At 44.5% G+C, this 514,678-nt stretch overlaps 1 protein-coding gene across 2 annotated transcripts; it reads right to left on the bottom strand.

Moving 5' to 3' along the window:
- Positions 1 to 73,777: 73,777 nt before the first annotated feature.
- On the bottom strand, positions 73,778 to 437,542 carry SLC12A4 (solute carrier family 12 member 4). Of its 2 annotated transcripts, XM_082270401.1 has the most exons (25): positions 437,294 to 437,542; positions 416,032 to 416,126; positions 396,613 to 396,741; positions 391,984 to 392,130; positions 365,006 to 365,060; positions 316,139 to 316,269; positions 306,936 to 307,041; positions 306,800 to 306,860; positions 293,678 to 293,892; positions 282,489 to 282,653; positions 266,767 to 266,865; positions 249,870 to 249,927; positions 245,083 to 245,257; positions 221,382 to 221,500; positions 221,044 to 221,142; positions 195,816 to 195,935; positions 162,237 to 162,341; positions 122,250 to 122,418; positions 118,637 to 118,832; positions 114,936 to 115,105; positions 110,038 to 110,169; positions 108,011 to 108,118; positions 100,616 to 100,791; positions 86,456 to 86,589; positions 73,778 to 74,038 (listed from the first exon to the last, which is right to left on the bottom strand). In XM_082270401.1, exons 1-25 carry the CDS (start codon positions 437,427 to 437,429, stop codon positions 73,947 to 73,949), a joined length of 3,192 nt encoding a protein of 1,063 aa, XP_082126527.1. In that variant the 5' UTR covers positions 437,430 to 437,542; the 3' UTR covers positions 73,778 to 73,946. The 2 variants fall into 2 exon arrangements, with proteins under 2 accessions (XP_082126527.1, XP_082126526.1); XM_082270400.1 differs by having other exon boundaries at positions 306,800 to 307,041.
- Positions 437,543 to 514,678: the final 77,136 nt, after the last annotated feature.

The following is a 514,678-nucleotide window of genomic DNA, read 5'->3' as shown; positions in this document are numbered from 1 at the left end:
TTTCCAGCATGTCGGAGGTTACTCTAAATGACTGAGGCATGGTGGAAGAGGAGGAGTTTTTATCTTGAAGTGTTTCCTGTAAAGTGGGTGGAGCTGCGCTCTCTCCAGGTGCTGTCCTGAAAGGCTCTTAGAAATACCGTCACCGGTAAGTAACTAAGGTTTTTAGTCGACTCTTCGGAAGAAGATGGATCATGCGGTGCTGGGATTCGGACTGACCGCCCTGGTTCTCCAGGGCAGAGGGTCAGATGGACCCCCAGCCCGCCATCGAGCGTTCAGCCGTGGTTCATCCTGGCACTATGAACAACCCATCCCTGTTCGCAGCAGGGATGCAGCCGTGAGGTGGCTACCTCACAGGACACATCTGCGATGCTGCAGTGTCATGTCTCTGTCCAACGGCACTCCCTGTCAGATGAGGACAGCGGCTTTCCGTTCATAGAGGCACCCCACGCCATCTGGTACAGGTAAGTACTTCTGTGTGGGGCCTCTGTCTGGGGTGGCAGTCCTGTGTTGCTGTGTGTCCCCCATGTCTGTGCCTGTGTGACTCCCTGATGCGGTCCCTGCGGGGATCGCTTGTGCATGCACTGCGGTGCTGTATGTTTTTGGGGGTCCCCTTCCCTGTGTCACTTCCGTGCTTGTTGGGGGTGCAGACTGTGTGTGTGGCAGCCGCATTTTAGGTATGGGCAGGCATGTTTGGCTTCTCTATGGGCAATACTACATGCTGTTTTGGCGCCATCCGCCGCCATTTTGTGGTAGCAGAACGATCGTTCCGGCGGCCATTTTGGCGGAGCCTTCCATGCAATCCTATGGGTCAGCCATTTTCCCTGAGTCATGCAGCCTATAAGTTCAGCCTACTCTAGCAGCACTTCCTTTTCCTCTGAAGCAGGACATCGGTGGCAACACTCTGCAGGGCTCTGCAGGTTATCGCTCTCAATATCTTTATGTATTGTCGCTTCTGGCTCAGTTTTTTCCTCTCCTGTTTGGGGGTCTTTGTCACTGTAGCTGTAGCGGTGGGCTGCACACTCCGCAGAGATCTTAAAGGGGCAGTACAAACTTTCTTGCACTGTTGTTTTGTCACCTTGGGCAATAGATTCTCAGGACAGCAAATTCCCCCCAGCTCTGGTGGGGGTCCCCAGTTCTCCTGTGGCCCCTCTGAGACCTGATTTGGCCGCTGTAGTGGCGACTTTGGTGTCAAATATGGAAATGCTGATGGCTGAACGTGCTGCTAAAAAGAGGCCCAGATTGTCTCTCTCTCCTCTGATTCAGATGCTGATATGGCTGCTGCAGCGAGCGTGCCCTTTTCAGGGTCTCGCTCATCCTTAGACCCGCTGGGGTCTGAGGGGGAGGCAGAGGTGGAGGGCTTTGATACCTCCTCCCCGGGGTCGCCTGAAGAGCGGGCGACCATGGATGAATTAATTGTTTCTGTTAAGGAAACACTACATTTGGAGGATGAGCCCAGTCCTCCGGGCGTTGTGTCCTCTTTGGGACACATAGGACCCGCAAGTCGGCGCAGGTTTTTCCTTGCCCAGCTGAGTTTCATTACACTGTTAATGAAATGTGGCGCACGTTTAAAATGTCCATTCCTGGTGCCTAGTCGGTTCAAATTGCTTTATCCCTTTGCACCGGCTACAGAATCACGATGGTGTGTGCCTCCACAGGTGGATCACACTCTGGCCATGTTAAACAAGGCTACCTTGGTTCCTTCTGAGGATACCCCGGTTTTCCGGGATCCCACGGACCGGCGGTTGGAGTCTCTAGCCCGCCATTCCTTTACGGTGGCGGGCTCGTTGCTCAGACCCATTTTCGCGTCCGTTTTGGTGGCTCAGGCGGTGGCTGATTGGACTAAGGTGCTTAGGAGCAACCTCGTGTCTGATGATTAGAGAAAAGGGAAGTTGTGAGGAATCGTGGGTTGGAAACCAAGGCCACAAATGATTCTTTCACAAAAACATACGGCTGGACTTTCTAAGGCACATCATAGAATGACTCATGACGAATCATATAATTAAAAAGAAACTTTATTTTGGATTATAATCAGCAGAAAAAATGAGGGCCGATACACATGTTTCCCTCATAAAGACAGATGAATATGACTAACAACTAGACAGGGTTAAAATTGAATAGCCCAAGACATTTTTTACCCATATGTGGTTGCAAAACCATGGGAAAGATGTGTGGGTTATTAAAGGTTTTCACAAAATTGAATGCAATATATTCGTAGAATATTTAATTGTCTGATCTTTAGGGTCAACGCGTTTCGCAGCGTGCTTCTTCAGGACCACACTATATTACATCAGAGATTTCTTAAAGCAAACAGAATAACAGTATCATCATAATTAAATTTTGTACATTTGCATTGTTGCTAGAGTGTAATGTCGGAGAACACACCTGTAAATGGGTATAGCCAATATCTCCCGGGCGGGCGTAGAGGGCGCGAGAGACAGTATGAGGCAGAGCGGGCAAGATCTAGTCAGGTCTACAAAAGTATATATAGTTAATATTATTTTAATAAATATTCTATTTATTATGGATTACATATGTAGTTCAATTGTATAATTTATATAGTTTATACCTTTCCACTTTGATATAAATTTCACGTGGAAAGACACATAGAATCTAGACACTTAAATCAAATCCGGATTAGTAAACCCTGGATTAGAGTATGTAGTCCTATGAATAGAAAAAGAAAATATAAATGATATTCTTTTCTGAATTAGACATTATACCACATATTGTGCTATTTGTTTATTACCTTAGGAGATCTGTGTGGTAGATCTAATGATATAAGAGTCAGCCCATATATTGTTTGTTGGTTATCCAATCTGTTGGGTATATACAGTAGATATTTAGGCCACCATCCTAGGCCAAGGGCATAGTTAGATCTTCTATTTTAATCCCCCTTGTAGCTGTCGAACCTATATGGGGTCACATCAGCTTGTTATTTAATTGCCCATTACGGTACAGGGAAAGAGGGGCTACAAACATGCTAGTCCCAAGCAGAGAGTTGTAAAAAGTACCTCTCAGAGTGGATACATCCGGTAAGATTCATATATATAACATATCCCTGGTCAATACTCCCGACTGTCCTAGATGCAGGGCTTGATATCCTATAGAGGTAGTATGTAAAAATTAGCCGAGCGAAGGTTGTAAGTTCGCAGTAAGGAAAAAAATTTAGCTGATTTTGTACCTGGGGATATCGTCCGCCTCGTGTCCCGCCGCCATATCAAACAGCTGCGGGACCTGCCTCTTTAAGCTCACACGCCCTCCACACCGCCGAATCACAAACCGAGCGCAAGGGGGCGGATCCGCCCCTACGGCGTCATAGAATGACGCCGCTACGCTGACGGCTGCTCTCGGCGGTGCGTGCGCCTCAAACACACGCACCTCAAAGCCAGAAGTGACGTGCAAGGAGGTGATCAGCCGTCAACCAGCGTGAACACCGGATGCGGTCGATCCCTCCAGATAAACAAGGGGACTGTCCTCAAGGGATCCATCCCCCTGTAGAAGCGCATATGCCCGCCCGAAAAGGAGAAACAGCGCCACCCAGTGGGTTCCAATCCAAATACACTCAGTGACTCAGAGTCTGTGATTCGGCGGTGTGGAGGGCGCGTGAGCTTAAAGAGGCAGGTCCCGCAGCGGTTTGATATGGCGGCGGGACACGAGGCGGACGATATCCCCAGGTACAAAATCAGCTAAATCTTTCTCCTTACTGCGAACTTACAACCTTCGCTCGGCTAATTTTTACATACTACCTCTATAGGATATCAAGCCCTGCATCTAGGACAGTCGGGAGTATTGACCAGGGATATGGTATATATATGAATCTTACCGGATGTATCCACTCTGAGAGGTACTTTTTACAACTCTCTGCTTGGGACTAGCATGTTTGTAGCCCCTCTTTCCCTGTACCGTAATGGGCAATTAAATAACAAGCTGATGTGACCCCATATAGATTCGACAGCTACAAGGGGGATTAAAATAGAAGATCTAACTATGCCCTTGGCCTAGGATGGTGGCCTAAATATCTACTGTATATACCCAACAGATTGGATAACCCTGAAGAGGTAATTTACATATATATCCTCTCCACTTCCCGTATCTTTCCATATGTATCTATATTTTGATCTAATTCTTTGTATTGCCCATGACCTATGAGAATCACTTTGCTTCCCATATAGATTGGCAATACTACCCCTTGTTCTGGACGGCAAACAATATATGGGCTGACTCTTATATCATTATATCTACCACACAGATCTCCTAAGGTAATAAACAAATAGCACAGTATGTGGTATAATGTCTAATTCAGAAAAGAATATCATTTATATTTTCTTTTTCTATTCATAGGACTACATACTCTAATCCAGGGTTTACCAATCCGGATTTGACTTAAGTGTCTAGATTCTATGTGTCTTTCCACGTGAAATTTATATCAAAGTGGAAAGGTATAAACTATATAAATTATACAATTGAACTACATATGTAATCCATAATAAATTAAATATTTATTAAAATAATATTCACTATATATACTTTTGTAGACCTGACTAGATCTTGCCCGCTCTGCCTCATACTGTCTCTCGCGCCCTCTATGCCCGCCCGGGAGATATTGGCTAATACCCATTTACAGGTGTGTTCTCCGACATTACACTCTAGCAACAATGCAAATGTACAAAATTTAATTATGATGATACTAACTGTTATTCTGTTTGCTTTAAGAAATCTCTGATGTAATATTGTGGTCCTGAAGAAGCACGCTGCGAAACGCGTTGACCCTAAAGATCAGACAATTAAATATTCTACGAATATATTGTATTCAATTTTGTGAAAACCTTTAATAACCCACACATCTTTCCCATGGTTTTGCAACCACATATGGGTAAAAAATGTCTGGGGCTATTCGATTTTAACCCTGTCTAGTTGTTAGTCATATTCATCTGTCTTTATGAGGGAAACATGTGTATCGGCATTCATGTTTTATGCTGATTGTTATCCAAAATAAAGTTTCTTTTTAATTATATGATTCGTCATGAGTCATTCTATGATGTGCCTTAGAAAGTCCAGCCGTATGTTTTTGTGAAAGAATCATTTGTGGCCTTTGTTTCCAACCCACAATTCCTCACAACTTCCCTTTTCTCTAATTAACCTTGAATGATGGCACAAAATGGGTAGTTCAATTTCTTTAATCGTGTCTGATGATGTTCCACCTGCCCGGCTGGAAATGGTGGATCAAATCCACCAGGGAATCATGTATCTGTGTGATGCGGCCTTAAATGATGCCCCCTTAGTAGCATGCCTCTCTAGTAGCACGCCTCTCTAGTCTAGTTCTTAACCGGCGACTGATCTGGCTAAAGAGCTGGTCAGCTGACCAGTCCTCGCGGAAAACAGTTGCTGATTTTCCCTATGCTGGCTCTCGCCTTTTTTGGCGAGGCGTTGGATACCCTGGTGAAAGGCATCACGGGGGGCAAGAGCACTTTGCTGCCCCAGAACCCGAAGAACAAGCCCTTTCGAGGCAAGCGGGGGTTCTGCGCCTAGATCCACTCAGGGGTCCTTTCGTGCCTTTCGGAACCAATCCAAGGGCAAGCCCTTCAAGGCCCAGGGCAGCCAGAAAAAGCCCTGGGCGGGTAAGCAGAGTCCACCTCTGCCTGAAGGGGCGCCCTCACCCATTTCAGGGGTGGGGGAACGTTTGCGCGGTTTCCTCCAACCTTGGCTGCGCCGGATATCGGACAGGTGGGTTCAGGAAATCATTCGATCGGGGTACAAGATCGAATTCCTTTCCCGGCCGGCGGACAGATTCTTTCCCTCAAATCTTCATTTGCCTCCGGGGCATCTGCAGGACCTTCTTGCTCAGGGGGTGATTGTCCCAGTGCCTCATCGGGACAGGTTTTGGGGGTTTTATTCAAATCTGTTCACTGTGCCCAGAAAGGAGGGCAAAGTGCGTCCTATTCTGGACCTGAAAGCGCTGAACCGCTTCGTGCGCGTTCGGAAGTTCCATATGGAGTCTCTCTGCTCGGTGGTGGCCTCCCTGAGCCCAGGAGAATTCCTGGCCTCGATAGATCTAAAAGATGCGTACCTGCACATCCCCATTTTCGAGGGTCATCAGCGGTACCTTCGGTTTGCTATTGCAGAGGACCACTACCAGTTTGTGGCGTTGCCTTTCGGTCTCGCTTCGGCACCAAGGGTTTTTACCAAAGTGTTGGCGCAGGTTCTGGGCCTGCTGAGGGCACAGGGCATTGCGGTCTTGGGTTACCTAGATGATCTCCTTCTGAGATCACGTGCCAGCCAGGACCTATTACGCGATCTGTCCACCACGGTGCAGACGCTCCAGGAGTTCCGATGGGCCATCAGCATTCGGAAATCGACGTTGTCTCCATCGGTTCGTCTTCCCTATCTGGGGATGATTCTGGACTCTGCTCAGGCAAAGGTGTTTTTGCCGGAGGACAAGCTCCAGAATTTGCGGGATGAGATCAGGTCCCTCAGGGACAATCCATCCTCGTCACTCAGGGCCTGTATGCGGGGCCTGGGGTTGATGGTTTCGGCCTTCGAGGCGATACCCTTTGCTCAGTTCCACATGCGGGCTCTCCAGGCGGAGATCCTGGCCAGGTGGGACAGACAGCCTCAGTCCCTGGATCTGAGTGTCTCCTTGAGTCGTCAGACCAGGTTGGCTCTTCTGTGGTGGCTCCAGTCCCCGACAGTGTCGGAAGGCAAGTCCTTCCGTCCGTTGGTGTGGACGGTGATTACCACGGATGCCAGCCTGTCGGGCTGGGGAGGAATGCTGGGCAACCTGTCTGCCCAGGGCACTTGGTCGGGGGAGGAATCCTCCCTCCCGATAAATGTGCTGGAATTGCGGGCGATAAAACTCTGTCTCTTCCAGTGGTCCGACCGTCTTCGGGGCCATCCTGTCTGGGTACAGACAGACAATGCTACCGCGGTGGCTTACATCAACCACCAAGGGGGCACCAGGAGTGCTCGGGCGGCCCGGGAGGTGACAGACATTCTGTCTTGGGCCGAGACTCATGTCCCGGCGATCTCAGCAGTTCACATTCCGTGTGTGGAAAATTGGAAGGCCGACTATCTGAGCCGCCAGACCCTGGACCAGGTGAAATGATCCCTACACCCGGAGGTCTTCCAAATGCTGTGTGCGAGGTGGGGATCCCCGGACGTGGATCTGTTCGCATCTCGGTTAAACCAAAAGGTGGAAAGGTTCGTGGCAAGAACGTTCGATCCGCTGGCGGACGCCTCGGATGCGTTAGTGGCCCCTTGGCATCCGTATCGGCTGATGTATGCTTTTCTTCCGATTCAGTTGCTATCCAGGTTCCTCCGCAGGTTAGCCTCGGAACCGCACCTGGTGATTCTGGTGGCTCCGGACTGGCCGCGCCGGTCCTGGTACGCCAACGTTGTTCACCTGGCAGTGGCGCCTCCGTGGCAGCTGCCCATGCGGGAAGATCTCCTGTCTCAGGGTCCGATCTTCCATCCTGCTTTACAGTCCTTGGCTTTAACGGCCTGGCTGTTGAGACCCAGGTCCTGAGGGACAGGGGTCTCTCCTCTGAGGTCATCCCTACCCTTGTCAAGGCTAGAAAAACCTCCTCTGGTAAAATCTATTACCGTACCTGGAAGGCTTATTTCGCCTGGTGTGAGTCCAGGGGGTTCTCCCCTCGCTCGTACTCAGTGTCGAGAGTTCTGGCTTTTCTCCAGGCTGGTGTGGACCAGCGCCTGGCGCTGGCCACGATCAAGGGCCAGGTGTCCGCACAGGCTATTCTTTTTCCAACGCCCTGTGGCATCTCATTCTCTGGTTCGCACCTTCATTCAAGGTGTGCGACATTTGGCTCCTCCCAGGAAGGAGCCCTTACCTCCGTGGGACTTGAACTTGGTTCTGTCCGTGTTACAGCGTGATCCCTTTGAAAACATTCGGGATATATCGTTGCCTCTGCTGTCTAAGAAGGTTGCCTTTTTGGTGGCGATCACTTCGGCTCGCAGGGTGTCGGAAATGGCAGCGTTCTCTTGCTGTTCTCCGTACTTGGTGATTCACCGGGATAAGGTGGTCTTGTGTCCGCATCCCTCCTTTCTTCCTAAGGTGGTCTCTGAGTTCCACATTAATGAGGACATTGTCCTGCCTTCGCTTTGTACGAAGCCTAAGCATCCTAAGGAGGTTGCTCTGCATTCCTTGGATGTTGTCAGGGCGATCAGGGTTTACCTGTCGTCTACGGAATCCTTTCGGAAGACGGATTCACTTTTTGTCCTTCCTGAGGGACCTCGGAAGGGCATGGCTGCATCTGCAGCGACTATTGCCAAATGGATCAGACAGAGCATTGAACAGGCTTACGCCTTGAAGGAACGGGTTCCACCCTTCCCTGTTAAGGCGCACTCTACCAGATCTGTGAGTGCGTCCTGGGCCTATTGGCATCGGGCCTCGGTGGCCCAGGTGTGCAAGGCTGCGACTTGGTCGTCGGTGCACACTTTTTCCAAATTCTACAAAGTAGATGTTCTGGCATCAGCTGATGCTTCCTTTGGCCGCAAGGTTCTCAGTGCGGCAGTGCCATGAAGGACCCTTGTTTTTTTCTGGGTCCCTGGCTGTTGGTATTTGCTTTCCTGGGCTGTTGCTCCTGTTGAGCATTGTTTTTCTGTTGCCCAGAAGGTTCTCTTACGGTGCATGTAAGATTCCTTTCTCTGATGTGGGTACTGCGTTGCCTTTTCTACGGTTGCATCTCCCACCCCTCATGTCATTACTGCTTTGGGACATCCCAACAGTGATGACTTAGAGGCGGCGACGACTGTCGGAGGACATAAGAGAAAACTGAATTTTTGTAAAATCTTACCTGTAAAATTCCTTTCTCTGAGTCCTCCGACAGTCACCGCCCCCGCCCCTCTTTTGGGGTTGTGTCTTATTACCTACTGCTATGCTACCAAACTGAGTTGGGAGTGGTCACTGCAGGGGGGTATTGACCAGATGGGACAGCCCCCATGGGTGTGTATATGCAAATGCCTTTGTTCTTTTGACTAAGTCTTTATGCCTAGCTACTCCTGTGGAGCGGAAGTCAATACCCAACAGTGATGACTTGGAGGCGTCGGCCTTTACAGGTAAGATTTTACAAAAATTCCGTTTTTTTGTACATGCGGTCTTTAAAGCACTGTACTTCTCTGGGGAGGTGACCTGGATTCCTCTTTTTTTTTTTTTTTTCTTTTGCTTATTAGAGTGATGATAACTGCATAAGCAATCCTTTTACACTGTGAAAGTCATCCATTTATCTGTCCTTGTGTACTATTGTGATAGCTGTTATTGGCCACAGCTATCAAACGGCACAGGTCCACTATGATTGGGCCTGGTGCCATGTTATTACTATGACCAATAACAGAGATCACAATGGCTGAACAATGACTTAAAGCCATTGTTTACTACAGCGAGCACATAGTACCAGAGTACATCATAAGGAATCCACCCAGGATAAAAGAGCTGCCACATTATTACAATAGGCCAGTGGGAAGAGGTTAAATAATTAAAGTATTTATTAACCACTTTCAGACCGGAGGATTTGGCTGCTCAAAGACCAGACCCCTTTTTTCAACTTGGCACTGCGTGACTTTAACTGACAATTGCGCGGTCATGCAATGCTGTACCCAAACGAAATTTACGTCCTTTTTTTCCCACAAACGGAGCTTTTTTTTGGTGGTATTTGATCACCTTTGTGCTTTTTATTTTTTGCGATATTAATAAAAAAGTGCGAATATTTTGAGAAAAAATGACATTTTCAACTTTTGTCTTTTAAAAAATATCCAATATACTCAATTTAGGTCATATATTTTGGCCAAAATGTATTTAGCTACATGTCTTGACAAAAAAAAATCCCAATGAGCGTATTTTTATTGGTTTGCACAAAAGTTATAGCGTCTACAAACTATGGTGTAAATACTGGAATTTATGCAGCTTTTACTTTCTCACTGCCTATCTCATTTCATGAAGTGCTAAAATGGCAGATGCAGTACAAACCTCCCCCCCCCCCCAAATTACCACTTTTTGGAAGTAGACATCCTAAGGAATGTCCTGAGAGGCATGTTGAGCTCATTGAATATTACATTTTTTTGTCACAGGTGTTTGAAAAATGACTAAAAAAAAAACAACTTTTTTTTACACAAAGTTGTCATTGAAATTATATATTGCTCACGCATGCCATGGGTATATGTGTAAAATTACACCCCAAAATATATTCTGCTGCTTCTCCTGTGTATAGGGATACCACATGTGTCAGACTTTTTGGGAGCCTAGCTGTGTACAGGACCCCGAAAACCAATCACCACCTTCAGAATTTCAAAGAGCGTACATTTTTCATTGCATTTTCTCACTACCTATCAAGGTTTAGGAGGCCCTGAAATGTCAAGATACCACAAACCCCCCCAGCCCCCCAAATGACCCCATTTTGGAAAGTAGACACCCCAAGCTGTTTGCTGAGAGGCATGGTGAGTCCATGGAATATTTTATATTTTGCCACAAGTTTTGGGAGAATTACTTTTTTTTTTTTAAAACAAAGTTGTCACTAAAAGATACATTTCTCACACATGACATGGGTATATGTGGAATGACACCCCAAAATACATTCTGCTGCTTCTCCTGAGTACAGGGATACCACATGTGTGAGACTTTTTCGGAGCCTAGCTGTGTACGGGAACCCAATAAACAATCACCACCTTGAGGTTTTCTAATGGCGTAAATTGTGCATGTTACTTGTGCACTACCTGTCACAGTTTCGGAGTCCCTGAAATTTCAAGATAGCACAACCCCCCCCCAAATGACCCCATTTTGTAAAGTCTCCAAGCTATTTGCTGAGAGGCATGGTGAGTCCATGGAATATTTTATATTTTGCCACAAGTTCCGGGAAAATTATTACTTTTTGTTTTTTTACACAAGGTTGTCACTAAATGATATAGTGCTCACGCATGCCATGGGTATATGTGAAATGACACCCCCAAAATACATTCTGTTACTTCTCCTGAGTATGGGGATACCCCATGTGTGAGACTTTTTTTGCAGTCTAGCCGTGTACAGGACCACTAAAACCAATCACTACCTTCAGGCTTTCCAATGGCGTAAATTGTTGATTTCACTCCTCACTACCTATCACAGTTTCGGAGGCCATGAAATGCCAAGACAGCACAAACCCCCCCCCCCCCCCCCCAAAATGACCCCTTTTAGGAAAGTAGACACCCAAAGCTATTTGCAGAGAGGCATGTTGAGTGTTTTGCAGATCTCACAAAGTTTTGGAAATTGAAAAAAAGAGGAAAAAAATGCATTTTCCTTTTTTTTTTTTTTTCTTCATTTTTCAAAATAAATGAGAGCTGCAAAATACTCACCATGCCTCTCAGCAAATAGCTTGGAGTATCTACTTTGCAAAATGGGGTCATTTGGGGGGGTTTTGTGCTATCTTGAAATTTCAGGGCCTGTGACAGGTAGTGCGGAGGTAAAATGTGCAATTTACGCCATTAGAAAACCTGAAGGTGGTTATTGGCTTTCAGGGACCCATACACAGCTAGGCTACCAAAAAGTCTCACACATGTGGTATCCCTGTACTCAGGAGAAGCAGCAGAATGTATTTTGGAGTGTCATTTCACATATACCCATGGCATGCATGAGCACTATATCATTTAGTGACAACTTTTGTGTTAAAAAAACAAATTGTCAACTTCCCGAAACTTAGGGCAACATATAAAATACTCCATGGACTCATTATGACTCTCCGCAAATACCTTTGGGTGTCTACTTTTCAAAAAGGGGTCATTTGGGGGGTGTTCGAATTGTCCTGGCATTTTATGCTCAATCTTAGCCACCTATCACCCACTCTTCTAACCAATTGAAAACCAAGCCTTTTCTGTGACTTTTTGTTTACCTGAAAAAAATTTTTTTTTACTAGAAAATTACTTTGAACCCCCAAATATTATATATATTCTTTAAAGCAGAGGCCCTACAGAACAAAATGGTGGATGTTGCAAATTTTTTTGTCACACAGTATTTGCGCATAGATTTTCCAAACGCAATTTTTGCGAAAAAATAATTTTTTTTTAAATTTAATGCACAAATACACTATATAATTCCAAGTTGTTTGGTAAAATTAAAAGATGATCTTAGGCCGAGTACATAGATACAAAACATGACATGCTTTAAAAATTGTGCACGCCTGTGCAGCGGCAACAAACTACGTACATTTTAAAAGTCTTTACAGGTTACCACTTTGGACTTACAAAGGAGGTCTACTGCAAGAATTACTGCCCTCGACCTGGTGTGCGCTCCCATACCTCACATGCATGCTGCAATTGCGGTTTACATAAAACACTAGACCAACGCTTGCGTGCGCCTTTGCGCGTAAGCACGGGGTCTTGATTTTTTTTTTATTTATTTTGCTTTATTATGTTATTTTGACACCTTTTCTTTAATTTTTTTTTTAAATCATTTTTATTGTTATCACAGTGAATTTAAATATCCCCTATGATAGCAATCTGTAGTGACAGGTACTCCTTTTTTTTTTTTTTTTATAAATTGGGGTCTTTTTGACTCTAGATCTCTCCTCTGACCTTAACGCATCTGACCACACCAAGATTGGTATGATAAGATGCTTTCCCAATTTCCCAATGGTGCTGTTTATTTCTACCTTCCGGTATCTTAGGCCATAGAGATGATTGGAGCCATTCTCGTCTCTAACCAGCTCTATGGTTAGATAATTGAACCACCGGCTGCACTCTTGGGTTAACCGGTGAGACAGGAGAGCCCGAGAAAAGCATCATCCTGGTATAACCACTCAAAGTCCAGCAACGTACCAGTACATTGCTGGTCCTTGTTTGGCATATAGTGTAGGTTTTTTTTTTTCATGCAGCCTGTGGGCTGAATGAAAAAAAGAGAACCTAACTGAAATCTCTGCAAGAAAATTGTGTAGTATACACACCATCAACCGCCCAAACATCCAAACCCACTTCTTAATGATGGGCATACATGACAACATTCCATGTTTATCTAATGGTATTTTAACTGCAGTGGTGAAATTACCTACCACAACGCTGCCATCAGAGGTATTCATATATGCTGAGCGCAAACGCTGTTTGTGTCAGAATATATAAAATCAGTGTGGCAGCCGATAAGTGTACCTGCAAGGCAAACTAGTTAACAATAGAATGAAAAACAAAGTACAGTAAAAGTACAGTAGAAATAGTAGAAGAACAGAAGTATTTTTGGCTTTTTTATTTTATATTTTTTTTGTAACTTTTTTTACATTTTTTTGTATTTTTTTTTACACTTTTTTTTTTCCAGGTTAGGGTCTCTCAAAATGTCGATAGCCATCGAACATCTTTCGAGATCCTGTGTTAGTGTGCCCTACACTAAAACTCCACTAGTGTGTGGTAGTGTTGGGAACATTCCCCGATGCAGAGACCAGGTTGGTCAGGACAGAAGGGACAATAAAAACGGGTGTCACGCCTATATCTGTGCCTGCTACAGACACGACATCTTCTTTGTGGGTGTCTTTGGGTAGGGGTCGTGGGAGGACATGTGGAAAATGGCTCTCATGCAGCTGGCTCACTGCATCTGGTAGGGGAAGTTGGGCAGGAGCATCTCCTGGATACAGGTAGGCCCTAATGATCTCTTCCTGGAATTCTAGGAAGGATCCAGTTCGTCCTGACGCTTTGTATAGCACAAAGGCATTCAGCATAGCCCATTGGAATAAATAAACAGACACTTTTTTGTACCAACGTCTGGCTTTACGGGCAACTATGTACGGTGCCAAAAGCTGGTCGTTGAGGTCCACCCCTCCCATATTAAGGTTATATTCGTGGACACAGAGGGGTTTCTCCAAAACGCCATTTGCCGTAGTAATTTGGACTGTCGTGTCTGCGTGAAGGAAGGACAGAACGAAAACATTCCGTTTATCCCTCCACTTCACTGTAAGCAATTTGTCTGTTTTCAAGCAGGCTCTCTCCCTCCGACTAAGACGGGAATTTACAAGCCGTTGGAGGAAGCCCCGGTGATTAGGTCGCACGGTGCCACATGCGCCAATTTGAAATTCAAGCAGGTGACTAAATAGTGTCACACTTGTATAAAAATTGTCCACGTACAAATGGTACCCCTTTCTGAATAAAGGTGACACCAAGTCCCAAACTATCTTGCCGCTGCTCCCTATGTAGTTTGGGCAGTTGGGGGGCTCCACAATGCTATCTTTTCCCTTGTAAACCCGGAAACTAACTGTATAGCCTGTGGCCCTGCCACACAGCTTATACAGCTTGACCCCGTATCTGGCACGCTTGCTGGGGAGATACTGTTTCATAGCAAGGCGGCCAGTAAACTTAATCAGGGACTCATCAATGCAGACAACTTGTTGGGGGGTAAAAAAGGCTGCAAACCACTGATTGAAGTGGTTAACGAGGGGCCGAATTTTGTGGAGTCGGTCATATTCAGGGTCTCCCCGAGGACGACAGATTTCATTGTCGTTGAAATGCATAAACCGCAGAATTTGCTCGTATCTCGCCCTGGACATGGAAGCGGAGTACACGCGCATGTGGAGAATTGGGTTAGTGGACCAATATAACTGCAACTCACTCCTTTTGGTTATGCCCATGTTGAGGGAAAGGCCCAGAAAAGATTTAAACTCAGATACCATTATAGGTTTCCAGCCGAGTTGTCTGGCAAGGGACAAATTTGGGTTGGCAGCGATGTGTTGACCAGTGTATAAATTGCTTTGGTCCACAATAGATCTGAAAAGAACTTCTGTGAAAAACAGCTCATAAAAAAATCAGGGGAGTAAAATTGGCTTTTTCCACATGGATTCCAGGTTGGGCAGTGAATGGGGGGAAGTACGGGCGCTGTAGTATCAGTGGGCTGTCAATTAAGATATGCCAGCACATCAGGGAGGGCACTATGGGCTCTATGGGCCTGTCTTCGAATACGTGGTGGCTGCGGGCCACTACTTGTGCTAGCCACCGCACCAGCTTCAACTGCACTTAGGGGACTCGTCAAGTCACCAAGTGATACTGCAGTGCTGGTTGTTCTAGGTCCAGAGTGTACTAGGCCGCTGGTGCTTGCCAGTTCACCAGAAGGGTGAGCGGCACTAGTACTGGCTCTCTGCTCCATATGAGCACCCTGCGATTCCTGCAACTCCAGAATGGGGTCGGGTACGCCTGATCTTAACAGGGACCCATCCGTCGTCAGAGCTGTCTGTCAGGGAACCACTGCTCTCTTCAGGTTCGTATACTGCCCCTGATTCTGCCAGTGAGGCTTCCCCATCGCTCTCATCTGACATGGTCAGTATACTGTAGGCGTCTGCACTACTGTACCACCGTTTGGTCATTTTAGCAACTAAATTTACAGGTACAGTAGTGTGACCCACAGGTAAAAAAGCACCTGGTTGTTAAGAAACAATTTAAACCACTACCAAAAAACTGCTAATGCTAACAGGGATCAGGCCTGACTCTGCTAACACAGAGGTTTTGTGTGTGTTGTAAGTGACAGTAATCTATTAACTACTGCACTTGCCTGGGTAGGGTTGGGTGGGCTGGGCGGAGGGGCTAAACGCAGGTGCTAGCAGGAATCAGTGCTGATCGTGCAAACACCACCTTTTGGGAACCCAAAACTATTGGGGATGCTAATATAGTTCTGATCAGATCCAATATTGTTCAAACACTATACTAGTAATGGAAGTGTATGTGGTAATCAAGAGGTTAACTAATATTTCTAACTATGTGCCGAGGATCTGCGCTGTCCTAGACTGACGCTAACGCTAACTAATGTCACCTGTGACACTAATAATAGTGATCAGAAAAAAAAACTGTACGCTATAAAAGTGACACTGTGACAGGGCAATGAAGGGGTTAACAGGGGGGAATCAGGGGGCTAAATCTTTATTAGGGGGGTGGCGGGGACCTTAAACCTACTTGGGACAGAAACGAACTCACTAGCACTAACTGAAGTCACAATCACACTATCAGAGATATACAGTAATCCAGTAATCCACTATATTACCTGTGTATAGTGTGCAATGTGACAGGGGCGAAGGGGTTAACTGGGGAGTATCAGGGGGTTAAATCTTTATTAGGGGGGTGGCAGGTATCCTAACCATAAAAGGAATGGCCGCAAGCGCTAAAACAGGTCACACTAATACAGGTATATAGGAAACAACTATATACTGTATACAGTGTGTGTTGTGACAGGGGGTGTAGGTGTTAACTGGGGGTGATCAGGAGGTTAAATCTTTATTGGGGAGGGGTGGCGGGGAACCTAAACCCCCTTGGGACAGAAACTAACTCGCTAGCGCTAACTGAAGTCACAATCACACTAATACAAATATACAGTAAACCACTATATTACCTGTATATAGTATGCAATGTGACAGGGGGGAAGGGGTTAACTGGGGGTGATCAGGGGGTTAGATCTTTATTGGGTGGTGGCGGGTATCCTAAGCCTAAAAGGAATGGCCGCAAGCGCTAAACCAGTTCACAATTCACTAATACAGGTATATAGGAAAATGCCACTTGAAGGGGCCCCCTTGGACAACCCTGACAACAAATGTCAACTGTTCCTACCAGACAAACACAGGGAAAAGTGGCAAAGCTGGGATCAGTCATCATATTAAGGGACTTCAATTATCCCGACATTGACTGGGAAGAGGGAACTACACACTCACAGAAGGCCCGTCTCTTCATGGAAACCTTACAGGACAACTACATGTCTCAGTTGGTGGATTCTCCTACTAGAGAAAATACAGTGCTGGATCTATTAATCACTAATGAACCAGACCTAATCTCGGAGGTAGGAGTCCAGGACAACCTGGGCTCTAGCAATCACAGGATGATCACATTTAGCGTAAAAACAATATAACAAGGCAAGAGGGGAACATAAGAACCCTAAACTTCAGAAGGGCAAACTTTCCCAAACTGTGCTCAATGATGGAAAAGGTAAACTGGGACCAAACCCTAGGAACACTGACCACGGAGGAAAAATGGGAATGTTTTAGGAACATATTAAACAAATGCATATCGCAGTGCATTCCTATGGGAAATAAATTTAGAAGAGACAAAGCCAAACCTGGCTCGCTAAACCGTAATTTTAAAAAAATGTATTAGGGTAAAAAAATGGCCTTCAAGAAATATAAATCAGAGGGCACAGTATCAACTTTCCAGCAATACAAGGAAGCAAATAAGAAATGTAAATACGAAATCAAAATGGCTAAAATCAACTTCGAGAGACAAATAGCGGAGGATAGTAAAAAGAACCCTAAGAAATTTTTTAAATATATCAACAGCAAAAAAACGAGGGCAGAGCATGTTGCACATATAATTAACGATGAGGGGAGGATGGTTACAGAGGACAGTGAAAAGGCAACCGTGCTTAATGCTTTTTTCTTCTCAGTTTTTACACAGGAAAAGGAGGGGTACACTGACCATGACTGTATGGTTAGCAGTACTTCACAGGACTTGCCGCTATGGCTAACAGAGGGTGAAATCAGGGAAATGGTGGATAACATTAACACAAATAAATCACCAGGCCCGGATGGCGTACATCTGAGAGTACTCAAAGAACTTCATAAAACTATATCTAGATCACTGTTCCTGATGTTTGCTGACAGTATTATGACAGGAAATGTACCAGGGGATTGGAGGAAAGCTAAAGTGATACTGATTTTCAAAAATGGGCAGAGGCATGTCCCAGGAAATTATAGGCCGGTAAGCCTGACATCGACAGTATGTAAACTTCTGGAGGGGGTGATAAGGGACTATATCGTAGAGTTTGCTAAAGACAACAACATCGTCAGCAGTAATCAGCATGGGTTTACAAATGGGGTACTTGTCAAACCAATCTGTTAACATTCTACGAGGATGTGAGCTGTGAGCTAGATAGGGGGAGACCAGTGGATGTGGTGTACCTGGATTTTGCTAAGGCGTTTGATACAGTTCCTCACAAGCACTTAATTTATAAAATAAGGTCTACAGGCATCGACCACAAGGTGTGCTCTTGGATACGGAACTGGTTAAAAGGGCGCGTCCAAAGGGTGGTAATAAATAGCGCATACTCAGACTGGTCTGGGGTGGTAAGTGGGGTCCCCCAAGGCTCAGTCCTGGTACCCACCTTGTTCAATTTATTCATAAACAGCATTGAGGACGGGATCATTAGCTCGATATCAGTTTTTGCAGATGACACAAAATTGGGCAGGGCAATAACTGCACAACATGAGGCAGATATCTTACAGAATGACCTGAACAAAATAACAGAGTGGGCAACTACATGGTAAATGAGGTTTAATGTGGAGAAGTGTAAGGTTTTGCACTTGGGAACAAAAAACATAAAAGCACACTACACTTTGGGGAGGAATCAAAAATGGAGAAAGATCTGGGAGTCTTAGTAGAGGATAGACTAGGCAATAGCATGCAATGTCAAGCTGCAGCTGCCAAAGTCGGCAGAATATTAGCATGCATAAAGAAGGGGATGTATTCCAGAGATACAACTATAATCCTACCACTTTATAAAACTCTGGTCCGACCGCATCTGGAGTATTCTGTCCAGTTCTGGTCGCCAGTCCTCAGGAGGGATGTGTTGGAGCTGGAGAGAGTCCAGAGAAGGGCAACTAAACTAATTAGGGGATTGGAGGACCTTAATTATGAAGAGCGTTTACAATCGCTTGATTTATTCTCCCTGAACAAGAGACGCCTGAGAGTGGACATGATAGCAATTTACAAATACCTCAATGGTGATCTCAGCATAGAAAAAAAACTATTCAGTCTCAAGGATTGCATGAGGACGCAAGGACATAAAATGTGATTAGAGGAGAAGCATTTTAACCTCAGGCAACGCAGGGGGTTCTTTACTGTTAGGGCTACAAGATTGTGGAATTCTCTACCACAAGAGGTAGTTTCTGCGGGAAGTATACTTTCAAAAGACTCTTGGACATACATCGCAAGGATCAGAACATTAAGGGGTATGAGAAATGATTACGGCCACACACACCTATACAGGTTGAACTTGATGGACTATCCTAAAAAACCTTTTTTAGATGCAGTATCCACTTGTGGACATGGTTCTTTGGTGCAGCAGATTTTTACATCTGAATTCCCCTTATCTGGAGATTTGTGTTGTTCTCATTGGAGGCTAATTGATCCAGATCACAAGCTGCTCTCATTACCTTGCTCTGAAGTGCTGTTTTTGCTAAAATCCCTCTATACCTAGCTATCTCTCCTTATTTTGGTGCTACCGCCCAGTTTAATCAGCATTTACAATGAATCTCCTGCAACCCCCCTCTGCGGGTGACCTTTAGGCGCTAAATGGCGTATTCTGGCTATGTGGTCTCTGGCTCCCTGACATCAGGCTTACACAACCATCCCCTCAGGTTCAGGCTTCATGCCACAGCATTCATAGTCTGACGCTGCTCCGAAGAAGCCATTTCCGGCGAAACTGGTCAGCATCAAAGCTAAATCAGCGCAGACAGTGCATTTTCCCAAAAACCCATAGTTAAATTGGCATAACTTGGAGCAAAATGGGCACCCATAGCTGTACCCTTATGTTGTAAAAAGAATTGTCCATCAAATTGAAAATAATTATGTTCAAGACAGAAGCGCGTGGCTTACAGGATGAACCCAGCTTGTCTGTCATTGAGATGTGAAGTAGATAGAAAATGATTGGCAGCACGTATACCTACAGTGGGTACGGAAAGTATTCAGACCCCCTTAAATTTTTCACTCTTTGTTATATTGCAGCCATTTGCTAAAATCATTTAGGTTCATTCTTCTTCCTCATGAATGTACACATAGCACCCCATACTGACAGAAAAACACAGAATTGTTGACATTGTTGCAGATTTATTAAAAAAGAAAAACTGAAATATCACATGGTCCTAAGTATTCAGACCCTTTGCTCAGTATTTAGTAGAAGCCCCCTTTTGATCTAATACAGCCAGGAGTCTTTTTGGGAAAGATGCAAGTCTTTCACACCTGGATTTGGGGATCCTCTGCCATTCCTCCTTGCAGATCCTCTCCAGTTCTGTCAGGTTGGATGGTAAACGTTGGTGGACAGCCATTTTTAGGTCTCTCCAGAGATGCTCAATTGGGTTTAAGTCAGGGCTCTGGCTGGGCCATTCAAGAACAGTCACGGAGTTGTTGTGAAGCCACTCCTTCGTTATTTTAGCTGTGTGCTTAGGGTCATTGTCTTGTTGGAAGGTAAACCTTCGGCCCAGTCTGAGGTCCAGAGCACTCTGGAGAAGGTTTTTGTCCAGGATATCCCTGTACTTGGCTGCATTCATCTTTCCCTCGATTGCAACCAGTCGTCCTGTCCCTGCAGCTGAAAAACACCCCCACAGCATGATGCTGCCACCACCATGCTTCACTGTTGGGACTGTATTGGACAGGTGATGAGCAGTGCCTGGTTTTCTCCACACATACCGCTTAGAATTAAGGCCAAAAAGTTCTATTTTGGTCTCATCAGACCAGAGAATCTTATTTCTCACCATCTTGGAGTCCTTCAGGTGTTTTTTAGCAAACTCCATGCGGGCTTTCATATGTCTTACACTGAGGAGAGGCTTCCGTCGGGCCATAAAGCCCCGACTGGTGGAGGGCTGCAGTGATGGTTGACTTTCTACAACTTTCTCCCATCTCCTGACTGCATCTCTGGAGCTCAGCCACAGTGATCTTTGGGTTCTTCTTTACCTCTCTCACCAAGGCTCTTCTCCCCCGATAGCTCAGTTTGGCCAGACGGCCAGCTGTAGGAAGGGTTCTGGTCGTCCCAAACGTCTTCCATTTGAGGATTATGGAGGCCACTGTGCTCTTAGGAACCTTAAGTGCAGCAGAAATCTTTTTGTAACCTTGGCCAGATCTGTGCCTTGCCACAATTCTGTCTCTGAGCTCTTCAGGCAGTTCCTTTGACCTCATGATTCTCATTTGCTCTGACATGCATTGTGATCTGGAAGGTCTTATATAGACAGGTGTGTGGCTTTCCTAATCAAGTCCAATCAGTATAATCAAACACAGCTGGACTCAAATGAAGGTGTAGAACCATCTCAAGGATGATCAGAAGAAATGGAAAGCACCTGAGTTAAATATATGAGTGTCACAGCAAAGGGTCTGAATACTTAGGACCATGTGATATTTCAGTTTTTCTTTTTTAATAAATCTGCAACAATGTCAACAATTCTGTGTTTTTCTGTCAGTATGGGGTGCTATGTGTACATTCATGAGGAAGAAGAATGAACCTAAATGATTTTAGCAAATGGCTGCAATATAACAAAGAGTGAAAAATTTAAGGGGGTCTGAATACTTTCCGTACCCACTGTACATCATGAGGGATAGAAGTGTACAGTGAATTGACATTCAAGAAAAGCCATTTATAAGTGGACTCCCAAGTGTAAAGGCGAAGTTGATCTAAACGATCCATGCTGTCACAGGTACGAAGGGCTTGATGTGACTATGGGTTGTAAAAACAAATCAATATACAAAGACAAACCATTAGTAACACTCTCCATAGAAGCTATTATAGGTCTGCCTGGAGGATTATTGAGATCTTTATGTACTTTTGGTAGATGGTAAAAATAGGGAACATTATGAAAAGGTTTATCAAGAAAGGAAGCTTCTAATTTAGTGAGAATGCCTTCGGATCTGGCCTGACTAACCACATTTTTTAAATCCAGGGAGAGTTGGAGACATGAGCTGTTGCTAAATGAGACAGGAACTGTATGGTCACAATAGTCTCTGGTTTAACAGTAGGTTTGGTGGTCAGGTTTGGGATCTCGATCTAGGGCAGTATTTTTTAACCTTTTTTCACCCAAGGCACACTTTAAAATCTGGAAGAATCTCAGGGCACACCAACCAAAAATGCAGCCTGGACTGGACGGAACAACATGACGTCGCTCTGGCCCTCCAAGGCCATAGAGGCTATTAAAGAGGATATACTCTTTCATCGCCCCCTTGGACTAGCCATCTGCACTATTGGATTGCTTCTCGGGTGAGCCGGTGGGAGGGGGGTACATCCCCTCCCGCTGCTTCTGAAAGCCTTCCAGTGGCTCATGTGCTGCTTGGAACCCTTTCATTAGAAAGCCAGCCACGGGCTGTAAAAAACAATACTGAGGTTATGGCTGATATCTTCAGCCATAACCCCCGATAAATCATTTCAGAGCCGGAACGTATATTTGACTATGACTCGCTACAGTGCAGGTGTAGCGCAGGGTACCTGCACTTTTCATGTGCGTTTCCTGCCGTTTCTCATCAACTTCTATTATGTCCTACATTTTCTAAAAGCACACCAAAAATGAAGGCCATAATAGAAGTCTATAGGAAACTGCAGGTAATGCACATGAAAACCGCGGGTACCCTGCGCTACACTTGCACTGCGGCAAAACTGCAGCAGAGCAATGTGCAAGCGGAAGACAAAATAAAAATAAGTACAGTTACCATTAACCACTTGCCGACCGCTCACCTGGAGCGTACTGCGGCAAAGTGGCTCGTTCCCATCCAGCGACGTAGACCTACGTCGCTGGACTCCTCCCCCTGCAGGCGCGCTCCCGCTGTTTTCATTCACAGCGGGAGTCGGGCCAGGGGAGGAGCAGCGGCGATCGCCGCTGCTCTGCCCCGATCGTCGGGGAATCTAGTGAGGAGATCCGCCCGCTTGTGTAAACAGAGCGGGCGGATCTCCATAGTGACAGGGACTGACAGATCGGAGTGTTCAGCATAGCTGGACATCCGATCTGTCCTTCTGTCACTCAGTCACCTCCCCTCCCACACGTCAGTAAGCACCAGGCATACATTAACCCCTCCCTCTCCAATAAAATTAACCCCTTCCCTGCCAGTGTCATTTTTACAGTAACAGTGCATATGTATAGCACTGATTACTGCAGTAATGTCACTGGTAACCCCAAAAGTGTCAAAAATGTCAGTCAAGGGTCGGATCTGTCCACCGCAATGTCGCAGTCCCGCAAAAAAAAATCGCAGATCACCGCCATTACGCGTTAAAAAAAAAAAAAAAAAATTACAGAAATCTTTCCCTTTGTTAGTAAACGCAATAACTTTTGCGCAAACCAATCAAAATAGGCTTATTGCGATTTTTTTTACCAAACATAGGTAGCAGAAAACAAATTGGCCAAAAATTAAAAAAAAATTGATTTTTAAATTTTTTTGGGGGGGAATTTCATATAAAAAAATGTTAAAAATATTGTTATTTTTTCAAAATAAACGCTCTTTTTTTGTTAAAAACGCAAAAAGTAAAAATCGCACAGGTGATCAAATGCCACCAAAAAAAAGCTCTATTTGTGGGAAAAAAAGGACGTAAATTTTGTTTGGGTACGGCGTCGCGCGACCGCGCAATTGTCAGTTAAAGTCGCACAGCGCCGAATCGCAAAAAGTGGCCTGGACGGAAGACAGCAAAATCCTCCGGTGGTCAAGTGGTTAAAGAAATATAGTTACTATTACAAATAATAATAATAATAACCAACATATCTTATGTATATTTATATTGCATTAAAAAAAAAAACAATCACCATGCCTGCAATTATACCTAAAACAGGTAAATTACAGGTACAATTGCTGTACCTCATGGAGCTCAGATGAGCTCATATGCAGCCACTGAAAAGCCTCCTCCCTGTTCTTCCTCCTCTCCTCATGCTCTGCTTCACCTCCCCTCGGGGAAAAGCGAGCCAGCCAGCGTCTCCTCGGACCTGCGTCTCGCACATCCCAGAAAGCTGTGCGTACGCTTGACCCGCCCCTAGCAACCGATGACCTCATCGGTTGGCAAGATGCGATCGGACGGCCCGCACAGCTTCCCAAATGCCTGTGGCAGCGGGAAGTGAGCTTTAGACAGCAGACCAGAACTGCTGTAACAACAAGCCTTAACTGAGTGGCCAACACAGTTTGTAGATCAGATGGGGTAATTTTGCCACGGCACACCTGGGGACTCTTCCCGGCACACCAGTGTGCTGCGGCACACAGGTTTAAAAACGCTGCTCTAAACCCTCAGTTTGGTAGTTTCCCTCTGGCCATCTACCAATCTGAAATGGAATTGCTCCTCAATTGCTCCAACACTCTCTTAAAAAGCCATGATCAATGATCTATAAGGCCCTACAACCGACTGTGCACCAGGGCCTGGAGGGTCCTCGTGCATTCTGGCTGGCAGGGCTGCTAGAGCTGGATAATGAGGACTGGGAAGATATCTGGGATTATCCCTTCTCCCACTTAGTTTCTACCAGGGATCGGTTCATCCAGTTCAAAATATTGCATTGTTTCTCCTTACGTCATATAGGCTACGCAAGATTTACCCAGATTGCCCATCATGGTGCTGGTGTTGTCAAGCTAATTCTGTCAATTACTTGCATATGATTTGGACATGCTCCCCTTTGCAAGCCTACTGGTCGAGTGTCCTAAATTTTATTACCAGTTTAACTACTCTCCCTGTACTACAAAAGGCAGACGTCTACATCCTAGGGTTACTGGAGGCCTTGGCTCCCTCTAGAGCAGGCCGCACTTTACTGGGTTTGTCCCAATTTTATGCTTGGAAATTAATCACTTTAGCCCTGTTGGATGTGGCTGCTCAATGACCAGGCCCCTTTTTTCAACTTGGCACTGTGTGACTTTAACTGACAATTGCGCGGTCATGTAATACTGTATCTAAACAGAATTTATGTCCTTTTTTCCCCCACAAACAGAGCTTTCTTTTGGTGGTATTTGATCACCTCTGTGCTTTTTATTTTTTGCAATATTAATAAAAAAAAGCGAAAATGGTTTGCACAAAAGTTATAGCGTCTACAAACTATGGTGTAAATACTGGAATTTATGCAGCTTTTACTTTCTGACTGCCTATCTCATTTCATGAAGTACTAAAATTGCAGGGCAGTACAACCCCCCCCCCCCCCCCAAATTACCCCTTTTTGGAAAGTAGACATCCTAAGGAATTTCCTGAGAGGCATGTTGAGCTCATTGAATATTTCATTTTTTTGTCACAGGTGTTTGAAAAATGACTAAAAAAATATATAATTTTATTTTACACAAAGTTGTCATTGAAATGATATATTGCTCATGCATGCAATGGGTATATGTGTAATTACACCCCAAAATACATTCTGCTGCTTCTCCTGAGTACAGGGATACCACAGGTGTAATACTTTTTGGGAGCCTAGCTGTGTACGGGACCCCGAAAAACCAATCACCACCTTCAGAATTTCAAAGGGCATACATTTTTCAACGCATTTTCTCACTACCTATCACGGTTTAGGAGGCCCTGAAATGTCAAGAAACCACAACCCCCCCCCCAAAATGACCCTATTTTGGAAAGTAGATACCCCAAGCTATTTGCTGAGAGGCATGGTGAGTCCATGGAATATTTTATATTTTGCCACAAGTTCCAGAAAAATTATAATTTTTTGTTTTTTTACACAAAGTTGTCACTAAATGATATATTGCTCACACATGCCATGGGTATATGTGAAATGACACCCCAAAATACATTCTGCTGCTTCTCCTGAGTATGGGGATACCCCATGTGCGAGACTTTTTTTGCAGTTTAGTTGCGTACAGGACCCCAAAAAACAATCACCACCTTCAGGCTTTCCAAGGGCGTAAATTGTTGATTTCACTCCTCACTACCTATCACAGTTTCGGAGGCCATGAAATGCCAAGACAGCACAAACCCCCCCCCCCCCCAATGACCCCTTTTCGGAAAGTAGACACCCTAAGCTATTTGCAGAGAGGCATATTGAGTGTTTTGCAGATCTCACTTTTTGTCACAGAGTTTTGGAAATTGAAAAAAGAGGGGAAAAATGCATTTTCCTTTTATTTTCTTCCTTTTCCAAAATAAATGAGAGCTGCAGAATACTCACCATGCCTCCCAACAAATATCTTGGAGTGTTTACTTTGCAAAATGGGGTAATTTGGGGGGGGGGGGGTTGTGCTATCTTGGCATTTCATGACCTTCAAAACTGTGATAGGTAGTAAGGAGTGAAATCAACAATTTACGCCCTTAGAAAGCCTGAAGGCGGTGATTGGTTTTTCGGGGTTCTGTACGCGGCTAGACTGCAAAAAAATCTCACACATGGGGTATCCCTGTACTCAGAAGAAGCAGCAGAATGCATTTTGGGGTGTCATTTCACATATACCCATGGCATGTGTGAGCAATATATCATTTAGTGACAACTTTGTGTAAAAAAAACAAAAAAAATATTATTTTCCCGAAACTTGTGGCAAAATATAGAATATTCCATGGACTCACCATGCCTCTCAACAAATAGCTTGGAATGTCTACTTTGCAAAATGGGGTAATTTGGGGGAGTTTTGTGCTATCTTGAAATTTCAGGGCCTTTGAAACTGTGACAGGTAGTGAGGAGGTAAAATGTGCAATTTATGCCATTAGAAAACCTGAAGGGGGTGATTGGCTTTGGGGTCCCGTACACAGCTAGGCTCCCAAAAAGTCTCACACATGTGGTATCCCTGTACTCAAAAGAAGCAGCAGAATGTATTTTGCAGTGTCATTTCACATATACCCATGGCATGCGTGAGCAATATATCATGTGTAAAAAAAAAAAAAAACAAATTGTCACCTTCCCGAAACTTAGGGAAAAATATAAAATACTCCATGGACTCAATATGCCTCTCAGCAAATATCTTTGGGTGTCTACTTTTCAAAATGGGGTCATTTGGGGGGTGTTTGAACTGTCCTGGCATTTTATGCTCAATCTTAGCCACACATAACCCACTCTTCTAACCACTTGAAAACCAAGCCTTTTCTGTGACTTTTTGTTTACATGAAAAAAATATTTTTTTTTTACTAGAAAATTACTTTGAAACCCCCAAATATTATATATATTTTTTTAAAGCAGAGGCCCTACAGAACAAAATGGTGGATGTTGTAAATTTTTTTGTCACACGGTATTTGCGCACAGATTTTCCAAACGCAATTTCTGCAAAAAAATACACTTTTTTTTTAATTGAATGCACAAATACACTATATAATTCCAAATTGTTTGGTAAAATGTAAAAGATGATCTTATGCCAAGTACATAGATACCAAACATGACATGCTTTAAAAATTGCGCACGCCAGTGCAGCGGCAATAAACTACGTACATTTTTAAAAGCCTTTAAAAGTCTTTACAGGTTACCACTTTAGACTTACAGAGGAGGTCTACTGCAAGAATTACTGCCATCGACCTGGCGTTCGCGGCGATACGTCACATGCATGCTGCAATTGCGGGATTCAAATCTGAATTTGATTTGATTGGAAGAGCTTTCCAGTCTAGCCTCATTGATAGAGATACGTACAACTTTCTGAATAATGGCCACCCCAGAAAAGCCACGTTCTATGCCCTCCCCAAAACGCATAAAAGCCTGATCACCCCCCCCTGGGAGACCTATCGTTTCGGGTATAGGAAACCTTACGGAAAAAGCGAGCCACCTTATTGATTTCTTTCTCTCACCACATGTTACTGGGCTTCCTTCCTATGTAAAGGACATCCTAGACCTTCTCAGGATTATTGATGATTTGGTGATCCCTCCCGACGCCCTGCACGTGACCCTGGATGTCGAGGCCCTGTACTCGAGCATCCCTCACGAGCAAGGTGTCGGGATGGTAAAAACCTTTTTGTATGAACAAGACCACCTCACTTGGCCCTTCAATGATTTTCTTCTTGAATTACTTACTTTCATTTTGAACCACAACTGGTTCGTCTTCAATGGTTCCCTCTACCTCCAGGTACAGGGAGTGGCCATGGGCACTTGTTGTGCCCCGGCCTACGCGAACCTGTACCTGGGGGGGTGGGAACGTTACATTAATTTGGATGATGCACTATCACCATACTTCGCCCACGTGGCGGTATGGTTGCGCTACATTGATGATATCCTGTTGGTATGGACAGGTTCTATAGCATTACTCGATTAATTTGTTACATTGCTTAACATAAATACCTTCAACCTCAAATTTACAAGTACATCTGACCACTCCAGGGTTAGCTTTTTGGATCTCACCATCCACAAGGATAACCTTGGTCATTTGACCACCAACCTATATCGCAAAGAGACGGCTGGCAATACAATTTTACATGCCTCTAGTGCCCATCCCCCCTCACTCGTTCAAAGCATACCCTATGCCCAATACATTAGGCTGCGATGAAATTGTGCCTCTGATCAAGACTTCAGGACCCAAGCCCAGGCGCTGCGCAATCGTTTATTGGCTAGGGGTTACAGCAAAAGCATACTCCGTAACGCCTTTAACCGTGCTGCGGGGCAAACGAGACACGACTTGTTATTCAAAACTAAAATCTTCTCATTCCACTGTCAAATTTGTGACTAAATACTCAAGTCATCAACATATCTTGAGGAAAATCTTGGGACGTCATTGGCATCTTCTTCAAGAAGATCCTATCATTAAAAAATACATACGTGATACACCCAAGATCGTATTTAAGCGTACCACCTCACTGCGTGACCAACTAACCTCCAGTCACTATCAACGAGTTAAACCCGTCCACCCTGTGCCAAGGGGGACCTAAAAATATTGCAACTGTGCATTTTGTCCCTGGGTAGCCGAAGGTACTTCTTTCGTCCTACCCAATGGGGAAAAATTTACACCCAAATTTACACCCAAAGGAGTGATTTACTTGATGTACTGTGCTTGTGGCACTTTTTATGTCGGTAAAACCAAGCGACACTTCCGACAGCGCATTAACGATCGCATTTATTTCTCAGCTCGGGGGAAAAATGATCACCCCTGTGAGCAGACATCTTGATCTATATCATACATTTAACACTAAGAAGGCTCAATTTTTCGTATTGGAGGTCATCCCACAGGATTCTCGAGGAGGGGACTGGGACCGACGGATCCTCCAGAGGGAAACCTTGTGGATCGAACGCTTGAACGCTACTTGTAGACCCGGTCTCAATGAAACTCAGACCTACAAGTACTTTTTATAGCACACATTCATGTGTGACCCTATGCTGTATACTCTTTTAAAGAGACCCTGAGGGTTTCCCTTCTTGGGTTTCATAAGCATATATATATATATATATATATATATATATATATTTATACAACATATTTGCATATATGATATCTAATCTTCGATCCATGTCGGCCCCAGTCCCGCCCCGAAAACCCTTACACACTAGTGGACATAGTGTAGTTGCTCAATCTGTTAATTTTTAGATCTATACATGTAGGTCCCACCTGCGTGATAGAATTGTGGCTCTCTGCAAGTTTCAGCTAAATAACAGAAGTGTTTGTCCATTTGTGGGTAAATTTCACTGTTAAACAAAACATCTGTTATATATGTATTTTCTCTTTTGATTTCAAACCTTCTATTACAATTGTATGTACATTGTCTGTAATTGTAATATAACATCGATGTTTTTATTTACATGTTAATATAATCTTGTTTTATGTTTGTGGTTTGTCCATATTGCCATGTTCCCTGGTCCCTCTGGGGACGCTGTTTGTCTGTGCAGCTTTATGCCTACTCACGGATCTATGTGCGGCCAGGCAAGCCATTTGAGGTAATTTCCTCCCTCCGGGGGTTGGCTTCCTGTGGCACCCAGCTGGATTTGGACAAGACCGTCCGCCTTAGTCCATCCCAGCTGCTTCCGGGTCTTTCACACTACCGCACACGCGCGGATGTCTGCGGTGATCTGCGCACGCGCCCGGGGCGATGAAGTCACCGCGTTATGCACCGCTTGGGAGCCACGCTATAAGAGAGCTGTTGTATTCAGCTCTCAGTATGGTGGTGGTTCCCCATCCGGGGAAGGTGTATGATCTTTGCAGCAATTATCTATCTGGTAAGTCCCTATTTTCCCATAAACCCATCACTCTATTCCGCTGAGACATTACTTGTTTTGACATACATTCTTCCTAATGTAATCTTATACCCTTTTACTCTAGTGTAGTCTTCAGAATATGTTTATGAGCTTTGGACTGCCGTGGCTCTGTATACTACTGCATCTTACTTACCCTTCCTACACTAAGCTATACATGAATGTATATGGTCCTAAGGTACAATTTATACTAAATACAGGTGTACTTGGTTTATTTCTTGTTCTTAATCTATTCTTTATATATTGGTGCATATGCATCACTCTCTTTTGCATGATTTGTCTCATAGCTATGAGCCCCTTTCCATATCTGCATACCTGCATGCTACTTTGAAGTTGCCTATATATATATTTTTTTTTTCTACTACCACTTAGTTACTTAGGTAACCATTTCTATTTTATTGGTGAGTTCTTCACTACATTCACTATATCTTTCCTGCCATACACTTCTGTCATTACCCTAACTTATTATGTTCCTTAAATACAGATCATGGGAATTGTATTCAATCTGTTCCCAACAACATCCTCTACCAGTTAAACATCCACACACCTGTTACTCTGATCCTGCTTACAGACCTTACACCTTCCTCGTTAGTTCTATGCTTGTGGCATTCAGCTACTCTACTGAATTGCAACGCTATACAGGTATGAGATGAGCTCATTCATATATCTTTTAGCCACCTTATTGGGTTGTTTTATGAAGATTCATACATTTTGATACTGTGTGGTCTCCCCACATATGACTCCGTTCCTGGGTATTCTTGCTGCCCAGCAACCAGTTCCCAGACGGTCCAGGCCCCTTTGGCAATGTGTGCCGCAGGTGTATTTAATGTTTTTTGGTACTATTGTTTAGTTGATGTGTTATATATATATATATATATATATATATATATATACATACATATGCGCTTTTTATCCCTTTATCTTATTTTATTTTTTTTTTGTTTTCTTTCCATTTTTTCCATTTGTTTGCAATATACCTTTGAATGTGGACATGTACCTTCTTGTATTGATTTGCTTTCTTTTTGCTACACAGACCTACAATATAAGCTCCCGATGAAGCTATTAAAATAGCGAAACATGTCGAGCATGTAAATCTTATCCTCCATCTTTTGAATACAACATTATGGGATCCTGATGGATGGCAGATCCTTCCGTCACCCTTCACGAAACCCATCACTTGTGATGTAGTATGTTAACAAGTCTTTACCAACTATAGGAATGTTCAACCTATGTACTGTATATTGTAATTTTTGTTGGATGCTTTTTTGGCCTCCTCCCCCTCCCCCCCCCGGTTTTCTCCCCCTGGGGGTTTATGTACCACTATTGATGGTGTTTTAAGATGTTGACTAATAAATTGTTTATATTATAAAAATTATTGTGGTGCCGTGAAAATCCTTGCCTGAACTATTCAAACATTTTCCTAATATATTGGGATGAGGCACTTGAGTACCTAGCTTTAGCTACATTGACGCTGTTTGTGTCAGAATATATAAAATCAGTGTGGCAGCCGATGAGTGTACCTGCAAGGCAAACTGGTTAACAATAGAATGAAAAACAATAACAAAGTACAGTAAAAGTACAGTAGGAAGAGTAGAAGAACAGAAAAATAACTCAAACAACAAGTATTTTTGGCTTTTTTATTTTATATTTTTTTTGTAATTTTTTTATCATTTTTTTTACAGTATTTGTACATTGATATCATATCCCCCCCTCAATCGTCTCTTCTACAGAGAGAATAAGTTCAGTGATTGTAGTCTTTCCTCATAGCCGATGCCCTCCATTCCCCTAATTATTTTTTTTGCCCTTCTCTGGACTTTCTCCAGTTCCAGCACATCCTTCCTGAGGACCTGTGCCCAGAACTGGACAGCATACTCCAGATGTGGCCTGAACCAGAGTCTTGTAGAGTGGTAGAATAATCTCTTTATTTCTGTAGTGAATTCCCTTTTTTATACATGCCAGTATTCTGTTGGCTTTGCTTGCAGCGGCTTGGCATTGCATGCCACTGCCAAGCCTGTTGTCCACCAATACCCCCAGGTCCTTTTCCATCCTAGACTCACCCAGAGGTTCCCCCCCAGTGAGTAGCTTGATTTCGTGTTTCTGATGCCCAAGTGCATTACTTTACATTTTTCAACATTAAACCTCATCTGCCATGTAGTTGCCCACCCCATTATTTTGTTCAGGTCCGCTTGTAAGGTTTCCACATCCTGCATAGAAGATATTGGCATGCTTAGTTTAGTATCATCCGCAAATACTGATATTGTAATAGATATCCCCTCCTTTAGATCATTTATGAACAAATTAAACAGGATTGGTCCCAGGACAGAACCTTGGGGGACCCCACTTTCCACACCTGCCCAATCCGAGTACTCCCCATTTATCACCAACCTCTGGACTCTCCCCTGGAGCCAGTTCTCTATCCAGGTACTCACCCTATGGTCCATACCTACATTCCTTAGTTTGTACAGTAAGCGTTTGTGGGGAACAGTGTCAAATGCCTTTGCAAAGTCCAGATACACCACATCCACAGGCTTACCTTTATCTAGGTGGCAGCTCACTTCATCGTAGAAGGTTAATAGATTGGTTTGGCAAGAACGATTTTTCATGAATCCATGCTGATTACTACTATTAATACAGTTTTCATTACTAAAGTCTTGTATGCGGTCCCTTAACATCCCCTCCAAAATCTTGCAGACTACTGATGTTAGGCTGACCGGCCTATAGTTACCCGGGATATATCTCAGCCCTTTTTTAAATATTGGTACCACGTTGGCTTTTTTCGAATCAGCTGGCACCATACCAGTCTGTAGACTGTCCTTAAAGATTAAGAATAATGGTCTGGCAATCACCTGGCTGAGCTCTTTAAGAACCCTCGCGTGCAAGCCATCCGGTCCCGGTGATTTATTTATGTTAAGTTTCTCTAGTTTAGTTCCAATTCTATCCTCTGTTAGCCGTGGGGGTACTTCCTGAGGTGTATTATTTAGTTTAGCATTACAAGCTGGGTTAGTTTAACCCCCCCGATTCATTTGTGAAGACTGAAGAGAAGAAATTATTTAACACTTCCGCCTTTTCTCTGTCCTCTGTGGTCAAATTTCCTTTGTTGTCTTTTATGGGGCCAATGTGTTCTGGCCTCGCTTTCTTACTGTTTATATACTTAAAGAATTTCTTGGGGTTCTTTTTACTCTCTTCCGCTATATGTCTCTCGTGTTCTATTTTAGCCGCCTTGATTTCGTCTTTACATTTCTTATTACACTCTTTGTAATACTTGAATGCTGCCAATGACCCCTCAACCTTGTATTTTTTGAAGGCCTTTTCTTTAGTATTAATATGCATTTTTATGTTGGAGTTTAGCCACCCAGGGTTTAGTTTTGCTCTTTTAAATTTATTTCCCTTTGGAATGCACTGGCCAATCCCTTTAAGTATGCTCTTGAAGCACTCCCATTTTTCCTCTGTGTTCTTTGTTCCCAGGGTTCTATCCCATTTGATATTTTCTAGCAGAGAGCGCAGTTTTTGGAAATTGGCTCTTTTGAAATTCAGTGTCCTTATAGTACCCTTGTGTTTCCTATTACTGTAATTAATACTGAAACTTATTGACCTATGGTCACTGTTTCCTAAGTTGCCCCATATTTCTATATCCGTGAGCAGGTCTGTATTGTTGGTAATCAGTAGGTCAAGTACCGCATTGTTTCTTGTCGGTGCGTTCACCATCTGACCCATGAAAGTGTCCTGAAAAACATTTAGGAACTGCCGAGCCTTGACTGAATGCGCGGTTCCTTCTGCCCAGTCTATATCTGGATAATTAAAGTCCCCCATTATAATGACATTTCCCATCCTTGCTGCCAATCCTATCTGTAAAAGGAGGTCCGCCTCCCCCTACTCCCTCTGGTTTGGGGGCCTATAGCATACGCCCAATATTACCTTATCCAATAGTGCTTTCCCTTTTAAGTTCTACCCATAGGGATTCTGCCTCGTCCATAGCTCCATTATTAATATCATCCCTCATATTTACCTGTACACTTTTTTTAATATACAGACATACCCCTCCCCCTTTCTTACCTTCTCTATCCCTGCGATAAAGGGAATACCCCTGAATGGTCGCCATCCAATCATGAGAGCTGTCAAACCAAGTCTCTGTTATCCCCACAAAATCTAAGTCCTCCTCATACATCAGCAGTTCCAGCTCTCCCATCTTGTTTGCCAGGCTTCTGGCATTGGTATACAAACCTGTTAATTTTGACCGGTTGCATACTATATCCTCGTTTGATGTTGTTTTTAGGCTGCTCTTGTGATTTTTTCCCCATACCCACCTTGGAATTAGGTACTCTAAACACCCTATGTCAGGATTACCTGGTCCGAGGCCGAGGTGCTGAGAGGGCTCACCTTGCGGCTCAGTGCGGCACACCCCTGGAGATGGTACAGAGGGTGTAGCACCCCAAGTGGCACGGGTTACCTTGTGCCAAGGAATAGTCTCTGGTAGCGGGAACCGTGGTACAAGCCGAGGTCATGCACAGGAGACAATCAGAATAGCCAAGGTCTTGAAGCAAGCTGGGGGTCATACACGGTAGGTAACAGAAGCACGGTCAGAGGAAGAAGCCAAGGGTCCAACCAGGAGCAGGAGATCAAACGGAATCAGGAACAAGCCGAGGTCACAACAGGAAGTCCAAACAGGAAACAGGAAGCACAGGAACACAGGAAGCTGAGAGATAATCCAGCAATGAGTCTGATCCTATGGCCACCTTTTATATGCCAGCAGACGGGCCAGCAGAGGGCTGTGTCGATTGAGCCAGGAGCGTCCATTGCTATTACTGGAAATGTTGCCAGTTCTTCAACGGCCATTTCCCTGACAGTGCCCCCCCCCAAGGGGCAGCCTCCGGATGCCCGGATGGGCCAGTCTCTCTGAGTGTCTGTTGTGGAACTCCCGGATCAGTCTAGGAGCATGTACATTTTCTGCAGGCTCCCAGGAATTTTCGTCTGCAGAATACCCCCTTCCACTTGATGAGGTACTGGGTTTGTCTACCCCTCTTTCTGCAGTCCATTATGGCCTCCACTTTGTACTCCACTTCACCTTCCAGCAGGACTGGAGGAGGAGGCAATTCATCCCTACCAGAAAAAGGGCTGGGTACAACTGGTTTTAGCAGAGATACGTGAAATACTGGGTGAATCTTATAGGAGTTGGGTAAAACCAGTTCAAAAGCCACAGGATTGACTTCCCTTTTGACCTCAAAGGGTCCAACGAACCTTGGACCCAGTTTCCGGGATGGGCAGCAAAGTTTAAGATTGGCTGAGGAGAGCCACACTTTGTCCCCTTTTTTAAAGGTAGGTTCGTTTCTTTTCTTTTTATCATAGAACCTTTTGTAATCTGTTTGTGCTTTCTGGATGGCCTCCTGAAGGAATAAGTAGTTTGTCCGGATAGAATCAATCCGGTCTGGGACTGCAGGGACAGATGCTTCAGGAAGGGTATTGGGCAAAAAAGAGGGATGGAACCCATAATTCGCCCAAAATGGGGACTGGTTAGTGGCGGCATGTACCGATATGTTGTATGCACATGGGAGAAGGGATATCCAGTCGTTTTGGGCAAAAGTACAGAAACAACGAAGATAATGTTCTAGAGTCTGGTTTGTTCTTTCTGTCTGGCCATTGCTTTGGGGATGGTAAGCAGAAGAAAGACATATTTTAATGGACAAAGTCTTACAAAGATCCTTCCAGAATCTGGAGGTGAACTGTACTCCTCTATCGGAAACAATATTATCTGGAAGCCCATGTAGTCTGATTACTTCCCTTGATGAAAATGTTTGCTGTTTCTGGGGCTGATGGGGTGCCAGTCATGGGCAGGAAGTGGGCCATTTTGGTCAGACGATCCACTACCACCAAGATGGTAGTAAAACCCCCAGAGGAAGGTAAGTCAACAAAGTCCAATGAGATCAGCTTCCAGGGTTGCTCAGGGATGGGTAGAGGCCTTAACAGACCCCAGCACTTGGTGTTGGACCCCTTGTTGCACTGACAGACAACGCAGGAGCTAACATAAGACCGGCAATCCTTCCTTAAACTGGGCCACCAGAAAGAGCGCTGGATAAGCTCAAGGGTCTTTCGTACACCAAAATGTCCGGCCAGCTGATGGTCATGGAAAGTCTTTAGAACTTGGAGTCTGATTGGTTGGGGAATGAAGACTTTGTCCTGGTGCCAAAGAAACCCACCTCGACTCTCCAAGGGGGGTATTCCTGTGTCCGAATACTGGGTGGATGCCTGTTGAATTGAAGATTTTAATTCTGGCTGAATCAGGAAAAAATTTTGTGCTGACAGAATGGTACTTGGTTCCACAGACTCGGGGGTATCAGGGAACATTCGGGAGAGGGCGTCTGCTTTCCCATTTTTGGAGCCTGGTCGGTAAGTTATGTGGAAATTAAATCTCGAGAAAAATAAAGCCCACCGGGCCTGTCGTGGTCTTAGACGTTTAGCGGCCTTCAGGTATTCTAAATTTTTATGATCCGTGAAGATCATAATTGGGTGGGCAGCACCTTCCAATAAATATCTCCACTCCTCCAAGGCGGTTTTAATGGCCAACAGTTCTCGGTCACCCACGTCGTATTTTCTCTCTGAGGGGCTCATCTTTTGAGAGAAAAAGGCAATAGGGTGGAGTAGGGCCTTAGGTCCTTGGCGCTGAGACAAAATGGCTCCTGTGGCTATTTCTGAGGCGTCTACCTCTAATACGAGGGGTAAAGCCGGATCTGTGTGCTGTAAGACTGGTGCAGAGGTGAACAGTCCTTTGAGCTTGTCAAATGCTGCCTGAGCTTCCGGGGGCCATTTGACTCTGGTCTGCTGACGAGTCAGCTGAGTAATCGGTGAAATGATAGCTGAAAAGTCTTTTACAAATCTTCGGTAAAAATTAGCAAACCCTATGAATCGTTGAACACCCTTCTTGTCTGAAGGGGCTGGCCATTCAAGGATAGCTTTCACCTTTTGTGGATCCATTGCGATTCCTTCGGTAGAGATGATAAGACCCAGGAATTGGATGGAAGTATTTTCGAATTCGCACTTTTCTGCTTTTATGTATAAACCGTGCTTCCTTAGAGTCGCAAGGACTTTTTTCACGTGGGCTCTGTGGAGATCCAGGGTAGCAGAGAAGATGAGGATGTCATCCAGGTAAACGATTATGAAATAGTCCAGAAATTCCCGAAAAATATTGTTTACGAAGTGCTGGAACGTGGCTGGGGCGTTACATAATCCGAATGCCATAACTAAATATTCAAAATGTCCGAACCGGGTCCTGATAGCTGTTTTCCATTCGTCCCCCTCCCGGATACGAACAAGATTGTAAGCGCCACGTAGGTCAAGTTTAGTAAAGAGTTGGGCGGTTCAGAACCTTTGGAAAAGTTCAGGGATGAGGGGAAGTGGGTATCGTTTTTTAATAGTGATTTTGTTAAGTTGCCTGTAATCAACACACGGCCTTAGTGAACCATCCTTCTTCCTGACAAAAAAAATTCCAGCTCCAGCGGGGGAGGAAGAAGGGTGGATGAATCCCTTTTCAAGGTTCCCATTAATATACGCCTGAAGGGTATCTCGGCACCGGGAAGCAGTTCAATGGGGCAGTCGTACGGCCTATGAGGTGAAAGAACATTAGCCTTCTTCTCATCAAAAACATCCAAAAACTCATGATAGACTGTAGGTATAGTCTGACCAACATCTGGAATTGATTGGATGGTTGAACAACTGGCGGGACTGCTAACCCCGGGAACGAAGCAGTGTTGCAGGCAGTAGGAAGAGGGAAAGAAAATCTCCTTCTTGGCCCAGTTGATCTGTGGATTATGGGCCTGCAACCAGGGAATTCCCAGGATGACGGGGAACATGGGAGAGCAAAGGATGTCAAAACAAATGAATTCCTGGTGGCCAGAGTCTGTTATCGTAAGGATGGGCTTAGTTTCCTGGGTGACAAGTCCAAAGCTGGGTAGGGAACCATCGGCCAGATGTACCTCAAGTCGCTGACGTTTATTGCAGAGGGGCACACGCAGTCTTCTTGCCAAAGTCAAGTCCATAAAACAGCTGCAAGCCCCCGAATCAACTATGGCTAGGAGCTGAACCTCCTCTTCCGCCACCTGTAGTGACACAGGAAGAACCAGATGAGACGGAGAAGATCCTGAAACTTGGAAGTAAGAAGAACTTTGTGGGAGGAACTTATGGGGTTTCACAGGGCAGTTTCGTAGGAAGTGTCCGGACCCTCCACAGTAGAGACAAAGATTGGCTTGTCGGCGGCGTTGTCTTTCATCTGCACTGAGTGAAGAATGCACCAGGCCAATCTGCATTGGTTCATGTGCTGCATGTGTAGCTTGAGAAGATGTTGGTGCTGGAGTAAAGGGATAAGGGCCCCTAGGCAACATCCAGGTTGGGCGAGAAGTCTGTGAGCGCTCAGACTGACGCTCCCGGAGGCGCCTATCAAGCTGGATAGTAAGTTGAATCAGTCCTTCCAGAGTTGTGGGGGTCTCTACCCTGGCCAGCTCATCCTTAAGAGATTCGGATAGTCCCAGACGGTATTGGTACCTGAGGGCCGCCTCATTCCAGCATGTATCAGCGGACCACTTGCGGAACTCTACTGTGTAATCTTCAGCGGGACGTTTTCCCTGCTGGAGGGAATGCAAGGTAGCCTCAGCCGTAGCCACACGCTGGGGATCATCATAAAGTTGGGTCATTAAATCAAAAAAGGTGTCCACAGAATTGAGAGCAGGGTCCTTTTGCTCCAGCAAGCCATGGGCCCAGGCCTGGGGCTCCTCCAACAGTAACGAAATCACAAACCCAACCTTTACAGTCTCTGAAGTTAAAGTCCTAGGCTGGAGGGCCAGGTATAATTGGCAGGCGTTTCTGAAAGCCCTGAATTTCTTCCGATCACCGGAGAAGCGTTCAGGTATTGGCACCCGTGGCTCAGGAGGAGGAACCACCATAGTGTGGGAGGAAACTGGCTGTCCCATTAGGGATGGAGCAGAAACTGTGCTGGTGGATGGAGGACTGGGATCCGCAGGAGAAGGAGAAGTCGTCAGATGTTGCAGTCGACCTTCCAGTTGGAAGTACCCCTCCTGCAGACGCTGTACTGCCTGAGCAGTGACCTGCTGGCACAGAGCCTCGAGTGGGGAAGCACCTCTGTCGGCCTCTGACATGGCTGGATTATACTGTCAGGATTACCTGATCTGAGGCCAAGGTGCTGAGAGGGCTCCCCTTGCGGCTCAGTGCGGCACACCCCTGGAGATGGTACAGAGGGTGTAGCGCCCCAAGTGGCACGGGTTACCTTGTGCCAAGGAATAGTCTCTGGTAGCGGGAACCATGGTACAAGCCGAGGTCATGCACAGGAGACAACCACAACCAGAATAGCCGAGGTCTTGAAGCAAGTCGGGGTCATACACGGTAGGTAACAGAAGCACGGTCAGAGAAAGAAGCCAAGGGTCAAACCAGGAGCAGGAGATCAAACAGAATCAGGAACAAGCCGAGGTCACAACAGGAAGTCCAAACAGGAAGCACAGGAACACAGGAAGCTGAGAGATAATCCAGCAATGAGTCTGATCCTATGGCCACCTTTTATAGGCCAGCAGAGGGCAGTGTCAATTGAGGCAGGAATGACCATTGCTATCACTGGCAATGTTGCCAGTTCTCCTACAGCCATTTCCCTGACAGGCCAGCAGAGGGCTGTGTCGATTGAGCCAGGAGCGTCCATTGCTATTACTGGAAATGTTGCCAGTTCTCCTATGGCCATTTCCCTGACACCCTACCACTAATGTCCCCATTTGTGCCCTCTGAATCTTGCTCCCCGCTGGCTAATTCTACATCTATACCCTCCCCCCATCACCTAGTTTAAAAGCCCCTCTAACTTTCCAGGTCAGGGTCTCTCAAAATGTCGATAGCCATTGAACATCTTTCGAGACCCTGTGTTATTGTGTCCTAAACTGTGTCGTGCTGTACCCTACGCTATTACTCCACTAGTATGTGGTAGCGTTGGAGACATTCCCCGATGCAGGGCAGACCAGGTTGGTCAGGACAGAAGGGACAATAATAGCGGGTGTCACACCTAAATCCACGCCTGCTACAGATACGACATCTTCTTTGGTAGGGGTACTCGGGAGGACATGTGGAAAATGCCTCTCATGTAGCTGGCTCACTGCATCTGGTAGGGGAAGTTGGGCAGGAGCACCTCCTGGATACAGGTAGGCTCTGATGATCTCTTCCTGGAATTCTAGGAAGGATTTAGCACGTCCTGACGCTTTGTATAGCACAAAGGCGTTCAGCATAGCCAATTGGAATAAATAGACACTTATTTGTACCAGCGTCTGGCTTTACAGGCAACTAAGTACGGCGCCAAAAGCTGGTCGTTAAGGTCCACCCCTCCCATATTAAGGTTATATTCGTGGACACAGAGGGGTTTCTCCAAAACACCAGTTGCCGTGGTAATTTGGACTGTCGTGTCTGCGTGAAGGGAGGACAGAACGAAAACATTACATGTATCCATCCACTTCACTGCAAGCAATTTGTCCGTTTTCAAGCAGGCTCTCTCCCCCCGACTAAGACGTGAATTTACAAGCCGTTGGGGGAAGCCCCGTCGATTAGGTCGCACGGTGCCACATGCGCCAATTTGTAATTCAAGCAAGTGACTAAAAAGTGGTATGCTTGTATAAAAATTGTCCACGTACAAATAGTACCCCTTTCCGAATAAGGGTGACACCAAGTCCCAAACTATCTTACCGCTTCTCCCTATGTAGTCTGGGCAGTTGGGGGGCTCCAGAGTGCTATCTTTTCCCTCGTAAACCCGCAAACTAACTGTATAGCCTGTGGGCCTGTCACACAGCTTATACGGCTTGACCCCGTATCTGGCACGTTTGCTGGGGAGATACTGTTTAATAGCAAGGCAGCCAGTAAACTTAATCAGGGACTCATCAACCCAGACAACTTGTTGGGGGGTAAACAAGGCTGCAAGCTATGGGGAGGGGGGTGGCGGGGACCATAAACCTACTTGGGACAGAAACTAACTCGCTAGCGCTAACTGAAGTCACAATCACACTATCACAGAAATACAGTAAACCATTATATTACCTGTATATAGTGTGCACTGTGACGGGGGAAGGGGTTAACTGGGAGGGATCAGGGGGTTAAATCTTTATTGGGGGGGTGGCGGGTATCCTAAGCCTAAAAGGAACGTCCGCAATCGCTAAACCAGGTCACAAGTCACACTATTACAGAAATATAGGAAACAGCTATATACTGTATACAGTGTGTGTTGTGACAGGGGGTGTAGGGGTTAACTGGGGGGTGATTGGGGGTTAAATGTGCCTATCTACGTGTGTGTGGGTGCTTGGTGCAGTACTCACAGTTTTGATCCTCTCTCTCCTCTCGATTAATCCAAAAAGGATCTTGGGAGGAGAGAGCGGGTCATTTCTGTGCCTGTGTTTACATTACACAGGCAGAGGTCAGTCTCTGTTTGGGCAGGACCAATCAACATGTCCAGGCCAAAAATCACCTGATTACTGATCGGTTCTGAACCCAATCAGACCATCAGCGGGGCCGGGGGCGTGCGGTAGTGCCCCGGAGCTGCGGGAGCGAGCGACGTAGGGCTATGTTGCTTTGTCCAGAAACGGCTGAGTGACGCAGTAAATGTACAGTGGGCGGGCCGAACTGGTTAAAATATACTCAAATGGAAAGCCTCCTCTACTCCCACTCTGAACATGTGGAAGTCGTTAGTTAACTCAGTAATTCCTTTATAGAATTTAGATGCATCTGAACAGTGGATGCCTTCAAAAGTTAAAGTATGGGATATTTGGCTGGAGACTGATACTACAGCTGCAGAACAGGATAGTCCTATGGGTGGCTCATCTTAGTGTGAGCTGCTTTTCTGTCGTTTACATTTCTGGTTTTGTCATGCCCAACTAGAGGTCTCGGGTCCTCAAGCTCCCAGGTTTTGTACAGAGGAGATGATTGACAACCAACAGTACAGTAGAGCTATATGTTACCCATACTGATTGTGTATTCCGAGTGCAGGACTTATTATGACAGACGCGGATATCAGATCCCTGTCCTCTCTCACTGACTCGTGACAAAGGACAGACCAATCTCACACCACGCTGTCACTTACGTAACAATACCACTCTTAGCTGCACCCTGCACAAAGATTTTCCAGCTAGCGGGACCACTATCTAGGGTCCAGCAGGCTGAGAGCGATTGTCACTGGGCTAATTAAGCAATCAACCCTTTAAATGCCACCACACCCGGTTGGTCTGAGGAGGAAGTTTGTAATTCTAGCAATACCAATTATGATTTTAGAATAATCGTCTGTAACACACACTGTCACCACAGACAGGAAAGTTCAAAGGGATTTATCGTATACAGTAGCACTCTTCAAGAGACAGGTTCTTTGTTAGTTTGCATTAGGAGCTTAGGGACAAGGTTAACACTTTTCAAAAAAAGGTTTTAATAACATAAATGTCAAAGTTGGTGCAAATAAAATATTTTCAGAAAAAAGGTGTTTCAAAGAAATAATTCAGCAATAGAGATTCTTGCAATCAATGTCCTGGATGTTATCAGAGTTCAGTCGATGAGCCAGGTGTTATCGGTTCTTAAGCTTGACAGATGTTCCTGATTTGATAGTAAAGGAGAACTCTCTCAGCTGGTTAGGCATCTCCCTTTTTTTCTGGGATCAAAGTGGTGTTGACAGATGTCCCTGACCAATAAAATGGAGTGTCCATGGGCTGTCCTGGGTTTATGACAATATCAGGTCCCTCCTCTACAGACAGTTTTATACCACTATTCCTATCTTCCATTATGTACTGGTTGCATTCTTGAAACTGATAGATTATTGTTCAGCATTGAATTTTGCATCCAGGGATACTAAACACGGTAGCACAGATAAACTTGTCACCCAGGGAATATCTGACAACTATCTTCCCTTACATATTTGCTAGTGTGGTCATGTATGACCTTATTTCGTTCAGTACAAAATTTCTCATTTATACTTATTATTAATGTGTCATGTTCCTGTCTGAGTTTATGAATCGTATGTGGATTTGTTAAGTTTTGAATTGGGCAGAGCTCTCTGATTGCCTTTTACGATCCCAGTTCGTTTTGGGTATTCCTAATGGATTTGGTTATAGTTTTTGATAGGACTGGACAGCAGAAACAGACATCCTGCCAGGACTCATTTAGCGGTTTACAGCTCTTCACAGGCCTAAGCGCTGGTTTCTGATGTCTCTGAGTTGAGATAATGGCTCTTTTTAAGTGTGAAACCTATGCATTCCATGAATTAAAGGAGGAGGGACAGGGTAATCACTGCGGCAATGTGTAACTATTCTGCTAGACTGTCATGGCTGATCTATGATAACTGAACAACATGGTCGCTTGCTACAGCTTTTCGTGTGTCCAGTACGTGATATCATTACATCATCATTAGTTTGAGGTTCTTTACTCATTTATTTTCTTTTTGTGTTTTCCTGAGCCAGGGTATGCCCAGAGGATCTGTTTTGCACCTCTCTCAAACAAAAATAATAAAAAGAATTTGCAAAAAAAAAAGAACTGAACCCTGCATACTGTGCCGAACACACCCCAAACCCTGCACTCTGTATGTAGCGCAGTCCTCAACCCTGCACGTTGTACACAGCACATGTAGCGCACCCCTGAATTCTGTACTTAGTACACCCCTGAACTCTGCACTCCTTACAGAACACACTCCTGGTATTTATTGCACCTTTAAGGTGCTCCCACTGCAATTTGGCCACATCCACCGCTCAATGCAGTTCAGCAGGGGGTGTGGTTGAGTTCCTCTACCTATTCTCTGAGAAAAAAAAGTCCTGGATAAATTTATATAGTCTTACTGATGCAGCCCACACTAAAATTGAGTTTGACACTCCCTGTCAGGGGACAAGCCAGAGGAGATTTGCCTAGACACCTAGCATAATGACCAATATCCAACATGGTAGCGCCATGTGCACCGTCACCTGCGGTAGATTCTGGCACCCTCTGGCCTTTAAAAAAAAAATGACTGATGCACACAGATGCCACTGAGTGATCTTCAGCTTCCTGATTTCTGTGACCTTGTGCTTCTGAACTACCCGTTACTGACCTGGCTTGATTTTGGATTCCTCTCGTCTCTCTCCCAGCTCTGACCTCAGCTTGTCCACAGATCTGCTCCTGTCTCCTGTCCTGAGTATAACCTTGGCTTGCCTGACCACATCTCTGATCATCTGTCTGCTGACCACCAGTTTTCTGACCTTAGCTACGACTTCTGACTACACCTCCTGTCCTGCCGTGCCTGCTGTGATCAGCCTAAGGTTCCGACCAGCCTGCAGCAACTACCTGCTGTGACCAGGCTACCTTACGTACCTGCTGTAATCAGCCTACCTTACGTACCTGCTGTGAGAAGCCTGCTGCTACATTCTTGCTGTGCGCAGCCCATACAACCTGCATCCTTACTAGAACCAGCTCCTCTCATTCAAAGTCCACTGGCAGGGAGGCTGCCACACCAGCATCTGAAACCTGCGGCACAGTCGACAATCCCAGCTTCTTTTTGCTTAGTGATCCCTGTTGCTATCACCCGCAAGTTGAGCCCTCTCAGCATTTTGGCTTCAGGACTAGGTACCCTGCTCTACAGTAATATCTGCACACATCTGCAAATCTCCTGTAAGAAAGTTACATGCAATCTGACATAACAAAGATGACTGCTGGATGAAGGGTTCATGTAAGATTTTAATGATCCAAACAAATAATCAGCCAAGCGCTCACTCCGAAGGGGAAGACTGGCGTGCTGCTCTCCTCAGGCAGGGAACTCCAAACGGATGCATAAAAGAAAGGAAAAGGAGGCGCAAACACCTAGCGCATTACCCGTGGTACTGTTTAAAATGATTTAATAAAATGCTGAATGCATACTCACAAACATGAAGAATTAAAATCGTACTGCAAATTCCTGTCACCCATGTGTTGGACCATGTCCTGGAAATTGCGACCGCTAACGCGTTTCGGGAGTCAAGCTCCCTTCCTCAGAGCTGGTCATGCCATAGCAGATTGAAGTATTGAAGATTTCTTGAATCTCAGAGAATGAAAGAAAACGTGTTGCTTTTGGCTGAAGGACTAGTAGTCCTAGCACACAATAATCAATAGTGTGAACATACAGTATGGGGTGTGCAAAAGGAACTGAGCCATAGTGAAAAGATGTTTTTGTGGCTAGGATATACATGTGCAGACAGTGAGTGATGCAGTCCTGTGGTAGTATATTGGTAGATAACCTCAGGAGAAAAGACCAGAATTCTGGAACAGGAGGAATACAGAGGGGGGGGGGGTCACTCGGTAAAACAGGCATTAGAAGAACAAATGAGACTCCAGGGCTAAAGAGATGCTAGAAAAACAGGAATAAGAGACTGCAACATTACGATTCTGGATTAACAGGACAATACAATAAACAGGGGCACACAGGTGCAGGATTGCTGGAGGCAGGCTGAAGTGAACAGGAGAGACACATGCTGAAACACTGGGAGACACAGAGGTCAGAAACAGAGGAGTCAGTCACATAGGACACTGAAGCAACAGTCTCTAGGAATACTAAGGTGCTAGGGTCTCTGAAAGCTCAGGAAGCAAGGAATGAGGAATTTGGAACACAAGAGCTCAGGAACAGATGATTCTCTTGAGATCACAGGAAGTTTCCCAGGGATAAGTAATACTCGCAGGGGACACAGTAAATCCCTTAGGACCAGGTAATACTTTTGGGAACGCAGGAAGCAGGACAGGGAATGGTATCCTGTAGCTAGTTGCAGAGTGCATGTTGGTACCAAGTTGCTGCCCCAGGATAGCCCCACCAAGGAGTGAGCAGGGACAAAGAAGGCTATATTCTGGAGACTTATGGGCCATACACACTATAAGATTTTCCGAAGACTTTTTCCTTTAGACTTACCAAAACCATATAATATGAGGTCAAACCTAAACACTGGAAACTAAAGTAGGGCAGATTCCCAAATTTGCCGCTGAAGTGGGGTTCCTGATAATTAGCAGGAGAGAAAACCTCAACCCCTCCAGTACCCGCCAAGTAGGTGGCCGTTGAAAAAAACAATAGTAAATACTACAAAATAAGGAGACAAAAGGTCCCCCCTGGAGAGATCAACTATGGACACCGAGGTGGGTGAAAAACAAAAATTATCTTTATTATTGCACATTCGCTGAAATTCATCAAAACTGGTGTGAACAGGTGTAACAGCAGACACTATAAAACATGATTGTGACGGAAGTGTAGGTAAGACAGAACGCACATGGAGAGCAGGAGTGCCAACAAAGCCTTTTATTGAACGGTAGCGGGTATGTTCACAAAGAAAGGGCCAAACAAAGGTGCCCAGGGTCAGACCCAACGTGGGTAGGACAGAGTTGCAGATAAACGGGTTAGTCCATAACAGGGGGCTCCCAATAGAATGGGCAAAGTCCTGGCCAGCGAGGGATTGGGCCACACACAGATCAGGGCAAACAATGAGGTGACAAAGTTCAGGCAGAGTTCTGGTAGGCCCAGTGTTAATCCACTCACCAGCAGGCAGATACAGGATGAATCCAAAATCCAGGTTGTAGGAAGGGACAGGGTAAATCCAAAATCCAGGTTGTAGGAAGGTTTGAAGAGGCCCGCAGGAACCAATAGGGGATTCTGTGTTCTCTGGCCGCAGCTCAGAGCCACACAGTCTTCCAAACAGCAGAGATGAACTACACACAGGAGAGACTCTCACTCAGCTAAATATATTAGGACTTGTGTCCCAGCAGGTGGGCCAGGCCACTCCCAGCCTGGCGTCCAGTTGCCCCAGCAACCAGCCCCGCCCCCCTCTATTTGAGCCCACACAAGGAATGTGTTCATTGTCCACAGTGAGCATGAAGGCGGAGAAGCAGACATTCAGGCACCTTGCTGGGGAGGGGAGAGGGACAGCACAGTGGGGGGGGCAGGCAAAGGAGTGAGCAGCCAGGGGGGAGAAAAGAATCCCATGCTGGGGAAGATAGTAAAGTACTGGGGGTGCAGAAGAGAGGAAAAGAAGGGGGGGGAAGTAGGATCCGTGACAACCCCTCCCCCTTTTATTTTACAAGTGCCGACAGGGGGACCTCGGCAGGTCTCCTTGGAGGCACTTGTGGTAATAGGCTCACCTACTGAAGGTCCTGCTGCCGGGTATGGTGGGACAAGGGGATAAACACTGTAGACTCCCTGAGGAGGATTGGGCGCCATGGTGGTCAGCCAGTCACTGGGAGGTTGGGGTAGAGGTCCTTCCGCTGGGGCCAACTCTGGGTAGTTGACTGGGCGACTGTGGCTGGCGGATGTGGTGCGACGGTTCTGAGGGCAGCTGGCCTGAAGATGCCCAGGTTGGTTACACCTATAGCACCGGAATTTGCTCAATGTGGGGTCAGAGTCTAGTTCCTGTTTAAATTTCTCACGGTCCCAGGTCAGGGTGGTATTCTGGTCAGGGTTGGTAACACTCACCGGATCCAGGGCAGAAGGGGAGTCCCGTTGGGTTTTCTCGGCAGGCAGGCCGTGGCTGGCTTGGCTCCTGGTCACAGCTCCGACGTATTGGCACTGTAGCTCTCCTAAATCATTTCCAAGCAGAATGTCCGCAGGTAGTCCAGCCATGATTCCAATTTGGCAGCGCTTTTCCCCAAACCCATAGTCAAGGCGAACCGACGCCTTGGGGATGTGTTTCGTAGTACCACCTGCCATTTCAATAAAGAACCCGGGGCCTGGCTTGATGGCTTCTGGTTTTACCACGCGGGGATCAGCAATGGTGAGGAAGGCCCCAGTGTCCCGAAATCCCGTAGTTCTCTCTCCATCAATCAGGACCTCCTGCAGGTGGCGCTGCCTCTGCTCTGGGTAGGATGGGACAAGGGGATGAACACCGTAGACTCCCCGAGGAGGATTGGCAACAGTGGGGGTCAGCCAGTCACTGGGAGGTGGGGGTAGTGGTTCTTCCTCTGGGGTCAACTTTAGGTAGTTGACTGGGCGACTGTGGCTGGCAGACATGGTGCGACGGTACTGAGGGCAGCTGGCCTGAAGATGCCCGGGCTGGTTGCACCCATAGCACCGGCGGTCCAGAAATGGCCCAGAAGTACGAGGTCGGTAGGAAGGGGCTGTGGATGGTGTTGGGGCGACAGGGCGCTGGAGGAGTGGCAGGGGGTTGCTGGGAAGTGGTCTGCCTGTGTTCTGGGCTTTGGGCGGCTCGACTACCAGTCTCTTCCAATGGGGTTTAATGGCAAGGGCCTCGTCTGCCAGTGCAGCAGCCCGCTCAAGGGTGCCAGGGTCCCTCTCCTTCACCCACTCCCGCACCTCTGCTGGGCATTTGGCAAAGAATTGTTCCTTTAGAAAGGCCTGGACAACTTGTTCAATAGTAAAGGCCTGCTCCCCCTCCAGCCAGCGTCTGCAGGCCTGCGAGATTTTGTGCGCATACATCTTGAAGGAAGGCTCAGAATGACAGGAGAGGTCCCGGAATTTGATCCGGTGGGTTTCTGAAGTTACCGCGTAGTGTTCTAGTATAGTCTGTTTGATCCTACTGTAATCTCGATTCCACTGTGCGTTCATTGTCCGGTAGGCAGCAGCCGCACCCCCTTCCAGCAGGCCCACTAGGTGGCGTACCCAGTCTCCACGGGGCACCTCCAGCAGCTGACATAAGTGTTCGAAGTCCTGGAAGAACCCTTCCACATCCCCTGTAGCTTCACAAAATGGCTTGAAGTCTTTACGAGTCACCCTTGGCCGATCAGGCCCACCGACTCGTGGGCTGGGGAGAGGGTCATATCCCCTGAGGCCTCTCATGGTTTCTCGCTCATGAGCCCTTCGGATAGCCTCCCGCTTGTCATCCAAGTTGGCCCCGGGCCCCAGGATAGCCATCTCCTCTTCGTACCATGTGATCCAAGGGCTCCTGGGACTTGAGACGGTGGATGCACTCTGTTCATTCTCTGACGGCGGAGCATTCAAGCTTTCAGTTCTCTGAAGGCCGGCTTCCTCAATGGCGGTGACCAGCTCTTCTTTGGACAGGCCCCTGTAGGTAAGGCTTAACTCCTGAGCCTTTTCTTGCAAACTTGCCACAGTCCAATTTCTGTACTCCCCACCCCGCGTTGGGTCCAGTGTGAGGGGGCTGCTCTCCATCCTCTTCAGCGTTCTGATCCCGCCGCTGCCAACCAGTGTGACGGAAGTGTAGGTAAGACAGAACGCACATGGAGAGCAGGAGTGCCAACAAAGCCTTTTATTGAACGGTAGCGGGTATGTTCACAAAGAAAGGGCCAAACAAAGGTGCCCAGGGTCAGACCCAACGTGGGTAGGACAGAGTTGCAGATAAACGGGTTAGTCCATAACAGGGGGCTCCCAATAGAATGGGCAAAGTCCTGGCCAGCGAGGGATTGGGCCACACACAGATCAGGGCAAACAATGAGGTGACAAAGTTCAGGCAGAGTTCTGGTAGGCCCAGTGTTAATCCACTCACCAGCAGGCAGATACAGGATGAATCCAAAATCCAGGTTGTAGGAAGGGACAGGGTAAATCCAAAATCCAGGTTGTAGGAAGGTTTGAAGAGGCCCGCAGGAACCAATAGGGGATTCTGTGTTCTCTGGCCGCAGCTCAGAGCCACACAGTCTTCCAAACAGCAGAGATGAACTACACACAGGAGAGACTCTCACTCAGCTAAATATATTAGGACTTGTGTCCCAGCAGGTGGGCCAGGCCACTCCCAGCCTGGCGTCCAGTTGCCCCAGCAACCAGCCCCGCCCCCCTCTATTTGAGCCCACACAAGGAATGTGTTCATTGTCCACAGTGAGCATGAAGGCGGAGAAGCAGACATTCAGGCACCTTGCTGGGGAGGGGAGAGGGACAGCACAGTGGGGGGGGCAGGCAAAGGAGTGAGCAGCCAGGGGGGAGAAAAGAATCCCATGCTGGGGAAGATAGTAAAGTACTGGGGGTGCAGAAGAGAGGAAAAGAAGGGGGGGGAAGTAGGATCCGTGACAATGATAAAAAACAAGGCAACACACAATAGGACAAGGACATCAACCCGGGTTGGATGCTGACAAGGCTGGTTGGATGGGAGATGCAGTGGGGATAATGTTGGTGGGCCAGTGAGATTGGCTATTAACAGTATTGCACAGTCCCAATAGCAGCAGTCAGACACCATGTAGTGTATGTAAGGGAAAGAGTCCTGGTGGGGACAGTCCCATATACTTTGTTGAGGAGTAGACACCACTGGAAAGGATGGATCGGAAGCTGGAGGATACAGGGAGACCCAGGTTGGGGGCTAAGCCTGACGGTGCCAGTATAGTGACAAGCTGAAGACAAGCAGGTTAGAGCTTGCTAGTAAGTAGGCTCCATGTGTATGGATACGGTAAGCAATATCCTCAGCCTCAGGTGGCATACCAAATACCTCTGAGTACCGTCCAAATGTGTTGATCCCGACCAGTAGGTAGATGTCCTGGAGGAGATGGACAATGTAGACTCAGCAGCGGTGCAGCCCGGCGTTCCCGGCAGATAGCCTTCCCTCCGCGGGATTCCCTGATAGATGGGCGGGCACTTGGATAGCAGCCTGACGTCACGCCGGACGTGGGAGGCGGGGAACGTTTACTGCGGCCGTAGGGCACCCGGTGGTCAATGTAGTCACAGTCCCATTGATGGCTGTTGAATGACGCTGGTGCTGACGCGTTTCACCGGCGTATCACCGGTTTCCTCAGAGCTTCCTCAAAACACCAGTTTTGATGAATGTCAGCGAATGTGCAATAATAAAGATAATTTTTGTTTTTCACCCACCTCGGTGTCCATAGTTGATCTCTCCAGGGGGGACCTTTAGTGTCCTTATTTTTTAGTATTTACAAAACTAAACACTTTCAATTTGTATGCAATCTGGCAGGCCCTTGCACTACATAGAAAAGGTAAATCTGAAGAAAAAAATCTTCAGAAAATCTTATAGTGTGTATGGCCCTTTAGACTACACTAGGGGATTGGCAAGAGAATAGTCAGGTCCAGGCAGGTAAAAATCAAGAGAGAGGATTCAGGTTTAGACACAGGTCGAGGTAGACAAAAAAAACAAGAGTAGCAAGGTAAATCCAAGTCAGCAACATTCAGGCAATCACACAGGTAAGTATTATAGCGCTTTCAAACAAGGGTTAGCTGGTGAGATGACACAGCACTCTATTATCAAGGTTGCCATTATCAAGGTTGATGCTTAAATACCCCTCGGGGTCACAAGTCATGTCTAGAGTTGTTTAGGTAGTAGTACTGGCAGAGACCCTACAATTGCCATTGGAAATACTGGCAGAGTTTCAGAGTGCATTGTGAGCACCATTGAAAGCAACTGCTGGAATTTTGGAAATCACAGTAGTCCTTATAGACCTGGAGGTCCCAGGAATTTTGCAACTGCAGAGATAGGAGGTGCAAGAGCATGTCCTGGAAAAGCAGAGACAGTTAGGGAATCAGATGCATAATTTAGGCCTCTTGAACTTGTGAAGGTGCTCTTTGGATTTTGTGCCCCTCTTTGCCGCTAGTCAGAGAAACAGCCTCACACATGTATCCCCTTTGTCGAACAGGGGATATATGTTTAAACTGTTGGCCCTCAAAAACAGACTCATGGTTGATGTTCTTCATTGATGGTAAAGGAGAGCTCAAGATTGCTGATGCAGTGTCTCTTTTCTGGTCCCTGAGGAGGTTGTGGAAAGAAGTGATTTGACCAATCAAGAGGTCTGAGGATTGGCTGCTGGGTTGTCACAGTATTTATGATCATGCAGCTGACACTTCCTCAGATACAGTTTCTACATGCATTAATATTTTGAGTATACCACGTTATGATCTGGTAGCCCACATAATATTGTACATCACACAATTGCTATTCCAGGGAGACTAAAATGTGTATACCTCAGATGGACAGGTCCCACAGAAGGTGGAAGATGTCTATTCTACCTCTTTATATGATAGCCGAGTCATGCGTGTCCTCCATCCATGATATGATCAGTAGTAATGTAGCTTTATCATATCTGATTTCATGAATTGTGTGCTGGCTTTATAGCCGGTGCTACCTGTATATACCTAAACAGGAGAGCACCATGGGATGCTGGAGCTGTCTGTTTTTACTGTATATCTCCTATGCGAATGGGTCTGTGGATCTGCTCCCATAGGCACCGTTGTGCCAAGTCAAGCCTTTTTCAATCTTTCACAGCTGATCCCCTAACAGCCCAGCCTTCACATTACTCTGTGCCTGTTTGCCATGTTTGTCCCGTGTGTTCCCTTCCCCCCGTAGGACCACTAGCCGTTTGGTAGGGATTGGTGATTTGTTTTGAAGAAATTCCTATGCCCTTCCCAGGAACTCCCTCATCCCGCCCTATCAGTTTCAGGCCTCGGGCAGCCCTGGGTCCAGTGAGAGTTATCTCTCTCTCTCTAACACTTTTGCTTCCCCCCTTCACTTTATATTCTTCCTCCCAACCATTCTCCTGGCCCTCTCTTCTCCCACCCCTGCTTAACACTGTTTTCTAGTTGACCTAAACCTCCCCCTTTTTTTCCTCACCTTTTTCTGTCCTCATCACTGCCCAGAAATTATCCCAAGGTTTCACCACCTATCCTAAAACTCTGCTCCTATAATGTTAACGGTCTCATTAAACAGTCCAAATGGGGACAAATCCTGTACTTCTTACACAAATCTAACATTGACATTGCACTATTCCTAGTTCCCTCCCCGTATCCAAGACCAGTGGTGTCCCTATTGCACTATATAAACGTCTCCCAGCCCACTCTCTGGAGCACATAGCTGATCCCAACTGCTGCTGCTACTTCTTGAAGTTTAAACTTTGAAACAAGCTCTACACTGTAGCTGATCTCTACATCCCATATCGCGACCAATTTACCTCCGTGACCTGCTACTTGTGCTGTTGGATTTTGAGGAGGGGATAGTTTTTGTGAATGATGATATTAATTTTGTTCTTGAACCCCTCCTTGACTCTTAGTAAACTGTTCAATAGCAGCCTCAAGAAACATCTCTGACCATTGCTTGTTCGACCTTTAGCGAACACTTTACCCCAAGGATCGTAACTATACATTGTTTTCTTCGACCCATCAGTCCTACAGTAGGCTTGTTTACCTTTATACAACATGGAAAGATCTTCCTAAAGGAGTCTCCATAGCATAGATGGTAAAGAGAAAGAAGATCTAATGCTCTGTAAATACTTGAATATGCTTTATTTTTAGGTAATACACTCTGCATTAAAGCGGAGTTCCCGGGCACAGATGTCATTTTTTAATAAACATACCCCCGGGACAGTCAGGGCTAGCACATTCCACAATGGCTAGCCTCTCATCTGTCCCGGTTCGCACTTACCTTTTAGAAGAAATACTTACTTAGAAAATTTCTTCCACAGCGTTTCCATCTCTCTTGTGGGCAGCTGAAGCCGGCGCGGTCCTCTTCTGTGTCTTCTTCCGCGTCTTCTTGTCCCAGAATGCGCCGCACCGGCCCCTCTCGTCACTTCCGGCGCGACGCCGCATTCCTAAACAGCTTCTGGGCATGCCCAGAAGCTGTTTAGCAGGGGAATGCGGCGTCGCCCGGAAATGACGAGCGGGGCCGGTGCCGTCGCATTGATTCCTGGGAGCTGTGACGTTCAGCTCCCAGGAATCATAGCGAGGCAGGAAGTGATGGGGTGAGCCGCGGCTCCGAGGGAGGAAGTACTCTGAGGTGAGTATCTTCGATCTTCAATTGCAAGGTAAGTAAACAAAAAAAAAAAATTAACTATCCAATTCCTTTTCAGGTGAGGCATTCCTAGCGGAGGGGCACAAAAAAAAAATTTAATGCTATGTTTTAACATCACAAACGTGAGTGTATTACTTATATTAATAAAGCATATTCAAGTATATACAGAGAGCATTAGATCTTCTTTCTCTTTACCCTGTATGCTATGGAGATGCCTTTAGGAAGATCTTTCCATGTTTATTGAGGACTCCAGCTATTATTGGTGATTTGAGGTCTGCAATCTATATTCTTTGAGTGCTGTGTATTAAGGAGAGAAGCAGTGGAGGTGGAATTTATTTGCTCCTTTGGATACTACATGCTGGTTTGACCCTGTAGGGTCACAAAGATAAGGTGAGAGGCAGAGAATGACAGGTGGCGGGATCTTTTGAGCACCTTTTTGTCACATCAAAGGATTGAATGATTTGCTCTGGGAGTATTACCATCGACCACTTGGACAGTTGTCTTTATCTATCTGCACCTGCACCTGAGCTTTTTGGGACTTATCTTGAGCATACTTCTATCAGATATTATTAGGATTGCGCTGCACTATTATTATTTATTGTTTCAGGAGGTGTTTGTTTGGATTGCCCTTGAGTGTTCAGCTGCTGATCCACTTTATATTGCCTTTAGGTCCAGCGCTGAATAAATGGATTTTTGTAAAATCTTACCGTAAAATCCTTTTCTCTTAAGCTCATTGACAGACGTAGTCCTCGTTGATTAATAACAACTCGGGTTATACTGCCCTCTACAGGAGTAGGACTAGACAGGAAAGAAAACATTCTGGCCACAACTTAGGGGCAGTCCCAGAGGGTATATCCTCTCTCTGCTACAGCAAATCAGTTATGTCACAAAGCAGTGTTTAGAGAATTTAACCCAACCCAACTCAAAAACAGAGGGGCGGGTACTACGTCTGTCAATGAGCTTAAGAGAAAAGGATTTTACGGTAAGATTTTACAAAAATCCATTTTTCTCTGTCGCTCATTGACAGACTTAGTCCTCGTTGATTAATAACAACTCGGGACGTCCCAAAGCAGTACCACAAATGAGGGGTGGGAAAATGGAAATCAAAATCCAATCTAGAAGGCCCAACCGGTGCCAACTAGAAGTTTTAAAGGCTCATCCATCACACGAGGAGACTCAACTGAAATTCCAACGGAAAAAAACCCTCAAGGTAGACCACCGGTCTCCTCAAATTGCGGCCTGCAAAACCTTGCGGCCAAATGAGGCATCCGCCGATGCCATCACATCAACTTTATAAAATTTCGTAAAGGTATGTACCGACGACCAGGTGGCCGCCTTGCACACCTGGACCACTGACGCCTGATGGCGGTAGGCCCAGGAAGTACTGAGCGCTCGAGTGGAGTGCGCCTTAACAGGGAACGGAGGATTCCGACCCTTAATAGAATAAGCCTGTACCACCGTCTGTCTAATCCATTTGGAGATAGTCGCGGCAGATGCAGGCAACCCCTTTCTGGGGCCATCCGTGATCACAAAAAGTGAATCCGTCTTACGGAACGTTTCCTTAGCCTTCAGGTATACCCTGATTGCCCGAACCACATCCAAGGAATGCAACGCATATTCCCGAGGATGATTGGGCTGAGGACACAAGGAAGGTAGCACAATATCTTCATTCAGATGAAAGTCTGAAACCACCTTAGGAAGAAAGGATGGCTTCGGATGAAGAACTACCTTATCCCTATGAATCACTAGATATGGGGAATGGCATGATAATGCAGCCAGTTCTGACACCCTGCGTGCAGAAGTGATAGCCACCAAGAAGGCCACCTTCTGAGATAATGTAAGCAAGGGAATCTCCCTGATATTTTCAAAGGGTGGTTTCTGCAGAACCGACAAAACCAAATTAAGATCCCAAGGTGGTAAGGGCACGCGGACTGGCGGAGCCAAGTGCCGCACCCCCTGGATGAAAATCCGCACCAGGGAATGAGTAGCCAAAGGCTTCTGAAAGAAGATTGCTAATGCTGAAACCTGACCCTTGATGGTGCTCAAGGATAGTTTCTGCTCAACCCCCTTTTGCAGAAAAGCCAAGATTCGGGTCACCGAATAGGTACGTGGGGGAAATCCCAAAGATTCACACCACGCAATATAAGTCTTCCATGTGCGATAATAGACTTTGCTGGAAGTCGCTTTCCTTGCTTTAATTAGAGTAGGAATAACTGAAGCTGACAACCCTCTGCCCTTCAGTACCTGGGTCTCAATGGCCAGGCCATTAAACCCAGCGACTGTAAAGCACGATGGAAGATCGGTCCTAGAGACCTCCCTGAGAGGAGGTCTCCAAGGAGCGTTCGCGACTAGCATGTCCAAGTCGGCCTGACCGGCCTGACGAGGCTAGCCTCGAATTTCCAGGATAACTGGAGTTCCCTCCATCTCTATCCTGCGGAGAAATCTCAGCAGCAACTTGAGAGGGGGGAAGACGTATAGTAGCTGATCCTGCCTTTGTAGGCCGTTCAGCGCGTCTGCTGCGTCCGCTAGAGGAACGCGGCCGCGCGTTACCAACCTCCGCGCCTTCCTGTTGAGCCGATATGCCAACAGATCCACCTCCGGGATGCTCTGATGAAGACACAGATGGTGAAATCCTTGGTGATCGACCTAAGTCATCACCCTGATATTGTCTGACTGGATCCGAACCAGGCTGCCCTAGAGCTGCTTGGTCCAGGCAATGCGACAAAGTCTGATCGCTCTCTGTTCCCACACATTTATCAGAAACCTGATTCTTATCAGGAGTGATGATTTCTCCTGGTTGAGCATTAGAGACCGAAGTCACCAGACTAGAGGCTCCTTGGTCTGTTTGCTCAACCGGATCCGATTCCTTTAGGGAACTGAGACTAATCTTTGGAAAAGGTAAAGAGAATGATTTGTTCAGGGAACGGTAACTACCGCTCCCTGTAGCACCTAAATGTTGGAAGGGAAGAATCGCACCGGTAACAGTGATCGATACTCGATCTTGTGTCCTGATCGTTTGATCTCCTGAACCCCTTAGTCCGAGATTCAGGAAGGCTCTAGCTCTGAATGCCGGTGAAGACGTCCCCCCACCCTCAAGCCGGGTGGGGGCGCACCTTCAGGCTGTATTAGCCTTAACTTCAGGTTTGGCTGAGTCGGCCTTTTGTTTGCCCGACCAGCGCCTCTTGAACCCTCCTAGAGGGGCTTTGCCTTTCCCGCTCGCCCCAGCGGAGCGAATGAACCCTTTATGAGCGGCAAAGAAAGGTCCACGCTTGTTACGAGGTCCTCTAGCTTTAGCAGCCTGCGGCAAAAAAGTGCTCTTGCCCCCAGTGACATCCTTAATGATCTCATCTAGGGTGGCCCCAAATAGGCGATTCCCCTGAAAGGGGAGATTCGCCAAGGCTTTTTTGGAACCTAGATCCGCTGACCAGCATTTTAACCACAGCACACGTCTGAGGATTACCGCTGACATAGATGCATGCCCTAACAAGGGGGTGGCATCCAGGGCTGCGTCACAGACGAACTGCAGTCCTTGTATAATTTGTTCCATCAAATCAGATGCTGCCTGGGGAATATCTTTCCCCTTTAGGTCATGGCGTACCAATCTTGCCCATTCCTTTAATGTCTGTGAAACTAAACCAATGACAATCACTGGTCTAAAAGCTGACCCTATCAGGGAAAAAATAGTGCGGGACTCCGCTTCCATCTTCCGATCCACCGGATCCTTAAAGGATGGAGCGTCCTATAACGGGATAACAGTGGCTTTATTCAGTCTGGAAATAGGTGGATCCACCACTGGTGGTACCGTCCATTTCTTAATGAGGGATTCCTCAAACAGATAGCGTCTAGCAACGCGCTTGGAAACAGCAAAGGTACGTTTTGAATGATCCCATTCCTCTTTAATCTTATTACCAAAACATTTGGGTAAGGGAAAAACCTTCGCCGTCTTGGTAGGTTTACTAGTACCAAAGGGAATTTCCATCTCAGTTGCCTCTGCCGGTAAAACCTCAAGTCTTAAGGTTTCTCGGACAGACACAACTAGTGCGTCCACCAATGCTTCTTCTTGTGCTATGGCGGAGGCAGGAACGTCCTCCTCAGTGTCTGAGGGAACTTTACCTGAGACAACAGCCCCTGTAGAGGGACCTGCAGCTGCAATGACCATCTCAGAATCTGAAGTATCAGATGACATAGGGGTGGGCGGGGGTCGCTTTCTTGACCCCCGTCCCTGACAGGCCGTCTCCACCCGAGACACCAAAGACTCCAAAACTGCTGTGAATGCATCCATACTCTGTGAACTGGAGGGTCCTGCGGCCACCTCGAGGGAAACAGGTGGGGGTACCTGTGTGGCAGGGTCCATGATTATTCCAGACACTTGCCGGAAAAAATTAATCTGCCAAAAAAAAATAAAACTTTTTTTTTTTTTTAGACCCCCAGCGCCACAGCGCCCCTCAGTGTTACCTGCTTAGGGACCCCTACAGAGCGAGAGAGAGAGAGAGACCCCAAGGCTCACCACTTGATGCTCAGATTTTTCAATACAACCTGTTCCAGCACTGTCTATTACAGACAGGAAGTCTTTGGCTGGCTTTCCCGGGTAAAAGGGAGGCGGCTCCGCCCCTTTGCACGCCTTCCGGCGCCTCCCCTTAGCTCCTCGAGGTGTTTGGTCACCTCAAACATGGCCACCCCCATGCTGGAGACACTAGGCTACGCCGGGTAAAAGGAGGTGGCTCCGCCCCTTTACACGCCTTCCGGCGCCTCCCCATAGCTCCTCGAGGTGTTTGATCACCTCAAACATGGCCGCCCCCATGCTGGAGACACGAGGCTACGCCAATATGGCGGCCTCGTGCGATCTGCAAGACAATGGCGGCGGCCTGTATAGGATAGCGGCGGCTAGCAGCGGCCTGCGGGATGTCTATGTTCGGCCTGGCAGCCTGCGGGAGTATCTCGGTCCCACAACATTCACCCTGGCTGGTGATAAGCCTGGCCGGCGGTACAGGACCCTGGCGGGCCTCATGCGGTCCGTGGGCCGTCGGGAGGCAGCCCTCTGTCCTCCTAAGTGATCCTTTGCTGGAGGAATGGCGATCTGGACTGCAGTGACTCAGGCATAGGCATCGGCCTGTGTACACCTCTGACAGGTAGGATACCTTTTACTTAAATAGTAATGCCCCTTATAGTACTGCCACTGACTTCAGTCACCCTTACAGTTTTGCAATGACCTTAGATAGTCAGCTCCCAAACCAAGCCTCCTGGTTTTTGTTCACAAAAAATCACACTCAAATTGGGGGATCTGTGACCTGTTATAGGATAGAGGGGAGACCCATCCTACCATTCCAGAGAGGGGCCCGTGTCCACCACAAACCCGACAGGGGGGGGAGGGGGAACATACTACTCACCATACCGGAACCAGGCGGGCGCCACTCCTGACAGAACCCCTCTCCACCGGGGTGAGGGGGCTGTCAACCAATACGGACGCCGTGACTCTGTTGGTCATTGGCGTCCAGGCGAGACGTTTAACTCGCAGGGTCAGTCCCCGTCCAGTGGGACTATGTCGCGGCCGACCCAGCGCGGAGCTATGGCCTGCACGCGCTCGTAGGCTGAACCGGGGTGACCACTGGATCTCAACATCCAGCCCGTCGCCCGGCTCTAGCATACTTGCTTGAAGATCTCACAGGAACACTGGAGAAAAAAGCTGTCTAAAAAAAAATCTAAGAAAAATTCCTGCCAGGACCGAAGATCCTAGCAAGGTCCTTACTCCTAACTAGACAGAAAAAAACTGATTTGCTGTAGCAGAGAGAGAGAGGATATACCCTCTGGGACTGCCCCTAAGGTGTGGCCAGAATGTTTTCTTTCCCGTCTAGTCCTACTCCTGTAGAGGGCAGTATAACCCAAGTTGCTATTAATCAACGAGGACTACGTCTGTCAATGAGCGACAGAGAAATTCTTCTACTTTTAGCAGGTGGATTAAGCCTGCCTTTTAGTTACAGAAAGCCCCAGCTTTTTATTGTGCACAATTTCAACCTTCCAGCAACCAGTGTCCTAACAACCAGTGATGTCATCAGTGTTAAGCTGAAGTGTGATTGCCAGCACAGTATCCTTGTTTGATCCTCCCCTACCCCTCTCTATCAACACTGGGGTCACATTAGCTGAATGATGGAGAGAAACTGAGGGAGACCAGAAACACTGGAATACTAGTCGGTACCAGTGCGCAAAAGTGTATTTGCTTTGGAAGAATAAATCATCTCTAATGTTGGATGTCCTGCATGTGTTGATGCTGCTGCATTATGTAAAACTATTAGAATAGGTTTTTACATTTCAAAATGGGGTGCCTTCTAGAATTGTGGACAACATCAAGGCACCCTTTAAAATTATAAAGGGTGCCTTGACTGAAAAAAGGTTGAGAAACACTGCTCCAAAAGACAAATCGCTAGTTTTATGTCTCTGGAACTTTATCTGGACACTGCCTTGCCAAGTATTGATGCAGACACCAGGGAATCCTTTGACAGTCCCTTCTCCATTGAAGAACTGCTGGGTGCTATCATGGCTAGCCCCTCGGGTAAAAGACTGGGCCCAGGCGGCTTCTCTCCTAAGTTTAACAAGATATTTAAAGAGTCTCTTGCCCCCTTCCTACAACAAGTTTTCAACTTGATCTTTGCCAAACCCTCCTTTCCAGCTCAAACTATGAAAATCCAAATTTCTCTTCTCCCTAAACCTGACATGGACTTAAATCTTTATTCAAACTATCAGCCAATATCATTAAGAGGCGTAGACGTAAAAACTGAAATCTTTTAGGGGGGAGGAGTAAAAATTAAAAAATAAAATAAAGTGCTTGCATAAGTTTGCACGCCCTCTTATAACTGGGGATGTAGCTGTGCTCAGAATTAAGCAATCAACATTTAAATTCATGTTAAATAGGAGTCAGTACACAGCTGCCATCATTTAAATTGCCTCTGATTAACCCCGAATAAAGTTTGTCCGTTCTAGCAGGTCTTTCCTGACATTTTCTTAGTCACATCCTACAGCTAAAGCCATGGTCCACAGACAGCTTCCAAAGCATCAGAGGGATCTCATTGTTAAAAGGTATCAGACAGGAGAAGGGTACAAAATACTTTCCAAGGCATTAGATATACCATGGAACACAGAGAAAACAGCCATCATCAAGTGGAGAAAATGTGTTAAAATCCTTATAATGTACAGTGGAAAACAAAAGTCTACATACCCCTGTCCCAATGTCAGGTTTATGCGATTTAAAAAATGACAGATAAATAATTTCAGAACTTTTTACATCTTTAATGTGAGCTATAAACTGTACAACTCAGTTGAACAACAAATTGAAATATTTTAGGTGGAGGGAAGTAAAAATAAAAAAACTAAAATAATATGGTTTTAGAAGCGTGCACACCCTTAAAATAATGCTTTGTTGAAGTATTTTTTGGATAGGAGTCCATCAGCATAGCACATCTTGACCTGGCAATATTTGCCCACTCTACGTGGCAAAAACACTCAAAATCTGTCAGATTGCGATGGTATACCCTGTGCACAGCCCTCTTCAGACCACCCTACAGATTTTCAAAAAATTCAGGTTTGGGCTCTGGCTTGGCCATTCCAAAACTTTTTTTTTTTAGGCTCCGTTCACATGTCAGCGTATGGATCGCAGGCAGAACCGCCCGCGATCCGGAGATTATTGCAAATCGCGGGACGCCTGTGCGTTGCCCGTTGATTTGCAATAGCCCCCCAAACGCTGAGCGATGTTGCCGCGATTTCCGCCTGCCGAATCGCGGTAACATCGCGCAAAAAAAATCGCGGGACGCAATACGCTCCAAAGAAGCTCTTGTACTTTTTTGGGCGTAATGCGTCCTGCGATTTTTTTTTGCGCGTTGTTACCGCGATTCGGCAGGTCAGAAATCGCGGCAACATCGCTCAGCGTTTGGGGGGCTATTGCAAATCAACGGGCAACGCACAGGCGTCCCGCGATTTGCAATAATCTCCGGATCGCGGGCAGAACCGCGGCGGTTCTGCCCACGATCCATACGCTGACATGTGAACGGAGCCTTAAAGGCGATTTTATTGAAACAAACAAAACATAACAAAACAAGAAAATACAATACAGTATAAAAGAAGAGGAGCCCAAAAACAAACAAGGCTTCATCTCCCATCAAATGCCATGACATGTACATTGTACAGAACTTCCAGAACGTTCGTTAGTAAAAGTAGCAATAACAAGTCCCCAGGGGAGGAGGGAGGAAGGGAACATCAACAGATATAGCATATTACCATACACAGAACAACACAATCTGCACTGATCATTGCTTAGGTAGAGTCAGGAACCGAAGATGCAGTTAGGACACCCAAAAAGACCAAATTTTACGGAACTTTTTAGGATAGCCACTGGCCTCATACGTCATTTTATACAGAGGCAAAGCTTGGTTAACAAGAGAAATCCAGAATTGAACGTCAGGAGGAGCAGAAGACTTCCAACGGGTAGCTATGGCCTTCCTAGCGTAGAAGAAAGTCAAGCGTAAAAACAATTTAGTACGAGCAGGAGCATCCTCATCATCTACATATCCCAATAGACAACGGAGGGGGCTGTAAACATTGGACAACTGAGAGAGATTAATAATAAAGGCCGTGACTTCCGGCCAGAAGGTACGAATGGGGGGACATTCCCAAAACATATGGAAAAAGGAGCCGTCTGCTACATTGCACTTGGAACATAGCGGAGAAGGCAATTTACCTATTTTATGCAAAAATTTAGGAGTAAAGTATGCTCTATAAAGGAACTTTAGTTGTATAACCCTATCCCTGGAAGAAATAACGACAGGTATTTGTTCAGGAAGGATGTCGTGCCACACCTCCGACAAGTCCGGAACATTCTCTCTCCACTGAGACTCAACCACAGCCAAACGCTTAGATTTAGAATGTAGAAGCCTAGAATAGTATGTAGAGACCAGCTTCTCGTGCGAGGAGTCAGAAAGGAGATTCTCCAAAGGGGACGGCTCCAGCGTGACATCTATAGGCCAAATTGCGCAGCCGCGGTATGTCTCAACTGCAAGTAACGATAGTAAGCAGTAGAGGGCAAGTTAAAGGAAGCTTGCATGCCCGCAAAGGACCGAAAGGCTCCCTGGACATACAAATGGAAAATAGATTTCACACCGAGTCGGGCCCAAAAAAGACCATCATCCTGCCGAAAAAACTCTCGCAGTTTCGGATTGTGCCAAAGGGGGGCATTAGGGGAATACACCCCTGGAGAGTCGGAACCATCCAGGGGTGCAGCCGCAAAAATGTGCAAGGTGACAGAAACAATAGTAGTATTCAGCCTGCCCATGGTAGATCTACGGTGTATGAAATTTTGCAGAGATTCAAAGGAGGTAAGAATGGCCGCCTCCAAAGCTGCCGCAGCATTATTATCCTCCGGATGGAACCACCAGTGTGCATGGGCCAATTGAGAGGCAAAATAATAAAGGCGAAGATTGGGCGCCGCAAGCCCCCTCGCGGCAACCGGTAATTGTAAGGCATCCCTGGCTACACGTGCCGCCCGGCCCCCTCAGATAAAGGAGGTCAGGAGCGAGTCAATGTCCTGAAAGCGACGCTTGGGGACATGGATCGGAGAGTGACTCAGTACGTACAAAAAGCGTGGGAGGAAGATCATTTTAAAATTTTAATCCTACCCAATACCGTAAGTGGAAGCGAAGACCATAGCCTTAGCGAGGTCTTAAGGCGGGCAATCAGGGGATCCAGATTGTTTGGAAAGAAACGAGACAAGGGGAGTTGAATGTTAATCCCCAAATATCGAAACCTATCCACCACCTGAAGAGGACACGAGGCAAGAGAAGGGGGCAGGGCCTGGGGATCCAGGGGGAACAGAGTAGACTTACTCCAGTTCACCCAGAAACCTGAGAAATGCCCAAAGCGTTCAATAACTGCTAATAAAATGGGGAGGGATTGATAGGGATCCGCTAGATATATTAACATATCGTCCGCATATAAAGAGACCTTTTCCTCCAAGCCATTGATCACAAAGCACGCAATGCCCGCACAAAGGCGGATCTGTGCAGCCAGAGGCTCAATGGCAAGGGCGAACAATAATGGGGATAGGGGGCATCCCTGTCTGGTACCATGAAAAATGGGGAAAGATTCCGATACAAAATTATTCACTCCAATACGAGCGTGGTGTAAGTAGTATAAAAGTCGCACCCAGTTTATGAACCCAGGCCCAAAACCGAATTTCGCCAACACTTCTAATAAGTAAGGCCATTCGACTGAATCAAAAGCCCTGTGAGTGTCCAGGGGCACAACAACCCTGGAACCCACAGATGCGTGAGTCGTCTGAAGGTTAGTAAAAAGTTTACATAGGTTAATCGAGGAGAACGGCCGGGAATAAAGCCCGACTGATCCACCCCCACCAAGTCCATGAAAACCGTATTCAGACATCTCGCAAGACTTTGGCTAAGATCTTCACATCGGTATTAATAAGGGATATTGGACGGTACGACTCACACAGAAGGGGGTCTCTGCAGGGCTTGGGAATGAGCACAATTAAAGCCTCCGTCATAGAGGGTGGCAGACGTCCTTCCTTCGGGGCACAAAGAAATAGTTTCAATAAATGAGGGACCAGCAACTCCCTGTAATGTGAGTACCATTCAATGGGAAAGCCATCCGGGCCAGGCGTCTTATTGTGCGCGAACGTGGCCAAAGCCTCTTCAATCTCATCCTCGGTCAAAGGTGAATCTAAATAGTGTGATTTATCAACAGACAATGTAGGTAAATTGATGTCATACAAAAATCATCAAGTTCAACAATGGTATAATGAGCCTTGGATTGATATAAGAATGAGTAAAAAGCAACAAAGCTGTCCACAATATCAGGAGTTTGCTCCACAATGACACTGGCGTGGTTGGCAATCCGAGGAATGACACAAGATTGAAAATCCAATCTAGCTAGATAAGCCGAAAGGCGACTGATTTTATCCCCCAGCTCAAAAATCCTTTGATTCTGAAACAAGAGCTTCTTTTGTGTACGCTCAACAATAACCAGGTCCAAGTCACGGGCCCTGGAGCGCCAGGAGGCGTGATTTTGCGGGGTGGGGTCATCAGTGTATTGACGTTCAGCTGTATGCAAAGCCTGTTCGGCGTCAACCAATTTAGTCTGTCGAGCCTTCCTGGCATTGCCTATGGCAGACGAAAAAGTACCCCTCATAGTTGCATTAAAGGCATCCCAAATCATTAAGTCAGAACCCTCTTGTCCGTTAAGTGTCCAGTAGGAATTCATCTCCGCTAGTCCCTGATCGGTGACCGCGGGGTCCGCCAGCCACAAAGGGCTTAGCCTCCAAAGTCTATAATTAGGGGGGACCCCAAAGCGAGGTCCACCAACAAAGGGGAGTGATCAGACACTGCACAAGGATCTGATCCCAGAGAGGAGACCCAGCGGTTCCCGAGGAAGCAAGCAGAGGTCAATCCGGGACAAGGTGATGTGCGAGCTAGAATAACAAGAGTATTCAGTAATCCCTCCATGTTTCCACCTCCAGGCGTCCAGGAGATCCAGTTTGTCCAAATAGGAGCGTAAGGGAATATGGGGAGAAGTAATATTGCCAGACCTATCAAGGGCATTGTCAAGGACCGTATTAAAGTCACCCACTATAATAAGAGGGCCCTCAGCCATTTCCCAAATCAAACCCAAGACACGGTCAAAAAACTATCTAGTAAATGGCAGAGGGACATACACATTGACCAGAGTATAAGGCTTGCCCAGGAATTCAAAAATAAGGATAATGAAGCACCCAGAAGGGTCAGTTTTTAGACTTTTGATAGTGACAGGGGCTGATTTGGCTATCAGAATCAAGGTGTCTCAGACATAGGAGGAGTACGTGGAGTGTAACGAGTACGCCACATGCACCCTTTTAAGGGCCATCACCCTGGACCCCTGGAGGTGCGTTTCCTGCAGCAGGACAATATGTGGGTTATGTCGCTTCAAATATTCAAATACCAAAGAGCGTTTCATCTTAGAGTTGAGCGCCCTGACGTTCCAAGAGATTATACGAAGAGTAGACATAATAATGCGGAAAACAACAGTGTTGGCATCCGGGAAATCCCCAGAAATGGAGGCAACTCCATGAGCGCCAAGTCAACACATCTAGTCAAGCAATGCCAGCAAGAGGTATTGGGAATAACAAAGACATCAGGGCAAAAATAGAAAGCATTGCACCAAGGAGCAGAAAAGTCACAATATGGGAGTCTCGGGAAGAACCAAAAAAACAGGAAAAAACCCCAAATCCCCAAAGGATGAGGAAAACAGAAGCAGTAAAAGTCCCGGCCCACCCTAACCCACCCGGTTCAGGGAAACATGGATCTGCTCGTCCTGTAGCAGACAAAATGTAATAGCAACAAAGGAGAGGAGAGGGGGAGCACCAAACCTCAAAAATGCCCTTCTAGAAAATGATATGTACGGAAAAATACTCCCAGTCAGAAGGATACCCGACCACCATAAAAAATGGGGGCAAAAAGAACCCCAAAAAACACCTTGAGGTAGAAACAGAACCTAGCAGCGTAGTCATTAAACAAAGCGTCAATCATCTAGGAGGAGAACGGCGATCCTGGCGAGTGGGTGATCTGCGACCCAATGAGTCCACTCACTGTGCAGCATCTTGAGGATCCTGAAAAAAGTGCGCTTTACCTTGATAGATGATCCGCAGGCGAGCAGGATAAAGCATACTATATGGTAATTTTAAGTCCCGCAGCCGTCTCTAACTGCCATTAAGGAGGCCCTTTGCTTCTGGGTAGCCGCAGAAAAGTCCAGGAAGATGGAGATGACATCATTATTATAGAGGACACGACCTTTGTCCCTGGAAGCCTGAAGCACAGCCTCCCTATCACGAAAGTGCAGAAGCTTGATGAGAAGAGGACGGGGCGGCGCCCCTGGTGGTAGGGGGCGCAATGGCACTCTGTGCGCCCGTTCAATGGCAAAGGAGAGAAAACTGCATTTCACAAGGTGACAGTAAGCCACTTTTCCATAAACAATTCAGGAGCCTTGCCCTCCGATCCCTCAGGGAACCCCAGGAAATGCAAATTATTGCGCCAGAGGCGATCCTCCATATCTGTAAGCTTGTCAGTAGTAGCAGTATGACCCCTCTGTAAATCAGACACAGTGGCCTGTAAAGGGTGGTGTGCATCCTCCATATCACTAATATGCTGTTCAGCATTGCCCACCCTATGGCGGAGGTTATGGACATCCTGCTTTAAGAAAGACAAGTCCATCCGCACAGAATCTATCTGTGTAGTGAGGGAGGCCTGACAATGCTGGATGGCGTCCATAATGGCAGACAGGGTAGGCTCAGGCCTACCAGCGGAGGGATCCGGCTCTGAAGGAGTGGGGGAGCCCAGGGATGGAGAGAGGAGATCACTCACTGCTGCTGGCATCAGAGAGGATCCAGGGGAAACAGAATCCCCAGCAACACAGTCCGGAGCGGTGTACCCATGCCGTTCCGAGGAGCACCCAGCCGGAGGCGGAGGCCCCACGCTCCGTGGCAAGCCGGCGGCATCTTGGAACAGCGCGAGCGGGAAGGCCGGTGGATGGAATCCAGGCGCCGCTGGACCGGGATGGTCGATTTTGACCATTGCCGCGAATGCACCGAGGGACCAAGATGGAAAGGGTGTCCGTAGCAGGTGAGTACGGGGTCGGGTTCCACAAGGATCGCTGGAGAATCAGGGCATACAGGACAGAGCTCTGGAGCCGCGCTGCTTTCACATTCGGTAGCCGGCCACGCCCCCGCCATTCCAAAACTTTAATCTTCTTCTGGTGAAGCCATTCCTTTGTTGATTTGGATAAATGCTTTGGGTTATTGGCATGCTAAAAGATGAAGTTCCTCTTCATGTTCAGTTTTCTAGCAGAAGCTTGAAGGTTTTGTGCCAATATTGACTGGTATTTGGAACCATTCATAATACCCTCTACCTTAACTAAGGCCCCTGTTCCAGCTGAGGAAAAACAGCCCCAAAGCATGAGGCGGCCACAACCATGCTTCACTGTGGGTATGGGGTTCTTTTGATGATGATGTTTTTGCGTCAAACAAATCTTTTGGAATTATGGGCAAAAAGTTCAACCCTAGTTTCATCACACCAGAACACATTTTCCCACATGCTTTTGAGAGACTTCAGATGCGTTTTTGCAAAATTTAGCTGGGCTTATATGTTTTTCTTCGTAAGAAAAGGCTTCCATCTTGCCACTCTACCCCATAGCCCAAACATATGAAGAATATGGGAGATTGTTGTCATGTGTACCATACAGCCAATACTTTAGATATTCGTGCAGCTCCTTTAATGTTGCTGTAGATACTTGGCAGCTCCCCTGACCAGTTTTCGTCTCGTCTTTTCATCAATTTTGGAGGGAGGTCCAGTTCTTGGTAATGTCACTGGTGTTAAAAGAAATGTAAAAACTGTGCTATTACATACAACACGAAAAATTCCCAGCAGCAACTCTTCTGTGAGACACACACACAGTACCAAAAAACTGGATTTTTCTAAGAATTTACCATAAAATCTTTTTCTCTGAAGTTCGACAGACGCAGCTCTGCTTAATCATAGACTATAGGGTTATGCTCCTCCCACTAGGGATAGACACTAGGCGGAAAAAAAGTCTTGTCCACGCCTATAGGGGCTGTCCCAGCAAGAATAACCCCTCAGGTTCTGCTATACTCAAACAGTTGTGTTGCAAGCAGTGACAGAAAAACACCCCCTAACTCAAAAGTAGAGGGGAAGGTGCTGCGTCAGTCGAACTTTGGAGAAAAGGATTTTTTTTGTAAATTCTTACAAAAATCCAGTTTTCGCGATCATTCATCGACAGATGCAGCTCTTCTTAATCATAGACTATAGGGATGTCCCAAAGCAGTAAAATTATGAGGGGTGGGAACAAGACAGGAACAAAAAAACCTGAATGCCCCAATGGCCAAACGTAGCCAACTAGGTAAAACAGAGCTCCACCAGAAACAACAGGAGCTCACCTGGAACAACGAACCCTCAAAGAGAAACCAAAAAAAGGGTGTTCTCTTTTAAACTGCAGCTTGCAAAACCTTGCGGCCAAAAGAAGCATCTGCTGATGCCAGCACATCTACCTTGTAGAATTTTGTAAAGGTATGCACAGACGAACAAGTTGCCGCCTTGCAAACTTGTAGCACAGACGCCTGGTGGTGAAAAGCGCAGGAGGCACTCAGCACTCTAGTAGAATGCGTCTTCACTGGAAAAGGAGGAATCTGACCCTTGAGCGAATGAGCCTGTACCAACGTCTATCTGATCCCTCTGGAAATGGTTGCAGCAGACGCAGCCAGTCCCTTACGAGGTCCATCCGTAAGGACAAATAGAGCGTCTGATTTTCTGAAGGAAGCAGTGGTCTCTAAGTAAACCCTGATAGCCCGGACCACATTCGAAGAATGTAAAGCATACTCCTTAGGATGCGGACGTTTAGTACAAAAGGGAAGGCAGTACAATGTCTTCATTTAAATAAAAATCAGAAACCACCTTAGGAAGGAAGGACTGCTTAGGTCAAAGTACCACCTTATCTCTGTGAACCACCAGATAAGGTGAGCGGCAAGACAACGCCACCAATTCAGATACTCTGCAGGCAGAAGTGATCGCCACCAAGAAGGCAACCCTCTGAGACAAAGGAAGCAGCAAAATTTCTCCTGAATTTTCTCAAAAGGGCTTTTGAAGAACAGACCGCACCAAATTGAGATCCCATGGATGTAACGGGGATCACCGCGGAGGCGCCAAGTGTCGCACACCTTGAATCAACGTCCAGATAAGGGCGTGCGTGGCGAATGAGCGTTTAAAATAGATAGCCAAACCTGAAACTTGGCCTTTGATAGTACCCAAGGCCAACTGCTGTTGAACCCCTTTCTGTAGAAAAGCCAAAACCCTGGCAATAGAAAACCAGCGAGGGTCCACTTTCCCGGAGTCGCACGATGAAATGTACAATTTCCACATGCGATGATAGATCTTTCAAGAAGTTGACTTCCTAGCCTTCAAGAAAGTGGGGATTACAGACTCAGAGAGACCCCTATCCCTCAACACCTGACTTTCAACGGCCATGTCGTTAAAGCCAGCGACTTTAAAGCAGGATGGAAGATCGGACCTTGAAACAACAGATCTTCCCTGAGAGGAAGTCTCCAAGGGGTACCGATGGCCAATCTTATGAGGTCTGCATACCAAGACCGACGAGGCCAGTCTGGAGCCACCAGAATGACCGGGATGTAGAACATAAAAGTACCGTGATTTGTTGGCCAACACCCCTATTGAGTAAGAATACACCAAGAGAGAAAAAGATGGGGTTTTTTAGGCCAGTATGCAAGGGAGGATCACAATTATGACACAATGTGTTTTATTATAAAGGAAACATATCTAATAATCAAAAATAGATAAAATTAAGGCACACACATATAATAAAAAACAAATGTAGATATATACTCCCACTGGGAGTGTCGATACATTGGTACCAGTTGGTAGCAATGCTCTTTGTAACAGCGCGGTCTAGAGGTCCTCAGCAAGCCGACGCGTTTCACAGCAAGGCTTCCTCAGGGCCAGAGAGACCAGATAGACGGATATTCTACAGAAACATGTGTGAAAATATATTACAACCAAGACACAATGCCAATCAATAAGGTCAGCATATCACATAACACAATAGATAAACATTACTAACCCCAGTGGATTAGAGGTAAGGCAAACATATGTCTGTAGGGCAGGCGTCGGGAACCAGTCCGGCAAGGCAGTTCAAACAGAGTAAATCTGGCGATGATACCCCCCACCATATCATTTCAATTACATTTAAAGAATTAGCTTGTTAATGGATCAATCCTTAGAATAGTAGGTGCATCTTCCAAAAGGGATCATTAACATGTAGTTGTATGTATCAACCTAATATACGTAAATGAATAAGGGGCAAGTTGAAAAATGAAGGTATTGTCAAAATTCATGTAGTAAAAAGGATATCCTCCAATCCTCCCCAGAGCATAATAACTACCTCATAATAGCTGAGGGGCCTCCCAGGGCAGGCAGCAAGGGTTGTCCCAAGTATAAGTATGTCCCAGTATAGATCACATAGGCATAAATCTACCCTGAGGAGTAATAGGGTAAAGTCAAAATATAGGTAAAATGGTAGTCCTATAAGAAAATTCTCTTGCCCCATAAGCAGAAGTCTTCATTACCTTAAAGTAGCGTGTTCCAAGAAAGCCTGCCTGTTTAGACCCTGTCCTAGGGCAGTTTAAGTACTGGTCCCCCTCCGCCGTTGGCGCCAAATCGCCCGTGTCCCGCGGCTTTCGGAACCCGGAAGTCGCTGGGTCGGACATGGCGCCCTGACGGCATATCCGGCCGAATTTCAGAAATGTTTTTAGGGGGCAGGCGCTTGATGAATTAGCTCTGTGGGATCATCTGATTCCAATTAGCATGGATATGCCTGTGGAGCGGTGACTTGTCCCCTCTCAGGCTTTACTACTACACCAGCGTAATTTCCGCCCTAAAGCGGATATTATATTCTTTATAAAAAAATATCTGAAAAGTGTGGCGTGCATTTGTATTTAGCGCCCTAGTCAATACTTTGTAGAACCACCTTTTTCTGCAATTACAGTTGCAAGTTTTTTTGGGTATGTCTCTACCAACTTTGCACATCTAAAGAGTGAACTTTTTGCCCATTCTTCTTTGCAAAATGGCTCAAGTTCTGTCAGATGGGATGGAGACCATCTGTGAACAATAATTTGCGGGTCTTGCTACAGATTCTCAATTGGATTTGGGTCTGGACTTTGACTGGGCTATTCAAACACATGAATTTTCTTTGATCTAAAGTACCATTCCATTGTAGCTCTAGCTGTATGTTTTGGGCCGATGTCATGCTAGAAGGTGAACCCTCGCCCCAGTCTCAAGTCTTTTGCAGAATAAAAGGTTTTCTTCTAAGATTGCCATGTATTTGGCTCCATCCATCTTCCCATCAACTCAAAGCATCCCCACAACATGATGCCACCACCATGTTTCACAGTGGGGATGGTGTGTTCAGGGTAATGTTCAGTTAGTTTTCCGCCACACATAGTGTTTTGCTTTAAGGTCAAAAAGTTCAATTTTGGTGTCATTTGAACAGAGCACCTTGTTCTACATTTGCTTTGTCCCCCCCCCCCATGGCTTCTCGCAAACTGCAAACAGGACTTCTTACGGCTTTCTTTTAACAATGGCTTTCTCCTTGCCACTCTCCCACAAAGGCAAGATTTGTGGAGTGCATGACTAATAGTTATGCTGTGGACAGATTCTCCCACCTGAGCTGTGGATCTGTGCAGCTCCTCCAGAATTATCATGAGCCTCTTGGCTGCTTCTCTGATTAATGCCCAGTTGGTCAGTTTAATCGGACGGCCATGTCTAGGTAGGTATGCAGTTGTGCCATACTCTTTCCATTTTTGGATGATGGATTGAATAGTGCTCCATGAGATGTTCAAAGCTGGATGTTTTTTATTACCTAACCCTGCTAAAAAAAATTTCGCCACAACTTTATTCCTGACCTGTCTGATGTGTTCCTTGGCCTTCATGATGCTGTTTGTTCACCAAGATTTTCTAACAAACCAAAGGGGGAACTCCAGAATGATAGGACTGGCAGAGAAGACTAGGTTCTCTGTTTTTGCTCTTCTAGGCTGTGAGCAACCTCTCTCTGTATGGGTCAATGCACTGTGGTGGTTGTCAATGCATAGATGTCAGAGAAAATGCCTGCAATCTGCAAAGGTTTTTCCACAGCAAGGAAACTTACACCCACCTCTATACTTAAAAGGCTAAGTTCACCTTTCAGAACAGGTTACATGTTCCATCAGTATTTAGGGTAGAACAAGAGACATGTTCCAGCTCCTGACGCCAGTTCCCCCCCCCCCCATGTGGCCAGGGAATCTTCTCTTACCCACTGTCACTTTATGAAAAGAGCAAGGCCACATGGAACTGTTATTGAATGAACTACAAGTACCATCAGCCACCATGGCTGACGGTTTGTAGTTCTAAATGAACTGCAAGGGCACGATAAGCGCTCTCATAGCGCATTCACAGGTCCTTCAGATTTCAACAGACAGCCCCTATGGCAGAAAACTGCAGAGGTTGTCTGCAGAAGCCTGACATTGCGCCGCTGAGCCACTGATCACGAGCGCAATGCTTTCTAGGGTTATGTGGGAAAAAATTATAATTGCACTTTTTTTTTTGCAAAAATTCATGCATTATTATTTTTCAGAAAAAGTGAACTTATCTTTTAAAGAGTCAGCAAGCACAGTGCCGTCTTTGACTTTTTCATCCTTTGAGGTTTTCTTCAGCACATTGTCATTGTTTTTGGGATGTCTCCATACATAGCAAGGCACTGGGCTTTTCTTGCATTTTACATTGCAATCATCTTTCATTTAATACATGCATTTCTTCTTTTATATACTGGAATTTTCTTAGGCATCATTCCATTAATTTTCATATAAAAAAGTAGAAAAGTCTGTTCTCTGTCAACATGCTTCAAAGAAGGACACTTGCTTTCTGTGTGGAAGCATTTATTTTAAGCTGTTCATAATTCTAAATACTACAAACAATAAATAAATCAGGAGAACAAACTCTCTATTTTCCACGTTCAGCCTTTTAGTATTTATTTTTTATTTATAAACATATCTATTACAAAGAAATGCAACAAAACTATAAAATATTTAGTAGAAAACATTATCTGTAATGTCAAATTTATTAGAAAGATAAATAAAAAAAAAAAAAAAATATTGGTACTAGAACATTTTATTGTTTTTGAGTATGACACATTTTCAGCTTCCATACATGTTTTTGGCTAGCTTTTTCAAACAAGCAATAATTAATGAATCAGAAAAAGATTAGTGCTATTCAGCACCCTACTCCTGCGCTCGGAACCTGGTCCTAAGGCTGCCTCAATCCTGGAACTTATACTCAAACTTGGCATCCACTATGGCTGGGCTTTGCTGCCCCCTACGACCGGGGTGGTCGACCAAAACACTGAAATACAAAACAAAGAAAGGGCGCACCAGCCTAGAGCATTATCCTCAGCGAGTTTATTGAAAATAAAAAGATATAAATCAGCTACTCACAAACAAACGTGAAAGTCAAACATATCAGTTCCATAAGGTAGCATCATTGCAGAAGTCCAATATCTCATGAAAGCAGAGGGCTGACGCGTTTCGAGGCCGTGCCTCTTCCTCAGAGCCTGATGGAACTGATATGTTTGACTTTCACGTTTGTTTGTGAGTAGCTGATTTATATCTTTTTATTTTCAATAAACTCGCTGAGGATAATGCGCTAGGCTGGTGCGCCCTTTCTTTGTTTTGTATTTCAATAATTAATGAATCCAGCTTAAGATGGTGTGTGAAAACACTGCTTCAGGAGTAAACAAGGTACTGAGGATGTTCTAAATGTTACAATGCTCTTGTCTTCTTTCAGCACAAAACAAGCTTTCAAGTAAATCTTTGCTCTGAAACATTGGATAAAACAAATTGAAGATTATATTACAAAGTGCCATATTAAGAGTAGATGGTAATAACCTCTCTTCCTCCACCTCTGACCAGCAAAACTCTGTCCAAGCCTTCAGTCAACACCTCAAGAAATTCCATATCTTTAAATTGAAATAAGGTTAAAGAATATAAAGTTGAATTTTCTCCAGTTTATTTGACTTTACTGAATATTTTGTTAACCACTTCTGGACTGGAAGATTTCCCCCCTTAATGACCAGGCCATTTTTTGCAATTCGGCACTGCGGTACTTTAACGGACAATTGTGCAGTCGTGTGACACTGTACCCTTATAAAATTAATGTCCTTTTTAACACAAATAGAGCTTTCTTTTGGTGGTATTTGATCACCTGTGCGATTATTTTATGCGCTATAAACAAAAAAAGATCCACAATTCTGAAAAAAAAAAAACAAAAAAGAAAAAACAATATTTTTCACTTTCTGCTATAGAACATTCCCAATTAAAACATTTTTTCATCATTTTAGTCCCGGTTCACACTAGGGCGACCTGTGAGGCGACCTGGTCGCCTCACAGGTCGCCGCAGGTCGCCTCCCATAGGGAAGCTACGGACCCGTTCTAATAGGAGCGACACAAGTCCCTCCGACCTAGAAAAAGGGTCCGGAGCTTCTTTGGGGCGACCAGGAGGCGACCGCCATAGACTTCAATGTTATGAAGTCCGTGGCGGCCGCTCCGAGGTCGCGGCGCGCTGCTCGCACCGCGACCTCGGAGGTCGCCACCTAAAGTAGCGTCGCGGTAGTGTGAACCGGCGCTTACGCTAACTTGTATTCTGCTACATATTTTTTGTAAAAAAAATCCCAATAAGCGTATTTTGATTGGTTTGCGCAAAAGTTATCGTGTCTACAAACTACAGGTATGGCGATTCGCGGGAACCTGCCGTCGTATATCGACAGCAGCTGGCCAGCAAAGGGTTAAAGAGGAAGAAAATCTTCCATCTTTATGTTTTACCTATAGGTAAGCCTATATTAAGGCTTACCTATAGGTAGTGTAAGTATTTCCTAAACATGCACCGTTTAGGAGATATTTACTGAACTAGCAGCCAGTTATGTCACTGGCGTATGCGCTCTGAAGGAATGGCCACTTGTGTTTTATGCATATATTTGATGTTTGTGTGAAAATATTCATTTGAATTATATTATTTGTTCTGATCACTGGCACTGCACTATATTGGAGTTTTATTATGATGCATGTTTTTTTTTTCTGTGAGGGGATAAACAGAGTGTGTTGGCAGCTGGGCTTATACTGATATTATTTATACAAAGTTTTTTTTGTTGTGCAGATACTGTTTGTATTTAAGATTGTATTTAAGATTTAACTTACTGTGACTGCATAAGATTTAGTACAATTTATATTGACTACATCCCTGTGTTCTTTACTGTACTCCAAGATAGAGAAATTGCACGTTAGGCTGCCCATAGATGAAAAAAAAAACTTGGCTAGTTCAGCAGGGACTGGCCAGATTTCAGCCTCTCTATGCCCAGTCCACTCAAAAGAAGTCGATCTAACGATCCATTTCTGTTGAACAGGATTTTTGGAAAACTTTTGTTGATCGACAACTTGCAAGCAATTGGCTGCAGCCACTGATCAGTGCATTCTGAAGCTGGAGACGTCCTGCTATCAGAATACAATAGCACAGCAGGGAGGATTCCTCAATCTACCTTGCATGGGGGAATCCGTTCATTTTTTTCTTTTCGGTCAGCCCAAGTAAAAATTCCCTTTTTTGCTTTCACAGAAGACAGGTTTACAAACAGGACTGTGCCCGCATGCCTACATACCTTTTGATGTGTTCCATGCAAACCCCAGTTTTATACTAGGGACAGGTGCACAGATGTCCTCATTATTGGTTGCTTGTCTAGTGTTTAGTAGGGGCTGTGGACTCCCAAATCCTGCCACCATTTTATCCATTATCAACATATGCTAATACTTTCCCACAGGGCAGCTGATAGAAATTGTGGGGCCCCGTACAGACTACCTAACAAGCCAATCCCCCCACCAAGAAAAAAAATCAAAGCTATATTTCACTAAAAATACAATAAAATATTTTTAGAAGACACAAATACAACATTAGTAACAAAATTTCTGCTAAATATGAAAGATAAAACGGAGGTAATAAATTTGTGGATAAGGTCTTGAGGCTCATTCACATGGGTACTGTGGTCTGTACATTGTGAATCAGTGGTTCAATTATGTGGCTTGAGCTACCTGGAGCTTTATGAACACAGCTGCAGGCCCTAACTTGACAGACGTGGGGATGCAGGTGTACAGCCCGAACATAGACAGTGTGCATTTGGGGCCACTCACCTGCACACCTGTCAAATTAGGGCCTGTGGCTGCGTTTGTACAGGCACTGCATTCCCATAGAATAACAACAGGTGGCTCCAGCCCAAACCTCTCCTTCACACAGCCAAAGTGCCTGTGTGAATAAACCCTTAATTATTATTTTTTAACATTTTGTTTTTAACAACCCTGTTGGGGGGGGGGGCTTTGGTGAAATACTACTGAGAGGGATTCCATCTTTGTCTGATCTTTCTTCTGGGAAGGATCACGGTCAGCTCTCTCAGTGGATGGTATGCCGTCCATTGAGAGCGCAGCGCACATGCACCAGTGCTATCACCAGCTGCTACACATGGAGATGTTTCCTGAATATGCACGTTTAGGAGATATTGACTGTCTCAATAGGTAAGCCTTAATATAGGCTCACCTGTAGATACAAGATAAAAAAAATGGAGTTTACTACTGCCAGATCAGTTAGAAAATGGTTAAACAGAAGGAGTTGATACATGGATTTTGCAGAGGGAACTGGTAGTGTAGGGAAGAAGCAGCAAAGTGGCATAGGTCAGGAAGCAGTCTGGGGGAGAAGTTTGGGAAGCCAAGCTACATAGAGCACGCTACATAGAGCACACTACACTGCACTGGGACAAGATAAAAAGCAGCTATGGAACCAGTGTAGCAGTAAATTCTGTGGCAGGGAGACAGAGCAATAGGGGAGAGAGCCTAAAAAAATTATACAGGCTGGGCAGTTGAAGCTCTGAGATACAGGAAGAATGATATGGGACAAGAAGTAAGGAAGAACCGCAGGGAGACTGAACAAAATCAATGGGACTGAGAAGGGGAAAGATTGGAGCGTGATTGCAGAAATAGGGGAAAGGATAGGATCCGGGGAGAGGGGGTGGGGCCAGGGGTGAGAAACAAAGTTACAGAGGTAACAAATTCACCGAGCAGAGCTAACAGAGCCAGCACTGTGAGGGGGGCTCCGCATATGGAGGGGGATTAGTGAGGGACGACAATTACTGAACTGTCTCTTCTCTCCTACAGCAAGATAAAAGTTGGTGGCAGGGTGAAGGGGAGAGGCCAGCTTTCAGCTGATAGAGGGAGAGACACAGTTCTGTAATTGTCATCTCTCACTAGTCCCGCCTCCCTGTGCCTCCTGAGGAGAGAGGGAAGGAAATGAACTCAATTGAGTTATATTAGGAGGGACCAGTTGAGATATATATATATATATATATATATATATATATATATATATATATATATATATATATATATACACACACACACACACACAGTATCTCACAAAAGTGAGTACACCCCTCACATTGTTGTAAATATTTTATTATATCTTTTCATGTGACAACACTGAAGAAATGACACTTTGCTAAAATGTAAAGTAGTGAGTGTACAGCTTGTATAACAGTGTATATTTGCTGTCCTCTCAAAATAACAACACACAGCCATTAACCACTTTACCGCTGCTCGCTAGAGCTCTACTGCGGCAAAGTGGCTCGATAACGTCTGGCGACGTAGACCTACGTCGCCAGACATTCCCCTCTCCCTCGCACGCGCGTGCCGCGGGAGGCTCGCTCCCGCTGTTTTAAGTCACAGCGGGAGTCGGGCCAGGGGAGGAGTGGCGGCGATCACCGCTGCTCTTCCCCGATCGTCAGGGAATCGAGTGTGGAGATCCGCCCGCTTGTGTAAACAAAGCAGGCCGATCTCCTAAGTGACAGGCAGGGTCAGATTGCAGGGTGAACCTGCGATCTGTCCTTGTGTCACATAGTCCCCACACGTCAGTAAGCACCAGGCATACATTAACTCCTTGATCACCAATAAAAATTAACCCCTTCCCTGCCAGTGTCATTTTTACAGTAACAGTGCATATTTATAGCACTGATTACTGTAGTAATGTCACTGGTACCCCCAAAAGTGTCAAAAATGTCAGTCAAGGGTCCGATCTGTCCGCCGCAATGTCGCAGTCCCGCAAAAAAATCGCTGATCGCCGCCATTACTCGTTAAAAAAAAAAAAACGTCAAAAACGACAGAAATCTTCACTTGATTATAAATAACTCTGGAATATAATATACCGTAGAATCCCTAAGGCATTGTTTTGAAACATTCAGCCAGGAGCGAATATATATGATACTACAATTGGAGGAGGCATTTGTACACTATTATTGATTTTGCTGACAAATATCATGCCCCCCATTGCGGCATATACATTCTATATATATATGTGCTAATTAATCTGTATATATTTTTGTATTTCTTCCCTTTATTTCTTTTGGGAGAGGAGGAGGTTGTTTAAACAACTTCCCTCAGGGCTTATTTTTATAAAACACAGATACAGGGGCACACAGGATTATTAAACAGACTGTAGACATAATATGAAACTTTAAATGAAACTACAGCAGCAGGAGGGGAGGGGGTGGGCACTGACACAGGAGCAGACAGGAAGGAAGGGGAGGGGGGAGAGAGGAAAGAGGAGGACAGGAGGGTTGGGGATGACGGAGGCACGTAAACTGACCACAGTTTCAGGGCTTAGCAGCCATGATATACCGTGGTCAGTTTACAGAGGGGAGGACATAGCCAGGCAGGATCAGCCAGGTATTTTAGGTGATAGAAGGGGCCAAATTACACAGCACAAGCACTGTGCTGTATAACATGCTTTAAGCGAACAGAATCATTTTTTTTTTTAGGTTAACAAATGCTTTAAAAATAAATGCTGCCATTTGCCCTTTAAAAATAAATACTAGAAATAAGTATAATGACTAAGCCCATCCCCTTCATAACATTTTTGAAAAGGGCGTAGCACGGATGACCTTAAAATGATGCCCCCCCTTGAAAAAAGTTCTGCGAACGCCCATGCTTCCCTGCAGCTGCCATGGTTGTGTGTATTTTTAATAACTGGTCAATTATGGTTTTATGGGATAGATAATGGGTTTTGTATTGTCTAGATAGTTGTGTTCAATAAAGTTGATTTCTACATTTCTATACATGTGTCAGATCACTGGGTCCTGTTATACCTATCTATGGATACAGCATATAGAGTGTATAATTGAGGTTGAGCTCAGTCAGGCTTTTAGGTTTCCTTTTTCTCATATAGTATGGACTTAACTAATTTACATGTAACTGGCCCAAATCACTCAACTTTAAACTCCAGTATTTAGGGCAGGAATGAATATAGAGAGAGGAAAGCTTCCATAGTACAATATAATTTATTAACATTAAAACCCCCAAAAACAAACAATGCACTCACGTTAAATTGTAATAAAATTGCAAGTAACCAGAAAGCGTAGCTTCACGTATGCTCCAAAAACCAGAAATGTCACCAGAAGCCTCATTCAATGTTTCATTATAATCAATGAATGTCTTAACTAGAAGCAGTTCAGCGATGTGCCAAAAAAATGTATAATGAGGATGGAGGACCTCGTGAGGATTGATTACAAAGATTACAGTTTATCATTTTGGAGAAGAGACACTTGAGGGGATATGATTGCTTTATACAATTATGTCAAAAGTGATTTCAGTAACTATAATAAACTGTCTACACTAAGGTCCCCGAAGGGGATATGTGGCCACAATTTGAGGTAAGCAGAAAGGAGGTTTAACCTTAAGGTGTGAAAAGGTTTCTTTGCTGTTAGAGCTGTAAAAATATGGAACTCCCTTTCCCAGAAAGTGTAGACAACTTCAAAAAACATTTAGATATCTTCCTCAAGAAGCTGAATATATAGGGCTATGGGAATTGTTAGAGAGCAAACATCATACACATACAGTTAGAACTGAATGGTCTTTTTTTCAACCTTACAAATGGTCATTGTCACAGTCTATAGTCTAAAGCAGTGGTCCTCAACCCTGGCCTACAGGGCCCACTACCAGGCTAGATTTTAGGTATTACCTTGGGGAGATGCAGACTAGAGTACTGCAATCACTGAGCAGCAAATTATATCACCTGGGATGTATTTCAGTTATCTTGAAAATCTGGCCTGTTAGTGGGCCCTGTAGGCCAGGGTTGAGGACCACTGCTCTAAAGGATACGTTCACTTTTTAAAAGAAATAATAATAAATGCACATTTTTTTTGCAGGTAAAAAAAATGTGTATTGATTATTTTTTTGTCGCAGAAGCCTGGAAAGCATTGCACCAGCGATGAGCAGATCGCTGATGTCATGAAGGTCTCCTCTACAGGTTCAGTGTATGGGCTTACCCGCACGGGTAGCCGATACTCCCTGTCAGGAGAGCGCCGCCGTACACGGATATCCCTGCTGCAGTTTGTTTTGGAGTCCTAAAGATAAATATATATATATATATACAGATACTCAGTTTTGTTGAGTATAGATAGACTTTGCATATCTGCCCAAACCGTTTGATCAATAAGTTCGGATATTTTGTGTCTGCGTTTCTGCAGAAATGCTTTCCTGAGAGCTGCTTGAGCCTTAATTAGTTGACCTTTTAACCCTGTGTGCGCCCTTTGATCTATGCTATAACCAACTTAATGTTTGATAATATATTGAAAGCGAATCCTCTTTTTGATTTCAACATTGAAGTAGCTCAGAAAGAATCCCCTGAAGAAACCGTTCCGTGAAACATGTCGGGATTGCTACTCCGTGATATCAGTATATTTTCTACCTCTGAACTGAGTGTATATGCAGCAAACAAATTGATTTTAACAATATATGTGCAATATATGTCTTTTTTTATTTTTGTGTTATTTTAAATGTAATAATAAAATATGTATTTTTATATATAAAAAAGTTCTTTTTGATTTTTTGGCACCTGAAAAATCCCCAACCCAAGGGACACACAAAAAGTGCTTAAGGGCTGCATATAGCCCCTGGACCACAGGTTGGACACCAGAGGTTTAGAGTAAAGTAAAGTTTTTATAGTTTGTTATAAAATTTTGCAAACAGGTAATTTTTCTCCTTCATAGATGTGTGCTGATGAGGCGGCACTGATGGGCACTGATAGACGGCACTGGCGGGCACTGATAAGTGGCATTGATGGGTGGCACTGATGGGCACTAATACAGTGCCTTGCGAAAGTATTCGGCCCCCTTGAACTTTGCGACCTTTTGCCACATTTCAGGCTTCAAACATAAAGATATAAAACTGTAATTTTTTGTGAAGAATCAACAACAAGTGGGACACAATCATGAAGTGGAACGAAATTTATTGGATATTTCAAACTTTGTTAAATAAAAAACTGAAAAATTGGGCGTGCAAAATTATTTAGCACCTTTACTTTCAGTGCAGCAAACTCTCTCCAGAAGTTCAGTGAGGATCTCTGAATGATCCAATGTTGACCTAAATGACTAATAATGATAAATAGAATCCACCTGTGTGTAATCAAGTCTCCGTATAAATGCATCTGCACTGTGATAGTTTCAGAGGTCCGTTTAAAGCGCAGAGAGCATCATGAAGAAAAAGGAAGACACCAGGGAGGTCCGAGATACTGTTGTGGAGAAGTTTAAAGCCGGATTTGGATACAAAAAGATTTGCCAAGCTTTAAACATCCCAAGGAGCACTGTGCAAGCGATAATATTGAAATGGAAGGAGTATCAGACCACTGCAAATCTACGAAGACCTGGCCGTCCCTCTAAACTTTCAGCTCATACAAGGAGAAGACTGATCAGAGATGCAGCCAAGAGGCCCATGATCACTCTGGATGAACTGCAGAGATCTACAGCTGAGGTGGGAGACTCTGTCCATAGGACAACAATTAGTCGTATACTGCACAAATCTGGCCTTTATGGAAGAGTGGCAAGAAGAAAGCCATTTCTTAAAGATATCCATAAAAAGTGTTGTTTAAAGTTTGCCACAAGCCACCTGGGAGACACACAAAACATGTGGAAGAAGGTGCTCTGGTCAAATGAAACCAAAATCAAACTTTTTGGCAACAATGCAAAACGTTATGTTTGGCGTAAAAGCAACACAGCTCATCACCCTGAACACACCATCCCCACTGTCAAACATGGTGGTGGCAGCATCATGGTTTGGGCCTGCTTTTCTTCAGCAGGGACAGGGAAGATGGTTAAAATTGATGGGAAGATGGATGGAGCCAAACACAGGACCATTCTGGAAGAAAACTTGATGGAGTCTGCAAAAGACCTGAGACTGGGACGGAGATTTGTCTTCCAACAAGACAATGATCCAAAACATAAAGCAAAATCTACAATGGAATGGTTCACAAAAAAACATATCCAGGTGTTAGAATGGCCAAGTCAAAGTCCAGACCTGAATCCAATTGAGAATCTGTGAAAAGAACTGAAAACTGCTGTTCACAAACGCTCTCCATCCAACCTCACTGAGCTCGAGCTGTTTTGCAAGGAGGAATGGGCAAAAATTTCAGTCTCTCGATGTGCAAAACTGATTGAGACATACCCCAAGCGACTTACAGCTGTAATCGCAGCAAAAGGTGGCGCTACAAAGTATTAACTTAAGGGGGCTGAATAATTACGCACGCCCAATTTTTCAGTTTTTTATTTGTTAAAGTTTGAAATATCCAATAAATTTCGTTCCACTTCATGATTGTGTCCCACTTGTTGTTGATTCTTCACAAAAAATTACAGTTTAATATCTTTATGTTTGAAGCCTGAAATGTGGCAAAAGGTCGCAAAGTTCAAGGGGGCCGAATACTTTCGCAAGGCACTGTAGGTGGCACTGATGGGCAATGATAGGAAATGGTAGGTGACAGTGATGGGCAGCACTGATTGGTACTAATAGGTGGCATTGGTGGGCACCGATAGGTGGCACTGGTGGGCATTTGTAGCTGGCACTCGTGGGCTGGGCACAGATGCTTCTTTCCTCTTCAGGACCGGTGTCCCTTTGACAGCAGCGGTGATCTGCTTTTTTTTCTCCTTACAGTAACAGCGTGAGGAGAAAAAAAAAGCTGATCGCCGGCTGTGGTTTACATCACATGATCAGCTGTCCTTGGCTGACAGCTGATCACGTGGTAAGAGGCCAGGACCTCATGAACTCGCTGATCACAGAGTGAGCCACGCTCGCTCCTCAGGGAGCGCGCCAGCAGCTCATGCACGGGAGGACGTACATGGATGCCCTCCCGGCTATTAAGGTCCGCGCTGTAGCCGTCGGCTATAGCGCAGACGGAAAGACGTTAAAATGTAAAAATATTTTTTTTTAACTCAATGCAGTTTTAGCTTTTCAATTTAAAAGGAATTTGGGAAAGTTGTCAAAACTGGAACAGACAGCATCTGGAGCAGTTGTGCATGGCATCCACATTGCTTCTGTCATTTATTTTCAAAGCTTCACTGAACATGCTTAAGTTAGAAGCTGATTGGTTGCCATGGAGAGCTGTTCTTGACTCTCTCTGTCCCAGTTTTGATACATCATTCTCTCTGTATGATAGACTGTGCATAGCATGCTTCTAACCTCTGCATTCAATATTACATACTGCTGACCCCTGCACTCTGTAAAAAACATACTCCTGGATCTCTGCACTCCATTATGAACATAGGTTTAGGATTTAGGACTCTTCCACTGTCAGTGCAATTTTGCTATGCTTACAGTGAGCAGTGGCAAGCTGCAGGCACCACCTCATTCTTTTCCTTTGCATCCCCAATAGGGGGGGGGGGGGTTCTGTCAGGTAGGTTGTACATATTTTCTAATGGCGGCCCTGCTAGGAACAATAACGCTGGTATAAAGAAGTAGAGAGGCCAGGGTGGAGTGTGCAACCATGGTGATGTCAAATCGGAATTTATGCACATTACCCTGGCCCTATCTATTGCACAGCATCATTTGTTTTCTTGATGCAGGAGTACGGTCAAGGACGCAAGGTTTCCTTCATTGCTTTAGTGCTGTCAGCCTACCTGCCTGAGCCATGTTAACAGATTTCATTAATCTAAGGTGAGAAGTTCGAAAAGAATAAAACCCTGCTTTCATCCAGACCTGTTCTCCCTACTAGGGCTGACACTAATGTGAACGGAAGACTCACCCATGTGGTTTCAAGGAGAGGGTGACATTATCATCTAGTGGAAATGTGAGTGTGCTTCATCTCAATGAATACAGAATTATGACTCGGTGCCTGGTAATTGTGTGCACTTTCAAAGTGATTACAGTATAAATGTACATATTTGTTCTTTTTTAATATGTACACTTGCTATGAGGGCACTCATGCAGGCTCCCACCTGAGTCTCTCTTTCTGCAACTGAACAATGTTGACACAGGCAGGAGGACTGAGCCCCACTCCTCAAAAATAGCCAGTGACGAGGGAGCAACAGCAGTAGTAGACCAATAGTTTCCCACTGCTGTGTCTCAGCCAATGAGGAGGGAGAGAGCAGAGAGGCTCTTGTTGCGGTGTCTGAGCCAATGAGGAGGGAGAGAGCAAAGAGGCCACTTTCTCATTTTCGCTGGATCAAGGTAGGGCTCTAGTAAGAATAAGGGGGGGGGGGGGCTGGGACTGCATGCAGAAAGTGTTTTACTTTAATGCATAGAGTTCATTATGGTAAAAAAAACCATCTGCCTTCAAAACCCCTTCAACGGGCTTGAAACAAGGTTGAGAAACATCATCCTAATACATGCACTTTTGTGCAGCCACTTAAAGATGAAGGGCATTTTTGTTTCCTGTTCACTCCTTCGCCATCTCTGCATTATTCTGAAGTAATGCCAGGCTTTACTTCTGGGAACCGACTAGTGGTACAGAAGAGCCCCAACTGAACAGGGGAAACGGGTTCCCAATATCTCGAACACACTGTATGACCGGCTGTCAGTGACTCAACACACAACCAGCGGTAGCAGAGAGAGCTGTAGAGACAGAACAACAGGTAGAGAGGATAAAATGTGTTGACAGCATGCCTCTTAATTTTTTTTTATGCCCCCCCCCCCTTCTTTAGTTCAAATGGGCTAGATGTGGCCCTACAATGAATGAAGGTAATTTTTATAACATCAATGAATAGTGGTTGTTACCCACCTGCATCCATTGCTTTTTTTCCCTGACACCACTGTAAATGAATGTTAGTGGATATAAATTACTTTTACTACATATTACACTTTGTCTAGGTGATATAATATGCTATTGCAGTGTGATAGATTCCTACTGGGCGACGTACTGTGTTACTACAGTGTGATATGTTCATACTGGGTAATAGAATGAATTGCTCTTCTATGATATAATCTGCTGTTGCTGGTTGATGTAATTTGCTGTTACAGTGTAATATGATATAGCAGCCATTTATATAACTTGGAGTAATGGCTAGATACAGTAAATGTTCTTGATAAGCTTCAAGTGGGCTGTGCTACTGTCAGGCATTAGAGTCAGGGGCAATGAGGAGGTCTGCTTGGTTAGTATACATTGGGAGAGTAAGAGGTGGGATGCAGGTTTGGTAGATAATGAATATGAATGAGTAACTTGAAATTTTACATAAAGACACTATAGCAAATGATGTCCAATAACAGGGGAGTGAAATGAACTTAAAGGAAGGAGAACCTATGTGTTGGGATGAACCCCCCCCCCCCCCGTAAACCGTGTGTAATCTTTAAAATTTTGCAGTGTACATACATTTCTTGCATGTGTCTTTTAAAAGCCCACATGAAGAGCAGGCTATCTTCTTCAGCTGCCCATTATGTAACCTGGAAGAGGACTGATGCAGGAGATGCAGAGGGAAGCACTACAGTATAAAAAGGGTGAGTATTTGCATTAATTTTGTTTTTAACACAGGAGGAAGGTTAGCATATAAAGAGACAATCAGGAGCAGAGTGTTTTGTACCTACTGAAATAGGTCATGTTGGAGGGTCTGCACTGAAAGCCTAAATTTGACATTGTTTAAGTATAATTACTTTTCTCTTTTGCATTTAGTGCTGTTCTGAAGCTTGCAAAGGTAACCTGGGTGTAATCTGAGACTTATGTTGCTTATTTGTCAAATAATGCTTATTAGGGAGTAGCATCCAGCACCACCTTCTGCATACTGAACATACCTACTTTGATGAATCATCGACTATGTTGGGTAGGTCAAGTGAAACTGTATTTTTTTCTAGCTAAATAAATGCACACCATCTATTGTTCCAAGGACATTAATAATAATTTGTTATGAAAGGCAAAAAATGTGCAAAACTGATGCCAAAACAGGCACAGCGTTACTGTGCTCCACCATATACCAATAAAATAAAGGCATTAAAGACCTTTTATCTTGTGGTAGAAAGATATAAGGTTGGTCAAGGATTGATTTATCAATACAGAGTTTTCACATACACAGTATTTTATGTGGTTTTTGAAAGGATACAATTTTCATCCCCATCTTTATTTTTAGGAGGTCCTGGCATGTTAAGCAGTACTAATTTGGCATTGTGTGATCTGGTTACTATCACCTCATTCAGCTTAACGGCTGTATGCATCCTCCAGACATTAGACTGGTTACTACAGAGACAATAAAGACAAAAAACCAATTAGTTGGTTTACAAAAAGTTCATACAGAATATGGAAAGTAAAACATGTATCAAACAAAAAAAAAACTGTTTCACATTCATTATTTATGGTTGTCAAATAGCAAAGAAAATAACATTTCTTATATTAGCCCATTTCCAAAACCAGATTTTTCACTATGCAAAGTATATCTGTGATTACAGTTGGAAGAAAGCTAAAAAGGCTGCTTTTCTATGTACTTTTATCGGCAACACATTATTTCTCATTTTTAGTAGTTCTCATAAAAGCCGATAAACGCGTTGTTAAAATATCCTACACCAGACTGGGACCAGTAAAACATGAACAGGTTTTGTGTAGAGCAATATGATCAATATTTTTATTTGGAAAACCAGAAATCCCCCAGAACTACCTCCTGACCTTCTGAGAAATTCTAAATCTACCCATCCTTAAACTACAAGGTTTTGAACCCCTGCCAGTGCCTCTGTGTGGTAGAAGGCTCCCTCTGCAAAACATCCTTGATCATAAGGATCTCAACCCAGTGATCCCATATGAATAATGAATATGCCAAAACACATTCAACTTTTAGCGTGGGTTATAAATTTTGTAATTCACACAGTGATCCCATATAATGACCCTCATAGATTTCCCCTTTATAATCGTTCTACAAAGTCATCTCTTGTGAGTCTTCTGCTTTCCAGATACAAACAATGCTATAAATATGAAGTTACACATGGTACTTTCTTTCTGACCCCCAGTAATTGAAAACACCCCTGGCCCTGGGGGACTCCCTTTGACACAATGCCCTAAGTTCTATGTCTACTGGTCATTACCACATATGATAATAAACTCCTGTATTATAAAATTGCTATAAACATTGATACGTTGAAAAATACATAAACACATATTAGGTAAAGTCCCAACAGTCAACACAAAGTGCTATAGTGCATCTTCGTATTTCAATATGTGCTCCACCATATACCAAGAGTGCTCCATTACCAGGTGAAATACTCGCTCACCTCAAGACAAGACCCTCAAAAGGGCAAACACAGCATAATGGTAATCAATCCTGTAAACCAGGATCATTACATAATCTGGTTGCTGTGAGACCCGGTTACTGTTCTACCATATTGCTTGTTTTTAACTGAATACATGTGAGTGCATTTCCTTAAGCTTGGCTCGTATATTCTTTTGCATTTTAACCACGATACTGCACCATTGGAGATTGTTTACTTTATTCTGAGAGTTCTGTGGAGTTATCCCATCTGGGGACGTTCCATCACCAGAGGAGGAAAAGAACAGAGGACCCACTATCTGGTGTACAGGATTTATTAACATTATGCTGTGTTGGCCCTTTTCAGGGTCTTGTCCTGAGGTGAGCGAGTATATCACCTGGTGACGGAGCATTCTTAGTATATGGTGGAGCACATATTGAAATATAACATTGCACTAGAGCACTTAATGTGTGGACTGTTACCTAATATATGTTTATGTATTTTTCAATGTATCAATGTTTATAGCAATTTTATAGCACAGGAGTTTAGGAATGATTGATTGCTCACTATTTGACACAGCACTATAAAAACTTTTTTCTTTACCGACTGCACTGTATGTAGGAACACATTTAGTGATAGTAGCACCTTCACGTTATATATAGGAAAAAGTGGCAGCACACAACATCTTTATTATTTATTACCACATATGCCATCTCTTTTTGTCATAGAGAGATAATCAGTGGCTACTGCCCCTATGGACAATTCACAACATTATCTATTGTGGGTCTTCTGCTTCCCAGGTAGTAACAACGCAATATATGATATCTATTATTTATCGAGAACCTGTAATAATATTCAACCCCTTTTTTCCCTGTGCTCACATGGGAATACGCTTCTGGGGATGTTAATTCATTATGCACTTCATATTACATACTAATTACACCAACATTATTCTTGATCGGTGCCTTTGGTCCTGAAATGACACTCCTAAAGCTCTGACTACAGAGAAAGAATTTCTTTCTCCTTTTTGATGTGTATGTTCTTCTGCCTTTTCTCCGGCTGGAGTTTGGGTGTTTGAGGTTCCTCTGTGTGCCATCATACGGCTCTGGGTGCTTCATGTTTTTCCCTTTTTCTTCCCCTTGGAATTTGGGTAGGTACCTCGAGTACACTTCAATATGTTTATGTTCTCATGTCTACATATATATATTTTTTGAGCTTGAGTCACTGACCCTTTCAATTTTTGTAATTTAAAATATAAAAATGTGATGCAATATATGGCAATGAATGCCTATACTAATACATTGTATCTCTCAGACATATTAGGATCTCCTATTGAAGCTGTGAGCGAAACGCATAGCGATCCTCTGACCACTACAATTTGAGATATCCGTGAGATATGCGTTTTCTAAACAAATAAGGTATTCCTATAGGTCTCCAGGCTATATATATGTACCCTGAATGGGGATATTTTGGTATACAATGAGGAAATACTGTTTTGTACTTTTCACATATGTCTATATATGACCTGGTTTTATATACATATTTTTAATGTTGTCTAAATAAACTTATATATGTTTTAAACTGAGTACTTGAGTTTCTGTATGGGATTATTAGTGGCTACCTATAAAGTCCCACTTCTCCTTTTCCTTTTTGTTATATTACCCATATTACGATCTTCTCCACCGCACTCATTCTTAAATGGACTACTTTTTTGTAAATGTTCCCACTTTATGTGCAAGTTAAAATTTTAAGAAGATTAACTGAACACCAACACACTCAAATCCTGCCACTGGTAGCATAATGAGCTTTCAATTTTGCATGAACCATACTTAAATTAATTGACAAAGAGACAGGATCTATCAATGTAAAGATCAATATTAGGTGCGTCCAGGGCTTGCACCGAATTGTTAATATTGTATAATAATATTCAAAAAATATGAACATTGCTTTACTGAACACATTACTCAAATTCTAATTACCATTATAGCAAAAAAAAAACAAACAAAAAACATATAAACAGACTACCCTCCACCACCATTAACAAGATAACATTTCTTAGCAAATTTCTAAATGTCTAGATGTCATTCGCACATCCATCAACCACATTAAAGATTATTTAAATTTCAGTAGAAAGTATTAATACATTTTTCCCATCTAAAATCCCATCAGGTATGTCACATGAGGTAATTACTATTATCCATTTATTTTTTTAAGGATATTTTTATTGAGTTTTCAAACAAACATACAAATATAACGAACCGACAAATAAAAAACCTTCTTAGCAAAGAAGGGAAACAAAGACAATTCAACTCTAACAAGCAGTACCTAGATTACTGGTGCTCCCCGGTCACACCCCTCCCCCCCCCCCCCGAATTAACAATATAGGATAAGCTGTAAATTAAGAAGACAATAAGTACAAGTCAATACTAATAAAAGGTATGTTTCATTCAACACTCGGAACGTCAGTTATAATCCCGTAATAATCGTATTATAAATAATACGGGGTAGCAGAAAGGGAACCTGGCTCTACGGAGCTCGGAGGAGGTAGAGTAAGAGGACTGGATATCCAGTCATGCCACCACAATGGATTTGAAATGAAACAAACAACATGTACTTTAACTGCAGTCTTTCAGCTTTAATTGAGGGTATTTACATACAAATCAGGTGAACGGTGTAGGAATTACAACAGTTTGTATATGTGACTCCCACTTTTTAAGGAACCATAAGTAATGGGACAGATTAACAATCATAAATCAAACTTTCACTTTTTAATACTTGGTTGCAAATCCTTTGCAGTCAATTACAGCCTGAAGTCCGGAACGCATAGACATCACCAGATACTGGGTTTCATTCCTGGTGATGCTCTGCCAGGCCTCTACTGTAACTGTCTTCAGTTCCTGCTTGTTCTTGGGGCATTTTCCCTTAAGTTTTGTCTTCAGCAAGTGAAATGCATGTTCAATCAGATTCAGGTCAGGTGATTGACTTGGCCATTGCATAACATTCCACTTCTTTCCTTTAAAAAACTCTTTGGTTGCTTTCGCAATATGCTTCGGGTCATTGTCCATCTGCACTGTGAAGCGCCGTCCAATGAGTTCTGAAGCATTTGGCTGAATATGAGCAGATAATATTGCCCGAAACACTTCAGAATTCATCCTGCTGCTTTTGTCAGCAGTCACATCATCAATAAATACAAGAGAACTAGTTCCATTGGCAGCCATACATGCCCACGCCATGACACTACCACTACCATGCTTCACTGATGAGGTGGTACACTTTGGATCATGAGCAGTTCCTTTCCACCTCCATACTCTTCTCTTCCCATCACTCTGGTACAAGTTGATCTTGGTCTCATCTGTCCATAGGATGTTGTTCCAGAACTGTGAAGGCTTTTTTAGATGTTGTTTGGCAAACTCTAATCTGGCCTTCTTGTTTTTGAGGCTCACCAATGGTTTACATCTTGAACCCTCTGTATTAACTCTGGTGAAGTCTTCTCTTGATTGTTGACTTTGACACACATACACCTACCTCCTGGAGAGTGTTCTTGATCTGGCCAACTGTTATGAAGGGTGTTTTCTTCACCAGGAAAATAATTCTTCGGTCATCCACCACAGTTTTCCGTGGTCTTCCGGGTCTTTTGGTGTTGCTGAGCTCAAAGGTGCGTTCTTTCTTTTTAAGGATGTTCCAAACAGTTGATTTGGCCACACCTAATGTTTTTGCTATCTCTCTGATGGGTTTGTTTTGTTTTTTCAGCCTAATGATGGCTTGCTTCACCGATAGTGACAGCTCTTTGGATCTCATATTGAGAGTTGACAGCAACAGATTACAAATGCAAATAACACACTTGAAATGAGCTCTGGACCTTTTATCTGCTCCTTGTAAATGGGATAATGAGGGAATAACACACACCTGCCCATGGAACAGCTGAGCAGACAATTGTCCCATTACTTTTTTGGTCCCTTAAAAAGTGGGAGGCACATATACAAACTGTTGTAATTCCTACACCTTTCACCTGATTTGGATGTAAATACCCTCAAATTAAAACTAAAAGTCTGCAGTTAAAGCACATCTTGTTTGTTTCATTTCAAATCCACCGTGGAGTAGTATAGAGCCAAAAAGATTAGAATTGTGTCAATGTCCCAATATTTATGGACCTGACTGTATGTCTTTCATGTACTATGGTAGATCTTCCTAGAAGTAGATTTCCTAGCTTTCAACAGCGTAGGAATCACCGGCACCTGGTGTTCAACAGCCAAGTCATCAAAGCCAGCGACTGTAAAGCAAAATGTTAGATCAGTCCTAGGGACAGCAGATCCTCCCTGTGAGGAAGTCCCCAAGGAGCATCGGTGACCAGCCATATCCGATTGGCGTACCATGACCGGTGAGGTCAGTCTGGACGGAATCCCTTTTGCTTTTATCCTGCACAAGAGTGGTGGCAGAAATTTGAGAGGGCTGGAAGGAATCGGTCAGCCCACCTTAGAATGCCAGCTACTTACTGAGCAGCCAGGACACTACTTGGTGATTGACATAGATCATGGCCGTGGCATTGTCCAAATGATTTTGTCCCGGAAACCCCTGAAGACGAATTGTCCAATGAGCTAGACAAAAGCTGATCGCTCCGATTTCCAGAACATTAATCAGCAGTCTGGACTCTGCCAGAGTCCAGACCCCCTGAGCACATCTGTGCTGAGGATGCCTTCCCACCCGGACAGGCTGGCATCCATGGTGACAACCGTCCAGTACAGGAGGACAAAGGATTTTCCCTGTCGAAGTGCCAGAGAACGAAGCCACCTCTAGAGACCATGGATCCTTGTCCCATTTCACCAGAATCTCTTTAGCAGAGGTCTTGTGTGAAACTGTGCAAACAGACCGCATCGAGCGTAGACACCATTAGGACCAGCACCCACATGCAAGCCCGGAGGGATGACCGTCTGCTGAACAACAGAAGCTGAATTGCCTCCTGCAATGTCTGGAGTTTTTCCAGAGGAAGAAACATGCTGGCTGAGGCCGAGTCAAGAGTCAGACCCAGATAGTCCAGTTTTGATGGACAGAACCAAAGCAGACTCCTGAAGGTTCAGAAGCCAACCAAACTTCCTCAGTGTTTGCAGAGCAATCTCCAGTGGTCTATCAGAGCTGTCGGAGACTCCGCTTGCAGAGGATGATCATTCAGGTACCTCAGTACCGAGATCCCCTGCTGACTCAAACAATGCCAGCACCAGGGCCAACACTTTTGTGAAGACCCGAGGAGCAGAGGCAAGACCAAAGGGCAACGCCACAAAGCGATACCTACAGCAAAATGTAGGAAGCGTTGGTAACTGGCACATATTAGAATGTGCAGGTATACCGTGTGAATGGCCTCCACGCGCAAATTCTTCTTCACAGTTTAGCGCATTAAGGTCCAGAATTGGACGTACCTTGCCTTCCTCCCTGGAAACTGTAAATAGGTTTGGGTAAAAACCCCTGAAAATGTTCCGAAATTGGAACCAGAACAATCACCTCTTGAAGGAACAACTCTTGCACTACCCCACAGAGACCCATAAGTGATCTTGGGATAAGTGCAGGTTGAAAGGGAAGAACTTTTCCAGAGGATAAGACCGAACTTGATCTCGTAGCCTGACTGAATAACTTTGTGGACCCCTGTGTCCTATAACCAGGGAGGTTGGTGGATCCAGAAACCAGCGAAGGCGTCCCCCCACCCCAGATACAGGTGAGGGCGCCCTTTCATGTAGAGGCAGCCTTGCTAGACCAGGTCCTCTGGTGGAGGCCCTGACTTTTGATCCCTTGTCTTGAGACCCTGAGGTACGAAAAAACCTCTTATGAGCCGAGGAGAATGGCCCACATGTACGACGGGGCTCCTTGCCCTTGGTAGCCTGCGGAAGAAGAGTACTCTTCCCCCATGTGAGACCCTTAACGGTGTCATCCAAGGAAGCTCCATACAGGCAATCCCCTACAAGGAAAAGATCAGATAAGGCCTTCTTAGAAGTCTGGTCCGCAGACCAGTATTTCAGCCATATAATACGCCGAAGGACCACTGCTGATACAGACGGCCTAAAAATCAAAAGGAGCAGCCTCCAGAGAGGCCTCACAGATAAACTGTAGCCCCTGGACCAACTGATCTGCCAGCTCCGCAAGAGAGGGTGAAGCAGTTTACCTTCCAGGTCCCAGTGTAAAAGTTTAGCCCAATCGGTCAGAGCTTGCGACACCAGGGCAATAGTAAATACTGGCCTTAGTCCTGAACCAGCCACAGCGAACATATAGTGGGCCAGAGCCTGCGCCCTCCTATCAGCTGGAAATTTAAAGGCTGGAGATTCCTCAACAGGAATGAAGGTAGCTTTATTTACCTAGAAAACTGAGGAGTTCACTAAAGGTGGGTCCGTCAACCTTTAACGCAGTTAATCCTCATAAGGACACCGCAAGCAAAAAGCGCATAGGAAACACTGCGTTTTGGACTACTCCACTGTTTTGTGACGACGTTTGTCAAATTAAGCGGAAAAGGGAAAACCCTCGGTGCTTTGGAGGGCCTGTGGGTGCCAAAAAGGACCGGCGCCTGACGCAGCATCAGCCGAAACCTCCATTTCTAAAGTGTCACGCACTTACACATACAGTGCATCCACCAGCGCCTTTTCATGCGTGGCTAGAGGAGCAGATGAATCATCCTCACTATCTGATCACTCAGGGTGCATGGCCGCAGACACAATGGGGTGACTAAATACTAAGCTCACTCGGAAAAAATAATCAGGGGAGGCTGCCAACTGCAATCCTGCAAAGGGGACGCCGAACAAGGGACCGTGAATGGACCACCTTGCAAAAAAAAACAAGCGGGTCGCCCTCTGTGAGCCCTCCACAGAGGGCATAATAGTAAATAGCCCCCTTAAAAGGGGGCTGTCTGCCGTGACACGCAGGCAGGGTACCCTGATGGTCCCACAGCATTAAAAGGGGCAGGTACCCCACACAATAATGGTGGCAAGGCTGTAATTAAAAAAATGAATGGAACCAAGCTGACCAGGCCCCACGCTGTGGCCTAAATTTTTGTGGAGGCCCAGCTGCAAGTGCATAGATCCCAGCCCGGCAGATGCCCAAAGGAAGAGTGGGGATTTCAGCTAAACACACTAGGGCCGCCCCCCCTCCCCCGAGGGCCCCTGACTCGGCCGCATGGCCCAGTAGGCTACAAGCTGCGGCCTAAATATTTGCAGGAGCCCAGCCGCTTGGACACGAGCCCCAGCAGAGCCAGCCAGCCACCCAGGGACAGCAGAGGGGAAAGGGGATGCCAAAATGGGAGGCAGTGGCTTCAGCCACCCTCACAGGGGTCGCCACACGTAGTTGCAGACTAGGAGGCTGCAAAGCTGAAGCCTAAATGTTTGGCCGGAACTGGCTGCCTGAGGCTCGTACCCGCAGATGCTAAACTATCCGCTCCCCCCATCCCAACAACAATCGCAGGGAGCCCAGAGGACATCCCTGCCCCAGTTACCAACCCCCAGGGTGGCAGGGAACCCTGCTCAACCCCCCATTGCGCTCCAGGAAAAACCCAGTCAACAGCAACTCCAACCAGCCTCCTTTAAGAGTATGTGGCTTGGGGAGGTGGTTGGGGATAAATATGCCAAATTGTGTATTACATATGCATTATTTTATGCTAGGAGAGAAATCCTTCTGCGGTGGAAGCTACCGAGCCTCCAACCCAGACTACCTGGATAGCCGCTGTCGCTAGGACTCTTCCACTCTATCGCCTTACTTACGAGAGCAGGAACTGTCCTAGGAAATTTGACAAAATGTGGTCCGCTTGGATTGATGCTGTGGGTGTGCCAATAACTCCTGTTGCTGATGTTGTGAGTTAGAATTGTTATCTAGCCTGGCTGGATTGCACTGTTTCCTATTATGCTCCTTTTTTCCCTTCCCTCCTTTCTTTGGCTCTCTCTCCTCCCCCCCCCCTCCTTCTTCCTGCCTTGCTCCCAGGAGTTTGCTGCTATCTCACTGCAATACTTAAGTCTGGTTAACCTTACGTCCTGATTGGTTATGTTTTCTGTGATAACCTGATTACGACTGCTCATGCTCTCTGTGGTATTTCCCCTTTTTGTGCTACTAGTACCCTCTGCGTAGGGTGTTTGTGCTTTATCTGTTATTGTTTTGTTTTTTTTGTTTTTTGTTTAATAAAAATTACCTGTTAAAGAGTATGTGGCACCGTCCCAGGGAGGGGCCCACGTCCACCCCAAAACCCTCCAGGAGTAGAGGGGGGACAGCTACTTACCATACCAGAAACAGGGAGAGCACCGCTCTGGACAGACCACCACTCCATCATAAAGTGGGTGCTGTCGGCCAGGAGAAACACTGCGACTCAGGCTGAGACCAGGTCGTATGCGTCCTCGCGAGATGTTTAACTCACAGGCCAGACCCCGTCCAGTGGGCTATGTCGTGGCCAACCTAGCGCAGAGCTGCGGCCTGCATGTACTTGCTGGCCAGACTGGGGGGACTCACTGGATCTAGATTATCCAGTCCGTCGCCCAGTTCCGCAATTGATTGTAGATTCTCCCAGGATCAAAATAACGAAGAAAAGAAAAAATTCCATTTAAAAAGAAAAAAATTTCCAGGACCAGAGATCCCAGCTAGGAACTAGGTCCTGGCTAGGCAGAAAAAACTGGGTGCCTACAGCAGAAAGTGGATTTACCCCCTGGGATTGCCCATAGGCATAGTCAAGCTTTTTTCCTGCCTAGTGTCCTACTCCTGAAGGGGTCAGTATAACCCAATGGTTAAGAAGAATCAGGAGCTTTGTCCTTCAATGAACGATAGAGAAATAGGATTTTAATATTTTTTCGATAAAGCAGTTTTGTATTTTTTGAATAAAACATTATTTGAAGTTTGGTACAAGCCCTGGAGGCTTATAATAAATTGTCCTTACAATTATAGATCCTCTCTCTGTCAATTCATTTGTTAAATATGCTTTTTAAAACATTGAGCCACACTATCTATATTTAGTGAAAGGGCAACTGAAAAGGGATTAGATTATTTCTTATTCCTTGTTCCCTTATTTTTTTTTTTTTATAATTACCATAATATTTGGAGTACGCGTGAACCATGTAGAAATTATTTAAAATCAGCTTTGCAACACAATTTTTCAGAAAAACACCCCCTAACATAACCTATAATACTCTGTGAAGCCCAAAAGTCAGCAATTTAGAGGCCAATGCCTTGTCTTCAGCACTTAAAAAATTAAGGTTCTTGCTGAACAGAAACTAGGGGACCTTGAGTCTCAATTCCACCTCTCTAAAACCCTTTAAAGCTATAGTTAACACGCAGGCAAGCCACATTGAAGGAACTCACCTTAGGGAAGCAACGTGACCTTAGAATGAAGCCCCGAGACTGAATGGTGTTCCTTATGAATACTATAAAGCATTCCTTCTGATGCTTCTCCCACATATGGTGAAACATTTTATTGGCTTCCTTCACAAAAATCCAGTACCGTGGGACATGCAAGTCTATTATGTCACACTTATCCCAAAGCCTGATAAGGATCACACTTATTGCTCAAATTGTAGACCCATTGTCCTATTAAACTTTGACTTGGAAATCTTCACAAAATGATTGTCTCCTAGAGTGAACACGATCCTCGCCTCTTTAATACATAAGGATCAGGTAGGCTTTCAGTCATTCTGACATACAGGGGACAATACTAGAAATATAACAGACCTAATAGGTATAGCTAACAGGAAGAGAAGAGAAGTGCTTCTTCTCAGTTTAGGTGCCGAAAAGGCTATCGACAGATTAAGTTGGCCCTTTCTATTCATCAGATTGGAAAAAAATTGGCATTCATTGATCCAGTCTGCCATCTGATCAGTAGCACACCTTTATCTGAACTATATATTAAGAGTAATTTTAAATGAAAATGTGAACTCTTAACTTATTGGGAGAAGTCTCCATGTCACCTGGTTATATACTTGACAAACAATATTGGGCTAGAATAATATATATAGATAGATGATTTGGTAAATATTTTATGGGGATACATTTTAACATCTTATTATATTTTTACAGCCCTTAGTAATAATACTATTGTGCTATTACCCTCATGTATATCCACTTTTTCCTTTTCGGCCTCCATGCCTAGACGGAGTCTATACCAGGTGGGCCCTAATTAAGGTATTTTGGCCAGCTTTCAATCACTAGTAAAATAAATAGATATTTTTTATAAGGGTGACATATAGCCATTCAGAAGACAGAAGGCGGAAATGTCGCACACCGTAGCCCAGCCACTATACAAAAAGACCTTTCTATATAATGGCTGGGCTCCGATGTGCGGCATTTCCACATTCTGTCTTCGGATTTGCTTCTGCTAGCCAGGATGAGCTTGTTTGAACGCTGACACCTGTTTTGTACTTTGGACCGCAGGGGGAAGATTTTTAGTGCTTAGAGCCGCGCTCCAAGTTCTTTGCATATGGGTCAGAATGGGTGACATTTATTATTAAAATACTTCTTACAGTGACCAATGGGCACCCTTTAGACATTCCTTTGCATGCTTCCCTATTTCCTTTAGGTGGGGGCAACAGACAATAGGGGAGAGACAGACAATATATGGTCTGCATTTAATATACATGTCTAACTATGCCTAAAACCCTGTATTCGTTGTGTGTTATTGTATTATGTATATCATGTGTATGGTGTGATAAATTTGTAGTGAATGGTTCATAATATTACAAGTTTATATATATTGCAGATATCTGCTCTATTCCCTGAGGAAGAGTTTACTGAAATGTGTTGGGCCATTCACACTACTGTTGCTATGTACTATACAAGATTTGTACTTTTTATGAGGATCAAGCACGTTTTGTCAGCCTTCAAATGGAATAAAACATTTCCACCCATCCACCATTGTGGCTTTTGCGAAAAAGGGGGAGGCTGGATGATCCCTATATAAAGCAGCGAGACTGGACAAGCGGCAGGGAAGGATGGATGATTAAGGTAATTTAAACATTAATACTAACTTTGACAAGCTTATGTGTTCATCCACTTCATTTATGGGATTTTGGGAAGTATTTATTGAGGTATATCCTCATTGTTTGGCCATCTCAATCCACCCATCCACCATTGTGGCTATTAGTAAAAAGGGGGAGGCTGGATGATCCCTATATTTACATCCCTTTTAAACGAGTTATTCGGGTCAATATTCTTGAGCCCCCTACTGCCAATTTCAAGATCATTCAGTATGTGGGGATCACCTTTATCTGTATATGTACATGGGTGGCCAAGTGGAACTGATATACATATATATTCTTATTTACCCAGATACTATATCATCTCTCAGGATCTGCTATCCGTGGGATTCATAGTGTCTGGTGTCTGCTTGTCCTTCCATCCTGCACAGGCATGGTCTAGTTCACATCAGAATATCCCCTTGGTGGGTGTACCTTACGCCTTCTGCGGGGATGATTTGGAGACTATGGTCTGCCCATAAGTTGGTGGAATACAGTCGCTTGGATAGCCGCACTCATATATGCTTTTAAAAATTAATCATGGCGAGCATTTGCATGTTATTGGATCTTATGTTCAGCAAAATAACACTGTTATAAAAATATGCATGAAATGTGCTCTATGTAGATTATTTATTCATTTTTTTCTTTCCCTTAACCACTTAAGCCCCGGAAGATTTTACCCCCTTCCTGACCAGGGTTTTTTTTGCGATTTTTTACTGCGTGACTTTAACGGACAATTGCGCGGTCGTGCGACGCTGTACCTAAACAAATTTGACGTCCTTTTTTTCCCACAAACAGAGCTTTCTTTTGGTGGTATTCGATCACCTGTGCGGTTTTTTGATCATGCGCTATAAACAAAAAAAGAGCGTAAATTTTGCAAAAATAACAATATTTTTCACATTTTTTTATATGAAATTCCCCCAAAAAAATTTAAAAATCAAAATTTTTTAACATTTTTGGCCAATTTGTATTATGCTACATATGTTTGGTAAAAAAAATTGCAAAAAGCGTATTTTGATTGGTTTGCGCAAAAGTTATCGCGTTTACTAACAAAGGGAAAGATTTTTGTCATTTTTGGTGTTTTTTTTTTTAACGAGTAATGGTGGCGATCTGCGTTTTTTTTTGCGGGACTGCGACATTGCGGCGGACAGATCGAACCCTTGACTGACATTTTTGGGGTTACCAGTGACATTACTGCAGTAATCAGTGCAACATATGCACTGTTACTGTAAAAATGACACTGGCAGGGAAGGGGTTAACTGTATTGGAGAGGGAGGGGTTAAGTGTGTCCTAGGGGCGTGATTCTAACTGTGATGGGACATGTCTACTATTGTAAAAACAGAGATCAACGGTTCTACGTAGTAGAACCGTCTGATCTCCATTTTTACACAGGGGAGAATGACAGGCGGCTTGTTTACATAAGCCGTCTGACTTTCTCCCTCTCTACCGACGATCGCAGTGTGACCGGCGGACATCGGATCCGCCGGTCACACGCACGGACTTTTCAGTGAACGAGCTGGGGCGGGCACGCGCCTCAGCAGGCACGCGCAAGCCCGCTATTGGCTCACAAACCGGTGACAGGCTAGTGACGTACAGGTACAACACTTTGCCTGGCCGGGGCTGACCGCCGCAGTATATCTACTTGCGGTGGTCGGCAAGTGGTTAAGTCTGTAGAGAGGATATAGCCATATTTATGGTTCCTGACGAAGCAGCTATTGAACCGGCACAATGATGTCTCTATCTACAGTTCATATACATACGATTTGTTGTTCAATCCTTATTGATGTTAAATGCTTTTAATAATATTTTTGTATTTCTAATAAAATTATGTATTTTATTCATAGATGCTCACCTGTTTTTTGACAACTTCATACCCTTTAAAGTCCTAGCCAATTAGGCAACATCACAACCAGGTCTTAGGACCATGTCAATGGTGTGTTTTTGCCTTTCTTTTTTTTCTTTCTTGTAATTGGATGTGGGTATGTAAGCTGTCTCCAGAGCTGACGTAATAATATTTGCTCCACTATACTGAACATAATAAAAAATATGGGTGTTTTCAAAAAACAAACTTACGGTTTAATATTCACAAGGTTGCTGAAGTGCTCTGATACATGAATCTTGCTCCACTTCCCAATGCTGTACATATTGTTGGTCTTTTGAATTTTCCCAGGCTCCATTTCATTTTCCTCTTCATCTGAATAAGAGCTCTCAAGATTAATAAAAGAATGTCTGTCCTTTATTAACTGGACCTGATTGATATAAAAATGTATAGACTGAGGTATATTAGCTAGACGTAACAAGTTTGTGCTACTTCAAGCTCACACATATAACACAGTTCTTTTGAATAAAAACAAATTAATTTAAAATTTGATAAAATCCATGCAAACAAAAATAAAGTGAAATCTGCATACTGTGAAAAAAGGTATTTTTTTTGTGCTGGTAAATTTTTTTTCTGCAGTAACCCACTGGGGAACATAATACTCTGTCTATTTAATGTATGAGGATAGTTGCCACTTCTAGGAGGTAGGGCACTAGGCAATTATAAATGCCACAAAATCATCTAGTAGCTTTATCCCTGCATATACGATACAAGCTCACGTCTAGCAAGCTGTGAACAAACTACAGAAACTGAATCAATCTTTCAGGGGGACATCTTAACGAGGGCCTGAATTAAAAAAAAGTGAAGATTTATTAATAAAGCCAGCATTTATACATGATAACTGTGGCAAAGTAGTACCCCAAAATATGTCCCCCTTTGATCTGAATTCCTCCAAAAATAGAAGTGAACTTCCTGTGCCTATGCACTGCTGCGCCTTGAGTCTCAATGTTTTATATCTGCAGTATGATCATCTAAAGTATTGCTGATTTGGACTACTGGTCTCAGAAAATTTGGAGTGAGATTTGGTAATGTCACTACAGCAAATGTGATCTTTATAGAACAAACAGAATATTCGATAGTGATACTGTGATTAATAGAAGCTCAGTTGGACCTTATATTTTCAGAAAGAGTAATCTGTGACCCACGTAAGGAGAAAATGAATGGATTTTTTTAATACACTTACCTGTAAAATCTATTTCTTGAAGTACATCACGGGATACAGAGCCATACATCATAACATATCGGTTATATAGCCACCTACAGGTGAAGGACACTGGCAACCAATCAGAAAGGATGCCCCTATATAACCCCTCCCACACAGGAAGTGCCTCCATTTTGTAGCAAGAAATAAAGGCCCCATAGAAGAGGGGAGGGACCTCTGTGTCCTGTGATGTACTTCAAGAAATGGATTTAATAGGTAAGTCTTTAATAAAAAATCCATTATTCTCTTCATACATCACAGGACACAGAGCCATAAATCATAACATATGAGGTGTCCCAAAGCAATGCACCTGAGGGGAGTAGGGACACCAAAAAATACTGCCATCCGACCACAAAAAAGGATTACACCACTGCCTGCAAAACACTGCGGCCAAATACAGATTCCTCCTGGGTCCCAACATCCACTGGATAGAAACGAGTGAACGTATGTACCGACGACCAGGTTGTGGCTTTGCAAATCTGAGCCATAGATGCTTGATGGCGATGTGCTCAAGAGGCACCTACTCCTCTGGTAGAATGTGCCTTTTACAGGAAAAGGTGGAACCTTCCCTTCTAAATAATACGCCTGGGTAATAACCTGGCAAATCCAATGAAAAATCGTAGACTTAGATGCTGTCAACCCTTTCCTGGGCCCTTCTGGCAGCACAAACAAGCTCTCTTATGAATCCAAGCTGATTTAGGCTCTGGAAAACAGGAAGGCAAAAAAAACTGGCTGTGGACGTAGAATCCCCCTATCTTGATGAAAAATCAAGAATGGCTCTTTACAAGAAAAAACTGCTAGTTCCGATACCCTTCTAGCTGATGTTATTACAATCAAAAAGACCAGTTTTCTGGTCAAAAGAACCAGGGGAACCTGCCCCAGAGGTAGTTTGTAGAACTGCCAACCCAATTTTAAGTCTCCAGGACACAATGGTGGCTTCCAAGGTGGAAGCAAACATAACATTCCCCGGATGAAGGTCTGAACCAATGAATGGGAAACGATTGGTTCTTGGAAGAAAAACGATGAGGCTGAAATTTGCCATTTAATAGTGCTCAATTAAAAATGTCATATCTATCCCTGCTTGAAGAAAGCTAGACTGTACAGCAGGGTGGAATATTGGACCTTGAGAGAGTAGGTCCGGACGCAGTGGAAGAGTCCAAGGCCTCGTCACTGCCAACCTTTGGATTTGTGCATGCCAAACCCTCCTCAGCCATGCCAAAGCTACTAGAATTACTGGTTTCCCCTCTAGCTGGATCCTGCGCAACAGACGAGGTATCAACTGCACAGGAGGAAAGGCATAAATCAGGAAATACTCCTCCCAAGGAGTCACCAAAGCATCCACTCCAACTGCGAGTGGATCCCTGGTCCTGGATATCAATCTCTTCAACTTGTTGTTGAACCTGGATGCCAAAAGATCTACGTCTGGGATCCCCCAGCGTAGGCAGATTGATTGAAAAAATTTCAGGATGTAAGGACCATTCCCCCCGGAAACATCTGTTGATAGCTCAAAAAAATCTGCCTGCCAGTTCTCTATTCTTGGAATAAAAACTGCTGTCAGGCAAGGCACAAACTTCTCAGTCCAGATGAGGATGATATCCCCCTTTTTCTGAGCTGACTGACTCATTGTGCCTCCCTGATGGTTAATATAAGCCATAGCCGTGGCATTGTCAAATTGCACCCTGACAAGGTGACCCCAAAGTCTGGGCTTCCAGTATTACAAAGCCCGACTGACTGCTCGGATTTCAAGAATGTTGGGAAAGGTCTCTCTACCCAAGACCATTTTCCCTTGACAGTGGCTTCCTCCAAAACAACTCCCCAGCTGGAGAGACTGGCATCTGTATTCACCACTTTCCAGGTCAATGGAAGAAAGGATTTCCCCTTCTCCAGATAACTGGTCAACAACCACCAATTCAGACTCTGACGTACTCTTGGTACCAGAGACACAAACCAATCCAAAGACTGAACCCCTCCGGTTCATGCAGACAGAATGTTGTTCTGTAAGGGTCTGGCATGGAATTGAGCATAGGGAATTGCCTCGAATGCGGACACCATCTTCCCTAGTAACATCATGCAAAAACTTATAGAAGGATATCTCAGCCTTACTACTGACCGAACAAGACCCAGATATTCCAGACGCTGGACCAGCTGTAATGCTGACTTTGCTAAGTTCAGTATCCAACCCAGATGTTCTAGGAAATGTACTGTCTGGAGGACATTTCGGGGTAGAGCCGAACCAGATCGATCAATTAGTAATAGATCATCCAGATATCCTAGTACAGATATCCCTCGAGACCTTAGAGCAGCCAATACTGGAGCTAGGATCAATGTAAACACTCTTGGAGCTGTGGCTAACCCAAAGGGCAGGGCCACAAACTGAAAATGAAGGTTTTCTATTGCACAGCGTAGAAACCTTTGATGAGCCTGGAATATAGGCACGTGAAGATATGCATCCTTGATGTCTATGGATGCTAGAAATTCCTCTCCCTGCAGGGAGGCTATGACTGAACGAATTGACTCCATACAGAAAGTATGAATGTTCAGAAACTGGTTTAGAGTTTTGAGATCGGGAAGGGTCTCACATCCCTGCTTAGTTTGGGGATCTGTCAGTATACTTGACCTATAAACCGAGGATACGGGAACACCCAAAATTCCAGTTTGCACCCCTGCGAAATGGTGGAGATAACCAAATTGTCTTGGATCGATTCCACCCAAACCTTTGAGAACTGCAGCAGCCTTTCCCCCACCCAAGTGAGTGGGGGTGCCCCTTCACAGAGTAGGCTTAGAGAAGGACTTGGCTCATCTCTGGGCCCAGGGCTTTTTCTAACCCTGCCCTGAAGGCTTGGTTCCGGGGCCCAGATGCTTGAGGTCGTCGCCCCCGTCTGGAATTAGAAGCACTGGTAGTATGAGTGCAGGGGATCTTAAAAGAAGGATGCTTGCTCTTCCTTTTCACAGGCAGCAACGTACTCTTCCCGCCCAAGATCTTTTGGATATACTTATCCAGATCATCACCAAAAATGCGTTCTCCCTGAAAAGGGAAGCCAGTCAATAACTTTTTACATGGTAATCCCGCAGACCAGCTCTTTAACCAAAGGATTCTGTGCATATGCACTGTCATCTGAGCCAATCGTGACATTTGCCTTATAGAGTCCGTAAGAGCACTCACTGCGAAACAAAGTGCGAGGTAGCTCTGGCAGATCTTCCACAGACTCTCCTAGAGAAGGAACTGTCTTGGACACCCGCTTCATAAGGTCTTTTAAAGACTGACAAACTCCTATGGCCACTACTGCTGGTTGTATCGCAGCTTCTGCAACGGCAAAGAAGGCTTTCAAAAAAGATTCCAACTTCTTATCTGCTGGATCCTTGAAAACCAGGGCATTATCCACAGGGCAGGTTAAACTCTTGTTAACCAAAGAAATGGCAGCAACCACAGTGGATATACAGTATACCATTTCTTAGTAAGCTTTTTCCTCCATAGGATACAATAGTGAAAACCTTTTAGGAGGTTCCAATCATTATACATTTCTTTTTCCACGAGCGGATGTATGGGAAAAATCAGAGTACTATGAGGAGGGCGCAATGAGCCTAGAGAGGAAAGGAGACTTCAGCCGTCTCTAAGGGAGGAAATTTGTGTCCAGTCCGGACCCATTTCAGTAAGAGACTGAACCAAAAATCTCTGGGTTTGAGAGGCTGACAGAGACTCCTCTGATCCTGACTCCCCAGAAGTGGAAACCTCAGCTTGACCTTCTATAGGGTCATCATCAGCTACTTCTTCCACATCCTCTGCCCAATCCTGAACTGAATTCAGGGGGTGGCTCAGGTGAGGGGGATCCATCACGTTTCTTCCCTCTTTGTGATGCTGCAATCATGTCAGAAATCTTACCCTCAAGGCTGGCTATGGCCGATGCCAAATTGTCCTTAGTGACGTAGGTTGCAGCAGAAGCACCTGGGATAACTAATATGCCTGACAGCCGTAATGGTCCAGACTGGCTAGTCACCTCTGGCTGCTCAGGGGGAGTAGACACAGAGGAAGCATGGCTAGGACCTTTAAGGTCTGACTGTGGCATCACAGTGCCCCTTCAAACTGTGCCCCCCCCAGCCCACTTTGGGGCAGACATTGCTTTATAGCAAGACAAACTTGAGGTACTAACTTCAGTGTACCCAAGGCTTGTGCCAAGCTTATACAGTTTATCGCACACAGCACTGATTATCAGAAGAAACAGGACCTGTTTGTGCCAGTAACATACACCCACAGTGACTCACAAAATCCAGCTGCTGCTGATCTTGGTCCCCTTTAGCCTCAGCAAGGCTAGCGCATTGGAAACAGTTCCTTCAAAATAGCGCCCATTTTCGGATCATCAAGTGGAGCGCATCCTCTTCTTCACCTACAAAACCTCCACGTGCTCTAAATACCAGGAGATGGGCTATAAGCTCTTGACCAGGTGGTACTACACCCCGGTCAAACTTTGCAGGATGTTCCCCTCCTGTTCGGATCTTTGTTGGCGATGTGGTGAGGAGGTGGGATCCCTTCTCCACATTTTTTGGTCTTGCAAAAAATTACAATCTTTCTGGTTGGAGGTCCTCCGCATTATCCAAAAATTCACAGATCTTACCCTTGCTCTGCAACCAGCTCTCTTCCTCCTGCATCATCACAGCTTCCCGAGGGCGTCCTATCGGAAGTCGATCCTGCCGCTACTGCTTACGGCGGCCAAGAGCTGTATTCCTCTTCTCTGGAAGCAATCCCATCCTCCTACTGTGGCTACGCAAAATAGCGTTTATTAATGAAATGGAGGACTTGATGGCGGCCGAGCGGGGCACTAGAGATGAGTTCCTCAAGCGATGGTTCTACTGGCATGAGTTCAGTTTTACCGCAGAATACAAAGACCTTGTCGCATAGCTGACTCGCTCACACTGGATGGCCTTCTCCCCTCACCCCCTCCCACCCCCCTTGTCCCTTCTCCCCCCCCCTTTTTCTTTCTTTTTTTTTTGAGTCCTGTCTTTCCTCCCCCCCATCCCCGCCTCCCTCTCTTCCCTTCTTTCTTCGTGGCGCTTCTTGATCTTTGATCTGTCCTTCCTATACCTGTTCTCTCTGAACAATTCCTTTCGTTCCCGTTAGGCATACACGACACTAATGCTTTTTTGTGGTTTGTCGGGATGGCCGACCCCGTGGGATGCCCTCCTCACTCCTGTTTGCCGGCCATGTGATGAATGCTGGTAGGGGTGTGGTTGTCCCCGGGGACCTGCCATCCTGCAGATATACTCTGATGAACTGTGTGCTATCAATTATCGCATACGGCTATGTTTACATGATTTACGCCTCCTGTTACGTTGTTTCCTTGATGTTCGGCTGTATTTCAATTCACTGCCTTTGTTGATTTATATGCCTCTTTCTCCTCAATAAACATTGAATTTATAAAAAATAGCACCCGTTTATGCTGTACTGTGCATGCGTGGCATATTATGTGGTGTCCACTTGTGCGCCAATTGCGTTCAAACACGCCCTCCATGCGGCGTATGCCTGTACTTGAAGGCAAAGATTCTCGCTCACGCGCGAATAGGCCTTCGCCACAGACATGCTATCAAGGGAGGAGACAAACATGCGGGCGAAAACAGCAACCACATGGGGTGAGAGCAGCTTAGGTTGAATTTTGTTTGTCACAGCTAATACCTTTCAGGTCATCAGCCCAGGGCAAGAAACAGTATGACAACAATAGGCAAAGAAATAATGTTTAAACAAACTTTGCATCATCCCACAAATGCACAAGCTCATATAATCACAATTGATATAAATGGCACATTTAATCCCTAAGGAGAAGCCAGAGCTTTCAACAAGATGTATTTTGCATAGCTTAACATCCATAGTCATGCACACTTTGGTTTGTCACAGCTGATACCTTTCAGGTAATCAGCACAGAGTAAACACAGTGTGCCAGAAAAACAAGCACATAAATAATACTTAACAGGATGTATTTTGCCTAGGCTTAACATCCATAGTCTCATGCAGAGACTCACACGGCACTTGTCTCTGTTATCTTTTTAAAGGGAACAGTGCATAAAATATTTACAATCTGCAATTATGCCAGCAATTTTTATCTTCAAGGTTTGCTGTATGTGTAAATATTTTCAATTGGACTCACCAGTGGGTGGTGCTGGAGACCTGCAGTGCATAAACATATAATACTTGACTACTGTAGGTTTTATTCATATACATGACAGGTTAGTTGCAAAAAATGACCAAGCAGCAATCCAATATTTTGACTGCCATGTTGTGCCTATAGCTAGAATCCCTGCCCTGTCAAAATCTTAAGAGAGAAAGTGAATTTAATAATGCAAATAAAAAATGAAAATGAGCCAGTTCATATTTTTGTGCGTCGTTAATAAAATGACCTACCTCGTGATCTCTTTGAGTCTTGGTGAGTCGTATTTGCTTTAGCATCTGAGAGCGCTGTTCCATCATTAGAGTCCTCTCATAAGTGTAGGCAGAGATGTCACTGTTATGCTACAAAGATATAACAGTGACTTTATAGCAGCTTAGAAAAATGTATGGCATGCATTTTCTTAAAGGCCAAGTTTACCTTTGGAACATGTTCCATCCATAGTTCGGTTGTAACATTTTCCATTACGCACAATGCTACCCCCCCATCCCTGACCTGCACGTGCTGTCACTTTTCAAAATCAGAGTGGCTGTGGGGACTTCGCCTGCACAAACGCATCATTCATTCACAGGAATCTGTGAATGAGAAACCAAGTCCCATTTGCCGCCTTGTCGAATGAGCACCATTGTAGTCCATTCACTTTTCCTGCAGCTCTGAAACTGAGGTACATCTGAGCTGTAGGCAGAGTATGCAAGGAACTGGACATTGCACCCGCGATCCACTAATCATGGGTGCAATTCTCTGCAGGTGCCTGTGAAAAAAGAAATGCACATTTTTTCCCTGCAAATATATGTACATTTATTTATTTTTTTACAAACATCAAGATATGTAAGAAAGAACGTATTCTTTAAAAAAGAAACTTTTTTTGTATTGTGTCACTTTTTGTTGATTTAGGTCCCTTTCACACATACGGACCGTTTGTCCATTTTTCATTCATCTGTTGACAGATAAAAAACGGACATCAATGCATTCCTATGGAAAAACGGATGACAATAGATGATTATTCTGTCAATATCCATTTCTTTGACCGGATGAATGCCCTATTTTTCTTCCATTAAAAAAACGGACCAGACGAAAAACTGATGTAAACTGACAAACGGTCCATTTTTCATCCGTTTTTGCATTGGTAGTGGATGTAAAAAAAAAATGGATGAAAAACAGATGAATACTTCATCCATTTTGACGTGACTGAACAGATGAAATGAACGGTCCGTATGTGTGAAAGCGGCCCTAGTTTGTTTTAATCAGTTTTATGGTTTTTTAAAAATGATTTATATAGAATATTTATTTTACAAACAAACATTTGATACTGGGTGATTCCTTGACACCGGTTTTGTAGAGCAAATAAAGTCCAGCTGCAACTGCCTCTTTGGGGTTTATTTACTAAAGTTAGAGAAGGCAAAACTAGTCACAATTCTGCAGAAAAACTAATTAGCTTCCAAGTTTTATTGCTAAAGCCTAATTAAACAAGCTGAGGTTGGAGATTGATTAGTTTCGCTGCAGAATTGTGACAAATTTTGCCCTATCTAGGTTTTGCAAATAAACCCCTATGTGTCTCTGAATTAAAGAGGAAGTAAACCCTCCTCAGGAAGTTGTACCTATAGGTAAGCCTATGATAAGGCTTACCTATAGGTACTGTAAATATCTCCTAAACATGTACCGTTTAGGAGATATTTACCTTTAATGCAGCCAGTGACGTCACTGGCGCATGCGCTCTGAAGGAACGGCTGATCGTGCCGTTCCTTCAGAGCCCCGTGCTGTGACCGTCGGCTCCTGCGCGCGTGCGCAGGAGTGACGTCACCGCGGCTCCGGCCAATCAGATGGCCGGATGCCGCGATCCCGGAAGACGGGCGACTGAACATGTCGCTCGTCATACAGGTAAGAGAGCGGCACGGCGGGGGCTCGTTCTAAGGTAAGTATTTCATAATGAGCTAGTATGCGATGCATACTAGCTCATTATGTCTTTCTCTTGCAGGTTGTAAAAAAAAAAAAAAAATTTTTTGAACGAGTTTACAACCTCTTTAATTAAATTGCATTTGGTTGCATATCAAAATGATAGGAGATAGAAAGTAAGAGTCACCCATCTGTTGAATAAGTTCGGTAACAAGGTTAAGTAACCACTGTTAACACTGATACATATTTATATCTACCCGCATAATGAATTTCATATTGTATATATGCAGTAACAATACACACTTTTTTTTTAAATCAAACATTAAAGCTGCATTATAACATAAATACATATGCAAGTGTCTTCTCTCACCATTTCAACTACTTCCACCTCAGCTTCAATCCTCAAATGATAAAGGAAAGTTGCAAGGTCTTTCTTCATTTGGATGCTGTTGTCTTCCATTTGCGCTACAGTAAAAATTCTCATTTTGCATTTTTTCCAAACCTTTATATAAGGAGGAAATAAAAGAATAAATAAGATGTAATTCTGTACCTGATTGCCATCTGCTTCCTTATCTTTTACCAGTGAAAACATTATGCGGCAAAAAAATTTGTATTTTATTATTATTTTTTTTCCTTTTAGATATACTATTATTTTCACACAGGATTTATACAGCGCCAATAGTTTGTGCAGCACATTTTTAGAGGCCCTGGAGCGCCAGGATTGTAGAAACACCCACAGAATGACCGCATTTTGGAGAGTAAACACCCCACGGCATTTTTTTAACCTCCTTAGCGGTATTCCCGAGTGTGGCTTGGGGTGGAATTTCAGTGCCATTAGCGGTAGCCCCAAGCCACACTCGGGGTACAGCCAGGGAGCATCGCTGGATCCTGGTAGAGGGTACTTACCTTGTCCCCGGGATCCCGCGATGTGTCCCTGCTGTATACGGCGGCCAGATCTTCCGCCGATGCTGTGAGCCTCGGCTTCTGTCTCCTGCGACGTGACGGCAAATTTGAAAAGTAAAACACACAAACACACTGATATATTGTAATCCTATTGGATTACATTACAAAATAAAATACATTGACATTAGTTTGCCCCCCAGTGCCCTTTCCTGCAGTTTTACAGTACTTTATATATATATATACGTATATCTATATAGATATCTATCTATCTATATATATATATATATATATATATATATACATATACACACACACACATATATATATATATATATATATACACACACACACACATATATATATATATATATATATATATATATATATATATATATATATATATATTATATACACACTTTTACTTATTTAAAGTTATTTATTATATTATAATTTATGATTTTGTGTTTCAAACTTTATCATACCCAAGATGTTATAAAGAAGAACGCACAGTAAAAAAAAAAATCATATGTAAATAGTTGGTTTGGGCTGCTCGTCCTTAACCTCCTGCCATTCGCGCTACAGCCTATATACGGCTGCAGCGCGGACTCGAATTTTCGGGAGGCTGTTTTTAAACGGTCTCCCAGTGACACGCCCCCCGCGCGCATCGGGGAGAATCTGTGTCGGCCGTGTCCCTTGGACACAGCCGATCACAGATCATGGTGAATGGCCAATCACAGCGGCCATTCACCACGTGATCAAGCCGTCCAATGAGAGATGATCTCATATGTAAACATATGAGATCATCTCTCATCGCCGGCGCTCCTTTTTCACACAGAGCCTGCGTGTGAGGAAGGAGGGAGAGCTGCACAGCGCCGGGGACACAGAAAAAAGTAATCAGGGCACCGATCACCAGTGCCCTGATTACTAGAGGTACACCAAACACACCTTCAATGCCCACAGTGCCCACCATCAGTGCCCCCCATCAGTGCACACAATCAGTGCCCATAGTGCTGCCAGTCAGTGCCCATCAGTGCCTGCTCATCTAGGCACTGATGAGCACTGACTGGCAGCACTATGGGCACTGAGTGTGGGCACTGATGGTGCTGCCCATCAGTGCTCATCAGTGCCACCCGCCAGTGCCCATCAGTGCCACCCGCCAGTGCCCATCAGTGCTGCCCATCAGTGCCACCTCTCAGTGCCCAGCAGTGCCGCCTATCAGTGCTCATCAGTGCGGCATATTAGTACCTCCTCATCAGTGCCACCTCATCAGTGCCCATAAGTGCCACCTCAGCAGTGCCCATAAGTGCCACCTCATCAGTGCCCATCACAGCAGCCTATCAGTGCCCATCAGTGCCGCCTCATCAGCGCACATCAGCGAAGGAGAAAAATTTATTTATTTTCAAAATTTACTCGCAAAAAATAAGAAAAACTTTTTTTTTTTCAAAATTTTCTGTCTTTTTTCTTTTTTTTTGTAAAAAATAAAAAACCCAGAGATGATTAAATGCCACCAAAAGAAAGCTCTATTTGTGTGAAAAAAATGATAAAAATTTTATATGGGTACAGTGTAGCATGACCGCGCAATTGTCATTCAAAGTGTGCGAGCGCTGAAAGCTAAAAATTGGTCTGGATGGGAAGGGTGTTTAAGTGCACAGAAGGCAAGTAGTTAAGAATTACTAGCAAAATAATGGTACAGTGGGGATCGAAGGTTTGGGCACCCCAGGTGAAAATTTGTATTAATGTGCATAAAGAAGCCAAGGAAAGATGGAAAAATCTCCAAAACGCATTAAATTACAGATTAGACATTCTTATAATATGTCAACAAAAGTTAGATTTTATTTCCATCATTGACACTTTCAAAATTACAGAAAACAAAAAAATGGCGTCTGCAAAAGTTTGGGCACCCTGCAGAATTTATAGCATGCACTGCCCCCATTGCAAGGCTGAGACCTGTCAGTGTCATGGATTTTCTCAATCATCATCTGGGAAGACCAGGTGATGTAAATCTCAAAGGTTTTAAATGCCCAGACTCATCTGACCTTGCCCCAACAATCAGCACCATGGGATCTTCTAAGCAGTTGTCTAGAAAACTGAAACTGAAAATAGTTGACGCTCACAAAGCTGGAGAAGGCTATAAGAAGATAGCAAAGCATTTTCAGATGTCAATATCCTCTGTTCGGAATGTAATTAAGAAATGGCAGTCACCAGGAACAGTGGAAGTTAAAGCAAGATCTGGAAGACCAAGAAAAATATCAGACAGAACAGCTCGCAGGATTGTGAGAAAAACAAATCAAAACCCACGTTTGACTGCACGATCCCTCCAGAAAGATCTGGCAGACACTGGAGTTGTGGTACACTATTCCACTATAAAGAGATACTTGTACAAATATGGTCTTCATGGAAGAGTCATCAGAAGAAAACATCTTCTACGTCCTCACCACAAAAATCAGCGTTTGAACTTTGCAAATGAACATATAGACAAGCCTGATGCATTTTGGAAACAAGTTCTGTGGACCGATGAGGTTAAAATTGAACTTTTTTGCCAGAATGAGCAAAGGTACGTTTGGAGAAGAAGGGGCACAGAATGTAATGAAAAGAACCTCCGTCCAACTGTTAAGCATGGGGGTAGATCAATCATGCTTTGGGTTTGTATTGCAGCCAGTGGTACAGGGAACATCTCACGAGTAGAAGGAAAAATGGATTCAAAAAAATTTCAGCAAATTTTGGATGGTAACTTGATGCCATCTGTGAAAAAGCTGAAGTTAAAGAGAGGATGGCTTCTACAAATGGATAATGATCCTAAGCACACCTCGAAATCCACGGGGGATTACATCAAGAGGCGTAAACTGAAGGTTTTGCTATGGCCTTCACCACCACCAGATCACTCTTCCTGCTCATAGCAAGCCGACTACAGGCTCCGCTGAGGGAACACATGGCTTTACTATCCTCTGGAAGGAGGACTCTTATATTAAGCTTGAGGCCTCTTGATCAGCCAGCTTAATATCCCAGCTAAGGATTTCGCAGGAGAAAAGGAAATCACCACCCGATCACTCTTCCTGCTCACAACAAGTTTTGGTTAAGGTCCCGCTGAGAGAACATATGGGAACTTACCAAGGATTAGGCTTAATGCTTGGAAACAGTCGCAAACAGTCAAGGAAACACGGCACTTACCTGGTTCCGACTGGGCTTACCTGTAGCCACCTAAACTGACCTTCCCTCCTCCTTTCATGAGGTGGGTTGCGGTAGGCCTCCTTGCTTTGCAGCTGTCCGGATGCATCCTTTTTTTATTATACATGGACCATAGAAAGGACACGAAGTAAGTCTGACTAAGGTCAGGGAAACGGATTCAGCACCAGCAGTCTTTAAATAACATGCAAGGATATGTTCCAGCACTTTACCCGGTTCGACCTGGGTTTTTTGGCTGCCGACTGGACCGGCCTTCCATCCTCCTTCTCTGGAAGGTAAGTTGTGGAGGGCTTCATTTCCCCTGCAGCTGTCCCAGCTCCTGTAGCCTGGGAGTCTGCTTTCCCGCTAGTAAGCGGTTCCGGCGTCTCCTCCACACTTTCCTCTTCCGCATCGCTGTGCGGCTGCATCCTGACTCACGCCGGAAGTTCTGGTTTCGAAGATGAGGCTTGAGGCGCCCGTCCGGCGGGCTTTTCAAAAACCTTCTGTGGAGGAGAACTGCTGGCGCCGGAGACAAGCCTAGAGGGGCACACCAGGTGACCGACGGCTTGCAAGCATGGGGGCGACCTGTGACAAGCCTGAGGAGGCGGCAGGTAGAGCTCAGCTCTTACGGCAATTTGCTGAACCTGGCTCACAGGGGGACCATCTGACTTCCAAAGTCTTCAGGTCAGTGAAAACAACAAACGTTTCGCTGTAGGAAGAAACACAATCTAAACTGAGGGGCAGAGGGAAGGGTGGGGCCTTTTAACAACTGATAATTGATTGTGTTTCCTGTGGGGAGGAGCCTATCATCTCTCATGTTGGGCCGTTCTGAAAGGCGAGGAGAGAAATTAGTCTTGCCATTTGAGTGTGGAGTGGAGTGGAGCAAAAACCTGTCTATATACCTGTGTTCAATTTTGTGGCTTGTACATGACTAATTCAGCTGGTATATCTCCTTTAACTAAAACTACTAAAAAACAGTGAACAGAAAAGTGGAGCGTAGGGCCTGCCAGAAAATAGGTTAGAGAATGCAAGATAATATAAGTGCATTGTTTTTAGGTCTTTTTTTGAAATATACAAAAAGTTAACAGTGCCTTCAGAATTCTTGTGTTTCTACTAGTTCTAAAATGCCCAAAAAAAAAAAAAATGTAATAATTCCCTTCATATCAGTACCTCAAATCATAAATCGATCAGTCTGCAACATACCTTATGTTGCTTTAACAGAAATGGCAGCAGCATAAGCATTCCACCATCATGCACAATCCACCAGATATCAATATTTCCTTCTAGATAATGCTCATGGTTGCTTGGATAGAAGGGCACATTTTTTGGGACCATGAGTGCCAAATGAGCAGCAGTTGTGCACCGTACAGTTTCTGGAAATACAAATAGCATAGTTAAAACAGACTGTCTTTGCATTCCTTCACAAATGTAAGTCTAAAGACACACCATTCATTTTGTGCATTTGATATAACATTTTTAGTATGAATGTAAAAAAAAAAAAAAACGTAGTGGTATTTTTTTTTGTATCTGCATAAAGTTCAAGACACTAGCATATACACATATGAACCATAAAATGATGATGACCCACCTAATATAGAGTAGGTCCCCCTTTTTGCAACCAAGAGCCAGCCCTGACCTGTCGCAGCATGGATGCCACTAGATCTCTGAAAGTACGCTGTGGTATCTGGCACAAAGCCGTCAGTAGTAGATCCTTTACCCCTTGCAGCCTGCACCTCCTGGCCCTTTAAGGGGTTTAGGATGCTGGGAAAGGGGGGGGGGGGTTATGATCACGTGACCACCGTGATTGGCTGTCAGGGTGGTCACATGATCAGAAAGCTGTGCTGAGAGCACTCGCCCTGCGCGTTTCCAACACAGTTACCAGCGCTGCTTGCGATCGGAAGCTTTCCGTTAGCCGCCAGTAACTGTGTCCGGAATGCGCAGGGCGCGTACTCTCGGCACAGCTGTTTTTACACACAAATATGTGGACGATTGGCACCAAGGCCCATGCTCCAAGAGGCCACATATTTGCGTGCGGCCAGCGCTAGTGGTTAAGGCATGTAAGTTGTGAGGTGGGGCCTCGCAACTCTCAATTTCTGCTTTCAACATATCAACTTCATTGACAATATGTTTACTTGCTGCCTAAAATATACCACTGACTTTTAACGCCATTGGTACAAGATGATCAATGTTATTCACTTTACCTGTCAGTGATATTAATGTTTTGGCTGATCCAGTATTAGACCAAAAACCAGCTATCAAATGTATCTGAACCTTCATAATGAACTTCTTTTATTTGCTTCTTTTTCATTTTATCTGTTCAAAAAAAGGACCTGTTAATCATGTCAGAAATTCAGAGCTGTCCTGTGTGCAGCTCAAACTTTCTCTGTTATCTTAAAGGGAGCTATTGCCCAGTTTTCTTTTTCAAACTACTCAGACCAACCTACTCATCTCCACAACACCCCTCTTCTGGATATAAAACTGCCCCCAATACCAAAAATAATTGTGGGAAAGGCAGAAATCTAGAACCATTCCCAAAAACTTTTTCGGTATATGGGGAAAATCTGATCTCTGACAAAGGGCCCAATTCAGTGACAGGAGTGCATCGTCTTGCTGGGTAATAGTGTACAGGTATGCAACGTCCGCTGTCACTAGATAGATCTCGGGAACATCGGGCAATGTCAAACTTCCCAAACTACACAGGAAATCTTTAGTGCCTTTCAATTATGCCCTTATCTGTACCTCACTCTCCTGCAGAAAGCGGTCCAAATACTCCCCCACTCTTGCTGTTACTGACCCAATACTATTTACAATAGGTCTAGCTGGGGGGTTAAACTGATCCTTATGGACTTTGGGCAGCGTGTAGATATTTGGAATTCGGCTGAAACTGGGAACTAAGTACTTCTTTTCTTTTTTGGTTAGAATCCTTTTATTGAATCCAAAGTCAATAAGGCTAAAGTCTTTTCTGTATATAGAAGTTGGATCTCTTTCTAAAACACCATAGGTGTCAGGATCATTGAGCATCCCCATAAGTTGGTTATGGTAATACATTTTGTCTAATATGACCACGCCTCCCCCAGGAGGCCTGTTTGACAACAAGAGAAAAGGTATCAAATGAGGAGCATCAGTGGGGCTTCATTACGGATTACAACGTCCAATATACAGGCCTCAAATTTTGGGGAATAGAAAAAATGCCTCCATCTTGGTGAGGATCAAACAGGGTGAGACAACTATCTAAAAAAGAACTCCAATGGATATATTTGGCCAATTCCCTGGCACCGAATAGGTTAAATATAGACCTTTTGATTTAAATTGCTTTTTAAGTAAATATTAACGGTACCCTTGAATACCTTTGGATATGTCAGTTTGTGTTGAAGAAGAGGATACATGAATCCAAAAGGTTATTAAGAGATATTGCCTGCTGGTCTCTTCTGTACTTACCTTATTATTTTTCGTTCGATATTCTGTCCTTTTACCTTTTCCATCAATATTAATTTTCCTACAAAAAAATAACCTAGTAATGTAGTCTTGATTGTTTTTTAGGACAATGTACCCTGTATAGGTACTTTTATATATGAAGACATTTTATTATGATTTTTATATTGTTTTTATATTGATTTGAAGTAATATGGTTTAGGGATTAACATCAGTCTATGGCAACATAGTTTTGTGTTATTTAATCTCTTATGACTATAACTATTTTATGAATATAATTTGATATATTGTATATTATCTATATAAGCATGTATTGATGGACTTAACCTGTAGGGGGTTGTCACGTGCGCAATGGCGCCAATGTATAAATGAGTTAAGATCTACTATTCGCCGATCTTAGAGATATGGGTGACCATATACCTTTTGATTGGTGTTCTATTACTTGCTAGTACGGCACTGAGGTAAAATAGTTAAATAGTTAATAGTGCGGAGGGGGTTGACCCTAATGTTGCTTATATTGGAGTACAGCGCAGCGTGCTTGCGTCCTCAGTTGAAGTTCCAGTGACGAAACGCATCAGAACGTAAGTACGCTGTCTCCAAGGATACTCTAGACGCCACAGCTACAGTTCCGGAACTCGCCGTTGTATGCCGAGTGGATACTAGCAACAAGCGGTGAGGTAGCGTTACTTCCAGTACCCAGGAATATATATGCCTATGAATATTTGTTTGATGTAAGCAGATTTGATACGGGGGGATTTGGATGTGTGCAATATACGTTAATAAAGTTTTAAAAACGGTATCACACTATCGTTGTCCTATATTGTGCTTCTTCCCTACTGGTGGTTTTGATCACATGTGATCTGGATATCAGAGTGGAAATAAGAAGGTACAGGTTGGATTAAGGGTGATAATATAACCAGAGGGACCGAGAAGGCTTATGGAGCAAATACCTAAATGCAGAAGATTTACTATTATCTAGTGAGTGCCCATTGCTGCGGGGTGCACTGGAGGTGTGGTGAAGGATTTGTTTCATTCATCTAATCACTGGGAGTACCACCACTGGTTGTATCATTTTGTGTGGAGTTTATGGGACTTATGTTGTGATAGACTTACTCACCGGCAGAGTGATATAAGGACATCATCTACCCTGAATGCTTGCATACGGACATTAAATTATGATTATATGATATGTGTAAACATATATAGCGCTGCTGAGTGTGATTGATGCTGTGCATTGGGAACGTTTCAGTTTTGTGTTTATTTGCCAAAATTACCAGTGGCTGACTCCCAGTGCTGAGAATAAATGTATCAATGTTTCACTGCTTTATACTATACATTTGAATTATTGGCATTTGTGAGTACTTCCAGCTCACAAAATTTTAATTTGCAAATGTTATTGCCACTAACATCTTTTGCCGTATACAGTATGTATGTGTAGTATAGATCCTGATTTAATTTCAGAAAATGCTTACCAATGAAAGTTTTCCATGACTGAGGATCTTCACTTTGTCTCCAGCCATATGGCCATCCCAACATAACAGTATTATGCTTCATCCCTCCAAGTCCACATGATTGGATCAGATGTGAAATACCTTCTTTCACTTTGTTGGAAACTACAACCTGACAAAAGCCTTTCACTCTTTCTATTTCCATCATATTTTTAATAGTCTGAAAGAATCAGAATAAATAAAAACTTAGCACTACACTACAAGTATAACATACTATATGTACAGACTAATGCAATCTTCATAGAAAGTCTATAGAAAATATACTGTACTTACTGTATATTTGTTGAATGCTGAAACAAAAGACAAATAGAGTCTCACATATTCAATTTCTTATACACATAATTTTGGAATAAAATTTTCATGTCAGGTTGATTACATTCATACAAATGGCTCGGTTCACAACTAGACATCCCGGATCGCGGGCAGAATCTTCGCAAATTGCGGAATACACTTGCTATCCCCGTTACTTCCGATGGCACCCCGATCGCAATTATGCAGCGATTGTCGTCTGACGAATCAAGGTAAAATTGCGCAAACAGAATCACAGGACACCTGTCGACCCCGCAATTCTGTTTTGCGTGACTTTACTTCGATTCGTCGCGTGACAATCGCGGCAAAAACGTGCCGCAATCAGGGTGCCATTAAAATAAACTGGGATCGCAAGCGTGATTTGCAGTGGTTTGGGATCTCGGGCAGAATCGCAGCGATTCCGCCCGAGATCCAGATTGCCGTGGTGAGAATTATTGTTATGGCAAAACTCCTATTTACAAGTCATTGTCCTAATATGTAATGCCTTTTTTCATTTCATTCAAATAAAATATAAATACAAATACAAATTGGAATTAAAAGCCAGAATTCTGCTCTCAGTGGAGAAGTAATCAATCACCTAGTGATACTAGTAAAACTGAGGCATGCTGGGAGTGGGGGAGGTTTTATAGGCTCCACTAACAACTTTGATTACCAGTGTCCTTATCTGAAAGTGACAGTATATAGACCTAAGGTCAAAGTCTTTGTCCTGTATTGTACACTTAGCAAATGTAAATGTTTCTTGTGTTCTAATTCAAGTATAAAACCTTTACCTGTACACACAGATTGAATAAGGTTCTAATGTTTGCCTGTTCAAATATGTCTAAAAAGTTTTTTCATGTGACTGTATCTATATTTGACTGCTTTGGCAGTAAATGTGACTGGTTACTCTGGGTAGCAGTACTTTTCTCATCATTATTGGTCTAAATATTTGTTAAATATGAATGAAAAGCAGATCAATAAAACATTACTTTGCAAAACCATAGGAAATTACTTTTCTTAAATGATTTTCTTGCAGAACTAACAAAGTGTACCTAAACACAAGACCAAAAATGTTACTATCCTGTAAATGTGGTGGCTACAATTTTTTTTGGGTGACAATGCTCACTCATTGCATAGTATCTATGGAGGAGCAGTGTTATCTCCCTTAGGGTCCATGCACACTGGCTTTAAAAAATGCTGCTTCCAGAGGAGTTTAGCGTTTTGCCTGTAGAAGCAACTAATTTAAGCCTATGTGTCCATGCACATTAGGACATTTAGAGGCATATTTTAAGCTTAGCATTTAGAGGCAGGAAAAAAAACCCTCTGTCTTGCTTTTTTTAGAGGAGTTGCCTGGCAGAAAAAAAAACGCTAAATGCTCCTAAACACCTGTACAAAAATCCTCTATATAACAATTTTCCGCCCAAAGAACTGGCTTTTTTTTTTTTTTTTTAAGTCCAGTGTGCATGGACCCTTGGATGGAAAGGGTTTTGGAATTGCAGAAAACTTCACCCTTTCCTCTCAAGTACAGCCATCCCTTAAAAGTGAATGGGCTTGTAGGATGCATGTGCAGTATGAAGATGAACATCTACATCTGTGTTATAGTACAGTGGATCAATATTTGAATTAAGCCACACTGGCAAGAAATTATTTATATATTTCCAACTGCAGTGTCCCCAATCAAAAAAAAGTGTAACCCCATTGGAAGGTTACAGGAAGACTTCATACTAGATGGGTCCTGTGGGATTACTAAATCCCGATGAAAGGTGTAGCATGGTACATCAAATTACCACATAAGGAGATGCTAAGCCCCATCCACTGTAAAACATGGCTCAATATTAACCATGACCAGTATCAGGAAAAAAGGAGAGGGCACAATCCCATAGTAATCATCTATATTGTAAGCCCTAATAGTGCTTTCTGTACTATGCATTTTGACAATATTGCAGAGGTTTTAAAAGCTCACTATGCTTGAGACAAGACTAGGAATTCTGTTATCACAACATGAAAATACAGGGACTACATACAGGTGTCTAACTAAACATTGCATTTGCTCTTTTCATTTTTCATTTCAATAATTTTATTGAACATTTTCACAAAGAGTAAAGAAATAATAAAGATTTAAAAACAATACACAATTTTCATAACATGAAATGCATATAGAACAAGAGCAGAACATTTTGCATTATAATCATTTAATGGAAAAACAGAATGCATTTAAAACCAGACTCCATACCCGCTAAGGGTTTCTCCCTCTAGAATGCCTATCTTCATCACTCCTGAAACACATAACTGTGAGCTTACACCATTTTTAGTCAAGCAATTGTACCATAGGGAGAGGACGTTCTATATTCCATAACTGTAAAGTTGCATATAACCCTGAAATTTCAACCACACAAATAAAGGAAAGAAAAAGAAATACAAGAAAGAGAAAAGGGGGAGGGGGGGCCCTCGCTCTGGCACTCGCTACCAGAAGGCATACTATATAGATATATTCCAGGTAACATTCGTTAGGTATCTGATCCAAGGACCCCAGAACCTTTATTTTGTCATTTAGGATTGCCGATAACCATTAATTTATCATAAGCCAGAAAAGCTTGTGTTTGAGCTGGTCAAATGTTATGGTAGCCAACTTACAGTTTCTGGCTATAGTGATTTTAGCAGATGCAAATATAAAAGTAAGGAGTCGTCTTAGATTTTTTGAGGCTTCTTCCACCTTGCATCCCAGCAGTGTGTTAGGGAGACTTGACCAGAATGATTTGAGTGAGAGTAATAACGAAATTGTGATCCAAAATCGACCTCTCCTTGGGACATTGCCACCAGATGTGGTATGCTGTCCCTTCCTGACCACAGCCTAGTCTAGTGCTATTCCTCAAGTTCAAGACTTTCCTGGATGTCCTGCTCCCATTTGACCATGTAGCTCTGTTTGGCTGAGTTATAGGTTAAAAAAGTATATATTACAGATATATGACCTCGAACCTGATCATACTTGTGACAAATATTCCTTAGGCGACATAATTACAATATCACATTTGCAAGATAAGGTATACAAGTACTGCTTCATTTGAGTGTAACAAAAGTGTTCCGATTCCAGCAATTGGTGCCTCTCCATTAGGGTTTCCTTGGTGCGGTTTCCATTTTGATAAACCACCCTCAAGTTGGTTAAAATTCTAAATCATCATGCATTGTTATGGCAAAAAACAAAACCGAACGTGTCATTGAAAAAAATGTCTTGTTACATAAGCTACACGTGTGTTGAAAACTGATTCCATAAGGAAAATACGGTTGTTACCTGTTCAGCAGCTTGCAGCTCACCATAGCTGTCCAAAAAGTTCCCCTGCATTACAGTACCAACAATAGTCAACCCCTTTCCAGCTTTCAATTGAGAGGCAAAAGTAAGCAAACGTGGATATTTGACATGTAGGTCCTCATCTAGTTTTAGGAGAACGAGCAATTGTGGCCTAGTGAGAAAAAAAATTATTTTAAACATCAACACACATTAAAGCACATTGAAATATTTTAAAGCAAAACTTGAAGACTGCATACAGTTCAATACAAAAGTTTAGAAGAAAGTAAAATAAACCAAGAGATACTGTATATACACAACAAAAAGACAGAGAGCTGTAGACCAAACCACAATATCCCCAAAGCTTAACCAGTCCTTTTAATTACTGAATGACCCAACATTGCACACTTTTTAATCAGGCAGAAGAGAATGACCAAACAACATATTCTAAATTTGCGCTCAGTCAATACATTTTGTAAACTGAAAAGTCACCAGCAATATAACAGGATATGTGATGTGAATATGCAATATACAGTGCCTTGCTATAGTATTCGGCCCCCTTGAACTTTGCGACCTTTTGCCACATTTCAGGCTTCAAACAAAGATATAAAACTATAATTTTTTGTGAAGAATCAACAAGTGAGGCACCTTAATGAAGTGGAACGAAATGTATTGGATATTTCAAACTTTGTTAACAAATAAAAAACTGAAAAGTTGGGCGTGCAAAATTATTCAGCTCCTTTACTTTCAGTGCAGCAAACTCTCTCCAGAAGTTCAGTGAGGATCTCTGAATGATCCAATGTTGACCTAAATGACTAATGATGATAAATAGAATCCACCTGTGTGTAATCAAGTCTCCGTATAAATGCACCTGCACTGTGATAGTCTCAGAGGTCCGTTTAAAGCGCAGAGAGCATCATGAAGAACAAGGAACACACCAGGCAGGTCCGAGATACTGTTGTGGAGAAGTTTAAAGCCGCATTTGGATACAAAAAGATTTCCCAAGCTTTAAACATCCCAAGGAGCACTGTGCAAGCGATAATATTGAAATGGAAGGAGTACAGACCACTGCAAATCTATGAAGACCTGGCCGTCCCTCTAAACTTTCAGCTCATACAAGGAGAAGAATGATCAGAGATGCAGCCAAGAGGCCCATGATCACTCTGGATGAACTGCAGAGATCTACAGCTAAGGTGGGATCACAGTGCCCCTTCCAGCTGTGCCACCCCCAGCCCTTTTTCGTGCTGACATTGCTCTTAGGCAAGACAAACTTGAGGTACTAACTTTGGTGTACTCAAGGCTTATGCCAAGCTATACAGCTTATCACACACAGCACTGATTTACCAAAAGATACAGAACCTGTCTTGTGCCAGTAAACATTCACCACAGTGACTCACGCAACCCAGCTGCCGTGCTCTGCGATCCCTCCAGTCTCCGACAGAGGCTTGCGTTTGGAAACTCCTGTTTAAGTATCGTGCCGTTTGTGGTTGTACTGTAAGAAAGAGGAGGAAAGGGATATGGCGCTGCCTAAGAAAAAAATGCGATGTCCAGTCGGGTGCACAGAATTTGTGAATCCTATGGTCGAACTAGACTACACACGCCAGGGGTCCTCAGACCGTGGTGGGCTCGTGAAGTAGACACAAAAAGGAAGGGACCATATAGTGTGAATCCATATATTAAGTTTATTAAAAATAGTAAGCTGTACTTAGATAAAAGCTAGTATCAACAGGCACAATAGCGAGGTTGCTGGAACGCAATGCGTTCCAAAGACCGTAATGGCGCTCATCACTTTCGGTTTCCGGTCTTTGGAACACATTGCTTTCCAGCAACCTCGCTATTGTGCCTGTTGATACTAGCTTTTATGTTTGTGTCTACTTCACGAGCCCACCACGGTCTGAGGACCCCTGGCGTGTGTAGTCTAGTTCGACCATAGGACATCCTGGTTTAGAATTCAAGTGCCCCAATCCTGGGAAGACCTGAGAGGGATTGATAATAAGGTGTGATACCCCTGTAGGTGTTACTCCTTCTGGTGAGTGCATACTATAGCAACAAGGAGCACGGGCACTTTTTCAACTTACCACTCCACTCAATACTGCTTGGGACCAACACTTGGGAGGACTCTTCACTTGATTGCATGGCCATTTTCAAGCACTGCCAATTTCAAACACTGACTTTTTTGCATTGGACTTTTTACTTGAATTTTCATATTTATTTTTATTTATTTATTGTCACTATTTAATACCTCCATATAGGTATACCACTGTTTATTTATTCATTTAATTTATTCATTTTTGTTGATTCTACTACCTCAGTGCACATTATCACTTTATACTGCAAGCATTTTTTAGCACTTGCCACTTTAATAGGGATTTCACGCATATACTACTAGGTGTGGTATATGTTGTCCACCTTATTCCATATATATTTTTGGGCACTTCACCTTGCACAAAGTCACTTTACTAGTGTTTTGTGCATGTTCTATGCATTTATATATATCTAAGGTGTAATTTATTTATTTATACACTATTTCTCCATGTGCCTAGTCACAGTTACTCCTTTTCCACTTTGAGGTAGTTACATTTACCATCATTCTCCTTTGTATGGTTCACACACCTATATTGATTCACATATTCTGTGCACCCGACTGGACATCACATTCTTTTCTAAGGCAGCGCCATATCCCTCCCCTCCTCTTTCTTATACTTATAAAACCTTTGGGTTATATTTGAGGGAGGCTGCAGCCTTTATTTATCCTTAGCGCGGAACTCTTCTCTTTATTATATGTGGTTGTACTGTGCATGTGCGGCATGCTACGTGGCGTCTACGTGCACACCAATCGCATCCAGACACAGCCCTCTTGCTCCAGGCATACACTTGTGTATAAATTGGCAAAGATTTGCGTGCGCACGCGCGATCGACCCCTCGCTACAAACACGCCAATGAAGTCGTTGCTTGACCAGAGCTTTCCGAGGAGACGAATGCGCAGGCGCTTACGCGCCAAGGCGATTCAACATGCCAACAATATGGGGTGAGAGCAGTTTAGGCAGGCAGGTGCTTTGTCACATTTGATACCTCAGGTGATCTGCATAGAGTGAAAACAGAGTGTTTAAACAAACAAGGTATGCTTTAAAATAGCTGATACGCCTGCTGTTTTGCAAAGGCAAAGAGAAATGTTTAAACCAAAAGGCACTTTAAACATAGCTGATGCATCTACTGTTGTGCACATGGAGAGCAAACATATGTTTAAAAAAGGAGGTGTAGTATGACACTGCTGATACACCCAATGCTTTGTACAAAAAAAGCAAAATATGTTTAAACAAAGGTGTGCTTTAACATATCGAATACACTCATTGTCTCTCGCAGAGACTACATGGCACCCGGTATCTGTTATCTTTTAAGGGAACAGGGCATAAAAATATTTTTTAAAGTGGAATTGCCAGTCCAGTCGCAGGATTCTGTCTTGCAACAAGAATCCAACCTTTACCCTTCACGGTGAACTTTGTCATTTGCCGACCTTCAAGAACTGGGTCCCCTTATTTTTGAGAGGCCACTCCCTTGGACCTGTAGAGCACCCTGCCGGAGAGCCTTTGGGATTGGTTTTACCAAGGCTCAGGATCCCAGTGCCTAAGAAAGACAACGTTACAGGCAAAACCTTGCATCTTTCCTGAGGCTCAGGTACCATCCTTTAAGTCTTTGACTTTTTTTGGATGGATCTGATTGCTAACCCCTTAGATTCAGAGATATTTGATAGGGGTATGTAGAATAATATTCTTTCTTCTTCTTTGAGAAAACAAAGTGCGGAGAGTCTCTGCACCGTGACCATCACCATTTAGACACTGGCGAAAAATGTAGGTACTTCCTGTGTAGGAGGGGTTATATAGGGGGACTTCCTGTCTGATTGATTTCCAGTGTCCATTCACCTGAAGGTGGCGTATAACCCATATGTTAATGAATATGGCTCTGTGTCCCCTGATGTACGAAAAAGATAGTGTTATTCTTTTTTCAGAAAAGTCAGGAAATTATAATGGGATTTTTGACTTACTGTAAAATCCATTTCTCTGATGTTCATTGACCGACACAGCTCCTGATCTTCCTATCCATTGGGTTAAACTGCCCCCTACAGGGGTAGGACACTAGGCAGAAAAAAAGTCTGTCAACGCCTATGGGCAGTCCCAGGGGGGTATACTCCCTCTCTCTGCTATAGGTACTCAGTTTATATACAAGCAGTGTCAGAAGAATCACAACTCAACAGAGGAGTGGGTGCTGTGTATGTCAATGAACATCAGAGAAATGGATTTTACGGTAAGTCAAAAATCCCACTTTCTATTTCGTTCATTGAAGGACACAGCTCCTAGTCTTACTAACCGTTGGGATGTCCCAAAGCAGTGTAAAACATGAGGGGTGGGAACAGCGAAAAATACATTTCCAACTAGATAAACAGGAGCTCAACCAAAACAACTGGAGCTCACCTGAAAAAAACAATACATCCTCAAAGGAGAACCAGATTCTGTAAACAGCAGCCTGCAAAAACCTTGCGGCCAAAGGAAGCATCCGCAAATGTCAACACATCCACTTTATAGAACTTTGTGAAAGTGTGCACCAATGACCAGGAGGCCCCCTTGCAAAACGGCGTCACTGACGCCTGATGACAGAAAGCTCAAGAGGCACTGAGCGCCCGAGTAGAATGCACCTTGATATGGAAAGGAGGAACCTGACCCTAGATGGAATAGACCTGAACCACCGTCTGTCTATTACATCTGGAAATGGTCGCAAAGGAAAAGGACAACCCTTTCCGAGGCCCATCAGTGAGCACAGCGAGTCTGATTTCCTAAAAAAAACTCCGTAGCTGCCAGGTACAACCTAATTCCGCATGCAAAGCAATTTCCTTCAGATGTGTTGGCATGGGACACAGGGAAGGCAACAAAATATCTTCAGTCTAATGAAAATTAGAAACAACCTGAAGAAGGAACAATGGCCTAAGAATCACCTAATCACTGTGAACCACCAGTAAGGTCAACGACAGATAACGCTGCCAAATCCGACACCCTGCGCGCAGAGGTTAGAGCCACCAAAAAGGCCATCTTCTAGGAGAGCGTAAGCAGGGGAATCTCCTGATGATTCTCAAAAAATGGCTTCTGGAGGACCGAGAGAACCAAATCTAGGTTCCAAGGTGGAAACAGAGACCGCACTGAAGGTGTCCAGTGCCTAACTCCCTGAAGAAAAGTACGTACCAGGAAGTATGTGGCCAAGGGCTGTTGAAATAAAAGTGCGAAGGCCGACACCTAACTCTTCATAGTACTCAAGGCTAGTTTCTGCTCAACCCCCAGTTTAAGGAAGGTCAAGACCCAAGCCACCGAACAAGAGCGAGGATGAACCCGAAGAGACTCGCACCACACAATGTACGTCTTCCATATACGATGGTTGATCTTTTTAGAAGTACGTTTCCTAGCTTTTAACAGCGTTGGAAACACCGACTCACGACTGTAAAGCAGGATGGAAGATTGGTCCTTGGGACAGCAGATCCTCCCTGAGAGGAAGCTTCCTAGGAATGTCGGCGACCAGCCGCACCATGTCGACATGCCAAGCCTGGGGCCACTAAGATGACCGGAATCCCTTCTGCCTCAATCCCGTGTAGAATTTTGGCAGAAGCTTTAGAGGAGGAAAGGCGTAAATCAGACGATACTGACCCCGTGGGGCCACCAGTGCATCTGTGGTGTCCGCCAGAGGATCTTGTGACCAAGCCACAAACCTCTGCACCTTTCTTTTGAGACGGGAAGCCAACAGATCCACCTCAGGGAGACACAACTGATGAAACACCTCCAGATGAAAGAACCACTTCCCTTGGTCCAACGCCTGCCGACTGAGGTAATCTGCCTACCAGTTTTCCACCCTGGGAATGTGTATGGCAGAGAGAGCTGGAACAAACTGTTCGGCCCACCTTAGAATGCCTGCTACTTCCAGAGCCGCCAGGACACTTTTTGTGCCCCCCTGGTGACTGACATAAACCACGGCCTTGGCATTGTCACACTGGACATTCCTGAAGACAATCTGTCCAATGTTCCAGGCACAGTCTGATCGCTCGGAGTTCCAAGACATTGATCACTCTTACAGTGTCCAGATCCCCAAAGCAGAATATTTGCAGAGTACGCCTCCCCAAACGGACAGGCTGGCATCTGTGGTGACCACTGTCCAATACAAGGGGAGGAACGATTTGCCCAGCCGACGTATGAAACCACCATATCAGGGACTCTTTTGTTCCCCAGCTCAACCCAGGTCTGATTGTCCAGAGACTGGGGAGTCTTGTCCCATTTGGCCAGAATTTCCCTTGCAAGGACCTCGTATGGAACTGTGCAAATGGGATCTCGAAGGTAGACATCATCAGGCTCAGCATCCGCTTGCAAGTCCGGAGGGATAACCATATGCTGGACAGCAGGAGATGAATTGTAGCCTGCAGTTTCTGGAGTTTGTCCAGAGGAAGCAGCATTCCGGCTAAGGTGAGTCAGACCCAGATAATCCAGCATGTGGACGGAACCAGAACAGACTTCTGAAAATTCAGAATTCAGCCAAACTCTCTCAAGCTTGTATGGTGATTTCCAGGTTTTTCACCGCCCCAGTACAGCGATCCCTCATTGGCATAACACAATGCTGGCATGGGGCCAACACATTTGTGAAGACCTGAGGAGCAGAGGCGAGACCAAAAAGGTAACGCCACAAACTGTTTCTCTCCCATGGCAAACCGCAGGAAACGATGGAGACCGACACATATTGGAATGTGAAGGTAAGCGTCCTTGGTGTCGAACTATTCTGTACTTCCCGCACAAAACAGTTCAGCGCCCTGAGGTCCAGAATTGGATGCATCTTGCCTTCCTTCCTGGTGACTGTAAACAGGTTTGAGTAAAACCCCTAAAAATGGTCCGAAGTCGGAATCGGGACCATCACCCGTAAAGTAAAAAGGTCTTGCACCGCCACAAAAAAGGGTAAGAACGAAACTCAATCTTGTAGCCGGACGGAATGACCTTATGAACCCACTTGTTCTTGTACCAGGGGAGTACACGGGTCCAGGAACCAGCAAAGATGTCCCCTCACCCCAGATACGGGTGAGGGCGCACCTTCCTGCTGAAGGGTCCTTTTTTAGCAGGCCTGGAAAAGCCCGCACTTGACTTGCCAGACCAAGTTCACTTGGATCCTTCAGAGGATCTGATCTCTTGCCAGTCAACCCTGAGGGATGAAACAACTTCTTTTGGGCTGAGGAGGGCCCACATCTACGACGAGGGTCCTAGACCTTAGTAGCTTGCGGAAGAAAGGTAATCTTTCCCCCTGTGAGACCTTTAATGATGCCATCCAGGGTAGTACCACACAGGTGATCTCCTTGAAAGCAAAGATCAGTCAAGGCCTTTTTAGAAGTCTGGTCTGCAGACCAGCGTTTGAGCCATAAGACATGCCGAAGGACCACTGCCGAAACAGAGAGCCGAACCACTAGGGAAGCCGCAACCAAAAGATTCATCACAGATTAACTGCAGCCCCTGGACCAGCTGGTTCGCCAGCTCAGCAAAGGCAGGGGGAGCTACTCCCCCCCCCCCCCTCCAGGTCATGGCCTAAAAGCTTAGCTCACTTGGTCAGAGTCTGCGACACCAGGCCAATAGTGAAAATCAGACTCCGTGACAAACCGTGACAAACCAACCAGGGTGTACAAATTGCGGGCCACAGTCTCCACCTTCCTGGTAAGAACGAAACTCAATCTTGTAGCCGGACGGAATGACCTTATGAACCCACTTGTTCTTGTACCAGGGGAGTACACGGGTCCAGGAACCAGCAAAGATGTCCCCTCACCCCAGATACGGGTGAGGGCGCACCTTCCTGCTGAAGGGTCCTTTTTTAGCAGGCCTGGAAAAGCCCGCACTTGACTTGCCAGACCAAGTTCACTTGGATCCTTCAGAGGATCTGATCTCTTGCCAGTCAACCCTGAGGGATGAAACAACTTCTTTTGGGCTGAGGAGGGCCCACATCTACGACGAGGGTCCTAGACCTTAGTAGCTTGCGGAAGAAAGGTAATCTTTCCCCCTGTGAGACCTTTAATGATGCCATCCAGGGTAGTACCACACAGGTGATCTCCTTGAAAGCAAAGATCAGTCAAGGCCTTTTTAGAAGTCTGGTCTGCAGACCAGCGTTTGAGCCATAAGACATGCCGAAGGACCACTGCCGAAACAGAGAGCCGAACCACTAGGGAAGCCGCAACCAAAAGATTCATCACAGATTAACTGCAGCCCCTGGACCAGCTGGTTCGCCAGCTCAGCAAAGGCAGGGGGAGCTACTCCCCCCCCCCCCCTCCAGGTCATGGCCTAAAAGCTTAGCTCACTTGGTCAGAGTCTGCGACACCAGGCCAATAGTGAAAATCAGACTCCGTGACAAACCAACCAGGGTGTACAAATTGCGGGCCACAGTCTCCACCTTCCTGTCAGTCAGGTCCTTAAAGGCTGGGGACTCTTCAACCAGAATCATGCTTGTTTAATCTGGAAACTGGAGGGGGTCCACCACCGGTGGAACAGTCCACTTCTTAAGAAGGGACTCCTCATAGGGCTATTGCCTAGCAACTCGCTTGGGGACCCCAAGGGGACGCTTTGGTCGTCCCCACCCTTTAGTGACAATTCTGTCAAAATAGGAAGGGAAAGGGAACTCCTTTGCCGCTCTGGATGGCTTGTAAATGCCAAAGAGAACCTGCGCCTCTGTTGCAGCCGTGTCCTCTAACTTTAAGTCCCAAGCAGAGAAAACAATCAGTGCGTCCACCAGCGCCTTTTCGAGCGCAGTTGCAGAAGCGGAGGAAGTATCCTCACTATCTGAGGATTCAGGCGCATGGTCGCAGACCCAGCAGGGTGACCCACGTCTGCCAAGACCGAATCAGATTCAGGATGTGAGAAGACAGATGAGGCAGGGGAAGGCGAGGGCTCTTTATGCCAGCCCATCGTCCCAAAAAAACCCTCCACCTGGGACACAAGGGACTTCAGGACCGCCATCAGTGCATCGATGGATGGATGGGACCCAGAGGGCCCCGCGGCCCCAGAGAAGAGATCAGATGGGGAGATGTGCTCCAAAGACTCCATGAGTCACCAGAGGGACCACAAAAAAAAGTGTAACACACTGCTAAGGGACAAACCCCACCACTCTGGCAGCACCACCCGGATGACACAGATCACGAATTGATCGTCAGCAGAGAGGGAGAGGACCCCACCAGACTCGCCACCCAACAGGAACCAGGCACCACAGCCACCAGAAGAATCGGCACTGCACAAGCCGTAATCAGGAAATGAAAGGATCCAGGAATCAGCACCAGGTGTTGTGGAGGAGCTCCTACTGCCGAAATCGGCGCCCAGAGGGTTCCATTGCATGGCCTCTGCTATTTTTAATAGCAAACCACTTCAAAATGTCTGCCAGACTACACAAACATGGCCGCTGTGCATTGAGCACACAGGCTACAAGAAAATGGCGGCACCAGGAGGGATCCCTAGACCTCAAGGACAGGCCCAGTCAGGACAGGGGGCCCTGGCAGGAGCCCACTCCAGGTACAAACCCCCCCCACAAACAGCCGATCATCCAGTCACTGACGGCGCATCCCCCCGCCCCCATCGCCAGCATAGCACCCTGCCCCCACCCCAGGAGGTGGACCAGACCACCAAAAAAGCTCCAGCATTAAGTGGAGGGGGTAGGATGGGGGGACAGATGAAGGGGATGCCTGATGGGAAGGAGGGGCCCATGTCCACCCCAAAACCCTCCAGGGGGAGAGGGGGGACAGCTACTTACCATACCAGGTACCAGACGGGCACCTCTCCAGACAGAACCCCTCGCCTTCAAAAGGAGGCTGACGGCGCTGCGACTCAGGCTGAGACCCGGTTGTATGCGGCCTTGCGAGGAGTTTAACTTGCAGACCAGCTCCCGTCCGGTGGGGCTATGAAGTCTGCGCGCGCTCGCTGGCCAGACTGGGGTGACGACTGGATCTAGATTATCCAGCCCGTCGCCCAGTCCGGCAGTTGATTGTAGATCTCACAGGAAAAATACAGGTGAAAAAATGCGTTTTAAAAGAAAAGATTGCCAGGACCGGAAATCCCAGCAAGGAACTAGGTCCTTAGTCCTGACTAGGCAGAAAAAAAAACTGAGTACATATAGTAGAGAACTCCCTCTCTCTACTATAGGTCCCCCCTGGGACTGCCCATATGTGTAGCCAGACTTTTTTCTGCCTAGAGTCTTACTCCTGTAGGGAGCAGTATAACCCAATGGTTAAGAAGATTAGGAGCTGTGTCCATCAATGAACGAAAGAGAAATGTGTAATTTATGCTTTTAGAACATCTGATGGTGCCCCCTGCATGATTGGCCTCTTTATGTGGCCAGGCTGTGAAAAAGTCTCACATGTGGTATTCCCATAGTCAGGAAAAGTAGCAGAATGTATTTTTGTGTGTGAGAAATAACTTGGTAATATGACAATTTTGGGGGAAAAAAATAATAATTTCCTCAATTTTCTAAGAATTGTGGGAAAAAGTTAAAACTTCAAAAAACTGGGGGCGTGGTCTGGACGCGCTAGAAGATGGCAGCCTGAGAACGGAGCTCCCGCCGCCTCGAGTCCTCACAAGCCTCGCCCAGGGAACACACTGCAGCTAGATCGCTGGTGAAGATGGCAACGACTGCCCGATCCTCCTCGGCCACCCGCTCCCGATCCCCGCGGGATCCGGCAAGTAAGCTGAGCCCCAGCATCCCGGAGCTCTTTCGCACTCAGGCTGCAACCCTGTCTCAGCCCGGGCTTTCCTCCACCTCTACCTCTCTCCTCTCCTCTCCTGCCCGCTCCTATGCGGCGGCCGCATCGGGGGGGGGGGGGCAGAGTCGGCTTCCGCTCCTCCACCTGCACCGAGGCAGCTCTGCATGGAGGATCTCCACCTCATCGCTGCAGATATAAAAAACACCTTGGGAGCGGCCATCTTGGAGCTGAGGGAAGACATCCGCTCCCTTACAGGCCGGATGCAGGAGGTTGAACATGCCACTGCACAGCAGGACATAGCCATTAGAGACTTGTACCTTAAATCAGACTCTCACCTGTTGCAGATGCGGGATATGCAGCGCCACATGGAGGACCTAGATAACCGGGGTCGGCGCCATAACCTGCGGATCCGGGACTTACCGGAGGCGGTGGAGGGAGAACACCTTACCCCCACAGTGACTGCACTTTTTAACTCCTTGCTGGACAGGCCTCCACTGTCCCCCATCGATATGGAGCGTGTTCATAGAGCTTTGCGGCCCCGGGGACGGGAGGGTGAACCTCCACGCGACGTGGTGTGTTGCTTGGTGGACTATCGTCTCAAGGAAGACATCTTGCGAAAGGCCAGGGGAAGGCAACATATAGAATGTGAGGGGACACCTGTACAACTTTACCAAGACCTGTCTGGAATAACTTTGCAACGCAGGCGTGAACTTAGGCCCCTGCTGGATGTCTTGAGAGCGCGTAATATAACATACAAGTGGAAGTTCCCCTTCTGCCTGGCTGCTTCCCTGCAGAATCGCACGGCTCTCCTTAGGGTGCCTGAAGACCTCCCTCATTTTTGCTCCACTCTGGGGATCCCTTTCATGGCACTTCCGAATTGGTACGCCGAATTCAGGAATGCGGCTGACCTTGATCCGCCTCAGGGGGGTGAACCAATGGAGGCTCAGGAAATTCGCTTTCGCAGGCCCCGCTCGCCCTCTGGGAGCAGACCGGCAAAAGATGGAGCTGGACCCGCTATTGTTTACAGCCCTACCAAACCTCCCCAGCGGAGTAAGGCTCGGAGGAACAACTGATCTGCTGTGACTGATTTGGGGTGTTAACCCCTGTTGAGGCACTTGGATTTCCATTGTTCTTTGTTAACCTATTCCTCCCCTCTCCTCTTCGTTATAATGGAGTGCTAGTTTCACGATACCCTATGCTGATACCTCTTCCATTTCACTCAGGAGCACTGACGGAACCTGACGGAGCCCTGGAATGACTCTATACCCTCTCCGCAACGAACGGCATGATTGGCCCTGGTTTGTCACCGTTTCCCTGGATTGCTGTTGGAACTGGTAACGTTTCCTCTCTGCCTCTTCCTACGGTGTTTGCTGTACTTTGAACCCCCTTTGGTGCTCACAGACTGTGACTAGGTAACTTCCCACCCTCGCCCTCTTGGTCACCTTAGGCTAACTGCCTTTGTTCTGGGACTCTGGCACCAGCCCTAGGGTGCTACCTCAATGACTAGAAATCTTTTGCTAGCCTTTAATAGCCACTGGTCCTTTGCCTGCTTGCAATGATCCCGTTGTGCTACGATGGAACGATTAGATGGACACGATAGGGTCTTTGAGGGGTGGGTTAGTAGACAAGTGACGCTCTGGCATATCCACTGTAAATCCTTCTTTTCCTGCCTATGTTGGGGTTCATAATTAACAGATGCTCTGTTGTTTTACTGTGTTTATGAAAATGTCCGCTGCCACACGTTTGTTTGGACTGCACGATTCCGCTCCCAGGGTATATTGGTGTGGTTGTGGTGGCGTGCAGGTCAGATGTTCGTGTCGCTTCTGTAGACAAATTGGAATGGGGGTGATGTGGACGTGTGCCCCTATAGGGGTCGCCCTCCGCATCGCCTCTGTGTCTCTGCGCCCTCTGTTGGCGCTTATAGCTGCCATATGCTCGCGCCCCGGGAAGAGCTACCAGCGGGGTTTTTTGCCTGCTCCCGCATGTTTCTGCAGGCTGGTGGCTCTCTTGGGGCGGGATGCCCGGGTAGGTGCCCCGGGGGCTGCAGTTGTTTTCAATGCCTGTTGGGTATGGGTTTTGCCTCGTGGTTCATATGAGCGAGCTCTGGCCGCCTAGGGTTTTGTTGTTTTATTACTTAACTGTCTAGTAGACCATATTTACGGTCCCGACTGAGTTTCTAATTTTTAAGATTCCCTCGGGCTCCCTTCCCTCCCCATCCCTCCCATTTTGGGCCCCCCTTCGGGATTCCTGGAGGGGCGCTCTAGATCTCTTCCTCCCCGCCCCCTTCCTTCCCTAGCTGACGGATTGGGGATGCTGGCCTATGGTGGGATGGGGGGCGGGAGGGGGGTCTTCCGGGGGCGGCGGCTGTCGATCTCTCCTTCTCGCTGTTCACCTGTCCTAGCCGGGTTAGTTCACGGGAGCCCATATGGTGACCGTGTTCCTTAGATTGGGTACATTCCCCCGTCACTCTTACGACATGTTGGAATAAGTTCCCCCTCAGGGAGGCGGCTTAGACCGCAAGTTTATCACTGTTGTTGCTTATGTTGTGGTTATTATTGCTACCTTCGTTATTATAGTTGCTATGGATTCCTTTCTTCCCTTACTGGTTTTAGCATACCGAACGCTCTCTGAACATGGGCTCCTGACATTCTGGACTCGAGGACGGGCTCTTTTCGGTGAGTACTTGGTTTTCACCCCATCTTCTGGTTTGTCCTACTCCAACCCCGCTTAGCGGTTGTTGTCCTGTATCAATTTGTTTAACAGTAACGCTACTATCCCCTACCGCTGAATTTCTTTTTGTTTCTGTTTCCCCACCTGACCACCTTCCCCGGATTCTGACAGTTGAGTCTGGTGGTGGTCCCTTCCCAGTCCTCCACCTTTTTACCCACCCCTCCCTTTCCCCGGTGTGTACTTTCCTTCCCCCTTTACCTCCCAGTCGTGTTTGTTTGTCCGCCCCATACGTTTTCGCCTGTGCTACTCCTCGTCCTTCCTTTTCACACTCTTGTTTATCTGTCATGGATACTTCCCTGAAGGTATACTCCCTCAATGTGAGAGGACTGAACATCCCTGAAAAGCGTTCCAGGCTTCTCCTCACCCTTCGACGGACGAGGGCTGATGTGATTTTTATACAAGAGACTCATTTTCGCTCAGATGGTATCCAAAAACTTTATGCTAAACAGTATCCTACGGTTTATCATGCGACCTCTGGGGATTCTAAATCCAAGGGGGTCTCCATACTCTTGTCCAGGAGTTGCCCCTTCGCGGTATCTGAGTCCTTGGCGGATGAGAATGGGCGCTTTCTCTTCCTTAAGGGCTCCATCCATGGCAGGGCTATGACGCTGGCTAATGTGTATGCACCTAACAAACACGTAGTCCCATTTTTTCGCTCTACTCTTCAGCGGTTGTCAGACTTTTGCTCCGGCCAGATCATATTGGGCGGGGATTTTAATGTAGCCATGTCCCCTCTCTTGGATACTTCTTTGGGTTCCTCCTCCATCCCGTACGCGGCCCTGCGCTCTATCAAGCAGTCACTCACTACTCTACTTCTCCACGATTCGTGGCGTACCCTCCACCCAAGTGTTAAGGATTTTACTTTTTTCTCTTCCCCACACAACCGGTACTCACGTATCGATTATATTTTTGTCTCCCAGGATTTATTGCCGGCCCTTTCCTCTACGACTATCGAGCCAATGCTCTTGTCTGACCATCACCCCATCAGCGCTACCCTCTCCTTCGCGGCTCTACCGCACCGCTCCGGAGCGTGGCGCCTGGATGGCTCCCTCTTAACTGATCCCACTTTTGTTAAGGCTCTCTCTGACCGCCTAACGCTGTATTTCTCGGAGAACGCGTCCCCAGAAGTCAGTCCTGTCACTTTGTGGGCAGCACACAAGTGTGTGATCCGTGGCGAACTCATGGCTCTAGCCTCTAAACGGAAGAAGGAACGGGTGGCTCACACAGAGGCGCTCCTGTCCAAGATAAGTTCGTTGGAACGCTCTCATAAATTATCTTTGGCATCTGATACCCTAGAGGATACCCTCTCTCATGGCTTCTTCTACGAGCATTCCAACAAGTCGGGCAGGCTCCTTGCCAGAGCTCTCCAAAAGCGTAGGGCGGCCAACACCATCCATTCCATTTCCGACTCTTCGGGCAAGACGCACGCTTCTACCCCCGATATAGCGGCCCAATTTGTCCGTTATTACACGGACCTATACAATTTGCCACGGGTGAACACGCCTGAACCTTTGCAATCTAGGGCACGTGAGATTCGCCAATTCTTGTCCCAACACTCTCCTCCGCCACTCTCGGAGGAGGTGTTGGTCTCTCTCAATGCTCCTATATCAACCACGGAAGTTTTGACGGCCCTCAAGCAGTCCAAGCCCGGGAAATCCCCTGGTCCGGACGGATTGACGGTTGATTACTACAAGACGTTTGCAGATCAACTGATTTCACACATGGTGGGGGCCTTCAATGCCTTCTCCGAGGTACCTACCTTGGGACCGGACTTTTTGAAGGCCCATGTCGCTGTCCTCCCCAAGCCTGGGAGGGACGCGACGTTGGTGCCAAATTACCGTCCCATATCTTTACTCAATGTGGACATCAAATTGTTTGCGAAAGTGCTAGCTAACCGCCTTCTTCCCTCCATTCCCGAGGTGGTGTCCCTTGATCAGGTTGGTTTTGTTCCCGGACGTGAGGTGCGGGACAACACTACCAAGGCGATTCATTTACACCACTGGTTGTCCACGTCGCATACGCCTGGCTTCTTTTTGTCCCTCGATGCGGAGAAGGCGTTCGACAGGGTGGCCTGGGACTACATGTCCGCTGCGCTTGAGGCCCTTGGCCTAAGAGACAGGTTCTTGCGCTTTGTCTCTATCCTTTACTCCAACCCCTCTGCTAGGGTCAAGGTGAATGGATCCCTGTCGGACGCCTTCTCCGTGTCGAACGGTACTAGACAGGGTTGCCCGCTATCTCCCCTGATTTACATCCTCACTTTGGAACCCCTTTTGCGCCAGATTCAGGCTAGTTCGGACATCAAAGGGGTTTCATTGAAGGGAAAGACATACAAACTAGCGGCATACGCTGACGATGTCTTGCTCTTCCTCACTGATCCTCTGCTTTCGGTCCCCAACCTCTTATCCGTTCTTGCGCGTTTCCAAGATCTTTCCAATTTGAAAATCAATTACTCCAAATCTCGGGCCCTCAACATTTCCCTTCCTCCCTCTCTCTTACAACTTTGCCAATCCAATTTTCCATTTGAATGGGACCCCCACTCCATCACATATCTCGGCGTCCAATTGCCTAGCTCCCTCTCCGACCTTTATTCCAAGAACCACCTGGCGATCTTAAACACAGTGGAAAGAGACTTACACTCCTGGACGCAGGGTCGTTTTTCCTGGTTTGGCAGGGTCGCCATTGTCAAGATGAACATCCTCCCCCGCTTGCTCTACATCCTCCAAGCCTTACCCATACGTATACCGCCTGCCTTCTTTAAATCTTTTAGGCTCCTGTGCGCTAAATTTCTGTGGTCCTCTAAGAAATCCAAGCTTAGTTGGGATCTGCTTACCCGCCCTAAACAGGAGGGCGGATTGGGATTCCCTCATTTACTCAAATATTATCAGGCTTGCCATCTATCCAGGGTGGTGGATTGGCATGCCCATGCGAGGTCTAAGGACTGGGTGTCTCTCGAGGGGGCCTTGGCGTCCTTCCCCGCCCACCACTTACCTTGGTCGGCCCCGTCTAAGATTCCACGCTCCATCTTAGCTAATCCCCTGACTGGAGCTACTATACGGGTATTTCATGCCCTTCGTGAGCAGCCGGATCTCTCGCCGCGGCGCAGCCCTTTAACTCCCTTACATGCCACCCCTGATTTCACCCCTGGTCTTCCGTTTGTGCCTGCCGAGGGCCCCTCCTCGGATGTACCCTATCAGGCTTGCCACTTCCTTGACGGCTCTGGACTACTTTCATATCGGGATCTTTGTCAGCGTTTTCCGAAGGCCTCTATTCCTTTCTATTGCTACCTCCAAATTCGTCACTTCCTGACTCACACGCAGAAACTATCGGAATGGGGCCGTTCCCTGACATCTTTGGAGCGTCTCTGTGATGCCCCTGGTCCGCACCGGCATATGGTTTAGATCTTATATTCTATGCTGTTCCCTTCCTCTCACGCACCTACGGAGGCTCTTCGGGCGCGATGGACTCGGGAGTTGGGAGTGGACCTCTCGGAAGAAGACTGGTCTCGGGTGCTTTTTCACATGCATAAGGGTTCCCTGAACGTATTGACCCAAGAAACTGGTTATAAACTTTACTCCAGGTGGTATAGGACTCCAGATCTTCTGCACAAATTTTCTACCTCCAACTCTCGGCAGTGCTGGAGGTGTCTGCAACATAAAGGCACCCTACTACATGTATGGTGGGACTGTCCCGTCCTGCAACCGTTCTGGAAGGAGGTTCAAGCCTTAATCTGCCGTATTACCACGTACACGCCGGACTACTCGCCGGCGCAATATCTTCTGCACCACACCTCACTTTCCTACGCCAGCTACAAAAAGTCCCTGACCTTACATCTGATCAATGCAGCCCGGATGTGCGTGCCGTGCCATTGGTTGTCCACCACACCTCCGTCGGTTGCTGAATGGCTTCGCAGGGTTCGGCGGGTAGCGGAGATGGAGGACATCGTAGCCCAAGCCAAGGACTCGCACCATCAGTACCGCACAACTTGGGCACCCTGGACGCACTTTCAATCGTTGCCAGAATTCCAAAACTTGAGCACTTGAAATCGCTGGCTACTTTGTAACCCTTTTGTTTTGTACTGGGGATGCACCCCTTATTCTGGGGTGCTTTCATGGATGTTCAGTTCGTTATACCTCTTTTGATGCTTGTCTCCTGCCGGAGTGTACTGCCCCTTTTTACATGCTACCCTTCCAATCCTCCCTTTTGTGTTTTTCCTCATTTGCCCTACCTGGCTCCTTTCCTATATTCCTCCCCAACCCCCCTCACTCATCCCCTCCCTCCCTCTTAGGCCTCTCACTAAATTACTCAGGGTTCTCCATTTAGCACTCTGAGGTGGCTCTGGCTCCACCGATGACAGTTGTGGCGCCCATGTTCAGAGATGTTCATACCGGATTCCCCACTCTTCTGCGGTGGGTCCCCCACTCTCTGACACAGGTAGCTCCCTTTAAGGGGTGTCGGGTTTGGGGGAACCACTAGGCTTTCTCATAGGTAACCCTCATACTCCGGTTCCCACCAGGTGGGAGGGTGCTCTACCCAACGAACCCTTTCAATAGACCCATATTCACCTGGAACTCCCACGGGCTCTCTATTTGCGCGCCTTGGTGCTACATGTCACTTTATGGGTTTGCCTATGATCTCTTATCCCTTACATGCATTGTACTACTTACCTGTATATCACTCTTGTACTTGCTCATTTTTGTGGGCTTTGTTAAATGCCCATTACTGCTTTGTTCTTTTTTTTTTGTACTATGTATGCTTTTTACCTTAATAAACTGTTTGGAGAAAAAAAAAAAAAAAAAAACTTCAAAAAACTCACCATGCCTCTTACTAAATACCTTGAACAGTCTACGTTACAAAAATGGGTCATTTGGGTGGTGTTTGTAAGTGCTCTTTCACACGGGCGGGCCGAACAGATCCGCCTGTCAGTTTTTTAGGCGGATCTGATCGGATCCTCCATGCAGCTCTATGGGGCAGCGGGTGTCAGCGGAGGTGACCTCCGCTGACACCCGCTGCCATCCGCATCCGATCCTGTGCTGAAATCTGGACGGATGGAAACCCTATTTTTCCATCCGTTCAGTAATCGGAGCGGAGCGGATCTGATGAGAGCGGACAAGCGGTCCGCTCTCCTCCGATCCCCCATAGAGGGCAGGGGGTGCTGAGACACCTCCCTCTCCGCTCTGCAAGCGGAGACGGAGCTGTCATCCCCCCGGCTCAGCGGGGATCGCGGATCGATCCCCGCTGAGCAACGCGGACCGTGTGAAAGAAGCCTAACTGTCCTGACATTTCAGGGCCTCAAGAAACAAGATAGGCTGTCAGTACATCAGGTGTGATAAATTTTCAGTGATTGGTACCATAGCTTGTAGACTCTAGAACTTTCATACAGACAAAATAATATACACTATAACATAAAGGTCAAACCTAAACACTTTCAATTTGTATGCAATCGGGCAGGCCCTTGCACTACGTAATTGAAGGTAAATCTATAGGAAAGTAAATACGAAAATTGTATAATATATGGCAAGCTTAATTTGGGTTATTTTTTACCAAAGATATGTAGCAGTATAAATGTTGGCTCAAATTTATGAACAAAATTACTTATGTGCAAAATTTTATAATAGAAACTAAAAAAAAAAAAGTTTTTTTTTCAAACTTTTTACTCAATTTTTCACTTATATTTCAATAAAATAAAAAACCCAGTGGTGACAAAAGAAAGTTCTATTAGTGTGAAAAAATGGGTACAGTGTAGCATTACTGCATAATAGTCATTCAAAGTGTTAGAGCACTGAAAGCTGAAAATTGGTCTGGGCAGGAAGAGGGTGTAAGTGCCCTGTATTAGAGTGGCTACTACATCAAGATACTGTATAAAACTGTATTAATATTAAAGTGTAGTCCAGGCAAAAACAAACTCTAACCCTGCTCTCTGTCACATTCTAAACCTAATCTATCTAACCCTGTAAAGCAAAAATCGCTGGACTTGCCTATTCTGCAGTCGATCTGGTCCGGTTTCCAGCGGCGGAAACTGTGTGCAGGAGAGGACCGACAATGGCTGTGAAGTGACATCACCCATAGACCTACTATGGGGATTCTGTTGTCGTCAGCCTCTCCTGCACCGGCCTCCACACTAAAGTCGCCACTGGCAGTTGATGCTGGTACTGGAGAAGATCGGCTGCAGAATAGGCAAGTATAGCGATTTTTGCTTTACAGGGCTAGATAGATTAGGTTTAGAATGTGGCAGAGAGCAGGTTTAGCGTTAGTTAGGTTTGCCTGAACTTAAACAAATATTTGTATAGTTGACGTGCCTTAAATGTGGTAGCACAGTTGTAGGCTTCTTTTTCATGGTGCCAACAAACATGCATACGTGCTAAGAGTAAGCTCAATTGTATGTCAGCCAGTCCCAGCAATCATGATTGAGAAGCACAGTAAAAACCTGTGTTAAAACCCCCTTAAAAGGACATTAGCAACCAGCAGAAAATGGTTAAGCTAAAACCCCTGTGACCGGTGTTGATCTGCAGCAAAGTGAGTTGCAATTTCATTTTGAATGGCACCCCTACACACTAAAGCAATGCACACCTGTATTGTAGCACGCTTCATTGTCGGGCTGCCTTAACACAACACCTGTTAATGCAATGCAATAATATACAGTAAATGGGCCCTATCTGTTTTTGCATTGGAGTATGTTGACAGCCCATTTCAACATGGCACAAAAACGGTGTGTGTATGGGAGATTTGTGTTATGTGCATTTTGTGTTTTTCATCTTTTAGATTTTTATTTTTTTTTTCCCATTTTCTCTATCGTTCATTGATGGACACAGATCCTGATCTTCTTAACCATTGGGACACCCCAAAGCATTGTTAAACATGAGGGGTGGGAACAGCAGAAAAAAAATTCCCCAAGGCTAAACCATAGCCAACCAGGTAACAGAGCTCAATCAAGAACAACTGGAGCTCACCTTAAAAAAAAAAAAAAACAATACATCCTCAAAGAAGAGAAGGTTCTCTAAATAGCAGCCTACAAAACCTTGTGGCCAAAGGAAACATCTGCAGATGCTAACACATCAGCTTTATAAAATTTTGTAAAGGTGTGCACAGACGACCAGGTAGCTGCCTTGCAAACCTGCATCACTGACGCCTGATGACGGAAGGCCCAGGAGGCACTAAGCACCCTAGTAGAGTGCGTCGTAACAGGGAAAGGAGTAACCTGACCCTTAATTGAATAGGCTTGAAACACCATCTGTCTGATCCATCTGGAAATGGTCGCAGCAGAAACAGACAACTCCTCCGAGGTCCGTCCGTGAGTACAAATAGTGAGTCTGACTTCCTAAAAGACTTTGTAGCTGCCAGGTACCCCCTAATTGCCCAAACCGCATGTAAGGAATGCATGGAATTTCCTTTGTATGTTTTGGCCCGGGACACAGTGTCAGGATCATCGTGACAGAGCCTGACGTGCAGAAGGATTTCTCACCTGATAGAGAGCCCAGAATGCTATGCGAGATCCCAGGACGGGGATACCAACAGGACATCTTAGCGGGATACAGGTTCACCAGATGTGTGGAGTCTAAGTGCTAGACGGTATTCACCCGGACCCCTGATGGTGGGGATGGATTTGGCTGCGTGCTAGCACCAGGTCGCGGTCCTCAGGATTCCCCAGCCAGGAAAAGAGCAGGTCCAGGTACAATAGCAAATAAACAGATCAGGGTAAGGCGTATTCAAGAACAGCTGGGGTCAGGGCGGGCAGCAGGCAATCAAGCTCAAAGGCAAGCCGGGTCAGATGATCAGGAAACAGCAGGTAGATATGGGCACAGGAGACAAGAGAGCTGAAAATAACACAGCAAAGACTCAGTGTAGCTGCTGCACTTAAATAGGCCGTTTGGCGCCAATGGTAATTGTGTGCGCGTTCGCGATCGGAGAGTGCGCGTTCGCCAATTTGCGGCAGAAGAGTTACCATTGCGCCTGCGCACAATAGTAAACCCCTGACACACAGGGAAGGCAACACAATGTCTTCATGCAAATGAAAATCAGAGACAACCTTTGGAAGGAACAACAGACAGGGGTGAAAAACTTCCTCATCTCTGGGAACCACCAAGTAAGGTGAACGACAAGACAATGCCACCAGCTCCGACACCCTGCACGCAGAAGAGATTTCCAGCAAAAAGCCCACCTTCTGGGATAACGCAAGCACGGGAAGCTCCCTAAGATTTTCAAAAGGAGGTTTCTGGATGACCGAAAGCACCAAATTGAAGTCAAAAGGCGGCAATGGAGACCGCACTGGAGGAGCCAAGTGTCGAACTCCCTGGATAAAAGTAGGCACCAAGGAAAGTGTGGCCAATGATCATTGAAAGAAGACTGCATAAGCAGAGACCTGGCCCTTGATAGTACTGAAGGCGAAGTCCTGCTCAACCCCACCGAAAAAGAGCGAGGATGAAACCCAAGAGATTCACACCACGCAATGTATGACTCCCATGTATGATGGTAGATTTTCCTAGAGGTAGATTTTCTAACTTTTAACAGCGTAGGAATCAGTGAATCAGACAAACCTCTATCCTTCAGCACCTGGCTTTCAACAACCAAGCCGTTAAAGCCAGCGACTGTAAAGTAGGATGGAAGACTGGCCCTTGGGACAGCAGATCTTTCCTGAGAGGAAGTCTCCAAGGAACATCAGCGATCAGCCATACCAGATCGGCGTACCAAGACCGGAAAAGCCAGTCTGGAGCCACTAAGATGATCCTGTGCAGAAGTCTTGGCAGAAGCTTGAGAGGGCGAAAGGCGTAAATCAGACGATGCTGACCCCTCTGGGCTACCAGCCCATTTGTGGCATCCGCCAGAGGGTCCCAGGACTGTGTCATAAACCTCTGCACCTTCCTCTTGAGACGAGAGGCCAACAGGTCCACCAGAGGCACAACTGATGAAACACCTCCAGATGAAGTGACCATTCCCCTTGCTCCAACGCCTATTGACTGAGGTAATTCACCTGCCAATTTTCCACCCCCAGAATGTGTACAGCAGAGATGGCTGGAACAAAATGTTCTGCCCACCTTAGAATGCCGGTTACTTCCTGAGCTGCCAGGACACTTCTTGTGCCCCCTTGGTGATTGACATGGGCCACAGCTGTGGCACTGTCCGATTTAATTCACACCGGACAACCCTGAAGACTATCCGTCCAATGATCCAGACAAAGTCTGATCACTCAGAGCTCCAGTACAATGATCGGCAGTCTGGACTTTTCCAGTGTCCAGACCACCCGAGAATCTTTTCCGAGGACGCCTCCCAACCCGGACAGGCTGGCATCCGTGGTGACCACTGTCCAGTACAGGGGGAGAACGATTTGCCCTGGCGAAGTGCCGGAGAATGAAGCCACCAGATCAGGGACCCTCTCGTACCCTGGCTCAGCCAGATCAGATTGTCTATAGACTGGATTCTTGTCCCGTTTGACCAGAATCTTTGCAGAGATCTTATGTGAAACTTTGTAAACCAAACCGCCTTGAAGACAGACCCCCATCAGGCCCAGCACCCGCATGCAAGTCCAAAGGGATGACCATCTACTGGACAACAGAAATTAAATTGCTTCCTGCAGTTTCAGAAGTTTTTCAAGAAGAACAACACTCTGGCTTAGGCCGAGTCTAGAGTCAGACCCAGATAGTCCAGATTTATGGACAGAACCAGAGCGGACTTCTGAAGGTACAGAATCCAACCAAACTCCCTCAGCATAGGGAGCATAATCTCCAAGTTGTCCACCAGAGCAGCTGGAGAATCCGCTTGCAGAAGAAGATCGTCCAGGTACCTCAGTACCCAGATTCCCTGCTGACGCAATAATGCCAGCACCGGGGCCAACACTTTTGTGAAGACCCGAGGAGCGGAGGGGAGACCAAAGGGTAACACCACAAACTGATAATGCTCCTCTTCCAGGGCAAAGCGGAGGAAGCGCTGGTGACCAACACATATTGGAATGTGAAGGTAAGCATCCTTGATGTCGATAGAAGAAAGAAGATCCCCTGATGCAGGGATGCCACTACTGTACGAAAGGACTCCATTCTGAACTTCTGCGGCCACACAAAGCAGTTTAGCACCTTGAGGTCCAGAATTGGACGCACCTTTCCCTCCTTCCAGGGGGCTGTAAACTGGTTTGATAAAAAAACCCTGAAAATGTTCCGAAGTCGGAACCGGGACAATCACCCCTTGACTCAACAAGTCTTGCACTGCCCCAAAGAGACCATGTAAGCAGTCTGGGGAAAGACGCTGGTTGGAGGGAAAAAAGCTTTCCGGGGGTAAGAACAAAACTCGATCTTGTAGATGGACCATATGACTTTGTGGAATCACTTGTCCTGTACCAGGGAGGTCCACGGATCCAGAAACCTGGCGCCTTGTCCGCAAGTCTGGAGAAGCCCACTTGCCAGACCTGAAGGGTTTTCATCCCTTGTCTTGAGACCCTGAGAGACGAAAAAACTGTTTATGAGCTGAGAAGGATGGACCACGTCTACAACGGGGCTCCTTGCCCTTACTAGCCTGCAGAAGAAAGGTACTATCCCCCCTGTGAGACCCTTAATGATATTATCCAGGGATACTCCAAACAGGCAATCTCCTAGGAAGGGGAGATCAGATAAGGCCTTCTTAGAAGTCTGGTCCGCAGACCAGCATTTAAGCCGAATAACACGCACAGATACAATCAGTCCAGCATCCACCAGCGCCTTTTCATGCATGGCTACAGGAGCAAAGGAATCAGTTTTGAGAAATCAGGGTGTGTGGACACAGACCCAACAGGGTGACTCGCATCCGCAGCAGCTGAATCAGATTCAGGATCTGATGAGACAGATGAGGCAGGTGAAGGTGGGGGACGCTTTGTGCTTGTCCGTTTCCCTAGGACCAAATCCCCATTGGACACCAAAGATTTCAGGACTGCCGTCAGTGCAGTAAGGGATTGTTGGGACCCGGAGAGCCCGGTAGCCTCTGAGAAAGGATCAGGCGGGGAAATGTGCTCCAGGAACTCCATGAGTGAAAAAGGGGGACCCACAAAAAAAGGTGTAAAAACACTGCAAGGGACACCCCCACCATGCGCTAGCTGCACCACAGGTAGCCAGGCAGAAAGCACCAACCGATCCTATAGCAGAATGGGAGAGGACCCCACCAGACTCACCACCCACTGATCAGGCACCGCTGCACCAGGCTATCTACATAAACATGTCCAGGAGTCAGCACCACAGGATAAGGAGGGGTTCCCACAGCCGAAATCACCGCCCATATATGCTTCACAGTCATGGCAGCCACTATTAGCAATGAAAAACAACTAGAAAATGGCCGCAGAGGCTACACAAATATGGCCGTTGAATCTACAGCACACAAGCTACAAGAAAAGGGCGGCTCCCAGGAGGGGTCCCAAGAGCCCCGAAAATTACACCAGCAGGAAGGGGGGCCCTGACAGGAGCCCCTAACAGGTACAGCCCTCACCAGGTAAAGCCCCCTCCTAAAAAACGATTGTGCGGTCGCCGGGGGCGTGCCCCCCCCCCAGTTCAGCACCCCAGACCATGGGGAAGAGGTGGGGTAGGCAGATAAGGGGCGAAGTGTCCGTAGGGACCACCGAGTGAGGGGGAATGCTGCATGGGAATGAGATCACAGGCGGCCGACCATCCCCGGGAGGGGCCCACGTTCACCCCAAAACCCTCTAGGGGGAGAGGGGGGGGGGACAGCTACTTACCATACCAGGAACAGGGTGGGCACTGCTCCAGACAGAACCTCCTCTCCATAGAAATGGGGGGGGGGCTGACGGCCAGGAGGAACGCTGCGATCTAGGCCGAGGCCGGGTTATATGCAACCTCGCAAGACATTTAACTCACAGGCCAGCCCCTATCCAGAATCCTATATGTAATCCATTATGGCGCTTGTGATGGCTTCAAAAAGTAATGCAATCCTTGAGAAAAATAGTCTGATACACATAAATGTATTGCAGTCCACAGTGGTCCTTGATTAACCCCAAAGGAGCTCTACAAATGAAGGGCAAAATCCTAGTAACTTGCCACACTTGTAGTCTGGATGGTGTCCTGCAGCAGACAGATCATACAGTACCAGATGAAGTGGTTATAAACCTCAGACATGAAATATGTGTCTGCTACCTCATTCCTCTGCTATCCGTAGGAGTCATTTCTGATGAGTTTTACGGTCACCAAGAGGGAAAAAAAAGATGATAGGGAGGGTACAGCCTGTGACTGACAGCTTCAGCTCTGTTCCTGTGTGCGGTTTGAAGGGTGGTGTGTCCCCTCTCAGCTCTCTCCTCACTATATAACCCAAGTTACCCACCCCTCTGCTTTTTAGAGTCGAGATATCCTCTGTAAATTCTGGACTTTGAATGGATACAGAGGACAGACAGTTGCAGATAAACAGGTAAAACTTGCAGTTTGATTTGTTTAATCTCTGTGTATCACCTGGGGCCAGACACTTCACTGGGTATATGTAAGGGTTTACAACCACTTTAAGTCATAGAGCAGAGCTAACATGCAGATATCAGGCATCTTAGACTTTTCCCCACCGGTGGGTATAATCTATGATGAGTCCTCAGAGACAGGATTTCACTAGACAGTTTTATCACAGCAATTGACCTGTGGTAAACTGACTCAGTGCACTCATTGTATGAAAAGTGTCCAAGCACAGCCAATTACGTGAATGTCACAATACTAGCCGACACTGGAATTTTTTTCACAGCAGAGTGCTGTTTGAACTTGAAAACTGAAAAAAGGATCACTCACGGCTTTCCAGTATCAAAGAAATGTGCTAAAAATGAGAAAATTGTCTAATGAAAATGATTTGCCTTCTCTGACAAGACATCCATTTATCTAAAACAAAGAACTGAAGCATGATGAGAGTGGGAGATTTTATACTGGCTAACTGATGCTTTTTGTGTGCCAGTGTCCAGTCCTCCTGTAGATGGCAGTATAACCCATTATTTTTCAGAATTCCTTCTGCCCTGTGTGCCTTGATTAATGATTAAGAAATGCAAACTTTACCTCCTTACTTGTCAACAATTACCTTCTGTTATTTCAGATAACTGTTCAGATACCTCACCTGTTGCTTTTAGATTTCACTATGCCATAAAAGCAATATTTCTAGGGAACGGGGTTTTGGACTGCAATTGGCTAGGGCCCGAGGTAGACCTATTCTGCCAATGGTTATAATCTTTATGGCAGTAGGACAATGGTGCCTGTTCACATCAATGCAGCACAGCTGCAATGCAACTTTGGGGAAGGGTTCTGTGCTACTTTGGTGTGATGCATTGTGATTTTGTGGTCTATAGACTTCAATACAAGTGCATCACAATCGCATGTACATGCGATTTTTGATGCATTTTTGTGAATGATTTAGGCTGGTTGTTAAGTGCAGGCACCACGGGTGTCCTGACAACAGGTGCTCATTTCTGCATTGTGCAGCAGGAATGCTTATCAATGGTGCCGCAGGCAGAATAACAGAACAAACATCTTATATTACTATTTATAAATAAATAAGACAAAATTAACACTTGGACTTGCAATGGTATAATGGGCCTTAGCCATTTATTAAATATTTTAAATGACAACCAAAATATTTTAGCTCAGCCCCAAGGCTCGAACTAACCATGTACATTCACATAAAATGTAGTCCAGTCACAAAACTCGAACTACCCAGTTGTAAACTATTAAAAACACAAACCCATACCTTGAGCAGAGCAAGAAAACAAATATAAGGGAGGGAGGGAGGGACGAATTCTCTTGCTCCGCTCCCGGCAACTGATTTTTGACAGTTGCTGCAGCAGTTTATATAGGCAATATTTTTTTTTTTAAAGGTTTGAAAACTGTCCAATCCTTGAACTGTGTGTCTTAGCCAATTAGCTTATCACCTAATTGACCAATCTTGACCCTTATATAAAACACCAATCCTATAGTTTGAATACCAATTTTTTTTTTTTTTTGTTTATCATGCCACGGCCCCATACATGCATGGCAGGTACCTTGACCCGCCATGCATCTCATGGTGCCACAGGCAGAATAACAGAACAAACATCTTATATTACTATTTATAAATAAATAAGACAAAATTAACACTTGGACTTGCAATGGTATAATGGGCCTTAGCCATTTATTAAATATTTTAAATGACAACCAAAATATTTTAGCTCAGCCCCAAGGCTCGAACTAACCATGTACATTCACATAAAATGTAGTCCAGTCACAAAACTCGAACTACCCAGTTGTAAACTATTAAAAACACAAACCCACAAGCCATGCACACTTTAAGAGCATGGCACCACCACACGGCCCAAAGCCACCTCTATACACGACTGCAAGTCCAAATTAAAAATATCATTAGCAATATCTGATAAATGAACTTTATCCCAAATATAGAATCCCTCCAAACCACCCTCCAGATCTACATGTCTAAAAGAAAAACCCCCATAGAAGGCATAAATTTAGACAATGCCCTATTAACTTTAATCCGTGACTTCTCAAGAAACAATCGCTCCTCTGAATACCAACACAACCTCGGTATAATTTCAGAGAAGACAAAAGTACAGGAAGAAAACACAGACTTAAAGTTCACAAAACCAGCTTTAATACTCAATAAAAGATCTACACTCTTCCTGAAACCCAAATCATTACCGCCGAGATGAATAATAACAACATCTGGGGTAGGCCATAACAAACACAATTCAGAAAAAACAGAAAACACGTCCTGCCATAGCATCCCTCGCCTACCATACCAAAACAACGAGGTTGAAGATGAAGAAAAACCCAAGTTAGTAGAATAAATCCTACCTTCGGCCCGCTTGTGGGACCAAAAAACAAACGAATGACCAATTATCCATATAACCTTACGAGGACCTGCAATCAAACACAAGAATTAGGCCTAATATATGATCTAAAAGCGGTCGAACGCCACCTACCTACATTCTTAATAGCATCATCAGACATACCACAATTCGCAGCAGCGGTAGCAGCGCCAATGCGGAACGAGTGTGCTGAAATCGGCAGATGACCCAAATTCAAATGGACTAAACACTTCTTCAAAATCGCATTGAACTGAAAAATGGTAAGCGGGGTGCCATCCAAATGAATAAAAAATTGCAGAAAAGGAAGAGGCCTAATGGCCAAGTATTTTTCGGCTAGATTGACTGCGCAAACATCAATATTCACATAGCGTCTTAAAGAAATCCACCTACCCTTACCCAGTTGATCAGTTTTGCTGCGCCTAAGAAAAATCCGAAGACACATCTGAAAATTGTAAGCCATCAAACGCAGTTTTCTTCGATGAAAGCAATTCCGAAATGCGAAATGCACCGAAAAAGCACATACAAAACGCGCCTTTCAACAAAATTGCTTCATACTTAGAAAAACAAACAGAAGAACAAGCGATACATAAATCACTTAACAAGGAAAGAGAAACCGCAAATCTCCTGTCAGGTGTAACATGAGATTTCCGATAACCTTTCAATGCTAATTTAACCGAGAAAAATTCCATACAGGAATCCCCACCTTGTAACTTTGCAAAAAAAGAAATCCCTGCCAAAGTCTTAACAACATGAGAATAAGAAAATTTCTTAACAAATAAATAATTCAAAAAGCATAAAACATTCCCTTCTGAAAAAGAAAAACCATGTACACCTCGTTCAGCAAAGAAAGAAGACCATAAACGCCATGCGGCATGGTATGAATTCCAAGTTGAAGGAGCCAAAGATGAACGAATCGCCGAAGAAACATCAGTCAGACCAGTTCCCATAGATGAGAAGGGCAAGAAAGGCCCACTAGATCCGCACCAGGAGCCTCCAACCGAAAACGGTCCATCTTGTGGCGAGAGAGGGAGTCAGCAATAATGTTGCTATGGCCAGGTATATACTTAGCTTTCAACCAAATATTAAACTTTAAACACAAAAGCACTAAATACCTCAAAAGAGAAACAACTGGCGGAGACTTGGAGGATAGGCAGTTAATGGCGAAAACAACTCCTTTATTATCTGAATGTAACAGTATATGCCTATTAGAAAACTCAACGCCCCAAATCTCTAATGCAACCAATACCGGAAACAATTCCAGCAGAACAATGCAATTCGTCAAACCTTTAAAGACCCACACAGGATGCCAAGTGGCCGCAGACCAATGGCCATTCCAATAAACGTCATAACCGTGTGCGCCAGACGCATCAGCAAACAAATCCAATGCGACAGAGGTGCAGAAACATTCCTGCCAAACAGTAAATCCATTAAATGAATCCAAAAACCGTAACCAAATTAACAAATCTGCCTTAATCTCAGGTGACACAACGATAAAGTGGCCAGGAGAAGATACACCCGAGATAGCTCTATACAATCTCTTAGTAAATGCCCTGCCCATAGGCATGCCCCTCGAAGCAAAGTTGAGCAATCCCAAAAGAGATTGAACTAATTTCAATTTGACTTTGTCTCTACTCAAAACAAAATTCAACAGCCATCGAAGTTTAGAAATTTTAGCATCGGGCAAACGAAAAACCATTTCCACAGAATCAATTTGAATGCCCAAAAATTCCAGGCAAGAAGTAGGATACACAGTTTTTTCCGCTGCTAGCGGAATGCCAAAATCACTGCAAATAGATTCAAAAATACTAAGAGTAGATATACAATCAAAAGAACCTGCCTTACCAATAAATAAGAAATCGTCCAAATAATGTAATATGTTGTCATAACTGGACTTGCAAACAACCACCCATTCCAGAAAAGTTGAAAACAATTTGAAGTAAAAACAAGAGATGGAACATCCCATCGGTAAACACTTATCAAAATAAAATTCATTATCAAAACAAAAACCTAGGGAAGTGAATGCCTGAGGATGAATGGGCAATAATCTAAATGCCGATTTGACGTCAGCCTTAGCGAGCAAAGCAGAGCAACCTGCTTTCCTAATCTTAGACAAAGCGTCATCGAATGTAGCGTAAGAAACAGAACACAGATTAGCGTCAATTTCGTCATTCAAAGATTCCCCAACAGGAAACGATAGATGGTGTATCAGACGAAATTCACCTGGTTCCTTCTTTGCTATGACCCCCAAAGGCGAAATTCTAAAATTAGGGAAAGGAGGAGCAGAAAAAGGACCAGCCACCCTACCCCCAGCAACCTCCTTAGCAATTTTCAACCTAACCACCTCAGGATGCATAGCCACAGAAGGCAGATTATCACGCAACACACAACCAGAGCCAGAAAAAGCAGGCAGCGGAAATCCAAAACCAAAACCATCAATCAAAATGTTAGCGGATCTACGGTTTGGGTAAGCTAGTAGCCACGGGAGCATTCTTTCCAAGCTCACCGTAGTTTCCGCCTTTAAGAAAAATCTGCTCCCTGTTTGAATGGCCACTAAGCGAAGATTGCTTTTTCAAGCACTTAGAAACCGGGTGGGCCCCAGCACAGTGTGAGCACTCGTGCTTAAATCTACAAGAATGAGGCCATTTACATAGGCCGTCATTAAATCCAAAACAAACTCCCTTCCGGTGTTGAACAGAAGTAGATGGTTTTGAAACAAAAGAATTCTTCTGAGGCAACAGCAAATTCAGCCACAAACCCACATCTTTAACACCCCATTGTAAAGACTTATGGACTGAAAGCTTTTGCCGAAATGACTCGTCATAATTCAGCCAACCAAAACCAGGGAAACTTCTATAAGTTTCCAACACTATGTCTAAATGTTGAAACAGACCAGTACATAGTTCAGGCTTTCTTTCACCTAATACACAGGAATATATACAGAATCCCTGTAACCAATTTGAAAAAGACCTAGGAGCAGCCCTAGATCTATCCTCATTAGACTTTTCGCTATCAAATTTAGATGGCTTATTGCCAGGAAGCAAAGACAATATGTCCACGTACTCACCCCTAAAAATTTTTTCCTTAACCGAGTCCTTAAGGTGAAAACCTAAGGGAGAAAGGGGGCACGGCAAAGCTTCTTTCAAAGAAATTTCAGGAACATTTTGCATTTGAGTAGGCAAAATAGATTCCCTAGCAGCATGTACATTATCAGCAACACTTAGAGGAGAAGTAGCTTCATCACAAAGCACACTATCACTCCAGACATTTCTCACAGATGTAAGAACATTCGGTTCCACAACACATTCACTTACCGTATAGTTTCCAATAACTGTAGGTACTGAAACACTATCATTAAGCTTTGCACACAATGAGGACATCACTGTAAAAATTTCAGCCAACATAACATTAGCAGGGCGCTCACCTGCAACAACTGCGTCACCAATGACCGCAGTACTGACAGTTGACGGCAGTTGATTAAGTTGTCCTGAAGAAACCGCAGCTGAACACATAGAGGCCGAGGACACCGCCGCCGCCAATGAACCGGGCATATCCACACCGGACGACTGGTCCACAACAGTAGAACGGACATCCTGCAAAGAAAAGACATTTTTACCCCGAGGGGCAAACAACAGATGGGTACCACAAGTACCTTTATTAACATTCGTTTTCTTCTTAGCAGACACCGCGGACACCGAAGCCGGACCAAATCTTCCGGGCCTCTTCACATTCCGCAGCGATCTTCTATCCGGATACCCGGCGGAAGCTGTCGCCCGATGATGACGATTACCGGATACGTCACACAGGTCACCGGAGGCGGACGATGCCATTCGCGAGGCCGGACGAGCGGAAGCGGCGTCACTCCCGGGGTCAACAGGAACAGGAAACACGCCACAATCCCGAGACAACGATGGCGGAGGATCAACATGAACCGAGGCGTCCACCGGAATCGATAGGCATTTCCTCGCCGATTCTTCACCGTCGGCACCTCTAGCTCTTTCAAGTAAGTCACGCAGAAGGGACTCCATCACTCCAACTAATTCTCTTGCTCCGCTCCCGGCAACTGATTTTTGACAGTTGCTGCAGCAGTTTATATAGGCAATATTTTTTTTTTTAAAGGTTTGAAAACTGTCCAATCCTTGAACTGTGTGTCTTAGCCAATTAGCTTATCACCTAATTGACCAATCTTGACCCTTATATAAAACACCAATCCTATAGTTTGAATACCAATTTTTTTTTTTTTTTGTTTATCATGCCACGGCCCCATACATGCATGGCAGGTACCTTGACCCGCCATGCATCTCAGGAGCCAGCACTGCCCACGTCCTAGCAAGAGTGATCCCTGTTGTCAGCAGAATGTAATGGCATTCATGTCTTAAGATTTTAAGGGGACCCCCATGCCATTTTTTCAATTGACTGAAGGGCCTGGTATGGATTTTGGGGGGATCCCCTTCCTTTTTTTTTTTTTGGTAAGAGCCCCCCAGAATTCATGAATAAAATAAAAATTAAAAAATGTCCCCTGATGAAAATTCACCAAATGCCGCCCCCTGATGTAATTCCATCAAACACTGGCCCCGGCCCACATTAAGAAAAAAAAACCCACCACCCGGTAAACACGACTGCTCCCATCCCTTGATACTAACTGAATGACAGTGCCACTCCCCCAGCCACAAAGTAAACAAAGGGGTCCCCAGCCAGGGTTTTCCGGGGAAGGCATGTGCCATCATGGGGGCAGGGTAACCCATTGACATAACCTAGTGATCCCCGCCCCAATGATATCATAGGGCAGAATCTCTCAGGGATGTCATGGAGACAGGGTCACCAGGTGGCCATACCCCTTGGTTTACTGGGGGGGGGGGGGTGCTGTCATTTGTCAAACAATGAGAGTGGTCATGTTCAGCGAGCAGCAGTTTTTTTTTTTCTTACAGGTCAGTGCCAAGATTGACGATGGATTTACATCAGTAGACATTTTTGTTTTTTAATAAACGACTTGTCAAAAACTATCTTCCGTTTTTAATTTACGTTTAACTATGTACCCCATATCTATTCACATGGGGGGGGGGGGGATAAAGATGTTAAAGAGGTCTTGCAGATTCCAATACACTACCTCCTTACACCCCCACAACCACTGGCTCAGGGTTGTGGGTAAGAGGTATTTGCCTTCATCAACATGTGGACAAGGTGCTTTGCAAGGTCCCCCCATGTCGATGGCGTGTGACCTGGTATGGTTCAGGAGGGGGGATGAAAGCTCGCTCGTCTCCTTCTCTCCTGGCCTGCTGTGCTACATGCTCTGGGGAAACCACACCATTTTTTATTTATTTTTTGACCTGGGGTTTCCATAAAATAAATTCCAGACCTTACAGCCTCGTATGGATTTTGGGGGAATCCCACTCCATTTTCTTTTTTTTTTTTTTTTTTGTGGAGTATCCTTCAAAATCCATCTCTTTTGTTTACATCCTGATCACAGGGTTGAGTCACTGGTTGTTAGGACGCAGCAGGTGTCCGCTCCTTAACAACCAATGACTCCAGGAGAGATGAGTCACGGTAACAAACCTGCAATAAAAAAATATTAAAAAAATGCACCAGGTCGCACTGCAGCTGCACTAGAAAATCAGATCAAAATTTCAGTGGACTGATGTGAATCTAGCCTTAGTCATGTGAAAACCAAACACAGACAGTCGAGTAGCATTTCAAGAGCAGTTGCCAGCAATGCCAGCCTAGAGATTTCCCTTACAAGTTTTCTTTGATGCTATTCTTTTACTATTAGGTTTTCAACCAGTTGTACATGCACCATGGGACTACTATGGACAGTTTCAGAGGGTCCATATACTCAGTAAAGTAAATTTATCTAAGAAACGTACAACTTAGGCCTTGTTCACACCTCAGTGACACTGCTGCAGCATGTTTTCATGCTTTTTTTGCGTGCTTTTGTAGCGCGTTATTGGAGTGTCCCCATTCATTTTAAAAAGGGCTCCCTCTGTTCCAAAAAAACTCATGTACTAAATTTTGGCACAGAACCAAGCGCATTTGGTGGTTTGCTGCAATTTTCACGCTTTTGTCACACGTCAATCGCAGCAAATTGCACTGTGTTTGGGGTACCATTTGAAAATAATGACACTGCAACTGTGTTGCATGTTTTGCTGCAATTATGATATCGCAAGAAGAATTGCACAATTCTAATACGCTCAAGTTTAAACAGGGTCTTAGTGAAAAGTGAAAATCATTGCTGCTAAAATAAAAGACATTGTTTGGAAAAACCTTTATATAAAAAGACATCCATTCCAAGGTGTGAGATAATTTGACTCAGATCATGCAGTACTTTTACTGGCTTTGTGAGGCATAAAATGGAAGACAGAATAGGACAACACAGAGGACATTGTATATGGCAAAGCAGTGAAGAGTACATGAGCTACAGTGCACATAGTATAGCACATAAAGCATGGAGTATAGAGTAAATGAAGTACATGACAGGGTACAAACTAAGTGACAGACAGGGTGACATACAGATTAAGTGAGGGACATGGTATATAAAGTAAGGAGGGAAATGATGGACAACACGTACAGGGTAAGTAAAGGGCATTGGACATCTGTGATTTGTTTTGTTGCGAATTGAAATTCAGACAATATTTTCATTATTCTTATCTTTTGATTGAAGGAAAAAAAAATATATGTTTACATGGCCGGAGGACCAGAAGTGGAGGCATGACTTTGCTCCAGTCCTACAAGGGCATAGAGATGAGCAGTGGCTATTTTGCCATTGCTTATCTTTATAGGAAGACACTGCCAGTAACGTAAAGCACCAGGAAAGGTGTGGGGGGGGGGGGGTGGGTCACCAGTCCTGCCGCTTCTAAAAGTGATCCAGCTGCAAATTTGCCACAGGGATCATTTTTATCTGAAAGACCGGCACCTAAGGGAAAAGAAAATAACAAGATTATGGCATCTAGAAGGAATTGCATTATGAATGTGATAATTGAATGTTCGGACTGGTCTTTGCTACGGACGGAAAGAAGCTGGAAGGAAGGAAGAAGTTCAGTTTTCCCTTACCTAAAAATTGGTGCAGCTTTTCATGGTAGTCAATCAGCTTCTAACTTCAGCTTTTTTTTTTTTATTAAGCTTGGACAATAAAACCTGGAAGCGGATTGGTTTCTATGCAGGTCTAAAAAAAATGGTTTAAAACATTTTTTTTTTTGGCCTACACTTACAACACCAAGATAATCCACCCTTTGAATCTCTATTTAACCACTGAGGACTAACCTCCCATTTTTTTTTTTTTTTTTGAAGTAGAGGAATACATGTTTGTCTGAACTAGAGACATACAGTGGGGAAAATTATTTTCCCTTGCAGATTTTGTAAATTGCCCACTTATGAAGGGTCGATAGTTTTTATCATAGGTGTATTTTAAATGATAAAGACAGAATATCAACCAAAAATCCAGAAAACACACAATACAAATGTTAGAAACGGAGTTGCAGTTCAGTGAGTAAAGTATTTGATCCTGAAGCAAAACATGACTTAGCACTTGGTGGAGAAACCCTTGTTGGCAAGCACAGAGGTAAGAGGTTTCTTGTAGTTGGTACCAGGTCTGCACACATCTCAGGAGGGGTTTGGGTCCACTCTTCTTTACAGTTCTTCTCTAAATCCTTAAAGGTTTCTTTGCGGTCACTTGGCAACTCAAGGTTTTAGCTCCCTCAATACATTTTCTATAGGATTAAGGTCTGGAGACTGGCTAGGCCACTCGATGAGCTTAATGTGCTTCTTCTTGAGCTACTCTTTTGTTGCCTTGGCGGTATGTTTGGGTTCATTGTCATGCTGGAAGACAAATCCACAACCCATCTTCAGTGTTCTGGCTGAGAGAAGAAGGTTCTCATCCAAGATTTTACAATATATGGCCCTCCAATTTCTGCCTCCGTGCTTGACTGTAGGGATGGTGTTGTTAGTGTCACAGTAAGCATTTTTCTTCCTCCAAACACAGTGAGGCAAAGTTAATGCCAAAACGCTCAATTTTGGTCTCATCTGACCAGAGCACTTTCTAGCAATCCTTCTCTGAATCATTTAGATGTTCATTGGCAAACTTTAGACGGGCCTGTACATGTGCCTTCTTAAGGAGAGGGACCTTGCGGGCTCTGCAGGATTTCAGTCCATGGTGATGTTTTGTGTTATCAATCGTTTGTTTGGGGACTGTGGTCCCAACTGCCTTGAGATCATTCACAAGCTCCTCCCATGTAGTTCTGGGCTGATCCCTCCCTTTTCTCATGATCATCCTTACCCCATGAGGTGAAATCATGCATGGAGCTCCAAACCGAGTATGATTGATGGTTATTTTGCATTTCTTCCATTTGCTAATAATTGCTCCAACAGTTGTCTCCTTCTCACCAAGCTTCCTGTGGATGGTCTTGTAGCCTATTCCAGCCTTGTGCAGGTTTTCTATATTGTCCCTGACATCCTTTGAGAGCTCTTTGGTCTTGCCCATGATGGTGGGTTTAAATGGAAAAAGGAGATTTTGTGTACAGGTGTCTTTTATACACATAACAGTTTGTCGTTAGGAGCACCTTCTTAAATTGACAGGACTAATCTGTGTACCACATCAGCACATACCGTAGCCAGTCTGTGGGAGCCAGAATTATTGTTGGTTGGTAAGGGATCAAATATTTATTTTACTCACTGAACTTCAGCTTAATTGATAACATTTGTATCGTGTTTTTTCTGGATTTTTGGTTGATATTCTGTCTCTATTATTTAAAATACATCTACGATAAAAATTATAGACCCTTCATTTCATTGTTAAGTGGGCAAACTTACAAAATCTGCAGGGGATCAAATAAATAATTTCCCCCTCTGTACACCTATAAGAACTATGTTCAGTGCAAAGACGAATAAGGAGCCCTGGAAGTGATGGTTTGGCTCCCACAAAGCCCTGATCTCAACATCATTGAGTCTGTCCAGGTTTACATGAGGAGACAGAAGGATTTGGTACAGCCTACATCCACAGAAGATCTATGGTTAGTTCCCCAAGATGTTTGGAACAGACTACCTGCCGAGTTGCTTCCAAAACTGTGTGCAAGTGTACCTAGAAGAACTGATGATGTTTTGAAGGCAAAGGGTGGTCACACCAATAGTTTTGATTTTTTTTGGTTCATCTACAATTTTTAAATTTTGGCAATTGATAAAAATAAATTATTAACACTTCTATTTCTAAAAGCTTTCCTAATTTACATTTAACCACTTCCATACAGAGCAGTTACACCCCCTTCCTGCCCAGACCAATTTTCAGCTTTCTGCGCTCTCACACTTTGAATGATAATTACTCAGTCATGCAACGCTGTACCTAATCAAATTTTTTATCATTTTTTTTCACACAAATAGAGCTTTCTTTTGGTAGTATTTAATCACCACTGGGTTTTTTATTTTTTGTGATACAAGTGAAAAAACAGTGAACATTTTGGAAAAAAAACACATTTTGTTTTAGTTTCTATTATAACATTTTGCAAATAAGTAATTTTTTTTTCATAAATTTGGGCCAAAATTTATACTTCTACATATCTTTGATAAAAATAACCCAAATTAGTGGTTATTATTTAGTCTGTGTGAAAGCTATAGAGTCTACAAGCTATGGTGCCAATCATTGAAAATTGATCACACCTGATGTACCGACGGCCTATCTCATTTTTTGAGGCCCTGAAATGTCAGGACAGTACATATACCCCCCAAATGACCCCTTTTTGGAAAGTAGACATTCCAGGGTATTTAGTAAGAGGCATGTGAGTTTTTTGAAGTTGTAATTTTTTCCCACAATTCTTTGGTATATGAAGAAATTATTATTATTATTATTTTTTTTTACACAAATTTGTCATAATTACAAGTTATTTCTCACACACAGTATATGCATACTTGCAATTACACCCCAAAATACATTCTGCTACTCCTCCTGAGTATGGCGATACCACATGTGTGAGACTTTTACACAGCCTGGCCATATACAGAGGCCCAATATTCAAGGAGCACCGTCAGGTGTTCTAGGAGCATAAATTACACACATAATTTCATTACAACCTCTTACAATTTTGAAGGCCCTGGAACCCCAGGACAATGGATTTACCCACAAAATGACCCCATTTTGGAAAGCAAACACCCCAATGTATATTCTATGAGGCATAATGAGTCTTTTGAACATGTCAACAAGTTTTTGGAAAATGTGGAAAGAAAATTAAAACGCATTTTTATTTTTTACACAAAGTTGTCAATTTATAGGATATTTCTAACACATAGCATGTACATAGCAAAAATGACACCCCAAAATACATTCTACTACTCCTCCTGAGTATAGCGATACCACATATGTGGGACTTTGTCACAGCATAGCCACATACAGAGGCCCAATATGCAAGGAGCAACGTCAGGTGTTCTAGGAGCATAAATTACACACATAATTTCATTACAACCTCTTACACTTTTGAAGGCCCTGGAACCCCAGGACAATGGAAACCCCCACAAAATTACCCCATTTTGCAAAGCAAACACCCCAACACATAATCTAGGAGGCATGGGCTGCAGATAGGTACTCAGGTACTCTGATCGGCTTCAGAAAGGTACTCGGGTACTCTGATGAGCTTCAGAAAGGTACTCTGGTATTCTGATGGACTAGAGACAGGTACTCGGGTAATCTGACGGGGTGCAGATAGGTACTCTGATGACAGGTACTCGGGTACTCCGATGACAGGTACTCAAAGTACCCGAGTACCTGTCATCAGGGTACCTGATGGGCTGATGACAGGTACTCGGGTACTCTGATGACAGGTACTCGGGTACTCTGATGACAGGTACTCGGGTACTCTGATGACAGGTACTCGGGTACTCCGATGACAGGTACTCGGGTACTCCGATGACAGGTACTCGGGTACTCCGATGACAGGTACTCGGGTACTCCGATGACAGGTACTCAAAGTACCCGAATACCTGTCATCAAAGTACCCAAATACCTGTCATCAAAGTACCCAAATACCTGTCATCAGAGTACCGGTCATCAGACTACCCAAGTACCTGTCTCCAGCCCATCAGAGTACCTGTCACCAGCCCATTAGAGTACCCGAGTACCTGTCATCAGAGTAACCAAGTACCTGTCATCAGAGTACCCGAGTACCTGTCACCAGCCCATCAGGTACTCTGATGACAGGTACTCGGGTACTCTGATGGGCTAGTGACAGGTATTTTGATGGGTCCTCTTTATTGGGGGGCAATCAGTGTGTTTTGGGGTGCACTGTAATCGGTAACTAGCTGTTACCACAATCTCCTCCTCACACAGGATCAGTGTGTGAGGAGGAGAACATGGTGACAGCTAGTTACTGTGTTCTCTGTTGACACTCTGTGACCGGCTGTGATTGACAGCCGGTCACGTGGTAAAAAGCCAATTTCATTGGCTCTTTACTTAGATCGGGATGGGCTTGCATTGAGGAGAGAACGAGCCGCTCATGTGATCGGCTGTTTCATTGGCTGTTTACCTTGATCGGGGATGGGCTATGTCGGGGGGACGAGCCTCATCCCTGATCGCCGGGATGCGCAGTAGCGGGGAGAGCCGTCATATGACGGTGGCCCGGATTGGTAAAGCCTTCCTGCCGCTGTCATTTTTCAATGAGGCGGTATGGAAGTGGTTAAAACTTGCCCAGTACTCACAGAGAAGCTTTTTTTACCTTAAAAATAAACAAAAATAATTTTTAATAAGCAAAACTAAAAGGATACCAACTCTTACCTCCAGTTTTTGATATGAGGAGGTCCTTCTTCCAGTCTTAACAAAGCATATCTAGCTGCGCTGAGGGAAAGACCTCTTATTCCATCTCCCCATTCTTTCTCTGCTCTATGAAATCAAAGATAAATGATTTTAAAAAAAGGCAAACATACTGCTTTCTTGTTAAAATTTTTGTATTTAGATGTATATTTTTAGACTATGCTGTGAGAAAAAGTGAATTTAGAAACAGGCAAACATTGCTTTCTTGCTAAAATGTTTTTATTTTCCAATATTTTTTATTAAAGTTTTGCAAAAAGTGCTAAAATGTTTTTAGATGTATGGTTCTAGACTATGCTTTAGCAAAACTGGATTTATGTCTTACTGTAAAATCCTGTTCTCTGATGTTCTTGGCGGACACAGCTCTATATCTTCTTGACCCTTGGGTTTATGCTGCCCTCTACAGGAGTAGGACACTACACCTATAGGGCAGTCCCAGGCGGTATACTCCCACTTCCTGCTATAGGTCCTTAGTTTTTTAACAAGCAGTGTCAGAAGAACATATAACCCAACTCGATAGAGGGACGGGTGCTGTGTCCATTAATGAACATCAGAGAATTTTATGGTAAGACAAAAATCCAGCAGCAGCCTGCAAACCCTTGCGGCCAAAGGAAGCATCTGCAGATGCCAACACATCCACCTTATAAAATTTAGCGAAAGTGTGTACGGACAACTGGATGGCCACCTTGGACACCTGCACCACTGACGCCTGATGATAGAAGGCCCAGGAGGCACTAAGCGCCAGAGTAGAGAGCGCCCTGAAAGGGAAAGGAGGATCCTTAAGGATTAATGGATTAGGCCTGCACCACCGGCTGCCTAATCCATCTGGAAATGGTCGCAGCAGAGGTGGCCAACCCCTTATATCTTTAGGGTGCTTAGGCTTAGGACACAAGGAAGGTAACACAATGCCTTTATTTAAATGGAAACCAGAGACGACCTTAGGAAGGAACGACTGGCAGGTAAGAAGCACCAATTTATCTCCTCCAAACTGGGCCCTTGATGGTACCCGAGGCCAGACGCTGCTCCACACCTTGTTGGAGGAAAGCCAAACTTCGAGTCACCGAAAAGGAGCGGGGGTGAACCCCCAAAGTCTCGGCTCTCATGTCAAAAGAATCTTTTAAAACCGGAGACTCTTCCACCGGAATTAGGGTGGATTTATTCAGCGTGGAGACCTGAGAGCCAACCACAGCTGGGACTGCCCACGTACTCAACATAGACTTTGCAAGGGGTACCATCTATCGAAACGCTTAGGCACCGCCATGTTGCATTTAGAACAACTCCACTGACTCCAGACAATTTTGTTACAGAAGGTGGAAAAAATGGAATACCTCTGCTGCTTTAGAGGATCTGCGGGCCCCAAGGGGAACGGCGCCTCTGACGCAGCAGCAGCTGCATCCCCGTGTTTCCCGCACCGACACAATGAGTGTATCCACCAGCGCCTTTTCATGCGCATATAAAGTAATAGAGGAATCATCCTCACTGTCAGAGCACTCAAAGTGCGTGGACGCAGACTCAGTAGGGTCGCTTTATACTAAGCTCACCCTGAAAATATAATAAGCAGAGAAGGCCGCCGACCTCAGTCCCGCAAGGAGACGCCAGCCAAAGGTCCACAAAAGGACTACCTATTAGACCCCACAAAAAAGCAAAAGGGCCGCCCTCCATATAGGACATAATAGGACATAGCCCCCTTTGTTTTGGAGTGACGTCATCCCATGCAGAGTGTGTGTGTCCGCTCGCAGCCTGTTGTATGCAGCTGGAGCCGACATTACCAGTGGTTCATATGTGATGCAATCCAGGGCAGACACATCCAAATCTGGATGTATTGTGGTTTTAATATCTTTTATTAAAAGGGTTTCACACAATGTAACACATTTTAATCCCCTATTTATGGTCTCGAGCAAGTATATTGGTGACCTAGGAGAGGAGAGCAGATTACTTTAACCCTATAGTGGCTGGAAAAGATTGGTTTAGATATGTGGAATATGGAGAAAGCTTGATATTAATTGACTTTGGTGAGTAGTTTGTGTGGAAGGTGGGGGAAATACACAGTGTGGACAATGGAATTGGAGAAAAGAATACTACCTGAAGTAATAGAATCTTCTTTGAATAAACTTTGTTTTGCACATGAACTTTGCACCGTAAATTTCTTATGCATGGGACACTTTATTAAGTATTTGAATTTGAGTGCATAGAACACAAGTGATCAAAAAAATTTTTTTTAAAGGGACAGAGTAAAAATAAAAAATAAAAAGGTAAAATAAATAAGAAAAAAAAAAATTTAAAGTGCCCAGTGCCTCCGAGCTTGTGCGCAGAAGAGAACGCATATGCAAGTCGTGCCCACATATGTACACGATGTACAAACCACACATGTGAGGTATCCCCGCGATCATTAGAGCGAGAGCAATAATCCTAGCCCTGGACCTCCTCGGTACCTATGGAGAAGTACCGTTTGTTGCCATTCTACGAGCGTTTGCAAATTTGAAGCATGACATGTTAGGTATCAATTTACTCTGCGTACCATTCTCTCTTTCACAGTATTGAAAAATATTGGGCTAACTTTACTGTTTTCCTATTTTTTAATTCAAGAAAGTTTTTTTTTTCCCCCAGAAAATTTAGTTTGTAAGACCGCTGCGCAAATATGGTGTGACAAAGTATTGCAACGGTCTCCATTTTATTCTCTAGGGTCTCTGCTAAAAAAAAAAATATATAATGTTGGGGGTTCCAAGTAATTTTCTACCAAAAAATACTGATTTTAATTTGTAAACAACGAGTGTCAGAAATAGGCCTGATCCTTAAGTGGTTAAAGACAGCAGCAACAAGAGGAATCCCTTGAGGGTGCTACTGCCAAATTCCAATGCAGACCAATTGCCAAGGAAAAAAATGGCTATTTCCCTCAGAGTATTTCTATGGAAGATGACACCACCATGCAAGAAAGGACAGGGACCATGCAGCAAGATGAAAAAAGGTGGCCCTAGGACTGCAGACCCCCCCATCATGAGTCCATCAGTATCACCATGATATCATGGTGATATCTGACAGATTCTGGAATGGATGATTGGTTCCAATGTTTGCAGGATAATTTCATGGGTCAGATGGTGAAGGCACCGACAAGAAAAAATGGGGTACTAGACCTACTGATTACCAACAATACAGACCTGATCATGGATATAGAAATATGGGGCAACTTGGGAAACAGTGACCATAGGTCAATTAGTTTCAGTATTAATCATAGGAACGGGAAACACAAAGGTAATATAAGGACACTGAATTTCAAAAGAGCCAACTTCCCAAAACTGCGCTCTTTGCTAGAAAATATCAAATGGGATAGAACCCTGGGAACAAAGAACACAGAGGAAAAATGGGAGTGCTTCAAGAACATACTAAACAAAGGGATTGGCCAGTGCATTCAAAAGGGGAATACATTTAAAAGAGCAAAAACAAACCCAGGGTGGCTAAACTCCAACATAAAAAGGCATATTATACCAAAGAAAAGGCATTAAAAAAATACAAGGCTGAGGGGTCATTGGCTGCATTCCAACAGTATAAAGAGTGCAATAAGAAATGTAAAGGCGAAATCAAGGCGGCTAAAATAGAACACGGGAGACATATAGCGGAAGAGAGTAAAAAAAAAAACCCCAAGAAATTGTTTAGGTATATAAATTGTAAGAAAGCAAGACCAGAACACATTGGCCCCATAAAATATGATGAAGGGAATCTGGCCACAGAGGAGAGTAAGAAGGTGAAAGCGCCAAATAATTTCTTCTCTTCAGTCTTCACAAAAGAATTGGGGGGCTACACTAAGCCAGCTTGTAATGCTAAATTAAATAATACACCTCAGGAAGTACCCCCATGGTTAACAGAAGATAGACTTAGAACTAAACTAGAGAAAGTTAACATAAATAAATCACCGGGACCGGATGGCTTGCACCCAAGGGTTCTTAAAGAACTCAGCCAGGTGATAGCCAGACTGTTATTCTTGATCTTTATAGACAGTATACAGATGGGAATGGTGCCAGCTTATTGGAAAAAAGCCAACGTGGTACCAATATTTCAAAAAAAGCTGAGCTATATCCCGGGTAACTATAGACCTGTCAGCCTAACATCAGTAGTCTGCAAGATTTTGGAGGGGATGTAAAGGGACTATATACAAAACTTAAGTAATGAAAACGGTATTAGTAGTAATCAGCATGGATTCATTAAAAATCGTTCTTGCCAGACCAATCTATTAACCTTCTATGATGAAGTGAGTTGCCATCTGGATAAAGGAAGGCCTGTGGATGTGGTGTATCTGGACTTTGCAAAGGCATTTGACACAGTTCCCCACAAACGCTTACTGTACAAACTAAGGTACGTAGGTATGGACCACAGGGTGAGTACCTGGATAGAGAACTGCCACCATGGGAGAGTCCAGAGGGTGGTGATAAATGGGGAGTACTCAGATTGGGCGAGTGTGGAAAGTAGGGTCCCCCAAGGATCTGTCCTGGGATCAATCTTATTTAATTTATTCATAAATTATCTTGTGGAGGGGATATCTAGCACAATCTTGGTATTTGCGGATGATACTAAACTAAGTAGGGCAATAACTTCTATGCAGGATGTGGAAACCTTACAAGCAGACCTGAACAAAATAATGGGGTGGGCAACTACATGGCAGATGAGTTTTAATGTTGAAAAATGTAAGGTAATGCACTTGGGCGTCAGAAACACAAACACAAGCTACTCACTAGGGGGGAACCTCTGGGTGAATCTAAGAGGGAAAAGGATCTAGAGGTCCTAGTGGACTTGGCAGTGGCATACAATGCCAAGCAGCTGCAAGCAAAGCCAACAGAATACTGGCATATATAAAAAAGGGGATTCACTCCAGAGATAAAGAGATTATTCTCCCACTTTACAAGACACTGGTCCGGCCACATCTGGAGTATGCCGTCCAGTTCTGGGCACCGGTCCTCAGAAAGGATGTGCGGGTACTGGAGAGAGTCCAGAGAAGGGAAACAAAAATAAATTAGGGGAATGGAGGATCTAAGCTATGAGGAAAGACTACAAGCATTGAACTTATTCTCTCAGGAGAAGAGGCACTTGAGAGGGGAAATTATATCTATGTACAAATACTGTACTGGTGACTCTAGCAATAAGGAACAAACTTTTCAGGGAAAGGAAATACAATAAGACATGTGGGCACTCATTAAAACTAGAGCAAAAATGGTTTAACCTTAAAATACGTACGGGGGTTATTTACTGTCAGAGCCCTGGGGATGTGGAATTCTCTTCCACAAGCAGTGGTATCAGCGGGGAGCATCGATAGTTTCAAAAACGATTAGACGGGCACCTTAAAGACCACAACATACAGGGGGGTATACAATGTACGGTTAACATCAAACACACACACACACATCATAGGTTGAACTGGATGGACTGATGTCTTTTGTCAACCTCACTATGTAACTATGATCTTCAGCCCACAAGTCCAGTGTGGTAAGAGTACACAAAAGTTTGAAGCTCCAGGAAAATTATTGTGAGAAGGTAGTCCTCCAGCAACTAAATTCCCATGTACCAAAAGGCATCCAGGGCCCAAACCTGAAAACTTATGGGACGGTCCTCAAAAAAATGGGGAGAATATCCCCCCCCCCCCCAGCATGACAGATCTAAGCTGTACCATCATGACATGTCAAATGGCAGAAGCTGGAATGAACTGAGCCCACACAACTGCCACAAAAACAGATACTCTCCAAACTTGAACATGTATCTAGAGTATCTGGGCATTGTATGTATCTTAGCAATTACGGTTTCTGGATCACATTATCCTGGCCTGAGAAAAGAAGAAGAGATTCTTCCTGGGAGATAACCATTCGGACTGAACTGTGTTCAGAACGTTCCCTAGATACCCCAAGTAATTAACCGAATTCCAAGCCAAGGACAGAAAAGATCCTACCAATCTACAGAAAGATCAGTACATCAACAGTATACAGTAGGTAGAACGTGCAGCGGCTGCATCTTCCCATGAAGTCATTGAGAAAGCCTGGAACTGGAAGCTTTGGGAACGTAGTATAGCAAGGGCCTGTGCCTAGGAGATCACACTGAACATGCCATGGCATGTACCAGAAGTACTGGTGGCCTGCAGCGATTTGAGTAGGCAAAATTGACTGGACAAGATGGTGACATGCAATTGTGCATCACAGATGTTCCCGAAGGCCAGATGATCTGCCCAAAGAGGAGAGATTTTAGCAGACCTAGGAATGCTGGAATAATAAGTGGCTCTTAACAAGCAAATTGCTTTTTTCCCCACTTATGAAGTGGTTCATATAGGTATATTTATATTCTGTTTGCTTTTGTTTTTACACCTTTTTTATATGCCCGCATGTTTTATACTGCATCATTGATTCCTCCCTCCTTGAGTAATGTGATTCTTTCTGAGTTTATGGACTGGAGTTTGCACTCTCCAGTTTTAGTAAATCAACCCTTATATCTTTTTTTTATTACAAGAATGCATTTTGCTTGCTTTAGAAACTATAGCTTTGCACTGCATGTTATTAGGCTATAGTATGATCCACCATAACAATCAGATCCTTCCTGACCATGGACTACCCCAGCTGTACTCCTCCTGGAATGGAATGTATGCATGTTTTTAGCCCACAAGTGCACAACTTAACATTATCATTAACCCCTTCCTGCCTAAGCCTTTTTCTGACACTTGATGCTTACAAGTTAAAATCAGTATATTTCGCTATTACTTGGAAACCTCAAACATTTTATATATATTTTTATTTAGCAGAGAATAAAATGGCGATTGTTGCATTATTTTGTGTCACATTGTATTTGCGCACCGGCCTTTCAAAAGCATTTTTATTTTTTGGAAGAAATACACTTTTGTTGAATTAAAAAAAAACAAAACAGTAAAGTTAGCCCAATTGCTTTTGTATGATGTGAAAGATGATGTTACGCCGAGTAAATAGATCAACAACATGTCATCTATTAAAATTTCGCACACTCGTGGAATGGTGACAAACTATGGTACTTAAATATCTCCATCGGCGACGCTTTAAAACATTTTTAACACTTACCTGTTTACAGTTACCCAGGAGGTCTAGTGCTAGAATTATTCCTCTCGCTCTAACACACTTGTGTGGTTTGAACACTGTTTACATTTGCGGGGGCAACTTACGTATGCGCTAGCTTCTGCCCACGAGCAGGGAGGAACGGGACGCTTTAAATTATTTATTTTTATACTGTACCTTTAAATTTTTTATTTTTTTTATCACTTTTATTGCTGTCAAAAGGAATGTAAACATCCCTTGTGAAAGTAATAGGCAGTGACAGGTACTTTTTATGGCAAGATCTGGGGTCTATAAGACCCCAAATCCCTCCATTGCACTTAAAGCATTCAAAAAGTCAAGTTCGGCTGTTTTGAATACTGTCATTTTTTTTTTTTTTTTTTTAATCTGGCGCCTTTAGTCCTCCAGTAACCGGAAGTGATGTCAGGACACTAGATCCGAGACCTGATCAAAGCCGAATCCAGTGTTCTAGCAGATTACGGCTACCCATCAGATCGTATAACAGAAGTGACGGTCCAACAAAAAATACCTACTGCGCATGTGCTATGCGTTCCAACATGTATTCCATGGCGCTATGCGTTCCATAGCAATACAGTGAGCGTATATAAAAAAAAAAATAATGGGATTTTTGAATTTACCGTAAAATCTATTTCTCTTTCATTCATCGACGGACACAGCACTCCATAGATCATAACTACTGGGATCTAAAAGCAGTGCCAAAAGGAAAATGATAGGTGGGGAAAATAAACCAAGGCTAAACACAAGAGCCCTAACCAGGACACGGGAGCCTTAACCGGGTCACAGGAGCCCCATCTGAAAAATAAAATATTAAATAAAAAACAACCCTCAAGAGGGAACAACCCCTCTTAAACAGCAGCCTGTGAAACTTTGCGGCCAAAAGAAGCATCCACAGATACCAAAGTATCTATGTAGAATTTGGTAAAAGTATGCACCGACGACCAAGTGGCCGCTTTGCAAACTTGCGATACTGATGCTTGACGATGAAAGGTCCAAAAAAGTACTCAACGCCAGAGTACAATGTGCCGTGACAGGGAAGGGAGAAACCTGACCTTTAATAAAATAGGCCTGAGTTACCATCTGTCTGATCCATCTGGAGATGGTAGCCGAAGAAGCAGCCAATGCTTTCCTCGGTCCATCCATAACCACAAAAAGCCAGTCTGACCTCCAAAAGGACTCTGTAACTGCCAGATACACTGGAATCTCCTTGGGATGACCCAGCTTGGGACACAAGGAAGGCAACACAATGTCCTAATTTAAAGGGAAGTCGGACAACTTTGGAAAGGAATGATGGACAGGGACGCTTTATGGACCGCTAAATAGGGACTGTGACAGGATAATGCCGCGAATTCCGATACCCTGCGGACTGAGGTAATAGCCACCAAGAATACCACCTTCTGGGACAACAAGGGAAGGGAATCTCCCAAATATTCTCAAATGGAAATTTCTGGAGAACCAAAAGCACTAAATAACTAAATACATGTGGAGCCACATGTAGAACTCCCTGAATGAAGGTACCAACTAAAGAGTGAGTGTCTAGGGGTTGCTGAAAGAAGATTGCCAAGGCAGACACCTGGCCCATGATGGTACTCATGGCCAACTTCTGCTCAATGCCCCGTTGGAGAAAGGCTAAGATCCAAGCCACAGAAACGGATCGAGGAGGAGTGCCAATCGATTCACACCAAGAAATGTACGCTTTTCACATATGATGATAAAGAAAACACCCTACACAACAGTTAGTCAGATCAAGAACACTCTCCAGGAGGTAGGTGTATGTGTGTCAAAGTCAACAATCAAGAGAAGACTTCACCAGAGTGATGGGAAGAGAAGAGTATGAAGAAGGAAAGGAACTGCTCATGATCCAAAGCATACCACCTCATCAGTAAAGCATAGTGGTGGTAGTGTCATGGCATGGGCATGTATGGCTGTCAATGGAACTGGTTCTCTTGTATTTATTGATGATGTGACTGCTGGCAAATGTAGCAGGATGAATTCTGAAGTGTTTCGGGCAATATTATCTGCTCATATTCAGCCAAATGCTTCAGAACTGGAATGTTATGCAATGGCCAAGTCAGTCACCTTACCTGAATCCGATTGAGCATGCATTTCACTTGCTGAAGACAAAACTGAAGGGAAAATGCCCCAAGAACAAGCAGGAACCGAAGACAGTTGCAGTAGAGGCCTGGCAGAGCATCACCAGGGATGAAACCCAGCATCTGGTGATGTCTATGCATTCCAGACTTCAGGCTGTAATTGACTGCAAAGGATTTGCATCCAAGTATTAAAAAGTGAAAGTTTGATTTATGATTGTTAACCTTGGACCTGACTGTAACCCAGTAGTTATGATCCATTAAGCGCTGTGGCCATCGATGAACAAAAGAGAAATAATATGTTGATATCTGTGATGCTGTTTGGATGTATAATTTTGAAAGCTTAAAGGTTTATCACTGAGTATTGCAGGGTGTACCAACATGGCCTTCGTCACCTTTCCGACTGCTGGCGTCCAGCTTCTTTCGAAATGCATCAATGCCCACTGTCCTCTATGGGCTGTCAGTTGGAAACTGACCACCTGTCCATTTCCATTCAACTATCATCCGATTCAATCCACCAGATGGATAGGGAAACGGATCCCCATCTGTCTGTTAGCAGACAGGTTTGGATCGGATATCGGAGGGTGTCAACTGACAAGTCGGTTGACATCCACCACTCCACAGAGAGCAATGGATGGTCCGATCGGGTTCGTCTGAAAACGGACAGGTGGACCTGATTGGTCCGTCTGTGTGAAAGGGGCCTTAAGGATTATCCATCTTCCATGCATTCTGTCATTGGTAGCAGCATGAAATAAGACAGCTGGGTCATGGTCAACCTTTCCCAGTAATTGGTCTACTCTGTCTACCACATGCTGAACTTTGGCACCAGGGAAACAAAAAAAACATTCAGTTAAGGTGATCTTGGCAAAAAAACATATTCTATCAGTCCTCAGGATTATATTACCAATTATCACCAACTGTCTAGGCCTTCCTGCATTACAATTATTATTCCCACTAGAGGTTCTGCTCCACTGGCTGTTAGAGGTAGTATTGAAATCAGAGGCGGGAGAGGACTTGCATGCAGACACCTGAGGATGCTGGGAAATGTAGTCTTAAAGTGACACTGTACAACATAATTGAATATGACTGGAGAACTACAGCACCCACAATTCCCAGGACATAAAACAGGACTGCTTTTGCTGGGCAAAAGGAGATATCGAGAGGTGTTTGAGGAGAGGTGAGCAAGAGGTGCAGAAAAACTGTCGGGGTCTGTGCCCTAAACCAGAGATTTGCTGCACCCTGCGGCTAACAAAGCCAAGAGAATAAGCAACTGCAAGTCTCTGGTGTGTGGGGAATTGGAGCAGTGAAGACCCAATGCTAGGGTGTTTGCACACACATCAGAAGCCAAAAGACTAAGACACTGAGACTTCTCCTGCTGTTGTACAGGACCCCTTGTCGTGAGAGCCTACAGTCATGAAGAGCCAGAGGGGGACCATTTGTGATGATTGGGACCTCTGACAGCCAGGTGCATGGGACCGAGCCTATCACCTGCCAGGAGTGGCGAGCTGAACTATGCATTCCAAATTCTTGCCACACTCATCTTACCATCAGCTCTTCCATCACTCACATTTTAAAAGGGACAGTGCATCACCAACCGAAGGGTCCCCCCGACAGCCTACTGCTATTGACTAATCAGGCACCTTGTACTTTAGTCAACTTCCAGGGTACCCTTTATTAGACATGTGTAAACACACGCATTAAGAGCTGTAAACTCAAGGTGCACCCAAGTTACTGTTTACATCAGTTAAAACTTGATTTAACAGTGCCACAGTTCAGTTGATTTAGGCCAATTTTCACTTTTTTATTGAGTTTTTAAACAGACATACAACAAGTGCCCACAAGAAGGCCCATTGTATGAAACCACAAAAAAAAAAAACAAAAGAAAAAAGAAAACATAACCTTAAATAACAAAATAAATCAAAAACCCCAACAAAGGAAAATGGGGCCAGTTCAGGTATATCAAGGCTCAAACAGCGTAGATTAGCATCAAAGATAACATTATATTGCTGCTCTCATACAAACTACCGTGTCGGGACTAACACTCAAATTTGGATCATCAGACACTGTTCCGACTGTAGAAGTGTCTTCCAGCCGACAGGACCAGATCTGTTTAAATTTACGGGGGCACCCTCTGTTAGCATTCGTAGCTTTGTTTAGTGGTAGATTTTAATTTTTTTAATTAGTGGCATCCAAAAGGCCACAGTGGGAGGGGATGTTTGCTTCCAACACAGAATAATTGCTTTGCGAGCATAGAACAACAAGAGGCTGACAAGGGATTTCTCGCCCAATTTTCACTTTAACTAGTTTTTGAAGCTTGTTCAGTTGTTGTTTGCCAACTTAACTTCCATTTAATTGCCTTGATATATCTGATGATAGAGTGTGGGTATACTAATGCTTAGGTCACACAGGTGTGACCTGCCTTTAGCCTAATACTAGGTGATTCAGTCGGACCGAGTAGCTTAGTGAGTCATGCAGAACAGAGGACTGTCATCACTAGCAGCTCCTGCTGAGGTAGGCACTACAAACACAAGCTGCTGCTTCAGTTTCTCCTCACAAATCCCCATCTGAGGCTATTAAACCTTCTGGGGAAGCTGAGGAAGAGGAAGCTGCCTCGATTCACAACAGGCTTACTGGGATATCAGTGGTCCTGATGCTGTTTCTGCATTCTCATTCATACCCTTGGTCAGGGTGCTTGGAGGACTTTTCAGCATCCCTATTAATATCTTCCTAATAATTTCTCATGTTCTTCCAAGTACCAGTGATAATGTTTTTTTAACCGTGGGAGTAATACATTTCTAATAAAACATACTAACAACATTAATGAGACTACACTATGGATTTTACTTTGTATCCCCCCTTTCCCCCCTTGCTTTGTTCACACAGATGGCATCCCCTTCTAAAGCATGCAGCCGCATACCAAGTTTATTGACAGGTCTATATCTCCATCATCATTAATTCACATATACTGGAATACATAATTTATAATATAATAGTAAAGATCAAAAATAACTATACTAAATGTGCCAAGATGTCTACTGATATGTCCCAACATGTTTTCAATAATGGATTAAAACTGAGGCTACCATTCAGACTTAGGGGGCTTTTAGCCCAAAATTGTTACTTTTTGAAGCACCAATTGGTCCAAATTCCAACCGCTTCAAATAGGTGCAACCACTTCCAAAACCTAGAACTTCAAATATTGTATATCTCTGTGGGCTAAACAAACATATCTCACTACAGAGGACTTGAGATGGTATGTTGAAATCTCATAGGTGGTCCTGTAATCTCCTGCGAACCGTTCTGAAAGTAATAAATCAGTCTCCAAGATAGAAATTTGCATAAGCCAGGGCACATTTCGACCACTAAACTCAAACTTATTATGTATAAAAAAAAAAAAACGAAAACACAAAAGCTCCATAATTTGCTATGGCAACGTTTACTAATGGCCCTAGTCAGAAGGACATTCTCCACAACCTGCAGTCTCTTTGTATGTGGTATAGAAGAATATAAAGATCCAATGTGAGCAATAGTGTTTTTTTTTTCAGGAACCACTATGTAATGGAGAAGTATTAGCAGGTGCAATGTACATCTCACATATGAGGGCTGCTTAGTCATTAAAGGCTAAAGAATCCAGTCAATATATTAAATTGACCATTCCATGAGCAAGATATTGGGAGTGCAGTACCCTTGAGTGGGTGACTAGGGGTTATATCACACTATTGTCCTATGGACTTTGACTATACCAGAAACACATGTACCGTGGGTAACATGCATATCCAATTCAGAAAACCTTGTAACCACTTGAAGAGCTGCTCAAGGTGCTCTGCTGGTAAGAATATGGTGTTTCAAAGCAGTGTAAGGGTGCAGGCTGTCATGTGCTTGATCAAGAAAGCATGAAGGGATGATCGAGACCACACACACCACTTGCTAAACAGGTGGAGAAAAATGTGAATGACCTCAGACCGAAACTCCTCCTAAGCCATGCCCAAGAGCTTTCTATCATTATCAGAGTCTTCCAGCATAATGCCTTTTATAGACTTTTCTTTTGAATCTGTTACAAAAGGTGATGACTAGTTATTTTATGAAGTCTGTGTTTAACGTGAAATCTTCTACTGACGTATATGCTGTACTGATAGGACTGCTGTAATTCTCTGAATCCCTTTTTGCTTTTTGTGTTTTTTTTGAACATAAGACTGCACCACCTGTCCATTGTGACAAACATGGAGGGCTGCAATTGAAGGAGATTGTGTGTATTCTAAATGGAGCAACTGAAAAAAAAATTGATTTTTGTAAAATCTTTTTTGTAAAATCTTACCGTAAAATCCTTTTCTCTTAAGCTCATTGACAGACGCAGTACCCGCCCCTCTGTTTTTTGAGTTGGGTTGGGTTAAATTCTCTAACACTGCTTTGTGACATAACTGACTTCCTGTAGCAGAGAGAGAGAGAGAGAGAGAGAGAGGATATACCCTCTGGGACTGCCCCTAAAGGTGTGGCCAGAACGTTTTCCTTCTGCCTAGTGTCCTACTCCTGTAGAGGGCAGTATAACCCAATGTGATATTAATCAAGAGGACTGTCGCAGTCCTCTTGATTAATATCACATTGGGACGTCCCAAAGCAGTGCCACAAATGAGGGGTGGGATAACAGAAATCAAAATTTAAATCCAGAAGGCCCAACCGGTGCCGACTAGAAGTCTTAAAGGCGCAAAGGATGAGACTCAACTGAAAATCCAACAGAAAAAAACCCTTGAGGTAGACCACCGGTCTCCTCAAATTGCGGCCTGCAGAACCTTGCGGCCAAAAGAGGCATCCGACGATGCCATCACATCAACTTTATAAAATTTTGTAAAGGTATGAACAGACGACCAGGTAGCCGCCTTGCAAACCTGGACCACTGAAGCCTGATGGCGGAAGGCCCAGGAAGCACTAAGCGCCCGAGTGGAGTGCGCCTTAACAGGGAACGGAGGATCCCGACCCTTAATAGAATAAGCCTGTACCACCGTCTGTCTGATCCATTTGGAGATAGTCGCGGCAGATGCAGGCAACCCCTTTTTGGGGCCATCCGTGATCACAAAAAGTGAATCCGTTTTACGAAACGAGTCCGTAGTTTTCAGGTATACCCTGATTGCCCGAACCACATCCAAGGAATGTAACGCAAACTCCCGAGGATTACTGGGCTTAGGACATAGGGAAGGCAATACAATGTCCTCATTCAGATGAAATTCTGAAACCACTTTAGGAAGGAAGGATGGATTCGGACGAAGAACCACCTTATCCCTATGAACCACCAGATATGGGGAACGACAAGATAATGCGGCCAGTTCTGACACCCTGCGTGCAGAAGTAATGGCCACCAAGAAGGCCACCTTCTGGGATAAAGTCAGCAAGGGAATCTCCCTAATATCTTCAAAGGGAGGTTTCTGAAGAACCGACAACACCAAATTAAGATCCTAGGGCGGTAAGGGCGCGCGCACTGGCGGAGCCAGGTGCCGCACTCCCTGGATGAAATTCCGTACCAAGGAATGAGTAGCCAAAGGTTTCTGAAAGAAGATTGCTAACGCTGAAACCTGACCCTTGATAGTGCTCAAGGACAGTTTCAGCTCAACCCCCTGTTGCAGAAAGGCCAAGATTCGGGTCACCGAATAGGTACGTGGGGGAAATCCAAGAGATTCACACCACGCAATATAAACCTTCCATGTGCGATAATAGACTTTGCTGGAAGTCGCTTTCCTTGCTTTAGAGTAGGAATAACTGAAGCTGACAATCCCTTGTCCTTCAGTACCTGGGTCTCAATGGCCAGGCCGTTAAAGCCAGCAATTGTAAAGCAAGATGGAAGATCGGTCCCTGAGACCGCAGATCCTCCCTAAGAGGAAGTCTCCAAGGAGCGTCCGCGACCAGTCTGCCCAAGTCGGCGTACCCGGCTTGACGAGGCCAGTCCGGAATTACCAGGATAACTGGAATTCCCTCCACCTCTATCCTGCGGAGAAGTTTCAGCAGCAACTTGAGAGGAAGGAAGACATACAGTAGCTGATACTGCCCCTACGGGGCGATCAGCGCGTCTGCTGCATCCGCTAGAGGATCGCGGGCGCGAGCTACAAACCTCCGCGCCTTCCTGTTGAGCCGAAATGCCGACAGATCCACCTCCGGGGTGCCCCAATGAAGGCACCGCTGGTGAAATCCTTGGTGATCGACCTAAGCCACAGCCATGGCATTGTCTGACTGGATCCGAACCGGGCTGCCCTAGAGCTGCTTGGTCCAGGAAATCAGACAAAGTCTGATCGCTCTCAGTTCCCACACATTTATCAGAAACTTGAGTTCTATCGGAAGTAGTGACTTCCCCTGGCTGAGCATTGGAGACCGAAGCCACCAGACCAGAGACTCCCTGGTCCGCTCGCTCAACCAGATCCGATTCCTGGATGGAACTGGGAATGATCTTTGGAAAAAGTAAAGAAAACGTTCTGCTCAAGGAACGGGAACTACCGCTCCCTGTAGCATCTGAATGTTGGAAGGGAAGAATCGCACCGGTAGAAGTGATCAACACTCGATCTTGTATCCCGATCGTATGATCTCCTGAACCCCTTTGTCCGGGATTCAGGAAAGTCATGGATCTGAAAACCGGCGAAGACGTCCCCCCACCCCAGAGATGGGTGGGGGCGCACCTTCAGGCTGTATTGGTCTTATCTTCAGGTTTGGCTGAGTCGGCCTTTTGTTTACCCGACCAGTGCCCTTTGAAACCCCCTGAAGGGGCTTTGCCCTTCTCGCTCGCCCCAGAGGAGTGAACAAACCTTTTATGAGCGGAAAAGGCCTGTTACGAGGTCCTTTACCTTTAGTAGTCTGCGGCAAAAAAGTGCTCTTGCCCCCAGTGACATCCTTTATAATCTCATCTAAGGTGGCCCCAAACAGGCGATCCCCCTGAAAAGGGAGATTAGCCAAAGCTTTCTTGGAACCTTGATCCGCCGACCAGCACTTTAACCACAGTACACGTCTGAGGACTACTGCTGACATCGATGCATGCCCTAACAAGGGAGTGGCATCCAGGGCTGCGTCACAGACGAACTGTTGTCCTTGTATAATTTGCTCCATCAAATCAGATGCTGCCGGGGGGATACTTCTCCCCTTTAAGTCACGGCGTAACAATTTTGCCCATTCTGTCAATGTTTGTGAAACTAAACCAATGGCAACCACTGGCCTAAAGGTTGACCCTATCAGGGAAAAAATGGTGCGGGATTCTGCTTCCACTTTTCGATCCACCGGATCCTTAAAGGACGGAGTGTCCTCCAACGGGATAACAGTGGCTTTATTTAGTCTGGAAATCGGTGGATCCACCACTGGTGGTACCCTCCATTTTTTAATGAGGAATTCCTCAAACGGATAGCGTCTAGCAATGCGTTTGGAAATAGCAAGGGTTCGTTTCGGATGATCCCATTCCTCTTTAATCTTATTACCAAAACATTTGGGTAAAGGAAAAACCTTCGCCATCTTAGTAGGCTTACTAGTACCAAAAGGAATTTCCATCTCGGTTACCTCTGCCGGTATAACCTCAAGTCTTAAGGTTTCCCGGACAGACACAACTAGTGCGTCCACCAACGCTTGTACTTGTGCTATGGCGGAGGCCGAAACGTCCTCCTCACTATCTGAGGAGACATTACCTGAGACAACAGCCCCAGAAGAGGGACCTGCAGCTGCAATGACCATCTCAGAATCCGTATCTGAAGTATCAGATGAAATAGGGGTAGGCGGGGGTCGCTTCCTTGACCCCCGTCCCTGACAGGCTACCTCCACCCGGGATACCAAAGACTCCAAAACTGCTGATAATGCATCAATCACAAGTGGGGTACTGGAGGGTCCTGCGGCCACCTCGAGGGGATCAGGTGGGGATACATGTGTGGCAGGGTCCATGATTATACAAGACACTTGCCAGCAAACAAAAAAATAATTTCAAAGAAAAAAACCAAGGCTCACCACCTGATGCACAGAAGTTTCTATCAACCTGCTCCCAGCACTGTTTGTTACAGACAGGAAGTCTTTGGCTTGCTTTCCCGGGTAAAGGAGGCGGCTCCGCCCCTTTACACGCCTTCCGGCGCCTCCCAATTACTCCTCGAGGTGTTTGGTCATCTCAAACATGGCCGCCCCCATGCTGGAGACACAAGGCTACGCCAAGATGGCGGCCTGCGGAAAATGACGGCGGCCTGTGGAGGATGGCAGTGGCCTACTGTGGCCTGCAGAAGTTAGTTATCGGCCTGTGCGAGGTGAACGGCCTATGGGAGGATGGCGACCTGCGGGAGGATGGCGGCCTGCGAATGGCGGTAATCCAGGCACAGGCATCGGCCTGTATTGCAACCTTATGTCAGGTAGGATACTATCACCCTCATACATGCCATCTTAACAGTAACGCCAGCCACTGACTTCAGTCATTCCCTTTACAGTCTCATACAGTGACTATAGATAGTCAGCTCCCAAACCAAGCCCTCAAAGAGGGGGATCAATGGCACCTGTTAGGATCACGTCCAACCATCCCAGAGAGGGCCCACGTCCACCAACAAACCCGACAGGGGGAGAGGGGGAACATTTTACTCACCATATCGGAACCAGGCGGGCGCCAACTCCTGACAGAACCCCTCTCCACCGAGGTGGGGGGCTGTCGACCAATACGGACGCCGTGACTCAGTTTGCAACTGGTCGTTGGCGTCCAGGCGAGACGTTTAACTCGCAGGGTCAGTCCCCGTCCAGTGGGAGTATTTCGCGGCCGACTCAGCGCGGAGCTAGGGCCTGCACGCGCTCGCAGGCTGACTGGGGTGACCACTGGATCTCAACATCCAGCCCGTCGCCCAGTTTCAGCGTACTTGCTTGAAGATCTCACAGGAACAACTGGAGAAAAAAGCTGCCTAAAAAAAAAGTTTTTCTAAAAAATCTTGCCAGGACCAAAGATCCCAGCAAGGAACTTAGGTCCTTACTCCTAACTAGACAGAAAAAACTGACTTCCTGTAGCAGAGAGAGAGAGAGAGAGAGGATATACCCTCTGGGACTGCCCCTAAAGGTGTGGCCAGAACGTTTTCCTTCTGCCTAGTGTCCTACTCCTGTAGAGGGCAGTATAACCCAATGTGATATTAATCAAGAGGACTGCGTCTGTCAATGAGCGACAGAGAAATGTGATTTTTGTACTTACCGTAAAATCCATTTCTCTTGATTCATCAACAGACACAGCGCTCCATAAATCATAACTAGTGGAACATCCGAAGCAGTGGCAAAAGGAAACTAACGGGTGGGGAAAATAACCTAAGGCTAAACATAAGAGCCCTTAACAAGGACACAGGAGCCCCATCTGAAAAATAAAGGTTTAAAGAAAAAACACCCCTCAAGAGGGAACGACCCCTCTTAAACAGCAGCCTGCAAAACTTTGCAGTCAAAAGAAGCATCCGCAGATGCAAAAGTATCTACCTCATAGAATTTTGTAAACATATGCATGGACTACCAAGTGGCCACCTTCCAAACTTGCCATATTGAAGCCTAAACACGGAAGGCCCAAGAAGCACTCAGCACCCGAGTAGAATGCGCAGTGACAGGGAAAGGTGGAACCTGACTTTTAATGAAATCGGCCTAAGTCACCGTCTGTCTGATCCATACGGAGATGGTAGCCGAAGAAGCGGCCAGCCCTTTCCTTGGTCCGTCCGTAACCACAAACAGTGATTATACCTCTGAAAAGACTCAGTAGCTGCCAGATACACCCAAATCGCCCAAACCACATCCAAGGTATGCAAAAAAAATTCTTTGGGAGGAGCCGGCATGGGACACAAGGAAGACAACAAAATGTCCTCATTCAAATGGAAGTCAGAGACAACTTTAGGCAGGAATGATGGACAGGGACGAAGAACCACTTTATCCCTATGGACCACTAAATAGGGAATGCGACTGGATAATGCCGCCAATTCCGATACCCTGCGGGCTGAGGTAATAGCCACGAAGAATGTCATTTTCTGGGATAACGTAGACAAGGGAATCTACAGAATATTCTCAAATGGAGGTTTCTGGAGAACCAAAAGCACTAGATTTAAATCCCACGGTGGCAAGAGAGACAGTACAGGTGGGGCCATAAGTCAAACCCCCTGAAAGATGGTAGGAACTAGAGTATGTTTTGCTAAGGGTTGCTGAAAGAAGATTGCCAAGGCAGACACCTGGCCATTGATGGTATTTAAGGCCAACTTCTGATCAACGCCTGTTGAAGAAAGGTTAAGATCCGAGCCACAGAAAAGGATCAAGGATGAGCGCCAATTGACTCCCACCCCGAAACGTAAGCTTTCCAAGTATGATGGTATTTCTTGCTGGAAGACGACTTCCTTGCCTTCACCATAGTAGGGATCACTGATCCAGACAGGCCTCTATCCTTCAGTACCTGGCATTCAATAGCTAAGCCAGTAAAGCCAGCGACTATAAAGCAGAATGGTAGATCAGCCCTTGGGACAACTGGTCTTCTCTGAGAGGCCACCAGGATGATTGGAAGATCCTAGCTTTTGATTCCTCGCAGGAACTGCGGAAGAAGCCTCAGCCGAGGATGATACTGGCCTTACCGTGGCCCTTGAACATCTGCGGCGTCTATCAGAGGACCCCATGACCTTGTCACAAACTTCAGTATACTTCTCTGGAACCGAACCTGCTAAAGGAGCTGCATGTAAGACTGCACAAACAGAACTGTTTTGAAGGTGGATACCACCAGACTCAGAACCTGTATGCAAAATGGGAGAGAGAACTATCTGTGTGACAGCAGCCGATGAATCACAGCCTGTTATCCCTGAAGTTTGTGCAGTGGAAGGACCATCCTGGTCAGAAATATAATCAGACCTAGGTAAATAAATTCCATGAACAGGTGGTTTAGACATCACCTGAACCATTGCAGGAATTATAGCCACAGAAGGAGACTCAGGACCTAAAAAACCTGAAAAGGACAAGCTTTGTCCCCCTTTCTGGGTACCCCCAAAAGAAACATATCGCGGATCTCCTTGACGCTCACCAAAGAAGTCCATGGGGCCAGAAACCAGTGAAGATGTCCCTCCACACCAATAATGGGTGAGGGCAGACCTTCATGCTGAAGGAGTCTTGTCTGCTGGCCCAGAGAAGCTAGCTCTAGGCTTACCTGACCAAGGTTGCTTGGAACTTCCCGGTGAAGATTTAAAACATCTATTTCCCTTATTCTTTGTCCCAGAAGCACAAAATAATTTTCTATGGGCTGAGAAGGAGAGCCGCCGTCTGCGGCAAGGCTTCTTCTTTTGTTGACTGTGGCAGGAAGGTACTCTTCCCCCCATGATAACCTTAATGAGGTCACCCAGGGTAGCCCCAAACAAGATATCGCTTGGAAAGGGCAGATCAATGACCGCTTTCTTAGAGGCTTGGTCTGCGGACCAAGTCTTAAGCCACAGCACGCGCCTAATCACCACCGCTGAAACAAAGTTTGGACAGCACAGGAGCTGTATCCAAAGCTGCATCACAAACAAACTGCAGCCCATGGACCAACTGGTCTGCTAAATCAACATAAGCAGTGTTAATGGTTGCTTTATTTAACCTGAAAACAGGAGGGTCCACCACTGGAGGACTAGCCCACTTTTTTAAAAGTGACTTCTCAAAAGGGTAACGTACAGCAAAAAGTTTGGGGACCACAAAGGAAAATTTGTTCCTATTTCTTACAGGAAAACCTGCCAAAACAAGGCACATACTGTAAGGAAACCTCTTTGGAGTACGATGGAGTGATAAGTGCATCTACCAGCGCTTTTTCATTAGCTGCTGTGACCATGGAGGAATCATCCTCACTATCAGATGGATCAGGGGGTGTGATATTAAATCCCACGGGACAGGCCGCGTCCATGGCGGCATAAGGCTCAGAATCAGATGAGACAGCCTGAGCAGGGGAAGGCGGGGATGCTCCCTACTGGGCCTTTGCCCACAGGCCACTTCCACCGGTGGCCACTTCCACCACTTCCACTAAGGGCTGTAGGACTGCTGTCATTGCAACCATGGGCACCTGGGGTTCCGAGGGACCTGCCACCTCCATGAGGCTCCATAAGGAAAGGAAAACCTTGCAGTACAAAAACGATCTTTTGGTACCACTAAAGGATTCCCTTAGGGCTCAGGGTACCTATCAGCAGAGAGAGAGAGATAACAGAGACCCCCAAAGACTCACCCTACCAACCAGAGGAGCTCCGAGAATTTAAACCCAGCATCATCATGGACACTATCCCTGTTCATATGTCCCGGGCACAGGAAAAGGAAACTAAGGAGGAAGAGGAGGAGCTTCGGCATCCCCACGAGGCTTCAGTTGTCTCCAGCATCTTTCAGAGTAAGGGAAAATGGCCCCCGTGACATCATCCGGCTACACAAACATGTCCGCCAAACGGAGACCAAGGGAAAAACCATCAGCTACAAACAGTGAATCCAGGATCTCTCCTGCACCCTCTGCAATGCTGCACCCTCTGCAAGGGGACCCCCCTGAAGGTAGGACACACGTTTAGGGGAGACTCTGCTGTGCACTCTGCACCGGTATCTGCATTCGGACCCCCCTGCACTATACCCACACTGCAAACAGCAGGGCATGCACCTAGGGGTCTCCTACACTGGGACCTTTCCAGACTACCAGGGCATGACACACACTATTCAAGGACCCTTACAGAGTCGGGATAGTGCAGGAGACACCGGGGGACTCTGCTGTATTCTCTGCCCTGGAACCCCCTACCAGACAGGGGGGAATGGGAGTGGGGGAAGCCTAGCTCAGTGAGGGATTTAAGGATGGGAGGAGAAAACCTGCAGGCAGGTCTAACTGTCCCTGGCGGTTACCCACATCCACCCCAAATAAAACCACTAAAAGGGGAGAGGGCGGACTGTACTTACCCTTCCATGGTGTGGGCAGTGGCGGCTGGTGCATAACATTTTTGGGGGGGCGCAAAAAGAGAAATGTAATAGGTATTGCTTCGTGGCAAAAACCGCGGTAAAAAATTGCGTGACTTTGAGGTCATGGTACAGGCATGGCACAGATGGTATAGGCATGGCACAGGCATGGCGCAGATGATGGAATAGGCATGGCACAGGTGATGGTACAGGCATGGCACAGGTGATGGTACAGGCATGGCACAGGTGATGGTACAGGCATGGCACAGGTGATGGTATAGGCATGGCACAGGTGATGGAATAGGCATGGCACAGATGATGCTATAGGCATGGCACAGGTGATGGAATAGGCATGGCACAGATGGTACAGGCATGGCACAGGTGATGGAATAGGCATGGCACAGATGGCACAGGTGATGGAATAGGCATGGCACAGGTGATGGAATAGGCATGGCACAGATGGTACAGGTGACGGAATAGGCATGGCACAGATGGAACAGGCATGGCACAGGTGATGGAATAGGCATGGCATAGGCAATGGAATAGGCATGGCACAGATGGTACAGGCATGGCACAGGTGATGGAATAGGCATGGCACAGGTGATGGAATAGGCATGGCACAGGTGATGGTAAGGTCATGGCACAGGTGATGGAATAGGCATGGCACAGGTGATGGTAAGGTCATGGCACAGGTGATGGAATAGGCATGGCACAGATGGTGCAGGCATGGCACAGGTGATGGAATATGCATGGCACAGGTGATGGAATAGGCATGGCACAGATGGTACAGGCATGGCACATGTGATGGAATAGGCATGGCACAGATGATGCTATAGGCATGGCACAGGTGATGGAATATGCATGGCACAGATGGTACAGGCATGGCACAGGTGATGGAATAGGCATGGCACAGATCGTACTGGCATGGAACAGGTGATGGAATAGGCATGGCACAGGTGATGGTAAGGTCATGGCACAGGTGATGGTAAGGTCATGGCACAGGTGATGGAATAGGCATGGCACAGATAGTACAGGCATGGCGCAGGTGATGGAATAGGCATGGCACAGATGATGGTATAGGCATGGCACAGGTGATGGAATAGGCATGGCACAGATGGTACAGGCATGGCACAGGTGATGGAAAAGGCATGGCACAGGTGATGGAAAAGGCATGGCACAGGTGATGGAATAGGCATGGCACAGATGGTACAGGCATGGCACAGATGATGGAATAGGCATGGCACAGATGGTACAGGCATGGCACAGGTGATGGAATAGGCATGGCACAGATGGTACAGGCATGGCACAGGTGATGGAATAGGCATGGCACAGGTGATGGTAAGGTCATGGCACAGGTGATGGAATAGGCATGGCGCAGGTGGTACAGGCATGGCACAGGTGATGGAATAGGCATGGTACAGGTGATGGAATAGGCATGGCACAGATGGTACAGGCATGGCACAGATGATGGAATATGCATGGCACAGATGGTATAGTACACAGGTACAGGCATGTAACACGGCCGCCCCCCCCCAATCAATGCAGAGACAGACCAGCGTGCGTGCGTGCCCCCTTCAAAGCACCAGACTGTGACAGTGTGCAGGCCGAGATGTTTAACTCGCGGGCTAGCCTCTGCCCATGAGGCTATGTCATGGCCGACCTAGCGCGTAGCTGCGGTCTGCATGCGCTCGCTGGCTGGGCTAGGGGGACCACTGGATCTAGATTATCCAAGCCTGTCACCCAGCCTGGCAGTTGATTGTAGATCTCATGAGAGAAAACCAAAAAAGATGTATGGATGGAGAAAATTGCTAGGACCAGAGATCCCAGCTGGGAACCTTGGTCCTTACTCCTGACTAGACAGATTAAAACTGATTACCTAGAGCAGAGAGGGGGGTTATATACCAGCTGAGGATGGCCAATGGGCAAAGGCAGGTGTTTTTTTTTTTCTGCCTAGCCCTACTCCTGGAGGAGACAATATAACCCACTAGTTACGATTTATGGAGCGCTGTGTCCGTCAATGAACGAAATAGAAATAGAGGGTTTGGGACATTGCTGTTAAGTCTTCCAGGATTATCGAGATTAAATATTTTTTTTTTGTCCTATATCAATTTTTTTATTCTTTTTATGGTATACATGGGTGGTAAAGAGGGGCCTAGATCCACCTATTTTTTGTTTTTAATAATTTACCAATTAATGTTTTAAATTCTATAGGTGCATGCCTTGTGTGATAATTGTTTTGGTATTGTATTGCTAGGTCACAGAATAATAAAGATTATTCAATAACAATTTGTTAATATGTGCTCAGCTGTCTATTGGAAGTCCCATTTGCACAATTATTTCATAGTGTACAACAGAGGAGTAGAGCCTCAATCAAACTTATTTTTTTCTGCTTTCTTTAATAGATCTACACCGGTGACACCTCCTCTTTAATGTTATTTAGTGGTGATATAGGTAGATCAGGGGACTTTGAGGTGCACTTTTATTAGTTATACTGGTTGCATTTTAGTGAAACTGTGTTTTTGTTTAGTATTGCACAATGCATGTCATTTTTTGGTCATTGTACATTTGTGAGACTTCAATATCACTTAGTTAAGCACTGTGTGCTGAGCGCCTCTAGCATCCAGCACTTACTTGTGTTTGTCAGTGCTGCAGGGGAATAAGGGCAGCAGCTAGGAGCCCAGGGAGTGCAAAAAAAACCTAACCTAGGCCACAGAAGAAAATGTGGTCCTGGTGAGGAAGACTGTGATCCACTGGGATCAATGACGTGGCTCCAAGGCTCATCAAACCATTGCCACCCAAAGATGCTCCATCTGGCGCCAAATAGCAGTGTTATCAGATGGAAAAAAAAATGTAAAAATTCTATCACTAACTTAAAAAACTTAACAGTTAAAAGCACAGGGCAAAACACGTATTTTCAAAGCTTACTTACAGCATTTTTCCTTTTCGTAAATTATTATTATTTTTTTTTTAACTTGCAATGTGCCTCTGAACTTCCTAGCAAATTTGACTAATCTATTCCCGAGCACACTCTCCTTCCTCCTGCCATGCCATAGCTCTCTTCTTTTTACATTCTGTACTGGCCCAATTCCTCTGCCACGCCCGTCACTTCCCTGCATAGATTTTTATGTGCCAGCTAGGGTAGAAGTGAAGGGAATTCTTCAGATTGTCCCTTAAAGGAGAAGTCCAGCCTAACCCTAAAATTATTACATCTATAGACATCCATGAACCAACACTAACCTATCTAACTCTATAAAGAAGAAATCAGTATACATACCTTTTTTGAAGTCGCTCCGGTCTGGTCTCCAGCGGCAGAAGCTCTGCAGGGGACACAGCTGACAACAGCTGTGAAATGAATGGGAAGTGACGTCACCCATAGAGTTACTATGAGGCTTCCGTTGTCGGCTGCCTCCTCTGCACCTGCCTCCACAGCGAAGCCCCGGCCAGGTCAGATCGGCTTCAGAAAAGGAATGTATACAGATTTCTTCTTCACAGGGTTAAATAGGTTAATGTTAAATTGTGGATGTCTATAGATGTAGCAATTTTAGTGTTAAGCCTCGTACACACGCAACTAATTTCCGCCGACCGGTCATCCGTCTTTTGTCCAGAGTGGCGTCTGTTGGTTGGAATGTGCTCTAGACTGCACACGAATTTTCCCCCACAACAGAATTCTACTTCAGAAGTGATGTCATGTGTTGGATTGCTTTCTTTGAGTTTTTTCATCTCTGAGCATGCCTAGTCTTGCTCATAAGATTTTTCCCCATCGAAATCTGTACTAATGAGATGAAAATCGGACGTGTTTTGACGGTCGACAAAAATTATATAGCCTGCACACCAGGATTTTTTCGGCCGAAAAGTCGGAGTCGGTTGTCGGAAGCACCATACTAACAAGCTGGAAATCGGCAGATTGGTCGTCGGACGAAATTTCCTGGCCGAATTTCTACTCGTGTGTACGGGGCTTTAGGCTGGACCTCTCCTTTAAGCTCTCAGCTGGGGTGCTGACATCAGATTCAAGAAAGCAGCAACACCTTTGGATGTCTACAAAAGAAGGCTTTTAGAAGTAAAATCACATGTCTAAAATACATTAAAAAGCACATATTTTATGAGAATATTGTTGTTGAAATAGTCTGGTAACAAAGTCTCTAACTTTATTAGGCAGTATGTGCTTATTCGTGTTTTTTTTTTATAATTTTTTGACATGTCTTGCTATATATGGTCTATAGCATTTCTACACACTATGTTTGGATTTTGTAAATGTTAAATATTAGGAAGGTCACAAATGACAATACTGGTTTACCTTTTACTATTGTGATGTTTAGTTTGGCAGAGCAGAACAGTATTTTGAAAACCCTGTTCCATGAACCATATTTGAATGTACTGTGTTTTCTTCTACCTAGTGCAAACGTATAGGTAAAAGCGTCTTTAACATGCATTCCCTCTTCACCTGTGCCCTTCTTCATTGTACACCTACACCTATCAACTTTTAGACTAATAACTCACTATTATTATGTGGAGTATGTCCTTAACATATGCAATTATTATTACATGCATTCCTTTGTTTTGGTCACAGGCTGTCAGGACCCGGACTTGAACCTGGGACCTCCATGGTGTCTGGCAATGACTCTACTCGCTGAGCTATCCTGGAATGCTGGACAGCTCCCTGGACAAATCCTTGAATGATCCTGCTGTGAATCTTTATTGCCTTGAACCTTGAACCCTTTGCTCCTCCCATGAACTTCCTGTTATAAGCCATGTCTTTGCACTTCCTGGTCGCCAGAATATTGTGCCTTCAACAGCCGATATCTCGCTTGTCTCTCCTGCTGCCGTCTGTATCCTTGCTACTATCCGTTATCGACACTTGGCTTGTTCCTCGACTACTCTTCTGTTTGATCCCAACCTGCAACTACTGGTTACCGACTTTTGGCTACTCCTTGACTACGCTTCAGCTTAATCCCTATCTGCTACTGGACTCTGACTTGCTCACCTCCTGGTGGGGCGATCTTGAGGACCGCGACCTGGTGCTAACACGCAGCAAAATCCATCTCCACCTTCAGGAGCACTGGTGAAGACCGGTTAGTACTTAGACTCCGCACCTCAGGTGAGCCTGCGTCATCTGCCTGGGTGACCTGTCAGTGTTCCTATCCTGCTGGTTCCTGTGTGCCCTGCGACTGCTATAGCTACTGATCTTCGAGCCTGACCCCGGATCGTGACAGAATATTCTGGCCCAAAACATGGAGGCCGCTATAGCAAGCATCGTGACTCCTCTTAGGCAACAAATTGCTGAGCTGCAAGAATTTGGTGTTACCTGCCAAGAAAAAGTTAATAAACTAGAAAGTCTATTGGAAAGACAACAGAAGGAGATTCATGCTCTGCAGAGACTACTACTGGACCGAGGTGATACTATCACACATATGCCTCAGCCTTTACCATCCAAGTTTAATGGAGACCGCCATCATTACAGAGGTTTCCTAAATCAGTGTCGTTTATATTTCCAAACACACCCTGCTGCATTTCCTTCTGAGAAGAGAAAGGTAACCTTGATTCTCGAACTTCTGACTGGAGAAGCTCTAGCTTGGGCCTCCCCATATATTGAGCAGAACAGTGCCATTTTAAATAATCTGCAGACCTTTTTGACCGCAATGGATCAGGTTTTTGATGATCCCAACCGCTGTGCTACTGCTGAAGCAAAGCTGCATAGTCTGAGGCAGGGAAGGCGCTCTGTCGCTGAGTACACAGCAGAATTCAGATGTTGGGTTGCAGATACTACTTGGAACCCTGCTGCGCAAAAGAGTCAGTTCCGCCGAGGGCTTTCTGAACAGGTAAAGGATGAGCTCGCTAGAGTTGATACTCCTGATGATCTTGATGCCTTCATCCAATTATGTATCAGAATTGATCAGAGACTTACAGAAAGGAGGAAGGAGAGGCTGGGAATGTTTGCAAGTAAGAGTGGCATGCGTTTCTCTGCTACTCCATTTGTTCAGCAGGATTTCAAAGTTGCTCCTAATTCTAACACTCCTGAGCCAATGCAGGTAGATGCAATTAAGAGATCCATTTCCATTCAGGAGAAAGAAAGAAGACGTTCTGAGAACCTATGTCTTTACTGTGGAGATTCTGGTCATTATGCAATTAACTGCCCTAACAAGGTTAGAAGAACAATTGCATCGATTGATGTGATCACGCCTGAACAAATAAACTCCATTAGCCAGTCCATCTCCCCGTTGGTCCAGGAAGAAAATAAAGTAAATTCTTCACTACCTCATTTTGTCCTCCCTATTAAACTTATCTCTGATGGCATTGAGATTCCTTGCTCTGCTATGCTGGACTCTGGTGCAGGGGGGAACTTCATGGACATAGACTTTGCCAAAAACAATATGATTCAGACAAGAAATAAATTAGCCCCAGTCGATATGGAGACAGTGGATGGTTCACCCTTAACTTCTGGACCTGTTACCCATGAAACAGTCCCTTTGGTTCTCCAATTTGAGGCTAACCATCGTGAGACCATCAGTTTTCAGCTGATTACGTCACCTAAATTTCCTGTGATCTTGGGCATCCCTTGGTTTTCCACCCATAATCCCTCAATCAATTGGGAAGCACGCGTTATAAATTTTACATCCCCCCATTGTGAGGAATACTGTAGAGAGCCTTGTCCAATTAGTTCTCCACAGATTAAGGAAACACAGTTGGATGTGGTTACAGCACAGTCATATCCTAAACTGCCTCCACAATACCATGTGTTTCAGGATGTCTGTGATAAGAAGAACGCCGACCAGTTACCTCCTCATCGTCCATATGATTGCCCCATTGAGCTACTCCCAGGTGCAGAAATACCTTTCGGCCGCCTATTCAATTTATCAGAACCTGAATTAAAGGTGCTCAGGGAGTGGCTTGATGAGAATTTAGAGAAGGGGTTTATTAGACACTCAACATCCCCTGCTGGAGCAGCCTTGTTCTTTGTTGAAAAGAAAGACTCTACCTTACGTCCATGCATTGATTACAGGCACATGAATAAAGTTACTATTAAAAACCGTTATCCTCTCCCGTTGATCTCTGAAATGTTGGTAAGACTTCGTTCTGCCAAGATTTTTACAAAGCTTGACTTGCGGGGGGCTTATAACCTTGTTCGTATCCGCCAAGGAGATGAATGGAAAACCGCCTTTAGAACCAGATACGGACACTTCGAGTCCTTGGTTATGCCTTTTGGTCTTTGTAATGCCCCTGCAACCTTTCAACACTTCATCAACGATGTTTTTCGAGATCTGTTGGACCAATTTCTAGTTGCTTATTTGGATGACATCCTCATTTTTTCCAATAACCTAGAGGAGCATCGCAAGCATGTTTGCACTGTCCTTGAAAGATTGAGGCAGAATCGACTTTATATCAAATTGGAAAAATGTGAGTTTGAACAAACCCAGATCCAGTTTCTGGGGTATATTATTTCACCAGATGGAGTAAGCATGGATCCTGAGAAGATTAGAGCAGTAGTAGATTGGCCTGTCCCTGGAAACGTTAAGGAAATTCAAAGATTCATCGGGTTTGCCAATTTCTACAGGAAATTCATAAGAAATTTCTCTAAGGTGATAGCTCCGATTACACAGCTGACAAAGAAAGGGGTGCCCTATGTGTGGTCATCTAATGCTCAGGCTGCTTTTGATAAGTTAAAGACTCTGTTCACTTCTGCACCAGTATTGGTACATCCCAATCCTGAGCTACCTTTTGTAGTGGAAGTGGATGCTTCTGACTCTGCTGTAGGAGCTATCCTTTCTCAACGAAGCGGTGAAAAGATGCAGCTTCATCCTTGTGCTTACTTTTCTCGTTTAATGTCTTCAGCTGAGAGGAATTATGACATAGGGAATAAGGAGTTACTGGCAATTAAGGAAGCCTTTTCCGAATGGAGGCATTTGCTGGAAGGTACTAAGCATCCTGTGACCGTTCTCACTGATCACAGAAATTTAGAATTCATTTGTTCGGCCAAAAGATTGTCTTCTAGACAAGCACGTTGGTCGCTGTTCTTTTCTAGATTTAATTTTATTATCTCATATAGACCTGGGTCAAGAAATGGTAAGGCTGATGCCTTATCACGGATGTTATCGGGGCCTTCCCTGAAGAACCATGCTGAATGCACTATCCTGCCTCAAAAGAACTTCCTAGGTGTCACAAGTTCAAAGGCATTCTTGAGTCTCCTCAAAGAAGGTTACGAGAATGACTCACTCCTCAATAATCCTCCTATGGACATCAGTCTTGAGTTCAAGAATGGCTTTTGGATTAAAACGCATCGCCTCTATGTACCTGAGTCTGCTCGGGTTGAAGTCCTCCGGTTGAGTCATGACTCAAAACTTGCTGGACATTTTGGAGTTTCTAAAACAGAGGAACTTTTATCACGCTCCTTTTGGTGGCCTGGGTACAAGAAAGATGTTAAAAGGTATGTAGCCTAATGCCTGACCTGTGCACGCAATAAGACACCCCGAGCTTCTCCTTTGGGGTTGCTCCAACCACTCCCTATCCCATCAAGACCATGGGGGTCAATTTCTATGGACTTTGTGGTTGATTTACCCCCCTCAAAAGGAATGACCACTATCTTGGTGGTCGTTGACCGCCTCACCAAGATGGCTCACTTTATACCAGTTAAGGGGGTACCCTCTTCGGAACAAACTGCAGAGTTGATGGTTCGAGAAGTCTTCAGACTACATGGAATTCCTGAAGACGTTATGTCAGATCGAGGAGTACAGTTTACTTCAAAGTTTTGGAAAAGCTTTTGCTCAGCTTTAGGAGTAGCAATCAACCTGTCTTCTGCTTTTCATCCTCAGTCTAATGGTCAGACTGAGAGGACCAATCAAACTTTAGAACAGTACCTTCGATGTTTTGTTAGTTATCTTCAGGACGACTGGGTGGACTATCTTCCCACGGCAGAGTTTTCTTACAACAATTCTAGACATAGCTCAACCTCTCAAAGCCCGTTTTTCTTAAACAATGGTTATCATCCAGTTTTTATTCCTGATCTCCCTATCTCAACTCCAATTCCTGCTGTAGCCAACAGATTAACTATGTTGCAAGAGATTCAGGAGAAATTAATTGAGACTTTGAAGGAGGCTCAGGAATCTTACAAGAAGGCTGCTGATAGACATCGCCGATCACTTCCTACCTTTCAAGTGGGTGACAAGGTTTGGTTATCAACCAAAAATTTGAAGGTCCATGTTCCATCTGCAAAGTTGGGACAAAAGTTTGTGGGACCTTTCCAAATTTCTGCTCAGGTCAACCCAGTCACTTTCCGTTTAAAACTTCCCGACAATATGAGAATTCACCCGGTTTTTCACATATCACTGCTCAAGCCATTTAAGGAAAATCCCTTTCCTGGAAGAATTCTTCCGCCTCCTCCACCTGTTGAAGTACAGGGTGAAGAAGAATTTGTAGTGGAGAGAATTCTTGATTCCAGGATCTTTAGGAATAAATTACAATATCTGGTTCAATGGGAAGGATATGGACCAGAAGAAAATTCCTGGGAGCCAGAAGAAAATGTTCATGCCCCTAGATTAACAAGGGAGTTCCACCAGAGGTTTCCTCTTAAACCTGGTCCTAAGACGTCCAGCGGACGTCCTGGGAGGAGGGGAGTACTGTCAGGACCCGGACTTGAACCTGGGACCTCCATGGTGTCTGGCAATGACTCTACTCGCTGAGCTATCCTGGAATGCTGGACAGCTCCCTGGACAAATCCTTGAATGATCCTGCTGTGAATCTTTATTGCCTTGAACCTTGAACCCTTTGCTCCTCCCATGAACTTCCTGTTATAAGCCATGTCTTTGCACTTCCTGGTCGCCAGAATATTGTGCCTTCAACAGCCGATATCTCGCTTGTCTCTCCTGCTGCCGTCTGTATCCTTGCTACTATCCGTTATCGACACTTGGCTTGTTCCTCGACTACTCTTCTGTTTGATCCCAACCTGCAACTACTGGTTACCGACTTTTGGCTACTCCTTGACTACGCTTCAGCTTAATCCCTATCTGCTACTGGACTCTGACTTGCTCACCTCCTGGTGGGGCGATCTTGAGGACCGCGACCTGGTGCTAACACGCAGCAAAATCCATCTCCACCTTCAGGAGCACTGGTGAAGACCGGTTAGTACTTAGACTCCGCACCTCAGGTGAGCCTGTGTCATCTGCCTGGGTGACCTGTCAGTGTTCCTATCCTGCTGGTTCCTGTGTGCCTTGCGACTGCTATAGCTACTGGTCTTCGAGCCTGACCCCGGATCGTGACACAGGCCTTCTGTCTCCCCATCTGCATGCAAACCAAAATGTACAGTAACATGGCTGACAGCTATAGGGGTGGTGTGAATTCCTTTTATTGATAGGGGTAGTCAAGTGTTTTCTTTTGTTCTGAAAAGCCCCAGAAAATATTCAAGTGCTTGTGTTATCTAGCTTTGGCCCTTAACTTGTGTGGAAGTAGGTGTAGGGTTAAAATTATTTTTTATAATGACAATATTACACTTAAAAATATTAAAAGAGGAGCAGTGCTTTGTGCTCTATACCATCAAAAAAAAAAAAAGAAAAAAGGAAAAAAGGAAATTGTGTCATCCTAAAATGCACCATAAAATGCATTATAATGCATTTCATCCTGTGCTAATGAAAAAAAAGTGAAAAAAATATAGATCTTTAAAACCTGCTCATAATAATGCCAGCAATATGTGTTATGACTAAACATTCACGTGTAAGCCTTCTACTGCAATATAATATTAAACTCAATATTTGGCTTTCTCCAGTTATTTTTTATGGTGGCATGGAGAAAATTGAAGGCTGGCTCTAATAGAGGAAACTGGTTGAGGAGGAGAGAGCAAGAGGTGTGAAAGAGTAGCAGTACAGTCAGAAAAAGCGTGTTGAGACCTTGTGTTATAGAGGGTCATAAGAGATCTGGTGATTGAGTTTTTCATAGATTGTGTGGAGCACTAATAATCAGGGTCACTGGATTCTTTTTTTTTTTAACATGTATCACTTGAAATTGGCACAGAAGGTTTGAATGTTTACAAATGATATGAACACAGTAAATGGACACTTTATTGGGATCACTTTATGAAATTAAATATTATATTAATTGTGGTATACTACTATTTTCCATCCTTGGATTATAGATAGTTATTCTGCAGTGGTTTGTGATTGAGAGTAATTGTTCTGTTTATCCTTTTTTTTTGCATTAGAGTTGATTACACTAGGTTAGTCCCCTCTAGTTTTGTACCATGTACGAAGACTGGGCATGAATATTATTTAAGCAATCTGGCAATGAAGGAAGTATTCCTGTGCAATGGAAAACTAACAGGAAGCAGACGTGTCTTGGAGGGGAGTTTGTAATAGAAATATGTAATAGAAGGCTATACTAGAAGGTGTGTGTCATTTTAAAGAGAGAAAACACATGTAGAAAAGACAAACCCGCATCCACAATTTTTAAATCAACAGCATTTTACTAGCAGAAGTAAGCAGGACCTTATATTTTAGGTTTGAGGAAAATACATAATAATTAATAAAAACCAAAAAACTTACCCTTGGTATTCTATGTACTTGTAAATCAGTCCAGCAATAAGCATAGCTACAAGTGCATAATACCAGGAGGAGACAAACATCAGAGCCAAACAGATGCTCATGCCCAGAAAGGAAAGTGCCCTGTTAGTGGAAACAAATGTAAAATACTATTTAACATAAGCTTATGGTAAATAATTACAGATATATAAATGTATTAGTGGTTTAGACATTAATGGCTGCGTGTTGAGTTATTTTGAAGGGAAAGGAAATTTACACTGTTATACAAGCTATACAACCACTACTTTACATTGCAGTAAAAGTGTCATGTCTTTAGAGCCGGTTAACACTATTACGACTTGCCAGGTGACTTGGTCAGCCTGGCAAGTCGCGCACCGTCGGGTCCATTGAGTAGTACAGGACCCGTTCTAATAGGAGCGACACAAGTCGCTCCGACTTAGAAAAAGGGTCCTGTACTATTTTGGGGCGACCTGGAGGGGACTTGCATTGACTTCAATTATATGAAGTCCGTGCAAGTCGCACCGAAGTCGCGGTGCATGCGACTTCACAGGTCGCCCCCGAAGTCGGAGCGACCTAATGTGAACGGGGTCTAAGTGTTGTCACATGGAAAGATATAATAAAATATTTACTAAAATGTGAGAGGTTTACTCACTTTTTATAGATACTGTATGTGTTGCTGATAGGACCTTACTTGGTGTGGGTTCATTAGGAGGTACAAGGCTGCAGTGATAGGTGGTGGGCACTGCGGTGGAACATTGTCGCTTTTATGGTAAATGGATTACTTATGGATCATTTATGGTAAATGGATCACTTATGGATCATATATAGGACAATGACCGAATGAACACTATGAAGCATTTTTTTAATTAAGTTATTTATGGACTTTATATATTGATGGACTTTTCACTGATGTTTTGAGATTTTTTTTTTTTTTTTTTTGCATTTTTACAATATAGTCATATACACTGTTGCGCTGCACTTTTATACAGTGCTAAGATCGTGGTACAGGAAGAACTACAGGCAGGGCCTATAGAATAGCCCACAAGGAGCAGAACCCTTACTTACAATGCTGATCACATGGGCACTTCCTTTAAAAAATGTGATCTAAGAAAGTGTTTTTTGATCACCATATTCATTCACAAACAAAAGCAACTGGGAGAAAAAAAGATGCTCTGCCCTTATCCAGTGGCATTTGCGGTGCTTTGTACGTAGCATAAAAGGTATAGCAGCACTCAAGAATGTTTATCAAAAAATGTCCATCAGTGTGTGAAAGCAGGACAAAGAGCAATTTTGACTTACTTATAAATAGATCCAAATCTTGGGGTACAGAACAGGACAAAGTCTTTAAGTATGCACATAACCTTGGTTATAAGTTGGGACTTTAGGTGACTGGACACTGGCAAGCTTCTGAAGACATACCCCCTGGGTGTCCCCACTATAACCCCACCCCAATCCATGAGTCATTGGTATTGTAGCAAGCAATACAGACTAACCAAAAAATAGAATGGAGGGTGGCTTCAGAAGCCAACAGCTCCCGCTGCTCTCAACCAAGCCTGTGACATAAGGAAGAGGGTAGTGAAGACCTTCAGCCAGGCATAGCACTGACTCTATACAGAACTCAGATAACTATTTAGGTATTGGGGGGGGAAGAAAAAGTGGCTAAAATGTTGGAATGGAATGCATTAAGGCCATAAACTGCATCCACAGAAAACTGTATGTCCACCTGGTAAAACTTTCAAAAGGTATGAACAGAGGACCAGGTGGCTTACAAAGTTGGTCAACAGAGACATGGTGCCAAAATGTCCAGGAAACACCCTGACCTGATGGAATGAGCTCTGGAAGAGCGGTCCTCTCTATCTAGCAAAGGTGGACTGTAAAGCAGTCTGTTTTACTAATAGGAACTGTTGTTTTGATGTAGACTTTGACGGCTCTGACTATCTCCAGGAGTGAAGAGCAATTTTCTTTGGGTGCTTTGGAGAGCACAAAGAAGGCAAGACTGCCTTTATTGAGTTGGACGATCGATACAACCTGTAAAAGAAATTGTAAATTCTGTATATAACTATAATCTATTTTGTATACTTTGCTTATGTATTGCACACTGCAATAAGGTTTTGATTACATATTCCCATTTTTTTAGAGTCCTGATAAGAAATTAGAAATTAGCCTGCCTAGGTTACTCCACTTGTTACCATAAAAGCACAATTGTAATATATGAATCCGATACCTACATAAGCATGTGTATATAAAAATATAAATTGCGCTGAAAATCAGAACAGTGATTTAAAAAGATGCTGAGTGTGTCTGTTCCCTACTACAGTAGTTAATAATTTTGTTGGGACCATTAATCAATAGTAGTTGCCTATCCATAAATTTTCACTAACACTGCCTTAGGAAGAAAAGATTGTCTTTGGCACAAGACTACTTTAATTTTATGAAGAACAAGAAATTACTTTTTAGAAGAGAGTCGTTAACACAGATATGCCTCTGACAGATGTGAAAGCAACTAAGGAGGCCACATTGCAACAGAGATCAACTAAGGGGATTTCCCTGAAGGATTCAAAGGGTGGTTTCTACAGGGTAGAGAAAACCAGACAGGTTCCAAGAAAGCAGAAGCTCCTGTAAGGGGGGCCTGATTCGAGATACACTTTCAATAAAGGTTTTGATAAGGGAGAGCGAGGCCAGAGACCTTTTACCTTTTACTTAAGGTTTTACCCCCTAATGACCAGGCCATTTTTTTGCGATACGGCACTGCGTTACTTTAACAGACAATTGTGCGGTCGTGCGACGCTGTACCCAAATAAAATTGATGTCCCTTTTTCCCCACAAACAGAGCTTTCTTTTGGTGGTATTTGATCTGTGGTTATTGTTTTTTGTGCTATAAATAAAAAGAGCTCAAGACAGGAGAAATGTTGGGTGCTTGTGCCGAAGAGAAAGGACCACAGTGCAGCAAACAACAGATGGTTGAAACAGTCAGGGACTTCTGGAGCATATGCTCTGCAGATGCTGATGGAAACTCAGGGCAGCTCTGGCAGGCAAAAGAGGAAAATCCCGCTGGCAACAAATGGATAGACAGGCGCCGCTGAGTGTAGCATAAAATTTATTGACAAGACTATATATATATATATATATATATATATATATATATATATATATATATATATATATATATACACTCACATGGGAAATGCCTTAGACAATAGTTCCTAGATCGCCTCCTGTGTCTTGTAGGTCTGCCTTCCGACTGGCCCGCAGCAGGATGATGACGGTTACAGGATAGGCTGTGGAGGAGCTGGATCAGGCAGAGGCAGCGGTGAACCGCAAGCCTTCTCAGAAATGACGTAACACGTTTCGGAGCATGCGCACTACGCTCCTTCCTCAGACGAATAAAGACACTCTGCATCTTTGGACATAAAAAGACCAGCGCTGGAAATGACTGCAGAGGATGTTAGGGGGCAGTACAAGTGGCAGCAGGAAGTGATCCACTGCCATAGGAAATACAAGCATGATATTTAAAAAAATACATGCATATTCATTATATATTGCATAATGTAGTCATAAAAGAGCATAAAAATTCATACTAATCTGTATAAAAAAAGAGACTAAAACTAAAAAAGGACACACATATATGCTGAACATATGTGATGTCCCTTATATACATTTTTGCACAATATAAATTAATAATGAAAAGGGAGAGAACAAAAGGAAAATAAATAAACCATAAAAATAAAAATAAATTAAAAATAGAAATAAAGATGAAAGTAAAAATTATAAAGATAAACATGAAAATAAAAACAAATTGCATATTTTACGCATGCAACTATAAACATACGTATGCAGCTCGTATATACATATATGTAAGGAAAAATGTGTATTCAACATCCATGTGGCACACATAATTCAATGGTACACTATTAAATATAAGTAAAGTAAAAAATTAATTTATATAAAGCTAGTTTACAGGATGGTATTATTGACTCACAGAATGGTATTAATGTCTAATTCTTCTTTAAGTCCCCCGGGTGAGAGAACATTCAGGGCATATATCCAATATGTTTCCCTTTGACAGACCCATGGTGCAAGATCTACCTTCTTACATTCGGGATGGTATCCACCTACTGGAGCTGCTTGCCCGGTATTCCTGGGAGCCAACATACCTTTGGGTGTCTCTGGATGTGCAATCATTGTATACCTCCATACAGCATCCAGTGGGTATGAGGGCATTGGAATTTTTTCTTAGTAAAGATTTTACTATTAACCCCCGACAGGCAGAGTTCATTATGGAAGCTACATTGTTCTGCCTAACACATAATTATTTTATGTTTAATGAAGACTACTATCTACAAATCAATGGTACAGCCATGGGGGCTAACTTTGCCCCATCGTATGCAAATCTTACGATGGGGCATTGGGAAACTCGTTACATTCTAAGCAATAACCCTTACACTTCACACATAGTGTGAAGGCCTCTGCAGTTGATGGTTTTGTTACTCATTGTAATAACAATGACATGGGCCTTGGCTTCACTTCTGTAGTGGATACAGACCACTTAGCCTTTTTAGATTTGGATCTGTACCACGAGAACCAGAAAGTGTTAGCAAAAAACTATACCAAGCCGACAGCTGGGAATTCCCTGTTACATTACCAAAGTTGCCACCACCGGTGTTGGCTTAACAATATCCCTAAAAGTTAATTTTGCAGATTGAGACACAATTGTATAAAGACCTCTGACTACGAGGAACAGGGAGATCCTCATTTAAAATCACAACTACCAAACAAACCTACGTTTTCATACAGGAAGGCTTCCAGCATTAAAACAAAAATTGCTCCCAGTAAGCTTAAATCAAAAAAGTATCAATCACCTTCCTTATCATTCTTCAAAATGACCGGCATGTACCAATGCCGGAAACCGCTATGTTTGACATGTTCATTTGTGACACATGGCTAGAAAGACTTTACTGTTAAAGGGAGCAGGTATGGGATAAATGAGTTCCATACCTGCTCTTCCGATTTTGTAGTGTACTGTTTGGTGTGCCCGTGTGGTCTCCATTATGTTGGCAGAACCATACGGGCATTGCGGGCACATTTTGGCCAACACAGACGCTATATACAAGAGGGAAAGGATATACATAGTGTCCCGAGACATTTTCTCCACCACCATGCCAAGTCAACCAATGGCTTACACGTCTGGGTGATTGAGTCTATCCAAAAGGGTATCCCTGAGGCAGAGAGGTTCAAGCGACTCTGTCAAAGGGAAACATATGGAATATATGCACTGAATGTTCTCTCACCCGGGGGACTTAATGAAGAATTAGACATTAATACCATTCTGTGAGTCAATAATACCATCCTGTAAACTAGCTTTATATAAATTAATTTTTTACTTTACTTATATTTAATAGTGTACCATTGAATTATGTGTGCCACATGGATGTTGAATACACATTTTTTCTTACATATATGTATATACGAGCTGCATACGTATGTTTATAGTTGCATGCGTATATGTAGATCTCATTGTATGTATATATATATATATATATATATATATATATATATATATATGCAATTTATTTTTATGTTTATCTTTATAATTTTATTTTTACTTTCATCTTTATTTTTATTTTTATGGTTTTATTTATTTATTTTCTTTTGTTCTCCCCTTTTCATTATTAATTTATATTGTGCAAAAATATAAAATAAGGGACATCACATATGTTTAGTATATATGTGTGTCCTTTTTTAGTTTTAGTTTTTTTTTTATACAGATTAGTATGAATTTTTATGCTCTTTTATGACTACATTATGCAATATATAATGAATAGGGATGCACCGAAATGAAAATTCTGGGCTGAAACCGAAACCGAAAATGCAGGATGCCCTTGGCCGAAAACCGAAACCGAAACCGAAAATGACTTTTTCCCCCAAATAATTTTAAATTAGATAGAACAGGGCATACATAAAAAACAGGCAGCGACGTACACCTGTCGCTGCCACCCTGTCACAGTATATGTACTGTGATGGGTTGGCAAGAGGTTAATTTAATTACCAAAGGTATTTGTATTATGCAGCATGAGGGGGTTAATGTATTGCCACTTATGGTCACTGATGCATTAGTGACCAACCAGTGGCAGTTAATTAACCCCTTTGTGCTGTATTAGTGCAACCAGTATCAGTGTTAATTAACACTGGCTGCACTGATACTGGTTGCACTAATGCAGTACAAAAGGGGTTAATTTTTTTTTTTTTTTATGCAAGATTTATTTTTATGTTCCTATAGAACACAGAATTGCATAAACTTAAATGAAACATTGTGTATACATACAAAGTAAAAAAGTAAATTTGCTGCTTCAGGGTAACCTTCAAATAAAGTACATGTCTTAAAAACTGACATTATTTCAAACATTAGAATAAACTTAATTACAAACAGCAAAGTAATTGAACTGTGTTTGGAATAATTTGGTGTTTGTTACTGCCATTTCTGCACTGCTTCTTTTCAGTTCAAAGACAGGGAGCTTTTGGCAGATACTGGTCAAGATAGCCCAAGAGTTTTAACAACTTAGGCTGGCCATACACTATACAATTTTCTTGTTCAACTTTCCTTTAGATTTACCAAAACCATGCAATATAGGGTCAAACCTAAACACTTTCAATTTGTATGCAGTCAGGCAGGCCCTTGCATTACATAGTTTAAGGTAAATCTAAAGGAAATTGAATAAGAAAATTGTATAGTGTATGGCCAGCCTTAGTTTCACTGGTTGTCATGTGGACGCTTTGCTAGAGAAAAAAAAAAAAGGATGGCTCAGATTTCATTCATGAGGCTTGGAATGTGTACGTAGCTGCTTGCTGTTCTGCATATTTCCCGCCCACATCTCCCTCTCTGTCCTGCACATACGCCGAGATAGGAGAGTGGGCGGCCCCGGGCAGACAGAAAAACTGGGGTGGGAGGGGGAGGAGGATGAGCTGTGTGTGTCTTTCTCCTCTCCTGTCCGTGTCTGGGAGGGGTGAGTACTGCTCGCTGCTGTGTGATAGACGAGGTGTCACAGACGCTCTGCTCTGCTGCAGCCACGGCACCTAATTGAACAGACTGATTCTCCTATCCTACGGACGGGAGAATCAGGGACTTTTCAAACCTGCGCTGCGGCCATTAATTTCGGCATTTTAACCCATTTTCGGCCGAAATGGAATAGGCCCATTTTCGGCCGAAAATTTCGGTGGCCGAAATTTCGGTGCATCCCTAATAATGAATATGCATGTATGTTTTTAAATATCATACTTGTATTTCCTATGGCACTGGATCACTTCCTGCTGCCACTTGTACTGCCCCCTAACATCCTCTGCAGTCATTTCTGGCGCTGGTCTTTTTATGTCCAACGATGCAGAGTGTCTTTATTCATAGTGCGCGTGCTCCGAAACGCGTTACGTCATTTCCGGGAAGGCTTGCGGTTCACCACTGCCTCTGCCTGATCCAGCTCCTCCACGGCCTTTCCTATAACCGTCATCACCCGGCTGCGGGCCAGTCGGAAGGCAGACATACAGAACACAGGAAGCAATCTAGGAACTATGGACCAAGGCATTTCCCATGTGAGTTTATATATATATATATCATGTCAAAAAATTTTATGCTACACTTTAGGCACCTGTCTTTCCTTTTTTTTTTTTATATATAAATAAAAAGAGCGACAATTCTGAAAAAAATAATATTTTTTACTTTCTGCTATAACACGTATCCAATAAATAAAAAATTTTAAAAAATCAAATTTTTTCATCAATTTAGGCCAATATGTATTCTGCCACATATTTTTGATAAAAAAAATCCCAATAAGTGTATATTGATTGGTTTGCGCAAAAGTTATCGCGTCTACAAACTAGGGGATAGATTTATGTAATGTATACTTATTTTGATTTTTTTTTACAAGTAATGGCAGCGATTATCGATTTTTAGCGGGACTGCGACATTGCGGCGGAAAGATCGGACACCTGACACTTTTGAGGGTACCAGTGACATTACTACAGTAATCAGTGCTAAAAATATGCAATGTTACTGTGCTAATGACACTGGCAGGGAAGGGGCGAAATACAGGGGCGATCAAAGGGTTAAAATAGTAAAATAAAATAGTAAAAATTTACTTTTTTTCATAAATTTAGGCCAATATGTATTCTGCTACATATTTTTGGTAAAAAAATACCAATAAGTATATATTGATTGGTTTGCACAAAAGTTATAGCGTCTACAAACTTTTATTTTATTTACTAGTAACGGCAGTGATCAGCAACTTATAACAGGACTGCAATATTGCGATGGGCATTCTGACACTGACACTTTTAGGAGAACCAAGGACATTAATACAGTGATCAGTGCTAAAAATAAGCACCGTCACTCTACTAATGACACTGGTTGGGAAATGGATAACATCAGGGGCGCTCAAAGAGTTAACTGTGTGCCTAAAATAGAAGAGAAGCAGCGCCATTCTAAGTGTAGCAATAGCGGTTGTATTGGAGTGTTAAAAAGTATGGATGCGCTCACAAGAGTAGGTAAAAACAGGCATGGTATAGGTTGAGGATCATCTGCTCTATCCCTGGGGGATGCTGTGACCTCCAGATGGTGAAAGCTGCCATGGGTCCGCAGAGCTGGTGGCTGCCAGCGTGATGTCCAGGCTCGGTGGTGCTTGCCGATGCTCGAGAGGACTCGAGGGCGCGGGTGACGTCCCTTTACGGGTACAGGTAAGCAGGAGAAGCGTGCGTTCAGAGCATGCATGCTCCTTCACCAGACTCTGTCCGGAGCCATCTTGGGTAAGGGATATAAGGCTGGCAGGGGTGGGCAGTGGGCGTCAATTACATATAAATCATCAAGGTGCCGATATCGGATATATACATGTATGGCCAGAAAAGACATATATAACCAACAACAAGAATGATAAACCTGTATAAGACAATGAGAATATCTATAGAGAATTATAATGATTAACAATAGTAGTATTGATGAGAGATAGAACTACAGTACGACAGCATAATTACAAAAAAAGAACGCAGTAAAAAAGATATGCCTACCTTGATACCAGTAAAAGTTATTGACTTATAGGTTGTAGTGGCGGATAAAAGGAAAAACAGGATCACTAAGAGTGATGGTGGTGTATAGTAAGACCCATACATACGGGTAACTGTAAATGTGCCTATACATATGAACACAACCATATGCTCACATGCATGACAGCACACATGTAGAGCCGTACACGCATATGCACCTGTATATATGAACAGTATCTCACAAAAATTAGTATACCCCTCACATTTTTTTTTTTTTTACAAACCAGTGAGTTTATTGGACAAAAAAAACAAATAGATGATGAACATCGTTTACAGAAATGAACACAGAAAATCAACAAGTGTCAACTAGGACCATGCATATAAACACAATCAAAACAATGCGCATCATTAGGGCATAACATTTCACATAACGAGCACATAACACACAAAGGAGGAACATCCACCTGCAGGGATCACAACCATTAACAGGGGGTGTCTCAGCTCCCAGTATCCGGACTCTGGACCCACCTATCCCATATCTTGGTGAATTTAGCTGGATTTCCCCTGTTTTTGTACAGAAGTTTATGGTACGGTAGGACATTATTGATCTCAGCCTTCCATGCACCAAATGTGGGCGGGGAATCACGCATCCACCGTCGGGCAATTAACTTCCGGGCTATAAACAGTGTGGTCTGCAGGAGAATAAGTAGGCTTTTGTCAATGTCCTCATCTGGGTATATACCTAGTAGGCATTGTTTGGGGACCAGCTGTACCGGGGAGCCCATTTTGTCATGAAGGAATGTAACAATTTGTTTCCAGTACCCCTGGAGCTGGGGACAACTCCAAAGGAAGTGGAAAAAGGTGCCCACAGCCGTCCGGCACATTGGGCAATTAGGTGACAGCTCAGGGCGGTATCTCTGTAGGCCGATAGGGGTCAGATATGCTCGGTGTAGGATGAACAATTGGGTGAGCCTGTCAGAAAGTCTAGGGGACACAGCTTTGCACGACCCCAGGGCGTCATCCCATTCATCGTCATCTATAATACCTACATCCGCCTCCCAGGGGGTCTTAGCAGCATAGGCAATCACTGTGGAGCAGGGAGTGTGAAGTTCCGCATAGAGGATGGAGATCATGTGTTGGGGGTCGGTACTCTTGAGGAATTCAATCATGGAGGGGGTCTCCAGAGGAGGGAGAGGGGCCGGGAACTGGGCTCTAAATGCATGTCTGATCTGGCAGTAACGGAAGAGCATAGAGGCCGGAAAATCATTGGTGGAACTCAGGTCTATGAACGTGCGCAGAGTCGTCCCTTGCAGTAAGTGTGAAAGAAAGTGAATCCCTTTACTACACCAGAGCTCCGGGTCCGGCACGGACTCGAACTCTGCCAGGGCCGCGTTATGCCACAGGGGAGTATGAGTGTGGAGGGCAGGGTACTGCATCTTAGTCATGACAACCTCCCAGATCCTACTATAATGGTACAGCATAGAGTCGGTCTCGCCCACAATCTCAGAGCCTCGCACCCCCCGAAAGACAACAGTCAGTGGGTCTTCAGTCAATTGGGACCATCTGGGGCACAAGAGCTGTAGAAAGCGGGTCCTATCGGTTTTATCTATATGAAACAGGTGGGATAATTGGGCGGCCAGGTAGTAAAGGTTAAAATCAGGTAGGGCCACCCCGCCCAAGTTGGAGGGGTTTTTAAGTTTACGCCAGGAAAGCTTATGCCTACTCTGGCCCCACACAAAGGCTTTAAGGAGGGATTCCATCTGTTTGAAGAATTTTAAAGGCAGGTATATCGGGGAGTGCCACAAAACAAAGTATTTTTGGGAGCAGAACCATTTTTATGAGATTCACTCTTCCCATGACGTCCAAGGGGAGCTTCGCCCAAATTTGGGTTTTGGCCTTGATCAGGTCATAAAAAGGTTGGACATTGTCCTGGATATAGTCTCGGGGGCGCGACGTGACCAAGACTCCCAAATATTTGATCCTCGATACCCGCTGTAGGGACAAGTGTGAGGGAGGCCGAGGCGGGGAGGGATAATCAAGAGGTAGGATCTGGGACTTGTCCCAGTTCATCTGCAGACCGGAGTACCTGCCAAAGCGTTCTATCAGCGATAAGGTCGTGGTAAGAGAAGTGTCCGAGTCCGCCAGATACAGTAACGTGTCGTCAGCGTACATGCTAAGTTTTTCGGTCAGAGGTCCCATACGCAGTCCATCAATACCAGGGTGATTACGAATAGCGATGGCCAGTGGTTCGGCCGCCAAGGCGTATAGTAAGGGAGATAGCGGGCAGCCTTGTCTCGTCCCCCTGGTAAGCGGGAACGATTCAGAGGTCCTGCTATTCGCCAGGATTTTGGCAACCGGAGCACTGTACATCAAGCGGATCCACTTAATGAACCGTGGGCCAAACCCAAACCTCTCCAGACACGCCCAGAGAAAGCCCCACTCCACAGAGTCAAAAGCTTTGGCCGTGTCCAGTGTCACCACTATCCTACTTCCCGAGTTCTTATGCCGAGCCTGTAAGTTCATATACAGTCTGCGAAGATTAAAAGATGTGTTCTTGCCGGGCATAAAACCTGTCTGGTCCTCATGAATCAGGGACAAGATGACCCGGTTCAAGCGGATTGAGAGCATTTTTGCGAGTATTTTAACGTCTACTTGTAGGAGCGAGATCGGGCGGTATGATTCCGGAAATCGGGGGTCTTTGCCCGGCTTAGGGATTAGCACAATCAGCGCCTCTTTCATGGACGTGGGTAGCCTATCTTCCTCAAAGATGGCATTGAACAACTTCAGTAGCTGCGGCAGGAGAAGCTCAGAAAAATGGGCGTAGAACTCGATGGGAAACCCATCCGTGCCCGGGGACTTGGACCTGGGGAACCTGGACACGGCCTCCGCAATCTCATCCTCCATTATCGGAGCCTCCAACTCAGTCACCTGGTCAGCCATAAGTCTAGGGAACACCACCCCATCTAGTAGCAGGTGCATGTCAGTAAAGTCACTGGGGGCTCGAGATGTATAGAGATCTGCAAAAAAGGAGCGGAACCTGTCAGCCACCACCTTAGGGATAGTCACCAAGTCACCTGTGTCAGTCTGTAGTGAAATAACAACTGGGGGTCTGTCCTCACAGTGTACCAGATATGCTAGTAGTTTCCTGGCCCTCTCTCCATGTTCAAAAATCTTCTGGCGTTGGAAAAACAACTTGTTATTGGCCTGCTCAAACTCAATTTGGGTAACCACCCCCGTCAGTGACCTAAGATGGGAAGCCCTAGCACTGGAAGGGTCTGCTAGAAAAGCAGCCTCCGCCTCCTGAAGATCGGCAACCGCACGGTCGTATGCCGCCGCCGATCTAGATACCCCTCACATTTTTGTAAATATTTTATTACGTCTTTTCATGTGACAACACTGAAGAAATGACACTTTGCTACAATGTAAAGAAGCGAGTGTACAGCTTGTATAACAGGGTAAATTTGCTGTCCCCTCAAAATAACTCAACACAGCCATTAATGTCTAAACCGCTGACAATAAAAGTGAGTACACCCCAAAGCAAAAATGTACAAATTGGGCCCAAACTGTCAATGTTTTGTGTGGCCACCATTATTTTCAAGCACTGCCTTAACCCTCTTGGGCATAGAGTTCACCAGGGCTTCACAGGTTGCCACTGGAGTCCTCTTCCACTCCTCCATGACAACATCACGGAGGTTGGATGTTGGGCATGGTGGATGTTAGAGACCTTGTGCTCCTCCACCTTCCATTTGAGGATGCCCCACAAATGCTAAATTGGGTTTAGGTCTGGAGACATGCTTGGCCAGTCTATCACCTGTACCCTCAGCTTCTTTAGCAAAGCAGTAGTCGTCTTGAAAGTGTGTTTGGGGTCATTATGTTGGAATACTGCCCTGCAGCCCAGTCTCCGAAGGGAGGGGATCATTCTCTGCTTCAGTATGTCACAGAATATGTCGGCATTCATGGTTCCCTCAATGAACTGTAGCTCCCCAGTGCCGACAGCACTCATGCAGCCAAAGACCATGACACTCCCACCACCATGGTTGACTGTAGGCAAAGACAAATTTGTCTTTGTACTCCTCATCTGGTTGCCGTCACACACGCTTGACACCATCTGAACCAAATAAGTTTATCTTGGTCTCATCAGACCACAGGACATAGTTCCAGTAATCCAGCTCCTTAGTCTGCTTGTTTTTAGCAAACTGTTTGCGGGCTTTCTTGTGCATCATCTTTAGAAGAGGCTTCCTTCTAGTATGACAGCCATGCAGACCAATTTGATGCAGTGTGCAGCGTATGGTCTGAGCACTGACAGTCTGACTGCCCACCCCTTCAACCTCTGCAGCAATGCTGGCAGAAATAATACGTCTATTTCCCAAAGACAACCTCTGGACATGACGCTGAGCACTCCACTTCTTTGGTCGACCGTGGAAAGACCTGTTCTGAGTGGAACCTGTTCTGTTAAACCACTGTATGGTCTTGGCCACCGTGCTGCAGCTCAGTTTCAGGGTCTTGGAAATCTTCTTATAGCCCAGGCCAGTGAAGGCGAACCTTGGCGCAGCAGATGTTTTGGAAATACATTTCCCATGATGCTAAACTACACTGCAGGGTGCATTAGCATCTTGGGAAATGTAGTTCCAAAACATCTGGGGTGCCAAGGTTTGCCACCACTGGCCTAGGACATCTTCATGTAGAGCAACAATTCTTTTTTTCGGATCCTCAGAGAGTTTTTTTGCCATGACGTGCCATGTTGAACTTCCAGTGACCAGTATGAGAGAGTGAGAGCGGTAACACCAAATGTAACACACCTGCTCCCCATTCACACCTAAGAACTTCCAGCACTAACGAGTTACATAGTTACATAGTAGGTGAGGTTGAATAAAGACAATAGTCCATCCAGTTCAACCTGTGTAGGTGTGTGTGACTGTAATCATCTAACATAGCCCTTAATCTCCTGATCCTTGAGACACCGGGGAGGGAAAATGGCTAGTTGGGCCCAATTTGGACATATTCACTTAGAGGTGTACTCACTTTTGTTGCCAGCGGTTTAGACCTTATTGGCTGTATGTGGAGTTATTTTGACAGCAAATTTACACTGTTATACAAGCTGTACACTCACTACTTTACATTGTAGCAGAGTGTCATTTATTCAGTGCTGTCAAGTGAAAATATATAAAAAAATAATTTACAAAAATGTGAGCGGTGTACTCCCTTTTGTTAGATACTGTATAAACACACAAAAATGTGCACGTGAACATATACACACATAGCAAGGGGAAGCCATGGAGGCAAAATCCTCCAAATACATGGTTTACGTCCTACCATAGGTTTTTTGTTTTTTATTGGCTGAGCCAGATGGACTTGTGTCTTTTCTCAACCTAAATATGTACGCTGAGGAAATGGTTTGGCGAACATTGGGGGCTTGTGGAGAAGGGCTCAGATAAACAAAGTGTCCCCAGACACTTTACTGAACACCATCAAAAGTCCTCACAGGGCCTACGAGTGTGGGTCTTAGAAGCCATCCCCAAGAATCTCCCTACAGCAGAATGCTACAAGCAACTTTGTGCTAGAGAGAATTACCGGATTTTCACTCTAGACACTATCGCTGGGTGGCCTCTACGAGGACCTTGAAATTAACTTTTTCTATAACCTGGTTCTCCAGGTACACATGGGTTTCATTGTGGAACCATGTTTTTCCCGCCATGGCTTCCCCTTGCTATGTGTGTATATGTTCATGTGCATTTTTTTCGTGTATATAACACACATAAACATGTGCATATGCGTGTACAGCTCTACACATGTGTGCTGTCATGCATGTGAGCATATGGTTGTGTTCATATATATAGGCACATTTACAGTTACCCGTATGTATGGGTCTTACTATACACCACCATCACTTTTACTGATCCTGTTTTTCTTTTTATCCGCCACTACAACCTATAAGTCAATGCCTTTTACTGGTATCAAGGTAGGCATATCTTGTTTACTGAGTTCTTTTTTTGTAATTATGTTATCCTACTGTAGTTCTATCTCATCAGTACTACTATCGTTAATCATTATCATTATAATTCTCTACAGATAATATCACATTGTCTTATATATATATCTGATCTAGATCTTTCACAAAAAAAAAAAAAGATGTTATCTTAATTTTTGATTTATTTTATTTTATACACGATTTTTGGCAAATATTGTGTTTATTACAAATTGTTTGGTATACAGGTATATCATTCTTGTTGTTGGTTATATATGTCCCCTCTGGCCAATCATGTATATATCCAGTATCTGCACCTTGATGATTTATATGTAATTGATGCCCACTGCCACCCCCGCCAGCCTTAAAGCGGAGTTCCACCCAAAAATTAAACTTACCTCCATCTTCATGCCCGGGTCACCTGAAAAACAAATGGATAATCGCATTTTTTTTTTTTTTTTACTTACCTGGTTTAGAAGAAAATATACTTACCTTACTTCCTCTTCCTCCCCTCGGCGGCCACGGCGATTCGTCACTTCCTGGCTTGCAATGATTCCTGGGAGCTGAACGTCATCGCTCCCAGGAATCAATGCGCCTGCACCGGCCCCGACATCAGTTCCAGTGCAGGCACCATCATACCTTGCTAAACAGCTTCTGGGCATGCCCAGAAGCTGTGCAGGGATGACGCTGCGGCACCGGAAGTGACGGCAGGGCCGGTGCAGTACATCGTGGGACCGAAGAAGACGGAAGAGGACACAGAAGAGGATCGCGCTGGCTTCAAGCTGCCCACACCTGAGATGGCAGCGCTGGACAATACTTTTTCAAGGTAAGTATTTCTTCTAAAAGTTAAGTGCAACCCGGGACAGATCAGAGGCTAGCCATTGTGGAATGTACTAACCCTGACTGTCCTGGGGGTATTTTTATTAAAAAAAAAGCTTTCCCAGGGTGGAACTCCGCTTTAAAACCCTTACCCAAGATGGCCCCAAGTAAAGCCTGATGAGGGAGCACGCATGCATACCCGTACCCGGAAGTGATGTCCCCCGCGCCCTCGAGTCCTCTTGAGCAGTGGTCCTCAACCCTGGCCTACTAACAGACCAGGTTTTAAGTATTACCTTGGGGAGATGCAGACTAGAATACTGCAATCACTGAGCATCAAATGATATCGCCTGGGATGTATTTCAGTTATCTTGCAAACCTGGCCTGTTAGTGGGCCCTGTAGGCCAGGGTTGAGGACCACTGCTCCTGAGCACCGGCAAGCCTGGACCATCACGCTGGAAGCCACCAGATTTACGGACCCACGGCAGCAATCACTATCTGGAGGTCACAGCATCCCCCTGGGGATAGAGCAGATGATACTCAACCTATACCATGCCTACTCCTGTGAGTGCATACATACTTTTTAACCCTCCAGTAAACCCGCTATTGCTACACTTAGACGGCACTGCTTCTCTTTTATTTTTATGTTTTAGAGCCTCTCCTTGCTCCAGCTGGCAGCCACCAAGGAAAGCTACCTATCCTTTCTTATTGACTAGTACTCAAACTCATGACTCATTGATTGTACTGTATTGGTCTGTATGGGTCCTCAGCTTGGTCCTGTCTATATACCATTGTTTGTTGTTGTTAACTGTGTGCCTAGCCAGACTTTTTTTATATACTGTGTGAGGTGGTTTTACTAGGGGAAGAGATGGAATTTTTTTCTCTGCTTTGCAGGGACCCAAACTCTATCAGTTCCCCCCTCTTAGAATGGTTATCTGCCTTGTTTACATAGGCAGATCCCAGTTCTGTCTCTCTGCCAGATGATCAGCAGGTGCCGACAGACATTGAGTACCTGGAACCCGCCGATGGGCTTCCACTGTGTGTAACGACAGTGGAAGCGAGCCGCAGGCAGCATGCATGTGTGCCCCCTACCCAGAAGTGTCGGATCACGTGCCAGCACACAGCTGCCACCCTGTAGCAGTAAAACTGCTATAGGGCAGACAGGAAATGGTTAAGGCACAACACCAGTGACTGCCATAGGACATTCCAAAGCCCAACCAGGGCTAATAGATCATCAAATGTACATCACTTACAAAAGATGCCATTTTATGGAGAATATCCGGAACATTAACTGCAAAGGGGCAACTGTTCTGTACACAGATACAGGCTTTACTTGTCAGAGAACAGGAGCAGGAGCTCCCCCCTTCCGAGTCATCCCTGGTCTCTGCCCCCTACCAACCTCTGAGCACCATCTCTTGGTTCCACCCCCTATCCACCTCCCAGTACCACCCCTTTTAGAGAATAAAGAACCAAAGGTCATTGTGTGCTACTACGTAATTTGTATGGAATGTGTTAATAACAAGAAAGACAGTAAAACAATGAGCAACAACAGACCCCACCCCAGCAGAAATAGACCCACCTCCAGTAGCAATAGATCCCTCACACAAAAGACTTCCCCCACAGCAACAATGCCCTTCCTCCTCCCGCAACAAAATAACACCCCAGCAAAAATAGGCTCCCAGCAGCAATAACAGATCCATCAGCATCAAGAATTGACACCTCAGACGATGGCTGATTGGCCGAAACGCGTCAGTTCAGCACGTTGACACGCACATGCTGAATGACCCAGGACCTTTGAATTGTTTTACTGCCTGTATTTTACCTGCTTCCTGTAAGTATGTTTGCAATAAATTCTTGATGCTGATGGAACATACTGCACTATGAGATCTCCTTTGTTCCTCTCGTTGTGAGCTGGTGGATATGTTTGGAGTACTTTATCCCTGGTGATCGTTCCAAGGTGTATTTGGGACTGATTTGCTATTTGGAAGATCCCCTGCCTTCACTTGCTACATGCTTATTTTCTTCTTTCTGGTAAGAAGATTGGGAGATCACATTGAAGTGGTTCCATAGTTTTGGTAAATCAAATAGAAATTGTACAGAGGATGTACAATCAGAGTGCAAAGTGTATGGCCAGCTTTATACCAGTACATAGGAGGAAGTGAATGGTGAAACTCAGCCCTCCGTTCACATTGCGGCACACTTTTTTGGAGTGTTTCTGCTCATCATGCATAGGGCATCCCATTCACTTGAATGGTCTCCCCTACATAGTTACATAGTTAGTGAGGTTGAAAAAAGACACAAGTCCATCCAGTTCAACCCATGATGCGTGTGTGTTTGCTTTTAACCGTACATTGTGTACCCCTGTATGTTGTGGTCTTTAAGGTGTACATCTAATAGTTTTTTGAAACTATCTATGCTCCCCGCTGATACGACTGCTTGTGGAAGAGAATTCCACATCCTTACCGCTCTTACAGTGAAGAACCCCTTACGCACTTTAAGGTTAAACCGCCTTTCCTCAAGTTTTAGTGAGTGGCCACGTGTCTTATTGTATTCCCTTTCTCTGAATAGTTTGTTCCTTATGCTAGGGTCGCCAGTACAGTATTTGTACATTGATATCATATCCCCCCTCAATCGTCTCTTCTCCAGAGAGAATAGGTTCAGTGCTTGTAGTCTTTCCTCGTAGCCGATGTCCTCCATTCCCCTAATTATTTTTGTTGCCCTCCTCTGGACTTTCTCCAGTTCCAGCACATCCTTCCTGCGGACCGGTGCCCAGAACTGGACAGCATACTCCAGATGTGGCCGGACCAGAGTCTTGTAGAGCGGGAGAATAATCTCTTTATTTCTGGAGTGAATCCCCCTTTTTATACATCCCAGTATTCTGTTGGCTTTGCTTGCGGCGGCTTGGCATTGCATGCCACTGCATGTGACAAACGCTCGAAAAGGCTCCAGAACTTGGTTTTAGAGTGAAGCGTGGTGTGTTTTTTTACTGCACTTATTGGTGCATTTGCAACATATTTGTCTCATGGAATACGCACCCCTACTACCTGCAATTGGGGTACCATTATTATTAAATGGCAACGTAAGCGTGATGCATGTTTGTAGGCGCATTTTATAAACACTGCAAAGCGCACATTTTCTGTGCAGTTTGCCATGTGTTCAGAAACACACAGATATGAATGAAGCCTCATTGTTCTTGTGCAAACACAATTATTTCACTTTCAGGCCCAGTTCACACCCAACGTAGTGGGAGCGCACGTTATTATGCTCGTTTTTCCTGCGACATGCATAGGGCAGCTCATTGATTTCAATGGACTGCACTACACTTGGCAAAGGAGCACATGAGACATTTTGGCTTGCCGCAGTTTAAAGTTTTTTAATGCGTTTGATGCTAATTTTTTCACACAGCAACATGTGTTTGCTTCTGCGTTTGGGGTGCCGTTAACAATTAATGCCACCAAAACACAACTAGTTAATTTTCAGGGTCTAAGGGGGCCACACATAACACGATTTGCTTGAACAATTTCTGTACAATCTCCTTTAGATTTAACAAAACTATATAAGATGACACACCTATCTATTCAATTACTCTGTATCCAATCAGGCAGGCCCTTGCACTACATATATGATGGTAGATCTAAATAAGGTTGTGCAATCTGATTGTATAGTGTATGATGAGCTTTACAGACATCCAGGGACACACTTCTGTTTTTCATACTACAGCTCTGCTACACATAGCCTGTTATGTGATTGCTCAGCTCCTGCACACTCCACCAATTGAGTGACTGATGCAGATAGGTAAGGTACAAAATGAGAAAGACCCTGGCTATGTACTCAGTGAGAACTGTGTTCGTTGACATTGATTGTATGTGAGTAAAGAGGTGGGTGGGAGCAATTCCTGGAGGGGGAGGGCAGGTGCAGGGTATGTGATAATGAGGTCAGCTTCTGAACTCCTTCCTGTGTCTTAACAGTTTTCTCAAAATAAGGGAAGGGTAGCAGGAAGTAATGGAAGAGTTTTCTATACAACAAACTTGAGGCTGAGGTAATGCCTGTCCTGGAAGACAGAGAAAGTTTTTTATTTTCTGCAACAGAGGTAAATTCATGGTACAGTATATTGGTACAAAGGGAAGCTGAAATAAAAAAAAATTAAAATAAAAAAAAGGTGAACATCGCCTTTAAAACTGATGATAGTCCGAGGAATTGCGACATTCGAATTAGTTGCAGAAAAGTCTGCCACAGTCATGTAAGGCCTCTTGCTCCATGCTTGAGAATAAGCTAGAATTGCATACAGAGACCAATGGTAAATACTGGTACAGCAGCAGTAAATCTGTTGTACAGGCCTTCTGCGAACAAATTGCCTTCAGCGTTTGCTGTGGCTTCCTTTCGCCTGGTTGCTGCCATAGCTACTGGTCAGGGTATTTCTCTGTAGGGTACTCATGGAGTAGGGTGCAGAGTTTACAGAGTAGGCTTGTCTGAGAAGGAGTAAGCAACAATCTGGGTGCAGACTGTCATGTACAGAGGTCTTCCTTGTAAAAGGGTGGGAGAAAGTGCGACCTGTATCGTGATGTAACATCTGATCCACCTGAGATTAAGCTTAGATTTGAGCACTAAGTTTGTTAAATGAATATATTCCAAACACAGTCCCGGTTTTTACAGTAAAGATCAGAGATACAGGAAGACAGTATCATACTGGTCCACCTCACAGGTTCCTATATAAGGTCCAGACTTTGCATGTCACATTGGGCATACCCCCAGAAGGGTCTTCAGGGTCTGAGTTCCATAGGGATGGACCACAGCCCTGGATCTGTATACCACTCTGCTACTAAGTACATGCGTTGCACAAAGTTCCAAGGTGAGCGTGCATGCAGGATCCAGTGCCCTAAACAGTACAGGTTGTCTCCCCAGCATGGGATCTGGGTACAGTTCCCAAGGTTTTACAGAGGTGAAAATGATCCAAATGTACTGATTTTCTTGTTGTATTAGAAAACAGTGCAGTTGATTAAAGAATCCAAAAGGTACCGTAATAAAGTAGTTAAGCCAAAAGTGATTTCTTGGTAAGGGAACAGAGGTCCATCATCGTCGGACACTAGCATAAAACAGATGATTCAAGAAGTGAGGTGGGTTTATAGGGGGGACGCCCAGGGGGCTAGTCCCCAAAAGTTTGCCGGCGTTCAATCACCTAAAGGTACAAGCCTATATCCCAGGTCGATTAATATTTAGCCTGTGTCCTATACTGTACAATTAAGACAAGTAAGTAAATCCAAACGGTTGGTCATTAACCACTAGATCATTAATTATATTATTGGCCATTTAAACCTTAAAACAGGCATTGGCTCTCATATTGCATACACAAGGCTTTCTATTTTTTTTTTTTTTTCACCTGCATCCAACCCAAGCTGCATGCTGGCAGTCTTTGGAAGTGGGTGCAGGAGAATTGGCTTCACGGACACAGCCACATGTCAAAATTTGACGGTCTTGAACGCAGTCAGTGTGAGTTCAGGGCCACACACTTGCTCCTGTACATTTTGTGTTTGTACATTGTTCTAATGCATGTTATATTCCCTGATTTCCTGCAAACCTTATGAGAGATGCACTTATCCATGTAGATAAACATTTTACTTTTTTTAATCTTGGCTCATACAGGTCCCTCTCAAAAAATTAGCATATTGTGATAAAGTTCATTATTTTCTGTAATGTACTGATAAACATTAGACTTTCATATATTTTAGATTCATTACACACAACTGAAGTAGTGCAAGCCTTTTATTGTTTTAATATTGATGATTTTGGCATACAGCTCATGAAAACCCAAAATTCCTATCTCAAAAAATTAGCATATTTCATCCGACCAATAAAAGAAAAGTGTTTTTAATACAAAAAAAGTCAACCTTCAAATAATTATGTTCAGTTATGCACTCAATACTTGGTCGGGAATCCTTTTGCAGAAATGACTGCTTCAATGCGGCGTGGCATGGAGGCAATCAGCCTGTGGCACTGCTGAGCTGTTATGGAGGCCCAGGATGCATCGATAGCGGCCTTGAGCTCATCCAGAGTGTTGGGTCTTGCGTCTCTCAACTTTCTCTTCACAACATCCCACAGATTCTCTATGGGGTTCAGGTCAGGAGAGTTAGAAGGCCAATTGAGCACAGAAATACCATGGTCAGTAAACCATTTACCAGTGGTTTTGGCACTGTGAGCAGGTGCCAGGTCGTGCTGAAAAGTGAAATCTTCATCTCCATAAAGCGTTTCAGCAGATGGAAGCATGAAGTGCTCCAAAATCTCCTGATAGCTAGCTGCATTGACCCTGCCCTTGATAAAACACAGTGGACCAACACCAGCAGCGGACATGGCACCCCAGACCATCACTGACTGTGGGTACTTGACACTGGACTTCAGGCATTTTGGCATTTCCCTCTCCCCAGTCTTCCTCCAGACTCTGGCACCTTGATTTCCGAATGACATGCAAAATTTGCTTTCATCCGAAAAAAGTGCTTTGGACCACTGAGCAACAGTCCAGTGCTGCTTCTCTGTAGCCCAGGTCAGGCGCTTCTGCCGCTCTTTCTGGTTCAAAAGTGGCTTGACCTGGGGAATGCGACACCTGTAGCCCATTTCCTGCACATGCCTGTACACGGTGGCTCTAGATGTTTCTACTCCAGACTCAGTTCACTGCTTCCGCAGGTCCCCCAAGGTCTGGAATCAGTCCTTCTCCACAATCTTCCTCAGGGTCCGGTCACCTCTTCCTCAGGGTCCGGTCACCTCACCTCTCGTTGTGCAGCGTTTTCTGCCACACTTTTTCCTTCCCAAAGACTTCCCACTGAGGTGCCTTGATACAGCACTCTGGGAACAGCCTATTCATTCAGAAATTTCTTTCTGTGTCTTACCCTCTTGCTTGAGGGTGTCAATGATGGCCTTCTGGACAGCAATCAAGTCGGCAGTCTTACCCATGATTGCGGTTTTGAGTAATGAACCAAGCTGGGAGTTTTTAAAAGCCTCAGGAATCTTTTGCAGGTGTTTATAGTTAATTAGTTGATTCAGATGATTAGGTTAATAGCTCGTTTAGAGAACCTTTTCATGATATGCTAATTTTTTGAGATAGGAATTTTGGGTTTTCATGAGCTGTATGCCAAAATCATCAATATTAAAACAATAAAAGGCTTGCACTACTTCAGTTGTGTGTAATGAATCTAAAATATATGTATAAGTCTAATGTTTATCAGTACATTACAGAAAATAATGAACTGTCAGGGTTATTTGGGGACGTTAAATTTAACAAATAGAAATGAAATGTCATATTTTGATCTACATAGAAATGAAGCAGTAGCATCCATTTTTGTCAGGTTTCTAAAAGGTTAAAATATCCTTTAACAAAAAGTGCCTATGTAGGAAAAGTGGCTATTCAACAGGTTTATCCCAGACAGGCTGTATAAATAAATAGTCTGTTGACTTTCTTTAAGATAAGGTCTAAGACACTATTCCAAGGTAATCTTATCTCTGTTTGGAATCATAAAGCAAGTCAGTATTTTTCTATGCTTAGACCTATGTAAAACTAAAAATTTACAAATATGTTATAATCTTATATGTAACATAATATTAACACTGAAATATGAAATGTATATATTACATAAATATGTAGGAAAGCGTTATATATTATAATTGTTTCATATTTTGCTAAAAAGCTAACGTTCCTGAGTTTGATGAATCATCTCTGTATGTCAAAACAGGCTTCAGTAAACATTTGTAAATTGTAAGTCGTAGAAAGCATCATAAACTTTTCTGGCCTTGCCAGGTGTTTAATTTCGAAGGTCTGGTTGTAAGCTATGGGTCAATATAAAGGTTCGAAGTTTATTTGAAGATAAATAATGCTGTCATACTGAACCTAAGTGCAATGCAATACTGCCATTTTGCTGACTACGGTAATTGAAGTCTTGGGTTAAAAAGTAAAATACAATATATCTAAATAAGATATATTAAATATTAGAATAGTGTTACCAAGATTAATTCTTTATTCAGATACCTGGTGGATTAAATGGACATTTAGTAGATGAAAGCATGGTTACATTTTTGTTGTGTTATAATAGTCTTAAATGGAGAAATCTTTATTTAATTTTAATATACTGGTTGACCAAGAGGTGTCACCCTAGGACATCACCAGTTAATGAATAAGATGTTCCAGCCAATTGGGATCATGTTACTCCCTCTGGGTTTAACTTATGGTAATTTTAATAGTTCTTTGTTCTATACCATATAAAAGCCCAGATGAGAGAGACACATGACACATCACATTTTGCCCAATATACATCACACTTACATACACACTACTAACAGCTATGCACAGACTCATCTACACAGACTTCCTTTCAATACACCATGTATCTGAACCTTTGAGGGACGCCAAACGAAACTCCTCCCTAATTGGCCACCATCTTGGAAAAGCAGCCATCTTAAGGAACCTGGTAACTACTATTCTAAGCTAGCGGCCATAAAATGGTAATTATGCCTTGCTGTTTATTTGATTATTATTCAATATTGTTTATGTACTTCCTTAAATGTTTTACATTTCATATTCAAGGGTAACGAGAGTACAATCCCAGCCGTATAAACCATATGTAGATTTTTCTCTAAAGAGATGATTTTTGTTTTTATAACATTTTTATTAAATATCAGATTAAGCGCATATTGGCGTATTAGTTTCACGTTTTGCATGGCCTATTCTCACTTCATCTGCAGTGAGGTGATTATCAAGTTGTGCATGGCGCAGACAATTGTGGTCTGATTGTATAGTATACATTAAATATGGTTTCTACTACATCTGGGGAAATGGTAATCTTGCCTTCGTTTCACTTTAACTTTGTTTCAGTTTCACTTTCATTATTGAGCTACAAATTACATTGCATTAATTGTTTGAAGTTCGTATTTTTGTGAAGTTATATCTTTTTTGTGTCATCTCAAGTTTGATCGTTTATAGTGATTACATGTCTTGTGAATAAAACTTTTATATATTCCATACTGTAGACTGTTTTCACTAAGATTGGTATATGCTTTTAAAAAGAAATTAATCAATAAAAAGAATTCGCTACATACAGATTTATGGAATAAGTTGAGATTCTCCTTTCACACAGATCTTTGCTTATTATTAACCATAAATAGATACTGTTATAGTCAGAGCAGTATCAACATGCTGACATAATGGAGGCACAGCGAGATATTATTAATTATTATTAATTATTAATTCTGACAGAACTTTATCACAATATGCTAATTTGTTGAGAGGGACCTGTATGTGCTTATAAAAAGGTTTTTGTTAAAAATATATAAAATATAAACCATTGTTGGTATTTCTTATTATGCCTGCTTTGCAGATTTCCCCTAAGGTGGTTACGACAGAACTGATAAAATAGATAAAACTGTATCTCAGGATTAGTTTCTTACCAGTGATAATATTTAAATCTTGGCCTCCAGTGTGGTGTTTTCAAGAGAGTTTGCACAGCACATGCCAAGTTAACGAACAAATAGCACATCAAGAAAAACCTGTTAACAAAACACATATTACTTACTTAAATATCAATACGCATCAATCTAAGTTAACTGCATACATGTAAAATATCAAATAAAATAATAAAATGATCAGTCAATTAAAAGCTGTACAGTGTTATAGCAGTACTTAATATTTCATTTTGAAAGCACTGTTTTAAACTACACATGCTCGCTAATGACATTTGTTTATTAAAAGCTAGAACTGAGTTCAATATAAACATATATAGTCTTACATTGACAAGATAGGTGCTACCATATCCATCGAAGCAATGAGAATCCCCAGCTCTGCAATCAAAGCTGTCACGAGAAGTGCCCAGGTTGGCTCACCATTTGCTTTACCATGGCCAAAGACCTGTAGAATAAAGATTCCCAAACAATAATCAATCTCCTTGGTTTTTGGAACGAGCTGACCAAATCTACATTGATAGAATAAATACTGAAAATTTTTTTATAGCAAGACATAAACAAACCAAAACCATTTGTTTTTTTACTGGTTGAGCCAGATGGACTTGTGGCAAGCCCCCCCCCCCCCCCCATCAGGTGTACATGGATCTGATCGACCAAGGTACTTTAGGCCCTGGATCAACTGGTCAATCAGATCCATGTACACCTGATCAACTTCTCAGGTAGACAAACTTTGGTGCAGAACCTGAGCCCATTTAGTAACATTTGAGAAACCAGGACCACCGGCCGCAACGCCAACCCCACAATGGTAAACAAAGAATGGGTAACCGATTCTTACCAGCAGTCTGCAAGTTCCTTAAAAGGAGGAAGACTCCTCCATCTGTATTATCAAGACTGCTTTTTTCAGCCTCAAAATAGGGGGATCCACCACAGGAGGCAAGGTCTGATTCTTTAGAAGAGCCTCCTCAAAGGGGTAACGTACCGCAAAACACCTTGGAACCACAAAATGTTCCCAATCTTTGTAAATCAGCTTATCAAAGTATGCAGGGTAAGAAAAAGCCTTAACGCACCTAGCCGCCTCGTGTGTACCAAAGGGGATAGGCTCTCCATCGGCCACTACTGTAAAATTCTCAATTTTAAGTGTCTCTCACACGCAAGTAATCAGTGCAGTCACTAGCACTTTCTACTATGCATTACAGAGCCAGAGGACTCAAACTCACTGTCCAAGAAACAGGGGAGGCATCTTCAGGGCCTACAGTGGAAACAGAGCGTGAAGAAGCGGAGCCCAACTCGGGCTAAGGAACGTACAAAGGCGTAGGTGATGGTGGGGGTGCTTCCTGCTCGCCTTCTCACAATGGTGCCTCCACCTGGGAGATGAACGACTCCAGGACTTCCGACAGCACAGAGGACACTAAGGAACCTGACACTTCCATAAGGGGATGCATGCGACCAAGACTTCATAGAGCCCACCCACTCAGGCAAAGCACTGCCAAAAATAACACCACCAAGGAAGAAAGAAGGGGGAAATAAACCCTCCCAGGCCAACTGCAGGAGAGAGGGAGGTACCCCAGGGAGGACTCACTACCACCCACCCATCAGGGGAGCGCTGTGGCTTCCAACATGGATGCCACCAGTGGATGTGGTCAGTGAGCCAGCTGTGGATGCCGCTGTGCTGACCGAGCCTCATAAAGCGTGCCCTCCTGTCCCAGGGACCGCCTCTGTTTCTAGCCTGAAAAGGGGATCACTGGCAAAAGGTCGCTGTGTGGCTAAAAGAAAATGGTTGCCATGCAGCTCCTATACAGGTCAATGGAAAAGTCCACTCCAATATGTCTGCTGGATCACTGAGAAGCACAAGGTGGCCGCAAAGCAGCCTCCTGGACCCCAGGGAAATCCCAACCATGCAGAACCCACAGAGACAATGGAGAAGGCTCCCATCGCATCCAGGGATGCCAGGAAAAGCCGGTCCAAGCACCAGGGACTGGAGGAGAAGGGGATTGAGCGCAGCCAGAGGGGATAGGAGGATATATCAGAGGCCGGGGGGGGGGGGGGGAGACCCCATTGCACTGCACACACCCTAGGGACTACCATCACACCACATCTGGGGAGGGAAGGCAGGGGGCATCTACTTACAGATCCAGTAGAGCCTGCAGGTAAGGTTCCCACAAAAGATTATTTTCTCTGCCAAAGTGGGGGGGCTGTCAGCCAGGGTAACACAAACTCCAGCGCCCGGGTATATGTGTCCCTGTGGATCACTGAACTCGCTGGCCATCCTGGTCCAGCGCATAGCTAAAGGTCTGTGTGTGCTCATTGGTCAGACTGGGGGGACTAGATTATTGGGCCTGTTGCCCAGTCCAGTTGTTCATTGAAGTTTTTTTCCAGGAAAAAATTCCAGGAAAAAAGAAAAAAAGGTTATGAAAGGCCAATAGCAGAGAGGTGTTTTTTGTCAGCTAGGACTGCCTAGGCAGTGCAGTGTTCTTTTTCTGCCTGGTGTCCTACTCTTATGGGTAGCACTATAAAACCTATGGTCAAGAATCAGAAGAGCTGTGATTATAAGAGATAACACTTATTACCATTGTTCAAACGCTCATCTCCTGATCCCTAAAACACAAACTATTTTAACCTCCACAGGGCTGTTGGCAATATACAGTATTACATATCAACAAGATAACATCTTCCACATAAACAGTTAAAACCTGACAGTCTAACGTAATTACTCTTACCCTCCAGCATTTTTATATTACAAAAAACTGTCAGTTGTCTTGCATGCTTATTAAATGGTGGGGTTCAGGCAAATAAACAATATATTCTGTGGGGCAAAAATAAAAAAAAACATTTCAAGTTTTGTGATGATGGGTAATTGTTGCCAACTGGCTGAGTGATTGTTCAAATAGTGGGGGACCTCTACCTCCACCTGGAAAGAGACCCCACCAGATCCAAGACTTGGGGGGGGGGGGGGGACAAACACGTCACCATTTTTCTAGGTAAATATATTTTTAAAGGTGCTATAGACATGAAATTTTCACCACATGTCAGTAACAACCCAAGCAGTCCATGCATACAAAGAAACTCAAACAAATATGTTCCAAAAATAAGTTATGTGTAATAAATTGGAATGACACAGGGAAAAAGTATTGAACACATGAAGAAAGGGTGGTGCAAAAAGGCATGCAAAGCCAAGACACCAGCTGAAATCTATCAGTAATTAGAAAGCAATCTTGCCCCCAGTGCAAATTAACATCAGCTGGTTCAATCTCAACTGATGGTCTATAAAAAGATGTCTCATTACCAAGGTGTCACACAAGAAACATCTCATGATGGGTAAAAGCAAAGAGTTCTCTCAAGACCATCACAACCTTATTGTTGCAAAACGTACTGATGGCATTGGTTACAGAAGGATTTCTAATCTTTGGAATGATTCCCATATGGCAATCACTCACACGCTGCCCGTTCAAATGGCATTAGCCTTTAATGGATCAGGGAAGGAGGAGGAAACACACTTTACTTTCTCACCAACAATAGACTGGAGTTCTGAACTCTGGGTCAGAACTACCTCATGTTAAGGAGGTGTGGCCTATTATGGAAAAAATATAAGGATATCCATGAAAAAATGCCTTCACTGTGTCTAACAGGTTGTGTGGACTGTACAGCTTACAGTCTGATTATGGAAAAAATATTGTGTCTATTTTTGGAAATGTTCTTCCCTAAAAGGCCATATCTATTATCTGGCAGCATTTCACTTTTTTTTAAAAAAAAATCTGATCCTGAGAAACAGCACAGTTCAGTATTGTCAAATAATTCTTTATACTTTAACATGTACATTTTCATGACAGGATTTCGAGGGGGGCTGAGTCACAGAAGTATTATATTTGAATTAAACAGCTGAGGTCGACAATTGATTTGTTATCTTCTGTGTCAAACAGAATTATCATTTGTATTTTATAAGTCTTTCTTTACAGAGTATTTTACAATAAACGTTGCAGCCACAACAGTACAGCCACATCAATCCATTAAAGAGTGTAACACTCACAAAGCATACCTTCAATAATAATGGATCATAGCTGCACCTTCAGCAATGTGGTGTAACCAAGGATGTTACAAAACAAACTACAAAAAAGAAAAAACCTACATAAAGTGTCTTGAAGAAAAATTAATTCCCCTTGAAACTTTTCATCATCATGTTACAACCAAAAATGTAAAGGTATTTTATTAGGATTTTATGTGATAGACCAAACACAACGTGCCACATAATTGTGAACCGAAAGGAAAATTATAAATTTTTTTCAAAATGTTTAACAAATAAACATCTGAAAAATGTGGCGTGTATTTGTATTCAGCCCCCTTTGCTCTGATACCCCTAACTAAAATCTAGTGGAACCAATTGCCTTCAGAAGTCACCTAATTAGTAAACAGAGTCTACCCGTGTGTGTGTCTTTAACTATGCACCTGTTCTGTGAAGCCCTCAGACGTTTGTTAGAGAACTTTATTGAACAAACAGCATTCATGAAGGCCAAGGAACACACCAGACAGGTCAGGAGTAAAGTTGTGGAGAAGTTCAAAGCAGGGTTAGGTTGTAAAAATAATATCCCAAACTTTGAATATCTCACGGAGCGCTGTTCAATCCTTAATCTGAAAATGAAAAGAGTAAGGCACAACTGCAAAACTACCAAGGCATGGGGCCCATGGTAACTCTGGAGGAGCTGCAGAGATCCACAGCTCAAGAATCTGTCCACAGGACAACTATTAGTCGTGCACTCCACAAATCTGGCCTTTATGGAAGAGTGGCAAGAAGAAAGCCATTGTTGAAAGAAAGCCATAAGAAGTCCCGTTTGCAATTTGCGAGAAGCCATGTGTGGGACACAGCAAATGTGGAAGAAAGTGCTCTGGTCAGATGAGACCAAAATTTATCTTTTTGGCATAAAAGCAAAATGCTATGTGTGGCAGAAAACTAACACTGCACCTCACCCTGAACACACCACCCCAACCGTGAAACATGGTGGTGGCAGCATCATGTTATGGTGATGCTGTTCTTCAGAAGGGACAGGGAAGCTGGTCAGAGTTGATGGCAAGATGGATGGAGTGAAATATAGGGCAATCTTAGAAGAAAACCTGTTATTGTCTGCAAAAGACTTGAGACTGAGATGGAGGTTCACCTTTCAGCAGGACAACGGCCCTAAACATACAGGTCCTTCTCAAAAAATTAGCATATTGTGATAAAGTTCATTATTTTCTGTAATGTACTGATAAACATTAGACTTTCATATATTTTAGATTCATTACACACAACTGAAGTAGTGCAAGCCTTTTATTGTTTTAATATTGATGATTTTGGCATACAGCTCATGAAAACCCAAAATTCCTATCTCAAAAAATTAGCATATTTCATCCGACCAATAAAAGAAAAGTGCTTTTAATACAAAAAAAGTCAACCTTCAAAAAATTATGCTCAGTTATGCACTCAATACTTGGTAGGGAATCCTTTTGCAGAAATGACTGCTTCAATGCGGCGTGGCATGGAGGCAATCAGCCTGTGGCACTGCTGAGGTGTTATGGAGGCCCAGGATGCTTCGATAGCGGCCTTGAGCTCATCCAGAGTGTTGGGTCTTGCGTCTCTCAACTTTCTCTTCACAACATCCCATAGATTCTCTATGGGGTTCAGGTCAGGAGAGTTGGCAGGCCAACTGAGCACAGTAATACCATGGTCAGTAAACCATTTACCAGTGGTTTTGGCACTGTGAGCAGGTGCCAGGTCGTGCTGAAAAATTAAATCTTTATTTTCATAAAGCTTTTCAGCAGATGGAAGCATGAAGTGCTCCAAAATCTCCTGATAGCTAGCTGCATTGACCCTGCCCTTGATAAAACACAGTGGACCAACACCAGTAGCTGACTGAAGCTGACTGTGGGTACTTGACACTGGACTTCAGGCATTTTGGCATTTCCCTCTCCCCAGTCTTCCTCCAGGCTCTGGCACCTTGATTTCCGAATGACATGCAAAATTTGCTTTCATCCGAAAAAAGTACTTTGGACCACTGAGCAACAGTCCAGTGCTGCTTCTCTGTAGCCCAGGTCAGGCGCTTCTGCCGCTCTTTCTGGTTCAAAAGTGGCTTGACCTGGGAAATGCGGCACCTGTAGCCCATTTCCTGCACACGCCTGTACACGGTGGCTCTAGATGTTTCTACTCCAGACTCAGTCCACTGCTTCCGAAAGGTCCCCCAAGGTCTGGAATCGGTCCTTCTCCACAATCTTCCTCAGGGTCCGGTCACCTCTTCTCGTTGTGCAGCGTTTTTTGCCACACTTTTTCCTTCCCACAGACTTCCCACTGAGGTGCCTTGATACAGCACTCTGGGAACAGCCCATTCGTTCAGAAATGTCTTTCTGTGTCTTACCCTCTTGCTTCAGGGTGTCAATGATGGCCTTCTGGACAGCAGTCAGGTCGGCAGTCTTACCCATGATTGCAGTTTTGAGTAATGAACCAGGCTGGGAGTTTTTAAAAGCCTCAGGAATCTTTTGCAGGTGTTTAGAGTTAATTAGTTGATTCAGATGATTAGGTTAATGGCTCGTTTAGAGAACCTTTTCATGATATGCTAATTTTTTGAGATAGGAATTTTGGGTTTTCATGAGCTGTATGCCAAAATCATCAATATTAAAACAATAAAAGGCTTGCACTACTTCAGTTGTGTGTAATGAATCTAAAATATATGAAAGTCTAATGTTTATCAGTACATTACAGAAAATAATGAACTTTATCACAATAAGCTAATTTTTTGAGAGGGACCTGTACAGCCGGAGCTACAATGGAATGGTTTATATTAAAGCATATACATGTGTTAGAATAGCCCAGTCAAAGTCCAGACCTAAATCCAATTGAGAATCTGTGACAAGACTTGAAATTTGCTGTTCACAGATACTCTCCATCCAATCCGACAAAGCTTGAGTATGTGGTAAGATACTGCATAGTGTTTTTCAAAAAGTTTTTTAGCATTTACTAAATATGCAACTAAAACAGAGCATGAGTTATTTTATTTAGTCATGTGTTATTTTAGCAGTGAAAGCCTGCAGTAAGTTTCCACCGGAATTGGCTGGCGTCCTTGCCACAGGCTGTCACTAGCTGGCTGTTAAGGATGCCAGCGGTTGCCCGCTCCTTAACAACCATAACAGTTACTGGTTAAGGATGCTGGCGGCCGCCTGCTCCTTAACAACCAGTAACTGTCATGTTTGTTAAAGAGCGGGCAGCCGTTGGCATCCTTAACAACCAGCTGACAGCCTGTGCCTGTGAGTGATCCGCTGCTGGCAATAAAAAGAAAAAATTGGAGTGGGGTTCCCCTAGTCCATACCAGACCCAGGGTCTAAAAGAAATTTTGAGGGAACCCCCCACGCCAAATTTTGAGGGAAACCCCCATGCCAAAAAATGCAATGGGGTCCTCCCAAAATCCATACCAGATCTTTATCTGAGCATGCAGCCTGGCAGGTCAGGAAAGGGATGGGACGAGGGCACATCCCCCCTCCTGAACCATACCAGGCCACGTCCTCAACATGGGGGGGGGGGTGCTTGGGGCAGCGGGGCTTCTTCCCCACAAGCCTGGCTGGTGGCTGTGGAGATATGTGGGTGGGGGGGCTTATCGGAATCTAGGAGTCCCCCATTAACAAGGGGCCACCCTAGATCCCGCCCCCACCTACCCATTTACCAAAAATGTGTAGTGTAAAAAAAAAAAAAAAAAACATGTCCCCTGTGTTTCTATGGATATTTAGGTGATTTTATAGCAAATGTATTTTGTTAAATATATTGCATGGTTAGACTTTTAAGCCCATGTGCTGTTTTAAGAATCTAAAACTCCCCCTAGTGATATGTAAATGAGGCACTCAAACTAGTTTAAGTCAGGTTACAGGATATGAGGTAGAGGAGCTTAGGGGAGGAGATTAAGTTTTGAAACAAGCATGTGGTAACAAAGGAGAGTTGAGTTTTTTGAAGACAGAGACAAGACGTGTTATAAGCTTGAGGACTTTGGAGAAGTTTTGCGTTAATAAGTCTACTTAGTGTATACATATTGTACATGCTTATTTTGCTAGAAAGTAATTGGCTTGTGCATGTTGTAGGCATATTGTGTTTTGTGCAGTTGTCTGTGCAGCTTTTCTGTTTAGTGAAGAGTTGATACATTAGAGGTCTAAACTTTCTTGGCTTGTACCACAAGAACCTTACTTAAATAGACACAAAGAAAAATATCCCCTTGAGAGGTCATCAGCACAGCATGCCCCTGGTTGATAATGTTACAACGGGGTGGGGACTTTTTATTTTTTTTTTTAATATAAACATTTTTTTACACTGCACATTTTGTTTGTGTGAATAAGTAGGGGTACTCATTCCCATAGGAGGGGGGCAGGATCTGGGGGCCCTGTTAAAGGGGGATTCCAGATTAAAATAAGCCTCCTTGCCACAGACCCCCACAACCACCGGCCAGGGTTGTGGGGAAGAGACCCTTGTCCCCATCAGCATGTTGAGGACATGTGGCCTTGTATGGTTCAGGAGAGGGAGGGGGGCGCTCGTTCGTCCCCTCCCTTTCCTGACCTGCCAAGCTGCATGTTTGGATAAGGATCTGGTATGGATTTTGGAGGGGACCCAAGGCCATTTTTTTAAATACTGCTTTATGCAGTAATTACCAAACGGTAAATACCGCATACAGCAGCAGTGAATTGACATTTTCAAGATTGCTTGAGAACACCTAAATAATGCATCTAATCTGTTTTTACTTTTGTTTTTTGTTTCCTTTTCTCTCCCCCACCCTACTATTTGCTGGGTGTGTTTATTGTCCACTGTTCCCTAGCACACAGACACTTTGTGTGTTGAACCTGGAATGATCTATGATTTTATCTCAGAATTTCATCTTGATGTCGGGCAAGTGTCAATTTTTGCTGGTTTCGTGGTCTTTAATGCAGCTGGTTTATGTGTCTCCCTAACTGAAACTCATTCTTTTTACAGTTCATATGTCAGGTATTTTTGGTATTTTCAGTTTATGTTTTTCTTTTGTGTCTACAATTTATTTAGATACTTTTTACCTCTGTTTCATCCTCCCTCCCCTCCTTTTTTTTTTTTGTGGTTTTCCTATTTTTGATAGACAATACCTGTTGTGATATGCTATGTGTGTATCTATCTATGTATATGTTTTTTTGTGTATATACATACTTTTTTTTCTATTTTTAGTTAACAGGTATTTGTGAAATTATTGTGGACAAACAAATAGTTCAGAAGAAGTGGGTCAGATGTGCTGCGAAACATGTCGACAACAGTTTTCCGGATTTCCATTAATAACACAATATTATGTGTGTTCAATCTTCCTATTAGGGCGTTTTTTGGCCCTTTGGTGTAATGTATATTGTATCGATCTTTGTAATAATAAAAATTACTATGTATATATTTTTTTAATATACTTTGTAGTTTGCACTTATTTGGGAGTCATCATTTAAAGGCCCATTTCTTGACCAAACCTCTTTCTGGTCCCTCTCTCCTGGTGAGATTTTGGTTAATATTGGGGTTTTTATATTTTTCTACTGCATACAGTCTGGTTCTGTGAATGGAGCCCACTGTCCCTGATCATTACCACACCAGTCATATTCTTGAAAGACAAAACAGTGAAGCACAAAAGAATAATAAAATATTAAATTAATAAAAGAACATAAAGTCCATATAAAGATGATCATCCATCCACATGAATATGCCGCTGTGACATTAAGTGCTCATGAGACATGCAAGAGCCACGGTGCAGCCAACCGCTTCACCTCCAACACCACTAAATGCTCACCTCCTTTATAAGACCAATAAGGTCTATCCACACAGTCCCACAAATCTGGGAGATAAGCCATCCAATGACCGATCAGTGGCCCAGATGGGGATTCCTCCATATATATAAATAAATAAAAGAAGAACATCTAGTGGTCCCTGTCTAATCACGACATTTATTTAAAAGTAGATAAAAAAAAAAACGTACAAATACAGCACTTGTAACAAGTGCATCAAGCAAGTGCCTTAAAAAAGCAATCCAACCTGACAGATGGTGGCGGGTGACGTCATAGGCAACCTCTTCCCCCATAAGTGTTACATCATTGGGAAGGGACTTAGCTTGAACCTTCCTGCTGATGAAGTTCCGCCCAATGACCTAACACGTCCACTTGTTACAAGTGAAGTATTTTTGGTCACAATCCGACAGGCTGATTGTACCAGAGTTGATTGATCAATCAACTTGGGTACATTCAGCCTGCCCATACATGGCTCGAACAGTCTATGGCCTGCTTAAGAGGAATCTCTCTAGCATAGCCCCAGACAGTAGTAAAACCAGACAGGCATTCTGATTCTTTAATACTCTAATCAAAATTAAAAGGAGGAAAAAGTTTAGGCTACAGGTACACCTTGAGCTAACACGGAGCTCAAGAACATGCTACTTTTTCCTCCACCTTCTTCTGCTAAATATTACAGTGGCTAGTTTTCCATCACAGATCGTCAGGTAATCTAGCACCCACTTATTCATTGGGCTGTACCCCAAATGCTTATCTGGCCAGGGTTCTTGCTTTAAATCCAGTGAAATCCTTTCTTCCATCAATGTACAGTATGCAATGTTCCACCTTCAAGGACATAACCAGCTGCTGCTACTTTTCTAGGAAAGCCATCCATGTGAAGCATGACAACATTAAAAACTAATGCACATAAATCCCTGGATTTCTTTCTATGGAGCTATGCCCAAGTCACTGACAGCTGTAAGAGAAGATTCATATGCCCAGAGCAACTGCACATGTTCCTATACATGGCTCACCATCAAGGGACTTGGCTGGGCACTTTACATTAGAGGTAATGAATTTGCATTGTACAGCACATACGGGTGCTCGAGTGAACGTTCAATCTCTGTACTGGTAACAAGCAGGCAATTTAAGACACAGCAATACTTAGCTACCTTGCATAGTGGTCCTCAGCTGTTCATTTACCCGATCTAACCTGTGGATGAATTGCATTTTATCCAGGTTACGTTCTTTACCTGCTCTGATTACTTCTCTGATTGTTACCAGAACCTTTGATTTCTACTTACTCACTTTCTCCTGGTAAATTACTTGCTTTTGTCTGCTGTTCTGTACTACGCTGTTCACAAGTTACTGACCTCAGCTAGGCACCAGTTCTCGACTCTGCCTACTGCTCCAGTATTTTCTTGACCACTCACTGTTGACCCGGATTTCAATCTTCTATCCCTGTGCAACCAACAGTGACCTCTCTAACATCTGTCTGGCCAGTGGACATTTCTGTATGTCCATACCAATCATGTGGCTAAAACTGCACTACAGCTGCCAGCATATATGCCCCTCCATTGCCATCTTCTGTGTCAACCATTACCACTGCCAGACTCATTTTTTTTTATTTTTGCCTCCATTGTTTGCTGTAATCTGGGGACTCCCTGGCTTAAAGTGGATTTAAAAGTAGGAGTTTCTATGCATGAATGTAAAAACCTTGTGTGTAGAGCCCCCCCCCCCCTTGTACTTACCTAAGCCCATTCTCGATCCAGTGCTGTGCATGAGAGCAGTGGCTCTCTCCACTCTCTCCCTCTTCACAGGAGAGAGAGGCAACAGCAGGAGCCGTTGGCTCCTGCTGCTAACAATCAAATCCTGTAACAGTCAAGCAGGGCCGAGTCTTGTACTCTGTGTCTATAGACATAGACAGCATGGCTTGGGATCAGCTTGGGAAGCAGCTTCCCATGGTTTCACATTGAGAAGGGAAGTAGCCAGCAGCGTTGGCGGGGAATCAGATAAGAGGAGGACTGAGGCAGCTCTGTGTAAAACCATTGCACAGAGCAGGTAAGTATACCATGTTTGTTATAGGTTTACAATCACTTTAAAGCTCATGATCTTCATATACATAGGTCATCCAGGGAAGTTACTTGCCATACTGTCTACAACACTGTTTCTGCTCAGATCCTCTTTTGATCCCTTCTGTGTACCTAGTTTGAATCTGATATTGTAAGAATTGTCCACCCAGTATACTATGAATATCTGGATGTCCGTAATAGAATGAATGCAAATACTCTTTCACAGGACTTACGATTTTCCAGGGGGAAATTCCTTTGGACTAATCTAGCTTATGCAAACTATGTTTCATTGTTACATAGTTAGTCAGGTTGAAAAAAATACACAAGTCCATCTGGTTCAACCAACAAAAAAAAAAACAAACAGTAATGAAAACCCAACCATACAATCCCATATACACAATCCTATACCCGCAGTTGATCCAGAGGAAGGCAAAAAAAGCCCAGCAAAGCATCATCCAATTTGCTACAGCAGGGGAAAAATAAATTCCTTCCTGATTCCCCGAGAGGCAATCGGATATTCCCTGGATCAACTTTACCTAAAAAAATTTTAGTACCCACTTATATTAAGTACACCCAGGAAAGAATTCAGGCCATTTTTAAAGCAATCTAGTGAGCTAGCCAGAACCACCTCTGGAGGAAGTCACATTTTCACAGCTCTTATGGTGAAGAAACCTTTCCGTATTTGGAGACAAAATCTGTTTTCCTCTAGACATAAAGAGTGCCCCCTTGTCCTCTGTGTTGACCATAGAGTGAATAACTCAACACCAAGTTCCCTATATGGACCCCTTATATATTTATACATGTTGATTATATCCCCCCTTAATCTCCTCTTCTCAAGAGAGAATAAATTCAGTTACTCTAATCTTTTCTCATAGAGTGCCTCCATGCCTATCAGTTTGGTTGCCCTTCTCTGCACTTTCTCCAGTGGATCACTTGGGGCTGTGTCAATACCATCATCATTATGGCCATGAGCTCCCCCATGCTCCTTTGAATATACAGAGCTGAAGAAAGTATTTAATAAATTTGCCTTCTCTTTGTCCCCAGTCACCTACTCCTGATACTCCTGATTATTTTGTAAAGGGCCTATATGCTCAGACCTAACCTTTTTACTGTTAATATATTTGATATGTTGCACTCATATTTAGCATGTACCATGTAACAGGGTGTAACAGGGATGCCCCCTTCCCTTTTTAATTCCTAATGAGAGCTTGATAGAAACTTGCCAGTGGCAGAAAACTTTTGCATCAGCAAGAAAATGGAAAACTTGATCTTGCCTAATTTTGTGTGGCATGAGGTAAGCAACTTCCTAGCTCTGGCCTAGTGTAGCTGCTTTCCCCAAGGTATACAAGATGCAGTGTTGCATGAGAGCATTTTTCTTGTGATGCTGCCTAAGCTCTTGGGCACTTGTGGGGACCAAACGGTCCTGATGCTGAGGAGGATGTGGGCAAACATGAGGAGTGTGTAGATCTCACACAGTTCCTAGTGGTTTGCCTTGTGCTGCATATATCCCACATAGTTAACCTAGAGTGCAGAGAATATACATTAGTATTACTTACTGAACTAAGTATCTGTGGTCATGAGTACCCTGCTGCCAACAGAAGTGTCCAGTGACACTGTTTTCTCCTCAAGAAGAAAGAGAACAAGGATAGCATTCTCAGAAAAGTAATGTTTGCTGGGCACCTGCCTCTCTGGGGCAACACAGGTCATATATTGGGAGCTGTATCCAGCAGTTTGTATGTGAACAGGTGTAGTGCCAACAATTTTAGTAAGCTAGCTTTTTTTTTGTAACAGCAACTAGTGAAGAAACACCTTTCTTTGATCAGGTACACCACCTGACTGATTTCTGTGTTGCCAAGTCATGTGCTTGTACGCAACGGTAGTATCAAAGCATGTGCTTCCAGCAGATGTTGCAGATCCCAATGCTAATTTTGACAGCAGACTCAGTAAAAAGTGTCACACTGCAAATATGACTGGGTTGAACCTGGGGTAAACAGTAATCCTTGGCTTTGGGGCAGGGCCACCAGAAGGATTTGGAGGGGTGCTGTCTGCCAGCTGTCTTCTGCAAGATGTACCTGCTCCTTGAAAACGTTCTCTCTCTCTGTGCACTTCAGTCTCTCACTATGAGCTTTCCTTCTCTCCGCTCTGTTGAATCCTCATGCAATCTGCCCCATCAGCTTCAACTAAAATTGCCACCTGTCGCTGCTGTCTGCCTGACTACTCTTTGTGACGGAAGCCGGACACCCCGACTGGATATCTCCGTCAAGAAGCTGCTTCCTAAGCTCTGAAACACGAGATCCGTGAATCTGGCTATAGTTACCCCAAGAACTGAATTAGATTATAACGGGGCAGACAGGTCAGACAGGGGTCAGCCCCTATTGGTGGGTGGAATGGGGAAAGATAGGGGGAGAGTTATGGCAGAGGATAAGAAGGTTCCCATGTTACAGACAACCATTGGAAATGGTACTATTTGTACCAAAATTAAAAACATGCAAAATAAGTGTGCAAAATGGGACAATGATTTAAAGTGTTTTTTTTTCACCAATGCCAGAAGTCTGCCAAGCAAAATAGGTGAGTTGGAAGCTCTGGTGCACGAGAAGAACTATGACTTAATTGGTATTGCTGAATCCTGGCTTCATTCTTCACATGACTGGGCTATTAATATTCCTGGCTATGCTCTCTTTTGGAAAGACCGGGTAAAACGGAGGGGTGGTGGTGTTTGTCTCTATGTGAGAAGTGATCTCAAAGTGAGTGTGAAAGATGACCTAGTTGATGGAGTGTGTGCTGAATCTGAAGCAGTATGGGTTGAAATGTACATGGGTGTGCGTAATACAAGGATTATCATTGGAGTTTGTTATAGATCTCCCAGTATTATTGAGGAGGTGGAGGCTCAGCTCCTGTCACAGATGGAAAGGGCTGCAAGGGCTGGGAGTGGGACAGTGTTAATAATGGGGGATTTTAACTACCCAGACATTGACTGGAGTAATGGCACTGCTAGAACAGTTAAAGGGCAAAAATGTATAAGCCTATTACAAGACAATTTATGGTGCAGTTTATTGAGGCCCCCACTAGAAATGATGCTCTGTTGGACCTGGTAATCTCAAACCATGCAGAGCTTATTAACGATGTTCATATAAAAGAACATCTGGGTAGCAGTGACCATAACATTCATTTAATGTTAGCTGTAAGCAAAAAACGCATACAGGAAATACAAAAACACTTAACTTTAAGAGAGCAAATTTTCCAAGAATGAGGGCTGCTCTCCAGGATTTAGACTGGGAGGGAATATTGGCATCGATGAGCAAAGAACAGAAATGGGAATTTTTCAAAAAGACTTTATGCAAACTCACTGCAAAGTACATACCCATGGGTAATAAGTTTAAAAGGCTAAAAATAAAACCTATGTGGCTCACGGCAAAAGTTAAAAAAAACTATAGATAAAAAGAAAAGAGCTTTTAAAAAATATAAAAACGAGGGAACACTATCATTGTTTAATTGTTACAAAGAATATAACAGAATATGCAAAAAGGAAATCAAGGACGCAAAAATTCAAATCGAACGACAGATTGCAAAAGATAGTAGGACAAACACCAAAAAATTCTTCAAATATATTAACAGTAAAAAAAAATCAGGAGTGGGTGACTGGGGACAAAGAGAAGGCAAATTTATTAAATACTTTCTTCAGCTATGTATATAGAAAGGAGCATGGGGGAGCTCATTACCATAATGAGGACGGTATTGACACAGCTCCAAATGATCCACAATGGCTCATAAGTGATATGGACCAGAAATATTTAGACAGAATAAGGGTGGATATGGCATCCACCCATGCATCCTAAAAGAATGTCATTTCTAAGCCTTTGTTTCTAATTTTTAGGGACTTGTTAAGGACTGGAATAGTACCACTTGATTGGTGTATGGCCAATGTGGTGCCTATATTTAAAAAGGGATAAAAGTCTTTGCCAAGTAACTATAGACCTGTTAGTTTAACTTCTATAGTTGGGAAGATATTGGAGAGTTTAATCAAAGACCACATAGATGAGTTCTTGCTGGAAAACAATATTTTAAACAACAGACAGTATGGATTCGGGGATTCATGAAAGACAGAAGTTGTCAAACAAACCGGATTTCTTTTTATGAGGTGGTAAGTAAAGCCTTGGACAGAGGGGTGGCTGTGGAGGTAGTAAACTTGGATTTTGCAAAAGCGTTTGACACAGTTCCCCACACATGGCTAATGTGTAAGGTAAAGTCTACTGGCTTAGAAAGATCGGTTTGTAATTGGATAGAAAATTGGCTAAAAGATAGAATTCAGAGATTAGTGGTTAATGATTCTTACTCTGAATGGTCTAAAAGTTATCATTGGTGTACCCCAAGGTTCATTGTTGGGACCCTTACTTTTTAATATCTTTATAAAGGATATAGCGTCTGGGATTAAAAGTAACATTTCAGTCTTTGCAGATGACACCAAGCTTTGCAGTGGAATAACTTCTTTACAGGATGTCTCCAACTTACAAGCTGAACTCAATGCACTGTTTCATTGGGCAACTATGTGGCAAATGAGGTTTAATGTTGATAAATGTAAAGTTATGCACTTGGGGGCTAAGAATATGCATGCATCGTACATACTAGGTGGAGTAAAACTGGGAGAATACATAACGGAGAAGGATCTGGGTTTTCTGGTAGATCATAAGCTTAATAATAAATAGCATGCAATGCCAAGCTGCAGTTTCCAAAGCAAGCAAAGTCCTTTCTTGTATTAACAGAGGCATGGACTCCAGAGAGAGAGATATAATTTTGCCCCTGTACAAATCATTAGTAAGATCTCATCTGGAATATGGAGTTCAGTTTGGGGCACCAGTTCTTGAAAAGGATATCGGGGAACTGGAGAAAGTGCAGAGAAGGGCAACCAAACTGATAAGAGGCATGGAGGAGCTCAGCTATGAGAAAAGATTAGAGGAACTGAATTTATTCTCTCTTGAGAAGAGATTAGGGGGGGGGGGGAGGATATGATCAACATGTATAAATGCATAAGGGGTCCATATAGTGAACTTGGTGTTGAGTTGTTCACTTTAAGGTCAACAAAGAGGACAAGGGGGCACTCTTTACGTCTAGAGGAAAACCGATTTCGTCTCCAAATACGGAAAGGTTTCTTCACCGTAAGAGCTGTGAAAATGTGGAATAGACTCCCTCCAGAGGTGGTTCTGGCTAGCTCACTAGATTGCTTTAAAAAAAGCCTGGATTCTTTCCTGGGTGCACATAATATAAATGGGTACTAAAAATTATTTTTAGGTAAAGTTGATCAAGGGAATATCCGATTGCCTCTCGGGGGATCAGGAAGCAATTTTTTTCCCCTTTTGTAGCAAATTGGTTCATGCTTTGCTGGGGTTTATTTTCGCCTTCCTCTGGATCAACAGCGGGTATAGGATTGTGTATATGGGATTGTATGGTTAGGTTTTCAATACAGTTTTTTTTTTTTTGGTTGAATCGGATGGAGTGAACCAGAATCAAAACTGTTTTTTCACACACAGGCACAAAGAGATATACACTCTGGGACAACCCCCCCTCCCCCTTAGCAGCCAATCCACATACACATATACATCCCATAATAGGTTGATCTTAAGGGCAGACAGAGACAATGGAATAAAGGTTAGAGATCGACCGATTATTGTCAATGCCGATATATCGGGGCCCATATGCACTTTCCCCGATATATCGGAATCGAAATTTGGATTTACCGATATTCGTGACGTCATCGCGTATGTTGCGCCACACGCCTCGGCGCACTGGGCAGCTCGTAGGCCGCCTCCCTCTGCCTCCTTACAGTGCCTTTTACCCACTGCTGCCACAATGGAGTCTGCATGCGGCACAGGCGGTCGGTCGGGAGAGTCGGGACAGAGTTCTTCTACATCTAGTGAGTGCAGTGACCAACAGTCTTTCACACGTTCTGTATTCTGTTCTGTGATAATTGATAACAGTGACCAACAAAAAACACTCTCTCTGACACACGTTCTGTATCTGTTCTGTAACACAGCCGCCGCGGCCACCCACCACCCACAGCTGCCCGGTGCCAGCCAGCAACCCAGTCCCACACAGTTCAAAGTGTAGTGTACCAGCCAGCCACAGGCCCTGCCTGAGTCCTCCTCCTGACTGTTCCAGCTCTCCAGCCACAGGCCCTGGGCCTGTACGTGCCAGGCCATCCACCACACAGGGTGCCAGCCAGCCACAAAAGGGTGCCTGCCAGCCAGCCAGCCACAAAAGGGTGCAAGCCAGCCACCAAAGCTTGATGACAGCCAGCCACCCACCAGGTGCCAGCCAGCCACGAAAGGGTGCCAGCCAGCCACCCAACCACCCACTATAGGGTGCAAGCCAGCCAGCCACCCACCCACCACAGGGTGCCAGCCAGCCAGCCACCCACCCACCACAGGGTGCCAGCCAGACAGCCACCCACCACAGGGTGCAAGCCAGCCACCCAACCACCACACACCCACCACACAGGGTGCCAGCCAGCCACCCACCCCAGGGTGCCAGCCAGACAGCCACCCACAACAGGGTGCCAGCCAGCCACCCACCACACCGTGCCTGCCAGCCAGCCACCACACTGTGCCTGCCAGCCAGCCACCCACAACAGGGTGCCAGGCAGCCAGCCACCCACAACAGGGTGCCAGGCAGCCAGCCACCACACCGTGCCTGCCAGCCAGCCACCACACTGTGCCTGCCAGCCAGCCACCCACAACAGGATGCCAGCCAGCCACCACAGGGTGCCAGCCAGCCATTTTGTGTAAGCCTAAATTAGTGTCTGACTCTTTCTTGTTTCAATGGAGATGGATGGAGATAGAAAAATTAAATGTGTGGTCTGGGAGTATTTCTCTTCTCCATCGCCAGGGAAATCAGTAGCACTGTGCAACACATGCAAAAACAATGTGAGCATGGGATCAATAACTGCAAAAACAAAAAATAAGTCTAATCTTTGGGCCCATCTAAGAGTTCATCATCTTGAATTGTATAATGCAGCACAGAAAAAACAAAATGAATCACAAGGTGAATCATCCCTATCCTAGGCAATAATAACAGATATGTTTCAGAAAAAAAAACAGGTGGCTAAAATCTGATGGAAGATCACAACTGCTGGACAGAGTAATCACTGAGATGATGGTCACTGATAACCAGCCATTTACAATAGTGTGTGACTCTGGATTTAGGCGGTTGATGTCCATAGTTGAGCCAAGGTACACACTGAAGAGTGACACGTTTTATCGAACTGAAATGCTGCAAAAGATTCACCAAAAGGTCGTTGACAAAGTAAACACTATGCTGCAACCAGAGAATGCTGGCAACTCACTCTCATTCATGATGGACTGCTGGTCAGGAAAAACAGAATCACTAATGAGTCTTACATGCCACTACATTGACAGCGGATGGACAAGAAGGCATTTGGTGTTGAATACAAAAGTGATGCAAGGATCCCACACTGGGGAGTACATTAATGAAAAGTTTCTAGGCATGCTAGAAGAATGGGGAATCAGCAAAGACGGAGTGATGCCTGTGCTGCGAGACAGTGGAGCGAACATGGTTAAAGGTATGAGACATGCTGAAGTGTCAGACCTCAGTTGCATGGCACACACCCTCAAACTGGTGGTAAATTATGGTCTGTCACACCAGAAAGCTTTGCTGGACATTATTACCATGCTGAAGAAGTGCGCAGGCCATTTCCACCATTGTGTTCTTGGCAAGCAGCGACTGAGGTGCATTCAGGAAGACCTTGGCCTACCCAAAAACAACCTGATACAGTCTGTATCCAACACAATGGAACTTTAACAGAATGAAGGACCCAACACACGTGGCATCAAAGCATGTAGGCAGGCCATGAGGGACAGCCTCGCCAAAAGGTTTGAGAAGCATGAGGAGAATAAAACTGTTGTGCTTGCATGTCTTTTGGATCCTAGATACAAGAACCATCCTTTCTCTTCTGATGATGTATTGGCCAAGGCAAAGCAATGGCTGACAGATGAACCGGGTTAACGCGAAAGGCTGCGTCCAGTGTGGTTGTACAGCGAGTCTGACTAGTGCAGATCCAACTGGGGTTCTTGGTCACCCTGTGCCCCTAATGCCTTGTTTCCACTGAGTGGTACGGTACAGTTCGGTTCAGTACGGTACGGTTCGGAACGGTACACATTGCGTTTCCACTGCCAATAGTTCCCTTTCATGATAGGCGTGGTGTAGCAGGAAAGCTGTGAGACGATTCTCTGTCAACCAATCAAAGTTCTGCAGAGTGTAGCTCCACCCTGTTGGTACGGAACTAATGTGCTTGGTACCCCAACGAAAGGGTACCAAAAAGTGGTACGGTACGGTTCGGAATTAGGGTACCATTCATAATAGAAACGGCATAAATAGCGTACCGTACCGAACCGAACCGTACCAGAAAGCTCAGTGGAAACGAGCCATAATAGACACAGGGTGACATACACATAAGAGGGGCTGGGGAAGCTCGACAATGAGTCTCCCAACCTCCCTGAAGCAATCTGGGTTCCACAAGCCCCCCAACCAAAGTGACTCACGTCACACTCTTCTTCTATGGTCATATCACCATTTCCCTGTTTGTGAATTAGTGCTGCTGGGACCTTGAAGGGAACAAACCTCGAAAGCTTGCCCTGAAAAATTGTAGGTTAGTGCAAATAAAAAAAGTATCATGCACAGTACTCAATTGCCTCTAAAGAGAGAGAGTATGGCTTGCACATCACTCAAATCTTGCTGCAAGTTTGCCACAATATGGTCACACGACCCTGCAGACTCTTGTTTATCGGGTTCTAGCAAGAGAGGAGAGGGAAGGGGTTAAATTAGTAAGGCTAGCAGGCAACTGGGTGCTCGGTCTCTGGGAGAATGTAGGTGTGTGGAAGGAGTTGTCAGACAGTCAAATATCTGCTGGGTATACAGTATACTGGTCAGCCACTTTGGGGGAAAATAGCACATGTACTCTACCATCTGTGTGGCCCTACAACTGATATGTCTTGCAGGACCCACTAGCCATCTACTACATCCACACACAGTATTACTGTCTCTCTTTTCTAGCTCTGCATCTCAAGATATATCTTTTTTGGGGGGGGGGGGGGGGGGAGTCATTTGAATGCCTAGTTTTTACTAAAAAGTATGGTTGGTGACAGGGCTGGCCCAAGACATTGTGCTGCCTGGGTCCAAGAATAAAATGCTTCCCCCCAAAATTGAAAAAAATAAATAACGCCAACCAAATGGCCCCCACAGCCACTATCTTCTTTCATGATAATTAAAACTATAAGTCAGATTTACTGGTGATGGCATTGATAGGGCACTGTGATTGCACTGATGGGGCACTGATGGCACTGTGATTGTACTGATGGGGCACTGTAGTATCACTGTGATTGCACTGATGGGGCACTGTATTGACACTGATGGGGCACTGTGATGGCACTGATGACACAGATTGCACTGATGGGGCACTGTGATGACTCACTGCGATCGCACTGATGGGACACTGATGGCACAGTGATTGCACTGATGGGGCACTGATGGCACAATGATTACACTGATGGGGCACTGATGGCAATGTGATTGCACTGATGGGGCAAGGATGGCACTGTGATTGCACTGATGGGGCACTGTGATTGCATTGATGGGGCACTGTGATTGCATTGATGGGGCACTGTGATTGCATTGATGGGGCACTGTGATGACTCACTGTGATCGCACTGAAGGGACACTGATGGCACTGTGATTGCACTGATGGGGCACGGATGGCACTGTGATTGCACTGATGGGGCACTGTGATTGTGCTGATGGGGCATTGATGGCACTGTGATTGCACTGATCTTGCCCTGAGCTGAGTGAACAACATACATAAGAGAAACCAATTAAGCCAGGCCAGCCACTCACATTTACTATGAAAGTAGAACGCAACTCTGCAGCTGGCAAAGTTGTGCCTGAGCCTCTTTCGTCTTGCAGCACTGTCTCTGATGAGTGGGTACTGCTATGCTGTGTGTCTGACACTGACTGTGATGAGAATGTTGCGCACCTTCCCGTCGGGAAACGTTCTCTGCTCCCTAACCCATGCTCCCTTCTGGCTCCGTCCCCAAGCCATGCCCATCCAATGTATCTCAAAAACCATTGCCGCTGGTCCTGCTTGGCCGCTCCCTGGCAGCAATGTACACAGGAGGAGGAACTGAGGGGGTGAGGTGACGCCGTCCGTCCGTGACAGACATATGCTGGAGGCTGGATTCACACTGCATTTCCTTCAGACATAGAGATGGTGGCCAGGGCCACCCCTGCTTAAACTGCCGCCTGGGTCCAATGGACCCACTGGGACCCATGGTAGGGCTGGCACCTGGTTGGTGATTTGGTGATGAATGTGTGCTACTTTTGGTGCACACTAATTACCAAACAGCAAGGCAGTGGGATGTTGTGTACAAAAGAGCAACACCAACAACTATTTAGCAACAAGTATATAGGCTGCACACCCCAAACTTGAAAAAACTTCACCAAGACAAAATCAACTAGAATATCCCTTACCTATAAATATGTATACCCTAAAAGACAAACACCAACCCCCCCTCCGCCCCAAACAAAAGCACATTGGCATAGAGGCTAGCAAGCATTCTTGTTGCTGATACAGAAAAAGTCCTATGATGGATAGCCAACACAAGGGTTACATGAGTATATAGTCCACCACACAAGAATCCACAGCACTGTATAGCAGAATATCTCTCCCTACACAGATTTGTCAGATTTCTTTACCACATGACCTCCGGAAGATTTACCCCCCTTCATGACCAGGCCATTTTTTGCATACTGCACTGAGTTACTTTAACTGACCATTGCCTGGTCACACTGTACCCAAATAAAATATAAGGAATTTTTTTCCCCACAAATAGAGCTTCCTTTTGGCGGTATTTGATCACCACTGTGTATTTTTTTTTTTGCGCTATAAACAAAAAATAGACTGACAATTAAAAAAACAATAAAAAAACAAAACAATATATTTTACTTTATGCAATAAAACACATCCAATAAAAAAAAAAGGAAATGTAAAAAAAAGTCACATTTCTTCAATAAAATAGGCCAATATGTATTCTGCTACATGTTTTTAGTAAAAAAAATCCCAATAAGAGTATATTGCTAACGTAAACAAACTATGGGATATATTTGTTGAATTTTTTTTATGAAATTTATGAAAATTTTTTAAGAAATGTATTTCATACTAGTAATGGCGGTGATAGATGACTTATAGGGGGACTGTGATACTGTGGTGGACTATCAGACACTAACTGACCCTTTTCGGGAACCAGTGACACTAATACAGTGATCAGTGCTAAAAATATGCACTGTCACTGTACTAATGACACTAGCTGGGAGGGGGTTAACCCTCTAGGGTAAATAAAGGGTTAACTGTGTGCCTAGCCAGTGGTTTTGTGTACACAGTGTGCTGCTTTCACTAAAGGAAGAGACTGATTCTAGTCCCTGCCTTGCAGAGACACAGGATCGGTCCCTTTCCCCATCAGAACTGAGATATGCCTTGTTTACAAAGGCATATCTCAGTTCTCTGTGTTATACTATGATCGGTGGGTGCCAGAGGACAGAGTCCCCGAGATCTGCAGATTGACTGCTGTGAAGACAGAAGTTCAGGATCACTTATATATACGTGATCCTGTGCACAGCTGCCACCATGTAGCAGTAAAAGTGCTGTAGGGCAGTAAGCAAGTGGTTAACCAGCTCCAACTCACACTGACAACATGGCTAGTGGGAGTCAACCATTTAATAGTAAGGGGGCCATCTTGTCCATTCCTTCAGATTAGAGCCCACATTATCAAGGGCAAAAGTTGTTTAGTGCATTGGGTTTAGGTGCAAATTTTCTATTATAAAATTTAACATTTTTCTGAACCACCTCATATCCAAGGTGGCTTTGAACCCAAATCTCATTCCTAATTATCACCATTTATTTTCCCTAATTTTGACAGATTTGAAAAGGAAGCTTGCCAATTTGTTATGAAATCACAGAACAATAAAAAAGGTAAAAACATTTGCTACGGTTTATAATTAAAAATGTAAATTAAATGGTTAGCACCTATTGTATATTTATAATTTCTCAATTCATTTTCAAAAATTAATTATCCCCATTTTGTCAACCACAATGCACGACTTAAATAAAAATATACATGAAATAAAGCTTACTCACTCTCAAAAATGGAATTATGTTGTCCTTGGCAATGGCCTGAAGTAAACGTGGAGCTCCAGTGAGACTCTGTAATCCAGCTCCACATGTAGAAAAGAAAGAACCAATAACTATGACCCATGGAGAAGGCCATGAAAGGGTTCCAACCACCAGATTTTTGTTCACTGCACTACCATACCTGTGCAAAAAAAATATATACATATATTACAATGCTTAATATAACATTTCGATGGAGAACCTGTCCATTTTCAATAATGTCAGAATTAGACATATGATATAATAATAAGACAACGATTTTGAAAGTCAAAGCGTTAAGAATTTTATTAAGGAACTCTAAACAGCTTAGTTTGATATTCAAACTTAAACTACTTCAGTGATTAAAAAAAAAAAAAAATGTTAAAATCTTGCAAAGACTGCTGTACATCAATATAAGTGAGCTATGTGTACTATACGCCAAGACATGGGGGAGATTTACTAAAACTGGAGCATGCAAAATCTGGCGCAGCTCTGGACAGAAACCAATCAGCTTCTAGGTTTTATTGTCAAAGTTTAATTGAAGAAGCTGAAGTCAGAAGCTGATTGGCTACCATACACAGCTGCACCAGATTGAGTGCTCCAGTTTTAGAAGGAGTAGGACTAGGCAGAACAATAAACACCTGGCTACGCTCATGGGCCGTCCTCTGCTTGGTACATAACCCCTCTCTCTGCTCTAGGCAATCAGTTTAGTAGCAAGCAGTATTAGAAGTATCAGAACCCCATAGAGGGGGTGGGTGCTGTGTCCATTGAACTTAGAGAAATGGATTTTATAAGTACAAAAATCTCATTTTCGCTTTCGTTCATCGACAGACACAGCGCTCCATCATAAATCATATCTACTCGGACATCCAAAAGCAGTGGCAAAAGCAAAATGAGAGGTGGGAAAAATAACTAAACAAATCTCTTATGTTTAACTAAGGCTAAACATAAGAGCCCTTAACCAGGACACAGGAGCCTTAACTGGGTCACAAGAGCCCCATCTGAAAAAGAGTTTAAAGAAAAACACCCCTCAGAGGGGAACAGCCCCTCTTAAACAGCAGCCTGCAAACCTTTGAGGCCAAAAGAAGCATCCACAGATTCCAAAGTATCTACCTTATAGAATTTTGTGAAGGTATGCACCGACGACCAAGTGGCTGCCTTGCAAACTTGCAACATTGATGCTTGATGACAGAAGGCCCAAGTGGAACCTGACATTTAATAGAATAGACCTGAGTTACCATATGTCTGATTCATCTGGAGATGGTAGCTCAAGAAGCAGCCAGCCTTGCCCTTGATCCGTCCGTAACCACAAAAAGCGAGTCTGACCTCCAAAGGGACTCAGTAGCTGCCAGATACACCCGAATCGCACGAACCACATCCAAGGAATACAAAGGAAATACCTCGGAAAGAGCCGGCTTGGGACACAAGGAAGGCAACACAATGTCCTCATTCAATTGGAAGTCAGAGACAACTTTGGGCAGGAATGATGGACAAGGAAGAAGAACCACTTTATCCCTATGGACCACTAAATAGGGACTGCGACAGGATAATGCCTCCAATTCCGATACTCTGCAGGCTGAGGTAAAAACCACCAAGAATGTTACCTTCTGAGATAACGTAGGCAAGGCAATCTCCCGAATATTCTCAAATGAAGGTTTCTGGAGAACCGAAAGCACTAAATTTAAATCCCATGGAGGCAAAAGAGACCGCATAGGTGGAGCCACATGTCGAACCCCCTGAATGAAGTGAATGAAGGTACGAACTAAAGAGTGCATGGCTAGGGGTTGCTGAAAGAAGATTGCCGGGGCAGACACCTGGCCCTTGATGGTACTCAAGGCCAACTTCTGATCAACGCCCCGTTGAAGAAAGGTTAAGATCCGAGCCACAGAAAAGGATTGAGGAGTCAAGGTACGATGGTATATCTGGCTGGAAAATGACTCCCCCGCCTTCACCATAATAGGGATCACTCTATCCCCCAGTACCTGGCTTTCAGTAGCTAAGCCATTAAAACTAGCGACTGTAAAGCAGAATGGTAGATCAACCCTTGGAACAACTGTCTTCTATGAGAGGAAGCCCCCAAAAGGACGTTTACGGCCACCAGAATGATTGGAAGATCCTTGCTCTCGATTCCTCACAGGAACTGCGGAAGAAGCCTGAGCCAAGGAGGATACTGGCCTTACCGTGTCCCTTGGACGCCTGCGACGTCTGCCAGAGGAACCAGTGATCTCGCCACAAACTTCAGCATCCTTCTGTGGAGCTAAACTTGCTAAAGGAGCTGAATGTAGGACTGTGGAAACAGAACGGTCTTGAAGGTGGATACCACCATACTCAGACCCTGTAAGAAGAGAGAACTGTCTGTGTGACAGCAGCCGGTGAATCATGGTCTGTGGTTCCTTAAGTTTGCCCAGAAGGAGGACCATCCTGGTCAGAATTAAAATCAGACCTAGGTAAATCAATTTCCTGGACAGGGATAGGGGGGACCTTAGGTAGATCGGACATCACCTGAACCTTTGCAGGAATTAAATCCGCACAAGGAGACTCCAGACCTGAAAAGGACAAACTTTGTCCCCCTTTCTGGATCCCCTTGACGCTCATGAAGGAGGTCCACAAGGCCAGAAATAAGAGAAGATGTCCCCCCACCCCAATAATGGGTGAGGGCAGACCTTCATGCTGAAGGGATCTTGTCTGTGGGTCCGGAGACGCTAGCTCTAGGCTTACCAGACCAAGGTTGCTTGGAACCCCCCGGGGAAGATTTGAAAGATCTGTTTCCCATATTCTCCATCCCAGAATCACAAAATAATTTTCATTGGGCTGAGAAGGAGGGCCCCCGTCTGCAACGAGGCTCCTTCCCTTTCCTGGATTATGGCAGGAATGTACTTCCACCCCCCCGTGATACCCTTAATGATGTCATCCAAGGTAGCCCCAAACAGGCGATCGCGATCAATGAGCGCTTTCTTAGAGGCTTGGTCTGTGGAGCAATTCCTAAGCCACAGCACGCGCCTAATCACCACCGCTGAAACAAAGTTCTGACAGCACAGAAGCTGTATCCAAAGCTGCATCACAAATAAACTGCAGCCCATGGACCAACTGGTCCGCTAAATCAACATAAGCAGCGGGGACCTGCTCACTCCCCAGTTCCTGGCGCAAAAGCTTGGCCCAATCAGTTAGGGTTTGAGACACCAGGGCTGAGGCAGAGACTAGCTGCATTACCAAACCAGCCATAATTAACATGCTGCGTGCCGCAGCCTCAACTTTCCTGTCAGCCGGGTCTTTAAAAGACAGAGATTCCTCTACTGGGATCATGGTTGCTTTATTCAATCTGGAAACAGGAGGGTCCACCACTGGCGGACTAGTCCACTTTTTTAAAAGTGACTCCTCAAAAGGGTAATGTACAGCGAAACGTTTGGGGACCACAAACGGTAATTTTGATTGTTCCCATTCCTTACAGGAAAACCTGACAAAATAAAGCACATAAGGGAACACCTTTGGAGTGCGAGGTGACTTATGCGTACCAAACAACATCAGCAGCATCCTCTATTTTTAAAATCTCACATACTGTAGTGATAAGTGTCTCTACCTTTCTCATTCGCTGCTGTGACCATGATGGAATCATACTCACTATCAGATGGATCTGGGGGTATAATATTAAGCCCAACTAGACGGGCCGCGTCCACAGCGACATCAGGCTCAGAATCAGATGAGACAGACTGATTGGTTAAAGGCAGGTAATGCATTCTCCTGGGCCTTTGCCCACACACCACTTCCACCCAGGACACTAAGGACTGCAAAATCGCTGTCAGCGCAACCATGGGAAGCTGGGGTTTCAAGGGACCTGCTACCTCCATTAGGGGGTCAGTGGGGGAGAAGTGACCCTGAATCTCCATAAGGAAAGGAAGACCTTGCAATACAAAAACGATCTTTTGGAAGCACTAAAGGATCCCCCCAAGGCTCAGGGTACCCATCAGCTGAGAGAGATAACCGGGTCCCCCTAGGACCCTACCGACCGCAATTTCCTTCTCATTGGAATGCTCAGAATTCGGGCCCAGCAAAACCATGGACGCTATCCGTTTTGATATGTCCAGGGCACAGAAAGAGGAAACTGAGGAGGAAGAGAAGGAGCTTCGGCATCCCCACGAGGCTTTGGTCGTCTCCAGCATCTCCCGGACGGAAAATGGCTGCTGTGACATCATAGGGCTACACAAACATGGCTGCCAGCCAGAGACCACCCAGACCAAGGGAAAATGGCCACCATGACATCTCTAACATGGCCACCTCCCTTTTTCACTTTGTTTTAATGTGATCTAGAATGCATGCAGTGGGAGCAAGAGCCTTTGGTTAAACAGTGATTATTTGTTTTATTTTTGTTTCTTTGTGTTTGTGATTCACACTACCCAGAACCGTGTATACTGCATCCTCACATGAATATATGAATTATCTTGTCATTGGTGACAGGTTTACTCGCTACTTCAGATAAAAGCCTCATCATTTTAGTCTATGTAAGACTTTTTAAATAATATATTTTCTGCTTTATCTGAGGTGGTAATGCTGTTAATAGTAAGAAATTATTGCAAACTTCTATTTGCTATATACAAAACTTCATTTTGATTTCTGTGTATTTTTCTAACAAAATCAAAATAAAGAATTTGAAAAAAAAAAATGCATTTTTAGGTGGAAATTTTGAATGGAAAAAAATGTAGGCCTAACAAGTTAAAATAACAATGTGCACAAAGAACAACTTAATAAAAGCAGAAAAAAATAAAATAAACATGACTTACTTGTCACGTAAAACTACGCCTTCGATGCAAGCTCCAAAAAGAATCACAGTGCTTAAATCTGAATTGTTAAGTTAAGATAATAAATCAGTTGCAGTACAAAACAACTACTCGGTGAGCATATTTGACAATTATTATTACAGAGAACCATGGTAATAGGAAATAAATGATTTTAGTTCAATATTATTTTTTAAAATGAATACATTTCTAAACTGATGTCGTTTTACAAATAATTACTACAGAACGTTTCCAAAGAAAGCATAGCAGAAGTTATTATGTGAATAAAACTTGACAGTAGGGATGATATTTGAATTTGCACAAACATAAATCTGCAGCAGCAATTTCCCAGCGTTCGCATTTCCCTTTAAAACTTCTGAAATTACAGTGCTCACTTATAATTACCTGTGCTGCCTTTCATCCTTGTCTGCAACAATGAATGGTAGGGGGGCTTGACAACCCATTCCTTCAATAAAAAAAATGGGTGGGCTGAGGGCAGCCATAGTATCATTGTGTGGGAGCTGCTGTAGTGGTAGAGCTGAAAACCATATAGGGGGGACTTTAAATAAATAAATTTACAAAACTATGCTGGAATTCTGTAAAGTGCAGTGGTTGGTTGCATTGTCTTGTGTGCTGTTCACGGATCTTCACTTAAATCAAAAATTCCTTTTCAGAACGGATACATCTTTATCAGGAGAAAGTTGGAATGATAATGGTTCGCAATCGCCCTTTTTAGCTGAGCTATTTTTTTTTTTTTTTTTTGTTGGTTATATACACACACACATGCACATATATACACTGTATATATGTATATATATCTTCTTCCAGATTTGGGGTCGTCAGACAACTTTCTTGTCCAGTAAAGAATAAGGTATTTCCTGCACATGTGCATGGGAGGTAACAATCTCAGCCAGCACCAGATAGATGTTGTGACAGTAAAAGAAGCTGTGTATGCAAGAAGAAAGGCAAGACACTTGATTGCAGAAGAGACATGGGGTTGATTTACTAAAATTGCAGAGTGCAAAATATGATGTAATTGTGCATGGTAGCCAATCAGCTTCTAGCTTCTGCTTGTTTAACCACTCGCATACCTGGCCAATTCTGGCACTCTGCTTCTACATGTAAAAATCATCATTTTTTAGCTAGAAAATTACTCAGAACCCCCAAGCATTGTATATGTTTTTTTTAGCAGAGGCCCAAGGGAACAAACTGGCGGTCGTTGCAACTTTTTTGTCACAGGGTATTTGCGCAGCAATTTTTCAAACTTAGTTTTTTTTTTTTTTTTGAAAAGTTAGCCCAATTTTTTTTAATAATGTGAAAGCTGATCTTACGCCGAGTAAATAGATACCCAACATGTCATGCTTTAAAATTGCACACTTTTGTAGAATTGAGCCAAACTTCAGTACTTCGAAATCTTCACAGGCAACACTTTAAATTTTCAGGTTACCTGTTTAGAGTTATAGAGAAGGTCTTGTGTTAGAATTATTGCTCTTGCTCTAATGTTCGCAGCGATACCTTACATGTGTGGATTCAATGCCGTTTACATATGTGGGCGCAACGTACCTATGCCTTCACTTCTGCGTGGGAGCATGTGGGGACAGGGGGCACTTTCAATTTTTATTTTTTAATTGATTTTATTTTTACACTTTCCCCTTAAAAAAAATTTTGATAACTTTTGTTACTATTACAAGGAATGTAATCATCCCTTGTATTAGGAATAGTGCATGACAGTTCCTCTTTATGGAGAGTTCTGGGGTCAATAAGACCTCAGATCTCTGCTCCAGGCTGGAAAGCCTGAGATTTAAAAAAAAAAAAAAAAAAACACGATCTCGGCTTTCCAACCAAGATCACGGCACTATTTACAAATGCCAGGACAGATGTTGGCCTTAGCAAGAGTTATAGAGACCATTTAGATATCTGCACTTAAAGCCCAGGAAATCACATGATGTACTCCCCCCCCCCCAGCAGCTTCTTTGCCTCTCTCTCATTGCTTCCTTTCCTCCACTTCCCCTGCTGCCCATAACTAAAATCCCAGGCAGCCTTACTACCTCACCGATCTTAGGCAGCCCTCCTCAGTGCAGCTTTGCTGGCTGGCATTCCCTCCCTCTGCACCCACCGGCTGCAGCTGCTGCTCAAGAGCTCATTAACCTTCAGGATTGAGAGCGGGGAGGAGCTGGTAGACATGTGTTTTTCTTCTTTCCAGAAGATCGGGTGGACAGATTATTGGGTGGGGCTGGGAAGACCCAGCTGTCATGGTACACGTGGGTACCAATGACATAGGCAGAGGAAGATGGAGAGTCCTAAACGATTTCAGGGACTTAGGCGCTAAGTTGAGGAGAAGGACCTCCAAGGTAGTATTTTCCGAAATACTACCTGTACCTCGAGCTACACCAGAGAGGCAGCGGGAGATTACGGAAGTTAACGAGTGGCTGAGGAGCTGGTGTAGTAAGGAGGGTTTCGGGTTCCTGGAGAACTGGGCTGACTTCTCAGTCGGCCATCGGCTCTTTGGTAGGGACGGATTGCACCTAAATGGGGAGGGTGCAGCCATACTGGGTGAGAGGATGGCCACAAAGTTAGAGGGGCTTTTAAACTAGGGAATGGGGGGGAGGGTACAGATGTAGAATTAGCCAGTGGAAAGCAAGTTTCAGAGGGCAGAATTGGGGGCGATAGCGGTAGGGTGCTCGGAGCTCCTATACCCAGGGTGGGTATGGGGCAAAATCAAGAGAGTAGCCTAAAAACATCAAACGAGGATATATGTAACCGATCAAAATTAAGAGGTTTGTATACCAAATGCCAGAAGCCTGGCCAACAAGATGGGAGAGCTGGAGCTGCTGATGTTTGAGGAGATTTTGTGGGGATAACTGAGACTTGGTTTGACAGCTCTCATGATTGGATGGCGACCATTCAGGGGTATTCCCTTTATCGCAGAGATAGAGAGGGTAAAAAGGGGGGGGGGTATGTCTGTATATTAAAAACAGTATACAGGTAAATATGAGGGATGATATTAATAATGGAGATATGGATGAGGCAGAATCCCTATGGGTAGAACTTCAAAGGGAAGGCACGGTGGGGAAGGTAATATTGGGCGTATGCTATAGGCCCCCCAACCTGAGGGAGGAGGGGGAGGCGGACCTAATTTTACAGATAGGATTGGCAGCAAGGATGGGAAATGTCATTATAATGGGGGACTTTAATTATCCAGATATAGACTGGGCAGAAGGAACAGCACACTCAGCCAAGGCTAGGCAGTTCCTAAATGTTTCGCAAGACAATTTCATGGGTCAGATGGTGAATGCACCGACTAGGAAAAATGCGGTACTTGACCTACTGATTACCAACAATACAGACCTGCTCACGGATTTAGAAATACGGGACAACTTAGGAAACAGTGACCATAGGTCAATAAGTTTCAGTATTAATTACAGTTATAGGAAGCAGAGGGGTAATATAAGGATACTGAATTTCAAAAGAGCCAATTTCCCAAAACTGCGCTCGCTGCTAGAAAATATCAATTGGGATAGAACCCTGGGAACAAAGAACACGGAGGAAAAATGGGAGTGCTTCAAGAGCATACTTAACAAGGGGATTGACCAGTGCATTCCAAAGGGAAATAAATTTAAAAGAGCAAAACTAAACCCTGGATGACTAAACTCCAACATAAAAATGTATATTAGTGCTAAAGAAAAGGCCTTCAAAAAATACAAGACTGAGGGGTCATTGGCAGCATTTAAGCATTACAAAAGTGTAATAAGAAATGTAAAGACGAAATCAGGGCGGCTAAAATAGAACACGAGAGACATATAGCGGAAGAGAGTAAAAAGAACCCCAAGAAGTTCTTTAAGTATATAAACAGTAAGAAAGCGAGGCCAGAACACATTGGCCCCATAAAAGATGACAAAGGAAATATGGCCACTGAGGACAGAGAAAAAGCGGAAGTGTTAAATCATTTCTTCTCTTCAGTCTTCACAAAAGAATCGGAGGGCTACACGAACCTAGCTTGTAAGGCCGGACTAAATAATACACCTCAGGAAATGTCGCCATGGCTAACAGAAGATAGACTTAGAACTAAACTAGAGAAACTTAACATAAATAAATCACCGGGACCGGATGGCTTGCACCCGAGGGTTCTTAAAGAGCTCAGCCAGGTGATTGCCAGACCATTGTTCTTGATCTTTAAGGATAGTTTACAGACGGGTATGGTGCCAGCTGATTGGAAAAAAGCCAACGTGGTACCAATATTTAAAAAGGGGCCGAGGTGTATCCCGGGGAACTACAGGCTAGTCAGCCTAACATCTGTAGTCTGCAAGATTTTGGAGGGGATGTTAAGGGACCACATACAAGACTTTAGTAATGAAAACTGTATTATTAGTAGCAATCAGCATGGATTTATGAAAAATCGTTCTTGCCAAACCAATCTATTAACCTTCTACGATGAAGTGAGCTGCCACCTAGATAAAGGTAAGCCTGTGGATGTGGTGTATCTGGACTTTGCAAAGGCCTTTGACACCGTTCCCCACAAACGCTTACTGTACAAACTAAGGAAGGTAGGTATGGACCATAAGGTGAGTACCTGGATAGAGAACTGGCTCCAGGGGAGAGTCCAGAGGGTGGTGATTAATGGGGAGTACTCGGATTGGGCGGGTGTGGAAAGTGGGGTCCCCCAGGGTTCTGTCCTGGGAGCAATCCTGTTTAATTTATTCATAAATGATCTAGAGGAGGGGATATCTAGTACAATCTCAGTATTTGCTGATGATACTAAACTAATCATGCCAATATCTTCTATGCAGGATGTGGAAACCTTACAAGCGGACCTGAACAAAATAACGGGGTGGGCAACTACATGGCAGATGAGGTTTAATGTTGAAAAATGTAAAGTAATGCACTTGGGGGCCAAAAACCAGAAAGCAAGCTACTCACTAGGGGGGGAGCCTCTGGGTGATTCTAGGATGGAAAAAGACTTGGGGGTACTGGTAGACAACAGGCTTGGCAGTGGCATGCAATGCCAAGCCGCTGCAAGTAAAGCCAACAGAATACTGGGATGTATAAAAAAGGGGATTCACTCCAGAAATAAAGAGATTATTCTCCCACTCTACAAGACTCTGGTCCGGCCACATCTGGAGTATGCTGTCCAGTTCTGGGCACCGGTCCTCAGGAAGGACGTGCTGGAACTGGAAAAAGAGTCCAGAGAAGGGCAACAAAAATAATTAGGGGAATGGAGGACATCAGCTATGAGGAAAGACTACAAGCACTGAACTTATTCTCTCTGGAGAAGAGACGACTGAGGGGGGATATGATATCAATGTTCAAATACTGTACTGGCGACCCTAGCATAAGGAACAAACTATTCAGAGAAAGGAGATGCAATAAGACACGTGGCCACTCACTAAAACTAGAGGAAAGGCGGTTTAACCTTAAAATGCGTAAGGGGTTCTTCACTGTAAGAGCGGTAAGGATGTGGAATTCTCTTCCACAAGCAGTCGTATCAGCAGGGAGCATTGATAGTTTCAAAAAACTGTTAGATATGCACCTTAGGGACCACAACATACAGGGGTATACAATGTACGGTTAAAAGCAAACACACACACACATCATAGGTTGAACTGGATGGACTGGTGTCTTTTTTCAACCTCACTAACTATGTAACTATGTAACAAACTGATCAATCGTGTTTACTCTGTCAGTTTGAGAATGAATAGGAGTCTCTATACAGACTCCCATGTCATTCATTACAGTGCAGTTCAGGATGTAGAAAAGGGGACTGTGTCTTCATAGACCCCCAATGTCTCTCCAAAGCCCCCCCCCCCCAAAAAAAAAAAAATTGTACCAGTGAAAAAAACAAATAAAAATAAAAAACAGAGTAAGGGTAGATTTAAACATGCGTGTTTGGATTGCGCTACAGAAGCTACTGACAGGCACTGAAGAAGTGATGCAAAGCCTCCTCACCACCTGTTCCAAACGCCAATTGCATGCAGTTGTGGGGTGTTTGCAGCACTTCCCTATTGACCTGAATGTGAAGCGTTCAAAGGGAGGCATCACGACAAGTAATGCCCCATACACACGTGCAGATTATCTGCAGACTTTTGTCTGCAGACTTACCAAAACCATATAATATGAGGTCAAACCTAAACACTTTCAATTTGTATGCAATCCGGCAGGCCCTTGCACTACATAGAAAAGGTAAGTCTGCAGACAAAAGTCTGCAGATAATCTGCACGTGTGTATGGGGCTTAAGGTAAACTTTTTTAGTGGTAATGAACAAGGTCGGTGCGCCCTTTTCTTGTTGTTGTCTTTTGGTGGGGAAAAATGAAAACCCTCAAATTTTTAGAAAAATTAGGTTATTAGATCTTTTGCATATGTTCGATTTTCACCTTTTCGCAAAAAGGTCCAATTTAAAATTTACAAATGTTTGTTATTTGTGAACTCAATACAACTTTATTTGTATCTGCTAAAAATGATATCTTTAGCAAAAATATTGTTTTGATAAACGTTTGCGCAAATATGATAAGGCCTTAAAAATAAGTAGCACCTTCATTTTATTCTACTGATCATGTGCTTTCAGAAAATAATGGAATTTTTGACTTTTTATAAAACCCATTTCTCTGATGTTCATTGACGGACACAGCTACTGATCTTTTTAACCATTGGGTTATACCGCCCCCTACAGGAGTAGGACACTAGGCAGAAAAATAAGTCAGGCGATGCCTATGGCCAGTCCCAGGGGGAATACTGCCTCTCTCTGCTATAGGTACTCAGTTTTGTTACAAGCAGTGTCAGAAGAAATACAACTCTACAGAGCAGTGGGTGCTGTGTTCGCCAATGAACACCAGAGAAATGGATTTTATGGTAAGTCGAAAATCCCATTTTCTCTTTGGTTCATTGACAGACACAGCTCCTGATCTTTTAAACCATTGGGGTGTACCAAAGTTGTGTTAAACACGAGGGGTGGCAACAGCAAAAAATAAATTCCCAAGGCTATCTATAGCCAACCAGGTAAACAGGAGCTCAACCAAAACAACTGGAGCTCACTTGAAAAAAAAAAAAAAACACACCCTCAAAGAGGAACAGGTCCTCTAAACAGCAGCCTGCAAAACCTTGCGGCCAAAGGAATCATCTGCAGATGCCAACACATCCACTTTATAGAACTTTGTAAAAGTGTCCACTGATGACCAGGTGGTCGCCTTGCAAACCTGCCTCACTGACAGAAGGCCCAGGAGGCACTGGGCACCCAAGTAGAGTGCGCCTTGACAGAGAAAGGAGGAACCTGATCCCTGATGGAATAGGCCTGAATGACCATTTAAATTATAATAAAATCTGTTAGGCCAAGGAATGAAGGTTCGTTCCCTGGTAACGAAGCGGTTATTGAGGCAGTAACAAGACTTGCTGGTAATTAATCATATGTGTTTATTGTGTGATCAAACACATGCCACCAATGTATCATCTGGACCACTATAGGGCTAAGGAAGCTGTGTGGCTGCACAATGGTATAAATTCAAGCAAAATTGCTAAGAAAGGCTAAACACAGCTGTAATAGTCCCAAATAACTGAATGGATATAAGGACAACCTGATCCATGACGTGGCTGTGACGTCTCTACATTTCGCTACGTCAGGTGTAGCTTTGTTTTTTGATAACATTTTTTTCATAGTTTGATCACACAATAAACCTATATGATCAATTACCAGCAAGTCTCGTTACTGCCTCAATAACCACTTGGTTGTCAGGGAATAGGGTTGAGCGAAAACCTAGATGTCCGTGTTCGACGGGTTCGGCCGAACTTTAAAAAAAAGTCCGGGTCCGTGTCCCGGACTTTTACCGAACTTTTCCCGGACACCGAACCCCATTGAAGTCAATGGGGACCCGAACTTTAAGGCACTAAAATGGCTCTAAAACACCAAAGGAAAGGGCTAGAGTGCTGCAAATGGCAGCAAAACGTAATTAAGAGCATGGCAAGTGCTCTGCAAACAAATGTGGATAGGGAAATAACTTAAAACAACAAAAAAAAACAGAAAAATAAAACAATGTTCTTCTTCATCTCTGAAGGACGAGGCCCATATGGAGTAGGAGGGAGGTTGAGGTGGTGGTGGATGTGGCGGTGACATAGGCATGCGCACAGGGTGTGCCGGGGGTGCCTGGGCACACCCTAATCACCTAGGGCACATAGCATTGCCAGTGAGGAGATGGGAAAGATCTCCCTCGGACCTGCTCTGCTCTATTTCTCTTTGCCTTCAGGTACATGGCCCCGATACATTACTCTCCCTGCTGGCAAACACATGCATGTGTATTTCAACTTTGGGGTGCACACCTTAATGCAATAGGCTGCGCACACCTATGGGCGGTGTAGGTGGAAGCGGCGGTGGAGGAGGACCAGGGCCGGATTAAGAGCATCATGGGCTTGGTGCTGAGGATTTTGAAGGGCCTTAAGGGCCGTGCCTTGCCATGCACCCAGAGGAGGAAGGGTGCAGCCATGCATGCCTAATTCAACATGGGATGCTGTCTCTGAAGCCCATAAACACATCCATGCATCGGCAACTGTCCCTCCTTGTCCGGCCTTCGCGCTGTGTGGGGAGGTTCTGAGGGTGCTGCCTGGGGAAGCGAGCATAGAAGCCAGACTTCTGTGTTTACAAGTGACAGAAGAGCGGTAACAGTGAATATGGCCAACCCGGGGCCTATATAAAAGGTAGGGGCCTGGAGCTGCAGCTCCAATATCCCCTACATTAATCTGGCCCTGAGGAGGAGGACGAGGTAGCCAACACTGCTTCTTTTCACAAATTTTAAATGAGGGTACACCCCAAAAGAGTGAGAAAGAGCAAAAATGGAACAATGGGTGGGTAAGGTCGGTATCCATTGCTATTCTGCATAAGGTACGGAAAAGTCCCGTGGGATCCATGCCTGGTTCATTTTAATGAACGTGAGCTTGTCCACATTGTCTCTGGACAGGCGGCTGCGCTTGTCTGTTATAACGCCCCCAGCCGTGCTAAATACCCGTTCATATAATACACTGGCTGCAGGGCACGCCAGCACCTCCAAGGCGTAAAGGGCAAGCTCAGGCCATGTGCCCAATTTGGAGACCCAGAAGTTGAAGGGGGCAGACCCGTCATTCACTACATGTAGGCGTGTGCACACATACTGCTCCACCATGTTGGTAAAATGCTGCCTCCTGCTAAGACGTTCCATCTGAGCTGCTGGTGTTGCTGTTTGTTGTGGCGTGCTGACAAAGCTTTTCCACATTTCGGCCATGCTAACCCTGCCTTCTGAGGTGCTGGCGGTGCCCTGGTTGCGTTGGCGACCTCCTCCTCCTCCTCCTCTGCCTTGTGCTTCCACTGCGGCCCCGCTGTCAGATGGGAATGCCAGCAGCATGGCGTCTACCAGCGTGCGCTTGTACTCGCGCATCTTGCGATCGCGCTCCAGTGAGTGAATAAAGGACGGTACGTTGTCCTTGTAACGGGGATCCAGCAGCGTGGCCACCCAGTAATCAGCACAAGTTAGAATGTGGGCAACTCGGCGGTCGTTGTGGAGACACTGCAGCATGTAATCGCTCATGTGTGCCAGGCTGCCCAGAGGCAACGAAAGGCTGTCCTCTGTGGGAGGTGTATCGTCCGTGTCCTCTGTATCCCCCCAGCCACGCACCAGTGATGGCCATGAGCTGGCCTGGGTGCCATCCTGCTGTGAACATGGTTCCATCTCCTCCTCCAGCTCCTCCTCATCCTCCAGAACTGTGCCCCTGCTGGACAATTGTGTCCCTGGCGTTTGTGTGTGCAGGAACCCACCCTCGGAGCCCCTTGCGAATGACTGCCCTGAAAGCCTTGGAAATGTTACCTCTTCATCCTCCTCCTCCTCCTCATCCTGTGCCACATCCTCTTCCATCATCGCCCGAATTGTTTTTTCAAGGAGGCATAGAAGTGGGATAGTTAAGCTGAGAACGGCGTCATTGCCACTGGCCATGTTGGTGGAGTACTCAAAACAGCGCAACAAGGCACACAGGTCTCGCATGGAGGCCCAGTTTTTGGTGGTGAAGTGGTGCTGTTCCGCAGAGCGACTCACGCGTGCGTGCTGCAGCTGAAACTCCACTATGGCCTGCTGCTGCTCGCACAGTCTTTCCAGCATGTGCAAGGTGGAGTTCCATCTTGTGGGCACGTCACATATGAGGCGGTGAGCGGGAAGGCCGAAGTTACGCTGCAGCGCTGCCAGGCGAGCAGCAGCAGGGTGAGAACGCCGAAAGTGCGCACAAACGGCCTGCACTTTCTGCAGCAGCTCTGACATATCGGGGTAGTTTTTAAGGAACCTCTGCACCACCAAATTCAGCACATGCGCCAGGCAAGGGATGTGCGTCAAACCGGCTAGGCCCAGAGCTGCTATGAGATTTCGCCTGTTATCGCACACCACCAGGCCGGGCTTGAGGCTCGCTGGCAGCAACCACTCATTTGTCTGCTGTTCCATGCTCCTCCACAACTCCTGCGCGGTGTGTGGTTTGTCCCCCAAACAGGCAAGTTGTAAAACTGCCTGCTGTCGTTTACCCCTGGCCGTGCTGAAGTTGGTGGTGAAGGTGTTACGCTGTCCGGATGAGGAGGCGGTAGAGGATGAGGAAGCGGAGTAGGAGGAGTTAGGAACAGGAGGCAAACTGAAGCGCCCTGCAATCCTCGGTGGTGGAAGGACATGCGCCAAATTGCTATCCGCCTCAGGCCCATCCGCCACTGCATTTACCCAGTGTGCCGTTAGGGAGATATAACGCCCCTGACCGTGCTTACTGGTCCACGTATCGGTAGTTAGGTGGACCTTGGCACAGATGGCGTTGCGCAGTGCACACCTGAGTTTTTCCCCCACTTGGTTGTGCAGGGAAGGGATGGCTTGCCTGGAAAAGTAGTGGCGGCTGGGCACGATGTACTGTGGGACAGCCACCGACATAAGGTTTTTAAAACTGTGCGTCTCCACCAGACGGAATGACAGCATTTCAAAGGCCAATAATTTTGAAATGCTGGCATTCAGGGCCAGGGATCGCGGGTGGGTAGGAGGGTACTTCCTCTTCCTCTCAAGTGTTTGGGAGATGGAAAGCTGAACGCTTCCACGGGACATTGTGGAGATGGTTGTTGGTGACCCAGGTGGTGGTGTTGCTGACAGATCGTCTGTTTGCGGGGTGGCAGGTGCCGGTATCACTACAGATGTGGCTGGAGCGGCCGAGACTGCAGCAGAAGAGGAAGCAGGATGAGCCAGAGACGTTTCTTGGTTTTGAAGGTGTGTACTCCACTGCAGCTCGTGCTTTGCACTTAGATGCCTGATCATGCAGGTTGTGCTCAGGTTGAGAAGGTTTATGCCTCGCTTCAAGCTCTGATTGCACAGGGTGCAAACCACTCGTGTCCTGTCATCAGCACATTTTCTAAAGAACTTCCATGCTAGAGAACTCCTTTGAGCTGACTTTGGTGCGCTCGTTCCCTTGCTGCGTTGGGCAGTAGCGGGCGTAGTGTCTAGGGCACGGCCGCTCCGCTTCTGCACCCTGCTCCCTCTTCTGCTGTGCTGGTGGCTCTGTGCGACCACCGCCTCTTCCTCCAAACTACTCAGGTCACCTGCATGACGTTCATTCCATGTGGGGTCGAGGACCTCATCGTCCTCCACATCATCTTCCACCCAGTCTTCACCCCTGCCCTCCTTGTCGGTCTCCACAATGCTGAACGCCGCAGCAGTTGGCACCTGCGTTTCGTCATCATCGGAGACGTGCTGCGATGATCCTTGCATGTACTCATCTTGAGAAATAAGTGGTTGGGCATCGCTGCACTCAATCTCTTCCACTTCTGGGGCAGGGCTAGGTGGATGGCCCTGGGAAACCCTGCTGACAGAGTCATCAAAAAGAAGAAGAGACTGCTGTATGGCTTGGGGCTCAGACTGCTTGCCTGATTTGCAAGGGGGTGAGGTGAAAGACGGTTGGACATCGGCTGCAGGTGCCAACTGTGACCTTTCTGCAGTAGACTGGGTGGGAGACAATGTGAAGAAACTGGAGGCACTGTCAGCAGCAAACCAATCTACTATCGCCTCCACTTGTTCTGGCCTCATCACTACTAGGGGCGTATGATGCCCTACCAAATACTGATGCAGGTTCTGTCGCCTACTCACACTTGAGGAAGTTTTTTCACTTGTGCGTGTAGCTGGCACAGATCGACCACGTCCTCTCCTTGCAACAGGAGCTCTACCAGCAGCACCACGACCCAGGCCACGGCCCTTATTTGACGGTCTCCTCATATTTCTGTAATTTAAGATCTTGCCCTAGAAAGGTTTTTATTGAATAGCGGAATAGGAAATATGATCCAAAAAAGTGTATGTATCTCGCACGTACAAAACCACACTAGGCCCCAATTACTATTGTTTCTACCCCTAAAAGGATGGATGAGGAGTAGGAGGAGTATGGAACAGGCAGCACCCTCAAATCTTCAGAAGTATGAGATGAACCCCAAAAACTTGGAAAGGTGGATCTCACACGTACCGACACAGACTATCACGCAATTTAATTGATCCCCAAAGGTTTTAATAGAATAGCGGAATAGAAAATATGATCAAAAAGAAAGTGTATGTATCTCACACGTACACCACCACACTAGGCCCCAATTACTATTGTTTGTACCCCTAAAAGGATGGTTGAGCAGTAGGAGGAGGATTATGGAACAGGCAGCACCCTCAAATCTTCAGAAGTATGACATGAACCCCAAAAACTTGGAAAGGTGGATCTCACACGTACCGACACAGACTATCACGCAATTTAATTGATCCCCAAAGGATTTAATTGAATAGCGGAATAGAAAATATGATCAAAAAGAAAGTGTATGTATCTCACACGTACACCACCACACTAGGCCCCAATTACTATTGTTTGTACCCCTAAAAGGATGGTTGAGCAGTAGGAGCAGGAGTATGGAACAGGCAGCACCCTCAAATCTTCAGAAGTATGAGATGAACCCCAAAAACTTGGAAAGGTGGATCTCACACGTACCGACACAGACTATCACGCAATTTAATTGATCCCCAAAGGTTTTAATTGAATAGCGGAATAGAAAATATGATCAAAAAGAAAGTGTATGTATCTCACACGTACACCACCACACTAGGCCCCAATTACTATTGTTTGTACCCCTAAAAGGATGGTTGAGCAGTAGGAGGAGGAGTATGGAACAGGCAGCACCCTCAAATCTTCAGAAGTATGAGATGAACCCCAAAAACTTGGAAAGGTGGATCTCACACGTACCGACACAGACTATCACGCAATTTAATTGATCCCCAAAGGATTTAATTGAATAGCGGAATAGAAAATATGATCAAAAAGAAAGTATGTATCTCACACGTACACCACCACACTAGGCCCCAATTACTATTGTTTGTACCCCTAAAAGGATGGTTGAGCAGTAGGAGGAGGAGTATGGAACAGGCAGCACCCTCAAATGTTCAGAAGTATGAGATTGTGTTCACTGTACCCCACAAAGATTGTGTTCACTGCACCCCACAAAGATTGTGTTCACTGCACCTCAAAAAGGATTTTGTTCACTGCACCCCACAAAGATTGTGTTCACTGCACCCTAAAAGGATTTTGTTCACTGCACCCCAAAAAGATTGTGTTCACTGTACCCCCCAAAGATTGTGTTCACTGCACCCCACAAAGATTCTGTTCCCTGTACCCCACAAAGATTGTGTTCACTGCACCCCACAAAGGATTTTGTTCACTGCACCCCAAAAAGGATTTTGTTCACTGCACCCCAAAAAGATTGTGTTCACTGCACCCCACAAAGATTGTGTTCACTGCACCCCAAAAAGATTGTGTTCACTGCACCCCAAAAAGATTGTGTTCACTGCACCCCAAAAAGATTTTGTTCACTGCACCCCAAAAAGATTTTGTTCACTGCACCCCAAAAAGGACGTTGTTCACTGCACCCCAAAAAGGACGTTGTTCACTGCACCCCAAAAAGATTGTGTTCACTGCAGCCCAAAAAGATTGTGTTCACTGCAGCTCACACACAGAAAAATGGATGTGGATCACTGACACCTGCCTATCTCCTATCCCACACCACACAGCAATATCGATTGTAGTTTGTAGAACACAGTTTCCCTAAAATTCAGCAGCAGCAGCCTCTCCCTAACAGGATTGAGAAGAGATCGTAGATCAGGATTGAGTGCAGAGTCACCCCACCCCCCACACAGCAATATCGATTGTACTTTGTAGAAGACACTGACCCTATAATTCAGCAGACTCTATCCCTAAAATGCCTACAACTCGCCCTGCCTAAACACTCCGACCTGTCCCTCAATTCTATCCGGACACAAATGGTTTTTTCCTGCCTGTCTTTCCCTAATCAGCAGCCAGCACGTTGATGTGTGCTCTGTCCCTGATCTAAGCAGCAGAATGAAGACGCTGCGGCTGCCTGGAACTTATAAAGACTTGGTCACATGCTTCAGATGGCCAATCACAGCTACTGAGACATTTGCAGGCATGGCTGGGATGGCTTAAGGCACACCAGTTAAACGATTGTTGATTGGCTGTTGAAAGCCCGCTATGAAAAGAGCGCCAAAGCATGCAAAACCCGGAAATAAAACGACCGAACACGGATTTTTACCCGAACATACAGTAAAGTGTCCGTGTCCGTGTTCGGGTACAAAAAATCCAATTATTCGGTACGAACACGAATAATACAGTCCGTGTTCGCTCAACACTATCAGGGAACAAATCTTCATTCCTTGGCCTATCCGATTTATTGTATAATTTATGCTTTTTTGGTTTTCAGCTGGACACCACAAAAGTGGTATGGACACTGGTAAATTTATTTTCAATAATACTTTATCATCATTTTTGTTTCTTAGTTTACTGAATCCCCGTCTGTCTGATCCATCTGGAAATGGTCGCAGAGGAAGTGGACAACCCTTTCCAAGGCTCTTCCGTGAGCACAAATAGTGAGTCTGACTTCCTAAAAGACTCCATAGCTGCCAGGTACACCCTAATTGCCCAGACCCACACCAAGGCATGCAAAGCAATTTCCTTTAGATGTTTTGGCCTGGGACAAAGAGAAGGCAACACAATGTCTTCATTCAAATGAAAATCAGAGACCTTTGGAAGAAACGATGGACAGGGGCGAAGAACCACCTTATCTCTGTGAACCACCAAGTAAGGTGAACAATAGGATAATTCATCCAAACACCCCACACGAGGTGATAGCCACTAAAAAAAACACCTTCTGGGACAGCGTAAGCAGGGGAACCTCCCAAAGATTCTCAAAAGGAGGCTTCTGGAGGACTGAGAGCACCAAATTAAAAGGTCCCAAGGCGGCAACGGAGACCGCACTGGAGGAGCCAAGTGCCTAACTCCCTGAAGAAAAGTACGCACCAGGGATTGTGTGGCCAAGGGCGGTTGAAAGACGACCGCTAAGGCCGACACCTGGCCCTTGTTAGTACTCAAGGCCAGTTTCTGCTCAACCCCCTGTTGAAGGAAGGTCAAGATCCGAGCCACCAAAAAAGAGAGAGGATCAACCCCAAGAGACTCACTACACGCAATGTACATCTTCCACATAAGATGGTAGATCCTTCTAGAAGTAAATTGGAAGATTGGTCCTTGGGACAGCAGATCCTCCCTGAGAGGAAGCTTCCAAGGAATGTCGGCGACCAGCCGTACCAGATCGGCGTACAAAGCCCAGCGAGGCCAGTCCGGGCCACTAAGATGACTGGAATCCCTTCTGCCTGGATCCTGTGTAGGAGTCTGGGCAGAAGCTTGAAAGGAGGGAAGGCGTAAATCAGTTGATACTGACCACACGGGGCCACCAGTTCGCCTGTGCGTTCCGTCAGAGGATCCCGTGACCGAAACACAAACCTCTGCACCTGTTCAGCCGAGATGCCAACAGATCCACCTCAGGGATACCCCACCGGGGAGACAACTGATGAAACACCTCCTGATGGGGACCACTCTCCTTGGTCCAATACCTGCTGACTGAGGTTGTCCGCCTGTTTTTTACCCTGGGAAAGTGTACGGCAGAGAGGAGTGAAATGAACTGTTCTGCATTGGTGAATGTCTCTAAGGCTGTGCATCCCACGCCATTTGTTTGACAATACTTTCCCTTCTTTTTAGGTGTTAAAAAGGAAGTTTTAGGTTTTTTTATGCTATAATGTGCCTAGTATGCACTGCACTTTGACACCCTTACCTGTCAAACAAAGCCTCCTCGCTGGTCCTGGGTGCTTCCACTGTCCTGGCTTTCCTGGGTTCCCTCTATTCAGTTGCTTGAATGGCTGGTTTGCAATGACATTGTTCATGCGCACACAGAGGTGCTGTTAATAAAATCATGAGCAACTCAATATAAATTACAGCTGACAGGCAGGGAAAAGCATTTATGACAGAGGAGACCAATAGGGTCGCTTCAGTCATAAAAACCCATGAGCGTTTTTTTTTTTTTAATTTGGATTTAATTCAGCTTTAAATATGCAAAATCAACCCCCCACCTTACTGACTTTGCTGCAGTTGATCACAAGGCTCATATTCTTTGGATTTTTATAATATTAGATAGAGTGGAAAAGTGAGGATTAGTCACTGCTGGGCTACTAGTTATGCCTTTAAACTAGCACTTGAGCTATTGAATCTCATAAATCAAATATTTTTTTTTCAGGCACTGGAGCTTCAGCGAACCTAGAAAACACATAGAAATAAGCTCTATCTGTTGCCTGCATATATTAAAAATATTTCCAATCCAAGTGTTAATCTATATTGTATTATAAAAAAAATAATAAATACTTTTTCAAAAATAATGTTTAGCTGCATTTATAATAAAGACAATATATATATAAATATAAAAATAGTAAATATTCAATTTAATACTCTTAACAATTATATTTTTTTCCCCCCACAGATATAACTACACACAATATCTGAGCCCCAGGTCAAATTTTTAGGATACAAACTATGGAAGTTGTGACTATGGCTAAAATGGTGCCGACTGGAATTGATTTTTGTGCATCTTTTAGGTCCCCAGATCGATTACTTCCTGCCATTATACCTGGAACAGACAAAGTATTTATGTCACAATTCATGTTAAAGCGATGAGATCATAAAGGCTTTTATTTTACCCAAATTATAAACTGAATAATTTCTAAATCAGCTTAACAAGTACTGTATATATATATATATTTATATATAATAGGAGGTGCACCGAAATTTTGGCCACCGATAATTTCGGCCGAAAATGTGAGTATCCAATTTCGGCCGATAAGGGGTTAAGGATGCCCAAAATGTATGGCCGCTGATATTGGCTGGCCAGGTCCACTATCACTGCTATCCCCAGATTCATAGTTACATAGTTACATAGTAGATGATGTTGAATAACGACAATAGTACATCCAGTTCAACCTGTGTAGCTGTGTGTGGCTGTAATCATCTCACATACCCCTGAATGTTCTGATCCTTGAGATGCACGTCCAATAGTCTTTTGAAAGCCACCATACTACCTGCAGAAACCACCTCTTGTGGTAGAGAATTCCACAATCTTGTAGCCCTAACAGTAAAGAACCCCCCACGTTGCCTGAGGTTAAAACGCTTCTCCTCTAATCGCATTGTATGCCCCCGAGTCCTCATGCAATCCCTTCGACTGAACAGCTTTTTTTCTAAGCTGAGATCCCCATTGAGATATTTAAAAATTGCTATCATGTCCCCCCTCAGGCGTCTCTTCTCCAGGGAGAATAAATCAAGCGATTGCAGACGCTCTTCATAATCAAGGTCCTCCAATCCCCTAATTAGTTTAGTTGCCCTTCTCTGAACTTTCTCCAGCTCCAACACATCCCTTCTGAAGACTGGCGACCAGAACTGGACAGAATACTCCAGATGCGGTCGGAATAGAGTTTTATAAAGTGGAAGGATTATAGTCTTATCTCTGGAATACATACCTTTCTTTATGCATGCTAATATTCTGCTAGCTTTGGCAGCTGCCGCTTGACATTGCATGCTGTTGCCTAGTCTATCATCAACCAAGACTCCCAGATCCTTCTCCATTTTTGATTCCCCCAAGGGTTCCCCTCCTAACGTGTATTGTGCTTTTATGTTTCTAGTTCCCAAGTGCAAAACCTTACACTTCTCTACGTTAAACCTCATTTGCCAAGTCGTTGTCCACTCCGTTATTTTGTCCAGGTCATCCTGTAGGATATCTGCTTCATGCTGTGCAGTTATTGCCCTGCCCAATTTTGTGTCATCTGCAAAAACTGCTATTGAACTACTGACCCCGACCTCAATGCTGTTTATGAATAAATTGAACAAGGTTGGTCCCAGGACTGAGCCTTGGGGGACCCCGCTTACTACCTCAGACCAGTCTGAGTATGCGCTGTTTATTACCACCCTTTGGACACGCCCTTTTAGCCAGTTCCGTATCCAAAAGCAAACCCTGCTGTCGATACCTGCAGACCTTATTTTATAAATTAAGCGCTTATGGGGAACTGTATCAAACGCCTTAGCGAAATCTAGGTACACCACATCCACTGGTCTGCCCCTATCTAGCTCACAGCTCACCTCCTCATAGAATGCTAATAGATTGGTTTGACAAGAACGCCCATTTGTAAACCCGTGCTGGTTATTACTGATGATGCTGTTGTCTTTAGCAAACTCTACGATATAGTCCCCTTATCATCCCCTCCAGAAGTTTACATACTATCGATGTCAAACTGACAGGCCTATAATTTCCCGGGACATGCCTCTGACCCTTTTTGAATATCGGAATCACGTTAGCTTTCCTCCAATCTCCTGGTACATCTCCTGTCCTAATACTGTCCGCAAAGATCAGGAACAGTGGTCTGGATATAACCTTACTGAGTTCCTTGAGTACTCTCGGATGTACGCCATCCGGGCCTGGTGATTTGTTTGTGTTAAGTTTATCCAGCCTTTCCCTGATTTCACCCTCTGTTAGCCATAGTGGCAAGTCCTGTGTATTACTACTAACCAAACAGTCATGGTCAGTGTACCCCTCCGTTTCCTGTGTAAATACTGACGAGAAAAAAGCATTCAGCACGGTTGCTTTTTCAGTGTCCTCTGTAACCATCCCCCCATCATCGCTAATTATGTGTGCAATATGCTCTGCCCTAGTTTTTTTGCTGTTGATATACTTAAATAATTTCTTTGGGTTTTTTTTTACTATCCTTCGCTATTTGTCTCTCAAAGTCTATTTTAGCCATCTTGATTTTGTGTTTACACTTCTTATTTGCCTCCTTGTATTGGTCGAAAGCCAATACTGTGCCTTCTGATTTATATTTCCTGAAGGCCAATTTTTTTCCCCCAATAAGGTTTTTAACGCTACGGTTTAGCCAACCAGGTTTGGCCTTGTCTCTTCTAAATTTATTTCCCATAGGAATGCACTGCAAGATGCCTTTGCTTAATATGTTTCTAAAGCATTCCTATTTTTCCTCTGTGGTCAGGGATCCTAGGGTTCGGTCCCAGTTTACCCTTTCCATCAATGAGTACAATTTTGGAAAGTCTGCCCTTCTGAAGTTAAGGGTTCTTATGTTCCCCACTTGCCTTGTTCTATTGTTATTTACACTAAATGTGATCATCCTGTGATCGCTAGAGCCCAGGTTGTCCTGGACTCCTACCTCCGAGATTATGTCTGGGTCATTAGTGATCAATAGATCCAGGATTGCGTTTTCTCTAGTAGGAGAATCCACCAGCTGTGACATGTAATTATCCTGTAAGGTTTCCGTGAATAGACGGGCCTTATGTGAGTGTGTAATCCCCTCTCCCCAGTCAATGTCGGGATAATTGAAGTCCCCCAATATGATGACTGATCCTAGCTTTGCCACTTTACCCAAAAGTGCTAAAAATTCCAGCTCTACCTCCTCAGGTGGCCTATAGCAAACCCCCACAATTACTTTTCCCTTTACTCCTTCCCTAAGGAGTTCTACCCACACGGATTCTAACTCCATACTCATCCCTTCCGTAATGTCACTCCTCTCTATCACCCTTACATTGTTCTTGACGTAGAGACATATCCCTCCCCCTCTTTTTCCTACCCTGTCCTTCCGGTACACCAAATACCCTTGGATATTTGCCAGCCAGTCATGTGAGGGGTCGAACCAAGTCTCCGCTATTCCCACAAGGTTTATGTCCTCCTCATGAACTAACATTTCCAACTCATCCATTTTTTTAGCTAGGCTCCTGGCATTAGCATATACCCCTCTTAGTTTTACGGAAGTTAAACGTGATTGGTTAGGTTTATTCCTGTTTGGTCTGAGGTTCTCCCGCACAGACCTACCGATTGACGTTGTGGACCTACTGTCGCTGCTGACCCTACAACTGCCTACAGTCCTTTGCTCCCTCCTAACTGACTCTACTTCTGAGCCCTCCCCCCGTCTCCTAGTTTAAAAGCCCCTCCAACTTGGTGGCCATCTTTCTCCCCAAAAGAGCTGTACCGTCCCTATTAAGGTGCAGCCCATCCTTACTAAAGAGCCAGTAGCCGACTGAGAAGTCAGCCCAGTTCTCCAGGAACCCAAAGCCCTCCTTCCTACACCAATTCCTCAGCCACTTGTTAAGTTCCCTAATCTCCTTCTGCCTCTCCTGTGTGGCTCGAGGTACAGGCAGTATTTCAGAGAAAACCACCTTGGAGGTCCTTTTCCTCAATCTATTACCTAAGTCCCTGAAATCGTTCTTTAGGATCCTCCACCTACCTTTAACTTTGTCATTAGTGCCCACATGCACCATGACCGCTGGGTCATCCCCAGCCCGCACAATAATCTGTCTGCCAGATGTGCGATGTGCCGAACGCGGGCGCCCGGTAAACAACATGTTCGGTTCCTTCTGGAGCCGTCCCTCCCCTGGCAGCTGGGGGAGGGCGCATGCTCCAGCTCTGCCACCCCTGAGTTGATATCCCCCTCAACCTGCAACTCGTCAAATATGTTAGGGTGTACCAACTCAGGACTGGCCTCCCTGACACTCCTCCCACTAACATTCCTAACAGTCACCCAGCTGCGTACCTCTGCTGCTTGCGTCTCCTCTAATCCTCCCTCCTCTATGCTGTCCCCTGCCAGCGCCTGATGGGTAATGTCCAAGTTCCTTTCCAGGTTGTAGATGCCACGCAGTCTTGTCACTGTGTTCTCTAGATCCACGATGTGGGCTTCCAGAGCAACAAGTCGCTCACATCTTGCACAGCAGTATTCGTCCTCGATTGGTTCATCAAGGAACTCATACATGCCGCAAGAAGTGCACTGAGTGGCATCCCCAATCCTGTCGGACATTATTACCCACTACTCTATGGGGATAATGTTAACGACCTGCTCTTCCTTACCTACACTACCTCTAACTCCCCTGGTACTAAACCTGGGGTACTCACCAGTCGCTAATATACTAACCAGTCACTAAGATACTTACCAGTCGCAAAGATACCAACAGACGCAAAGATACTCACCAGTCGCAAGATTCTCACCAGTCGCAAGATATTCACCAGTCACAAGATATTCACCAGTCACAAGATACTCACCAGTCGCAAGATACTCACCAGTCACAAAGATACTCACCAGTCACAAAGATACTCACCAGTCACAAAGATACTCACCAGTCACAAAGATACTCACCAGTCGCAAAGATACTCACCAGTCGCAAAGATACTCACCAGTCGCAAGATACTTACCAGTCGCAAAGAATCTCACCAGTCGCAAGATACTTACCAGTCGCAAAGAATCTCACCAGTCGCAAGATACTCACCAGTCGCAGAGAATCTCACCAGTCACAAGATACTCACCAGTTGCAAGATACTCACCAGTCGCAGATATTTAGGGGTGGTGTGTTGACAGTGTATCACTACATTCTGCAGTGTGACTCATTCCAGCACAGTGTGAGTCAGTGAGAGAGCAGAGCTGTCAGATCGGAGCTCTGATGTCGGGGATGGGCAGGCTGAAATGTGGAGCTCCTCCATCCACAGCCAGTCAGCATGCAGTAAAACACTCCTCCCCCGCCCCTCTCCAGCCCGCCACATTTGACTGAGAGCACCAGCAGATAGCTGCACGTCAAGAAGAAGGTAAGACTAGAATTAGAGCAATGTCACATTGGAATGCTGGTGGACTGCAGTGTGTTCCAGACAGCTATGTATTCAGGCATTGTGCAGGTTACCGATCAGCCTCCTCTCCCCTCACTGCTTATGGTTTTATCTCCCTGAGCTGTACATTGCCTGATAACACTGATAAGAAAGATGCTGTAGGAACACATGGCTGTTAACCATTTCAGCTTCCATTCAGCTAGTTTGAGCTCTGTATGCTGCATGGGTTTTTATTTTATTTTTGGAGGATTTACTGTTGGTTCAGGTTAGAGGTTTCACAAACCCATTACCTGTTTACTGAACTCCACTAATCTTGAGCAGTTAACTGTAAGACCATTTTTATTTTGGAAATTGGATGTGCTGCTGTCTTCTGTCACTTTTACTGACTTGATCTTGCACAGCTGGTTTAAATAGCGTGGAGCAGCCCGGAGATACTATACTGATGATACTCGAACAATGGTATCTAGTATTATGCAGCATGAGGGGGTTAATGTATTGCCACTGCTGGTCACTGATGCATTAGTGACTGACCAGTGGCAGTTAATTAACCCCTTTGTGCTGCATTAGTGCAACCAGTATCAGTGCAACCAGTGTTAATTAACACTGATACTGGTTGCACTAATGCAGCACAAAGGGGTTAATTAACTGCCACTGGTTGGTCACTAATGCATCAGTGACCAGCAGTGGCAATACATTAACCCCCTCATGCTGCATAATACAAATGCCATTGGTAATTAAATTAACCCCTTGCCAACCCGTCACAGTACATATACTACATACTAGCTACAGGTGTATGTCGCTGCCTGTTTTTGGTGTATGCCCCCTGTTCTATCCATTTTAAAATCATTTGGGGGAAAAAAGTCATTTTCGGTTTTCGGCCAAGGGCATCCTGCATTTTCGGTTTCGGCCAAGAATTTCCATTTCGGTGCATCCCTAATATATATATATATATATATATATACACATATACACATACACGCACACTTTACATACAGTGGCTTGAAAGCATTCCTACCCCTTGAAATTTTCCACATTTTGTCAAAATAGCTCAACCTCTGTCAGATTGGATGGAGAGTATCTGTAAACAGCAATTTTAAAGTCTTGCTGCAGATTCTTAATTGGATTTAGGCTTTGACTGTGCCATTCTAACACATGAATATGCTTTGATCTAAATCATTCCATTGTAAGCTCTGGCTGTATATTTAGGGTCATTGTCCTGCTGGAAATTGAACCTCCACCCCAGTCTCAAGTCTTTTGCAGACGAACAGGTTTTCTTCTAAAATTGCCCTGTATTTGGCTCCATCCATCTTCCAATCAACTCTGACCAGCTTTCCTGTCCCTGATGAATAAAGCATCCCCACAAAATGATGGTGCCACCACTATGTTTCATGGTGGGGTTGGTGGGTTCAGTGTGATGTGCAGTGTTAACTTTCTGTCACACATAGCGTTTTGCTTTAAGGCCAAAAAGTTCAATTTTGGTCTCATCTGACCAGAGCACCTTCTTTCACATGTTTGATGTGTCACCCACATGGCTTCTCCCAAACTGCAAGCAGGACTTTTTACAACTTTCTTTCGGCTTTCTTTCAACAATGGCTTTCTTCTTGCCATTCATCTATGAAGACCAGATTTGTGGAGGGCACGACTAATAGTTATCCTGTAGACAGATTCTCCCACCTAAGCTGTGGATCTCTGCAGCTACTCCAGTTACCATGTGCCTCTTGGCTGCTTCTCTGATTAATGCTTTCCTTTGTCAGCCTGTCAGTTTAGATGGACAGTCATGTCTTGGTGGGTTTGCAGTTGAACCATACTCTTTCCATTTTTGGATGATGGATTGAACAGTGCTCTGTGAAATGTCGAAAGCTTGGGATATTTTTTATAGCCTATCACTTACCTGGTAGCAGAGCCTGAAATGATGAGGAAGGCCTCGCTTACACCTCTGACTCTGGGCCCTGGTAGTGTGAACAGAAGGTGCAGGAGTGCAGAGAGCCACGAGTGGTTGAAGGTCTTGCTAGAAGCAGAGCGGGTATCCGTATCAGACAGGAGAGGTCGTCAATAGACTTTAGCGCAGCAGACAGGCTGGTGGGCAGCTGAAGGATGGCAGACTGAAGCAGGCTGGTACTGGCAACAGCGGGCAGGTGAAGCATGAACTGGTGGCAGACTGTAGAACAGCAGGCACAGCAGGATGTGTCAGGAAGCAGGGTCAGGCAAGCCGAGTCGTATACTGGCAGGACAAATCAGGTACAGAGGAGCAGGCAATGGCTTGATCTGGATACAAGCCGGGTCAGGAGCCAGTCAGTGCAATGGAGCAGACAGAAGCGGAGGTCAAGGATAAGCCAGGGTCGGTGCAGACGGAGTTCAGAGAGTGGTCAGACAAGCCGGGTCAGCAACTGGAATCAGGATACAGGATAACAGGAACACAGGATGCAGGGAAGGCTGAAAGACAAAGCAGCACTGATCCTAAGCACTGGCTGGGTTTAAATAGCCTGTTTAGCTCCAACATCTGTCACAGGTGTACGTGAATGCGCGATGGATCGATGTTTTAATCAGTGCACAATTCTTGGGAGCATAAAAAGGAACGTGTATTAGCCAGTGCCCAATTCTTGCGAGCATTAACAGGAACAGGTTTTAGCCTGTGCACATCCTTCCTTACACTAACCCTCCTTTAAACTTCTCCACAACTGTGTCCCTGACCTGCCTGATGTGTTTGTTGGCCTTCATGATGTTGTTTGTTCACTAAGGTTCTTTAAAAAACCTCTGAGGGCTTCACAGAACAGCAGTATTTAAACCGACATTAAAATTACACACAGGTGGACTCTATTTACTAATTAGGTGACTTCTGAAGGCAACTGGTTCCGTTATATTTTAGTTAGGGGTATCATACTAAAGGGGACTGAATACAAATGCATGCCACCCTTTTCACATATTTGTAAAAAATTTTGAAAAGCACTTCACAAGTACGTGCCACTTTGTGTTGGTCTATCAGATAAAATTCCAATAAAATACATTTACGTTTTTGGTTGTAACATGACAAAATGTGGAAAGTTTCAAGGGATATGAATACTTTTTCAAGGCACTGTATATACATACACACATATACATACACACCATAGTTTGTAGACTCTAAAACGTTCACAAAGACTGAATAATTTAGACTGATTTGCGTTGTCTTAATTTTTGAAGATAGATTACTTTTATGCAAAATTGTATAATAAAGAAAAACTGTATTTTTTTTTTTTTAAATGTTAGGTATTATAAGCCAGGGGGGTTGCCATAGCCATCCACAAACAATGTCCCTTTGTACTCATGGACTCCCTAACGGATCCTGAGGGGCGCTTCCTATTTCTGAAGGGTACGATCCATGGTCACACGTACACTCTTGCTAATGTGTATGCACCTAACTCTAGAACAGTCTCCTTTTTGTCCTCAACCCTTACCAAGCTCAAGGGGTTTCGGGAGGGTATTGTTCTCTTAGGGGGGGATTTTAATGTGGTACTTGATCCCTCCCTGGACTCCTCATCGGGATGCTCTCCTCTTTCTTTTCGAGCTCAGAAGCACCTTCGGAGGCAGTTCAGGGCCCTGCATTTGGTAGACTGCTGGCGGATCCTCAATCCCGGGGTTAGGGACTACAGTTACTACTCCAAAGTTCATGACATGTACTCCAGACTGGATTTGTTCATGGTGGATCAGTACCACCTGGACTCTGTCCTTGCCGCTTCGATTGGGTCCATTACCCTCTCTGATCACTCCCCGGTCTCCCTGACGATCACGCCCCCCGGTGCTCACCGTGTGACCCGGACGTGGCGCCTCAACGAAAACCTCCTGGATGACCCCTCCATTTTGGATCAGATTACTGGAGAGGTTCGCTCCTATTTTGAGCTTAACTCTTCGCCTGATGTCTCCCCGTCCGCTGTCTGGGAGGGCCATAAGGCTGTGATCAGGGGGGTCCTTATTTCGCACGGTGCACGATTGTAGCGGCAACGACAGCAGGAGATTTCTGACTTGCTGGATCGTATCCACGATTTGGAAATCAAACATAAGCGTGCCAGGGCTCCTGAGGATGCTCGTTCCCTAGAGGAACTCAGGAACACCTTGTCTTCCTGCCTGGACAGACGGGCCCGGGATAAGCTGCGCTTCTGGGCACACCGTTTTTATGAGCATGGGAACAAGTGCGGTCGCTTGCTGGCCCGAATGCTACATAAAAGGTCGGAAGCCCGTCATGTCCACGCCTTGGAGACTCCTGAGGGCAAAGTTGTCAGTTCCCCTCGCATAGCCACTTGCTTCCAACGCTTTTACGAGTCCCTGTACCATCTCCCTCGGGCTGGGGGGGGTCAGCCGTCCGACATTCAAGACTACTTGGCAGACTCCGGACTCCCCAGGCTCCCGGATGGGGTCCTGGAGGAGTTGGAGGCTCCCATTACCGAGACGGAGGTGAGCAGGGTGGTATCTGGCTTGCCTGCAGGCAAGAGCCCGGGCCCGGACGGCTTCACGAACCACTATTATAAGTCCCTGTTCCCCGTTCTTGGCACCCATATGTGTACCTACTTTAACGCGGTGTCGGGTGAACGGCCCCTCCCACCTGAGGCGCTGTTGGCCCACATTGTAGTACTTCCGAAACCGGGTAAGGACCCCCACCACTGTGCCAGCTATAGGCCCATCTCTCTCCTCAACGCTGATACCAAGATTTTGGCCAAAATTATGGCGCTTCGCCTTCAAGACCATATCGCATCCTTGATCCACCCTGACCAGGCGGGATTCATGCCCCTCCGAGAAGCCCGGGACAATACTGTCCGGGCTCTCCATGTGCTCCACTGGGCTCAGCATGGACCGGACAGACTTCCCTGTCTGGCTCTATCCCTGGATGCGGAGAAGGCCTTCGACAGGGTGGCCTGGCCATACCTGTCGGGGGTTCTTCGGTCTCTGGGGCTCGGGTCCCGTATGTTGGGGTGGATCTTGGCCCTATATCACGGCCCAAGTGCCAGGGTCAGGGTGAACGGGTTGTTGTCGGATCCCTTTCCCATTTATAATGGCACCCGACAGGGTTGTCCCCTGTCACCCCTTCTTTTCGCCCTGGCCCTGGAACCCTTTTTGAGGAGAGTGAGGGCACTGTCTGACATTGCTGGTGTTACGGTGGGTGGTACGGAACATAAGGTGTCGGCTTATGCCGATGACCTGCTGTTCTATCTTACCCGACCACAGCTCTCCCTCCCTGTACTGGTACGAGAGCTGGATTTGTTCGGGCGACTTTCCAATTTCAAGGTCAATTATGATAAATCTGAATTGCTACCTATTCATGTACCCCCCGACCTGGCTTCGACTCTACGGCGATCCTTTGGCTTTAGATGGCGGGAGGACTACCTCCCATACCTCGGCGTGAACATCTCCCCTGACTTGAAAACTCTATATGACAAGAACTTCGGCGACCTGCTGGCGCGTATCCATCTTGACCTGGAATCGTGGGCATCCCACTCGGTAACTTGGTTTGGCCGCATCAACGTGCTTAAAATGACCATACTTCCCCGGCTGATTTATTTGTTCAACACGGTCCCCATGCATTTACCGGTATCCTTTTTTAAACGTCTGCGGCGGGCTTTTCTAAAATTCGTCTGGAGGGAGGGGAGCCCCCGCCTGGCCTATACTGTCCTCAGGCGGACGAAAGCCGACGGTGGCGTCGGGCTTCCGGATGTTACTTTGTACTATAAAGCTATGGCATTAGTTTGTATGCTGAATTGGGCGCACGACGGTCAGTCTAAACCTTGGGTCCCCTTGGAGAAACCGCTGGCGGGCCGGAATCTTGCGGGTGCCCCGTGGATTCCTTCGGGCGATCGTGGACTGTCGGCCTGGACGTCACCCCTGACTGTGGCCACACTCCGCATCTGGGATGGCCTTAATGCGTCTGGCGCCATGTCTTCCGGCGTGTCCCCTTTGGCTCCCCTGGGGGGATTTCCCTGGTTCCCCCCGGGGGAGGATGTACGCTTTTTTCGCTCCTGGAACGCTGATGGCAAACTGTACTGCGGGAAATTTGCCCCGGCAGGCACTTTGCTGCCCCTTGCGACTTTGCGCGATCGCTTCGGCGATTTTCCGATGTCTGACTGGCGCTATAGGCAACTGACTGACTTTTTCGTCACACTCCCAACTGCTCCACGCCCGATAACTGGCCTCTCGGACTTCGAAAAGTGGTTTGTCGACCCTCCGGAATCCCGCCACCTACTGTCGCACATGTACAAATTGTTATTGAGCGGGGTCTCCTCCTCGCCTCCCTATTTCATGAAGGAATGGGAGAGAGAGCTGGGGGTGGAATTCTCCCCTCCGCAACTCTCTCGCATTCTGCGTTTGACCCATGTCTCCTCTATTAGCACCAGGATACAGGAGTCGGCCTTAGGCTTGTGACGGTATCAGATTTTCATGCTGCGATTAATTGATTAAGGTTTTGCCACGGTATACGGTATTATCACGGTATTCTATTATTAAATTTAAATTATTAAATTTCCACCTCACTTCAATTTCATTGCTGAATTTAGGGGCTTTGGTTCACATTATTATATAGTCAGTCAGTACAGACTCTGTGAACCAGGCCTAAAATAAGCCATCAAGCAGTGTCTGGCCTAACTGGTGATAACTGGTCCTGGCGCTCGGCTCCGATCCGATGGCCTGGTCATTAAGAGGGCCAATCCTTGTGGTCAAGAAGTGGTTAAACCTGAAGGAGGTGTTGTTTATAAATTACTTTACTATTGCTTTAGGCCTGGTTCACATGTATGCGGGTTGGTGGTTCACATGTATGCGGGTTGGCAGTTCACATGTATGCGGGTTGGCGGCCCACATTTGCACAGGCATAGCAGCCCATTGATTTGAACGGGCTGCTATGCCCTCATTTTCCGCAGAAAAAAGGTGCATGCAGCATTTTTTTTAAATTCAGTGGCCTTGAAATCCATCCTGCTTTTGCACCATGCGACCTACCTGCAGTTCCTGCTCTGGCAAGCTTTCTGCGTTTTTTGTATACGTGGGCACGGCATTTAAAAACAGTTTGCGTGTGCAGCAACGGCAGGTAAGTCGCATGGTGCAAAAGAAGGATGGATTTCATGGCCACTGCATTTTTTTAAATTCTGCATGCACCTTTTTTCAGCTGAAAACGCAGGCATAGCAGCTCAAGCCCATTCACATCAATGGGCTGCTATGCCTGTGCAAATGTGGGCCGCCAACCCGCATACATGTGAACCGCCAACCCGCATACATGTGAACCACCAACCCGCATACATGTGAACCAGGCCTAAAGCATAAGTCATTAATAGATAAAAACACCGGTCCTCCTGCAGGTTTAACCACTTCTGGATCGCAAGGATTTGCCCCTTTAAAGACCAGGCCATCGGATCAGAGCGCCAGGACCAGTCATCACCAGGTAGGCCAGACACTGCTTGATGGCTATATAATAATGTAATGTGGGCTGCTATGCGTGTGTGTGTGTATATATATAATATATATATTAGAGCTGCACGATTCTGGCCAAAATGAGAATCACGATTTTTTAGCTTGGAATAAAGATCACGATTCTCTGTGTAACAAAAAAAAAAATTGGGATAACTTTACTGTTACGTTTTTTTTTTTTTTTTTTTATTCATTAAAGTCTATTAATTGCGTTTGAAAGACTGCTGCGCAAATACAGTGTGACATTAAATATTACAACAATCGCCATTTTTCTTCTGTAGGGTCTCTGCTAAAAAAAATATATAAAATGTTTGGGGGTTCTAAGTACTTTTCTAGCAAAAAAAAAAACTGATTTTAACTGATTTTAACTAACAACAAGTGTCAGAAAAAGGTCCAGTCTTTAAGAGGTTAAACTTCCTTTCTCCCTGGCAGAGGGAAGGAAAAGATACAATGTAAATATTTTTGTTTATAGTTACTGGGAGAGCTGTGTGAGATGAGTCATCCAGCTCACTGAAATGTATCAATTCACAAGTCAGACTGAGGAGCAGATAAACTCGGTATTTTAAAAATGCCACAATAACAATACCGTGGCTATGCAATACCGCGATATATCGAATTACCGAAAACCGGCATATGTCTAGTCGGCCTATAAATTTGTGGCCCGCTGGTACAGGACCCCTGCCAAGTTGGCTCGGATATTTCCGGGCTCGGACCCCCATTGTTGGAGGGGCTGCGGTCAGGTGGGCACTTTCCTCCACATTTGGTGGGAGTGTCCCCTACTGCAGCCCTTCTGGGACGCTGTACATCTTTGGGTATCCAAGCTGTCGCTCACCCCTCCTTCCCGTGCTCCCCTTCAATACCTGTTCCATGATACACACTCCTCGATTAAACGCTACAAACGTAGTATAGTTCCTTTCCTGCTGAACGCCGCCAAGTGCCTCATACCGAGGCATTGGCGGAGTTCCGCCTGCCCCACGCTCTCTGAGTGGAAAAAGGAGGTCAACCTAGTGATGGAAGCCGAAAGACGTGTTCTCACGTCACAGGGTAGGGAGGAACGCTTTAAGGACACTTGGACGGGGTGGATGTATTACTCTGATGAGATCTCGGATGAACACACTCCTAATATTAGCGGCTGAACTCTAGGACTCCTACCTGGTCTTCTCCGGCCTGGGGCCCGCGCCCCCTCCCCGGACCTCCCTTTCCCTACCTGTTTTATCCTTCATGTTTGTCTTTTCCCCTATACTATCTCTCCCCCCCCCCTTTTTTTTTCCCCCTTTTTTTTTTTTCTTTTCTTGTCTCTCTGAGGCCAGTAGTCGATTCTGCGGCTGTATAAACTGTAACACGGACGTTAATGTGTACAGATGCTGGAATTGTGTGTGGTGTCTGTCGGGCCCTCCGGCCTCCTCTGCGGGGATCCCCCTTTTTTTTTGGGTGGCACTGACAGACACAGCGCATCCTGGGGGTCCATAATTGTATTTGCTGTTTGACCGATATTGGCACACGCTTTCACAATGACTGATTGATTGACCCCTATGGACTTTTTCTTTTTGTTTCACTAATGATGTCCGGACTGAACATAATGCCGATTGTGCCTTTTCTGTGTTCTTTTTCTCCTACATGCACTTATGCACTTCTTTGCTATTTTATATTTCTGTATGTTGTTTTGAATTTGTTAAATAAAGATTATTTAAAAAAAAAAAAAATGTTAGGTATTATTTTTATTTCTATAGCAAAAAAAAAAAAAAAAAAAGCAGTGAATAAATACCACATAAAGAAAGCTCTGTCTCAAAAAATCATAAAATTTAATTTGAGTAAATAGTTGCATCACTAAGTAACTGTCATTCAAACAGTTTTCTCATTGAAAACTGAAAATTGGCTTGGGCAGAAAGGGGGAGAAAGTGTCAGGTACTGAGGTGGTTAAATGCTCAATTAAAAAAGTAGATGAGAAATAGAGCTTAAACAAAACAATGAATATTAAAGAAAGAAAATTTCAGTGTGACATTATGGATTTTCAAAGGGAGGGCATTTTTAAATTTCAATGAGCCACATATCAGAGAAGAATGGAAACCGTTCAGTTGGAGTGGTACCTCCTATGACTTGAGTGAGGACCCCTCAACAACTTACACAGAGGGTTCATGTGAAATTCATCCAGAAATGTTGAAATTACAAACCGTGAAGGTTTATTTTCTAGATAGAAGCAAGGAAGCTAACCAACCAGAAGAGGGGAAGGAGCAAATATTAATGCAGGAAAGGAACATAGAGCAGAAAGCACAGGAAACATAGGAAAGTAAAACAGAAGAAAGAAACGAAAAAGGCTTCAAAATTATTCATTTATTGAATATCTGTTAAATGATGATTAAATAAATGATCTACGCAAGGAATTAACCTTCTGCCTAGTGGCAGAAGTTGGAAGTATCTAAAGATTTAAACCTTTACCCTAATCATATTCTGTTTCAAAAGTGGCCTAATATATCCAAGCCAAAAGTGTGGAAAGAGTGAACCATTGTGGAGGAAGATAGTGACATAATCAATGGTGATTTTTCTTTGGATGAATATGGAATGTGAGGGGGATATTAACATAAACACATTGTACATGAAGATTTTCTGTTTCAGGATACTGATGCAGCACTGCATATATAGAAGATTTACAGAAGAGAACAGTTTGCAAAACATTCAAAACTCCACGATTGTGGTCATCATGTGATAGATCAAGAGTTCAAGTATTTGATGAGGAACTGGATAAGATTGTGAGAAGATCATTTATACAATATAATCCTTTTATACTGGATAATTAGCGATTTTCATGTATAGTTGTGTAACACATTATGACATCTGGAGAGCTGTTTAAGGAAACTGATTAGGTCCTTGCAAGATCTATACAGGTCTTCTGATATTCATGTCACTGTGTATGAGGTATGCAGACCATAGATGTGAGTCTCCAGTAAGAATTATTACAATTGCCTATTTTTATGAAATGAGGAGGGAAGATACATTTTATTAATAATCTCCTAATGAAAAAAATGTATTAGATAAATTAGGGTGCTTATCAATCCCTCGCATTCCTCTTTTTTAATTGTTTTGCGACTATTATATACGTTTGGAGAAAGGCACCATATAAAAAGTAGTAGCAGGTTTGGGGAAGTGGCAAATGCAGTTTTTGTTTTATATTTTTTTGCTTCTGGTCTCAAAATGCTTACCTGTCACAGATGGAAAAAAGATACCAACAAGTACAGTAAAGGCGGTTGTGATGTCAGCCAAGACGTACAGATGAAGATTACTTTTTGATCCCAGAACATCTATGGAACGCTTGTTGGATTTCTCAATAATAGCACCTTTATCTAAGTAATTGCTCCACAGGTTGTCTACCAAAAAAGAAGGAAGTTTGGATAATTATTTATAGGGAAGGGATAGGGGGCCATATGTGAAAATAATATATGTAAAGTAGTAAATGGTAAAACAATGGCACCACAAACTGCACGTATAGAGCATTTCCAGGTTGCGTAAAATTAATTATTGGTAATACTATACACATATCAATGAGAAATTAAACTTAGCAGACATACACCCAGATACAGCCAGGTCATTACACTGCAGCCTGTTACCCTATTAAACAGATTTCCTTTCAGGAAGTGATTGGAAATCTCTCCACTGAATAACTACAACAAAACACATTTGGTAAGTAAAAATTGTGTTTACCTGTAAATTCCATATTTTGGAGTACAGTACAGGACACAATAGACCCTGGGTTATAGGCTGGTACCTTCTTGTAAATGGATACTGGCAAACTTTTGGAGGACATGCCTCCTAGGCATCCGCTTATAACCTAACCCCAATCCATGAGTTACCAGTATTGTAGCAAGCAATAAAGAGTAAATTCCAGAATAGAAAAGAGGGTAGCCTGTGTCCTGTAATGTACTCCAAGATGTGGAATTTACAGGCAAGTCAAAATTCCTTTTATCCTAATCATACAGTACAGAACACGGGTAGAGTATTCATAGACTCTAGGAAGTCGCCTATTAATCAATGAGAAGGTTGGGCAAAAACTAGGCAAACGGAACTGTGGCAACATGCCCAACAACAACAAAGTTCAAGCGACTTTAGTGCAGCTGGAAGAACCTTGGGGCTGAAAGCTGCATCTGCAGAAGATTTGACATCCACCTAGTATAAATTTGAATAGGTGGTGGCCTAACAAAGCTGGGCAACAGAGGTTTGTGCCAGAATACCCAGGAAACACCCACTGGTGGAGTGAGCAAATTAAGATGCAGTCATTTTGACTTACCTGTAAATGCCATATTTTGGAGTATAGTGGAAAGCGTAGACCCTGAATTATAGGCTGGTACCTTCAAGTGATTAGACACTGGCAAGGTACCCCCACTCTGCACTACATAGGTCATCAAACAAGGCAGACCAACCCAAGAATAGTAGTGAGGTGGCGTCAGTTCTGTACTGTACTCCAAGATGTAAAATTTAAAGTTAAGTCAAAACTACTCTTACTTAAATCAGACAGTACAGGAAACAGGCTGGGTATTCATAGACCCTGGGGAAATAATTAAGCAATGAGAAGGGAGGGCAACAACAAAGTAAACCCCAAATTCCAGTCCCCATACAGGTCCAGCTCCACCAGAGAGTGAACCAGGAAAGTCTCATCTGTTTAGGGCGCGCAGAGCACATTATCCTGCCGAGGTCATATGATGTCCGGTCAGGATAATGCAACCACATTCCCGCCGTCAATCGCCTATAGGGTGGGCGGGAAGTGGTTAAACCTAATTTGCCACATAGTTGCCCAATGAAGCAGTGCATTGAGGTTGGCTTGTAAGTTGGAGACATCCTGTAAGAAAGTTATTCCACTGCAATGCTTGGTGACATCTGCAAAAACTGAAATGGTACTTTTAATCCCAGACCCTATATCATTTATAAAGATATTAAAAAGTAAGGGTCCCAACACTGAACCTTGGGGTACACCACTGATAACCTTAGACAATTCAGAATAACCATCATTACCACCACTCTCTGAATTCATTCTTTTAGCCAATTTTCTATTAATTTATAAACTGATCTTTCCAAGCCTGTAGACTTTACCTTACACATTAGCCGTGTGTGGGGAACAGTTTTAAACGCTTTTGCAAAATCCAAGTATACTACTAGGGATGATCGAACTTTTGAAAAGTTCGGTTCGACCAGAACACCCGAACTTCACGAAAGTTCGGTTCGGATTTCAGAACCCCATTGAAATCAATGGGACCCGAACTTCGGTAATCAAAAAACACCATTTTGAAGCCCCAAAACCCAATAAATGCCCCTAAAAAGTGCCTAGGGTTCTGGGTCATGCCCCATTAACTATTAATCACACAAAAAAAGTTCTTAAAAATTGTCATTTTTGATAAAAAAGCCAATTATTGAAAAATTAAAAAAAAAAAAAAAAAAAAGATTTTTTGATTTTTACTTTGGATTTCAGATCTGGGGGGTCTAAAAAGTGTACATGTGAAGTTTCAGCTCTGTAGCATGTCCAGAACCATAAAAAAAAAGATCGTTTGTATTAGAAAACTTTAAGCACAGGAATATGGCTTCTCTGCTGTAACACCTTGCCGGTTTAATAGAAGGCATTTTTTTGGGTTCTTTGCAGTCAGGAAAAACATCTGAACTTGTGTATAGTGGTACTGTGCACAAGTTCTGATGTTTTGCCTGCCTCCAAAACCCCCCAAAAAATGCCAGCAAAAACACACCTGGGCATTTTTTTTTTGACGCTAGCGTTTTTTTTGGCATTTTTTGGGGTTCTTTTGAGACAGGCAAAACATCTGAACATGTGTATAGGGGGTATATATAGACATATATGTCTGAATATATACCCCTAGACATATATAGGTGTGATAGTAGCAGAAATAAATGCTTGCGCTAATGAAATCATTTACAGTAATATATTTCTGCTACTATCACACCTATATATGTCTAGGGGTATATATTCAGACATATATGCCTATATATACCCCCTATACACATGTTCAGATGTTTTGCCTGCCTCAAAAGAACCCCAAAAAATGCCAAAAAAAACGCTAGCGTCAAAAAAAAAATGCCCAGGTGTGTTTTTGCTGGCATTTTTTGGGGGGATTTGGAGGCAGGCAAAACATCAGAACTTGTGCACAGTACCACTATACACAAGTTCAGATGTTTTTCCTGACTGCAAAGAACCCAAAAAAATGCCTTCTATTAAACCGGCAAGGTGTTACAGCAGAGAAGCCATATTCCTGTGCTTAAAGTTTTCTAATACAAACGATCTTTTTTTTTTTATGGTTCTGGACATGCTACAGACCTGAAACTTCACATGTACACTTTTTAGACCCCCCAGATCTGAAATCCAAAGTAAAAATAAAAAAATCTCTTTTTTTTTTTATAATTTTTCAATCATTGGCTTTTTTATCAAAAATGACAATTTTTAAGAACTTTTTTTTGTGTGATTTTGTGTCTGGGGGGTCTAAAAGGTGTACCTGTGAAGTTTCAGCTCTGTAGCATGTCCAGAACCCCAAAAAAAGATCATATAAGTGTAAAAGAGGGGTCCCACCATCCCTGCTCTACTGAAAAATGATCTTTTTTCTGGTTCTGGACATGCTACAGAGCTGAAACTTCACAGGTACACTTTTTAGACCCCCCAGACACTAAATCCAAAAAAAGTCATGCCTGCCTCCAAAAATGCCCGATAAATGCAAGAAAAAGCGCCGTAGAGAAGCCGTATACCTGTTCTAATAAAAATTATAAGAAAATGCTAATTTTTGGGGGGTTCTGGACATGCTACAGAGCTGAAACTTCACATGTACACTTTTTAGACCCCCCAGATACTAAATCCAAAGTAAAAATCAAAAAAAATCTCTTTTTATTTTTTTTATTTTTTTTTTTATAATTTTTCAATCATTGGCTTTTTTATCAAAAATGACAATTTTTAAGAACTTTTTTTTGTGTGATTTTGTGTCTGGGGGGTCTAAAAGGTGTACCTGTGAAGTTTCAGCTCTGTAGCATGTCCAGAACCATAAAAAAAAAGATCGTTTGTATTAGAAAACTTTAAGCACAGGAATATGGCTTCTCTGCTGTAACACCTTGCCGGTTTAATAGCAGGCATTTTTTTGGGTTCTTTGCAGTCAGGAAAAACATCTGAACTTGTGTATAGTGGTACTGTGCACAAGTTCTGATGTTTTGCCTGCCTCCAAAACCCCCCAAAAAATGCCAGCAAAAACACACCTGGGCATTTTTTTTTTGACGCTAGCGTTTTTTTTGGCATTTTTTGGGGTTCTTTTGAGGCAGGCAAAACATCTGAACATGTGTATAGGGGGTATATATAGACATATATGTCTGAATATATACCCCTAGACATATATAGGTGTGATAGTAGCAGAAATATATTACTGTAAATGATTTCATTAGCGCAAGCATTTATTTCTGCTACTATCACACCTATATATGTCTAGGGGTATATATTCAGACATATATGTCTATATATACCCCCTATACACATGTTCAGATGTCATGTCTGACATCAAACATGTCCTCAAAAAAACACTGGCAGTGGCAGCCCCTGCAGCATAAAAAATGCTTGCTGGTGAGAAGCCACATACCTGTCCCGAAGCAATTCAGAGAAATGATCATTTCTCTATAGCGGTCACCCTGCTATGGAAGGGTTTTGTCACCCTGCCATAGCAGTCACTGTCAGTTAACCCTACACTACACTACGGTCCCCTGACACTTAACACTTTCCCTACAGAAACTAAATTTTTGAAGCTAACTTAAGTATAAAGGAGCACTCTAACTACACTAGATATCCCTTTCCTCACACTAAAAATAGCTAAATGACACTTTTAAAGTAAAATTAACAGAACTGCTTCCACACTCTTCCATGTCCAGTATAACAATGCTGGGAATATGGCGGGGGCGATCTTATATACTGGGGGGCGTATTCACTAATGATTGGTCTAGGGACCCCCTAGTCACTCCAATCACATTCCTAGCATTCTCCTGCCCCCTCAATTGGCTTTTGCTAATGGTTCTGGTCCAATCACGGGCTTTTAAAGCCCATTTCCTGAAGCATTGCATTTTGGGCGGTTCTGGTTGCCGAATTCCGAACTTTTTGGGCAAAAAGTTCTAAATTCGGCCGAACCTCGAACACCCAATGTTCGGGCCGAACCGATGGTGGACCCGAACCGTTCGATCATCCCTATATACTACATCCATTCTTCCAGAAGCGCATTTGTGAGGTCAGGCACTAATGTTGAAGAGAAGGCCTGTGCCGCAGTCTCCACTCTAATTCATCCCAAAGGTGTTTTATCAGGTTGAGGTCAGGACTCTTTGCAGGCCAGTCAATTTCTTCTACCCCAAACTCGCTCATTCATGTCTTTATGGACCTTGCTTTGTACACTGGTCTAAATCATTTGGTGGAGGGGGGATTACGGTGTGGGGTTGTTTTTCAGGGGTTGGACCTGGCTACTTAGTTCCAGTGAAGGGAACTCTTTAAGGCGTCAGCATACTAAGGCATTTTGGACAATTTCATCCTCCTAACTTTGTGGGAACAGTTTGGGGATGGCCCCTCCTTGTTCCAACATGAGTGCGCACCAGTGCACAAAGCAAGGTCCGTAAAGACATGGATGAGTGAGTTTGGGGCGGAGGAACTTGACTGGCCTGCACAGAGTCCTGGCCTTTAACCCAATAGGACACCTTTGGGATGAATTTGAGCGGAGACTGCGAGCCAAGCCTTCTCATCCACATCAGTTCCTGACCCCACAAATGCACTTCAGGAAAAATGCTCAAATGTTCCCATAGACACACTATATCATTTATTTTGACAGCCTTTTTCAGAAGGGTTGAAGCTGTTATAGCTGCAAAGGGTGGGCCAACTCAATATTGAACCCTATGGACTAACAATGGGATACCTGAAAAGTTCATTTGCGTGTAAAAGGCAAGTGCACCAATACTTTTGACAATATAGTGTATGTGTACTGTATCAATAAAGACTAAAATGGTATCCTTAAAGTACCTATGTGCTCTGTGCAATGGTTTTGCACAGTGTAGCCCTGATCCTCCTCTTCTCGTGTCCCCCGCCGGCGCTCCTAGCTCCCAACTTCCCCCACCGAGTGCCCACCATAAGCAAGGCCCTTGCCATGGGGGCACTAGTGCGGGCTCGCTAATGAGCCAGGCTGTTGTTTGCATCTGTTCAGACACACAGCCCTCCTCAGCTCGCAGGTTTTGACTGACAGCAGCAGGAGCCAATGGCTCAGCCAAGCCTGTGAGACAGGGAGAAGAGCTGCTGCAGATGTGCACAGCACTGGACTGAGATTGGGCTCAGGTTAGTATTAGGAGGAGCTGCGGGGGGGAGCACGTTAAAGGTTTTTTTTTTACCTTAAAGCAGTCTCTGCTTAAGCAGCCACCAGAATCAACAAAAATACATAACATTTCAAATTTTGTTACATACAGTGCATTTGGAAAGTATTCACAGCGCTTCAATTTTTCCACATTTGGTTATGTTATAGCCTTATTCCAAAATGGATTATTTTCCTTAAAATTCAACAATGACCCATAATGACATCCCTAAGCACACAGCTAAGATAACAAAGAAGTGGATATGGGACAACTTTGTGAATGTCCTTGAGTGGCCTAGCCAGAGCTCAGACTTTAACCTGATTGGACATCTCTGGAGAGATCTGGAAATGGCTGTGCACCAGCGTGCCCCGTCCAACCTGATGGGGCTTAAGAGGCCCTGCAAAGAAGAATGAGAGAAACTGCTCAAAAATAGGTGTGCCAAGTTGTAGCATTATACTGAAAAATACTTGAGGGTGTAATTGGTACCAAAGGTGCTTCAACATTCAGTAAAGGCTGTAAATAATTATGTAGAGTACATTTTGTAAAATTTTATTTTCAATAAACTTGCAAAGATTTCAAACAAACTCTATTCACCTTGTCATTATGGGGTATTGTTTGTTGGATTTTGAGGAATACAATGAATTTAATCCATTTTAGATAAAAGGCTGTAACATACCAAAATGTGGAAAAAGTGAAGCGCTGTGAATACTTTCTGGATGCACTGTATGTAAAAAAAGACCTAAAATAATTGGCTGATTACATGGCAACACTACCTATATATCTCACAACATACCCACCAAATTATATGCAAGATACATCTGTAACAGTATCCATGCAAGTGTATACAGGAAGAATACATCCAAAGCATTTCAAGCAAATCTTCATCACGGGTAAAAAAAAAAAAAAAAGGACCTTCAAATGTATGAAACATATACAATAAAGGTCATAAGTATATGTAAAACATGATGCGTCCAAAATTTACATGAGAATTGCATACTTATCAGCCAGTTAAACTTAAAAACATTCTAGCTTGTGGACCGGGAAGGTACTCAGACAAGGCATATATGGATGGAAGCACATGCAGGGATCCAGGGACAGACACAGGCGCATAGAGCGCTGAAACCTACCAAGTATAACAGCATAAGATATAGTAAGCATAGCATCAACAAGCGTCAAACTAATATGCTGCTGCATGTCCTCATCCTACCTTTGGGACACTAGAGTGGGTCATTAACACCCATTCCACCAAAAAAATAAAAAAACATAGATACAGTATCTCACAAAAGTGAGTACACCCCTCACATTTTTTGTAAATATTTTATTAGATCTCTTTATGTGACAACACTGAAGAAATGACACTTTGCTACAATGTAAAGTAGTGAGTATACAGCTTGTATAACAGTGTAAATTTGCTGTCCCCTCAAAATAACGCAACACACAGCCATTCCTTTCTAAACCGCTGGAAACAAAAGTGAGTACACCCCTAAGTGAAAAAGTCCAAATTTGGATCAATTAGCCATTCTCCCTCCCCAGGTGTCATGTGACTTGTTTTACAAGGTTTCAGGTGTGAATGGGGAGAAGGTGTCTTAAATTTGGTGTTATCACTCTCACTCTCTCATACTGGTCACTCAAAGTTCAACATGGAACTTCTTGTCAAAGAACTCTCTGAGGATCTGGAAAAAAAAGAATTGTTGTTCTACATAAAGATGGCCTAGGCTATAAGAAGATTGCCAAGAGCCTGAAACTAAGCTGCAGCACGGTGACCAAGACTATACAGTGGTCTAACAGGACTGGTTCCACTTAGAACAGGCCTAGCCATGGTCGACCAAAGAAGTTGAGTGCACATGCTCAGCGTGATATCCAGAAGTTGTCTTTAGGAAATAGACGTATGAGTGCTGTCAGCATTGCTGCAGAGGTTTAGGGGGTCAGATTGTCAGTGCTCAGACCATACGCCAGACACTGCATCAAATTGGTCTGCATGGCTGTCATCACAGAAGGAAGCCTCTTCTAAAGATGATGCACAAGAAAGCCTGCAAACAGTGTGCTGAAGACAAGCAGACTAAGGACATGGATACTGGTCTGTCCTGTGGTCTGATGAGACCAAGATAAACTTTTTTGGTTCAGATAGTGTCAAGCCTGTGTGGCGGCAACCAGTTGAGGAGTACAAAGACAAGGGTGTCTTGCCTACAGTCAACCATGGTGGTTGAAGTGTCATGGTCTGGGGCTGCATGAGTGCTGCCGGCACTGGGGAGCTGCAGTTCATTGAGGGAACCATGAATGCCAACATGTACTGTGACATACTGAAGCAGAACATGATCCCCTCTCTTTGGAGACCGGGCCGCCAGGCAGTATTCCAACATGATAACGACCCCAAACACACCTCTAAGTTGACCACTGCCTTGCTAAAGAAGCTGAGGGTAAAGGTGATGGACTGGCCAAGCATGTCTCCAGACCTAAACTCTGAGCATCTGTGGGGCATCCTCAAATGGAAGGTGGAGGAGCGCAAGGCCTCTAACATTCACCAGCTCCGTGATGTTATCATGGAGGAGATGAAGAGGACTCCAGTGACAACATTTGAAGCTCTGGTGAACTCCATGCCCAAGAGGGTTAAGGCAGTGCTGGAAAATAATGGTGGACACACAAAATATTGACACTTTGGACCCAGTTTGGACATGTCCACTTAGGGGTGTACTCACTTTTTTTGCCAGCGGTTTAGACAATAATGGCTGTGTGTTTAATTATTTTGAGGGGCAGCAAATTTACACTGTTATACAAGCTGTACACTCACTACTTTATATTGTAGCAAGGTGTAATTTCTTCAGTGTTGTCACATGAAAAGACATAATAAAATATTTACAAAAATGTGAGAGGTGTACTCACTTTTGTGAGATACTCTATGTATTGAAAGGAGCTTCTTCTTCAAAAATATTGTTTGTGCATGTCCCATTAACGAGAATACATTTTTGGATGATCTATTTGTGCATTTGGATGATCTATTTTAGGAGATGAGGCTCCTTTCAATACATATCTATGGTTTTATTTTTTTGGTGGGGGTGGGTATTGATGTCCCACTCTAGTTTTACAAAGGTAGGAGGAGGACGACTGGTACATTCAGCAGATTAGTTTGACTCTTGTTGATAATATACTTACTATAGATTATGCTGTTGTACTTGGTATGTTTCAGAACTTTACAAGCATGTGTCTGTCCCTGATCCCTGCACGTGCTTCCATCTATAAATGCCTTATCCGAGTGCCGGGTCCACAGGCTGGAATGCTTTTAGGTTTGATTAGTTAATAAACATACAACTCTCAGGCTATGTAAGTTTTGGATGTACCTGGGTTATATTTACGTTTCATTTTTCTATATACTTATGATCTTTGTTGTGTATGTTACATAGATTTGAAGATTTTTTTTTTGCCCATGGCCAAAATCTACTCGAAATGCATTGGATGGGTTGGACCATCTTCTTGTATACAAAATTGCATGGATACCGTTAAATACAATATGTATCTTGTATATTATATGGTGGATATGTCGTGAGTGTTATTATTGTGTAATATTTTATGTAACAAAAAAAATATGAAATATTTTTGTTGACTCTGGTACATGAAAAGGTCCCATAAACCCAGTAGTTATCCTGTGTACAGTATATTGCATGACTAGAGATGTCCGCACATTTCCAGGGTTAAGCCATATCTCATTCTCCAGACGTCTACTAGCCAAATGTAAGGAAACGGCTGCAACTGTAGGCAAGTCAGGGACAGACAATGAAAAGATGCACGCTTGGGTCATGTGTTTCAAGTCACCATCATGGCAGTAATTTTAGCCATGATCCTGACATCACTGCAGAACACTCCTTTCTGGATAAACTGGTAAGAGTAACATTTGGGGGACTTAGGAAAGACTAATGAGCACAAGAACACTAGCGGGGGATAATTATCCTGGCTGTCAGTAAAGTCCTGTACAAACTGGCAGAAATTTCTGCTAAACCCGTGTTCTGCCGAAAACTCCAACTCCCCAAAATCTCCAACTACGTCACTTCCAGTGACTCTACAGCAGCAACAAATGGGAGATTTGGATGAGTTGCTGTTTTCACAGGCCACTGGCAGCCTATACACTAGAGTAAACAATCAGTTGCCTGTTTTCACAGAACACTGGGTAAGGAGAAAAAAATGTTTTTGCTGCCTTGGAGGTGGCCATTTTGTTGGTTAGTAGTGGGTGGACTAACAATGTCCACTCATAGTGTGTATCCTAGTGTATAGGCAGCCGGTGGTCTGTGAAAACAGAAATTCGGCGAAATCTCCAATTATTGCTGCTGTAGAGTCACCGGAAGTGACATGGTTGGAGATATTGGCCAACTTTCAGGCCTTGTGTGTACTACAGCTGTCTGTTTAACAGAAGCCGGTTCCAGTTTTGCTGGAAAACCAGCATTTAATCAGTTTATTGTGATACTAAGACACAGCATGAGAGATCTCTGCATTAACATGGCTTGTTTTGATGCGGGTAACTGTCTTTTTTTTCCATTCAGCTCTTGTGGACAGAGCTCTGAGCATTAATTCCTGCAAGGGCACAGCTGGAGACGGTAGAAAAAACACACAACGCAAACTAGGTTCAAAAAGAGCAAAGCCCCCAAACGCAGTCAAACTGGAGAGGAACATGCTCCATCTAGACAGTTTTAACCTATTCTGTGGCAAAAGTCTTCAAGTTAGTGGGTGTACTGTGTCCCTGGACCCATAAAGCGTTCTCTAACTGACTCACACAGTGCACTGGGCATCTGGAGAGCGCCCCAAGCATAGCCCAATGCCTTGGAGTTATATTACAAGCTGGCCCCACGTCTTCAGTATGGGAAAGATCAATGTCCAGTAGGCATAACCAACTTGTCTCAGAAATACTCCTGTTCCTCCCCCCCACCACACACATTTTGAATAATAAAAATATCAATTTAAAAATTAAATGGTAATTAACTCAGGCTTATACAATGAAAGTGTGCTATAGGTGATCCACTGATGTAAAGTGTCTGCATCAGTATGCATTAGTATTAGGACTTACCTTTCAAAACACCACTGGCTGCTCCTGGTATGCCAGAGATTTCACTGACCTCATTTTGAAGAAAGTATTCATCGCATGTGTTACTGGAAAAATTTGAAGGTCCACAAAACAGTTCTGACAACTTTGTAGCCACAGTAACATTGTCAATTATTGTTGTTTTGGCACATATATCAAACCGGTCTCTAGAAAGGGTTCTGTTGCCAAGCACACATATTCTAAGAAAAAAATGTAAGATTTTAAAACAGGGCAGGCTGTGCAGGTATTGAAAAACAAATTGATCTCCCCCATCCTTTTCTTTTCCTCCTATTTTTTTAGTTATATATATATATTATTTATCCTCTCTATTCCCAAAACATGAGCCAAACCCCCTACCCGAGTATTCTTTCTGTCGTCTTTTCATGACAACTCTCCACTTGTGCAATGTTTCATTATGCAGTTTTTCCACGTAACAAGTATTTTTATTTATTTATTTATTTATACAGTTATACAGGTGCTTTATATAGTGCAGTCAATTTACGCAGTGCGTTACATATGCAGTATATTATACATTCACATCAGTCCCTTGCCTTAAGGAAGCTACAATTTAGGGTCCCTAAATCACATTCATACATACAAATACTAGGGCCAATCTAGACAGGAGGTATTGTAGTACTCACTATGTGAGTGGTTATATTTTGTATGTTGGTTTCCAGCTATATGTAATATTGTGGGAGAATATACAGCGGGAGCTTTTCCTTCAATGTCTATGCTGATTGCCCTATTATCATAAAGCACTTTATGACTACTCATATACAGGGTCATTCAAATCTCGTAAGTGGTGTGGTTTGCCATCTTCAATACTATCTAAACAGCTGTATATTCTGCATGGATCTATGCCATGGACATTATTCACTTGTAACCTTTTTTTTTTTCTAAAATATTTTATTGGGGTTTAACAAATACAGCAACAAAGTATAACATACAGTATAACGGAGGTATAAGAGCAACCAATCTGGGCCAGAGAGCGAGATAGCAATATTACATATTCAAATACCAGCAGGGGGGTGGGCTAACCCACCAGAGAACTTAAGAGTAGGGAAAGGGAGAGTATAGAGAGAGGGAGGGGGGTGAGAAAGGAAAGGGGGGGCAGGGGGTAGAGGAGAGGGGGGTGGGGGGGGTGGGGAAAGAGGGGAGTGGTGAGGAGGGGGGAGAAAAGAGGGGCAGTGTCACAACAACAAAATTTGAGTTATTCGTAAGAACCGTTGACCCCCCTCCCATCTAGGGGGGTCGAAGTAGGCACTGATAGGCTATATTGCGATGGGAGAGGAGAGTGGAGCCGAACATAGTTCAGTAAGACAATATAGGCGTCAGAGTAAAGTAGCGACAATAGAGAAAAGTTCAATCTGGTGGGGAGTCAGTGAAAGAGATGGTCCCAGGCAGATGTGGAGGTAGTAGCTGAGGGGGTATAGGGGTCACCCCCAAGTGGGATTGTATGCTTTGATGTAAAGGTCCCATTTCACTTGAAATCTTTGGGGGTGGGAGTTAAAGACAATCACATCCAGATTTTCCCGTTTGAAAAGTACATCAAGTTCCGATCTGACATCTTTAATAATGGGGGAGATGCATGAATCCAAGACCTAAGGAAGGCTCTCCTAGCGATTAGGCAGGTAGAAACGTATGTGTGATAAATGGGGTTTGAGTCACTTGTAACTTTATAAAACAATTCTTGATTATGTTTCTGCTATTTTGATAACTTTTTTCAGTGTTTTAGGTTTAACAAGCATTGTCATTTTTTAGCGCTGCATTTTTAAGTAATTCTAAGAATGCTTATGCTGTGTGTTAGAAATAGGGATCGGCCAATATCGGTTTTTCGTTGCCGATACCGATATTTTGGCCATTGCATATCGGTATTAGCCGATACGGGCCGATATTTTAAACATTTAAAGTTTTGCAAAATAAACACAAATTTTCGACACACATCTGAAAAGAGATCATAAAATATTTACAAAAATGTGAGGGGTGTACTCACTTTTGTCAGATACTGTATATTATATATATATATATATATATATATATACACACACACACACAAAAACATTTTGCCTTTCATTTCGGTTTTAAACTTTACTATCACTTTAACCACTTGCTGCCCAGGGCAATTTTGAAATTTTCACATATATGTAAAAAACTGAATTTTTGTCTTACCCTAAAATCCTTTTCTCTGATGTTTATTGATAGACACAGCTCTGTATCTTCTTGACCCTTGGGTTTATGCTGCCTCCTACAGGAGTAGAGCACTATGCGGAAAAAAGCTCTACTTCGCCTATAGGGCAGTCCCAGGGTGTATACTCCCACTTCCTGCTATAGGTCTTTAATTTTGTAACAAGCAGTGTCAGAAGAACATATAACCGAACTCAATAGAGGGGCGGGAGCTGTGTCCGTCAATGAACATCAGAGAAAAGGATTTTACGGTAACACAAAAATCCAGTTTTCTCTTTCGTTCTTTGACGGACGCAGCTCCATATCTTCTTGACCCTTCGGATGTCCAAAAGCAGGGTCAACATGAGGAGTGGGAAGAACACAGTAACAAACACACTTCCCAAAGGCTAGAACATAGCCAACCAGGTATAACAGGAGCTCAACCAGGAAAAACTGGAGCTCATCTGACAAAAAAAAAAATACACCGTGAAAAAGGACTAATGTTCTCCAAAAGCGGCCTGCAAAACCTTGTGTCCGAAGGCAGCATCCGCAAATGCCAACACATTCATCTTATAAAATTTTGTGAAAGTGTACACGGACGACCAGGTGGACACTTGCAAACCTGTGCCACTGATGCCCGATGACGGAAGGCCCAAGAGGCACTAAGCGCCCTCGTACTATGCACCTCAACAGGGAAAGGAGGATCCTGACCCTTAATGTAGTAGACCTGCACCACTGTCTGCCTGATCCATCAGGAAATGATCGCAGCAGACGTGGCCATCCCCTGATGGGGTCCACCTGTAGGGACAAATAGAGAATCTTTGCCTCTGTGAACCACCAGGTAAGGTGAACGACAACACAACGCAGCCAACTCCGACACCCTGCGTGCAGAAGTAATAGCCACCAAGAAAGCTACCTTCTGAGACAAAGTAAGCATAGGAAGCCCACAAATATTTTCAAAAGGCAGTTTTTGAAGAACCGATAGCACCAAATTGAGGTCCCACGGAGGAGACCTCACTGGGGGAGTCAGGTGGCGGACCCCTGAAAAAAGTGTGAACCAAGGAATTCATGGCCAGCGGGCACTAAAAGAAAATAGCCAGGGCCAAAATCTGGCCTTTGATGGTAACCAAGGCAAAAGCTGAACTACACCTCCTTGAGAAAATCCACAAGACACGAGACACCAAAAAGGAACGAGGGGAAACCCCCTGAGATGCACACCAAGCAATAAACGCCCTCTATCCTTCAGCACCTGGCTTTCAATAGCCAAGCTGGTAAAGCCAGTGACTGTAAAGCAGGCTGGAAGATCGGCCCATGAGCTAAAAGACCTTCTCTGAGAGGGAGTCTCTAAGGGACATCGGTGACCAGCCGTACAAGGTCTTCGTACCAAGACCTGCGAGGCCAGTCCAGGGGGCCACTAGGATGAACAGAAACCCTTCTGCCTCCATTCTTCGCAGGAGTCTCGGCAGAAGAGTTATTGGAGGAAATGCATATATCAGATGAAACTGGCCCCAAGGGGCCACCAGAGCATCGGCCAGAGGATCCAGAGACCTTGCTACGAACCTCTTCACCTTCCTGTTTAGATGAGAGGCCAACAGGTCCACATCGGGAGTCCTCCACCGGAGACACAGTTGATGAAACACCTCTGGGTGGAAAGACCACTCTCCCTGATGCCGACTGAGGTAGTCCGCCTGCCAATTTTCCACTCCTGGAATATGCACAGCATGGCTGGAACAAAACGTTCTGCCTACCTTAGAATGCTGGCTACTTCCCGGGCTGCTAGTACACTTTTTGTGCAGCCTTGATGATTGACATATGCCATGGCTGTGGCATTGTCTGATTTAATCCTTACCAGGCGCCTCTGCAGACGATCCGTTTATTGGGTCAGGCAAAGCCTGATTGCCCATATTTCCAGGATATTGATCTGCAGGCTGGACTCCTTCAGTCCAAACCCCATAAACACAATCGATGCCCAAGACACCTCCCCACCTGGACAGGCTGGCATCCAGTGACCACTGTCCAGTACAGGGGGAGAAAGGATTTTAGCTGTCGAAGTACTGGAGAGCGGAGCCACCAGATCAGGGACCCTCTCGTACCCTGGCTCAACAGAATCAGATTGTCTAGAGACTGTGAATTCTTGTTCCATTTAGCAAAACTCTCCTTTTGCAGAGATCTGGTATGGAACTGAGCAAACGGAACCGCCTCGAAGGTGGAGACCATCAGGCCCAGAACTTGCATGCAAGCCCTGAGAGATGACCGCAGGTTGGACAACAGGAGCCAAATCGCATCCTGCAACTTCTGGGGTTTTACCTCCAGAAGTAACACCCGGGCAGAAGCTAAGTCCAGGGTCAAGCTCAGGTAGTCCAGTTTGATGGACAGGACCAGAGCAGAATTTTGGAAATTCAGTTTCTATTCAAGCTCTTGCATAGTTCGCATCGAAATGTCCAGATTATCTTTTAGGCATTTGGAGACTGCTCACAGAAGGAGATCATCCAGGTACCCCAGTACTGCAATCCCCTTCTGTCGTAGCAGTGCTAACACCGGGGTCAAAACTTTTGTGAACACCCGTGGAGCTGAGGCGAGGCCAAAGGGTAACGCCATGAATTGGTAGTGTTCCTCGCCCACGGCAAAGCAAAAGGGAATGCTGATGCCCGACATATATTGGGATATAAAGGCAAGCTTCCTTGATGGGACACATCCAGAGAGGCATCACAGATATACTGCAACCCCTGGGCCAAGAGGTCCGCCAGGTCAGGAAGAGGCTGTCCCCCTTCCAAATCCTGGTGCAGGAACTTAGCCCATTCTGTTAAGGTCTGGGAAACCAAGGTTATGGTATAAACCGGCCATAGAATGGAACCGGCCATGGTGAAAAGGTATTAGATCAGAGATTCAGGCTCTCTTGTCAGAAGGGTCCTGAAAGTGGAGTTCCACCCATTTTTGGAACTTTAGATCTATGTAATCCCCTTTAAAATGGCTTTTACCAATGGAAACTTTTTTTTTGCTAGTAAATACCTTAATTTCTTCTTTATTCCTCTCCTCACTTCCGGGTCCGATCGGTGATGACGTCATTCGGCGATTCGCAGTGTGTGCTGGGATGTATTCCATTCCAGAAATCTCGCAGGAGCTGAGCTGTACTGAGCCGTGCCTGCCCTGCCTCCGCCCCGCCTCCTCTCATTGAGTTGTATTGTATGCAATGTATTCAGGCCGTTCTCTGCCCCGCCTCCACCCGCCTCCTCTCATTGAGTTGTATTGTATGCAATGTATTCAGGCCGTTCTCTGCCCCGCCTCCTCTCATTGAGTTGTATGCAATGTATTCAGGCCGTTCTCTGCCCCGCCTCCGCCCCGCCTCCTCTCATTGAGTTGTATTGTATGCAATGTATTCAGGCCATTCTCTGCCCCGCCTCCGCCCGCCTCCTCTCAGTGAGCGAGGACTGAAATCATTATATCATTACTGAGCTCACTGAGAGGGGGCGGGGCAGAGAACGGTCTGAATACAATGCATACAATACAACTCAATGAGAGGAGGCGGGGCGGTGGCGGGGCAGAGAACGGCCTGAATACATTGCATACAACTCAATGAGAGGAGGCGGGGCAGAGGCGGGGCAGAGAACGGCCTAAATACATTGCATACAACTCAATGAGAGGAGGCGGGGCGGAGGCGGAGCAGAGAACGGCCTGAATACATTGCATACAATACAACTCCATGAGAGGAGGTGGGGCGGAGGCGGGGCAGAGAACGGCCTGAATACATTGCATACAATACAACTCAATGAGAGGAGGCGGGGTGGAGGCGGGGCAGGCACGGCTCAGTACAGCTCAGCTCCTGCGAGATTTCTGGAATGGAATACATCCCAGCACACACTGCGAATCGCCGAATGACGTCATCGCGGATAGGACCCGGAAGTGAGGAGAGGAGGAATAAAGCAGAAATTAAGGTATTGACTAGCAAAAAAAAAAGTTTCCATTGGTAAAAGCCGTTTTAAAGGGGATTGCATAGATCTATGTATTCCAATCTATTAAAAATGGGTGGAACTCCGCTTTAAAGGACATAGAGACCTCCACAGGGAGAAGGGTGGCTTTATTCAACCTGGAAACCTGAGAATCGGCCACAGGTGGTACTGTCAGTTTCTTTAACAGGGACTCTTCAAAAAGGATACTGTGACAGGAGTCACTTTGGGTGGGGGGCTCGTGGAACCCAGATTACTTTAGAGAGGTCAGGAAACTCCTTGTCCAGCTTCTCCAGACCCTCTTATGTGTAAGTCACCCTGTGTCTATTAGGGGCACAGGGTGACCAAGAACCCTAGTCGGGTCTGTACTTATCAGACTCGCTGTACAACCACACCGCATTTCGTGTTACCCCGGTTATCCTGGGTTCTATATGTGTGGTTTGTGTTGAAAGAATGAAGGGCCTCTTTCACTTGGGACAAAAATATTTCTCAACAATATCCCTTAAGAAATATATAAAGATAAACATTTTGACTTTTCAGATTGCTTGAATATTGTAGGAGTGTCTCCTGGACCCTTGCTAGATAGTGTGGTGGGGTTTGTTATTGGTAAGTGCCTTTATCCTATTGTTCTATTGTTTCTGTCTGACTTAAGATCATCCTATTATGGGGATGTATATGTTTATGTGGATTGGCTGCTAAAGGGGAGGGGGGAGGTGGGGGTTGTCCCACAGTGTATATCTCTTTGTGCCTGTATTTGAATAAACAGTTCTTATTCTGGAAGGTTCCAAAACTTATACAAGCTAAGTTGTCGGCTAGCTTTGTATGGGGGCAGCTGGGAAAATCTGATATTTATGTTCACAACTGGGGAAGAAGCCATATACTGACGGAAGTCCACAAGTGCGTGTGGGTGGCTAGATACCTTCTAGCGAAAAGCTTAGGTACCCCCACAATTTTAAAGTTTCCCGCACTGATAGAATCAGTGTATCCATTAGCGCCTTTTAATGCACGGCTGTAGCGGAAGAGGAATCCTCACTATCAGAGCACTCAAGGTGCGTAGCCGCAGACCCAGTAGGGTGACGGTGGCCAGATCAACCTCAGAATCTGAGGAGACAGAGGATGCAGATAAAGGAGGAGGACGCTTTTTGCTCACCCTATTTTCGAGGGCCAGATCTTCCTTGAACACTAGCGACTGCAAGACTGCCGTCATAACAGACAAAACAGACTTGGTCCCAGAAGGCCCTGCAGCCTCTGGGAGGGGTTCAGGTGGTAACACATGCTCCATGGACTCCATGACTTAACCTGGGGACCGCCAACAAAACAACGTTTAAAATTTCTGTAATGTACCCCCCACCACTGCAATAGCAGCACCACAAGTCACAGCGCACCAGTTACCACTATAGCAGAAAGAGGGAGCCGTTTAGCACCCTCAGAGACTCCCCACCCTCTACTCGGGTACCAAGACCGAGTACCAGAGATAAAAAAAAAAGTTCAGGAACTAACACTAGAAACCCGCCGATTCACCGCTCCATAGGTTTCAAAAACATGGTCGCCGTGTAATAGCAATGGAAAACTACAAGAAAATGGCTGCTGGACTACATAAACATGGCCGCCAAGATATACAGCAGCGATCTAGGCAAAATGGCACCAACACACGGCTCCTGGGACCCCCAGGTACATTTGGACACCAGGACCATTCCCCCAGGAAAAAGTGTTCTGAGCAGCCGGCGGCAGAGCCCCCCCCCCCACCCCCCAGCACCTGCTCAACGCCCCCAAAACTTAAAAAAACAGGCATAGCCATCCACTGGGTGGGGAGGAGCTAGGCGTAGGGGGATGGGGGAGGTCCACAGCGGAACCCCGATAGTGAGAGGGAGCGTTATGTCGGGGTCCAACCAACCCAGGGAGGGGCCCACGTCCACCCCAAAAACCCACCAGAAGAGAGGGGGGGACACTACTTACCACACCTTCAGACCGGGCAGGCACCGCTCCAGGCAGACCACCACACCACCTTGGAATGGGGGTGCTGCGGGCCAGAGGTACGCTGCGACTCAGGTCCTGACCAGGGCTTTGCGACCTTGCGAGGCATTTAACTGCCGCAGCCAACCTAGCGTGGAGCTAAGGTAAGATCGCGCTTGCTGGCCAGACTGGGAAGACCATCAGGATCTAGAATATCCAGTCCGTCGCCCAGTCTGGCAGTTGATTGTAGTTCTAACAGGAACAGAATTGATTGTAGATCTCACAGAAACAGAAAATAATAAAAGAAGAAAAAAATTTAGCTTAAAAAGGAAAAAATGCTAGGACCAAGATCCCAGCAAGGAACTAGGTCGTTACTCCTGACTAGGCAGAAAAAAATCAACACCTATAGCAGGAAGTGGGAGTATAACCCCTGGTACTGCCCTATAGGCGTAGTCAACCTTTTTTGCCTCGTGTCCTACTCCTGTAGTGGGCAGCATAAACCCAAGGGTCAAGAAGATCTAGAACTGTGTCCGTCAATCAACAAAAGAGAAATCTGCATTTTTTTTGCTAGAAAATCAATCAGAATCCCCAAACATGACATATTTTCTAAGAGAAATAAAATAGTGGCTTTTACATTTTTTTATGTTGCACAGTATTTTCACAGCAATCTATCAAGCACAAATATAAAGAAAAAAATACACTTTAATGCATTTTAGTGCACACAAACAATTTATTACCCAATTTTTTGGAAACAAATGATTATGTTTTTAAAATTTTGCACACCCAGGAAAGGGTGATAAAAAATGATGCCTAAAAATCTCCATAGACTAAGTTTTATAAGCCCTTAGATATTTACAGTTCAAACCTAAATGTGAACTCTGGCATTAGAATTATTGCTCTTGGGGTGTGGCTTGATGATGGAGCAAGCAAACGTGAAGGCCAGAGGCTCCGGCTCTATCCATTCTAACCTGCAGACATCCTATGTCCTATCTTCGCCCTACAGGCACTGTGCCCTTCCTCACAACACCGGGCAGCGATATTTACTGATATGATGGTAAAATTCGGGCCTCCCACGTCCATAATAACGGCAGAGCAGCTCACTCGATTCCGCAGGCAGGATGGTGCTGATCCCTCCAGCAGGCCTGATGACGAGTTCCAGCCCCCCTCCTCTGCGTCTGCATTACCATCTAACTCCAGGGTGAGTGCAAATACTATGGCTATCTCCCCATCTCCTGATGATCCTCTCTCACCCCAGGCCTCCCCCTTGAATACCATGAATGGCTATGTGTCTGACTCTCCTCATCCTGAACCACACTGGCACATATTATGATTGGCTATACAGGATTGCAAAGTTTCTCTCACTGCTCAGATAGAAAGTCTGCATATGGATTTTTCCCTTTTAAAGCAAGATGTCCAAAATATGCGGGAGAGAACAGGGGAGGCTGAGGGGGCGTATTAGTACATTGGAAGACACGGTGCATCTCCTGACTGTTACCATGCGTACCACAACAAACAAATTGAATACCCTCAGAGATAAACTAGATGATCTGGAAAATCACTCTCGCAGAAATAATCTCCGTTTTGTGGGGTTCCCTGAGCCTTTGGAAGGCTCCCACCCCGAAAGATTTCTCTGCTCCTGGCTGTGAGAGGTGTTTGGAAATGCTATAACCTCAGCTGAGCTGGCGATTGAACGTGCACACTGTACCCCTCCTCGCCCTCCCCCTTCAGGGGGTCCCCCTCGCTCCCTAATTGCAAGAATCCTGAACCTTCCAGACAAAATCACTATCCTGCGTCTTGCCAGGGAAAAGGGACCGCTTACATTCAATGGCAATTCAATAAAATTAGATTGATGTCACACTTCCCCTGGTGTCTTGAACTCCCCAGTGGCTAGAGAATGAGGTGGTGTAGGGAGGGTATAGCGAATTTCTGGAACATGAATATGTATGGGTACTGCTGACCCCTCTATTGAGTGGGAGGGGTTTAAGGCTACGCTGTGGGACACCTTTGTGGCAATCATGGGAGTGCTACAAAAGAATGCTCAGCGGCATACTGAGGAGTTGGAGGGTGCTATGCTTGAAGCAGAATCTGCTTATATTACTACACCTGGCCCTGACACACAGGTCACCTGGCTTTATAAACGTAGAGAGTATGAGCTCCGCCAGCTGGACCTCACTAAAAAACGAATGTAACACAAAAAATATTTGAGCATGGTAACAAAGCAGGTCGCCTACTGGCATACTTGACCTGACCAGATCGCAACCCTATGTCTATCCCTAGAATACAAACTTACCAGGGCCAGATTAGTAATGTTCTACAGGACATAACAGAAGCCTTTCTGACATTCTATAAAGATCTATATACTACTAGAGTCCAATACAATGAGGAGCAGCTGAGCAGTTACTTGTCACAAGTGTCTCTCCCCCATCCTATCAGATTATGCAAGGAAGGAGCTTGATGCACCCCTCTCTGCGGAGGAAATTGCATTGGCCATTACACAGTTACCGACCCACAAGACGCCTGGACTGGATGGATATCCAGCTGAATGGTATGCCCAATTTAACCCCTTGTCGACTGCTCACAGTAATCCTACTGCAGCAGTGCGGCTCCCCTGTGTCCAGCGACGTAGACCTTCGTCGCTGGACTCCTAGTGATTTTGGTGGGAGCCGGGTCGGAGGATTGCCGCCTCCCTTCCCAGATCGTCGGGGAAACAATGAGAAGACCAGCCTGCTTATGTAAACAAAGCAGACGGGTCTTCTCAGTGACAGACAGGAGGATATCACAGGATTCAGCATAGCTGAACCTGCGATCTCTGTCACAGAACCCCCCCACACACACGTCAGTGAGCATGAGGCATACATTTAACCCATTGATCACCCAAAGGGCTAACCCCTTCCCTGCCAGTGTAATTACAGTAACAGTGCATATTTTTAGCACTGATTACTGTAGTAATGTCACTGTTCCCCCCCCCCCAAAAGTCCCGCAAAAAAATCGCAGATTGCCACCATTACTAGTAAAAAAAAAAAAAAATGACAAATATCTTTCCCGTAGTTAGTAAAACGCAATTACTTTTGCGCAAACCAATCAAAATGCGCTTATTGCGATTTTTTTGTACCAAAAATATGTAGCAGAAAACAAATTTGCCTAAAATGTTAAAACATGTTGATTTTCTGCAAGTTCGCAGAACCGGCTGAATCCCTCTGCGCGTCTAAGGACGCACAGTACAATTGAATGTCCCGCACTCGGGCAGACTTGGCGGCCGGGGGGCGGAGCAGTGCGCCCCGCCCATTCTGTGACCATAGCGAATGAGAATTCGCCATTGTCACACGGATCCTCCTCCTGGACAATCAGGGAGCGGGTCCTCCCGCTTCCTGATTGACCGAAAGGCAAACACCGTGCCATTGGACGAGGAGGCGGCGCGGCGGGAGGACTGAGCACTTGGAGACGCGGGGAGCCGTGGGAACTGAAGAGAAGCTGCGACTGCGAGACCGTCCGTGAGGTAAGTGCATGGGTCTCGCGGGGGGGGGGATCGCTGGCACTCTGCAATTGGGGGCAATGCTGTGGCTGGCACTCTGCAATTGGGGACAATGCTGTGGCTGGCACTCTGCAATCATTGGGGGCAATGCTGTGGCTGGCACTCTGCAATCATTGGGGGCAATGCTGTGGCTGGCACTCTGCAATCATTGGGGGCAATGCTGTGGCTGGCACTCTGCAATCATTGGGGGCAATGCTGTGGCTGGCACTCTGCAATTATTAGGGGAAATGCTGTGGCTGGCACTCTGCAATCATTGGGGGCAATGCTGTGGCTGGCACTCTGCAATCATTGGGGGCAATGCTGTGGCTGGCACTCTGCAATCATTGGGGGCAATGCTGTGGCACTCTGCAATGATTGGGGGCAATGCTGTGGTCACTGTGCATTGAAAGGGGGCACGCTGGTCTCTCTGCATTGAAAGGGGGGCACGCTGGTCACTGTGCATTGAAAGGGGGGCACGCAGCGCTGGTCACTGTGCATTGAAAGGGGGCATGCTGGTCACTGTGCATTGAAAGGGTGCACGCTGGTCTCTCTGCATTGAAAGGGGGGCACGCTGGTCACTGTGCATTGAAAGGGGGCACGCTGGTCACTGTGCATTGAAAAGGGGGCACGCTGGTCACTGGGCATTGAAAGGGGGGCACACTGGTCACTGTGCATTGAAAGGGGGGCACGCTGGTCACTGTGCATTATAAGGGGGCACGCTGGTAACTGTGCATTATAAGGGGGCACGCTGGTCACTGTTCATTGAAAGGGGGCACGCTGGTCACTGTGCATTGACAGGGGGCACGCTGGTCACTGTGCATTGAAAGGGGGCACGCTGGTCATTCTGCTGGGAAAGTCGGAACTGGTTATTAAAATTTTTTAATCCCACCACTGAGTTCAGGGGTTTCCTAAACAGCGAATTCTCCTCTTCTTCTATTTAGTTATTGTCCCAATAGTGTGTAGCTTTTAGAAGAGACAACAGAAAAGCTCTTTTGGATTCCTCACAAAGATACTTGCTTTAAATATTATTCCCTTCTAATACACTGATGCATACATCTTACAATTTAGATGCTACAGATTCTGTCCTTCAGCTGTCTATCGTTGAAATTTAGAAATTTACATCACCTTTTGTATCTCCATCTTCAGCTTCTAGGTTGTTTCTTATGGCATAATTGGCCAATAAAGTTTTGTTTATAGTTACATTTCTCCTGGTTTTAGGCTTATTTGGATTCTGACTGAATTTTGAACTACCCAAAGCTCTAGCTCTTGTAGGTTTTTGCCATTTTGAGTCAGGTTTTTTTCAATTTTTTTTACCCCCGACTTCTCTGGGTATGGCTCAGAAGACACAGATTTTGGAAATACAAGCACAGGCCAACTAGCTTTACAGCTCTAATTCGTTTAAATTAGTAAACCTTTAATATTTTTACCACTGTCAGCTTCTAGAAAACACATTAAAAACAAAACACAGGCCCCCCTACAACTCCGAATAATTAAATTTACAGATACAACAATATTTGCCAAGTATTCTTTACTTACGGAAACAAAGGTGGGTCAAAGATTGATTTTATGCTGCCCACATAGATGGAAAGAATGGAAATGATGACACATGCCAGGAACATAGATGCAAATTTGTTCACATATTTGACTCCCACAAATACGACAAGCGCCATCAGGATGAGAAAAATTGTGCCATAAAGACGCATATTGTTCATTTTATCACTTGATTCCCCATGTTCATTAGGAGAATGAAAAATGGCAGCTGAAGGAGCAATATATACCTAGGGAAAATAGAGAATGTTCACATAATTGTTTTACGTTAATGAGCTTTAAATTTAAAATGGGCAAGCCGTACTAGCAATATGTGCAAAAAAAACAAATATACTTTTCAATATAGTGCTAAAATTTCCTTCTATACCTTTATAAAGGTTAACAGCATGCACTAACCTGCATTTTACACCAATAATAAAATATTAGAAATAAACAAATGTGCATATAAAAAGGATATCAAACACTTTAGGGGCCTAGTTATACATTTGTCCAATGAATCTGTGACAATGAAATGAAAATTGTCCAATGAAAATGTGACAATTTTAGAGACCAGTATCATTTAATCCACTTTCTGTAAACCCAAAGGGTCAAGGCTCTGCCCCTCACCCTGAAATCACAGCAGGAAAGCTTCAGGAGAGGAGCAGCACAATATTCTGTGATAAAATATTACATACAAATACCACTGTGCTACTATTGTGATAATGAAAAAATATAAACTGTATATAAATAAAACTATTGCCAAAACAGAAATAATTGGACTTAATGCTTACAACTGAAATGTGTTCCCACACCCAATAGAACAGAATAGTTAAAAAGATTAGCGCTGGCCCCTTAAAAAACGAACCCAAGAAAAGTGGTGGAAACCTCCTATGTGAATGTAAAAGAAACAGAATGCGGTTTCCAACATAAAATGCTAAAACCCTAATAACTGGTATAGAATGCAAACCAAAAACTAAGTGTACTGCAAAAGTGATATATACCACATAAACAAATATATACTGTATATTGTGCATAAAAGAACACTTTAAAACTGGAAAGTAGCAAAAACACGATAGAAAATATATCTTCGCACATGTAAAACCAAACAGTACTTCAAAACAATTAATATATACAGCTGCAAGAAAAAGTATGTGAACCCTTTGGAATGATTTCTGCACAAATTGGTCATAAAATGTGATCCGATCATCATCTAAGTCACAACAATAATGACAATCACAGTCTGCTTAAACTAATAACACACAAAGAATGAAATGTTGCCATGTTTTTATTGAACACACCATGTAAACATTCACAGTGCAGGTGGAAAAAGTATGTGAGCCCCTAGACTAATGACATCTCCAAGAGCTAATAGGAGTGAGATGTCAGCCAACTAGAGTGCAATCAATAAGAGAAGATTGGAGGTGTTGGTTACAGCTGCCCTGCCCTATAAAAAACACACACCAGTTCTGGGTTTGCTTTTCACAAGAAGCATTGGCTGATGTGAATGATGCCTCGCACAAAAGAGCTCTCAGAAGACCTACGATTAAGAATTGTTGACTTGCATAAAGCTGGAAAGGGTTATAAAGGTATCTCCAAAAGCCTTGCTGTTCATCATTCCACGGAAAGACAAATTGTCTATAAATGGAGAAAGTTCAGCACTGCTGCTACTCTCCCTAGGATTGGCCGTCCTGTAAAGATGACTGCAAGAGCACAGCGCAGACTGCTCAATGAGGTAAAGAAGAATCCTAGAGTGTCAGCAAAAGACTTACAAAAGTCACTGGCAAATGCTAACATCCCTGTTAGCGAATCTACAATACGTAAAACACTAAACAAGAATGGATTTCATGGGAGGATACCACAGAGGAAGTCACTGCTGTCCAAACAAAACATTGCTGCACATTTACAGTTTGCACAAGAGCACCTGGATGTTCCACCGCAGTATTGGCAAAATATTCTGTGGACAGATGAAACCAAAGTTGAGTTGTTTGGAAGAAACACACAACACTATGTGTGGCGAAAAAGAGGCGCAGCACACCAACATCAAAACCTCATCCCAACTGTGAAGTATGGTGTTGGGGGCATCATGGTTTGGGGCTGCTTTGCTGCGTCAGAGCCTGGACAGATTGCTATCATCGAAGGAAGAAATTAATTCCTAAGTTTATCAAGACATTTTGCAGGAGAACTTAAGGCCATCTGTCTACCAGCTGAAGCTCAACAGAAGATGGGTGTTGCAGCAGGACAATGACCCAAATCATAGAAGTAAATCAACAACAGAATGGCTTAAACAGAAGAAAATCCGCCTTCTGAAGTGGCCCAGTCAGAGTCCTGACCTCAACCTGATTGAGATGCTGTGGCATGACCTCAAGAAAGCGATTCACACCAGACATCCCAAGAATATTGCTGAACTGAAACAGTTCTGTAAAGAGGAATGGTCAAGAATTACTCCTGACCGTTGTGCACGTCTGATCTGCAAATACAGGAAACGTTTGTTTTAAGTTATTGCTCCCAAAGGAGGTTCAACCAGTTATTATATCCAAGGGTTCATATACTTTTTCCACCTGCACTGTGAATGTTTACATGGTGTGTTCAATAAAAACATGGCAACATTTCATTCTTTGTGTGTTATTAGTTTAAGCAGACTGTGATTGTCTATTGTTGTGACTTAGATGATGATCAAATCACATTTTATGACCAATTTGTGCAGAAATCCATATAATTCCAAAGGGTTCACATACTTTTTCTTACAGCTGTGTATATATATATATATATATATATATATATATATATATATATATATATATACACACTCACACACACACACATACAGTATATACATATATACACACAACACACACAGACAATAGCTCACAAAAGTGAGTACACCCCTTGCATTGTATTATCTTTTTATCTTTTCATGTAACACAGAAGAAATGACACTTTGCTACAATGTAAAGTAGTGAGAGTACAGCTTGTAAAAGGCCTCATGTAACACTGCTACTTGTAAACAGACGTTTAGGAGCAGTTGGGCGTTTTTTTCAGAAGCCCCTGAACCCTCCTCTAGGTTATCTTATCTGTCCATGTACACTGGGTCGTTTACAGTCATTTAGAGGCAGTTGAGTTCAGTGTCGTCTTTTGCAAAGCAATTATTTGCGTTCAGGATGTTCAGAACGTGTGTTTACCGGCATTTCAAACGCAAAACGCGACCGAACGCGATCACCCGCGTTTAGCGCTTGCGTTTTTCCATTTTAAAGGGGAATGATTTTTTAACCTCTAAAAATGGATCTAAGCGCAAACGCCCGCTAAACGCAGCTGCAAACGCGACACAATGGACGTTTTAAACGTCCTTTACATAGCTGTAAAATTCCAGCGTTCAAAGGACTTTTTAAAATGTCCTGTGTACATGTAGCCTAACAGTGTAAATTTGTTATCCCCGCAAAATAACTCCACACAGCCAATAATGTCTAAACCGTTGGTAACAAAAGTGAGTACACCCCTAAGTGACAATGTCCAAATAGAGCCCAAAATGTCAATTTATAAAACGTTCATTCTAAAAAAGATGTGGAACATGTAACCTGTTCCAAAAGGGGAATGTATCCTTTAACTCCGACACCTGCGTGCCACTAGGCCCACACTTCTTTCAGCTTCCAGTGTTCTGGCACCTGTGTGCCCCTGTGCATTTCAGCCTGATTCCAGCATTCGCACCCCTCTGCGTTTACTAGACACTTTAGTGTCCTGTGTATCCAGACCTCATTGCTGCAAGAGTCCTTCACTTCTGTTTTTTTTTCTGTACTGGTGTCTCATCTATTCTGGTGACTTCTGTGTCACCCAGTGACCTCTCATGTACTCCTAGGTTCCAGAATTTCATTCTCTGTTCCCGACGTCAAATCCTAGTATAGAACCTCACTCTAATTCTTTCCCCCGTTAGCTTTTGTCTGCACATAAGAATCCTGCTCAGGCGCATCAACATCTTTTCACCCCTCAGTTCCCTGCACACATTTCTGCAATTCTATATGCTGGGAGTAGTAGTCTTTAAGCTAGCCCTAAAAATTCTGTTTTGTGGGAACCCAGCCAAAAGCAACACATTTTCCTACCTCCACTTGGATTTTTACATTTGAATCCCCAGAAATTCCTTTGGTTCCTACAAGCTAATATTAAACAACTGCTTGCAGCCCCGCAGTAGTCATCTACAGCAACCCGATCACATTAGATCGTATGTAACTTTACTGGAGTTTCAAATGAGTGGGCAGATATTCTAGAGAACTGCAACTATCTGTGTGAGTATCCTGTTAAATGTATAGTTTCTAGCATTTTTTTAAGGGCTGCTTGCATATTCTCCCACAATATCTTGCAGATTTTTCCACCGCCTATTTAGCCCTGAAACAGATTTCTTCTTATTCTAAGGCTTCCAACTCAGCCCACTTAACTTTCTTCTACATCAAAGGCTACTGTGACAATACATTCCCATTCTCCCTGCTCCGCTCTCCATGCTCCGCTCATGTGTACAGCAGCCATCTTGAAGGGGTATGACTGAAAAAGGTAAGCCAATCAGCATCTGATCAGCACTCTCAGCCAATGGCTGAGAGCAGTCACCGGTGGGTTCTGGCAGGGGCCTTCCCCCTGTCAGAACACAATAGCTCTGCGGAGGAGATTGCTATACTAATAAATCGGATTGTTGGTACAGCGGCTCCTTCCAAGCTCTAGTTTTTTTTTCCTTCAGGCGGGTTAAACTAAAAACATGATAGTGTGTACTAGGCTTAAGTAGAGCAAATGGGCTCGGAAGCTGAGGCCAAAAAGGACAGCAGTCGGTATTGCAGTGAGGGGTAGACTTGTTTCCACAAACCATCCTCTTTTGTCAATGAAATATTTGTTTTGGCGCTATGGATCTAGTTGATATTTGGCAGCTGAGAGTAAAAAGGGGCTTGAGGGGATCAAAGGGATCACCTCAGAAGGGCTGCAGATAAGAGAGGCTCAACACTGGTTAAATATAAAATTTTATTGGTAGCTAAAATCAAAACAAAAAATAGGAATCGCACACTAAAGTAGGATGTGATTCAGACCTTGAAGGCCCGCAAAGGCAGCCAAATAGCACAAACGCTCAAAACTACCCACACGTCATATGTCTGCAGTGGTTGAGCTATAGTAGTATTTATTAGCATTTTTTTCTTTCCTCCTTATCTAGGTGGTTACACCAGTGGCTTTCAGATATCCACAGCTATTAGGCATGCCTGCACTTATCCTATGTGTTGGTTGAAGTGACTAATAGTCGGTTTTCGACTGGTCGCTCCCGCACATTGGATGTTGTGCCCCCTGGTTTTGGTTTGTGGGTGGGACAGTGATGTGTGGGTAGTTTTGAGCGTTTCTGCTATTTGGCTGCCTTTGCGGGCCTTCAAGGTCTGAACTTTAGTTTGCGATTCCTATTTTTTGTTTTGATTTTAGCAACCCCCTTTTTACTCTCATTCTGTTGCATAGTAACAGGTTGCGGAGGCTCCCCGGCAAAAACATGGTCGTTTGGTAAGTATGGATGATACATCCCTCAGTTCAATTATCTGAGGGAAGTTTATTCTCAATACGGTTTACTCATATTTTCGATATTTGGCAGCTGCCCCCATTGTAACTAACCACCAAAGGTGGCGTGTAAGAAGGAGTGTGCAAAAAAGTGGGTAATTGCACTGCTCTGTAATGTCCCCAAATTTTTACAAACAAGAGTGGTATTAATTGGTAAGTATATACGACATTTTATAAAAAAAAAAAAAAAATACCCCATATGTTTTATGTTTAAAATCGCAAATCAATTAGAACCTGTGCAAAACACTGATGGTGCAAATTATGCCAAAAAAGTGCAAGTGCTAAATTCCAAACTCACTTAGTGAATACATAATGTATAAAAATCACACATTATTAGTGGAAAAATACATAGTTCATAAAAATTTGAGGTCCTGTGAATAAAAGGGTGTGCACAGTGTCCTTTTAAAATCCACTAGTGGTCTTGCTGCTCCTTCTAGTGCTACCAGTAGAATGCCTTGGGTGGTGTTGTTAACATGCACTGAACCCCAGTGTCTTTACTCGTGTCCCCCGCCCCGCATCACTCTCACGTCACTCTGGCGGCAGCTCTCGATGACGTCAGAGTGATGAAACGCGTAGGGCGGGGGCCATGCGTCACTGCGTAAGTTCCGGTTTTGTGGTGTGTGTCCATGGAGCACAAAGCGTCCCGGACTTCCTGGATTTTATTGCGAGTGACTGATTATTTTATGTAAGTGCACTACTTTTATTAATAAATCCTGGCTTTATGATTTTACACTATGGGGCTTTTTCATTTTTATCCTATTGACCCATACAAGAGGATGCCACTATATCACTGTATACGATGGGGAGCATTAGGAGACCATGGAGCAGCCACACTAACCAGGCATATTTACATACAGTGAGCCACCCCTGTTGAAAGGGGTAGGATATCTGGTGAGTGGGATACCGGGCGGGGGACACAATTTAAGACACTGGGTTTCACTGCATGTTGTGATTTAACCTGAGTGTAACACCACCACCCAAGGCATTCCACCGGTAGCACTAGAAGGAGCAGTAAGACCCCAAGTGGATTTTAAAAGGACACTGTGCACACCCTTTAATTCACAGGACCTCACATTTTTTATGAACTATATATTTTTTTCACTAATAATGTATGATTTTAAAATATACTGCATGTATTCACCGAGTTTGGAATTTAGCACTTGCACTTTGCAATTTTGCACACATAACATATGGGGTTTTTTTGATTTTTGCTTTAAAATGTCATATATAGTTACCGAAATTCACCACTCGTTTTAAAATATTTGGGGACATTATAGAGCAGCGCCATCACCCACTTTTGCACACTCTACTCTTCTTTTGTGAGTTCTGTTTCAGAAGAAGCACTTTTTACTTTGGTCTCTACTCCTACCACTCTTCTAGTGACTCAAACGACTGTGAGCCCCAAACAGGGAGCAGGTGCTCCACTTTAAAAACACTGCTAGTGGCTCAGAACGCTGTGATCCCCAAACAGGCGGCTGGGCTGGTGCTTACACTCTGTGCTGTGGGTGTAGCAGTTCTTGAAAATGTTGCCAACAGACTTAAAACATGGTATATTCTGTTACATCAATTTGGAATTCTTGCTGCTTCACAGCTTCCAGCACAGCATAGTTGTTTGTTAGGATATAATTTTATCTATTCTCAAATTCTTGCCACCTGTCAACCATTTTGTAACCCCTTTAATTGAGTTCGTACTTCCGCAATTTTCGGGGTAATTAAATGTGAGTTCCTGCTTTATCTTTTCAATCAATAAAAGCATTGCATTAAACAATGCTCTATTCCAAATAGGTCCCCAGGTATTGAAAAAAGTTCACGTCCTGGAAACCTTAGCGGACTGACGTGATTGAATTTATTAATATTTAGCTAGAGTTCAAGTATTTAGATTTAATGTGATTTTTTTTTTTCCAGTTTAATGAGTCTCCTTTCCAACATCTGGATATCCTGCAAAACTCTTTACTACCAGATACCAGACTCATAATGCCATAAACATCTGCTTGAGAAAATGTAGAAGACATAATGGAGGGTGCAGCTCCTGATGTGATCTCCAATATATCTTGTAATGAAGAAAAGTCCAATCCACAAAACACAGTGGAAGGAGCCCATAGAAAATCATAGACAGACTAGATGGTAACCTAGAAACTCTCAGTACAATCTAATAATAAACTATATTAAGAGACCAGCTCTCCATCATAAGAGCGAAAATGTCAACATTAACCTAATAGGCACTCAAGCATCCAGGCTGCACATCATTGCTCTGGACTGGCTTCATGCTAGTAACATCGGTAGACGCCTGTGCAAGGAGTTTCAGCATAGCTACACGTGGTCCAAAGACACACATCAGTTTTTTTTTTTCGTTGGAAAAGCACTGGCTGCGAGCAATGACCAGGAGCGGGTCAGCTGCTGGTTTTCCAGCATGCTCGTCTGACAGAAGCTAGCCGAACCGCCAGCTTCTGTCAGACCAGCTGCCATAAACACGGGGCAAATGTCGGTCAGTTTTTATTGAACCGGCTGAGGTCACCCAGCATTCGGCCCATTAGGCCTAAATCAGGGGAGTGTATGACAGGGTGGCGATGTAGCAGCACAAGTGGGAGAGGTTCACCTGTAATAAGAAGTGCCTGAACACCTTTTACCAGGTACTATTGTAATGAAAACAGTAGATTTAACATTACTTTACTGCTAGATTTAGACTTCCTATTATACAAAGGTTTAAAAGGGTCAATTCACCTTTACCAAAAATACTGCTTATACAGATAAGGTACATCTGTCAAAATAAACAAATTGTGCAGCTCTGACTAGAGCTAATAATGCCCTTGCTATAGGTATAGGTCATTCATGTATCTCCTGACAAGTCCTGACGTTGCTAGGACATTGCTAGGAGAGGCCTAGTCATTACTGCTCACCATCACTATTACAGGAGTGATCTCATAAAATGCTGTGCTCAGAGCTACTGCCTCAGGGGAGACAGATCACGTAAGAGAGGGTTTGAATCAGAGAAAGAATTCACTCCTGTGATAAGGGTGAGCAGTAAGAGCTAAGCATCTCTTAGCTATGTACACCTATAGCAAGAGTATTATTCAGCTTTAGTCAGAGCTGCACAGTTTGTTTTTATCTACTGTGACAGTGTGGTGCCCTGTCATGGTGTTAAAAGACAGTCTGGGTCAGGTTTTGAGACAATAGGCACAATGATGGTGCATGTGTGTTTTGGGTTCTTAGGGTAATCATAAATCGGTTTCCGGGCTCCACCCTCCCAAAGAGTCTGTGAGTGGTTGCAAAAGAGCAGCCAGAGAGGTGTGCGTGTCTGTCTGGGACAGGACAGACAGAGGCCCAAGCCTAAGAGATGGAACAGCAGGGAGCTGCAGGAAAAAGGCAGAGATTGAAATGAGGTAACGGTAGTTGTAAGAGAGCACAGAGGTGTTGTATCAGATGGTCAGGAAGACCAAGACACCATGCCTGAGCCACAGAGCTGCCAAGGAGAGCCAGGAGGCTACATTTTGGTAATTTCGTATAGATGGCAGAAACCCCCTATGAGTAAAGCCAGTTGCTGTGTACATATTCTGTTGTGTTTAGAAAAAGTGGGCCTACGAGCCCTCAAAAGGTATATCTGTTGTGGACTGAACTCACTGGTGAATGCTACATGTGAACTAAACAACCCCCCAAGTTGTCCCACTATGGATGCCCCTGACTATAGGCAGTTTTCTGGTAAAGGTGAACCAACTAACCCTTTAATAAATTATTTATAAAATACAAAGGATGCATAGAAACCAAGCAATAGCATTATTGTCTTACCAACAAGATTTCAACTGCGCCTAAAATGTACATGGCACCAGCAAATGTAGTCCCCAAGTAAAAGCAAAGGCCAACAGCTCCACCAAACTCAGGACCAAGGGAACGTGATATCATGAAATATGAACCACCAGCTGCAAAACAAAAGTAAAATAAAACATTCAGACTATTAAAAAAAAAAAAAACAAAGGTTTTTGCATGTATAACATTAGGCTAAGGTAATAGTAATGGTAAAATAAACAGTTTTACTACAACAGATATGTTTTTACAGGTAGAGGCTACAGGTTTTAGTCTTCCCAACTTTCTACCTTATCTCATGCACTCTGTATCTGTCACTTAAATTCTACACCAAAAGTATCAATCTCAGTGGTTTCTCAATATATTTTACACAAAAGCAATAGGTAGCAGAAAAAAAAAAATATATATTTCTGGACAACATAAAATCCTTTTTTTGGAGAACATTATAAAGATATGATGAGTATTGAGGAACATTGGGTTTTTAAACAAGCTATTAAGGACAGCAAAGTAGAACCTATCCCATTTCCTGGCTGTCTCAATTTTGAACCAACCAACAGTAGGAGAGGATCAGAAGAAAACAAAGGAAGAGAGCTGTGACCTGTAATCCACTACGGCATGCCAAAAGTCCCTTTTTCTTAACAGGGTTACTAGGCCAATTTAGTATTTGGCTGGGCTGTAGTTCGCTCAGTTCGATTGAATAGTTTTTCACCTGGTCTTTTCCTAAGCTTAAGTTGGCTTGTGAGTTCTCACCATCGCAAGTAGAAGTTACTGGCTATAGTATGAGATTTGACAAACAAAACTAAGTTATGAATATTTATATTTCCTTTAGCCAACCCAGTTGGAGGTTTAGGCCACTGGTGTATGCTGGGGGAGCATATAAATATTTACCACAGGCCATGTGACCCCTCTTTCCTGGGCTGAAGCCCAGGGAAGTGCTACTAGATGGAGCTCTGCTGCTAGGCCTTCTAGCCTGGTTTGGGGTCTAAGGTGTGCTCAAGTGGTCCTGAAACTGCCCTGTCTGGTCTGGAGGAATCTGTGCCAAGGAGGAAAGAGCCAAAGAGAAGGCTGGTCTCCCAGAAGGGCCTGGTCACTCGGACGATGCACTGAAATTTGGGAACAAATTGTTGCCAGGTTTCGGACAATGTGAAGCTGGACATTGATCTAGAGAATCTATATGTGATCTGCTATGGTATCTGGAAAGACTTAACCCTCATCTAAACGTTAAAAAGACAAAAAGTTACTGACACCCAAAATCCTCTCTCAGTCCCCAAATTTTACCAATGGACTATGAGGTAAAATGCTATCCTCCCCCTGGCCTTTGCAGGTGCTATCCTACCTTTGGGGTGTCTGAGGGGTGCTACAATTGTACATTTTGGGACACAGGATGATTATTAAGCTACATAGTGTTACATATGGATGCCCACAAGCAGACTAGGTGAAGGGTGGGCTACACAGTAAACACATGGTTAACAGACCTGTTAAAAAAGGTAGCTCAACAAAGCATACAGAGCCATTTGACGAACCTTTCGACTGAAGCCGACATCAACAGAGTCACAAACGTACACCTGGTAAAACTCAAGGTATGTGTAAACAGAAGGCCAGGCCTATTGCTGAAAAGCCCAAGAGGCACTATTTAAATTAGTGGAGTGTATTCTGACAGGGAAACCAGGAAAATTGCCTACTAGTGCCCCCCTTGGAAGATTTCTCCTCTATGACTGTTCTTGGGACAACCCAAAATTCAGGATTCTTTCACTTTTAATAGCAACAAGCAGGACAAATAGGGTGTATCTCCCTAAACGGGGGCAGAGGTAACAAAAAATAATCTAATCTTTCTCTACTCTATTCACAAATGTTTTTGTTACAGTAAAATCCCTTTCTCTTCCTTCTAGAACGTAGGGTTCATAGTGAACTGAGACAGCCAGGAGTAGGACACTAGACGGAAAATAAAAAAACAGCACGCCTGAGGGCAGTCCTAGCCATTATAAACCCTTCCCCCTGCTATGAGCAAGCTAGTTTCGCTTAAGTTTGATGGACACAGCTTCTCGTCATTCTTGACCATAGGGAGGCAAAACTAGAGCCAACAGGCAAAACAGGCAACCACCCCAAAAAGAGGTCCTCCCAATGGGGGAAACAAGGAATCTTAAACAGCCGTCTTTAAAATCTTTACAGCCAAAACAAGCATCCAACAATGTACAAAACGCTATCTTTGTAAAACAAACTGCAAATTGGAGAGACAGAAGCTTGACGTCTAAACGCCCAAAAAGCACTAAATAACCCTGGTAGAGCGAGTCTGTCAGGATCAGTGTCATTACGTGGGTCACCTGCTGGTGGCACTGCTGTTCCTGGAGCTGAAGGGCGCAGTTCAAGGGACCACCAGCAGGTGTCTCCCAGCAGCTGGACTGTACTTTTAAATTAAGCTGCTCCGGAGGAGGACTGCTCAGGGAATATAGCCCGCCCTTCGCTGAGGTTCAGTGCTTCAGTATTTTCTCTGCTAGCCATGTCCCTGTCTGAACCTGATCCCGAGTCCCTGTTCCCTGTACCCTGCTTCCTGTACCTGGCTCCCTGCTTTCCTTGTCTCCTGTCCCTGTCCTGTCTTGCTATTGTTTGCTCCATCTTTTTGTATATAATTAGGTTACTATTGGGGTTTTGCACTGTTACATTTATATTTTGTTCACTCGTTTTTTTTTTTTTGTTTTTTTTTAAAGGTTGTTTACTCATTTATGGTCTACTGGTGTTGTTATTGGAGTGTGTAATTTAGCTTAATAAATGATTTACACCTTATCCGTCTGGGTCCTGATTCCTTAGTGCAGCCAAGTATTCTGATCATCTATGCTCGATGCCTGCATGTGGTATCCCTGACAGAATACTGAAGCCACTAACAATCAGATAGGTTGCACCTGGGAATAAGGAATTTTCTGGTTGTTGCAAGATGCAGTCAGAGGAGGTCTTTTATTTTTTCCCTGCTTGAAACAGAAGACAGGGATTATTGCCGCCAAATTTTGAGAGCATACACTAGCGAGCAATTATTGGAATGCATCCGTCTGGCTCACTCGCTTGTTGACCAAGGCAGAGTTTTGTTCTGAGAGATTCATCAGGGAGTCCAATGCACAGGGACAGCAGCTCTGATTGCTGCCAGGCACCCGCGATCGCTCCCTGCTGAGAGAAAAGGACGGACAGCTGTTGTAAACAGAGCTGACCCTTCTTCTCTCTGGAATGATCATAGATTACCTGTGATCCTTCTATAGAGCGCCTGTGATCATTTCAAAAGCCCAACCACCGTACAGTTAAACACTCCCCTAGGCTTACATTTAACCCCTTGATCACCCCTGGGTTAACCCCTTCCCTGCCACTGTCATTATTACAGTAACTGCATATTTTTAGCACTGATTACTGTAGTAATGTCACTGGTCCCCCCAAAAGTGTCAAAAATGTCAGTTAGGGGTTCGGTCTGTCCGCCGCAATGTCGCAGTCCCGCTAAAAATCGCAGATCGCCGCCATTACTAGTAAAAAGAAAAAAAAAAACAATAAAAATGACATATCTTTCCCGTAGACTCGATAACTTTTGCGCAAACCAATCAAAATACGCTTATTGCAATATTTTTACCAAAAATCTGTAGCAGAAAACAAATTGGCCTAAAATGTTAAAACATTTTGATTTTTAATTTTTTTTTTGGGGAATGTTATATAGCAGAATGTGAAAAATATTGTTTTGTTTTTTTCAGAATGGTCTCTTTTTTTGTTTATAGCGCAAAAAATAAAAATCGCAGCGGTGATCAAATACCACCACAAGAAGCTCTATTTGTGGGGAAAAATTAAATCAATTTTCTTTAGGTACAGTGTTGCACGACCACGCAATTGTCCATTAAATTAACGCAGTGCCGAATCGAAAAAATGGCCTGATCATTAAGGGGGCAAATCCTTCCAGTCCAGAAGTGGTTAAAAACAAAATTTAATAACATGGAGTCATTAACCACTTGCCGACCAGTCACGTTGACTGTACTGAGGCAAAGTGGCTCGTTATCATCTGGCGACGTAGACCAGTTTCAGCGGGAGTCGGGACAGGGGAGGAGCGGCAGTGATCACCGCTGCTCTTCCCCGATCTAGTGTGGCAAAGCGGGCGGATATCCTAAGTGACAGGCAGGGTCAGATTGCAGGTTCAGCACAGCTGAACCTGCAATCTGTCCCTGTGTCACTCAGTCACCTCCCCCCACACACGTCAGTAAGCACCAGGCATACATTAACCCCTCCCTCTCCAATAAAAATTAACCCCTTCCCTGCCAGTGTCATTTTTTACAGTAACCGTGCATATGTATAGCACTGATTACTGTAGTAATGTCACTGGTACCCCCAAAAGTGTCAAAAATGTCAGTCAAGGGTCTGATCTGTCCGCCGCAATGTCGCAGTCCCTCAAAAAAAAACGCAGATCGCCGCCATTACTCGTTAAAAAAAAAAACACCATAAATGATAGAAATCTTTCCCTTAGTTAGTAAACGCAATAACTTTTGCGCAAACCAATCAAAATACGCTTATTCCGATTTTTTTTTACCAAAAATATGTAGCAGAAAACAAATTGGCCTAAAATGATAAAAAATTTAGATTTTTACATTTTTTGGGGGGAATTTCATATAAAAAAAATTTGAAAAATATTGTTGTTTTTTTCAAAATTGTCGCTCTTTTTTGGTTTATAGCGCAAAAAGTAAAAATCGCACAGGTGATCAAATACCACCAAAAGAAAGCTCTATTTGTGGGGGAAAAAAGGACATACATTTAATTTGGGTACAGCATTGCACAAACAGCGCAATTGTCCGTTAAAATAACGCAGTGCCGAATCGCAAAATATGGCCTGGTCAGGAATGGGGTAAAACCTTCCGGTCATAAAGCGGTTAAAAATACGCTCATTGAGAATTTTTTTGTCAAAGATATGTAGCTAAATACATTTTGGCCTAAATATATGACAAAAATTGAATATATTGGATATTTTTTAACTGTCAAAGTAGAAAAATATTGTTATTTTTTCAAAATTGTCGCATTTTTTAATTAATATCGCAAAAAAAATGGATTTTTGTAAGAACTTACCGTAAAATCCTTTTCTCTTAAGCTCATTGACAGACGTAGTCTTCTTGATTCTCAAGAGCTGGGTTATGTTGTCTCCGCAGGAGTAGGACTAGGCAGAATGACAAAACGTTCTGGCTCCACCCTAGGGGGCAGTCCCTGAGGGTATATCCTCCCTCTCTCTGCTACAGGGAATCAGTTCTGTTTAAAGCAGTACAGAGAAATTAACCCAACCCAACTCAATGATAGAGGGGCGGGTACTACGTCTGTCAATGAGCTTAAGAGAAAAGGATTTTACGGTAAGTTCTTACAAAAATCCATTTTTCTCTATCGCTCATTGACAGACGTAGTCTTCTTGATTCTCAAGAGCTGGGACATCCAGAAGCAGTGCCACAAATGAGGGGTGGGATTGACAAAATCAAATCCAATCTAGTAGGCCCAACCGGTGCCAAACTAGAAGTTTTAAAGGCTTATTATAAACAAAGAATGAGACTAAAGAAAAAATTTTCCAACGGAAAAAACCCTCGAGGTAGACCACTGGTCTCCTCAAATTGCGGCCTGCAAAACCTTGCGGCCAAATGAGGCATCAGACGATGCCATTACATCAACTTTATAATGTTTAGAGAAGGTATGCACCGACGACCAGGTAGCCGCCTTGCACACCTGGACCACTGACGCCTGATGGCGAAAGGCCCATGACGCACTAAGTGCCCGAGTGGAGTGCGCCTTAACAGGGAACGGGGGCTCCCGACCCTTAATAGAATAAGCCTGCACTACCGTCTGTCTGATCCATCTGGAAATGGTCGCGGCAGATGCAGGCAACCCCTTTTTGGGTCCATCTGGGATCACAAAAAGTGAATCCGTCTTGCGAAATGAGTCTGTCGTTTTCAAGTATACCCTGATCGCCCGGACCACATCCAAGGAGTGCAAAGCAAATTCCCGAGGATGACTGGGCTTAGGACACAGGGAAGGTAATACAATTTCTTCATTCAGATGAAATTCTGAAACTACTTTTGGTAGGAAGGATGGATTCGGACGAAGAACCACCTTATCTCTATGAACCACCAGATATGGTGAACGACAAGATAATGCGGCCAGTTCTGACACCCTGCGTGCAGAAGTAATAGCCACCAAGAAGGCCACCTTCTGGGACAACGTGGGTAGAGGAATCTCCCTAATATCTTCAAAGGGAGGTTTCTGAAGAACCGACAACACTAAATTAAGATCCCAGGGGGGTAACGGCGCGTGCACTGGCGGAGCCAGATGTCGCACCCCCTGGATGAAATTCCGCACCAAGGAATGAGTAGCCAAAGGCTTCTGAAAGAAGATGGCTAATGCTGAGACCTGACCCTTGATAGTACTCAAGGCCAGTTTCTGCTCAACCCCTTGTTGCAGAAAAGCCAATATTCGACTAATCGAATAAGACCGAGGACGGAACCCCAAAGGTTCACACCATGCAATGTAGGACTTCCATGTGCGATGATAAATCTTTCTGGAAGTCGCTTTCCTTGCTTCAACTAGAGTAGGAATAACTGAAGCTGACAAACCTTTGTCCTTCAGCACCTGGGTCTCAATAGCCAGGCCGTTAAAGCCAGCGATCGTAAAGCAGGATGGAAGATCGGTCCCTGAGACAGTAGATCCTCCCTGAGAGGAAGTCTCCATGGGACGTCCGCCACCAGTCTGACCATGTCGGCGTACCAAGCTCGACGAGGCCAGTCCGGAGCTACCAGGATTACTGGGATTCCTTCCTCCTCTACCCTGCGAAGAAGTCTTGGCAGTAAAGCGAGAGGAGGGAAGGCATATATTAGCTGGTATTGCCCCCACGGGGCGATCAGTGCGTCTGCGGTTTCTGCTAGAGGATCGAGGGAGCGAGCCACGAATCTCTGAACTTTCCTGTTGAATCGTGATGCCAACAGATCCACATCCGGTGTGCCCCACCGTAGGCACAACTGGTGGAAAACGTCTGGATGGAGGGACCATTCCCCCTGATCCAGGGTCTGACGGCTGAGATAATCTGCCTGCCAATTCACCACCCCCGGAATGAACACCGCAGAGATTGCTGGAGCAAATCGTTCCGCCCAGCGAAGAATGCAAGCCACTTCTTTGGCCGCTCGGACACTCTTGGTGCCCCCCTGATGATTGACATAAGCCACGGCCGTGGCATTGTCCGACTGGATCCGAACCGGGCTGCCCTGGAGCTGCTCGGTCCAGTGAATCAGACAAAGTCTGATCGCTCTCAGTTCCAATACATTTATCGGTAATCTGGATTCTTCCGGGGACCAAAGTCCCTGGACAGATAACTGACCAAGAATTCCTCCCCATCCGGATAGACTGGCATCCGTGGTCACTATCGTCCAATATATTGGCAGAAATGACTTTCCCTGGCTGAGCATTGGAGACCGAAGCCACCAAACCAGAGACTCTCTGGTCTGTTTGCTCAATCGTATCTGATTGTCCAGGGATTCCGGATTCCGATTCCATCTGAGAAGAATCTCTTGCTGAAGAATTCGGGTATGGGACTGGGCAAATGGGACTGCTTCGAATGAAGCCACCATCAACCCCAGAACCCTCATGCACGTCCGAAGGGAAGACCAGCTGTTGGACAGTAACAACTGGACTGCTGATTGAATCTTTCGAAGTTTCCCTACCGGAAGGAAAACTCTCGTCCTGACTGTGTCTAGAATTAGACCCAGATATTCGAGCCTCTGGGTGGGAACCAGAAATGACTTTTGCTGGTTCACCAGCCACCCGAATTCCTGTAAAGAAATCATAGTAATTTCTATGTTTTGTAGCAAGGTCTGAGGAGATTCTGCATGAAGCAGAAGATCGTCTAGGTAACCTAGAATCGATATACCTCTTTGGCGCAGAAGTGCCAACATAGGGGCCAACACCTTTGTGAAGACCCGCGGAGCCGTGGCGAGACCGAAGGGTAACGCCACAAACTGATAGTGGTTCTCCTCTACGGAAAAGCGTAGAAAACGCTGATGTCCTGCGAAAATGGGAATGTGAAGATAGGCGTCCTTGATGTCTATGGACGCTAGGACATCCCCTGGATGCAGGAAGGCTGCTACCGTGCGAATGGACTCCATTCTGAATCTTCTTATGTTGACGAAAGAATTGAGCGCTCTTAAGTCCAGAATTGGACGCACTTTGCCCTCTTTCCTGGGTATTGTAAACAGGTTTGAATAAAACCCTTGAAACCGTTCTGTGCAAGGAACGTGGACTACCACTCCTTGTTGTAGTAGATCTGTGACTGCTCTCCGCAGATCTTCTAGACGATCCGGAGATAGTCGGATATTGGAAGGGAAGAATCGCGCCGGTGGGAGAGATCGAAACTCGATCTTGTACCCTGACTTTATGACTTCTCAAACCCATTTGTCCGGGATTCTGGAAAGCCATGGATCCGGGAACCGGCGAAGACGTCCCCCCACCCCAGTTATGGGTGGGGGCGCACCTTCAGGCTTTGGATGGTTTATCTTCGGGTCTGGAGGGGGCGGGCTTTTGCTTGCCCGACCACCGACCCCTGACGCCTCCTGCAGGAGCTTTGGAGGACTTAGTTTTTTCACCCGCTGGACGAAAAAACCTCTTGTGAGCAGAAAAAGAAGGCCCTCGTCTTTGACGAGTTCCTTTACCTTTAAAATTTTGCGGTAAAAAGGTGCTTTTTCCACCGGTGAGATCCTTAATGATCTCATCTAAGTTGGCTCCAAATAGACGCTCTCCTGAAAAGGGGATATTAGCCAATGCTTTTTTGGAATCTTGGTCGGCTATCCAACCTTTTAGCCACAGTGTACGCCTGAGAACCACTGCTGAGACTGATGCTCGCGCCATTAATGGAGTGGCGTCTAACGCCGCATCACATACAAACTGTAACCCCTGTATCATTTGTTCCAACAAATCTGATACCGCCTGAGGGACTTCTTCTAAGTCCCGGCGTAACCACTTGGTCCATTCAGTTACAGCCTGCGAAACCAGACCAATAGCAATTATTGGCCTGAAAGCTGATCCAATCAAGGAAAACATGGTGCGAGACATTTATCTTGCGATCCACTGGATCTTTAAAAGACGGAGCGTCTTCTAAAGGAATAACCGTGGCTTTATTCAATCTAGCAATAGGTGAATCCACCACAGGTGGTTCTGTCCATTTCTTAATAAGGGTTTCCTCAAACGGATAACGCCTGTCAATGCGTTTGGAAATATTAAAAGTGCGTTTTGGCAGACGCCATTCTTCATCGATTGGATTGCCAAAACATTTGGGCAATGGAAAAACCTTTGCCACTTTGATGCGCTTTTTAGTCCCAAAAGGGATCTCAGTTTCAGCTATTTCTGATGGAATACCCTGTAACCTTAAAGTCTCTTGAACAGATACAATGAGTGCGTTTACCAACGCTTCCTCTCGGGCTATGGCAGATGCCGAAACATCCTCCTCACTGTCTGAAGAGACAGGACCCGAGACACCAATACCAGATGAAGTACCTGCAACTGCAGAAATAGGCTCAGAGTCTGAATCCGAGGTTTCAGATAATAAGGGGTTAGGCGGGGGTCGCTTTCTTGCGCCCTGTCCCTGACAAGCCACTTCCACCCGGGACACAAAAGTTTCCATAATAGCTGACAAAGATTCAATTGTCAATGGGGTGCTGGAGGATCCCGCAGACCCCTCGAGGGGATCCGGAGGAGATACATGAGTGGCAGGGTCCATGTTAATACAGGACACTTTTGCCAGCAATAAACAAAAAAACTTTTTTTTTTTTTTTTTGTGTGTCTCCCCCTAGCGCAATAGCGCCCCTCAGAGTACCTGCTTCTCGATCCCAGAGAGAGAGAGAGGGACCCCCAAGGCTCACCAACCGATGCAGTGCAGTTTCCAACAAACTGCAGCCAGCGTCTGTCTTACACAGACTGGAAGGAGCTGTTTGCTTTTTCCCGGGCAGAAGGCGTGGCTCCGCCCCCTGTGTACGCCTTCCGGCGTTCCCAGCCCTCCACGAGGAAGCTGGGCTCACAAAACATGGCCGCCCCCATAGAAGAGACATAAGACTCCAAAAAACATGGCGGCCGGCGTGACCTGAGGACATACATGCATTCGGTCTACGGCAAAATGGCAGCGGACCGCCGATATCGTCTTCCCAGCACATCCACCTGCACTCTGCTGAGAGGTGACATATGGATCTACAGAGATACACTGCACATAAGGTAGGATTATACCTCCTATGTTTGCTGTAATGTTACAGTCTGCTGGGTAGAGTGTTAGCTCTTGAACCAAGTCCACTTCCCACAAACACATGCTGTATTACAAGGGGGACTTGTAAGTGTCAGATATATACTGACCATATATGGAGGGGCCCATAATATATACTGCCTCATAAATGAGGAAAAAAGGGAACGTTTTACTCACCATACCGAACCGACAGGCACCCTCTCTTCATAATACCCTCTCCACCGAGGTGGGGGTTTGTGGACGCCTCGACTCTCTGGTCCTGGCGTCCAAGCGAGCTTTTAACTCGCAAAGTCAGTCCCTTTACTGGGACTCCGTCGCGGCCGACTCAGCGCACTGGTCTGCACGCGCTTTTAGGCAGAAACCGGGGTGACCACTGGATCTCACATCCAGCCCGTCGCCCGGCCCCGCATACTTACTTGAATATGTCGCGGCCGACCAAGCGCAATGCCTGGTCTGCACGCGCTCGTAGGCCGGCTGGGGTGACCACAAGTGTCGCCCAGTCCGGCATTTTTGCTTGAAGATCTCACAGGAAAAAAACACTGGAGAAAACTACCTAAAAAATGTCTTTTTCTTAAAGAAAAAAAGTCTTGCCAGGACCAAAAGATCCCAGCAAGGAACTTAGGTCCTTACTCCTGACTAGACAGAAAAAAACTGATTCCCTGTAGCAGAGAGAGGGAGGATATACCCTCAGGGACTGCCCCCTAGGGTGGAGCCAGAACGTTTTGTCATTCTGCCTAGTCCTACTCCTGCGGAGACAACATAACCCAGCTCTTGAGAATCAAGAAGACTACGTCTGTCAATGAGCGATAGAGAAATGAAAATCGCACAGGTGATCAAATACCACCAAAAGAAAGCTCTGTTTGTGGGAAAAAAAGGACGTAAATTTCATTTGGGTACAGCGTTGCATGACCGCGCGATTGTCAGTTAAAGTCTCACAGTGCCGAATCGCAAAAAGTGGCCTGGACATAAGACAGCAAAATCCTCCAGTGGTAAAGTGGTTAATTGCAGGGCTCTCCTCAGAAAAGTGGAAAGGCCAAGGGCCATGCCCGAAACGCGTGGTCAGGACAACAGCATCTATCTTGGTATACTCTCCTCCGAGTTTGCATTTGACCGGTATTCCCCGCGCACCAGACTTCGTTCCGGACCCGCAATCTCCCGAATGGATATCACGCTTGGGAGACTTTCCCGCTGTTGAGGAAGCTGCTGGTTGGCTCTATTACCTTTTGCAGAGTGGCTGCCATTTTTTTTTACCCTGTGTCCTCCAGCCTTCTTTCCGGGCTCTCTTCCACCAGACACGGGGTCTCGCTGCCTGATCCACATCCCTCTCCATCGGGCCACAGCTACTTGCAGACGAGCAGCAGCATAATAACCCCTGCTGCATGTCCAGTATGGCCAAGCCATAGCCAAGAGCATGCAGAAGGTATTTTACACAGTGATGTTTGACGCTGAAATGCCTTTCCACCTGTCTGAGGAGAAACCCTGCAATTAATGACTCATTGTTATATTTTGTTTTTAACTAAACATATTCTTGTTTTTAACATCCTGGGCACCATCAGAACTGCTTTCAGTGTTTATAGAGGTTACCCGCATTTTCTGCAAGAGATTCCATTTAGCGCTATTATGTGGGGGGTTTGTTTTGGTTTACTTCCCAGTACCACTCCTGGTGCAGAACTCCCACATCTGCAGCTGCTTCATGGTTTCCAGCAAGATACTATACACCACCATGGAGGGATTCCCTACCCTGGGCCTTTTGCGCCAGACTTGTTGTGTTCATAATGTTATATTGTTTGAATACCATGTCATAACAGGTCATTACATATTTATCATTGTAAAAGGACATATTCCACACACCTTTTTCAATTTTTATGGGAAAAGAAAAACCGCTTTGGAAAAAAAAAACCAGAACACACACACTTTTCCCTGGCCTTTCCATCTCTAAATCTGAGCAGGTGCCACCGAAGTAACTCAATCCAATAAGGTTAGACAAGTCTGATTGCCCAAAGCTCCAGGGCATGGATAGGCAGCCAAGATTCCACTGGTGTCTAATGGCCCAGGGTGAGCTCAGACCCAGAACTCCGCCCAAACTTGACAGGCTGGCATCCATCAAGACCACAGACCATAGATAGGGAGAATGACTGCCCTGCCTAAAGAGCCAGAAACTGAGGCCACCAGAGCAGGGCGGCCATGGCCAAACGTCCCATGCAAATCTGATTGTTTAAGGACACAGGAGACTCATCCTTATGGGATAAGATTTCCACGACAGGACCACTGAAGGAAACTCCATATACATAACCACCTAGAAGGTGGACAGCCTAAAACTCAGAACCTGCATGCAAAAATACAGAGGAGACCACCTGAGAGGTGATCTCAAGGAGATTGTGAAAAGGGAGCTTGTTGATGGAGAGTATGATTCTGTCAAGGCATTATGGTTGGAGCTGCATAAAGGCTTGTGTAAATCTTGGAGGTTCAGCACCTAGATAGAAAGGGCTGCAGGGGCTGAGACCATTCTAAAAATGGGACATGTCAACAAATTTAAACTGAACACCTTCTACCTGAAATTGACTGGAGTAATGGCACTGCTGGACGAGTAAAAGGGTAGAAACATATAAACCTATTACAATACAATTTTTAATTGTACACTCTATAAAAGCACCAAGAAATTATGGTCAGCAGGACCTGGTAATCTCGAGTCATGCGGAGCTTGTCACTAATGTTCATATAAAAGAACATTTGGGTAGCAATGACCATAGCAGGATTTTATTTCAAGGCTAAGTTAAAATTTTTGGGCAGAATTTCCCTTTTGATAAGAGTCCTTTTGTAATATAATATCCGGCCCAGCCATCTCACTTACCTTATAATGGCTCTGGCTGAGTTTTAAAACATTCTTTCTGGCTGCATCACTTCCTGTAGGTCAGCTCCCATCATTCTCTGTGTTTCTGCATCACAGAAAAGGGTGTGATAGGGCATGTAATACCAGTCTGGACCACAACTCCCAGCATCACATACTTCTTTCCCTTAACCACTTGCCGACCGCCCGCCGTAGTATTACTGCGGCAGGGTGGCTCAGCTGCGCTCAGTCACATAGTACTAAGTGACTTTGTGCACATGGTTTCAGCGCTGCGCTCCTGCTGTATTTAGACTGCCCTCCCGCGATCCTCAGAGAAACCGAGAGAAGACCCGCCTGCTTATGTAAACAAAGCAGGCGGATCTTTTGTCAGACAAGCAGGGAGAGATGGCTGAAACTGCGATCTCTCTGTGCCTGTCACAGGACCACCCACCCACCAGACATGGGAGTAAGTCACACATGTGCAAGTCACAAGCAAGTCTCAAGTCTTAACCTTCAAGTCTCAAGCAAGTCCCAAGTTACTGTGGCGAAAAGCAAGCAAGTCAAGTCGAGTCCCTGCTAGAAGTCAAGCAAGTCAAGTCAAGTCATTTATTTTGGTCAAGTCACAAATCAAGTCAAAATACTGATCTACCACAATTTTCACTTTTAAATCAGTTAAAAGTCAGTGGTCAGGAAAGGTTTTGTTTTATTTTCAACATTAACAAAACTGCTTAGTGCTTTTTTCTTGGCATATTAAAGAAACACTTTGAATTCCCAAACAGCTCAAAATCCTTCGTCCGGTCATGTTTCAACACCGCAGTCACTAAAAACATGTTAAGTATTTCTATTGTTAAACAGCCAGTGTCCTAAAAATCAGAACACACTGAGGTGTTTTAAGTGACTGTGGTGTCAAGTCATGAATACCAAGTCAAAGTCAAGTCGAGTCTTTTATTAATTTTAGTCAAGCAAGTCTCAAGTCCTCAAACTGGTGACTTAAGTCTGACTTAAGTCAAGTCATGTGACTCAAGTCCCCCACCTCTGCCACCCACATAGTTAGTAGGCATACATTTAACCCCTTTGATCACCCCCAGTATTAACCCCTTCCCTGCCAGTGTCATTTATACAGTAACAGTGCATATTATTTAGCACTGATTACTGTATTAGTGTCACTGGTCCCCCCAAAAGTGTCAAAAATGTCAGTTAGGGGTCCGATCTGTCCACCGCAATGTCGCAGTCCCGCTAAAATCGCTGATCGCCGCCATTACTAATAAAAAATAAAAATAAATAAATAAATAAAAAGTCCAAAAATCTATCCCATAGTTTGTAAACGCTATAACTTTTGCGCAAACCAATTAAAATACGCTTTTTGGGATTTCTTTTTTCCAAAAATATGCAGCAGAATACAAACTGGCCTAAACTGATAAAAAAATAAAATTTTTAAAAAAATTTTATTGGGAATGTTTTATTGCAGAAAGTAAAAACTATGGCGTTTTTTTCCAAAATTGTCAAGGTTTGTTGTTTATAGCGCAAAATCTAAAAACCACACAGGTGATCAAATGCTACCCAAAGAAAACTCTATTTGAGGGAAAAAAAGGACAGAAATTGTATTTGGGTGTCGCACGACTGTGCAATTGTTAGTTAAAACAATGCAGTGCTGAATCGCAAAATATGGCCTGGTCATTAAGGGGGGGGGGGGGGGAATCCAGAATCTGTGTTTGGGGGGGTGGGTGTAACCAAACTGATAAGAGACATGGAGGATCTCAGCTATGAGGATAGGGAAGCTGAACTGAATTTATTCACTCTTAAGAGGAGGCGATAAATTTCTTTCTTACATTAAAGGGGGAACATGATCAACATGTATAAATACACAGGTGGTCCATAGGGCGGACTTGCTGTAGTGATCTTTTACTTTCAGGTCATTAGAGAGGACAATGTGTACTCTTAATATCTGGAGAAAAAGAAATGTAACCACATACAGAAAGCCTTCTTCACAGTAGAGCTGTCAGTGTGCCCTAAGGTTCTGGCCTGTTATGAATGCTGTTTAACTTGTTAATAAATGAAAAAGAAGATGGCATAAATTGTTCAGGCTCAGTGTTTGCTGATAAAACAAAGCTAAGCAGGGCAATAACTTAAAAATTGGACATAGCAACTTCAAAAGATCTCATGAAAATAATGAGCACCTAGATGGCAGATGAGGTTTTTTTAAACTCTACTAAAACTTTTATGAAAGGAGATAAGGCTACATTCACACCTGAGCGTAGCGTTTTTGCGCGTTTTTACCGCGATTTTCAGGCGTTTTTAGTGCAGGTGTTTTTAGATTGAATAGAGACCAATGGAAAACGCCTGTAATTTGCCCAAAAAGAAGCTCATGTACTTTGAGCGTTGGGCGTTTTGCTCACAGCGTCAAAACGCTCAGATGTGAACAGGGGCCATTGAAATGAATAGGATTTGTCTTGTTGGGCGTTTTGAGAGCTGATCCTAGAGCAGAAAAACTCCCCAAAAACGCCCCAAAACGCCTACATGTGAACGGAGCCTAAGGCATTTGGTACTGTAAACAAAGCACTCAACATGAGCACAAAAAAATATAATACGGTACAATACACAGCAAATATGCAGCATTCCATCTCGTTATAAAGTTAGTAAACATGCTAAATAACAAAAATATTCAATATTATGAATGTCAAGAAGCACCAAAGCCAACAGTAATTTAGACCTTCAGGTTCAAAACCATCCACAATAAGGTATTTAGTACTCTCGATGATGTCCTTAAGCATTTGATACAGTGAGGGCAGAAGAGCACCAGGCACCCCAGACCTTATCGTACTTAGCCGGGCACCCTCTATGTTCAAATAACTGGATTTTTGACTTACTGTAAAATTCTTTTAAGTTCATTGACGAACGCAGTTCCTGATGCATATCAGTAGGGTTATACTGCACCCTACAGGAGTAGGACACTAGACAGGAAAAAAGTTCTGGCTACGCCTATGGGCAGTCCCAGAGGGTACACCCTCTCTCTTCCTACATAGGATGTCAGTTTTTCATCAAAGCAGTGTCAGAAAAGTAATACCAACCCAACTCAAAATAGAGTTGCGGGTACTGCGTCCGTCAATGAACTTGAGAAAAGGATTTCACGGTAAGTCAAAAATCCAATTTTCTCTAGCGTTCATTGATGGACGCAGTTCCTGATGCATATCAGTAGGGACGTCCCAAAGCAGTGAGATAAAATGAGGGGTGGGAATAGCAGAAAAAGTCCCCAAGGCTAAATATAGCCAACCAGGCAACACAGGACTCATCAGAACAACAAGATGAGGCTCACCTGAAACAAACAGTAAACACCCTCAAGGAAGGCCAAAAAGCCCCCTAAACAGCAGCCTGCAAAACTTTGCGGCCAAAAGAGTCATCAACAGATGCCAGCACATCCACCCTATAAAAATTGGTAATGGTGTGAACAGACGACCAAGGTCGCGGCCTTGCAAACCTGAACCACAGATTGCTGATGAAGAAAAGCCCAGGAAGCCCTAAGGGCCCGAGTAGAATGTGCCTTAACAGGGGAAGGTGGAACCTGAACCTTTATTGAATAAGCCTGCACAACTGTCTATGTGATCCATCTGGAAATAGTTGCAGCAGACACAGGCAGTCCTTCCTTTGAACCATCCATAAGTACAAAGAGTGAATCTGACTTTCCAAAAGACTGAGTAGTCGCCAAGTACACCCTGATTGCCCGGACCACATCCAAAGTAAGCTGAATACTTTCAAAAGGAGGCTTCTGAAGAACTGACAGCACCAAATTAAGTTCTCAAGGTGGCAACGGAGGTCGCACCAGAGGTACCAAGTGTCGCAACCCCTGGATGAAGTTACGCACCAGGGAATGGGTGGCCAACGGCCTTTGGAAAAACATTACCCTTGATCATACTCAAGGCCAACATTTGATCAACTCCCTGTTGAAGGAAAGCCAATATCCGAGCCACCGAGTAAGAGCGAGGAGGAGCCCCAAGAGACTCACACTGCGCATTACATGTCTTTTACGTACGGTGATAAATCTTCCTAGATGTCGCTTTCCTCGCTTTAGGCAGAGTGGGAATCACTGAAGCAGACAATGACCTGTCCTTCAGCACCTGGCTTTCAACAGCCAAGCCGTCAAAGCGACCATAAAGCAGGATGGAAGATTGGCCCTTGAGACAGTAAATCCTCCCTGAGAGGAAGTCTCCAAGGTGCGTCTGCGACTAGCTTGACCAGGTTGGCGCACCAAGCTCGGCGAGGCCAGTCCAGAACCACAAGAATTACCGGAATCCCTTCCGCCTCGATCCTGCGAAGAAGTCTTGGCAGCAACTTGAGAGGAGGAAAGGCATACATCAGCTGATATCGACAACACGGGGCCACCAGTGTCTGCGGCGTCTGCCAGAGGGTCCCAGGAGCAGGCCACAAACCTCAATACTTTTCTGTTGACCCGAGATGCCAACAGATCTACATATGGAGTTCCCCAACGAAGGCACAACTGCTGGAACACCTCCGGATGAAGGGACCATTCCCCTGCATCCAAGGCCTGTCGACTGAGGTAATCCGCCTGCCAATTTTCCACTTCTGGAATGTGAACAGCAGCGAGAGCTGGAACAAAAGAATTCCGCCCAACGAAGGATGCCTGCCACTTCCAAGGCCATAAGGACACTTTTGGTTCCCCCTTGGTGATTGACATAAGCCACGGTCGTGGCATTGTCCGATTGAATGCGCACTAGGCAACCCTGCAGGCACCCGAACCAGTGGACTAGGCAAAGCCGGATCGCTCTCAGCTCCAGAACATTGATCGGTAACCTGGATTCCTCCAGGGACCAAACTCCCTGAGCAGATAACCTGCCGAGAACTCTTCTCCCCACCCGGACAGACTTGCATCTGTGGTGACAATTGTCCAATATATAGCCCAAACTGGGAATGGAGTACATGAGGAAGTTGTAGGTATCTATAGAAGGTGGTACGGGGAAGATCCCATAAACCCCACAGCGTTTGAAAAAAAAGTTAAGACATTCTCCTCATATACATCTCCTAAGGTAATAAATTCCCCTATTCTCCTAGAACCAAAAATCCATAAACAATGGAAGACAGGGGAACAGTAAAGTTGAATCAATGTCCATAAAATCTGCAATTTTCTGGTTTCATGGCCTCCCGCCACACCGCTCTGGCCAAGGTCAGCACTGGTATGAGACTCCTGTCCAGTGTCCTAGCCGGAACCTCCAGTGCCACCAACAAATGTCTGAGTATATGGGCAAGGTATGACTCAACCACTGACAGGTAGGCCGGAACCAACCAGTCAGTCAAGTGGCGCAATTGTCCAGCCAGATAATAGTATAAATTAGGCAATGCCCGCTTCCGCCTTGGGGCGTTGTAAGGTAGAAAGTTTAAATTTACGTCTAGTAATGGCCCGAATAAAAGGAGACAAAGAGCGTGTTCAAGGTTTTAAAAAACGATTTAGGCACTGATGTAGGTACACGAGGTGTCACATATAGACATTTAGGTACTAAAATAATCTTTATAAGATTAACCCTTCCTGCCACTGACAGAGGGAGCCTAGTCCAAATAACAAGCTTGAGTTTAATCATCTGAAGTAACAGGTCTAAATTTGCCTTTGTAGCGTCCGACGGGGACAGTGTAATAATAATCCCCAAGATATTTAAACGAAGACACAGAGATGCGGAGAGGGCATGGGGGGTCTCCTGGGAGCAAAACCCGGGTGTCAAAAAGCATCAGCGCTGACTTCTGCAAATTAATTTTAAGGCCCGAATAAGCTCCAAAATCATCAATTATTTGCATCGCTGCCCCTAGTGAGGTGGAAGTGTCCCGCAAATACAGAATAAGATCATCTGCATAAAGACCTATAATATCTGTTCAATCTCTCATAGTAATGCCCTTTAGGAGAGGAGACTGACGAAATCTTAGTGCCAGGGCCTCAATAGCCACCGCAAATAATAATGGGGATAAAGGACACCCCTGCTGTTGATATTCCAAAAAGAAAAAGGTGTGTCACGCAATAGTGACTGCACTCTAGTGAAAAATCACAACAACAGAAATAAATCATAGTGAAAAATCACAGTATAAATGTCCACCTATTCACTATTGTGAATCTGTGACCAAAAACATACCAGGTGGGTGAATATACCTTGATAATGATATTTGCATCAAATAAACAGGTGTATTATCAAAACACTATATTGTTATAGAGTAGACGGTAGGTGAGTGAAAATATTGATAGTCAACAAAGTCCAAAATAGTCCCGTGTTGATACTGAAAACAACTTCGCTTCAGCTTCACAAAAGAAAATTGTGCAGATATCCCATCACCACTTACTGCCGGTTCACATAGGCGCGACCCGACTTTGCCGGGCGACCTGTGAAGTCGCGGTGCACAGCTCGCACCGCGACCTCGGAGCGGCATGCACTGACTTCATATCATTGAAGTCAATGCAGGTCGTTCCAGGTCGCCCCAAAGTAGCTCAGGACCCTTTTTCTAAGTCGGAGCGACTTGTGTCGCTCCTATTAGAACGGGTCCTGTGCTAATCTATGGCAGGCGACCCACGGCGACTTCAGGCGACCAGGTCGCCTGACAAGTCGCCCCAGTGTGAACCGGCTCTCAAAGACTGGCTTCCCTTACCGAAGTGAACGTGTATTAGGGCGTGATATTATACAAATCCAAGTGCTCTGGTGAAGGGAGGAATCAAATGGAATTCTTCTCTCCTCTCCAAGAGGGGAAGGAGAAGCCTCTTACCAGAAAAACAAATATATCTGCTTGTAGGTAATCATGCACTATAGATGTCCTTCTCTCTTCCTGTTTGGTGGCTGGATAGGACCCATCTAGTTGAGGGTATATGCCTCATAATGAACTATGTAAAAGATGGAATAGACTAATTCAGTTCATTGTGAGGCATATACCAACAACTAGAGGGGTCCTATCCAGCCACCAAACAGGAAGAGAGGAGGACATCTATAGTGGAGGATTACCTACAAGCAGATATATTTGTTTTTCTGGTAAGAGGCTTCTCCTTCCCCTCTTGGAGAGACGAGAAGAATTCCATTTGATTCCTCCCTTCACCTGAGCACTTGGATTTGTATAATATCACGCCCTAATACACGTTCACTTCAGTAAGGGAAGCCAGTCTTTAAGTGGTGATGGGATATCTGCACAATTTACTTTTGTGAAGCTGAAGCGAAGTTGTTTTCAGTATCAACACTGACTATTTTGGACTTTGTTGACTATCAATATTTTCACTCCACTACTGTCTACTCTATAACAATATAATATTTTGATAATACACCTGTTTAATTGTAGCAAATATCATTATCAAGGTATATTCACCCACCTGGTATATTTTTGGTCACAGATTCACAATAGTGAATAGGTGGACATTTATACTGTGATTTTTTACTAATATGATTTATTTCTGTTGTGATTTTTCACTAGAGTGCAGTCACTATTGCGTGACACACTTTTTTCTTTTTGGAATATCACCAGTTTTGGTATTTGTAAGTTTTAGCGCACCTGCTTTTTCATTTATCACTACGGTTTCCTTATTGGATCTAAGGTTGCAGCTTAACTTTATATTTCCAGCGCACTTTTTTCATTTCAAAGGAAACCCCTGCCTGGTATCCCTGTGAAATTGTATAGATTGGAACAGTAAACTATTGACTAAAAAATGGGGGAGGTGGGTCTTTATAAAAGGATAGAAACCCATTTTTTAAAGTAATACCAAAGCCAAAAGAACGCAGTGCGGCTGTAAGAAACTGCCATTCTATTGAATCAAAGGTATTGGCGGTATCCAAAGAAGCCAAAGCGCACGATTCCCGGAAAAACTCTTCAAGTTGTAATATAATTTGTGTTCCACGGATAATGATAGAGGTAGACTTCCCTGGCATTAAGCCAGTTTGGTCTGGGTGAATAAAAGTGAGGATTACTTAAGTCGCTTGGCCAAAATTTTCGCAATAATTTTGTAGTCTATATTTAATAGAGAAATTGGATATGAGGCATGGTCTGAGAGGTCCTTATCAGATTTCGGCACAAGAACCAAAGTGGCTGAATACATCGATGGTGGCCGCCTCCCCTCCCTGAATACTGCAGAATATATTTGTGGCAGGATAGGAGCAAGGGTATCCAGATATCTACAGTACATCTCCAGAAGTAAACCATCTGGACCAGGTGCCTTCCCCCTACCCATAGATGTTATCGCCTCCCTAACCTCCTCCTCTGTTATATCCCCCTCCAGCCTCTCTCTCTGCTCCTGAGTCAGAGTAGGGAACAACATATCTGAAAGTTAGAGATCAATTTATTGGCTGGTGTAAGTAAGAGTTGAAGTATACATGTTTGTGGAAAAAGTCATGAAAGCAGGTAAGTATGTCCACAGCTACGCAGGCTTCAGAACCGTCTGGGCACACTATCTTAGTTACAACCGTGCTATGCACCTATTGTCTCGCCAAATGGGCCAATAGCTGACTAGACTGGTTACCAAATTCAAAATATTTCTGCTGTGTACAGGAGGTTTTCCTCTTAGCACTGGCAGATGCATGATCTGCATACATGCGGGACATGCCCTCCCAATGAACATGGTTGGAGGCGGAGGGGGATTCTAAATATTTTGCTTCAGCCATTTGACATTTCTTTTCCAGTTCTTCCTCGTCTTGTCAGGAAGCACGTTTAATATATTATATAGTGGATTTAAGACCCCCTCCTGCAGGTATGCCTTCAAAGTGTCCCCAAAAAAGCAAGCCCCACTCAGCATCGTGTGCCTCTAAAAAAAAACAGACAATTGGTCCAGGATTCGTTCATTATACTTAATTTGGGCAAGCCAAAAAGGCTGAACCCGCCATGGTCTGCATATACCCCTAGCAACAATATTAATCGATCATGACAAGGGAGAATGATCCGATACCCCCCTAGGGAGATACAATATGGAGGACAATGTGGTCAGTAATTTATCATTACCCAATGGCAAGTCAATCCGTGAGAGGAAATAAAGAGATTATTCTTCCACTCTACAAGACTCTGGTCCGGCCACATCTGGAGTATGCTGTCCAGTTCTGGGCACCGGTCCTCAGGAAGGATGTGCTGGAACTGGAGAAAGTCCAGAGAAGGGCAACAAAAATAATTAGGGGAATGGAGGACATCAGCTATGAGGAAAGACTACAAGCACTGAACCTATTCTCTCTGGAGAAGAGACGATTGAGGGGGGATATGATATCAATGTACAAATACTGTACTGGCGACCCTAGCATAAGGAACAAACTATTCAGAGAAAGGAGATACAATAAGACACGTGGCCACTCACTAAAACTTGAGGAAAGGCGGTTTAACCTTAAAGTGCGTAAGGGGTTCTTCACTGTAAGAGCGGTAAGGATGTGGAATTCTCTTCCACAAGCAGTCGTATCAGCAGGGAGCATTGATAGTTTCAAAAAACTATTGGATGGACACCTTAAAGACCACAACATACAGGGGTATACAATGTACGGTTAAAAGCAAACACACACACACATCATAGGTTGAACTGGATGGACTTATGTCTTTTTTCAACCTCACTATGTAACTAGGTACCCCCTACTGGGAATAGACCAGGAGTATGCCCTGGTGTGAGGATTAAGAACACGCCACAGATCATTCCAACCAAACTCAGCAATCAAGGAGCCAAAAGCAGTCAGGGACAGGAGGTATGGGGTCAGGAGGTCACCATGTCTAGCCATACCCGGGTCAGAAAGAAGATTCAAATCCCCCAAAAACAGAACATAGGCTTCAGGGTACATAGCAGCAAAGCTCATTGCCTCCTTAAGTACATGTAAATCAGCAGGCGGAGGATTATAAACAACCCAGAATAACAAATGGAAGTGCATGCAGGTGGGCACATATAAAGACAAACCTTCCGTGGGAATCAGTTTTCAGCCACACACACTCCCAGGGGACCGATCGGTGCACTAAAACAGAAACCCCCCTGGAGTAGGAAGAATGGCGTGAGTGACCCGACCACTGCACCCAATGTTTCCTGAGGTAATCTACATGGTCAGGAATGAGATGCGTTTCCTGCAGGCACACCAAGTGTGCGTTGGATTTTTAAATTTGTGGTAAATACCTGGGAGCATTTATGTGGTGAACCCATCCCCCTCACATTCCAGGACAGAAAATTACTAGTGTTAGCCATCATAAATCTGAAAATACCCTATCAAAAATTCCGGGGGCAAATCAGGCTTCAGTTTCAATGTGGGGAGCTGCATGTCTGTGAAATCACTTATGTACCAATAAACAATTAGGTAGGCTACCTCAATTACCAGGTCAGTCACCAAACTATGTACAACGAAATTAACTGCCATTAACTGGTTTAACATATAATTACATATTTTCAATGGGGCATTGCCCACACAATGCATCCGCATATGTGAGGGCAATACGTGGGGTAAGCCGTCTCAGGGCTCTCATATGAAAACATATGCAACATTGCTAATAGAGAGTTAAAAAAACAGTTCAAGACTTATATGTAGAAGGTAGAGAAAGTGCCATTAACCTACCTGGCGGTATTCCCGAGTGTGGCTCGGGGTTAACTTTCAGTACCAAAAGCGGTAATCCCGAGCCACACTCACTTTCCCTGTGATCCCCCGCCCTCCTCACACTCTCTCCCCCCTCTGGACATGGCCGATTGCCGGCACCTGCCTTCCGGTTCCATTCGGGGTGGAACCGGCGGCAAATTCAAAAGTGTAAATACACAAATTACATGATACAAAGCTGTCATCCGGATTACACTGTATCATGCAATTTCAGCACAGGATTGCACCTGGTACTTTTCCAGTGCCCTGCCTGTGCTTTTCCATTGCTTTGTGCCAAAAAGATTTTGAACGACCATGGCGTCCAAAAAGCGTTCTTTTCGCGCAAATGCGCTTTTAGACAAACTGGAAAACAGCGACAGCAAAAGAGAGTTACTTGAAGAACTGAGCGATAGCGACTCGTGGGAAAATTCGTCATCAGGTACGGAAAGTGACGACAGCGACGATTCTGATGTCTCTTTCTGGCACATAGCTTGTGGAATTTGGGAAGTATATCAAATAATTCTTCAGAATTTCCAAACGGAGCTATGTGCCAGAAAGAGACATCAGAATCATCGATGTCGTCACTTTCCGTACCAGATGACGAATTTTCCCACGAACCACTATCGCTCAGTTCTTCAAGTAACTCAGCTTCGCTATCGCTGTTTTCCAGTTTGTCTAAAATCGCTTTTGCGCAAAAATAACGCTTTTTGGACGCCATGGTCGTTCTCTATTTTCCAGGCACAAAGAACTGGAAAAGCACAGGCAGGGCACTGGAAAAGTCACCAGGTGAAATCCTGTGGTGAAATGGCAGGATACAGTGTAATCCGTTAAGATCACAACTTTGCATTTTGTCATTTAGTGTATTTACATATTATTTAAATTGCCACCGGTTCCACCCCCTGCATCGCAACGCTCGCAAGGAAGGGAACCAGAAGACAGGTGCCGGCATCGGCCGAGCACACAGCAGAAGGACGGCGGGGGAGGACAGCAGGGGAACGCAGGGGAAGGTGAGTTTTAAAATGTAAAACAGATTTCCATGCAAAACAATGTACCGCTTTTATCACAGAAATCTGGACATAATCAGACCGCCAGGGAGGTTAACAGAGGACTTGAATCTCTACCAGAAATCTCAGATAGTACCCTCATGAGCTGAAACAGGAGTTGTGATACCAAATGGAGAGTTCCAGATTTGGTCAGAAGAGGGAAGCAACTCACAAGGTTTTGAGATGAAAAGTCTGTAACGTTCAAAGACATGAAGTATATGAAAGCAATGCAGAAGCAAAAAAAGCCATTCGATTTACATGCTGTATAATAGGTTGATGTTCCAAACTGTGGGGACAACAAAAGAGAAAAAAAAAGAAAAAAACAAAGGTCTGTTCCCCAACTTTTGCCGTTAATACAGCAAAGGCACACATTTATATGAGGTAATAAAAAACATATTGGATTGTATGGTTTGGTTTTCAATAATGTTTTTTTTTTTTGGTTGAACCAGATGGACTTGTGTCTTTTTTCAACCTGACTAACTATGTAACTGTGAAACAGACACCCCTCCAGGCACACATGGGGAACCAAAGCAAGGACACAAAAGGTAAGTGGGGATCCAGGAGAAATCTCTTCTTTTCGTACATCACAGGACACAGGGCCATCAATCATTACATATGGGTTATATAGCCACCTATACGTGAAGGACACTGGCAACCAATCAGAATTGATGACCTCCTATATAACCCCTCCCATACAGGAAGTACCTTTTTCACCAGTGTCTATAAGGTGAAGGTCGCTGTGGAGAGGTGCTCCATGTGTTTATGTTTCAAAAAAGAAGATTATGCCATCATATCCCAAACAAAGATCACTGGATCTAAGGGGTTAGCTATCGGATCCATCTAAAACAGTCATTGGACTAAAAGGATGGTACTCGAGCCTTGGGAAGCAGATACAAGGTTTTGCCTGTAACGCTGTCCTTTTTAGGTGCTGGACACTGGGATCTGGACCCTTGGAATACCAAACCCCAAAAGCTCTCCGTGCAGGGTGCTCTACAGGTCCAAGGCCGTGGCCCCTCTTATATAGGGGACCCAGTTCTTGAAGGTCTTGAAGACCATGCTCACGTGAAGGGTAAAGTTTGGATTCTTGCTTATAGCAGTTTCCTGCGGCAGGACTGGTGAGTCTATTTTAAATATTTACACAGCAAACAAAAACCTTAAAAGGTTAAAATGTTGCAAAATTGTAAATATTTTATGCACTGTTCCCTTTAATAAGATTACAGACTTGTGCTAGGTGTATTTCTGCTTGTAATTACATTGTAGCAAGTTTATGCAAAGTATGTTTAATTCTTTTAAAGCATATTGTTATACTGTTTCTTTACCCGGAGCTGATTTCCTGGGCTTCAGCTGTGGCAAACAAGATTCAGCCTAAACTGCTCTCTCCCCCATTTGTTGCGTTAGCCCTGGCGCATAAGCATTCGCATGTTCGCCTCTGCTGGATCGTGTGTCGATGGCGTACGCCTATTCGTGAGCGGGAATCTTCTCATTTAAGTACAGGCGTACAATGCGTGGTGGGCGTGTTCTAACGCAATTTGGCGTGTATGTGGACACCACGCACCATACCGCACATGAATAAAAGGGCACGTTTTGCAAGGAACTGTTTCCAACACACTAGCCTCTGTCACAGGCTAAAAGGGGACACAGAGCAGCAGCAGCTGGGTTGCGTGAGTCACTGTGGGTGTATGTTACTGGCAATAATAGATCCTTTATCTTAGGTAATCAGTATTGTGTGCATTAGGCTGTATAAGCTTGGCAGAGATCTTGAGTACACTTTAAAGGTAGTACCTCATGTTTGTCTTGCTATAAAGCAATGTCTGCCCGAAAAAGGACTGGAGGGAGTTCGAGAGGCGCTATGATGCCACTATCAGGCCCTGAAGGTCCTAGTCATGTTTCCACTAGGTCTACTCCTCCTTATAAGCCAGAGGCAATTAGCCAATCTGAGCCATTACGGTTGTCAGGCATAGTAGCCATTTCATGTACTTCTGCCACAGCCTATGTTACCAAGGACGATTTGGCATCGGCATTAGCCAGCCTAGAGGGTAGGATTGCTGACATGATTGCAGCACCATATGGAGGAAAGAAGTGGGTTAGATCACCCTCTCCTGAGCCACCTCTGAATCAGTTCAGGATTGGGCAGAGGATGTGGAAGATGTAGCTGAGGGTGACCCTATAGAAGGTCAAGCTGAAAGTTCCACTTCCGGGGAGTCAGAGGAATCTATCAGCCTCTAAATCCCAGAGATGGTTTATCCAGTCTCTTGCCGAGATGGTTTGAGCTGAGTTTAAACTCCCACCCCTAGGGACAACTGAACCCTCGTTTCCTCCCTAGGCTCATTGTGCCCTCCTCAGAGTCCTCGGTCATTTCCCATGCATCCACTCTGGCGCAATAAGTGTATAATGACTGGGATCATCCGGATAGGATGTTTTTTCCTCCTAAAAAGTTTTCATTGTTATATCCTATGGAGGATATGTTTTCTAAGAGATGGAAAATTCCCACTGTGGATGCAGCCATTTCTTCGGTTAAAAAGAAATGTACCTCTCCTGTGGATAATGCCCAGGTTTTTAAAAGTTATAAGCGGATAAAAAGTTGGAATCTTTATTGAAAGCCTCCTTTGCAGTTGCAGGTTCTGCAGTACAACCAGCAGTAGCAGCCACAGGAGTGTGTCAGTCTTTGAAAGATCGCATAAGACAGTTCAAGGGGCCAAGACAGTTCCTTCTCAAGGAGAGTCTGCGGAAGAGCTGTCAGATCTACCTCGCACTTTGTGTTTTTCAGTAGATGCTCTTACAAACTCCATAAAGCAAATGTCACGTTTTGCTCTGATGACTGTGCATATGAGCAGAATCCTTTGGTTAAAGAGCTTGTCTGCGGAATTACCATGTAAAAAATTATGGCTAGCTTCCCCTTTATGGGAGAATGCCTTTTTGGTGATGATCTGGATAAGTATATCCAAAAGATCTTGGGAGGGGGGGAAAGTATGTTTCTACCTGTAAAGAGGAAGAGCAGGCATCCTTCCTTTAAGATCCCCAGCACACAATACCAGCGCTTCCAGTTCAAGGCAGTGGCGACGGCCTCAACAGTCTGCATCTGGACCCAAGCCTTCGGGGCAAGATCAGAAAAAGCCCTGGGCCCAGAGATCAGCCAAGTATTCCTTTAAGCCCTCTCAGTGAAGGAGCTCTCCCACTCACCTGGATGGGGGGGGGGGAGGCTCCTGCAGTTCTCAAGGGCATGGGCGGAGTTAATTCAAGACCTTTGGGTTGTCTCCACCATTTCACAGGGATACAAGCTGGAATTTCAGGTGTTCCCGCATCCTCCGTTTGTGAGGTCAAGTATACCAACAGATCTCCTAAAAGAAAGCTCTCTCTTTCAGGCATTGGACCAGCTGAGAGCTCAGAGGGTGATAACCGTGGTTCCAGAAAACGAAAGGTTCAAGGGTTTTTACTCTAACCTATTCATAATCCCCAAACAAAATGGGGATGTGAGACCTATTTTGGATCTCAAGGCGCTGAATCGTTTTCTGAACGTTCGTTCTTTCTGCATGGAATCAATTTGTTCAGTCGTAGCCTCCTTGCAGGGAGAGGAATTTCTAGCATCCATAGACATCAATGATGCATATCTTCATGTGCTTATATTTCAGACCCATGAAAGGTTCCTTCATTTTGCGTTTGGAAACCATCATTTCGTGTTTGTGGCCCCTCAGGTTGGCCATAGCACCAAGAGTGCTCACAAAGATCCTAGCTCCAGTATTGGCTGTTCTAAGGTCCCGAGGGATATCGATAATAGGATATCTGGATGATCTATTACTAACAGATTGATCGGCGTTGGCTCTAAGCCAAAATATCCTTCAGACTGTACATTTTTTGAAACGTCTGCTTTGGATACTCAACTTAGCAAAGTCAGCATTACAGCCAGTCCAGCATATGGAATACCTGGGGCTTCTTGTCGACACGGTGCAGGCAAATATTTTCTTGCCAGCAAGAAGGGTCTCAGACCTGAAGGGTCAGGTTTGGTCTATAGCAAGACTGAGATATCCGTCTATACGTCTTTGCATGATGTTACTGGGAAAGATGGTGTCGACATTCGGGGCAATTCCCTTTGCTCAATTCCATGCCAGACCCTTGCAGAACAACGTTCTGTCTGCATGGAACGGAAAAGCTCAATCCTTGGATCGGTCCATATCTCTGCTACCAAGAGTACGACAGTCTGAAGTAGTGGTTGTTGACCAGAAATCTGAAGAAATCAGAAGGAGAAGGGGGAAGTCCTTTCTTTCAGTGACCAGGAAGGTGGTGACTACAGATGCCTCTCCAGCTGGGGAGCGGTTCTGGAGGAAGCCACTGTCCAGTGGAAATGGTCTTGGGTGGAGAGTCATCTCTCCATCAATATTTTGGAAAAGCATGCAGTCGGGCTCTGAAATTCTGTACACCCAGACTTCGGGGTCACTATGTCAGGGTGCAATCCGACAATGCCACGGCAGTGGCTTATGTCAACCATCAAGGAGGCACAAGGAGTTTATCAGCCCAGAAAGAGGTAGATAGTATCCTGTCCTGGGCAGAGAAGTTTGTGCCATGCCTGACAGCAGTGTTCATTCCAGGAATAGAGAAATGGCAGACAGATTTTTTGAGCCGTCAACAGATGTCTCCGGGGAAATGGTCTTTACATCCCGAGATTTTTCAATCGATCTGCCTACATTAGAGGGTCCCAGACGCAGATCTGTTGGCATCCAGGTTCAACAACAAGTTGGAGAAATTTGTGTCCAGGACAAGGGATCTACTCGCGGTCGGAGTGGATGCTTTGGTGACTCCTTGAGAAGAGTATTCTCTGATCTATGCCTTTCCTCCATTACAGCGGATATCGCGTTTGTTGGGCAGGATCCAGCTAGAAGGGAAACCAGTAATTCTGATAGCTCCAGCTTGACCGAAGAGGATTTGGTTTGCACAAATCCAGAGGTTGGCAGTGACGAGGCATTGGGTTCTTCCACTGCGTCCGGACTTTCTCTCTCAAGGTCCGATATTCCACCCTGCTGTACAGTCTCTAAATTTGACGGCTTGGCTATTGAAGCCTTAATCTTGGAAGAGCAGGGTGTGTCTGGTCCCGCAGTTCATACACTGATAAACGCCAGAAAGCCAGTCTCTAGAAATATTTATTACAGGTTCTGGAAATCCTACATTGCCTGGTGTGAAGCCAGGAAATGGCATCCCCGCACATATATTATCGGGAGAATTATATCCTTCCTTCAAGCAGGGGTAGATTTGAAATTAGCCCTGAGCACAATTAAAGGGCAGATTTTAGCTTTATCATTTTTTTTCCAGGAACCAATCGCTTCGTTGGTTCAAACCTTTGGGAATATTGTGTTTGCTTCCTCTGTTGAAGCCACCGTTGTGTCCTTGGAACTTAAATTTGGTGGTGGCAGTTTTGCAAAAACAGCCTTTGAACCTCTGGGGCAGGTTCCCCTGGTTGTTTTGACCAAGAAACTGGTGTTTTTAATTGCGATAACTTCGGCTAGAAGGGTATCGGAACTAGCAGCTCGTTCTTGTAAAGAGCCATTCTTAATATTTTTTCAAGATAGGGTGATTTTATGTACTCACCCAGATTTTTTGCCCAAGGTAGTGTCCGCCTTTTATTTGAATCAGGACATTATACTACCTTCTTTTTTTCCTGATCCTCACTTAGAGGAGGAAAGGTTATTGCATTCTCTTGATGTAATGCGTGCCCACTTAAATTTTATTTACAGGAAACAGCTCAGATTCGTAAGACCGCAAGCTTGTTTGTGCTGCCAGAAGGCCCCAGAAAGGGGTTGGCAGCATCTAAATCTATGATTTTCTGTTGGATTTGTCAGGTTATTACCCAGGCATATGGTTTAGTAGGAAAGGTTCCTCCTTTTCCTGTAAAGGCACATTCTACCAGAGGTGTAGGTGCCTCTTGGGCACATCGCCATCAAGCCTCTATTGCTCAGATTTTCAAGGCCGCAACCTGGTAGTCGGTGCATACGTTGACTAGTTTCTATAGAGTGGATGTTGGGACCCAGGAGTCTGCTTTTGGCCGCAGTGTGCTGCAGGCGGCGGTGTAATCCTTCTGTTAAGTGTCAGATGGCGGTATTTTTTGGTGTCCCCCTCCCCTCAGTTGCATTGCTTTGGGACGTCCCATATGTTGTGATTTATGGCTCTGAGTCCTGTGATGTATGAAAAGAAAAATTGATTTTTTAATTCATACTTACCTGTAAAATCCATTTCTTGAAGTACATCATGGTATACAGGAGGTCCCTCCCCTCTTCTATGGGGTCTTTTATTGCTTGCTACAAAACGGAGGTACTTCCTGTATGGGAGGGGTTATATAGGGGGTCATCAATTCTGATTGGTTGCCAGTGTGGCTATATAGCCCATATGTTATGGTTTATGGCTGTGTCCCATGATGTACTGGATGGATTTTACCGGTAAGCATAAATTAAAAATCAATTTTTCTATATTCATTGACTAGCATGCTTTATAATTAACGACTAATAATATTATGATGTGCTGCAACAATATATATATATATATATATATATATATATACACAAAACTATGTCTGTTCCAGAACATCAAATGTCAATACTGGGGAGTTTGCAAAATGCCAAAGAAGTGATTTAGCGGGCAGTATGTGCAAGAAAGGAGTCAGGCGGTTATTATAGGGAGCATTATGTGCAGAAAAGAAGTGGGGAGATCATCACAGTGAGAGTATGAGGAGAAGAGTGTGGAGGGCAGTGGCAGCTGGTGCTTAATTTACTTGGCCTGCCCCCCCAGCCAGCCAACCACATAACCCCCCCCCCCCATCGCTCGATTGATCGATCGCCTGCACTTACCCCATGCAGGTGGTGTCTTCACCCTTGCATCTCCTCCGGAGTCCTGGCAGTCGATTCCCCTCCCGGGCCAATCAGGAGTTAGGACTCGCGGGCAATCGGGTCTTAGGATTCCCAGCCAATCGGGACTCAGGACCCGCTTCCTGATTGGCCGATTGGCCGTGAGGAGAAATAGGGAGACATTAGCGAATAATAATTTGCTAATGTCACTCAACTGGGTGGGCTTTGGGCGCAGTGCTCTGCGCCCTGAGCCCACCCTTTTTGAAGCCTCCAGCTCTAATCATGTGCTTCTAAAAAAAAAGACCCATTGGAATCCATGCGTCCAGGACCCTGCATGTAGATTAGGGGCCAGGCGCATGGATTAGGGGGGCAGCGCCCCTGCACCCTATATGGACGGGCCGCCACTGGTGGAGGGTATGACAATAGGCAGTATCTACAGGGAGGATAAAAGTGTGGATGGTATGATGTTGGACAATGTGTGTGGAAGAGCAGAGCGGAATATTTGACAGCAGGGGTATAAGGCAGGCAGTATGTGCAAGTGAGAAGTGAGGAAAGTATGAGGGCAGGCCATATGTGTTAGGAGAAAGGTATAGAGGGTATGATGACTGGAGTATAACATCAAGCAATAATAAACAGCCTGTGTTCACACCAGGCAAGATTATTTTCAGGTAATGAAATGGCTTTTCTGGCGCTAAGATGGGAATGAGTGTCAGGAGATGCAAAAAGAGCACGGAAACTCCCAAAAAAGGTTAACCATTAAAGGGAAACTCCAGTCAAAAATGAAATCTTTCTATTAATACTATGTTAAATATCTTTATCTATGATATTATATATTTTCTGGCTAGCTGCTTGTGTAGCTTAGAAAGTCTCATCTAAGCTAGACAAACATCTTATTACTATTCTTCACCTTCAACGCTATCTCCCTTTATCTGAATTTGCTAAGCTGTCTTTCACTTCCTGAAAAGGTTGTCGGTCTGTTCTTAGACAGGCATAGATCTGCCCAGCCCCACCCAGACCCACACCGCCCCTATCCCTCCTATCCTTCACAGAACATGATCTATCTTCATAGCCTCGTTTAGGCTAGCAGCTTTTCCTGAGGGAGAGAGAGAGGAAAGAGGGGGGGGGGGGGGTCATGTGACTGGCGCGATATATACGAGACTGGCGCAACATATGAAAGAAATAAGGCACAAAGGAACATTTTTGAAAGTTTAGAAGGATACGGATCAATTTCTATTGCTCATTACATGTGAGTAATGAGTTTAAGGCTCTGTTTCCACTAGTGTGACTTGTCATGCAACTTTGGACACACAGTCGTATGACAAGTCACAGCCCACTGATTTCAATGGCACCCGTTCCCATCTATGCGACTTGGAAAAGGTGCCTGTACTACTTTGATGCAACTTTGATCCAGAGTGTAAAGTTGGATCAAAGCTAGCACAAGTTAAAAGTCACACTCGTGGAAACGTAGCCACTAAGCTAGAGTGTGACTTTGATGCGACTGAGTGCAGCTTTGATTCAACTTTACACACTCTGGATCAAAGTCACTTTAAAAGTTGCATCAAAGTAGTGAAGGTACCTTTTCAAAGTCGCATTGATGGGAACAGGCGCCATTGAAATCAATGGGCTGCGATTTGTCATGCGACTGTGTTCAAAGTCGCATGACAACTAGTTACACTAGTGGAAACTGATCTTTAGTCTACGTTTACACTATTGTGATTTAGAGTGCGACTGATGCGACTTAACACTCTCTGGATCAAAATCGCATCAAAAGTTGCATCAAAGTAGTGCAGGTACCTTTTCAAATTTGCTGATTTTCAAAGTCGCATAGATGGGAACGGGTGCCATTTGTGTGTACAAAGTCGCATACAAAGTTGCATGACAAGTCACACTAGTGGAAATGTAGACTTAGTGTGGTTGCCTGTACCATTCCTTTAATGTATAGTGATCATTGTAGATTGTGAGCTGAGACCCCAGAGCACTTCCAGCTACACTGACAACTGACAGTCCCCCCCCCCCCCCCGTCCAGCTTCCTTCTCCTATGGTATTCTTCATTCAAAGCCCAGCACAGCTATAATGTATAGGGGTACTGCACCTCCCTCCCATGAATTAGGATGTACAATGCATCCTTATAGATGAGAACACTGGGCAGGAACCTATGCTCAGCTCCTCCCATTCTGCATACGCCCATTGGCTACACAGGAACAGTGTCCCTCCCAGGAAGTAATGTCATTAGCTTTCAGTAACCACACCCACTTGATGAACTTGGACTCAGAAGGAGAAGGAAGAGGAATTAAAGTCATGTGACAGGCACTGAATACTGTAAAATAAAGGTAGAAAATTTGAGATTGTTTTCATTTGGACACATAAGGCTGAACTCAGTTTACATTAATGATTGCAGGGGAGAAATAAAGGTATTAGGATATATGTCCGCTTTAAAAGAAAGTTTTATGTTGGGACCACAGCAGTACTTTATCAAAAATATAAACTTTATTACAAACATCACATTTAAATAGGATATACAATTGTCCTTCAAGACTTGGGTTTCAACAGCCATGCTGTTAAAGCCAGGTGACTGAGTAACAGGATGGAGCAGGAGCCTATGGAGAACAGGTCTAGTCTGTTTAAAAGAGGCAAAGGGTTGTCTCCAAAAAATGTTGATTATGCCTGCATTTCAAGTTCTTCTGTGCCAGTGCAATGAGAATCATCAATTTCTTTCATATTACAAAACAATCGAGGAAGAATCTGCATTTGTGGAAAGATATATTAGCTGGAATAGAGTGTAATAGAATAGCATAGAATCCTTTTAACCTGACCCCCAGAGAGAGACCAGAATGACCACTCCTTGGGACAAGAGATGATTCTGCAAATCTGATTGCCTTTTGACAGATTTTGACTGGTTTAAGAGAAGAAAAGGGTGAGGGTCATCCACTCTTAAAAGTGAGGGCATCCCTTGATTGTGTAGAAGGCTTTTTAGCGGACTTGTGGACTTTGTATTCCAAGTCTTGCACCGAAAGAAAGGGCTGAATTTTGCTTTGAAGCTGAAGCCTGGGAAGGGCAATTTAACCGACTGCAGAGCTGAGCCTGCAAGAGCAAAGAGAGCCTTTATGAGTGTCTCAATATTCTGTCTGCATACTTCTTAAATGAAGGAACATCTAATAAAGGCACAGTAAGATGTTGATTTAAAAAGTGGTATGAAACCAAAAGCAAACATTTATCATATTGCAACTTACCAATTCTTAGATGTGATGACTGCATTTGTTTTCTCTTCTTTTTTGGTTCTCTTATTTTGGCTTTCTTTTATTTTGGAATTTGGGCGTTGACCATTGACTCCACTGAGAGGTTCTACCTATAACTATGAAGAGTAGCAGGGAACCCTTAATCAGTTTTAAGAATCATACTGAAATTGATTAGTCTGGGGGCCATTGGAATGCTCCATGCACTGGAGACAATAAGGACCAAAAACCCTCTACAGCGGTGATCAGAATGCCACCCTAAAACAAATGCCCACAAAAAACCATTGCTATGATGCCACTTGGTTTGCCAATGGGACCAACCAGACACCACACAATGAGCAGAAAATCAGGTACTGTAAGCATGAAGATGCTGCTTTTTTTTGGTTGGGTCTGAAAATAGCTAAGAGATCACCCATATCTGAATCAGAGTGAACTGTAATGACTATAGAGACTGGAGCATAAAACAGTATAGTAGAATTCCATGATACCTTGACCATAATTACCACTGCAACTCCTGATGTGTCCAAAAAGCTACTTAAAGCATGGACTAACAACGCCCTTGACCATCAGTGTAGAAAGGGGTGACTAGGAAAGCGCTCGGACCACAAAATAAATAAATACACAGAAACTGCTAGACTGCCAATCAGTTACTATGCATATGAGCAATATGTAAGAACAATCACACAGTACATTCTTGCATATGCAATATAACTGTCCCCTCATCTGAATGAAAATATAAGGTGTTCTTCCTGTGTATTAAGTCCGGGTTCCCCCAAGGACTCTAGAGCTAGTTGTGTTACTGATATGCGTAGAGTTGGGTAGATCCCTGCTTGAAGAGACTCAGTCTGTAGCAGTAACAGGATAGCCCGTTCATGTTGATTGTTACACCACATTCTGTTAGGGAGGACTATCAGAAACCAAGTTCTGCTATATCACCTCATGCTGGCCCCTTCTGCAGGTAAAGCTATGTAAAACACTAAAAATAAGGGTCTCTTCTGTGTAAAATTCAGTAACACACTGACTCATCCTGCTTTGTACATGCTCAGTTGCTCCCCATTTTAGGCATTTTTAGGCACTGCTGAAAATGTAGACCGATCTGCTAACAGCCTTAAAGTAGAATTAAACCCTATTATCCTTTACCGCCAAGGAAACTGCTTCTGTCTGATCTGTAACCGTCATGGTGATGCATGTTCCAAATTGTAGTGTAACTGTAATGTCTGCCCTCATTTTGCTAAGCGCTGCGCAAACTGTTGGCGCTATATAAATCCTGAATAATAATAATAATAATAATAATAATAACATACGATGCAAGTCATGACACCAGCCATTTGATGGTTTAACAGTTTGGTTGATGCAACAAGCACATGTGACAGTTAGCAATTCAGGCATTCCAGGAATGTAACTTTTTAGAGACCTAAATTGATGGGATTTGTTCCGCCTCAGGCACCTTTCGAACTTGTGCGACCTAACAGTTGCGCAATCTTGACTGGACTGAAGCAACGCATGTCTAATCTTGAGGTCTATAGACCTCAAAGCGCATCCAAGTTGGACCAAAGTAGTGCAGGGACTACTTTGAAGTCACACAGATATAAACGGTACTCATAGGAAATCAGAATACAACTTGTCATGTGACTTGCAGTCCCAAGTCACATGACAAGTCACACAAGTGTGAAAGGGGCCTTATGATTCACTTCTGCTCAGGGGCCATATAAAAAGATACATATTGAATATATTAGACTATAGTGCTATATCAACTCAAGCCAGGTATAAGGTCTGAGTGATAGCAAATAATGAATGGCTGAAACACCCATAAAGACTGCACATAAAATGTACTGCAGATTACCATGTGAATGACCTAGCTGCCTCTGCAGCCCTGGCCTGGGATATACTATTGCATAGAACATAGACAATATGATATAATGTAGTGGCCCCACATCCTTAGTGTAAGCACACCCTCTTATTTAGTGCCATAACTTGAAGACCATCTCTACTGTAGGGATGCCTGCATAAACACAATTGCTTTTGAGGAGATAAGTGATATACCATATTCCCCTGAAGCTAGAGGACTGGAATCATGTCCTAAAAAGCTACCAGTGTCAAGCCCAGGGAATGTGTCTGGTAATGCCTGAATGTGTGGGATATGATTGTCTGCTGGGTGAAGCCTCGGAGTTAGATCTCCTGGGCAATCCATATACAAGGACAGATACAACTGGAATATAATCGAAGAGACAAATGTATAAAGAACTGACTAGTGCTTAATCAAGTAGAATCTGCTGCAACAAAGCCAGTTTCCAAGAGGTGTGTAGAAAGACCACCAACATACAGTCACCGGTTGTGAACTCATTAAATAAAAAAAGGTACCCTAGTCAGGCTCCTGGCCAGAGGTCTGAACCGCAAACCAGGCACACACACACACATTGTCTATGTATTAAGACAACCATATTGCCAACTGCATGTAGTCAGAGTGGCCAGAGCAGTCAGAAGTACACCACCTGCTTGTGAGAACGAGCAGTCATTAGGCACAGGTTTGTCTTTGCAGCCCTCGCATAAAGGACTAGTCCAAGATCCAGTCAATTATATGTTGCAGGATTCCACCAAAATCAAGCACAAAGACCTGATTGCACCCAGACTGAAGGTAGAGGAAAATGTCTGACTCCTCTTACAGAGAAGACTAACCCTTTTAGGACTCCCAGGGATTCTTTTGCCACAGGTTTGCTTATGCACTTCTGGAAAAGATTTTTGGCCCAGCTGGCTGCCATTTGCTCTCATAGGAAGCACATGCTTAGGGAGAGAATGCACGCTGCTGGTCTTAGCCAAAAACGCTGCTACCACTAATTAGAATTATGTGCATAGTGGTTTGGCAAGTACAGAGGTGGCTATAGCATACTCTGGCTTACCCTGGAGCGGTCCTGGCTTGCAGGCTCTGCAGGGCAGGATGGTGCAGCATCCAACATGGGTCAGCTTCAAGCAAACATCCAATACATGTTCCTTGAAAGCTTTTCTGCCCCACCCCCAACTGTCCCATCAGTAGTATGGGTGGACACATACTGGCTGATAAAGTGCTCTGTCCTCCCTGCTGCAGATGGTGTCTGACTCCGTAAGATTAAGGTTGCATGTTCCAGGTTCCAAAAAACATTGCCTTGGTTATACCGGAAGGTATGTCACTCGCTGCACTCAATAAGGATGTACCTGCAAGTGACGCAACCTGAAGTGTGGTGTACCACACATTCGGTCATACCTTTACCAAGATGGCGCCGATCAGAAGTGATAATGTCCCCATGTCCCACGAGCAAGACACTGCAATCTTGGTCCACCATGTACTCCAGATCACAGCAAGTAGAAACTAGTGCCTGGGGGAAAAAGAGCAAGTGCCCCTGTGCCTCCTGGCCCTGCAGCAATAAGTGGGATACACACAGGGAGCTAATCGGTTTGATGCTTGCTTACCCCCCAGTGGGAGCGAAACCTCGGGCAAAAATGGAGGGAGTAACCTAGTTGCCCCTGTCCTGAAGCTGTCTAATCTCCCTAGAGACTTGTGCAGGCAGTCAGACAGGGAAGCCCTTGCAACTAGCACAGAGCCTAGAAGAAAATAAACTGCTTGCAGCTCCTGTTGGTCCAGAGGAAACACAAGTACTGAGGCACTGAGGTATGTGATGGCCTTTTAAAATGGTGGATGATGAGTTTCCCGTTGGTGGGAGGAGACCTATCTCTCAGATGCTGCCCTGGAAGATAAATTGAGAAACAAAAAGCAAAAAAAAAAAAAAAGAAGTCTTCTTAGACACGAACAGATCCACATCCGGGGATCCCCACCGCGCACACAGCATTTGAAACACCTCCGGGTGTAGGGATTATTCCCCCTGGTCAAGGGTCTGGCGACTCAGATAGTCCGCCTGCCAGTTCTCCACACCTGGAATGTGAACTGCCGAAATCGCCGGGACCTGCGTCTCAGCCCAAGACAGAATCTCGGCCACTTCCTTGGCCGCCCGGGCACTCCTGGTGCCCCCTTGGTGATTGCTGTAAGCCACCCCAGTTGCGTTGTCCGTCTGCACACGCACAGGGCGGCCCTGAAGACGATCCGACCAACGGAGCAAACTAAGCCTGGTTGCTCGTAGTCCCAAGACATTTATCGGAATGGAGGACTCCCCCTCCGACCAAGTGCCCTGGGCAGACAGATTGCCTAGAACGCCACCCCAGCCCGACAGGCTGTCGTCCGTGGTTACCACAGTCCATAGCAACGGTCGGATTTTCCTTCCTCCAGAGCCGGAGACTGGAGCCACCATAGAAAATCCGATCTGACTTAGGGGCTCAAAGAGATCCTCCTTTCCAAGGAGTGAGGATGCCTGTCCCACCTGGTCAATCTTTCGTGTGTGGAACTGTGCAAATAGTACCGCCTCGAAAACCGACACCATCAAGCCCAGGGACCGCATGCAGGTCTGGAGCGAAGAGAACTCGTTGTCCCTGAGGGACTTGACCTCGTCCTGCAGAGTCTGGAGTTTGTCCTCAGGAAGAAAGACCTGAGCCTGGGCGGAGTCCAGAATCATCCCCAGGTAAGGGAGACGAACAGAAGGGGACAATGTTGACTTCGATGGTCCACCCGAACTCCTGGAGCGTCTGAACCGTGGTTGACAGATCGCGCAACAGAGTGGCACTGGAACTCGACCTTAAAAAGGAGATCGTCAAGATACCCCAGCATGGCAATCCCCTGTACCCGCAACAAGGCAAGAACAGGAGCCAACACTTGGTAAAAACCCTTGGAGCCGAAGCGAGGCCGAAAGGCAATGCCATGAACTGATAGTGCTCCTCCGCAATTGCAAATCGGAGGTACCTCTGATGACCCTCGTATATAGGGATGTGTAGATATGCATCCTTGAGGTCGATGGAAGCCAGGAAATCCCCTGGACTCAGGGATGCCACCACCGACTGGAGGGACTCCATCCGGAATTTCTGGACCCGCACAAAGCGGTTCAGAAACATTAAGTCCAGAATCGGACGCACCTTGCCCTCTTTTCTGGGCACTGTGAACAGATTCGAGTAAAAACCCTGAAACCTGTCCCGATGTGGCACCGGGACAACCACCCCCTGGGCGAGGAGATCCTGAACCGCCCGATGAAGATCTTGGAAACGATCTGGGGTCAAATGAAGTTTTGAGGGAAAGAATCTGTCTGCTGGGCGTGATCGAAACTCGATCTTGTACCCTGATCGAAAGTTCTTGAACCCACCTGTCCTGAATCTTGGCCAGCCAAGGTTCGGGAAAACAGCGCAGACGTCCCCCCCACCCCTGAAATGGGTGAGGGCGCCCCTTCAGGTCGAGGCGGACTGGGCCGCCGTGCCCGTGTGGGCGGCTTTAGGCTTGCCCGCCCAAGGCTTCTTCTGGCCACAGTAGGCCTTGAAGGACTTACCCTTGTCTTGTGCCTTGAAGGCACGAAAGGAATCCTGGTTAGGTTTAAAGATCTTCCCCTGGACACCTAGGGCGCAGCATGCTCTTACCCCCAGTGACCCCCTTCACCAGTTCATCCAGAGAGTCCCCAAAAAGACGACTCCCTGCATAAGGGATGTCAGACACCGTCTTCTTGGAAGACTGGTCGGCCGACCAGCTTATCAACCAAACGATGCAACGAATCGTCACTGCAACTGCAGACAGGCGTGAGACTAAAGGGGCCTCATCCAAGGCCACGTCACACAGGTAAAAAACAGCCTAAATAATTTGATCCACCATCTCCAGAGTAGCAGGAGGGGCGGAGTCAGCAATAAGGGTGCGTTTAAGCACCTTGGCCCACTACACAACAGCCTGAGAGACCATTACGGAAGCGAACACAGGTTTCATTAAGGAACCCGCTACCATGTAGATGTGGCGGGTAAGAGTTTCCACCCGCCTGTCCGCCGGGTCTTTAAACACCAGAGAATCCTCCGCGGGCATTAAAGTGGCTTTATTTAACCTGGACACAGTGTGGTCCACCTTAGGAGCCACAGTCCAGCGAGAATCCACCGGAGACGCAAAGGGATAACGGTACTGAAATCTCATGAAACTCAGCGGGGCAGGGAAAAACCTGACCCGACTTCTGGGCTTTGCGGGTCCCAAAGGAAGACTGCTTACCCGACAGGTGGGGCTCATCATCTAAATTTAGCGTGTCTTTCACAGAGCTAATAAGCGCAGACATTGCAGCGCGTTCTCTTGCTGAACCGGAGGTGGAATCCTCCTTCTCCTCCACATCCGACCGAGAGGACTGAGACCCCTCAGGGGGTACACTGTCCATGGCAACCATATCTGGCTCTGAATCAGAAGACTGAAAAAGCCTGGGCCTTTTCCTAGAAGCCCAGTCAGACATGGGACAGGGACATGGTTGTTTGCGAGGCCTGGGCGTACGCATAGCCTGCTAACGCTCGATGGCAGGCTGGGATTCCATAAGGCCCTAGGATAACCAGTGCGATTCCCAGCCCGCAAACGCTGTAGTCTTCCAAAGTCCGACTAGCTAAGCGCAGGAACAAATAAAAAGCTATTATTGTAAAGAAAAATCACTTTCCCAGAGAGAAAAAATAATAAGAAGTAAAAAGGCTGAGACTGCAGCCCCAGCCAGGGAAAAGCCAGCCTACTCCTTGGCTACGCAAAGACAAACTGATTTGGGAATGCTGCTAGCTGGGGGTATTGGACCAGAGGGACAGCCCCCTGTAGGTGTTTCTATACAAAGGTTTTGTGAATGTTTTCTAACAATCTTATGCCTAGCTTACTCCTGTGGATAAGACCAATACCCAGAAGTGCAGACTGTAGAGGACGTAAGAGAAAAGAATAAACGAATGCAGCCGACAAATCTAATTTTTGGTAAGCTGTAATATAAAGGCATTTTTGGTTTTGGGTTTAGTTCTGCTTTAAGACTGGGATGAGAGTCTGCTAACAGCACAGTATTTTTTTTTTAGAGAATTCTTTTTTTTTAATGGATATAACTAAACACTTTTTGGAGGTTTGAAAATCTTTTCAGGTATTCCCCATAATCATCAAAAAAGGTATTGAGATTGGAGTATACTCACTCGGAAAGTATAAAGAAAAGATAGCTCTGTGTACTCGAGGGGCCATCTCACTGCTGGCATGGATGCTGGCAAGTGTTGTGTGTTGGATGGATACTGAGTGTCAGAAACATTGTGCTAGCACTAATGCATGTGTGCATTAGCGTGGGAATAGAAGCCTAACACGTGCATTGCTGCACATTCATATGCAGAGACATGCAGGTACATTAACCGCCACTAAGCAGGCTAAATAAACCTGAGGTCTGCAAAAGATCATTGTTGAAAGGTCTTCAGTCTCAGATCTTGTATTTTTGATCCTGAAACTTATACTGACCCTGTTGATCAGGTTTTCACTTGACCAGCTTTTGCATTATGCTTGTCCGCTAATGTTCGCTGCCTATATTTGATACCATGCTCGACCTAGACTTCTGACCAAGATTCTGCCAATCAACTTTGTACCTCACTGCCTGCACTGTGTTAATCTCGGCTTGTTCCTGACCCTCATTCTGCCTATGATTTGGTGCTTCTTACTCAGCGGTTACTGGACCCAGCTTGTGACCAAACTCCACTTATAACTGAACTTAGCGTGCCACCAGCTGTACCCTTGCTCATCTAATACCAATGTTTCCAAATGTTTTCCCTGGCATTTGTGCCCTTCATCGTCCCTGCAGACCCTGACTAAAGTTTCAGGGGTGTCCAGCAGGAACTGTGCAAAATGTCACCCTCATCATTTCAGGTAAGTGACAGTGGGCAAAAATCAATGTGTGTGCTGTAGGAGTGGAGACTTACTAAGGCAAGTCCAATTTGTGTACTGGAGGTTAGCTCTAGATCATGTTCTATTTGGCTCTGTTCTGAAAGCAGAATCCACTAATGACAAAGAAAAAGTAAAAAGAATCAGCATCAAAACAGAGAGCTTGCAAGGAGGCAGTTAGCCTGCCAAGTTGCAATTTTGGTCTTTTTTCCCCCACTTTTGTCCATACAGCAAAATAGACAACAAACGCATAACTTTCAGCCTCTTGGGTAACATGGGACTGCTTGGTCTATACCATTTACGTGCGTCTTTAGATGGTGATTCTTATTTTATTAAAATGACACCTATGACTACTTTTATAGGAGAATTTTTATTTGTTGTACTTTGCAACACTGTCAATTAATTTTGACATTTTTATTCCAGGATTCATGAAGAGCTGTAGGAGCTCAAAAGTAAAAGCAGGAATTTTGAGGCTGCAGGAAAACGGGGGTAAAGACAGACTGGCAATCTGTTTTCCCAAATATTACAGCGACCATTATATCCAGAGCAATACAGGGCATCTCTATAGAGGAATAGCAAGAGTGCAGAAACTGTGAATTGTTTATGTTCTGCATACTGTATGAAAGGTCCCAAATCGCAAGATAAAGATGTTGCATTCCATACACTAGACGAGTTATCACTAGATCGGGACCTTGGGACAAAGGGGATAGAACTGCTGAGCACATCTTGATAAATAAGAAAACAAACAGACACTGTAGCATCAACCTCTTTCCCGTGAAGACCCTTCATCACGACATGTGAGACATCACCCATGCCTTGATCAGGGAACTATACATGGTTCTGAAAAGTTTTGCATAGAAATTTTGCAATCTGGTACCTCTAGTGCCATGCCTCCATCCCGATACATGTCAAAACAGAAAAAGTTTGCCCACAGGACTTTATATGAGGCATGATACATGAAGGATAAAAAACATTTTATTGGATAGACCTTAACAAAGACATATAAAAAATGTTTTTTTGTCATAATGCATTTCCTTTCATATTACCCATGCACTCTGAGTGTCTCCGTAAATTTTTCCACTGGGTGCCATGGTCCCCTTCCACCACTCCCAGATCAGACACCAAGCATTGGTCACCAATTGGAGATGCAATCTGAGAACTAATCTAAAGCTGATTTTTAAGTCCTGTTGTATTTAGGACACCCCGTGTATATGATCTATGCTCTCTGTATATATTGTTTAGGGAGTGCTACAATTTATACACTGCTCAAGAAAATTAAAGGAAAACTTTTTAATCAGAGTATAGCATCAAGTTAAAAACTCCTGGGATATTGATCTGGTCAGTTAGGCAGCAGAGGGGGTTGTTAATTTAACACCAAAGCAGCTGAAATTAACAGGTGCACTAGATGGGCAACAATGAGACCACCTCCAAAGGAGGAATGGTTTTACAGGTGAAGGCCACAGACATCTTTTTACCTACTTAAGTTTTCTGACTGTTTTTCACTAGTTTTTAATTTGGTTAGGGTCAGTGTCACTATTGGTAGCATGAGGCAATACCTGGACCTTATAGAGGTTGCACAGGCAATCCCACTCCTCCAGAATGGCACATCAATAAGTGCCATTGCCAGAAGGTTTGCTGTGTCCCCCAGCACAGTCTCAGAGCATGGAGGAGACTCCAGGAAACAGGCAGTTACTCTAGGAGAGCTGGACAGGCCGAAGAATGTCCTTAACCCATCAGCAGGACCGGTAGCTGCTCCTTTGTGCAAGGAGGAAAAGAATGAGCACTGCCAGAGCTCATTCAAAATTACCTTCAGCAGGCCATTGGTGTGAAAGTCTCTGACCAAACCATCAGAAGCAGACTTCATGGAGGGTGGCCTGAGGCCCCGATGTCCTTTGCTCACTGCCTGGCACTATAGAGCTCGATTGGCATTTGCTATTGAACACCAGAATTGGCAGGTCCGCTAGTGGTGCCCTGTGCTTTTCACAGATGAAAGCTGGTTCACCCTGAGCACACGTGACAGACGTGAAAGGGTCTAGAGAAGCCATTGAGAATGTTATGCTGCCTGTAACATCATTCAGCATGACCGGTTTGGTGGTGGGTCAGTGATGGTCTGGGAAGGCATATCCATGGAGGGACGCACCGATCTCTACAGGCTAGACAATGGCACCCTGACTGCCATTAAGCATCGGGATGAACTCCTTGGAGCCATGGTCAGACCTTACGCTGGTGCAGTGGGTCCTGGGTTCCTCCTAGTGCACAACAGTGCCTGACCTCATGTAGAGGGAGTATGCAGCCAGTTCCTGGAGGATGAAGATATTGATACCAATCAATGGCCCCCTCTCTCGCCTGATCTAAATCCAATAGAACAGCTCTGGTACATTATGTTTTGGTCCATCCAACGCTGCCAGGTTGCACCTCAGTCTGTTCAGCTCAGTGATGCCCTGGTCCAGATCTGGGAGGAAACACCCCAGGACCCAATCCGTCATCTAATTAGGAGCATGCCCCGATGTTGTTAGGCATGCATACAAGCATGTGGGGGCCATATAAACTACTGAGTACTATTTTGAGATGCTGCAATGAAATTTCAGCAAAATGGACTACCCTGCTGCATCATTTTTTTTACTTTGATTTTTGGGGTGTCTTTGAATTCAGCCCTCTGTTGGTTGATAATTTTCATTTCCATCAAATTTTGTTCCCAACACATTACTCAGTCCATATCAGTATAGATCCAGATGATTTTTTTTCCTATTGAGATCCGATGTGTTTTCATAGGGTTTCCTTAATATGTTTGAGCAGTGTATATTTGCTTCTTAGTTTACAGATCATATGTTGTTTGGCACCCACTCCTGAATAAGTGAATTTTATTCATAAAATGCGTCAAGATAAGGGATGCCTTCTTTTGCAATACAAACAATCTGGCTGTGATACATTTATATAAAAGGAATTATAGCAGCTTGATTTATATTTTATATTGTAAGTAATATATACTGGTATGTATGTTGACTAGCTTGACAATTTTTTATATGTATGTGTCAAGGTCTATCCAATAAAATGTTATTTTAACATCCATGTATCATGCTTCATTTAAAGTCCCATGGGCAAACTTTTTCCGATTAAATCTAAGGCCTGCTAATAACTTTATTTTAATGTGGTTGTAAACCCTTTTATATATATTCTACTACCCCCAGGTGATACACCATCTCTTCTCAGTGGTGGGACAAGGTCATATAGCATTCCAACATGCTAAAATGCACAAGCAACCCCCCCGTGTTACACATGGCAACCACGCCTGATCATTACAGCTATATACTGCAGAAGTCAAGATTGGATAAATTACAAGTGAAAGGATCAGGAGCAAGCGTACAAGTTACAAACGTACAAGTGTAAGGTTAAGGTGGATGTAATATAAAATTTGTGTCAGAAGTGGGTAAACTATAGAGTGCAGAGACCAGGAGTATATATACCCTAGTGTGCAGCAGTACCTCCTTGAGGCATTTCACACCTACATATATACAGTACACGCTTATGCCTGGTATACATGAGAAATTCAGATGTCATTTTAGGCTGCAAATCAAAAAGGAAGGTGATGATTTTCTATACCCACTGTAGTTACCCAAATAAACAGTGCACTGAGGTAGGCTTGTAAGCTGGAGACATTGTGTAAGGAAGTTATTCCATTGCATAGTTTGGTGTCATCTGCAAAAACTGAATTAGTACTTTTAATCCCAGACCCAATATCACTTAAAATATATTAAAAAGTAGGGTTCCCAAACACTGAACCTTGGGGTATACCACTAATAACCCTAGACCATTCAGAGTATGAATTATTAAGCACTACCACCAGAGATGTTCAATCAGTTTCACGTCGGGGCTCTGGCTGGGCCATTTAAAGACATACATAGAGTTGTTCCATAGCCACTCCTTTGTTATCTTGGCTGGGTGTTAGGGTCGTTGTCCTGTTGGAAGATGAACCTTCACTCCAGTCCGAGGTCCAGATCATTCCGGAGCAGATGATTTTGATCAAAGATGTCTCTGTACATTACTGCATTCATATTTCCCTTGATTCGGACTAGTCTCCTAGTTCCTGCCTCTAAAAAAACATCTCCACAGCAGGATGCTGCCACCACAATACTTCACTGTAGGGATGGTATTGGCCAAATGATGAGCAGTGCCTGGTTTCCTCCAGACAGGACGCTTGTCGTTCAGCCCAAAAAGTTCTTTGTTTCATCAGACCAGAGAATATTGTTTCTTATGGTAACAGTCCTTCAGGTGCCTTTTGGTGAATTCTAACAGAGATGGTTGCTGCAGAGATTCTTTTTCCTCTGGAAGGTTCTTCTCTCTCCACAGAGAAACGCTGGAGCTCTGTCAGAGTGACCATCAGGTTTTTGGTCACCTCCCTGACTAAGCCCCCTCTCCCCCGATTGCTCAGTTTTGGCTGGAGGATAGATCTAGGAAGAGTGGTTCAAAAACTCTTCTATTTTACGAATGATGGAGGCCACTGTGCTCATTGGGACCTTCAATGCTGTAGAATTTTTCTGTACCCTTCCTGAGATCTGTGCCTCGATACAATCCTTTCTTAGAGGTCTACAGACAATTCCTTGAACCTAAAGGCTTAGTTTACGCTGACATGCACTATGGGACCTTAAATAGACAGGTTTGTGCCTTTCCAAATCATGTTCAAACAACTGAATTTACCACAGGTGGACTCAAATCAAGTTATCTAAACATCTCAAGGATAATAAGTGGAGATGCACCAGAGCTTAATTTTTAGTATCATAGCAAAGGCTGTGAATACTAATGTACATGTGATTTTTTTTGTTTTTATTTTTAATAAATTTGCAGAGACGTCAAACAAACCTCTTTCATTTTGTCATTATGGGGTATTGTTTGTAGAATTTTTAGGAAAAAAATGAATTCAATCCATTTTGGAAAAAGACTGTAGCATAACAAAATATGGAACAAGTGAAGCGCTGTGAATACTTTCCGAATTCTTTTGAAATATTGCCAATGCTGGTCTTTACTTTTGAAAGTGCACGAGTCATGCTAACCTAGTAATTTTGTGATAAGTAAGCATTTAAATAAGAACCTTTGACTTTTCTCCAACTTGCCTGATCTTCATTAATGTTCCAGGTTAGCAAATTAAATGCATCAAAGCTAGCAGTCCGTCATAAAGACCAGGCCGTGAGCATTTTCAGGAAAAAAAAATTAAGAAAAAGCTAATTCTTACTGCTATTTGTTTTTAAAAAAAAACACATTGGGGTAGATTTACTAAAAAACTGGAGAGAGCAAAATCTGGCGCAGATGTGCAAATAAACCAATCAACTTCCCGGTTTTTCGTCAAAGCTTAATTCAACAAGCTGAAGCTAGAAACTGATTGGCTACTGTGACGTGAGTCACTTTGGTTGGGGGGGCTTGTGGAACCCAGATTGCTTTAGGGAGGTTGGGAGACTACTTGTCCAGCTTCCCCAGCCCCTCTTATGTGTAAGTCACCCTGTGTCTATTAGGGGCACAGGGTGACCAAGAACCCCAGTAGGGTCTGAACAAGTATCAGACTTGCTGTACAACCACACTGGACTCAGCCTTTTGTGTTACCCCCATTTATTCTCGGTTCTATATATGTGGTTTGTGTTGAAAGATATTAGACATTATTGTGTTGAATAGAATATTGCAAAAGTGTTTCCTAGACCCATGCTAGTGGGGTGGGGGTTTGTTATTGTTGAATACCTGCATTCCATTGTTCTATTGTTCCTGTCTGCCTTGAGTAAGCTTACTATGGGATGTGTATGTTTGTGTGGATTGGTTCTAAGGGGGAGGGGTTGTCCCAGAGTGTAGATCTCCTTGTGCTTTGTGTTTCAATTAAACAGTTTGATTCTGGTTGACTCCAAAACTTGTACTGTCGAGTTCTTGGGGTAACTATAGCCAGATTCATGGATCCCATGTTCCAGAGTGTAGAAAGCAGGTACTTGACGGAGATACCCAGTCGGGGTGTCCGGATTCCGTCACAACTACCATGCATAGCTGCACCAGATTTTGTACTATCCAGCTTTAGTCAATCAACCCCACTGTTTCAGTCTGTTTACAGGTACGAAGGATTCAGGCATCCTGTTTACTTTTTTTGATGAGATCCTTTTGGTTCACAGATTTCCAGAGCCAAAAATCAGCGAACCATAAAAAGAATATGGATCCTGCACTCTTTGACCTGATACAACAAAATTTTATTTATCAGCAGAATTTGTCAGCATGACACCGCAGATGTACCCAAAGAAAAACCCACACCAGAAAAACTTTTACCACAGCTTTGATGAGCCCTCGTTAAAATTATCATTGTCAACAAAAAATGTAAAAAAAATTTAAATAACTTCAAAATAATTACCTGGTACAACACCATTTGTAGCAATGGCACTCATTGATATAGCTGTGAGCAGAGTCTAAGCAAATAAGAAAAGGTAAGTTTAGTATATTGGAAGAAAAAAAAAAAAAAATGCAATTTAGAGCACACATTTGAAAGAACAATTCTGTAACTTGCAAATAAGCATGTTTAAATAACCCAGGCTTATGCCTCATACACACAATCAGATAATCATAAACGTAAGAAAAAAAGTTGCTTTCAAATTGATCCTGCAATAATCTGATTGTTAGTACACAGCTTTCGACAGCCGATAACGACATTTTGTCCAACAAAATCCAAAGGGACAAACAGGAAGACTTTTGTCGCACGATAGCCTGGCGAACGACAATCGTTTAATCATTACAGTATGCGTTCGCTAAAAAACCAATAGACACAGACCACGCATGATCAGAAACACAAAAATAACCTGGAAAAAGCCTGGCTGCCATTGTTTTGTTTTGCACTATCCAATACGTAGCTAGGCAAACATGAAGCTTTTCCAGAATCGTGCGAAAAAAAAAATCATACGTTTAGCACACATTGTTGGATTCGATACTAGTATCATGCAACAAAATGCAAACGATAAATCGTCCGATTATCTGATCGTGTGTACAAGGCATTACACTTACAACAAACACGAAACAAGACTTCTGAAAATGTTAGGAAACAAAATATTTTACAATTGCAATATTTTAGATACTTTAAGTGGCTGAGATATACCCATAGGCCCCTTTCACACATGCTGTCTGTTTGTCCATTTTTCATCCATTCGTTGACAGATGAAAAAACGGACATCAATGCATCTCTTTGGAAAAACAGATGTAAATGTATAATCATTCATTTACATCCGAATCGTCATCATCTGTTTTTTTTTTAAACTGATCAAAGCTCTTTTTTTCTTCTGTTAAAAAAACGGATCAGATGAAAAACGGATGTAAACTGACAAATTGTCAGTTTTTCATCCGTCTTTGCATCGGTAGTAGATGTAAAAAAAAAAAACTGATGATCACTGATTAAAAACGGATGAGCACTGATAAAAAACTGATGAATACTTCATCTATTTTGGACGTGACTGAACTGATGAAATGAATGTTCTGCATGCCCCTTTCACACATTCCGGCCGTTTGTCTATTTTTCATCCATCTGTTGACGGATGGAAAACAGACATCAATGCATTCCTATGGGAAAATGGATGTAAATGGATGATCATTCATTCACATCAGTTTTCATCGGCTTCTGTCAGCATCCGTTTTTTTGAACAGATGAAAGCCCTCAGACGGAAACGGATCAGACAAAAAACGGATGACAAAAAACGAATGACAACGGATGAAAAACTGATGCTGACTGAAAAAAACTGATGACAAAAAAAAATGGGACTGACCTGATGAAATGAATGGTCCATATGTCCGAAAGGGGCCTTAGTGCCAGATCACACATGTGCGATGTCAGACATCGCATGTGATTCGCAGCACACTGCTCTGCAAATCACATGCAACATCTGTGCCTTGCGAATTCAGCCATACAGATTGTATGGCTGAATTTGCAACGCATTCGGACCAAAGTTGCAAAGGACCCTTTTTTTGGTCCGCACCAGAATGGGATCCCATGGTGTTCACACCTATTCATGTCCGAATTTACAGTTCGCACTGCGGTATGCAAACTGATCTGGGGGTGTCGTTAACTTTGTATTAACACCCCCAGCAATTCGCATATGGCAGTGTGAACTGCCTCCGAGTCAAGTGCGATGCGGGAACCCGCAATGGATTCACATCACATGTGTGAACCGGCACTTTGCCACAAATTTAATACAATACATTAAATGGAAGTGTTATCATATTTTGATTGTTTGTTACACTGGTTGTAATGCTAACCGGCTACTAATTCCTTGTTATGGCATTAGGGCAGAGAAAAATCTCAGCATCTTAATATATGCTATATACCAGGGGTCTCCAAACTTTCTAAACAAAGGGCTGGTTTACGGTCCTTCAGAATTTAGGGGGGCTAGACTTAGGCCAGCGAGAGTAGAAAAGGTCTATGTTTCAGTGGGAGTAAAGGATGCGCCATCATTGGTGTAAGTGGAAGGAATAGTGCCCCATCATTGATGTCAGTGGCAGAAATTATGCCCCACTGTTGGTGTCATTGGGAAGAATAGTGCCTTTTTACAAGGCTGAAGAATAGTGCCTCAAGAGTCAGATAAAGATAATCAAAGGGCCACATCTGGCCCCTTGGCCTGCAGTTTGGAGACCATTGCGATCTACTTTAAAAAGGACGAAGGTGGAGAACGAAGTATAGAGTTAAAGTTAGAGATAAGTTGATGGGGACTGGATGAGTCTGTGTTAATGAGAGTGATTACAAAAAAAGGTCTGTTTGGCAGTGTAGAAGAAAGAACCCTAAACTCGCAAATGCACTTCTGAAAGAATGGTCAAACATTCCCATAGACACACTCCAAAACATTGTGGACAGCTTTCCCACAAGAATTGAAGCTGTTATAGCTGCAAAGAGTGGACCAACTCAATAGTGAACCCTACGGACTAAGACTGAGATGCCATTAAAGTTCATTAATAGTCCACAGGAAAGCAAATAGCACTCAGTCTTGCAGGTGCAAGCAATCAGGCCCTCCCACAGGCCACATGTAAGAAAAAAGTCCAGGATTGCTGCACACTATTTTTATTAAAGAAGAAAAAAATATATACAAATATACAGCATCTCACAGAAGTGAGTACACCCCTCACATTTTTGTAAATATTTTATTATATCTTTTCATGTGACAACACTGAAGAAATGACACTTTGCTACAATGTAAAGTAGTGAGTGTACAGCTTGTATAACTGTAAATTTGCTGTCCCCTCAAAATAACTCAACACCCCTAAGTGAAATTGTAACGGAACAGGGCACCCCGGACCGGGTACCTCCGTTGACAGATGCTCCTAGTGCTTCCCGAGGGGCTCCAAGCACTCCAGACACCGTAAGCACTTCAGACCCCACGAACCGCCGCAGCTTGGTTAGGGTCTCGCAATCTCCTACCCACCCTGGACCTACGACAAGGCTCCAGGTTCCTGTGGGTGAACCTCTCTTTCCCCAGAGAGTGCAGCAGAACAAGCTCTTACACAAGCTCTTACAAGAGCTCAGTGATTCTCTAAGGGAGTATGGAGGACCATAGCAATCCCTTGCAGCATATCTCCCAATAAGAGACAGAACTCTAGATTGAGGTTGAATTAACTCAGCACAACTTTATTGAACACGACATATATACAGTTTTCACCCACAAAGTTACCACCCAGATGGACCTTGTTGAAGACTGAACATAATATTCACCATCCAATAGGAACAGAGTTTTACACTCTCAAACAGTGTACAAAATATACAATGTGGTACAACCCCCCCTCTCCCTTAGCATCTAATCCACATTCCTATAAGTTTCTCTTAAAGCAGACAGACAGAACAAAGGTGAGCTCATTAGCACAGTTAACAATAGGTAAATGGAGAGCCACCTCAGACAGCCCGTCTCCTCAGAACTTCCTGGGATGACCATATTAGGAGTGGACTTCCTTTACCTTACAGTTTACAGGAATAAAGGTTTAGCTTCCAGGATAGAGGCCAGACTCCATTAGCCCCATGACTTATCCGTCTTTAAATTCCAGTGACGGTGAATACTGTCACAGAAATATGTCCAAATTGGGCTCAAAGTGTCAATATTTTGTGTGACCACCATTATTTTCCAGCATTGCCTTAACCCTCTTGGGTATGGAGTTCACCAGAGCTTCACCAGTTGCCACTGGAGTCCTCTTCCACTCCTCCGTGACAACATGGTGGATGTTAGAGACCTTGCGCTCCTCAGATGCTCAATAGGGTTTAGGGCTGGCGATATGCTTGTCCAGTCCATCACCTTTACCCTCAGCTTCTTTAGCAAACCATTGGTCACCTTGGAGGTGTGTTTGGGGTCGTTATGTTAGAATACTGCCCTGCGGCCCAGTCTCTGAAGAGAGGGGATCATGCTCAGCTTCCTTATGTCACAGTACATGTTGGCATTCATGGTTTCTTAGTGAACTGTAGCTCCCCAGTGCCGGCAGCATTAATGCAGCCCCAGATCATGATACTCCCACCACCATGCTTGACTGTAGGCAAGACACACTTGTCTTTGCACTTCTCATCTGGTTGACGCCACACACGCTAGACACTATCTGAACAAAATAAGTTTATCTTGGTCTCATCAGACTACAGGACATGGCAAACTGTTTGCAGGCTTTTATGTGCATCATCTTTAGAAGAGGCTTCCTTCAGGGACGATGGCCAATTTGATGCAGTGTGCAGCATATGGTCCGAGCACTGACAAGCTGACCATCCCCCCCCACCACCCCTTCAACCTCTGAAACAATGCTGGCAGCACTGATACATCTACAGTATTTTCCAAAGTCAACTTTTGGATATGACGCTAGGCACATGCACTCAACTTCTTTGGTCGACCATGGTGAGGACTGTTCTGAGAGGAACCTGTCCTGTTAAACCACTGTATGGTGTTGACCACCATGCTGCAGCTCAGTTTCAGGGTCTTGGCAAACTTCTTATAGCCTAGACAATCTTTATATAGAGCAACAATTCTTTTTTTCCATGTTGAACTTCCAGTGACCAGTATGAGAGAGTGAAAATGATAACACCAAATTTAACACACCTGCTCCCCATTCACGCCTAAGACCTTGTAACACTAACAAGTCACATGACCCTGGGGAGGGAAAATAATAATTGGGCCCAATTTGGACATTTTACTTAGGGGTGTACTTACTTTTGTTGTCAGCGGTTTAGACATTAATGGCTGTGTGTTGAGTTATTCAGAGGGGACAGCAAATTTACACTGTTATATAAGCTGTACACTCACTACTTTATATTGAAGCAGAGTGTAATTTCTTCAGTGTTGTCACATGAAAAGATATAATAAAATATTTAGAAAAATGTGAGGGGTGTACTCACTTTTGTGAGATACTGTATATATTTTGTTCTGGTATCAACTTTCATTGATGACTATCCTACTTTCCCTCTTCAGAAATTCCCACAATTATTCTTGCCGACTTCAACATCCCTGTTAATACTAAAGCCCCGTACACACGTAGCGATTGTCGGCCGTAAATTGTCGGCTTGTTAGTATGATGCTTCCGACAACCGACAGCGACTTTTCGGCCGAACATAATCTGTTGTGCAGGCATTAAAATTTTTGTTGGCCAACACCAGAACGGCCGATTGTTCGCCAGTCAGTACAGAATTCGGCCGACAAACAGCCGATTAGCAAGACTGGGCATGCTCAGAAAAGAAAAAACACACGGAAAGTTAACCATCACATGACATCACTTCTGCAGTCGGCTGTTGTTGGCCGACAAAATTCATGTGCAGTCTTTTGCAGTTTTCAGCCGACTGGACAGCACCGGACAAAAGACGGCCGATCGTTCGGCCGACATTCGGTATGTGTGTACGGGGCTTTACTCTCCTACTACTTCTAAATTTTTTAGTCAAACCTCCTCATTTGGCCTGAAGCAAGGAGTACATGGTTTGACATGGCAACACCCTTGCTCATGTATCCTCCTTACTATGCCCCCCCACTGACGCGCAACCTCTCAAACAATCCGTTTCCTCTCTCTGATCATATTGGTTTTGCTTTCTCCAAGTGTTCCACCACCTTTCCCTCCAACAGCCAAACAATTACCATTAAAAACCTTCTCTTCTCTATTCGGCTACTGACCACCTCTATGACAAAATGTCACCCTCTCTTGCCCCAATCTAGCTACTTCTGTCTACAATAGATCCCTGTCCTCTGCCCTGAATGAGCTCGCTACACACAAAATCAGGCCTCGTCCTCTACAACTCTGGCAAACAGACGACACCAGAATGCTCTTGAGTGTCTGTGGCATAAGACCAAGTCTCGCAAAGACTTCAACCAAAACATATCTGCTCTCCATAAATACAATTCTTGCCTCCACACTGCCAAGAAGACCTATTTTATCACTCTCATTAACACCTTCTTATCCAGTCCCCATCAACTCTTCTCTACCTTTACCTCTCGATTTCGTCCTCCACTAACTCACTGCCAAGGAGATCGCCAATCACTTCAAAAATAAAATTGATTAAAATTTGTGATAAACTAAATCTCCACTCTACAGATTTCCTCCCCCTTCTTAACACCCCACGCCCACAGGTATAATCAACACTTCCCTTCAACTCTGCTATTATAAACAAGGTTGCTAAACTTATTTCTAATGCCCACCTAACCACCTGTCCCCTGGACCCAGTTCCCTCTCAAATACTGCAGTCACCCTCTGACTCATTCCTACACTCTCTAACCCACATCATCAATCCCTCTCCCTCTCTTCAGGCATCTTCCCCAACTCTCTAAAACATGCACTTGTCTCCCCCACACTCAAAAAGCCTTCCTGATCTTAACAACCTATGTCTCATCTCCTTGCTCCAAGTTTTCCTCTAAATTCCTTAAACACCTGGTCTACAACCAAGTGACCACCTCATTAAGAATAACCTTCTTGATCATATCCTACTGTATCTTCAGTGTCACTTACAACTCAACTTCCTTCTCTCCTCTTCCTTTCTCTGTCAGGGTCCCCTGAGGTTCTTTTCTTGGACCTCTCCTATTCTCGATCTACACCTCCTCCCTGCGTCAGCTGATGGCCTCCCATGGCCCCACATTCAATCACTTTCCAAAGCTTGCCGCCTCAACCTCTGCAACATCTCCAAAATATGCCCCATCCTAACCAATGACACCACAAAACTCATGAGCCACTCTCTGGTTATCGCTCGACAACTACAACAACTCCCTCCTCATTGGCTACCTTTAAATAGGCTATCCCCTATTCAGTCAATCGTGAATGCTGCTGCCAGACTCATCCACCTTACAAACCGCTCAGTAGCTGCTACTCCTCTCTGCCAATCCTTTCATTTTCTGCAACTTACCCAACAAATTAAATTCAAAATACTAACAATAAGTTACACAGCCATCTACAACTTGCCTCCAACTACATCATTAACCTATTCTCAAACCAAATCATTCTCTTTGTTCATCCCAAGACCACCTGCTCACTCGATCCCTTGCCACCACCTGCCATGCTTGCCTCTAGAACTTCTCCCAAGCCTCTCCCATCCTTTGGAATTTCCTAGCCCACTCTGTCCAACTATCTCCAATTCTATCCACTTTTAGCCAAACCCTGAAAACCTCTCTTCAGAGAAGCCTATCCTGCCCACACCTATCAACTGTACTTTTATTTTCTCCATTAGCTCATCCCCCCACAGTTATTACCTTTTGTATCACTTGACCCTCCCTTCTACATTGTAAGCTCTAATGAGCAGGGCCCTCCGATTCCTCCTGTATCGAATTGTATTGTAACTGTATTGTCTGCCCTCACGTTATAAAGAGCTGCGTAAATATAAATCCTGCATTATTGAAATATATATATCTCAAATAATAGAAGATGCAATCCAATTGTTGTTGCAAATATCCTTTACTTCTGATCTTAATGCATTAATAAGTAAACATACACTACCGTTCCTAAGTTTGGGGTCACCCAGACAATTTCATGTTTTCCATGAAAACTCACACTTTTATTCATCAAATGAGTTGCAAAATGAAACGAAAAAAAAAAAATAGTCAAAACATTGACCAGGTTATAAATAATGATTTTTATTTAAAACAATAATTTTGTCCTTCAAACTTTGCTTTCATCATAGAATATAAAAGGGGGCACATTATGTGGCCACTTGTGTGGGATTGTGGCCACCTGGTAGAAGTTTGGTTAGTTAAAAGCATAGGGTTATAGGTGTACAGTAGGCTAGTGAAAGGTTAAATTTACCTGAGCATTGCAGCAAATATTAGCCAATCAGTGTGCAGGGAGAGTTTCTGGCAGGCTGGGCAGAGGCTATATAAACCTGGTTTGGGCTAGAGTGCTTCCTTTTGCACAGAAGAGCAGCAAGGAAGAATTTTCAGCCAAAGAGTCCCAGAATTGCTGTCCCACCTGCTGCCATGGAGGCCCTGCTAAAACAGCTGATAGAGAAGGCGGAGAGTGCGGGAGGTGAAGCATGGCTGAGGCAGTGTCTCTCAGCGTCCGGAGCTGAAGAGAGAATGCTGGTGGAAGCGCATCCTGTTTCTTCACAGGCAGAAGCGCCTGCAGCGAGGCCGAGTGTACTTACAGTGCGGGAGACGAGAGCGCGGAGGAGCCGGGCCCCAGAGAGGGAGAAGACGCCAGAGAAGCCAGCCAGTGTGACGGACAGTGAGCCGCCGTGCGGCGCCATGGATCTGAAGACGGCTCAGGCGCGCATGCGCCGTACATCTAAGAAGAGAAGAAGAGCCTCCCTATCTCCAAGAAGGGGTGGCGGAGGGCGGGCTAACGCCTGCCAGGCGGACCCAGAGAAGGAGAGAGGGCGTCTGCCATCTCCACAGAGGAGCATTCCTGTAGTGTCCAGAACGCCTGCTGTGGGAGTGTCTACAGCACAGCATGGAACACTAGGAGCAGCCCCCAGCGTGCTAATGGAGGAAGCTGAGCAGCGACCTGTTCTCCCCCCAGCAGCTGGTGAGTTATGCAGGGTTCAGGATTTGTCCTCATTGATTAACTCTTTGTCCTCTCTAGTGCAATCTTTCTCTCAAGTCTCCCCTGCTGTTTCTCCTCTCTCTGCTAAGCCTGTTTTGTCTATTCAGCAGCAGCCAAGCTGTGAGCTTAGTTTCTCTCCTGCGGTGTCTACTGTCCCTAATTTGTATGGGGTTAATGTCACAGATGACAATGTTAGCCATAATATATTTAAAGAGGAGAATACTATGCCTATGCATGCACCTTTACTGGGAGGTAGTGGTGTGCCGGAAGTATGTATGAAAGGTGCGATGCCATGTGAAATGTCACCTTTGGGCTACCACCTGAGTTTGGGAGTTAAAGAAAAAATATGGAAAGGTGATTTTGTAGATTTGTTATCATTGTTGCCTGCACACAAGGAACTGTTGGTTAGGACGGATAAAAGAGATGACAAGCAGGAGGAGGAGCGGCGCAGGGGGGCTCCTAGGTCTTTCCATAACTGGCTGCAGGCGTTTTGTATATTCGCCGGAGTAATGGCAGAAAAGCACCCTGAGAGGTGTGGGGGCTTATTCCAGCACCTGGACCATGTCTTGGAGGCGTACAAGAGCTTCGGGGGGTTGGGCTGGTATTACTACGACGAATCTTTTCGTCAGAAGCTGTCGGTCCACCCCTCTTTAAGATGGGGTATGAAGGATGTGGGCCTGTGGCTGAACTTAATGTCTCCGCAGAGGCAGAATCCTGTTAGGCAGCCGGTAGGAAACATACAGAATGCAGCATATCGCAAAGGTTGCTGCTTCGCTTTCAATGAGAATCAATGTCGGTGGAATGCGGCTTGCCGTTATAAGCACGAGTGTTCGTTCTGTGCGGGCCCACATCCAGTGAGTAAGTGTTTTAGAAAGAACGCTGCTGTTGGGCAAACCACAAAGGATATTTTTCCAAAAAGCCTGCACGCCTGTGAGGCTGGAAAGAATGCGTCCGTGGTTGGACAGGTACCCAAACAGGGAGAGGGCCCGTTTTCTCATTGAAGGTTTTGAGAGAGGTTTCCCTTTGCCTTCATTTGAGGGAAAGGGATGTACAGAGGTGGGCAACCTGAAGTCAGTGGAAAATTTTCCACAGGTGGTTAGGGACAAGATTTTTAAAGAAATCGAGCTGGGTAGGGTGGCGGGTCCTTTTGATCGGCCGCCTTTTGACAATTTTCGTGTTTCTCCACTGGGAGTGGTCCCCAAAAAGGAGCCGAATGAATTCCGGGTCATACATCACCTCTCTTACCCGAAGGGAAGCTCGCTGAATGATGACATCGATGAGACTCTGTCATCAGTATCTTATGCCACGTTTGAAGAAGCCATAGCTAAGATTCGGCTTTTCGGGCAAGGGGCATTGTTGGCAAAGGCGGACATAAAGTCCGCATTTCGACTTTTGCCTATATCACCTTTGGCATTCAATTCTTTGGGCTTTCAGCTGGAGGGTTTGTATTTTTTTGACAAAAGCCTCCCTATGGGATGTTCTTTGTCCTGTTCGTATTTTGAAACATTTTCTTCTTTTTTGCACTGGGTGGTGTCAGCCAAGTCAGGTAGTGTGGGAGTGCTGCACTACCTGGACGATTTTTTGTTCGTGGGCCCACCAGATTCGGTTGATTGTCTGTCTTTGTTGCAAACCTTTAGGACAGTGGCGGAGGACTTTGGGGTTCCTCTGGCGGAAGAAAAAACTTGCTTGCCCGCTACAAAAATGATATTTTTGGGTATTCAGATTGATACCGAACGCATGGAGTTTTGTTTGCCTATGGACAAGGTGGCAAGGTTGAAATCTCTGGTACAGTCATTCATGTCGCGGAGAAAGGTTCTGTTGAAAGAAATGCAGTCCTTTTTAGGTTTGCTAGCGTTCGCGTGCAGAATTATGCCCATGGGTAGGGTGTTTTCCAGACGTCTTTACCTGTCCACTTCGGGCTTGAAGGCCCCATTTTCCCACATCAGATTGACTAGCGACCTTCGGGAGGATTTGTCGGTTTGGGCGGAATTTCTTGAAATGTACAATGGTCGTTCATTTTTTCAGGAAGAGTTTGTTTTTGCCCCAGATTTCCGCTTGTTTACGGACGCGGCGGGTTCTAAGGGCTTCGGAGCAATTTGGCAGACACACTGGTGTTGTGCAGGATGGCCGGATTCGTGGAGGATTGGAGGGCTGACGAAGAACGTGGTTTTGTTGGAACTGTTTCCGATATTAGTGGCATTGGAACTATGGGGTTCCTGTTTCGCGAACAGAAGGATTTTGGTGGAAACTGACAACAAAGGGGTCTTGTTTGCGGTAAACTGCCTTTCATCCAAATCTATTCCTGTAATTAAGGTGCTCAGGAGGGTTGTCCTTTTGTGTTTACAGTACAATATATGGTTGAAGGCAAAACATACACCGGGTGTCTTGAATAATCTGGCCGACGCTCTATCTCGGTTTCAGATGGACCGGTTTCGCCAGCTGCTGCCGGAGGCGGACGAAGAAGGTACCGAGATTCCGAGCCGAGTGTGGACAGTTGTTGGGACCTAGTCGAGAGAACGATAGTGGGATCAGTGGCCCCGAGGACATGGGCGAGCTACGCTGCTGCCTGGAGAAGTTGGTTGGCTTTCACGGAGGCGAAGGGCCAGATGGAAGGTCGACCGGAGGAATGTTGGGTTTTGGAGTTTGTAGGTTCTTTGATGCAGCGGAAACTGTCTTATAGTCACTTGCGTAAGACACTGGCGGGCATTTCCTTTTTCTGCCGCTTGAAGGGTTTTCCGGCTTGTACATCTTATTTTTCAGTACAGCAATTATTGAAAGGCTATAGGAAGGAAGTGTCGGTAATAGATGACAGGAGACCTATTTCTATTGAATTATTGGGGGATATCTGCGGTATGACTTCATCAGTATGTAGTTCCGTTTACGAAGCACTGTTGTTCAGAACAGCTTTTGTCTTGACCTTTTTTGGGGCGCTGCGCATCTCGGAGTTGATACCGTTATCAAAAAAAGCAGAAGGGGGCCTTTTCTATGATCAGGTGGTGGTGGGCAGGGAAGATATCGGGATTTGGTTACGGCGCTCAAAGTCAGACACCTTGGGGAGAGGTGTGGGGATTACTATCAAGGCCCAACAGAATAAGGATATTTGCCCGTTGAGTATGGTTAAAAGATTTTTGAAAGTAAGGCCAGTTTGTGGTCGACATTTTTTAGTTCACCTGGATTCTACTCCTCTAACGAAATACCAGTTTGACTTCATTCTACACAAATGCTTAGAGCGGCTGGGTTTAAGTAATTTTAGGTTTTCCTCACACTCATTTAGGATAGGGGCAGCATCGGAGGCGGCTAGGAGGGGATTTTCGGATAGGGTAATACAAAGTATGGGAAGGTGGAAATCTAAATGTTTTAAAGTATATGTAAGGCCTAACTTGTTTGTTTGAATTCTCCAGGTTCTCAGCGAGCAGTCTGGATACTGGGACACTCCTTTATTTTCTGGGCGAGAAAGAGAGCATCGCAACGTGTTTACAGTACAAATTTAGCTCTACCTCCGGAGTTTAGATTGTTTTGGAAAGGAATTAGAGGCCTGCAGTGGCACCAGCTGTACTTTCATTTGTCTAGATTATTCCAAGTTTGGCCTCCTCCGGCCATTGTGATTATCCATGCTGGGGGTAACGACATTGGTAATATTAAGACATTAGATTTATTATTTAAAATGAAACAAGATTTACATTTATTTTCCCTTTCTTCCCCTGGGACGGTGGTGGTGTTCTCCGAGATAGTTCCTCGGCTTCCTTGGCTTTCCTCATCACAGAGGAAGGTTATGGAGAAGATGAGGAAGAGGGTCAATAGGGCGATGGAGAAGTTTATGCCGTCTATCGGCGGCTTGTCCTATAGGCATGTAGATTTGGAGGGTGGCATCCAGGGGCTTTATCGCCAGGATGGCATTCACCTTTCAGATGTGGGGATTGATATCTTTAATCTAGGGCTGCAAAATAGCATTGAAAAGGCCGCGGTGGTGGGGTAGGGCCGTCCTTGTTGCTCAAGTGCGGCTGGTGGGGACATTGTATTTCATATGGTATTTGATTTGATTGATGCTCGAGTTGTTCTATAACTGAGCAATTATAAGTTATTCAGTTTGAGTGTTTTTTACAAGCAAGTAATTTTTATGAATTAATTTATTTCATTTAAACCAATAAAGCGTGCCGCGGCCTTTTTCTTTGCCAAAAAACTTGAAGTCAGTGTTATTATTTATATTAAATTAAGTATGGTTAAGCGGGAGTGTGGCCTACAATTCCATATAAAAGGGGGCACATTATGTGGCCACTTGTGTGGGATTGTGGCCACCTGGTAGAAGTTTGGTTAGTTAAAAGCATAGGGTTATAGGTGTACAGTAGGCTAGTGAAAGGTTAAATTTACCTGAGCATTGCAGCAAATATTAGCCAATCAGTGTGCAGGGAGAGTTTCTGGCAGGCTGGGCAGAGGCTATATAAACCTGGTTTGGGCTAGAGTGCTTCCTTTTGCACAGAAGAGCAGCAAGGAAGAATTTTCCCCGCCCCCCCTCCCCTTTGTCGCGAGCACCTTTGTGTGGTTGGGTCACCCTAGTAGACTAGGGGGGACATTGTATTTCATATGGTATTTGATTTGATTGATGCTCGAGTTGTTCTATAACTGAGCAATTATAAGTTATTCAGTTTGAGTGTTTTTTACAAGCAAGTAATTTTTATGAATTAATTTATTTCATTTAAACCAATAAAGCGTGCCGCGGCCTTTTTCTTTGCCAAAAAACTTGAAGTCAGTGTTATTATTTATATTAAATTAAGTATGGTTAAGCGGGAGTGTGGCCTACAATTCCATTTTCCATTTGCAGCAATTACGGCCTTGCAGACCTTTGGCATTCTAGCTGTCAATTTGTTGAGGTAATCTTAAGAAATTTCACCCCACACTTCCTGAAGCGCCTCCCACAAGTTTGATTCGCTTGCTGAGCACTTCTTATGTACCATACGGTAAAGCTGCTCCCACAACAGCGCAATAGGGTTGAGATCTGATGACTGCGCTGACCACTCCATTACAGACATAATACCAGCTGACTGCTTCTTTCCTAAATAGTTCCTACATAGTTTGGAGGTGTGCTTTGGGTCATTGTCCTGTTGTAGGAGGAGATTGGCTCCAATCAAGGGGGGGTAAGGCATCGCGTTGCAAAATGGAATGATAGCAATGGATACAAAATGTGGCGCTAATCTTGTTAAGTTTGCACAAAACGTTTTTGACAATTGTGGATAATATGCAACGGTTCTTATTTCTTCCACATGGATATAAGTAAAAACTTCAAAAGGAGAGATGTGAAGATCCTCAGCGAGGGAAAGAGAGTGTGGATGTCTCCATTACAGGAAGCAAATGGGAGCATGGCTGCTTGTCTCTGAAACCTGGTATATTATCGTTTGTTCCAGAAAGGACACTTACCTGAACAAGGACTTTAAACAGACTACAAACACAGGACCCCGCAAGGATCTAATGACTGCCTGCTTTGTGGATATGATCGAATGAGGAGGAGTGAAGGATCCCGGCTTCCCAGGGCTTGTGTATCTAGCGCTTTTTGACCTTTGTGATGAGGGTCATTGGGATCTGGTAAGGATCAGTGTGTGCGGGTGCCTGGTGGTGGTTTCCCTCGCTGAGGATCTTCACATCTCTCCTTTTGAAGTTTTTACTTATATCCATGTGGAAGAAATAAGAACCGTTGCATGTTATCCACAATTGTCAAAGACGTTTTGTGCAAACTTAACAAGATTAGCGCCACATTTTGTATCCATTGCTATTGATCTTTCCATTTCTAAAGATTTGTGTTGGCTGCTTTTCGCATGTATGATTTTTATATCAGTTCATATATTTTAGCGCAGCAATATCATGTTTTTTAAAATGGAATGATAGCCTTCCTTATTCAAAATCCCTTTTACCTTGTAGAAATCTCCCACTTTACAAGCACGAAAGCAGCCCCAGACCATCACATTACCCTCACCATGCTTGACAGATGGCATCAGGCACTCCTCCAGCATCTGTTCACTTGTTCTGCATCTCTCAAATGTTCTTCTGTGTGATCCAAATACCTCAAACTTAGATTCAACTGTCCATAACACTTTTCCAATCTGCCTCTGTCCAATGTCTGTGTTCTTTTGCCCATCTTAATCTTTTCCTTTCATTGGCCAGTCTCAGATATGGCTTTTTCTTTGCCACTCTGCCTAGAAGGCCAGCATCCCGGAGTCGCCTCTTCACTGTGGACGTTGATATTGGCGTTTTGCGGGTACCATTTAATGAAGCTGCCAGTTTAGGACCTGTGAGGTGTCTATTTCTCAAACTAGAGACTCTAATGTACTTATCCTCTTGCTCATTTGTGCACCTGGGCCTCCCACTTCTATTTCTATTCTGGTTAGAGCCCGTTTGTGCTTTTCTCTGAAGGTAGTACACACCGTTGTAGGAAATCTTCAGTGTCTTGGCAATTTCTCGCATGGAATAGCCTTCATTTCTCAGAACAAGAATAGACTGTTGAGTTTCAGAAGAAAGTTCTCTTTTTCTGGCCATTTTGAGAGTACAATAAAACCCACAAATGCTGATGCTCCAAATACTCAACTAGCTCAAAGGAAGGCCAGTTTTATAGCTTCTATAATCAGCACAACAGTTTTCAGCTGTGCTAACATAATTGCACAAGGGTTTTGTAATCATCAATTAGCCTTTTAATATGATTAGCTAACACAATGTACCATTAGAACACAGGAGTGATAGTTGCCAGAAATGGGCCTCTGTACGCCTATGTAGATATTCCATTAAAAATAAGTGGATTCCAGCTAGAATAGTCATTTACCACATTAACAATGTCTAGACTGTATTTCTCGTTAATATAATGTTATCTTAATTGAAAAAAAAAAACAGTGCTTTTCTTTCAAAAATAAGGACATTTTTAAGTGACCCCAAACTTTTTAACGGTAGTGTACATTTACAAGTGACTGCACAATTTCGGACATGCATATGTCCTTCATCAAGCTGCATGTGTAGCACTAATCCTCAGTACAATCTTTTATCTCTATTCCCTCAGTGAGTCCAGCCTCACACTACACAGGTGTATCTCCTTAATCACAATTTCTAATTGAATTCACTTTAACCCATTATTTTCCAACAACCTCAAAACATTGTCAAATTTCCACACATCCACATATTACCCCCCATAGCTAACTGCAATCATGTATTACTAATCTTCTATATCAAAACCACATCATTGTTTCATATTATTTTCATTAGACGTGTGGATTGGGCACCCCAACCAAGAGTACCCAGCCCACACTTGAATGTCGGCAATAGCAGACTCATCACAAAATTACCAAATTCCCAAATATTTAACCAATCTATTCAAATCATCTCATACCAAAAGGAAATTTATACATGTTACCAAGTAATATTCAAAAATCATAATTATCATCCTATTCACAAGAATAAATAGAGATCATAATCTCTATTTAACCCATTAGGGTATAAGGAATTTAGCGATTTAATCCATCAAACTTCCCTCTGTCTGAGCCTTAAAATTATATCTCCTCCCCTCCTGTCTTTTTATTACTTCCAAAATCATGAATTATTTTTCAGTATCCTTATGATTATGCTATATACAATGTTTAGGTACCGGTAACCCCGGCTGTTTACTCGTAATTGAAGATCGGTGTTGTGACATACGATCTTTCATTTTTTATGTGGTTTCGCCAACATATATCAGCCCATACAGGGAAATTAATACATAAACCACATATGATGTTTGACATGTGTAAAATACTCGAATTATGTATTTTTTTCCATTACTAGGATGAATAAAGACATCACCTTTCCTCGTGTATCCACATTGTATACAGCTAAGATAAGGATATGATCTATTTCTCTTACTTTCCAAAAATGTCCTTTTTTCCATAGGTTTCTTTATTTTTTGGTGATCTGAATGTACTAATATATCTCTTATTGTCCTGTTCCTTCTATACGCTTTCAATAGTACTTCCTGAAAATATTCTCAGAGTAAGCCCGTTGTAATAAACTCCAATGTGTTTTAATGTGTTTCAATGATTTTAAATATTCTCTCACTTTAACTTTTGTACTGCAGGGAAAATGAAAGACGTTTTGATCTAGATTTTTAATTATTTCTGTTGGAACCCTTTTCTATATATATCTTAATCTCCCCAATTCCTGCTGCACCAAGTTATATGTTTATCCACGATTCCTAATTTTTTTTACATATTTTGTTTATTCTTAATTGCTTTCTCTCCTTATTGCTGATGATACTTTCTAATCAATTGAATTTGTATAATTGGTCTGAACACGTGGCAGATGAAAGCTTTTAAACCCCTATAGTTGGTTTCTATCTGTGGGTTTGATATACAAATCAGATTTCACTTTTCCATTCTCAATGTAAATCATATTGTCCAAAAAAGCCACCGATTTACCACCAACACACATCGTAAATTTTATGCCTGTGCTGAATGAATTCAGCATATCAAACATATATAGAGTTCCAATGTTGCCCCGCCATACCACAAACCCATCATCTATAAAGCGCCACCAAGTGGTGCAATATTTCTGAAAAAAAGTTTATCATTCAATATTTATGTATTCTCAAATGTATGCATAAAAGTGCAAGCGAATAACAGAGCGACATTGGAACCCATAGCAACACTCTTTAGTTGTTGTATAAACATTTCCTGAAAAAGAAAATAGTTATTATGCAAGATCAAAATCAATTTTTCAAAATGCCTAATTTGTGCTGTGGAATATAGTCCACTTGTTTCAATCAATTCAATATCTGCTGCAATTCCTTCATCCTGCGGTATGGATGTGTATAAACTATTCACATCCCATGTTACAAGAATGTCCTCCTCCTTCCAATCAGGTAAAGATTTCAACTTCTGTAAAAAAAATCATTAGTGTCCTTAATATGGGACGAAGTTCCCTGTAACCCCCCGATTGTGTCGGGTAGTGATTCCATCGTTGTCCCTACCTCACAATTTCTGGATAAGATTCTGTCCCCTCTGAGAATCTTATCCAGAAATTGTGAGGTAGGGACAAAGATAGAATCACTACCCTACACAATCAGGGGTTATCCTTATCCTTGTGAATTTCCGGCAGGGTATGACACTTATCCTAGTGTATTTAGGTAATAGTCCTAAAGATCCCCTGTAATTGTCCCATCCCTGAACGCATGTTTCAAAATATCTTCTAATTTTTTTCCGAATACTCCAAGTGGGGTCACCTGTTAATGTCTTATACACCTTCTGATCTTCAAATCGTCTGTAAATTTCATTCTCATACATTTGTTTGTCCATAATAACGGTGCACCCACCCTTGTCCGCTGGTTTCAAAATTATTTCCTGGTTTCCACTTAACCTTTTCAATGTCAATTTTTCATCATGCATAAGATTGTTAGGTATATGATCACGGTAGTCCAAATGAGAGACAAGTTCATGTACATCTCTCATTACCTCCTTTACAAAGGTTTTCACCGGTGCATATGTAGTGGGTGGTACAGTTTTAGATTTTTTAAATAAACCAATTTTTTTACAATTGTGTCCCCAGTAATTTCTATACAAGTACTTGGTTTATGTTCAAAATGTACCTTCCATCTAATGTTCCTAAATAGTTTGTACAGATCCTGATCAAGCATAAACGTATCCAAATAACTTTTTGGACAAAAAGATAGTCCTTTATTAAGCACCTTTAGCTCCTCCAGGAAAAGTGCTGTCATGGAGGTGTTATGTACTAAGTTCTCCGATATCGGTTTTGATTGCTCCGTGTATTGCGATGTGGCAGATACATAGCCGTGGCTCCTTCTCTGGTGTTGTATGATCTGGTCTGCATACGAGTCCTGCCTTCCAATTGTGTTTGTTCCAAAAAACAGTGGAGGAAGAATCTGTGTCAGTAGAGACCACTAGCGACTAATCCGATGCACCCCCTCTTCTCAAAGTGCCTGAGGTAATCCGTCCACGTCGTGCATATAAACAGGGCCATCTACCATCAGGTCATTGGGACATCGACACAGTTCTTATCTTTTTGGCTGTATACACCACCACAATGGATTTGAAATGAAACAAGATGTGCTTTAATTGCAGACTTTCAGCTTTAATTTGAGGGTATTTACATCCAAATCAGGTGAAAGGTGTAGGAATTACAACAGTTTGTATATGTGCCTCGCACTTTTTAAAAGGGACCTAAAGTAATGGCACAATTGGCTGCTCAGCTGTTCCATGGCCAGGTGTGTGTTATTCCCTCATCCCATTTACAAGGAGCAGATAAAAGGTCCAGAGTTACATTTCAAGTGTGCTATTTGCCTTTGGAATCTGTTGCTGTCAACTCTCAATATGAGATCCAAAGAGCGGTCACTATCAGTGAAACAAGCCATCATTAGGCTGAAAAAACAAAAACAAACCCATCAGAGAGATAGCAAAAACATTAGGTGCGGACAAATCAACTGTTTGGAACATCCTTAAAAAGAAAGAACGCACCGGTGAGCTGAGCAACACCTAAAGACCCGGAAAACCACGAAAAACAACTGTGGTGGATGACCGAGGAATTCTTTTCCTGGTGAAGAAAACACCCTTCACAACAGTTGGCCAGATCAAGAAAACTCTCCAGGAGGTAGGTGTATGTGTTTCAAAGTCAGCAATCAAGAGAAGACTTCACCAGAGTGAATACAGAGGGTTCACCGCAAGATGTAAACCATTGGTGAGCCTCAAAAACAGGAAGGCCAGATTAGAGTTTGCCCAACAACATCTAAAAAAGCCTTCACAGTTCTGGAACAACATCCTATGGACAGATGAGACAAAGATCAACTTGTACCAGAGTGATGCGAAGAGAAGAGTATGGAGAAGGAAATGAACTGCTCATGATCCAAAGCATACCACCTCATCAATGAAGCATGGTGGTGGTAGTGTCATAGCGTGGGCATGTATGGCTGCCAACGGAACTGGTTCTCTTGTATTTATTGATGATGTGACTGCTGACAAAAGCATCAGGATGAATTATGAAGTGTTTCGGGCAATATCGGCTCATATTCAGCCAAATGCTTCAGAACTCATTGGACGGTGCTTCACAGTGCAGATGGACATTCTGTAACGCTCCTGCGTTTCATGTATGGTGTGGATTTTCAGCTGCAGAAATATTCCACTTCAGTAGTCATGTAAGAGAGATGCTGAGATACCATTCCCAACCTCAATGACTCATCATGTGTGGAAGGTCTTAATTCAGCTAGTAAATACACACACTCAACAAGCTGGTTCCTAGAGTGACTTTATGTATGTAGTAACACAGTGATGAAGATTTAAGAGACAGGTTGAGTGGAGGTGGTAGGTGACAGACACTTGAAGGTAAGACAGTAGCAGATGGATGCAGGTAGGTTTAGCAATCATGTATGGTAGCAGATGACAGAGTAGCAGGTGGACATACAAGAGTGATCAACCCAGTGCAGGAATAAGTAGCAGTAGTCTTAAGAGCTAGCAATCTAGATATGCAGATGTGATAAATAGTCTTTACTATGCAGAGCTAGATAGTGTAAGCTTAGTATAAGTTTATAGAGGGTTCCCCTGCGGGGTACTTAGCACTAATAGCAATACAGCCGAAGGTTGGTTCAGGAGGAGCGGATGATCCGGAAGCGGGATGCAGGGATCAGCGCAGCGAGGTTCCGTCAGAGAGGTATGCTTGCAAGCACGAAAGCTTCAAGCCAAGTTAGCATCCAGGTAAGGGTGTTTGAACGAACACATGTGAGTGAGAACCGGCGATTTAAATAGCCATCTAGTCCGGCGCTGAGTGATGACAGCTTCAGTCTTAAAGGTGTATGCGCACCTTTCCAAAAGAGAATGGTGGGGCGCATACACTTGTGAAAAGAGTAATTTAGGGTACCAAAGGTACCGGAACATTACACATTCACCCATCATATTGCGAAAGCAACCAAAGAGTTTTTTAAGGGAAATTAGTGGAATGTTATACAATGGCCAAGTCAATCACCTGACCTGAATCCGATTGAACATGCATTTCACTTGCTGAAGACAAAACTGAAGGGAAAATGCCCCTAGAACAAGCAGGAACTGAAGACAGTTGCAGTAGAGGCCTGGCAGAGCATCACTAAGGATGAAACCCAGCGTCTGGTGATGTCTGTGCATTCCAGACTTCAGGCTGTAATTGACTGCAAAGGATTTGCAACCAAGTATTAAAAAGTAGAAATTTGATTTATGCTTGTTAATCTGTCCCATTACTTTTGGTCCCTTAAAAAGTGGGAGGCACATATACAAACTGTTGTAATTCCTACACCGTTTACCTGATTTGGATGTAAATACCCTCAAATTGAAGCTGAATGTCTGCAGTTAAAGCACATATTGTTTGTGTCATTTCAAATCCATTGTGGTGGTGTATAGAGCCAAAAAGATTAGAATTGTGTTGATGTCCCAATATATTAATGAACCTGACTGTATAAACTTGATTCCATTGATTATCTTCACTATCTCGGTCAAACCTATTCCGTTTTTTTCATCTCCAAATCTGAACGATATTTAATCATTTTTGCATCCAAACTTTCCATTAGTTTTGTAAATTCCTCAGCGGTTACTATGGATTTTAACTCCTTTTCCACTTTTAACAATTGTTCGGATACCACTTCTAATTCCTTCCGTATATGTGAGATCATTAAAGTCATTAGATCGAATGAACATTTATTGAGAATCTGCATAAATGTAGCCTTATACTCTTCGTTATCACTAAATAAAGTAGGTGCCAAGCTTACTCTTAAATCCTCTGGGGATCCGCTGTACCCGATGGTATTCCAAAGTTAGTCCATGTAATTCTAAAGACGTAGGTCTCTTTTGCAGCTTTTTTCATGACCGGATATTATGCACTGGAGTGTTCCCAGTTAGAAAATCTCTGGATCTAAATGATATATACACTGGCCAAAAAAATTAAAGGAACACTTTGAAAACACATCAGATCTAAATGGGGAAAAATATCATGCTGGATATCTATACTGATATGGATTGGGTAAAGGATGCCACATTGTTTGATGGAAATTAAAATTATAAACCTAAAGAGGGCAGAATTCAAAGACACCCTGAAAATGAAAATCAAAGCAAAAACATGATGCAGCAGGCTAGTCCATTTTGCTGAAATTTCATTGCAGCAACTCAAAATGGTACTCAGTTTGTATGGCCCCCACATCCTTGTATGCATGCTTGACAATGTGGAGACATGCTACTAATAAGATGACGAATGGTGTCCCGGGGTATTTCTTCCCTGATCTGAAGCAAGGCATCACTGAGCTTCTGAACTGACTGAGGTGCAACCTGACGGCATCAGATGGAGAGAAACAATGTCCCAGAGGTGTTCTATTGGATTTAGGTCAGGCGAGCATGGAGGCCATTCAATGGTATCAATTCCTTCATCCTTCGGGAGCTGGCTACATACTCTCGCCAAATGAGGTCGGGGGAATTTTCGTGCACCAGGAAGAACCTAGGACCCACTGCACCAGCAAAGAGTCTGACAATGGCTCCAAGAATTGAATCCCGATACCTAATAGCAGTGAGAGTGCCATTGTTCAACATGTAGAGGTCTGTGTGTCCCCTCAATGGATATGCCTCCCCAGACTATCACGGACCCACCACCAAACTGGTAATGCTGAACAATGTTACAGGCAGCATAATGTTCTCTATGGCTTCTCCAGACCATTTCACAAGTGTCACATGTACTCAGGGTGAACCTGCTCTCATCTGTGAAAAGCACAGGGCACCAGAGGCGGACCTGCCAATTCTGGTGTTCAATGACAAATGCTAATTGAGCTCTACTTTGCTGGGCAGTGAGCACAGGGCCCACTAGAGGACATCGGGCCCTCAGGCCACCCTCAAAAAGTCAGTTTCTGATTGTTTGGTCAGAGACATTCACACCAGTGGCCTGCTGGAGGTCATTTTGTAGGGCTCTGGCAGTGCTCATCCTGTTCCTCCTTGCACAAAGGAGCAGATGCCAGTCCTGCTGGTGGGTTAAGGATTTTCTACGGCCCTGTCCAACTCTCCTAGAGTAACTGCCTGTCTCCTGAAATCTCCCCCATGCTCTTGAGACTGTGCTGGGACACACAGCAAACCTTCTGGCAATAGCACATATTGATGTGCCATCCTGGAGGAATTGGACCGCCTATGCAATCTCTATAGGGTCGAGGTATTGCCTCATGCTACCAGTAGTGACACTGACCCTAGCCAAATGCAAAACTAGTGAAAAATTCAGAAAAGATGAATATGGAAAAAAATGTCAGTGCCCTCCACCTGTAAAACTATTCCTGTTTTGGAGGTGGTCTTATTGTTGCACATCTAGTGCACCTGTTCATTTCATTAACACCAAAGCAGCTGAAACTGATTAACAAACCCCTCTGTTACTTAAGACCCCTTTCACACATACGGTCCGTTTTTCATCCATCCGTTGACAGATGAAAAACGGACATCAATGCATTTCTATGTAAAAACGGTTGACAACGGATGATCATCCTTTAACATACATTTTCATCCGCTTCTGTCAATGTCCGTTTTTTGGAACGGATGAGTGCCCTATTTTTCATCCGTCAAAAAAAAAAAAAAATGGATTGGATGAAAAACAGATGTAAACGGACAAACGGTCCGTTTTTCATCCGTTTTTGCATTGGTAGTGGATGTAAAAAAAAAAAAAAAAATGGATGAAAAATGGATGGAAGACTGATACATTTGATGTGACTGATGAACTGAATGGAACGCATGTGTGAAAGGGGCCTAACTGACCAGATCAATATCCCCGGAGTTCAATTGACTTGATGCTATACTCGGATTAAAAAAAGTGTTCCTTTAATTTTTTTTAACAGTGTATTACATACATACCTACACACATGTGCGTTAGGTTATGAGTTTGGGATTGTTTATGCGTGAGGTTATAATGTATATTGACTGAAATATGTTTGACTTGGTTATATTTATTAATTCATTGGGGAGCGCGGTACTTTCACATTTATATTATTATACAAAGTTGATCACTTTGTGTGCAGCAGCTTACTGGTTTATTGGTATAGGTTTAAAGGTGAGCGCAAAAATAATTTCTTTACATGTTTTTTGTGTTTACTGCTGTATTGAGATATTTTGGATCTATGCATATATACAATAATTTATGGGAGCAGGTTTAGGGTAATTTTAATAGTTTATTATTTATGTGTGCAATAAAGTATATACATTTCTTTTTGGTATAGCAGCCTCTCTTCCTGCTTACTATTTTTGTTTCAATATTCATTCATAAATAGGGGGTTTGTTAAGCCCCTAATTCAGGTAATTTGCTTTTAAGTCACAAAAGAAAGTGCCTTGCTATATTTTCTATTTTTTGCAATCAGTAGAATGCAAGTGCAATGCTAGGTTCCAGTAGACACTTCCTCCAGCTCTATGCTTGTACTCAGGTATAGACTTTCAGCTGGAGATAATGTCAATGAAGCAAGAGTGTGTTGTATTTGTATGACTAATTTATAATCATTAGTGATGTTGTAAAAACAAGATTGCGCAGACAGGTGTAGAACGCAAACTCTACCAATCCAAACATATTTCCTGCAGCAACTTGGTGCTTCATTTGATCTCAGAACAGATAGTCTAACGGAGTACTTGCAAATATTACATTAATCAGAAGCCTCCAAAGTCCCAAGTTCTCATGATATAGCAAGCATATAGACACTCATTTAGCAAATATGTCAAAACTATACTATGCACCTAGGTGGCTTCCATGCATGCAATCATGTGTACTATAGTTCAGATCATTCCTTACAAAAAAAATAATCTTTCAGAAATTAAAAATCCCTCCCTGATATACAGTTTCTCTCCTTATTTTCTAAGATGTAAAGGCAGCTGATGTGTTGATCAAACACTTTTGATCTTGTTGACTAACTATGCTTCTTGGCCTCAATGACTTCTTATATTGTTTGAGGCAAAAATGCATCCAGCTTCTAATGGCCCGTACACACGATCCGAAAATTGGGCGAAAAATAACGCTTGTGAAAAGATCGGACGATAATCTGATCGTTAGTACACAGCTTACGAGAGGCGATCACGACAGTTCGCCCGATATTATTCGGTCGTGCAAGCATATAAATTTTGATCGTATTATATTACATTGTACGATAATCGTATTATCAGTATGTTGTTCGTCCGAAAAAAATGGTGAGCAGTAGACAGCGCATGAGCAGTAGACATAATTTCCCCTCACATGCTACAGCGTGGTTACGCATACCGGAAGCTTTTGAATCATCGTCCGAGAAAATTTGTATCGTAAGTAACCTCTCCCGTTTGCGAATATAATTGAGAGTTCCTAGCAACCAAAAAAAAATGGACGGAACGTCGTCCGATTTTCGGATCGTGTGTACTGGGAATTACATAGCATAAATAGGTAAGCAAGTTAACCCTTTCTCAAATGCTATTTTCCATAAACAAGTACTCTATGAATATTTAAGACACCTTAAAGTGGTTCTTCAGGCTAGAAAAAAAAAGAAAAAGGATAAATAAAATGTAAAAAAGTAAGCAGCTACAAATACTTCTGATCGATCGCCTGTCAAACTAGGTACTCATTTTGTCTGTTCAGATGAGAAGAGCTGCTGTGCCCGCATCCCTTGAGAAGTAATTTACCCTTCGGGAGTATCAAGTGTCTCACCAAAAATGACATTTTTGTTGCAGAGCATACCTAAAACTTTTATCCTAGAGCAGAGTTCTTCACACAAGCAGGAAACTACATTTTTGGAGGCGCTTTGTACAGCAATGTACAGATCATCTCCAGGTTTCCATACTACATTTTACAGAAAATGAAAGCACTGCAGATTGAAAAAGGTAAGGTCATTTTTCAATAACACGAATATACAATTTGGATTTGGTGTAGCAATTGTATATGCTATATTCATTTTTTTATTGGCTATATTTTTCTTCCACAAAAGTGGAGTTACTTTTTAAAGAAAACACTATCCAAGGGAAAAAAAAGAACTAAAATAAACACTAACAACACAACCTAAACAATTTAGCACATTTTCTGATTGGGTTCATATTCTGGTTTATCTCTTCCTCGCAATCTAAACATCATATTTTAACAAACCAGGGCCCAATATTTTGGTAGAAAAACAAAGAACATGTTCAGGATAACTAAAAAAAGATTCCCTTTAGGAGCCATTTAAAGCACATTGGCCCCCTAATTGTATAAAACATTTTTCCCTAGAGCTACTGTTTATGCTGCTATTTATAATTTCAAAGTTATTTTGTAGTATTTTGCCCCAATGACTTACTTCTGTCCGCTCAAAATTAATATACCCTGGGAAGACCGTACTGTCTATAACAATTCTTGTGGCACTGAACTTTTGATCGAGCAGGGGGCACGATTCTTATAACTAAGCAATCAGGCAGCCTCCTGCTTTGGAACTATATGCCATGATTCCTTGCCTTCAGCCTTAAATGCGCATACTGTATATGCCCCTTCTCACAGAACAGGCACATCAGGGTGGCTGAACTGGAGCTCCAGGGACACCATGCATGGCAGTGTAGCCACCCTATAGGTGGAAATAACAGCAAATACATTTTGTTGCAGGATTGTGCCACAAAGATAAGGGAGAAAGCAAACAAAAAAAAAAAGTACATAAAAAATGCTGCTGCATATACAATTTGTCAACAAGTGTTTAAGAACATGTTGGCTACAATGAATTTTAACATGGAGATTTGCAGTAAAATGTCATGATTCTTTAACAAAATCTTGGTGAAGTGAAAACTCCTAATTTTAGCCCTCCCTAGTTAGCATATCTTCCATCGATTTTAAAGAGGAAGTAAACCCTCCTCTGCAAGTTGTACCTCTAGGTAAGCCTATGATAAGGCTTACCTATAGGTACTGTAAATATCTCCTAAATATATACAGTTTAGGAGATATTTACCTTACATGCAGCCAGTGACATCACTGGCACATGCGCTCTGAAGGAACGGCCGCTGGTGCTGTTCCTTCAGAGCCCCGTGCCGTGACCGTCGGCTCCTGCGCGCATGCGCGGGAGTGACGTAATCGCGGGTCCAGCCAATCAGATGGCCGGATGCCGCGAACCCGGAAGAAGGGTGACAGAACATGTCACCCACGAGAGAGGTGAGCGGTCGGCACCTCGGGGCTTCGTTCTTAGGTATTTCATAATGAGCTAGTATGCGATACATACTAGCTCATTATGTGTTTGTCTTTCAGGTTTTTTTTTTTTAATTCGGAAGTTTACAACCTCATTAAAGAAACCTGAACCTGCAGTAAGATTTATGTTTTTGCATGTGTTTTTTTAGATCGTCTAATGGAGAAAAAAAAAAAGCACATTTCCAACTACCAATAGGAAACCAAAAAACAAACAAAAATAAATGATCATATGAAGCAAAATATACTTACACAGCAACAACAAATCAGAATAATTACTAGTGTTTGCAGCACACCAGCTATTCCCACTATCCATGTTAGTCGAAGAAAGAGTATCACCCCGAAAATATTTTGTAAACATGGAAGGTAAACTCCCATCAGTGTGCCCATGCTGGGAGACTGTGAAGAGAATTAAAAAAAAAAAAAGGGTTTTTACAATAGGATAAATGTAGTAATAGTAATAACAATAGCAGCAGAATGACTGTTATAATCAAGAGTAAAATAAACAAAAAAGGAACTAGAAGTCATGTATAAGAAAAGTATTTCATTAACAGAAAAAGACATCTACAGGTCTGCTAGTAAATACAGTAACACGACTTTTATACACATTTACAACATGGATTTTCCCTTTTTATTCTCCACAGTTAAAGCTCAAGCTCCAGACCAGGGTTCCTCCTGAGGTTGCTAGGGGTTCCTTGAGCAATGGGCAATTTCTGCCTCTCAGATAAGTTTCCAGTGAGACCATTGTTCCTTTTAGCTATCTCTGAGAGGGTAATTCTTCCCAATGATGACAAGAGTAAGGAACATTCTTCCAATGTGTCATGAGTTGTAGATTTTTAATTTTTAACAGGGGTTCCCCGAGACCAGAAATATATTTCAGGGTGTTCCTCTGTGTTGAAAAAGTTGATAAAGGCTGCTCCAGACTAACAGCTAAACACAAAGATGAAGTACAAATGACAGCAATTTTACCTGCCAAAGCATCTGTATTTCTGTCCATCCACTTCTGAGACTTACAAAGCTCAGCCCCACAGCATAGCCCTTTCTAGTAGGAAAAATGACCTGTTCTTTCTCTTCTGCAGTTTGACGTTCGTTTAAATAAAGGTTGCTTTCCCCATTCCAACCTGTGACTGGGCAGCAAAAGGAGAAGCAGTGCACTGTTGAGCTCATTCAACAGTGACTCCACTCTCCCCTCCTATCAGCATACTCCTAGCACTGTAGCAAACCTGACTGGCTCCTTATGCTACTTCTCGGACCCCCTCGCTATTGTACATAATATACAATAAACTGCAAGAGGCCGATATCCAACCAAATTCAGGTACTGCTTCCATTTAAAAAAATAAATTCCATGATTTAATAGTTATTATAATGCTGCATTAGTTTGTGTCTTTTAGATCTGCCCAGAGTTAACCTTTATAGGAGGTTTTTATTTAAAACAGGCCATAGATTATGCGATTTTCTTTATTGCTTGATTCCCCCATCAACACAGTCAGTGTTGATGGGGGAATCTCTCCCATGGAACTTTTGTGTTCACCCAGCAGAGGTGGGCGCAGGGAACCATTCCTGCCAGGAGAACACAGTGATTACTGCCAGCAGCTAAAGCCACTGACAATAATCGAATGCTAAAAATCCGATATTCTGGTTGTACCTCTCAGAATCTTTTTTTAAGGCACTAGGTTGGTGTAGAAGTTCAATCCTAAGGATGTGAAATCAGAAAGCCTGCTTAGCTTGTAGAACAGGTGACCTAGTGATCCTTGACCTTGATATAGAGAGGGAGGACCTATAGAGACATAGGGTACAGTCTAAGGATCATAAGCTAAGGAGGCCTGTGTAGAAAAGGGGTCTATTAACTAAATCTAGACTCCACACACAGTGATGAGTATACTGTCAGTAACTTGAAGTGGATAAACGAGGTGATGGCAACTCCACCAGCAGAGCTGAGGGAAATTTTCATGGAGCTGCAACAAAAGAGTTCCAAGCATGGACACATAATCAAAGCAGCAAGTTCATGTGTGTTCGAAGTGGATTAACAAATGATATGAGAATTAGACCTAGATATTCTTAGCAGTAGTAAGTTGGGATGGGTGCACTATCAAGCCCGGGGTAATAACATCAGTGTTTGGAAGGAGGATAGGGCGCGATTCTAAACAGATATAAAACTATGCCAGGGTACCATCCCTTCTTAATACAAACACTAGAAGAGAACTACAACTCTCATACTCCTGTGGGAGAATCAGGAGTGAATGTGGAGGGATATAGGGGTACCAGGCATAAATAGACATCTAAACATACATAAAAGAATAATACACTTTATTAATATTCAAAAATATAAAAACAGAATACTCATACAAAAACTGAGTACATCGTATCACAATATAAATCTCACTACACAAAAATCATATCAGATATGGGTCAATCTGGAGCTGGATCAATGCGTTTCGCCCGAGGATAAGGGCTTCTTCAGGATTCCATAACAGATAGTGTGGACACCACTGGAAACATAGAATGCAATCAAATAAATCATATATATAGTCAATAGAATAATATACCCATAACAATATGTATGTACATATATGTCATTAATAACATCTACGTATCAAATAAAATCACAAAATCATTAATAAGCAATCACAGGTCAAAGTACAGAAAAAAAAATAAAAACAACTCAAAGGAACAATAATGGAGAACCCAGACGGATATCAGAGACTGGGGGAGTGGGATAAATGACCAGACAACCATCACATGCAAACAGAGCTAAATAAACACAGAAAGATGAGATTTATATCTACAAATTTGATAATATACCGTCGATGGTTAGTGAAGACAGACAATACTCCCAACAGCCAACAATAATCTTGCTGGATGAGGGATCTCAGGATATACACCAGTAAAAGGTAGGCAAATGTGCAAGAGCACTAAAAACAATAATGATCCATCTGCTAACACCAAAAAATTACTATGTGCTCTAAAAAAGAAGAAGCATGTATATATAATTGTATCAACCGAATACAAAATGAGAAAAATGACAAGTGCAAGTGCAGAATTGTAACAAATGCAAATACTTACTAGTCAGAGAGAGGGAGGGGAGATAGGACAAAAAGTGATTTCAAATAGGTGATCCAGAAACCCCTGCATAAAGGTTTTTTTGTAAACAAGTGAGCCAATCGACCCCTCAGGAGATCACCTCTATCTTAGGATGCAGTGGTATGAAGAGTTCCCATAAATCAATTATAATCAACGCCAAATCAGCCAGTGATGTGGGTAGCATGAGAATGTGCAAACAGAAGAAAAGAAAACACTCAAACAGACAATATTTTGCATTAATAAGAAAAAAGTGGAATAACAAAGATCACCCCACATTAATAAGAAAAAAATGCAAAAAAAACAATTACCCCAGATTAGTGAGTATTAGATCACTTTTAGATATCACACCAGAGCAAAGCCGGAGTATTCACTTCTGTCCGACCAAGCTGGTAAATTGACACAAGACAAGGATATACAGCCACGTCCTTCAACGCCACATCCAGTCAGCTGAATGAGAGCCGCCAAACAGCTGAGCGGCGTCTAAATACACCCCGCTCTATTAGTCATCACAGGTGGTTGTGCTGATCTCCTGCTACCCACGTCACAGCCCTTCATGGCCAATGAGCGGCCTGGGGGCGTGACGTTCCTACCGGAACAGACAGTCACAAGCATATAAAGCAAGATACGCTCAGATCCTTGTCCCCACATAGGGGAAAACATGCCGCATCCGATCGCCAATCAGATCAAATAGGGGCAAAACAATCAATAGAGGCCTCCAAAGCCAACATAATTAGAAACAGAAAACTGACAGCCTCCATACAACAGCATACAATGTAAAACTCCCCATCCGAGATGGAGAGAGTAAACTGAATAGAGAAAATATTGAATATATTAGAGATGCTATGCAATAAATATAATTCCGGGAGGACAGCCAATGACATCCCTGGATGGACCATCAGAACACCCCCTGAAAAAAAAAATATATATAAAAATAAATAATTATATCAAATTTGTAGATATAAATCTCATCTTTCCATGTTACTTTAGCTCTGTTTGCAGTTTGCATGTGATGGTTGTCTGGTCATTTATCCCACTCTCCCAGTCTCTGATATCCGTCTGGGTTCTCCATTATTGTTCCTTTGAGTTGCTTTTTTTTTTTTCTGTACTTTGACCTGTGATTGCTTATTAATGATTTTGTTTGATACATAGATGCTATTAATGACATATATGTACGTACATATTGTTATGGATATATTATTCTATTGACTATATATATATATATATATATATATATATATATATATATATGATTTGTTTGATTGCATTCTATGTTTCTAATGGTGTCCACTCTATCTGTTATGGGATCCTGAAGAAGCCCTTACCCTCTGGCGAAATGCGTAGATACAATTCCAGATTAACCCACATCTGATATGATTTTTGTGTAGTGAGATTTATATTGTGATACGATGTACTCAGTTTTTGTATGAGTATTCTGTTTTTATATTTTTGGATATTAATAAAGTGTATTATTCTTTTATATATGTTTAGATGTCTATTTATGTCTGGTACCCCTAAATCCCTCCACATTCACCCCTGATTCTCCCACGGGAGTATGAGGGTTGTAGTTTTCTTTCAACATCAGTGTTTGGGCCTATGGTTTGAGATTTGGTTCTCCAAGACAAAAGATAACACCGCAATATGTGGCAAGTTTAGCAATGTAAAGCTAAATTGAAGTTTGGGAAGAAGGGCAGCAAACCCGCACTACAGTATGGTTGCCACTGAGTTTAAAAGATCTCCCATATGGGAAATATAGTAGTGGGTTTAACAAACTATACAACAATTATGCAATAAAGGCTTTACCTTGAAAAACATTTTACAGGACTCCGTATTTTCAGCCTCTTCATGTTCCTGTGCACCCTGTGTCAGGTTAGTATAGTTTACCAAGCGATTAAGAAAGGAAGAGACCTTCGGTCGGATGTCCAGCTCTTCCTAAAACATGCATATACAAAATTGTAAAATAACATATTTAAGTTTATTATTCATATATAACTACAGATACACAAAAACATAAAGCAAACAGTCATAAGATCCTGAGTTTACAAAGTTAAATTTAAGAGATCACTGATACTAAGGCTCCATTCACACCTGAGAGTAGTGATTGAATGGCGTTTTTTTCTGGCACTTTCAGGCAATTTTAAAGCACTTTTGTAGCTTTTTACAAGCATTTTTAAAGTCTTTTAGACGTGTATTACAAGCATTTTACGGTTTCAGGTGTTTTTGTTTAGCCAACAGAAAGCACTAAGGAGAAGAGAGGGAAAGGAAATTAAGGGTAGAGAGCAGAAAATGCCTGTAAAAATGCTCAGGTCAGATGTTTCTATTGTCTAAGTCTATGGGGCCAAAAACACTTGTATGCTGCCAAAAGGAAGCTCATGTACTTCTTTGAGCAGCAGACATTTTGCTTCAGACGACAGAATGCTCAGATGTGAACAGGGGCCATTGAAATTAATGCAGTTTGTCTTGTTAAGTGTTTTAGAGCAACAGGCTTCAAGCAGAAAATAGCTCAGATGTGAACAGGGCCTTATACAAGTTATAAACCATGCAGTGTCTTTGCTTTACTATGAACAATTTCACACTGCAAACTATGGCTGTGCAATTCTGGATAAAATGAAAATCACCATTTTCTTGCTTAGAATAAAAAGATTACGATTCTCGGCGTAACATCTTTTTTATTATATAAAAAAATTGGGCTAGCTTAACTGTTTAGTTTTTTTTTTTTTTTTTAATGCATTAAAGTGTATTTTTCCCAAAAAACTGCATTTAAAAGACTCCGGTGCAAATACAGTGTGACATAAAAGATTGCAACGATCGCCATTTTATTTTCTTGGGTCTCTGCTAAAAAAAATATATATATTATATAAATATATACAATATATATTTATATATAAAATGCTTGGGGGTTTGAAGTAGAGATCGACCAATTATCGGCAACCCTGCTATATCGGGGGCCGATATGCACTTTCCCCATATATCGGAAATTGGCCTTTGGATTTACCGATATTTTTGTGACGTCATCGCGTACGTTGCGCCACGAGCCTCCGCGCACTGGGCAGCTCTTAGGCCGCTCCCTCAGCCTCGTTACAGTGTCTTTTACCTGCCGCGGTCACACTGGAGTCTGCATGCTACACAGGCGGTCGGTCGGGACAGGGAGTTCTTCTATATCTAGTGAGTGAACAGTGACCAACAGTTTGACACACGTTCTGTATCTGTTCTGTAAAACAGCCGCCGCGGCCACCCACCACCCACAGCTTCCTGGTGCCAGCCAGCAACCCAGTCCCCCACACCCACTATGTACCAGCCAGCCAGCCACAGGTCCTGCCTGAGTCCTGACTGTACAAGCTAGTCAGCCACAGACCCTGGGCCTGTACGTGCCAGGCCTGCCACCACACAGGGTGCCAGCCAGTCACAAAAGGGTGCCAGCCAGCCACCAATGGGTGCCAGCCAGCCATCAAAGCAGTGCCAGCCGTAGGACTGCCTCATGTTTCAGCCATTCAAGTTCACTGCCTTGTTGCTCACCTCCAACTTTGCCCTGTTTTTTCTTTCTGATTGCCCTATACGGACCCCAGGGATGCCTCTGGCATATTCTTCTACACTCCCCAATGTCTAACAACAAAGGTTCTTTCATCTCCTGGAATGTCCGGGGCCTGCATGATACTCGGAAATGTACTGCAGTTCTGACCTTTCTATCACACCATGCTCCAACCTTCACTTGCTTGCAAGAAACACACCTAACCAAGGACTCGGTGAACCTACTCCGCTCTCCGAAATACCCAGTCCAATTTCAATACCTGTACTCTAGAGGGGGTCTCAGTTTTGATCTCTGCTTACGCTAAATTTGAAACTCTGGACTCTCATATAGATGCCTAGGGGAGGTTTATTTTCCTAATGGCTTTGTGGGACACTCAAATGTATAATTGCTAATATTTATATACCGCCTCCGTTTGTCTTTGAGGTACTGGAGTGTCTGTCTCGGCTTCTTATTAAACACCCGCAAGTACCGGTCCTGGCCCTCTGGGATTTTAACGCTGTTTTGGATGTGTCCCTTGACGTATACAAGAAATTCTGTCCTCAGGGATCTAGGGCACTCACTCCCCTTTGCCAGGTTTATGGGAGAACTGGTTCTCATAGATTTATGGCGGATTAAATACCTGCTGGAGGCCTGCTTCTCCTGCCATTCTGCATCCCATTCTACCTTATCACACATAGACCTGGCTCTGGGTTCTGACCTGCTCTTCTCCCTCTCACCCGTAGTTTCATACATAGCTAGAGGCCTCTCGGATCATTCCACGGGTCAGGTACGTTTGACACTACCGGGCTCTAAGCTCCCCATGTACTGGAAGCTGAATCCATTTTGGCTCCCACTGTTTACTAACACTGATTTTATGCATGATCAAATTGCACATTTCCTGACAGACAACAGGCACTCTGCATCTCCTGGCGTTGTGTGGGATGCTCGGAAGGCCTTATATCTGAAGGTTTCCGGCATTAAGACAAGGAGTAGACAATGGGCACAGGATGCTAGTGAAGCGGTGCTGCGGGCTGAATGGGTATACGGCAAAAAATCAGAACCAATGGTTAGAGGCGCAGCGTTTTTATCGCTCGATTCAAAAACAGCAGGCAGCTCACAAGAGGCTTTTCACTTCTCAAGCATATTTTGAGGAGGGGGAAAAAACTGGCCATATGCGCTCTGTCATATCTCGGGCGCAACGGCCCTCTGTGATTATACATAGACTGTCTCTCCGCACGACCCACGTATTTACTGATACTCCGTCCATATTGCAGGGGTTCCACTCCTTTTTCCAAGACCTATACACCTCTAAGGTTGCCTACGCCCGGGGGACTTACATGACTTCCCAATCTCCCGGTGGTACCTGTTAAGGACCGTGAACTCCTGAACTCCCCCATTCAATTGGAGGAACTACAGGAGGCGCTGGCTACCTTCCCCAATTCCAAGTCACTGGGAACGGATGGGATTCCCATAGAGCTATATAAAAAGTTTCACACTTTTACGGCTGCTTTTGAGGAGAGTTCACTACCTGCCTCGATGTATGAGGCAGTGGTGGTTGTTATACTGAAGCCTGGGAAGTATCCTGACCAACCTGAATCCTATTGCCCGATATCGCTCCTGACCACAGACCTGAAAATACTTGCTAAGGTTCTGGCGCAGCGCCTCTCCAAGGTGGTCGTTAAAAAAATTCATAGAGACCAGACAGGGTTTATATCTAACCGGTCTACCACTAGTAATCTACGCCGGCTGTTTCTCAACATGCAAATACCCCCAGACAACTGTGGTCACAGAGCGGTGCTGTCCCTTGATGCCGCTAAGGCATTTGCTAGTGTGGAGTGGCAATACTTGTGGGCAGTCCTTGAGAAATTTTGTCTGGGGACCACGTTTATTTCCTGGGTTAAGCTGCTGTATGGGGCTCCTACTGCCTGTGTCCGCATAAACAACATGCTGTCTCCGTCATTCTCTCTTTGAAGGGGCACGAGGCAGAGGTGTCCGTTGTCCCTCCTTTTGTTCGCCCTGGAGGTGGAGCCCCTTGCAGCAGCTATCAGGAGGGATCCCATGATTCACGGGTTTAAAAGAGGCACGGGGGGGAAGAGAATATTGCTCTTTATGCAGACGACGCCCTGCTCTTTTAGGGTGACACTGATGACTCCCTTACGGGTTTGATGGCATTGATTCGCCAGTTCGGATCCTTCTCAGGATTCCAAATCAACTGGGACAAGTCGGTACTATTACCGCTGGACCTACAGGAGCGCCCATTACCGCAGGCGGCTTCCCAGATTCTGGTACTGGAACAATTTAAATATTTGGGCATAATAGTACACCCTAATTTGGCTAATTATGTTAAGCGTAATGTCTCCCCATTGGTGCAGAAATTAAAAGATAAAATGGCAAGTTGGATTAAACGACCCCTCTCTGTTGTAGGGAGATGTAATTTGATCAAAATGATATGGAATCCACAATTGATCTATGCCTTGCACAATGCCTCCATCTGGATACCCATTCATGTATTTAAACAATTTAACACCATCTTCCGCTCTTTGATCTGGAAACATCAAACTCCCCGGATTAGGTTGTAAACATTCCAGGAAGCTAAGGATTCTGGTGGCCTGGTAGTTCCCAACCCCTATTACTACTATCTGGCGACCCAGCTGCAGCATGTCACGGGTTGGCTTGGGAGGGATGACTCGGACCCCATTCGAGCAGGGGACCTGAGAGGTTTTTCTCAATGTCCCTTGCTGGTACTGCTGGACAGGATATGGCATAAAACCAAGCAACATTTTGGTTACAGAGGGTTCTCTAGGCACTCCCACATTCTGGATAACACTAACTGTCCTGAACTGGCTAAACTGCAGACTTTTATAGAGTGGGACAGGTGTGGGGTGAGACTCATTTCATAGCTGTATCGGGGACTTGCTCTTAAAGACTTTCAGACACTTCGAGCAGAGTTTGGCCTCCCTAACTCCCTCTTCTACCAGTACTTACAATTGCGGCATGCCCTGGCGGCACAGGCAAGAAACCCCTCATGGGAACTCTGTGACCCCGTTCTTCTGACTCGTGAGGTGGAATCGGAGGTTAGAAAGGGACAGATTTCTTCGCTATACTCCAGCTTCATGGCCCAGATATCAAGGGCTATGACCTTGAAGTGCAGGGGCGGGTGGACGGAGGACTTGGGTCCTATTTCTTCTGAGGAGTGGGTGGGTATCCTTGATAAGGTCCTTGAGGTATCCCTGTCCTCGTCACAGAAGCTCATGCAACTTTTTATTCTGCACCGCACATATCGTACCCCGAGACTGCATAGTTGACACAGGAGAGACTCTCCCCTGTGCCCTCTCTGTAAAATCCACACAGGGACCCTATTGCATATGCTTTTGAATTTCCCTAAATTACACAGTTATTGGACGGAAGCTTTGCGTTCCATTAACTCCATTTGGAATCTTGCTCTCCCTATGGATCCAAAGATGTGCCTTTTGGGATGGTTAGATGAGGAACAATATACCCCTGGTGTACACACTCCCATCCTCAGGATGCTGTTCCTTGCCAGGAAGCTACTGACGAGGAAGTGGATATCACCGGTGGCTCCCACGCATGCTAAATGGGTGACTGAGGTGAACACAATACTGGGTAGGTAAAGTCTTACTTATAAAAACAGGGGCAACATATTGAAATTTGAACGCATTTGGGCTCCGTGGCTTGATATTCCTGGGCTTGCTCCCCTTCAACTAGTCAGGAATAGAATTCTAGGTGGGGTGGCAACCACTTCTTAAGGCTGAGGTTTCGGGCACGGGCCTACCCTGTACACATTGCCTGGGCAGGAATTTTGGAGATTAATTACTATACTACAGGTGTCACTTTTACAGGATGCCAAGTATATGTGGCAGTCACCCTTAGGCAGTCCACCCTTATTTTTGTTTTTGGTTTTCTGGTTTCTTTTATTTTGGTTTAGAGCTATTGCCCCAGATGCACTTTAGTCTAGCACAGTTGTGCCCTGATGGATTGAAACGGTATTCCCTGGTCCCGCGGCCTGCCCCTGAGATGTTTCTGTCAGGTTGCTCTCCTGATGTAGGTTAATAAATTACTCTTGTGGGGGTTGCTGCGGAGCTCAGATTCATCAGGTTTGTACATGCATTATTGTTTTTGTATTTTAACAGGGTGCATCTGGTCTCCCCTGTCTTGCGCAAATGAAGCCTGAGGGGTAAAAAGCTTTTTTCATTGATTGAACTTTGCTTTGGTACTGGTATAATGCTTGCATTTTGGGAGGTGTATGGTATTATCAATTCTATGTATAACAGTGTTCTATTGGACACTCGGTTCCATGTGTCACATGGCTTCTTAGGTTACATTGTACTGGCTCTGTTTAGTTTTGTTCGAGAGGGTGTTCTTTTTCTGTATGTTTTTGATAAAAAGTTTTCAATAAAAATGATCTGATTTAAAAAAAAAAAAAAAGCGGTGCCAGCCAGTCACTACAGGGTGCCACTGCCAGCCAGCCAGTCACCAAAGGGTGCCAGCCCGCCAGCCACCCACCACAGGGTGCCAGCCAGCCAAGCACCCACCACAGGGTGCCAGCCAGCCACCAACCACAGGGTGCCAGCCAGCCAGCCACCAACCACAGGGTGCCAGCCAGCCAGCAACTACAGGGTGCCAGCCAGCCACCACCACAGGGTGCCAGCCAGTCAACCCACCAACCCGCCACCACAGGGTGCCAGCCAGCCACCCACCCGCCACAGGGTGCCAGCCAGCCAGCCACCCACTACAGGGTACCAGCCAGCCATTTTGTTTAAGCCTATATTAGTGTCTGACTCTCTCTTGTTTCAATGGAGATAGATGGAGATAGAAAAATTAAAAGTGTGGTCTGGGACTATTTCTCTTCTCCATCTCCAGGAAAATCAGCAGCACTGTGCAACACTTGCAAAAACAACATGAGCATGGGATTAATAAATGCAAAAAACAAAAATATGTCTAATCTTTGGGCCCATCTAAGAGTTCATCATGTTGAATTGTATAATGCAGCACAGAAAAAAAACAAAATGAATCACAAGGTGAATCATCCCTATCACAGGCAACAATAACAGATATGTTTCAGAAAAAAAAACAGGTGGCTAAAATCTGATGGAAGATCCCAACTGCTGGACAGAGTAATCACAGAGATGATGGTGACTGATAACCAGCTATTTACAATAGTGACAAATTTTATCGAACTGAAATGCTGCAAAAGATTCACCAAAAGGTCGTTGACAAAGTAAAGACTATGCTGCAACCAGAGAATGCTGGCAACTCACTCTCATTTACAACGTACTGCTGGTCAGGACAAACAGAATCACTAATGAGTCTTACATGCCACTTCATTGACAGTGGATAGACAAGAAGGCATGTGGTGTTGAATACATAAATGATGCAAGGATCCCACACTGGGGAGTACATTAGAGAAATGTTTCTAGGCATGCTAGAAGAATGGGGAATCAACAAAGACCGAGTGATGCTTGTGCTGCGAGACAGTGGAGTGAACATGGTTAAAGGTATGAGACTTGCTGAAGTGTCAGACCTCAGTTGCATGGCACACACCCTCCAACTGGTGGTAAATGATGGTCTGTCAAACCAGAAAGCTTTGCTGGACATTATTACCATGTTGAAGAAGTGTGCAGGCCATTTCCACTATTCTGTTCTTGCCAAGCAATATATAAATAAATAAATGTCAGCCAAAATAAGGAAAAGCACTAATTATATATAATATATTATATATATATATATATATATATATATATATATACATATATACATACATATACATACATACACACACACACACTATTATATATATTGGTGCTTTTCCTTATTTTGGCTGGCATTTACCTTTGATAAAGTCACATTTGATGAAACGCGTCAGTACTTTGCCTTAGACAGCCAGGACCATGCCAAAGACTGTCTGATCTGTGTATCTAGTACATACTGGCTTTGTTCCTGGATATTTGTAAGTATCCCTTTACTAATTTTTTAATAAAACTTCTCAAGCGGAGTTAAACTATGTTTGCTTTGTCTTGAATTATCCTTTACATGTCACTTGGGGAAGCAGAGATTTTCACCTTACTCCATTCATCCTGTGATCGCAAACTTGGACATCCAGGACAGCAGTTTCTGTTTGGAGATCCACATGTCATTGTATGAGCCCATCTGACCCTTTTGTCGTATGACATTTTGGGTCCAGCCCTTCTGGTGAGCGCATATATATTTATAATTTCTCCTGTCGGTGTTGGGATCTGATGTCCATTGGGACCACACACATCACCCTGGAGTTGTATTATCATGCTCTTCACTTGGGACTCTCTTTAGTTATTTAATTTATTTCACTATTTGTTGTTTATTTGAATATATCATTCTCTTAGCGCTGCATGTTTTTTTTTTTTTTTTTTTATATACATTTATGCTTGTTTCAACTTATGTCAGTTGAGTGTGCTAGCTGCTATATGTTTTTATGGTTAGCGCAATATATCACATTTTCTTTTTAGGACACCACAAGTGTTGGGGGAATGTTAAAAAAAAAAAAAAAAAAAAAAAAAACTCACCAGATGACGTGGATCCTCTCTTGTCTTACGACAAAGGGGATCAGCCGGGCTTATGTGGTCTCCCCCACCACATGATGTTTCTGTATCTCCTAGGTCCACTCGTGCCGCCTCCTCCTCCACCTTACTCCCTATTCCCAGAAGGCTCAGTGTGTATAAATGTGTAGGGAAAGGGATACAAAATCCTCAGTGTATTCCAGTAAAGATTTATTGAAAAAAATATAGGTACAGAAATTCAATAAAACTCTATAAAAAAATCCCCCAAAATAGGTCCAAGGGAATATTTGCAGAAAAATTGTGTAAGCCACGGGAAGATATAAACACCTATTCAGGTCACATGGTCTACGTGCGTTCCAAAATGAGGCGTTTCGTCATCAGCGTGTGCCGTCTTCAGATTTTTGAAAGACCACGTGATCGGTAGGTGGAAGCGTTTTTTGTCGTTTTATTTGAGAACTTGGATAGGAGAAGGGATGAGTGGGATACTCCAACTTGAATTAACTATGCACAATTTGCTGGGACGTCTAGAAATAACTGAGTGCGCCAAAGCCACTGCTTCACCTTGTCACTAGCAGTGAAGAAGAATTAAAAGTACTTATATTGCTCTGTGAATCGCTCTTCAGGGCCCAACTAGGCACCCCCTTTATCCCTATTCTTCAGGGTTCTACACGGCACCCCTTTAATGTAATTCTCTCTGTGTGAGCTAGCTTCTTGATCCCCCGACTTCATTGGAGTGGTCACCCTTCCTGGGCCAGACCCTTTGGCAAGTCCCTCAGTACTCACGGACACTGTTTTTCCCAAGAGACTCTGCCAGCAGCTCCACCGTCACCTACACTGGTTCCTCTGCAGCTCAGCTCCACACCTGGTTCACTAGGCTGACTACCCAAGACCACCTTCCTTACACACAGCAGGAGGAGAGACAGCCGTCTGCCCCCTGGGACTCTGCTTCCTGCCAAAGACGCCCTGTCAAATGTTCCAGGATGCATTGCAAGAATGACCTCCCACTGCGACTCCCATAAAAGCCAATGTGTCACTGGCTTTTCATTTTGTCAAAAGAAAAAAAATTAAAGAATACACCAGGACAGAAAGGATGTTGGTCTGTGCTGTATATAAATATAAAAAAAAAGTCTTAATTATACAATACAGGACCCAGGCTTCCATTATTTAAGACTATGAGAAGTAATACAATTGAGGGATGGGCAGTGTATCAAAACAACAGATTTAAAATAAGAGAATCATATTCCCAATCTCAAAAAGATTTTTGAAGCACCTGATGACCAAAGCTGGTGTCAGCAAAAGCTTGAGGATCCACCTGGTAAAACTTAAACGTGTGAACAGAGGATCAGGTGGCAGAGTTTGAGAAAAAGTCATTGGGTTTCAAAAAGCAAAACCGAACAAGTCAAATGAAGGTTAGCAAGAAATGGAGTCCTATCCTTCAAGGCACCAGCCACAGTGATAACTGGCTGAATCTACTTGGAACCAAATGAGCCACAGAACACGCCTTGTGGGACCCTGCAGGCAGAACAAAAGGTATACAAGTTTCGGATAGAAGGAGTGGACAAGAGGTGAACTTGCACCACTGCACATACTACATATAACCAGTGTAGAGGACTGATCCTGATGTCATGATTAAGGTGGAAGGGAAGAACCACCTTGGGAGAAGGTGCAATGGAATATTTGAGTCAGAGAAACCCTGATCCCTCAGGACTTGGGCTTCAACAGCCAATCAATCAAAAACAGTGACGGAAGCAAGATGATAGACTAGCCCTCGAGACAACAGGTCGGGTAGTGCCCAATGAGTTTCTCCCAGGAGTAGGAGGATGTACGAGTACTAGTCCTTCTAGTTAGTCTGGTAGCCTTTATGATTACTGGGATAATATTCACCTTGTTGCTGAAGCAGGTTGCCAAAACATCCATGTCCAGCATCCCCCCTTGGTGATAGAAGTATTCAACACATTGCAGTACAGAGACTTATACCCTGTGTCCAGTTGCTGGCGACTGAAGAAATCCATCTACCAACTGTATACTCCAGAACCAGGGACTGTTAAAAAGGCTGAAACATACTCTTCAGGTCAATCCAGATTTGGGTCAGCCTTTCAAAAGTTCCATGCGGCTTCTGGTGACTCCCTGATTAACTGATGTAAGCGACAGTTGTGGAAATGCTCAACTGAACCCTTGTTGTTTGTCCCTCAAGCTGGTGAGCCCACCACATCAGGGATAGGAAAATGGCCTTTAGCTCAATTTCAATGACAGGTCTGTTCCATCACTAGGACTCCTGCTCCAGTCTAACATACTGGCATCCATCCTGGTAACCATTCAGGTTAATGGAAGAAAGAACTTCCCCGATTCCAGCATGGTCTTGGGAAAAAGGTGCATGAGCGGGTCCAGAGACTGAAAACTTTTTTCCCCAAGTAGTCAGCACATTGAGCTGTAGAGGCCTGGAGTGCGATTGGGCAAACATCACTGCCTTGAAGCAATGAGGCCCAATACTCTAGCAAAATTATACCTATGAAAGCTTCTTAGAATTAAGAGTCCCAACATGAGCACAGTGGTTTAACACGGACTCCTAGGAAACATGCACCACGACCTGTGCCCAAGATTAGGTCCACATACTCCAAGCGGTAGGTTGGATCTAACACAGGCTTCTGGAGATTGAAGAACCACCTGAAGCTCTGAAGTACCTCATCTCCAGACACCACTGTGTACCACCGGACATTGCAAATACACATTTTTGATGTCCACTGATGCCAGAATATATTTACATTGATTCAATTTTAGACTACATCAATTCCTTTTGTGGGTTCTGGCCTGTGACTTTGTTAAAAAAAAAAGTTTTTAACAGAACTGTTTTCCTTCAAACAATCTTTTTATACACTTTTCTCAGAGACTGTGTCCACATATCAGTTCACCAGCCAGAGAACCAGAGAATCCTGTGAATCTGATCTGACTTAGGAGCCAGATGAGAATTTTGCAACAGGAAGTCTGCCAAACAATCTAGTCAGTAATGCAAGGCTACTGGGAGCAGGTCACATTTTTAGAGTACGGAGGGATCCATAGAGCCAGGAATGCATGCCACAGTGGGTGAACCGAAAAGGACCTTGTAGGTTTTTTTGGAATTTGGAAAGCAAACTCATACTGGTGACCTTTGGCCCAGGGTACTCTGCACTCAGCCGCAAGGGGAGCCCTCTCGTCACCTCAGCCTCGTCAGGTACGTGACAGTGAGTCGCTGTTGGTGGATGTTTACAGGCACTGACAGGTTCTGTTACTTTGGGATAACTGTGCTGTGTGTGATAAGCTTGGCACAAGCTTTGAATACACTAAAGAGTACCTCAAGTCTTCTTGTCTGGGGCAATGTCCTCCCGGAAAAGGAGTGCGGGAGGGGGGGGGGCACAGCAGGAAGGGGCACAAGTGTGCCACTGTCAGGATTGAAAGATCCTAGCCGTGCATCCTCTATATTAGTAAATATTAACCTCCCCTGAGAGGCCAGAGGTGACTGCCCAATCTGAGCCATTACGGTTGTCAGGCATAGTAGCCGCTTCTAGTGCTCACAAACGACAATTTGGCATCAGCTTTAGCATGCCTGGAGGGAAAAATTGCTGGCATGATTGCTTCAGTGTCACAAGGAGGGAGAAACATTATAGATCTCTCACCTGAGCCCCCCCTCCCCCATTTTAGTTCAGGATTGAGCAGGGGATGTGGAAGAAGCAGCAGCTGTATATGGCTTAAAAGAAGGCCAAGCAGGGGATTACACTTCTGGGGAGCCAGGGTCTGAGGAGCCATTCTTGGCGTCTCAATCCCAGAGATCAATTCATTCTCTCACTGAAATGGTCTGGTCTCGATTTAAATTTACTTCCCCTTAGGGATTTCTGAAGTCTTTTTACTCATTGGGCTCAATACGCCCTCCTCAAAATTCTCAAGAATTGTGACATACATGTAGAAAAAAACACTGCTTTTGTCAAGTAGGCCACTTGTTGCATAGCTAAAACAGAGCTAGAATTGGATGCCAAAACTCATGTTGCAAGGAATGCATTGTCACTCAGAGGCTTAACACTCTGCAAGCCTTCTGTAGTGCAAATGTTCACCTGCTGTTTTGAGTTACCTCACTTTTGCCTGGTCTGTGCCATTGCTACAAGTGAAGGCATTTTCCTGTGAGGTACTCAGGGAGCAGAGTTTAAGAAACAGGGTAAGCGTGTCTGGGAGGAATATGCTGTAACCAAAGTGTAGACCATTGTCTAACAATTCCTAGTGACGAAAAGGCAGAAAAAAGCACCCGAGTACCTTATACGGACGCTAAGCAGAAGTGGCATTTAAGTGCGTGACCGGTATGTGATTTAACATCAGGTCACCCACCTGAGCTCTGAGTGTCTGGATTTACGCTCCAAGTTTGTAAGGTTTACATTGTGAAAGTGTTTACATTCCAAATAAAGCCCCATTTACACAGTAAAAGTCAGAGATACAGGGTGACCCTGTCTTACCCGTTTATGATGCGGGACCCTATATAAAATCTAGGCTTCGCCCATCACTGTGGGCATATCGATACACATAGTGTAAAGCAAGTTACAGAGATATTATATCTCATACCTGCTGTGGGACTACAGTAACAGTCAACAGGGTGACCCTGTCTTACTTGTCCATTGTGCTGGTCCCTGTATAGAGTCCAGGCGTTACCTGCCACAGTGGGCATACCCCAAAAGGGGTCTTCTGGGACTGGGCTCCATAGCGATGGACCCCCGCCCTGGACCTGTATAGCACTGTGCAGCTAACTTACCATTTTGCACTAAGTGCCAAGGTGAACACCCTATGCAGGATCCAGCACCCAAAGCAACATTACAGACTGAAAACAGAACATGGAGTCAAGGTATCACTCCAAGCTTTTACCAATCCAGATACGCTGCTCTGTGTAGGCAATAGGAGACAGAGAAGTTGACTGAAAAATTATTAAGAACTAACAGAAAAATGATAAACTAGTGAAGAGGATTTCCATGGGAAGGAGAAGAGGTCCATCATTTAAAGACACAAACGAAAAACTGAGGATCCACTGAGTGGGGTAGGATTATAGGGGAGGCACCCAAAGGCATGCACTCAAAAGATTGCAAGTGTCCAGTGACCTAAAGTTATGATCCTATAACCCATGGTGTATGAATAAGAGGTCTATGTTCTGCAATGTAAAAATGATACATCCACGCTTTATTTTCTGTTACATAAATGCATATGTCAATGTGCATGGTGTTAAGGCAGTTCATTTAGGATAAATTGGCTGCCAATGCACAAAAATTGATAAAAACAAAATTATATGCAGCATTTTGTCCAACACAGTGCACTACAACTCACAATAATGCATTAGCATGCATTGTGGTGCGCTGCACGCTTGTGCCTTGTGGCTGCATTGACATTCAAATGATGTCAAAATACATGGCACAACACCACACTGTATTACAAAAGTATGTTTCAGCCCTTGGTCTAAACTTAATTAAAGCAAGACAAAACTAAAATGTGCTTACTGTTAACAACTTTAGCCCTGGAGGATTTTCCTGCTTAAAGTCCAGGCCACTTTTTTCAACTTGGCACTGCGTGAATTTAATTGAAAATTGCACGGTCATGCAACCCTGTACCCAAACAAAATATACGTCCTTTTTTTCCCACAAACAGAGCTTTCTTTTGGTGGTATTTGATCACCTCTGCCCTTTTCATTTTTTGCGATATTAATAAAAAAAAATTGAATTTTTTGTAAGAACTTACCGTAAAATTATTGACAGTTGCCGCCCGATGGTATCCACCCGAACTCCTGAAGTGTCTGAACCAGCACAGCTAGATCTTTTGCCAAAGTTACACATGAGTTCGACCTTAATAAGGAGATCATCCAGGTAACCGAGGACCACAATGCCCCGTAAAATGCAGTAGAGCTAGACCGGAGCCAATACCTTGGTGAAAAAACCCCGGAAGCCGAAGCGAAAACGAAAGGCCATGAACTGGTAATGCTCCCCAGGTTATCTCCGATGACCCTCGAAAATAGGGATGTGGAGATATGCATCCTGCAGGGCGATGGATGCCAGTAAGTCCCCAGGCAATCACCGACCGGACGGATCCCATCCTGAACTACCCGCACAAAGCGGTTCAGAGACTACAAGTCCAGAATCGAACGCTCCGTGCCCTCTCTTCGGGGCACCGTGACCAGGTTGGAGTAAAAACCGCAAAACCTTTCCGGGAAAGAAACGGGTACAATGACTCCGTGTGCAAGCAAATCGTGCACATCCCCCATGAGATCTCTGAGACGAGCAGGAGACAGCTGGAGAATGGACGGGAGGAACCTGTCTGAGAGATGAGATCGAAACTCAATCTTGCACCCTGAATGAATTGGTTTGTGAACCCACCTGTCCTTAATGCTGGACAACCAGGGTTCCTGAAAGGAAAGCAGACGTCCCCCCACCCCGACAACGGGGAGGGCTTCCCTTTAGGGAAAGGTGGACTAGGCCGCCGAACCAGACTGACCGGCGTTTGGCCTACCTGACCACGGCTCCTCGTGGCCACCAGGAAGTCAGAAGGGTTTACCCTTCTCCTGTGTCCCAAAGGCACGAAGGCAATTATGTTGAGTCTTGAAGGAGGGTCCTCTCCGCGTGCGGGGGGGGGCTCTCACTTGGTGACCCGGGGCAGACGAGAACTCTTACCTCCCGTGAGCCCCTTAATCAACTCATCTAGAGTTACCCCAAAAAGACGACCCCCCTCATAGGGGACCTCAGACACCGTCTTTTAGGGCAAGTGGTCAACCGACCAGCATTTAACCAGGTAATGCGGTGGATCGCAATCCCAAAGCCGACAACCGGGCGACCAATGGAGCCACGTACAAGGCCGCGTCGCCCAGGAACTTTGCAGTGTGGATGAGCTGATCCTGCTGCGAAGCCCCTTGCGCCATGTCATGAGCACCTGAGAGGCCATCACTGAGGCAAAACACAGGTTTCAACAGGGAAGCCGCCACTAGATAAATGTGGCGGGCAAGCCCTTCCACACGCCTATCAGCCGGATCCCTGAATACCGGGAATCCTCTACTGGCAGCAAGGTGGACTTATTCAGCTAAGACACAGTGTGATCCCCTGCTTGGGGACACCGACCAACGTTCGTCTACCAGACTACAGGTCTGTGTTCTACCAGATAGATCACAGACTACCTGGTGACGCTATACTAGCAAAAAGTGGTCCCTGCTAAACCCGAAAGTCCAGAGAAAGACTGACGTCACCTCCACATTAACATTGGAACGCACGCCAGACCGCTGCCACGCTACAAGGGAAGCTAAAGCGAGCAACAGGAAGCTGCAGATCCTGTGCTCCCAACCCTAATAAGATCCTGTAGCAACCAATGTCCATTGCCCTGTGCCAGGCGGGAAAAACAATATGTAAGCAGCCAATTTTTATGATTTATTTTATTTCATAATAAAACAGTATTACTCTATCTTTTGGCTTTACATTTGTCTCCCTGCATATGGGCTATATACTCATCTACATGAAAAAAAAATTGGAGGAGTGAGGAGAAGGAGAAATGTATCTGTATGTTATCCTTTGATACCAAACATATAATTAATGAGGAATGAAGGAGTCCTAATGGTCTGATCCACCTATATAATAGGATTAAAGGCGTTGAGGTTTTTGCATGAACTTTTTGGATCACAGTTCACCATTTTAGCACTATTGAAGCATTATTTTATCATTTATTTATTTATCATTGGAGTATTGTTTTATCATTTATTCACGGAACTTTGTATTTATATTTAAGTTATTGAAAGTTTTAAAAATCTTTTAAATTTTCAAGAAGCACAGCACTATTGAAAAATACCTGTATGAATTATATTTTTTTATATAGAATTTTTTTGCACTATCTAGCAAACTATCTTTAAGCAATTATAGTGAAAGAATTATTTATTGACTGCACTGCTGTAATACTGAGAAAAGTATATATGTTTAATTAGTACCTATTTCATAGGTAACATTCTCAGCAATTTTGCACAGAAAATCTAGCACTTTAATTTGAATATTCACAGCCTCATTTGCATACTAGCACTAAGCACTCTAACCCCTAATCCAGTGCAAATAATAATATATCTATACCAGCGCCTTTTTTACTTTCTACTCATTATAACTATTGTATTCATACAATTAAAGGGGCAGCAGGTAAATTATAGATTTAAATAACAAATAGAAAAATAACCAAGCGCCTTCACACTAACAACAAAACGTTCGTCTACCGCATCCAAAAAAACGGAGAGCGGATGGAAAAACGCTGAGGCACCACCAACATGTGCTAAAAGCGCTGCCACTGACCATTCAAAATCTTGTGAAAATCCACCGGGCAGAAAAAAGCCTGACCCGACCGTCAGGGGTCTGCGGAACCCGAACAAACTGACCGCTCACTTGACTGAGCTGGCTTATCGTTAAGATAGAGAGTTTCTGTTAGGACGCCCATGAGAGCATCCATGGTAACGTATTCCCGCGCTACCAAGGAGGAAGATTCCCCCTCCTCCTCCTCTCTCAATGTGGAGGACCAGGACCCCTCAGGGGGACCATCGTCCATGGCAACCAATTCGGGCTCAGAGTCAGAGGACTGGGAGGGCACAGGCCGTTATTATGGAGGAGCGTGCCAACATCAGCAGATTCACCTGGAAAGCCAAAGTCGCCAGAGCAGCAGATATGGGGGCCATGGGAGAGGATTCGGGGTCCCACCAAGTCTGCGGGGGATTTATTATCCTGGGAGTCCATTTTTGCCTTAAATGAAAAAAGTGAAGCTGGTCCTTTAAAATTGCCGGTTCCTGTGGACCCCCCCCAGCAAATTTGCAATAACAGAAAGATCCCCCTGTGAAAACACACTAGCCACAAGTAAAAAAAACGTTTTGGTCGAACAATGACAGAGGGATTAACAAAAATCCCCAGCCTGTCAGCACATTTTTACACTTTTACACAGGAGAAAATGGAGAAGAAGGAGGAAGTGACCTCACATCGCTAGAGGCCAGCCCTCGAGCCCAGAGAAAAGGTGCCTATTGAAGTCAATGACAAAAGTCACAGAGAAAATGGCCGCTTGCCCTTACTAGGCATGTTTCCCACATCCAAGATGGTGCCCGACCGGGAGCCTGTGCCTAACATGGCTGCTGTCCTCACACAGAGCTTAGAAACTGCACACCATATACAAAACACACTCTGGCTAGTATCAGGAACCCCATAGAGGCCCTTACAGCACCCCATACAGCGCCCCCAGCGGGAGCAGGGAGGGAGGGAGAAAACCCTCAACCCGGCCAGAAGGGGGATCCTACAGAGACCACCAGCCCTGCTATCCCCTAAGAGTGGGCCCACAACCCCCCAAACGTCCCCAGGGACAAGGGGGTATCAGTACTCACCAGTCCAGATGCGGGCACCGCTCAGATACGGGAGACCTCCCACCCTAAGTAGGGGTGCCGTCAGCCATGGAGGGACGCTGGCAACACGCAGGCGATCCAGGTTAAACCTCAGCGAAGCGCAGCTCCGCAGGCTCGTCCCCATATGGAGGGGCACTGTCATTGCGAGGCCTGGGCATACCAGTAACCTGCGACGCTCGTTGGCAGGCTGGGACTCCATTAGGATCTATGATACCCAGTCCTAGGCCCAGCTCTGCAGTCACTTGTAGTCCTCCAGAAAAGGAATCCCTGACTAACTAGTGATAGTGAGAGAAAATAAAAATCTATTGTGTAAAGAAAAAACTAATTCAGAAAAAAATATAAGAAAGCCAAGACACTAGGTCTCAGCAGGAAGACCTAAGCTCTGCTTCTGACGCTAGGCAGCTTCAGACTGAGGTAATATCAGATCGGGTTCTGGTAATGGCTGAGGGATGGCCCCCTAGTGGCGTGCTGAGGTACAAAAGTTTTTTTGTATTAATCTGATAATGAATTATCTGCCTAGCCTGCTCCTGCAGAGTGCGCCATTACCCATTAGTGAAGGCTAATACCATCGGGCGGCGACTGTCAGAGGACGTAAGAGAAATTGACATTTTCTACTTTGACAGTTAAAAAATATCCAATATATTCAATTTTTGTCATATATTTAGGCCAAAATGTATTTAGCTACATGTCTTTGACAAAAAAATTCTCAATGAGCGTTTTTTTAACCACTAAGATTGGAAGATTTTATCCCCTTCCTGACCAGGCCATATTTTGCGATTGGGCACTGCGTTACTTTAACGGACAATTGCGCGGTCGTGCGATACTGTACCCAAATTAAATTTATGTCCTTTTTTTTTTCCCCCCACAAATAGAGCTTTCTTTTGGTTGTATTTGATCACCTGTGCGATTTTTAATTTTTGAAAAAAATAGCAACAATTTTGAAAAATAAAAAAACAATATTTTTCACATTCTGATATATAACATTCCCCCCAAAAAAATTTACAAATCAAAGTTTTTTAACATTTTAGGCCAATTTGTTTTCTGCTACATATTTTTGGTAAAAAAAAAAAAAAAAATAATCACAATAAGTGGATTTTGATTGGTTTGCACAAAAGTTATCACGTTTACTAACTAAGGGAAAGATTTGTAATTTTTATTGTTTATTTTTGTTTTTACTAGTAATGGTGGCGATCAGATTTTTTTGCGGGACTGCGACATTGCGGCGGACAGATCGGACCCCTAAATGACATTTTTGACACTTTTGGGGGGACCAGTGACATTACTACAGTAATCAGTGCTAAAAATATGCACTGTTACTGTAATAATGACACTGGCAGGGAAGGGGTTAACACTGTTGGTGATCAAGGGGTTAAATGTGTGCCTCATGCTTACTGACGTGTGTGGGGGGAGGGGGTTGTGTGACGCAGACACAGATTGCAGGTTCAGCTATGCTGAATTCTGTGATCTGTCCCTGCCTGTCACAGAGGAGATCCGCCTGCTTTGTTTACACAAGCGGGCGGATTTCCTCAATCTTTCCCCGAAGATTGGGGAAGAGCGGCGGTGATCACCGCCTCTCCTCCCCTGGCCCGACTCCCGCTGTGTCTGAATACAGCGGGAGCGCGGCGCAGAGAGAGGGAGGAATTCAGCAACGTAGGTCTACGTCGCTGGACCCAGCCGAGCCGCTCTGCTGCAGTAGCAGCAACGTGAGCGGTCGGCTAGTGGTTAAACAGCTATTGTTGAATGTGTAAAGGTCAATACAAACTTACCTCAAATAAGGCCAGATTTTGATCATAAAACTCGCTGCCTCTCTTTGAATCAGAACATTTGAGGAATGGACTATTTTCTTTATGGCTCCCATTACCTAAAATAAAATAAAACGAAAATATCAGGGTATTTCTAAAAGTATAAAAAAAATACAAATGCTAAGTAGTAATGTTTGGCCTATTTCAAATGTGATGGGGTGGAAAACACAGATGATATTTAAGGCACTGTTTTACCAAAAAGAATTAAATAATATCCAGGATTACATGGATTAGGACTACACAATGAACAGCTTTCCATAAAAACAAGTGTAAACCTAGCCTTAATGAGCAGGATAGAGGCAGGGCAACTCCATGGCACAAATATAGGGAGAAAAGGCAAGGTGGGAATCAAAGCTGGATGAAGACAACACTCAGACAGCCTACTTGCGCTCGAAATTATAGATCATAGAAATTATTTTACCTTGATTATGATAAATGGGAAACTGGCGGCCTTAGCTACAGACACCCATGACAAATTTCTCAGGGTCTGGCAACCATGGAAAACATATGTCCAACCTTCCAGATTCAATAATATGCTCCTTTCAATTCAGGTGATCCTCCACCGCGTATCCCTATATACCTCTCCCCCCCCTGCCCCCCCCCCCCATTCTCCTTTTCCAGCTCCTCTTGACTCTTCTTTTTTCTCTCCTCCTACTTTCTTGCTTTTCCTTCAGTTCTCAGTTTATGTATAATAGTTCTTACAACCTACAGGATTGCCGGCCATGGTTCTAGTGAGGATGGTTACAATGACTACATCTCTTTACTAGTATATTATATACTTCTCTACGTAAATATTCAACTAGTTGCACAGCCTTGTATCCTCTATTAATACGTTTTGGTGTTCAGGTTATAATTCATCACCCATCTCAGTTTGGAATATCAAGCTTTATAAATCACGGGCTCAGGACTTTCATCAGTGAAACATACTGCATTAGGAATTTATGCAACATGCTTTGTGTGTCCCCCTGTTGGGAACCCTTTCTTATACCATGTCTGATGTACCCACCTCATTGTTGAACCAAAGTGTCAATTTTTTGTTTGCAATAAAATTGTTTTGTAAAAAAAATTATTTTATTTTACCTTTATTAACCACTTTTTTTCACACATGTTAAAATCAGAGTTTTCTTATGGAAATTACTGCAACTACTAAATACTGTAAATTATAGCTCAAAGTATATTTTTTCTGAAACCAGAAACCCTGAAGAATAAAATGGTGTTTCACTTTTTTTTTTTTTGTTTTTTTTAATTTTTTTTATGTCAAATGAGATTTGAGCAGCTATTTATCAAATGCATATTTTCAGGAAAAAAATAAACTAAAATGAATTTTAGTGCAAACAGAATTTATACCTAATTTTTTTGTAAAATATAAAAGATTGCATTGGGTTGGGTAAACAGATAGAAGAATGGCAATCCTTAAATTTGTGCACATCTGTGGAAATGCAAAACACAATAATACCCAAAACTCTCCATAAACGCAGATTTAAAAGCCTTTACGGTTTATCAGTATAAAGTTGACCATAAAATGTGGCTCCAGAATTATTGCTCAGACATTTTGTTTTGTTTTTATACTGGATCGCTATCACAAGGGGCACACTTTGAGAGTCCCATTGATAGAGTTACCCTTTATGCTTCTTTGTTTGTTTCTTAATTTGTGATAAAGTTACTTTAAAGGGGTTGTTAAGGCAGTGCTCACAATCACTGCCAGTCCCTCTGCTAGGATAACATGTAGTATATAGTGTCCTTTTTTAAAACTCATCTTCTAAATACCTTATTTCTTCTCGCCAATCAGCGGTCAAGTGAACGCCCGTCGCTCTCTTCCTCTGATGTATGTACTACAGAAGGAGAGGCCGAAATCTCGCTCTGACATCTGCTGGACAGTCACGTGACCTCCCTCTGTAGTACATACATCGGAGGAAGAGAGTGATGGGCAGTCACCAAAAGGTGCGAGAGTCTGCATCTCAAAGATCCCTCAGGATTCAGCTTGACTCAGCGTAATGATTTTATTACTACCCCTCCAATGTGGTTTGTATTCTGGGGTATTGAAAAATACAAACCACATTGGAGGGGTGGTAATAAATAGGGTATTAGTAAAAAAATAAATCATTACGCTGAGTCAAGCTGAATCCCAATGGATCTTTGAGATGCAGACTCTCGCACCTTTGGGGTTAAACATTGAGTATGACCAAAACCGGAAGTTTGCTTTACTGATGCCAGACTGCTTCTGGAGACTCTGCTGGTCTTTGTTCACCATACTGCATTGCGTTTTTATATGTAAGTTTCTTGTTTTATTAAAGTCTTATTGCCAGGGCACAAACACCAGAAGAAGGACTTTAGGACCAAGCAGCACTACCAGCAATTCACGTGGGCCTATAGAAGGAAGCCTGCCAGTGATTTTAGTTGCCGCTTGATCTTCGGCTCCTCCAGTGTGTTATCTTTGTAATATTCCAGTTTCTGTCTCCTGTTCACGACCCGGCTTGTCCTTGACCTGTCTCCTGATTGCTTTCTGCGTTTGACCTCGGCTATCCACCTGACCACGTCTGCTCCGATACCCACCTGGCTCCTGATCTTGGCTATCCACTTGAACATGCTCCAGTCTCAGCATTAGCCGAGTCCTGCAAACACCTCACGGGCGCCACCTGTCTGCGGATGCCATTCCAGCACTCCAGCTATACTCTGGACCCTCCTGCACACAGTTCAGCAGGCAACCCATGCTACTTTGGGCTCGACCTCTCCTGTTCCCATCCTCAGGGGGGTCTGGAACTTAGCCGCAAGGGAAGCTCTCTCTCTCCATTGGCCTCCAGCACCAGGTACGTGGTACTTATCCTGATTCTATTACACTATTGAGCCTCAATGAGGAGGATTTTGTTTATGTTCCTGTTAGATTGATCTAAATGTGATATTTATCATCAGTGAGGTGAGCGGCCATTGCACCTTTAGATGGTTATCTATGTGTTGATTTTTGGGATTTGCGTGACACACGGGAAACACGCTCCTTTCCCTTCCTTCTCCTGCAATAAGCATCACGGACTTAATTGGATTTTGGATTTTACTGACACGGTTTATTATATCTTCACCTTTTGGTTTCGAAGTGGAACCTCTGGACTATTTTTTGACATTGAGTGTATTCTCAGTGTGCTTTTATTTTATATTGCACGTATTATTCATCAATTATTCCATATTTATATACGGAGTGTATTTTTTCACTTCACTATTTCAAATTTTATTTATCCACCTTTGATTGGTTGTTCGTACATATCACTATCATTTTGGGTATTTGTATTCATCATTTGTCTGACAGCTGCGATTTTAGCGCCAGTTAATATTACATTGAAATCTGCTTTTATATGTGGTGACACTACGAAAAATTGGCTGCTTTTACCTTGCTATATTGGGATTTATACTCCATCATATTCCTATTTTGGTTAGTGCATTGGTTTATTTATTTATTTAGATAAAAAGCTTGACATAGTATTGTGGGAATGCAACTTCAGATAAAGGCACAATTTCCCACAAGAAAAGCTAGAACAATGGCTAATGTTTTAAAAGATTTATTCGTGACTTATGAATATGCTAAAATGTATACCCTTTTTGTCAACGTGTATTATTTTTATTGGTTAAAAAGGGCTAGATTAAACCTGCCCACTTGTTTTCACATATAAGTTTGTATAGAATATAGCCCTGAATAGATTAAAATACCACTGTGTGTCTAATCTTATTCCCGAGAACTTGTTAGCACCCCAGGTTGGAAGGGAGAGTGAATGGATCCTGACTGATATTACCCATTAAAGCGATTGGGTAGCTCTAGATCATTTTTACTGGAAAGCACGTTAAAGCAGGTTAACAAACTCACGGCTGCAGCAGCAGCTATGAGCTTGATTACTTGTTCGGAAAGAAAACACAGCGGTGTAGAGGCGTTAAAGCATATACAAAATTACAATTCGGTTCACCCCGTTGTCATAAAAAAAACAAATTTTACAGGTTTAGCTATGAGCTTGGATTTAACCACGTCAATACAGGGCACTTTTGCCCCCTTCCTGCCCAGACCAATTTTCAGTTTTCAGCTCTGTCACACTTGAATGACAATTATGCTGTACCCAATCAAAATTTTTATCATTTTCTTTTCACACAAATAGAGCTTTCTTTGGGTGGTATTTAATCACCACTGGGTTTTGCAATAAGTGATAAAAAGAGCCAAAGTTAAAAATAAATACACCACTTTTTTTTTTTTTTCGTTTCTATTATAACATTTTGCAAATCATTTTTGTTCGAAATTTTGGGCCAAAATGTATACTGCTACATATCTTTGTTAAAAAAAAAAAAATCCCAAATTAGTCACTATTATTTAGTATGTGGGAAAGTTATAGAGTCTACAAGCTATGGTGCCAATCAAAAATTGATCACACTGTACTAACATCTCATGTCTTGAGGCCCTGAAAGGACATGACAGTACATACAACCCCCAAAGGACCCCTTCTTCAAAATCAGACAATGCAAGGTATTTAGTTAGAGGCATGGTGAGTTTTTTTGAATTTTTTTTCCCATAATTCTTGGGAAAATTAAGATTTTTTTTTTTTTTTTTTTTACACATACAGAGGTCCAACATCCAAGTAGCACCTTCAGGTGTTCTAGGAGCATAAATTATACATATCATTTCCTGACTACCTATTACACTTCTGAAGGCTCTGGAGCACCAGGACAATGGCAGTGCCCACAAAATGACCCCATTTTGGAAAGCAAACACCCCAATGTATAATCTATGAAGCATGGACTGCAGATAGATACCCGGGTACTCTGATCAGCAAGATCACACGGTTATTTTACACAGGCAAGTATGCAGAGCTACAACAGACAGAAATATGTTTAAAAATACACAGTTTGTATATGTTACAACTACACTCAGCAGGGGCCCTGCTCGTGGGTATTGATATAGAGGCTTTGTACTCTTGTAATCCCCATAAGCGGGGAATAGAGAGGATAGAAACATTCCTCCAGAACGGTTTCATTCCACAATGGCGTTTAACAAATTCATTGCTCGCTTGCTCAAGTTTAGCTATACTAGGAATTCCTTTGTCTTTTTTGGACCACTACTAACATGTTACTTTGGGCACTTGTTGTGCACCCAACAGAAAGGACAGAGCTACATGGGGGGGGATGTCGACCATGAATTCCTTGTAAATGATGAAGGCCAATGGAAAGTCTCAATACAATTTATTGCACACAATTGCGTTAAAACTTTTGGCCAATAAAAGCCAATACAGTACCAACCGGCTGGGATCAAGATATAAGAGGGTTGATGGCCACTTGAACCGGTGTAGTAATGTTGAGCAAAAACCACCCTGGCGTGCAAGCTTGCAGCCACTCGCACAGAGCCACGGACAAACAGGAGCCAAGCTGGTTCCCTCTGGCGCTCCCATGTGACGTCAACGCAGCATAAAGCGGAAGTACCGGACTGGAATGAGATGCCTGTAGACCAGCCTGGAACGCAGGGGGAGACTGGTTGCCAAGGCGCGTTTTTGGCGATGTCAGCAACAACAGAATTTAAAGCCCATTGAAATGGGGGCGTGGAATGGGCAGAGCTAATTATTGACCTAATCTGCCATTAACCTTTCCACATCTCAACATACAAAAGGTAGTTAGTAGCATAAAAACAAATGTAGCAGATGCCGCCTCAGAGGGCAAATATAGGCACATGCATAAAAATAATTATAATCAGAAAAATTTCTTAATGATAATAGTGATAACAAAATCAAAATCAAAATAATAATAAATTCTGGAGATAAACATGAAAAGTAAATAGGAAAAAAGTGGGCAGAGACAGGATAAGGAAATCGCATCGGCAAGTTGCCGAGACTATACCAAACCAATAAATGTCTGTATATATATATATATATATATATATATATATGTATGTGTATGTGTGTGTATATATATATATATATATATATATATATATATATATATATATATATATATATATATACACACACACACACACACACACACACACACACACACACACATATATATATATACAAACCCGATTCCAAAAAAGTTGGGACACTGTACAAATTGTGAATAAATACAGAATGCAATGATGTGGAAATTTCAAATTTCTATATTTTATTCAGAATACAACATAGATGACATATCAAATGTTTAAACTGAGAAAATGTATCATTTTAAGGGAAAAATAAATTGATTTAAAATTTTATGGCATCAACACATCTCAAAAAAGTTTGGACAAGGCCATGTTTACCACTGTGTGGCATCCCCACTTCATTTTATAACAGTCTGCAAACGTCTGGGAGACAAGTTGCCCAAGTTTAGGAATAGGAATGTTGTCCCATTCTTGTCTAATACAGGTTTTTAGTTGCTCAACTGTCGTAGGTCTTCTTTGTCGCATCTTCCTCTTTATGATGCACCAAATTTTTCTATGGGTGAAAGATCTGGACTGCAGGCTGGCCATTTCAGTAGATATACATGTTGGCGTTAATCGCAGTATACAGAACAGTACCTGCGCAAATGGCAAATTTAATTAAAATGACAATAAAGCTAAAAATGAAATAAATTGTGTACCATGTGAATTCTATGCAGAATTAATGAATCATAAAGTGCAATTTATAGGCGTGAACCATATAAAAAGGAGCTGCAGCTGAATCGTAGATATCGTGAGAGTGGTTTAAATACGCCTATAGAAGTGTACAGAGCCGTGCTCATCTAAAGTGCACTAAGTGTAGTGTTTTAATATAGTGAACCATTAACGGGTAATAGTATATATATATTAAAAGTAAATCACTAATAACAATTGATATGAATATAAATATAAAGTGCATTAACAGTGGTGAATATAAAGTGCAACAACAGTAAGTGAAATAAATCACATATAAAGTCCCATGCACAGTAAAATAAATATATAGTGCAGCAGCAATAAGTGAAAAAATGGCAATAAGTGAAAAAAAAATCGCATATAGAGTCCCATGCACCAACAGACTTCAGTGCAGTCTCCAAAGGATTCTTCCACACACAACCAGATGTTCAATCCCTTCACCACATGGACACCCAATGTGTGAAAAGGCTTACCAGAAACCACCGACCCCTTAGTTATAGGGGGTCAGTGTAAGCAGAATGATATTCATCAAAAGCCAATATGGCCTTTCCAGTAGCCTGATCCTTCTTCTACGCAGCCATGATGTTGTAATTAATGCAGTATGTGGTCTGGCATTGTCATGTTGGAAAATGCAAGGTCTTCCCTGCAAGAGACAACATCTGGATGGGAGCATATGTTGTTCTAGAACTTGGATATACCTTTCAGCATTGATGGTGCCTTTCCAGATGTGTAAGCTGTCCATGCCACATGCACTCATGCAATCCCATACCATCAGAGATGCAGGCTTCTGAACTGAGTGCTGAGAACAACTTGGGTTGTCCTTGTCCTCTTTAGTCCAGATGACATGGCGTCCCAGTTTTCCAAAAAGAACTTCAAATTTTGATTCGTTTGACCACAGAACAGTTTTCCACTTTGCCACAGTCCATTTTAAATGAGCCTTGGCCCAGAGAAAACGCCTGCGCTTCTGGATCATGTTTGAATTTGGCTTCTTTTTTGGCCTATAGAGTTTTAGCTTGCAACGGCGAATGGCATGGTGGATTGTGTTCACCGACAATGTTTTCTGGAAGTATTCCTAAGACCGTGTTGTGATTTCCATTACAGTAGCATTCCTGTATGTGATGCAGTGCAGTCTAAGGGCCCGAAGAACATGGGCATCCAGTATGGTTTTTCGGCCTTGACCCTTACGCACAGAGATTGTTCCAGATTCTCTGAATCTTTGGATGATATTGTGCACTGTGGATGATGATAACTTCAAACTCTTTGCAATTTTTCTCTGAGAAACTCCTTTCTGATATTGCTCCACTATTTTTCGCCGCAGCATTGGGGGAATTGGTGATCCTCTGCCCATCTTGACTTCTGATGGACTCTGCCAATTTGAGAGGCTCTTTTTATACCCAATCATGTTGCCAATTGACCAAATAAGTTGCAAATTGGTCCTCCATCTGTTCTTTACATGTACATTTAACCACTTTAATACAGGGCACTTCCCTCCCTTCCCGCCCAGGCCAATTTTCCCCTTTTAGTGCTGTTGCATTTTGAATGACAATTGCGCGGTCATGCAACACTGTACTTACACCAAATTTATATCATTTTCCCCCCACAAATAGAGCTTTCTTTTGGTGGTATTTGATCACCTGTGCGATTTTTACTTTTTGCTAAACAAATAAAAAAAGACAGAAAAGTTTGAAAAAAAAAAAAAAGTTTTTTTGTTTATGTTATACAATTTTGTAAATAAATTTTTTTCCTGCACTGATGAGCACTGATGAGACTGCACTGACAGGCACTGATGAGGAGGCAATGATGGGGTGGCACTGATGGGGTGGCACTGATAGGCGGCACTGATATGTGGCACTGATAGGTAGCACTGATAGGTAGCACTGATATGCAGCATTGGTGGGCACTGATAGGCGACACTGCTGGGCACTGATAGGCGGCATTGATGGGCACTGATAGGCGGCACTGACGGGCACTGATAGGTGGCACTGACGGGCACTGATAGGTGGCACTGATAGGAAGCACTGGTGGGCACTGATGGGCGGCACTGATCGGCACTGACGGGCGGCACTGATGGGCACTAATGGGCACTGATAGGCGGCACTGGTGGGCAATAATGGGCACTGGTGGGCAACACTAAAGGATGGCAATGATGGGCACTTGTGGGCAGCACTGATAGGGAGGACACTGGTGGGCATCACTGATGGGGAGGGCAATGGGGGGCTCCCTGAGCCCTGATCGCCATCCCTGGTGGCCATAGTGGGCATTCCTGGGGTCATAGTGGGCATCCCTGGGGTCATAGTGGGCATCCCTGGTGGATCTAGTGGCATCCCCCCCCCCCGAGGGTCTGCACTGGTAATCAATGATCTGATTACCAGTGCCGACCCCCCCCCCTGTCAGGGGAGCCGCCGATCGGCGCTCCTTTACTCGTGCCTGTCAGGCACGAACTAAGGAAAGCCGATCAACGGCTGTTCCTGTTTTACTATGTGACCAGCCGTGATTGGACACGGCTGATCACATGGTAAAGAGCCTCCGTCAGAGGCTCTTTACCGAGATCGGAGATGCAGGGTGTCAGACTGACACCCCGCATCACCGATCGCCGCTCTGCGCGCCCCCGGGGGGCGCCCAGAGCGGTGTTATCCTGCCGCCGTCATATGACGTCCGGTCAGGATAACTCAACCACATTCCCGCCGTCAATTTGTAATAGGGCGGGCGGGAAGTGGTTAACTTTTCCGGCCTCTTATTGCTACCTGTCCCCAACTTTTTTGGAATGTGTAGCTCTCATGAAATCCAAAATGAGCCAATATTTGGCATGACATTTCAAAATGTCTCACTTTCAACATTTGAGATGTTGTTATCTATATTATATTGTGAATAAAATATAAGTTTATATGATTTGTAAATTAGTCCATTCCTTTTTTACTCACAATTTGTACAGTGTCCCAACTTTTTTGGATTTAGTGTTGACGCATAGTTTTCGCAATCGGTCTATATTGATCATTGTAATTGGTAAAAAATCTAACTAAATTTACATTACATTGGGAGACATTACTTTTTTATTATTATTATTTTAGAAGGGAATTGTCATCTGTACATTAAAGGCGTCCTGTACCAACCCCTGGGAGTAGCCTTTGACCAAAACATTTTTGGACATTAGTGCCCCTTGTGAGATGTAATCATCAACCATAGAACAATTCCTCCTTAGTCTGTTGAATTGACCACTGGGGATATTTCTTTTCCATGCTGGGTTGTGGAAACTGGAAAAATGAAGGTAAGAATTGCCCCCGTGGGTTTAACATGATTCTGGGTGGTAATGGTGTGATTGTCATGAGACAAAACCAGGTCCAGAAAGACCAGCTCATTGGAATCCATGTTGAAGAATGAGGTGCGCAAACCAAAAATTAATCTCCAGCAGCAACCGAAACTTTAACCTTGATAAAGTAAACGTGTGATGTGCAAAAAATGGGTGCGCTAGATGTGAACAATGTGCGTTGAACCAATGGGGAAAAAACAATGAACAAAATACCTAATATATAAATATCCACAGATATTATAAATTGTGCACAATGTGAACAAAAACGTGCTATAGAAATATGAGCAGTCCAAAACAAGTCCAAAATGAAAAAAAGGTTGAAATTTTCTTGATGGTGAATGAAGGTGAAGAAGAGGACGTGCAAACACCAAATCCCTCTTGGCACCCACGTGTAAAGAAAAGAGAGGTAATACCCTTACCAACTCAACATATTAAAACACTTGAGAAGATGACACCAGCCAGTGTAATAGATATAAAGTCCTGACCTTTCACTCTTCCACCCGATATGTGGTATATCAAAACTCTTACCAAAGGCAAGTATTTCACAGGTCAGATGGTGATAATGTTCATAATGTTAAAAAAAGGTAGAACACTTACAGTTAAGTTGATTAAATAGGCGAATGCCCCGACGCGTTTCCCCTGATGAGGCATCGATGATCTCCATTCCCAGTCGATGCCTCATCAGGGGAAACGTGGGGGGAGAAGCCTGTGCCATCACTACCCGTGGTCCGCACTGCAGAGCGGCCACGTTTGAATTTGCATTCGCCTATTTAATCAACTTAACTGTAAGTGTTCTACCTTTTTTTTAATAAAGTCGTTTAAGAAGTAATGCACTATTGCCTGTTCCATTCTTTTTTGGGCACTATCTGTCACTGAGTTTGAGGGGTATAGGAGAGAGACCAACCCCCACACAGCAACAGGAGTCAGAACAAGATTTACAAGAAAATTCACTGCCTGCTAGTCTGGATAATTTGCCTGATGATTTGGAGAACATTATCACTCACCATCTGACCTGTGAAACACTTGCCTTTGGTAAGAGTTTTGATATACCACATATCGGGTGGAAGAGTGAAAGGTCAGGACTTTATATCTATTACACTGGCTGGTGTCATCTTCTCAAGTGTTTTAATATGTTGAGTTGGTAAGGGTATTACCTCTCTTTTCTTTACACGTGGGTGCCAAGAGGGATTTGGTGTTTGCACGTCCTCTTCTTCACCTTCATTCACCATCAAGAAGATTTCAACCCTTTTTTCCATTTTGGACTTGTTTTGGACTGCTCATATTTCTATAGCACATTTTTGTTCACATTGTGCACCATATATAATATCTGTGTATATTTATATATTAGGTATTTTGTTCATCGTGTTTTCCCCATTGGTTCATCGCACATTGTTCACATCTAGCGCACCCATTTTTTGCATATTGGAATCCATGACATGCGTGCCAGACAAGCCCATAATGTTGGCATTAGACTTGGCCACAAAGGAGGTGAACACCGCCATCCCAAATCAGCAGGATATCGATATACCTACCAGAGAAGATATGTCTAGCAAAGGGATTGTTGGCCCAGATGTGCTCATCCTCCCAGTAACCTATAGCTAGATTAGCATAGATAGGGGCAAAATTGGTGCCCATTGCAGTGCCTTGGAGCTGTAGATAGAATTGGTCCAAGAAGGTGAAGTAGTTAGTGTAGAATTTTGTCTAACACCTATCTACCAGAAAGTTGGCCTGTCTTGAATTGATGTCTCCCTATTTGGTTAAAAAATATTGTATGGCCCTAATGCCTATGTCATGAGGGATGGACATATATAAAGAGGAGACATCTAAATCTGTCTATTGGCCTTCATCATTTACAAGTAGATAGTGGTCATCATCCCCCCAGATAGCGCTGGCCTTTCTGTTACCTGCCTATTTTAGTACCTCCATATATGAACTGCGACGGCTGCAATGGGTAGGCTCTACCATAGGGACAGTGCAAATCCAAATAGAGCTTAGCGCTTGGAACACCTTGCTGTTGTTATCCTGTGTCTAGGGGGGTGGGAAAGGCAGCTATTCTCAGATAAGGAGTCTCTCAGTATTGTTACGCCACATATTCTATTGGCACAGATATATATATGCTTTAATTCATATCTGAAGAGGCACTAAGAAGGAACTCCAACAATTTATATACAGTATAGGTGACAATTGCTTCAATTTTAATTTCACTATGCAACATGACAAGAGGAGGATCCCCTTCATTGGCATGCAGATTTAACTTCAGGATGACAGATTTCTGGACACTACCTTAGAAGAGATGTATGACTTTTGTTTTTTTCCATATACATACTTACCTAGGTGGATGCTGCATCTGTCCCCCAGCGCCTCTGCAATGAGAACCGAGCGATCGAACACCGCCGATCGCTCTGTTCTAACAGCTCCCAGAGCTGCTGATTGTCAGCAACGGCTCACTGAGAGGCTGAGCCGGGTGTCAGTCCGGGCACCTGACAGAGCCCGACTTCCAATGTCGTGATGATGCGGTGCCTGCACTGACTTCCGTGACGTCAGCAGAGAGTAGGCTGAAGTCACGGGAGTGTAAAATTAATTGCACTCATGTCATCCATAGGAGAAGTACAGCCAAACGAGCTTTGGCCATACTTCTCCTTTAAAAGTCAGCAAATATAGGATTTGTAGCTGCTGACTTATTTCTTTCTGAAGGAGCCTGGAGCTCCTTTTTAAGCCATCTATTTTGTAACAAGCATTGCAGAAAAACACAGGGACAGTGGGAAGTTTGCTCTGTGTCCTGTACTGTACTCCAAGATATTGAAAATATATAGAGACAAGTCAAAATTATTTTTCTCCTAAATATACAATACAGGACACCTACTTGATATTCATAGACCCTGGAAAGTCCCCAAGCAAAGAAAAGGAAGGGTGTGTAGCAAAACTGTGCAAACAGGCCTAGCAATATCTAGGGTAAAAAGACCCAGATTAGAGTGCTGCTTCAAGAACCTTGTGGCTTAAAGCTGCATTTGCATTAGAATGGATGTCCACCTGGTAGAAGTTGGAGGAAAGTATGAACAGATAGATGACCAGGTAGTGGCCCTACAGACTTGGGCATGACGTTGAATTGCTCAGGAAACCCTTACCAATCTTGTAGAGATCGTACTTATTAGATCAGTAGGTGGTTTATCTTTTAGGGTGTAAAAACTGAGATTAGTTGCTTTATCCACCTAGCAATGGTGGATTTTGAAGCAGAATGTTCCTTGTGAGGTCCTGATGGCAAGACAAGTAGGGAGTCCGTCTTCCTGAAAAAAGTTGTTTTGAGGTAGACTGATGGCTCTGACCATGTTCAGAGAGTGAATACCAATCTCATTTGAGTCCAGTAGAGCAGGGCACAAGGAGGGGAGGATTATGTTCATTGAGGTGGAAGGCTGTTTTCTTCTTAGGAAGAAAGGGGGGTCATGGGTGCAAGACTGCTTTATCCTTATAAAGAATGAGGAAAGGTTTCTTTCTGAAAGCTGCTAACTTAGAGACACATCTGACAGACGTGATAGCCACCAATAGGGCTACCTTGCAAGAAAGCCCATTCAAAAAGGAGTTCCCTGATGGGTACCAAGGTGTGCAAAGGGTGCTGTGAGGGTGTTTTTTTTTTCTGAAAAACAGCTTGAACGAAAGTCTCTACAATGGGAAAACAGCCAGAGATTTTCGGTAAAGAGTGGACAAGGCTGAAAACTGTCCCTTAAAAGTACTTAGGAACAAGGTCAAATCTAATTTGTAGAAAAGCCAGAATGCGAGGTGCAGCGAAATCTCTGTAATAAAAGTGCTTTTGTTAATACAAGGCAAAGAAGGATTTTTAGGTACAATAGTTTATACAGTATCCTTCTGGAAATGCCTTTCCTTGCTTTAGCAAGGTGGAAAGTACAGATCCAGAAACCCCTGGGCTTCAACAGCCATGCTAGTTAAGCCAATGACTGAGAATCAGATGGAACAAGAGGCTCTGAGATAGCAAGTTGACCAACTTGTAAGGGGGTCATCACTTTAATGTCTTGAGTATGTCTGTCCAAATACCAGGTTCTTTTGGGAAAGTTTGGTGCAAGGAGAATTACTAATTTCTTCTATTTTGCAGAGCTTTTGAGGCAGAATATGCACTAATGGAAAGGCATAGACTAGCCTGAACAGGATCCAGGAAGTAATCAGCGCTAGAAGATCCTTGGTCCTAGCTACAAACATGGGTAACTTGTCGAATCAGAAAGCCTAGTTATCAGTGTGTGGAATCCCCCATCTCTGAAATGTCAGGTTGAAGATGTTAAAAGGAGATGTACAGCCAAAACTTGTTTGGCTGTACATCTCCTATGGATCAAAGGAGTGCAGTTCGTTCTGTACTCCTGTGACCCGTTATCTGTTGATGTCACAGATGTCGGTCCAGGCACCGCGTCATGACCACAGAGTCTGGATCCACCAGGTGCCTGGACTGACACCTGGCTCAATCTAAGCGAGTCGCTGAGAGCCTCAACCGGCCGCTTCCCACCCCTCCACAGCTCAGCGCTCCAATGAGTGGGGAGGGAGCAGAGCGGAGAGCTGCTGACAGTCAGCATCTCATTCTGACTCGGGGAAGTGTCAGAACCGACCGATCAGCAGTGTTTAATTGCTCAGTTTTCAGTGCGGAGATGCCAGAGAACAGATTAAGCATCAGACCATTGCTGTATCCACGTAGGCAAGAATAAATGTGGAAAAAATCAAAACCCCATACTTTTAAGGAGAACGGTCCACTCCCCTGTATCCAGGCAGTGACGACTGATCATCCACCTTCCAATTGTCCACTGCTAGGATGTGGACAGCAGAGATCATTGGCCAGGGTTGCAGATTCTATTAGATGATCTGGCTTGATTCCTTCAGTGCTGCAGGACTCCTTGAACCCTTTTGGTGAATGAAGTAGGCCACAGCCATGGTGTTGTCTGACCACACCCTGATTGGCTGTCACTCAACAAAAGATTCCAGTGATGCAGAGCCATCTCTTTATTTCTAAGCAAGCACCAAGATGTTCATTTACTTTCCAGTGGTATGATAGAATTACTTTCCCATTGTCAAGACTGCGTTGGAAATCTAACAAGCTATGGAGTTCCTTGCTTGGCTGGATAGGAGAATTGGTAGGTCAAGAGAGGGAGCATGTTTTTTCTATACTGACAAGATTTTGTGTTGGAGGTGCCTTGATTGGAATTGGGCAAATTGAACAGCCTGGAAGGAAGCCACCTGTGGGGCCCAAGTACTCAATATTTTTTCCTTTTTTTTTTTTTTATTACAAAACCAAAACCTAAAGAATTTGAATAGTAATGATAACTGAAGTGAGAAGAGTCCCTCAAAAGAATGTTGTGCAGGTACCCTTTGCAGTACCTGCAATGGTGAATGTTGGTTTTGTGCTGCCCTAGGCAAGACTAAAACGGGCGTCTTCCCCCCCCCCCCCAATATAATTTTGTCCCATCTCAGCCATGGTATACTGTTCTTGTATCAGGGTCTGGTGAGGAAGCTGAACAGCTGTGACTTCCTCATCAGACATGATTCGTTCCAAGTGCCACATGTGTTCAATGGAGCATAGGATGGGGTCAGCAGGGCAGAGGATGAGGTGGCACTGATTGGTAGCACTGTTGGGGCTGCACTGATTATCAGTACAGATGTCCCCTCTTGCACTCGCCGGTTATCAGCTCTCTGCTGATATCTGGCACATGTTTAGATCTTGATCAGCTGTGATTAAGCAAAGCTGATCACATGGTAAAGATCCGCTGTGATTGGCTCTTTACCCCCATCTGTAAACAGCTGTGTCCTAAGAACACAGGGATCACAGATTACGACAGGTACGCGCCACAGCGGGCGCACGGGGGATTGACGCCCCCCCAGAACTGGACAACTGTAGCTGTCATTCGGCTAAAGTGCGGTCGCCTGGGAGCAGCGCCGCCCCAAGAGAAATGCCACCCAAGGTTGCCCTGCGGCAGATACGCCCCTGTCTGAGAGTGAATAGGCAAAGTGCATAAAGGGCTGATGAGGTGGATAAATTAGAATACGCCAATAAGCACCTTGGATGTCCATGGATGCCAAATGTTTACCTAGTCTGGGAGGCAATAACTTCTGGAGCGGATGGTCCCTTGATTTTACTTCTTCCTTTCAGTCTCTACTGCTTTCTCTTTTCTGGCCGGTGTGGTGTCCAAACCCAGATAGAGCCTAGCTCTTGAAGTGGGACGTGGCAGCGGGTGGGATGCCCCCTCACGGGAGCTTACTTCAACACATGTCCCTACATGTATACAAAGGATTAAGATGACACATCCGATACAGATAAATATGTTCGGAAAACACTTTAGTAGAAGGTTGCATTAATGCAAAATGATACTTGTGGAAATAACTGAGTCTTATAAATAGTGGAAGGGAATTCACCCAACTCCATCCCTGATGAAGTTACATGTACAGGGACTTAACGAGTAAGGAGGAGCTGGGTAATGTTTGACCCTCAAGTCACGGCTGGACCGGAGGTTGTACACTGTATTAGAAGATTGCTGACTGTTCCTGATTTAAACAGTGAGTGATATATTTTCATTTTTATAATAAATTATTATGGTTTAACACTATGGGAGATTTTTTTTTGTCTACATATGACCTAATGTGGGAGCAATTGGAGTGAAGTGATCCCAGGGGGGGGGACACACACAGGCAGACCATCGGCATTATCAGCAGTTCAGCATAGAGGAGAGACATGCTAACAAGCGTGCTTGATCTATATAAGAATATAGATCAAGTCCTCAGGTGAGCTGCACTTTTGAAACACAAGGGGGATATTACTATTGTTGGAGTTTAATGGGAGACACATTATTATAAGAGAAAAAAGAAAAATCTCACTTGGAAGCTTTTTCTTGCATGCATTAAAGCGGAGTTCCGGCCTCGGGGGTCAAATTTAGATAATGTACTAGCATGTGCGCACAAACTATCAGTGTGCACGCTAAGTGGCTCGTGCGCATGCACATTTAGCACTGGCGCTTAAAGGTCTATTTAACCTGGATTGTGACATGAAAAAACTGCCAAGTGGTCTCAAGCTAGTTCTTGCTTTAACTGTGCATTGACCTGCTATATTTGCCTTCCCATGCACAACCAGGCTTGTCCCTGAGCGATCTCTGGATTCCTGCCTTCTGGTTGTTACCTCGCCTTGTACTCTTAAGGTCCGTACACACGATTAGAAAATCTGTAGGGAAATTTCGTCCAACGACCGATCTGCCGATTTTCGGATTGTTAGTATGGTGCTTTCGACTGCCAACTCCGACTTTTCGGCTGACAAAATCCTGATGTGCAGGCTATATAATTTTTGTTGTCTGTAATACAACGTCCGATTTTCGTCTCATTAGTACAGATTTGGACAGAAAAAAATCTTAAGAGCAAGACTAGGCATGCTCAGAGAGAAAGAACACATACAAAACAATCCAACACATGACATCACTTCGGAAGTAGAATTCTGTCGTACGGAAAATTCGTATGAAAATAACCTCTTCACTTTCCACATCAGCCTAGTATGCCACAAAAAACGGACGATAGAGCGTTCGATAATCTGATTGTGTGTACGGGGCTTTACTCTGTTCCTACATCTTGACTTTGCCTCTGCCTGATGTACCTTGCGGCCTAGCTGTTAATGATCTTTTGACTTGTGCCCTGGCTATGGTCCGGTCTGCAGGTCAAGTGTCACCGTGTTCTGGTACCGGGTCCCTGTCCATGGTCATTTGCATCCTGCAACCAACAACTGAAGTGCCCACTACACCAGCCCTTGTGTCACCAGCCCTCGTGTTGGACAAGTGGTGCAAGAGAAAATGCCAGGTATGTGACACCACCCGGTTCAATATTGAGTTGGTCCACCCATGGCAGCTAGAACAGCTTCAACTCTTCTGGAAAGGCTGTCCACAAGGTTTAGGAGTGTGTCTATGGGAATGTTTGACCATTCTTCCAAAAGCACATTTGTGAGGTCAGGCACTGATGTGAGAAGGCCTGGCTCGCAGTCTCCGCTCTAATTCATCCCAAAGGTGTTCTATTGGGTTGAGGTCAGGACTCTGTGTAGGCCAGTTAAGTTCCTTCACCCCAAACCCACTCATCCATATCTTTATGGACCTTGCTTTGAGCATTGGTCCTAATCATTTGGTGAAGGAGGATTACGGTGTGGGGCTGTTTTTCTGAGGTTGGGCTTGGCTCCTCAAGCTGGATACACACTATCCAACTTTTGTGGTTAGATTTCCTTCAGATTTACCTTTTCTATGTAGTGCAAGGGCCTGCCAGATTGCATACAAATTGAAAGTGTTTAGGTTTGACCTCATATTATATGGTTTTGGTAAGTCTAAGGCTCCTTTCACATTATCCGTCCGTTGGACGGATACCGTTTTTCTCAGCGGGGGATTGAGCCACCGATCCCCCACTGAGCAGGAGGATGACAGCTGTGTCTTAGCGCTGTGTGTGGAGACACAGCTGTCAGTTCCCCATGCATCTCTATGGGGGAAATCGGATGGGAGCGGTCTCATCCGATCCGCTGGACGGATGGAAAATAGGGTTTCCATCCGTCCAGATTTGACGGATCGGATGTCAGCGGACATGTCTCTGCTGCCATCCGATGCCCCATAGGAATGCATGGGGGACCGTTCAGATCCGCCAAAAAAACCAACAGGCGGATCTGAATGGTCTGCCTGTGTGAAAGGGGCCTAAAGGAAAAAGTCTTCAGAAAATCTCATAGTGTGTATGGCCCATTCGTTTCAGTGAAGGGAATGCTTAAGGCATCAATATACCAAGACGCTTTGGACATTTTTATGCTCCCAACTTTCTGGGAACAGTTTGAGGATAGCCCCTTCCTGTTCTAACATGACTGCGCACCAGTGCACAAATACAATACAATATAGCATTGTATCATGTTATTGAGGGGAATCAAGTTATTTTCTTTCCTGCAAGTCATGTTTTCAGGAAAGAAAATTGCATCATCTATGGCTTGCCTAACTTTGGAACCTGTAGCTGTCAGAATGCACTAAAAAATGGATTGGCTGCAGCCACCAATGAACCAATGTTTTCCAGCATGTTGCTTATGCAAAAGAAAGACAAATGACTAATTCCTGTTGTGTGGGGATGGCGATATGCTTGCTTACTTACCAGGGTTCAACCAATCCCTGCTGAAGTGGCTGAATTTAATTCGTGTACAGCCAGTTTTACTGACATAAAGTAGTGAGAAACTAAGGACTGAGACAAGAGAAAGGGCCGGACACATTGCTCTGACAGCCACTGCAGCAGTTTAGTGCGTCAGCTGTCCGTCCTGACTGCAGGGAGCTAGCATTATGGGGTGGTGTGATGCAAATTTTAGCGCATTAGATTTATTTATTTTCTTTTTTTTTTTTACTCAACTTTGCTTTAAATGTACAAAGCAACACTTCTTTCATGGAACTATACAGCAACGCAGTGCATTGCGCCGTTGTACAACGGGATGCAAAAAAATGCAGCATGCCAATGTGAATAGGACACAAACTATTTTTATTTCTGTGCCGCTTAGTACTGACTGGCATTGTTCTATTGCCAAAACCGCTGGTTACTACACTATAAGTGAACTGGCCCGATCTCACACAGAAACAAACTATAAGATGGAGATGATGCATTAACCACTTGCTGACTAGCGGCCATAGTTTTACACCGGAAGGTCGGATCTGTCCTGTGAAACTACGTACCTGTACATCGCTTCGCGGGACAGCTAGTGGGGGTGCGCACACGCCGATTGGCCACAGGGGGAGCCAATCAGCAGGTCCGGCGGCCGAGATTGCTGCCGAGCACTCACAATCGCTCCCCATGGAGACAGATCGGCGGTCTACCATTGTAAACACAGCAGACGGCTGTTCTGTCAGTAACAAACACAGGGATCCTGTGTTCCTCCTATTTAGGATCACAGGTCTCGGTGTTCATGCAGCAAACCCACCCCCCACAGATAGAAAGCACCCCCTAGGGACACACTTAACCCTTTGATCCCCCTGGTGTTAACTCCTTCCCTGCCAGTGTCATTAGTACAGTAAAAGTGCATATTTGTAACACTCATTACTTTAGTAATGTCACCGGTCCCCTCCAAAAGTGTCAAAAACGTCAGTTAGGTGTCCGATCTGTCTGCCGCAATGTCACAGTCCTGCTAAAAATCTCTGATTGCCACTATTGCTAGTAAAAAAAATAAAAATAAATAAAAATGACAAATCTTTCTTCTAGTTTGTAGACGCGATAACTATTGCGCAAACCAATCAATATACGGTTATTTTTTTTAACCAAAAATATGTAGCAGAATACAAATAGGCCTAAAATAATGAAAAAATTGTTTCAATTTTTTTTTTTTTTTATTGGGAATGTTATATAGCAGAAAGTGATAAAAATATTGGGTTTTGAGTTTATAGCACAAAAAAAAAAAAAACAGCAGGAGGTGATCAAATACCACCAATAAAAAGCTCTATTTGTGGGGAAAAAATACATCAGTTTGATTTGGGTACAGCGTCACACGAACGTACAATTGTCACTTAAAGTAACGCGGTGCCATATCGCAAGAAATGCCCTGGTTATTAAGGGGGTAAAACCTTCAAGTCCAGAAGTGGTTAAAGAGGTTGTAAACCCATAAAAAATTATTATTTTTTTTTCAACCTGAAAGAGAAACACATAATGAGCTAGTATGCATCGCATACTAGCTCATTATGAAATACTTACCTTAGAATGAGCCCCCGCCGTGCCACCTGCCTAGCTGTATGACGGGCAACATGTTCAGTCGCCCGTCTTCTGGGATCGCGGCGTCCGGCCATCTGATTGTCCGGAGCCGTGGTGACATCACGCTCGCGCGTGGGAGCTACGGCACGGGGCTCTGAAGAAACGGCACCAGCGGCCGTTCCTTCAGAGCGCATGCGCTAGTGACGTCACTGGCTGCATGTAAGGTAAATATCTCCTAAACGGTACATGTGTAGGAGATATTTACAGTACTTATAGGTAAGCCTTATCATAGGCTTACCTATAGGTAAAAGTGTCAGAGGAGGGTTTACTTCCTCTTTAAACTTCATCATTGCAGTAATAATGATTTTCCAGCAAACTTTGCACAGACTAGCGGAACAGGCCGGTAGCGGGACAGGCCGGCAGATGAACGCTTGCCGCTGGCACTCCTTGATGGAACTCGCCTATGCAGATCCTTACAAGGAGCACAGCCGACACTTCGCTCATAGAAAGTTCCAGTAGACTTCAATTCAGATCGGCATGATTTTTAAGAAGGTGGGGGGGGGGGGGAATACATAGAGAAATAAAAGCCCTCCTAATAAGTCACTTACCGTCCGAACTAACAGTGTCATACGGATCGCGCGAACTCTGGCCTTTCTCTCTATAGTCCACTCTGCTGATCCCCTCCAAGTCATCATAGTTCGCCCTTTGCTTGTCATCCACCGGAACAACGGTGAAGTGCGGCATTTCGCAAGCCCCGGGATCTAACGCTTCATCTGCCACCTAAGCAGGGCAGCCTTCCTGCTCGTTCCTCCACTGAATTCCAAAACTATAATCTCACTTCCTCCCATCTCCAGCTCCTCCCCACCCGACCACAGGAGACAGGGAACGGGGCGGCACGATGACAGGCTTCTGTGTGCATAGAAAGAAAGAAATCGCTGTCACTTCTCCAAGGCAATAACTTCCCGTTAGTCTGTGTAACGGGCAGACTGTGATTGTGCTGCTTTTTTCTGTAAAGGCTTCTTCTATACAAGAACTTTTCTCCCAAGTGTCCCTCATTTGGAACCAAATCACTCTGGGCACAATCCACTAATAAAAAATAGTAAATACTCGCGCCTAGGTACAGTATTCTGGGTGGGGAAGCAGCAAATAATCAAGTGCACTATAAAATATAGTGAGCTAAAACATGTGAGGTAAAAAATACTGCGCTACCCTATGTGTATAAAACAATATAGTGCTGATGATCTCATTCAGTGTATAAAGTGCTAATAATAAATATCATACATCAAATCTTCAGAAAGTGCATGTGCACAAAAAACAAAATATGACAATATAAATGTGCATAAATACCGTGGTGACTGGTATAAAATATGAAATATAAATATTGAACAATATGAAGATATGTATCATATATAATAAATGAATAGTAACAATCTAAAAACGAAAGGTGAAAAAGTGCTGAAATAGTCTCTTAGGTGTCGATGACAGTGATGATAAACTTCAGTGACCCTCCACTTCACCACACAGTGCCAAATTACTTACCAGATGTTGTGGATTCTTGTGGCGTACGCCAGCAAGAATCTGTATGCGCTTATTTGCTGCTCCTGGCACTTTTCCACTGCAAGTACCGGCTCGTACCAGCTTGGCTCTACTGGGCCCTGCTTGGTCCGGTTTGCTTTTCCACTGCTGGTACCGCATGGTATAGTGTCGGAACGGTTCGGTACGGTATGGTATAGGTTTGCTTTTCCACTAAAGTAGTACTAAAGTTAAGTGGGTGGGATAACAACGGGGTGGGTGGGATTCTCTGACCAATCAGTGGCTAGTAGTGACTGCATGCAAAGGATTGTGGGATATGGTACCAGTTTGGTACCTGTTGGAACCACAATCGAGTAGGTACTGTTTTTTCAGAGCCGTACCGTACCGTTCCGTTCGGTTCCATGCAGTGGAAAAGCAAACCTATACCGAACCGTTCCGACCCTATACCATGCGGTACCAGCAGTGGAAAAGCACAAAAGCGTGCCGAACCGGTACGGTTCCATGCAGTGGAAAAGCGCCATTTGTGAATGGACGGGATCCGTGGGATGCTGGTATGCACTCAGAACAAAAGAAAAGAGAGGCTCCTCATAGTGTAAAAAGGTAACGACCTTTATTAGTGCACTTCACACGAACATCTATGTTAAACAGGCAATCTCCATATAAAAGCATCCATTTAAAAACGTCCATAAAAATCACTGCAGCGGTAAAATTTTCATCACTCCATAAAAAACTGAAAAACGTGGGTGTCAAGCAAAAACGTAAAAAAAAAAACGTAAAAAAAGGAAAACGTTATAAAGTCAAAGGTTCCCAACCGTTATTGAGCTCCTGTGTAGCCTCGCGGCCAGTATAACAGGACGCTGCTGGCTCTATCTGCGAGGTGTGCCGTACCCGGAAGTGGGAACTCGGCAGGCGGTCCAGCCGTCTGCTCAAAGCGAGGCAACGTGCGTACCAACTTGACGCGTTTCGTCAGAGATGTGACGTCTTCGGAAGTAAAAACACTCCCTGGTGGTCAGCAGTGCGGGCTGCACGTCCTCCTCGCGCAATCTACAAGCTCACAGCCCGCACTGCTGACCACCAGGGAGTCTTTTTACTTTTGTCTTTATTGTTGGAACCCTACACTATGGGAAATAAACTCTAATCTAGACTTTATTACGCTATTGGGAGCTTTCTTTCTTCTCCTCCATATTTGCACTGGGTTGCTGCACCCCGGAAAAAAATGCAAAAATGTTGGGACCGGCGCTACCACTTTAAATCGTGCATGTGCAAATAGAAAAGTGCATATAGTGCTAAAGGTGCACGCAATAAGATATAATGTAAAATAATATATTATAAAGTGCTACGTGCTATTTATGGGCTGTGCTTAGTGTACCATACTGTAAACATCATATGTTATACATATAAAGTGCCGAGTGCTGATAATGCCAAAAACCACGTGTAGTGATTAAGAAATCAAACAAAGTATGGCGTCGGTAGATGACCCACCAAAAACACCGCTGCTTACCACACTCTTTCGGCCGATGTCCCGACACTTCTCGGTCACTAAAATAAAGGATTAGCCTCCATTGCGTAGCATATGTTATGTCAAAGCAAATTAACGTAGCATCCACTCACACCCCGGAGTCCATAGGAGCTATACCATCTTATAGAACCGTCTAAAGGGGAACCCTTTCGGCCCAGGAGGCCACCAAAGCGTGAAAGGTCTTATTGTCATACGGCATATAAGACCCACTGCATTCGGTAAGTGATCCAATTCTTACATTCACTTGGGAGAAGGAATCGACACCGTAGCCAACTATATCACAACATTTGCACCTTCCAATTTGTGAAGAACCACTTCCATTAAGGACAATATATTTATTTCTGAGCACAAAGTCACTATTTACCTTGGACTATTTAATTAAGTTTGCACTGCAATAATACGTATACTGCATATTTAATGTCTGATATTTTATATTTATGTCACAACCATTCATGCACTAAGGAATTTATTTTGAGCACATCGCCACTTTGTCACAATATATAATATTCTATTTTTATTAATTTTTATATCAATTTTTATACGTTTTGCTGTGGATTTTATATTTAATCGGTACCTTTTATTGAGTCATTCAAGTATGTGGTTTTATTAATATAGGATATCTTCATATATTTATTTATTTAATCCATAGATAGCAAGCGCTGTATGTGGCCTTTTCTTTAAAAGTCCAATTTTTTACATACATCTTTTTATTGTACAGCAGCTGCTCTTTCCCTCGTTTCTCTTAAATCACACCCACCTGTTAATTTATTTATTTATTTATTCATCCACCTGGAACCCTATTTTTGGCGCGTGGTATATACTTTGTATATATATTTTTCACAATCCACTAATGCCTCGTACACACAATGAAAAAAGTCACTTTTGAATTGATGGCATGATAATCTGATCGTAAGTACACAGCTTTCGACAGCCGATCACGACATTTTGTCCATCAAAATCCAATGGGACAAACTTTTGTCGTACGATAGCCTAACGAACAACAAACATCAGTGGCGGCTGGTGCTCAAAATTTTTTTTTTGGGGGGAGTGCAAAAAGAAAAATGTAATAGGTATTGCTTTGTGGCAAAAAACGCAGTAAAAAATTGCGTGACTTTGAGGTCATGGTACAGGCATGGCACAGGTGATGGTACAGGAGATGGTATAGGCATGGCACAGGTCATGGTAAGGGCATGGCACAGGTCATGGTACAGGCATGGCACAGATGATGGTATAGGCATGGCACAGGTGATGGTACAGACATGTCACAGGTCATGGTACAGGAGATGGTATAGGCATGGCACAGGTCATGGTAAGGGCATGGCACAGGTGATGGTGCAGACATGGCACAGGTCATGGTACAGGCATGTCACAGGTCATGGTAAGGGCATGACACAGGTGATGGTACAGGCATGTCACAGGTAATGGTATAGGCATGTCACAGGTCATGGTAAGGGCATGTCACAGGTCATGGCACAGGTCATGGTACAGGCATGTCACAGGTCATGGCACAGGCATGGCACACGTCATGGTACAGGCATGGCACAGGTCATGACACAGGCATGGCACAGGTGATGGTACAGGCATGTCACAGGTCATGGTAAGGGCATGGCACAGGTGATGGTACAGGCATGTCACAGGTCATGGTAAGGGCATGGCACAGGTGATGGTACAGGCATGTCACAGGTCATGGTAAGGGCATTTCACAGGTCATGGCACAGGTCATGGTACAGGCATGTCACAGGTCATGGCACAGGCATGGCACAGGTCATGGTACAGGCATGGCACAGGTCATGACACAGGCATGGCACAGGTGATGGTACAGGCATGTCACAGGTCATGGTAAGGGCATGGCACAGGTGATGGTACAGGCATGTCACAAGTCATGGTAAGGGCATGGCACAGGTGATGGTACAGGCATGTCACAGGTCATGGTATAGGCATGTCACAAGTCATGGTAAGGGCATGTCATAGGTCATGGCACAGGTCATGGTACAGGCATGTCACAGGTCATGGCACAGGTCATGACACAGGCATGTCACAGGTCATGGTACAGGCATGTCACAGGTCATGGTAGGGGCATGGCACAGGTCATGGTAAGGGCATGGCGCAGGTCATGGTACAGGCATGTCACAGGTCATGGTAAGGGCATGGCACAGGCATGTCACAGGTCATGGTAAAGGCATGGCACAGGTCATGGTACAGGCATGGCGAAGGTCATGGTACAGGCATGTCACAGGTCATGGCACAGGCATGTCACAGGTCATGTCAGAGGTCATGGCACAGGTCATGGTACAGGCATGTCACAGGTCATGGCACAGGCATGTCACAGGTCATGTCACAGGTCATGGCACAGGTCATGGTACAGGTCATGGTACACAGGTACAGGCATGTCACAGGTCATGTCACAGGTCATGGCACAGGCGTGTCACAGGTCATGGCACAGGCGTGTCACAGGTCATGGTACAGGCATGTCACAGGTCATGGCACAGGTCATGTCACAGGTCATGGCACAGGCATGTCACAGGTCCTTTCACAGGTCATGGCACAGGCATGTCACAGGTCATGGCACAGGCCATGTCACAGGCATGTCCCAGGTCATGTCAGCGGCTTCAATCACTGTTCACTTACCTGCTCTCCTGGGTTGGCTTGCTGACTCGACCGTGACACTCCACACTCACACTGCCTGTGAGATGTCCACGGCGCGCTGCTCCTCTCCTCGAGTCCTCTTCTTTGTTCTTCTGACGGCGGCGGGAACCGGTCCGGAGGGAAGGTGACGGAGATCGGGCGGTGAGTGAGACGTCCACAACGCGCTGCTCCTCTCCTCGAGTCCTCTTCTTCATTCTTCTGACAGCGGCAGGAACCGACGGGAAGGTGACGGAGATCGGGCGGTGACGGTGAGTGACTGACACATGCACCGGCACCGCCCCCAACGACATCAGCAGGGATGTCCTGAATCATGATTGGTCCAGGCTGGAGTCTGGACCAATCACAGCCAGGACAGGACTAGTGGGGAGTGTCGGGGCGTATTGCTTGCGCCCCGGTGACACCCAGAACGGCCGCCAATCGGCACCTCTGCCTAGGGCCACGTGGGATGCCAAACTCCACCCCCCCCCCCCATAGCCAGCAATAAGTCCGGCGCCCCATAGTGGACTACATGGTAATTTTTTTTTTCTTTGAAGATGATTTTTTTTTTCTTTGAAGATGATTGGGGGGGGGGGGGGCGGCGCCCCTGCGCCCCCTATCGACCGGCTGCCACTGACAAACATTTAAATCAGTACAGTATGCGTCCGCTAAAAATCAATAGACAAAGACTGCGTTGATCAGAAACACAAAAATAACCGGGAAAAAGCCTGGCTGCCATTGTTTTTGTTTTGCACTATCCGATACGTAGCTATGCAATTAGGAAGCTTTTCTAGAATCGTACAAAAAAAATCCTACCTTTAGTACTCATTGTTGAATTTATTATCATGCAACAAAATGCGAATGATAAGTCGTCCAATTATCTGATCGTGTGTATGAGGCATTAGGTTCCTTTCACACCAACTTTTCCGCCCAGCGGACTCTGTTTTGCTCAGTGGGGATTGATCCGCGGATCACCACTGAGCAGGCGGATGACAGGTCAGTCTCCGCTTACTTTGCAGGGACAGACCTGTCAGATCCTTGCTCTACTCTATGGGTGATCAGATAAAAACGGACCGTTTGACTGTTTTCAACCAATCTGATTCTCCAGATGGATGGAAAATAGGGTTCCCATATGTCTGGATTTCACAGACAGGATCGGATCGGATGGCAGCGGGTGTCAGCGGACATGTCTCCGCTCACACCAGCTGCTCCATAGAGGTGTCCGATCAGGTTCACCTGAAAAAACTGACAGGCAGGCCTGATTGGAAAGCCCATGTGAAAGGGACCTAAGGAATATTTTACCGCATCTGAAATAAAGCACAACTTTCATGAAAAAAAAATCCATTCAATTTATAAAGGGTGACATTCACTAAGCTTTACCACATGCGGTAAGGGTATTATGTTGCATAAATTATCACATGCAGTAAATAAAGTCCAATTCGTTAAAAAAAAATAATGATTTTTGCGATATCGCAAAAAATCATGCAGTATTCTATTAAGTCCAATTTACAAACGAAACAGGAACTAAAAAAAGGTGTGATATTTAACCCCAGCCTTTTGGTGGCAGTAATCGGTGCTGTACCAGAACTAGAAACCTATTCAAACCCTCAGAAAGAGGCATTCCACCCACCGAGAGCCTAATTCAACCCACAGAAGACCTACAGGAAGTGCTACTATTCCACAAACAGAAGGGGGTGCAATACTACCCTCAGAGAGGGGTCTTATTCCACCCACACAGGACCCACAGAAAGTTGGCACTATTCCACCAGTAGTGGACACACAAAAATGTGGTATTACACATCACAAGTACACAAATATTTTTTTTTACTATTAAATCAAGCAAGGCATGACGTTTAGGCCCCGTTCACATACAAGTGACGCTACTTCGCACCGCGACCTCCGAGGTCGCGGTGCGAGCAGCGCGCCGCGACCTCGGAGCGGCCGCCACGGACTTCATAACATTGAAGTCTATGGCGGTCGCCTCCAGGTCGCCCCAAAGAAGCTCCGGACCCTTTTTCTAAGTCGGAGCGACTTGTGTCGCTCCTATTAGAACGGGTCCGCAGCTTCCCTATGGGAGGCGACCTACGGCGACCTGTGAGGCGACCAGGTTGCCTCACAGGTCGCCTTAGTGTGAACGGGGACTCAGAGCCGGTTCACACTACCATGACCAGAAAGTCGCCCCGTGACTTGAAGAGACTTGTTTAGAGACTTGGAAGAGACTTGTGCACTACTTTTAAGAGACAGGCGACTTTGTCTGTGGGGAATGCCTTGCTAATCTCTTTCTTCTTCCTGGAAAGTCTGATAACAAGTCTCTTCAATTAAGATAAGGAGGCGACTCCCATTGAAGTATATGGGACAGTCGGATCACAGGTCGCCTCAAAGTAGTACAGGAGTTTTCTGAAGTCGGAGCAACTTCAGTAGTGCCAATTAAGACGGCACTAATGGATCAACATTGCTTTTGTTATGTCAAGCGACCTGGGGCTACACAAGTCGCCTCACAAGTCGTGCTAGTGTGAATGGGCTCTCATTGTAAATTAAATGCTAACATTGGCTGAAATGTAACATCAAGAACTTAACCACTTGCCGACTGCCTAACGACGATTTACGTCGGCAGTCAGCCCCTCACAGGCAAAGTGACGTAGATCTACGTCGCTAGCCTGTGAGGGTCTAGGGAGCGAGCGCGCACCGCCGGAGGCGCGCTCCCGCTCCCGCGTGGTCACGGACCCCCCCGCGCGTGTGACCGGCGGACCCGATGTCCGCCGGTCACTCTGCGATCCCCGCTGCAGAGGGAGAAAGTCAGGCGGCTAGTGTAAACAAGCCGCCTGTCATTCTCCCCTGTGTAGAAACTGTGATCACACGGTTCTACTATGTAGCACCGTTGATCACTGTTTCTACAGCTCAACAGACAGCCAATCACAGTTAGAATCACGCCCCTAGGGACACACACAGCCCCTCCCTCTCAAATAAAGTTAACCCCTTCACTACCAGTGTCATTTTGCAGTAACAGTGCATATGTATAGCACTGATTACTGCAGTAATGTCACTGGTAACCCCAAAAGTGTCAAAAATGTCAGTCAAGGGTCCGATCTGTCCGCCGCAATGTCGCAGTACCGCAAAAAAAAATTGCAGTTCGCCGCCATTACGCGTTAAAAAAAACAACAAAAATCTTTCCCTTTGTTAGTAAACGCGATATCTTTTGCGCAAACCAATCAAAATACGCTTTTTGCGATTTTTTTTACCAAACATATGTAGCATAAAACAAATTGACCGAAAATGTTAAAAAATTTTGATTTTTACATTTTTTTTGGGGGAATTTCATATAAAAAAATGTGAAAAATATTGCTATTTTTGCAAAATTGACGCACTTTTTTTGTTTATAGCGCATGATCAAAAAATCGCACAGGTGATCAAATACCACCAAAAGAAAGCTCTGTTTGTGGGAAAAAAAGGACGTCAAATTTGTTTAGGTACAGCGTCGCACGACCGCGCAATTGTCCGTTAAAGTCACGCAGTGCCGAATCGCAAAATACCCCCTGGTCAGGAAGGGAGTAAAATCTTCCGGGGCTTAAGTGGTTAAAAATAAAAAAAAATACATTTTTCTTTTAAAGTAAACATTTACAAAAGTGCAACAACGGAGTATGTCAACCATGACAATTAGACCCGTTCACACTGGGGCGATCCGACTTGCCGGGGCGACCTCACAGGTCGCGGTGCGCAGCTCGCACCGCGACCTCGCAGCGGCCGGCACGGACTTCATAACATTGAAGTCAATGCAGGTCGCTCCAGGTCGCCCCAAAGAAGCTCCAGACCCTTTTTCTAAGTCGGAGCGACTTGTGTCGCTCCTATTAGAACGGGTCCACAGCTTCTCTATGGCAGGCGACCTGTCAGGCGACCAGGTCGCCTGACAGATCGCCCCAGTGTGAACGGGGTCTTACTAGAAGCGAGAAGCGACCTCTTGAAGTGGCCACTATAATACTTTTGATTATATACACCATTAAAAAGGTAAACTTGGATAAGAACATGAAAAATAAATAATAATGTTTTAAAATAAAAAAAAAAATTGTCCAATTGTGCCAAAAACATAGAAAAGAGCACTTTCAACAACTCTAATAGGCCATACATTTACAAAAAAAAAACACATTTCATGATGGGTTTAGTAAAGGAGCTTGGATTACCAAACATCAGCAGAGATTTGAGAAGGTAGTTCTGCCTTTAAATACAGATTACTGTAAAAAATGTTAGATTAAAAAATATTTTTTTGCAAAAGAAAAATAACAAATGTGTTAAAAAGTAAAATATTACATGAAAATTACCTTAAACAACCCGTAATCACTGACGCGTGATAAATTACCTCATGAGAAAATTTGGTAATTACCAAACAATCCAAAAAAATACCGCATTTATTTAACACTAAATTGTTGGCGAATTGAACTTTCACAATTGATTTATCGGATACATTATTTTACCGCATTTTATTTGCCCTTATTTAATGCTTAGTGAATTAACCCCATAGAAACTCTCTTTAACCACTTACCCCAAATGGACGTATCCGTCCTTGGGGTTCAGTGGTAATACCGGGAAGATGCCTGCACCGACAAGCATCATCCCAGTATCATTGTTTGCAGCCAGCGATTCTCTTTTTTGCAGAAGTGATCCGAGTGGCTAATTAGCCAGTCCCATCACAGAGGCTGGGAGCAATGCGGCCTGCGGCAATGGCTGGCCTGTACAGAGAGAAAGGAACTGACGTCGTTCCTCTCTCTCTGTAACCCTGGAAACCTGCAGCAACGAGTATTCGTTACTTACAGTTCCGCCCCCTTGTTTACCTTGCCACCAGTAACTAGAGAAGAAGCCGATTGGACCGATCTCAGTCTGATCGGTTGCATGGGGGGCCAGAGGAGAGATATGGGGTCTAATAGACCCCAAATCTCTCCATAAAGAGGACCTGTCACGGTCTCTGCTGTCACAAGGGATGAACATCCCTTGTGACAGCAATAAAGTTAGTAAAAGGAAAACAAATGTGTAAAAAAAAAAAAAATATTTATATATATATATATATATATAATTAATTTTAAAAACAATTAAAGCGTCCCTGTCCCACCGTGCTTACGTGCAAATGCGAATGCATATGTTACTCCGGCATGCATATGTAATCGGTGATCGCACCACACATGTGAGTTATTGTCACAAAAGTCAGAGCGAGAGCAATAATTCTAGCACCAGACCTCCTGTGCAACTCTAAAATGGTAACCTGTAAAGGCATTTAAATAGTCGTCTATGGGGAATTTTAAGCACCTTAATTTACCACCATTCCACAGGCAGATGCAAGTTTAAAGCGTGACATGTTAGGTATCTATTTACTCGGTGTAACATCATCTTTCACATTATTCAAACAAATTGGGCTGACTTTATTGTTTTTTTTTTTTTAAATTGCGTTTGAAAAATTCTGTGCAAATACCGTGCTACATAAAAAATTGCAACACCCCCCATTTTATTCTATAGGGCCTCTGTTAAAAAATATATATATATATAATGTTTGGGGGTTCCAAGTAGTTTTCTAGCAAAAAAAAAAAAAAGTTGAGTTTTACACGTAGGAGCGAAGTGTCACAATATGCTTGGGAAGGAGGTGGGGTAAAATCTCACATGCGTTAGCTTTCCAAAGTATGCCTAAAATGTTTGTAAAGGTTTGTTTTTTTTTTTAAATAACAAACATGTTATACTTACCTCATCTGTGCAAGGGTTTTGCACATAGCAGCCCGGATTTTCCTTTTCTGGGGTGCCCTGGCGGCGTTCCTGGCTCCTCCTCTTCTTCGGGTGCCCCCACGGAGAGCCGTTTTCCATGGGGGGCACTTGTGCGGTCTCGCTCCCGAGTCCTGCTGCTGCGTCTATTGACACAGACAGCAGGACTCGCCCCCACTCCCATGTCACTGGATTTGATTGACAGCAGCAGGAGGCAATGGCTCCTGCTGCTATCAATCTATCCAATGAGGACCCAAGACAGCGGCTTGAGCTGCTGGGCTCCTGCTCCTCACTGGAAGTGTCAGGTTCAGGTAAGAAAAAGGGGGGGGGGGTCTGGGGGACAGGTAAAGCAGAAAAGGTTTTTCACCCTAATGCATAGAATGCATTAAGGTGAAAAACTATAAGACTTTACAACTCCTTTAAATACCGCGGTAAGTTATCCCAAACATCTGATATGATGCTTTTCCAAAAAAAGTGTAAGGCAGCCAGCAATTTAGTCATGGCTGGTATAGTATAGCCTCTTTGTGTTGAGGGCTCAAGGTACCCTATGAGTTGGGTATAAAGCGCCATGATAAGTGGCTTGGATAACCTGAACTTCTGCAGGGAATCATCATCCGTGAACTGATCTAGCAGTGTGCACTCTGTAAGACCACAGATCTCCTCCTCCTCTTCTGCATTGCTTCAAATTCCAGAAGAGTTAATTCAAATAGCTCCATCACCTTTGATATGCCATCTGCCAGCCTCCAGAAACAACTCCTGACTAAAATCTATCTGACACCATTTCCATAGTTATCGCAAGCTTGGACCAGTACTTAATTGCTGCATGCACTTATTTATTTTCTTTTGTGAATTGACCTAATGCCTTTTTATACATTATTTAACTTTAAGTGTTTTTGGTGTTTTTGCTAAACATTGCACACAAGCAATAGTGAATTGATATTTTCATTATCACATGCGTTAAGTGGTCATGTGACAGTCAAAACGCATGTGATAACCTTTAGTGAATTGTGTCCTTCCTTCTTTCTCAACAGGGTGTAGCTCAGTTCTGATTCTAATCCAAAATTGCCAGAGCTATCCCGCCAAGAAACTGTAACTGTGGAGTGCCAATTATAAACAGCTGAGTTATTCCCTGCCCAGTAGCCATGCGTATACACACCCCTTGTATACAGGGCTTCTGATAAAGCAGTACAGCCAGCCCATCTGTAGTGGGCCTGGGCCCCATCAGTTCAAAAGAGGTGCCCGGCACCTCATCTTTCCTGCCAGCAGCTGCTGTGGGCACACAGGGGGATGTTTAAGGATGGAGAATGGGGTATGTGTCATCTACTGGTCCCTTCCCTTCCTGAATGAACACAGTGAGCAATCGGTATCAATTAGGGATGCACCGAAATGAAAATTTTGGGCCGAAACCGAAAATGCAGGATGCTTTTGGCCGAAAACCGAAACCGAAAATGACTTTTTCCCCCAAAAAAATTTAAAATGGATAGAACAGGGGCATACACCAAAAACAGGCAGCGACGTACACCTGTCGCTGCCACCCTGTCACAGTATATGTACTGTGATGGGTTGGCAAGAGGTTAATTTAATTACCAATGGTATTTGTATTATGCAGCATGAGGGGGTTAATGTATTGCCACTGCTGGTCACTCATCTATTAGTGACCGACCAGTGGCAGCTAATTAACCCCTTTGTTCTGCATTAGTGCAACTGGTGTCAGTGCAACCAGTGTTAATTAACATTGATACTGGTTGCACTAATGCAGCACAAAGGGGTTAATTACCTGCCACTGGTCGGTCACTAATAGATGAGTGACCAGCAGTGACAATACATTAACCCCCTCATGCTGCATAATACAAAAACCATTGGTAAGCTGCCTCAGCTCTCCCCCCCCCCCCCCACTGCCTCAGCGTCCCCCTCGGCAGTACACCCTCCCCCCCCCTCTGGCTCAGCGTCCCTCCTCGGGTGTCCTTCATTCAAAAGTCCCGCCTCTGGCCGGCGGCCCACCTCCCGATGATGTCAATACTACGATCTGTGTTGAATGAAGTGACATACCGGGCGGGAGGGCGGGGCGAGCGGCCGCTATAGATAGATCTATGTGATCCATCCCTGTCAGCTCAGCGCGACTATGTGTGAATGAGAAGTGACCTGACACCGGGCGGGGGGGCGGGGGGGAGCGGCCGCTAATAACTATAACTATGTGAGCTTCACTTCACTGTCAGCGGAGATACATGCCTGACAGTGAAGTGAAGCTCACATAGTTATAGTTATTAGCGGCCGCTTCCCCTGCCCCCCCGCCCGGTGTCAGGTCACTTCTCATTCACACATAGTCGCGCTGAGCCAACAGGGATGGATCACATAGTTCTAGTATCTATAGCGGCCACTCGCCCCGCCCCCCTGCCTGGTATGTCCATTCATGCACACATCTAGTAGTAGGGACGTCATTGAGAGGCGGGCGGCCGGCCAGAGGCGGGACTTTTAAAACCTGCCCTGCGCTGCGCCCTCCTCCTTCCTCACGGCGGCCATTATTTTCGGCAATGTTAACCCATTATCGGCCGAAATGGGATAGGCTCATTTTCGGCCGATAATTTCGGTGGCCGAAATTTCGGTGCATCCCTAGTATCAATCATTCCTGTGTCCATTCATTGCTAAATCATAGTAAACTGTGTTTACTATGCTTCAGTTTGGGAATGAGCAGGAAGCCTTAGAGCACTTCCTATTTATTCATCTGTGTAGCTGAGCCTGCAGAGAAAGGGACTGATAAATCTGTGTCCTTAGTCACTTTCAGCCGGAGGGGGGGGGGGGCTGTCAGGTAAGCTGTATGGGCCCCGTGAATATTACCAGCAGCCATGTTTGTATACATATGACTGTGTGGGGGGGAAATGCCTCAGCAGCTTATGATTGGCTGTGCTAAGGCCCCGTTCACATCTGTACAAAAAGTGGTCACCTCCCCCACCTATAACTGATCTTGACAGTAAGGAGCACTGGATGGACAAACGCAGATCAAAAAAGCAAGGGGATTTCCAGTCACTGCTTACCAACCAGCCACGACCAACCGAATTAACCTGTCTAACAGTATGCGTTAAAAACAGGGGTTTAGTTGCACACATTTGCAAATACATGCGTAAGCTGCAAGCCACGGCAAGGCACCCTGATATCTCAGACCCTAACTCTACCTTTAAAGAGTCTCCACAGTGAGAGCACATGTATTCTAATGGATAGATGGAGGACAGGTGACTGGAGGGAGCCCACCCCTGCTAAAAGGCACAGGGTCACACTGAACACCCAGCACATTGCACAATGGTAGCAAAGGTGTCAGTGCGTTGCCTGACCAATATAAAGGATAATACAAAAAGTGGTCACCTCCCCCACGTATAACTAGTCTTGACAGTAAGGAGCACTGGAAGGACAAACCAAGATCAAAAAAGGAAGGGGATGTCCAGTCACTACTTACCAACCAGCCAGCGACCAACCGAGTTAACCTGTCTAACAGGATGCGTTAAAAACATGAAATACATGTGCTCTCACTGTGGAGACTCTTTAAAGGTAGAGTTAGGGACTGCAGATATCAGGGTGCCTTGCCGTGGCCTGCAGCTTAAGCATGTATTTGCAAATGTGTGCAATTAACTAACTAACCCCTGTTTTTAACCTGTTTAAATCTGGCATTTTGTGGTTGCATTGCAATAAAGACAAAACACACCATGTGTGTTCAGTGCCATTCATTTGCAAAGGAACTTAAATGTGATGGATTTTGCCTTGATTGTCGCATGATAAATCATGCTGCAATCATGGCATATCGCAACAAGAAAAACTTGTCGCCCAAAAAGGACCAGGAGCTTCTTTTGGGTGACAAGCTTTGTGCCACAATCACAGCCAAACTACACAGTGTTTAGATGCCATTAAAAATTAAAGGCACCTGAACGCACGTGGCATGTTTTGTCATTTCTGCAGTGCAATTTTGGATCGCAGGTTTAACCACTTTACCACCGGAGGATTTTGCTGTCTTCCGTCCAGGCCACTTTTTGCGATTCGGCGCTGTGCGACTTCAACTGACAATTGCGCGGTCGTGCGACCCCGTACCCAAACGAAATTTACGCCCTTTTTTTCCCACAAACAGAGCTTTCTTTTGGTGGTATTTGATCACCTGTGCGATTTTTACTTTTTGCGCTATAAACAAAAAAAGAGCGTTTATTTTGAAAAAATAACAATATTTTTAACATTTTTTTATATGAAATTCCCCCCAAAAAAGATGTAAAAACCAATTTTTTAAAAAATTTTTGGCCAATTTGTTTTATGCTACATATGTTTGGTAAAAAAAATCGCAATAAGCGTATTTTGATTGGTTTGCGCAAAAGTTATTGCGTTTACTAACAAAGGGAAAGATTTCTGTCATTTTTGGTGTTTTTTTTTTAACGCGTAATGGCGGCGATCTGCGATTTTTTTTGCGGGACTGCGACATTGCGGCGGACAGACCGGACCCCTGACTGACATTTTTGACACTTTTGGGGGTACCAGTGACATTACTGCAGTAATCAGTGCTATAAATATGCACTGTTACTGTAAAAATGACACTGGCAGGGAAGGGGTTAATTTTATTGGAGAGGGAGGGGTTAATGTATGCCTGGTGCTTACTGACGTGTAGGGGGGGAGGTGACTGTGTGAGTCATGGACAGATCGGATGTCCAGCTATGCTGAACAGTCCGATCTGTCACTCCCTGTCACTATGGAGATCCGCCCGCTGTGTTTACACACAGCGGGCGGAACTCCAGACTCGATCCCCGACGATCGGGTAAGAGCAGCGGCGATCGCCGCTGCTCCTCCCCTGGCCCGACTCCCGCTGTGAATGAAAACAGCGGGAGCGAGCCTCCGGCGGGGCGCAAGCGCCGCCCAGAAGGGGGAGTGTCCAGTCACGTTAATACTACGTGGCTGGACGATAACGAACCACTCTGCCGCAGTAGTATTACTGTGAGCGGTCGTAGAGTGGTTAAATGCAGTGATTCTGCTCAAGATCACACAATGCCAGATATGAACGGGGCCTCAGTGACAGCTTCCTGGTGGGATAGCTAAGGTGGGCTCAGACTAGTATCTCGTTCACATGCCTGATGAAGGGGTCTGGCTGCAAGACACTGAAACGTTGCTTCTTCTATCATGATGTGATCGCTGAATAACGTTTTGGACCCATTCTTGAGATCTATGGTGTGCTGGTCACATGTTTTCACTCGGTCTAGTATCTGAACCGACTTGAGCTCATTCTCACTATTCCTCAGCTATCCCTCTTTTTGGCCTGATATAAGGATCTCTAATTTAAAAAAATGCATTATTTAAAATGTTAAGTCACCTTTAAAGAAACAAAATTTAAAGGTGAACTAACACCAGACACCCTACCTACCCCTCCAGTCTCCACTGTACTTAACTCTAAGGTTGCCAAGCTGTCAGCATTCCCACGGAGAGTCCAGGACTCCACAGATTTGAAATCCATCCTCTTCTCCATGCAGTACTTCCAGGATCAGACCAGATCAATTCTGTTTGGTCATTGCCATCACAGTAAATCAATCTGGTCTGTTCCGTAAACCCTGCAAGGAGAAGAGGAAGAACGGGGATTTCAAATCCGCAGAGTGCTGGAGCAGCTGCAGGAGTGCTGACAGTACGGCAACCTCAGAGGTAGGTACAGCGGGGACTAAGAGGGTGGAGAAGGTGTCCAGTGTTAGTTCATTGTAGGCTGTGAAACAGGTAGCAGGTACAAAGCTCCCTATGATAAGCAGTTTCTCAGGCACAGATACCAAATCCAGTGAGGTAGTGACAAACAGTGCGGTGTTTTTTTTGTGATATTTACAAGTTTATATACAAGTGCTGTACAGTGTCTCAGAAAAAATAAACAGGAAAAAAAATAGCAAAACAAAAACAAAGCCTTCTCTCAGCACTAACTATAAGACCCCGTTCACACTGGGGCGACCTGTCAGGCGACCTGGTCGCCTGACAGGCCGCTGTATGTCGCCTGCCATAGAGAAGCTGTTCTAATAGGAGCGACACAAGTCGCTCCGACTTAGAAAAAGGGTCCTGAGCTTCTTTGGGGCGACCCGGAGCGACCTGCATTGACTTCAATGTTATGAAGTCCGTGCCGGCCGATCTGAGGTCGCGGTGCGAGCTGCGCACCGCGACCTGTGAGGTCGACCCGGCAAGTAGCGATGCCCCAGTGTGAACTGGGTCTAAAACTTGTCAGCTTCCACATATACAGCTTGTATGTTTTAACCAACCTTTCCCTCTCACAGACAGAAGGTGTCTGATTCTGATCCCAGGATGAGAGGTTTGGGGGAGAGGACCAAGACCTGAATTGGATAGTGGTTTAGAAATCCCTAAATGTGTAGGAGAGGAGCCAGGGAGATGTATAAACCCCGAACCAGGACTTTTCTCTCTCTGGGACGCTCTGCTACATATCCCCCACCCTTGTTTTACCCCAGGGTTGAAACACCGGTGGCCCAAGAGGAGTGAACCCGGTGTAACGTGAGAATTACCTACCCCGTGAGAAAAACCTACCCCTCGTCACTTCCGGCCAGGAACAGCTGAGCAGCGCAGCAGTGCGCATGCTCACAGCCCCGGATACCTAATGGAAGAGCTGAGGATCAGACTAGTGCGCATGCGCACTAGTCTGAAAAGATCTCGGTGTCCGTTAAAAAAACCTACCGATGCGGTGGTGACATAAAATAGCTGTGCTGCACTATGAGTCATCTCCGCTCCTGTCCCTGTCACCTCCCTGATCTTGGATAGTAAATATAAAAGCGGCTGGCGGCTCCGTGATTTATCTTTTCATACAGCCGCCGCCGCTTTTATATTTAGTAGCCGAGAGCAGGGAAGTGACCGGGACAGGAGCGGAGATGACTCATAGTGCAGCACAGCTGTTTTAATGTAACTGCTCGCGTTACACAGACTGCCGTGAACTGGAAGTGACGAGGGTAGGTTTTTCTCACGGGTAGGTAATTCTCACGGAACACCGGGATTGGGCATCTACCTTCCCCATCTTAAAGTGATTGTAAAGTCTCGTTTTGTTTTTTTTTTTAAATTACAAACATGTTATTCTTACCTCCTCTGTGCAGTTGGATTTGCACAAAGCAGCCCGGATCCTCCTCTTCTCAGGTACCTTGTTCCTGCTCCTGGTCCCCTCCCCCCTATTGAGTGCCGCCACAGCAAGCAGCTTGCTATGGGGGCACCCGAGCCGAGCTGCAACTCTGTGTGTCCATTCAGACATGGAGCTGCCATTCGTTCCAGCTCCCTCTTTCTCCTGATTGGCTCACTGACTTTGATTGACAGCCGCGGGAGCCAATGGCACCGCGGCTGTATCTCGGCCAATCAGGAGGGAGAGTACCAGGACGGCTGAGGGACTCGTGGACATCAGTTCACCCATCTATTTGTCTCCTTTTTTTGAGCCATCCACTTGAGGGGAGCATGGTCAGTTATTAACTCAAACTTGCACCCTAATAGATAATACCTTGGTGCGTCTAAGGCACACTTTATGGCTAAACATTCCTTTTCTATAGTAGCATTCTTTCACTCATTCACATTAAGCTTTCTGCTCAGGTACACCATAGGGTGTTCATACCCAGTCTGTACCTGTGACAATACTGCCCCAATGCCAACAACAGACACATCTGTCTAAACCATAAAATCTTTCAAAATCAGGGGAGTACAATGCTGGTTGTGCACAAAGGGCTTTCTTCAAGGTTTTGGAAAGACTCCTTTGCTTCTGGGGACCATTTTATCATTACTGAGTCTTTTTCTTTTGTAAGGTCAGTCAGTGGAGCTGCTAAAGTGGCAAAATCTGGGATGAACCTTCTATAGTATCCAGTGATACCTAGAAACATTTTGACCTGCTTCTTGTTTACCGGACGTGGCCACTCTTGGATGGCTTCTACTTTGTTTAATTGGGGTTTTATGATTGCTCAACCAATAGTGTAGCTCAAATATCTGGCTTCCTCTAAACCAATTGTGCACTTTTTTGTATTCGCCGTAAAAAACTTCCTTGAAAAGGAATCCAAGACTGCCTGGACCCGGGGCAAGTGAGATTCCCAGTCAATGCTAATTATCACTATGTCGTATTATCTTCTTAAAATTTAGTAGTCATATCCCAAAAAATTCTAAGAAGTATCTTTTTTTTTTAACTCATGGACAAAATCTGAGAAATAACGTATCATACAATCATTCCATAAACACATACCACATACACTGCATATATCATTTAAGGAAAATATGCTTATAAAATAGTTTACCATTTGCCAATAAAAACAAATAATAAATATGTTCCCTGGATTTCATTAAAAAAATCTGGTCACCTTATGCTAATAAGGTCAGCTGTTGAACTGTTTCCTGTGTCTTACTGGTTCTCATGTACTAAATCTACAAACCAGGAAGTCAGGAAGATTTCTATGGAACACAGCAGTGGCTAAGGTAAGGCCTTGCTCTAAAAATCAAAAAAAGCTTTAATTTTCGGCAAACAGAGGTACATTAATGATAGATTGGTACATATGCGAGCTGGAATTTAGAAAAATAAGGTCTTTAAAGTGACAATAAACAATAACCCATACTCCTCTACTACTTAAAGAGAAAGTAAAAGGTAAAAATAAATAAATAAATAAATAAATAAACATGTCTGTAATTATCTGCTCTGTGCAATGGAAATGCATAGAGCAGCCATGAACTACTTTTTCTTGGGTAGCTCACAAAAGCTCCTGGCTCCTCCTTTCTATCCAGTGCCCCCAGGGGAAGCTGCTTCCCATGGGACACTTGTGTGTGCTCGCTTCCAGGCCCCGCTGTTGTGTTCATTGATACAGACAGCCCCGCCCCCCATTCCCTCATCACGCAATGTGCACACAGTTTTGCCAACCTACCAGACTGAAATTTACTGACACTACACCCAAAATTTACTGGCAAAACCAAGTTTTTACAGAAATTTCCAAAAGCCAAAAGTTATAAAATTACAGTTTTAAGTGAAAATTTTAGTATTTAGACTGCAAACAAGTACAATATGCAATTTGCAATGCGATTTAAGGTAGATATTAAGGCAAAAACATATTTCTTATTTTATTTTCGATATAGTAAGTAGCTCAGGGAAAGGACTCAGAAAGACAAGACATTAAAATGGGCAGGCACACACATGACATTATAACTCACAGTGACAGTGACAGCATTGTGCAGCAGCACAGGTGATGAGGACACTTCACCAACACGACACGTCCTCTCCTAGTCCAAACAGCACTGATAGTCTCGCTCCCAGCTTGCACCAATCCTGCAGACCCGCACACGAGGCTCGGCTCCGCTCAGCTCCCTTGCACCATGACATCACATGACACACTCAGGCACCGCCTCCTCCAGCACGGCCCCCTCACTGGCACCACCAAAACACACTGTAGTAGCCACTCGGATGGTCTTGGCATGCATAGTTATGAGCCTAGCGTCACAGCGATGGTTTTTACTGGCAACCCTTTCCTGTCACTGGCATTTACTGGCAGGAACAAAGTGCCCTTTTTTTATTGGCTGCCAGTAAAAATACTGATGGTTTCCAACACTGTGTGCACAGCGCTGGTTCGAATGATGGCTCAGGTAAGTAAAAGAGGAGGGAGGGGATGCCCTTAATGCATAAAGGGATGAACTAAGATAAAAAGTGTTTAGACTTTAGAACAACAATAACCTGTTGCCGACCACCTGCAGGAGTTTTACTGCTGTAAGGTGGCTCAAACGCGCTAACCGACGTGCCTGCACGTCACGCGCAAACGGGGGCGCGCGTGCACGCACCCGCTGTCCCCGCAATGTGCTGATTCAGTTCAGGACCGATTAGTCATCAGGTCCAGGCCAATGATTTATGGCCTGAACCTAGTGATGCGGTCTGACCAATGGCAAACATCCTTTGCCTGTGTAATGTAAACACAGGCACAGGAAATTATGCAAACTCCTCTCCTGGAGCCCTTTTCGATTCCAGCATGAGAGTGTAATGTTCTGGTACCTTTGGGTACCCTAATTACTCTTTCATAAGTGTATGCGCCCCACCATTCTCTTTTGGTAAGGTGCGCATACACCTTTAAGACTGATGCTGTCATCACTGAGCGCCGGACTGGATGGCTATTTAGATCGCCGGCTCTCACTCACATGTGTTCGTTCAAACTGCTTTGTGCCTTGATGCTAACCTGTCTTGAAGCTCTCATGCTTGCAAGCATACCTCGCTGTCGGAACCACGCTGCGCTGATCCCTGTATCCCGCTACCGGATCATCCGCTCTTGCCGAACCTCTCCTCTGCTACATTGCTATTAGTGATAAGTACCCCACAGGGGAAACCTCTATAACCTTCATACTAAAGCTTACACTATCTAGCTCTGCATACTAAGGACTATTACTACATCTGCATTATCTAAGATTGCTAGCTCTTGAGCCTACTACCACCTGTTCTTGCACTGGGTTGATCTCTCTTGTATGTCCACCTGCTACTCTGTCATCTGCTACCATACATGATTGCTAAACCTATCTGCATCCCATCTGCTACTATCTTACTTTCAAGAACATTTCCTTTCAAGTGTCTGTCATCTACCATCTCTACCCAACCTTTCTCTTCAGCCTATCATCACTGTGTTACTATATACATAAGTCACTCTAGGAAACATCTTATTGAGTGTGTGTATTTACTTGCTGAATTGAGATCATCCACACATGATGAGTCATTGGGAGTTGGGATTGGTGTCTCAGCGTTTCTCTACATGACTACTGAAGTGGAATATTTCTGCAGCTGAAAATCCACATCATACATAAAACGCAGGAGCGTTACAGAGAGAGAAGAGCATCAACTGTGAGTACAAAAGCAATACACTGACACCAGTACACATAGCCACATGATTAACCCCCAGTTAACCCTTTCACTCCCCGTCACAGTGTCACTATATACAGTATACAAAAAATTTATTGATCACTGTATTAGTGTCAGAAAATTAAATAAGGCAGGCTCTCGCGCTAATTCCACAAATCCTGCTTTCAACTAATATGTGAAACATATACATATAAGTGAAACATTCATATCAAAATGCTGAGGCTTAAAAATAAATTAAATCAATATATGAATATAGTGAATATATAATCCCACTAGCCACCCATATATATACACAATGTTAAACTGTGACAAAATAACATGTGCAAAATATACAATAGTGCACCATAAATAGTTGCAAGTGTAATAAAATAAATCAGAGCAATCCACTTCCACTGTGAGTATAAATCACTCCTAATGTGAAAAATAAATAAACAGTCCTCATCCACTTATAGAGTGCTCCAAAAAACGTATAAGGAATAGTGATAGCAGGATGATCAGGTGAGATTTGAATTGCGTGCTGAATGAAGAGACACCAAAGAGCTCCACCACCTCTGTGCTGCGCACCCCTCAGCACAAGCAACTCACCCCAATTTATTGCCCTCCATTGTCATGGATCAGGCTTAGAGCCCAAAAGTATCCAACCGTGGCAATCAGAATATTTGTACCAGCGATAACTCCTTAATTAGGCAGCCTTTCTTCACTCACATAACATGTGAAAGAAACAAAAGGGCCCCACTAGTGTAGCACCTCTTTCAACTTTTTATTGAGAAATAAAAGACTCTGGTATTGCACGTACATTTAGAACATCTTAAAAGTGCATCAAATGTAATAAAAGGGGATTGGGGCGCTCTCATAGATCCTACTGCCTCCGCGATGATGTATAGGACCTCCGAGAGTCACCGCCGCTCACCCCACCGATCCTTCGGTACGTCGTGTGGCCACGCCACTGAAGCGTTTAGTCACCTCCTGACTTTGTCAAAGGGGGATGCTTTGACAAAGTATTAGTGGCGTTGGTGACGCCAGTTAGTGTCAGTAGAAGTTAGTGGTAGTTAGCGGCAGTACCAGATAGGTTTAGGGTACCCGCCATATATCCCCTATTAAAGGTTTAACCCCCTGATCACCCCCAGTTTACCCCTTCACTGCCCTGTCACAGTGTCACTATTATAGTGTAGATATCATTTTTCTGATCACTGTATTAGTGTCACAGGTGACATCAGTTAGCGTTAACGTTAGCGTCAAACCAGGGCAGCGTCAGATTTCCCGCCACATATTTAGTAATACACGTTAACCCTTTGATTGCCAGTGACACACACACACACTAAACACCTCCATTACTAGCAGGACCATCTTTAATATTGTTTGGACCCTGGGCAAACATTTTCTTGGGCCTCCCATGCAGTTTTACTCTCCCCCTGCTCTGAGACATACAAAAAATAGCAGCTAGACTCAAAATCATTTTACTGAATCAGATCAGGCAGCAATTGCGATTTGTTACCAGAGGTTACAGTGTATCATTACCGCTCACTGACTGGCTGCTAGAGGTAACAGCACACATTATGGCTTACTGTTTATTTGCTAGATGTTACAGCTCATGACTTCTGCTTGTTGATTGGTTGCTAAATATTACTGTACATTAATACTGCTCACTGATTGGTTCCTAGAGGTTACTGCACATTATTACTGCTCAATAATTGGCGGTAAGAGGTTAGTGCACATCATTACTGCCCACTGATTGGTTGCTTGCCTGCACACCATGGACTGGAGGATTGAGGAGGCCCATATATAAATAGAAAACTCCTAGGGATACTAGGACTCCTGGGATCATTCTCAATGCTGGGGAGGGGGGGGGTGATTCGTGGCAATTCTGAGGGGTTGATGGGATCAGTGGCAGTGGTGGGGGCAATGAGATTAATTAGGAGGCAGTACACTGTGGCAAATTCTGAATCATGTAGAGCAAAGCTGGAAATCTTTGGCAAGTATATAGTTGGGGATTCTACACTGACCACCAATGTGAGGGGGGATTTACACTGACCACCAGTGTGAGGGGGAATTTGCACTGACCACAATGTAAAGGGGTTTATGCCCCCACCCCCCCCCCACCGACAAATATAAAGAGGGATTTCTACACTGACACCAATGTAATAGGAATATTTACACCAACTGTCAGTGTAAGGGGGAATTTACACTGGTAACCATTGTCAAGGAGATTTGTACTGACCACCAATGTAAGGTTACACCTCTACACAGACCACCAATGTTAGGGGGGAATTTACACTGACCACCAATGTAAGGGCAATTCTGTCCTTACCACCAATGTAAAGGGAAATGTACACTGATCACCAATGTAATGAAGAATTTACACTGACAATGTAAGGGAGCCCTTCACACTGGCCACTAGTGTGAATGAAAGAATTGTACACCAAGCCCCAATGTAATGGGAAGATTTACACTGACCACCAATGTAACTGAGACATTTAGCCTGCATTCACATTTCTTGTTTCAGGAACTCATGCAAAATTGCTTTCCTGACACCACAGAAACGTGCTGCCCTTTAGCAGATACACAGCAGTGGCATTAATTGTTAATAACGCCCTCACGCATCTGCTGAGATGTGTGTATTCACACCAAAATTCATGCTGTTCTACCATGTTATTTTAAAAAAGGGTTCCACCTCCAATTTGCTTACCTTTGCAGAACAGGCTGATGGTAGGCGTAATGACCACAGTTGAAGGCAGGACTTTCAAGCATGCCACTTTACCTCCCGAGTGGGCAACATTCAGCAAAAGTGAAGGTAGATATGACCTCAGGGGGGCATGATATACATATGAATGCTGCTGGTCTGCGGCTATTTACATATTAATGCCGCACAATTTACATATCAATTCAGGTTATTTACAGGTAAACACAGTGTCTGCAAGTGAGTCATCTGTACACGGCAATAGAGCAGAGCTGGGCAGCATTATTAACAGAACTTCACACTGAGATATCGGGACACAGCATGGGACTAAAACTTTAAGGTTTAAGGGAATTTAAACTGGGATAGTTAGCAAGTATGAGGCAGCTACTTTGGACCCCACAACAATGATGGGGCCCAAGGCAGCTGCCCCTTTTGCCCTGCCTTAAAGACAGCCCTGATTACTAGTATAGTGTATGAACGAATCAATATCTTTGATAAGATCAGAACTATACTAGTGTCCCCTATAGTATAGTGTTCCCCAAAACGCAGCATTAGCAGGATCAGCCCCGACACCTGCCAGCACCTGCGTTTAGACCCTCCGCCCAGCCCCACAGAAGTGAGGTATCAGCAGATTACTGTCACTTCTGATACACAGTACACTAAACCGCAGCATTAGCAGAGTCAGGCCTGATCTCTGCTAGCACTAGCAGTTACATTTTTTGGTAGCGGTTCAAACAGTCATTGATAACCAGGTGCTTTTTTTACCTGTGAGTCACACTAGGTACCTCTAAATTTTTTGGCCAAAATGTCCAAAAAGAGGTACACTATTGAAGAGGCCTACACAATGCTGAGCATGACAGATGAGAGTGATGGGGAAGCTTCACTGTCAGAATCAGGCTCGGTATTCAAACCTATAGACAGCAGCGGCACCCTGACAGATACTGTAGCTCTGATGACAGAGTATAAGTCCCTGCTAAGGTCAGGGGTACCCGACACCATTCTTCTGTTGCTGAGGTGCAACAATCGCTTGGTTCTCGTATGCAGCAGAGTGTCGGTACTAGTGCCATGCAACCTTCTGGTGAACTGGCAAGCACCAGCTGCCTAGTACATCCTGGTCATAGTCAAACCAACACTGCAGCAACTCTTGGTGATGTGGCGAGTCCCATAACTGCAGTTCAAGCACAATTAGTTTCCCGCAGCCACCAAGAATTTCGAAGACAGCCCCGTAGAGCCCATAGTGTCCTACCTGATGCGCTTGCAAATTCTGATTGGGAGCCCACCACTTCTGCAGCGCCCGTACTTTCCCCATTCACTGCCCAACCTGGAATTCAGGTGGAACCAGCTGATTTTACTCCCCTTGGTTTTTATGAGCTGTTTTTCACAGAAGCCTGTGTTCTCTGCTGCTATGGCCAGGACTAGATACGAGCAGTTCATGCATTTCGTCCTCGGGGTGACCCTGGATATGACCAGCTCCACAAAATTCTGCCCGTCGTAAATCACTTCAACCAAAAATTTGCAGCCTTATATACGCCCTGTACTGTATATGTCTACGTTGATGAGTCCCTGAATTAATTTTCTGGCCGCCTTGTTTTCAAACAGTTCTTCCCTATCAAGTGAGTCAGATTTGGGGCCAAGATGTATAAGCTCTGTGACAGGGCAACAGGCTATACATGTAGTTTCCGGATTTACAAGGGAAAAGATAGCAACGTGGAGCCCCCCAACTGCCCAGACTACATAGGGAGCAGTGGCAAGATTGTTTTGGACTTGGTGTCACCCTCATTCAGAAAGGGGTACCATTTATTCAAGGACAATTATTACACAAGCATGACACTTTTTAGTCACCTTTTTGATTCTGGAATTGGCGCATGTGGCACCCTGCGACCTAATTGCCAGTGCTTCCCCCAACGGCTTGTAGATTCCCGACTTAGACAGGGGAAAGAGCCTGCTTGAAGTGTAATAAATTGCTTGCAGTGAAGTGGAGGGACACACAGAATGTTTTTGTTCTGTCCTCCATTCACGCTGATACAACTGTCCAAATAACAACGACAACTGGTGTTGTTGAGAAGCCCCTCTGTGTCCACGAATACAACCTTAACATGGGAGAGGTGGACTTCAATGACCAGATGATGGCACCATACTTAATTGCCCATAAGGCCAGATGCTGGTACAAGGAAGTGTCTGTATACTTATTCCAATTGGCCTTGCTGAACACTTATGTGCTGTACAAAGCGTCAGGAAGAAGTGGATCCTTCCTAAAATTCCAGGAAGAGATCATCACAGCCCTTCTGTATCCAGAAGGTACTGTGGCCCAAATTCACAATCCGAATGCAGTGAGCCGGCTGCATGAGAGGCTTTCCGGATGTCCACCCTGGTACCTTTACCCAAAAATCACCCCAAAGAAAATGTAGTGTCTGTAGAAAACGCGGATATAGGCGTGACACCCGCTTTTTTTGTCCCTCCTGTCCTGGCCAACTTGGTCTCTGCATCGGGACTGTTTCTGTGGCTACCACATACTAATGGAGTATTAGGAAAGGGTATAGCATGGCACAATCTAGGGCACACTTTCACACAGGGTCTCGAAAGATGTCGAGTGGCTATCGCATTTTGAGAGATCCTAACCTGGACCGTTTAAAGTTTTTTTACAGTTACAAAAAAAGTCACAAAAAAATAAATATAAAAAATATTTAAAAATAAAAAAGCCAAAAATAGCTGTCGTTTTATTAAAGCGGAGTTCCACCCTGGATTTTTTTTTTTTTTTTTTAATACCCCCGGGACAGTCAGGGCTAGTACATTCCACAATGGCTAGCCTCTGATCTGTCCCGGGTTGCACTTACCTGTTAGGACAAATACTTACCTTGCAAACGTCTTGTCCAGCGCTGCCATCTCAGATGTGGGCAGCTTGAAGCCAGCGAGATCCTCTTCGGCGTCTTCTTCCGCCTTCTTTGGTCCCACGATGCTCTGCGCCGGCCCCGACGTCACTTCCGGGTCGCGCGCGTCATCCCTCCACAGCTTCTGGGCATGCCCAGAAGCTGTTTAGAAGGGGATGATGCGCGCGACCCGGAACTGACGTCGGGGCCGGCGCAGGCGCAATGATTCCTGGGAGCTATGACGTCCAGCTCCCAGGAATCATTGCAGAGCCAGGAAGTGACGACGGGCCGCGGCCGAGGAAGGAGGAAGAAGGAAGTAAGGTAAGTATTTTTTCTTCGCTACGAGGTAAGTAAAAAAAAAAAAAAATATGCGATTATCCATTTCTTTTTCAGGTGACCCGGAGCGAGAAGATGGAGGTAAGTATAAAAATAGGGTGGAACTCCACTTTAAGTTATTTTTCTGTTCTTACTGTTTTAGGGCTCTTTCACACGGTCCGCATTCCGTTGCGGACCATGTTCTGCTCAGCGGGGATCGATCCGCCGATCCCCGATGAGCCGGCGGATGACAGCTCTGTCTCCGCACACAGTTCGGAAAGGGAGGTGTCAGAGCCCCGCTGCTCTCTATGGGGATTTGGATGAGAGCGGACCACCTTTCCGTTCTCATCCGATCCCATCCGATCCCCAGGACGGATGGAAAATAGGGTTTCCATCCGCCCGGATTTCACAGACAGGATCAGATGCGGATGGCAGCGGGTGTCAGCGGACAGGTCACCGCTGACATCCGCTGCTCCATAGGGCTGAATGGGGCATCCGATCAGATCCGCCTAAAAAACTGACAGGCGGATCTGATCGGAACGCCCGTGTGAAAGAGCCCTTACTGTACTTTAGAATATACTGCTATACTGTAATGTTTTATTGTTACTGTTTTTCATTGTTAAACATAGTTTGCTTCGCAGATACCACCATTGTATTGTTTTACTGTATTGTATGCTATTATAATTTATTGTTTTATTGTTGCTGCATTTTTCATTATTAACCATAGTTTGCTGTGCAGATACCACCATTCTACTGTTTTACTGCTCTGTATACTATTATATTGTAATGTTTTATTGTTACTGTGTTTTACTGTTAACCATTGTTTGCTGTGCAGGTACACCTATCAGCTGCAGCACTGATTTGTTTATCCTGACAGCAACAGCGTTTGCTCTCAACATATACATAAATCAATGATTGCAGCGGTGAGGTGATTTCATCACCGCAGTTAAAAAAAAAAAAATATATAAATATGGCGAAGCATAGGGGATGGGATGGACATAGAGGGCCGATCTCCCCTGTGCTTCACCATATATTTTGTAACACTTTTCTTAGCAGAAATTTCTTCATCCACATCAATCGATGTGAATGCAGGAATCTGTTATGTTCTTTTTTTTCCTTCAGCCCATGGGTGCCTGCAGGTTTAGGCATCATCCTGGTATCATTTTTTACAGCCAGCAGTCAGCTTTCATGTAAAAGCTATCATAGTGGCTAATTAGCTGCTAGACTGCTTTTACAAGAAGTGGGAAGGGAGTCCCCCTTGCCACCTCCACGGGCTCTTCTGTCTCACCGGGTAACCTGAGACTGCAGCCAGTAGTTCCGCCAGCTTATTTCATGGAGCTGATTGGAGACCAGAATGGTTCCAATCAGCTCTATGGCCTAAGATACCAGAAGCTACTAGCATTTCATGACTTTGGTTTTTCCAGCTATAAACAGCGCCATTGGGAAATTACAAAAGCATCTGGTTACACCAATCTTTGTGTGGTCAAATGCTTTTAGGGCAGAGGAGAGATCTAGGGACTAATAGACCCCCAATCTACGTCGGCGGTCAGCCCCTCACAGGCAAACTAACGTAGGGCTACGTTGCTTGCTTGTGAGGGTCTAGGGAGCGAGCGCGCGCCCCCGGAGGCGCGCTCCCGCTCCCGCGTGGTCACGGACCCCCCCGCGCGTGTGACCAGCGGACCCGATGTCCGCCGGCCACTCGGCGATCGTCGGGGGAGAGGGAGAATGTCAGGCAGCTTGTGTAAACAAGCTGCCTGTCATTCTCCTCGCTGTAAAGACACTGATCACATGGATCTACTTTGTAGATCCGTTGATCAGTGTCCTTACAGCTCAAGCCACAGCCAATCACAGTAGAAAGCACGCCCCTAGGGACACACACAGCCCCTCCCTCCCAAATAAAGTTAACCCCTTCACTACCAGTGTATTTTTACAGTAACAGTGCATATATATAGCACTGATTACTGTAGAAATGTCACTGGTAACCCCAAAAGTGTCAAAAATGTCAGTCAAGGGTCCGATCTGTCCGCCGCAATGTCGCAGTACCGCAAAAAAAATCGCAGATCGCCGCCATTACGTGTTAAAAAAAAAAACAACAAAAATGACAAAAATCTTTCCCTTTGTTAGTAAACGCGATAACTTTTGCGCAAACCAATCAAAATACGCTTTTTGCGATTTTTTTTACCAAACATAGGTAGCATAAAACAAATTGGCCGAAAATGTTAAAAAATTTTGATTTTTACATTTTTTTTGGGGGGAATTTCATATAAAAAAATGTGAAAAATATTGCTATTTTTGCAAAATTGACGCTCTTTTTTTGTTTATAGCGCGTGATCAAAAAATCGCACAGGTGATCAAATACCACCAAAAGAAAGCTCTGTTTGTGGGAAAAAAAGGACGTCAAATTCGTTTAGGTACAGCGTCGCACGACCGCGCAATTGTCCGTTAAAGTCACGCAGTGCCGAATCGCAAAATACCCCCTGGTCGGAATGGGGGTAAAATCTTCCGGGGCTTAAGTGGTTAAGAGGCATATTGAGTCCATGGAATGTTTTCTACTTTGCCACAAGTTTGGGAAAATTAAATATATATATTTTTTTTTACACAAAGTTGTCACTTAAATTATATATTTCTCAAACATGCCATGGCTATATGTGAAATTACACCCTAAATACATTCTACTGCTTCTCCTGTGTACGGGGATACCATGTGTGAGACTTTTTGGCAGGCTAGCCGCGTACAGGACCCCGAAAATCATTCACTGCCTTCAGGCTTTCTAAAGGCGTAAAGTTTTTATTTCACTCCTCACTACCTATCACAGTTTCGGAGGCAATGAAATGCCAAGATAACACAACCCCCCCCCCCCCCAAATTACCCCTTTTCAGAAAGTAGACACCCCAAGGTATTTGCTAAGAGGCATGGTGAGTATTTTGCAGCTCCCATTTGTTTTGGAAAATAAAGAAAGAAAAGAAAAGTGTATTGTTTTTTTTTTTTTTTAATTTTCAAAACTTTTTTCAAAATTTTCAGTCTTTTTTCGTTAATATCGCAAAAACTAAAGACCGCAGAGGTGATCAAATACCACCAAAAGAAAGCTATATTTGTGGGGAAAAAAAGGACATACATTGCGTTTGGGTACAGCTTTGCATGACTGCACAATTACCAGTTAAAATCACACAGTGCCAAATTGCAAAAAATGGCCTGGTTCATTAAGGGGGTAAAACCTTCCAGTCCCCAAAGCCTGAAGCAAATACAGAAATTTGGGGAGAATGCACATCTTTAGAAGGTTGCATCTACCGAACTACGAGTGCGTGCCCAGCAACCACTTATCCAGCAACAGTCTTGTCTGAGTCACTGGGGGGGGGGGGGAGTTAAGAGAATAGACTAGCGATAGGTCAGAGGGTATCAGGGTGCCCAGGTATTGGAGCGCCCTGTCCATCCATCGGAATCCAAAACCACTCTGCAGAGTCCTCGCCATAGCAACAGGCATCCGCATCCCCATCGCCTCAGACTTACTAAAGTTAATCTTCATATTGGACATTGTGCCGTACAAGTCAAGTTCTTTCATCAGGTTCGGAAGGGAAACTATAGGGTTGGAAATAGAAAAGAGCATGTCATCAGCGTAAGCCGAGACTTTATGATAACCCGGGCCCACTCGAATCCCCCCCACATCTGGATTTAGGCGGACCTTGCCAAGGAAGGACTCCAGGGTGAGGGCAAAAAAGAGGGGTGACAGGGTACACCCCTGCCTGGTGCCATTCCGGATAGCAAAAGGGTGGGAGAGAAGGCCATTTGCCCTCACCTGCGCGGAGGGGTCGGCGTAAACCAAGCTGATCCATTTGAGCATAGTTTCCCCTAGACCAATGTCGCGAAGCACAGCGAACATGAACTGCCAGTTCACATGGTCAAATGCCTTCTCGGCGTCTGTGCTGAGAAAGACACTCGGGGTATTAGTGGTGCAGGCGGCATGAATCAGGTTCAGAACCTTGACTGTATTGTCCCTCGCTTCCCTCTGAGGGACGAAGCCCACCTGGTCGAGATGCACAAGGGACGGCAGATGCCCAATCAACCTAGATGTCAAAACGTTAGTGAAGAGCTTGAGATCCGGGTTGAGGAGGGAGATTGGCCTATAATTGCCACAGGCAGTGGGGTCTTTCCACTCCTTGGGTAAGACGGTAATGTGTGCTCGGAGCGTATCAGTGCGAAATGAGGAACCCACTCCCACTGAGTTAAAGAGACGCTTTAAGTAGGGACTCAGGATGGGGAACAACGTCTTGTAGTATAGAAGAGTAAAGCCATCCGGTCCTGGAGCCTTCCCCAGTTTGGTGGATGCGATGGCCTGTTCCACCTCTAGGGGTGTGATTGGTTCCTCCAAGGCCCCCGCGACCTCCCCGGAGAGCCTGGGCATAAGGGACGATGCAGTATAGTCTGCCATTCTAGACTCCGGCAGTGAAGGGGTCTCAATGTTGTATAGTGAGGAATAAAACTCCCCAAAAGTTTGAATTATCCGCTTGGGCAGAGTAAGTTTGTGTCCCGCAGAGGACATGACATGTGGTATATAGGTAGCTGCCCGGAGATCCTGCACCGTTTGGCCAGTGTCCTTCCACACTTATCCCCTGATTCAAAGAAGACCCGCCGACATCGTTGGAGGGAAGCTTTTGCTTTAAACAACAGTAAGTCCGAAATCTGCTTGCGGGTAGCACCCAGTTCCTCAGTCAGTGCGGGCGTAGGAGCAGGCTTGTGTCTGGCCTCCAGTCTGTGCAGGGCGTCCAGCAAGGTGGTTAGCTGCGCCGAGCGTCTGGCCCCATGTTTAATCAGAACACCCCGGATGATCGGTTTATGGGCCTCCCAGAGGACCCCCGGATCACCGTCTGGGAGGTCATTCTTCTCAAAATAGGAACGGAGCTACCGCTGGACATTTGCAAGGACCTCCGGGTTTTGTAGTAAGCTTTCATTGAGCCTCCAAAACATAGACTTGGAAGCGGGAACCTCCCAGAGGGCATAGGTAAGCAGAACCGGCGTGTGGTCCGACCAAGTGATTGATCCGATGGACGACGAGCGGACTGCATGCAACTGGGTGTGATGGACCAAAAAGACATCAATCCTTGAGTGAGTCCCATGGGGATCGGAGAAAAACGTGTAGTCCCTCTCACCCGAGTGCTGCAGTCACCATATGTCAATAAGTTGGGCCCGGTGAACAGCCTGGGCAATCCTCTTGTTGGACCTAGGGGAAACTGAGGAGGAGCCCGTGGAAGAATCAACTGAAGGCACCAAGGGGACATTGAGGTCCCCGCCAAAAATTAGTTGGCCTTTCGAGAAGTTTGAGAGGACGTCCAAAGCACGGGAAAGGAATGTGTCCTGCCCAGTGTTTGGCGTGTAAATAGAGGCCTGAGTGACCAACACGTCTCCTATTTTACGAAAGCGTATCGTCCCTCCGGGTCCAAGAGGACCTCCTGAGATGCCCATGGCAGGTGGCTAGACACCAAGATGGAGACCCCCGCGACTTTGATTCTGTAAAAGTGGAATGGTAAACAAACGGGAAGGATCAGTTCCACAAAATAGGCAGTTTATCGGTCCGGAAATGGGTTTCCTGAATGAAGGCCACATGGGGGCCTAGGCGTTTCAGATCATGGAGCAAAATACGTTTTTCGGGGGTGTTTAGGCCCCTGGCATTTAGAGAAACCAGCTGAAGGTCCTCCATGATGTAGGGGGATGACAAGGGAAAGTAATGAGGGGCAGAGGAGGGGAGAGAAGGGAAGGAAATACGGAATTGGAAGAAAGCAGATGTAGTAGAAACTCAGAGAGAGAGCCGAAAGAGAGAACCAGAGGGAATAAAAATAGGAAAGAAGGAGAGAAAGAAGCTCACCCGGACCTAGGCCCGGGATGAGTCACCTGAGAAATAGTAACAACCAAGAGGTTAGAGAGCGCACGCTAACAGCCCATCCAAGCAGCGTACGCAGTCCTAAGTGGGAGTGTGGAAGGACAAAACCCCAAGTGAGTGGCCCCTCCCACCACCCCATCCCAGCAGAGAAACATTCAGCATAAATCAGCTAGGAAACATATCCAAAACAGTATAGTATAAAATGCAAATATAACAGTGCAATCAGCTAGGAAACATCGTCATAACAGCATAGCATAAAATGCATAGACAACAGTGCAAGGTACCATCAGTACCACCCCCCCCCCCAACGTCATCCCACGTGACTCCCCAAACCCCCGCCACCCCCCTCCCCCCCCGGGGCGTAACACCAGAGCCGGCAGAGCCAATCCCCACAACAACAGTCCCTCAAGGGTGAGATCAGCAGCAGCAGAGGGTCACCATAAGGCAGCCACACCCGGGTGGGGTAATAAGAGGCAAGTTTCACCCGAACATGCAGTAAACTAAAACAGTCCATAAAGCACCCCCCCCCTTCCTCCCCACACACACCCAAACCCCCACAACGTCCACAGTGTCCAGGCATTGAAGTATGTAGGGAAGGGGGGAAAAAAAAAAGGAAAAATGAAAAAAGGGGGGGGGGGCGGGTTCGGGTACGGTTTTCTCCCGGCCAGGAGAAGAAGTGTCTCAGAAGGTGGGAACAGCAGTCCGTGAATTCAAGGTACAGCGAATCCACCAACCTCCACTGTAGGTATCGAGCTGTCCCCCGCCATGGCCAGGGAGAAACAGAGGGCTAGGTAGGTAAATGGCCACTGACCGTATGGATGCAAAATAGGCTAGGGTCCGGTCGGGAACGGGACAGGGGGAGACGGATTTAGTTCAGCAAGGTGGCGGCAGACAGCAACGGCTAAGACAGCAGGGTCACAGAGATGCAATCCGAAGGGGAGAGGAAGGGACCGGGCACACACAGATGGCACTTACTCAGTTCTCCTGCACCACCGCCGGGAGCGGAGTGCATGAACGCCTCCTGGACCTACGGCGTCTCTGAGGCAGGCGACCGGCAGGGCAATGAGGAGCCAGATCAGCATTCGGGCAGAGGATCGGGGTAAGCCAGTCCTGCACATCGACAGGATTTTCCTCCAGAAAGGCGAAGAGGCCAGGCAGATCAACAGTCGTCCGCAGTGTAAAGCTTTAGTGGTCCCTTTTGATAGTGAGTGATAACGGATATCCCCACTTGTATGTGCAGCCCTTCCTCCGGGGCAATGTCCAGGAGGGGACGAAGCAGAGATCTCCGTTGGAGGGTCGGTTTGGAAACATTGGGCAGAATTTTAATGGCAGAGCCCAGGTAGTCCACCTCCCCAGTCTCCCAAGCCTTGTGAAGAATCCGCTCCTAAAGGGAATAGCGGTGCAGGCGACAGAACACATCCCGGGGCCGAGCAGGGTCAGACGACTTGGGGCCCAAAGCCCTGTGTATGCGGTCAAACTTCACTGTCTTCAGCAGGTCCAGACCAGGCAGTAGCTGAAATATAGCCAGGGTAGTTGCCTCCAAGTCCTCAGCCTCCACGGCCTCAGGGATCCCCCGGAGAGGCAAATTATTGCGGCGGCTTCTGTGCTCCATGGCCTCAAACTGTAAGCGCAAAGATAGAGTGTCCTCCAGCTGAGATGACCGAGAGTCCTCCAAGGAGCGAACCCGTTTTTCCAGGGTAGACAACGTAGCCTCACCAGCCGATAGGCGGGTGGACAGCGCTTGGACCTCCTCCCGCACGGCCTGCCAGTACCGCCGGTGAGTCTCCTCAATTCTATCCACAAGCAGTTCAATATCTGCCTTAGTAGGCAGTGCCAGAAGCAAGGAGCAGATCTCACTTTCCGCCTGGAGGGACATAGGATGGAAGGGTGCCTGCTGCACAATTTGCTGAGAGTCTGTAGGGTCTTCGGACAGAGCATCCGAGCAGGTGGACGCTGCAGGCGAGGCCGGGAGGTTAGGCAAGGCCGAGGCTTCGCGCGGCCCTCCTCGTGTGGTAGCCATCTTGGTGCCAGGGACTTGGGACCCGGGACTCGGAAAAAAATTGAGGATTTTGGAGGGTCGAGGTATTCGCAGTTTGTCGATTTCCTCTTGCGGGAGGAAAGCATAATAGCCGAATTCAGCAGGTAAAAGCTGGGATAACAGGATGGCAGGCAGGAGCTCTCCCCAGACCCGACTTCACCGTCTCATGTCCAAGCCACGCCCCCAGCATTTTCATTTTTATTGGAACAGGAATTTGGATGGGGATAGAGAACATTGGATACCCCAGTAAACCCCAACTGAACAACTTGAGAACTTTTGTCTAACAGGATTCCTAATGCTGCTGGTGACTTCCCTCAGGATGTTAAAAGCTACACACTGGAACTTCTCCTCAGCATTGGGGGTAATTTATTCACTCAGCCACAGGATCACCGGTTGCCTCCTGCCTATATCCACAGGCTCTTGCTAGTGAGGAAGGTGTAGACTCACACCACCGCACGAAAGTTGGGCTCCTTCCCACCAACTTCCTTCTGGCTGTCTCCAGTGAGCTTTCTGCTGACCCAGTTTGATCCCCGAACAACGGATCTTCGAATAGGCCCCCCAGCTAAACCTAGCTGGGGCCTCAACATCTTCCCAAAGACTACTATTGCACTCCTGCCAAAGGGCCAGGGCAGAGCCCTCCTGCACAGGGGTCTCCTCCTGCAGGACTGGACCCAGGATTACTGCACACTGCTGCCCAGGCCTCAGACTATTTATGAGCTCTCCCTCCACCGTCTGGGCACAACTCCCCAGGGATTGGATGAAGCCCCATAAATATTTATGCTGCCTGTAATACTCTTCTTCCTGTAGCGGTGTTTAATATGCCTGAAAGATGATTGTTTGACATTTGAGAGGAACTCGGCTCCATCTAGTGGCCAAAACGACACACTGCAGCTATTATGGAATTTCTTGTGATGTGATTTTCCTTTCAGGAAGTTGAGAGACTTCATCATCCATAGTGCTCTTGGACTACCAGGATGCACTGCTTCACCGCACAGCCTTCTGGGGGAAGCTTTATAAAGGAAGGGAGGAGCCAGGCTCACTCTCTTGGGAAAGACACAGTGAGACAAGCAGGATGCCAGTGCTGTGGGCTGATGCTGTATGCTAGGCCGAAACTCCTGGGCCTTAAGTGACTAAGTTGCAGTGTTTCATCTCCAGTAGAGGATCCCTCCTGGAGGTCCCATCGATGTTCTACAGAGACCAGACTCATCCACCCCAAATACCTAGCGCGGCTGGTGACAGAGGCCGGAGACTGAGACAGCAGCGGAGGCTTCCTGGGAGACAGTCCTGTTGGTGAGAGGGCACCTGCCCAAAAACTGACTCTATCTATCAAAGAAGTAACTTTAGTCAGGATTAGCCTTAGAGTAGTAGAAGGCAATATACCAGGTGGCCCAGTACATCTCTCACAGAAGTTTTACCGGCAATCCTGCACAGACACCCCGCGGTGATTACTAACTGTTTGCTGCCATTCTCTCTATTGATCACCCATCCTCAATGTGGATTACAAATTGCGAGTGCACCAACGTTGCTAGCGAAGATATAGAGAAGAAACAGCGGACTCAGATAGGTCTGACATTCTGATACTGTGTCTAACTGAATGCTGAGCCTTATCTCCAAAAGTATAATAGTGATTAAGATGGTGGTCCTATAGGCTCTGAGACATTTCCTGAAACAATTAATGTGCCCTTGAGGAGTGATATCACAGTATTTATCTTATCTTTGATTAATTAATTAGTATATCCTTTTACAAAGTCATATTTTACTGTATCGAAACTGTTTATTTGATTTACAGTAAATAACTTTCCTGTTTAAAAGCAAGCTTGTGTGTGGTCACCTTGTATTACCCAGAAGGACTGCAGCTGGAAAGAGGTAACAGGTCATTATTATTTATTGAAGTGTTATATTCCAATCTGTGTAGCCATTTGGTATTCCAGTCCTATTCTGGGTCAGTTGTGCCTAGGGAGGGTTCGAGCCAATTCTGTGGGTTGTTAGGCAGGACGTAGACCCAATAATCTAATCAGCAGCTCCTGCGGGGGTGGTGCTACACGTGGGGGCTCGTCCGGGATCATCTACAGTCCTGCAACACAACCCCCTCAACGCAGAAATGGATCCTACCGCTGCAGCCGAGTGGTGCAGGGAAGAGAATGTCGTAGTGGAAAATGGCCTGGTGGTTGAAATCAAGGGAGAGGTCTGGACTGAGGAAAAACTCCTCCCAGTTTTAAGGGCACTGTCCACAGACAGGAAATTCTGGGTGACTGACATAAAGACAGACACCACCGTTCCACACACGTATGCATTGTGTGAGTGGAGGAAGGGGGTCCCTGATTACTTTAAGGGAACCAGTGTAAAGACTACTGACCAAACAGAACTTTTCTTAATACATCCAGAAGTCCTTACTGAAGGTCCCTCATCCACCACTCCTGGGGTCTCCAGCAAAGAAAAAGGTGTCCAAGAAGGGAGTCCAGAGTCACCACCTTTGTCTACCTTTAGCTCAGAATTGTGTGCTGTTCTCGGGGAAATCGTAGCAAAATGTAGTAAGGACTCCCCAAACTATCTGATGACTGAATATAGGAAGCTCAGGACATTCTCTGGGAAACAGCCTGTGCCTTCGACAGAAGATGGGTTTGAAGAGTGGTTAGATACCGCCACTCAGGCTTTGGAAGAGTGGGAGGTACCAGAACAGCACAAGAAACAGAGAATCACAGAAAGTTTAAAGGGACCTGCACTAGAGGCCGTACGTAATCTCAAGCTAAGCAAAAAGAACTGTACTGCACAGGATTATCTAGACATTCTACAAGATGTATTTGGTCGGACGGAGAACGTGGCTGAACTTCTTTACCAGTTAGACCACTGTTACCAAGAAGAGGAAGAGAAGTTGTCCGAATTTATTAGACGCCTAGATAAGATCATCCACCAGATCTTGTTAAAGAAAGGGATAGACCCCCGGAAGGTAGATGAGACTCGTGCACGGCAGGTGCTGAGAGGGGCTCAACCCTTAGATCCCATTGCCATACTGTTGCGAACTCGCCAAGATGGTGGCATTCTGGAATACCCTGACCTGATCCGAATGGTCAGAGAAGAAGAGGTCATGTTGGACAAGAAAAGGAAGAGTCGGCAGTTTGACTCAACTGCTCGTGTCAGAGTGATAAGTGCAAAAGAAAGTGACTCGCAAGTTGAACTCCTAAAGACCCAGGTGTCCCAGTTGATAGAAATGGTGTCCATCCTGACTAGTCAGGCATCTACTCTACCTGATGGGAACGTGTCAGAGAAGCCGGATAAACCTTCTAACCTTAGAGTAGACCCGGAACCGAGACCTAGGAGATCGCTAACTTGTTTCAACTGTGGGGGAGTAGGACATGTTAGAGGAGTATGTCCCAGCCCAGGAAATGTCGCCTCAGAACCTCGCAAGCCAGCGGAAAAACTTCAGAGGGCACCCGTGAAGGAGTCGACCGGGTGCCCGCCAGTTTCAAGGGAATCCAAGAGACTCAATGATTCAGGGAATCTGAGTCAGGGAGTCAGATCCAGGTACAACGCCCCTAGTTCTATACTCCAGGCTACTGAGAGAAGGAAAATCAATGCACACTGGGCCCAGAGGGGACTGAAGTCCAGAAGAAAAAAAAAGAAAAGAGCCTGGGTGCAGAGAACTGAATCCGACAACAAGGCCACTTCAAGAGAATTCCCAACTAACTTGGTCGGGCCTTCCCCTGTAGTCTCTGTCCAGGTAGAAGGAATTTACACAAGAGCCCTCCTTGACACTGGGGCCCAAGTGACTCTTCTGTATAGAGACTTCTATGATAAACACCTTACCCATCTACCTCTGCAGAAGTTGGAAGATCTGGAGATATGGGGTATCGGGACTCAAAGTTTTCCCTATGACGGGTATCTGCCAATCAAGTTGACCTTTGACCCATCAGTGGCTGGTGAAGCTGAAACCTTCGACACCCTAGCGGTGGTCTGTCCTCGTCCGCCAGGGGCCAACAAAAGCTCTCTCATCGTAGGGACCAACACTGACCTAGTAAGGCGCCTCCTGACACAACTGGTCCAGGGACAGGATGCTCCAGCGCCAAGGATTCACCCCATGCTACGGCAGGCCTATCAACGATTAGTATTGGAGCAAGAGACTCCTGCAGAAGGAGTTGGAAGACTCTGGAAGTTGGACAGAACGGAAAAGGTCTTGCAGCCAGGAGAGGTGGCTTGTCTGAAAGCTTCCGTTAAACTCACATGGAAACAGCCGGGCCCTTTTATCATCTTTGAATCAGGTCCACAGGAAGAGGAGAGAGGGATAGAAGTAATCCCTGAAGTGATCCCTTTGAAGGTGTTACAGAAAAACCATGGAAGGGTTTTAGTGAGTGTCAGAAACACCTCTACTACACCGGTGAAGGTACCGGCCAGAGTGCTGTTGGGCCAAGTTAACCCGGCTACCCCAGTTGTCCCATCTGATCTTAAAGAGGAGGAAAGGGGTGAAGATGTTATAGAAGAGCTCTGCTCTGGAAACGCTGCCCTCCCACCAGAATGGGTGAAGAGGGCCAAGGCACAACTTGCTCGATGGCGAGGAATATTTTCTAGGGATGAGTTTGACGTGGGATGCGCCAGGAGTGCCACTCATAAGATCCGCCTGAGTGAGGACAAACCTTTCCGAGAAAGAGTCCGGCGAGTTCCCTTAGGTGACTTAGAAGATCTACGTCAGCAGCTGGCGGAACTCAAGAAGACTGGGGTTATTCGAGAATCCAGGAGCCCATATGCTTCTCCGATAGTGGTAGTCCGGAAGAAAAACAGATCTCTGAGGCTTTGTATCGACTACCGAACCCTGAACAGAAGAACCATCCCAGACCAGTATACCACTCCTCGAATCGAAGACGCCCTACAGAGCCTGTCAGGGGCGAAGTGGTTCAGTGTGATGGACTTAAAGAGTGGGTATTATCAGATCCCCATGCACCCTGAAGATCGGGAGAAGACAGCCTTCATCACCCCTGTGGGGTTCTTTGAGTTCAATCGCATGCCTCAGGGGTTGTCAGGGGCCCCTGCTACCTTCCAAAGGCTGATGGAAAGGACCGTTGGAGATATGAATTTGATAGAGGTACTGGTATACTTGGATGATGTTATCGTGTTTGGCAGAACTTTGGAAGAACACGAGGAGAGGTTGGAAAAGGTCCTGAAGAGGCTACATGAAGAAGGCCTGAAACTTTCTCCTGAGAAGTGCCAATTCTATCAGTCCTCGGTCCATTACCTGGGCCACATCGTGTCTGAAGAAGGGGTGGCCACCGACCCGGACAAGCTGGATGCTGTCGCCTCCTGGCCGAGACCTACAAATGTGACCGAACTTCGGTCGTTCCTGGGTTTTTGCTCCTATTACAGGAGGTTTGTAGAGGGGTTCGCCAAGATTGCCCGACCCCTCAATGAGTTACTAAAGAACGAAGAAGATGACGTTCCTGAACTGGTCAAGCCAATGAAGTCCACCATGGGACCCCGGAAGGCCAAGGAGTCCATCCAGGATCAGTGGACCCCAGAATGTGAAGGGGCTTTCATTCAGTTGAAAAAAAATCTAACCACTGCCCCTGTGTTGGCCTACGCAGACCCCACGAAACCATATGAACTACATGTCGATGCCAGCCGAGATGGGCTGGGTGGGGTACTCTACCAGGAACATGAGGGCCACCTGCGACCCGTAGCCTACGTGAGCAGGAGTCTACTACCTGCTGAAAGGAATTATCCTACCCACAAACTTGAATTCTTGGCCTTGAAGTGGGCAGTGGTTGACAAATTGAAAGATTACCTGTACGGAGCTGAATTCATTGTCAAGACGGATAATAATCCCCTTACCTATCTGTTGACTACAGCCAAGCTGGATGCCACAGGACACAGATGGTTGGCTGCCCTCTCTAGCTTCAACTTCAGCCTGAAGTATCGGCCAGGAATCGGGAACAGGGATGCAGATGCCCTATCCAGAAGGTTGCATGCACCACACGAACCTGATGAAGAATGGACCCATTTGGCTCCAGAAGGGGTGCGTGCCCTATATCAGGGAACTGAACTTCGATCCAGAGGAGGATCAAGAGCCGAAGAGATTGGGGTTTCGGCTGTCGGAGTACCCAAATACTATTGCAGGGTGACCCAGGTTGAAGGGGAAGATTTACCCCGGCTGTCCAAAAGGGACTTGAGGAAGGAGCAGCTGGAAGACCCTCTGGGAAAACTTCTTTTGGAAGCCTTGGAGATCCAGCGCCCTGAGTTGCTTCTCACCGACTCTCCTCAGGGGGCCCGTCTGTTGCATAGAGAGTGGACCCGGTTACAGATCCGAGAAGGGGTGGCCTACCGAAGAGGCCCATCTGAAGATCTGGAGGAGAAGTGGCAACTGTTCTTACCAGCTAAATACAGGGAGAGAGTTCTGGCTGCTCTTCATGATAATCATGGCCATCTGGGACCTGAAAGAACTTTTCAGCTTGTCAGAGACAGGTTCTACTGGCCCTGTATGAGGGCCGAAGTTGAAGGATACTGTCATTCTTGTGTCCGATGTATACAAAGGAAGACTCTGCCACGTCAAGCAGCCCCAATGGGCCATCTGCAAAGCCAGGGACCCATGGAACTGGTGTGCATTGATTTCCTTTGCCTAGAGCCGGATCTGAGTGGCCAAGGGAATGTCCTTGTGGTAACAGACCATTTTACCAGATACGCCCAAGCATTCCCAACAAGGGATCAGAAGGCCTCTACAGTAGCCAAAGTTCTTGTAGAAAAGTTCTTTGTACACTATGGGTTACCACAACGCCTCCATTCAGATCAGGGAAGAGACTTTGAAAGCAGACTGATCAAGAGACTGTTAGATCTGTTAGGCATCCAAAAGACTAGAACTACTCCCTACCATCCACAAGGGGATCCCCAGCCAGAAAGATTTAACAGGACTCTTTTGGACATGTTGGGGACTTTGAGCTCAGAGAAAAAACAGCATTGGGGCAAACATGTAGCTGCCATTGTGCATGCCTACAACAGTACTGTCAGTGATGCTACTGGATATTCCCCTTATCGTCTAATGTTTGGACGAGAGGCTCGATTGCCAGTGGATTTGGCCTTTGGCATCTCGCCCGATCACACCTCTTCAGCATCGCACAAGGGATATGTGGACCGACTGCGGAAGAGTCTGAAATCGGCCTATGATAAAGCTCAGGCCACATCTGATCAACGTGGACTGAGGAATAAAAGGAATTTCGACTTAAAAGTTCGGATCCAAGACTTGCAACCAGGGGACAGGGTATTGTTGAGGAACTTGGGTGTCCCGGGAAAACACAAGTTGGCAGACCGCTGGAAGTCCCAACCTTATGTTATCTGCAAGCAACTACCAAACCTCCCTGTGTATCAAATTCGGCCTGAAGGAAGTGTGGGTCCCTTGAAGACTTGGCATAGGAACCATTTACTGCCTCTCTCTGAAGCAGTTCGCATGCCTCCTGTCGTAGATTCGCCAGAGACCCCTTCGACCTCTCGCCTGTCCAGACCAGTCACCAGATCTCAGTCGACACTCCCAGATGTGAGGGGAGGAAATTCTCCATCTGAAGATCTGGAAGATGAAGAGGAGGTACCTGACTGGATGTGGTCGTCTCAGTTACCAGAACCCACACCTGCCTCCCTGTCTTCATCCGAATTGGCTGACAGAGGAACCCTTCGGGCGGAAGCCCCCGAATTCATACCTTTCCAAATGCTTCCAGAAGAAGTAGTTGATGATGAAGATCCTGAGGAGGAGGTTGCACCTTTCTCTGAAGAAGAACTGACCGCTCTTGAAGCATCAGATTCCTGTGTGTTGGAACATGAGGAGGAGGACATTGAAGAATCCCCAGAAGTGGCTGGTCCTAGTACCTCTGAGATCGTGCATCCCAAAGAACAGAGGGAAAGAAGAGTCATTCACCCACCCAAAAGACTGACCTATGACCAATTGGGTGAATGCTCGGAAGAGGCTATCTTTACTTCCAAACGAACTCTTGATCAGCCTAGTTCTTCCACCGCAGATTTGGTGGAGGACAACCCTAGCTCACCCCCAGGCACATCTGTACAAGCCACTCAAGTGTCAGGGGTCTGTGAACAGAATTACCTTCCCTCCCCTGACAATTGGTGGGAGGTTCCTATGTCGAACCTGTGTTGTAATATGCAGTTGTTGAGTTTGAATTCTGCTTATGAAAAGGAAGATAATTCCCTGTTATGCATATGTTAATGTTTTTGTTGTGTACTGCCAACATATGCACTGGAGTACATGCTGTTGTCCTCTTTGGGGACCAAAGTTTCTTAAGTGGGGGGAGTGTGTAGCGGTGTTTAATATGCCTGAAAGATGATTGTTTGACATTTGAGAGGAACTCGGCTCCATCTAGTGGCCAAAACGACACACTGCAGCTATTATGGAATTTCTTGTGATGTGATTTTCCTTTCAGGAAGTTGAGAGACTTCATCATCCATAGTGCTCTTGGACTACCAGGATGCACTGCTTCACCGCACAGCCTTCTGGGGGAAGCTTTATAAAGGAAGGGAGGAGCCAGGCTCACTCTCTTGGGAAAGACACAGTGAGACAAGCAGGATGCCAGTGCTGTGGGCTGATGCTGTATGCTAGGCCGAAACTCCTGGGCCTTAAGTGACTAAGTTGCAGTGTTTCATCTCCAGTAGAGGATCCCTCCTGGAGGTCCCATCGATGTTCTACAGAGACCAGACTCATCCACCCCAAATACCTAGCGCGGCTGGTGACAGAGGCCGGAGACTGAGACAGCAGCGGAGGCTTCCTGGGAGACAGTCCTGTTGGTGAGAGGGCACCTGCCCAAAAACTGACTCTATCTATCAAAGAAGTAACTTTAGTCAGGATTAGCCTTAGAGTAGTAGAAGGCAATATACCAGGTGGCCCAGTACATCTCTCACAGAAGTTTTACCGGCAATCCTGCACAGACACCCCGCGGTGATTACTAACTGTTTGCTGCCATTCTCTCTATTGATCACCCATCCTCAATGTGGATTACAAATTGCGAGTGCACCAACGTTGCTAGCGAAGATATAGAGAAGAAACAGCGGACTCAGATAGGTCTGACATTCTGATACTGTGTCTAACTGAATGCTGAGCCTTATCTCCAAAAGTATAATAGTGATTAAGATGGTGGTCCTATAGGCTCTGAGACATTTCCTGAAACAATTAATGTGCCCTTGAGGAGTGATATCACAGTATTTATCTTATCTTTGATTAATTAATTAGTATATCCTTTTACAAAGTCATATTTTACTGTATCGAAACTGTTTATTTGATTTACAGTAAATAACTTTCCTGTTTAAAAGCAAGCTTGTGTGTGGTCACCTTGTATTACCCAGAAGGACTGCAGCTGGAAAGAGGTAACAGGTCATTATTATTTATTGAAGTGTTATATTCCAATCTGTGTAGCCATTTGGTATTCCAGTCCTATTCTGGGTCAGTTGTGCCTAGGGAGGGTTCGAGCCAATTCTGTGGGTTGTTAGGCAGGACGTAGACCCAATAATCTAATCAGCAGCTCCTGCGGGGGTGGTGCTACATTCCTAATATAGTTTAACAAGTAAAAATCTTTCATAAAACAGATACATTATATTTAAAAGCTTTATGTGCACTGGACGTTATTAAAAAATCCCCCTAAACGCCAGTACTGCTGGTATCCTGCATTTTGCATACACACTTATGCTCATTTAGTCACCTCAGCATTTAGAAGTGTTTTTTTCAGGCAAGCACTCCCTCCTGCTATTTTTCACTCCCAATTTCCCACAATGATTTACTGAGTTTGTCCACACAATTTTGAGAGCAAAGACAGCACTGTATTTCTCTGGAGCTCAGGAGCAGAATCTTTTTTCCTAGCTGCGTCCATTAAGTAACACATCATCATAGTTACATAGTTACATAGTTACATAGTAGGTGAGGTTGAATAAAGACAATAGTCCATCCAGTTCAACCTGTGTAGGTGTGTGTGACTGTAATCATCTAACATAGCCCTCAATCTCCTGATCCTTGAGATGTAAGTCTAAGAGTCTTTTGAAAGTCACCATACTACCCGCAGAAACCACCTCTTGTGGTAGACAATTCCACAATCTTGTAGCCCTAACAGTAAAGAACCCCCCACGTTGCCTGAGGTTAAAACGCTTCTCCTCTAATCGCATTGTATGTCCTCGAGTCCTCATGCAATTCCTTCGAATGAACAGCTTTTCTTCTAAGCTGAGATCCCCATTAAGATATTTATAAATTGCTATCATGTCCCCTCTCAGACGTCTTTTCTCCAGGGAAAATAAATCGAGCGATTGCAGCCGCTCTTCATAGGTAAGGTCCTCCAACCCCCTAATCAGTTTAGTTGCCCTTCTCTGGACTTTCTCCAGCTCCAACACATCCCTCCTGAGGACTGGCGACCAGAACTGGACAGAATACTCCAGATGCGGTCGGACCAGAGTTTTATAAAGTGGAAGGATTATAGTCTTATCTCTGGAATACATCCCTTTCTTTATGCATGCTAATATTCTGTTGGCTTTGGAAGCTGCCGCTTGGCATTGCATGCTGTTGCCTAATCTATCATCAACTAAGACTCCCAGATCCTTCTCCATTTTTGATTCCCCCAAGGGTTCCCCTCCTAACGTGTATTGTGTTTTTATGTTTTTGGTCCCCAAGTGCAAAACCTTACACTTCTCCACATTAAACCTCATTTGCCATGTCGTTGCCCACTCGGTAATTTTGTCCAGGTCATTCTGTAGGATATCTGCTTCATGCTGTGCAGTTATTGCCCTGGCCAATTTTGTGTCATCTGCAAAAACTGATAACGAACTACTGATCCCGTCCTCAATGCTGTTTATGAATAAATTGAACAAGGTTGGTCCCAGGACTGAGCCCTGGGGCACCCCGCTTACTACCTCAGACCAGTCTGAGTATGCGCTGTTTATTACTACCCTTTGGACACGGCCTTTTAGCCAATTCCGTATCCAAGAGCAAACCCTGCTGTCGATACCTGCAGACCTTATTTTATAAATTAAGCGCTTGTGGGGAACTGTATCAAACGCCTTAGCGAAATCCAAGTACACCACATCCACTGGTCTCCCCCTATCTAGCTCACAGCTTACCTCCTCGTAGAATGCTAAGAGATTGGTTTGACAAGATCGCCCATTTGTAAACCCGTGCTGGTTACTACTGATGATGTTTTTGTCTTTAGCATACTCTACGATATAGTCCCTTATCATCCCCTCCAAAAGTTTACATATTATTGATGTCAGACTGACAGGCCTATAATTTCCCGGGATATGTCTCTGGCCCTTTTTGAATATCGGAATCACGTTAGCCTTCCTCCAATCCCCTGGTACATCTCCTGTCCTAATACTGTCAGCAAAGATCAGGAACAGTGGTCTAGATATAACCATACTGAGTTCCTTGAGCACTCTCGGATGAACGCCATCCGGGCCTGGTGATTTGTTTGTGTTAAGTTTATCCAGTCTTTCCCTGATTTCCCCCTCTGTTAGCCATAGTGGCAAGTCCTGTGTATTACTACTAACCATACAGTCATGGTCAGTGTACCCTTCCTTTTCCTGCGTAAAGACTGACGAGAAAAAAGAATTCAGCACGGTTGCTTTTTCAGTGTCCTCTGTAACCATCCTCCCATCATCGCTAATTATGTGTGCAATATGCTCTGCCCTAGTTTTTTTGCTGTTGATATATTTAAAGAATTTCTTTGGGTTTTTTTTACTATCCTCCGCTATTTGTCTCTCAAAGTTGATTTTAGCCATCTTGATTTCGTGTTTACACTTCTTATTTTCCTCCTTGTATTGCTGGAAGGCCGATACGGTGCCCTCTGATTTATATTTCTTGAAGGCCAATTTTTTTCCCCTAATAAGTTTTTTAACGCTACGGTTTAGCCAGCCAGGTTTGGCTTTGTCTCTTCTAAATTTATTCCCCATAGGAATGCACTGCAAGATGCCTTTGCTTAATATTGTTCTAAAGCATTCCCATTTTTCCTCTGTGGTCAGTGATCCCAGGGTTTGGTCCCAGTTTACCCTTTCCATCAATGAGTACAATTTTGGAAAGTCTGCCCTTCTGAAGTTTAGGGTTCTTATGTTCCCCACTTGCCTTTTTATATTGTTATTTATACTAAATGTGATCATCCTGTGATCGCTAGAGCCCAGGTTGTCCTGGACTCCTACCTCCGAGATTATGTCTGGGTCATTAGTGATCAATAGATCCAGGATAGCATTCTCTCTAGTAGGGGAATCCACCAACTGCGACATGTAGTTATCCTGTAAGGTTTCCGTGAATAGCCGGGCCTTATGCGAGTGTGCAGTCCCCTCTTCCCAGTCAATGTCGGGATAATTGAAGTCCCCCAATATGATGACTGATCCTAGTTTTGCCGCTTTACCTATTAGTGCTAAAAATTCCAGCTCTACCTCCTCCCCTTGGTTAGGTGGCCTATAGCAAACCCCCACAACTACTTTTCCCTTATCTTCTTCCCTATCGAGTTCAACCCACACAGATTCTAAATCCATGCTCATCCCATCCGTAATGTCACTCCTTTCTAGCACCTTTATATTGTTCTTGACATAGAGACATACCCCTCCCCCTCTTTTACCAACCCTGTCCTTCCGGTACACCGAATACCCTTGGATATTGGCCAGCCAGTCATGTGAGGGGTCGAACCAAGTCTCCGTTATTCCCACAAGGTCTATGTCCTCCTCATGTACTAACATGTCCAACTCATCCATCTTATTAGCTAGGCTCCTGGCATTAGCATATACCCCTCTTAGTTTTACGGAAGTTAAACGTGATTGGCGGTTTTGTTTATTTCTGTTTGGTCTGCTGTTCTCCCGCACAGACCCGCCAATTGATGTTGTTGACCTACTGTCGCTATTGACCCTACAACTGCCTTCAGTCCTCTGCTCCCTCCTGACTGATTCTATTTCTGAGCCCTCCCCCCCGTCTCCTAGTTTAAAAGCCCCTCCAACTCGGTGGCCATCTTTCTCCCCAAAAGAGCTGTACCGTCCCCATTAAGGTGCAGCCCATCCTTACTAAAGAGCCGGTAGCCGACTGAGAAGTCAGCCCAGTTCTCCAGGAACCCAAACCCCTCCTTCCTACACCAATTCCTCAGCCACTTGTTAACTTCCCTAAGCTCCTTCTGCCTCTCCTGTGTGGCTCGAGGTACAGGCAGTATTTCAGAGAAAACCACCTTGGAGGTCCTTTTCCTCAATCTATTACCTAAGTCCCTGAAATCGTTCTTAAGGATCCTCCACCTACCTTTAACTTTGTCATTAGTGCCCACATGCACCATGACCGCTGGGTCATCCCCAGCCCCGCCCAACAATCTGTCTGCCAGATCTGCGATGTGCCGAACTCGGGCGCCCGGTAAACAACAAACTGTTCGGTTCACGCGATCTTTTTTACAGATTTCCCTCTCTGTCCTCTTGATAATTGAGTCCCCAACTACCACAACCTTTCTAACCTTTCCTGAGTTACGGCCCCCCTTCTTCCTGGAGCCGTCCCTCCCCTGGCAGCTGGGGGAGGGCGCATGCTCCAGCTCTGCCACCCCTGAGTTGATATCCCCCTCAACCTGCAACTCGGCAAACATGTTAGGGTGTACCAACTCAGGACTGGCCTCCCTGACTCTCCTCCCCCTAACATTCCTAACAGTCACCCAGCTGCGTACCTCTGCTGCTTGCGTCTCCTCTATTCCTTCCTCCTCTATGCTGACCCCTGCCAGCGCCTGATGGGTAAAGTCCAAGCTCCTTTCCAGGTTGTAGATGCCACGCAGTCTTGTCACTGTGTTCTCTAGATCCACGATGTGGGCTTCCAGAGCAACAAGTCGCTCACATCTTGCACAGCAGTATTCGTCCTCGATTGGTTCATCAAGGAACGCATACATGCCGCAAGAATCCAAAAAATGAATGAGGCCATGCTGCTGATTATGTTATGGAGGGTGAGGGGACAGAGACAGCTGAAGAAAAGAAGCAGCAGTCTTTGCTTCTGGACCCGTCCCTTGATATTGCATTGTCTATCTTTGGGATACTTTGTGAACATGTATGTAGAGCTCCATAATTATAAAGATAAATTCTTTAACTTTATGTGCATGTTCGTTACTTCCTTTGATGACTTTCTGGAGAGGCTCAGACTACAACTTACATCACCTGAGGAATGTCCACTTGTGACACTTAAGTATGTTATGATAATAATTCATTACTCCTATTTTGAAAAATATGTATATATCTATCTATATTAATACTATATTTTTATGCTTTTTCTCAATAATTATTTTTCATATTATTCACCTATGTTTTTTGCCTGCAAGTGTCTGCAAGTGAGTCATCTGTACACGGCAATAGAGCAGAGCTGGGCAGCATTATTAACAGAACTTCACACTGAGATATCGGGACACAGCATGGGACTAAAACTTTAAGGTTTAAGGGAATTTAAACTGGGATAGTTAGCAAGTATGAGGCAGCTACTTTGGACCCCACAACAATGATGGGGCCCAAGGCAGCTGCCCCTTTTGCCCTGCCTTAAAGACAGCCCTGATTACTAGTATAGTGTATGAACGAATCAATATCTTTGATAAGATCAGAACTATACTAGTGTCCCCTATAGTATAGTGTTCCCCAAAACGCAGCATTAGCAGGATCAGCCCCGACACCTGCCAGCACCTGCGTTTAGACCCTCCGCCCAGCCCCACAGAAGTGAGGTATCAGCAGATTACTGTCACTTCTGATACACAGTACACTAAACCGCAGCATTAGCAGAGTCAGGCCTGATCTCTGCTAGCACTAGCAGTTACATTTTTTGGTAGCGGTTCAAACAGTCATTGATAACCAGGTGCTTTTTTTACCTGTGAGTCACACTAGGTACCTCTAAATTTTTTGGCCAAAATGTCCAAAAAGAGGTACACTATTGAAGAGGCCTACACAATGCTGAGCATGACAGATGAGAGTGATGGGGAAGCTTCACTGTCAGAATCAGGCTCGGTATTCAAACCTATAGACAGCAGCGGCACCCTGACAGATACTGTAGCTCTGATGACAGAGTATAAGTCCCTGCTAAGGTCAGGCGTACCCGACACCATTCTTCTGTTGCTGAGGTGCAACAATCGCTTGGTTCTCGTATGCAGCAGAGTGTCGGTACTAGTGCCATGCAACCTTCTGGTGAACTGGCAAGCACCAGCTGCCTAGTACATCCTGGTCATAGTCAAACCAACACTGCAGCAACTCTTGGTGATGTGGCGAGTCCCATAACTGCAGTTCAAGCTGGTGCGGTGGCAAGCACAATTAGTTTCCCGCAGCCACCAAGAATTTCGAAGACAGCCCCGTAGAGCCCATAGTGTCCTACCTGATGCGCTTGCAAATCCTGATTGGGAGCCCACCACTTCTGCAGCGCCCGTACTTTCCCCATTCACTGCCCAACCTGGAATTCAGGTGGAACCAGCCGATTTTACTCCCCTTGGTTTTTATGAGCTGTTTTTCACAGAAGCCTGTGTTCTCTGCTGCTATGGCCAGGACTAGATACGAGCAGTTCATGCATTTCGTCCTCGGGGTGACCCTGGATATGACCAGCTCCACAAAATTCTGCCCGTCGTAAATCACTTCAACCAAAAATTTGCAGCCTTATATACGCCCTGTACTGTATATGTCTACGTTGATGAGTCCCTGAATTAATTTTCTGGCCGCCTTGTTTTCAAACAGTTCTTCCCTATCAAGTGAGTCAGATTTGGGGCCAAGATGTATAAGCTCTGTGACAGGGCAACAGGCTATACATGTAGTTTCCGGATTTACAAGGGAAAAGATAGCAACGTGGAGCCCCCCAACTGCCCAGACTACATAGGGAGCAGTGGCAAGATTGTTTTGGACTTGGTGTCACCCTCATTCAGAAAGGGGTACCATTTATTCAAGGACAATTATTACACAAGCATGACACTTTTTAGTCACCTTTTTGATTCTGGAATTGGCGCATGTGGCACCCTGCGACCTAATTGCCAGTGCTTCCCCCAACGGCTTGTAGATTCCCGACTTAGACAGGGGAAAGAGCCTGCTTGAAGTGTAATAAATTGCTTGCAGTGAAGTGGAGGGACACACAGAATGTTTTTGTTCTGTCCTCCATTCACGCTGATACAACTGTCCAAATAACAACGACAACTGGTGTTGTTGAGAAGCCCCTCTGTGTCCACGAATACAACCTTAACATGGGAGAGGTGGACTTCAATGACCAGATGATGGCACCATACTTAATTGCCCATAAGGCCAGATGCTGGTACAAGGAAGTGTCTGTATACTTATTCCAATTGGCCTTGCTGAACACTTATGTGCTGTACAAAGCGTCAGGAAGAAGTGGATCCTTCCTAAAATTCCAGGAAGAGATCATCACAGCCCTTCTGTATCCAGAAGGTACTGTGGCCCAAATTCACAATCCGAATGCAGTGAGCCGGCTGCATGAGAGGCTTTCCGGATGTCCACCCTGGTACCTTTACCCAAAAATCACCCCAAAGAAAATGTAGTGTCTGTAGAAAACGCGGATATAGGCGTGACACCCGCTTTTTTTGTCCCTCCTGTCCTGGCCAACTTGGTCTCTGCATCGGGACTGTTTCTGTGGCTACCACATACTAATGGAGTATTAGGAAAGGGTATAGCATGGCACAATCTAGGGCACACTTTCACACAGGGTCTCGAAAGATGTCGAGTGGCTATCGCATTTTGAGAGATCCTAACCTGGACCGTTTAAAGTTTTTTTACAGTTACAAAAAAAGTCACAAAAAAATAAATATAAAAAATATTTAAAAATAAAAAAGCCAAAAATAGCTGTCGTTTTATTAAGTTATTTTTCTGTTCTTACTGTTTTAGGGCTCTTTCACACGGTCCGCATTCCGTTGCGGACCATGTTCTGCTCAGCGGGGATCGATCCGCCGATCCCCGATGAGCCGGCGGATGACAGCTCTGTCTCCGCACACAGTTCGGAAAGGGAGGTGTCAGAGCCCCGCTGCTCTCTATGGGGATTTGGATGAGAGCGGACCACCTTTCCGTTCTCATCCGATCCCATCCGATCCCCAGGACGGATGGAAAATAGGGTTTCCATCCGCCCGGATTTCACAGACAGGATCAGATGCGGATGGCAGCGGGTGTCAGCGGACAGGTCACCGCTGACATCCGCTGCTCCATAGGGCTGAATGGGGCATCCGATCAGATCCGCCTAAAAAACTGACAGGCGGATCTGATCGGAACGCCCGTGTGAAAGAGCCCTTACTGTACTTTAGAATATACTGCTATACTGTAATGTTTTATTGTTACTGTTTTTCATTGTTAAACATAGTTTGCTTCGCAGATACCACCATTGTATTGTTTTACTGTATTGTATGCTATTATAATTTATTGTTTTATTGTTGCTGCATTTTTCATTATTAACCATAGTTTGCTGTGCAGATACCACCATTCTACTGTTTTACTGCTCTGTATACTATTATATTGTAATGTTTTATTGTTACTGTGTTTTACTGTTAACCATTGTTTGCTGTGCAGGTACACCTATCAGCTGCAGCACTGATTTGTTTATCCTGACAGCAACAGCGTTTGCTCTCAACATATACATAAATCAATGATTGCAGCGGTGAGGTGATTTCATCACCGCAGTTAAAAAAAAAAAAATATATAAATATGGCGAAGCATAGGGGATGGGATGGACATAGAGGGCCGATCTCCCCTGTGCTTCACCATATATTTTGTAACACTTTTCTTAGCAGAAATTTCTTCATCCACATCAATCGATGTGAATGCAGGAATCTGTTATGTTCTTTTTTTTCCTTCAGCCCATGGGTGCCTGCAGGTTTAGGCATCATCCTGGTATCATTTTTTACAGCCAGCAGTCAGCTTTCATGTAAAAGCTATCATAGTGGCTAATTAGCTGCTAGACTGCTTTTACAAGAAGTGGGAAGGGAGTCCCCCTTGCCACCTCCACGGGCTCTTCTGTCTCACCGGGTAACCTGAGACTGCAGCCAGTGGTTCCGCCAGCTTATTTCATGGAGCTGATTGGAGACCAGAATGGTTCCAATCAGCTCTATGGCCTAAGATACCAGAAGCTACTAGCATTTCATGACTTTGGTTTTTCCAGCTATAAACAGCGCCATTGGGAAATTACAAAAGCATCTGGTTACACCAATCTTTGTGTGGTCAAATGCTTTTAGGGCAGAGGAGAGATCTAGGGACTAATAGACCCCCAATCTACGTCGGCGGTCAGCCCCTCACAGGCAAACTAACGTAGGGCTACGTTGCTTGCTTGTGAGGGTCTAGGGAGCGAGCGCGCGCCCCCGGAGGCGCGCTCCCGCTCCCGCGTGGTCACGGACCCCCCCGCGCGTGTGACCAGCGGACCCGATGTCCGCCGGCCACTCGGCGATCGTCGGGGGAGAGGGAGAATGTCAGGCAGCTTGTGTAAACAAGCTGCCTGTCATTCTCCTCGCTGTAAAGACACTGATCACATGGATCTACTATGTAGATCCGTTGATCAGTGTCCTTACAGCTCAAGCCACAGCCAATCACAGTAGAAAGCACGCCCCTAGGGACACACACAGCCCCTCCCTCCCAAATAAAGTTAACCCCTTCACTACCAGTGTATTTTTACAGTAACAGTGCATATATATAGCACTGATTACTGTAGAAATGTCACTGGTAACCCCAAAAGTGTCAAAAATGTCAGTCAAGGGTCCGATCTGTCCGCCGCAATGTCGCAGTACCGCAAAAAAATCGCAGATCGCCGCCATTACGTGTTAAAAAAAAAAACAACAAAAATGACAAAAATCTTTCCCTTTGTTAGTAAACGCGATAACTTTTGCGCAAACCAATCAAAATACGCTTTTTGCGATTTTTTTTACCAAACATAGGTAGCATAAAACAAATTGGCCGAAAATGTTAAAAAATTTTGATTTTTAAATTTTTTTGGGGGGGAATTTCATATAAAAAAATGTGAAAAATATTGCTATTTTTGCAAAATTGACGCTCTTTTTTTGTTTATAGCGCGTGATCAAAAAATCGCACAGGTGATCAAATACCACCAAAAGAAAGCTCTGTTTGTGGGAAAAAAAGGACGTCAAATTCGTTTAGGTACAGCGTCGCACGACCGCGCAATTGTCCGTTAAAGTCACGCAGTGCCGAATCGCAAAATACCCCCTGGTCGGAATGGGGGTAAAATCTTCCGGGGCTTAAGTGGTTAAGAGGCATATTGAGTCCATGGAATGTTTTCTACTTTGCCACAAGTTTGGGAAAATTAAATATATATATATTTTTTTTTACACAAAGTTGTCACTTAAATTATATATTTCTCAAACATGCCATGGCTATATGTGAAATTACACCCTGAATACATTCTACTGCTTCTCCTGTGTACGGGGATACCATGTGTGAGACTTTTTGGCAGGCTAGCCGCGTACAGGACCCCGAAAATCATTCACTGCCTTCAGGCTTTCTAAAGGCGTAAAGTTTTTATTTCACTCCTCACTACCTATCACAGTTTCGGAGGCAATGAAATGCCAAGATAACACAACCCCCCCCCCCCAAATTACCCCTTTTCAGAAAGTAGACACCCCAAGGTATTTGCTAAGAGGCATGGTGAGTATTTTGCAGCTCCCATTTGTTTTGGAAAATAAAGAAAGAAAAGAAAAGTGTATTGTTTTTTTTTTTTTAATTTTCAAAACTTTTTTCAAAATTTTCAGTCTTTTTTCGTTAATATCGCAAAAACTAAAGACCGCAGAGGTGATCAAATACCACCAAAAGAAAGCTATATTTGTGGGGAAAAAAAGGACATACATTGCGTTTGGGTACAGCTTTGCATGACTGCACAATTACCAGTTAAAATCACACAGTGCCAAATTGCAAAAAATGGCCTGGTTCATTAACCACTTGCCGACCGCCGCACGACTATCTACGGCGGCGGTCAGCCCCTCACAGGCAAAGTGACGTAGGTCTACGTCGCTCGCCTGTGAGGGTTTAGGGAGCGAGCGCGCGCCGCCGGAGGCGCGCTCCCGCTCCCGCGTGGTCACGGACCCCCCCGCGCGTGTGACCGGCGGACCCGATCGCCGCCGGCCACTCTGCGATCGGCGGGGGAGAGGGAGAAAGTCAGGCAGCTTGTGTAAACAAGCTGCCTGTCATTCTCCTCTCTGTATGAGAGCTGATCACATGGATCTACTATGTAGATCCATTGATCACTCTGCATACAGTTGAAGCCACAGCCAATCACAGTTAGAATCACGCCCCTAGGGACACACACAGCCCCTCCCTCTCAAATAAAGTTAACCCCTTCACTACCAGTGTATTTTTACAGTAACAGTGCATATATATAGCACTGATTACTGTAGAAATGTCACTGGTAACCCCAAAAGTGTCAAAAATGTCAGTCAAGGGTCCGATCTGTCCGCCGCAATGTTGCAGTACCGCAAAAAAAATCGCAGATCGCCGCCATTACGCGTTAAAAAAAAAAACAACAAAAATGACAAAAATCTTTCCCTTTGTTAGTAAACGCAATAACTTTTGCGCAAACCAATCAAAATACACTTTTTGCGATTTTTTTTACCAAACATAGGTAGCATAAAACAAATTGGACGAAAATATTAAAAAATTTTGATTTTTACATTTTTTTTGGGGGGAATTTCATATAAAAAAAAGGGAAAAATATTGCTATTTTTGCAAAATTTACGCTCTTTTTTTGTTTATAGCGCGTGATCAAAAAATCGCACAGGTGATCAAATACCGCCAAAAGAAAGCTCTGTTTGTGGGAAAAAAAGGACGCCAAATTCGTTTAGGTACAGCGTCGCACGACCGCGCAATTGTCCGTTAAAGTCACGCAGTGCCGAATCGCAAAATACCCTCTGGTCGTTTAGCAGCCAAATCCTCCGGGGCTTAAGTGGTTAAGGGGGTAAAACCTTCCAGTCCCCAAAGCCTGAAGCAAATACAGAAATTTGGGGAGAATGCACATCTTTAGAAGGTTGCATCTACCGAACTACGAGTGCGTGCCCAGCAACCACTTATCCAGCAACAGTCTTGTCTGAGTCACTGGGGGGGGGGGGGAGTTAAGAGAATAGACTAGCGATAGGTCAGAGGGTATCAGGGTGCCCAGGTATTGGAGCGCCCTGTCCATCCATCGGAATCCAAAACCACTCTGCAGAGTCCTCGCCATAGCAACAGGCATCCGCATCCCCATCGCCTCAGACTTACTAAAGTTAATCTTCATATTGGACATTGTGCCGTACAAGTCAAGTTCTTTCATCAGGTTCGGAAGGGAAACTATAGGGTTGGAAATAGAAAAGAGCATGTCATCAGCGTAAGCCGAGACTTTATGATAACCCGGGCCCACTCGAATCCCCCCCACATCTGGATTTAGGCGGACCTTGCCAAGGAAGGACTCCAGGGTGAGGGCAAAAAAGAGGGGTGACAGGGTACACCCCTGCCTGGTGCCATTCCGGATAGCAAAAGGGTGGGAGAGAAGGCCATTTGCCCTCACCTGCGCGGAGGGGTCGGCGTAAACCAAGCTGATCCATTTGAGCATAGTTTCCCCTAGACCAATGTCGCGAAGCACAGCGAACATGAACTGCCAGTTCACATGGTCAAATGCCTTCTCGGCGTCTGTGCTGAGAAAGACACTCGGGGTATTAGTGGTGCAGGCGGCATGAATCAGGTTCAGAACCTTGACTGTATTGTCCCTCGCTTCCCTCTGAGGGACGAAGCCCACCTGGTCGAGATGCACAAGGGACGGCAGATGCCCAATCAACCTAGATGTCAAAACGTTAGTGAAGAGCTTGAGATCCGGGTTGAGGAGGGAGATTGGCCTATAATTGCCACAGGCAGTGGGGTCTTTCCACTCCTTGGGTAAGACGGTAATGTGTGCTCGGAGCGTATCAGTGCGAAATGAGGAACCCACTCCCACTGAGTTAAAGAGACGCTTTAAGTAGGGACTCAGGATGGGGAACAACGTCTTGTAGTATAGAAGAGTAAAGCCATCCGGTCCTGGAGCCTTCCCCAGTTTGGTGGATGCGATGGCCTGTTCCACCTCTAGGAGTGTGATTGGTTCCTCCAAGGCCCCCGCGACCTCCCCGGAGAGCCTGGGCATAAGGGACGATGCAGTATAGTCTGCCATTCTAGACTCCGGCAGTGAAGGGGTCTCAATGTTGTATAGTGAGGAATAAAACTCCCCAAAAGTTTGAATTATCCGCTTGGGCAGAGTAAGTTTGTGTCCCGCAGAGGACATGACATGTGGTATATAGGTAGCTGCCCGGAGATCCTGCACCGTTTGGCCAGTGTCCTTCCACACTTATCCCCTGATTCAAAGAAGACCCGCCGACATCGTTGGAGGGAAGCTTTTGCTTTAAACAACAGTAAGTCCGAAATCTGCTTGCGGGTAGCACCCAGTTCCTCAGTCAGTGCGGGCGTAGGAGCAGGCTTGTGTCTGGCCTCCAGTCTGTGCAGGGCGTCCAGCAAGGTGGTTAGCTGCGCCGAGCGTCTGGCCCCATGTTTAATCAGAACACCCCGGATGATCGGTTTATGGGCCTCCCAGAGGACCCCCGGATCACCGTCTGGGAGGTCATTCTTCTCAAAATAGGAACGGAGCTACCGCTGGACATTTGCAAGGACCTCCGGGTTTTGTAGTAAGCTTTCATTGAGCCTCCAAAACATAGACTTGGAAGCGGGAACCTCCCAGAGGGCATAGGTAAGCAGAACCGGCGTGTGGTCCGACCAAGTGATTGATCCGATGGACGACGAGCGGACTGCATGCAACTGGGTGTGATGGACCAAAAAGACATCAATCCTTGAGTGAGTCCCATGGGGATCGGAGAAAAACGTGTAGTCCCTCTCACCCGAGTGCTGCAGTCACCATATGTCAATAAGTTGGGCCCGGTGAACAGCCTGGGCAATCCTCTTGTTGGACCTAGGGGAAACTGAGGAGGAGCCCGTGGAAGAATCAACTGAAGGCACCAAGGGGACATTGAGGTCCCCGCCAAAAATTAGTTGGCCTTTCGAGAAGTTTGAGAGGACGTCCAAAGCACGGGAAAGGAATGTGTCCTGCCCAGTGTTTGGCGTGTAAATAGAGGCCTGAGTGACCAACACGTCTCCTATTTTACGAAAGCGTATCGTCCCTCCGGGTCCAAGAGGACCTCCTGAGATGCCCATGGCAGGTGGCTAGACACCAAGATGGAGACCCCCCGCGACTTTGATTCTGTAAAAGTGGAATGGTAAACAAACGGGAAGGATCAGTTCCACAAAATAGGCAGTTTATCGGTCCGGAAATGGGTTTCCTGAATGAAGGCCACATGGGGGCCTAGGCGTTTCAGATCATGGAGCAAAATACGTTTTTCGGGGGTGTTTAGGCCCCTGGCATTTAGAGAAACCAGCTGAAGGTCCTCCATGATGTAGGGGGATGACAAGGGAAAGTAATGAGGGGCAGAGGAGGGGAGAGAAGGGAAGGAAATACGGAATTGGAAGAAAGCAGATGTAGTAGAAACTCAGAGAGAGAGCCGAAAGAGAGAACCAGAGGGAATAAAAATAGGAAAGAAGGAGAGAAAGAAGCTCACCCGGACCTAGGCCCGGGATGAGTCACCTGAGAAATAGTAACAACCAAGAGGTTAGAGAGCGCACGCTAACAGCCCATCCAAGCAGCGTACGCAGTCCTAAGTGGGAGTGTGGAAGGACAAAACCCCAAGTGAGTGGCCCCTCCCACCACCCCATCCCAGCAGAGAAACATTCAGCATAAATCAGCTAGGAAACATATCCAAAACAGTATAGTATAAAATGCAAATATAACAGTGCAATCAGCTAGGAAACATCGTCATAACAGCATAGCATAAAATGCATAGACAACAGTGCAAGGTACCATCAGTACCACCCCCCCCCCCCAACGTCATCCCACGTGACTCCCCAAACCCCCGCCACCCCCCTCCCCCCCCGGGGCGTAACACCAGAGCCGGCAGAGCCAATCCCCACAACAACAGTCCCTCAAGGGTGAGATCAGCAGCAGCAGAGGGTCACCATAAGGCAGCCACACCCGGGTGGGGTAATAAGAGGCAAGTTTCACCCGAACATGCAGTAAACTAAAACAGTCCATAAAGCACCCCCCCCCCTTCCTCCCCACACACACCCAAACCCCCACAACGTCCACAGTGTCCAGGCATTGAAGTATGTAGGGAAGGGGGGAAAAAAAAAAGGAAAAATGAAAAAAGGGGGGGGGGCGGGTTCGGGTACGGTTTTCTCCCGGCCAGGAGAAGAAGTGTCTCAGAAGGTGGGAACAGCAGTCCGTGAATTCAAGGTACAGCGAATCCACCAACCTCCACTGTAGGTATCGAGCTGTCCCCCGCCATGGCCAGGGAGAAACAGAGGGCTAGGTAGGTAAATGGCCACTGACCGTATGGATGCAAAATAGGCTAGGGTCCGGTCGGGAACGGGACAGGGGGAGACGGATTTAGTTCAGCAAGGTGGCGGCAGACAGCAACGGCTAAGACAGCAGGGTCACAGAGATGCAATCCGAAGGGGAGAGGAAGGGACCGGGCACACACAGATGGCACTTACTCAGTTCTCCTGCACCACCGCCGGGAGCGGAGTGCGTGAACGCCTCCTGGACCTACGGCGTCTCTGAGGCAGGCGACCAGCAGGGCGATGAGGAGCCAGATCAGCATTCGGGCAGAGGATCGGGGTAAGCCAGTCCTGCACATCGACAGGATTTTCCTCCAGAAAGGCGAAGAGGCCAGGCAGATCAACAGTCGTCCGCAGTGTAAAGCTTTAGTGGTCCCTTTTGATAGTGAGTGATAACGGATATCCCCACTTGTATGTGCAGCCCTTCCTCCGGGGCAATGTCCAGGAGGGGACGAAGCAGAGATCTCCGTTGGAGGGTCGGTTTGGAAACATTGGGCAGAATTTTAATGGCAGAGCCCAGGTAGTCCACCTCCCCAGTCTCCCAAGCCTTGTGAAGAATCCGCTCCTAAAGGGAATAGCGGTGCAGGCGACAGAACACATCCCGGGGCCGAGCAGGGTCAGACGACTTGGGGCCCAAAGCCCTGTGTATGCGGTCAAACTTCACTGTCTTCAGCAGGTCCAGACCAGGCAGTAGCTGAAATATAGCCAGGGTAGTTGCCTCCAAGTCCTCAGCCTCCACGGCCTCAGGGATCCCCCGGAGAGGCAAATTATTGCGGCGGCTTCTGTGCTCCATGGCCTCAAACTGTAAGCGCAAAGATAGAGTGTCCTCCAGCTGAGATGACCGAGAGTCCTCCAAGGAGCGAACCCGTTTTTCCAGGGTAGACAACGTAGCCTCACCAGCCGATAGGCGGGTGGACAGCGCTTGGACCTCCTCCCGCATGGCCTGCCAGTACCGCCGGTGAGTCTCCTCAATTCTATCCACAAGCAGTTCAATATCTGCCTTAGTAGGCAGTGCCAGAAGCAAGGAGCAGATCTCACTTTCCGCCTGGAGGGACATAGGATGGAAGGGTGCCTGCTGCACAATTTGCTGAGAGTCTGTAGGGTCTTCGGACAGAGCATCCGAGCAGGTGGACGCTGCAGGCGAGGCCGGGAGGTTAGGCAAGGCCGAGGCTTCGCGCGGCCCTCCTCGTGTGGTAGCCATCTTGGTGCCAGGGACTTGGGACCCGGGACTCGGAAAAAAATTGAGGATTTTGGAGGGTCGAGGTATTCGCAGTTTGTCGATTTCCTCTTGCGGGAGGAAAGCATAATAGCCGAATTCAGCAGGTAAAAGCTGGGATAACAGGATGGCAGGCAGGAGCTCTCCCCAGACCCGACTTCACCGTCTCATGTCCAAGCCACGCCCCCAGCATTTTCATTTTTATTGGAACAGGAATTTGGATGGGGATAGAGAACATTGGATACCCCAGTAAACCCCAACTGAACAACTTGAGAACTTTTGTCTAACAGGATTCCTAATGCTGCTGGTGACTTCCCTCAGGATGTTAAAAGCTACACACTGGAACTTCTCCTCGGCATTGGGGGTAATTTATTCACTCAGCCACAGGATCACCGGTTGCCTCCTGCCTATATCCACAGGCTCTTGCTAGTGAGGAAGGTGTAGACTCACACCACCGCACGAAAGTTGGGCTCCTTCCCACCAACTTCCTTCTGGCTGTCTCCAGTGAGCTTTCTGCTGACCCAGTTTGATCCCCGAACAACGGATCTTCGAATAGGCCCCCCAGCTAAACCTAGCTGGGGCCTCAATATCTTCCCAAAGACTACTATTGCACTCCTGCCAAAGGGCCAGGGCAGAGCCCTCCTGCACAGGGGTCTCCTCCTGCAGGACTGGACCCAGGATTACTGCACACTGCTGCCCAGGCCTCAGACTATTTATGAGCTCTCCCTCCACCGTCTGGGCACAACTCCCCAGGGATTGGATGAAGCCCCATAAATATTTATGCTGCCTGTAATACTCTTCTTCCTAATATAGTTTAACAAGTAAAAATCTTTCATAAAACAGATACATTATATTTAAAAGCTTTATGTGCACTGGACGTTATTAAAAAATCCCCCTAAACGCCAGTACTGCTGGTATCCTGCATTTTGCATACACACTTATGCTCATTTAGTCACCTCAGCATTTAGAAGTGTTTTTTTCAGGCAAGCACTCCCTCCTGCTATTTTTCACTCCCAATTTCCCACAATGATTTACTGAGTTTGTCCACACAATTTTGAGAGCAAAGACAGCACTGTATTTCTCTGGAGCTCAGGAGCAGAATCTTTTTTCCTAGCTGCGTCCATTAAGTAACACATCATCCAAAAAATGAATGAGGCCATGCTGCTGATTATGTTATGGAGGGTGAGGGGACAGAGACAGCTGAAGAAAAGAAGCAGCAGTCTTTGCTTCTGGACCCGTCCCTTGATATTGCATTGTCTATCTTTGGGATACTTTGTGAACATGTATGTAGAGCTCCATAATTATAAAGATAAATTCTTTAACTTTATGTGCATGTTCGTTACTTCCTTTGATGACTTTCTGGAGAAGCTCAGACTACAACTTACATCACCTGAGGAATGTCCACTTGTGACACTTAAGTATGTTATGATAATAATTCATTACTCCTGTTTTGAAAAATATGTATATATCTATCTATATTAATACTATATTTTTATGCTTTTTCTCAATAATTATTTTTCATATTATTCACCTATGTTTTTTGCTATTTCTTATTTTTGGAATTTTTTTTCACTCAAATTACAAGGAATCTTCAAACTGTTTGCACTTTTTTAATTGTATTCAAATATAAAAAAAAAGTGCGGAAACTTTTTGAAGGCCCCTCATATTTTTTTTTATTTTTTTTATTATTACATTTGTATATAGGTATATTTTTCCTCTCATATGTATATGGTTTTGATGAAAATACTGTATGTTTTATTATAGGTTTCTGACGGCAGGACAAACTTTTGAGTGTCTTCATGGTGGCCAAAGTGACCTGGGAAACCTGCTTGGCACTGTGGGAGGAGTTGCATGAAGTCATGAGGCCTGAACCACATGAGGAGATGTGGGAAGCAATTGCAGACTAGTTTTGGGAGAAGACACTGACCTGGACGGCAAGTACCTCAGGGTGAAAAGCCTCCCAATGCTGGATCCCTGTACTTCAATTGCAAAAAAATATTTTTTGTTTCACTGCTCTGTCTATAGTGGTAATTTTTTAGTCTGATACTGTGTGCATTGAAAGTCCATGAATTGCCTTGGTGAACACCTTTCATGACTAGATTATAATCCCTGGATGGGCTCCCTATCTAGCCATAGCACCCAAGACAGGTCCAGCTTCTCTTACATGTGCTTGATGGTTGTATGTCATATGCTTTGGGGACTATAGCATTATAAATTTACTATCTCAAACTGCTTTGTGGGTGGAATGGATGGAATCTCTCATGGAGTGGCGTGGAGTCTCTGGTTGGGTGGAGTATCTCATGAGGGGGAATTGCCTGGGATGGAGGGGGGGGGGGTTATGTGCTTGTTTTGTATGGTTTTTGGGCCCTGCAAGGCTGAACGTTCTGTTTTGTAAATTTTTTATGCAAACCTAATACACAGAAATTTGCAAAGAAAAACATATATTTTTTATTTGACCCCTTAGCATTGGCAGATAGCCTCTGATTCTTATGTTTATTCATGTTAGAGCCTATGGCAGCCAGGGTGATGAACGCATCTTCAAAGAGTATTCCAATGGTCATCTTGGAGGATGGAGCTTTTGGACTGGCTGAAAATCAAATGCGGTCATACAGTAGTTACGGACTCAGCCACAAGTAGAAAACTTTAATTATTATCCCAACCATATCCGTCCGGTTGCTGAATGTGCATTTGGCGTCTGCACAGCAAATTGGTGAGTACTTATCATTCCTGCAGCTAGATGTAGGGAATGCAATCAAAGTCGAACTGCCTGCCCTCCAAATTTTCTTTGGGATAAGAAGAGAGGCACCGGTGAATTGGAGCCACCAAATCCAGCTCAGCGTGAACAGTTTATAGACTTACGTTCTACTGCACAGTTCATGACAATTCAGAATCAGTTTGCAGATTTCTTTGTTTCACTTGAGGATAAAGTGTCCTGGCAGAATCAATATGTGTAATGTCGTCCATTGGCTTTGCATTTTCTCAGCTTACTGTCCTCATAATAAATAAAGAATATCTTTTTTAAATTTTTAAAATTTATCTTTTTTCATTTTGTTCTCTTGTGTCTCTTAGCATATATATATATATATATATATATATATATTGTAACAGGAAGTCAGCTAAATCTGGGAATGTAGTCACAGGAAGGAGATACATTTCCACCTGATTTAGAAAGTCCATTAATTAATTTAGGGTGTTGGCTACAGAGCTAGCCAGCAGGAAGTTGAAAGGCCTTCACCTGTTCAGAATGAGGGAGTTAAGGCTCTATAATTTGTTCAGAGAAATTCCTATTGTTTGCTGCCTCCAGAAGCTGTGTCCTGAAGCCATGTGGGCTGGGAGCAGGAGGACAGTCAGCGTGTGCCTCCCGACAGGATGTGTGGGCCTGGGAGAAGACCCCCCGGAGTGATGTGTGCCCGGGACGGTAACCAAGGGTGAATACGTCTCAAAGGTGAGAAGACGAACTGTTGATGTGAAAGAAACAAAGGACTGTGTTGCCCTGTGAAGCTATTATAAAAGGACTATTGAGTGTCCGCTGTAGGACAAGGAAGTCTGCCCGACGGTAGGTTGGAGACAGACACTTAGGCAGGTTCCAGTTGTGAGAAGGTAGCCGCCCACAGAGGCAAGGATTTATTTTCTGTTTTATTTTATTTTGGATGTTTTGCTGCATACAGCCTGGTGAAGAAAACACCATTTAATAAACCACACTGTTTGTTTGCAAGCACTTGTCGGCTACCTCTCTGGGAAAACGCACCCCCCAAGGGGTCATCCACACCCGCCACCGAGCTAATCCCTTACATATGGTGGAGGATGCGGGCATAAGCAGAGATCCCTGCAAGGAAGTGCAAATGTTTGATGAACTTTATCTGGTGCATGAGATTGCACAATCTATGTGTGCAGGAGAGAAGATCCTGACAGAAAAAAAAAAAGTGTTTTAAAGAGACAGCGGTCTCAAAATTATTTGATGAACTTTGTTGTGTCTGGTGCAAGTGACTGCACAAACTGTGTGTGCAGGAAAAGAGATCTTGCAAGAGAGAGAAAAACTACATGTGTTGAAGAGACAGTGGTCTGAAAATTGTTTGCTGGACTGTGAAAAATTTGTTTGTGGAGTTATTGAAGATGGGGCGGTCCAAACGCCTGAAAAATGCAAAGATAGATGAAATGAGAGACCGGATTCTATGGATGGAGGGGATGTTGCCGTCTGAACCAGCCCCATCCATGCCTAAAGAGAGTCTACTAAAGAGGAAGGTTGTTGTCCCTAGCAACACTGATGAAACCGCTATGGAGACGCAGTGTGCTCAGATGAAAAGTAAACTCAAAATGGAGGAGATGTTGAAACATCTGATTATATCAAATGCAGCTCAACAGCAAGCAAATGCAGCTCAACAGCAGGCAAATGCGGATTTTCAGCAGAGCTTTGCAGCTCAACAAAAGGCTCATCAAGAGAGCATGGCAGGCTGGAAACAGAGACGCCAGCAGCCAATGGAGGCCATCGGTTTGGAGGAAACCGAGTATGTGTGCAGGGCTGAGTTGGATGCCTTGCAACGGAAAATGGAAGAAAAGGAACAAGCCTTGGAATTGCTTAAAATGGAGCATAGAAACTTGCAGGAAACAAATGAACTACTCAAGTCTCATGTGTCACAGTGGGAAGAATCCACTGCTCTTCTTTTGGTCGAGTTGCAAAAACGCAGAGAGACTATAATGGAGAAAGATACCATCCTCATGGAAAAGGAAAGTGAAATTCAGACTTTGCAGAAGCAAAGTATGGCTGATATGTTGGAGTTGCGTAATCAGCTGGAAAAAAGTCTTCAGTCTTTGGGAGCTACAAAAATAGACCTGCAGGAGTCGCAGGAACAGAATGTTGCTCTGGAAGCGACATTGTCTCTCAGCGACAAAGAGAAAAGTGAAAGAGAGGCTAAATTACTGAGTACTGTGTATGAGCTCACTACTTTAAGCAATGTGGTAGATGAATGGCGTGCGGACTGTGAAAGTTGGAAAGGGGAAGCCCAACGTGTCCAGCAGCAGTTAAAGGAGAAAGAAGCCTGTGTGGCAGAATTACATTCTTATTCCCAGATGCTAGCCAATGAGGTGAAGGCTCTTATGCAGGGAAAAGAAGATTGTGAACATAAGAGGGAAAAAGTAGAGGCACAGCTTCTGGAATCGCAAGTCAAGGTGTCAGAAGGTGACCGATTGTGTGCTAAGCTGTCAGAGAAGGCAAACCGACTGCAGGTTGAGTTGGACAATGTTACAAATCAGCTTTCTCAAACAGACAGCAAATCTAGAGAAATTGCGGAAGATTTTTCTATCTTGGAATCGCAGCTGCAAGACACGCAGGAACTCTTACAGGAAGAGAGGTGTCAAAGGCTGAGTTTTAGCACAAAGCTCAAACAAATGGAAGATGAGAAAAATGGCTTCCTGGAACAATTAAAAGAGGAGGCGGAAGCAAAGAAAAACCTATCAGAGCAAGTCGCAACATTGCAAGCTCAGATAGCGGATATGAAAAAACGCATGGAAGAAAGCGTTGGTTCATTACAGTGTGTTGAAGATGTGAAAAAGAAGTTTGATCAGATGCTTGGTGAAGAGAAGACTGTGTCTGCAAAATATGCAGAAGAACGCGCACGTGCAGAAACGGAGGTGCGTGATAACGAGAGCAAAGCCCTGTTCTTGGCTCGCTCTTTGGAGGAAGCTCTAGAGTGTAAGGCTGAACTAGAAAGTGTTAAACAGCTGCGTACAGAAATGGAAGAATTGGTCAGCTCCAAGGATGATGTTGTGAAAAGCGTTCAGGAGCTAGAAAAGTCTAAGCGAGCCTTAGAACAGCAAGTAGAAGAGATGAAGATTCCGTTGCAGGAACTGGAAGAGGAATTCCAGGCAACAGAGGATCTGTCCCAAAGAGGGGATAGTGTGCCTGATGCAGTTTTTAAAAGGATCAGTGTTTTGGGGTCTGTCCTGAGTGAGCCTCAGAAATGTGACGACATGTGGCTTGAATCACCCCTTTGGAATAAACCGTTCCTTCAAAAACTTCAAGCATTGGAAAATGTATCATTAGAACTTCAGCAAACAAAGGAGCTGAGTAAGAAATGTGGTGATTTCTCAGTTCAGGCTGAAAACCTAGTGGAGAAAACTAAGGCTGTTGGTGAAAACGTGAAGCAAATGAATAAGTGCCTTTCAGGGAGTGTTTCCAAAATGGAACTGGTGAAAGACGGGTGGCAGAAGTTTGATCGTGATCTTGAGATGCATTCCATGTGGAATTCAGATAGAGAAAAAGAACTAGGTGACCTTGAGCGGTCAAATAGTTCAGCAGAAAGTGCATTGAAGAAACCTGTAAAAGAATGTGTTGCAGTTCCATGCTTCTTCACTGATGCAGAGAGGAGGTCTATAATGGATACCACCCAGATCGCTGGGTTCAACTGTGTTGTTGCCTTTGACCCCTATGTTGGTGGAAGGAAAGTTGATGATGTTCTGGTTGGCTACTTCTGTGAAGAGTTTGGCAAGAAATATAAACTGAATATCAAATCAAATAGTAGGCCTTTACTGCGACTCGCTCAGGAGGGCGAAAAGTTTAAGAAGTTGATGAGTGCAAATGCTTCAGATCTGCCTATGAATATGAAATGTTTGAATGATATTGATATCTCTGGGAAAAGGAACAGGGGTCACTTTGAAGAAATGTGTGACAGCCTGTTGTCTCAATTGGAAAATCCTCTGCACAGCATCTTAGAGCAAGCAAAGCTCAAGAAGGAAGATCATTCCCTTTTACAACAAAAAGTCAATGATTGTGTACAGCTGTATGGAGAGGCAACTCAAGTCACAGAGGGATGTCAAGAGTCCCTACTTGGAACAAAGCTTAGTGAAGCAAAGGTTCTCAAAGTTTTGTGGAAAACATTTATGGATTGCAGAGAGAGGCGTCTTAAGAATGTTGAAGACATTAAGACTAGCCCAATTGAGTTGCCTATGGATCACGGTCCTCCGTGGTGGATTGGACAGACGGTTATGAGGGACAAGCTGTCTGACATTTATGAGAAAGCTGTCAATGAAGATGACAGAAACGAGAAGGAGCGAAATGATGCCAAAAATGCAGTTGAAGAATGTGTATATGAGATGAGAGACAAACTGTGTGGCATTTATGAGAAATCCGTCAATGAAGATGACAAAACAGTTTCATCCGGAAGCTTGAGGATAATAGGAGGCTTATCAGTGAGTCAGCAGTGCTTGACACATGCGTGCCTGGAAATCTGTGTCCCAACCCTAGGGTTGAAACAAGAGGGGGGGGTATGTAACAGGAAGTCAGCTAAATCTGGGAATGTAGTCACAGGAAGGAGATACATTTCCACCTGATTTAGAAAGTCCATTAATTAATTTAGGGTGTTGGCTACAGAGCTAGCCAGCAGGAAGTTGAAAGGCCTTCACCTGTTCAGAATGAGGGAGTTAAGGCTCTATAATTTGTTCAGAGAAATTCCTATTGTTTGCTGCCTCCAGAAGCTGTGTCCTGAAGCCATGTGGGCTGGGAGCAGGAGGACAGTCAGCGTGTGCCTCCCGACAGGATGTGTGGGCCTGGGAGAAGACCCCCCGGAGTGATGTGTGCCCGGGACGGTAACCAAGGGTGAATACGTCTCAAAGGTGAGAAGACGAACTGTTGATGTGAAAGAAACAAAGGACTGTGTTGCCCTGTGAAGCTATTATAAAAGGACTATTGAGTGTCCGCTGTAGGACAAGGAAGTCTGCCCGACGGTAGGTTGGAGACAGACACTTAGGCAGGTTCCAGTTGTGAGAAGGTAGCCGCCCACAGAGGCAAGGATTTATTTTCTGTTTTATTTTATTTTGGATGTTTTGCTGCATACAGCCTGGTGAAGAAAACACCATTTAATAAACCACACTGTTTGTTTGCAAGCACTTGTCGGCTACCTCTCTGGGAAAACGCACCCCCCAAGGGGTCATCCACACCCGCCACCGAGCTAATCCCTTACAATATATATATATATATATATATATATATATATATGTATATATATATTTTTTTATGTAAAAAAAAGTGCCCATTATTAAGATGACTGGATTTTAAAATGAAATCCGGGTAAATTTTTTTTTTATTGGCAAATGGCACAGGACTGCATAATACACAGAGAATAAATAATAAATAACTGGCGCACCACGGGGAGAAACAGTATCACCAAAAGACTATACCGATAATACTGGACACATACTAATGAACTAGTGAAAAGGACAATCAATGTGATATAAAAAGTCCATAAGTCCATATGTGACACAGTCCATAAAAAATTCCAATGTGCACTCCTTAGGCAGCTCTAGTGACAAGGTAGAAGTTTTGCTTGTTGCCAACTGAAAAGAAACACAGGCGCCACTCTAAGTGCAGTAGCTGGAATTTTATTAAAAGGATGCAACTTAATGTTGGGTACTCACAAGGGTAATAAGTAATCAAGCACATCAGAGAATGCTCCGGTGGAGAGTCAGGATGGCCAGAGCGATAGCAATGGGCAGGCTGCAGCGATATCGCTGTACTTCCTCGTCCCGGGGACACTCAAATGCCGGTCCATCGTCACTTCCGAGAGCGTGGGCGTGATTACGTCATGGCGCCAGCGACGCGTTCTCGGAGCATGCGCTCCTTCTTCAGGCCGATATTGCGCCATTTTGGATAAGGGATTTAAATAGGATGGAAGCCGTGGCCTCCCGGTCCTAGAGTCCGCCCTGATATTAAATGTATTAGCAGTTTTGGTTTATCTGATAGGTCTGGCAGTGTCTGGTGCATATAAAATCAGCAATTTCACAATACAATAATGGATATTCAAGCAGTGGTTAATATAAAAGCAGTGGTTAAAACGATATACAATATAGGAGCAGCTTATAGGCGAAGAATGTACTTATAGTAACCATTGTACTTGTAGTAACACCACCTCCAGTGGGTCCAGCCCTTCCGTAGCAAGATCTACCAGTGATAGGCAGAGGTCCAACTCCACCACTACCGCTACTCAGGATGGTATATCAGATACACAGGATTTTTTAGGCCCACCCCCTCCGCCGGCCCAATCAAAGAGAAAACTCTACGAAGAGGGAAGCGGGGGGGAAAGGGAAGAAGAAGAAATATCAACAAAGAAAAGAGTACGGCTTCAGAAACCATAAAAATATTCAATCTATCTTCTCACATTCTGTCCCAATCAGAAATTTCATTACTTCATAGAGGTTTAAATTTTGCTCCATCAGCCACCCCTAACCCATTTACGTTATTCAAAGATCTCAATAGTTTTATTCGTACACTCACCCTAAGACGACATTTTCAAATTCAAGAAAATAAAAATAGTTCTAATGAGCCACCCCAAACCAGTTTGGAGACAGAATCGGAATCTTCTCTTGATCCGATAGGTCTAAAACTCCTTGAGGAACTATACATTAGTGACAATGATGAAGATCTCACTTATTTTACTCAGCACCCCTTTACGTCTCCACCAATACAGCACACTAATTTTCGGCCCAAGTCTACATTTAATCCTGTGCATTCCAAAGGTCCTTATATACAAACTTTTTACCAGGTGGTGTTTTCTGAGATAAAAAAGATGTGCACTCAGAACAAGCCAGATAACAAATCCTTCCCTAAAAACTCCAATTTGAGTCGTGGAGAGAGGCAGGCCCTTACTGAATTATCTAACAATTACGATCTGGTCATTAAAAATTCAGACAAAGGAGGGGGTATAGTCATCCAAGATAGAGTAGACTATCTTAAGGAAGCACATCGCCTTCTGGCAGATACTGCCACATACTGTAAACTCCCAACAGACCCCCAACTCAGTTATATCAGTGAGGCCACAGGGTGTAATGTTCCGGTACCTTTGGTACCCTAAATTACACTTTCCACAAGTGTATGCGCCCTACCATTTACTTTTGGAAAGGTGCGCATACACCTTTAAGACTGGAGCTGTCATCACTCAGCGCCGGACTAGATGGCTATTTAAGGCGTCGGCTCTGACTCACATGTGTTCGTTCAAACACCCTTATCTGGATGCTAACCTTGCTTGAAGCTTCCATGCTTGCAAGCTTACTTCGCTGACGGAACCTCGCTGCGCTGATCCCTGTATCCCGCTACTGGATCATCCGCCTCTCCTGAACCACCCTTCGGCTGTATCGCTAATAGTGCTAAGTACCCCGCAGGGGAATTCTCTATAAACTTATACTAAGCTTACACTATCTAGCTCTGCATAGTAGAGACTGTTTATCACATCTGCATAAACTAGATTGCTAGCTCTTGAGACTACTGCTACTTTTCTGCACTGGGTTGATCTCTTTTGTATGTCCACCTGCTATTCTATCATCTGCTATCATACAACATTGTTAAACCTTCCTGCATCCATCTGCTACTGTCTCACCTTCAAGTGTCTATCACCTACCACCTCCACTCAACCTATCCCTCAAACCTTCATCATTGTGTTACCACATATATAAAGTCACTCTAGGAACCAGCTTGCTAATTGTGTGTATTTACTGGCTGAAATAAGACCTTCCACACATGATGAGTCATTGAGGTTGGGAATGGTATCTCAGCATATCTCTTACATGACAACTGACGTGGAACTATTTCTGCAGCTGAAAATCCACACCATATAAGAAACGCAGGAGCGTTATACAGGGCTCCTAACACAGGCCAAGGAAGCAGGTATTATTAACAAATCAGAATACTCCTTCTTTAATAGAGATTTCTTTTCCACCCCTTATTTTTATCACATTCCGAAAGTGCATAAAATTACAAAAAATCCACCAGGTAGACCGATAGTTGCGGCCATGGAGAGTATTACGAATCCTTTTTCACAATACGTGGACCAATTTCTACAACCCCTGGCCCAAAATCTGACATCTTACATTAGGGATGGAGTTCATCTCTTAGAACTACTTTCACCATATAGTTGGGAACCCACATACCTGTGGGCCTCCTTGGATGTGGAATCATTGTATACCTCCATCCCCCATTCTATAGGCCTTGAAGCTGTGGCTCGGGCCCTTGCTAACCATCCCACCATCAACCCCTCACAGGCCGAGTTTGTTGTGGAAGCAACCAGGTTTTGCCTCACCCACAATTACTTCCAATTTGATGGGGAGTATTACCTGCAGGTCAATGGCACAGCTATGGGGGCAAATTTTGCCCCTAGCTATGCTAATTTGACCATGGGCATGTGGGAGGACAATTATGTCTGGAATAACAATCCTTATGCCTCCCATATTGTCTTTTATGGGAGGTATATTGATGACATAATTGTCATATGGGATGGCACAGCCACCTTGCTTTCGGAATTTGTTAGCCATTGCAATTCAAATAATTATAGTTTATCATTTACTTCAGTCCACCATCCGGTTGAGTTGGCCTTCTTGGATCTCTTCCTTTACCACCGGGAGGGTAAAATAGAGGCAAAAAATTATTCAAAACCCACAGCAGGTAATTCGTTTTTGCATTTCAAGAGTTGCCACCATCCCAGGTGGATCAATAATATTCCCAAGAGCCAATTCTGCAGACTTCGCAGAAATTGTACTAATGATGCAGATTACGAAGAACAAAGTGCTATGCTAAAGAGGAAATTTACAGATAAAGCTTTTCCAGAACCTTTGTTGAAACTTGCCCAGGACACGTATAAGACTGGTTACGTATGGGATGAGAGTAAGACACCTAACATAGAGATCACTGTACCCAGATTTGTTACCCAATTCCATACTAAATTCAAAAAGATGGAACAGGTTTTAGCCAAACACTGGCCAATTTTACTGGAAGATCCCCATCTTAAGGACAATCTACCATCGAAACCCAAGGTCAGCTATTGGAAGGCTAGAAACATCAAGAGCATAGTTGCTCCTAGTAAACTAAAAAATCTGCCTACACCCTTTCAAGCGAGACCGTGCCTCATTCCGCTCATAGGCATGTTTCAATGCCGCAAAGCATTATGCTTAACGTGTAAGCATGTTAATCATGGGCAAAAAAGCTTTGAGATCAAAGGCAAAACATATCCTATTACAAAATTTTATAACTGTTCAACGGACTATGTCATTTACTGTTTGACATGTCCATGTGGACAGTTTTATGTAGGAAGGACTATTCGTCCCTTGAGAAAGAGATTTGGGGAACACCGCAGATTCGTAGAGGCAGGAGAGGATAAGCATAGTGTTCCACGTCATTTTTTGTTGTCACATGACAAATCATCCCTTGGCTTGAGAGTGTGGATCATAGAGTCCATACCAGCCACCTTTGCACCAGCCGAACGTTTTAAGCGGTTGTGTCAAAGGGAGGCGTACTGGATATATATCCTGGACACGTTAGCGCCAGGTGGCTTAAATGAAGAAGTCGAAACGAATTCGCTCATTTAGTGCGTTTTAATTAATATATATATTTTTTTTACCCACCATTGATCATAATTTATGTCCCTTTAATATGTGAAACATCATGAGTTCATATTTATTCCTTCTACTGGTCCTGGGTGTTGTGGATAATTTTGGATATTTTCTGGAACCATCGAGGGGTTTGGAATATTTTTAAAATTGTTGAACCTATCTTGCCATTTTTTATATGCATTATATATATATATTATTTTTAATTTTTTTATATTTTTCATTTTTATATTTAATTTTATGTGAATTTAATTTTATTTGTATTTACAATTATTTAACAATTTTATACTGCAGCTAAAACAATGGTTACTATAAGTACATTCTTCGCCTATAAGCTGCTCCTATATTGTATATCGTTTTAACCACTGCTTTTATATTAACCACTGCTTGAATATCCATTATTGTATTGTGAAATTGCTGATTTTATATGCACCAGACACTGCCAGACCTATCAGATAAACCAAAACTGCTAATACATTTAATATCAGGGCGGACTCTAGGACCGGGAGGCCACGGCTTCCATCCTATTTAAATCCCTTATCCAAAATGGCGCGATATCGGCCTGAAGAAGGAGCGCATGCTCCGAGAACGCGTCGCCGGCGCCATGACGTAATCACGCCCACGCTCTCGGAAGTGACGACGGACCGGCATTTGAGTGTCCCCGGGACGAGGAAGTACAGCGATATCGCTGCAGCCTGCCCATTGCTATCGCTCTGGCCATCCTGACTCTCCACCGGAGCATTCTCTGATGTGCTTGATTACTTATTACCCTTGTGAGTACCCAACATTAAGTTGCATCCTTGTAATAAAATTCCAGCTACTGCACTTAGAGTGGTGCCTGTGTTTTTTTCAGTTCATAATACACAGAGCCCTGTGCACAGGACTGCATAATACACAGAGCACTGGGCACAGGACTACATAATATACAGAGCGCACTGGGCACAGGACTAAATAATGCACAGAGCGCTGGACACAGAACTGCATAATACACAGAGCGCTGGGCACAGGACTGCATAATACACAGAGCACTTGGCACAGGACTGCATAATACACAGAGCGCAGGGCACAGGACTGCATATTACACAGAGAGCTAGGCACAGGACCCCATAATACACAGAGTAGGGATCGACCAATATCGATTTTTCGTTGCCGGTACCGATATTTTGGCCATTGCATATCGGTATTGGCCAATATGGGCCTATATTTTGAACATTTAAAGTTTTGCAAAATAAACACAATTTTCGACACAAATCTGTTACTGAACATGTTAATGTTTGTTTATTAACATTTTTAACATTAAGGGCTCATTATTCACACCTTATCTGCATGAAAACTGATAGGAAAACCGCACTTGCAGGGACATCAGTTTCATATTATCTGATTGCAAATGATGCATAAACTGCTGCAGTAGTGCACTCACTCACTGTAATAATTTTAAATCACTGCTGCAGTGCAGTCAGTGCAAAACTGCTAGAGAAAAGCTAGACAAACAGCTAGACAGTGGATTGGAGTCAGTGGACTACCGCTGTAGTAGTGAAGTCACTGCAATGATTTTAAATCACTACTGCAGTCAGTGCAAATTAAACTGCTAGAAAAAAAGCTAGACAACAACAAACAGCTAGACAGTGGATTGGAGGAGTCAGTGGACTACTGCTGCAGTAGTGCACTCACTGCAATGATTTTAAATCACTAACTGCAGTCATCAACATAACTGTTCTGCACATGTGAGGTATCATTGTGAATGTTAGAGTGACAGTAATTATTTTAGGGTCATAGTTCATGGTTAACCACTTTACCACCGGAGGATTTTGCTGTCTTACGTCCAGGCCACTTTTTGCGATTCGGCACTGTAAGACTTTAACTGACAATTGTGCGGTCGTGCGACACCGTACCCAAACGAAATTTACGGCCTTTTTTTCCCACAAACAGAGCTTTCTTTTGGTGGTATTTGATCACCTGTGCAATTTTTACTTTTTGCGCTATAAACAAAAAAAGAGCGTTTGAAAAAATAACAATATTTTTAATATTTTTTTTATATGAAATTCCCCCCCAAAAAATGTAAAAATCAATTTTTTTTTAATTTTTGGCCAATTTGTTTTCTGCTACCTATGTTTGGTAAAAAAAATCACAATAAGTGTATTTTGATTGGTTTGCGCAAAAGTTATTGCGTTTACTAACTAAGGGAAAGATTTCTGTCATTTTTGGTGTTTTTTTTTTTAACGAGTAATGGTGGCGATCTGCGATTTGTTTTGCGGGACTGCGACATTGCTGCGGACAGATCGGACCCTTGACTGACATTTTTGACGCTTTTGGGGATACCAGTGACATTACTGCAGTAATCAGTGCTATATATATGCACTGTTACTGTAAAAATGACACTGGCAGGGAAGGGGTTAATTTTATTGGAGAGGGAGGGGTTAATGTATGCCTGGTGCTTACTAACATGTGTGGGGGGAGGTGACTGAGTGAGTCAGGGACAGATCGCATGTTCAGCTATGCTGAACCATGCTACCTGCCCCTGCCTGTCAATTAGGAGATCCGCCCGCTCTGTTTACACAAGCGGGCGGATCTCCACACTTGATTCCCCCGACGCTCCTCCTCTGGCCCGACTCCCGCTGTGACTGAAAACAGCGGGAGCGCGCCTCCGGCGGTGCGCGAGCACCGCCTACAGGGGGAGGAGTCCAGCGACGTAGGTCTACGTCGCTGGACGATAACGAGCCACATTGCTGCAGTAGCAGCAATGTGAGCAGACGTCAAGTGGTTAAAGGATAAATTCATCTTTGGGAACATGTCACATGTTCCACCGGATTTTAGGGTGGAACATGTAACATGTTCCCAGTGCTGCAGCCACTGCCCGCTGCCCCCCCCCCCTCCTGTGGCAGCAGTATGGGGAGAATTTTTATGTACTAGCTGCCATTTTTTGAAAGCAGTGTGGCAGTGTGGGGCTTCGCCCACAGGGCCACATCATTCATACACAGAGCTCTGTGTATGAATGAACTACAAGTCCAAACATCCTTAGTGGCTGTTGGTTTGAAGTTCTCAATGAGCTACCATGGTGCTGTGGAGCGCTATGGTAGTTCATTGAGTCTTCCTGTCAGTGAGCATCGGCTTACCCATATGGGATGTACGGGTAAGCAGATAACCTGGCAGTTTAGAGGAGACCTGCATGGCATCAGCAATCTCCTGATCACTGGTGTAATGTTTTACAGGCACCTAATACAAAAAATGATAAATGTACATTTTTTTTACCTGCAAAAAGATGTGCATTTATTACTTTTTGTACAAAGGTGAACTTATCCTTTTACTCTAGACTGATAACCTGTAAGGGACAAAAATAATAAAATATGACACGCATTTTATTATTTCTATTATTTTTGGATTTTGTACACTTTAGGGAGAGTGCTGTGCTCGCTGCAATACTCTGTAGTAAGTGATAGACTTATTTTTAGCTCGCAGGATCACTAATTAAACCTGTAAGGGACAATTTTGGATGCCACAGTTTTTTATGAATCTATGGGCATTTACAATTTTAAAACTTGACATGCTTGGTATCTATTAACTAGATGCAACCCAATCCTTCAAATATTAACAACGAATTGTGAATACTATTGTGTTTGCGCTAAAATTAATTTTAGTCATTTTTTTCATTAAAATATGTGTTACATACATAACTGGGCAAATACTGTGCATCATGAGAATGTGAAACTACCACTATTTTATTCTCCAGGGTCTCTTGCTTTCAGAAAATATGTACTTTTTTTTTTGGTGGGGTGGGGGGGTTACAGTAATTTACAGCAAAAAATGCAATTTAACCGGTTGCCGACCGCCGCACGACTATATACTGCGGCGGTCAGCCCCGGCCAGGCAGAGTGACGTATCGGTACGTCACTCGCCTGTCACTGACTTGCGAGCCTATCGCGGGCGGGCGCGCGCCCGCCGAGGCGCACGCCCGCCGCGGCTCGTTCACAGGCAAGTCAGTGCGTGTGACCGGCGGACTCGATGTCCGCCAGTCACACTGCGATCGCTCCTGTGAAGGGAGAAAGA

This window comes from Pelophylax lessonae (genome assembly GCF_965119305.1).
Source record: "Pelophylax lessonae genome assembly, chromosome: 10".
Taxonomy (NCBI): Eukaryota; Metazoa; Chordata; class Amphibia; order Anura; family Ranidae; genus Pelophylax; species Pelophylax lessonae.
This window is presented reverse-complemented; position numbering and strand designations above follow the sequence as displayed.

What these genes read in the sequence shown, in the direction of transcription:
- SLC12A4 (XM_082270400.1), bottom strand. Translation starts at nt 437,429, where the DNA reads ATGCCGCACTTCACCGTTGTTCCGGTGGATGACAAGCAAAGGGCGAAC. An exon ending in TTTGACCCACCTTTGTTTCC is followed by an intron (nt 293,893 to 306,799) that starts GTAAGTAAAGAA and finishes TTTTTTTCTTAG; the next exon opens with AATATGTGTGCTTGGCAACA. An exon ending in AGGTGGAAGTAGTTGAAATG is followed by an intron (nt 108,119 to 110,037) that starts GTGAGAGAAGAC and finishes ATATCTTTGTAG; the next exon opens with CATAACAGTGACATCTCTGC.